The sequence below is a fragment of the Liolophura sinensis genome, chromosome 11 (assembly GCF_032854445.1).
Source record: "Liolophura sinensis isolate JHLJ2023 chromosome 11, CUHK_Ljap_v2, whole genome shotgun sequence".
Classification (NCBI taxonomy): Eukaryota; Metazoa; Mollusca; class Polyplacophora; order Chitonida; family Chitonidae; genus Liolophura; species Liolophura sinensis.
Genome location: NC_088305.1, coordinates 1,603,327 through 2,159,168, shown reverse-complemented (window position 1 = coordinate 2,159,168; position 555,842 = coordinate 1,603,327). Strand labels below are relative to the sequence as shown.

The 555,842-nt window shown below is 40.0% G+C and overlaps 11 protein-coding genes and 1 non-coding gene across 25 annotated transcripts; 7 read left to right on the top strand and 5 right to left on the bottom strand.

Moving 5' to 3' along the window:
- The first annotated feature begins 207 nt into the window (after positions 1 to 207).
- LOC135478330 (26S proteasome regulatory subunit 8) lies at positions 208 to 21,437 on the top strand. The gene is made up of 12 exons (XM_064758607.1): positions 208 to 218; positions 1,083 to 1,152; positions 4,314 to 4,411; positions 5,201 to 5,326; positions 5,543 to 5,704; positions 7,315 to 7,478; positions 9,914 to 9,990; positions 11,429 to 11,505; positions 15,301 to 15,399; positions 17,336 to 17,446; positions 19,549 to 19,635; positions 21,009 to 21,437. Exons 3-12 carry the CDS (start codon positions 4,319 to 4,321, stop codon positions 21,060 to 21,062), a joined length of 1,050 nt encoding a protein of 349 aa, XP_064614677.1. The 5' UTR covers positions 208 to 218; positions 1,083 to 1,152; positions 4,314 to 4,318; the 3' UTR covers positions 21,063 to 21,437.
- A 5,215-nt stretch (positions 21,438 to 26,652) lies between these two features.
- LOC135477995 (interferon alpha-inducible protein 27-like protein 2A) lies at positions 26,653 to 28,984 on the top strand. Of its 2 annotated transcripts, none has more exons than XM_064758243.1 (3): positions 26,653 to 26,790; positions 27,566 to 27,687; positions 28,050 to 28,983. In XM_064758243.1, exons 2-3 carry the CDS (start codon positions 27,609 to 27,611, stop codon positions 28,316 to 28,318), a joined length of 348 nt encoding a protein of 115 aa, XP_064614313.1. In that variant the 5' UTR covers positions 26,653 to 26,790; positions 27,566 to 27,608; the 3' UTR covers positions 28,319 to 28,983. The 2 variants fall into 2 exon arrangements, with proteins under 2 accessions (XP_064614313.1, XP_064614312.1); XM_064758242.1 differs by lacking the exon at positions 26,653 to 26,790 and adding an exon at positions 26,944 to 27,000 and having other exon boundaries at positions 28,050 to 28,984.
- Positions 28,985 to 42,303: 13,319 nt separating this feature from the next.
- Positions 42,304 to 55,645, bottom strand: LOC135477941 (uncharacterized). The gene is made up of 6 exons (XM_064758170.1): positions 55,629 to 55,645; positions 54,106 to 54,206; positions 49,876 to 50,025; positions 48,956 to 49,047; positions 47,125 to 47,190; positions 42,304 to 42,819 (listed from the first exon to the last, which is right to left on the bottom strand). Exons 1-6 carry the CDS (start codon positions 55,641 to 55,643, stop codon positions 42,647 to 42,649), a joined length of 597 nt encoding a protein of 198 aa, XP_064614240.1. The 5' UTR covers positions 55,644 to 55,645; the 3' UTR covers positions 42,304 to 42,646.
- A 346-nt stretch (positions 55,646 to 55,991) lies between these two features.
- On the top strand, positions 55,992 to 66,068 carry LOC135477564 (protein LSM12-like). Its single transcript, XM_064757709.1, has 5 exons — positions 55,992 to 56,121; positions 58,286 to 58,419; positions 61,029 to 61,138; positions 63,425 to 63,560; positions 64,775 to 66,068. Exons 1-5 carry the CDS (start codon positions 55,992 to 55,994, stop codon positions 64,868 to 64,870), a joined length of 606 nt encoding a protein of 201 aa, XP_064613779.1. The 3' UTR covers positions 64,871 to 66,068.
- Positions 66,069 to 76,507: 10,439 nt separating this feature from the next.
- On the bottom strand, positions 76,508 to 316,478 carry LOC135477754 (5'-AMP-activated protein kinase subunit gamma-1-like). 9 transcript variants are annotated; one of them, XM_064757953.1, is made up of 17 exons: positions 316,430 to 316,478; positions 309,486 to 309,651; positions 102,060 to 102,701; positions 99,720 to 99,771; positions 90,142 to 90,251; positions 89,186 to 89,234; positions 88,456 to 88,559; positions 87,333 to 87,414; positions 87,043 to 87,101; positions 86,684 to 86,729; positions 85,938 to 86,116; positions 85,220 to 85,300; positions 83,547 to 83,669; positions 83,237 to 83,320; positions 81,431 to 81,505; positions 78,247 to 78,340; positions 76,508 to 77,219 (listed from the first exon to the last, which is right to left on the bottom strand). In XM_064757953.1, exons 2-17 carry the CDS (start codon positions 309,528 to 309,530, stop codon positions 77,194 to 77,196), a joined length of 1,851 nt encoding a protein of 616 aa, XP_064614023.1. In that variant the 5' UTR covers positions 309,531 to 309,651; positions 316,430 to 316,478; the 3' UTR covers positions 76,508 to 77,193. The 9 variants fall into 9 exon arrangements, with proteins under 9 accessions (XP_064614023.1, XP_064614022.1, XP_064614019.1 ...); XM_064757952.1 differs by lacking the exons at positions 309,486 to 309,651; positions 316,430 to 316,478 and adding an exon at positions 294,823 to 295,561; XM_064757949.1 differs by lacking the exons at positions 309,486 to 309,651; positions 316,430 to 316,478 and adding an exon at positions 279,794 to 280,029.
- On the top strand, positions 129,471 to 140,634 carry LOC135477907 (uncharacterized). The gene is made up of 7 exons (XM_064758121.1): positions 129,471 to 129,583; positions 132,673 to 132,880; positions 134,241 to 134,337; positions 134,946 to 135,103; positions 135,619 to 135,839; positions 137,115 to 137,298; positions 140,337 to 140,634. Exons 2-7 carry the CDS (start codon positions 132,679 to 132,681, stop codon positions 140,525 to 140,527), a joined length of 1,053 nt encoding a protein of 350 aa, XP_064614191.1. The 5' UTR covers positions 129,471 to 129,583; positions 132,673 to 132,678; the 3' UTR covers positions 140,528 to 140,634.
- Positions 316,479 to 316,807: 329 nt separating the features above from the next.
- On the top strand, positions 316,808 to 334,326 carry LOC135477749 (polypeptide N-acetylgalactosaminyltransferase 11-like). The gene is made up of 12 exons (XM_064757943.1): positions 316,808 to 317,627; positions 318,305 to 318,386; positions 319,763 to 319,929; positions 321,626 to 321,753; positions 322,171 to 322,409; positions 323,897 to 324,014; positions 324,305 to 324,457; positions 326,599 to 326,730; positions 327,514 to 327,600; positions 328,749 to 328,853; positions 332,801 to 332,947; positions 333,789 to 334,326. Exons 1-12 carry the CDS (start codon positions 317,267 to 317,269, stop codon positions 333,915 to 333,917), a joined length of 1,848 nt encoding a protein of 615 aa, XP_064614013.1. The 5' UTR covers positions 316,808 to 317,266; the 3' UTR covers positions 333,918 to 334,326.
- A 13,098-nt stretch (positions 334,327 to 347,424) lies between these two features.
- On the bottom strand, positions 347,425 to 368,733 carry LOC135477893 (sodium-dependent glucose transporter 1B-like). Of its 2 annotated transcripts, XM_064758103.1 has the most exons (4): positions 368,472 to 368,733; positions 353,735 to 354,020; positions 349,171 to 350,325; positions 347,425 to 348,547 (listed from the first exon to the last, which is right to left on the bottom strand). In XM_064758103.1, the coding sequence occupies exons 1-3, from the start codon at positions 368,610 to 368,612 to the stop codon at positions 349,202 to 349,204; spliced, it is 1,551 nt and encodes a 516-aa protein (XP_064614173.1). In that variant the 5' UTR covers positions 368,613 to 368,733; the 3' UTR covers positions 347,425 to 348,547; positions 349,171 to 349,201. The 2 variants fall into 2 exon arrangements, with proteins under 2 accessions (XP_064614173.1, XP_064614172.1); XM_064758102.1 differs by having other exon boundaries at positions 347,425 to 350,325.
- Positions 368,734 to 388,373: 19,640 nt separating this feature from the next.
- On the top strand, positions 388,374 to 407,763 carry LOC135477877 (sodium-dependent glucose transporter 1-like). 3 transcript variants are annotated; one of them, XM_064758087.1, is made up of 4 exons: positions 388,374 to 388,614; positions 401,427 to 401,696; positions 404,869 to 405,154; positions 406,299 to 407,763. In XM_064758087.1, exons 2-4 carry the CDS (start codon positions 401,562 to 401,564, stop codon positions 407,525 to 407,527), a joined length of 1,650 nt encoding a protein of 549 aa, XP_064614157.1. In that variant the 5' UTR covers positions 388,374 to 388,614; positions 401,427 to 401,561; the 3' UTR covers positions 407,528 to 407,763. The 3 variants fall into 3 exon arrangements, with proteins under 3 accessions (XP_064614157.1, XP_064614155.1, XP_064614156.1); XM_064758085.1 differs by lacking the exon at positions 388,374 to 388,614 and adding an exon at positions 395,953 to 396,701; XM_064758086.1 differs by lacking the exon at positions 388,374 to 388,614 and adding an exon at positions 400,719 to 400,878.
- Trnai-uau (transfer RNA isoleucine (anticodon UAU)) lies at positions 390,799 to 390,909 on the bottom strand. Its single transcript has 2 exons — positions 390,872 to 390,909; positions 390,799 to 390,834 (listed from the first exon to the last, which is right to left on the bottom strand). It is a non-coding gene; the product is annotated as a tRNA-Ile (tRNA).
- Positions 407,764 to 453,288: 45,525 nt separating the features above from the next.
- Positions 453,289 to 461,441, bottom strand: LOC135478001 (uncharacterized). Of its 2 annotated transcripts, none has more exons than XM_064758249.1 (3): positions 461,349 to 461,441; positions 455,526 to 456,575; positions 453,289 to 453,759 (listed from the first exon to the last, which is right to left on the bottom strand). In XM_064758249.1, exons 2-3 carry the CDS (start codon positions 456,556 to 456,558, stop codon positions 453,437 to 453,439), a joined length of 1,356 nt encoding a protein of 451 aa, XP_064614319.1. In that variant the 5' UTR covers positions 456,559 to 456,575; positions 461,349 to 461,441; the 3' UTR covers positions 453,289 to 453,436. The 2 variants fall into 2 exon arrangements, with proteins under 2 accessions (XP_064614319.1, XP_064614318.1); XM_064758248.1 differs by lacking the exon at positions 461,349 to 461,441 and adding an exon at positions 459,622 to 459,695.
- Positions 461,442 to 471,252: 9,811 nt separating this feature from the next.
- LOC135477748 (disintegrin and metalloproteinase domain-containing protein unc-71-like) lies at positions 471,253 to 550,000 on the top strand. The gene is made up of 27 exons (XM_064757942.1): positions 471,253 to 471,331; positions 486,860 to 487,014; positions 488,765 to 488,847; positions 504,324 to 504,390; positions 505,201 to 505,283; positions 509,325 to 509,388; positions 515,905 to 515,959; positions 516,762 to 516,847; positions 518,198 to 518,266; positions 519,330 to 519,401; positions 519,984 to 520,150; positions 520,739 to 520,820; positions 521,647 to 521,734; positions 522,530 to 522,556; positions 525,833 to 525,884; positions 527,365 to 527,470; positions 529,882 to 529,953; positions 530,716 to 530,811; positions 532,305 to 532,385; positions 532,770 to 532,884; positions 533,479 to 533,590; positions 534,409 to 534,525; positions 536,824 to 536,995; positions 538,475 to 538,703; positions 539,515 to 539,614; positions 540,759 to 540,914; positions 543,938 to 550,000. The coding sequence occupies exons 1-27, from the start codon at positions 471,253 to 471,255 to the stop codon at positions 545,640 to 545,642; spliced, it is 4,290 nt and encodes a 1,429-aa protein (XP_064614012.1). The 3' UTR covers positions 545,643 to 550,000.
- Positions 550,001 to 555,842: the final 5,842 nt, after the last annotated feature.

Genomic DNA, 555,842 nt, shown 5'->3' with positions numbered 1-555,842 from the left:
GTCCATCAGATTTGAACGTGCACCACCTGTGTCCTAGAAAAAAACAACAACTTTAATGATAGAATCGAGTGAAAACATGAAAAAGTTCTAATGAAATACAAGTACAGAATTTATACATATGTATTGTTGTTCTCTCTCAATCAGAAGATGGAAGTGGACGGTCAGCCCAAGCACGAAGGCATCAAGCAGTACTATGTCAGCAAATTGAAGAACTACAGGTAACTTTCACCTGTCCTATAGTTGTTTAGCTTTGATGATTGAAAGCGGTCAGTTATCATGTTGACCGCTCAGTATGAAGTACCCTAATTCCTCAAAACATTTCACATATGAAAGACAAAGTTTCTGTGTAATTTATGGACATTTTTTACTTGATTTTTGGGACCAAACTACATTGTTTGAATTGGCCAGTTTCAAGGATTTGCCAAAAGTAAAATTTTATCAGACAACATTGAGTAATGCCCTCAGAATATGCCTGAAGTGAAATATTCTTGGCATAAATCACCAATCAAATAAATAATGATAAATATTAATTGGATGCATTTATTGTTTCTGCAAAAAAAATGCTGTAAAATCAAAAAGGTGGAAGATTTACTGTAAAAGCAATAAATGTACATTACTGTTTGCTGCAGTCCATCTACATGTATAGGAATGAAGTATAAAGCCTACAAGTAGTAATATTCACAACTTCCTAGAATCTAAAACTAAGGGTTTTATTTTAAAAATGGTAACATTTCTACAGTTACAGTTATGTTTTAAAACTTTACTTTAATTCTTTTTTTTTATCTTGTGAAAGTCTTGATACCCTGCCGTACTAATTAGGAAACATTTTACAATTCAGACTTCCAGCTCATGCTGGTTTCCTCTCTGGCCGTAAGTCAGAAGGTCTTCCTGCAACCTGCTGATGGTCGTGGGTTTCCCCCTGCTCTGCCTGGTTTCCTCACACCATAATGGTGGCCGCATTGTATAAGTGAAATATTCCTGAGTACAGCCTAAAACACCAATCAAATAAATAAATAAATATAATTCAGGCTACTGGTATTAAAGCAGGATGCTACAGTATGATTTGCACTTCTCTTTTGCAGTTGGTCGTCACAGAAAAAACACAGAATTTAAGACGTTTAGAGGCACAGAGAAATGAACTGAATGCAAAAGGTGAGAAACAATTATTCTTATTATAGCCTTCAGTGGCTAAAGTCCATTAGCTTTGATAATATAGATATCTGTGAGGGGAAGAATGGGACATTTATTTCACCTTAGATGTGTAATTAAGGCTTTCAGTGGGCTAATGTCCATTAGCTGTAATAATAAGGATATCTGTGAGCGGGAAGAATGGGACATGTTTCACCCCAGGTGTTTCGGTGGCCAAAAGTGCATGATACTTCAGTGGCGGCCTCACTTGTGACTGGGTGGGATGACGTGTGATGTTTGGGCATGATACTTCAGTGCTGGCCTCACTTGTGACTGGGTGGGATGACATGTGTGATGTTTTGGGTGTGATACTTCAGTGGCGGCCTCACTTGTGACTGGGTGGGATGTCATTGTGTGATGTTTTGGGTGTGATACTTCAGTGGCAGCCTTACTTGTGACTGGGTGGATGTCATGTGTGATGTTTTGGGTGTGATACTTCAGTGGCGGCCTTACTTGTGACTGGGTGGGATGTCATGTGTGATGTTTTGGGCATGATACTTCAGTGGAGGCCTTCCTTGTGACTGGGTGGGATGTCATGTGTGATGTTTTGGGCATGATACTTCAGTGGGGGCCTTACTTGTGACTGGGGTGGGATGTCATGTGTGATGTTTTGGGTGTGATACTTCAGTGGCGGCCTTACTTGTGACTGGGTGGGATGACATGTATGATGTTTTGGGCATGAAACTTCAGTGGCGGCCTTACTTGTGACTGGGTGGGATGTCATGTGTGATGTTTTGGGCATGATACTTCAGTGGCGGCCTTACTTGTGACTGGGTAGGATGTCATGTGTGATGTTTTGGGTGTGATACTTCAGTGGCGGCCTTACTTGTGACTGGGTGGGATGTCATGTGTGATGTTTTGGGCATGATACTTCAGTGGCGGCCTTACTTTTGACTGGGTGGGATGTCATGTGATGTTTTGGGCATGATACTTCAGTGGCGGCCTTACTTGTGACTGGGTGGGATGTCATGTGTGATGTTTTGGGCATGATACTTCAGTGGCGGCCTTACTTGTGACTGGGTGGGATGTCATGTGTGATGTTTTGGGCATGATACTTCAGTGGCGGCCTTACTTGTGACTGGGTGGGATGTCATGTGTGATGTTTTGGGCATGATACTTCAGTGGCAGCCTTACTTGTAACTGGGTGGGATGTCATGTGTGATGTTTTGGGCATGATACTTCAGTGGCAGCCTTACTTGTGACTGGGTGGGATGTCATGTGTGATGTTTTGGGCATGATACTTCAGTGGCAGCCTCACCTGTGACTGGGTGGGATGTCATGTGTGATGTTTTGGGCATGATACTTCAGTGGCGGCCTCGCTTGTGACTGGGTGGGATGTCATGTGTGATGTTTTGGGCATGATACTTCAGTGGCGGCCTCACTTGTGACTGGGTGGGATGAGGTGTGATGTTTTGGGCATGATACTTCAGTGGCGGCCTTACTTGTGACTGGGTGGGATGTCATGTGTGATGTTTTGGGCATGATACTTCAGTGGCAGCCTCACTTGTGACTGGGTGGGATGTCATGTGTGATGTTTTGGGCATGATACTTCAGTGGCGGCCTCACTTGTGACTGGGCGGGATGACATGTGTGATGTTTTGGGCGTGATACTTCAGTGGCGGCCTCACTTGTAACTGGGTGGGATGTCATGTGTGATGTTTTGGGCATGATACTTCAGTGGCAGCCTTACTTGTAACTGGGTGGGATGTCATGTGTGATGTTTTGGGCATGATACTTCAGTGGCAGCCTCACCTGTGACTGGGTGGGATGTCATGTGTGATGTTTTGGGCATGATACTTCAGTGGCAGCCTCACTTGTGACTGGGTGGGATGTCATGTGTGATGTTTTGGGCATGATACTTCAGTGGCGGCCTCACTTGTGACTGGGCGGGATGACATGTGTGATGTTTTGGGCGTGATACTTCAGTGGCGGCCTCACTTGTAACTGGGTGGGATGTCATGTGTGATGTTTTGGGCATGATACTTCAGTGGCAGCCTTACTTGTAACTGGGTGGGATGTCATGTGTGATGTTTTGGGCATGATACTTCAGTGGCAGCCTCACCTGTGACTGGGTGGGATGTCATGTGTGATGTTTTGGGCATGATACTTCAGTGGCGGCCTCACTTGTGACTGGGTGGGATGTCATGTGTGATGTTTTGGGCATGATGCTTCAGTGGCGGCCTCACTTGTGACTGGGCGGGATGAGGTGTGATGTTTTGGGCATGATACTTCAGTGGCGGCCTCACTTGTGACTGGGTGGGATGTCATGTGTGATGTTTTGGGCATGATACTTCAGTGGCAGCCTCACTTGTGACTGGGTGGGATGTCATGTGTGATGTTTTGGGCATGATACTTCAGTGGCAGCCTCACTTGTGACTGGGCGGGATGACATGTGTGATGTTTTGGGCGTGATACTTCAGTGGCGGCCTCACTTGTAACTGGGTGGGATGTCATGTGTGATGTTTTGGGCGTAGTACTTCAGTGGCATCTAGTCTGCTTGTTTATATGCAGGACCACAGACTGAGCACCTACATGTACTTATCAGTATATGACAGAAGTTACAGTTCATTAAGATCATTATACTTTCAGTAATGGAATTTACTGGCCGATAACTTTTCATCCCTCCAGCGAAATATTTTAACTCATAAATTTGGCACTGACTCTTCATTGTGGAGGCCTTTCTTGATCACACTTACCTGCAACTGTGAGGGTTTTGATTGTAATAAACACAAAGTGGACTGTCTGCCAGAAACTTGCCGATGGTCGTGAGTTTCCCCCCTGTTTCTGCTCAGTTTCCTCCCACCATAAAGTTGGCCAATGTTGTATTAGTGAAATATGCTTGAGTAAGGCGTAAAACACCAGTCATATAAAGAAATAAATAAATAAATAATGAAGACAGAATGTCTTTAGATTTAATTGGTGGATGAGACTGAAATGCCACTTGTGTATATACTCCTCATTACATCATATCATCTTGGTTGTGAAACTTAGTGGCTTTCTGAATGGAAATTTTTGTTGTTTTTTTCTGCAGCGTTTGAAATCTGCAATTTTTGTGTTTTTAAAAAAAAATTCACCGTCGGTTACCATAATATTAATGCATTAAATAATTGTCAATCTTTGCCCAGTGAGAATGTTAAGAGAGGAATTACAGCTTTTGCTCGAGCAAGGATCTTACGTTGGAGAAGTTGTCAAACCTATGGATAAAAAGAAAGTGCTCGTCAAGGTACTCTTTTTCTTTTCACAGCTCAGAGTTTTTAGGTGCTTGTTCATTAGACTGTCATGAAAGACGCTTTGTATATGGACCGTACTTTTCAGGACAATTTGTAACAACAGTTACATTACTGTGACAGTGGCCAGTACATTGTTACAATGCTTTTCATCATTTTTTAGCTCCTCTGTACTTTAGCTTACAGTGTATGTCATAACCTAGCGTGAGGGTCTAATAAGATGGAAAGCAATGTTGTACAAAATTTTAGGGGCGCTATCTTAAGAAGTACTACATGTTTGGCGGTCCGGTTTGGCACACGTATAAAGCACAATTACATGAGGGAAGTGTTCCATCATTGATAGGGTGTGTGCATATTACTTACAGTAAATTACAAAATTCATGACTCATTGTATTGTGTACAAGCATCAGATTTTGACAGAATGTTAGAAGTGGTATTTTAAAAAGTACTGCTTGTATGCACCTGAATTTTACATGCACATGAAGCACAGTGTCTCGAGAGGAATGTTTCATCGCTGATGGTCTCTGTGCAAATTAATTACCCTAAATTACCAAATTCACGATTTCAGTGTTTCCTACAGGCGAGCTCTTTCGTGGCCTTGCTACTAAATCTAATTTAAGTTTCCAAAATATATCACAGTTTGAATATCCACAAATTGGCGTTTTAACTGTCCATGTTCATGCTGTCAGGCAGTGTAAATAGGCTTTACCTTGTCAGTAATTTTGTCCTGGTCAGAGTGCTGAGTTTTCTTTTAATCCTATTGCACATGTATTTTTTTTATTTAGGTTCACCCAGAAGGCAAATTTGTCGTTGACATTGACAAAAACATAGATATAAACGATGTGACACCAAACTGTCGAGTGGCCCTCAGGAATGACAGCTATGTTCTTCATAAAATCTTACCAAACAAGGTACTGAGATGTAAACATTCAGAAAGAATGTAAGTCGTTGAATTTTGGTAAAAGCCTAATTTTAAAAATTTTAAAAAATCAATAATTGATAAGCAAGTATATCTTACTGTTTCTTTTGGAATTAAAGGAAGACTTTCCACCCCCAAATAAAAAGAAACTGCATATCAATCATTTTGAGGTGAAGATTTTTTTGAGGTTTGTCTGTGTGTCCGTCAGGTTGACCCGCTGGTCAGTTTGATGATGGTGGAAAAAGTACCTGACTCCACCTACGAGATGGTGGGAGGTCTGGACAAACAGATTAAGGAGATCAAAGAGGTGATAGAGCTACCTGTGAAACATCCCGAGTTGTTTGAGGCCTTGGGAATAGCACAGCCTAAGGTATGACAACAGCTGACACAGTCTTCAGCGATGTTTACTGATTCTGTCTGTATGAATCCATCTTATTTTCATTCTTTATACACTTAGTTCTTTGATTGTTTGTGTTGAATTTTGTTTTGGCAATTGGCTTTATGACTATTGACCTGGAACAACAATTTTTGTTTGAGGGCTGAGATATGAGTGTCTTTGATGTGTAGATTTCAAGATACATACACTTATATCGGTCAGTATTTGTTGATTCTCTGGCCATTTTCTTTTCACTTCTAACAATGTCATACTTGCGTATTACACATTTTCCTGAGACAATACAACATACTTTAGACACCTGACCTTTATAATTATTATCGTCTTGTCATTGCTGCCCAGAAATTCCAAGGCCTTTCGCAGTTTGACTTGTACATGACAGACCTTCCTGGTCAAGTTGTCTTATAGGTTCTCTGTCCTTAAAGGTGGAGAAAACATAAAATGAAATAAATCTCAGATGAAAGAGTGCAAAAAGTTATTCCTAAATGTGGTCTTCAATATTTTTTCTGATTTTTTCTTAAGGAGAAAAACACACTTGAAAATAATTTTTGTATTGTGGGTATTTGGGACCACCTTTTGGTATTTATAGTCTTTGTTTAATAATGTCATGAATGAGGATGTAACACAGGTTTAATAAATATTTTTGCACTAGAATTTGTTCTTTTCAGCTAACAAATGGATTAAACCTCAATTTGGATCATATTTATATTTTTAGTGTGTTACTAAATATTATTATAATATAGGTTAAATGCATATGTTGCGATACGAACAACAAATTTACATTCCAAGCATCACATCCTTATTTAGAACATTATTATGAAACAGCGAAATTGCCAAAAGTTGGGCCCAAATACCCACCATACAAAAATATTTCAAATACCCTTTTCTCCTGAAAAAAAAAATCACACTAAAATATTAAAGATCGTATTTGCAAATAAGTTTTGATGCTCTTTATCTGATTTTAGCATCATGTTCAGATGTCTCTCCAGACTGTTCAGTTATCTTCACGCTCTGTCCAGTTTTCTCCGGGCTCTAAACTGTTAAGTTTCCCCCATGTTGTGCTTAGTTTCCTCAAGCTTGTATTTTATTTCCACCATGCTATGTTAGGTTTCCTTCAGGCGCTGCTATGTTTCCTCCAGGCCCTTTTAAGTCCTTACCCTCCCCCCCCCCCACCACCACCACCACCCCCACCCCCCAGCTCTGTCCAGTTTTTTTCAGGCTCTAAACTGTTAAGTTCCTCCCAGGTTGTGTTTAGTTTCCTTAAGCTTGTATTTTATTTCCATCATGCAATGTTAGGTTGCCTTCAGGGTCTGCTATGTCCTCCTCCCCCCCTCCCCCCAGGCTCTCTCCAGTTTCGCCCAGGCTCTGTTATTATTTTTTTACCCACACCTGTGAAACTGGCAGCCATGGTAAAATATTCTCAAATATGGTGCACTGCACCTATGATATTAATAACTTAACAAATAAATTTAGTTGCATACTTGTCTTCTCTCTTATGTGATTTCTTAAACATTAACAGGCTGCATGATGGAACAGGGCATGAAATTGTGTGAAAACTGGTGAAATTATGATGGTTTTGGTTGCAGGGTGTGTTGTTGTATGGCCCACCTGGTACAGGAAAAACCTTGCTTGCCCGGGCCGTAGCCCACCACACAGAATGTACCTTCATCAGGGTATCTGGTTCAGAACTTGTGCAGAAGTTTATTGGGGAAGGATCTCGGATGGTGCGTGAACTCTTCGTCATGGCAAGGTAAGGCCTACTGGGATTTTCTGTGTGCTACTGGTCAGATGGTGAACATCCTGTGTAACCACCCAACGTCAGAGGTTACCAAGGTAACATCCTATAATTAGAGTTAACCTGTTGCCTTAATCAAGACTGATACCTGTTAGTACATTTATGTCCATGTAATAGGTTTTGACGAGTGTTGTTTATGTTAGTAAGTTGTCTCCATTGAATCATCTTTGAATCGCATTTGATTGGTCTGTCCAAATTTTAAGACAGTAAGCTGTCTTCTTTCATTTTAGGATTTCTAACATTTTACAGCTTGCTAAAATAAAGCCCCTAATGAAATGTGTTTGTGGCATATGAATCAAAAGAAATCATATTGTTTTCGGGGCCTCTATGGTAAGAAGCCTTGAACTAACAACGCTGTTTTCTGTGGTCTCTCTTGAAGTTCCCAGAAACAGTTTCCCTTCCATTGCACTGTTAACTCATACATGAACCTCGATTTCCCTAAAGCGCGTTGTTGTTGTGTCGTTGTTGCCATCATATACGTGAAGACTTCTTGACGATTAACAACCAAGTAAATAAATAGAAACAAATTTTATACCTGCATATATGTACTTTGGGTTTGAAAGCTTGAAATTTTCGGAACTAAAAACTGGTGAAGAATCATTTACCATATTTGTCGTACAAAGCGACATTTGGGCAGTTGTAGCTTTGTGATATAATTCACTCATTCAGACAAGAGTTAATTGTTCAAAAGCATATTAAAACTCAGGTGTCCGATTTAAGGAAAAGACATGTAAGTCCAGCGTACAGTTAACACTGGACATGCACAGATGGTCTCAGAACTGTTGGATCATTCATGTGTCACATGATCGCGGGCTTATGATTGAGGAACATTGTGTGTAGGTGTAAAAGTGTGCACATACACTTTTGCTACCTGAGATATCTTCCGCCAATATGACACAGAATAATGTACCTAAGAGCATGTGTGTAGGTGTAAAAGTGTGCACATACACTTCTGCTACCTGAGATATCTGCCGCCAATATGACATGGAATAATGTACCTAAGAGCATGTGTGTTGGTGTAGAAGTGTGCACATACACTTTTGCTACCTGAGATATCTTCCACCAATATGACATGGAATAATGTACCTAAGAGCATGTGTGTAGGTGTAAAAGTGTGCACATACACTTTTGCTACCTGAGATATCTGCCGCCGATATGACATGGAATAATGTACCTAAGAGCATGTGTGTTGGTGTAGAAGTGTGCACATACACTTTTGCTACCTGAGATATCTTCCACCAATATGACATGGAATAATGTACCTAAGAGCATTTGTGTTGGTGTAGAAGTGTGCACATACACTTTTGCTACCTGAGATATCTTCCACCAATATGACATGGAATAATGTACCTAAGAGCATGTGTGTTGGTGTAAAAGTGTGCACATACACTTCTGCTACCTGACATATCTGCCGCCAATATGACATGGAATAATGTACCTAAGAGCATGTGTGTTGGTGTAGAAGTGTGCACATACACTTTTGCTACCTGAGATGTCTTCCGCCAGTATGACATGGAATAATGTACCTAAGGGCATGTGTGTTGGTGTAGAAGTGTGCACATACACTTTTGCTACCTGAGATATCTTCTGCCAGTATGACATGGAATAATGTACTTAAGGGCATGTGTGTTGGTGTAGAAGTGTGCACATACACTTTTGCTACCTGAGATATCTTCTGCCAGTATGACATGGAATAATGTACCTAAGGGCATGTGTGTTGGTGTAGAAGTGTGCACATACACTTTTGCTACCTGAGATATCTTCTGCCAGTATGATATGGAATAATGTACCTAAGGGCATGTGTGTTGGTGTAGAAGTGTGCACATACACTTTTGCTACCTGAGATATCTTCTGCCAGTATGACATGGAATAATGTACCTAAGAGCATGTGTGTTGGTGTAGAAGTGTGCGCATACACATTTGCTACCTGAGATGTCTTCCACCAATATGACATGGAATAATGTACCTAAGGGCATGTGTGTTGGTGTAGAAGTGTGCGCGTACACTTTTGCTACCTGAGATATCTGCCGCCAGTATGACATGGAATAATGTACCTAAGAGCGTCGAATGTTTGACAGTAACTTGCCAAAGGTCGGCAACACACTGTCCTATCCATAAAACTGCCTGCAGTCTTGGGTAAAGGAAAAATTCTCAAGTATGACATTGAACTAAAATCAATCAGTCAGTCGATATTACCTGAGATATTACCTGTTGAGATATGTCCATGTAGATGTTGACATCATGATCTTATGTGTGTTTGTGCTTATGTCTGTGTACAAATACCCAGCCACCCTATTATACAAAGTGAAATATTCTTGAGTATGGCGTAAAACACAAATCAAACAAATAAATCAAATACAAATACCGGTTTTATTTCATTTTGGTTTCAGAGAGCATGCGCCGTCTATAATCTTCATGGATGAGATTGATTCCATTGGCTCCTCAAGGCTAGAGGGAGGCTCAGGAGGTGAGTGCTTTACCTTGTTATCTGATTTCTACCTCCTCAAGGCTAGAGGGAGGCTCAGGAGGTGAGTGCTTTACCTTGTTTTCTGATTTCTACCTCCTCAAGGCTAGAAGGAGGCTCAGGAGGTGAGTGCTTTACCTTGTTATCTGATTTCTACCTCCTCAAGGCTAGAGGGAGGCTCAGGAGGTGAGTGCTTTACCTTGTTATCTGATTTCTACCTCCTCAAGGCTAGAGGGAGGCCCAGGAGGTGAGTGCTTTATTTTGTTATCTGATTCCTGCCTAAGGCCACACCAATTTTTATCATTGTTTTACAGGCAGAGTAAATCTTTTTTTCAATGTTAGCGGGGAGGGGGGCCTCCGTGGCTCAGTTGGTTAGCGCGCTAGCATGGTGTAATGCCCCAGGAATCTCTTACTAATGCGGTCACTGTGAGTCCAAGTCCAGCTCATGCTGGCTTCCTCTCCGGTCATAAGTGGGAAGGTCTGTGAGCAACCTGCAATGTGACACTAATAAAATCCAAAAAGATATAATACTCTTATGTTAAAGTTCCAACATCATGCCACAAAGGGACATAACTGTGGTGGAATATTGAACATTACCACTGGGAGGATCTTTTATGAAAGGTGAACTGCAAAATACACTGAGATGATCATGTTTTATTTTTGTATGTACATCAGTGTATGCAATTTTCGGTTTATGCTTGGCCAGAAACAAATTGTTGGATTTGACATCAAAGTGGCCCTGGTTCATTTAGCGTCATCAGGAATGCAATTACTGCTACATAGTCTAAAAACATGAATGGCTGACTCAACCATTGACATTACCACATTCTAAAAACAGAGAGTTAAGCAATGGATATTTTCTGGAAAACGTTGCCTTAGACAGTTGTGCAGATTTATATTAAAAATTTAAGCGTATTTCACGAAGAGAACTTCCACAGTGTTTAAATTTAAAAACTGGGTGACGCCAGATTGAGAACAATAAGCCCAGTTGGTGCTTCAGAGGTCTTGTGAGTTCACTCAGATATTGGCGAGACAGATGGGGGCTCTCACAAACTGATGTGACAGACAAACATTTGTCTGTCGACTCAACAGCACCGTTTGCACCTAACAAAATCACATCTTTTAGCTGCGGTGGTTTGAGAGACCTGCCACCTTGTCTTGGCGAAATCACCTCGAGTGCCCGAGACTCCTAAAATGTCAATTGAGCTTATTCTTGTGAAAATGACATTGCTACAGTTCTCATCCACTAAGCACTTGTCGAAAGCAGGTTAGGTAATTGGGAAATGGAAATTTCAGAACATTTGGTCATTTTGAAATAATTTTTGTCATTTTACCGAAATTTGCTGGGCTTTTACTTGAGTCATCACAAGAGCTGGATTCCCAGATTGCCGTAGAAACTAAAGCTTTGATGTTAAGTACGTTGTGTCTTGGTCTTCACCAGGTGACAGCGAGGTACAGAGGACCATGTTGGAATTGCTTAATCAGCTGGACGGCTTTGAACCCAAACAAAATATAAAGGTAGGTCTGGGTGGGGTGCTTTGTGAAGGTGCATGTCATTCTAGGAGCAGAATGGGCAGAATAATGTTTTCACCTTTTTTCCTACGTCCAGAAGCATTAGAGGATGATGATATCATTGCACTCTGGAAACTTAATTTTTTGGCACCATTTAAGTGGATTGTAGGGCCTCCGTGACCTCATGCTATATTAGTGCGTTAGTGTTACACACTGATCCACGAGCCTTTCACGAATGCTGTTGTGTGAGTGGAAGCCCATTGATTTGTCGGACATGTCCATCAAAAAAATGGTCTTGTTTAGATTTATGAGCAGCACGGACAAGTGACCGGTTGAAGATTTGGAGATGAAAATTTGCACATACATGAAATTTTGCTGTTTTGATCAGTTTCCTAAACTGGCATTTGATTGGACTCATAGCTGCCCCTTTTATTCGTAAGATAATGTCAAATACTTCAAAACATCAGAAAATCACGTTTCTGTAAAGTGTACCAGACTTCCTGTACAAGACTTTGCTTGTGAAGAAAATAAATTACCCTGTTGCCTTGGCTTTACATTGAGCAAAAAGATGCAAGGTGCATATCACAAGTTGAAGTTCATGGGAACAGGAGTACAACACAAGGAATATGGTGATCATTGTCAGCGAAATGAAAAATATTGATCACTCAAAACGACCGCCCTCCTTAAATTTGGGTTTACCAAGCAATAGACTAATGGACCGACCCAAGCGATGAAGCTAATCCAACAACATTGTCACCTATGCCACAATATTTCAAGGAAGATTAAAAGCAATGTGTTGCACCACTTGTGAAAATTACGGTGACCGCAAATAAACCCTGGCCACCGATGTCTAAACTTAAGTACATTGAAGGATGTATCATATACCCATAGCCATTGCCCATGTGATACAGAGGCGTCCTGTATTTTTCTGTGTGGGATGGTTCGTATAAGCATCCTCTGCAAACAGATACTACTTAAAGCGTTCACATTCAAATCACCATCTACGGGGGAAAGCCCTGAACTAACATTGGAAGTTGGTGTGACTTAACTACAAGAAACAACATTAAATTATAAAGAAAACACATTTAATGGTCTTCATTTTAGCACACAAAAAAAACGACAAAAACTTTCAAAAACTCTCAAGCCCAAAACTGCTTAAACTTTGATTGCAGATCCCAAATTAACTTGATCTACGCATGACCTCTTTGGTGAAAATCTTCCAGTTTGTCCCCTAAGCGACCTGAATTCAAGGTCGCGCAGATAAACATTCACAGGTTGTTCAATACCATACAGTCAATGATCTGATCTCGTTTTCACTCGGGGTCTAATAAATCTGCATCCGAAATTTAGGTGTACGCTTTTAATGAACCCGGCGTCTTTCGCCTTCCCATCTTCTGAATGTAAATAGTAAAAATAGCAGTATCAGTGTTCACTGCTCGTTTTGTAAGTGGTGTCACCGGAGCTACAGTGACACATGATCAGTGGCTACACAGCTGCTCAAGGATGATATTTTCAATAAATGCAGACCTTACATCATTGTTGTACAGCCAAACTTTCATTCCAGTCATCATCACGTACTGTAGCCGTTCCTTTCAAACAACATATGATTTTAAACCATACCACACATTGAAATTTTGCTGGCATAACCCACATTCTGTCACAGGAATGACAGAGCGTGAGGGGATTCTTGTGGCCTAGGCATTTGACCGCGTTTCGTGAAGTGGCAACCTTGTAATAGTCTAAGCTCTTGAATGTTCACTATTATTATTTATTATTTATTTTAAATAGGTTGCATCAAGTCCAGCTCAGTCTGACTTCCTCTCCAGCCGTAAGTGGGAAGGTCTGCCAGCAACCTGCGGATGGCCGTGGGTTTCTCCCGGGCTCTGCCCGGTTTCCTCCCACCATAATGCTGGCTGCTGTCGTATAAGTGAAATATTCTTCAGTACAGCGTAAAACACCAATCAAATAAATAAATAAGTAGTTTGCAGTTGAAACTAATGAAACAGAAATTTAAAGAACATAATCATATTCGAGCTGAAGTAATTGTGCCCATTTTTAGACGAACTACATTTGTCGTTGCAGGATCTCTAGTTGTTGTAAGTTGATCTACTGATTGATGAAAAAACGTGTGCGTTTTGACGACTTATCACACAAAAAAGTTCATCTAGCTGATGCGACAGGCCGACCATAGACAACACTTGCTGATACATCATCACGGATCACACACTGTGATGATAATCTCTATGTATCGGCCAAGAATCACACACTGTTATGATAATCTCTATACATCGGCCAAGGATCACACACTGTTATGATCATCATTATATATTGGCCAAGGATCACACACTGTTATGATAATCTCTATATATCAGGCAAGGATCACACACTGTTATGATAATCTCTATATATCAGCCAAGGATCACACACTGTTATGATTATCTCTATACATCGGCCAAGGATCACACACTGTTGTGATGATCTCTATACATTGGCCAAGGATCACACACTGTTGTGATAATCTCTATATATCGGCCAAGGATCACACACTGTTATGATAATCTCTATATATCGGCCAAAGATCACACACTCGTATGATAATCTCTATATATCAGCCAAAGATCACACACTCGTATGATAATCCCTATATATTGGCCAAGGATCACACACTGTTGTGATTATCTCTATACATTGGCCAAGGATCACACACTGTTGTGATAATCTCTATATATCGACCAAGAATCACACACTGTTATGATTATCTCTATATATCGGCCAAGGATCACACACTGTTACGATAATCTCTATACATTGGCCAAGAATCACACCCTGTTATGATAATCTCTATATATCGGTCAAGGATCACGCACTGTTATGATAATCTCTATACATCGGCCAAGGATCACACACTGTTGTGATTATCTCTATACATTGGCCAAGGATCACACACTGTTATGATAATCTCTATATATCGGTCAAGGATCACGCACTGTTATGATAATCTCTATACATCGGCCAAGGATCACACACTGTTATGATAATCTCTATATATCGGCCAAGGATTACACACTGTTATGATAATCTCTATACATCGGCCAAGGATCACGCACTGTTATGATAATCTCTATACATCGGCCAAAGATCACACACTGTTCTGATAATCTCTATATATCGGCCAAGGATCACACACTGTTATGATAATCTCTATACATCGATCAAGGATCACACACTGTTACGATAATCTCTATACATTGGACAAGGATCACACACTCTTATGATAATCTCTATATATCGGCCAAGGATCACACACTGTTACAATGATCTCTATTCATTGGCCAAGGATTACACACTGTTATGATAATCTCTATATATCGGCCAAGGATCACACACTGTTACGATAATCTCTATACATTGGCCAAGGATTACACACTGTTATGATAATCTCTATATATCGGCCAAGGATCACGCACTGTTACGATAATCTCTATACATTGGCCAAGGATCACACACTGTTATGATTATATATCGGCCAAGAATCACACACTGTTATGATAATCTCTATACATTGGCCAAGGATCACACACTGTTATGATAATCTCTATATATTGGCCAAAGATCACACGCTTTTATGATAATCTCTATATATTGGCCAAGAGTTCAGTGTGAAGAAATTTTGTCCGTTATATTGCAAAAACGTCCGCTAACTTCTAGGGATGGACTTGGCTTCTGATTTCTATCTCTGTGTATAGTTCATGTGCATCTTTACCAGATACATGTTGGTGGACGATGTTTTCCTATTTTCAGGTCATTATGGCAACAAACAGAATAGACATCTTGGATTCTGCTTTACTTCGCCCAGGAAGAATTGATAGAAAAATAGAGTTTCCTCCACCGAATGAAGAGGTAAGTCCCCAAAATGATCGTTCACATGATTGGTAATGTCACAGCTTTTTAAGCTGGCCTTTACTAAATACACTTTGACTGTTTCGGTGGCCAAATGGTTAGAGCCTCTGTCTTGAAGTCGGGAGATCCTGGATCAAACTGGGGTCAGGTTATACCAAAGACTTTAAAAATGGTACTTTTTGCTGCCTTGCTTGGCACTCAGCACTGAGAGGCTAGAGCAAGGAGACAGGACTGGTTGGCCCGGTGTCAATATAACGTGACTGTGTGGGGTGTCATGTCCGGTGTCTTCAGCATGATACTTCAGTGGCGACAGCACATTGGCGGCATGGACACTCCCTACCTCGAGAAGACATTTTATGTACACACACCTAATGACTCCTCCTCATCATATGACTGAAAAATTGTTAAAGGAAAAGAAAGGTAAAATATGAAGTAAGACTCGTCACACAGACAACTTAAAACTATGCATATATACTTTCGTTTATTTTTTTGAGATTTTTGTGAAGAGAGTTAAAGTGGTTTAAACCTTTCAATTCTTAGGTTGGCTTTGTGGACCATACTATCAGATTTTAGGAACTCTGATGTCACAGGAAGTTTTCCAACTTCAATCCCGACACTGAATGTTGTAATAACTATTTCAGCCCATGAGTAAAAGATTACTGAAAAAATGTTCTCAAAAATTCCTTCCTTCTGTTGAACAGCAGGGGAAAAAAGGTGGTGTCACGTGACAGTTCCTAAATACTGTCAGTATGGTCCATAAGGTCCACCATAGAATTCAAATATTTGAAGGCCTTTTAACACTCTTTCAAAAAATCTAAAAAAAATAGATGAAAGTATTTTTTACAGAGTTTTCATTTGTTTGTTTGATGAACCTTACTTCATATTTTAGCTTTCTTTTACTTTAAGTACAGCATCCAACCCCAAGCATTCATTCATTCATTCATATACCTACATACATACATACATATACCTACATACATATACCTACATGCATATACCTACATACATATACCTACATACATACATACATATACCTACATACATATACCTACATACATACATACATATACCTACATACATATACCTACATACATACATACATATACCTACATACATATACCTACATACATACATACATATACCTACATACATATACCTACATACATACATACATATACCTACATACATATACCTACATACATATACCTACATACATATACCTACATGCATATACCTACATGCATATACCTACATACATACATACATATACCTACATACATATACCTACATGTATATATACCTACATACATATACATATGACCAGTGTACGTATTATGTACAGTGTATCACAAAATTCAGGAAAGTCTCGTGGGTGTCTTATAATCAGTGAAAGGTCAGTGTTAAATGTGATATGTGTATCTCAGAAAGTACTGCACGCATTCACATCAGGTTTCCATACAGGTAAAGCACAATGACACAAGCTCGTATTTTGCATTAAAATGTGTCCTACAGGGGAGACTTTTAGTAGTCCATGGTACCAAATCTATCTTTTTAATATTTCATTTTTAAAGATAGGTTAAGTATTTTTATTATTATTTTCAGTGTCGTTCATGTTACATACGTCCAAATTCTAATCCATTAGGGAAGTTTTGAGTTTGACTTCTTTCGTTGCTTTGTGACTTGTCAAAATGTTAATAGACCATTATTTCTCTCAGTGTTCTGGAAGTTCTTAAGTTTACAGACACTCAGCTCTTTAATTTTCTCCATCGTTCATCTACTCAAAATAACTTCTTTTGGAAGTTTCTTCAGATGCCATTGTTACAGCACTGGTGTTCAAGTGTAAACAAAATACATGTAGAGCGATAAAAGACTTCAGACTTAATTCTTGCCTATTTTCTATTGTGCCAAGCTGTGTCTTATTGTCCTTTGTTGCCAGGCTCGATTAGATATCCTGAAGATTCACTCTCGTAAGATGAACCTGACGAGGGGAATCAACCTGAGGAAGATTGCTGAGATGATGCCTGGGGCGTCAGGAGCTGAGGTTAAGGTGAGCAGACAGGGTTCAGAGGTCAGAATGAGCAGATAGGAGCCAGAGGTCAGGGTGAGTAGGTAGGGATCAGAGATCAAGGTGAACAGATAAAGGTCAACGGTCAAGGTGAACACTTTAGGATCAAGGTGAACAGGTAGGGGTCACAGGTCAAGGTGATCAGATAGGGGGTCATGGTTAACAGATAGGGGTGAGTTCAAGGTGAGCAGATAGGGGTTAAGATGAACAGATAAGGGACAATGGTCAAGGTGAGCATTGGTGGCTCCCAAGGATTAGCAGGGGACATCCACTGAACATGTCTCTGATGCTGTTCATTGAAAGTAGCTGAAGAACGAGTCATGGGAAAATCACACTAGAATTGTTCAAGCAGCATACATCATGTAAGTGAGAATCTCAAGCTCAATTCAGGTCTGTATTGAAGACTGGGAAAGAAAAGACAAACACTGAACCAGTTGTATGTATCCAGCTTCCAAGTTTACAAAGCATAACTTTGTGATGCAGCTTTGCCGATATATCACAGTTCCAAGTAGGCAAAAGTGTGCACATTGAGTGTATTAAGAGCCCCACTATGTTATCATTTTTAAAAGGTACGAAAAAGAACGAAATAACTGCTCCTGCGTGGGTCAGTTTTCCTCCCAGTTCCGAAGTAACTAAGGTTATATTGTTTGTTGGGTTTTAATGTTGGCCATCATGATGCTCCCTCACTGAGCTCCAAGTGGTACGAGGTGCAGTACTTCTCTGTCTCAGACAAGGACTTTGTTGATACCCAGTTGTCCCTGTTTGTTCAGTCTGGGTAAGAGTAAGTGTTTGCGAATGACCACTTTGTGTTCATCAATATGATATGCACATCTGGACATCATATGTGGAGTAAGTTTGTCAATAACTTGCCAAATGTCAGTGGTTTGATCCTAGACATAGCTCCATCCATAATACTCACTAATACAAATGAAGTGATGTATTGAAAGCAATTTATTAGACATCACTGCTCTAATAAAACTTGGGGCCTCCGTGGCGGAGTTGGTTAGTGCGCTAGCGCAGCATTATGACCCAGGAGCCTCTCACCAATGCTGTTGCTGTGACTTACAGTCCAGCTCATGCTGGCTTCCTCTCTGGCCATACGTGGGAAGGTCTGTCAGCAACCAGCAGATGGTCATGGGTTCCCTCCGGGCTGTGCCCGGTTTCCTCCCACCGTCATATCGGTGAAATATTCTTGAGCATGGCGTAAAACCTCAATCAAATAAAATAAAAATTAATAAAATGAGCTAATAATTCTTGAATATTGTGTTTAGCAAAAATCATAAACTTTAATACGAGACACATTTGTTTGACTGTCTTCACAATCGTGGATTAAGGCTAAGGTGTAGACAGCATCGTCTTGGTAAACGTCTGACCAATAAGGTCAGGGGCCTGCCTTAGACTTCAGTCAGATTTAGCCTTTAATGTGTGGTATAAATTGTCAACTTACATTTGAGCTTGGGGGCTGACTTTCTCATGTGGGGGCCTCCATGGCTCAGTCGGTTTGCATGCTAGTACAGCGTAATGACTCAGGGGCCTCTCACCAATGCTTTCGCTGTGAGTTCAAGTCCAGCTCATGCTGGCTTCCTCTCCGGCCGTAAGTGGGAAAGTCTCTCAGCAACCTACAGATTATTGTGGGTTTTTAAGTTTCCATTGTTTGTTTGGAGGGTGATCCTCATTGGCTTAGATAGTTAGAACATTGACTCGCTGTGACTGTCAGGCTATTGACCAAACATGTTTGATTCGTCTGCAGCATCAGGTCAGGAGGTTTGTCAGGTACCTGACAAAGGACACTGGTGTAATCTGGGCACTTCGGTCTCCTTAACCCACCCATAAATCTTACCACTGGCCAATCAGGATATGGCATTAAACACCCAATAAATAAATAAAAAAAATAAATACTAATTAGATAATTAAATAAATTAAAGAACAATTAAGTAAATAAATCAATTAAAAAACACATAAATAAGTAAATAAATGAAACAACAATAAAAATAAATAAATTTGGAGGTTTGTCAGGTACTCTGTGGTCGTGTCAGACTTAAATCAGATGAATAAATGACAGGCTGTGATTGGTCTGGTTTCAGGGTGTTTGCACAGAAGCTGGGATGTACGCCCTGAGGGAGAGGAGGGTACATGTCACGCAGGAGGACTTTGAACTGGCTGTAGCTAAGGTGGGTTTGCACACATTTTGTCACCATGTAGTTTTAGGGTGCAAGCTGTTTTCTGACTTATCCCACATCAGACAAAATATTCTTCTGTACATTGGACAACAACAATCACATGGGGTACAGATATATTCTCAAGGCAACGTATATCCAAATATCCTGCAGGCGACTTCAAATGTTTCTGCTGAGTAAGTTATCTCCCTTTGTTGGGGCCCAACGATGGTCACATCGCTGAAGTGATTCACCTATATATGAGTCTTCTGCACAGAACTGATGGGTCTTTGTAGGATAAATTTGTTACGTAGTGACTCAGTGATAGGATACGTAAATATAAGGTGTCCATAATCCTCATATTGGGCCGAGGATTATTGACACTATATACATGTATTTGTGTATCCTATCACTAAGTAACCATGTAACTAATAATCTAAAACTCCAATCAAATAAATAAATCTAGCTATCCAATAATCTGTGTTGAGCTGCCTTCTTTCAGTTTCTGGCAGGCCATTGTTAGCTCGCCTGTACCTTGTAGCTTATGTCATACCTGGAGCGTCGGTGCTCAGCAACAGGGAAAACATTGTTACACAAAATGTTAGGGGTGGTGTCTCAAAAAGCACTGCATTTGTTGAGCACAGAATTTGCACAAATGTAGAGCGGAATAGTGCGTGGAGGATATTCCTTCCTGGGTTCAGTGTGTACGTACTAAATACCGTAAATTACAAAATGGTCATCATTGTGTATTTGAATCAGTTTTAACAAAATGTTAGGGGTGGTAACTTAAAATATCATATCTCGTGCATGTATTGACCTGAAGTTTTACATGCATATAAAGGACAGTGGTACTAGGAGATGTTCCATCGCTGATGCTCAGGGTGCATGCTAATTACTGTAAATTACCAAATTCTGGATTTCAGCACTTTCAGCATTTCAGCATTCATGTGCCTCCTACAGGCAAGCTCTTTGGTAGCCTTGCTACCAAATATTAAGTTTTGGTTATACGAGCCATGTGTTGTGGCACACGTCAAATTCGAAAGCCTCATTTTGAAAGACGTCTACTTGGAGAAATTGACAGAAGAAAGAAAAAAAAAAAACAATTGAATTTTGTTGTATGTTAATGATCAAATCTTGCTTGCTTATGGCATACCACCATGGGCTGAGTAACTTTTCACTCCCACACTGAGGTGCCATTCACTTGACATATCGTAACTTTTCTCTGAACATCTCCTTTTTAATACTGAACAGACTTGACAACACGCCATGCCATTGTGACATGTAATTTTTTACTGGGGTTGAAAGCATCGTTGAAAATATTTTATTTGCTTTGCATTCTAGCTATATGAAAATGTAATTTCTACATGTGTATTTTTTTCTGTACACAGGTTATGCAGAAGGATTCAGAAAAGAACATGTCTATAAAGAAACTATGGAAGTAATTAACAAAAAGGATCATCCCATTGCATTTGTGGAAGGATCTATCGGTCATCATTGAACTTTTGCTGTTGTAAAACATCTCATTTGTAGTTAGGGAGAGGTTGTGTTATGAGAGCAAGGTACCAGTCAGCAGGGCAGAATTTGGAATCGATACATGATTTCCATAACATAACACTTTAGACAATGAGACAAAAACAAGTTCAGTTTTGAAAAGTGAATATTATTATTGTCATCAGATGATAAAAGGTACTATTGTCCAGCAAGTGCATTACATGTATCTGAACACTTTTATAAGTTTGCAGAGGTCAGAAGCCTGTACGACATGTGAAATTTGTGTAATTCTAAAACTTTTGGCAATAAAAGACCTCAAGTTTTCATTTTTGCCTTTGGCGTTTCTAAAGTAGCAAAAACTGTCAATGCCCAGGAGCCTCTCACTAATGTAATAGCTAAGAGTTCAAGTCCAACTCGTCCGGTCTTCCTCTCCGAATGTTCATGGGAAGGTCTGCGGGTGGTCGTGGGGGGTTTCCCCCGGGATCTGCTGGGTTTCCTTCCATCATAATGCTGGTCGCCGTCGCATAAGTGAAATATTCTTGAGTACGGCGTAAAACACCAATCAAATAAATAGATAAATAGGGAACATGATTAGCAGCCAGTTTGTTGGTGTACTTCCTCTTGACTTATGCATTGTGGACCATGATTTGTCACTATCCAAACACAAAATTTCGGTGTCGTATAAGTGAAATGTTCTTGAGTACTGCGCAAAACCCCAAATAAATAAATAAGTAAACAAAAACTTCGTTGTTTTGGTACTGGTTTTCTAATAAAAAAAAATAAAACACGTGCCACAATTCTAGCCGCCATACTGTTACATATGAAGTTCCAAGGATCGATTTTGGAAAGCAGTTAGTAATGCACCTGACTGACAACTCAAAATTGTCGTATACGCCGACGACACGGCTCTTTTCAGGAAGTAAGAATGTCGATGGCTTACCCTAACCAAGCTGGATCTAAATGTAATGCATACAAAAATTATAGCTTTTGGAACATGTAAAAGACTTTCTTTTCTACTCCGGACCATATGCTCGATGCACCAGTGAACTAAGAACTCCTTCAAACTCCTTCAAACATCAGACTCGTTAAACTATTATGGGTTTGGTTCGGTCCAAAGCTTTCCTGGTAAGTTTACTTGGTTAAATTGAATAACTCTGTGCTCTCTCGTGGTTGACGATATCTCATCATCTCTGTTAACTATTTATAACAGTATCAACCTCCCTCACTTCGCCTATTGTGTTATTTCGTCGAACTGCAACAAGAAAATAAACAACAAACCACAAAAGGTGCAAAACAGGGCGGCAAGAGATATACTGCGGAACGGCAACCGCTCACTTGTAGAAGATATGCTAACCAAAAAGATCACAAAAAGATTTTGGCGTAATTTATTATAGCATACGAAAGAAACAGGCCTAAGACTGAAATCCCTTGTTTTCTTGGCGCCAGCAACTGCACCTTTGATGACAGCGTCTCTTGTGACTCCAACAGCCCCTACAGATTGTGCCGCAGCAAGCAAACTTCCGGCTTTCACCGTACCTCCGCACACGGTGGACTGGATGGCGGCTGCGATGGATCCAGCGGCAACTCCACTGGTGGTAAAACCAATTGCACCGAGTGCCAGGGGAGCTGCAGCTGCTTTCGCGCCTCCAATAGCAGCGCCCCACAAAATGTCCTAACATGAAAACAATGTTTCATGGGGGCAATTTTAAAATATATAGTCAGAAAGGTGTTTGTTCATTCGCTTATGTTTACGGAAGATTTGATTATTAGAAAGAAGCGCCAAAATAGAACCCCGTCACATTTCAAGACTTACAGAGAACCATTGAAGCAGAGCGCTAGTGTATGTCTGGGTCACGTAAAAAGATCCTCTTTTTTTTTTGATTTTTTTTTTTTTTGCTGTGTTTTGTTTTCGCTATTAGAGGTGGGTAAAGGTTGAGGAGGCTCACATCACACCGAAATTAGACCCACATGTCCCTACATGAATAACACATGTCAAACATATTGTCATGGTGTAAACTGCATGAGAGATAATCACACCGAAATTAGACCCACATGTCCCTACATGAATAACATGTGTCAAACATATTGTAATGGTGTAAACTGCATGAGAGATAATCACACCGAAATTAGACCCACATGTCCCTACATGAATAACACATGTCAGACATATTGTCATGGTGTAAACTGCATGAGAGATAATCACACCGAAATTAGACCCACATGTCCCAACATGAATAACACATTTCAAATATATTGTGATGGTGTAAACTGCATGAAAGATAATCACACTGAAATTAGACCCACATGTCCCTACATGAATAACATGTGTCAAACATATTGTCATGGTGTAAACTGCATGATTGATAATCACACCGAAATTAGACCCACATATCCCTACATGAATAACACATGTCAAACACATTATGATGGTGTAAACTGCATGAGAGATAATCACACTGAAATTAGACCCACATGTCCCTACATGAATAACACATATCAAACATATTGTGATGGTGTAAACTGCATGAGAGATAATCACACCGAAATTACACCCACATGTCCCTACATGAATAACACATGTCAAACATATTGTCATGGTGTAAACTGCATGAGAGATAATCACACCGAAATTAGACCAACATGTCCCTACATGAATAACACGTGTCAAACATATTGTCATGGTGTAAACTGCATGAGAGATAATCACACCGAAATTAGACCCACATGTCCCTACATGAATAATACGTGTCAAACATATTGTGATGGTGTCCCTACATGAATAACACGTGTCAAACATATTGTGATGGTGTCCCTACATGAATAACACATGTCAAACATATTGTCATGGTGTCCCTACATGAATAGCACGTGTCAAACATATTGTGATGGCGTCCCTACATTAATAACACGTGTCAAACATATTGTGATGATGTAAACTGCATGAGAGATAATCACACTGAAATTAGACCCACATGTCCCTACATTAATAACACATGTCAAACATATTGTCATGGTGTAAACTGCATGAGAGATAATCACACCAAAATTAGACCCACATGTCCCTACATGAATAACACATGTTAAACATATTGTCATGGTGTAAACTGCGTGAGAGATAATCACACCGAAATTAGACCCACATGCCCCTACATAAAAAACACATGTCAAACATATTGTGATGGGGTAAATGCATGAGAGATAATCACACCAAAATTAGACCCACATGTCCCTACATGAATAACACGTGTCAAACATATTGTGATGGTGTAAACTGCATGAGAGATAATCACACCGAAATTAGACTCACATGTCCCTACATGAATAACACATGTCAAACATATTGTCATGGTGTAAACTGCATGAGAGATAATCACACTGAAATTAGACCCACATGTCCCAACATGAATAACATGTGTCAAACATATTGTGATGGTGTAAACTGCATGAGAGATAATCACACCGAAATTAGACCCACATGTCCCTACATGAATAACACATGTCAAACATATTGTCATGGTGTCCCTACATGAATAACGCACGTCAAACATATTGTGATGGGGTAAACTGCATGAGAGATAATCACACTGAAATTAGACCCACATGTCCCTACATTAATAACACACGTTAAACATATTATGGTGGTGTAAACTGCATGAGAGATAACTGCAGTGAGCCAATATACCAGGAATATGTCGTCATGTCATCATGCATCTACCACTGGGTTTACAGGTGCCTTGAGCACACACGAACAGACCCACCTGTCCCTACATGAATAACACATGTCAAACATATTGTGATGGTGTAAACTGCATGAGAGATAATTGCAGTGAGCCAATATACCAGGAATATTTGTCATCATGCACCTACCACTGGGTTTACAGGTGCCTTGAGCACACACGAACAGAAACACCAAAAGCACAGCTGTAACCTTCTTGGACCCTTTCATCTTGAATTCAGTGGTCTCTGCTTGCGGAATCGACACTGCAAGTCTAACGATTTAAATATTATATGGCTGTAATTCAGCAACAAAAGCATGATCAGGTTGATCAGGTTACAATACCTGAATTAAATCAATATATAAAACCTTGTCACAGTGCTTAGTTTTTGGTGCTAGGCGCTGAAATTTGGACACATTTCTCTTTTGATCAGTTTTTTGATTTCTAGTGTTTAAATATAGGGCCTTAGCGCTAAAACAGCATTTCAAAATTTTGACTATTCTAAACCTTCGGCTAATAAAGTTTGCTGTGGTCTAGTGGTTAAGGCGTTTGTCTTTCAACCGCTGGAACACATGAAGTGCGGGTTCAAACTCGGCCTTGGACAAGGAATTTGCATATTATTTAGCACCTTAATTGGTGATGTGGAAGACGCTCGTTTGTTGAACACTATTGGGGACCTGTCTCTCAAAAGCCCGGCAGCAGGACGTTGGCGTTATTTTGTTGAGGTTTAATGTTCCTTTCCCAGCCCATCGTGATGGCATCACATAACAGACAGTACGACGTTACAATAGAAACCGATAACACTGTAGACTTGCGCTACAATCCACGTAACAAGGGCTTGAGATCAATTTTCACACTAGCGCCACATCACGGGATGACAAAATATACCGCTTTCCTATTGGCTTCCACCAATACGGTGTGTACGCGGCTTGTGCAAAAGTTCGTCAGTAACTTACCAAAGGTCGGTGGATTACATCTGGTACTCAGGTTTCCTCCACACATAAAACTGACAACCTTTAAAATTTTAAAACTAAGGTTTAAATGGCCACAGTCTAATATTTATATAGCGATGATTGTCAGACTTCGATCAATTGCGAGACCGCTCTCACAATAGATTTTTTTTTTTGGATTGGTGTTTTTACGCCGTACTCAAGAATATTTCACTTATACGACGGCAGCCAGCATTATGGTGGGTGGAAACCGGGCAGAGCCCGGGGGAAACCCACGACCATCCGCAGGTTGCTGGCAGACCTTCCCACGTACGGCCGGAGAGGAAGCCAGCATGAGCTGGTCTTGAACTCACAGCGACCGCATTGGTGAGAGGCTTCTGGGTCACCCCGTTAACCGATTGAGCCACGGAGGCCCCTCTCACAATGGACATCAGTATGTTGTTGCCAGACATACAAGTATACACCACAACATTTTGCACCACACAAATATACACTCTGAATGATGCTAGAATGTATTCTGCCATTGTAACAGATAGTTCTGTTTTACAGATTTTACACATTAAGTTTTTAGTGTATCATTTTGGCATGTTTTTGATGATCTCTTAAATAAAACCAGAAAGGCATGCATGGTCTCCTAATAGGTTCCTTATAATACTTAGCCTATAACTAAAAAGGAATAAAAATACGCTTCTAAATTTCGATCGATAGTTTAAGAATACTTGAAAATTGCGCAACAAACTACAGAATGACACAAAGTCATGTTGACCTCTGTACAACTACATATGCCTTCGTCACAGGTACAAGTGGTGTCGATCACCTGATATGCGAAGTCAGCACGCGTCACGTCATACAGTGTGAATGGTCATCAATAAAATAAAAAGCAAACCACAAAAGCTGCAGAACAGGGCAGCAAGAGTTACACAGCGAATTCAAGATGGAAGGGTCCAAGAAGGTGACAGCTGTGCTTTTGGTGTTTATGTTTGTGTCTCGTCAAGGCAACTGTAAACCCAATGGTAGGTGCATAATAACAATGAATGGCAGTGAGCCAACATTCCTGGTATATTGGCTCACTGCCATTCACACTGTATGACGTGACGCACGCAGATCAGGTAATAGATAAAGTTGCATTTGTTACTTAGACGTAGGTAGTTAGATCTCAGAATTTATACAGAGGCCCACATGACTTTGTGTCATTCTCTAGCTTGTAGCGCATTGAACAACAGGTAAGCATTCTTAAACTACCGATCCATATCAGTTATAGGCTAAGTATTATAAGCAACTAATTAGTAGACCATGCATGCCTTTCGGGTTTCATTTAAGAGATCATCAAAAACATGCCAAAATGATACACTAAAAATTGTTAAAAAAACTGTTAAATTTAAAGGAAAGTCAGTTGTCTGAGTGATGCTGGAATGTATTCTGTTAATGAAACATAATATTCCGTCATATTCAACATAAAATCCTGTTAGTCTAATAGAATATTTACGTTGGATTAATAGAATATATGTGTTATTGTAAACAGATCTATCTGTTAGAATAGCAGAATACATTTTAGCATCATTCAGACAAAAGACTTTCTGTTAAAATTAACAGATTAGCTTTTTGAGTGTATGTTTTTGTGGTGTATAATGGTGTGGTGTATGTTTGTATGTCTGGTAAGAACATTGATATCTATTGTGAGAGCGGTCTCGCCATTGATCAAAGTTTGACAATTCAGGTATTGTAACCTGATCAACCTGATCATGCTTTTGTTGCTGAATTACAGCCATATAATATTTAAATCGTTAGACTTGCAGTGTCGATTCCCCAAGCAGAGACCACTGAATTCAAGATGGGAGAGTCCAAGAAGGTTACAGCTGTGCTTTTGGTGTTTCTGTTCGTGTGTCCTCAAGGCACCTCGGCAGTCGATGGTAGGTGTATAAATATTCCTGGTATATTGGCTCACTCCAATTATCTCTCATGCAATTTACACCATCACAATATGTTTGATATTTGTTACTCATGAGGAAGAAAGAAGTACTGTACATGTAGGTCTGATATCAGTGTGATGTGTTAGAGCCTCCTCAAGCTTTATCCAGCTCTAATAGCAAAAGCAAAACCCAGGCACACACTATTGCTCTGCTTCCATGGTTCTCATTAAAACGTGAAATGTGACGGAGTTCTAATTTGGCGCTTCTTTCAAGTAATCAAGTTTTCAGTAAACATGCGCGAATGAATAAACACCTTCCTGACTTTATGCTTTTAAATTGCCCCTATGAAACATTGTCTTCAGGTTGGGACATTTTGAAGGGCGCTGCTATAGGAGGTGTGTCTGTAGCTGCAGCTCCCCTGGCACTCGGTGCGCTTGGTTTTACCACCGGTGGAGTTGCCGCTGGATCCGTCGCAGCTGCTATCCAGTCCAGCGTGTACGGAGGTACGGTGACAGCCGGGAGTTTGTTCGCTACGGCACAATCTGTAGGGGCTGTTGGAGTCACAACAAGCGCCGTCGTCTTAGGTGCAGTTGCTGGCGCCGCCAAGAAAGCATCGGATGACTCAGACTGATTTTAGATGCTAGACATCAATATGTTGTTGCCAGACATACAAGTATACACCACAACATTTTGCACCACACAAATATACACTCTGAATGATGCTAGAATGTATTCTGCCATTGTAACAGATACATGCAGGGACTCATATATTGGTGAAACACAACAGCTACTAAGTAACCGTGTTAAACAACATCAAACACCGGCACCTAGTGGCTTTGATTCTGCTGCCTTCCAACATATATGTAATTCAGGTCACAGTTTTAATGGGTATAACGTAAATATTTTATCTAAGGAGCCCCACTGGTTTGAGAGAAGGGTTAAGGAAGCCATTTTCGTCAAGGTTTAAAATCCCACCCTAAACTGCAATGGAGGACCCAGGTTTAACTTATCACATCTGGGACATAGTATCGAAAAAATGTTAATTAGCTCGTGTAAATGTACCTCAACATGGTAAAATTTGTTCACTCGTGTAAAACTGTACTATATTCAAATTCTGTCACTATATACCAGGTCCAGTTGTCGCCGCAACGTCAGTAAATATTATACATTGTCCAGAAGAAGAGTTTTATAGTGTTATTTTTTATAGTTTACTTACCTGGATGCCTGAAAACCTTCATTCCTAAACATCAAACATATTGTGATGGTGTAAATTGCATGAGAGATAATTGCAGTGAGCCAAAGAACCAGGATTATTTGTCATCATACACCTACCATGATCTGCCCAGGTGCTTTGAGGACACGGGAACAGAAACACCAAAGGCACAGATGTCACCTTCTTGGACTCTCCCATCTTGAATTCAGTGGTCTCTGCTAGCGGAATCGACACTGCAAGTCTAACGATTTAAATATTATATGGCTGTAATTCAGCAAAAAAAGCATGATCAGGTTGATCAGGTTACAATACCTGAATTAAATCAATATATAAAACCTTGTCACAGTGCTTAGTTTTTGGTGCTAAGCGCTGAAATTTGGACACATTTCTCTTTTGATCAGGTTTTGATTTATAGTGTCTAAATATACGGTTTTAGCTCTAAAACAGCATTTCAAAATTTTGACTGTTCTAAACCCTCCGCTAATAAAGTTTGCTGTAGTCTAGTGGTTAAGGCGCTTGGCTTTCAATCGGTGCAACACATGACGTGCGGGTTCAAATCCGGCCTTGGATAAGGAATTTGCGTATTCCTTAGCATCTTAATTAGTGATGTGGAAGACGCTCGTTTGTTGAACATCATAGGGGGACCTCTTTGTCAAACGTCCGGCCTCTGACAGACATTGGCTTTGCCTTCGACCTAAAATTTGTAAACTCTTCCACATCGATGTCTGACAGAGCTAAAGGAGCTGGAAACCTCTGGCATCAGCAAAACGACAACACAAATGGGGAGTTCAACTGTTTAAACGTAATTAAAGTTTGACTTACGAACGAAAAAAAAAATAACTGATACACACAAAATTAGGTTAACAATAGTTTGATACTGAATTTTATTTGGTTTGCTTGTGTAAATGCTTTGCTGTCGTGTTGCATTCTGTAACAAATTGATAAACATCGGGTAACGAATGTTGAAATAATGGAACACTTCAGTTCACATTTTCACTTCAATATTAATTTCTCAACATGTTGATAAATAACAAAACAATAACATCATAGATGTGTGTTTATGCTTATTATAAGTAAGCAAATAAATATATTTTAATTTATACGTTCAAGGTATGATGAGGGTAAAAATGATTTGCGTTTATAGTATTGTGAAATACAATGGGTGGCTATCACAATTTAAATTTGTAATGACGCAATCAGTACAAAGTTATATGTACATTAAACCAGCCGCATACACATGTTTCACTCAGTGCGCCGTACCAGTTACATAAAATATACGCGTCACACTCATGCATAGCCCTCCAAAACTTTGAGGCGTGACTCAGCGTCGGGCATTTGCACTGGGAGTGGCGTGACTGACATGGGAGTATTTTCACTCAACGGCATTTTCACTTTCAACATTTTTTGATAACACACTTGAAGCATGCAGGATAATGCTGATTTCACGGCGTTTTGAAACGGAAGGTTTGGTGACATAACTCCCTACACTGGATTCACTGTGAGGGCCTGTCACAGACATAACAGAAACACCGACATCAGCAAGGACTGTGGCTGTCGTAGCCCGGACGCAGTGATTCGTGTACCGGCGGCTAAGTTTTGCATCGCGGGAAATATCAGACATCATGTATCCGATCTTTTTTAGACCCATTGGTTGATTGCCATACCATGGTTTGTGGTCAACTCGGACGTTTAGGAGAGGCCGCTGAAAGAAATACTCGCAGGAAGAATGATCAGGTCAGTATGTAAAAAAAAAAAAATTTCGTGAAACAATTATTATCTTTTTTTGTGTAGCATTCAAACGTCCCTATGGGCTTTAAATTATCTGTAGCCTGATACTTTTCTTCTTTAAAATAAACGTTCTCTCCGACAGAAAAAAAAGTCATTTTGTTTCTTTGTTTATATTTGTCGTCTGCTTTATTCAATGTAAACAAGAACCTCTATCCACCCATATTTCTACAATAGACCCGTCCAGAAGTCAAACGCTTCTGTCTCGTGATCGGGGTATCTAACGACTCAGATAATGTGCACTTGGCATATTGCCAAACAGTGGGTTGTATGTAATAAAAAGGAATCGAAAGGTAATAGAATATGTAACATTCAAACGTCCCTATGGGCTTAAAAACATCTGTAACTTGATACTTTTCTCCTTTAAAATAAATGTTCGCTCCGAAAAAAATCGCCATTTTGTTTCTTTGTTTATATTTGTCGTCTGCTTTATTCAATGTAAACAACAACCTCTATCCACCCATAGAACTACAATAGACCCGTCCAGAAGTCAAACGCTTCTGTCTCGTGATCGGGGTATGTAACGACTGAGATACACTTAGCACAGAGCCAAGCAGTGCGTTGTATGTAATAAAAAGGAATCGAAGGGTAATAAAATGTTCCCTTCTCAGCTCATCATGATGGCATCACATAACAGACAGTACGACGTTACAATAGAAACTGATACATTGTAACACTTTAGACGTGCGCTACAATCCACTTTTGACGTAATAATGGCTTGAGGCCCTGCTTCACACTAACGCCACCTCATGGGATGAAAAAATATACCGCCAAAAAATATTTCCCCCAATACGGTGTGTATATGGCTTGTGGAAAAGTTCGTCAGTAACTTACCAAAGGTCGGTGGATTACATCTGGTACCCAGGTTTCCTCCACACATAAAACTGACCACATTTAAAACTTTAAAACTGAGGTTTAAATGACCACAGTCGAAATATTCATATAGCGATGATTGTCAGACTTCAGTAAATGGCGAGACTGCAGCGGACAGTTCTGTTAAATATAACACACATATTCTATCACTCCAACGTAAATATTCTATTAGACTAACAGAATATTAGTTGAATAGGACAGAATGTTATGTTTTAATAACAGAACACAGTCCGGCATCTTTCAGACAACAGTCTTTCCTTTAAATTTTACAGATTTTTTTAGGGTATCATTTGGCATGTTTTTGATGGTCTCTTAAATAAAACCCGAAAGGCATGCATGGTCTCCTAATCAGTTCCATATAATACTTAGCCTATAACTGAAAAAGAATAAAAAATACGCTTTTAGACATGGATCGGTAGTTTAAGAATGCACACAGTTATGTGGACCTCTGTACAACTACATACGCTTACGTAACAGGCGCAATGGTGTCGATCACCTGATGTGCGAAGTCAGCACGCGTCACTTGACAACGCCATACAGTGTAAACGGTCGTCAGTATATGTATGATGTACGGAGTTTTTTAGGGTTTTTTTGACAGCTTGTTCTGTGAACTAGATATAGCTCATGTGTGTCTGAGTTACACGCCCATAATATTCTGCATAGAAATTTCAAACAGAGAAGCGAAGGGCCTGTCACCTGATATGTTAATTGCCTCGCAGTCTATGTGGATCTTTATTGTTTTGCTACGTCAGCGCGCATCACTTGACAACGCCATACAATGTGAACTGCCATCAATATATGTATAATGTACATATACAATGTAGTGTTTTTCTTAACAAAGCTTGTTTCATATTCGGTTCTGTGAACTAGATATAGCTTGTGTGTGTAGATTTACCGAATGCTAGTCCAGCGTTAAATTGCCTCTCTCCTATATTTTTTCTCACGAACTCGTGACATAAAACATAGTGCATGTGTTCTAATGTCACTGGGGTATTCCAGTTCATGCTGATATTTCTCCAAAATACGAATATTGGACAGTTGACGACGTGTATGCATTTCCATCTCTAACTCGAACAATACGGTACCTAACCTCCATTGTGCAGGTGTAAAACTCCTCACACACAAGAGCTTAGGAAGCGAATCAACTCAGCTGGTCGTAAGGAGTTAATCCCAGTCACTGATGGCCAAGTTGAGTCGAGTTGTGTCTTAAACTCTCGCGTGTATGCCGAACATTACATTTGAAGTAAAAGAAAGGTGACAAAATGAAGTAAGGTTTTCTTCAGACGAACAGCTGAAATAAAAGGTTCCGATAAAAGGTTTTTTTCCAATGGATGAATGAAGGCTTGGGGATTAACGTCGTACTTACCAATATTTCAGTCGTGAAGACGAGAAGTCATTAGGTGTATGTATGTATATATATAAATATTGTGTCTTCTTGTGGCAGGGCGAGTCCATTCGCCTAAGCGCTGCCGCCACTGAAGTATCGACGAAGACACCAGACATGACACCCTGCCCAGTCACATTATACTGACGCCTGGCCAACCTGTCCTGTTTCCTTGCTCTTACCTTTCTGCGCTCAGCGCCAAGTGAGACACCAACAAGTACCGGTTTTGGTCTTTGATATGATCTCAACACGGGTTTGATTCCATGACTACATGAACTCTAGGGACTCCCTCGTCATATGACTAAAATATTGTTAAGTACCCAAAGGATTATGGTTAAATCTGGACACCCACCCATAAATCTTACTACTGTCCAGTAAGGGTATGACATTAAACGCCAATCAAATAAATAAATCAATTAAACACTAATCAGGTAAATAAATAAAATAAAGAACAATTAAATAAATCAATAAATTGAAGAAGAATTAAATAAATAAATAAATTAAACAACAATAAAAAATAAATAAATCTGGACGTTTGTCAGGTACTCTGCAGTCATGGAAGTGGAACATTCACGAGTACAGTGTCAGACATAAATAAGATGAATAAATGACAGTCTGTGATTGGTCTGGTTGCACGGTGTTTGCACGGAAGCTGGGATGTACGCCCTGAGGGAGAGGTGGGTGCATGTCACGCAGGAGGACTTTGAACCGGCAGTAGCTAAGGTGGGCTTGCACACATCTTGTCACCATGTAGTATTAGGTCGCTGGTTTATTTTCAAGCTTATCCCACATCAGACAAAATATTCTGCTTTTCATTGGACAACAACGGTCACGTGGGGTACAGATGTATTCTCAAATCCTACAGAAGACGTCAGATCCTTCTGTTCGGGTCCAACGATCGCTAAAGCGATTCTCCAATGCATGGGTCTTCTGCACAGAACTGATGGGTCTTTGTAGGATAAATTTGTTACGTAGTGACTCAGTGATAGGGTACGTAAATATAAGGTGTCCATAATCCTCATATTGGGCCGAGGATTATTGACACTATATTCATGTATTTGTGTATCCTATCACTGAGTAACCATGTAACTAATAATCTAAAACTCCAATCAAATAAATAAATCCAGTTATCCAATAATCTCTATCGTGCTGCCTACTTTCAGTTTCTGGCAGGCCACGGTTAACTCGCCAGTGCCTGTGTCATACCTCGAGCGTCAGCAGGGAAATCAATATTACACAAAATGTTAGGAGTGGAATCTCTGAAAGCACTGCATTTATTGACCTCAAAATGTGCACACATGTAGGGCAGAATAACACGATGAGGACATTCCATCGTTGATTCGGTGTGAACATATTAAATACAGTAAATGACAAAATTTATGACTAAATGTATTGTCATCATTGTGTATTTGAATCAGTTTTAAACAAAATGTTTGGGGTGGTATCTTAAAAAGTACTGCATGTATTGACCTGAAGTTTTACATGCATATAAAGGACAATGATACCAGGTGATACTCCATAGTTGATGTTCTGGGTGCATGCTAATTACTGTAAATAACCAAATTCTCGATTTCAGTAATTATTTACTGAGCTGAAGTTTTGCATTCATGTTCCGCCTACAGGCGACCTCTTTGGTAGCCTTCCTAAAGTTTTGATTAAGCCAGCCATGTGTTATTGCACAAGTCAAATTCGAAGGCCTCATTTTTAAAAGACATCTACTTCGACAAAATGACAGAAGAAAGGGGAAAAAAACAATTGAATTTTGTAGTATGTTAATGATCAAATCTTGCTTGCTTATGGCTTACCACCATTGGCTGAGTAACTTTTCACTACCACACTGAGGTGCCATTTACCTGACATATCATAACTCCTCTCTGAACAATTCCTTTGCAATACTGAACAGACTTGACACCACGCCATGCCGTTGTGACATGTTTTTTACTGGCCTTGAAAGCATCGTTGAAAATATTTTATTTGGTTTGCATTCTAGCTGTACGAAAATGTAATTTCTACATGTGTGTTTTTTTCTGTACACAGGTTATGCAGAAGGATTCAGAAAAGAACATGTCTATAAAGAAACTATGGAAGTAATTAACAAAAAGGATCATCCCATTGCATTTGTGGAAGGATCTGTCGGTCATCATTGAACTTTTGCTGTTGTAAAACATCTCATTTGTAGTCAGGGGAGAGGACGTGTTATGAGAGCAAGGTACCAGTCAGCATGGCAGAATTTGAAATCGATACATGATTTCCATAACATAACACTTTAGACAATGAGACAAAAACAAGTTCAGTTTTGAAAAGTGAATATTATTATTGTCGGCAGATCGTAAAAGGTACTATTGTCCAGCAAGTGCATTACATGTATCTGTACACTTTTATAGGTTTGCGGAGGTCAGAAGCCTGTACGACATCTGAAATTTGTGTAATTCTGAAACTTTTGGCAACAAAAGACCTCAAGTTTTCATTTTTGCATTTGGGGTTTCTGAAGTAGCAACAGCTCAATTCAAAAACTGTCAAGCTAGTGGAAGGGTTTACAGAAGCTCGTGGAGTTAAAGCCTTGTTGTTGCAGTATTTGACCAGTTCTTGACTAATGTGGGTGGGGGGTAACCTCCATGGCCATGTGGTTAGCATGCTATTGCAACACAATACCCAGGAGCCTCTCACTAATGTAATAGCTGTGAGTTCAAGTCGAACTGGTGCAGTCTTCCTCTCCGGACGTTCATGGGAAGGTCTGCGGGTGGTCGTGGGGGGTTTCCCCGGGATCTGGTGAGTTTCCTTCCATTATATTGCTTGTCGCCGTGGCATAAGTGAAATGTTCTTGAGTAAATAGATAAATAGGGAACATGATTAGCAGCCAGTTTTTTGGTGTAGTTCTTCTTGACTTATGCATTGTGGACCATGATTTGTCACTATCCAAACACAAAATTTCGGTGTCCTATAAGTGAAATGTTCTTGAGTACTGCGCAAAACCCCAAATAAATGAATAAGTAAACAAAAACTTCGTTGTTTTGGTACTGGTTTTCTAATAAAAAAAATAAAACACGTGCCACAATTCTAGTCGCCATACCGTTACATATGAAGTTCCAAGGATCCATTTTGGAAAGCAGTTAGTAATGCACCTGACTGACAACTCAAAATTGTCGTATACGCCGACGACACGGCTCTTTTCAGGAAGTAAGAATGTCGATGGCTTACCCTAACCAAGCTGGATCTAAATGTAATGCATACAAAAATTATGGCTTTTGGAACATGTAAAAGACTTTCTTTTCTACTCCGGACCATATGCTCGATGCACCAGTGAACTAAGAACTCCTTCAAACATCAGACTATTATGGGTTTGGTTCGGTCCAAAGCTAAGGTAAGTTTACTTGGTTAAATTAATATCTCTGTGCTCTCTCGTGGTCGACGATATCTTATCGTCTTAACTATTTTATAGCAGTATCATACTGCCTCACTTCGCCTATTGATGTGTTATTTCGTCGAACTACAACAAGAAAATAAAGAACAACCACAAAAGCTGCAAAACAGGGCGGCAAGAGATATACTGCGGAACGGCAACCGCTCACTTGTAGAAGATATGCTAACCAAACATCACAGAAAGATTGGCGTACTTTATTATAGCATACGACAGAAACAAGTCTAAGACTGAAATCCCATGCTTTCTTGGCGCCAGCAACTGCACCTTTGATTACAGCGTCTCTTGTGAATCCAACAGCCCCTGCAGATTGTGCCGCAGCAAACAAACTTCCGGCATTCACCGTACCTCCGTACACGCTGGACTGGATGGCAGCTGCGACGGATCCAACGGCAACTACACCAGTGGTAAAAGCAAGCGCACCGAGTGTCAGGGGAGTTGCAGCTGCTTTCCCGCCTCCAATAGCAGCGCCCCACAAAATGTCCCAGCCTGAAAACAATGTTTCATGGGGGCAATTTTAAAGGATATAGTCAGAAAGGTGTTTATTCATTCGCTTATGTTTACGGAAGACTTGATTATTAGAAAGAAGCGCCAAAATAGAACCCCGTCACATTTCAAGACTTACAGAGAACCATGGAAGCAGAGCGCTAGTGTGTGCCTGGGTCACGTATACAGATCCTTTGTTTTTATTTTTTTATTTGCTGTGTTTTGTTTTCGCTATTAGAGGTGGGTAAAGGTTGAGGAGGCCCACATCACACCGAAATTAGACCCACATGTCCCTACATGAATAACACATGTCAAACATATTGTCATGGTGTAAACTGCATGAGAGATAATCACACCAAAATTAGACCCACATGTCCCTACATGAATAACACATGTCAAACATATTGTGATGGTGTTCCTACATGAATAACACGTGTCAAACATATTGTGATGGCGTCCCTACATGAATAACACGTCAAACATATTGTGATGGTGTAAACTGCATGAGAGATAATCACACCAAAATTAGACCCACATGTCCCTACATGAATAACACATGTCAAACATATTGTGATGGTGTAAACTGCATGAGAGATAATCACACCAAAATTAGACCCACATGTCCCTACATGAATAACACATGTCAAACATATTGTGATGGTGTAAACTGCATGAGAGATAATCACACCAAAATTAGACCCACATGTCCCTACATGAATAACACATGTCAAACATATTGTGATGGTGTTCCTACATGAATAACACGTGTCAAACATATTGTGATGGTGTCCCTACATGAATAACACATGTCAAACATATTGTGATGGTGTAAACTGCATGAGAGATAACCACACCAAAATTAGACCCACATGTCCCTACATGAATAACACATGTCAAACATATTGTGATGGTGTTCCTACATGAATAACACATGTCAAACATATTGTGATGGTGTAAACTGCATGAGAGATAATCACACCGAAATTAGACCCACATGTCCCTACATGAATAACACATGTCAAACATATTGTGATGGTGTAAACTGCATGAGAGATAATCACACCGAAATTAGACCCACATGTCCCTACATGAATAACACATCAAACATATTGTCATGGTGTAAACTGCATGAGAGATAATCACACCGAAATTAGACCCACATGTCCCTACATGAATAACACATGTCAAACATATTGTGATGGTGTAAACTGCATGAGAGATAATCACACCGAAATTAGACCCACATGTCCCTACATGAATAACATGTGTCAAACATATTGTGATGGTGTAAACTGCATGAGAGATAATCACACCGAAATTAGACCCACATGTCCCTACATGAATAACACATGTCAAACATATTGTCATGGTGTAAACTGCATGAGAGATAATCACACCGAAATTAGACCCACATGTCCCTACATGAATAACACATGTCAAACATATCGTCATGGTGTAAACTGCATGAGAGATAATCACACCGAAATTAGACCCACATGTCCCTACATGAATAACACGTGTCAAACATATTGTCATGGTGTAAACTGCATGAGAGATAATCACACCGAAATTAGACCCACATGTCCCTACATGAATAACACGTGTCAAACATATTGTGATGGTGTCCCTACATGAATAACACATGTCAAACATATTGTGATGGTGTCCCTACATGAATAACACGTCAAACATATTGTGATGGTGTCCCTACATGAATAACACGTCAAACATATTGTGATGGTGTCCCTACATGAATAACACATGTCAAACAAATTGTGATGGTGTCCCTACATGAATAACATGTGTCATACATATTGTGATGGTGTCCCTACATGAATAACATGTGTCATACATATTGTGATGGTGTCCCTACATGAATAACACATGTCAAACATATTGTGATGGTGTCCCTACATGAATAACACATGTCAAACATATTGTGATGGTGTCCCTACATGAATAACACGTCAAACATATTGTGATGGTGTCCCTACATGAATAACGCATGTGAAACATATTGTGATGGTGTCCCTACATGAATAATACATGTCAGACATATTGTGATGGTGTCCCTGCATGAATAACGTGTCAAACATATTGTGATGGTATCCCTACATGAATAACACATGTCAAACATATTGTGGTGTCCCTACATGAATAACACATGTCAAACATATTGTCATGGTGTCCCTACATGAATAACACATGTCAAACATATTGTGATGGTGTCCGTACGTGAATAACATGTGTCAAACATATTGTGATGGTGTCCCTACATGAATAACACATGTCAAACATATTGTCATGGTGTCCCTACATGAATAATACATGTCAAACATATTGTGATGGTGTCCCTACATGAATAACACATGTCAAACATATTGTGATGGTGTCCCTACATGAATAACACATGTCAAACATATTGTGGTGTCCCTACATGAATAACACATGTCAAACATATTGTGATGGTGTCCCTACATGAATAACACATGTCAAACATATTGTGATGGTGTCCCTACATGAATAACACGTCAAACATATTGTGATGGTGTCCCCACATGAATAACGCATGTGAAACATATTGTGATGGTGTCCCTACATGAATAACACATGTCAGACATATTGTGATGGTGTCCCTACATGAATAACACATGTCAAACATATTGTGATGGTGTCCCTACATGAATAACGCATGTGAAACATATTGTGATGGTGTCCCTACATGAATAATACATGTCAGACATATTGTGATGGTGTCCCTACATGAATAACACATGTCAAACATATTGTGATGGTGTCCCTACATGAATAACACATGTCAAACATATTGTGGTGTCCCTACATGAATAACACATGTCAAACATATTGTGATGGTGTCCCTACATGAATAACACATGTCAAACATATTGTCATGGTGTCCCTACATGAATAACACGTCAAACATATTGTGATGGTGTCCCTACATGAATAACGCATGTGAAACATATTGTGATGGTGTCCCTACATGAATAACACATGTCAAACATATTGTGATGGTGTCCCTACATGAATAACACATGTCAAACATATTGTGGTGTCCCTACATGAATAACACATGTCAAACATATTGTGATGGTGTCCCTACATGAATAACACATGTCAAACATATTGTGATGGTGTCCCTACATGAATAACACATCAAACATATTGTGATGGTGTCCCTACATGAATAACACATGTCAAACATATTGTGATGGTGTCCCTACATGAATAACACGTGTCAAACATATTGTGATGGTGTCCCTACATGAATAACATGTGTCAAACATATTGTGATGGTGTCCCTACATGAATAACACGTGTCAAACATATTGTGATGGTGTCCCTACATGAATAACACATGTCAAACATATTGTGGTGTCCCTACATGAATAACACATGTCAAACATATTGTGATGGTGTCCCTACATGAATAACACGTGTCAAACATATTGTGATGGTGTAAACTGCATGAGAGATAATTGCTGTGAGCCAATATACCAGCAATATTTGTCATCATGCACCTACTATTGGGTTTACAGGTGCCTTAAGCACACGCGAACAGACATACAAGCAATTACTCCAGTTTTGAATACATTTATTTCAGAAAGTTTTTCACATTTGTTTAAATGATGTAACTGACAAAAGATAAATTACTGTACCAGTAAATTATTACAGGAGAGCACTCGTAAGCAAATAATGCACATGTAAATACACCTGACTTCACCTTGAATCAGTATAGAAGTTTTCTAGTCGTACAACGCTTACGATCTAGCACTATATTGTATACGTGAACTACATCACTTCAACAATGTCGTAAGTGTTTAAAGAAGCTATCTACCGGAGAGGTTTTTCAAAAAACAAACAAAAACAAAAAAAAACCCCATAAAAAACAAAGCAACAAAAAATCATTTGCTAATCAAATTAATTTTCTTTACTTACCAAGAATAGGTCAAATTATAGCCTTCAGTAAGTATGAGACTTGTACTTGTTCTGTTTATAGCCTTCAAACAATTTGAAAGTCTGAAAAAGTTAAGAGGCCCACTTTATAAAGTTTAGAAACTCTATTACTGATTTTCAACAAAAGGGGCATAAGCTGATATTTTGTAAAATGTAATTATTCGGATCATTCTAATATAACAGTAAAATTTGGGCTGATGGAATTTTTGCCCAAAATATCCGGTACAGCCTCTTAAACAATCAGCAAATGCACAAAATGATAGCAAAAAGAATGTATATAATACAATAGGCAAACACAGTCCATTGTAAGTTAAACAAAAAATACACAAAACGTATATGTGATCAACATTGCAATAACATACATTCTAGGAAACCGTTATAATAACAACAACAAAAAATACCTCTTAAAACATAAAAGTACTAAATCTGTAATGTTTTTTTTTTTTTCCATAAAAAATTCTTCAATATAAACACATTTGCACGAATGGAGATAGAACATTGCTACCTGCAACAACGTCTGGGACTTTTTGATAGAAATAAATCTTGTGTGCACAAACTATTGTCATTTTGTAATAGAATATACGACTGTATTTCACCTATGTTTAGCACTGTTTGCGTGACACATATTGCTTTATTCTTACATCCATCTTACAGGGCCACCAAAGAATTGTTTGAATTGTGAAGTTTGATTAATTTCTTATTAGAAAAAAAAGTGTGAGCATCTACAGTGTGTATCTGGAAGTGCACTTTTACTTACCAAAGTTTAGGTGAAATACAGTATACCTTGACATAAAACAGGTAATGCCGCTAAATGAACTTTTTTCTGTTTTATCATGAAGGTAGTTAGAGTATATGTTATAGCCTCAATCAAATATGTTACCTTTCCAGAGGATAGGAAATAGTGATTAACTGTGGCAGACTTAACTGATCTCATCAAATATTCAGTGCCTGCCCTGGGGCTTTGTAACAAACTCGTCAACATGATATACATGTATGTGAATGTATAATTGTATACTAGCTATCAAACATTCAGTGCCTGCCCTGGGGCTTTGTAACAAACTCGTCAACATGATATACATGTATGTGAATGTACAATTGTGTACTCCTTATCAAACATTCAGTGCCTGCCCTGGGACTTTGTAACAAACTCGTCAACATGATATACATGTATGTGAATGTACAATTGTGTATTACTTATGACTTCAGATATAATTACATAAAAATTGTATACAATATACCATTTATTTATGTGGTACCTTATTTTACTGTACTCGTAGGTAACACGTTAACTGCATGTCCGTAAGGAACACATGCCTGTAAATCCTACAACAGATGTGCCTTTCTACACAGGTTAAAAAATGTGCTCAGCAGTTTTATGCAATTATAGTTATATTTTTTAATATATTTGTTAAACTTTATCTTGCACTCAACTTAATTTTATTAAGAATAAATTATAATTTAAGGTAAAAGGCACCTCTCTACACCTTAACTACTTTATAGTGTTGCTACACTGAAGTTCATTTAGTATCATACCAAAGACACCGGATATGACACCCATGCATCCAGTCTCATTGTCCTGACTTCACATCAGACACCCAGTTTCAGTGTGCTGACACTAGGCATGACACCCAGTCTCAGTCAGTGTGCTGACACCGGATTGGACAGCTATACACCTAGTCTCAGCGTGCTGACACAATATGGTGTTGGAATCCCCAAAATAAGACAGCAGTAAAACATAAACCAGATAGGTTTATAGGACAGTTAGAACAGAGAGATATGCATGATCTACATAAAACTCTAAACCAAGCTGAACAGCACAAGGTCACTGAAATCTCGTAGGACTGATCACATTTTGATCACGGAGCACAGGTCTTGGGGGTTTAGGCTCGGCAGGTTCATGGTTCTGAAGTTTGGAGGCAGGTCCTCCTGAATAGCGCTTCGCTGAAGGGAGACCACTCTGCAAAACCTTCTCCAATTTGTTCAACTGGTGATGGGCTGAAAAATCAAGGCCTTTAGTTATTTACGTACTTGGCGGGGAGGGGCGGGGCGGGGCGGGGCGGGGCGGGGCGGCTTACTTACCTTCGGTAAGTCGTCTCAGTGATGTAGCACTAAATAAAAGAGCGGTGGAAATCCGTCCTGCAACAAGGAGGCACATTACACGTACATGCACCCTAAGGATTCCTTCGTCGTCATATGACTGAAAAATTGTTGAGTACGACGTTAAACCCCAAGCACTCACTCACTCACTCAAACAAAATACAAGTATATTTTAAAATGCTAAACATCTCAAATGCATTTTATGCGTAATTATTTTTGTGTGCCCGAAAAATTATGAGGGTCAAGAGAATGATATTAGTAATATCAGTAATTGAACAGTGGACTAAGGTGTACTTTGAAACGCGCAGAAAGTTTGGTGTTGATTATTTGCTTGATTGTGGCTTAACATCGCATTCACCATCATTTCAGTCATGTGATACGACAATGTCTCCTTGCAGCAGGCCGGATCCAATGCCCACATTTTTTCTGTCAAAACTCTAACATGAAATCCTCTTGTTAATCATACATGTGGGTGTATATAATGATCCCCTTGTTTAACACACTTGTGGGTATATATAATGATCCTCTTGTTAATCATACATGTGGGTGTATATAATGATCCTCTTGTTAATCATACATGTGAGTGTATATAATGATCCTCTTGTTAATCATACATGTGGGTATATATAATGATCCCCTTGTTTAACACACTTGTGGGTATATATAATGATCCTCTTGTTAATCATATATGTGGGTGTATATAATGATCCTCTTGTTAATCATACATGTGAGTGTATATAATGATCCTCTTGTTAATCATACATGTGGGTATATATAATGATCCTCTTGTTAATCATATATGTGGGTGTATATAATGATCCTCTTGCTAATCATACATGTGAGTGTATATAATGATCCTCTTGTTAATCATACATGTGGGTATATATAATGATCCCCTTGTTTAACACACTTGTGGGTATATATAATGATCCTCTTGTTAATCATATATGTGGGTGTATATAATGATCCTCTTGTTAATCATACATGTGAGTGTATATAATGATCCCCTTGTTTAACACACTTGTGGGTATATATAATGATCCTCTTGTTAATCATATATGTGGGTGTATATAATGATCCCCTTGTTAATCATACATGTGAGTGTATATAATGATCCTCTTGTTAATCATACATGTGGGTATATATAATGATCCCCTTGTTTAACACACTTGTGGGTATATATAATGATCCTCTTGTTAATCATACATGTGAGTGTATATAATGATCCTCTTGTTAATCATACATGTGGGTGTATATAATGATCCTCTTGTTAATCATACATGTGGGTGTATGTAATGATCCTCTTGTTAATCATACATGTGGGTATATATAATGATCCCCTTGTTTAACACACTTGTGGGTATATATAATGATCCTCTTGTTAATCATACATGTGGGTGTATACAATGATCCCCTTGTTAATCATACATGTGAGTGTATATAATGATCCTCTTGTTAATCATACATGTGAGTGTATATAATGATCCTCTTGTTAATCATACATGTGGGTGTATATAATGATCCTCTTGTTAATCATACATGTGGGTGTATGTAATGATCCTCTTGTTAATCATACATGTGGGTATATATAATGATCCTCTTGTTTATCATACATGTGGGTATATATAATGATCCTCTTGTTAATCATACATGTGGGTATATATAATGATCATCTTGTTAATCATACATGTGGGTATATATAATGATCCTCTTGTTAATCATACATGTGGGTATATATAATGATCCTCTTGTTAATCATACATGTGAGTATATATAATGATCCTCTTGTTAATCATACATGTGGGTATATATAATGATCCTCTTGTTAATCATACATGTGGGTGTATATAATGATCCTCTTGTTAATCATACATGTGGGTGTATATAATGATCCTCTTGTTTATCATACATGTGGGTATATATAATGATCGTCTAGTTAATCATACATGTGGGTATATATAATGATCCTCTTGTTAATCATGTATGTGGGTATATATAATGATCCTCTTGTTAATCATACATGTGGGTATATATAATGATCCTCTGTTAATCATACATGTGGGTGTATATAATGATCCTCTTGTTAATCATACATGTGGGTATATATAATGATCCTCTTGTTTATCACACATGTGGGTGTATATAATGATCCTCTTGTTAATCATACATGTGGGTATATATAATGATCCTCTTGTTTATCATACATGTGGGTATATATAATGATCCTCTTGTTAATCATACATGTGGGTATATATAATGATCCTCTTGTTAATCATACATGTGGGTATATATAATGATCCTCTTGTTAATCATACATGTGGGTATATATAATGACCCTCTTGTTAATCATGTATGTGGGTATATATAATGATCCTCTTGTTAATCATACATGTGGGTGTATATAATGACCCTCTTGTTAATCATACATGTGGGTATATATAATGATCCTCTTGTTAATCATACATGTGGGTATATATAATGATCCTCTTGTTAATCATACATGTGGGTATATATAATGATCCTCTTGTTAATCATACATGTGGGTATATATAATGACCCTCTTGTTAATCATACATGTGGGTGTATATAATGATCATCTTGTTAATCATACATGTGGGTATATATAATGATCCTCTTGTTAATCATACATGTGGGTGTATATAATGATCATCTTGTTAATCATACATGTGGGTGTATATAATGATCATCTTGTTAATCATACATGTGGGTATATATAATGATCCTCTTGTTAATCATACATGTGGGTATATATAATGATCCTCTTGTTAATCATACATGTGGGTATATATAATGACCCTCTTGTTAATCATACATGTGGGTGTATATAATGATCATCTTGTTAATCATACATGTGGGTATATATAATGATCCTCTTGTTAATCATACATGTGGGTGTATATAATGATCATCTTGTTAATCATACATGTGGGTATATATAATGATCCTCTTGTTAATCATACATGTGGGTATATATAATGACCCTCTTGTTAATCATACATGTGGGTGTATATAATGATCCTCTTGTTAATCATACATGTGGGTGTATATAATGATCATCTTGTTAATCATACATGTGGGTGTATATAATGATCCTCTTGTTAATCATACATGTGGGTATATATAATGATCCTCTTGTTAATCATGTATGTGGGTATATATAATGATCCTCTTGTTAATCATACATGTGGGTATATATAATGATCCTCTTGTTAATCATACATGTGGGTATATATAATGATCCTCTTGTTAATCATACATGTGGGTATATATAATGATCCTCTTGTTAATCATGTATGTGGGTATATATAATGATCCTCTTGTTAATCATACATGTGGGTATATATAATGATCCTCTTGTTAATCATACATGTGGGTATATATAATGATTAGTATTATCCATAATCAATGACTTCTTTCCTCATGTGTTTCTTTTACAGGATTTGTAAGGGGTATTTTCAGTATTTTGTATTACCGATACAGATTTGTTACATCATATGACAACAATGTGGCACAGCAGGACGTTACCACGATGTTCCGTGTATGTACAGTGCATGTGTGTATGCTTGGGGCTTAACGTCATACGTAACAATTTTTAATATATCACACCGAGGAGTCATTAGGTGTGTGTACATATACTGTGTCTTCTTGTGGCTGGGTGAGTCCATGCAGCCAAAATCATGCCAAAGACACCAGGTATTATATGAACACCAGACCATCAAGTTCTGTTTTCCTGTTCTAAACTCTCAATGCTGAGTGCTAAGCGAGGCAGCAACAAATACCACCGAAACTCTTGTACTGGCAGTATAGTTGTTTGCCAGTGCCACACAAACCTCTGTCTCAATGCTGAGTGCTAAGCCAGGCAGCAACAAGTACCACGGAAACTCTTGTACTGGCAGGATAGTTGTTTGCCAGTGCCACACATACCTGTCTCAATGCTGAGTGCTAACAAGTACCACTGAAACTCTTGTACTGGCAGGATAGTTGTTTGCCAGTGCCACACATACCTGTCTCAATGCTGAGTGCTAACAAGTACCACTAAAACTCTTGTACTGACAGGATAGTTGCTTGCCCGTGCCACACATACCTGTCTCAATGCTGAGCCTCAAGTGAGGCAGCAACCAGTACAACTCGAACTCTTGTATTGGCAGTATACGTGTAGTTGCTTGTGAATGCCAAACATACCTCTGTTTACTATGTTTTCCAGGTCATTTTTGGCCAGACAGTTCCCCTCGTAAAGTTCACGCAACTCTGAAGAGAGGAAATATAGTTGAAATTAATATTTATGTTATGCATTTTTATTATTATGTTAATGAAATTATTTATGTCATTGTTGCTCAACACCACACTCAAACATCTCTTAATCACGGGTTTATGCCTGTGGCCAGTGTTATGGATGGAGAAAATCAGAGTGAGCCACCAACCTTAAATCAGTAACCTAAATCTACATGTAGGTGTGTTACCTGTAACACTGTTGGCTAGATCCAGTCTCATCTCTGACACACCTGGCATCTGATCCAGGTGGGTTACCTGTAATACTGTTGGTTAGATCCAATCTCTCATCTCTGACACACCTGGCATCTGATCCCAGTTTGTTACCTGTAATACTGTTGGTTAGATCCAATCTCTTCTCTCTGACACACCTGGCATCTGATCCAGGAGTGTTACCTGTAATACTGCTTACTAGATCCAGTCTCTTCTCTCTGACACACCTGGCATCTGATCCAGGTTTGTTACCTGTAATACTGTTGGTTAGATCCAATCTCTCATCTCTGACACACCTGGTATCTGATCCAGGTTTGTTACCTGTAATACTGTTGGTTAGATCCAATCTCTTCTCTCTGACACACCTGGCATCTGATCCAGGAGTGTTACCTGTAATACTGCTTACTAGATCCAGTCTCTTCTCTCTGACACACCTGGCATCTGATCCAGGTTTGTTACCTGTAATACTGTTGGTTAGATCCAATCTCTTCTCTCTGACACACCTGGCATCTGATCCAGGAGTGTTACCTGTAATACTGCTTACTAGATCCAGTCTCTTCTCTCTGACACACCTGGCATCTGATCCAAGTTTGTTACCTGTAATACTGTTGGTTAGATCCAATCTCTCATCTCTGACACACCTGGTATCTGATCCAGGTTTGTTACCTGTAATACTGTTGGTTAGATCCAATCTCTCATCTCTGACACGCCTGGCATCTGATCCAGGAGTGTTACCTGTAATACTGCTTACTAGATCCAGTCTCTTCTCTCTGACACACCTGGCATCTGATCCAGGTTTGTTACCTGTAATACTGTTGGTTAGATCCAATCTCTCATCTCTGACACACCTGGCATCTGATCCAGGAGTGTTACCTGTAATACTGCTTACTAGATCCAGTCTCTTCTCTCTGACACACCTGGCATCTGATCCAGGTTTGTTACCTGTAATACTGTTGGTTAGATCCAATCTCTCATCTCTGACACGCCTGGCATCTGATCCAGGTGGGTTACCTGTAATACTGTTGGTTAGATCCAATCTCTCATCTCTGACACGCCTGGCATCTGATCCAGGAGTGTTACCTGTAATACTGTTGGTTAGATCCAATCTCTCATCTCTGACACGCCTGGCATCTGATCCAGGAGTGTTACCTGTAATACTGCTTACTAGATCCAGTCTGTTCTCTCTGACACACCTGGCATCTGATCCAGGAGTGTTACCTGTAATACTGTTGGTTAGATCCAATCTCTCATCTCTGACACGCCTGGCATCTGATCCAGGAGTGTTACCTGTAATACTGCTTACTAGATCCAGTCTGTTCTCTCTGACACACCTGGCATCTGATCCAGGTTTGTTACCTGTAATACTGTTGACTAGATCCAGTCTTAGTCCTCTCTGGCCTCACCCTTAATCAAATCCAAGTGTCTTACCTGTAATACTGTTGACTAAGTCTTGTTCTCCCTCCCCCATTGGTTTACACAAAACAGGTGTTCTCAATGTGTCACAAGAGTTTGGAAAATCCAAGTGTCTTACCTGTAATACTGTTGACTAAGTCTTGATCTCTCTCCCTCATTGGTTTACAAAGAGACAGGTGTTCTGAATGTGTCACAAGAGTTTGGAAAATCCTGGAAATAATGCATCACATTTCACATAAGACACATAAGGACGGAAATTCTTGCATTTATGAAAATCACAGTGAGCGTTTGAACTGAAGTCGCCATAGATAAGAATTTTAAAGAAAATTACTCTTTGTCCCTCACAGGTTTGAGGGATGGTCTGACAGCAACCTGCGGATGGCCGTGGGTTTCCCCTGGGCTCTGCCCGGTTTCCTCCCACCATAATGCTGGCTGCCATCGTATGTGTGAAATATTCTTGAGTACGGTGTAAAACATCGATCAAATAAATAAACAAATCAATCAATCAAATAAATAGTCCCACAGGTACTCTGTAAGGGACCTCATCCACCACTTAACAATGGAATATGGCCCTCATTTTTAGTGTGCTCACCACGCCTGCACAGCCTGAGCTCAATACCTGTGTGCAAACCCTGAGCTCAATACCTGTGTGCAAACCCTGAGCTCAATACCTGTGTGCAAACCCTGAGCTCAATACCTGTGTGCAAACCCTGAGCTCAATACCTGTGTGCAAACCCTGAGCTCAATACCTGTGTGCAAACCTGGAGCTCAATACCTGTGTGCAAAGCTCAGTACATGCAGTACTTTTTAAGATACCACCCCTAACATTTTGTTTACCGTTGCTTTCCCTGTTATCAAAAGTTGATGCTTGGGGTATGAACAAGCTACACCTGCACTCTGTACTAAAAATGACTGTTTCAGCACTACAGGTGTTCTTTAGTACAATAAGTGTGATGCTACTACATGTACAAAGCTGTCTTACAAATAACTTTCCTGCATTTCGATGACCTACCTCCTACCACGTATGGACCAAGTTACCTTTGTTCTTCGTTGCTTTCTGTCTGTAATGCCCGTATGACAGCCATCATCTGGAGTAATCTCCCTTTGATCACCTCCACTTGACCTCTGACCTCTGTTCTACTCTGAGAGCTGCAAGCATTCTCCTTGTCTTGCCTCTGAGATCCACATCTAAATATGAGAAAGCACATGATCTGTACATGTCATGCTATGATTTGCTAGCAATACATCATCACCTCTCAGTCACTTTAAACAATTTCTTTCTTTCTTTTTTTTTTTTTAAAAGAGGTGCAGGTTCAAACCCAGCCTTGAAGACAGACTTATTCACATACCACTCCTCACACTAGTTGTGGGGCCTTGAAGACAGACTTATTTACATACCACTTCTCACACTAGTTGTGCGGCCTTGTACACAGACTTATTCACATACCATTCCTCACACTAGTTGTGGGGCCTTGAAGACAGACTTATTTACATACCACTCCTCACACTAGTTGTGGGGCCTTGAAGACAGACTTATTTACATACCACTCCTCACACTACTTGTGGGGCCTTGAAGACAGACTTATTCACATACCACTCCTCACACTAGTTGTGGGGCCTTGAAGACAGACTTATTTACATACCACTCCTCACACTAGTTGTGGGGCCTTGAAGACAGACTTATTCACATACCACTCCTCACACTAGTTGTGTGGCCTTGAAGACAGACTTATTTACATACCACTCCTCACACTAGTTGTGGGGCCTTGAAGACAGACTTATTCACATACCACTCCTCACACTAGTTGTGTGGCCTTGAAGACAGACTTATTTACATACCACTCCTCACACTAGTTGTGGGGCCTTGAAGACAGACTTATTCACATTCCACTCCTCACACTAGTTGTGGGGCCTTGAAGAGACTTATTTACATACCACTCCTCACACTAGTTGTGGGGCATTGAAGACAGACTTATTTACATACCACTTCTCACACTAGTTGTGGGGCCTTGAAGACAGACTTATTTACATACCACTCCTCACACTAGTTGTGGGGCCTTGAAGACAGACTTATTCACATACCACTCCTCACACTAGTTGTGGGGCCTTGAAGACAGACTTATTCACATACCACTACTCACACTAGTTGTGGGGCCTTGTACACAGACTTACTTACATACCACTCCTCACCCTAGTTGTGGGGCCTTAAAGACAGACTTATTTACATACCACTCCTCACACTAGTTGTGGGGCCTTGTACACAGACTTATTTACATACCACTCCTCACACTAGTTGTGGGGCCTTGTACACAGACTTATTTACATACCACTCCTCACACTAGTTGTGGGGCCTTGAAGACAGATTTATTCACATACCACTCCTCACACTAGTTGTGGGGCCTTGAAGACAGACTTATTTACATACCACTTCTCACACTAGTTGTGCGGCCTTGTACACAGACTTATTCACATACCACTCCTCACACTAGTTGTGGGGCCTTGTACACAGACTTATTTGCATACCACTCCTCACACTAGTTGTGCGGCCTTGTACACAGACTTATTTACATACCACTTCTCACACTAGTTGTGGGGCCTTGAAGACAGACTTATTTACATACCACTTCTTACACTAGTTGTGCGGCCTTGTACACAGACTTATTCACATACCACTCCTCACACTAGTTGCGGGGCCTTAAAGACAGACTTATTTACATACCACTCCTCACACTAGTTGTGGGGCCTTGTACACAGACTTATTTACATACCACTCCTCACACTAGTTGTGCGGCCTTGTACACAGACTTATTTACATACCACTTCTCACACTACTTGTGGGGCCTTGAAGACAGACTTATTCACATACCACTTCTCACACTAGTTGTGGGGCCTTGAAGACAAACTTATTTACATACCACTCCTCACACTAGTTGTGGGGCCTTGAAGACAGACTTATTCACATACCACTTCTCACACTAGTTGTGGGGCCTTGAAGACAAACTTATTTACATACCACTCCTCACACTAGTTGTGGGGCATTGAAGACAGACTTATTCACATACCACTCCTCACACTAGTTGTGTGGCCTTGAAGACAGACTTATTTACATACCACTCCTCACACTAGTTGTGAGGCCTTGAGGACAGACTTATTTACATACCACTCCTCACACTAGTTGTGGGGCCTTGAAGACAGACTTATTCACATTCCACTCCTCACACTAGTTGTGGGGCCTTGAACATGGACTTATTTACATACCACTCCTCACACTAGTTGTGGGGCCTTGAAGACAGACTTATTTACATACCACTTCTCACACTAGTTGTGCGGCCTTGTACACAGACTTATTCACATACCACTCCTCACACTAGTTGTGGGGCCTTGAAGACAGACTTATTCACATACCACTCCTCACACTAGTTGTGGGGCCTTGAAGACAGACTTATTTACATACCACTCCTCACACTAGTTGTGGGGCATTGAAGACAGACTTATTTACATACCACTTCTCACACTAGTTGTGGGGCCTTGAAGACAGACTTATTTACATACCACTCCTCACACTAGTTGTGGGGCCTTGAAGACAGACTTATTCACATACCACTCCTCACACTAGTTGTGGGGCCTTGAAGACAGACTTATTTACATACCACTCCTCACACTAGTTGTGGGGCATTGAAGACAGACTTATTCACATACCACTCCTCACACTAGTTTTGCGGCCTTGAAGACAGACTTATTTACATACCACTCCTCACACTAGTTGTGGGGCCTTGAAGACAGACTTATTCACATACCACTCCTCACACTAGTTGTGGGGCCTTGAAGACAGACTTATTTACATACCACTCCTCACACTAGTTGTGGGGCCTTGAGGACAGACTTATTTACATACCACTTCTCACACTAGTTGTGGGGCCTTGAAGACAGACTTATTTACATACCACTCCTCACACTAGTTGTGGGGCCTTGAAGACAGACTTATTCACATACCACTCCTCACACTAGTTGTGGGGCCTTGAAGACAAACTTATTTACATACCACTCCTCACACTAGTTGTGGGGTATTGAAGACAGACTTGTTGACATACCACTCCTCACACTAGTTGTGCGGCCTTGAAGACAGACTTATTTGCATACCACTTCTCACACTAGTTTTGCGGCCTTGTACACAGACTTATTCACATACCACTCCTCACACTAGTTGTGGGGCCTTGTACACAGACTTATTTACATACCACTCCTCACACTAGTTGTGGGGCCTTGTACACAGACTTATTCACATACCACTTCTCACACTAGTTGTGGGGCCTTGAAGACAGACTTATTCACATACCACTCCTCACACCAGTTGTGGGGCCTTGAGGACAGACTTATTCACATACCACTCCTCACACTAGTTGTGTGGCCTTGAAGACAAACTTATTTACATACCACTCCTCACACTAGTTGTGGGGCCTTGAAGACAAACTTATTCACATACCACTCCTCACACTAGTTGTGGGGCCTTGTACACAGACTTATTTACATACCACTCCTCACACTAGTTGTGGGGCCTTGTATACAGACTTATTCACATACCACTTCTCACACTAGTTGTGGGGCCTTGAAGACAGACTTATTTACATTCCACTCCTCACACTAGTTGTGGGGCCTTGAAGACAGACTTATTTACATACCACTCCTCACACTAGTTGTGGGGCCTTGAAGACAGACTTATTTACATTCCACTCCTCACACTAGTTGTGCGGCCTTGTACACAGACTTATTCACATACCACTCCTCACACTAGTTGTGGGGCCTTGAAGACAGACTTATTTACATTCCACTCCTCACACTAGTTGTGCGGCCTTGTACACAGACTTATTCACATACCACTCCTCACACTAGTTGTGGGGCCTTGAAGACAGACTTATTTACATACCACTCCTCACACCAGTTGTGGGGCTTGGTGACATTAAGCGGTCGACAACACTGATATGGCTGTTTATGCCATGTAATTGTCCTTGCAGGCGACTTCCTCCACCAATACAGTGTGCATTTCTGTGCACCATATGTGGAAAAGTTTGTCAGTTTCCACCTTCCATATAAGTGAACATTTTTTGAGTAAGGCATTTATCAAACATATAAAATATCCTACATAACCAGAGCAACTTGGCAGGCCATTTACAAATCTCCTGACAAAGCAACAATCTAGTTGCCCTCCACCAATGAAAACAAAGCTTACAAAGCTAATAAATGAAACCACAGGGCCAGGATTACACTCACAGTTTTTCTACAGAGTACTGAAGCTGTATGGCATCATCTTTCAGGTGGCAGAAGTGACATTTTTTCACAGAGTAGTCTCCCTTCAATCTGTCCGCCAGTGCCTGTCTCAGAATATACAATTATTACACAAATTAGACATTGATCAGATTGTCATCAAAATTTTGATTTTGAAATCTTTTGTAAATAAAAACTACCATAATTTAAACAAATGTTAACAAGTTAGAATTTACAGTTTATTGGAGTATATTCATGACATGTTTTAAAAAGCAAACATATCGGAATGATTTTTGTGAGGATGGAAGGCAATTGCTCACATCATCCAAAATAGATGGGTAAATTTTTAATGTTTTTCTGTTTAATTGTTCATCAATGTTTTTCTGTTTGAATACAGTTTTTTTTGCTTGGTTTTTTTTTTCCTCTCTACAAGATGGCAGCAGGATAAATTATTTCCTCCTGATGACAATCACTCTTATTGAAAATTTTATATGGTGCTGATGTATGAAAAAACAGCTATTTTTTATCTAGCAAATTTACACACAATCATGTTACCAGAAAGAGTGATTGCAATTTTCTCTGTGAATATGTAGCATACGTGTGTGAAATAATCACCTGCGGGTGGTCATTGGTTTTCCCCGGGCCCTGTCCGGTAAATACCTCCCACCATCATGCTGGCTACTGTCATAAATGTGAAACATTCTTAAGTATGGGCTAAACACACCAATCAAATAAATGAATAAATAAAAATTCAAAAAAAAAAAAAATGATCTGATTTCAATTTACCAATTTATGCGTAATTCAACTCTTATTTTCAAACATAAATTTTGAGCCTTTTCCTATCCGGCCATTGTAAATGTATATCTTTAATGTATCTGCTATGTCAGTGTTTTAAAATAATATAGCGAATTGGGTCCATTTAGACTCTGCTGTACAGCTCAATTAAATAAGTCTCTCAATTTCACAAGAGGGCTGGATTTTCACAAACTGATGTGGCTAAAAGGTATGATTTTACGGTGGCTGCTAGATTGAAATGCAAATTACTAAGTCATGTCAATCATGCCATTTGAAACTACTGTAAAATCAAGCCTTTCGGCCGAGTTAGTTTGCAAGAGTCAGAATGTTTTTAGACCAAACGGGTAGATTCACAAGACAACTGAAAAGCGGACGTATGTCTATTGACTTGTTGAACGTCACAAATGATATGTCAAACGTCTTGACGACTCGACCTGTATACCTCACGTCGAACATATACTTCCCCTCTACTGACATCCAAGCTTCGTAAAAACTATAAAATGAATAAGTTAGTTTCTCTTCTAAGTCTCTAGACTAGTATCATTAGAGTTGTAGATAGCGCTGGAGGCCATGCCCTTGCCTTGGTCAGTTACCGCTAGGCGGATTCAAACGGAGGTAAACAGCAGCTATAATAAAGTGACAGGGATACCCTGATAAAAGGTGGGTTCTAAAAAACCTTATGCCATAAACAGCGCGTCATAATAATTTTAACAAGTGAGACATAAAAACGACACCTGTAAAAATTCCATTCCCTCGTCCACCTGCATTTTCAACTTTCGCGGGTAAACCATTGCGTCCCACTTCCTGGTTTCATTTGATTGGCCAACGGTAAACCGATGCCCAGACGTTGATTTACAAGTGTTAGAACATTAACGCTTTAAATCATCCCAGTAAATAAAAAAAGTACAGATAATTTACACCCAGATGTCGGTTTTAATAATTTCTAGTGTCATGTCTCGAGTTGACGGGTTAAAATATCACCATATCTTGCATCAACGCATTCTGCAATAGCTACTCGTAAAAAGTGCATAGCGTATTCGCGCGACTATTTTTGACCAATCAGGCGGTGGCATCATGTTTTCTGCTCAGATATCAACATGAAGATCAACATGGCCGAAGGGGAATATTTCAGTATCGGAAGTACTGTTTCATGTATAACGTGTTACAATCAAAACATTCGCGGAGAAGTACTTGCTTTTGACCATGGATCAAAGATGCTCGCAATCAGTATCCTTTTTATCGCCGCTCTACGGGGCAGAAATATGTAATTCAGGGACTGTTTTCAGCGCACACCCGTTCGATTTTGACATCTGGTCATAACTCAGTCGGCCAAACAACCTTAGCCCGTAAGGTGGTGTTGCCTGATGTGGCGATAGTGACAAACTCATTGTGTCACCATATAAAGTGTGCTGACACGAACTTCGCACCACATACAAAAAGATCGGGGGTGGCTTAGTTTCCATTTTAACGAAACAAAAAATCTAAAGAATTCAAACAGGTATTCCCTGGATGGGTCTGTCACTCTGTGGTGCTATTTTTATTTACAAACACAATGTCTTATGTCAGTATATGGAACATTGACCTGGCCTGCACTCCTCGGTTATCTGTGTGTTACGCTCCACCATGCCTGGTCGAGCGTAATCCCAGTTCTTTTCTTCAATCATATGATGTATGTCAGTTTAGTTAGGTACATGTACTTTGTCCCTGAAATGTGCATTTTACCAGATCTTCTCAGTGTACATAACCATAACAAGCATCATCTGTCATTCACTCGCCATATTTAAGTTTCTGAATAATCACTCAGCAATACCTAGAATTTAGCTGTTTCCACATTGCCCCAATATAGAGACCTACTCAGAAAAAGATGATGACATAGCCGCTGTCTCTGAATATGTCCAAGCAAGCATTCTGTAAGACGGGTCGAAAGTTTGGGGTCACAAGACCACTCTTTTGTATCTAAAACAAAATGGCTGCCCAGTGTTAAAGCATTGGAGAAAAAGTCACATTTTGTCACTTCGCTTGCAACCAGTAAGGCCGACTTGTACAAAATAACATCACAAAAGCTCTGCAGAAATACTCAGACTATCTTGAAAGCTGAAAATTATACAAATTCAGCGGATACAAGATTGCTGACAGTGATTCAAAAATAGGCATTTTCCTATACGATAACGTTGAAAGGGTCGTTTTCTTCACTCACGCCATTTGTTACTAAGGAGATCATGTGGTCTCTAGCTTCTGATCCATCTAATAGAATATGTGACATTCAAACACTGTCAAACATGACTGATGATCCGTGATAACCAGTGTATATGAAGACATTGTGTTTCAGTGCACATTTGTAAGGCAAAGCACATCACTGAACTGATGTATATCGGACGTAGAAATGGACAAATACTACGGAAAACATACAGCAGACAGCTTCATTATGTTGAGGACAGCTGACAGAGAAGCGATTCATAAATCTACATGCATATGTATTTTATTGCACTAAATGTAGCAATCTGTGAGTTAAGTGGCAAAAACCCCAATATGGTCAGAATAGGCCATTGCAGAATTCAAACTGTCAAATGCATTTTACTATATTGAAACAGATCTAAAAAAAAACAATTTGAACTAATTTTATGGAAAGCATTTAGTGTTCATTCAGCTGACATCTACTCCATGTTAGTTTGTTTTTTGCCTTTAAAGGAAAACTCAAAGGCTTCCGTGCATTTTATACTTATACATGTTATAAACTAAATATAGAATACAAAAACAGTATGTTTCATGAATACTTTAAAAAGATTATACCCTGCGAAACAAATTTTATTTTCGTTACTATGCACATGCTTCCCACTTCTGTTCTGCATCTCCATTGGCCAGCATCTGGATATCCGAAAAGATATTTACCCAAACAAGAGGAATTTGAGATTCCCTGTCTCTGTCTTTATTAGGCAAAACCCTTTCAGATACTTAACAATATTAACAAAACTCTACTCAGATAACCTCCATTTTGACTCCTTTTACATACTTTAGATGGCTTCAAGTGATAAGCTCAAAATTTCTTGACACCAGCAATGAGATTACACATTTCAGGCAAACAAAATCATCATGTGTGGACGGGGCTTTAAAACTGAAAGGTCGGCATCTTAAGTTACAGCTTATTATCACATTATTCTTGGGAGAAGTGATAATTATATATAAAGGTACCCAGCTTTAAGGACAGTTGAAGACTGACAGCTTTTGTTTGCAGCCTGCTATTTACAAAACTCTGTGAATCATATTCCGATATTCCGATTATTATTTTATATATATGTGGACCTGTTTATAAGACACATTAATGGCATACTGAGTCTTGTGGTAATGCATGTATATTGCTTCCTTTCTGGGATTTTTCCTCAACTTTGGCCAGAAAGTGCTGCAGCTAGCGGTAAACAGAACAGTCACGACATCAAACTTGTGAACTTAAACTTTGTGAGTGATGTGAAAGTGTTGTCTGAAGCGACAGAAACAGCTCCTCCACCCACCAGCCTCAATGTTCAAAAGGTAAGCTCCTCCTCCCACCAGCCTCAATGTTCAAAAGGTAAGCACCCCTCCTACCACCAACCCCAATGTTCATCCCCCCCTCCCTACAAGCTTCAATGTTCAAAAGGTAAGCTCCTCCTCCCACCAGCCTCAATGTTCAAAAGGTAAGCACCCCTCCTGCTACCAACCCCAATGCTCATCCTCCCTCCCCACAAGCTTCAATGTTCAGAAGGTAAAGCCCTCCTCACACCAGTCTCAGTGTTCAGATGGTAACTCCCCCCCCCCCCACCACAAGCCTCAATGTTCAAATGGTAAGCTTCTCCACCCATCAGCCTCGATGTTCAAAAGGTACCTCTCTCCCACCAGCCTCAATGTTCAAAAGCTAAGCACTCCTCCTGCCACCAACCCCAATGTTCAGCCCCTCCCCTCCCCACAAGCTTCAATGTTCAAAAGGTAAGCTCCTCCATCCATCAGCCTCAATGTTCAAAAGGTACCCCTCTCCCACCAGCCTCAATGTTCAAAAGGTAAGCACCCCTCCTGCCACCAATCCCAATGTTCAGCCCCCTCCCCACCAGCCTCAATGTTCAAAAGGTAAGCTCCTCCACCCATCAGCCTCGATGTTCAAAAGGTACCCCTCTCCCACCAGCCTCAATGTTCAAAAGCTAAGCACTCCTCCTGCCACCAACCCCAATGTTCAGCCCCTCCCCTCCCCACAAGCTTCAATGTGTAGAGGTAAGCCTCTCCTCACACCAGCCTCAGTGTTCAGATGGTAACTCCCCCTTCCCCCCAAGTCCAATGTTCAGAAGGTAACCCCTCCTCCTACCAGCCTCTACGTTCAGAAGTTAAACCCCTCCTTCTGCTAGTCTGAATGTTCAGAAGTTAAGCACCCCCCGTCTCATCAGCCTCTATGTTCAGAAGGTAAGCCCCTCCTCTCATCAGCCTGAATATTCAGAAGGTAAGCTCCTCCTCCCGCCAGCCTCAGTGTTCAGAAGGTAATCTCCCCCTCCCACCAGCCTCAGTGTTCAGAAGATAAGCCCCTCCTCCCACCAGCCTCAGTGTTCAGAAGGTAATCTCCTCCTCCCACCAGCCTCAGTGTTCAGAAGGTAAGCTCCTCCCACCAGCCTCAGTGCTCAGAAGGTAAACCCTCCTACCATCAGGCTCAGTGTTAAGAAGATAGGCCCCTCCCACCAGCTTGAATGTTCAGAAGGTAAACCCTCCTACCATCAGGCTCAGTGTTAAGAAGATAAGCCCCTCCCACCAGTTTGAATGTTCAGAAGGTAAACCCTCCTACCATCAGGCTCAGTGTTAAGAAGATAAGCCCCTCCCACCAGCTTGAATGTTCAGAAGGTAAACCCTCCTACCATCAGCCTCAATGTTCAGAAGATAAGCCCCTCCACCAGCCTCAATGTTCAGTAGATACATGTAGCTCCTCCCACCAGCCTCAAAGTTCAGGATGTAAGCAGTACAGTAAGCGGTATGAGTGGTATGAGATCAAACCCAGCCTTGGACGGACAGTTTGTAAATATTTTACATTCTCTGCGCTTGTGGGGCCTTGGTAACAACAAACCATCAGTGACTCTGGTGTGGCTGTTTGTGCTGTCTAACAATCATTCAAGACCGCTTATCTTCCGCTGGTATGGTCTTCTCATGAGAGGACAGTTTTTAATGTTCAAAATTAAGTTCAAAACAAAGGTACATGTATATATGCAAAAAACCCAAATTGAGATGAGGCAACAATTTCAAAAAAGATGTTTAATTTTATTAACTTAGGGCTTAACACCACATTGACAATATCTCATCCACATCGTGGCGAGAATTAACTCAACATTCTTGATGTTTAAAATGTGTGGATTAACATTACTTTTACTCAGTCAATAGCTCTGTTATTAAGTTACTGATTTATAATAATATTAAATATAGTTCCACTATTTTTCTAATATAGCTTTAATTAGGGGTTTCAGCTGGCACCCAATTTAAGAAGCTTTAGTAGACTTAAAGATATACTCCGGCCGTAAGTGGGAAGGTCTGTCAGCAACCTGTGGATGGTCGTGGGTTTCCCCTGGGTTCTGCCCGGTTTTCTCCCACCATAATGCTGGCCGCCCTCGTATAAGTGAAATATTCTTGAGTACGGCGTAAAACACCAATCAAATAAATAAATAAAATAACTTAAAGATATAAAGTTATACTTTCGTGCATATCTGAACAGAAATGCTCTTCTTCGTCCAGATATTTTGCCAAGATGATACCTTTTGATGTATGCTTATTGAGAAAGTGGTGTTTTGCATATTCTTGAACATTTCAATTTATTTTATACTCATGTCTAAATTAATAACCTCTGAAAGTTGAGTGATTTTATGAGTTAGAGATCAGTATTATTATTGTGGGGTTTTTTTGGACGACTTACTCCCAGGGGGCACCAACCTAAACTTCCCATATGCCCATCTGCAACTGCAGCCCCTAAAATCACTTGCGGAGAAGACATTTAACCTACTCATGGCATGCTGATAGGTGCTAGTTTCCGACTTCTGAGAATACTTTGTGTACATGGATAATGTTTGTGGAAAGGAAATCTGACGTACTTTAGTGGAATTTAAGACTCATAAGCTGTCCTTGCATGATTTCATTGTCAGATAGCGCAGAGAATACATCGAAATGTGGAGGAGAAGCAGAGGAAAGTGGACTATATAGGACAGGATGTATCACAGGAGGCCCAGAAAGTATTTAATGCCATCACAAAAACGTGAGTACGACCTAGCAGTTGTGAAAACAGTTTTGGTAAGTAATACTATAACTCTCAAGGGGAAATAACTCTGAAGAGGACTCTGAACTTTTGGTGAAGCTTGAGTGGGTGATGGAATGAGAGAAGGATGATTTGTCATCAAACATGAAACAAATCACTGTAGAATGCCACTAATGAGCCACGTTTCAGTGGTAAGTATTCAGTCTACATATGCGATTATTCAGATGTGTAAAGAATCTTTGCGTAACCTAAGTGGAAAACATAGTCAAAATTGACAGGAACTCATAGATAACATAGGAATTACATTTCGAGGTCCACATTTTCTGAATAGAAAACATGTATGTAGCAAGTTCCTGCATTCCAGATCATGAATATGGAAGCAATGAACTACGTTTTGGTCAGATGTATGGCAAATGGCTGAAAATATTAAGTTGGGCAGGGCTGGTTTACATAACCGGTCAAACATCAGTGTCTCACCAAAAAAAATAAGGCTTTGTGATCAACTGGTGGTGATTTTGAGCCCATCTGTATCTTAGTGTAAACTTCAGTATTGGTAAAATAGAAGTTTAAGGGCTGGCCTACTGGAAAGCATGCGTTATTTATAAATGACGTTTCATTGATAACCTAACTCCTTCAGCAGACTAATTGTTGTAGCTAAGGATCACACTAAAGATACACACAGCAGGAGCTACTTTTCAGGTTCCTTTCTGTACAATTTTGCATAGACACAATAGTTTCATATACACGCCTATGTAAATTACACCAGTTCAGTGGGCGATACAAAGGCTTTACATAAAGGCTGATAGAACAACTCCATGACCATGCTCAAAGAATACATCAAGTTTGTCAGAAGAATAAAAAAAAAATGAAATAAATAAATACATGTCTCTAGCTAGGGCACCTCCAGCAAACATTCCTCATACTTTATCCCTTTTAAGGGCCTCTGCAACCATTATTTTGAAACATTCCGAGAGAACTACAAGGTGTAGAGAAACAATATGTATTGCACTGACAAAACTGCTTTAGAGGTCAGAAAGGTGAAAGATGTGCAATATCTGAAGAAGTTTCTGACAGGCGTTCGACTCGGATGGTTTATCGAGTATCGCTGAGGACGTGTCACAAGTGTGAGTTGATCGTGTTCAAGTTTCTGACAGGCGTGCGACTCGGATGGTTTATCGAGTATCGCTGAGGACGTGTCACAAGTGTGAGTTGATCGTGTTCAAGTTTCTGACAGGCGTGCGACTCGGATGGTTTATCGAGTATCGCTGAGGACGTGTCACAAGTGTGAGTTGATCGTGTTCAAGTTTCTGACAGGCGTGCGACTCGGATGGTTTATCGAGTATCGCTGAGGATGTGTCACAAGTGTGAGTTGATCGTGTTCAAGTTTCTGACAGGCGTGCGACTCGGATGGTTTATCGAGTATCGCTGAGGACGTGTCACAAGTGTGAGGTGATCGTGTTCAAGTTTCTGACAGGCGTGCGACTCGGATGGTTTATCGAGTATCGCTGAGGACGTGTCACAAGTGTGAGTTGATCGTGTTCAAGTTTCTGACAGGCGTGCGACTCGGATGGTTTATCGAGTATCGCTGAGGACGTGTCACAAGTTTGAGTTGATCGTGTTCAAGTTTCTGACAGGCGTGCGACTCGGATGGTTTATCGAGTATCGCTGAGGACGTGTCACAAGTGTGAGTTGATCGTGTTCAAGTTTCTGACAGGCGTGCGACTCGGATGGTTTATCGAGTATCGCTGAGGATGTGTCACAAGTTTATTTGAGTTGATCGTGTTCATTGTTGATTCATACCACATTGTGCGTGCTTGGAAATGTCATGATTTACTTTTTGTGACTTTCTTTGTGGCTTTTAAATATAATAATAAGAATCAATAGTAATTTACCGGAGTACATCGGCGGCCTCCATGAGGTTAGCATGATAATGCAGGGCAATGATCCAAGAACTTCCCACCAATGGTTGCATCAAATCCAGCTCATGCTGGTTTCCCCTCTGGTTGTAAGGGGGAAGGTCTGCAGCAACTTGCGGATGGTCATGGGTTTCCTCTCACTATGGTCCTGGTCGCCATTGTACATGTATAAGTGAAATATTTTTGAGTATGGCATAAAACATCAATGAAATAAATGAATAAATACCTGTGTACATCTATGTTTTCCTGTTTGGGATTTAATAACATAATCATAATCCTATGAAAAATCCAGTTGATCCACCAGCAGAATTTTAGTAGAAAATGAAATCTGTGATGATTCCTAATTTGTCGCTTTGTTCTGTCTTCTCAGGATACAGGATGTACGATGGATGGGTAAAAACATTAATGTAATGGACCAAGTTTTAATTTCCCACCCCTATGGTGTGGAGCATTGTGTTATGTTGGATAAAGGCACAGACCAAGCTCTGCAGCATGTGAAGAAAATAGTGAGTTATTCCCCCTTGATCCTCACATACTGGCATTATTCAGTTCACAGTATTTCTGTACCCCAAGCATTTATGACACATGATATGGTAGAGTTCCTACCCCTATGGTGTGGAGCATTGTGTTATGTTGGATAAAGGCACAGACCAAGCTCTGCAGCATGTGAAGAAAATAGTGAGTTATTCCCCCTTGATCCTCACATAATGGCATTATTCAGTTCACGGTATTTCTGTACCCCAAGCACTTATGACACATGATATGGTAGAGTTCCCACCCCTATGGTGTGGAGCATTGTGTTATGTTGGATAAAGGCACAGACCAAGCTCTGCAGCATGTGAAGAAAATAGTGAGTTATTCCCCCTTGATCCTCACATAATGGCATTATTCAGTTCACGGTGTTTCTGTACCCCAAGCAGTTGTGACACATGATATGGTATGAGTTCACCAGTAGATTGCCAAAAGGTCAGTACAAAAGGTCCAGTCATATCGCTGTGCTCTCTTTTACGGTTTCCCATATTAAAACCTTAAAAATTCCTGACCATGGCTTCATACAAATCTCAAAGCAAGTGAGGATACAAACATATAATATGAAGACCACTTAGGTGCTGTGGTTGTGCAGTTAGAGCATCAAGCTTCAAATATATGTTTAGTGTAGAAGATCCGAGGTTTGAACTTTCTGCCCAGTATGGTTTTCTGGAATTATTTGTATGTGTCAAGCAATTTGAGACTTCAAAGTGTACAGACTTGTTTCTGATTAGCTGGTGTGAGAGATAGTCAAGTCCAGGCTATGCCTAGCCTGAGCTGCATTTTAGGTATGGCAGATTTATTCAAGCGTGACCAAAGATGGAGGGTTAAACCCAGGAAACCTCCACTTTCAGCCAATCAGAGCCGATTCTGTGTCCCTTTAAGTCATAAGTTATAAGTACTTTGAAACCCAAACTCAAAACTGGAAAAAATTGAAATTGTGACTGGCAGAGTCTACATAATCTGTTGTAAAACCAAATAAGAAAAAATATATAGTTAAGAACCATAAAAGATAAATAAAATAACTTAGTGACAAAGGATATTATAGCCTATGGGCTATATCACTGAGTTAGCTTACCAAAGACATCCAGATAACTGTATCATGCCTATCAGTATCATGGTCCTTGGGCCATAACTCAGTATTGTTTCTCATGCGCTAATTCTCATCACATTTATTTTGTTGTCATTGCAGGTGGCCAGATATCATGGAGAGAGCTCTGAATCTCGTCAGGGATATGATGGCAGAAAGTCTCTCTCCCCTTCTCCAGCTTCATCAGCATCCTCATAACTTACCTCCCTTGATGGAACTCTTCTCTTTCTGATTTGAAAACAAGCAAAAGCTCCAACTTGTGGCATTTTTCTATGAAGTACAAAATCATCATAATATTATGAGGTGCATCTTGCTGCTGAGGTATTGCAGGGCTGGAGCCATAAGACATGAACTGGGTGCTGATGATTTTATTGTACACAGACTTGGGCAAAGCACGACTAGGTGTTTCCTTGTCTGTAATCAAAGTTTTACCTGATCCAGTATAAAAAAGACTGGGTGCTTAAAAAAAAAACAACAAGAACTTCTTGTGCCATTGCTTCAGCTAAGATTAAAGTGGCAGTGGCAGTTTTATGGGTCACGATATCAATGGTCGATCTGAAAGGCTGTCAGAATATAGGCTGTATTGTATTTAACTGTGTAATAATAAGACGCTGTAGTGTTCAGGGGGATTTCTCTGCTGATCCAGCAAGGCTGGGATGACATAACGCTTCTCTACAGCGACTCTTGTGGTCAAAATGATCCTCGTGTAAATGAAGGGTCTTGGTGACAAATTACTATTTGCTGGCACACTGTTAGGTACAATTTTCCATGAACACAACCAAAACAAAAGAAAAAAAAATTCAGCAGCCTTACGTTTAATGTCATAGTTTGGGGAATTATTTGTGACTGATCACTGTAACAATACTGAGACTTCTTTTTTCTCTCGTTTATTACCACATATGTGCTAATAAGGATTGAGAGGAGTTGAGTATGGCAGTACAAGAGCTCAGAACTTAAAGGCTAGGTGGGTGGGGGTGGGGGTGGAGGTGGTCGAGCAATATAAGTTTTATGACAGCCACAGGGGTGTGGCGGTTTTACCTCGTTAGCGGTTTACTGGATTAATATAAAAGGAACTGGTGTTTTCCGTGCCATCATTTTAACATTCACAACACAAGGATATGTATCTCGCGTGGTCTGCTGCTATTCTGTGAAACTTCTACAAGTGACAGTGTGCAAAGTCTTGATTAAAACAAATTTTAAACAATGTAAGTTGCCAGTGAACTCCTGTCCCCCAGGTGCGCTGCTGAGGTATGGGCAAGAAGGGGAGGTGCTCCAGGTGTTACCTTTTAATCATGGATTCTTTAAAAATATTCCTCTTTGAAATTCTTATGACCCTGATCACGGAAAAGCCTTATTTAATGACAAGATAAGAAAAATAAAATGTTTATTTGACAAAGTAGATGTTGCGTCCTCTATTTTCTTGTATTGCTGCACATGTCAAACACTTGACCAATCAGGTTGCGTGTTTGAATCCATCCATGACCAATCAGCCACAAGTATTACACAAAATTCGCACTGGTCCTGGAAACCCTTGAAAGGAATTGAATTTTGTTGGGAAGGTTACAAGGCTGTAAAATACATGTACTTCAGCTATTTTTGTGTTTTTTTTTTTTTTTTCACTGTCCAATTGCTTGAGTTTTCAGTATTAAATATCAAATTGCAGGTACCCTAAACAACTTTGACCCCAGACACACACTGCTGTGTATTGGGGGCCTCCGTGGCCAAGAGGGTTAACACGCCGGCGCAATGACCCAAAACCTTTCACTAATGTGGTCGCTCTGAATTCAAATCCAGCTCCTGATGGCTTCCTCTCTGGCCGTACGTGGGGAAGTCTGCAAGCAACCTGTAATTGGTCATGGGTTTCCCGGGGACTCAGCCCGGTTTCCTCCCACCATAATTCTGTCCGCCGTCATATAAGTAAAATATTCTTCAGTATGGCGTAAAACATGAATCATATAAGTTCATACATGCTCCTATCAGGGCAACACCTTTCAGACTTCAATATCATATGAAATTTATTTTCAAACTGCATCTAAAGTTATACTTATGTGTTAAGGAAGAAAAATGGCTGGATGGCTGAGTATCTGACAAACCTCCTGACCTGCAGTAGCTGGTGAACCATGAGGTGTGGGATTATGACTCATGACCTCCATACTGGTTAAGGAAGTGGAACAGCCAAATAGCTGAGTACCTGACAAACCTCCTGATGTACAGTAGCTGGTGAACCATGAGGTGTGGGATTATGACTCATAACATTTATACTGGTTAAGGAAGTGGGACAGCCAATGGCTGAGTACCTGACAAACCTCCTGATGTACAGTAGCTGGTGAACCATGAGGTGCGGGATTATGACTCATGACCTTCATACTGGTTAAGGAAGTGGAACAGCCAATGGCTGAGTACCTGACAAACCTCCTGATGTACAGTAGCTGGTGAACCATGAGGTGCGGGATTATGACTCATGACCTTCATACTGGTTAAGGAAGTGGAACAGCCAATGGCTGAGTACCTGACAAACCTCCTGATGTACAGTAGCTGGTGAACCATGAGGTGTGGGATTATGACTCATAACATTTATACTGGTTAAGGAAGTGGGACAGCCAATGGCTGAGTACCTGACAAACCTCCTGATGTACAGTAGCTGGTGAACCATCAGGTGCGGGATTATGACTCATGACCTTCATACTGGTTAAGGAAGTGGAACAGCCAATGGCTGAGTACCTGACAAACCTCCTGATGTACAGTAGCTGGTGAACCATCAGGTGTGGGATTATGACTCATAACATTTATACTGGTTAAGGAAGTGGGACAGCCAATGGCTGAGTACCTGACAAACCTCCTGATGTACAGTAGATGTTGAACCATGAGGTGTGGGATTATGACTCATGACCTTCATACTGGTTAAGGAAGTGGAACAGCCAATGGCTGAGTACCTGACAAACCTCCTGATGTACAGTAGCTGGTGAACCATGAGGTGCGGGATAATGACTCATGACCTTCATACTGGTTAAGGAAGTGGAACAGCCAATGGCTGAGTACCTGACAAACCTCCTGTTGTACAGTAGCTGGTGAACCATCAGGTGTGGGATTATGACTCATGACCTTTATACTGGTTAAGAAAGTGGAACAGCCAAATGGCTGAGTACCTGACAAACCTCCTGATGTACAGTAGCTGGTGAACCATGAGGTGTGGGATTATGACTCATGACCTTTATACTGGTTAAGGAAGTGGAACAGCCAAATGGCTGAGTACCTGACAAACCTCCTGTTGTACAGTAGCTGGTGAACCATCAGGTGTGGGATTATGACTCATGACCTTTATACTGGTTAAGGAAGTGGAACAGCCAAATGGCTGAATACCTGACAAACCTCCTGATGTACAGTAGCTGGTGAACCATCAGGTGCGGGATTATGACTCATGACCTTCATACTGGTTAAGGAAGTGGAACAGCCAAATGGCTGAGTACCTGACAAACCTCCTGATGTACAGTAGCTGGTGAACCATGAGGTGCGGGATTATGACTCATGACCTTCATACTGGTTAAGGAAGTGGAACAGCCAATGGCTAAGTACCTGACAAGCCTCCTGTTGTACAGTAGCTGGTGAACCATGAGGTGTGGGATTATGACTCATGACCTCCATACTGGTTAAGGAAGTGGAACGGCCAATAGCTGAGTACCTGACAAACCTCCTGTTGTACAGTAGCTGGTGAACCATGAGGTGTGGGATTATGACTCATGACCTTCATACTGGTTAAGGAAGTGGAACAGCCAATGGCTGAGTACCTCAGAAACCTCCTGATGTACAGTAGCTGTTGAACCATGAGGTGTGGGATTATGACTCATGACCTCCATACTGGTTAAGGGAGTGGAACAGCCAATGGCTGAGTACCTGACAAACCTCCTGATGTACAGTAGCTGGTGAACCATGAGGTGTGGGATTATGACTCATGACCTTCATACTGGTTAAGGAAGTGGAACAGCCAATGGCTGAGTACCTGACAAGCCTCCTGATGTACAGTAGCTGGTGAACCATGAGGTGTGGGATTATGACTCATGACCTTTATACTGGTTAAGGAAGTGGAACGGCCAATGGCTGAGTACCTGACAAACCTCCTGTTGTACAGTAGCTGGTGAACCATCAGGTGTGGGATTATGACTCATGACCTTTATACTGGTTAAGGAAGTGGAACGGCCAAATGGCTGAGTACCTGACAAACCTCCTGATGTACAGTAGCTGGTGAACCATGAGGTGTGGGATTATGACTCATGACCTTCATACTGGTTAAGGAAGTGGGACAGCCAAATGGCTGAATACCTGACAAACCTCCTGATGTACAGTAGCTGGTGAACCATGAGGTGCGGGATTATGACTCATGACCTTCATACTGGTTAAGGAAGTGAAACAGCCAATGGCTGAGTACCTGACAAGCCTCCTGTTGTACAGAAGCTGGTGAACCATGAGGTGCGGGATTATGACTCATGACCTCCATACTGGTTAAGGAAGTGGAACAGCCAATGACTGAGTACCTGACAAACCTCCTGTTGTACAGTAGCTGTTGAAGCATGAGGTGTGGGATTATGACTCATGACCTTACTGGTTAAGGAAATGGAACAGCCAATGGCTGAGTACCTGACAAACCTCCTGATGTACAGTAGCTGGTGAACCATGAGGTGTGGGATTATGACTCATGACCTCCATACTGGTTAAGGAAGTGGAACGGCCAATGGCTGAGTACCTGGCAAACCTCCTGATGTACAGTAGCTGTTGAACCATCAGGTGTGGGATTATGACTCATGACCTTTATACTGGTTAAGGAAGTGGGACAGCTAAATGGCTGAGTACCTGACAAACCTCCTAATGTACAGTAGCTGGTGAACCATGAGGTGTGGGATTATGACTCATGACCTTTATACTGGTTAAGGAAGTGGAACGGCTAAATGGCTGAGTACCTGACAAACCTCCTGATGTACAGTAGCTGGTGAACCATGAGATGTGGGATTATGACTCATGACCTTCATACTGGTTAAGGAAATGGAACAGCCAATGGCTGAGTACCTCAGAAACCTCCTGATGTACAGTAGCTGGTGAACCATCAGGTGTGGGATTAGGACTCATGACCTTCATACTGGTTAAGGAAGTGGAACAGGCAATGGCTGAGTACGTGACAAACCTCCTGATGTACAGTAGCTGGTGAACCATGAGGTGCGGGATTATGACTCATGACCTCCATACTGGTTAAGGAAGTGGAACAGCCAATGGCTGAGTACCTGACAAGCCTCCTGTTATACAGTAGCTGGTGAACCATGAGGTGTGGGATTATGACTCATGACCTTCATACTGGTTAAGGAAGTGGAACGGCCAATGGCTGAATACCTGACAAGCCTCCTGATGTACAGTAGCTGGTGAACCATGAGGTGTGGGATTATGACTCATGGCCTTTATAATGGTTAAGGAAGTGGAACAGCCAATGGCTGAGTACCTGACAAACCTCCTGATGTACAGTAGCTGGTGAACCATGAGGTGTGGGATTATGACTCATGACCTCCATACTGGTTAAGGAAGTGGAACGGCCAAATGGCTGAGTACCTGACAAACCTCCTGATGTACAGTAGCTGGTGAACCATCAGGTGCGGGATTATGACTCATGACCTTCATACTGGTTAAGGAAGTGAAACAGCCAATGGCTGAGTACCTGACAAGCCTCCTGTTATACAGTAGCTGGTGAACCATCAGGTGTGGGATTATGACTCATGACCTCCATACTGGTTAAGGAAGTGGAACGGCCAAATGGCTGAGTACCTGACAAACCTCCTGATGTACAGTAGCTGGTGAACCATCAGGTGCGGGATTATGACTCATGACCTTCATACTGGTTAAGGAAGTGGAACAGCCAATGGCTGAGTACCTGACAAGCCTCCTGTTATACAGTAGCTGGTGAACCATGAGGTGTGGGATTATGACTCATGACCTCCATACTGGTTAAGGAAGTGGAACAGCCGAATGGCTGAGTACCTGACAAACCTCCTGATGTACAGTAGCTGGTGAACCATCAGGTGCGGGATTATGACTCATGACCTTCATACTGGTTAAGGAAGTGGAACAGCCAATGGCTGAGTACCTGACAAACCTCCTGATGTACAGTAGCTGGTGAACCATCAGGTGCGGGATTATGACTCATGACCTTCATACTGGTTAAGGAAGTGGAACAGCCAATGGCTGAGTACCTGACAAACCTCCTGTTGTACAGTAGCTGGTGAACCATCAGGTGTGGGATTATGACTCATGACCTTCATACTGGTTAAGGAAGTGGAACAGCCAATGGCTGAGTACCTGACAAACCTCCTGATGTACAGTAGCTGGTGAACCATCAGGTGTGGGATTATGACTCATGACCTTCATACTGGTTAAGGAAGTGGAACAGCCAATGGCTGAGTACCTGACAAACCTCCTGATGTACAGTAGCTGTTGAACCATGAGGTGTGGGATTATGACTCATGACCTCCATACTGGTTAAGGAAGTGGAACGGCCAATGGCTGAGTACCTGACAAACCTCCTGATGTACAGTAGCTGGTGAACCATGAGGTGTGGGATTAGGACTCATGACCTTCATACTGGTTAAGGAAGTGGAACGGCCAATGGCTGAGTACCTGACAAACCTCCTGTTGTACAGTAGCTGTTGAACCATGAGGTGCGGGATTATGACTCATGACCTTACTGGTTAAGGAAGTGGAACAGCCAAATAGCTGAGTACCTCAGAAACCTCCTGATGTACAGTAGCTGGTGAACCATGAGGTGTGGGATTATAACTCATTACCTTTATAATGGTTAAGGAAGTGGAACAGCCAAATGGCTGAGTACCTCAGAAACCTCCTGATGTACAGTAGCTGGTGAACCATGAGGTTTGGGATTATAAATCATGACCTTTATAATGGTTAAGGAAGTGGAACAGCCAATTACCTGAGTACCTGACAAACCTCCTAATGTACAGTAGGTGGTGAACCATGAGGTGCGGGATTATGACTCATGACCTACATACTGGTTAAGGAAGTGGAACAGCCAAATGGCTGAGTACCTGACAAACCTCCTGATGTACAGTAGCTGGTGAACCATGAGGTGCGGGATTATGACTCATGACCTTCATACTGGTTAAGGAAGTGGAACAGCCAATGGCTGAGTACCTGACAAACCTCCTGATGTACAGTAGCTGGTGAACCATGAGGTGCGGGATTATGACTCATGACCTTCATACTGGTTAAGGAAGTGGAACAGCCAAATGGCTGAGTACCTGACAAACCTCCTGATGTACAGTAGCTGGTGAACCATCAGGTGTGGGATTATGACTCATGACCTTTATACTGGTTAAGGAAGTGGAACAGCCAATGGCTGAGTACCTGACAAACCTCCTGATGTACAGTAGCTGGTGAACCATGAGGTGTGGGATTATGACTCATGACCTTCATACTGGTTAAGGAAGTGGAACAGCCAAATAGCTGAGTACCTGACAAACCTCCTGATGTACAGTAGCTGGTGAACCATGAGGTGTGAGATTATGACTGACCACCTCACTGGATAAGGAGGACAATATTGAAGAGTGTCAAGAAAAACAGTACCCAGAATGTGAGTCAGATTAATGCATATTAACCATATAATACACATTCTTTTATTTACAAACTGTTCATTCTGTACAGTCTATGATACAGTGTAGTGATAGCTGTAAACCAAGGTGAACTTCTCAACCTTGGATCTATGAAGTGGTTAACTGTACACCTAGAAAAGGATAACATAGGTCTGTTTGGAAATAAAGGTTATCTCCTTTACAGCTGGAACTTTCGGCAGTTTTAAAACTAGCCCCCAAGGCTCCGTTTCAAACAGATATTGTAAGCTTAAGATGATCGTAACTACCATGACAACACATATTAAAGACATTTTGCCATGGAAGTAATGATCAACTAGGCCTACGAGTGCACTTTGTGCAACAGGACCCATTGGGTGTTACGGGAAAAAGTTTTGGAAAGAGTTCCAAACCTAAGGGAGATAACTACAATTTCGGAATAGGCCTATAGTCCGGGAACAAGATCCGCACTAGTCCGAGTATGGCACTTGAAAAAGTTCTTGCTACCTATGTACAAGTACTATGTACAAACATTAACAACTTGTTTTAGTTAACATTAAACAAAAGTAAACCCAAACATCAAGGTTTTTTTTCTTAGCGACACCAATTAGTCAAAACACTCATGACATCTGTGAAAAGTATGAGTTTCTGAACATTTTGTGAACACAAAACAGGACGTTTCTTCTAAAAAAAAAAAACATCTTCAAAACAGACTGCATCCAAATGACAACCATACAAGAGAAATGACAACCAAACAATGGTTTCATGCATATACAATGGTACCAACACTTTGTGATCTCTTTTTTTTTTTCTCCATCTACCTAATAAATCTACTCTAAGTTATCCTACCTGACAACTACAAAAATTACACAAGACAACGACCCATTGCAACAAAGCTTTGAAACTATTTCTTATACATTTTATTATACATCATTCCAACCGTGCTGGAACTGTAGACAAGACAAAATCACTAACAAAGTGACAGCAAGGTTTGCAAAACCACAACAACCAAAATGGCCTGAACTGGTCAACATCTTATTGTCACTTTTGTTTTCTACTCTTTTCTTGGTAACATAATAAATGTGAACATCAATGATGGAGAATGTAGCCACAAATTTCGAACTTTTTTATCGAACCAGACTCTGTGAGCGGAACTCGTGACGGCAGAAAAATCTCTGCGACTCAGGGCCCCGTTGTTCAAAACTGGTTTAAGACTTAATACCAGATTTAAGTTTAAGCAGAGTCTTCAATTTTGTACTTAGCCTGAAAAAGTTGTGCAAGATTAAACTCAATATGTACTGAAAATGCTTATGTTATACTTTGACTTTGGAGAACTGCATTTGCTGCGGAGTTTGGCTAAAAATTTAAATGCAAAATATGACTTAACACCAGTATTTATAGCTAATACGCTTTCGAACAACTGGGTCCTGAACATGTGATCTTCCCACGAAACCACCAAATACAAGTATGCTCTTGGTTGGCTAAATACAAGACATATTATCACTGCTTGTGACACTGTCAGAAAATAGGAAGCAAAGTGAAGAACAGGAATATTGCTTGAAACCCGGAGTTATGGGACCACCAATGTGTTCACAAAGATGTATATGGAACGCCGCAGATGCCAGCAATGACACCAACTAGCCACTAATAGGTAACCCAGGGACCATTAAATTTGATGACAACAGTGATGGTAGATGTCTAATAACATGTTATCGTAAATCGAGGAGCCGCAAGGCCTGGCGATACAGGTCAGAGGTATAAATGTTTGGTCATCTACTCATTTTTAATAGCTCAAAATATTTATCCATTTATTTATTTGAGTTATGTTTTACACTGTACTCAAGAATATTTTTATGTGACACTGGCCAGCAATATGATGAGAGAAAATAGCTAAAAAAAAAAATGACGTCATGTAGAGGAGCCAACGCCATCCCAGAGGTGATTTTGAATCATGCAAATAATCACAATTTCACCCCCATAAATAATTATTTGTTGTACTCCATGTTGTTTTAAAATGTGTCAATTGAATCTTACGCTCTTCAAAACCTTAAATCACATAAGGGATCATCACTGATTGTCAAGGTCATCTGCCCTTAAATGTCAACCATTTTGACCCCTGCCACACATTAAAGCCACAGCTGATGTCGTTCAGACTTGAGGATTTGTCCGGCTTGTTTATCATTTGCTTTCACACGAATGACCATGATAAGATGCATGGGCAGCGTCTGTCCTTTCATACAATGTACAATGTAAGCGTAATTCTCATGCATTAAAAATGATTTGAGGAACAGGACATGAGAGGTGATCATCCCAGGGTGAAGAAAATATATGCCAAAGTCAAAGAGAAGAGCGACACAAATGTTTGAGATTTAACAGTAGAGTCAAGAGAAAAGTGTGTAGTCACAAGCAAAGGTTTGAAAAGCAACAGCAGGAAATTTAGAGCTGTCTTAATATTTATCCGTTAAACAGAATAACAAAATACCCCACAACCATAGAGGTAAGATCGTTAAGTAACAAACGAGTTAAAATCTTCATCAAGACAGAAGAAAAAAACATTTCACATAAAAAGAAACACTTGAGAACAGGAAAGAAGAACATGTGATCACAAGTGAATAATAATGTGCTAAAAATTCAGATTAATGGAACACCTGTGAGGAAACGTGTTCTTTGCAACATTTCAACTTCTTCAACTTCAACCTTTAATGTTTTTAACTATAACCTTACAGGACCTATGGGTAGCTCCCTGTGGTTTAACCTTACACTGTATTATAACCAGAGAATACAAAATGTTGACATGTGGCATTACCTACATTTATTTCTGTAACTGAAAAAAATAGGTGATAATACTCAACATATGGCATTGTTGGAACAGACTGTAAAACATGTACAGATGCAACGGGCATATAAAATGCTTATCGTGAAAAAATGTATATTCCTTTAATATTTACAACAAGAAAAAAAAAGAGGGCCCATTCAAATTCTCGGCAAAACACTTGCACGTTAAAAAAAAAAACAAACATCACTAGTTCTTCGTTTAGACCATAATTTTATACATGTACTTCAACGATTCCACAAGTACAAATAAAATACCATACATGCAAGTTTATGCATATGTATTTAGTTATTTTTGTTAAAAAAAAAACCAAAAAAAAACAAAAAAAAAAAAACAAAACAAAAAAACATTACAACAATGTACTTATTAATATCACAAGAAAGGGTTAGAACTCGGAAACCCACTGTCCATTCCAGGAACGCCACCTCAGCACTTTAGGCCTTTCTTTCGGTAAGTCTTTACAACTCGTAATGATCATAAAATAGCACTGTGACTTGACTGCATCAATTGCAGTACCCCTGACCCACTCCGCCTCAGCCATGCCTCGCTCTTTGCCCATCCATCTTCACCAATCAGCATTCTGAAGATTCTGGATGGCAAATGGTGCAGACTGGAGATACAATGCTAATGTATGCACATAATATTAACATCTGTGGGCTGAAGTCATTGTTTGAAAGGACTGCGCAAAAGGACATAGAGCGTAGCGTCATTACTTGAGATCATAACGCAACGAACATATCATCACTGAAGACTGTCAGGTCTTGCACAGCACAACTGTAACAATGAAGTGGGTGTCGCTGGAATAAAACTAGCGAGGCTATAACAATGTTTTGTGTTCATTGCCTTGCTGTTTCATCGTCGTAAGTCCACTTGTGATGTGCCTCAATTGTTCATTCTCAGCCAACCATCCCATGTCATCGAGTACCTGCAGGACATCGTCACAAACAACACTACAAGCTTTACACTGCCATAAAACCATAACAGCTCGTTAGCCCTTAAAACTGAGTCATACTGAGCAGATGAACTAAAAAATTTCCAATCGACATCAAGAACACTTCATGAAAGATTGCACATAGCTGATGGTTTCTGTTTACATCTCTACGTAGTAGCCCTCATCCCGCTATCAATTGCTGACTGTAATGTAGTCTTGTCATCTCCCGTATAAAGAGTATCTCCAGATATATACATATCAAAGTCCTGGCTTATTCTACTAGTACGGCTCATGAACTTGAATTCTTATCAAGCCTGTTGAAATCACATTCCTTTAGTTGCATTCTTATGGCATAAAGATGTCAATAAGCATGTCCTTGCAAGCTTTAACTGTTACATAATCACATAACAATTTTTGAACCATTTTTGCCAAAAAGAAAAAAAAACAAAACACACACAAAAAAAACAATCGTTACTCAAGCTCATATGGGTGAACAGGAATATCGCATTCTTAACAAAATTCTTTAATTTGCAAAATTCTTAGCAAATTAAAAAAAAAAAATCAACAGTAACAAAAAAAGGCAAATTACAGATTGTCACATTTTCCTGGTAATGCAATTTGTAGAATGCTACACTAAATGCTAACACTTTTGTATACAAGGGATCTATCTGGTGGTCAGTAGCCTCTTCAGTGTCAAGGTCCTACTCTTGACACAGCACTGTACCACATGCAGAATTCCCGACTACAGTAAATACAATCTGTTGTCTTCTTCACTAACGCTGCTACTACAACAACACCACCACATACAGACCATCAGGGGAGACAACCTGATCAGCCAACACTCTTTGGCGCCAGGGAAAACTGGGACTCACTGTCCCCCTTTTAACCCAATCTTCATACAGAAACTGGCAAAGTCGCTGATCTTGCTCACACTCTGAGGAGCAGAATATCTCTGACAGCCCAGTTAAAGAGCTTGTAATGGTAGACATTCAATCTCGATTTGTACAGAACCAGCTAGGCTACAGGAAAGGGCAATTCACCATACAGTCAGCTTGTCTTTCTTATTCCTTGTTCACGTTCCTCACTTTGCCTTTCCCTGGGGGTCAGATTCACTAAAGACAGGCTATACGTGGTGCCTGGATTAATTCTTCTTCTGCACATCCACACCTGTGAACACACCAACACACAAATCATCATCACCTTACACATACTGGACTATAAATACTTCTGTTCTTTCTTCTTTAAATCAAAGAGCATTTCCCTAATTAAATGAGCCAGTGAGTTTTCTGTTCACAAGAAATATCAACCTTGAGAAAGGGGCTTATTCATTAGACAAAAGCCTTGCCCAGTTCTCAAAACAAGTACATGTACTACTGTCTAATGATACAGGCCAAACAGGAGATCTGTCAAGCGAATTGAAGAAGACACAGCCACTCATCAGCAACCCTTATCGCCCTTATCGCTTGGGTAAATGATCTGACTCTAATAACATCAACATTCCCTGCTCCAATTGTTCACAGGGTCAAAAGAAGTGAACATTATATATGCAAAGTATATGAACAGATCCGGCTGTTTTTCAAATTTATATGAAATGAACTTGGAAATTTTATTTTATCAAAATAAGACAATATTTAGAGAAATTATTGCACAGAGACCAAAACAGTCTAACATTAATATCCGTCGTTTTTTGAGAAAGTGTGCGAAAAAATGTCAATAGTAAGACACAAGTCAGCTCCAGGCTCCTGGGGCTTAAACTGGAGCAATTTCAGCCACACTTTGCGGGCAAGGGTTGCTTCCCTTGATCCGCTGTGATCAAGATGAGTGCTGCACTGAGGAGGAAGAGATCACACTTGCCGGTAAGGGTTGCTTCCCTTGATCAGCTGTGATCATGAAGAGTACAGAACTGAGTAAGTAGGCCATAATTGGCAGACAGGTTTCTTCCCTTGATCGAGTCTGTCCAGCTGCTGATTCCACGAAGCCAATTCTGACTTACATCAAAGTTCAAAACCTCTTCACAATGCTTAGTTGAAATTTGGGCAGATTTGTCTCCAGATAACATTTGATGAGGTGGAGAAGATTTCAGTATATTAAGGCAAATAATAAGCTTTACAATCATATTTCAAATTTTGACTTTGGCCATGAAAAGGGTTTGCAGAATTGGCCCCAGGAAGCCTTTACACACATGAAAACCTACCCATAGGTTTAAGTACTAGGTGCGAGAGCAGATCTGACAAAGACACGATGCCCACAACACGACTCTCCTCATCCGTCACCACTAGGCGATGCACCTGAAATACATGGCACGATGTTAACAAGCTGTAAGTAATTTAAGATCTGAGTTTTAAAGCAACATTCTGTCTTGTTATTGATGAAATGATATTAAGTCTCAGTCCTTGAGGAATAGTGCTGCTCTGCTCTCAGTTACTCCAATATTGTTAAATGCACAAACAAGGATGTTGAAGGAAAACTGTAATTGTTATGATTTACTTACTTGTTCATTAGATCGTTTCTTTGTTTTGGCTGTGCTTTTTATTAGGGATCCCGTTCTCCCGAACGGGATCCCTATTGTAATCGTTCTGTTTTTTCTTATTATTATTATTATTATTATTATTATTATTATTTTTTTTTCACCGACTTTGTTCGCATGGAAACTTTTTTACCGTTTAACATACAGATCTGAAATTTTGCACACATATTCTGGCGGTGAATACCTCGGGACAAATTCTCCACTTTTTTGCCATGTCACGTGGTTCGGCCGCCATATTGGATTTTGTGTAAAATCTTTAAAAATCTTCTTCTCCAGAACCACTGAACCGATCGGTTTCAAATTTGACATGCTGCGAGTAAGTTACGAGTTCTTTAAAGTTTGCGAAAATTGTTCACTTCCGTTTAAAATTCTGGAAGTTCGCCATTGGTCGAATTTATGACGTCACAAAAAGTTCTCAAAGTTCAAATGTTCTGAACGTATTCTGGTGTATCTTGAGCTGCTGATTCTGAATCTGGTTGTATTTTTTGCATATCTGTGTAATTTTTTGAGATATTAGCAAAAAACTCAAAAAAGTGACGTAATTTCAATGACCTGTAACTCGAGATCTGTGGGAGCTAGAAATGTGCAACCTGCACGAAATTGTAGCCCAAGACATGCTCTTTCGAGCATTCGTCAACAGATTTGAGCTCCGATCAATAGTTTTTTCGCTAGAAGCGTTTAAATGACAACACCGTTTTTTGTTTAGAAAAAGGTGCTAATCCTATTGCTTTAACATGGAGTTAGATGGGGACAAAACTGGGTTTGTAGTATTTGACCTGATGCTTTCGGCTACACTGTCCGTGATCTCCCGAAACGGTTGTAGGATGACATTGATTCCAGTTTCCATCTAACTCCAGTACTCTATTAGATGGCGTAGAGATCTAACTACAACAGCAAACGACATGGACCTGTAAAAGTTAGCTTTGTTTTGCGCAGACCTTGTGCTCTTTACTATACGTTAAACAATCCAGGGTGATTAACAAATATGGATATGTGAACTGGTCCAAGTGCTGACTTTCTAACGATGGCCGAGCTATCAGTGGAACAGTTAGTCTGTGCATGGCATGTCGTGGATTGAGATGTGAATGTACAAACTTGCTGTTACACTGGTCGTGTTTTTGCCTTATTTCTTACAATTAGCGGGCTAAGTCTGCCAAGGAACGACCGTTTTTCACTGGGCATAGCGTAGCATCATTAAGGTCGCCAATCTATTCGAGGGAATGCAAATGACCGGCCGACTGCCTCAATGGCGAAAGGTGTAAGGTCGCATGGAAACTTTGAAAGCCGTGTATGTGAAACATGTATCCTTCGAACACAGAACATGAAGGGGAAAACTTCATCGATCCGATCCGGGATCCCGGCCTAGGATCTGCTATTCGCAGATCCATTCTAGTTAGGGATCCCGTTCTCCCGAACGGGATCCCTATTGTAATCGTTCTGTTTTTTCTTATTATTATTATTATTATTATTATTATTTTTTTTTCACCGACTTTGTTAGCAAGGAAACTTTTTTACTGTTCAACATAGAGGTCTGAAATTTTGCACACATATTCTGGCGGAGATTTTCCAGGGATAAATTCTCCACTTTTTTTTCATGTCACGTGGTTCGGCCGCCATATTGGATTTTGTGTAAAATCTTTAAAAATCTTCTTCTCCAGAATCACAGAACCGATCGTTTTCAAATTTGACATACAACTAATAGGTCACGAGTTCTTTAAAGTTTGCGAAAATGGTTCACTTCCGGTCAAAATTCTGGAAGCTCGCTATTGGTCGAATTTGTGACGTCACAAAAAATTCTCAAAGTTCTAATGTTCTGAACGTATTCTGATGTATCTTGAGCTGCTGATTCCGAATCTGGTTGTATTTTTTGCATATCTGTGTAACTTTTTGAGATATTAGCAAAAAACTCAAAAAACTTACGTAAGTTCAATGACCTGTAACTCGAGATCTATGGCAGCTAGAAATGCGCAACCTGCACGAAATTGTAGCCCAAGACATGCTCTTTCGATCATTCGTCAACAGATTTGAGCTCCGATCAATAGTTTTTTCGCTAGAAGCGTTTAAATCAGAAAACCGTTTTTTGTTTAGAAAAAGGTTGGAATCCTATTGCTTTAACATGGAGTTAGATGGGGACTGGACTGGGTTTGTAGTATTTGACCTGATGCTTTCGGCTACACTGTCCGTGATCTCCCGAAACGGTTGTAGGATGACATTGACTCCAGTTCCCATCTAACTCCAGTACTCTATTAGATGGCGTAGAGATCTAACTACAACAGCAAACGACGTGGACCTGTAAAAGTTAGCTTTGTTTTGCGCAGACCTCGTCCTCTTTACTACACGTTAAACAGGCGAGGGTAATTGACAGATATGGACATGTGCCGTGGCCCAAGTGCGGGCTTTCTATTGATGGCCGAGCTATCATGTGAGCCGTGAGTCTGTGCATGGCGTGTCGTGGATTGAGATGTGAATGTACAAACTTGCTGTTACACTGGTCGTGTTTTTGCGTTATTTCTTACAAATAGCGGGCTAAGTCTGCCAAGGAACGACCGTTTTTTCACTAGGCATAGCCTAACTTCATTAAGTTCGCCGATCTATTCACGGGAATGCAAATGACCGGCCGACTGCCTCAGTGCCAAACGGTGTAAGGTCGCATGGAAACTTTGAAAGCCGTGTATGTGGAACATGTGTCCTTCGAACACAGAAGATGATGGGGAAAACGTCATCGATCCGATCCGGGATCCCGGCCTAGGATCTGCTATTCGCAGATCCATTCTAGTTTATTTTTTTTTTTGCCAGCTTTGGAGTCTTGTATCAAACAAAAGTTAACGGCAACAATGGAGCGGTTTCTCACCTCAGCTTTGACTATCCTCTCCATCACAGCTGCTAACGAATCTGTTGACTTGCATTTGGCCACACCTTCAAAGCTCTACAACATAACAATTTGTACACATAAAGTGTAAACTCAGACCAATCCACATGCCATAGCTGAAGTGAGGTAATCAACCCCTGTTTGTGTAGTCAATTGTTTCTGAGTCTGCCCATCACATGGCAGCTCCTAAATTATGTCGCTGACTTCCAGTGAAGGGGAAGGTCAAAGTGCAACATCACACTTTTATAACGTGCATTAAATTCCTTCATCATCTATAGGCAATAGCGTAATTTAAAAACAGTTCTGTGATTACTCCATGGAAGCTGAAATATTTAACAAACAAGCATGGGGAAATGACCTACTTTCAGAAGTATTCAAAAATAAAAACAATGGAACTGATCTAAGCAAGGTAGTGAGTGAGTGAGTGCTTGTGGTTTAATGTCGTAATCAACAATTTTTCAGTCATATGACGACGAAGGAATCCTTAGGGTGCACGTACACGTAATGTGCCTTCTTGTTGCAGGATGGATTTCCACCGCTCTTTTATCTTGTGCTGCTTCACTGAGACGACTTACCGAAGGCAAGTAAGTCGCCCTGCCCGAGCCATTATACTGATACGGGTCAACCAGTCGTTGCACTATCCCCTTCATGCTGAACTCCAAGCGAGGAAGTTATAACTTCCCCTTTTAAAGTCTTCGGTGTGATTCGATCAAGGATTGATCTTGGATCTACTGCTCCTGAAGCGGATCTATGCAAGGGACAGACTGCCAAGTGAAATCCTCTTAGGATGTCTCGTGGAGAAGGAACTGGGGCCACATTTATTAAGTGTATGGAGATTTAAAGTTTAAAATTCAAACACCCCTGTAATTATAATGATTTGCTCTACGAAGTTTAAACTTTATTCACTGATTCTTCACTGATTGTTCACAGATTGTTCACTGATTCTTCACTGCACAACAATGCACCAACCACAATTTCAGTTCTTTCCTGCTCTAGGTTTTGCTTTTTAAGCACTTGCAATTTAGAAATTAAGTCTTAAGTTGCTTGATTACTAGAAGTCAGTAGGCCTGTGGCCAATCACAAAAAGCCAGTTTTGACTTCAGTCCAAATCTCAACATATAATCTAACCACTTCTTGACAGATATACTCTGCCAATGAAGAAATGTCTGAGCAGATAGGACATGGAGGAAACATGAAATTCTGAGATGAACATCCCCTTATCAGCCAGTGTCGGAGAGAATCTGCTCTATTGCTTGTTATAGGCCTTATTACTCTCTCATTGTGTGCAGCTTGGCTTAAAATGACAGCATTTCAAATTGTTTATCCTAGGAGATTTATCGTGCCAAATTTGACCTATGCACTTTGGATTTTGGTACTACAACATGCATATCAAAATTTGAATCATAGGTGCCAAACACTGTGCATTATAATGGGTAATATGTAAATTTTGATTTAAGTTAAATTTTGCAGTTTGGATGGCAGCATAATATGAACCTGTTACATACAGTGTTTTAATTTTTTTTATCTGATATGTGTTTTACTCAGTATTCGAGAATATTTCAATTATATAATGGCTATCGGCATTATGGTGGGAGGAAACCAAGCAGAATCTGGGGGAAATCTGCGACCATTGCCGGTTGCTGGCTGCACGAGTCATTGTGCTTCCTTAGTACACTAACCTTTCTGCCACGGTCACACATGGTGGGTAGGAAACATTGTGTAAGTAGATGTACATATAATGCCGTCATTATTCAGAAATACAGAACATAAGAAACTCTAACAACTTACAGTGTTTGGGTTACAACTCCTGTGGGCCAGGGCCTGTTTTATCGTCACATCAAGGTTGTTGTAGCTTTTTTCTGCTGCCAGATTCTACAACACAGGATTACCCAAGAATAAATACAACGATGCAACTAAGGTCACAGAAATATTGCAAATGCCCCATATGGCACACTGAGGAAGCTACTGTTTGTTATAAAGACAAGAATCTGACTGAAACCACATTCCTGAAAATCATCATGATAAATTATTTATCTAAGCAGGGTTTTATGACATAATAAACAAGACTTGAGAGAAATTAGAGCTGTTCTATACTTACAATGACATCAAATTTCGCGTAGATATCCACCACTTTGTTCTGACTGTCCACAACAGGCAATGCAGACACCCGATGATCAACAAACAGATTCAGTGCCTTGATGATGGGCGTGTCGGGTGTCGTCTGAAAACAGAAAAACACCAGACATTATCAATCGATTTTACTTTACATTTCAGGCAGACTCACAGAGTACATCTACTTACAACACTTATATGATCTATTACTTCAAGTTATATCATTCTAAATGATGGCTTCACTTCTGTATGTTTGATTAGAGTTTCACATCATACTCAAGAGTCTCCCACTACCCTTTCTCCTGATGGTTGTGACAGTTGCCAGGACACACTACTGGTTGTGACAGTTGCCAGGATACACTACTGGTTGTCACAGTTGCCATGACAGCACTACTGGTTGTGACAGTTGCCAAGACACACTGCTGGTTGTGACAGTTGCCAGGACACACTGCTGGTTGTGACAGTTGCCAAGACACACTGCTGGTTGTGACAGTTGCCAGGACACACTACTGGTTGTGACAGTTGCCAGGACACACTGCTGGTTGTGACAGTTGCCAGGACACACTGCTGGTTGTGACAGTTGCCAGGACACACTGCTGGTTGTGACAGTTGCCAGGACACACTGCTGGTTGTGACAGTTGCCAGGGCACACTACTGGTTGTGACAGTTGCCAGGATACACTACTGGTTGTGACAGTTGCCAGGATACACTACTGGTTGTGACAGTTGCCATGACAGCACTACTGGTTGTGACAGTTGCCAGGACACACTACTGGTTGTTTTGTTGTTGCTTTTTGTATATATGAATGTATTTGGGTTTACCTTTCGAACTACACGCTGCTATATCATATTTTATATATGATGATGTATTTATTGATACTGCTCTGAAGCATATGCTTCATAAATACATTTGTACTGTTTTCTCTGTGAAAGACAGCTTCATTGTAAATTGACCGGGCTACCTCTCATAAATAAAGACATTATTCCTATTATTTCCCTTATAAGAAAACGGCCAGCATTACTGTGGCGAGAACAAACGTCTGCAGGTTGCTGACAGACCTTCCCTCGTACAACTGGAGAGGAAGCCAGCCTGTTTGACTTCCACTCGCAGCAATCGCAAAAGCTCCTGGGTCATTGTGTTGCCCCAGCACGTTAACCACTAGGCCACTGAAGCCTCTTGCTTCACTTCTGTAATACTGTGGTAACTTGCACATAAGAATTCTTGACCATTCCTGTGCTTACTTATCGTGTTTAACTATAAAAGCCGAGACACACACACAAACATGGGCGCTGAAGACAACAGATGCACTAATGAATTTAAGCTCAAGTTCTCAGCCTCGAGGAAATTACCAAATGCCGTAAGCACATAGTAATATATTATTTCACGAATAGCTAACTGATATAAAGTCAGGATTAAAAGAAACCTGTATTAGTAGCGTATATCTTTGACCTGTTGAGGACAGCAACACTCGCAATGAATATCTCCTAGGTTAGTGAATGGAAGGGAAGGAATGCAACAGATCTCGGGTCTAAGGATGGACTTTCCGATTCCGGACCTGGTAAAGCTGTATGCCGTTTGTTACACACAATCAGTGCAAATCAGAAGGTCAAATGCCATCTGTTCACACACCCCCCCACCCTACACATTCATCACACTCACCGTCACAATGTTATCATATGTTCCTATGCCAAGCTCCTTCAAGGTCTGCTTCATGAAACTGGGGCTGGGCAGTTCTTTAATCTGAAGAAAAATGGGAGAAATTAATGTTTTCAGTGAGTAAACATTTTTCCATGTGTTGGTTTCGCATTTTGTGCAACTACATCAGACACTCTGCATCACTAATTGTCACAAATTATTACAAGCAGAGTTTGTCACATTTTGCTACATGTGACACAATATGACACACACAGTTTCATTTCTTTTGTCACATGCTGAGGTCGGATACATTGGACTCAACTTCACAATTTACATTATTCCTCAACCATTTTGCATATGAAACAGTAACTTTAAGTGCAATTTATGCACATTTTTACTCTGATTTCGGAGACAAAACATTGGTTCGATTGGCCAGTGTCAGGGCTTCGCAAAAAATATATTTTTATCAGGCAATAAAGAAGAATGCCTTCAGAATATGCCTTGCAAACATGAAAAAAGGTTAAAGAATCACAGTAGTGACTTTGTTTAAATCCAGGTGAGACATGGGCAAAAATTCCTGTGTAATTACTGTAATGAAAACACCAAAAGGTTTATGGACAGACAACCTTATACCATAATGAGAGAGTAATTTGACAGAATGACTATACTGTAAGGCCACATCTCCAATATTCAGCCACATCCTGGCGATAAAGTGAATTTGTCATCAGTAGCTAGTACTTACATAGAGATAGAGGAAGCGCAGGATCCTCTTATGCGTCAAGACGTAGATGGCGTTACCGGTGATGCGATCCACCACAGGCAGCCTGTGGACATGGTTTTGTATCAACTTCCTAATGGCCTCAAACAGACTGGCATCGGGGTCTATACACACAAATGGCCGGTGTTTGTCCTTCAGCACCTCTGTAAAAACAGCCACTCAAATTAGTCTTGTACCCCTCAGAACGATTGCAAGCCCCCCACCCCCCCCCCCCACCCCCCCCACCCACCCCCAGGTAATATGGTGTAGTGTCAAGTTTTTGAAATTACAACATGATGACGTCCCTTAGTGCCGCAACATTATAGAATATGGGGGCAAATCAGAGCATTTTAATGTTTAACAATTTTAACAATACTGAAAATTATCCACAAGAGTGGACTTAATATACCTGGCTTACCTTGCAATTCCATCAATATTAATATTTCAGGAAATAGTCATTGATTATGGATATTATTAAAATATCAGCATGTACTAAATTGCATCAACTTCTGCCGCGCAACGTGATAACGCACAAGATATGTTATCTTAATGTTGTAATATCTTTACTTGAAAGCCATGAATTGAAGGTTGAGTAATAGCTTTACCTGAGTGAAGTTATTATGTTATACAGAAATGTTATACATCATTTACAATTAAGATAGCAGACAATCCAGTCAGAACCATGGGTATCATGTCCGTACACATTAGTATAGCTATCAAAATGCACCTACCCCGCCAGGTTTGAATCTTGTGTTCTTCCAGCTCGTCCATTTTTACCTGTGTGAAAAATAGATATGTTATTAAATTTTGACCAGCAACAAAATAACTGACGGAGATCTACCTGGAAACATTTTGGTCCCGATGACATATTAACACCTTAATGAATCAAATACATTTGAAAGTGTCAATTATTGCAACAAACTATTATCTATCAAGGATGCTTCAAATGACCTGGTAGAAAAAATAAACGTACAACTAAACTGGGAAAACAGCAGTGTGGGGAATGAAGTCCAGCACAGTTTTATATGTGGAGTTGTCACTTATGATAAAGATCAGGGGAGATAGTCCCAGTCAGCCAGTGCTTACTTACCATTGGAGACTTGTAGTACTTCTGTAGGATATTGATAAAATCTGTGATCGTCAGCATACCTGAAACAAAAGAGCAGCCTCGTCACATTGGAGAGCGATCTCAGACACAGTAGAGAGCAACCTCATTAAAGTCTGATCTGATGTCCAACACCGACGAACATTTCGGGCTTAGCTAAAGGTGCCAGCACTGAAATAATATTTTTGCCAAGGCAACACAAATCTCGGATAGAAAGCTAGTTAAGAAACAGTTGAGGACATCAAACCAAAAAGTGAAACGCTGTTACTACTTACCCTCATAATTCTGTTTTGCACTATCCCAGAGAGGTGCCGCTCTTACACCATTGTAAACGAGGGCAAAAAAGGCTTTCTTAACCTGTGGAGGCAAAGACAGAAATAAAGTGTGATTCTTGCAAATTATTCTGAGATACAGGAAAACCTTTAACATTCAGCAGCTTTCTGATGTTTCCATACTGATATATCACAATTACATACACATAAATCAAGTCAATTTATCAAATGTAATAAAAATATTCAACTACGTCAAAATAACAATGACTTATTTCATTCCTGACAATTGGCATGGAAGAAAAAAGAAAAGAAAACGAAGCAAAATGCTATAGTCACGTTAACCATATTCCATCATAATACAAACAAACACTGTACCACTTGGTCATTGTGTAGTTGAGCAGATCTACATGTAATGTTGCAATGTCTAATGTTCACTTATTTGATTGGTGTTTTATGCCATACTTTACACTATTTCGACGATGACAGCCAGCATTATGGTGGGAGGACAATGAACAGAACCCGGTGAGAGCCCACGGCCATCCACAGACTGCTGACAGACCTTCCCACTTACGGCCAGAGAGGAAGCCAGCACAAATCCTAATAATTATCTATGTGATTGGTGTTTTACACTATACTCAAGAATATTTCACTTATATGGTGGCAGCCAGTATAATAGCAGGATGAAAACGGGAAGAGCCCGAGGGAAACGCACAACCTTCTGCAGGTTGCTGGCAAACCCAAATGCTTGTCTAAACTTCTCAGTAGTCTAACTTGGTAGACAAGCAAATTCAGATAAATCTAATCCCACAATATATGTACAAATACAGATATCTGTGTGAATCAAGTTGGTTTCTGAACTTTGTTTGACGAGCCAGAACATAAAGCTGAACACAAGGTTTACCAAAAGTTGACAATATTTGAAACAGTTATTGCAGGGAAACTACAAACCAATGAAAGACACTGCTGAAAAATGATGCATGGCTCAGCCACACCACTATTTCTATTGCAGGGAATCTAAGTCCTGAGAAATGGACAGAGTGACGGGCATCCAAATAACAACATGTATATATTTTTCGTCTTTCGTAAAAAGCACAGGAAAGAAAAAAACAAAAAGAGATATACTTACGTTTAACTGGGTATCAAATATAACAAGCTTAGCACTAGTGGGAATGAGGTCATAGCACTTGTGAGCTTTCATAAATTTTGCGAAAACTTGATCCTGATTTTCATCTGAAATGAAAGAAATATAAAGGGTATTTACAAAACTGCAGAAATTTCAGCGCTGCCTTAAATTCATTTTCCTTAGCTTCACTGACTGCAAGGAGAATTTTACTGCTAATCTGACCAGCAGACAGGTCAAGGTGTAAAGGAAATTGATCCCACCTCCAGTCATAAACAACATGACGACTCGGTACTTACAGGGTAACAAAGCCCAAACTAATGAGGACAAAAAGCCAGGTTGAGGTTAATTTGAACACTGGACGTCTCACTGGAGAAATACTAGTTGTCAGTCCAGATCATTTGTTCACTGAGATCATCTTCTGCTACCTGTATAGTCTGACGATCAGTCTGTAGTTTTCAGTCAGTCAAATCAATGTGCAGCCTGACAAGCCTAAATCGTGTGCAACTGTCTTGTCAAACAAAACATGATGGAAATGGAAATTTTGCGAGAAAAAACAGTATGCCTTTGAGTTCAAAGTTCAATTCAATTTCTGTGATGTGACTACTAAACAGAGCAGTGGTCTTGAGATTACTGGCGAGAAAACATGGCTTATTTGCACATGACTGCTTGTGTGCTGTGGAGCTTGTCAGCTCATAGACTCTGAGAGGGTCCTAGTACTGATGCCGAAACTTACCCAAGTCTTCTATTTCCATAGACTGGTCTTTATCAGACTCGGAATGTACCTGCAAAAGCAAACAGAAAGAACAGGTTTCAGCAGGCGAACTGCATGCTTCAGTCCTTTACCTTTACATTTTACTTTTCTATAACTAGGTTTTATACTGAACAAAAATATACTCCCGTTTCAGTTTACAGTGTTCAAGAGGCTGGGTAAATGTAGGAGAATGACTTTAACAGCCATCATTAGTGTTTCACATTTTACTTCACGTATTAATCCCACGTTTAACATTGACAAAATTTGTTCCCGGGTGTTAGCTTCTTGATGGGTGATGGGTCAGAGTGTCCAACGAGCTACACCAGAAGACAATGGCATGAAAATCTGAAAGTCTCATTTCTCATAAGTTGACAATGTCTCTAAGTCAGAGACACGGTGGCATAATTTGCACAGTAATAAAACACTGATTTACAAAGTTTTCTGAATGTGGGTAAATCTACCTATACGTGATTACATGTACTTCATTGTTAGTTATTTTTTAAATGAGCATGGAAAAACCAGAACTATGTTAACATGCGTAAGATTTCATAATGTGCCCCATGAAGATTAATTTATTCATATATTTATTTGATAGTTGTTTAACGCCATTCATTAATGTCACACATATGATTACAGTCAGTATTATGGGTGGAGGAAACTGGAGTGCCTGGAGAAAACCACCAATCTTGGAGAAGTTAGTACAAAAAAAAACTTTTCCACATGTGAGGTACAAATATGTTCACTATACTTGTGGAAGACAAACAGTTTTCAACTAACTTTAGCATGTGTAATGGAATCACAAGTGAACTTAACCACTTACAGTAACCAAGGCCTCAGAAGCATTGACAATGGGGGAATCTACAAATTCCCTGCCCAAAGTTGGTTTTGAACCCACATCTTGAGTATCTTAACTACTAAACAGTGAACATCACGCTTACCCTATGAAGATCAGACTTGTAGATGATGGCGTGTAAATGATCGTTGGCAAAAAACCCCCGTGGTGACCCTGGCTTGCTGGGGTCATGTGGGGACAGCCTCAAGGATTGCACTGAAATGATACAAGGACAGGTAACGCATCAGCAATGTGGACAGGTAATGCACCAGCAATGTGGACAGGTAACGCATCAGCAATGTGGACAGGTAATGCATCAGCAACCTGCACAGGCCGGCAAAGAGAAGCTGAAATGAACAGATCCTCAAATCTATTGGTGAAATTTCTCTGCTCGACATAACTAGTATGTACTAAAAACTAAATGATTTTCATTCCATCCTGTTTTACACACACCTCTACCTGTATATTTAGACAGCCGCTGGATGGTAGGCATCTAGTTGGTTCAGTCAGTTTGATTTATTTATTTGATTGGTGTTTCAGGTCGTACTAAAACAAATCTGACGACAGCTACTAAGGAAAAAAAAAAGGCGTTCAAAGAAAAATAAGTTTGGGCTGGTTGTCTGCTGTTGTTCTTCTTTGGGAAATTTTGCAGTGATGCACGACTCATTTAGAATAACTATCAAAAAGATTTTTTTTCTTCAATAGGACAGAAATCTGCAGTAAAGAGGGAATAGCTTAATGAACGCTGATGTGGTCATTATTATTATTTCAATTTGGAATTTATCTATCAACTTATTATTATTCTTACTCAAATGTTTCTTTGCATATATATTTTACGAATCATTGGTGCAACATCTCACTACCTCAGGCACATACAATATAGTTCAAAGTTTGAAAGCAATAGGTCAGGGTTGCTTCCCCTTTCGTATACCTTTCTATGAAGGGAGTATTGGCTGCCTGATCACAAGTATGCACATGAGAGATGGGTCATGCTCACTGTGATCTCAAGACGCTCCCTCAATAAGTAATGCTTTATAGATAATTTTATGGCATAAGAAAACATAACGTGCACATTGTGTGTTGTGATTCTAGGTCAGGAATTCTCTTGATACATAATGTATGTATGTATGTATACTTGGGGGTTTACATCGTATTTATTACGTTTTCAGTCAAATAACGATGACGAGTCATTAGGTATGTGCACGTGTGTGTGTGTGTGTGTGTGTGTTTGTATATATATATATACTTTGTCTTCTTTAGGTATCTCTTGAAATGTAATGTTCACCTACAAGCACAAACTTGATTTAGACCTCGATTCTATTTCAGCATGAAATTAACCACTGTAAACACTTGTCATATCGTAAAGTTTTTTACTTTATCTATGGCCTTCACCTTTGGCCTTCTTATCCAGTACTGGTAGCCACCTGTATGTACACATGTCATCATGTAAATGTAGATACACATATGTAATAGATAAGGTATTGTAAACTTCAGCACACGTGTTTACGTTAAAATGGTACTTCCCAGGGCACAATGTGGATAAAATATCCGTTAGTATCTAGACAAGTATTTGATATGTGAATGACAGTAACTTCCTCTGGCCCTGAAAGTTCAAATTCCTCACCGTTACTGATCTCTTCAAACTTATGTATGTATGTCCCTTATATATCTTGATCATGCATACAAATGGTTTGCCTACATGTTTGTCTATTTGTGTTCATTTGCATAAGACCAATTATATATGTGTCACTATTCTGCATCTGTTATCACCCATAGAAACAAATATTTTGCTCAACTCTGAAAAAAAATCAATTTAATAGCTTTTTATCACATGCGTAATTTAAATTTAATATAGTTTATGATTTATAATGTGCTGTAAACCTGAATAGGAACACATTGAAGACTAGCAAGAGAAGATGTTTCTAAAATTCTCGGTTTGGGAAGAAAACTGCATCTACTGTAAATTCTTTAACTTTTTCGCATGTTTGCAAGGTGTTCATCCAAGCATATTCTGAAGACATTAGGCTGATAAAATGATATTTTTTGTGAAGCCCTGAAACTGATGAATCCAACCAATGTGGTTTTACAGTGTATCTCCAAAATCAAGTTGTAACAATGTGCATAAATTCCACTGAAAGTTGCTCTTTCCTATGCGAAAAGGTTGAGGAATTAGGGTACATCTCACCAAGAGTCACCATTAATGCAAAAAGAATTCACGATGAACTCTTCCATTTTCGAAGCTTGCCGATTTACATGCAGAAGTATATGTACATGTATGTGTAGCCCCTCTAGCATTTTATGGAATTTCAAATTGTGTCTCGATTGATAGGGCACAACCTTAAAGAACAGAACATACAAAAGTTACCTTCTAACATTCAACTTATATCATAAACAGTTTTTTTTTTTTACACTTGTTCAGTAGGCAGGTTACGCATTCTTTTGCAGTTGTATAACTTGCACATGGTCCCCTTACAAAATGACGCCCACTCCCCACGATCCCAGCCCACCTTTCATTGTATTATACCTTCACTGTCTGTATATAGCTTCTTTCTTTTACTATTTATGACTCTGTTCCTGGCTGAACCTAAGGAATACATACATGTACACACTCTCCTATTATAAAAGACAACCTGGGGCAACTTCTCTGTCCTGTTCATGGAAGTCAAGCTACATGTACTCCTGGCAAATGTCCAGGTGCAGGCTTGTCAGTAATGCAGAAATCAAGGTGTACATAGCAAAAGTCCAGGTGCAGGCTTGTCAGTCAGACAGAAATCAAGGTGTACATAGCAAATATCCAGGTGCAGGTTTGTCAGTCATACAGAAATCAAGGTGTACATAGCAAATGTCCAGGTGCAGGCTTGTCAGTCATACATAAATCAAGATGTACATATATGTTCTTTGGAGATGTGACAATAAATGAAGGATGTTGATTATTTGAACATTTAATTACATAAAGCACCTCCTTTCCATAACTATACTCTACAAATCAACAGTAAAAATACACATTAGTTACTGCAGATGGCTGACAACTGTTATACAAGTATGATATGGTAAAATGTTATGGCCTGCTCGCCTTTGAAACTCAAGTCTTCCATATTTTCCACGAGAAATTCTTAGTTTTCAGTGTCAATTTTTAACAGCTCAGGCCTCACATTTTAGGGAAATTGATAATTATCAATGTATATGACAGCATTCCTTATAACAAGAGACCTGCAGCTAATTTGAATCCACCTGCCAGAGTGACGAAGACATTTTTATTGAAACAGTATATTTATAACATAACAGAATGTTGGCTGCTATCAAATACTGCAACAGTGACATATGAAGACTGCATTGAACTGAATGTCTTCACAGAAACGTCCACTTAGTTACACACAGAATACCCTCAGGTGAATGTGTTCTTTTTTGAAAACAAATTTGCCAAAATGGGTTGGGAAGACTGGGTCATTTGGCACGCAGCCATATTATTGCACATATACATATTTACAAATGTGTGCCTGTATCAACGCTATACCCGGACACATGTACAATGTGTGCCGGTATCAACGCTATCCCCTGACACATGTACAATGTGTGCCTGTATCAATTCTATACCCTGACACATGTACAATGTGTGCCTGTATCAATCCTATACCCTGACACATGTGCAATGTGTGCCTGTATCAATTCTATACCCTGACACATGTACAATGTATGCCTGTATCAATCCTATACTCTGACACATGTACAATGTGTGCCTGTATCAATCCTATACCCTGACACATGTGCAATGTGTGCCGGTATCAATCCTATACCCTGACACATGTACAATGTGTGCCTGTATCAATCCTATACCCTGACACATGTACAATGTGTGCCTGTATCAATCCCATACCATGACACATGTGCAACGCGTGTCTGTATCAACGCTATACCCTGACACATGTACAATGTGTGCCTGTATCAATCCTATACCCTGACACATGTGCAATGTGTGCCGGTATCAATCCTATACCCTGACACATGTACAATGTGTGCCTGTATCAATCCTATACCCTGACACATGTACAATGTGTGCCTGTATCAATCCTATACCCTGACACATGTACAATGCGTGCCTGTACCAACGCTATACCCTGACACATGTACAATGTGTGCCTGTATCAATCCTATACCCTCACACATGTACAATGTGTGCCTGTATCAATCCTATACCCTCACACATGTACAATGTGTGCCTGTATCAATCCTATACCCTGACACATGTACAATGTGTGCCTGTATCAATCCCATACCCTGACACATGTACAATGTGTGCCTGTATCAATTCTATACCCTGACACATGTGCAATGTGTGCCTGTATCAATCCTATACCCGGACACATGTGCAATGTGTGCCTGTATCAATCCTATACCCTGACACATGTGCAACGTGTGCCTGTATCAATGCTATACCCTGACACATGTACAATGTGTGCCTGTATCAATGCTATACCCTGACACATGTACAATGTGTGCCTGTATCAATCCTATACCCTGACACATGTACAATGTGTGCCTGTATCAATCCTATACCCTGACACATGTAAAATGTGTGCCTGTATCAATCCCATACCCTGACACATGTAAAATGTGTGCCTGTATCAATCCCATACCCTGACACATGTACAATGTGTGCCGGTATCAATCCTATACCCTGACACATGTACAATGTGTGCCTGTATCAATTCTATACCCTGACACATGTATAATGTGTGCCTGTATCAATTCTATACCCTGACACATGTACAATGTGTGCCTGTATCAATCCTATACCCTGACACATGTAAAATGTGTGCCTGTATCAATCCCATACCCTGACACATGTACAATGTGTGCCTGTATCAATCCTATACCCTGACACATGTGCAACGTGTGCCTGTATCAATCCTATACCCTGACACATGTGCAACGTGTGCCTGTATCAATCCTATACCATGACACATGTAAAATGTGTGCCTGTATCAATCCTATACCCTGACACATGTACAATGTGTGCCTGTATCAATTCTAAACCCTGACACATGTACAATGTGTGCCTGTATCAATCCTATACCCTGACACATGTACAATGTGTGCCGGTATCAATCCTATACCCTGACACATGTAAAATGTGTGCCTGTATCAATCCCATACCCTGACACATGTACAATGTGTGCCTGTATCAATCCTATACCCTGACACATGTACAATGTGTGCCTGTATCAATCCTATACCCTGACACATGTGCAATGTGTGCCAGTATCAATCCTATACCCTGACACATGTACAATGTGTGCCTGTATCAATCCCATACCCTGACACATGTACAATGTGTGCCGGTATCAATCCTATACCCTGACACATGTACAATGTGTGCCTGTATCAATTCTATACCCTGACACATGTGCAACGTGTGCCTGTATCAATCCTATACCCTGACACATGTACAATGTGTGCCAGTATCAATCCTATACCCTGACACATGTACAATGTGTGCCGGTATCAATCCTATACCCTGACACATGTACAATGTGTGCCAGTATCAATCCTATACCCTGACACATGTACAATGTGTGCCTGTATCAATCCTATACCCTGACACATGTGCAGTGTGTGCCTGTATCAATCCTATACCCTGACACATGTACAATGTGTGCCTGTATCAATTCTATACCCTGACACATGTACAATGTGTGCCTGTATCAATCCTATACCCTGACACATGTACAATGTGTGCCGGTATCAATCCTATACCCTGACACATGTACAATGTGTGCCTGTATCAATCCTATACCCTGACACATGTAAAATGTGTGCCTGTATCAATCCCATACCCTGACACATGTACAATGTGTGCCTGTATCAATCCTATACCCTGACACATGTACAATGTGTGCCTGTATCAATTCTATACCCTGACACATGTACAATGTGTGCCTGTATCAATCCTATACCCTGACACATGTACAATGTGTGCCGGTATCAATCCTATACCCTGACACATGTACAATGTGTGCCTGTATCAATCCTATACTCTGACACATGTACAATGTGTGCCTGTATCAATTCTATACCCTGACACATGTGCAACGTGTGCCTGTATCAACGCTATACCCTGACACATGTACAACGTGTGCCTGTATCAATCCTATACCATGACACATGTACAATGTGGGCCTGTATTAATTCTAAACTCTGACACATGTACAATGTGTGCCTGTATCAATTCTATACCCTGACACATGTACAATGTGTGCCTGTATCAATCCTATACCCTGACACATGTACAATGTGTGCCTGTATCAATCCTATACCCGGACACATGTACAATGTGTGCCTGTATCAATCCTATACCCGGACACATGTGCAACGTGTGCCTGTATCAATCCTATACCCTGACACATGTGCAACGTGTGCCTGTATCAATCCTATACCCTGACACATGTGCAATGTGTGCCTGTATCAATTCTATACCCTGACACATGTACAATGTGTGCCTGTATCAATCCTATACTCTGACACATGTACAATGTGTGCCTGTATCAATCCTATACCCTGACACATGTACAACGTGTGCCTGTATCAATCCTATACCCTGACACATGTGCAATGTGTGCCTGTATCAATTCTATACCCTGACACATGTACAATGTATGCCTGTATCAATCCTATACCCTGACACATGTACAATGTGGGCCTGTATTAATCCTGTACCCTGACACATGTACAATGTGTGCCTGTATCAATCCTATGCCATGACACATGTTTAATGTGTGCCTGTATCCATCCTATACCCTGACACATGTACAATGAAAAAAAAAATGTTTTGTTTCTCACAGAATGCGAGATCTATGTCTGATCTAACTACAAAAAAACCCAGCCTTCTTTGAAGCAAGCAACTTTCTGAGAAAGTGGCTAAGGGTTTAGAAAAAAAAATTTCTTATATTGATCGGGCCTGCATGTTAAAACCTAGGAGTGGTTTTAGATTAAATCGTAAACAAAATCAGATCAGCTTGACATTGTTGTACCACATTACACAAGATAATTCTGTTCTGAATGATACTAACGAATTCCCGATATAAATGACTAAATGAATCTAACAAATTCAATCAATGATTTTGTGATGATGAAATTTACCCAATAACAAAAAAACTCTTCAATTAGTACAGTTTACACAAATACAAACTGTTGATATCATAGACATATATATAGAAGCTTCTTTACAACAACTATAATGTACCAGTTGTGTGCAAGATTTCTAAAGAACAAGCTGATTTCTAAATATTTTTTCAGTGCAACCGGAAGGCATGGTTAGGAGTGAGTGAGTGCTTGGGGTTTAACGTCGTACTCAACGCATGGTTAGGAAGGATGAGGTCAGAATTTGAGATTTTGAGTACTGCCACACTTGATGTAAACCACTCCTACATTTTTATTTTTATTACTGGTACAATAAAATGCTGACAGTGTGTCATAAAACTGAAAGTACACTTGAAATGTACAATAAAATATAGTACATATATTAACTCCATCGCCTTTAAACATTTAAATACATATCCTGACATATATACTTCAACAAGTTAAACATCAATACATGCATTTAATTTTTTTTTTATATCTGAGTGCACTGGGTAAATGTGAGATTCAAAAAATAAGGAGACGACATTTAGCTTGCCAAAGGAAAAAAAAAACCACATTAACATGGTCTACGTGTGTTTATGAAAGCTACATATAGAACTCTGCATCTTATCTAAACAACATACAGTGTTCGTGTTCTTTCTATTTTCAGACGATTCCCAGTGGTAAACACATCACCGTGACTATTAGTAAGACATCCGTGTGGCATGTACTAAGACGACCGAAAAGTAGTTAGGCGGTCAATCAACGGATTATAGAGTTATTTTGACGTGTGGTTACGGTGTGGCTTAGTCCAGCAGGGTCAACTGGCCGGCGATTCCTTCCCTACCTGCTTGAATAGGCTCAGACGCTCGTCTCTGCCGACTGCTCGATTTCTGTAAGATTTTCTGAAGTGCCATGCCTGTCTTACTACGGAACGACCTAATACGTGACGAGAAGGATCGTTATTTCGAACTGTAGTTCACACCTCTTTGCGATAATACTCTTTTTCCAGCCGGAATCTACGAAAGCTTGAAGGTCAGTGACTACGACAACATCCGGACTGACACACACAGCCTCGTTTTCACACCCACAAACTCATGAATATTAAACTCGGTTAATTTTTCTCCAAGGCTTCTGAACAGGAGCAAAACAAAAAATATATAAGCTCTCATAAAAGGTCACCATTGCGTGAAAATCATCCAAAGGTAGTTGTAAAACGCAAAAGGAACCTAACACACGCCAACCCGTCAATGTTGTCGGCCTGTCGAGACTCATGGGAGTGCTCAGTCACGTGACCATTATGTTTATGTCAGAGCCAAAAGCACGTGGTCTGAGGATCGATGACAGCCAGCTACCCACTTATACACGTAAACGCCCAGTACAGTCTCTGCAATGCTCAGCCGTTAAGCGTCTCGTCCCAAATACAACACTTGGCACTTTTAAATGACCACAGCAGGGAATTTAACCTGGTATTTTCCACACAAACTAATTCAGATAACATTAAGGACAGAGTAATTTTTCTTTCTGGAGCTATTACAAAACAGTATAGAGACCGTCACAACACAGCAACATCTTGCTTGCTTTCTCAGCCTGAATGAATAACTGAACACAACTAATTAAGGAAAAAGGGAAATTATGTCTTCAGGTCTTATATTTAACAGTATGATTGCAGTGCTGTGTAATTATTTAAAACTGATTTCATGAAGACTGTTTTTATATGAACTCACAATTTTGTTCAACAATGTTATATCTTTTTATCTTAAAACATGCAATTTTCCTTACATGGTAATTCAAGTGTTGTTTTTTTGTGAAGTGTGGTTCATTTTTTTTTTTCAGAAAAACTTATGTGTTGGCAAAAAATATCTTTAAGGTCTGTAAGTGCTAGCCTTAGGTCAAATAAAGTATACAGACGCAATAAATCATATCGTATCAAACTCAGAAAATGAACAAAATTTTTGTACACCTGAAACATTGTTTTTACTCATATTCATTCATGCAGAAAATGTTTTAACTGCAAAAGCCCTGTTGCACTACCATTTTTTCAGTGCCTCTAACAGACCTTCCAAGATTTGCAGTAAATGACCTAACACTTTGCCTGAAGATTTGATTTTTTTAGAGGCCAATGAAGATCAACAAATACCACCGTTGGTGCTGAAACTTGCATTATTCCAGTTGGGTATCATCCTACCTACCAAACAAACCTCAAAACACCCTTCCAAGATCAAAACGAGCTCTTAGAATCAGGCAAAATGAGAGACTTGGTCATGCGTGAAATTTTAAGTCACTGACTGTAATATTTGCTTCACCCCCGACCACCACCCCTCCAAATAGACCTAAAATTTAGACCACAAAAGTGCATTTTTGGAGGCAAATAAATGTCTCGAAATATTATTTTTGGTGTTGAAATTTACAATTTTCCAGTAGAATATCACCCAATGCTCCAAGCAAACCTCTAAACTCAAGAGAACTCTCAGAATCAGGAAAAATGTGCAACTTAGTCAAGTGTGAAATTTAAAGTCATTTACAATAATATTTGATAATTATGTTCAGCACACATCTTATACTCACTTCCTTGACGGTAACCGTCCATTGTTGGGGTTGTTGGGGGACTAAGGCTTCTCTGAAATGTCAAAAAAAAACAAAAATATGCAAATCATTGATATATTTACTTTTATAATGCACTGAGCCATCAACAATTAAAATTCTTGATTTTCAAAGCAAAATAAATTTCCTTACAATGTGACAGGAGAATATGGAAACAAAAATAAAATTTTTAAATCATCTAATTTGTGAAAAATGTGGAGCTTCCCAGCAATTCTTCCTGTTGAAGACAGATTTACATGATTAGAAAGTCATGGGAAAAAAATGATAAAAAACATCCAGATTGGACAAAATACATGTAAAAGGATGAATTTTCAGTTTTATTTCATTTCTGTTTGTTTTTTTGTTTATACTGGCTCACCATTAAATAAATCACAACATAAAACTGGCGTCATCTAATGTATTACATTCAAGTTGTTCTACAAACAAATTCAGTTGCATTAATTCAGGTCTATATGCAACGGCAGACAGTCCCTGAAGTCCACATGTTTATTTATTTATTTGATTGGTGTTTCACATTGGACTCAAGAATATTTCACTAACACAACGGCGGCCAGCATTATGGTGGGAGGAAACCAAGCAGAGCCTGGGGGGAAACCCATGATCATCTGCAGGTTGCCGACAGACCCTTCCCACTTACGGCCGAAGAGGAAGCTAGCATGAGCTGGAATTGAACTCACAGCGACTGCATTGGTGAAAGGCTCCTGGGTCATTACGCTGCGCTAGCAAGCTAACCAACTGAGCCACAGAGGCCCCATCCACACAATTATTTAGTTATTTATTTGACTGGTGTTTTATGCCGTAACCAAGAATATTGGATTTATATGACGGCGGCCAACATTACGGTGAGAGGAAACTGGGCAGAACCTGGGGAAATCCACGACCATCTGCAGGTTGCTGGCGGACCTTCCCACGCATAGCCAGAGAGGAAGCCAGCATGAGCAGGACTTGAACTCAGAGCGACTGCATTGGTGAGAGGCTCCAGGGTCATAACACTGCGCTAGCGCGCTAACCAAATGAGCCACGGAGGCCCCTCAACATGTTTAAAGTTGCAGTCAAACCAGCTAGAGCTAAATTTACGCCTCCAACATCATTCGCTGGGACAATCCGCAGCGGCAACAATAATCATGTATGTGAATGAAACTACTTGATTCATCACCCACTTCTGACACTGGGGAAACAATGTTCATTAGATGTGCTTGGTTGGTTGGTGGACAGAGAAAAAAGAAAATTATGTGAAACTGTATAAAACTATATGTGATGTTGTTGATTTGAATGTTGCCTAATGCGGCTCTCAAAGATTTATGCCTTCATTTCATGACTGTCACTTTTATGGAATGAGGAAACTGGAAAGCCTTGTGTAAACCACTGACAGGGCCTCAGTGGCCAGCGGGTTTAGCACAGCAAGGCGCAATAACCCAAGAGACTCCCACCAAAGCGGCTGCTGTCAGTTCAAGTCTATCCCATGCTGGCTATCTCTCCGGCCGTACGTGGGGAGGTCTGTCAGCAACCTACGGAGGTCGTGGGCTCTACCCATTTTTCTTCAACCATAATGTTGGCTGCTGTCGTATAAGTTAAATATTCTTGAGAACAGCGTAAAACACCAATCAAATAAATAAATAAAATTAATCACTGACTTTTGGCCAGTTAGTGATAAACTTTTCATACATGTGAAGTACAGATATACACAGTATAATGGTGGATGTCCCCAGGCAGATCTGTCATATGAATCCAGGAATGGCAATAATCAGCTGTTTGGCCATTCTTTTTTTTTTTTTTTTTATATTCTGGCAATTGAAATAAAATAACATTTGTGGAAAAAACAAAACTTCTTTCAACAATTCAATAAAAACTTGGACTAGGACAATTTTCAGGCATACAATCATACTCCTAATGACGGCCTTATCACTTTTATGTTTCTGGCACTGTTATACAAATGTACAATGTGCGCATCACAGCAGTTATCTCCCTTGTCCCTGTTTTCATCACAACAGCCACGGCTGATCTCATCACTAGTACACAACCTAAATAAGCTTTTTCTTTTGCTATGTTTACACAAACTCACATATTATTCGCAGATCTGTTTGCATAAACGGTACCTACTAATGTTTAAGTACACGTACACATGTTTACACAAACTGTATCCACTGACGTGTTACATGTGTACACACAAAGTGTTATATCTGTGTACCCTATCAAATATTTATTTATTAAGTTATTTAACTGCAGCCAACATTATGGTGGAAGGAAACAGAGCAGAGCCTGGGGGAACCCACACTAACAAATGACAATAAAACCAACACTGACCTGCATGATAACCTTTGGCCTTTCCGGTCGTTTGGCCTTGGAATCCGAATTCGAACGCGCTCGGAAAGTATTCATGAACTTTCCTACAGGACTCGGCGTTGTTAATTTATTTTTACTGTCCGCTATGTTATCCTTATTTTTGTACATTTGTCCCTCTAGTATCTGTCCCATTGGTGTTGTGCCTTGTGGCATTGTGGGTGGTGACCTTGGAGTGACCTTTCCAGAAGGTTGACCTGGCCCCAATGGGCTGGTCTGTTCACCAAAACCTGTCCTCGTTGCAGCAAGTAACTGCGATTCGTCCATTGACCTGTCCATGCTTGGACGGTCGCCACTCGCTATATCGCGACCGGCAGATTTCTTTGGTTTTTTCACTCCGGATAAATCCGACTTAGAACGTGGCCTAAAAGAATCAAAGAAGCTCTTCATCTTGGACGTAGACGGTGATGCGTTGTTATTTTTGTTGACTACGTTGGCTTGTTCGTCACCTGATTTACTTCTGGTGCGTAACTTTCCTGGAATCAGAGACTTGAGCCCACTGGCCCCCGACCCTGTACGTGTCCTTGGCTCAATGTCAAGGTCACCCGCCATGTTTACATCCCTCACATCGGACTCCAGGAGAGGCATGGCAAAGGCGCTCAAATCCTACAAAACATAAGAAACGGTGGTGAGTTAACACATTGTCTCCGAGTTAATACACTCACTGTGAGATAATTTTAGTTTAAATGTTGCCCAGGAGTTGACATGTTGCCAATGACCTCTTACATTAAATATCAATTCATTGTCAACACTGTCACCTTATTATACAGACAACAGTAGGAGAGCTACCAATGTAGAGTGTGTTCTATACTCTTGCATAACTATTTTCTGACAGTATTTGGTGGATTTGCAATAAGCGTTACAACTCCCCATTGCAGGTATGTGTAGTGATTTAAATGTGCCCACACATTTGTACCCGGCAAGTTCACACACAAAACCTTCACAGTCTTGAATTACTCTAACTCAATGTTTTCGACCACCTTCCCGACCAATATTTTTAAACATTCTGACAGAATTACGGGGTGAAGAGAAATAATTTGCACAGTTTTAGGGAGCTTGCATCTTTAATGACACAAATAAATCATTTTACCAGCATTTTCATATTAACTGCAGGCATAAATTCTACTGAAAATAGTACTTTAGAGGTTGAAAACGTTGAAAATTCCCAGTGTAACAAGAGTTGTGATTTGTTAACCACGTGGGCCTCAGATTATAGACAGGGCTCTTGTGATGCTTCAGTTATTCTATGGGGAAGTATATATACCATCATGCCGTCACACGCGGTATTATCAACAACATTTTATTATACAAGTGTGATATAATTAACCATAACTGTACATCACTCTGAACAAAACAGCGTATATGAGTGACATTCGCATTTCTTGATACAAGCCACTACACATGCCACAACAAAGCTGCCAATAAAACGGCAAGCTTTAAAATTAAACACTTTTCACTTGGTGTTTTCAGCTTCTCCATTGTTTTTAATATAAGTTAACTATAAATTACTGAGAATATCAGCACCCAGCTCCCCTGTAATGCAAGATCCCGCGACATTTCTATTAAAAAAAACTGCAGCCTCCTGAAATGTGAAAATGACTTATTTATCCTGCACCAAAACAACCCGGTAATTAATATACCAGCTTCTGCTTCCACCATGTCTATATGGCACAGCCGTATGAACTTTGGTATTTGTTAATTGATTAATTAATTGGCCCAAAATGTTTGTGACCGGGATGATGTATAGCGTGCTCATTCTATCATTAGTCTGTAGGAATCATTCCCGGAGACCACACAGCCAAAGGACAAACATGCCAACATACAATCCTACATTAACAGTGCCTATGTTTAAATTATCAGCTACTCATCATTATAAGACACTACTTCTTTATTTGATTGGCGTTTTAACCCTGTGCACAAAAATATTTAACTTTTTTTAAAACTCAACATGTATGACGGCCTTCCGTTTTACGGATGGAAGAAATCCAAGTATTATAAAACCACAGACTTTTGGAAGTAACAGCCAAACATTCTCAGATATGACAAATTTTATATGGAAGACCACAGATGTCAAGATCTTGACAAGACAATCCATTTGTCTCAGTAACAAGTAACTCCAAACCTCAGGATCACAAACACATCTTGAACTCAAGTCAAAATTTTAAACGACTTTAAAATTGTTATTTCTAGGTCAAAATATTACTTGACAACATAAATTCTGGGAAAATTAATGTAAACTAAATATCAGCTAAAATAACAAAAGAAAACGTACACAGTTCAATGATTGAAATTTTGACTTAAGTCTAAGATCACTTTGTGATCCCAGGCCCAAGTCTATAATTTGTAACTAACTCACTGATTAGCTAATAATTATTTATTTATTTAATTGGTGTTTTACGCCGTACTCAAGAATATTTCACTTATATGATGGCAACCAGCATTATGGTGGGTGGAAACCGGGCAGAGCCCGGGGGAAACCCACGACCATCCGCAGGTTGCTGGCAGACCTTCGCATGTACGACTGGAGAGCAAGCCAGCATGAGCTGGACTTTAACTCACTTGCATTGGTGGGTCATCACGCTGCGCTAGCGCGCTAACCAACTGAGCCACGGAGGCCCGATTAGCTAATAATTAAACCCCATAGTCACATGGTCTTCCAAACACTTTATACAGCGTCAGCTACGAGGAATGTATTACAGTATACAGATTCGAATGTTGTGTTTCATGATCTGTCCTTGCACAGGCTGACATTAAGACGAAGGTGATTTATTCAAGCATATTTTGAAGGCATTATTCTGTGTAGACGGGTAAACTTATGCTTTTCGTGAAGCCCAGAAATTGGCCAATCCAAGCAGTGTAGTTTCGTCTCCAAAATCAAATTAAAGGTGTGCATAAACTGCACTGAAAGTTGCTCTGTCACTTGCAAAAAAGGTTGAGGAATTAGGGTATACCAGCAAAAACAGCCTATAAATCCAAATAATCCTAGCCTTCCACTGTGCTGCCTCGTAAATAATGCATAATAGAGCCTTGTAATATGAGCAATATGTATATTAGGTAACAGTATAACGACTGTTAACAGAGATTACATATTCTGAATATAGCACAGACTCTAGTGCTGAAAATTGGCTGAGACCATTGTGGGTTTCAAACCAGGCCTGTTGGTCGTGTGGTCTAGACGGTTAACATGTATTGCGATTTCGTGCCTGAGTCTGAGGACGCTGGTTCGAAACCCACAGTGGTCTCAGCCTATTTTCCAGTACTAGAACATTTGAATACATGCTTTCACTGTGCACATGTGAATATATGCTACACTGTGTACATGTGAATATATGTTACACGTGTACATGTGAATATATGCTACACTGTGTACATGTGAATATATGCTACACGTACACATGTGAATATATGCTACACGTGTACATGTGAATATATGCTTTGCTGTGTACATGTACATTTATGTGAGTCCATGCAGCTCTGCACAGTGTGTCAGTTACCTACACGCCAATCTTGCATGCTCCACCTATCAGAGAAACCTGAGGCAGTGGCAGACCTAATCAAGTGATTTGTGTGTGAGCTGCTGCAGAGTCTCAACATCACTTCTACATCCAGCATCTTCCCAAGAAACATCGCAAGATTAATTTTCTCACCAGAATCTCTGTTCTTATTCGGACCTGGGAAAAGTGTGACAGAGTTCAGAGCCTCAGGGGAAGCGACGCCATGCACGTCTTTCTCCCAACATACCTGGCAATTATCGTCTTGGCTGCTTTTCATCTTTAACCAGTAACAGGCTCCTTCATTATACTGCTGTCAAGACAATTGATTCTCCACACATGAATTACATGCCCTTGGGTGCAAGAAATATCACAGTGGACTAGCAAATAACGTCTCATACACCTGTTGAGTTCCGAGCCTCAAAGCATTCCCACAAGACTCTTTGTTATTGTGATCCTGGGTGAGCTAACTCAAACGGTATATTTGAAGGTGGGGGAAAGGAACAGTCAGTTTAAGGTGACATTTTAAAAAAAAAAAAAGCATAGATCAAATTTTCCCTCACAATTAATCCAGTTGGAACCAATTGCCAGTAATCAGACATTGATAATTTGCAAACCTAACAAGCGAATCTCAAATTTTACCTCAAAGTTCAATTAGAACCTTTGTAACTGCATGGTAATCAGATGTTGCTACTTCGCAAGTCCAACAAGCAAAGGCCAAAATTTCCCTCACAATCCTGTTGGAACCAGTTACCAGTAATCAGACATTGGTAATTTGCAAGTGTAACAAGTAAGGGCCAAATTTTCCCTCACAATCCAGTTGGAACCAGTTACCAGTAATCAGACATTGGTAATTTGCGCAAGTCTAACTGGCAAGGCCAAATTTTACCTCACAGTCCAGTTGGAGGCAGCTATTTCATTACCAGGTGGGGCCAAACCTTGTGTTATGTTGAAATCCTGCCAACTCCTTTCTACACCATCTGCACCTTCTATTTATAATGCATGCATTGATTTGACACAGTTTAAGGTATTCAAGCGAGTTGTTCAACATGCATAGGCTGCCAACAAAACACTGTATTGTACATTATTGATTATCTGTAGGTATATATGACCTGACCGTCACATGTCGACAGCTTAACCACACAAATGACATGGACAAATCATGTCTATGCTCATAAAAACTTCAGACGACTAAATTATTTACCAATTAATTATTTATCAATTAATTCAGGGCTGTGATAAAAAAATTTATTTTATTGCATGATGAATTCGATAAATAAAAATAAAATTTTAAGAATTGAGAAGGAACAGGCTGTGTTTACAAAATCATGGATGACAAGTTGGGCAATTTCACTACCAGTCCAAGTCTTTTGTCATTGCTTTGTGAGAATATGGACCACGGCCATTACAAAAATATCGCACAATATGATGGAACATGTTAATTTGAAGGTTAATTTCATTGTTAAGAATCAAGGTCAACCTCACAAAATGTGTAAGGAATGAAATGAAGGTCACAGTCAAATTCTCAAAAATAAGTTGTTTTTATATGGCAGGTAATGTTTGTTTTGATGGTATCACAATATTATTACTGCATATGCCCAAAAAATTCAACCTCCATTTTAGGTCATAAAATATTGTTTTTATTGCAGAAACCTCGATATTTTCACTATTTCATCATATTACCTTCCAAACTAACCTCCATCACCTTTCTAAGATGAATATAGAACTCTAAAAATCAGTCAAAACCCTGACAATTAGTCACGAGCTAAGTATACTGTCATTAACCGTACTGGAACATAACATATAAAATTTTAAACATCAAAACACTGTTGTTTTTAGCCTGGTTATCTGTTAAGTACTGCCAAGCCAATCAATGCTGCAAAGATTACCGCAACTCTGAGGTTTACTTTAAGTCTGTCTGATTAATTCAGGCCATTTTTCTCTACGGGTATCTGAACTCCTCTGACCTTTAGGAACAGCTGCTTGAAGCCTATAACCACTTTTGTGTGGAGATTTCTCCCTGCAGACTACAGATGGGAACAACATACATGTAGGTCAATGCAGCCTTCTGAGCATGCTGGTCTCTAAGGCTATGATAAATGCAGTTGGCAAGGTCATCCTATACCCCAAACCATCTGTTGAGTGATAAGTCAAAAAGTTGGGGGGGGGGGGGGGGCGAAAAGGGGGGTGGAGGGGGGCTGTTAGAAGACTGAATACCTTGCCAAGGTCAATAGCCTATATCTGGCACAGTTGCTTAGGTAGAGAGACAAAGCTTCACAACTCTTACTATTTAACCACTTTTCATATGGAATACATGTAGGCCTCTCACTTAAACTGGTCAAAATTATTTGAAACACTTTTCCTAAAACTAATTAAATGTTGGAATTGCTTTTTTCTGGCCGTTTCAGTTCTATCTGTAATAATGTAATTTTTCTACGACAATTTCCAGGTTTGTTACTATTTATTTATTTTATTAATTTGCTTTGTGTTTCAAGCCATACTCGAGAATATTTCACAACGGCAGTCAGCATTATGATGTGAGGAAACTGGACAGGTCTGCTTCTAAGTTGACACAGTGAACCCTTTGGCTACCATGTTTGATTGGTGTTTTACGCCGTACTCAAGAATATTTCACTTATACTATGGCGGCCAGCATTTTGGTGGGAGGAAACTGGGCAAAGCCTGGGGGAATGGGTGTTTTGAGGTTTGTTTGGAAGGCCAGATGATATTCTTTATACTGACCACCCCCCCCCCCCCCCCTCCATGTTTCAGCTCCAAAAATGCACTTGATGGTTGATGTTTCGGATCAGGTATAGAGATTCCAAAAAGGTGACATCTTGAAAGGCTAATATACCTGAAATTGCTTGCTTTGTCAATTAAATTGTGTGCAGTTTTAGAGATCACAAATCTAACATGGCAGGTGAATCAGACCATCCCATTGTCTGGTACAAGAGAACTATAAAAGACTGTGTTGTAGTCTACTGTGATGACAGGGAACACTTGTGGGTTAGTCATATCCGCATGATGCACGCTGCAAAATCAGCCGACATCTACCAGCTGTTAGCCTGACCGACATACACCGCATGCAAATAGTTTCATATTAATGTACATGTATGTACACAAATGTAAACTGGCTGACCCAAATCAGAGCTGTGAAACAAGAGCAGCGGCTAGCCCAGGCAAGCTGAATCAGCTGTAATATTGACAATTTGGAATATCAACAGAATAAATATTGCACAGTCACAGATTATATGTCTTGACAACATATACATGAACAGGTCTTGTAGCAGCCATATTTATATCACGGCCAAGATATGTAGACTTGAAAGAAAGGTCAACAAATACTTTAACCTTAGTTATTTCGGATGAGTAGTGGACACAGACCTTAATGGTCACAGACAGTTTGTTCCGATGATCCTTGTAACTCTGTACATTAACTTTTATCCAGAATCCTTTCAAGACCAATTTAAGAAAACATTACTTGTCAACCCTACAACATGGTCATATGGATACAACGATTCTCTGTGACGTCAACAGAACTAGGAGTCACAGAATCAAGAATCACCTGGTTGGGTAAGTTGAGAACACGGCAGCGCTTTCGATTGTGTCAAGGTGTGCGATTTTGTCTTTCTGCGATATCTCTGCTATGCACTATCACAAAAATTAAAAGGTCTGCTTTCCAGACTTTTAAGCGTGATACTTTATACATGTACACATTTGGTCTACTTTGCCTTTTCATTTAAAATTAAATTAAATTAAGGTATATGTATCGCCAGAAATTCTGGTATAATTGAATGAGAATCCTGCATGGACCCTTGCCTCAAAAGTCATACTTCTGTTTACTTTAACATTCCATTTTACTCTCTTAAAATGGAATGGAATGAAAACTCACCAGGATTTACATATCAATCCATGTTTAGGTTGGCCGGCTTGGCAGAGTTTCCGCAGATCGTCCCAACATGGACTGAATTGATGCTAGATCTAATGAACAACTAAGAATATTGTAACAATGTAAAAGTGACAGGATTTGAGGCATTGATTAGGGGATTAAGTACAGACGTACCTAATTATGTACAGATAAAACCCAATTCTGTCACTGAAATTTAATTGGAATTACTAAGGTTTATAAAGTTAAACTCGACACATCCTGGTTATCACGCTTGTGCTATGAAGAAGGTCACCTGGTCATGTAATGACCAGACTTGTCCATGTATGTGTAAGTTACTGTCTTAATGTTTAATTTTATATCAAGGTACATTTTTTAGATATTAATACAGAATTTTTCTATTAATGCTGAGTTTTTGTAAAAAAAAAATTAATTTTTATTATGCAGAGTGGTCAAATCAGAGAACTCTTCACCAGTAGCACCCATAACCTGCATGCCTGAAACACTTCTACATTTCTGCCATTTTTTCAATCACTTATACCTAACAAATGAAGTTCAGGAGTCAGGATTGACTTCATTGTGCATGCCACAACCTGCAGGAATCAACCTGATTTTCAACTGTGCAGATGAGGTCCACTACCTACAACCTGCAGGAATCAAACTGATTTTCACCTGTGCAGATGAGGTCCACAACAACCCACGACCTGCAGGAATCAAACTGATTTTCACCTGTGCAGATGAGGTCCACAACAGCCCACAACCTACAGGAATCAAACTGATTTTCACCTGTGCAGATGAGGTCCACAACAGCCCACAACCTACAGGAATCAAACTGATTTTCACCTGTGCAGATGAGGTCCACAACAACCCACAATCTGTTTAATTAACCCTTCTGTGGGAATAACCTCAACAATCTGTCATTATGCCATGTACTGGGAATGGATATTACACTTGCTATCTTTTGACCTTGCTATTTGTTTACAGAGAGAAAGATGAAAAACAAAACAGGTGCAAACTATTTACCTGTACATGTTTTACTGGTACAGTGCTTGAATATGTCTTTGAGATTCACACTACAAGTACATGTATAAATGGACTGAACAATTAGTGTTTTGTTTAAATATGACAAAATACTTATTTAGCAGAGATAATGTTTATTATTTATTAAGACAGAAAACATAAGAGTACATGAATGCAAATTGTATGGGTAAGAAAATAGACATCCAATCAAGACAGAAACCTTTAGCAATTCTCATGCTGCATCTGTTCTGTCTACTCTTTTTGTGTTTTCTTTTCATTTCTTCTGGTTTTATTTTGACAGCTGGTTTTTAGGTTCAGGGCCAAGAATTCTTCGGTCATGTGGCTGTTTTGATTACATATTTATTTCACTGGTGTTTAATGTGTAGACAAGACTTTTCCACTCATAATGAGGGCCGTGAGGTGTATGGTAGAGTCAAAGTACTATACTTATACGCTACTAGTGAAGGCTAGCTACAATTTTCACAAGTGGAAGCAAATTCTTACACAAGACACTTTCAAATAACATTAACACCTACTATACATCTTTAACCTTTTCACATGTTTGTAAGGTGTTTATTCAAGAATATTCTGATGGCATTATTCTGTGCTGACTGACAAAGTTGTACTTTTGTCAATTAGCCCTGAAATTGGCCGATCCAACAAATGTAGTTTTATCTCCAAAATCAAATTAAAAAAAGTGCATAAATCACACTGAAAGTTGTTCTTTCATGTGTGAAAAGGTTGGGGAGTTAGTCTACCCCAAATATAAACAAGTGGTAAAACTGATAAGGCTTCAACCTTCTTATGCAAACATAATTATTTCAGAAAGTAAACATTTGATCATTTCTATATAATCATGCGGTGAAGAGGTCAATGAGCAATAGTCAATTATTTACATCAAATAAACCTGAGTTAGCCTCTGGCGAAATTGACCTGACCTGCACAATGGTAACCACTGACCTAAATGTGTCTGGCCAGGTTTACATGCAGATTGAGGTCACAATGACCTGGCTGTCACTAGGTCAAAAGTCATGAGTTCAAAGGTTACCTGTCAGTTTCTGATAAGGTCAAATCATCTGAATTAACATCTTGTGACTCCCTGTTATTTGAGTCATCATACATGTAGAAACCCTAGTAATATTCACAATTTTGTCCTGGCTGCTCTGTTGATAAAAGGCAGGAAGAGTCAATGAAACAAAAATTATCTATTTAACTGTAACACATGAAACATTTTGTCCACAATCTGGAAAAATAATTTGAGGAATAGCTGCATGCCAGTGACAGACTTTATCATCTTGCTGACACTTGGGTGTGAGAAAATCAATTGCCAGACCTACATGACCTGCGTGTAACCGTGACAACTGTTGAATAATCTGCTTAGCCTCTGTATGTGGGAAGTCAGCTGGCAATAAATCCTCGCCCAGGGATTGAGGGCAAGAATTAATACCTGTATCACGAGACCTCATCTTACAGAACTGAGTGCGAAGGTTACTTCTTCACGTAGCCTTGCAGAGTTCCTAGTACAAAGCTGGTAAGGTGGACAGACAGGAGTCAGTGTTTAATCGCTGTAATGACTGATGAGCAATACAATAATAACACAAATACACGAAGTAAAACTGGTTTCGCCTAATTAATTAACAGACTTAACATCACAGAAGAAGTCACAAAGACTTAATTGCAGTGCATATATCCTCATCGTCTTGGAAGAGCAAAATAAATTGCTGGTTGTCTCATCATTGCCAGCTTTTAGAACATCTATTTGGAAAACGCAAATTTCTGTTGTTCCTGTGGGACAAAATGGCTTATAGAGAGCGTAACTACAACTATGCCTATCGCCAGTTACAAGTGATGCAAGAGGGATAATTAACTCCGAGAGGCAACAGGGATGGAAACAAAAGGATGTGAAGTCATCGGTGGGGATCAATAATGTGTACCTGAGTTTTGTACACACATGTACATGTACAGGTGTGTATGTCTCTCTTCATGAAAACGTATCAGCACTTGAAGACCTTCAATGATCCGTCGAGAATAATTACTTCCGTAAGCATGGCAACTTGACTGCAGACACAAGCAACAAGGACCTGTAAGCTGCTCACATCCATAGATTTTGATGAGGTAGATTACTGGAGCATAGGGGTAGATACTGCGTCCTGTATTTCACAACTGATATTTTGTTTGATTCTGAATTATTAAGTGTTGGCATTAAAAGTATCATTTTAAGACATTGATGTGATTAGTAAAGTGCATTATCACATACCACACTAGGTGAAATACAGTATGTTAGTGTTGATGCTCTGAGGTGCACACCAGTATGTGCCAAGTAGTGTTGATGCTCCGAGGTGCACACCAGTATGTGCCAAGTAGTGTTGATGCTCTGAGGTGCATACCAGTATGTGCCAAGTAGTGTTGATGCTCTTAGGTGCATACTAGTATGTGCCAAGTAGTGTTGATGCTCTGAGGTGCAGACCAGTATGTGCCAAGTAGTGTTGATGCTCTGAGGTGCATACCAGTATGTGTCAAGTAGTGTTGATGCTCCGAGGTGCACACCAGTATGTGCCAAGTAGTGTTGATGCTCTGAGGTGCATACCAGCATGTGCCAAGTAGTGTTGATGCTCTGAGGTGCACACCAGTATGTTTCAAGTAGTGTTGATGATATGAGGTGCACACCAGTATGTGTCAAGTAGTGTTGATGATCTGAGGTGCACACCAGTATGTGCCAAGTAGTGTTGATGCTCTGAGGTGCAGACCAGTATGTGCCAAGTAGTGTTGATGCTCTGAGGTGCAGACCAGTATGTGTCAAGTAGTGTTGATGAGCTGAGGTGCACACCAGTATGTGTCAAGTAGTGTTGATGCTCTGAGGTGCACACCAGTATGTGTCAAGTAGTGTTGATGCTCTGAGGTGGCACACCAGTATGTGTCAAGTAGTGTTGATGAGCTGAGGTGCATACCAGTATGTGTCAAGTAGTGTTGATGCTCTGAGGTGCACACCAGTATGTGCAAAGCACAGGATGAGTGAGTGAGAGCTTGGTGTTTAACATCACTCTTAACAATTTTTCAGTCACATTGCCATGAAGGAGTCCTTAGAGTGCCTGTAATGTGCCTCCTTGTTGCAGCATGCATGTTGCAAGCACTGCTCTTTTATCTTTCGTTGCTTCTACAAGACGACATAATGAAGGCAAGTAAGGCGATCCGCCCCGAGCTATTATACTGATATGGGCCAACCAGTCATTGCATTATCCTTTAATGCTGAATGCCAAGCAAGGAAGCTACAACTTCCTCTTTAAGGTCTTAAGTGTGACCTTACCCTGGATCTATCCTGGATCTACTGCCCCCCCCCCCCCCCCCCCCCCCCCCCCCCCCCCCCCCCCCCCGTAGCAGACGCTGGACCAACTGAGCCATCGTGGCTAGTCAGCGCAGGATGAGGTTGGGGTTATGAGTGTGGGTAGGTGTTTGGTTTGTGGAAGTAAGGGTCAGCTGTTACGTTTGTACCTTTCTTTATTCCACTGAAGTAAAATTACAACCTGACTGAAGAATTTCTACTTCCACGGTGACAGTTAATTTTTTCACCTCCGCAGCTGACGAAAACCTGCACGAAGTGCCCTTCAGAAACCCATCAGCCTTTGAAATGCAGATGACGATTCTTTAAATGTCACATTAGACATACTGATTTTTGAGCCCTAATCAATATGAGTCCAATATGCATGCAACATTGGTGGAGACAACTTAATTGGGTCAATTTCAAACAAACTTGATGTAACACCACTTAATGTCACCATGAATGCTGTGGAACACTTTCCACAACCAAGACCTTATTTAACAACATTTGAAGATGTGTGACGCACAGTTCCTGATTATGCCTGCATATCACTATCGTTACTGAACAACTGCACATCACATTTCGAAACTCGTGCTGCTTACCATGGTTCTTCATGTAGCACTGCATCAAATCCACAGTACTCACATTTCCGTATACGTACATCTCTCATAGCTGTGCATTTCATATGGGTTGATGATGTCACCATGCAAAAATGAAGTCTACGGAGCTGCTGCATAATTGGGCGGCCAGAGCTAAAGTATTCTTAATGTTTGTGCTAAGGTATTATCATTTATGCAAAGGTATTATCACCTGTGCAAAGTTATTATAGTCTGTGCAAAGGTACTATCCTCAATGCAAAGTTATTATAGTCTGTGCAAAGGTACTATCCTCAATGCAAAGGTATTATAGTCTGTGCAAAGTTATTATAGTCTATGCCAAGGTACTATCCTCAATGCAAAGGTATTATAGTCTGTGCAAAGTTATTATAGTCTATGCCAAGGTACTATCCTCAATGCAAAGGTATTATAGTCTGTGCAAAGTTATTATAGTCTGTGCAAAGGTACTATCCTCAATGCAAAGTTATTATAGTCTGTGCCAAGGTACTATCCTCAATGCAAAGGTATTGTCGTCAGTGTACAGATATTATCGTCAGTCTACAGGTATTATCGTGAGTACACAGGAATTATCGTCTGTACACAGGTATTATCATCATTGCACAGGTATTATCATCTGTACACAGGTACTACTGCCAGTGCACAGGTATTATCATCAATGCACAGGTATTATCATCTGTACACAGGTACTACTGCCAGTACACAGGCATTATCATCAATGCACAGGTATTATCATCTGTACACAGGTATCATTGTCAGTGGCATGGTATTATCGTCAGAACAAAGGTCTTATCATCAGTGCAAAGTGTTAATTAAGTCCCCTGATGCCACAGACACATATCGGCCTTACTGACTCTTCCACCAAACATTTTTTTTGTTTAAAATATATTTAACATCAGCATGCAACATTTAGGTGCGAAAAGTCAGACTGACAGTTATATTCCTGCGAAACATGACTTGCATGCGTGGATGCTGCACACTGATAGATGTAGCACCAAAACATGTTTGGATACACGCAGTCATAATTACACCTGGTCAAAATTCTCGTCAAAATTTGCCTTTCAGCAAATTGCCATACAGGTGCACTATGGTAGTAGTCTGTGGATAAACCGCACATGACATGTTACTTTAGACTGCATTGCCTATAACCTAAAAACAGGCCGGAATGTGGAGCACAATCAAAACAACCAGAAAGGTCATCTCTGAAGGATGAAAGATTATACCTGTAATGTGAGCAGCTGGAGAGATAGTGGGAATTCAAGTGGGGCAAAAGGGAGAACTAGAGGGTGGGGGGGATATGGGAATTTGAGTGTGGGGAATTAGGGGGTGATGCTACAGAGGGAAATAGAGGGTGGGGGAATAAGAGGAATTATTGGGTGAGGGGTGGGGGGAATTCAGGGGTGAGGGTATAGAAGGAATGGGAGGGTGGGTGTTGCAGGTTTTTTCAGAGGAATTAGGGATGAGGGGATGGGAAAATTAGGAGGTGGGGGATGAGATGGAGTAGATACAGACAAGTAGATGTAGGTAGGTTGGGTGGGGTAACCATGCTGATTGCACCTGTAACGTTAGGCAGCTAAGGGCTTACTTGGAGAGATGACTGGTAACCAGGCTGTGGCTGCATTACACTGCAACAGCACCGGAAGCAGTTGGAAACATGGCCTGCACCGAGGCGCAGCACGACAATTGCTCAGCCTCGGGTTTCCTCATTGGGTGACTTTTTACGACAGCGTTTAGGTCTCCAGTGAATGTAATGCTTTGGCATCGCAGACGGAGGAAGGGCGAGACTATGGTCTGTCTGTCTCCGTCGTGGTCGTTGCGGCTGGCAGTCAGGCCTTGTCCTTACCCAGTGGTGGTTGATGGGCGGGCGGTGTGACCCACAACTCACCCGCTAACACACTACTGCCGCTGCTGGGTGCATGACGGGCGTATCCCCTGTGTGTGTTTTGGTGACAATTAATCTATCCTGGCTCCTGTTACAGGGTCCACTCTCCTCACTCTACAGAATACAGCTGACCAGTCATATGGCAGTTCAATATTAACACCAGCCTGTGGCCCAGGTAATCCTTATTTGTTCCAGTGACCCTGCAGGCTTGTTAGCAGCTTAGTACTTCATCTCCAGAAGCTACCCACCATCACCACCAACACCACAGCATCATATAAGTACATACAGATCAGTCCAGGCAGTTCTATCTCACTGGTTATAGCCTTCAGCACCAGGCCAGTGCTGTACACTGACCTAAATATCAGAGGGATGTATGAAGCCAGTATACTGCAGCAGCAAAAAAGCAACACCAGAGGTCGGCCTCTACTGACTACTCTACTCCAGCAGAGGTGGAGAGCTAAGACTGGATTCTCCGCACTGCCAATGTATGTGGATAATACAGCTGTCTAGCTTAACCCTGATTCAAGGTTATTAGGGACTTCCCCCAACCTACAGCCTACAACTCCCTAGAATGTGGCGGCGTATCCTGCCGCCCACATAGGTACATATACCAACTAGCATGCACCCTCACTGTTATGCTCCCCTCCCAGCCTCTCATTCCCAGTACATACATGCAGGTATACACAAGGAGGTATGGATACATAACACTGCAGGACTTATACACAAGTATACAGCCGAGCAGCTCAGACCATGTTAATATCCTAAAGTCAGTCTGGCCCTGGTTGGCATTTCAACAGCTCGGAATCTCAGCTGCCCATTTTCAATGCCGATCTGGAAGGCTGTCATTTATCACATGCCTTTTGAGACTAACTGACAGGGAAAGTCGCCACATTACAATGCAGGCGAGAGGCAAGTATACAACACTAGATTTCTACCTGTGTTCATGTTTCGCTCACCTCCCACTTGAGGTATGACACCTGATTGACTGCAAAGAAAACACGCTTTATGCCTGACAAGGCCAAAGGTTGGGTACTGAATATCCTCGTTTCAACGATAGTTACACTGAAAAGGAAAGGCTCTGCATGGAAGAAAAGGCCACGAAAGAATTGCCCAAGGACATAAATTTGAAGACACTCGGCAATACAGTAGCTGTGACACTGGAGAAAAGCTTAAAGTTCTAGCACACATTCTGAACTTCTATAAACTATCTGGACAGCTCAGGTATTTTTGTTAAAAGACCATGTGAATGTACCATGTCTAAGTACTGCAAAACACCCACATTTTGCATGATTCTAAGAGTTCTACTGTTCTCAGCAAAACATTTTGAGATTCAAGGTGTTTGGAATTTAGGGTGATATTCCACTAGAAATATGTAAGTTTCAGCACCAAAAATAATATTTAAAGTAAAAAAAAGCATCCTTTTTTTTCACATTTTTTAAAGAGTGTTAAATATTTGAATTCTATGGTGGGCCTCATGAGCCATACTGACAGTATTTAAGAACTGTGATGTGACACCACCTTTTTTTCCCTCATGTTCACCATAAGGAAGCACTTTGTGAGAACATTATTTCAGTAATCTTTTACTCATGGGTTAAAAGGGTTATTACAACATTCAGTGTCGTGATTAAAGTCTGATAGCACCGGTCTATAAAGCCCACTTCAGAATTCAAAAGTTTAAACGGCCTGAGCTCTTCGCAAAAATCTAAAAAAAAAAAAACCAAAGTATATTTATCGCATTCACTTGTCAGCAATGGTAGTCCAGTATGTTCAACTGCAGACATGCACGTACCTGACAGTATATATGTGTGCATACAAACAAATTCAGCCTATCCTAAATGACCTAAAACTCCATCCAGTTGCTCATTTTTCAGATTTTGGGAGTTCTACTGATTTTAGAAAGGTGCTTTCAAAGGTGTTTTGAAGGTAGGATGATATCGTACTGGGAAAATGTAAATTTTCGCACCAGAAGTAATATCTCATGACATTTATTTGCCCCCAAAAATGCTCTTTATGGTCGAAGTTTTAGGTAATTTACAGTATATATAGTATAAGTGCGTGACCGACACGCTAATCTCATTCCGCGAAGCCAGTAAGTCCAGTGTTAACATCATTTCCAACAATTTCCGACCAGTGACGGAATTAAATATACATCAAACAGAACGGTATTTAAAAGATATAAAATATGCCTCAAAAATGAAAATTTTTGGCATAGGCTTTCCTTAACACTATGATCTTTCTCTTCAGAATTCCTTTTAATGTATGCCTTAAGTAGCTTCCTGCAATCAGCTCTTCAGAAAAGGAAACTTAAAGTGAAACTGTGAAGAAAGGTTTTGTGAAACTGGTGATATTGGATTGGTCAATATGCATGCCGTCCAGTAACAAAGGTCAGACCCAATGGACTAAACAGGTCCTGACGCACTATAAACACCTGTACATGTACACAAACAAACCAATTATAGGCCAAGGTAAGCTAGTACAAACTTACACTAGTGCCACATGTTCTAGCTTACATCTAACTCTAACACCAGTGTTATGAATCTAGGTTAGAGTGACCCTCAAGGTTAATAGTGTCCGATCTTATCATGGACGAGCATCTAGGAACCCAGAGGTAAATTAATCTAAACAGGTCATTATAACCTAGCAGAATGTCACAATCAGAATTCCCGCACTCTGTTTACTTAAGACGATTTCACAATGGAGTCTAAGAGGTCTTATTAAACTCTGAACCTACAGAGATGCGGACAAAGTACGTCACACAAGCAAATCTTTTCAGGCTTCAACAGAACTACAAATGGAAATGATTTTTATTGAATCACAGAATAATTTTTTTGCCTTTGGGTTTGCTATTAAATAGACTGATCCCATGAAAAAAATAATCCAGCAAAAATTTTAACTATCATAATTTGTGCAAATTAGAGTCAGACACGTTTACAGGAAGTTTCTGATAGATAGTTTTCTGCAGATGTTTATTACACTTTTTTTTCGTGCTTTATATTAACCTGTTTTTTTTTACAGAACACACTGATGAGGGGTTGTCTCATCAACGAAGGAAATCATTAAGAGAGGGAACCCTACCTCAGAGGTTTGTCAAGAAGATACGATGCTAACCTGAGAAAACTATTAAAACATGGTTTATGTCTGCTTTTGTCGATTTTCCAGACAAAACCCTCTCTCCCAAGCAACAGTAAAACTCATCAAACACCTGAATATTCCAATCTTAATGAGCTAGCTGAATTTTTACACAGGGAGTTATTGCCCCTGAATCTTCATGGCCCTGAAAATATATGGATCCACAAAGTAATCTGCCATTAAAATACGTAACAATTAATTAAAGTCTTAAGGCATGTAAATTAAATCCCCGTTAGGGCCAAATTAAAAGTAATGTTGTTAAAAAAGTATAAAGAATACAAGGTTATAATAATGACTGATTAAATTTGCAAGGCAGAAGGAAGACTGTGACGAGTAAAAATCATGACCATGCAAAGACAAATGGTTTTGCAGTGTTCGTGCACAAGTGCCTATCACTGACGTCAATATCTGCACCTTCACCAACACCTTAATTAAGACACAGGAAAGTAACAACAAAGTCTTCCTTCAACAATTTAGAAAAAAAAAATCCAGATAACAATGGAGTATGTGACATACTTCAGCTTTCTAAACATCACAAAAATTTCTGTTAAAACTTTCCTCCAAAGCAAAAAAAAACATCTATTGTCAAGACATGCCTGAGAAAGGCACGTCATTCATCAATGCAGGGCATATTTGTATCAGCACGGCCTGGCCTCTGAATATATCACATAACTGTCTGCGTCATAATGACTAGCCTGACAAACACGGAAATGTCATGTCTCAAGAGAAAAAAACTAAAGAACAAATACAAGCAATTGTCCCCTCAACTATCCTTTGCACGCTACACTTGTAAACAGTTCAGCCCTTCTCTAGTGCGTTGACCAGTTGTCAGATACTGTAGGTATCCCTTAACATCTACAGCAGGACTAAACTTACACTCGTACATATAAAGGATTTATTTATTTCATTTATTTGATTAGTGTTTTATGCCGTACTCAAGAATATTTCACTTATATGAGGGCGGCCAGCATTACAGTGGGAGGAAACCAGGCAGAACACGGGGGAAAGCCAGACCATCCGCAGGTTGCTGGAAGACCTTCCCATGTGGGGTACGGCCAGAGGGGAAGCCAGAATGAGTACATATACAGCAGCAAGTGGAGATATGTCAAAATGCATGCATCACAAACTCTTTTTTTGATCAAGTAGGATTTCAACTGCTGGCATTTTACATTATCTTATAGTTTTTAATACTGTATTTCACCTAGAGTTGATAATTTTTTATTGAGTTGATCATTTCTCCTAGAGTTGATCATTTCTCGTAGAGTTGATCATCACAGCTAGAGCTGATAATTTCTCTAGAGCTTGAGACTCTGAGTCATTCAGCTTAGAGCGCCATTTAAGTGTTTTATGTGAAGTTTGATTAATTTCTCATGAGAAAAAAACTTAAGTGTTTGGCGTCATACTAATGCCACATATCAAACTTCAGGTGAATTAATTTATTTGATTATATGTATTGTTCAGTTTTTTCTCCAAAATCAAATCAAAATAGTGCATTATTTCCTCTGACAGCTGCTCTTTTCATTTGTGCACAAAGACTGGGGAATTAGGAAGACAGTCTAAAATACATGTGCATAACAAGCTGGGCATGTGCGAGACTGTTACTGTAAACTGTCCATATTACAGGCTCTGGTGTGCGTAATCACAGCTGTTATGTTGTACTATTTATACTCCCAATTATCACATAACCTCTGATAACTTGCCCTAAATGGTCTAACAATTCAAAAACAAAACGTTTTTTTTGGTAGCAGATAAATGTCATCAGATATTAATTCTGGTGCCCATATTTTACACCTTCTCAGCTGGATATCATCCTACCTTCCACACCCGAGCCTCTCTAAAAACCATTCTAAAATCAATAGAACTCCCAGAGTCTGGAAAATTGAGCAACTTAGTAATGGACAAAGTTTGACATTATTCAGGGTATTCACCTTATCGCACGAGGACGAGCACACCTTCTCTGTACTGGAAGTCAGTAGGCTAATTTGTACACAAGTACGTATACAGAGTTCAGGTACAAAAACAGATAAATCCACCTGGTGTTTTCATTATGAATCAAATTAAAGTTTGGGTTTACCTCCTGTTTTTAGTTCCGCATGTGGGCGATCGCTCACATATACTGGAAGTTGGGATTAGAAAACGCTCCATTCACCCCATGTTCAAGTGAGAAGGTCATGTGTCACCAGGGTTCTAACCCCAACTTCTGGTATATGCGAGAGCGCCCCTATTCAGAACTCCTGTGAACTTGTGTCTCTTATAGGCCCTACATCCAAGTATACTTGATTATAAAAAGTAACCTACAGACTTAACTCTCCATACAAAACACTGCTCACCACTGTCGTATAAGTGATATATTCTTGAGTGCAGCATAAAACACTAATCAAATAAATACATACGTAAAAAAAATTATTAACTTTATGATGTGAACAGGATATACTGTGGGGGTTTTCACATGAGGCAATCCTTAAAATAGATGTAGGTGTGACCCATTAATATATATATATATGGCTGCTATACCTATACAATTATAGATTCAGGCAGTTATCAGATTCCCATAAAGCCCACGTAATATACAAATACTAAAAATTAACAGTAATAAGTGAAATGTTCAACTGAGATCTGTCAACTACAAGTAAAAAACAACAAGCTAGTAATGAAAGGGTGCAGGTATATGTTCAAGCAATTCTGACCACATTTTATACATTAAAACGTTTAAAATTGTATGATACCAATTTACTTGTCTTTAATAGTATTAAACCAAACTAGTCTTCATCAGCACATGTTTTTAACGAAGTAGACAGTCTCACCTTCTTTTTCTTCTTGTTCTTTCCGTGACATCTCCATTTTAACTTTACCCAACCGACAAGAAGCATCCTATGGCTTGTATGGTATAGATTAAGTACGTCAGTCAGGTATGTATGATCAGAGGGACTGTTCTACCTCAGGAACAAGGCTACAAGCTGACAGCTGACAGCCTACTCAAGTCTAATGTAGTACACGGATGTAATCAGCTAATATGTGTAGCTGTAGTCGTCCCGGACTCGCGCAGAGAACTGTTAATGATTGGGTAAATGAAGCTGAGATGATGATTGCAGAATAATAAAATCTCAGGATATTTGCAAGATTTGAACTCACAACTCATCAAAGCTGTCTGATAGACACTATAAAAGCTCTCTGGGATATTAATCTGGAGAAGCTGGGATTAGCTCAGCTCTGGCCCTCTAGTACAGACAATATACTGTACTATTTAGATATTGCAAACACCAGCATTTAAAACAATGCAATGAAGATTCCGCAATATGCTGTTTACATTAAACCGCACTGACTTCCCCACGAAAAGTCACAATTGTGGCCTAGACATAAGTGTATCACTGGCTTATTCTGTAAGACGGGCCGTAAGTTGGAGGTTGTGTGACCACCTTTTCGTGTCGAAAACAAAATGGCAGCCCAATGTTAAAGCATTGGGGAAAAGGTCACTTTTTGCCACTTCGCTAGCCACCAGTAAGGCCTAGTTATACAAAATAATGTCACGAAACTCAGGCTATCTGGAAAGAATGAATTAATACAAATCCAACAGAAAGATCGCTGATATATATCGATTCAAAAATAGGTATTTTCCCATGGAATAACGTTGGGAGGTTCGTTTTCTTCACACACGCCGTTTGTGACTAAGAAGTTCACATGGTCTATAGCTTCCAATCCATCTTACAGAATAAATGGCAGTGATTTTGCAACTCAACTGTGTACGTAGAGCACAAAACTGTCAGTCGCCAATACAGTCATTCTCCAGATAATGACGAAATAAATGATGAAAACTGAGTAAAGATGACGAGTTATTCTCTCTCAGTTTTGGCTTTAACACTGCTCATGTACTACAGTAACTTGTTAGTTAAAGCACCGATGCTGCCTATAATCACTGGACACACTGGTTGAACACCTGACTGTAAAGTGAGCTGATCAGCGTAGGAAGCCGGGTTAAATAGACCCCGCTGCGAGGAGAACTAAGCACATCGCAGTCAGGTATCAAGTAACTAACAATAGCTGGGACTAACACCTGTGCCAGGTGAGAATTGGGTCAGCCTTAAATCTTGCCAGGTCACTGTAATAGTTTATTTAGACCCCCTTTTGTCTCATTAGCTTTAGTCACACATATTTCATGGGTCAGGGGTGGGGTGGGAAGGGGGATGGGGTGGGGAGAGAGTTGTCTGAGTAACTGTGCTAGCCACCCCTCCTTCACCCACCCCCATTGAGCGCACATGATCTTATGGAGACAGTTATTCTCAAAACTGGCATAGGAGGAAAAACCAGCAACAAAATAACACTAGGTCACGTAATTCACAACAGTGGCAAGGTAAAAATAATTCAGATGAAAAAACTCCCCCCAGCAGGAAGTAAATGCATTAGGTCTGCTGTTCACTTCAGGCACAGTTTTAACCTCTAAGCTCAGGAGTAAAACAGGTGCTGATCTGAATATACTGTGCACAAATCCTGTGTTACCCACTTAACTACAATGGTAGAGCCGCATGAACTTTGATGACATTAAATAGTATAATGACACTCTCTCTCCAATGGTTGTCAAACAAAACAACCATTATCCATTAAAAGGGGGTGATTTTATCTGTCTATCCGTCAGCTTTGAGGAAATGGTTACAAAGTGAAACAGCATGTAGCGCCATAACCTCATGCTTGAGTTTTGTAAACACCGTGACTGACCAACAAAAAGCTTCAACAATTATGAGTACAATATTTCAAAAGGGCAAAAACAAAATAGAACAAAAAACGGAAAAACCACAATAAATGCAAACAGAGCACAAGAGATTAGATGAGGTTTGACCCCAGACAAACATGGAGTCATATATTTCTCAATATGAGTTTATCACATGAGTTTATTTTGTGCCTTCTTAACAATTTAACAGACGAATTCAGGATTCAGGGATATACAACTCTACACGTTTGATCCACTCTCAGTCTTAAATATTTAAACTTTTTCTCTTAAAATCGGCATGCCTTAAATATGTCAATACAGGAAACAGCTTTATCTTAAACGTCAACTACGGAAATTTGTTGTCTTATTTGGTGTCATGCAAACAGAACACATCCTAAGAGTCTGCATCACACTGTACCCTCAGGGGATTCTGATCGCCTGATAGTGGGGTGGGCATATCCTGAGTTTAAAGGGTTTATTACCTTGATTGGTCATACTTGAGTGAATTTGTGAATCTGAGAAATGAGAACTGATGAGGTAAATACATCCTGATGAATTTATCTGCTTATCTGATTAGTGTTTTATGCCATACTCATCAATATTTCACATTCACTGTCAGCCTTATAGTAGGAAGTGACGGACCAGAGCCCAGGGGAAACCACAACAATTCACAGGTTGCTGGCAAATCTCCCCAAATATGGCCAGAGATGAGTAGGACGTAAAACACCTGTCAAATGAATAAATAAATAAATGATCTCTCAGATCAGACGGAGGTATAAAAGCTTTACCTGGGTTAACGTGACCTTGGTGAAGAAGAGATAAGGTCGCAGAAGTGCTAATGGGTGTTTGTGTGGCATCAGCAAATGCCAAGGTGAATCATGGGGCTTGTCTATGGGTGCAGGTGGTTACCACATGTGTAGTGGTCAGGGAGGTATGTACAGCCTAAGGAAGCAGACATCTGTGATTATCCCCCTGTACAGATACTACACATGACACAGGTACACGCAGCACAGGTCAATACTAAGCTCTCACCCTCTGGTGAAACTAAACTAACAGGTCATTTTACTGCCAGCTCCACTCCAAATGTGAAAACGATTCCAGTGTATAGTCAAATGAATGTTTCATTTATTTGATAAATTCACATCTTCTTCAACTGTTTACTTTTTTTTATTTTTCATCAAAAAATGATAAAAGTGAAAACAAAATATTCAAATAAGGACATATCCATAAAGTCATGTATCTAATAGTACAGGTCGTGTAAATCTTCAAGCCTGATTTTACAGCTACTGTCCATATAATGACATGGTGTCAAAACCTGGATTTGAACTCACGATTATGACAGCCTACAGTTCGCGTTCATCCCTTCTGACGTGTTTATAAAGTTCCTTAATAGTCAAAGATCCATGAATAAAACAAGCTTAAATATGTGTATGTACATAAAGTCAGTCTTAATGAAGATCACACACCATTATTTGACTTACTTATTTATTTATTTATTTATTTGATTGATGTTTTACGCTGTACTCTAGAATATTTCACTTTAACAATAGTGGACAACATTTTAGTGGGAAGAAACCGGGCTCTGGGAACCCACGACCATCTGCAGGTTGCTGGCAGACCTTTTATTATTTGAACAAATGTTAGAATATATACTCTCTATCTCACTAAAGATTTATGTATGTATTTCTTTGACTGGTGTTTACTCAAGGGTCTCCCTAAAGACCATAGCCCCACATCAATGCACACATGTAAATACAGAGCCCATTGTCATGCTAACCTTTACAAGAATATCATCCAAACTTTCAACACACATATACATGAAATACTGAAATAATATGAGGACAGGCGTGACTTCATCTCTGAAACCACTCAAGTTTGGAACAGAGACTGTTCAACACACATGTGTTATCATTAAAACAACCTGTTTACAGTTGTCACTGTCCAGGTGTGACTCGTCTAAGGGTCACGTAGCTGAGCTCAGGTGGGTGTGAGCTGTGTATTTAGAGCCTCACGTCGTGGGTAAGTCAGTCCGGCCACACTGTGACAAACAGCTCATTAGTCAGGCAGGTACATAAACCTTCAGCCAAAGCACATTTACACTCCGCCAGCAGTCTTACTGACATATCACAATGGCTCCTGGAATCAGGACGCTATCAGAGCTAAAGGATACAAGAAACACTCAGTTTTTATTTCTGTATGTGACCTTAAGGATATGGTCTAACACATAAAGCACAAAAAAGCTTCTTAGTTTTATTCTTTGGGGCATAAAAATGGTATTTAAACCACAGTCATCCTAAGGCCCCAGTAATCAGTCCAGAAACTGAGAAGCCTGCTGTGGTGATAGCTTTCAAAATAACTATATTGGAGGGAGGAAATTGGGGGCCCTGGGCTGATCTTGCATTTTAAGTACATGTATGTTCATCGATGACATGATTTCTGAATATTCCAGAGCACTGACAGAAAATACCCCTAAAAATAGAGGGATTATTAACAGAAAGTATGCCTCAGAACTGAAAAAAAAAACAAATTTCTCACTGTTTTAGCCTTTCTTTCATCACCACCTTAAACACCACACTCTTTGTCTTGTAGTGTTCTTTCATGTATCCTCCACGTCAAACTTGGTCTTAACTTCCACACACTTTATTGTGCTAAAATTGTGAATGAATCATCTGATGACTGAATGAGCTGTATCATACTTCCATGACAAAAGTGAAAAGTAGCATTTACGTTTAAATCTAAGACCGAGAATAATAACTGAAGTTAAGACAGCTTCCTGGTCCAAAGTGCTTTGGTACATCATGTACATACCTGTAGCTAAGTAAACACCCCGACGATGACAAAGGAAGCAACTCATTTTCGAAAAATGTTTTGTGTGTCTGTCTCTTTCAACAATTGGAATACTTGAAACATTCATCCATTAATCCATTCATCCATTAATCCATCAATTCATTCATGGATTAAGTCCAGTTGATTTTCACCCTAATAATTAACAGTGGATTATTTTCAATGAGACTCTGGACATACCATAAATGACCTAAAACATCGCCCACAACGGTGCATTGTTAGAGGCATCGTTAGAGGTTGTCACAAAATATGATTTTTGGTGCTGAAACTTACAACTTCCATTAGAATATCATCCTATGCTCCAAGCAAAATCTAAAATCAATAGAACTCTCAGAATCAGGAAAAATTGGCAACTTAGTCATGGATGAAGTTTATGTTCATTTAGGGTGTGTATATTTTTTAATTTCGGTGACTAAGACCCTGCTCTGGCTTGTTCTTCTAAGACATGTGACACAAAAATGTAAGATCCATGTAATACACTGCTGGTAAAAATAAAGATCTAAATGACAAAAAGAAAGTATGTAAAATTTTAGTTATTAATACTTTTCAAAAATGATCTCTAAGACTTCTAGTACATACAGGTACATTTATGCGTCCTTAAAAGTTTTCTCATAAAAAGGAACAGGTCAAGTTCGATGTTAGTAAATTCAAACAGGAAGAGAATCATGTAAAAAAAAAAATGAAAACATTGCAGCTATTGAACTGTGGGTTAAAAATACAAAATCTGAACGAGGACAAAACAAGGGGAATAACTCTAATAGACATCCTGTCTTTGATCTCTGCCAGACCAGTTCAAGCCAGATTTGACTGGCTCAGCTAGTATGTTGTAGCATGTTCTAGTGTTGACATTCAAGTCTGAGGTTGTTCAATGTGGGTCAAGGAAAGCAAATATCACACACACCAGCTAAAGGAAAGACAAATCTGTGTTTATGAAGAAGAAGCTAGTACAGTTTGTAGCATTAATAAATTCAGTTTTCAAGCGTTTGCACGCAAACACAACCATTATTTTCAAAAGAAGTAAAGTTTTCAGTAAGCTTAATTATTGGACTTAAAAACAAAAAATTCAAATACTTAAATGTGGGATGGAGCATTTTGTGGCATGACTAAGACAAGGCATATTAAAATTTAAAGCAAATCTTGGAAGTCATTGTGTTATTGTGCTGCACTATCAAGCTAGCCACTGTGCCACAAACACCCCTTAATCAAGCAGATCTGAACAATTTTGCTTGAAAGATGACAAATGTTTTTGACAGTGCAGTGTCATTAGTGGTTTTATGTCTGGCGAGAAAACATTGTTTGATTTGCGTGATGTAACTACAAGCCAGAGAGAAAAACTGGTTTCCTTATGATCTTCTCGGTCTTGTAATTTGAGGACAATGACACCCTGTAAAAATTGGCTGCAGTTTCAGAAAAATTATCATCCATCATCTGGATCCTTGTCATCAATAGCCCTTCTACTAAAATGCCAACACTGTGGAACTTGATTACATACATCTGCCTCATTAATACATCTAATTAAAACATTTGGCCTGCCTGTTACAACCTAGAAGGGACGATGTGTCTATAATATGTAGCGGCCCAATAAACATGAATGTACTGGTCCAATTCCGGGACTTAACCGGTTTGTTACGGCAGTACCGGCAGTTGGAGAGTTTAACAAGGCCAGTGCTGAACCATTTCCGGCTTGCCGCTATTTTGCCAGTGTTATGATCGCCATATCTGGCCCAGCGCTGGCCCAGTTTAGTTTTACCGATATTCAAAGCATGTACTGACCCACCCTCGGGCCATTATTGGCTGGCCATTATTGAGCCATTAAATATCGCCGTAACTTGCCCGTTGCTGACCCAATGAAGCTTTGCCGTTATGGAGACTTTAAAAAATCTCGTCAAGTCCCACGAAGCGCAAAATTTTCTTTAGATAAGTTTGCACAGGCCTGGGTCCAAAGAAATAAAAAGAATAATATTGAGTTGTGTTTTGTTTTTTGTTTGTTTTGATTTTTTGTGTGTGTGTGTTTTTTTTTCTGCTTTTTTTTTTGTTTGTTTGTTTTTTTTAGGGGGGGGGGGGGGGCTATTTATTTTTTATCAGCATACAGTGGCAGATTATTACAACTGATTTAAACTTGAGATATTTCAACATAACCAAATGTGAGTTTCTGTTTACATGGAACGTGAAAATAACTGTTTTCTGGAGCTAAAGCTGCATGTAGATATTATAAAAATATGACATATTTTGTTTTCGCACAACTCGAAACATTGGTCGGGGATTTCCGTGCCTTGTTGCACCTGACCGGAGTTGAGCGAAAACCTCCGAGCGATGTTCCGATTTGACTCGCTCGTAAGCGCTCGGAAAAACGTTTGGAGTTTCCGTACCTTGACCGGAGTTAAGCGAAATCTCCGAAAGATGTAGGCTGACGAGTACTGTTGGGTTAACGAGCACAAAAGTACGAGACCTAAAATGTACGAGACGTTCTGTTCCGGCGCGCTCACCGGCGTGATACCGGGCCAATGCCGGACCGGAGGATAGCCATTCCTTAACGAACATTCTGTAACAGTGAATTCTGGGATCTGGCGCCAAGAAAGCTGTCGGCTGCTACCTAGAGCTACGGTAAGATTGTCTCGAACTTTTATCACGAAAACGTAAAAACTACAGACTGTTACAAAAACATAATGAGTGACGGCAATTCAGTACATTTCACTTTCACTTTCCATTTTCAATTTCTAGATTATAGATACATACGAGTAGGCCAAACGAAGGCCCTGTCTACCTATATTATCAGTTTGGCACGGACAAGGATAAATTTACATGGGGACATTGTCAATCATTGGGAAGCACTGAAATTGTAAAGGCTAAAGCAGACATGCTGCATTCTTTACTTCGTTTTTGATGCCATGCTTATTTATTGACACAGATTGCAATCAGTGAATCACTAAAATAGTGAGTACATGTGACTTATTAAACAAAGTCAGTTGACAATATGTCGTACTGGACTAAAAGAAGGCGGATACATGAAAATGTAAATAAATATCTGTCCAATATAAGCATTGCTCAAAATAGTTCAAGGTCATGTCAGCTTAAAGGCCAGCAAAGTAGACAGACAGCTTTGGAGCATGGTTTGGTGAAAGGTCAAGAATTTGTCTGTATTAACAATGATCAATCTAGTGGAAGTACCAGTAGTACTACTCCATCTGGCATTGGCAGTAGTAGCCGTACTACAGCCGATGTCTCTATCAATACTGCCACTTGTTCCGTTGACAATACCACTACCGACATTAATGCTAGCTCCAAACAAAATAATACATTCACAGACAAAGCAGAAACCAATGATGTATTATATGACATAATAGACAATGAAGGGACATTTCCTAACAGCATACCAACAATGGATGTAGACAGTGATAGATTTAATGATTGCGGTAGTACTGATTCAGAGGAAGAAAATGTTTTGTCGTCAGATTTGTTAGCTGCATGGGCAGTTGAAAATAACATCACTCACACAGCAGTTGGCAGGCTATTAGTCTTACTTAGAAACCATCATCCAAATTTACCTAAAGACCCCAGGACTCTTTTGGATACTGGACATGTTGTGGGGATAAAGCAGATATGTGGGGGTTCTTACTATCATTTTGGACTCCAAGGTTGTGTAATTCGAAGGATAGAATTGAACAAAAATATGGAATGTATCAAAGTCATAGATGTTCAGGTGAATACGGATGGACTCCCCATTTTCAAAAGTAGTAACACTCAGCTGTGGCCTATTTTGGGAATGATACAAAATGAAGCAAAATGCCAGCCGTTTGTCATTGGGTTGTTTGTTGGACAAGAAAAACCAAAGGATCCTTCTAAATTTTTGAAAGATTTTATCACAGAGTATACAAAGCTAAAACTAGAGGGGATACAATACAAAGGTAGGCATTACCAGATTAACATAACATCCTTCATCTGTGATGCACCAGCACGTGCCTTTATCAAACAAATCAAGTGTCACGCAGGTTATTCCGCATGTGAAAAATGTACGCAAAAAGGCGTGTATAATGGGAAAATGACATTTCCTGAAACTCATGCAACGCTGCGAACTGATGAATCATTTGAAAAGCAGGAAGATAAGAACCATCACACTGGAACAAGTCCGCTTTGCAATTTGTTCTCTATGGTGTCACAGTTTCCAATTGACTATATGCACTTAGTGTGCCTCGGTGTAATGCGTCGTATCCTTGTGTTACTGATAAGGGGTCCACTTACAATTCGCTTAGGGCCTCAGACAAAATTACGCATTTCAGCTGCCTTGCTTCACATGTGTAAATTTATACCTAAGGAGTTTGCACGAAAACCCCGTTCACTGTCAGAGATAGACCGATGGAAGGCAACAGAATTCCGCATGTTTCTTTTGTACACAGGAACTGTTGTTTTAAAGGACAGTATCGCTGATGAGTTGTACAAAAACTTTCTTCTGCTCTCAGTCGGAATTACCATACTTATAAGTCCGTCTCTCTGCTATCAGTTAGTGGGCTATGCACATGAGCTTCTAGTAAGCTTTGTCCAACACTTTGCGCACCTTTACGGTGCTGACCAGGTCGTGTACAATGTCCATAATCTGGTCCACCTTGCTCAAGAGGTGAAAATACATGGTCCTCTTGACACAATATCAGCATTTCCTTTTGAAAACCACCTGAAAACTCTGAAGCGGCTTGTGCGGAAGAAAAGCTTGCCATTACAGCAGCTTGTCGCAAGACTGAAAGAGATCTCTCAGATATCTCCCTCAGCTGCTACATTGCCCACAGCTGCTGATGGTGGACTGAAAAAGCAACATTTTCTTGGTCCAATTCCACAGGGATATAAATACCAGAACTGTGTCCAATACACAGAAGTTGAACTGGACCATTTCTGTGTTGTAACAGAAACCGGCAACAATTGTGTTGGGGTAGGGTCAAAGGTTTGCCTCATCAAAAATATTTTGTATTGTGGTGGAGATGTACTGGTGGTTTATCAGTCATTCAGATCATGTAGACCATTTTTCTCTTACCCTCTCAATTCAAGTGAAATCAACATCCACATGGTCACCGACCTCTGTGACAAACTCCATGTTGCTCCCATCCAGGAAGTGGTTCGGAAATATGTGTTGTTGCCATATAAAACTGTACATGTCGCAATTCCTCTTATTCACAGCTGTTAGGTACAGAAAAGTGATATACACGTGACATTATGCAGGGTTGGAGTCTTATACATGTAGAATCAGTAGCAATAGTCTTTTTTGTGTGTTTTTTAAATTTAATCCAAGAGCGATAATTTGATCAAATCTTTTTGTTGAGAAAGCCCCAAATGCCTGCCTTACCATAACTTTCTATTTCCCAGACATTGCCAATATATATGTATGTATGTATATTGATTTAATGATACTGTGGTTCAAGTTTCTAATATTTGTGAAAACATTAGAGGACCAACTAGAGGGATTGTCATTGAAAATGGAAATGTACTTCAGTTATTAGACAATAAATATCTACATACTGTACATACATGTATTTAAACCTTTCCAAGCTTGAACTAGCCTAATCATGACACTGTTTAATTATTGTTTCTAAAAGTCTAGTGAAGGACTATAAAAGAATTGAAGAACAATGTTGTATGTGACATACACCCCAAATGTAATTGTGATTTGTGTAAATGTACTGAATTTGTGAATCCTTTCTTATTTACAGACATACATGTCATTGACAATGTATGCCGTCGTAGTTTTTGTGGAGACGGATGAAGTAGAGCTTGTTGCTTCCAACTGGTTACAGTCTCAGACAAAAACTTTTTGGCCACCGTATCGCAATATGTCTAACGTAACTAAAGCTGTAAAAGACAGAGTAGCAGCTGACAAAACTTGGCCAAGTTACAGCATTCGCATCCTGTCTGCTTGTGGTGAGTATCATGTAAAACGTTTCATTATTAATTTTAACTCATTATATTACATGTCAGACATACAGTTCAGAAAATGGTGATTCTAAGGTTCTAAATAATGCTGCATATACTTCAAAGGGAAAAACTAACCATTTTAAGACGTGTAAACCACATATTAATTAGTCTCTTGTTACCTGCAGGCTGCAGAACTGTACATTCATGGGGCAGTTTTGACCTTCAAACCATCAGAAAATAGCTCCAATGTATTCCTTTTTGATATCAAAAAATGAAAAAAACCTCTGTGATGGTGAATCATTACAATCATGTTCGCCGACAACACACTCAGATGAATGACTTGAGGCAGGTTTTCCATGCATTGTTTTACAGGTCGTGCAGAAAGTGTCATGCAAAAAATTCATCTCAGGTGCTGCACCGATAGCCTCTAACGATAGCAATTAAGCATCTTATATTGGTGCAGCAATGTTTCACTGGTATCACAAGTGTGCAACAAAGCAATGGTTTACTTCTAGTGCTCTAGTTTCCTCAATGTATGAAGTTGGTGGCCGTTGTGCAAATACATGTAAGGTAATATTGAATACTTAAATGATGTTAAAACAAAACAAAATGAACGTACAGCGGAAAGAGAATAACCAAAGCAGTGACGTGTGTGAGACATTGGGATATTTGGCTCACACAGCCGAATGAAAATGTCTCCCTGTCACTTACCTCAGACAGGGTTTTATTCTAACTGTTCATGTGATTGCAAATATGCTACCACACATGCCCCTTAGCAGCGCGGTTTGAACAGAATTAGGTAAAAATAAATACTTGTTTAAGTGTTGACAACTAAGAAATTGAGAAAACTCGGTTCGCTGTATTGTTTACACATAACAATGGACAATATGAAAATGAAATGCATAGGTGCCAGGCCTTGGGGAACAAATGCCCCCCACAGCAAAGTCCCAGAATATGCTGGGATAAACCACAATTGGTCAGTCAGGTTTAAACCACAATTGATCTATCATCTTATCGCCTAATTCAGATATTCTTGCCTGTGGGCCGTGGCGCAGGGAAGCCAGTGATCAACATGTTGGGATGCAAATTCAAACTTTTCGAGAACAATGATGCTAGTAGCGCTGTGAAAACAGAGCCGCATTTGCTGGAGAACTAGCGCATTCCATCACTGTATAATACAGGAGGGAAGTTGTCGGTGACTTGCCAAAGGTCAACTGGTGGTCAACTGGTGGTTTTTCCCTGGTTTTTTTCCACCCAACCATAAATACTGACCTTCTGTCATATAAGGGAAATACTCATGAGTACGGTGTAATAAAAATGGACTGTAATCAGTCAGTCAGTCAAATGTTCTGCATTTTCCATGCAGATAGCTATGAGGATGGCAGAAGAAAGCTTCGAATGGCCGAGGAAACCTCAGACATACAAACAGATGATGAAGTTGGAATGGGGAAGGGTGCAAGAAGGTACATAGAGAGAACAGCATTAAAACAACACTATTACAACAATAAGTCTCCTGTAAAGAATAAAGAGAAACAAATCAAAACTTAAAACACTATCGCCCACAGCCATGGAGTAGTGGCTAGCGCTCTTGGCTGCTGAAGTGCTGGTCAAGACATCCCGGGATCGATTTCCCATAGTGTCAGGGAATGTTTCTCTCATTCCAGGCCGTTTGGCTGATTGGTTATGAGGCTATCTTTTGCAAGGTGGACGACAACGCTTGTAAGTACCAAGAAAAATCAGGTAATATTGGTATTAATGGACTGCAATTCGTTTGAGACCTCCTGCTGTCCACCTTTGATTATGTGGAGAAGTTGTCAGTGACTTGCCAATGGTCGGTGGTTTACCCTGGTTTCTTCCAGGGGTTTCTTCCACCCGGGGATGCCCAGAAATACTGACTCGCCATCATATAACAGAAATACTGAAAGGAACGATCTCAGCCTTGCTTCACAGAGCAAATTAAGATCGCGCTGCTTCCAAACTCGCATTTTTTTTCTGACAAGAGCACTATCATAATTTGATAGTGAACAATAATGTACACATGTTATAATGCACCGATTGCCTTACTGTACAGGCGCAAAGAGCGAACACTATACAGCGACACAGACGATGATGGTGATGATGAAGCTGTTGCCGGACCAGTTAAACGCAAACATCTCCCCCCAGCCCTGCCAGTCCCACCTTTTCCAAGCCTCCATGTTCCTGCTGGTATACAACTGGACAATCGACAAGGTACCGTGTCCCTATCTTACACAAATTTAACATGTAAGGCTTGTTTTTGGAGTTCAAGGTCAAATGCCACATTTTTAATATTCGTTAAAACAACCATAAACAGCATCAACTGGAATATGTGTCATCAGGGGCAAGTATGAATAAAGCAGCGTACTGATGACGTCGCGACGTTCTGAAAAGCAGGGGCGACAAGCAAGGGAGATTTGTTTACATTCAAGTGCCACAAGGCTGTGGTCGATAGATATGAGTCGGAATTCGAGAATACACGCGTGAAGTACACAAAATAGTATCAAAAATGCAAAAAGACAATCATTGTGCAGGTAATGTGATTAGTCAACAGCATAAATACCGGTACATCACGCACTGACACATCGCACTGAAAGGACCGATGATGTAACTAAATCAACAGCCTGATCTTGAAAGTTGTGTGACAACAAATAACACTAGCTGTAGACAGATTTCATTAAATCTAAACAGCGTGTACATTAAATATAGTTATAATGCTCTTTTTTCAGCCACAGACAGAGAAATACTAAAGGCTATCAGTGCTGTCCAGGTATCTTTGGATGAAGTCCGCAAAGAGGTTTTGTCCCAAAGACAGCTGCTGAACATGATGATCAGCAAAGAGGCATCAAGTGGCACCATAGATGTGATGGATACCTTTCCAATAAAGTCCATGGAAGAGCTGGATGGAATGGAAAACAAAATTGAAGATAAAGAAATTGCTAAATCACTGGTAAGTTTGTTGATGTCTGTCTGTTCATCTATCTGTAAGCAAGCTTAAGCTGACAACTCATCTTCTCGTACTTCAAGATGCTGCTTCAATTATTTCTGAAGTTTTTGCCCTATTATGATAGATATTAATGATAGTAAATTCTTGTCCGATTTTGGACAGTATGTGCCTATACCTGCAAGAGAGCTTGTCAACGCATCTGCTCCTAAACTCATCACAGGATTCTCTTGTAACGTGGTAAACAAAACGGATGCCATGCTGGGATGGTCATCTCGTCTTGGGTGTTACATGGCTGCAGATATTTCCGGAGTTGAAACTTCGTGGACATGATGGATTTCTTATTTGGATCCAGCTGCTACAGTGTTTTCCAAATGGTATTGTCGTGGTCAAAACCAATTGAGTTACCTCAATGAAACTTGGTGGGCTGATAATTTTTTTGTACTGGTATGGCAATTTTATGTCACTATTGTGCCTTATACTTTATTCTATGTGTTTTTTCTACCTTCCTATGGCTGCCGGTAGATGTAGAGGGCGGGGGACATGGGTGGGAGGTCTTATGGTACATAATAATCTATGGAGGAGGGAGTACATAGATAAATATGGTCCACAGCGGCTGATTTGGATGGGGAGGGGGGGGGGGGAAGCATGGTACATTAGGCCTACTATTATCAGCGGCGGGGGATTTAGGGGAGAGGCTTGGTACATAATAATGATTAACGGAAGAGGATTGGAAGGGCAATGGCAGTACATAAAGATGGTCTATTATGGAAAATGGACAGGGGGTTGGGTGTGGCAGTATGTTAAGGTGCCGTTAAGAAAGAAAATAAGGTAAGGCAGCTTGAGTAACATCACAGAATTTGCAAGATGATATTTCAGGAACATGAGATGTTTCACCTTAAGGATTGATGAATAGAATTAGTATGGGGAGTTAGAGTGATAATTTCAATTTCAATTTATTATTCAAGCACAATTTATACTCACATATAAACATGGCTCAGATAAGCATTAGGAGGGATGAATTCACTTAGTATTACTTGAGCCCTCGGGTCCAGGGGTTTTTTGTTAGCGCAGCTTCATGTTCAAAGAAGTAGCACTTGACTCCCACCCAACCCATCACCACCCTAGCCAACTTTTGGCAAACAACTGTATTGCTTTACAGCTTGAAAATTTTCACTTAGCATCACCTTCAGGATGTAAAAAAAACAATATAGGTAACCATCAATGCTATTTTGGCTTTACAACACAAGGTTATTATACCAGTATGTAATATTATTGTAGGTCAATCAACTCAGCCTCATCGGGGGTTCTAATCTTAAGGAGGCGACCAGACGGGTGATGTCTCAAACCATATCCCATAATGTTGCTCTGAACCTTAATTGGGCAGGGAGGAAGGGCTGGAAAGGTCAGCAGACTGAACCGAAGAGAGCATTTGGTGGTCTGCGCCTATGCGCTGCAATGAAAAGTAAGCATTTTACTGAGCATTTGTTTTTGATATTAATGTATCCTGGACAAAGTTTATGTGCCTGCATTTTGGTCCTTGGCAATTTGCTTCCCATCTATCGCATTGGTGATTGGTGGGTTAAATATTATAGTTTTTCATTCTCTCTTTTTTTTTCATGACCTAATTGGAGTTGAAGAATGTTCATTTTGTCTGTTTTACCTCAGTCTTGTATTTTGAGGGGAAGAAAACTAAAGAACCACAAGTATCCTAGCTAAAAGGGCTTTCGTTCCTCATTCTATAGTTGGTTGTACTTTTGGTAGCATGGTAAACTGCTAATTATGCTAATTACTGGGAGCTGCCAACATTGAACTGAACTATGTTCTGTCGTGGAATAAGTTAAAAAAAATTCTTTATGTACTATCCCTTCAAATTATGTTGTTGCTTTTTGTTACATTTAATAGAGATGGGAGATCGTAACAGTGCTTTTAGAAATATAAGTTGAACTGTCCTGATCATAAAAAGTGCTTGAAACAATCCCTACCTACAAAGAAGAAGAGTCTAGGAGATCAAAAATGGCAGCTCCAAGTAACTACCATAATTGGCAGTTGATTGTGGTGTTGCAAGTCGTAATTTCAAAGTGCGTGCAACTATACAGGTGAATGAAAGGCCTTTAAGCTAGGATAATTGTGGTTCTTTAGTTTTCTTACACTTAATGAAATAAAATCCTGTCAGGTGATTCAATCGCTTAAATAATGCACTATCTTACAGAATTGACCTTTTGTTTGACAGGCAAAGCGGCAGGCATGAACGCTCAAACAACTGGTCCATACTGATTGTCCATTATGTAGTTGATTAGAGGCCCTGAAGGAGACTTTTATTTCTATTTCCCATAATAAATCCTGTCAGGGTCATCAGGTCGCCTTGATGAATTGACCCAGTTGTTTTTGGGCTCCAGCCTTCGGCTCAGGGGTTTAGCCAGAAATCTGAAGCAAGGTGTCCAATTTGCCCGTTTAGAGGTCATTTTTCTTGAGAAGGGTGTCCAAAATTGAAATTTTCCTATCTCACTCATGTTAAAACTGTTGAAAATAGCCCGATAAAATGGGACCAGTTTCAATTTTGCCTATCCAGTTGGAACGTTGCTTGGCTTCTCCCTTAATTCCGTTTGATAATCCATTATCTAGGCTGTTAGTTGACACAAATAACACAACAGTACCTGTAATAGTATGCAGGGCGCAAATTATAATATTAGAATTTCCACTCATCAACATTGCTATTATAGCAAGTTAACAACTCCGAGAAAAGACATACAATTCATTTTGACTCTATATTTAGGTACCTTGCTACATTTCGCAAATTATACAAAGGGTATTGCAATTCCGAATTGAACACAGAGTATTCTGCCAATTCTTTTGTTATGCCACAAAGACCTTAAAAGCATAGTAAGGGTTGATAACAAGTTAGTCTCAAATGAAAAATGGTTCACAAAAATATTTTTATTTATTGTCTGCGATTTTTTCTTACAAAGTTATGAGGATTTGAAAATTTGACTTTATGGAAGCCTATTGAGAACCGAAGAACCAGTGACGTCACAGGAATTTGTTAATTCCGCAGCAATTGTTTATTCCGGCATCAAACTTTCATGATTTAATACGCAAGCCAATATCACCCAAATCATTTTAATCGAAGACGTAGTATCCATCCAACATGTATGATCTACAGAAATGAAAGCAGAATTATGACATCACTGGACCTTTTTATGGCCGAAACAGGCCTCCATTGAATCTAAAATTTCAAACGCTTATAACCTGGTGAGGAAAAATCGTAGAAAAATAATAAAAATATTTTTACCAACAATTTTTTATTGCCTTTCATATGACGATAAACTTCGGTGAGGCCTTATTTTCTTTTCTTTTAAACGGGCTATGCCGGACATTTTCAGCAAAAAGTGGAAGTGGTAGTCGCAAATCAATCCAATCCTATGCCATTATTAAAGAACAGCCCAAAATATTGCCCTCTACCATAAATCAGGCTCATTGATGCACGCCTTAGTGTTTAGAACAGCAGATAAAGTTCAATAAAACCGTTAATTCGGGTCGAATTAGCAATTTTATCAACTTAATCAACGGGCTAAAACGTGCATGGATGAGGCTGATTTTTGGTGGGAAGTATTATTTTGCCTAGTTCTTTACCAATAACATAAGATTTGATTGATTTGTGACTATCAATTTTTTTTTGCTGAAAATATCCGGTATAGCCCCTTTAAGTAATTTCTTGGTTATTGGATTGGTCAATTACTGCTGGTTACAAAACTCGTTACATACTATAAAGGGATTTAGTTGAACTTGTCATTTTATAAGATTGGAAAAACAGATACATTAAAAGAGCGGCATATACAAAACCTTAATAGTGTAACCGACGTAGGAAAGATGGCTTAATGTCACTTGTGCATTGTACTGTGATGTCATTTACACTGGTGTTTGTCTTGATGCTGTGTTGTGTCGTCGGTATAAGGTACGCTATTGTGAGAAAACAATAAACAGTATTTTATTCCGACAAGAGTAGCAGAATGGGATCGGCAAACAGGCGAATGAATAATGTTCATGAAAAATTATGACCAGTTCTAATCAACCGTATTACAGAATCCGACCTCTTGACACTGTCCTTCCAAAATTTGCCTTGAAAGTGCCATTTTTATCAGAAGTAGCTATAAATGGGTAAAGTTAGGTTACCCAACCGTCTGAGGTGCCCCTTTAGTTTAAGTATGCTTGCCCCTCAGCATCTTGAGTAAGGCCTATGTGATATTTTTTGAGTGTGAATGCATACAAATTATTCACATGATCAGTAGTACAAGCTGGCCTCATAAAGACATCCCGTGATCTCAAACCATCTCGAATTGGATAATTTGAAAGCCAGTTGTTTTGTTTCTTTAAATGGGCTTATTCTCAGAAACTTTCAGTTTGCCTAGGATGATTCTATACATGTTGACGTGTAGTTATTTCGATACAGTTGTATTCAAAGAAACTGGCAGTTAATTTGCCTTGTGAAATGTGTGTTCACAGAAGCGATGCTGAAGAACGTTGCCTTCAAAACAACAGAAGACCAGGTCGAGAGAGAAATGATGATATGGCTTCGCAACGCCTGCGACAGGCATGGGGGCAGGAAGAGGCGCGCTGAGTCTCAAGCCACTGTGTCAGTAGTGACTGTTTCGGAAAACAGCAAAATCGCTGAAATCACTGAAAATGAACTTTGATCGGTCCGAGCTATTTTCCTGTGCTTGATTTAAGAGTCAACTCTTTTTGTGCCATTGGTGCAGGTGGGATCAATTAAACTATTTGAAACTTACATATACATGTTGGTTGAGTTCCTTACTTTATAAATGTAAATAAGTTCTGAAACTGTTTTGGTGATTCACTGGTCTCCCACCAGTTTGTATTCTTCATCAAACCTTTTGCCAAGAGCCGTTATGGTAACATTTTCAACCTTAAAGCCGAAGGTTTTGACAGTCGTACTGTTTGGCATATATGTTGCTTTCTTGTCGACCAATAGAAAAAGGTTAAAAAAATATCAAGGTAGGGTTACTGCAAATATCAATTTAACAAATGTCGCTGAATGATTACTTTTATTCCTAGGAAAAGCAATGGATTTGATTGGGGATAAGCATTCTGGGTCTTCACTATATCTGTTTAGGACCAGTTATGAGCAAAGAGTACATTGGCCCAATTCTAAATGTACTGTACTGGCCCTATTCTTACAAAGATTGGCGCTGTATTGGCCTAATAACTTTATGCAACTCTGGGCCAATCAATGTATTACTACACTGGTCCAATGCATGTTTAAAAATGGATACATAATGGTGAAATTCCCAAACCAGTACTGGACCAGTGCCGCGCCACTGTGCAAAACGTGTATTGGTCCGATAATTGTTTCCCCAAATGGCCCAATTGAATACGTGTCAGCGTGCCAATATTGGTCCAATGCTTTTATGTTTCTTGGGGGTTAAGAGTTATTTACTTATTTGATTGGCATTTTACGCCATAATTAAGAACATTTCACTTATATGCCGGCGGCCAGTAGTATGGCGGGAGGGAAACCCACGACCATCTGCCGGTTGCTGCAAGACCTTCCCACGTACGCCCGGAGAGGGAGCCAGCGTGAGCTGGGCATGAACTCACAGCGAGCGCAGTTATATGGTAATGTGACTACATTGTTAAAGCAAGCACCAGGTAACACGATTGATCGGCTCACCCACCATTATTTACTAAACCACCCTCCTTCAATGGCCTACATGTAAAATTCTGCTCTTGGATAAATGACTCATTCCTCCGGTTTCTGACAGTTCTATTGATCACAGAACAGTCTATTCAAGTTTGTACGGGAGGCAGGAATGGATGATACCCTTCGAGTCTCAGGCCCCAAAGTAATATATCAAGATCCTTATTTGCTCCTAATAATGCATATTTTCTGGGTGAATTTGGAGGGTGGGGGGGCGTCAGAAGCAGTATTACTGACAAATTTTAATTCCCACACATCCCTCCTCCTCCTCCCCCCCCCTTCCATGAAACAAAAAGCCCCTTTAACATATACCTCATACTGGTGGATGGAAAGTGGATCTCCAGCCTATCTCCATATCAGCTACATCATCTAAATGGCCAGACATACCCAACAGCTTTATATTTGGCCAAAAAGGCAGTGAGAAAGAGTGAACAGCTGAGGTTGGGGAATCAGGCTCTTGACTTTACTGCTAACCACAACAAAACACCAGTACCTGCTGACACTGAATTACCAGAATGAAACATGGGAAAATGCCATCAATCCAGAGCCAAACAGAAAGCTACTATTCTCCAAGGGTACATTTACCAGTGGATGGAAATTTCCAAAACAGGTGATGAAGCCTTAGGTATTAGTGTCTATATTGTGTCATAAGCACTGTCAGAATTGAATTTCCCGGCTGCTCCTTGGGAGATCAGTGCAATCTCAACTGAACCAGTGCGGTTCTGTAAAACATAAATAAATACCAGTACCGTAAATAACCTAAAACTTCTTCCATGGCTGAGTGACTCAACTTTCCCAATAGTGAGAGTTCTGTTGATCTTAAAATTATCCTGGAAGCAAAATTACATATAATCTACGCTACACGTACAACACAATTTTTAGGTCAAACGCATTTAAATAAATGGCCATGTATCACAAACAGAAAATTTTATTGACTGGCCTAATGTGACCCTCAGGACATGCAGAAAGCCTTGTATCAGGTTAAAGCCTTATGTTTGCTCTGGTGTCTCTAACATCACTCAGGGGAGACATTTAGAAGGCATCTGCATCAAGAGCACATTAGTATCACAAATCAGATAAAAGTCAACAAATTAAGAGGTTATAGGTGAGAAAAAAAAAGCAACCTGAAGCCAAGCATAATTGCTGTCACTAACTAAATCAATACGGAGCGCCGCTAAAAGGGAGCATACATGTAGACGTGATACATCCTATAGAGCAACACAGACCATTTAATAAATAGGAGTTATGGGAAGATGTAATGACAAGTACTACATGTCATTCAGAACACCAAAAGTCACTTTATGTGAGCTACCGATACTGTACTGTACACACACTCCTTGTACTGTACACACACGCTTTCTTTATCAGCATTATTTTCCTCAAATCATGACTGCGTGTACTGTGTGTACTGAGCACTGGAATGCCATTTCTAAGACACCACACAGACTCTATATGCTGGTCACTGGAATGCCATTTCTAAGACACCACACAGACTCTGTATGCTGGTCACTGCTCAGACTATCAAAACTGCCTACGGAGGCAGTACATGTACAATAACAGTTAATCATCAAAAGTTTGGACGCCCTGATCAGTCTTGGAATTGAACCGTGTCTTCCACTGCAAATAGACAGTCTAAATTACAACTGGTCCTTAATAACCTTATGGCTCTCCTAACTATATGTGGGCTGCGCATACTAATGAACAGTTTTTGTGCATCTCATACATCACCAGATCTCTATTTTACTTATGCATTTTAGATACCACTTCATGCCACATGAAAGCAGTACCGTATTTCACCTAAAGTCCTGATTGATTTATCTGTCTTGTAGGGTCACCCGTGACATTTTTGTGAGGTTTGATTAATTTTTCAGAAATTTTTTCAGAAAGCATGAAAATCTGTCATGTACTTCAGCCAGATATCTGCAGACTGTATTAAATCTTGGTAACAGGTCATGATGAGCATCATTATCATTGATAGTACAAACAATGTAAATCTTAGGCAGGGAAATATATACAATATCAGGCAGGAAAATATACATGATATCAGGCAGAAAAATGCACCTGATATCAGGCAGAAAAATGTACCTGATATCAGGCAGAAAAATATATACAATATCAGGCAGAAAAATGTGCATGATACCAAGGCAGAAAAATATAACATGCTCACTCAGGTCAGAATGGTGAGAAGATATAAATGATTTTATAAATTCGATGAAATCTTTCATGAAGAAGTTGTAATACCTTGAACATCGCTACAACAACAACAAGTCAAAAGTTATCCTGTATCAGTACAGGTGTAACTTACCAACTATTCACTCTTCAATGCAAAGGTGGCACGACGTGGCACGTCTTCAGCTGTGTGACACCAACAGGTGATATATTATCAATACATCCATGAGGGATAGAGACTTTATAAGTGTACCTCATCAGGCCACACAAATGTACTGTCTGCAGTTGACAGAACAATGACCCTAAACGGAAGAAGGTTAACCTGCCACTAAAACCCTGCGTGAACGCACAGTCTACCTGAGCTAACGAGCCAGGTGAAAAAGTTCTTCTGAAGTAACCATTCATGGACTCATCAAGAGTTTTATACGGGAAGATTGCGTCAAGTGTTTACTAGATGGTTTGGGATTTAGGCCAGAAACCAGGCCTGACCTAGTTTACCTGTGCAGCCCCTTCCCATACGACAAACACACCTGACCCACAGAAAGCTTGTTAACATAAACCTATCACCTAACCAGCCAGCATTATATCACTCTGCATTCACTCACTTGACAAATAAGCTCGAGCTATCACCACTGCGGTGCTGGACTGAACTTGACCACAGAGATATGCCATTGATTGAGGTGGCAATAAACTACCTGTGTATATCTGCAAATGGCTTCACCTGTGACCCTCAAGTGAGAAGGCTCGGAGGGTTATAAGATCAATGAGGACATAATATGGCCATGCACGGATAGCATGAAAGAAAAAAACTGTTCACGATCTCATAAAGAACATTCTCACAATCACCTATAGCTAACAGACTTGGCCATCCACCCAACTTACATGTTTCTTATAAATGGTGAAGTAGAAAATTAGTGCTACTCCCCTGTTTCTGCATATTTATAGCATGGGGGAGAAAGCAATTAAAAAACCGAAATTTGGACCCCCTGACAAACACACTGGCTTCAAACAGGTGGGCTGGTTCAAGTAAAGCAGTGAGTCAGAATTAGTTACCAGTGTATACAAGCACATGTTACATCCATTCTTATTCTTAATCCCTTAGGTAAGTTTCTAAAAGAGACAACAAAGATGACCACCACAACAGCAGCAAACTTCCCTATACTAAACTATTCATTTTCAACTTTTGACCTAGAAAGGCATTTTATCATGGTTCACATCTGTGCAGAAAAAATACACACATACATCCAAAATGCCTTTATATACAAACAAGTTAACCTTTTCTCAGATTATTCTCAATTTAGGAATGGTCCAAAGTGAAAGTGAAAGCTGACAAATCAGACAAACATAGTTACTCGTACCTGTGACAATCTCCATGGTGTAGATATCCACACTGGTATACTAGTGACTGATCAGGCCATATCAAGCCTCACATGATTCGTGTATAGGCCTAGAGAGGTTAACACGGTATTCAGAGGGGTTAACACGGTATTCAGAGGGGTTAACACGGTATTCAGAGCACCTTGTTTATGTTGTGGTTCATGATCACAATCTTAAAGACTTCCCCTTCCCAACCCCCCCAAAAAATACCCCTACAGCCCCAGGGGAAAACAGGTCAAGGAAAGCAGGATGTAAACATCGGGTATGCCTCTCAAACAGAACGTGAGGGTAATAAGGAGCCTTACCTGACATGATTAGCGCTGACGTGCCTCTTTAGCTCACACCAGGACAGTCCAGCTATTAAAAGCTGTGGGGGTCAGGTAAACAGCCCACCTGTACTAGCCAGCTTTCTACTCTACCCCCTGCTCACACTATCTTATCTCTAGTCTCCTTGTCACGGCAGTAGCTTGTACAGGTAACACAGCCTGATAGACTGAGTACCTGACACAGGTGAATCAGCGCATGACCCTCAGGGTTGTACAAGACTTTTATTGTACACACACAGGTATATCATATTAAACTCACTCTTAATTCACAATAGCAGGAAATGTCCTCAACAATTAAATTACACTGAGGAGATGTACACTGTAAAAAAAATATCATAATCGAGTTTTTAAGGTGTAACAATTACAGAATAAACTGTACCTGTGAACTTGTAACGTGGAAGTGAAGTGATCTTGAGTGGAGGTGGAAGAAGAAAGCAAGCTTCCAGTTTCACTGGGGTGAACAAAAAGGGACAGACTATTTACAGCCACATTAAAAGCCAATCACTGACCTTAGCAAAAGGTCAAATGGGGTCAGTTTAGAGGTCATGCTGTTCCAAATATATAAACACAATATCACACGCATATGCATGTGTATAAATATAGTATTTACATATTTATATTCAGGAGATTCTGTACAGCTTTACTACTGTAGTATAATTAGGCACATTTATGCAGATAATGTTCATTATCAGAAATGATAATGACAAGAATGATGCCAGTAATGCTACTCAATTTTAGTGGACGAATTTACTTTAGAAAACAGAATTTTGTCTGAAAAATTTAACAGATCAACAGTTGTTGACTTTGGCCTTCGAAACAACCCACTACCAATGAATATGTTGGCTGATCTTACAGGAACTGGTTTCTAACATACACAATAAAACTCTTTAGAGACCAAAAAGCCACCATATTTACACACATCAATTGCCAAGTTCTCCATGGTGGTGTGTTGTTCATGTTGGTGTGTTCTCCATGGTGGTGTGTTCTTCATGGTGGTGTGTTGTTCATGATGTGTGTTCAGGCTGCTAGCTGTTGCTATGCCTGATTTTCCCAGCACACTTAACACAGGTCACATTATCCGACAGTTTACTGGCTGACTTGTGCCAGCCCTCACAGTTTAGCGAGGGGTCCAGCGGGACAACAAACAAGTACCATATCAAACACTTGTATCCCCAATAAATACTAATCTGCCATGGAGCACAGATGGTTTGGCTCGTTTTGTTTCCAAAGGTCTGGTATATCATCCATCAGCTGAAAACAGCAGTCATTTCATCCATGACTAACTTGTTTATTTCTCCTTATTCTGAGAGTTTTATTGATTTTAGAAAGGTGTTTTGAGGTTTGCTTGGATCATAGGATGATATTTTACTAGAAAAATTGTACGTTTCAGCTCCAAAAATAACATTTTGCGACATTTATTTGTCTCTAAAAATGCATGTTTTGTGTGCGAAATTTTTATCCACCAATATAAGTGTTTATGAAACACTCTGATAGAACTATGTGGTGTACAGAAATGAAGCTTGCATCTTCAGGGACACAATAATTGATTCACTTGAGCCTCATTTTCAGAATAATTACATGCATAAATTCCAGTGAAAAGTACGCCTTGGAGGTCAACAAGGCTGAAGACTTAAAGGAACCTTTTTCTGTAAAAAGAAGTTCAGTATTTGATGGGAAAATCACTTTCTATGATTAACACCAATTTAATTTTGCACAGAATTGAATGAGTCAGCTGCATGACTGAGGGTAATTTATATATCTATATTAAATGTCTATCAATTGTAAACTCAGTACCACTGCAGGCAGAAATGAAGAAAATGCTTTACATCGGCATGCATTCAATTTTCTGTTTACACACATCTATAAGTAGACTAATTAAAATGGAGGAACAAATTAAAGCCACACCAATAAATAACCAGCTAAATAAAAATAAAAAAATAACATAAGAGTGAAAATACTGAATGTAAATATCTTTAAAGGATCTATCTACCATAAACTCACACTGAATCTTAATCGTAAATAGAAACCACAAAGCATACATTTACACGTATCTGTTCCACGAGGCTTAAGCTCAGTTAGTGTTTACACTTTTCCAGGAACATGTTGAGTTAAACAAAGAACAAACTAGTCATAATAATATAAGTCATGATAATATAAGGAATTGATTTCTATGAAAGCTATAGAGTAAGGGCCTCTGATCATGAGATATGAAAAATCTCACTATATATAAACTCTGTCATCAGACGAAGATAAATGCCATCAATTTATTCTTAATTCTTATGGTGGAAAAATGACGATAGTCAGTGAGCTATTCAACCATAATTCAATTTCTCATCATCTATAAAGCATATCTTTTAGCTCTACATGTTTGTCGATGCATCAATTTTTCGTCTGAAGGGTATTGATCCAGTAATTGTTTCACGCAGCGATGGATATCCGCCCGTTCTACACTGATACATATACTCACACTAAAGACATCGCCCAAGCACAGAGTTGAGCCACACAACAAAACCTTTTGTATCAGTCGACAATTTCAAGTTCAGAACTATGTTTAGATGGCGACAGCAGAGAGCTTTTAGCGTGGTCATACCCGTGTGGTTTCTTGAAATGGCTCCAGTATACTTACACGTCCTTTTCACGGCTGTTGTGAATGGAACATAAATGCCAGGAAGGATGATCACACATGGGACTTTTGCGCTAGTAATCAGCTGCAAATCTTCTGCGGAGAGGAAATTGGCTCAGACCACATAAAGCAGCTAGTCTTCCGTACCAGTGACCGTCAACCACAACAAATATATGGATCTGTCGAAGGTTGCATGGAATCGGGGATAGTGCCTCCCAGGAGAGTCTGTCTCTTCAAATCTCTCTGTATGTCTGCAGCCTTTACCGATCACTCAAGGTTGCAGAGTTTCTATGAGTGTACAGAACTCGGATCAATGGGTATGTGTGAGCCTCTTGCCACAGTTCAATTGGGGTACGATAAATTCTTAGCAAATCTGATCACACACCTATAAATGTAGCTCGTGTTTTACCATTTTCACAAGAATGTTATCTGATCTGGACACTCACAGGTTATTTCCTTGAAGCTGACACCTATCCACCTAGCTGAATGTTACATCTTAATTTTCAAAATCTTGAAACTGATGTTTTCAAATTGAATATATACTTAAGGTGGTCCAATTTGTAAAGGATTTTATTTTTTAGGATTGTTGTCAATTTTAAAAATGTTTCCAGAGTTTTCCTACTCCAAGCCTGAGATGAGTGACTAAGGTCAGTTCAAGGTCAACTCAACAAACCCAGAAAATGTTCCCCAAAACTCCTACTAAAAGTTTGATCTATGAATTATCAGCCAATCAGAAGGTTTTGTCTGCAGTCTATTCTCATCAATGGTGCCCAAGGGCATGGATCTATATCATCGCACAGTCTCACCCAGGAAGAGCATGAAAACTTTTTAACTACAGGAATAATTAATTCACACCACAAACATCTGTGCGGATCTAAAAACTGTTAGATATCAGCTCTGAACCAGGTCAGAATCTCGTCAGGGATAAACCCTCTTGTCAGTCAATCAATCATCCTCTCAATCAATCATTCTCTCACACAGCAGGGGTATAATTATAATTTACATGGATGGGACAGAAACAAAGGCCTATTAAGCCACATATTGTAATTTATGCACTCAATTATCATCAAAATGAAAATAAGAATGATTTGCTTGCGTCATTAAAGATGCAAGCTTCATAAAACTGTTCAGTTTATTTCTCTAAACCCCACAGCTCTCTCTGAACGTTTGAAAACATTGGTCCAGAGACGGTTGATATGGTTGGTTTAAGAATAAGGGTAAATTTGGAAACAAAAGCAGTCAGTGAAATATGGTTCCAGTAACACCAAGTTACTATGGGAGGAATGAATGCTCTGACAATAACAATTAATGCTCTGTCAATAACACTATAGTTAATCTCTTTTAATACAAATGATAATCGCTAAAAGGAGCTGTAAGCGCCATTTCTGTGAAAGGAATACTAGTATGTTCAGTTAACAGTTTTGTTGTTTCTCTATGCCCTTTTAATCTGCCTATTCATCTAATGAACAGCATACTATTACATTTATTTTTCAAAAAAAAAAAAAAAAAAAAACAGAAAATGAGAGAGAAATGTCATTATTTGCTTTCAGCACTATTTATATCTGTCCTAAAAATCAGAAGATTTAGAGTATCTTCTGGGCCACTAGGTGTGGTATTTCTTTGAATGGCATAACTTTACAACTTTTGTCTGAATGCCTTAGTAATTAATGGGTCATCAGGCCATACAAGGGTCTTACGGACACATTTATGAAGGTAATATAGCCCTCAAAACGTTGGACATCTGTGTATGCCTGATCATCCAGGGTATTACTTTTCCTACACAGAAAAGCTGTAGAAAAGCTTCCAGCTACTCTTCTGAAAGAGCTCACAAGTCAGACACAGATGGCCAATGGGAACAGCCCTTCCATCTGAAGTCCTAACATGCTGTTGTAAAGTTACTGTGACTGATAGAACCAAGAGGGCCAAATTTCACCAAATTCATTGATAGAGTTAGACAGATCAAGTTTTAGGTAGGAGGATAATTTATGGTTAATTTGTGGCCGATTGATGATGCTGAGAATGCTAGACTTGGTAGTCAACACTCCCTGCCTCTACGTAAAGCATGTGAGTGTTAAGACAGCCCCTCCACTTTGACCAATGAAAATCTGTACCCGTTTGCCAAGCTATTTTGCTCATTCAGATTCAGTGTTCATTGGCCAGCAAAGATTACACCACTTTCAGAAACCAGGTATCTTTTAACACAGCACAGAATCGACAGATCTAAACAGTCTTTCATTGCGAGAGTATACACTGATATTAACTGATACTGATTCTTTGTACATCGATTGATGAATGCTGGCTTATAATTAACTTTGGCGAAGAGCTGATCCCAATGACAATACAATATCACAGCATTGATAACTGGGTGGCAATTTCTATGACAAAAATGCACAAATTATCCCCCCGATATACCCATGTGGCTTCAGGAAAAGACTGTGAGGTATAGCTATATAGGCATGCCATGGTGTTTTCATACAATATCTGTATTTCAGTTAAAGTTTATCACTTGAAAAGGCCTTAAACAGCTACTCCAGTATCAAGACCTGTATATATATTCAAAGTGGGATTAAGTAACAAAGATCGACATAGTCTGAATTACTTTCCTAAATTGGAAAAAAAAAAAATTGCATCATATTAAAACGGCTGTTAAATTTCGAAGGAAAGTAAGGAATTAAAAATTTTCTGTTGTTTCAAATTTTGCCTGGTGTTGGACGCCATGCAAGAACATTTGGCGTCACCCATCACTGACGGATATAGCCACAACTGACGTCAGAGTCTCAAACGCGCACGACGTGATTTCATAACAACTACCTTACCGTACGTCACATCTACCTGACTAATCACCACATAAGGAATATTTTCACATCACATCAAGGAAAGTTTACAGAAACTGCCAAACATTTAGTTTTTGTGGACACTCCATTAACACGGGTTTATTAAGTGTTATTCGTCATCAATCTTTCTGAACTATGACATTCGCTCTGTTCCCTGGGGTATCCTTCATATCATTGTAATATTTCTGCCTAAATTCTCTTGCGACTGAAGTAGCACTTTAGGTTTTAGACAACACAATTAAAAACAAACCAAGTCACAACTGTACAGTGCAGGAAAAATTTGTGAATGAATATATTTTTATTAAACAAAACTTGAATGTTCTAGTTTCCTGTTTTTTAAAATTTAGTGTCATTCATCATGCTATTATAAACACTGTACCGCCAGGTACATACCTGCCTAATCTCTTGATACGTACATCAACTGTTTTTGTTATTCAACCTTAATTCCCTATGATCTCTGTTCATACACACTCCAACAAACAGGATGTGGCAGATTACACCTTATTCCTAGGTGACCTTGCCATCTGCGGTTGTTTATATCACCCAGTTTAAATGGACTTCAATGTCAAAAATACACTTTGATTACTTTAAATTACTTTATTCCTTACAATTTCATATTATGAATTATGTCTTCAATGTTCTGTGTTGTTGTTGTGATCTGATATGTTTTAACAAGACTTGAAATATTTCACTGCAGTTTTGGAAATGCTCTCAGAAAAAAAAACAGCAATTGAATCTACAAGGCAACCATACTGACAACAGTTAATCAACTTCAAAGAAAATTACTATTCCACCCATATGAAAAGAAGAAGCAAACTTCTAAAACTGCCAAAATATAAAGCATACATTCCGCTTTCAGTTGAACATTTTAATTCTTTAATTATTTATTTATTTAAGTCTTTATTTATTTATTTATTTAAGTCTTTATTTATTTATTTATTAATCCCATGCTGGAATCTATTTATTTACTTTTTTTATTGGTGTTTTAAGCCGTACTTAAGATTATTTCATTTATACGACAGCGACCAGCATTACGGTGGAAGGAAAACAGACAGAGCCCTGGGGAAACCCAGGACCATCCGCAGGTTGAGTCAGACTTCCCACATACCGCCAAGAGGAAGCCAGCATGAGCTGGACTTGAACTCACAGCGACGGCATTGGTGGGCGGCTCCTGGGTCATTGCACCACACTGGTGTGCTAACCCCCTCAGCCACAAAGGCCCGACCCTGTAGTATATGGAGAGAAACCAAAACAAGCAAAAAATAGATAGCCCAAAAAAAAAAAAAAAACTGACAACATAAAAAACAAAATTCAACAACCCCATATGGATGTTGTTTTTGCTTGGATGACTCATCACCAGCTATGTCAATGTCATAAAAAAACACAAAAACTCATCCAGGTGTACTAAACAGTAAAAAAGTTAGCCTTCAATCAAAAAGCCTTTCAATATAGGATATCTTATTTGTTCTGGTAACTTATTTAACGTGACCAGCGTGTATACAAAGCATGGAGGTAGAGCCATTCTATACTCACATACTATATATTAAAAGTGCATCTGTGTAACTAGTAAACAAGCTGTGACTTCACCATAGAGCCTGTCCTCATGAGGTCACAGCGGTAGTCTGGTGTAAACAAGAGCTCAGAGATAGATCCATGTGAAAGCTTGCTGACCAGACTACAGTGATACACTACACCATAGAGTAGTTGTTGACCCTGTTTTATGTCCCTGTCAAATAAACAACTTTTCGCCCTGCCCCAGTAAGAACTATATGCACACTCTAGATGTGGTGGGGTCCGGGAATGGGGGGGGGGGGGGGGGAGGGGGGGTCTTTGTTAATCTGTCAGACAATGATCTGGCTCCTTTAGCAGGTATACTTATTGATAATATGATGACTAATTTCTGATAAACAGCAGGTAAATATCAAACTACGACAGGTGATTCATCGAAGTTCCGGATAAACAGATCAGCATAAAACTACTAATTTGTACTGCACTTAATCATGCTGAGCTCATCTTTGATGAAAAAAAAATCCCAGGTTCATATTGTGATTTTCCCTTCTTTTTTATACATAAAATACCTCCTGGGCAGGTGTACGAACACGGTTCAGATCTTACACGTGCCTAGTGTCTTGATACTCTATATCAGAATTTACTGCGAAATCTTTTGTCAGACTGAATTTCAAAAAAAAATTCCTACATATCACCAGAACAGTCAATGCATCATATATCCATGTAGTATTTTTATAATCTATTTAGTAATCAGGCCAAGAGTCTCTAAAATCTGAAATTCCGACCATTACATCATCTGCATGGTGGAATGCGTCATGTGAAGTACACAGGGTTATGTGCCTCGATCTATTCGGACATTCCGCTGAGTATTTGTGCACATGCTTGCTCAAACACGTAATTGTATAATATCTCGGGTGCACCGACCATTCAATTATTCAGAATCGATCAATATAGTCAGAAGTAAAGACGCCAAAAAACATAAATATTACATATCTGTAGATAAGAAGATTCACGAATACCACATGTCATGTACACTTTATAATAAAAGACAAAGTGTGTCAAATTCCAGGTGTTGGATACCGGAAATGATATACCAAGATAACAGTACCCCAATACCCAAGCAGAGCATGGCTTCAAGCATTCATCTACGTGTATGCCAATTCTGTTTGATGAAACGAATGCCAATTTGATTTTATCGTCTGAAGCATCTGTACAAAGAGTTTACGAATACCAGCCAACTTAACCACAAATCTTACAAAGAATGCACGATTCCTACACATAAACAAGTTTGGTTTCTCTTCTACATCAAATCAGAGAACTCTGCTCGTACCTTAGCGTGTCCTGCCTTTTCCATAGTATTAACCCAGGCCTTCAGGGATCATACGATGTACTAGCTTTTGCTGAGCTCAGAGCACGTGTCGGCTGCAATAGGCAAGGAGTTATCCAGTCGGCTGCAATAGGCAAGGAGTTATCCAAACAAAACCGAACAGATTTTGCCCACAGTCTCTTCGATTCACGTTAGCACAGCTAGGTCGGAGCTCAGAGCAGCTGTTATCGCTAAGTTGTCTCCTCTTACTCCCCAAAGGCTTGTATTTACCTCCACCTCTCTAAGCTTCAGCCACTGAACAGTTTCTCGACAATTCCTTATGGGTCTTGCCTATATATACACGTATATCATCTACTGGTCCAGGTCCATGTACATCAAAACAACTCTCTTCCAGATAACTAAAGTGACAAAGAATCCTTTCTTGCTCTTGTACTAGATTTGGCCTGTTTCCGTTTACATATTCATGTACATACGTACATCTATATACATATACACACATGTCCCTGGTAACTAACTCACTTCTGTAAAGTTTGTTTATCTCCAAGCTCAAATATGTGCCTGACACAACTAAAAATACACCCTGATCTTTGTCTGGTAAGCCAGAAAGACATTGACTCTACCTCTTGATGGATCTCTTAGCACAAAACATCAGTTATTGTATCAGATAACAACAAATATTAAGCACACCCATGTCTATTGATGTACAGACTGACAACTCCACCCCCCCCCCCCCCCCAAAAAAAAAAAAAACTAGTGCTTAATTTCTTGTATATTTTTCAAGTTTTTTAATGTGAAAATGCGCAGGTAAAAAATAAATTGTATGTGTCAGTATAAAGCTGTATTCCCTGATATTGAAGATTGAAGTTCAATTATCACAACCCGAAGCATCTAGAAAAGAAAAATAAGTTGTTCACATTTGAGTTGCATATAATTAAACATGTACTGTAGCTGTCTTACACAGCGTAAAACACCAATCAAATAAATAAATAAATATCTGTCTTACAGGCAGGTATGTGCATGATACTACTGGAATAATACTGGCAGGTATGTGCATGATACTGGCAGGTATGTGCATAATATGTGCATGATACTGGCAGGTATGTGCATGATACTGGCAGGTATGTGCATAATATGTGCATGATACTGGCAGGTATGTGCATGATACTGGCAGGTATGTGCATAATATGAGCATGATACTGGCAGGTATGTGCATGATACTGGCAGGTATGTGCATGATATGTGCATGATACTGGCAGGTATGTGCATGATACTGGCAGGTATGTGCATAATATGTGCATGATACTGGCGGGTATGTGCATGATACAGGCAGGTATGTGCATAATATGTGCATGATACGGTCAGGTGTGTGCATAATACTGGCAGGTGTGTGCATGATACTGCTGGAATGATACTGGCAGGTATGTACATGATACTGGCAGGTATGTGCATGATACTGCTGGCACGATGCTGACAGGCATGGTACTGGCAGGTACATGTATGTGCACAATATTACTGGCATGATATTAACTGCCAGACATGGAGGTAAAATGTCATGAAATAGCTATCACCACAAAGTCTAAAACGTGTACAACGTCGTGTACATATACGCATACAAGAACAGACGGTCTTCCAAAGCATGATTAAAGTCTTACACTAATTATTACAAAGATGAATGAACGATTAACATCTCATTGGCAATATATCAGCAGTGGCCCGAAATAATATTGTTGCGGTGGCTGGTATCAACTGAGGGGCTAACAATATCTAGTGGTGTAGTTAAAGGTTAAAGGTCACCATTACAATTGCAGCTTTAACATGATAGCTCTAAGAGAACATATATACATATTCGTTTTTTTATATTATGGGATAAAGTGTGTTTAATCAAGCATATCTTGAAGATATAATTCTGTTCTGACTGATAAAATTATACTTTTCATGAAACCCTGAAACCAGCCAAGCTAACCAATGTGGTTTTGTCTTCAAAATCAAATTAAACATGTGCATAAATTGCTTTGACAGTAGATCTTTCATATGAGAAAAGGTTGAGGAATTAAGGAAATAATCATGTGTGTATATATTATTATTATTATTATTAGCATAAGGCATTCTGTACAATATATATTATTTCCTGTACAAGCTATCTTGTCTGTCTTGTTCATGAAAGTCGCCTTACACAGCCTAGGGCTAGTTTGTGTATTGCTTTGTAACACTGACGTTCAAATAAAATTTGATTTGATTTAACTTGATTTGGACAAAGTAATGGGTACAATACAGGTGTTCTGTGATGATATTACAGAACAAGGTACATATTGTCTGGAACAGCCTTTTTATGAATGATCAATTGGAATGTGCATCCTGCCGAACAGGCAGATAATTGTTCTCCACTGCTGCATATCTTCAAGCTGCTTTTGCACATAGTTTCTTAATTACAGTCTTCCCCATGCTGGATAATGACTAGGACCTGCAGTTCATGAGCTAATAAGCTTGCAGAGATTTTATGTGTTTTTTATTTTGACCACAAGCTGAGTAATGACTCAGATGGGTGGCCAGCCTCAATAACAGGGTGGGTGATCAATACACTGAAAGTGGGACACCGTTCTGGAGCTTAGTCCGGAAAACCAAAACAACAAGATCCGCAGTGTCCACTAACGCTGCCGAACAGTCTGGTGAGATTTGAACTCAAAGATAATCTGTTGAAATAGGAATCTGTTCAAAGAGCTGTTTGAACAGCTAGAGCTTAACCTAGATAAGGCAGATCTTTCCTGAGTTCACAACCAGTGATTAGATACACGTCAAACTGAACATTAGATTCGAATTCGGATCAACCTGCTGATTGCATGTACAGAGACTGTTGTATGACTGAACAAAACATCATATATGCACCACCATGACAGCTGCAGGAAGACAGAAGACTATCACATAACGGATAGGAAAGAGCTGAGAAGCTTGCTGATAAATGACTCAGTTTAATCCCATTCATATACAAGAGGAAACCTGTAAACAATCCTGCTAGAAATTATGTCCTTTATTATCAAAAACCTTAAAAGATAAATTATTCAAATTTAAAAGATAAATTATTAATAAATTTAATACTAAAATTAAATTTAAAGGATCAAGTTTAAGATCATAAGAAATGGGAGATAAAAAATCAATTATTTTATCCGATTGAAAGAGATTGATAAGATAATGTATAGGTATCTTCCCCTGGATTTCATGGATCAGTATCTCGGGCGACTAGACCCCTGTCATTATGAGCAACCAACCATGACTAGAATGGGAGTCAACATCCCTCTTAATTAGCATATGGAGCTGGAAACAAAGCTGTTTCTGAACTGCCTGCTATAATGAGCTAGAGCAGGGGACTTACGCGAATCAAGACTTTCCTTAAACAACATATAGGTAAAACCATCACCTGTGTATTTGTGCAGAGCTACTGTAATTCTTCAACCTTTCCGCATGATTGCAAGGTGTTTATTCAAGCATATTCTGAAGGCATTACTCTGTGTTACTGTAGACTGATAAAGTTATACATTTTGGGAAGCTCTGAAAATGGCGTATCCAATCAGTGTATGATTGCCTCCAAAATGACATTATAAGTGTGCATAAATTGCTCTAAAAGTTGCTATTTTATACACGAAAAGGTTGAATTAGGGTAAATATATAAATAAACAATATACAACAAAATCATTTCACCTAACCTGATCTGTCAGTTTTACTTTTTACACTCTCTGCCAGTAAAACAAAAATATACATACGTGAATTGGTGTGGCCTTACTACCTCTCTCACACCCTATACATCTATCTCACTTTTCCTTGAAATAATGACCCCAAAAGGACTCTTCTGCCGCTTAGGACTGGCCATACAGTACCTATTTTGTCTAAGTCAAGATTATATCCTGTTGACAAGAACAGCCAGCGATGATATGAATGAATGATTATGGCCGAACCCACATCAGCAATTTTGCAGCCACATCGTGGCAAGCGATGATATGAAGTTTATGTATAGTTTTTTGATCTGAAATATTTTCTAAGGACCTTTCCTTCTTCAATGTTTGCATAAACACATATGAACATTTACAGTGCTGGATTATTCAATCTGATCAAGAGACAATCCCAGATTTGCATTAACCATGGCTTATATAATACATATTTAGAGAGAGAGATTAGAGAGATAAGCTACATGTATTTGTAGCTCTTCCAAAAAATATACCATATATTTTTAAAAACACAAAAAGCATATTTTTTGAATAAATGTATGATTATGGCTGAATGCCAGTTCGGGGGTATTCCTGATACAGCCTCTTAAGTAACTAAGGAAATTAAACATTTGTTTTAAACATGAAGAATTGTTATAGCGTATAATATTTCAACCCAAACATATGACCAAGAATTAATTTCCAGATTTCAAAGGAGTAAAAGAAAAAAAAAAAACACACTCTCACCTATCTTCTAGTGCCAGCAAAGTCAGTCAGGTAAGGTAAACAAATGGGAAACTAAATGGCATACCCGAGTCGTTCAGACCTTTAATAACGAGCAGAGATCAACATCTGGATATAATCTGACTGCTATTCATCAACACTATTCCACCTGGGGGCATTGCTACAGTGAACTGACTCAGTTCACACTATCCAGATGGGTGTTTTTATTATGACCACAAGCTGTCCTGACCAATAATTTGATGGGGGAACAAGTAGAACTGACAAACGGTTTTATTACTGACCAACGGTTTCATTACGCTGTGTGAACCACAGACACTGAATTCCGACAGATCACGTGAAGTAAGTCTAAATGGCGGAGAAGTTGAGTGCTGGCAATTAGAATTCTGGTTCAGTGACCACATTGTGTATAGGATCTTCACACCACAAAGTCAAACTGGCATAGCAGCATTGGATTTTGTCTTTTTAATGGCAAAGAATTTCAAAAGTTCAAGCACTTTCACGGATTTCAAAGGCTTGTAGAAGAGCAAAGCGGATGTGTTCCAAGGAAAGCGCCACTGACTGAGTCGGAAAGCGCCACTGACTGAGTCAGACACCTCGACTGACAGCAAAACTCCGGTCCCTTCCTGGATTAAAGACTGATCACACATCATAAAAACAGGCCATCTGACCAGGCATGGTTCATGAGGAGCCATTGAAATCAGCCAAACAGCTGGGATGGACCTCAAACTTACCAATTCAGCACTATTTAGGTCACTGAATCCTGGTAAACATGCAAGGTCGTGGCGACCTTGCTGACCCTCCCTGACCTGATATGTTGTTATTCTGACCAGGCACCAATCCATCTATAATCCTGAGGGGGTGGGGGTAGGTGGGTGTGGGGACCTAGTTATCTTGTAAGAACCTCAATCTATATTGGTTTATTCACTTAATGCTCCTAATACCCTAATTATTTGACATTTTTTTTTGTAAATGTATTGTAGCAAACTCTGGTACTGCATTTTGTGGATTGAAACATATCACAATGACTTAGTGAAGGAATTACACAGCTTTGTAGACTGTACCTGACTGATAGTGTTCCTGAAGTGAAGGTAAACCTGGTAAAGCGGAACATATTATGTTATATTGTATTCAGCTTATAATAATATAACTGTCCAAATGTTTAAATTAATATATTTATCCATTATTTTGATTGCTCTTTTACACCTTACTCACCTATATACGATGGCAGCCGGCATTATCATGGGAGAAAACCGGACAGAGCCCAGGGGAAAGCCAAAACCATCCACAGGTTGCTGGCAGACCTTCCCAAAGAATAGGGAGCCAACATGATCTGGACTTCACAGTGACCACTCACAACGGTGAGAGGCTTCTAAGCCAATGTGCTGTGCTAGCATGCTAACCACTTGGCCACAAACACCCAGAGTTCATTTGAAAAACATACATGGAGGAGAAACCACAAGCAAGACAATAAATTAAGTTGTAAAGCTCAGAATTAAATATAATTCAACAGGTCACTTTCTCATATAGAACGAAAATGTCACTTTTAGAGCAATCATTGTCCAGGCCTGAGCAGCTTTGATCTTCAGAAACTGGAGAACTGATATGCATTATTGTCCTGCAGATTGCACGGCCCAGATATAATTCCATGAAGATTTCCCGTGATTTGTCTCCGTTCAATATCCAAGATTGCTTCCTCTTCTGTTTGATGATGGTCTTACACGATATAAAGTCTGCAATGTGCAGACTTGAAACTCTTCAAGCCTGTCCAATTTCACATATACATACATTTACCCATGCATGCATGTCTGCAGATAATCGATTCCTTTCTGCAAACATTAATTATTATTTGTACATAAGTTCCAACTTATCTCCCATGATCATATTCAGAGGTTACCTGTGTAACTCCGTGTATACATACCTTCCTTGCTAATTAAACAACTTGAGTATAGATGCTTGCACGATAATTGTATAGGAGAATTACTATCAATTCATCTGTTTACGCTGTATCTGATAGCATGCAAGATTCCCAAAACTACATCATTACAATGTTGTCAATAATCCAATTATACCTTTTATGACATGTACAATGTCATTTGCGTTTATGTTTGTGAATGCATGTTGGAATGATCTTCCAAATACTTTTCTTTATATTCACAACATCTAGTGAAGTTATTTGCTGTAACACTATCAGCGAAAATGGCTATCTGATGGGGCGGGGGAGGGATGGAGGGGAAATGGGATACCAAACTGAATGAGCCAATGAGAAGCACTGCTATCAATGCCCTTGGGTAAGGTATAATAACCATTTAATGTTGCCCTGCTCACCTTTGTGTAAAGACATTTCTGCTGATCTGGCGTGAGGGAAATGTCAGCTGCAAATGGCCATGGCCAATGCGATTAGTAAATGACATACTATAAAATTTGAGAGTTCAGAAGGAAAAAAACATAAAGTATTTGGACTATGCCTGAGCTGGACTCCTGGCACAACTCCTGATGTATCTCCCTACTTTACACAAGCTCCAACCCCTTCCTTAAGGCAATAACATTTATCCTGTTTTCTTTTGTTTGTTTCCTGGTAGGTGAAGGAATGATACATCTGTGAGGACGTTTCTAATAGCTAGCCCATCCCTACTCCTGAAGCATAATGACTGACTCACACAGACGTTCCCGAGTCTACTGCACCAGTTATGCCTAATCTAACCCAAGTAACAATTATCAAAATGACCTCACTTATTCTGAGTAAATTGATCGCTTTGTATAAAATCATCATCTTGTCAATCTTACTGTAAGAGACTAGTGATAACTGTTGTTTAACTACACACATACTCAAGAATTGCTCACTTACACACTGCACACAGACACAGGCCTGTAAAAACTGACAACTGGCAAGGGGTATTTTAACAGTGATACAGCATGTCTATCGTAATTCTTGGTCATAATACTGGAAGACGTGATTATATACACACATAAAGGAAATTTATTCTCCTTGTTTTAAAATCACATGTGCGTGTATGTCTGCCACACAAATGTTACTTTGAGAAATTTAGTTCACAGTGTGTTATGAAAAGTGTATTTTCAGTCAATTTAGAAACAATAACCATGTAAATGCAAACAAAAATTGAAAAAAAAAAAAAAAACAAACGATTTGAATTATGTTCTTTTAGAGTACAGTCTTTTCAGTTTAAGCAAATGGTTCTTTTGAGTTTATGAGGAAGGTTCTTTTGAGCTTGAGAGAAAGGTTCTTTTGTTTTCATGTATTTCCATGTATGTCGGCCGCCAGCATTACTTTGAGAGGAAACATATGTGCTTAATGGGAATTAAGGTTATTTAAAAAGAGTCTTAAATAAAGATTTCTTTGCATTTAACAGGAAAGTTCATTAGAGTCTAAGAGGAAGGCATCTCCTCTCTCAGGTTCTGCTGGTAAGATGATAAATATCCTGGCTGTCTTCAAGTGAGCCTGTAAACAGCATCTAGCCATACCACAGTAACCTTTACTACCCTCCTCCATTGTCAGGTTATAACCATGACCCTCCCAGGCAAATCTGTGCCACTCTCTGCTAGCAGTCCCATAACACCCATATAGTCATGACAGTCAGCAGCTTTTAATGCCCCCCCCCCCCTCCCCACTGACCACTGGTCACCCCAGACAGAAGGATAAACAACATCCAACAGGTCAATGTGCCACAAAGCTGCAGGGTTGGACCCTGGCTGCCCTAACAGGAACTTCACTGATTGATCCTTGTTTCACGCCATGCATACTAACAGAAAAATTTTCCTATTACTGGACAGTTTGCCCTTAATTTTAATGGAGATGGATAGCCTGGGGTGAACCACCGATCTTTGGCACATTACTGACAAACTTAACTACATGTGCTGTATACTGAATTGGTGAAAGACAAGAAATCCAATGAGTATCACCAATTCTTGTCACCAAGATGTCTACAAATAGAGAGAGCTTGGGAAAGTACAAATTGCCCAAGTGTGGGATTGAACCTGCACCTTGTGTGCTTGCCTCACAATTAAGTCACACACCTTATGCTCACTTCTCTCATGTGAAGGATACTCATAAATGTACCTGCTAATAATCTTCAGAGAGCAAACCTGATATTTATTCAGTTATTTGATTGGTGTTTTACACTGTACTCAAGAATATTTAACTTATACGACAGCAGCAAGTTTTGTGGGAGGAAATCAGGCGCTGGCTGCTGACAGACCATCCTACATATAGCAACAGAGGAAGCATGAGCTGAATCTGAACTTTGGGCGACCACATTGGTAAGAGCCTCCTGGGTCATGCTAACTCCTAAACCTGATATGAATGTTAGAGCCACAGCTACTTGTCAATATGTTCCTGTAATGGATTACTTTTGTTCCTAGCCATCAAACAGGTGAAAAAAGCCTGTTATAAATAATTGTAAAAAAATACCTGTCAGCAAATCACCTGTTACTTTTGCGGGAGACCAGCTGGAAGAGTTATAGAGAATGTATCTACGTACATGTCTGCATGTATAGCTAATACAATGAGAATAGCGCTAAAAATTGCAATCTCATAACAACTAGCCTTAATCCGGCCTTAATACTCGATCTGTTCACATGTGTAAGAAATTTCCTTTTACAATCTATAGAATGTTAAATTTACCAAAACACTATCATTCTCTGGCTTGAATAGGTTGGGTAAAAATATCACAAGAGGTAACAGAACATCTTGGTTCAAGGAAAATAAACTAAACATTGTCAACAGGGCAGATGGCCGTGTGTTTCTAACATCAGTGGAGAGTTTATGTACTTGCAAAATCCAATGCAAACAGCTAATAGGACTTGACAGTGCATTGAAATATTGATCCCGAAGATAAAATTAAACCCTGTCAACCTAACTACCATTTTTCAACTGACACATTTTGTTGGACTCTGTAGGATTATCCACCCTATATGACTCTTGAAGGAAAAGGCCTCTAAAAATCGAAGTAGGCATCACTTAATAAACCACTTAAAACTATGTATAAATATACTTTTTTGGCCCATGAGTTACCATGACTACCAAAATCATGTTCTCAAAAATTCCTTCCTTCTGGTGAACATGAGGGAAAAAAGGTAATGTGACGTCAGAGTTCCTAGATACTGTCAGTATGCCTCGTACAGCCCACCATAGAATTTAAATATCTAAATGACTTTCAAAATAACTGAAAGTATATTGACGCATAGTTATCAGTTGTCTATCTCATGAACCTTACTTCATATTTTAGCTTTATTTTACTTCAAGAGTTTTTTGGTGAAGTCTAATTTCCTATCTTGGCATCCAAAGTATCATTTCATGGCCTTAATGTGCTTCTGGAGGTGTATTTTTACCAACCAAACTTTGAGTAAAACACAGTGTATCACTACCCACACTAGATACTCCTCACAGACAGTAAACAGCAGTTAGCCTGTGTCAACAATGCCACAAGCATTCCAGGTGGTGTGTTACTATAAACACAGCTATAAACAAGTTCACAGCCAGTTTTATCAGATTAGGTTTCCCTTCAACTGTGCTCCTGGGGCATTTTCATCTCTCTTAAGGTTACACAGGCAGACTTCATCATAATTCTTAGCTAAATGACAAATGTAATCTCTCTTAGAATGTTAATGTCTGTACATATGCCATGACAGATTTGACCTCTGCCAGAAAGTCTATCTGCAACATCTTCCAGAGATTTGATCCACTTCTTGAATGTCTATCTGCAACAAAGCACATCTGGTAGAGATTTGGCCTCTTTCAGAGAGTCTACCTGCATCTGTAACAGGGTACATCTTGCAGAGACAGGAACATTTAATGGCAAAACTACACTAACATATGACAATTAAACCCAAGAACTCATTATTGTGAGCATTCAAAAACACCTATGCAATAAAACTATACTTTTGTGCTCTGTTCTAAATGTCAAATCATTGAAAATAAATCCTCAACAATCTGCAATTCCCATACGGACCTCAAACCTTGAGCTATGAACAAACAATGGCTACAATGGCCTGGCAGTAGTTCGATGATTAAATTAGTCCAAAACTAAAAGGATAGATAAGCTTAACAAAAACAAAGTTTAACTAGCCTGTATATATGATTGGTTATTTAACTGATGTCTAACATTGAGCCCAATAATTTTCACATATGATGGTCAGGCAGGTTCAGGAAAAGAAAAGCACCAACCTTCACCAGGTGTATTTACCTGAAAAACTTCTTGTCAAAAATCCGATGCCAGAATTTATTTATTTAGTTATTTACAGTAACTGGTGACTTACGCTGTACTCAAGAGTATTTCACTTTTAAGATGGCAGCCTGCATTATGGTGGAAGAAAACTGGGCAGAGCCCAGGGGTAACCCATGACCATTCGCATGTTGCTGGTAGACCTTCCCACTTGCAGCCAGAGAGAATGTGCTGTGCTGGCGTGCTAACCCCTTAGCCACGGGGCCCTGTTTTTACCCCTTTTAATACTCCATTGCCGTATCCAGAGAACAACAATATTTTTTTGTTGGAGCCAAACCCGGAAAGCAGTCAGTGATAATATGCCCTGCAGATGTGATACCATCAATCCCAGAGTTCTGCCTCTTAAGGTATCGATTTGATTTAATGAGTGCGTGATTCAGTATTGTTAAACACAGCTCACTATTTCCCTGGCAACCCAGCAACAAGAGGATGGGCAAGAATCGTTTCCGCTGCAAACCTCTGGGGGGAAAAGGCAATAAATAACTCGTGCACGATGCTACTGCGACCCAATGCAGCTGAGTAAAGGTATTGTTTGTTTTGCGTGATGATGGCGGGTCTATCTAAGCTCCTCAGTGTTTTTCTGTGCACACTAAAAACACTTGAAGGGGAAAACTGAGCTTGATTAATTCAGACTGTTCTGAATTTTGGGCAACACCACTGTTCTGGTCTCAACTATGATGTGTATTTCCATGACAGTCTTAATTTGTTGTTTCTTTTTGTCTCACTCTGGAGAAATGATTTACCCACAGCAAAAGTCCCTCAGGGAAAACCGACAGCTGAAGAGTGTTTTGAAGGCTTTGCTGCTGTTGCATTGATCACTTCCTTCGAAGAGAAGAGATAACCATTTTTTAAGAGCATCATTTAAGGAGAGATGGAAGGATGCAATTTATAATCGATTGTTTAAAATCCTGGCACAAGCACCTGCGATTGCTATGCTTCTAAAAAAAAATTGTTGCGGAGTTAATACCTAAGAGGACCATAACAGAGCCAATGTTGATTTGAAAATGCCATTGGTGATGATGGCCAGCTATATCATTGCAAGAAGCCATTACTGCTGTCAGGTGTGAGATATAACTGGCAGAACTTAATTGGTGATTTCTACAAAGATGTTGGTGATTTTGGTTATAAACTTTCCAGCTCTAGCTTAAAGCTGCACATTGTAATTAAATGTAAAAGTTTTGGCAACTTCCAAATTGTTTATATTCTACGTGTCCCAAACTGGACACTGTAACAAAGTCAATCCTTGGCAACGGTCCATGTGCCCTGAAACACTGAAAGAGATGGATAGTGGCTGGCCAGACACATGTGGATGTGACGGCCAGTACACTGCGGGTGTGAATAAGTTGGCTAATTGGTAGTTAAGTGAACTTTTACTGCGCATAATTGGGAAATGTTGTGAGGCCAGCTCGACAACAACCTATAACTACCTGTAGCAGATCATGAAGTAAACAAGGAAAGAAGAATTTACCGATCGGCTTTTTTGGCTCTTTATGGAAATGAATGATTATAGGTTCAGCTAGCTAGTCACAACAAGAGCAGACGTCTAAATGTAGAATATAGATATTGATCGTCCATAAACCAGAAGTCTTTGGCAAGCTTTTATGCTATGCTATGGACTGGCTGGCAATAAAAGAGACATCTAAACGATATTTTTGAGCGCAGGACAATAAATACATTTTTACCACATTTTTTTCCACCTTTCACACTCATAAAATGTAACAGTTTGTGTGATATTGTTGACTGCCATATGAATCAGCCAGGATCAGCCAGGATCTGCCAAAACCACTGGAACGATCCAAGATCAAACCAATGACTCTTCAAAAAAGGAAAAAACAAACAAACAAACAAAGTATTTGAAAGCTGTATCTTAAAAGTCTCATGCCTAAATATTTGTAAATAGCAAAAAAAAGATAGCAAAAATTCTTTAGGACTGACCATTAATCTTAATTCTGGATTTCCCCGATTGTCACCACTGACCTTCACTTGCACAGCTTCTTAGGCAAGCACCTCTTCCAGACAAGAGGAGGTGCCTATCAGATGAGACAAGAGCTCCATGTCTAATGCCCAATCTCATCTGAAATCTAACCGAAGAAACCGTTTAGCCGTAGTTCCTCGGGGATGACAAGAGAAGATTAAACCTTGACTACGGTTTCCCTCAGCCCCAGGTCTCTGTGTGTCACTTTATACCAATGTCTCAGTCCATCAACAAATTGTGGATATATTGAGAATGTGGGGAGCCAAACTGTTCCTTAAGGAGTATGAAATTTCTTTACACCATCAAGCCTTTGACACGAGCTTGAGGAATGAGAAGGCCCAACGTAGAGCAGTTAAAGTAGTGAAATCGTACAAGCACCATTTGCTTCCAGAATTCTGTGACAACCTCCATGTATTGTAGTGACCGAAAACAAAACAGTTTCAACAATCACATGTACACATTGATCCCTCTGATCTAGTACACGGACAAAGCCTGAGCACATCAGCCACCATGTTAACATGTTTGCAGGGTTTACATTCCAAACAAAAGCTTTTTCCACAGACTATGTATAAATGGTTACGGAATCAATACTATTGGGAGTAGATGGGGGAGAGGGTAGGGGAGAGGGTGGGACAGAACAAAGGCTGAACATGTTTATCTCTATGACGGCTTTCGCGGCAATAACAGGTACCTTGTGCAAACTTACATGTAATTTATTATGAGTCAGGAACAGAAGTAATTCATCAGTGGCACAACGTAGCGGTTTCACAATTTAAATATTTGTTTCCATGACCTGTTCCCATATTGTTCTTCAGACAGTTATACATTCTACCAAGCCGTGAGAAAACTGTATATCCAACCTGTACATGGTATCAAGCAGTAACAAACAGACCTTTGAACATTGGTAGTTTGAAACATACGGTAAAATGACCTAAATATGACAAAAAGTCTAAATTTAAAAGCAAATATATGCCATAAAACATTATTTTCAGAGCTTAAACTTACATTTTACCGGGAGAGTATCATTCTACCAAACTAACCTCAAAATGCCTTTCTAAGATCATTAGAACTCTCAGAATCAGGCAAATATGCAACTTCACAGGCAAAACTTTAAATATCTATGTTAAATAGGCAATTTAACATAGATATCATGTAGGCTTAGGATACTGACCCAAGTATTACAACAAAAGCGTTGATGTGGACCACATTTCAGCTGCCTAACCATCAACAATCACCACCATGACCACATTTCAGCTGCCTAACCATCAACAATCACCACCATGACCATATTTCAGCTGCCTTACCATCAACAATCACCACCATGACCATATTTCCGCTGCCTTACGATCAACAATCACCATCATGGCCACATATCAGCTGCCTAACCATCAACAATCACCACCATGACCATATTTCAGCTGCCTAACCATCAACAATCACCACCATGGAAACATTTCAGCTGCCTAACCATCAACAATCACCACCATGACCACATTTCAGCTGCCTAACTATCAACAATAACCACCATGATCACACTTCAGCTGCCTTACCATCAACAATCACCACCATGACCACATTTCAGCTGTCTAACCATCAACAATCACCACCATGGAAACATTTCAGCTGCCTAACCATCAACAATCACCACCATGACCACATTTCGGCTGCCTAACCATCAACAATCACCACCATGACCACATTTCAGCTGCCTAACCATCAACAATCACCACTATGACCATATTTCAGCTGCCTAACCATCAACAATCACCACCATGACCATATTTCAGCTGCCTTACCATCAACAATCACCACCATGACCATATTTCCGCTGCCTTACGATCAACAATCACCACCATGGCCACATTTCAGCTGCCTAACTATCAACAATAACCACCATGATCACACTTCAGCTGCCTTACCATCAACAATCACCACCATGACCACATTTCAGCTGTCTAACCATCAACAATCACCACCATGACCATATTTCAGCTGCCTTACCATCAACAATCACCACCACGAACACATTTCAGCTGCCTAACCATCAACAATCACCACCATGACCACATTTCAGCTGCCTTACGATCAACAATCACCACCATGGCCACATATCAGCTGCCTAACCATCAACAATCACCACTATGACCATATTTCAGCTGCCTAACCATCAACAATCACCACCATGACCATATTTCAGCTGCCTTACCATCGACAATCACCACCATGACCACATTTCAGCTGCCTAATCATCAACAATCACCACCATGACCACATTTCAGCTGCCTTACCATCAACAATCACCACCATGGCCACATATCAGCTGCCTAACCATCAACAATCACCACCATGACCACACTTCAGCTGCCTAACCATCAACAATCACCACCATGGCCACATATCAGCTGCCTAACCATCAACAATCACCACCATGACCACATTTCAGCTGCCTTACCATCAACAATCACCACCATGGCCACATATCAGCTGCCTAACCATCAACAATCACCACCATGACCATATTTCAGCTGCCTTACCATCAACAATCACCACCATGACCACATTTCAGCTGCCTAACCATCAACAATCACCATCATGACCAGCTTGAAATGGCGGACTACAACTCAGTGTCAAGCCATCTTCTAGGCCTGTAAAGCTAGGGACACACTAAACGCATTTTCTCACTCGTACAGGATTATTTTGTGAATTTCTAAAAATCCAACTAGTGTGTCTACAGCGTCGGCGTATTTCACAGGCGATTTAAATGTCCAACCCAAACTTCGATTGTATCAAACATGTCAGATGCTAACAAAAAAAATACGCCGGAGATTTCGCTCTCTCCGCCCAGTTTGTCTGCGCCCACGAATTTTGGCAATCGAGCTAGCTAATCAAAAAACATGGAACTGTTGACATTTTGTTTGTGACACATGATTTGCTAGGTCACGGGACATAACCTACTGACCACGATCAACACAAAGATCCGCCTAGTCTATCTGCCTCTATGCTACGTATATCGTCAATATTTCAAGGGCACTCAAGTTCATCCCGACAAGTGAAAAAATCCACCTGGTGTGTCCGTGGCTTAAGCTTTTCTTGAGTCATTCAGGCCATGCAGCTGAACAGCTTCCTTCTATGCTAGGTCACAGCTGTTCATGCGGACTTAATTCGTGCTGGAGCCGCAGATTCACAGGCTGCTGATGTCACAACAAATTTCTGCAGTGCAACCAACGTAATTTATTTACTTCTTTGATGGTTCGTTTGAAAGAAAAGACAACACTAAATTAAATGTGTAGATGTATTGATAAAGACTCACGTTTAAAGTTAAGAAAATATTGTTTTTTACCTTTGTGAAATAGAATAAACTATACACTGCAGTTCAAAGTAAGCAAAAATGGCCGCGAACAATCCGCCATGCTCTCAGTCAAGGGCGAGATATTTCCCCCACCCGAGAAGGCATCTGTTGTGCTGAGGCATCAACTTTTCATCCCAGTTCATCATTTTGCTGTGTAGAAGTAGAGTTATATCTTTTCCTTCTTATTACATGACAACTGTCACATTCTTTAAAGCCATTTCTAACAAGAAAGTGGTAGTGCGATACACCTAGAGTTATTCTCCACGGTCTCAACCAGGAGGACACAAAGCACAGCCTTTGCTTGTAATAATAACGGGGACCGTACTTCGCACAACAGTAGTATCTAATACTGAAGAGCATAGGTACAGATGACACGCCATCATGTTTCCTGTTTCTCTAAAATGGCACAGCCCATGGCATTGTAAAACACTCCAGATTAAAAGGTGATTTATACAGTTACCAAGCAAGAAATAAAAACAGAAATAGAATTCCTATGCTTGTTCAGATCTGTACGGAGCCATCTTCTGAAATAACTTTCCTTATCTTTAGGATGACTTTTCTTTTAAATGTCATACTCGCAGTTTTGTCACTTATACTACCTCGGCTTGGTTTGTGGGTGGATGAAATCGGAGTGAACCACTGACCTTTGCTACCTGTATGTGTACCACTGGAATCGTATGAATACACCTGAGCCATATAACAACTGCTCCTGCTTGATTACCACACTGGATAAGATGAAATTCTCACTACATTTTTACAAAATAAGGAGGTCTTCTAACCTGCTATATTCATATACAACCCAAAGGTTGGGTCCTCATTCAAGGCCATCCGTCATGCCCCTTGTTTTTAAAACAGAGCTGCATTTTTAAGATGCCACAGCTTGTGTTTGTAGCCTTATTCCAGTAGTGGAATAAGGCCTTTCCCAGATGTACCTAACCCCTTGTGAAACCCCACGATATCAATGGCATTTGTAAAGGTTACACACACAAATGTGGCATTAATAGTCCATCACAAAATGTCATGTCATCTGTTCACATCGGTTTCATTACAGCACAACAAAAACAACATGAGACAGAGTTATTAAGGCAGAACATTAGCCACCACTTCAATGGAGCAACGATCCCAGAAGACTATTCCAGGTTAAGTGCACACAGATGCAGTATTTCAAGCTGTGACTATAAGCAGTCGTTCTGTCAAATATCTGACTTCCTTTCAAACATTGGGCCATTCATTGAGTGCAAGACGACATGACATTGCGCAAGGTGACACCACATCATATATGTCACACCTTCCGTGAACATGCACTAGTGTTTTTGTTTTTTCACTGCTTTTCATAATGAAATTTAAACTCCATTTGCAGGTTACTTCACAAATCTTAGTTACCCCAGCTGACATCCCAAGATACACTGCAGTGCAGAATGACAAGTTCAGGATGTGATCAGTCTATTACATCTGTGGAGTGACTGACTGTTTGGGGGTTGACGTTTTACTTAAAAATGTTTCAGTCATATGACAACAAAGGAGTCCTTAGAGTGCATGCAATGTGCTTCCTTGCTGCAGGACGAATTTCACTGAGACAACTTAATGAAGGAAAGTAAGCCGCCCCACCCAACTCTTTATACAGATCAACCAGTTGCTGCACTTCCCCTTAATGCTGAAAGCCAAACGAGGAAGCTACAACTTCCTCTAGTAAAGTCTTTCATGTGACCCGACCCGGGATTGACCCTGGATCTCCTGCTCCTGAAGCCGTCTACATAGTGAAGCAGGTACATGTACATGAATACAGTCTTACTTGTTGGGGATTTCAACATTTCTTACTTGATTACCTTATTTTAGTGTACAGACACCAAAACTATCAAACTGTGAATATTTAAGTCAGTGCATGCACTGAAGGGCTGAGGTTACGTTTTCTGACTGGCTTATACAGCCATCTGCCTCACGACTTGTGCTCTCTCATATGAAATATATGCATGCAGCGAACAAGATCATTCCTGAAAACCAATATGCAAAAGCCAGTTAATAGGAAGGCAGCATATTTTTTAATCCCATGAGGTGGCGCTAGTGTGAAGCAGGTCCTCAAGCCAAGAATGGATTGTAGCGTAAAGTCTACACCTTTACAATGTATCAGTTTCTATTGTAAGTTCGTACTGTCCTTAATGTGAGGTTATCATGAGGAGCTGGGACAGGAATATTTGCTCCCGGGCGTTAGACAACATGTACAGGTGTACCACATACATGTTTTAATCTTCTATGATGAAATTTCTCTCCCCAAAATAGCAAAGACCTATATTTTCCGCCAAACCTAGTTTATTTCAGTGACACCCGATTCCAATATTCTGGATTATGTCTAATAAAATTTCTTCTCTGCAAATATTGAGGATACAATTATTGCTTCCAGGCTAATAGATCTCATTCTGAACAAGCACATAAACTGATGAGGAAATGGTTGGGATAAACACAGGTAAATGATCGATGCCGTTTGCATTAGCAGGTAATTAAGTCTAGACATACACAGTGCAGGATTAAGGCGGGGTTTGGGTGGGAATGGGTGCACTTAATAAGCTGCACAGTTCTTCATTTACAAGCGCACATGAGCAAGGATTTCATTCTCTGGGAAAAAATGAATACACTGTATTTCACCCAAAGTTCAGCATTTGACACCTGACACATTTTGTTTGATTCTGACTAATTTGATCATCTACCATGTCTACCTTATCAGGTCACCTGAAGTGGTTTTTGTGAAGTTTGATCAATTTCTTACCAAAAAAAACACTTAAGTTTTTCATCAAAATTATCATTTTAAAGTTCTTCATTTGCTTCTACTTATTCATATGTATTTGATTGGTGTTTTATGCTGTACTCAAGAATATTTCACTTATACGATGGAAACCAGCATTATGGTGGCAGGAAACTGGGCAGTATAAACTTCTTCCTTACTGAAGCTTACCATGTCTGACTTAAGATCTACTACATGTAATTAAAATAATTTTGTCTGAGGATACAACAGGAAAAGATCTATAAGCTTTAAGCAAATCTTACAGTTGTAATGTTTGGTCAGGCAGCACACTTGTCGGCATTCGTCCATACTCATCTGATATATATGTATACATATACACAGTTCTAATACAGCCAATATAATGAAACAATGTCATCAGCCAGAAGAATAAGCTAACGAGGAAGAAAAATTATTATAAAAACTGTGCACATGATCAGCATTACATCTAATATGACCCTTACCTGAGCCCATCATCATTAGTCATCAAAAAACTACCTTCACCATTCAGGTAAAAGCAGACGTATTACAAAGTGCATACACAGTAACGAGCTACAAAGTCTGTGTTAGCACAGGTAGGATAGAATCCAACACTTGGCTATGTTGAGGATATAGACTACAGACACACAAGTACGTGTACGAAGGCCGCGGGGCAGACAGATCATGTATATGCTGATTGGTTGTTAAGTCCAACCTTCAGACTTTTCCCTGCCAATCAATTATTTACTACACACCAATAGCATTGATATTTTTGTGAGCTTAAAGCACAAGTTACAATGTACAACTACACCATCAGCAAATAACCCACACTTCCATGTACATTACACAAACTGTATGAACAACCCACACTTACACTTCCTGTGAACAACCTACGCTTACACCTCCTGTGAACAACCTACGCTTACATCTGTACCTCCTGTGAACAACTCACGCTTACACCTCCTGTGAACAACCTACGCTTACATCTGTACCTCCTGTGAACAACCCACACTTACACCTCCTGTGAACAACCTACGCTTACATCTGTACCTCCTGTGAACAACTCACGCTTACACCTCCTGTGAACAACCTACGCTTACATGTGTACCTCCTGTGAACAACCCACACTAACACCTCATGTGAACAACCTACACTTGCATGTATATCTACACTATATGAAAATCCCACACTTACACCTGCACCATCTGTGAACAACCCACAACTAGATCCACACATCCTGTGAAGAACCCACACCTAGATTTACACCTCCAGTGAAGAACCCACACTTACATGTACATCTCCACCATCTACATGAACAAGCCACACTTACATCTGCACCTACTGTGAACAACCCTCATTTACATGTACATCTACACCTACTGTGAACAACCCTCATTTACATGTACATCTGCACCTACTGTGAACAACCCACACTTACCCCTACACCTGTGAACAATCCACACTTGCACTTACACATACTGTGAACTTCCTGCAAAACAACCCACACCTACACCTACAAATACAGTGAACTCCATGTAAACAACCCACACCTACACATACTGTGAACTCCATGTAAACAATCTACTTTCACGTTTACATCTCCATGATCAGTCAGTCCATTACGCCTTCCAGCTGACTACTCAGACTAATACTAACTGGAGTAATTACGCAGATGTATGCCCCGAGAACACTGCAGGTACGAAAACATAGCATGTACATATAACGTACCAGTAGAGATGCTGGAGGCTCTTACCTGCAACTATGCAAGGGCATGTATTATCCAACTTCCACAACTGAGTGAACGCTCCATTATCTTTGTTTATTTTCTGGCTCCACTCTAAATTATCTGGGTTTTCTCTTTTTTTGTTATTTCAGCACTTCCCTGCTCAGATGCCTTGTACTGATCTCACCAGCTTGTAAACCTGTACTGTACATGGTGTATCTTCCCTTACATCGTCCTATCGTGATTAGCTGAGTGAGGCTTTAAACAGGAAAGCATAGATAAACCTGGCTATAGTTTGGGAAGACGTTTGAAACCATGTCACATGGAAGTTCAGATAATCTTGAAACCATGTCACATGGAAGTTCAGTTACTCTTGAAACCATGTTACTCAGGCCTTAATCTTAACGGCACGTTATTTGACACATGAAAACTGAGAATTTCCACTATGGCCGATGTAAAAAGGCTTCCCATGTACTGGATTTCAGCTAAAGTTTTGCATTTTTCAGGTGACACCTTTTGCTTGATTCTGATTGATTCATCCTCTTTATAAGACCTGCCTTCACAAGTTTTTTCTGAAGTTCGATTAGTTTCTTACTTTACCAGAAAACCTTACACGCTGCCATCAAAAGTACCACTTTAAGGCCTCCGTGTGCTTCTGAGAGGGCATTTTTATATACCACACTTTAGTCAATACAGTTTACATCAATAAAACATTACACAACCTAAATACCTATAGATGGTTCAACTGACCATTATACATACTAATGAGGAGCAATGTCACTGTTCAAAGGCTAGTGCATGATTCAGACTGAGACAGAGCTATATATAGACATGGTCTAGACAGCTAATTTGTCAGCTTTAAGTACAAGTAAATTAAGGCCAGTTAAGTACTCAACATAAAGCTGTACAGAACAAACTGTACCTCCACGATTTTGCGGCTCATCGCTGTGATGAGGGTCACCTCAGTAAAACAATGTATTCTGTCGTCCAGCATGCATTATACTCAGCTGTATTCACAGGTGCCAACCAGCCAAGTGTGATTTTGGTTACACAAGAAAAGCTCAGGTGACAGGTGACATTAGTACTGAAGATTCTTCAATTTGGCTGCTGATGAGCTGAAGATGAATTCTGACTACAAAAAGTCAAAGGTTAGTAGAACATATCTGATCACTTCTATTATCCAATTAAGGGGCACTACTGGCTTTTCTCAGCCAGATGGACCACGTGACTCTCAAAGTCTTGCTTAAAGGAGAAGAAAACTTTAAAAATTGACACTATAGGTTGAAAACAGCACATTTTTTTCCTATCTGGTGGTGGTTGCTGCATTTTGTGATTACTCCTCGCTGTACATGTAAAGCCTGAAAACGGCAAAACTGGCATAAATCCTTGAGTCCATCGCATCCTCCACCTTTAACACCCTGTAATTTATGCTCGGGGTGTGTTGCCTCTCAGCCAATGTGAGTCGTTTAAACTGCCGGCTGGTTCATGTAAACTCAGAACCTACTTCCAACATTCCGGTTTCCCGATCGTCAAGCGGAAAATGAACTGCACTGTTCACTACCTTCTGGGAAGAAGAGTTCTACCGGAAATGTAGGAACTGCACTTCGGTTTCCTACGGCAATTCTCCTCCTAACACAGAAGACTTCAGGACTAGTTCTTAAAAGTCCTGATGGAGTCGCCCACAGCAGATTTTGGTGCTGACTTTATTTATAATTTATCAACTTCAGGTACATATTAGAATTTTTTTATGGCATGCACCTGTGAGGAAATGCATACTATTTTCAATGGTATTTGACTGATATTTAAATTTTCTTCTCCTTTAAGTCTATGCTCCAGTATTACAGTTCTTGGGTGATAATGTGTGAAAAGCCAATAATGCACCTAGCTCTATTTTCCACATGCTCTCAACTTAGTTTATTTTATTTTTTTGATTGGTATTTTATGTCATACTACGATGACAGCCAGCATTCTCAAAAAAACAAGTAACTCAACCAAATTTTATAACTTATTTTCAGGATAATTCAGTTCTGTACACAAAACACACAAGGGCACACATGAATAAGATGTGCTGTACACAAAAAATGAGCAGCTCTAAATATTAATAATATTGGGGCTCATGCCAGCAAGTCTGACATGCTGAGTGAAATGACCTCAGGCCATGTCAGATCAAAATGAAATTACTTAAACATGCCTGATCCTCTTTTTCATAATAGCTTAAGAATTTCTATACCAGATGATCAAGACCTAGCTTATCTATATATATATATATATATATATATATATATATATATATATATATATATATATATATATATACATATATATATATATATATATATGTTACCTGTTTGTTGTGAATTGTTCTTGTGCTTTTGTCTGCAGCTCAACTGGTTCAAATCTACGTAGTACCTTGCTCACTCAGAGGGTTAAAGCAAGTCAGGTTTGCTGCCACTGTCAGGGACAGTAACCAATGAGGTGGCATTTTTTAAAATCCGGAATCCGCTATTTTGGTTGTGACTTTAAGGCAGAGTGTTTATCAGGTACCCTTAGAGGGTGTACTACTCACGCTACAGTTTCCTCGACTGCTATGTCATCATGGTAGCAAAAAACCCACACCCACACCTACACCTACAAATACAGTGAACTCCATGTAAACAACCCACACCTACACATACTGTGAACTCCATGTAAACAATCTACTTTCACGTTTACATCTCCATGATCAGTCAGTCCATTACGCCTTCCAGCTGACTACTCAGACTAATACTAACTGGAGTAATTACGCAGATGTATGCCCCGAGAACACTGCAGGTACGAAAACATAGCATGTACATATAACGTACCAGTAGAGATGCTGGAGGCTCTTACCTGCAACTATGCAAGGGCATGTATTATCCAACTTCCACAACTGAGTGAACGCTCCATTATCTTTGTTTATTTTCTGGCTCCACTCTAAATTATCTGGGTTTTCTCTTTTTTTGTTATTTCAGCACTTCCCTGCTCAGATGCCTTGTACTGATCTCACCAGCTTGTAAACCTGTACTGTACATGGTGTATCTTCCCTTACATCGTCCTATCGTGATTAGCTGAGTGAGGCTTTAAACAGGAAAGCATAGATAAACCTGGCTATAGTTTGGGAAGACGTTTGAAACCATGTCACATGGAAGTTCAGATAATCTTGAAACCATGTCACATGGAAGTTCAGTTACTCTTGAAACCATGTTACTCAGGCCTTAATCTTAACGGCACGTTATTTGACACATGAAAACTGAGAATTTCCACTATGGCCGATGTAAAAAGGCTTCCCATGTACTGGATTTCAGCTAAAGTTTTGCATTTTTCAGGTGACACCTTTTGCTTGATTCTGATTGATTCATCCTCTTTATAAGACCTGCCTTCACAAGTTTTTTCTGAAGTTCGATTAGTTTCTTACTTTACCAGAAAACCTTACACGCTGCCATCAAAAGTACCACTTTAAGGCCTCCGTGTGCTTCTGAGAGGGCATTTTTATATACCACACTTTAGTCAATACAGTTTACATCAATAAAACATTACACAACCTAAATACCTATAGATGGTTCAACTGACCATTATACATACTAATGAGGAGCAATGTCACTGTTCAAAGGCTAGTGCATGATTCAGACTGAGACAGAGCTATATATAGACATGGTCTAGACAGCTAATTTGTCAGCTTTAAGTACAAGTAAATTAAGGCCAGTTAAGTACTCAACATAAAGCTGTACAGAACAAACTGTACCTCCACGATTTTGCGGCTCATCGCTGTGATGAGGGTCACCTCAGTAAAACAATGTATTCTGTCGTCCAGCATGCATTATACTCAGCTGTATTCACAGGTGCCAACCAGCCAAGTGTGATTTTGGTTACACAAGAAAAGCTCAGGTGACAGGTGACATTAGTACTGAAGATTCTTCAATTTGGCTGCTGATGAGCTGAAGATGAATTCTGACTACAAAAAGTCAAAGGTTAGTAGAACATATCTGATCACTTCTATTATCCAATTAAGGGGCACTACTGGCTTTTCTCAGCCAGATGGACCACGTGACTCTCAAAGTCTTGCTTAAAGGAGAAGAAAACTTTAAAAATTGACACTATAGGTTGAAAACAGCACATTTTTTTCCTATCTGGTGGTGGTTGCTGCATTTTGTGATTACTCCTCGCTGTACATGTAAAGCCTGAAAACGGCAAAACTGGCATAAATCCTTGAGTCCATCGCATCCTCCACCTTTAACACCCTGTAATTTATGCTCGGGGTGTGTTGCCTCTCAGCCAATGTGAGTCGTTTAAACTGCCGGCTGGTTCATGTAAACTCAGAACCTACTTCCAACATTCCGGTTTCCCGATCGTCAAGCGGAAAATGAACTGCACTGTTCACTACCTTCTGGGAAGAAGAGTTCTACCGGAAATGTAGGAACTGCACTTCGGTTTCCTACGGCAATTCTCCTCCTAACACAGAAGACTTCAGGACTAGTTCTTAAAAGTCCTGATGGAGTCGCCCACAGCAGATTTTGGTGCTGACTTTATTTATAATTTATCAACTTCAGGTACATATTAGAATTTTTTTATGGCATGCACCTGTGAGGAAATGCATACTATTTTCAATGGTATTTGACTGATATTTAAATTTTCTTCTCCTTTAAGTCTATGCTCCAGTATTACAGTTCTTGGGTGATAATGTGTGAAAAGCCAATAATGCACCTAGCTCTATTTTCCACATGCTCTCAACTTAGTTTATTTTATTTTTTTGATTGGTATTTTATGTCATACTACGATGACAGCCAGCATTCTCAAAAAAACAAGTAACTCAACCAAATTTTATAACTTATTTTCAGGATAATTCAGTTCTGTACACAAAACACACAAGGGCACACATGAATAAGATGTGCTGTACACAAAAAATGAGCAGCTCTAAATATTAATAATATTGGGGCTCATGCCAGCAAGTCTGACATGCTGAGTGAAATGACCTCAGGCCATGTCAGATCAAAATGAAATTACTTAAACATGCCTGATCCTCTTTTTCATAATAGCTTAAGAATTTCTATACCAGATGATCAAGACCTAGCTTATCTATATATATATATATATATATATATATATATATATATATATATATATATATACATATATATATATATATATATATGTTACCTGTTTGTTGTGAATTGTTCTTGTGCTTTTGTCTGCAGCTCAACTGGTTCAAATCTACGTAGTACCTTGCTCACTCAGAGGGTTAAAGCAAGTCAGGTTTGCTGCCACTGTCAGGGACAGTAACCAATGAGGTGGCATTTTTTAAAATCCGGAATCCGCTATTTTGGTTGTGACTTTAAGGCAGAGTGTTTATCAGGTACCCTTAGAGGGTGTACTACTCACGCTACAGTTTCCTCGACTGCTATGTCATCATGGTAGCAAAAATTTCTTGAGAAGGGCATGAAGCCTGCCAAATAAATAAATCTATTCCAGGTCTGTTTAAGATTTTAATTTTGATGTTGCTACATTTTTGATGATTACCCTCACCTGACGGACCAAGTATTTGTGGTTCCAGTGTTGGTATACTGTGACTGGGTGGGGTGTCATGTCTGGTGTCTTTCACACAAGAATCCAGTGAGGGAGCACTAGAAATGTGTCAACACTGAGACCCGGGGCTGTTACAAGGAGACACCTGACCTTAGTACACGGCTGAGATAAAGTTTAAATTAAGAAAAGTCTTTTAAAGTCAAGAATTTAAAAATACCTTATTGGGTGCTTCAGGGTTGATGGGCTGCTATCTGGCTACTAGCAAAAAAGCTGTTCAAAAATGAAACATTGTTGCCAGGTCATGTGAAAATTAAACTGATAAAATTTCATTGTACTCTGTAAATGATATTTTCTAAGATTTTCATTAAAAATGTAATACTCCAGATATCAGTCCATAAGAAAAAAAAATGCTCAACTGACCCCATGCCAATCCAACCCAATGAGAAATAAAGAGGGTATGTCAATAAGGAAAGCTTTAACATGCTTCTTTAAATGAAAAATACAGGGATTTGAAAGAAACCACAGAGTAACATATTGGCAGAAAAACTGGTTTTGAGATCCCATGCAGGTGCCCTTTATAGCTAGTCCGGTGCAGATTGGCTGTGGCAGAATTGGTTCCCTCAATGATTGAACAAGGGCACCTCCATACATGAAGCCTCATGTAAACATTGGTCTGTACTACCCTAGTGAATAAGCTTAAATTTCGTACACAAACAAATTTTTCGATGCAAATAAATGTCACAAAATATTACCTTTAGTGCTGCAGTTTAGACTTTTTTTTAAACTAGGATATGGTATCCTACCTTCCAAACAAACTATGATCAAAATGCCTTACTATTACACATCAACATAACTTTCAAAATACTGCAAAATGAGCAACTTAGACATGTTTCAATACTGTAATTCTCCAACCTTTTTTCATGCTTACAAAGTGTTTATTCAAGCATATTCTGAAGGCATGAAAATTGCTATTTCATACGCACAAAAGTTGAAAAGGGAAAAGGGTAGATTATTTATAGAAATGAACTGGGCACTGTAAGAGGCAATTATTACTCAACAGCTGACCTTTAGCTGTGAGCACAGACTGTCAGCATGCATGTATTTCCCCAGGGGGCTTTCAGGATTGTCTCACTACATATAGACACTGTCTTCCCCAGGGGGCTTTTAGGGTTGTCTCACTACATAGAGACACTGCCTTCCCCAGGGGGCTTTTAGGGTTGTCTCACTACATAGAGACACTGCCTTCCCCAGGGGGCTTTTAGGGTTGTCCCACTACATAGAGACACTGCCTTCCCCAGGGGGCTTTTAGGGTTGTCTCACTACATAGAGACACTGCCTTCCCCAGGGGGCTTTTAGGGTTGTCCCACTACATATAGACACTGCCGTGTAACATCTGAAGTCTATATTCTACGCAGTGTGTTTTACGCATGTCCTAGCAGTGCATCCCTATCTATTGTGGACACCTGTGCCTTATGTGTATGAACAGCTTGCCCTTTTACTGTCAACCAGGATATTTTTTCTATTGAGGAAAGCCATGCATATATGGTACACTGATAGCTAGCCCTGGGGGATCCCAGTGGCTGATATGGTACTGAATATACGTGAGGATTTAAGCTGGCCTATACATGCATACTGTCAATCTTCAACCTTAAATTTTTCAACCTTTTCAGTGGAATTATGCACACTATTATTAGGAAAATGACTCTAAAATAATTTGCTTGTGTCACTAAAGACGCAATTCATAAAACTGTGCATATTATTTCTGTTCACCTCATAGCCCTATCAGAATGTGTGAAAACATTGGTCGCAGAGGCGGTTGAAAAGGTTGATGTACAGAATAAAATAACAGCAGTACTCTGAAAAGATTTTATGTGATGAACACGTAATTTATTGCAGGTCTAACAGATCAAACTGAGTGGTTGACTGGTAAAGAACTCTATCAAATCATAGGTAATTTACTGCAGGTCTAACAGATCAAATTGAGTGGTTGACTGGTAAAGAATTCTATCAAATCATAGGTAATTTACTGCGGGTCTAACAGATCAAACTGAGTGGTTGACTGGTAAAGAATGCGGCTATCAAATTATAGGTAATATACTGCGGGTCTAACTGGTCAAAATGAGTGGTTGACTGGTAAAGAATTCTATAAAATTATGGGTAAATTACTGCAAGTCTAACAGGTCAAGTTAAGTGTTGACGAAGCAATGGCTGATATAACATTGTACACGTTTCTCATGGACATGTATTACAATGTTGTATCGGGTGGATTCAGCCCAGCTTGTTTCCCATTCCAGTGACATGAAAACAGCTGCCGAACACACACAGAAGCTGTTCACCTATACTTCCTGACACCCAGTGCGGGTATGCCAACAACAACAATAGTCTGTCTGAACACAATAGATATAGGTGCAACACACACACACACACATGTTCTTCAGTGTCCAGTACTGACCAACCTGTCTATATACTCTAACATAAGTGTTACATAAAACATGTGTGACATATGGGGCAATATCTTGACCTACTTGATCTACAGTTTGTAGTCTTGAAGTAAATGGCATTACATAAACTGTGAGTTTATGAGATAAATCTATCCCAAATTAAGTACTGCACACCAAACTGAAACTGAAAAAACATCAAATTTACATCTAAGCCTACAAATTAAAATCTCATAAAACAGCTACCATGAAGCAGACAAGGCCTGAAACTGATCTTCTAAACTGTCATTCATTCTCGTCACAGCATCTTCGGCCTACATGTAACAATAAAGTGTGTTCATTTATCAGTGTATATGTACATCTTACATAAGTGGGCTAGCGGGAGGAAGTACATGAAGTACGTCTTACCTCAGGGGGGAAGTTCCATACTGGTGAGTAGGTAGGTAGGTAGGTAGGTAGATGACAGGGGGTGAGACTGGCTAGACTACACACTGGCACAGGGACAAGTCACAGACTTCCCTGTCTGCTGCCACATACAGAGGGTGCAGAGCAAACCAGGTCAGTGACCCTGGCAGACAAAGACAGGCAGGCGGGCTAATGGGCACCAGCAAGCAGCATGTGAAGCAGGGGAGAAACGGGGTCTTCACACAGTTCAGGACAGGCTCAGTTCAATGCACAAGGAAAAGCCCCTAGCTACACTACATGTGTCTCTGATGCTTCCACAGTGAGGGTATGGTGGCACTCAGAGCCTGGAACAGCCAGTGTATAAAGTCAGCCCAGGAATCCCTCAATGGGCTGATTAACTGGCAATGAAGGCAGGTCATGGTCTAGCTCTTAGTTCACATCCTTAGAGAAAGCTTTAAAGGCTGGTTATCCTAGAGTAAAGATCCAGACACTGGCCAGGCAGGATCAAGCGCTGTACAGGTTTCCACTTTTTCTACATATACAGACTTCAGTCACTTGACAAGAGCTGTGGAATAAGGGCATACTGCTTTATCAGCTGGCCTCTTTAAAAGGGAGACACATGTGGTGCACACAGGCCTTAATCTGCCAGATTATTTTGGACAACCATTTTGTTTTCATTTTTATATATGTAATTAATGAAAATTTTGGGATCGCAAACTTCTGACCCTCAAACCCTTAACTGACAAGCCCAAAGACACCCGAGCTCAGTTAAGCAAAATTGTTCTGGGAAGTTTCGTGAAAGTGGCCCCTGGGGTATCTGTACACTACACCTTCAAATAAGCTGTTAATCAAAGTTTTGTGAAAGTGGCCCCTTGGGTATCTGTACACTACACCTTCAAGTAAGCTGTTAATCGTCTTAAAATGTAAGAACATCTGAGAAAAGGCAAAGGGTCCACAGCCTGGGGGGGTCAGCAGAGTTTAATTAGCTAGACTAGCATCTCAAGGGTGTGTTTAAGTGCACACAGACCCCTGGCAGAATACTGGGGACAAAGTGAACATCATGCATAACATTTTGTTATGATATGATGGATGCACGGTTGTAGACCCCAGTTGCTGAATAAGTCTTCAGAAGGGAAGTAACAAACCACTGAGACTGTACTAATTGCAGATTTAGCTTTAGATACTAGTACACTGTATTTCACCCAAAAGTGTGGTGAGAAAAAGTGCACAGTCAGAAGCACAAAGAGGCCTTAAGATGAAACTTTTGTAGCTAAGTTAAGTTAATCCCGACTGGGACGTGCTTGGGAAAGGAGCTTGGATTGTGGGTGGGGTGCAGAGAGTACTCCACTCTATTCCATGAAGTATGATTGAGATGTACAATATAGAGAAGTTTGGAACCCAATACCCTCAAAGAGTCATTTCACATCACACACAGCCAGTGTCTCCAAGAAAAGCAATTTTATGAGGACAAAAAACATGAAGTTCATTAAGCACGAAAACTCATTCACCGTATCTTGGATTTCTTCCCATTCATGACCCAGTACAAGTGTAAATTATAAAGCAACACTGACTTAAAGAGTCGCTGGTCCCAAAATAGCTACAGAAATACATTTAAGTTCTATGCGGAAATTACGCTTGTAATTCCTTCCTAGGCGCAGAAGCTCTGTGCCAGGTCCGAGCAATGACACTGGTTGCATAGGATAAATACTGGTTTGAAATCTGAAATAGGATCCTGGACAATCAAGGTCCATTGTACGGCTATAATGGGCAAGGAAGGAATACAATGGCACATCGTGTTCTATATAACCCCAGTGTGCTGGTATACATCTGTATATACAGACGTGGCCATTTAGAAACAATCCCTGAAAACGGCCCCTATCAGTATACAGCACCCTAATTCTTCAACGTTTTCAACAACCTCTGTGACCAATATTTTGAAACATTCTGAGAGAACTATGTTGTGGACAGAAATAATTTGTACAGTTTTATGAAGCTTGCATCTTTAGTGACACAAACAAATCATTTTTGGTGCATTTTATAGTACCAGAACATGTACATTGTAGTTGTATCCATAAAATACACTGATAAAAGATAAGTTCTTCAGAGATCAAAAAGGTTGAAGATAAGTTCTTCAGAGGTCAAAAAGGTTGAAGATTTACAATAAACATACCACTTAGTCCATATCGATATCGTATGTCACCTAAAGCTGTGGTACAAGCTGGACGATCGAGTAAGGTTTCCACTTGATCACACTGAAGACATTCCCTGCAAAGAATTGTGGAGAATATGCATGCTGACACCCAGACAAAAAATCATCAGCCCGCCTCTCACGTCCCTATCTCAAACGTCCCGTTTCCCAGAAGCAATTCCGTTTAGGCAGCCAGCTAAAGTCAATCAAGTAGAAGCTCTCCAATCTAAACCTTCAATGGGTGACACTTCCTGCAGTCCACATCCAGTTTTGATCAGGGAAACTTCACGCTGTAAGTACTTCTCTCATCATTCAAGGTCTGACCCTCGGCTCACCTGACATAATCCCCATATCCTCTAATCCCCACCTCGCAACAAAGGTCAGCGGGCTGATGATTAACTGGCTACTCCTGGACAATACCTACGCTTCATGGGGACCCTACACAACAGGCTTATCATTACAACCGCTGTAATTGGCTAGGTTCTCTCCGAGGGCCTTCAGAAAACGATCGTAATGGGTGGGGGGATTTACTCCTTCAGCCGTCATCTATGAAACAGTTTACCCGGCGGAACATTAAAAATAAGCTAGTCATTTTTTAGCTCCAGTATTCAACACTTATAATGAACTCAATCAAAATGTCAAATTATTTTAAAAAGTGAGCCTTACCTCATCTGTTCGATTATTTTGTACTGTATTTTTCTTTTTTGTACTGCTTTTTACGTTCGGTTCTATTTTTGACTATTTTCATTCCAAAATATTTGTCTTAATACAATAGCCATTACCACTATTTGATTTAAACAGAACTCCTAAGGGAAACAGGAATCAAGTCCAAAGGATTTTAATGCGGTTTTCAGGTATATTTTCAGCCGTCAGATTTCTGGGTGGAGTATCCAGGAAATCAGAATGCCCAAGGTAATCCACTCCCATTTTGCCAGGATCTCGACATAAATCTGCAATCACATCAGCAAGAGCTGGAAGCACACCTGCTACCACACTGGTCGCTTGATGAAAGCTAGGCTATACAGATGTGGCATGAACAACAACACTACCATGTAGCAAACTCCAAACATATCATATCGGCAATAATGGAATGTAGTAAAAACTGGAGATAACATATTGACAATAATGGAATGTAGTAAAAACTGGAGAAGTCACATCAACAATACTGGAATGTAGCAAAATCTGGAGAAGTCATATCAACAATTCTGCAATGTAGCCAAAACTGGAGAAGTCATATCGACAATACTGGAATGTAGCAAAAACTGGAGAAGTCATATCAACAATACAGGAATGTAGCAAAAACTGGAGAAGTCATATCGACAATATACTGGACTGCAGGAAAAACTGGAGAAGTCATATCAACAATACTGAAATGTAGCATAAACTGGATACATCACATCAAGAATATAATGGAATGTAGGAAAAACTGGAGAAGTCACATCGACAATACTGTTTGTTATTGACAGGGGCCTGGACAGGAAATGTTTACAGCAGGTATACTATAGCAACTTGGGCTAAGGTCCGAATCTGACCTGAACTGACCCGGGAGGGGTGAGGGGAAGGAGAAGGGGTGAGGGGAAGGAGAAGGGGTGAGGGCAAGGAGGAGAGGGTGATAGCTTGATCCTGAAGCAAGCAGACAGGCGGAATGGCAGGCAGACAATTGGATTGGGCAGAAAAACTGTGGAAGCTATTAACAGTTATCTATGAAACACCTGGGGTCTTCAGGAATAGGCAACATACGACCACTCACGCAAGAGATACACAAAACAGAATCGAAAAATCCTTAAACATCCTACTTTTTATCATGGATTAAAAACATGTGCACAAAAAAAGGAAGTCCAAAATTACAGCATTTTCATTATCTTTTTTTTATTTGTTTTCATATTATAAGAGATGAAAATTCTAAAAATATTCAGTCAATACTGCAATCACAAAAGCTAGGACATAATGTATGTATCATGCATGCACCATGGTTGATTTTAGTTTTTAATTATTTACTTTCCAATATTACATGTCCTACAGATTTAAAAGGGTCATAAACTATGCTTAAAATTCTTTGTTGGGTCTAACCGGAAGCCAGAAAAAACAATGTCAGTCATTGTAAGGAATTCTTTATTTTTTATTCTGGGCAATGAAAAGCTGATGTATTTTAAAGAAATAAACATCAACAGAAAAATAATGATACAAAAAATTCCAGCAAAATCTCAAAAAAAACCCCTTTTTTCACTTGGGTCACATCCAACAAATCTATTTATAGCAATGGCCAGTTTAAGGGCCTGCACTACCGTATACAACCTCCAGACGTCCATACAAAAACCGTTCACATGTGTACCTGTTTACCAAAGAACAAGGCCATTTTCTCAAACAAAAATGCATCAAACATCCACTGGTAATCATAGCAATGCAAGAATACCGTCTGAGACTGCTGTTCACCCACGTGTGTATTTGTGCCTATCAGATTTCAGCATGCAAATATTTGTGACATGTTCACCTGGTTTTACATTTAAGGTGGAAACAAAACACCAAAAAAAACAAATAAAACTTTAATTTTAATATGGAATTACACATTCTTTTTGCACAACACAGTTACTTGAATCTATATGCTTACAAAACCTTGCATGGCGGAAAATGCAGGGACGAAAAAAAACCCATCTCTGATGACACAAAAAAGCCATTTTCACTACGCAACTGTTTCACAATTACAACCCCACAGAGGATAAAAGTCGGAAATCCACTCCTAATGGAAGTTTGATGTGGTGGTGTCTCGATCCAGTTGAAGTAATAGCACGTGTTAGGGAAGAGTTGAGATCATGTGGCTGACACTTTGGAAGGGGAGAATGTATATTACATGAGTCTGCCATCAGGATTTGTCACAGTTGCTATACACATGCCCTACAATCCTCCAGCACATTAACCATCAAAGTGTGGAAAGAAGATGTCGTCCCTCAATGCCTTGAGAATTAAGCTCAATGTGAGGTAGGAATAGAGAGGAGAAGGGGCTCGGTTGATGGCATTACTGCAGGAATGTTCAAACTGATTCAAACTGAATTTTACGTGTTGTGGGTGGGGTTCGGGTTGGGGGTGGGGGTGGGGGTGGGGGTGAGGGTGGGTGTGTTGAGAGGCCTCCGTGGTCAAGGTGGTTGGATTGCCAACGTGGTGCAATGACCCAAGAGCCTCTCACCAATGCGGTCACTGTGAGTTCAAGTCCAGCTCATGTTGGCTTCCTCTCTGTCCAAACATGGGATAGTCTGCCAGTAATCTGTGGATGCTCGGGGTTTCCTTCCACCATAATGCTGGCCACCAGCATATAAGTAAAATATTCTTGAGTAGGGTGTACAAAAAAAACAAAAAAACAATCAAATTAAAAGATAAATAAATGTCTGGGCATTCTACATAGGCATGCATATTTGTCTTTAGTTTAGTTCAAGACTATCAAATTAAAACGCACTTGTTAAAAAGAATTTTCAGTTTTAAATGTTAAATGTCAATTCCACAAAATGATATTTGACTTAAATCCAAATTAAAACTTCATTATAACATGCTTAGAGTCCAGTAAAATCAAAGTTTTAAAGGTTTGTTTCCATGCTTTTATAGTACTTGTTTACTCTATTTTCTTTTTCCAGTTCTTCAATACACTTTTTGGCACTAGGCTAGAATAAGTCATTTATTTACTCATTCATTCGTTTTGCTTTTTAAAATAAGAAATCAGTTTTTGTCAAAACTGGCTATGCAATGTTAGACCAAGGTAATCTTTAATTCATAAAGATGTCAAATTCACCTGCAAGTAATCAATGAAATTGCTGAAATCATCATGATGGAACAGAAAACAATGCCCAGGTGGAAATAATCTCAACATTATTAAGCTCACCTTTTATTTTTTCAGGATTTTCCAATTTCCTATACACTGCTTTGATCAAGAGATAATAGCAAATCATATCTTTGATCAAGAGATAATAGCAAATCATGTCTGTGCTCTCAGTTTCTAGAGTATTTCTCACAATGTATCACTGGCATGCATTTAAGAGGCTATTTTGCCGCATGAAATCATCAACATTTCTTCTTGACATCTATGAGCAATTTATAAAAAGCGACCAGAACAATGTGGCCAACAAAAAAGCACTTAGCAGCACAGGCGTTCAGCGTTATTCCAGAGAAATAGCTATCTGCAATCACGCCACAATCCACCATCCATCATGGTTGCACAAGCCTGCAGCAGACTACATAATGTCCCCTTCTGACAGCTTTTGGGATAAACAGGAAATGAGAAAACAATGTAGCTAAAAATCCTCCAAACACTGTGCTTCACCTAAAATTTCGTCCACGATTTAAGTGAAAAATGATTAAATTTTCATGTGTTTGAGAGTTCTACTGACCTTAGACAGGTGCCTGGGGATTGGTTTGGAAGGTATGAGGATGTTCTGCTGGAAATATTTAAATTTTAGCACCTTAAGTAACGTTTAATAACCTTTACTGGATTCCAAAGGCACATATTTTTGGAGTGAATTTTTTTAGGGTAAATGCAGTAGCTCTGTGAGTCAATATGGCGATACACAGTTCATGATGTATGTGACTGTTGCAATTGCTGAGAACTTAAAACCCAGACACGCGAAAGCAATTCCAGATCAGAAATTCTTCACATTCATTAACTGCCATTATTGGGTTCAAATGAAATGTTTATTTACTGTCACTTCCATGTCAACCTTTGCCACATCCCACAGCATGGAAGCTATTTTATATGATATACACAGGGTAGCCAGGACATATTTTATCCAGCATTCCATATTTATTTGCTTTATGGTTCTCTGTAACTGTGCCTTGAGGGAGCGGGGGTGGTTGAAGCTTTACAAACTTTTATCTTGTCATTAAGTACTGCACTGTATTACTTAAGTTTTACTTCATGTTTAAAATGTTCAAATAAAAATTCAATTCAATTCAATTCAGATGTTTCTAGGCCTGCAACACAAAATGCTTAAAGTACATCAAGATAATGGAACCTGCACATCTAATGGTCTCAACATCATTCATTACATACATCCAATGCGCTCAGGGTCATGGAAGATGTATGTCCAATCGCCTCAAGGTCACTCATGTACATCCACTGTGTTCAAGGTCATTCATTATTTACATCCACTGCGCTCAAGGTCACTCATTATATACATCCACTCTGCTCAAGATCAGTTATTATCTACAGCCACTGTGCTCAAGGTCACTCATGTACAGCCACTATGCTCAAGGTCACTCATGCGCTTCCACTGTGCTCAAGGTCACTCATCTACTTCCACTGTGCTCAAGGTCACTCACCACGTACATCCAATTACAAGGTCACACAAGTATCTACACATGGATAATTTGACAATTAATTTTCATATTTTGACTACATGTAATACAAACATGTATTTCTTACGAACACTTGTCATTGCTGAAATTCTGAACAATATAAAGTCTACATTCAAAAACATCTAACATCATCATCAATGAAACTTTGGTAACTTCATGTAACATACATGCACAGCTGATATTTCCTATGGTATGACACTGCAGAGTTATTTCCCCTTGAGTTCAATGACATGACTGTTCAGGGCTTCCCATTAGCATCAAGTTTCTCACGGATGATAATGCTTACAGGTTAAGTTTGAAGTTTAACCATTCATTATGTGGTTAAGTTCCTCTGGCCACCAGTATTTATACCTTCATTCACATGTGACTGGTTGTTAAATGGGGGGTTTCTTGATCAATATTAAAAACTATTTCACCTATTAACTGTCCAGCAAAGAGTAGTGAATTATTATATTAAAAGACTCACAGCACAGGTGTAAAACCAGAGAAGCGACAACAGAGAAGCAAAAATAAACATCTACTGAAACTTCACATGTTACCCCATTTTTTTTAAACCTCTTTATGAAACTGAATTCTGGCAACAAGTAGTGAGCTTGTGGAATGATTGTAGACTGAAAGACTTGTCACAACATCCATAGGCCTTGATCAAATGTTAAACCTTAGATCCTCAGCAAATAACACGGCTTTGGGTGAATGTTAGACGCCTGCTACAGGTGTGCTCATGGCAAGCTTGTGGCACACTTCTGAATGTTTGAAACCTGTTTTACACATCATCAACACAACAATCTGGTTTCTATCTAGCTTTCTGTTGGACAACTGTTTGTTTATAATTAAATATAAATGCATCAGATCTGATACCAACCAGTCACACTTTATGGTGAAGTTATATTGTTTTTGATATAAATACGTATAGGCTGCTGCCCACAAGACCCAGGAGGGATTCAGTATGACAACTGCCAATTCTATTCAGAGATTTGACAAATTGGAATGCCAAAAGCTATTTGTTTCACATAAAAGCAAGTCAGATTTTCTTCAATTTTTCGGCTCTCGGGCTGTCATCTGCTGACTGTGTCCACCACTACGTCCTTCAGCTAAATCAGGGAGCTGTATGAGTCATATGCTCAGAGAATAACAATTCTTTACCAGACCCGACCGCTTCAAATATCAGAGTTGAAATCCTTTTGAATCGAAAACTGTTGCTTAGCTAATTGGGAAAAGTCTGTGGTATATGTCACAACTGGAATCTGATGTGTGCTGTTTCAGATACAAGTGAGACTATCAGTTTACAAAGTACAACAGAAAGGACTCATTTTTTGGACAGAAATTCAATTCCCAAAATATTTCCATAAATCCAAGTCACAGGAATTTGTTTGGATGATAGATAAACACATAAAAAAATCACTGAAGTGCTCAGCAAAAGCTGTACTTCTCACATTACATTTCATTTCTGATACAGGTCACATTATCTAACTTATTTGCCTTAAAAATTTGGGGTTCCGTTTCAATTTTGTCCAATTTTCAGGAAATCTGACCCCTGTCTGTTAATTAATAACTGTATAAGTAGTACCCGAGTATCCCTGAAGCAGTTACACTTCAACATATGAATTTCTGGTTTTGAACAACATTAGAACTACACATATCCGGAAACTCCACACAAAAACTACATATTTTTAAATAAAGAAGGGAGTACAAGGCATATCCGCACTTAATTCTTTGACAACATTTGTTTCTTGGACTAAAGGCCAAGTGATACGAAGTAAATGTACTGTATTTATGTATAAACAACATGCCCTATATAGGGACATTATAGTAAACACCATTACTTTTGCCACACAAATGTCATAGCCAGACAGAGACAATTGATCAGAACATTAGAAACAGATGCCTAAAGCTTCATGTCTGGTTGTTTACATGTAAGGACAAAGATGTTACATCCTGACAGAAAACCACCCTTTGGCTAGCTGCTTATACCAGCCGCACACCTGATATTTCATCTGCAGGGCCTGGGAAATTCAAAATAATGTTGCCTTTCACAAGAATCATGGGTTTGTTTGAGTAAGATTTAAGGTACACTTAGTATACAACAAACACAGCATTCTGAATAACTGGATCAGTGATGTGTAATGTATTGCAATTAGCATCAGTGCATTAATGTGTTTTGTTTTTAACCTAAATTCTGCTTATTAAAGCCTTTGGTAAACAGAAGAGTATAATTTTTTAGACTTTTACAAGAACATTACGGATAAAAGCCACGTAAATTGACCAGAGGCCATATTTCACTTTTTATGTGTGACCATTTGCAAACTACCACATTGTCGTCATTGCTTTGTTTCTTCACTCTCCATGCTGTATAGTAATTCCATAGAAGAATTTATTTATTTGTTTGATTGGTGTTTTATGCCGTACTCAAGAATATTTCACTTACGACGGCAGCCAGCATTATGGTGGGTGGAAACCAGGCAGAGCCCAGGGGAACCCACAACCATCCGCAGGTTGCTGACAGACCTTCTTACGTATGGCCGGAGAGGAGGCCAGCATAGGCTGGACTTGAACTTACAGTGACTGCATTGGTGAGAGACTCCTGGGTCATTACGCTGCGCTAGCGCGCTAACCAACTGAGCCACAGAGGCCCCGTCCACAGAAGAATTACAATAGTCTAGCTTTCATAATATAGAAACGGCCTCAGATACTGAGCCTTCAATGTATGCTGTTGCCATATGCTTTGAGTGATGGGTATATCTGGCACAAAGAATCTGCCAGATTCAAACACAAGTGTTTCTGATTGCTCGTTTGCTGTAGGTTTAACATCTCTTTAACATATAATTACCAGACATATCCCACTGTTTCCTTGTACGGCAGCTATAATATTTCGGTCATCACCACACCACTTACAGGTGTAGTACAGATCAACACTGTGTGTGATAATTACTCATTTTCAAGCAAAATATACATAAACTTGAAGACAATTCTGCAGTAAAATTCAAATTTTACTTGAATTTTAATTATTTTGGCTATACATATTACACAAGAGATGTCCATGGAAAACAAACAGGTAATTAACAGTGTCCTAAATGCAGACACATACTTTATGTTTTTTTTATTTGCAGTGCTGCATCACAGGAATATCAAGCCCAAGACACCAGACTGGACACCACAAACCTAAACACAGTGGTACGTGTACAATGTACTGTATTTCATCTAAAATCAGTTCCTTGATCCGAGCTGATTCATCGAATTTATAGTGCGACTTTGTTTTATAGTTTGATAAATTTCTTGTTAGAAAAACTAATAAGGTACCATTTATATGGTTTTAAAAGTCCATTTTACATTCAAACTTTAGGTAAAGTACAGTACACTGATGCTGTGCTTGACCAACATCCCCTTATGGTGAGTACAAGGTGCTGATTACCACTACTGTTGCTGTCAAAGATGCGATCAGACTGGCAATGGAATCCAGATTCTAGCACAAAAGTCAATAGGAATGTCTCAGAACAGCTTCAGGTCAATAACCTAGCTAAGCTGAGGTCAAAGGCTCCATCCAGTTAATCATCTAAGGAGCTGGTCAGTAACCAGCTGTGATGACCACCACAGGACATGGCCTCAACTGAAATGATGCTTAACTGGATTGGGGGTTGGATCATTGGCTCCTGAAGAATGCTAGCCTGGTCATTACCATGCCTGGCAGGCTGAATGTGTGTTTATCACTTGGACCAGGCTAACTGAACAGTACCAGGCAGGCTTATCCACAAATCATACAGATTTAATAACAGGGACAAAACTTAGCTGTCAGGTTTTATTAAAGGTATAATATGTTCATGAACAGCTACCGACAGGGCCAGCTTTCGAAGAAAAGAAGAACCCTGAAAGTTCTGATTTTTTTTTTAATTAAACTTTGTTTTTTTTCCTTTCCCAAAAAATTTTCATTTTATTGAAATGATGTTCTCTTTAAAGATTCCAGTTAAGTCTGTGATTGCAAGACCTACATGTATTCCAACTATTTAAATTGCTTGTGTCAAAACTGAATTAGCTATGGTGCTTACTGTACATGTAACAGACTGGGTGCCCAAAACTTTTCCAGAACTAAGGTAAATGATCTAATATTTCGTCCTGATTCTGAACGTTCTATATTGATCTTAGAAAGGTGTTCTGAGGTTGGTTTAATTGTAGGAGATCACATCCTGTACTGGAAATGTGTAGCTTTCACGCGCTGAAAGTAATACTTTATGACATTTATCTGCCTCTTAGTATGAAATCTTTGTGGGTGCAAATTTGGGTTATTTACCAAAAAGCTCTAGATATTGCCGTTATTGGATCCGCTACTTGATCCTTCTGGTCTTAGCTAAGACACATTATATGTACTAATAAGATGGTTGGTGAACAACTTTTGACAGCCATGAACGCTTCACACTACAATTTAGTTTATCTCTCTCGACACACTGTCATAAAAGGGATTCTACTCTCCCGTACATAATCCATTAATCAAGCTTTCCAGGCTTGTACAAGCAGTAACAAACCCTGCACAATGTCACAATGATTGGCTAATTGACAGTTACAAATATCAAATTTTCCTAGTTTTTACACAAATTACATGCATGTATGATTTGGACACTAATAACATGATGTGCGTCACCTTAAAGAGAAACATCCAGTTGAGACAAAAGGTGTGTAAGTATTTATGTATTTCATTAGCCTAAAACATTAACAAGTAAACCCCTGAGTATCCAGAGAAAACCAGCAACCCTTGGCAAATAACTGATAGACTTTCCCACATGTAGATATGCCCACCATACATATACCATATATATATATATACATATATATATATACATATACATATATACTAAATTTTAATTTAAAGTTATTTACTTACATGATTGTTGCCTTAAGCCATACTCAAGATATTTCACTTATACGGACAGTGGCCAGCATTATGGTCAAAGGAAACGGGTACTAAGCCCAGAGGAAACCAGGTAGAGCCCAGAGGAAACCACGACCATCCATGGTTGTTGGCAGGCCGTCCCACCTATGAAGTATGAGCTTGTTTAGTCAGCATGAGCTGGTCTTGAACTCACAGCGACCGCATTGGTCGGTGTCCTTTGGCCACGGAGGTCCCCCTCTATTTAAAAATGCATGTAGCTATAGCGCTCACAACCCAGCTCACAACAGGACTTTGATCATGGGGACTGACCATGCAATTAAATTAACTGGGGTGCCCTAGTGTAAACTCAGACAGTACAAAAGTACCATAATTACAAAAGCTGAGCACCCTGTCAGGGCATGAAGTTTGTCAAGCTTCCTTTCCTCAGAGTCGAGCCGTGAAGGCTTTAAGACCTCCCTGCCAATGGATGTATACTGCATGTTTCTGATCTTCTCATCATTCACACCTGGGTTAACACCTGGGTACTTTGAGTGTTTGACTGATTAATTGTGGTTTAACTTGCATGATGCTGTCTGAGTGATGCTTGCAGTTAACCAGGAGTTTTTGAACAGATTGTGAACTTGCAAGAATTCAAATTTCCAGCTTTTCCAAGGCTTTTTCCAGACCCAAAACTGACATTTTCCACGCTACGAGGATAAATATTCCACACTAAGACTGGTTCTATGTGGTGCAAATTCCAATTCTTTTCCAGGCTTATAACTACCTCTCCCCCACCCCCAGCCGCCCCCAATCCCTGGTTTTCAAGGCCTTGAAAAGTAATTCCTTTAAAATTTCAAGCTTCGCAAGGCTCCGTACGAACGGCGACATGTCCCTATAATGTACATCTATTAATATTTCATTTTATGGAATTTGTGATCACCAATTAGTCTGAACTGTCTAATCCACACAGTTGTCATTGTGTATTCAAAATCTGGCAGATCCACAAAGTTGACACTGTGTAGATAAAATCTGGCAGATCCACAAAGTTGACATTGTGTAGGTAAAATCTGGCAGATCCACAAAGTTGACAAACAATGGTACACTCATTCACAACTTAAGGACACGCTTGTAACAGATATTTAAAACAAAAATGCATGGGTTTCTACACTTTTTCACGATCAAATATGATGAAAATTCAGGACTTCTCCCAATACAAGGGATAATATTGATTTGCATTTAAAAACACCATTTAACAATGTAAAACAATGGAGCTCAGATGTGTTGGTCACCATCATCACCAGGCAATATAGTAAAGAAATCCACTGATGACCATACCTTCAATGAAAGTCATAACACTGCTACTAGTAAATACCTGTTTATACACATGTGGACACTCAGAAAAAACAAAAGAAAATTCATGACTATTCCCAAAATTTTCCAAATTTTTAACAGTTCATGACTGGAACTTTTATTTCATGACAATTCAAGACATTCTGTGAGTGCAATGACCTTGTAATGATCAAAGGCATTTGAGTGAGTTATCTGTACCTCCTTAAGTTGTCAGCATTTGGCAGGTTTACAGATGGTGCATACAATTACATGGAGGCTGAAAAAGAGATATGTGGTAATGTCAGCTAACCCATTTCTGCACAAACTAATAAATCAATTAGCAGATATCTAGGAAGAAGGAAATGAGTTAAAGAAGAACAGAATTAAAGAAGAATATCAGTTGGCAGAATGAGCTTTAATCTTCTGTCAGGTTGTAATGAATGCCAACCGTAACTCATACTCTATTCACACAGGTAAAGTTCAGCTGGTTTAACTTGCAGCCAGTTTGACCGCAATATGACTGTCCAATAGGAACACATCAATAGAAACTTTTTCAGTACTACAAAAGCCTAATCCTCAAATAGCTGAATTTTCCTTTAATGATGCGTATGTCCACTCAGGTACTGTATAGCGTACATGGAAACAGCTTGTCCACAACCAGAAAGCTGATCAATATTTTGGCTTTCCCAGCCCTCGTCAGATAAGACACTTGTGAAATGGAACACGCTATATTCCAAAGACGCATCCATGTACATGGAAATGCAAAAACGAAGAACCCGTACATGATATACACATTATCTTCTCGACGTCTTATACCCTAGTGTGCCCAGTGTGACACTAACGATATGATGAATCGTTATTCCCAGCATCTCTGGGTCACCTGTACGCATATCCATTCTACTTGATATCTATCAACATGGCCTCAACGTCCTAGAAAACCAAGAAACTATCATCTTTTATTCAACAACCTGGCGCAAATGATTCTAAACGAAGTTTTCCCCGATTCTTAGCGGAACCTGGAAAACAAATGGTGCGGAACATCCTCTGAATTACAAAGATACCTGCCTAGAACAAAGACCTGGACTTTTAAAATCCACATGTATTTAATCCACATGTATTTTGCAGCTTGACAGAAAATGGGCATACAAAGCTCCAGGAAATTTCCACTGGCATATTAATAATCAATCGCTGTGCACATAATACAACCTGTGTTTACTTCCCGATGTGGCTGTTAATCCTTGTGCCTTTTATTCTGTATCTACTATTCCATGTGCATATGGAATTAAATCAAGTTCAATGTTCAGTGCTTGTTTATCCCTGTGCCTGTTAATCCCCATGCTTGTTTATCCCTGTTAATCCCCATGCCTGTTTATCCCCGTTAATCCCCATGCTTGTTTATCCCTGTGCATGTTATAACCCCATGCTTGTTTATCCCTGTGCCTGTTATATCCCCACGCTTGTTTTCCCCTGTGCCTGTTAATCTCCATGCTTGTTTTTCCCTGTGCCTGTTAATCTCCATGCTTGTTTTTCTCTGCGCCTGTTAATCTCCATGCTTGTTTATCCCTGTGCATGTTAATCCCCATGCTAGTTTATCCCTAATGCTGTTAATCCCCATGCTTGTTTATCCCTATTGCTGTTAATCCCCGTGGTTGTTTATCCCTGTGCCTGTTAATCCCCATATTTGATCATCCTTGTATATTAAATCCCCATGTTTGTTTTTCCCTGTTAATCCCCACGCTGGTTATCCATGTCTATTAATCCCCCATGTTTGTTAATCCCCATGCCTGTTTATAGTTGTCTGTTAATCCCCAGTTTATCCCTACACCTGTTGATCCCTACATTTGTATACCCCATGTTTGTTTATCCCTGTGCCTGTCTATCCCCACGTTTGTTTACCCCCAATGACCATTATCCACGTGCCTTGCAATCCCTGAGCCTGATTACACCATAACTTCCCCACAGGATCCCCAGGCTCCTGATCATGCTGGTACAACAGTGCTTGTGAGCAACAGAATGCCTTCCATATTGACAATGGTGTCGGTTACCCCAGGCACAACAGCAGAACTTCACAATTTTCCCTATTTTTACCACAACACAGTTTGCGCTCACCTCACACCGGCCGGGTTTCTATTACATAAAAAAAGAAGAAAAAAACATTCTTTCTCCTGTAGCTTTATACACAGGTAGAAACTTGGTAAGCTCAAGCAGTGACAACAGGGAACAGTTGCTTGATGCACACCTGTGTAGAACTTGAAAAGTGAAGTTTAATCAATAACATGCACGGAAAAGCTCTCAAAACACATCAAATTACCTGTGAAGCCGAACAATGAGTCCACCAGCTTGCGTCCTGATGCTAGCACAGTAACCAATGTCCTGATACTAGCGCAGTAACCAATGTCCTGATACTAGCGCAGTAACCAATGTGTTGTCCTGATACTAGCCCAGTAACCAATGCGTTGTCCTGATACTAGCACAGTAACCAATGTGTTGTCCTGATACTAGCGCAGTAACCAATGCGTTGTCCTGATACTAGCGCAGTAACCAAAGTGTTGTCCTGATACCAGTGCAGTAACCAATGTGCTCTCCCTGATACTAGCACAGTACCCAATGTGTTGTCCTGATACTAATGCAGTAAACAATGTGTTGTCCAGATACTAGCGCAGTAACCAATGTGTTGTCCTGATACTAGCACAGTAACCAATGTGTTGTCCTGATACTAGCGCAGTAACCAATGTGTTGTCCTGATACTAGCACAGTAACCAATGTGTTGTCCTGATACTAACGCAGTAAACAATGTGTTGTCCTGATACTAGCACAGTAACCAATGTGTTGTCCTGATACTAGCACAGTAACCAATGTGTTGTCCTGATACTAGCGCAGTAACCAATGTGTTGTCCTGATACTAACACAGTAACCAATGTGTTGTCCTGATACTAGCGCAGTTTTAGGAAGCTTTCATCTTTAGTGACACACACATATCATTTTTTGTGGCCATTTTCATAATAACTGTGCCTAAATTCCACTGAAAGAGTGCTTTAGAGGTTGAATGTTGTGAAGATTTATAGTACATGCTCAGGTAGTTAATTAGTGTTTGGAAATTATCATCAACCTAGAAAACTCACTGATGAAAACTGGCTTACTAAGCTAACTCACTTTCATTTAAAACTCAGTTTGACGGGGATGCATTTCTAGATAACTGAAACCAGCTGGCTGTTGATAAGTAAGCTGAAGTAATACACCTTTCAGATATTTTTCCTCAATTTTACTTTGTGTTTTACAGGTGAACTCAATCTAAAAAATCCAAAAAAGCCACTTTTTTATTTTGTCTAATCAGCATGTTTTCAGGATTTTTCCATTTTTCTAGGCATTCTGATCATGTAAATATGTTTTCAACAGGAAATAATGTCACATTTTCTACAAATTAGATGATTTTCAAATTTTTACTGTGTTTTTTATACTCTCCTCTGTCACTGAAAAAGATTTATTCTGCTCATAAAAGTAACAATTAACACTGATGTCGCCTTAAATATAGCTAATTAATTCTTACCAAAGTGCAAGGTACCTGCATAGAATACCACAGGTGAATGAATTAGTGGCACAAATATCATGATATACATGATAAGTACAGTAACATGTAGACATAAGCTAGAACACTTACCTGACATTGTGATGCATACAACTTCGGCTCTCTTTAACTAGGCAAACAAGATGAAGGCATGCCAGTCTGTGAATTACCTCTACTTCACCACCACAGATTATAACCAGTTTTGGCTTGTTGTTCAAATACCTTTCCTCTCTCTTTCTCTCTCTGTTCTCTCTCTCTCTTTCTCTCAAAAAAGCGACAAGCACATGTATGTACCCCAGTTGCTGGACCAGGCTATACACCTCCAGTGTTAGACTGACATTGCACAGATCCAAACCCCTGGGTCTACACCCTCTGTATACACCCACAGATCAGTAGGTACATAGATACCCACAGATATACATTAGTAAAACTTCCAGCAGTCCCTACACACACTGCAGGGTTCAGTACACACATCCACGTGGAACACACAGACTGACTTGTACATGTACCAAAACCCAGCAGTCCCTACACACACTGCAGGGTTCAGTACACACATCCACGTGGAACACACAGACTGACTTGTACATGTACAAACCCTTCTCACTGCATCTCAACAGCAACATGCTGGATCGACCCAAAGGCTTTGGTCAGACATGCATGGTTCACCAGTGATTTGGTGTAGGACATGCTTTATGGACTCAATCCTATTATGAAGGGGTAACATTTCACGCAGTCTGGTTCAGGCACTATGGATCCCAACATCAATACGGCAACATGCTATAATGAAGTAAATACACTAGACTCTTTTGTGTCCTGACAGAAAACACTATAGGATTTTCATTTGAAATGCTTTCCAAGCGTGTAGAAACTGTTTATTATATAATTGGTAAAAAGTGTATGTATAGTGGGGTATGGTCAAAGTGTTTTAATCCATGACACTTTATTTGCTTCACGGCCAAAAAGGTTTATTCAGATTGGTACAAATGATGTGTCTCAGTGGGATACATCAAGGCTCAGTGGGATACATCATGGCTCATAGGGATACACCATTTCTCAGTGGGATACATCACGGCTCATAGCTCAGTGGGATACATCATCAGAGCTCAGTGGGATACATCATCAGAGCTCAGTGGGATACATCATCAAAGCTCAGTGGGATACATCATCAGGGCTCATAGCTCAGATGGATACATCAGGGTTGAGTGGGATACATCATGGCTGAGTGGGATACGCCATGGCTCAGTGGGATACATTGGGGCTGAGTGGGATACATCTGGGCTGAGTGGGATACATCATGGCTCAGTGGGATACATCATCAGAGCTCAGTGGGATACATCGGGGCTGAGTGGGATACATCATGGCTGAGTGGGATACATCATGGCTGAGTGGGATACATCATGGCTGAGTGGGATACATCATGGCTGAGTGGGATACATAATGGCTGAGTGGGATACATCAGGGCTGAGTGGGATACATCATGGCTCAGTGGGATACATCATGGCTCAGTGGGATACATCATGGCTGAGTGGGATACATCAGGCTGAGTGGGATACATCATGGCTCCGTGGGATACCTCATGGCTCAGTGGGATACATCAGGGCTGAGTGGGATACATCGTGGCTGAGTGGGATACATCGTGGCTGAGTGGGATACATCAGGCTGAGTGGGATACATCATGGCTCATTGGGATACATCAGGCTGAGTGGGATATATCATGGCTGATTGGGATACATCATGGCTGAGTGGGATACATCAGGGCTGAGTGGGATACATCAGGGCTGAGTGGGATACATCAGGCTGAGTGGGATACATCATGGCTCAGTGGGATACCTCATGGCTCAGTGGGATACATCATGGCTCATTGGGATACATCAGGCTGAGTGGGATATATCATGGCTGAGTGGGATACATCATGGCTGAGTGGGATACATCAGGGCTGAGTGGGATACATCAGGCTGAGTGGGATACCTCATGGCTCAGTGGGATACCTCATGGCTCAGTGGGATACACCATGGCTCAGTGGGATACATCAGGGCTCAGTGGGATACATCGTGGCTCAGTGGGATACATCATGGCTGAGTGGGACACGCCATGGCTGAGTGGGATACGCCATGGCTGAGTGGGATACACCACGGCTGAGTGGGATACATCAGGGCTGAGTGGGATACATCAGGGCTGAGTGGGATACATCGGGGATGAGTGGGATACATCATGGCTGAGTGGGATACACCATGGCTCAGATAAGTGAAGCCGTTGTTACTGTTAACCTGTCACAGATCACTGATCTTGGTGCTCATAAACCTGGTAACAAATCTGACTGTCACACGGATTCAGATTTACTTGGCACTATTGAGCAGATACAACAGCTCCTTATCCTGTGTTAGTTTGGTAAATAAGTGAATATAACAAAGGCTGTGGGTTCTGATATGATTTCTTATAAATACTGTCTTTTTTTCACAATGTCATGGACGATGAAAAGATGACTTGCATCAAAACTAAACCACAGGAGAGGTCTAAACTTGTGACCATCAGAGACTCAAATCATGTCAAAGAAAGTGATCTGGCTGCTGGTGACACAAAAAGTCTATGCAAAACAACAAATTAGTGTTTACTTGAAGAATAATCCTTTACAATAGAGTATATTTCTAATCTATTCTTGGTTATTTCTGGAATTTGCATATGACCAGGAGTCTCCTGTGTGAAGTCTAGAAAACATTTTTCATTTCAAAACACTTCCCTGAAATGCATTTTCAGTTTAAAATCAAAATCCTTTGCATTTAGGCTAAAAACATGACATGTGTTCACAAGTGTGGCGATTAAGCGCTTTTAAAGTGGGGACAGAACTGTGTTTATAAAGCGTTTTGTTTAACACACCTGTTATTTACAGTGTATGTGCATATGCATGGGCAAGTATTCATTGCCTGTTGAGTGACGGGCAACCAAGAAAGGGTACATTGCTAATTCTGAGGTCTGTTTATACATGATGATTATACCAAGTGGATTTTCATAACTTTGCACACATACATGTAGGTATTACTCATGGTGGTAAGAAATAAAAACTGCAGGCAGCTGTTTGGAAAGCATAAGTGTACAAGTACAATACTTGTACAATAATTACAAGTTTATTACAAAAATTGCTGCGACATCAAATGTCCATAACCACAAGTAAAGGACAAACAGGGTAAAGAATACAGACCAAAGATTTCTCCCGGTAAAGACTTGCCTGTATAGAAATTCTGCAAGTCCAAATCTTATACATGTATGTAACTATAATTCTTCAAGCTTTTTGCCTGTATTGTAAGGTGTTTTTCAAACATACTCTGAAGGTATTAGTTTCCATAGACTGATATAATTATACTCTTTGCAAAGCCCTGAAATTGGTCAATCCAACAAATGTAGTTTTGTCTCCAAAATCAGTTCAAAAATGTCCACAAACTGCACTTTCAGTTGTTCTTTTACATGTGAAGAGGTTCAGGAATCAGAATAGTAAATTATCTCCTAGAAAAAATAAAAACCCATGAAATACATGTGCAGAAAGGTGACAGGTGTTCTACGGCATATAACACTTAATTACATCATCTGAATTTAAAGGCATACATCATTGTACACAAAAGTCAAAGACACAGAAATGTCGAAAGCTCTACATTATACGCTGTACACACTCGACAGAATGCAACCATTACACAAGAGCTACCGCAGGCCTAACTGTACAGTACGTAGTAAACGTTAACAATCAAAATACCCTTCAGCTGAGGAGACAAAAAAAACAAGACACCCGTTTTGATGCGATTAGCAGTAGTTGTGTACGGATGTCTTCTTGCAACATGCCCCAGGGCATGCAGTCAGATCTTATCTTGTCATGGAGAAGGTCGTCATGGCTAGCTGGCTTTAAGCCTTACCTACATTAACTGTTATACTGTTTATTATTTTTCTTGTGCACACAACCATGTCTTATTCCAACCTCAAGTTACCTAAAAGGCCACGCCAATTTTAATTGTTATTTTATGGGCCAAAAAATCTTTTTTCAATGCTGTCGGAGGGGACAAAACTAAAAAAAAAAAATGAAAATCATTTAATCTGCGGAAAACTGCTATTTTCTGAAATTCTGGAAAGACTATTCCAGCATTTTTTCCTGTTGAAGAGATATTTACATGATAAGAAGGCCTTGAAAACTCATGGAGATCAGACAAAAAAAACAAAAGTTTTCAGTTTCATATTTCATTCCAATTTTAGATATTTTATTTTCCGCTCCCCTGTTGCCTAGCCCTTCCTAAAAGAAGAAAATAGATTTGTAAAAGTTTAATTTGTTCACACAAGAAGCACCATGAGGTTTTTGATAAGACTAAGGTGACAAAACAGAAGCTGACAGTCAACTGTCTGAATAAGTACTGACTGAATAAGCATTACTGTTTTGACAATACTGACTTACAGTAATTCAACCTTCTTTGTTTTCTAAGCGGTTTATTCAAGTACATTCTGAAGGCATCATTCTGTGTTAAGTGATAAAATTATACTTTTAGTGGAGCCCTGAAAATGTGAAATCCAGCTGATGTGCTTTTGTCTCCAAAATCTAACTGTAAATGTGCATAAATTGCTGTGAGAGTTGCTCTTTCATATGTGAGATAAAGAATTAAGGTATATCATAGTTTTGGTCTTCACTACAATCCACAACGCTCCCCTCTTCCATGGAGGTCAGCTTGGAATTACCAACTGAAAACTATTATCTATAGCAAACTTTTGAGTTTCTGAGTGGATGAATATCAAAGAAGAAGAAAACAAGTAAGCAAACATCAGATAAAAAAGCCTGAAAAGTTATTTTCAAGTCTGCTCATTAATATTTTTTAATATAAATATGATCCAGATTCAGGCTGAACATATTTGTTAGCTAAAAAGACTTAATTCTAGAAGAAAAATCTTCATCAAAAATGTGTCAAACACTCATTTTTAACATTACACAAAGACAATATATGCCAAGAGGACAGGAGGTCCCAACTACCCATCATACAAATGTTATTTTCAAATATGTTATTCTCATTCAAGAAATATAAAAAAAATACTGAAGACCATATATATAATGAACTGTTTCTAAGTCTTTCATATGAACTTTTGCAATGTTTATGTTTTCTGAAACTTAAAGTTGGATATTACCGAGGTTTTTATGTATTAGATTTGTGGCTAAACTTCAAACTTCATCTACATCAACAAACGGCTGTCAGATGGTTAATGGGGAGAGATATAAATCAAAAGTACAGAACAGTTATCTATTTAATGATTCTTTGTTAATGTACATGTCCAATTTCACTTCCATCATCAAACGGCCCTCAGGTCTATGTAGAGGAAACCTACGGAGAAGCTTCCTGCAGAAAAATTAATCGCCAGGCTGAAGCTGAAGCAGTGCGACCTCACGACTCAAACACACAACCCCATTAATCAAGGACTGACGTCAGCCTTCAGGGAGAGCCTTTTAGATCGCTCTGCCAGCTGGATACCAGCCGTCATGACCCTAGTCTTTTGATGACAATCGTCTGATCTCATGGGAGCTGTCAAAGATGGTAAAACTCGACACCATTCTTACATGGCCAGTACGTCTCTTACATGGCCAGTACGTCTCTTACATGGCCAGTACGTCTCTTACATGGCCAGTACGTCGACAGTGCTACAGCTTGTATGAAATCATTCTCATGGACTGTAATTCTTCCACTTTTTCGCATGTTTGCAAGTCCATGTATTTATTCAAGCATATTCTGAAGGCATTATTCTGTGATATTCTCAGACTGATAAACTTAAACTTTTTGTGAAGCCCTTAAAATTGGTCAATCCAACCAATGTAGTTTTGTCTCCAAGATCAAATAAAAATATGCACAGATTGCACTGAAAGTTGCTCTTTCATATGCAAAAAGGTGGAAAAATTAGGGTAGCCTAGTGATAAAGGCAAATGCTCTAAACCTTTTCAATGTTTTAAGCTGGCATATATATACTTTTAAGTGCAATCTATGTTCAATGATTTTAATACCAGCAGTGTTTTTTTTTTTTTATTATTATGCATGCAAGTATGAAAACGCACAAGCTCAAGATCTTTCAGTGAAAGGGAAAAATGATTAAGTTGTATATTTCACAGGTGTATAAAAGAATTATTGAAGCATCAATTTCTGTACAACATGTATCGCGTAAGGTTATAGATGAGTGACAGCTGAAAGCTCAGGATAATCTGTTGCCTTAACTTGGCAGGTAAGGCCCTCTTATCGTCAGGTACCTGCCACAGATCCTACTCGTTTAAGTGCGCAGGCAAACTAGCAAGAAAGGAAGCATGCAAAATAAGAAAATCTTACATTACCTCAGTTTACGTATACACCAGCTTATCAAAGCCTGTATATAGTGTTCTTGGAAGGCACACAACCCGTTTGTCAAAATCTGTATATTTTACTGTTCTTTGATGGCTTGTGGATGGTCAGTGACACAGAATCTATGCTCTGTCCATGCACTCTCTGCTACAACTTCTGTTTACTGTCTGCTACAGCTTCTGTTAACTGTCCGCTACAACTTCTGTTAACCGTCCACTACGACTTCTTTCACTCTCTGCTACAACTTCTTTTAACCGTCCACTACAACTTCTGTTAACTGTCCGCTACAACTTCTGTTTACTGTCTGCTACAACTTCTGTTCACTGTCTGCTACAACTTCTGTTAACCATCCGCTACAACTTCTGTTAACCGTCTGCTACAACTTCTGTTCACTGTCTGCTACAACTTCTTGTTAACCATCCACTACACCTTCTGCTAACCGTCCGCTACAACTTCTGATCACTGTCTGCTACAACTTCTTGTTAACCCTCACTACAACTTCTGTTAACCATTCGTTACAACTTCTGTTAACCGTCCGCTACAACTTCTGTTCACTGTCTGCTACGACTTCTTGTTAACCATCCGCTACAACTTCTCCTAACCGTCCGCTACAACTTCTGATCACTGTCTGCTACAACTTCTGTTAACCATTCGTTACAACTTCTGTTAATCGTCCGCTACAACTTCTGTTAACCCTTCGCTACAACTTCAGCTGACAAACAAAGTCCATTATATAACACTGTTGTCTATAATTTACACATAAAACTAGTCTTCTGTACGAGACCAATGGTCAATCAACTAGGGCTCTATCATCGCAAACAGCCAAGAAACAAGTGCTATATAACGCAGTGTACAGGTATGTCTTTCCGCGTGCGCTCTGGCAATACATCCCATGTGATCAGCAGCCTTATGCCTACTCCTGTGGGGTCACAAAGCCTAACACTCCACCCCTTCCCCTCAGCATCCCCATTTCCTCCTCTACTTCATTCTATGACCTGATGCCTGCTGGTTGTCTTTTTGCCTGGCCTACTGCACTCTGATAATTAACCCATGGGGTCATGCAGTAAGCGGGCTGTGAGGTTGGGACTACATGTGTTCAATGATTCTGTTACACATCCTGGCCTTCAGCTCAACACTTTGCTGAGCAGGCCCAATAATGCATGAGCAAGTGTAACATGTGACATGGCAGTGCTGCTGTAAAATCATAGGTACTTAAGACAAAGATGGAATTTGTAATGTCATCATTTAAGCACATGTATAGAAACAGTATCAATTCTTAGTCTGCCATTCAAAATCCAAATGCTTTCAGGCAGACGAAGATGGAATTTGTACTGTGAATGTGTTGTGTTGTAGGAGCTAGTTGTCTCAATTCTTAGTTCAATAAAAATGTTTACGAAAGACTTTGGTAGGTTTCCTCTATGCTTATTATATACAAAATATATAAACAATATATAATCAACGGCTGCAGCAATATTAGCAACTGCTGTAGCAATATAAGCAATGGCTGCAGCAATATAAGCAATGGCTGCAGCAATATTAGCAACTGCTGCAGCAATATAAGCAATGGCTGCAGCAATACAAGCAATGGCTGCAGCTATATAAGCAATGGCTGCGGCAATATAAGCAATGGCTGATGCAATATAATCAATGGTGGCAGCAATATAAGCAATGGCTGCAGCAATATAAGCAACGGCTGCAGCAATATAAGCAACCGTGGCAGCAATATAAGCAATGGCTGCAGCAATATAAGCAACGGTGTAGGCAATATAATTAATAGTGAGATATATTGTGAAACATTTTTATTTTGTGTCTAGGCAAGATCTGAGATAATTGTTATGACATGTGTAAATGTACATTTCTAATTCACCTTTTGTGCCTGCAAAAAAGTTTGATTCCCTGTGAAGGCAATAAGTGAGACAGTTAATGGCTGCACATGTGCAAAGTTCATCTTTCAAAAACATTCTTACTGAACTATGAGCTGAGACAACCAAAAAGACGCACGTGAAGTCTTGGCATGACCAGCTGAGACAGGAATCAAATCTATCTACAGCCTAGTTAACCAAGGGTTTATGGAGAACTAATTCACCTACAGCCTAGTTAACCAAAGGTTTATAGAGAACTAATTTACCTACAGCCTAGTTAACCAAGGGTTTATGAAGAACTAATTTACCTACAGCCTAGTTAACCAAGGGTTTATCCTGAACTAATTTACCTACAGCCTAGTTAACCAAGGGTTAATGGAGAACTAATTCACATACAGCCTAGTTAACCAAGGGTTTATAGAGAACTAATTTACCTACAGCCTAGTTAACCAAGGGTTTATGAAGAACTAATTTACCTACAGCCTAGTTAACCAAGGGTTTATCCTGAACTAATTTACCTACAGCCTAGTTAACCAAGGGTTAATGGAGAACTAATTCACATACAGCCTAGTTAACCAAGGGTTTATAGAGAACTAATTTACCTACAGCCTAGTTAACCAAGGATTTACAGAGAACTACTAACAGAAGGTATACCTTAGTCTAAGCAGTCAGAAAGTATATAAGCCATAAGAAATTTTCTGCAGTGAGCTTAATCTGTACATAACCAAAATGCCACTATAGTATGATCAGTAACAACTGTCTCAACAGAGAGCAAAGTAACTTTGCTGGTTAGTTCTGACCCTGTCTCATTACCTAAATGCTTCAGTTCCAGGTATTCATAAAAAGAGCCTTTTAAGGAAGAAATGGACCAAAAACGACCTACACGAGACCTTTAAGTCAACTTTCTAAGGTGCCCTTTGTGTGGGTTAAAACTTAACTTAGAATAGCTTTTAAAATCCGATAACAATCATTTATAGTACAGATTCATGCACATATATTACAGAACATAAATTGGTGAATGCTTTCAAATCCACTGGTTGCACCACTACGGAAACTTTTTTTTTCTGAGGAGATGAGCATATATATATACAAAGCCTAAACCGAGAGAGATGCTTTAATAAAGAAATGCAAATTCGCAAAAGAAAATCTGTTTAGAAAATCATGTCATCTTGTACTAAGTGAAAGACATGTGGCATACCATAAAGACAGGATATAAAAAACTTGACAGACCAACAGGATTCACACTTTTCAAACTATTCAAGTAATTCATAGCTGTTCAGGGGGGACAACTCTTGACACCTTACTGGCACTACACTTTCATTCCACATTCACAGATAATTACCTTTAAATGGTTATAATTAAATAACAAAAGCTATATCTAAGATAATATTGTGTGAAAGCCGTAATATTCCACCACTATTATTGCTCTTTATCTACTAACACAAAGTGCAAAGCAAAGAATTGTAAGTTGTCAAATTGGACAGAATCACCATTCTTTATGTTCAGCAGAGTTAAGTTTTATTCAATTCAAAACATTTTGAAAACCAAACACTTTATTTCCATGTTAAATGTTGCAGCAAATGTTCCACATTTATTTCAGATGTAACAGGACAAAAATTTAATTAACCTTTTTCACAAAATATACTGTAATAACAAATAATTTTGATAACAAGGTAGAATTCAATTCAAAAATAAGTTAATCAATATCTGGCTGGAGTGAGACACAAGTTCATTAGGTCTATATTCACTGATACAAGTTCATTAGGTCTATATTCACTGATACACGTTCATTAGGTCTGTATTCACTGATATACGTTTATTAGGTCTGTATTCACTGATGCAAGTTCATTAGGTTTATATTCATTGATGCTAGTGCCTTGTTGCTGGTCTCCAGCTAATTGGGTGTTTAAAATCCCTTATGTTGAAGATACAGACGTACCTGTACATCAGGTAAATATTACCTGGTTGCTGCTTGTAGTATTTATGTATACATGTATACCTGTCACACCTGAGTTGTATTAAAGTCTCTTCTTGAGTTATATTCACAGTTTACAGTATGGCCATAAAAAGCTTGCCACTTTCATGTGGCCTCACAACTTAGACCAGGGATCAAGCCAGACACCCAAACTTTCAGGGTTCAAATCTCAGAAAATCAGAAAGAGTTTTTTTCAGTGTTTGGGAACTTGAATGGTGTATATTCACAAACCTTGCACTTGGGGGCTTTAGCCTGAAATAATTGTAATTCAAATGAAAACCTTAAATATGTGCAATACACTGATAAAGATCTGATTCTATGCCATAGGGCTATAATGTCTGCCAAGTTTGAACATCCAGCTTCAAATATATCATTTTATACAGTGTCATTGTGAAACACGCCTCTTGGGGCCCATGCCACAATTAGCCAGTCAGTTAAAAACCTGACATGTGATTTTGACATTTCATTCTAGGCCACGAGTTATAATTTTGAAAACCTAGGGAGTGTTTCTGTACCACAAACCTGAACTTGTCAGGTCAAATTTGTCAGGGAATAAACTGCATCAGACTGAGGTTTTAAATATTGATTTTAGGCAAGAATTGCCAAGTATCTGCACGTACAGTGTTTCACGTGAAGTTTGGCCTGTAAAAATGCGTTTTCAGATGGAAATAAAGTCTTAAAATAGTACTTTTGATGCAAGTGTTTAAGTTCTTCTTCAAACTTCACAAAAAATGGCCTCAAAAGGTGTCACTTGAGAAAGGTGTCACTTGAGAAATGTGTCACTTGAAAAATGCCTAACTTTAGGTGAAATACAGTATATTCCCTCATGATAACTTCAATAAGTCTTTGTAACTGTTAATGACAAAACCATTTCACATTATATTCCTTTTTTTTTCCAGCAAACATTGAGTAATTAAAATCAAGGGTTTCCATTATTTGCCCTTGGTATAAGTGACCTTATACATGTGTGTCTCTGCATAAAGTCCCCAACATCATGAAGTGCTGTGATACCAATACTGCATGAAAGGTACCCTGAGACCAAATCCATACCTGTACTGATTATTGATTGGTTCCAAGTGGAAATAATCCACCAATCAGAGGTCTGTATTACATTCATCTCGTCTTTTTTTAACATGTATGTCAACAGAGAGAGAGAAAATGACGAGAGAATTGTCTGCCAGTGAGTACGAGAGTGGACAGATTCACTGATTCAAGGCGGATGATCAATACCTTCTACAAACACACACAGAAAACTATATCTGTATGGTGCATGTAGATGACCTAAAATGCTGTAGAAAAAAGCACGCTTTTAGAGGCAAATAAATGTCATATATTGCTTTCGGAGCGGAAACTTATTTTCCAGTACAATATTATGCATATTTAAATGTTTGCTGTGACTCCACACTATTGCCTGCACGGATGATTATTTTTGAAGAATACACCGTTGAGAGTTTGTGGTTTGAGCGGTGACAGGTGACGCCTTGTACCTTCATTCTTGTGCATTCGTTTCTGATCTATGTGAAATTTATTTTCAGTTTCGTTCTTCGACTTCATTTCAAATGCACCAAATGTTGCCAGTGTGAGAAAAGTCTTGGAAAAAAATTGATTGTTGTTACATTACTACCACCAAATTTAAGTAGGAAAAACAATTCGCAACAGTTGATTTCTGAAAACAAATCCGCACAGCAAATCAACTGTTGCTCGTCGTTCCTGCAGTACTTCACATTTCAAATCTCAAACCATTTTCCAAAGATCAATAGAGACGAGCAAAATATGCAACAGTCAAGTGCGAAATTTTAGGTTGTTTACTGTGTTTCTGAAAGCATGTGTACATGTACTTGAATAGCCCAGCCAAAACAGACATTTCAAATCACCAAATAGTTTCTACTACGTGATCTGTCAAGCATGCGCTCAGAATGTTCTGATGTTTGAGTACAGATAAGCCAATCAATGTGCTCAAATTAATTACCGTAATGAGGTAATTAGCTTAAATGTTACCATGAAACAAGGTACATTGTAACGTTATAACAAGGTCTGTTCCAGGTTCTACACAATAATCAGTGTCAAGGTCAAGATCATTCTCATCAAGAAAAGGTTACAGACGTTTCAGACAGAGGTTTCAGGTACTGGACCAAAAACCAAACTTACTATACTTGACTTGAATCTTCAGCCCTGACCAATAAGTTACTTTTTTGCGGCAAACACATCACTTTGACATTTTAAAACACAAATGAGTCCTGTACATGTATGTTTAGATCAAAATACTTCAAACTACTACATGCAATTGTGTTACACAAAAACCCCAAGAAGAAATACATTCTAAAGTGGCTGGTGACTGCCAGCACTATAAGCATACAGCTCTACAGGCGTAAACCAGCGTGACAGCCTGTCCATAGGTCAGTCGGTTTACTGGTCTGATGGTTTACTGGTCAGTTGGTTTACTGGTCAGATGGTTTACTGGTCAGATGGTTTACTGGTCAGTCGGTTTACTGGTCAGATGGTTTACACTATTACCATCGTTTAACATCCACTGCTTGCAACATATCTCAGCTACTGCAAATTTGCGCTTGTTTTCTTCTGTAAAAATAGCGGCATTTTCTGCATCATTTTCTCAAACCATGGTAATTTCTGAGTCATAGACAATAATGTCACTCTGATGACTAATTGTGCCTTTGATCTTAATTAATATGTTGTTAATTAGACCTGTGGGTGTGATCGAGGGATCAAAGAGCTTCAATCGGATTATGTCAGATCAGCTTGTTTTAGTATGAACCCACTCCTCTGATTGTACTCAGAGTATAAATACCTTACCAATTATGACTGATTACTTTATTTGCCACTCGCAAAGAAGTGAATTATATGCTACATGTGAAGACAAACACCTTCGCTTTCTCACTTTATACTCAGGGCTTATTTCTTCTTTATGTATTTCTCTGACAAAGCATCAAGTTAAGAAATAAAAACTGAAGCTAATGATGCAGCTCAGGTAACTTGGCAACATATTTATTGCTTTGTTTTTATACCTAGTTATGGCGAAAATGAAATATGTACTTTATATCCATTTTATAATACGATTTCATTAACAATACAGGTAATAAAATTTTAACTAAACTTTATGCTTATATAATACTTATTTTACCAATAGAAGCTGTTTCTTTAAGTTTCCGCTCACTGCCCACACATCACTTCAACCAACCACCCATCAAAACACCCACCCAACAATTCTTTGAAACTTTTTTTTCTCAAACTATTATCACAAAAGAGGAAATCATCATAAAAGTCCAGAAATGAAGTACGTAGCCTGCTGTGGAGAGGTCAGTGGTGGTAGCTGTCAAAACAACTTTATTGGGATAAAGATAATCGGAATGGAGGGGGTGGGGTGAGGTGGAGGGGGTGGGGTGAGGTGGAGGGGGAGATGTGTATTAGAGCCAGCATTAGCTGGTCCTGCATCTCCAGTATACTCATTGATGAGGCCATTTTTTATGACTAACAAAATATATGTATATATATATATAAAATAGGGGGATTATAAAGAAATATAAAATAAGCATCAAAAATGAAATTCTTTTTCAATTTTTTTTTTTTTTTGCCACATCATTCTTCATTTTCGCTATGACCACACTCTGCATTTTCGTTGTAACCATAGTCTTCATTTTATTGTGCCTTTTCATGTATAAAGTGTCACTGGGTTATTATTAGCAGCGTTTCATTTATAGGCTGCACAAAACATGAATGAAAGAAGATGGACATGAAAGTTGCATACCAGCCTAGATATCTGCACAACAGAATACATACATATATATATATATATATATATATATATATATTCAAGATCTCCAATAATGATTCCCTGCACATCACAGTTCATACACAAGATCAACTTGGAGGCTTAAGCAGTTTCAACACAGCTGAAGAAAACATTGCGTACAAACCTTGCAGTAAGCAGGTCTCGACAGATCACACATCTATTATAAAACCCAACCATATATTTTTCACCTGAGCTTTTACATGTACCCCGTTACTGTCCTCACCCCTCCTACTTCCCCCAAGGGCGCTGTCTCATATCTTATTGAATACTTCACACTGTACACTACATGTATAACCTACAATACAACCCAAAAAAGAAATAACCTTACAGAAGGCACTGGAATACTTTTGCACATTTCAAAATGACAATTATTCCAATTCCACAACATTTTCGCACATGAAAGAACAACTTTCAGATCAATTTAAGCACATTCTAACTTTGATTTTGGTGGTAAAACAACACTGGTTGGATTGGCTTATTTCAGGGTTTCAGAAAAGGTATAATTTTTCCCAATCTACATGGAATAGTGCTTTCAGAGTATGCTTGATTTTACAAACATGTGAAAAGTTTGAGGAATTACAGTGTACCCTCTCAATACTGAGCACAAAGAGAGGCAGCAGCAAGTACCATTTTAACGTCTTTGGTACATGTATATTACTGACCCACCCCGGGTTTGATCCTGGTCTCCTGACTTCGAGGCAGACGCTCTATTCACTTGTTGGAATAAAAGGTACTGGTTTACATGCATAAGAACATAAATTAGACTAGAAATTTCCACTCCAGAAGGAATTTCTTCACAAGATCAAAACTGTGGTCAAAAGATCAAACTTGTGGTCACAAGGTCAAACTTTTGGTCACAAGGTCAAACTTAGGGTAGAAGAACTAGGTTATAATTTTACTGGCACCAACCATTTTATATCATTATGTGGTTTATAAAGTCAAACAAATTTCTCACATTTAATTAAGTCAAAATGCATCTCAGAAAAATAAGTCTCAAAGCACAAGATTTTCAATGGTCGCACATTACCATTTGCTGCCTGATGCACACGTCATTATTTCCTTATATTTACATGTACTTGACCTCTAACACTCAACACCCCTCCCCTCTTTCATCCCCCCTGCAATTTTTGAAAAATTTTTGATTTTTTTTTTAAAATTATGAAATCTAAGGGAGGATATCCATGGTTACATTACGCGTATTACAAGCTAGGATTATTCCTGTAAGTTCACTTTGACCCCGTCTACACAGGAATTATGCGTTATCATCAGATGTGATATTCAAATCTGAAATACTCTATTATACCTACTGGATAGCAGAGAGATTTTCTCTGTACATTTCACTTTTAATGCAAAATAATACCAAGTATTCATTCAAAAGAAGGCTTTGCGTGCATCAATAAACATACCGTAAACAACCTAAAAATCTCTTCACCACTATAAAGTTACATGTATTTCTTTTGCCCGATTCTGATAGTTCCATTGTATTTAAAAAGATGTCTTCAAGATTATTATATTAGGCTATTATATTTGGAAAGCAGGATATCCTACTTAAAAATCTGTTTCAGCATCAAAAGTAATATTTTGTCACGTTTGCCAGATCTACAAAAATTGCTTCCCTGGTAGAATTTTTAGGGGCAAATAAGGTAGACGGGTTGAAACAGCCTTCTATAAACTCTGCATGTATAGAGGTAGGTAAACATGCCTAATGGCTGAATTACACACCCTTACTATAAGTGACACATCACACACCCCGCTTGACAGAAAACGCTCCAACACTGAAGTCGTACACTTTACAAACGGACAGACACACAAGCACAGGTAATGTCAATAGTCTAAAGGTATTCATTCTTCTATGCAATCAATTAGAACGATTACCTGCCCACAAATAGCCTGTTATATAAGATGAATTTATAACCAGAACTGAAGGCTGTCATACAGAACAATAATACACCACCCTGAATGTAAAACTTTACAGACACAACAAAAAATAGCTGCTATTATTTTGCCCCTATTCATTCAATATTTATTTTTAGCTGCTGGAACATAATACTATACAAGCCTGTGACAACTACACCCTATCAAACAGTTCACCTTGTATATACCTGATAGCTACAGGCCTTAACTGTCAACTTATTAGTTCATGTACCCATCATGACTTTATCACAAAACCCAGGGGTGAGCCGACCCTGTATGTTACACCCAGCTAATTTCAAATATCCCCCCCCCCCCGCCCCGAGTGTAGCCAACTTTACTATCCAACAAACTTGAACCCCTGTTTTTTGTTTGTTTGATCTATTGATTTTAGAAAGTTAGATGTACAATCTTCCCTATCCCGACTTGCAAAACCTCGCACTGCCGAAGATCATAAACAAAATCGATATAACAGTAACATGTATGCAGGACAAATGTTTATTTATTTATTTATCTGATTGGTGTTTTAATTATGCCCTATTCCAGAATATTTCACTTCTATGATGGAGATTGGTTTTTTATGGATGGAGGAAACTGAATTGCTCAGTGTAAAACCATCGACTTTGGCAGGTTACTGATAAACTTTTCCATGTAAGGCTTACATAAACAAATATGTGATATTTCATGAGGATTAAACTGCACAAAGAGATACACGAACACTGCCCATTGCTTACTACCATCAAGTCTAATCTTAGCATTGAATTACTGATCAGTGGGAGGCTAAAGATATGTCATAAAACCATACAACCACGTTAATGTTACACAGCCGCATTAATGTTACAAACCCTCATTAATGTTACACACCCACCTGATAAACTGATGAACTCTTGAAACAGAAAAAAAGAGCCCAAATAACACAAATATTCAACCCCTCGTCACATTTGTGCATACCATGACGTCGCACATTTGTAGTGTCAACAGTGTCACATTAATGGTGTCAATAAAGTCACACATTTGTGGTGTTGATAATATCAAACATCTGAGGTGTCAAAGCCACACATTTATAGTGCGAATAATGTCACACATTTATGGTGTCAATAATGTCACATTTCTGTTGTAAATGGTGTCATACCCTTTTTTCACACACCAAATCCAGTATTCAAGGTGAAAATGGCTTGCCAATGTGTAAGAATACATATACAAGTGATATATATTTACAGCAAACTACAAAAGAACAAGTGAAAATAGAGATGATGAGAGTACAGAAACTTTTGCCTTATCATTAGCATGTAATCAGAATGATGAGCATGGCTCACTGTTAATAACGGATATGGTTACAATCAAATAAAATATCGAAAAATAGTTTCAGATATGGAGCTAAAATAGTCTCTCCTCTGCTACAACTCCTTTGATGTTTTGTTCTTCCACCTGAACGCTGCAGTCTACAGATAACAATTCTGCTTGTATCGGTGTCATTCTCAGCAAATCCTCAACATATCTCCATGGAAATGTCTCCATAATTTAACAGGGAATTAACTGTAACCCTTCAACCTTTTCACAATGTTTGCATGCCGTTTCGTCAAGCAGTTTTTCGGAGGGCATTATTCTGTGTAAATAGATAGATACTTTTTGCAAATAAGCCCTGAAATTGGTCACCTGAAAATGTAGCTTTGTCTCCAAAATCAAATCAAAAAGGTGCATAAATCACTGTGAAAGTTGTTCTTTGAACTGAGGAATTATGGTACCTGTTTTCTGTCTGCATATTTGTGTGTGTGAGTGTAATTACAGCTAGTCCAAATCACCTCATTTACAAAATCCAGATGTTTGGACATGTTTTGTAAAAACTACTTTTAAAGCAGACCATTAGTTTATCTGTAAAAGAAAAGGAGAGTATAAAACCTTTGTAATTTGCTGAGGCATACTGGCCTCTGACCCATCATTAAGGACAGCATCAATGTTTATCACACTAAAATTCGGCACAGAATAAGAAGCTGAACAAATTTACGACTTCTGTTGTTTCCCTCTTCCATAAATTTTTTCCAGAACTTAACTGAGAAATCGATCTGAATACATGAACGCACGTAAAACTGCAGCACCTAAAAGCCGAACAGAAAATGTCTGATTTATTTGATCAGCGTTTTACGATGTACTCCAGAATATTTCACTTATACGACGGTGGCAAGAATTGTGATGGAGGAAAACCACGATCATCCACAGGTTGCTGGAAGACCTTCCCACAGAAGTGTACTTTGCAGCAAAATATAAATGGAAAATTTTATTTCCTGATTTTAAATTGTGGTCTAATGCCATTCTTTCTGGAATATGATATTGTTTTATCTTAGAAATTTTACAACTAAGAAATTTACACAATTATAATTTGTTGTATGACAGTCACAACCCATAATAGTTCCATCACACATATGTATACTAAACAGACTGAATGGTAGTTCTCAACTAATCACAGTACATGCACATAACACAAAAATTCTTGTACTGAAAATCGGCAATGTTAGCTCAAAACAAAAATAAATCGAGAGCTTTGGAGAATTCTCTTAAGACACTATGTAATCAGTGTCAATGATTTTAATCAAGTTATTGCAAGGTAATGGAGAAAACACAAAAATAAAGAAGCACTGAATATCTACAATCAGCAACTCTGCAGGCTGACCAATGAATATCCAAAATCAGTTTTGTGGTAATGCGATTTGGAAAAATGCCCAAGATGCACAATGCCCAAGATGCACAATGCCCTATAAAGTTGGTGATTCAATGTCGATCAGTTTGTTTTTTTTCAAACTTATATAACTAATGCATGGCTGTACAGGCATACGGAAATACTGCCATGACAACAACTTGCTGACCTTTCAGAACGATGAGAAACTATATACTTAAGTTGATGTCACCTATGTTTGATTGAAGACTGATTTGCAAAGCGTTTTATTCACATTTTGGAATAGAATTCTACTTACCGCTTGTAAGCGATACTGTTTTACAAGAAGCTTGTTTTGAGGAGATAAACAAATGTATTTACATTAACTTTTTTTCTAATGCAAACCAAAATTCTTCAAAATTCTATTACTGTTAATGCATGCATCGCATGGTTTATGCAACCATAAACAGGACGTTCATGCGTCATCTGTCAAACATTTTTAACTGTCAGTCTATTTCTGATTTTGTACACAAGCCAATATGAAGGCTCTTTATTCCTTTTGCTCCATTTTGAACTGCTTAAAGCCACACTTACATGTGCATGTATTTTCACTGCTCCGGAACATGAAACTAATCTGCCACAGAAAGTGCTTCAAGTCTCGACTACAATCAGTATTTATACAAGAGCTAACAGAGGCGTTTTGTAAGGCGATCATCAAATGAAAGACGGCTGGTGGGTCACAGTTGGAATAAGCAGGGGTATAACTTAAGACTTGTTCTTCTGGTTGTATGTGTATATATATATATCCATATATAAACATATTACATAACTCTTTCTGACAGGTACCGAATCACCCTAATTCTCCTGAACTGTTTTTTCAGCAAAACGTTTCTTGCTCATTTTTTTAACCTTGAAATCTTTTTACTGATCTAAACATGTAAGATAAATGATGTTCTCAAAACATCTGATCTTTTCCACAGCCCAATTTGCATTAAGTCTACATACTTCTTCTAATTTTTTGCACAGATATTAAAAGTGGTAAATGCAACTTACATTTCTCACTCAGACTTTATTTTCTTTTCGGAAAAGTGAAGACATGAACATGTTGTTCACTTGCTGGACTAACAATGTCATGAACGTGAGAAAAGAGAAACTGTTTCTTTTATAATCACATGTGTATAATGGCTAAAAAAAAAAGACCTGATGTCCCAATCACTGGAAGAATTAGGTACAATCAATGGTTAAATAACTGTAGTCCCTGAAAGCCGTCATGTTTATACAGTATTCCCTCGCTGAGGTACTGTGTGAGTGCTAAGGTGCAATATTTGCCAAGGGCAAGCATATGCAGGAAAGTTTAGGTGAGAAAGTTTGGTTATGTATATATATATATATACACACACCTGTCACACGTCTGCTATATGTGAATGCAAAGAACTCAGAGGAAGATTCTTTTTTTTTTTTTTAAAAGCTGGGCATTATGCATTGAACAAAAAAAAAGAAACAGAAACTTATACCAGATCTATTTATCTTTATTCAGATCTATTGACGTGTAAGAAAATGTTTTGCTGCACTTTTTGAATACGTCAGAAGAATAATGCTAGTGCAAACATTTCCATCACTCTGCTTGCATGTACTTACCTTATAAACAAAATGCTTCAGACATCAGATGTCTACTGCAAATTCGTTAACCTATTTTCAACGTGACGAGATACAGACAAGCCGTATTTGACATTGTATAACATCTCTACTACACCATGAAGCCTTTGAGTTCGATGTCATATGCTAGCTAGCTGTCTCTTAAGCCAGACCTAAAACTTGCTCACACAACCTCTCTGCAAACGAAAGAGAATTTTCAGTGCAACTGATGCACATTTTTAATTTGATTAATTTTAATTAATCAATTTGATTTTAATTTGAGAAAAAACTACATTGGTTGGGTTAGCCAATTTCAGGGCATTACAAAAAGCGTAATTTTATCAGTCAACACAGAATAATGCCTTCAGAACATGCCCTGAATAAACACCTTGCAAACATGTAGAAAAAAACATGAAGAATGACGGAACTTCAAAATTCAAGTTTATGAGAAATTTAAGGGACACATTCACCGTACAAAACGTGCAGCTTGAGTAACATTATACCACATAAATCTACAGAACATGAAATGGATATCCGCGTGACATCCATAATCCACCAGATGGAATTCTCAGTGGCCTACTACACCACTAACACACTCTGACTCGTATGGCAGGCTTCTGGCATCCTATCATAGGGTTAGCCAGCTAACTTGTACAGGTGGACAGGTGTGGAGTAGAAAACTAGTGATACTTGGACATCCTGTTTCCAGCAGTTTTAACATGGGGGAGAAACGAGCAAATGAAATCTGGACACCCTGATATAAAGAAAATGGCCTCAAAAAGGGATGTTTGGACGACCACTTTGACATTTTCTGGCTAACCACCCACATTCCACTACCATGGTGTATAAATATATATGGTAACTGGTTTTAAGAAATCAGTTTTTTAGTCCTGCACAATAATTTCCCATACAACCAGCTTGATATGCTCCCGACTTACTGATAAATCAGGTCCTCTGTCTTAACTGAAGCTCGTGTTTTCCCGATCTCATTAATAATGTCTTTCCAACCATGCAGCTTCCACTTAATATTTACTTACTTACTTATTTATTTGATTGATGTTTTGCGTCATACTCAAGAATGTTTCACTTCTACGATGACGGCCAGCATTATAATGGATGAAAATTTATCAGAGCCCGAGGAAAACCCCGATACACGCCGGCTGCTGACAGACCTCCCCACGAACAACCGGAAAGGAGCCAGCATGAGCTGGATTTGAACTCACGGTGACCGCACTGTTGAAAGACCCCTTAATCATTGTGCTAATCTACTCTGTTTAAATGACTCGGCTACAGAGGCCCCTTTTCCACTAAATACCTCTACTATATGTTGGCGATCCATGCAAATCTAGGGCATACATGTAGCTGGCTAGCTAAGACTCGGTATCAAAACAGAATAGAAATAGAGTCGGTCTCAATGCAAGTGGAGAAAAAGTAAACACCCTTAAAATAGCACTGAAATGTATCAAATGATTATTGAGAGCCCTATATTGTGGTTAGATGTAAGACTTCTCGAGATGCCTTACAATGGTGAGGCAAGGACTGATGAACACAGCTTGATTCATCCACAAGGTTGCCACTCTCAACACAAGTGTTGTAATCATTTCATCTGCCACTATCAGGGTAAATCACCTAAAATTTCATCCACTAAAAAAGCATCATTCTTAGATACAAATAAATGACATGGAATATTCAGTGTGGTGGTGAAACTGCTTTATGTCTTTCCAGCGTTATATTACCAACTCTTCCAAACCCTAAAGAATCGTCATCATTAAAACTCTCTGAAATCCTGTAAAATGTGCAACTCAAAGACGCACACAATTTTTACATTGTTTACTACCTATAAGCCACAGACTTAGTGGAACAAATTGTAAACACTTTGTGTATAGATGGCTGGAGAACCCATCTTCTTAAGCAGAAGATAATGGTCTTTATAAAGATGAACACTGAGCAGATCAGCATACATAGCCATGCATGCTCCAGCCCAGTTTCATCTTGCATCTTGTACCCTCAATTTGTGCTAATAGCTCTGGTGAAAAGGAAGCCAGTTTCCGACTAACAAGGTCTAATGGCTGCAGATATTTTAGACAGCCAGCACATGCGCAGCGAATAACGCTTAATGACAAACAAGCGATGATGGAAGCTGAACACATCATCTTGCTCCTTAACAAAAGCAAAAAACAGAGAAAAAAAAAACCACATCTTTGAACACATCGGACTAGTTTGGGTTACATCACTGTTATTCTTCTACCTTTCCGCATGTTTACTGAACTAGATTCCGAAGGCATTATTCTGTTACAGACTGATCGAATTATACTTTTTGTGGAACACTGATATTGGCCAACCTAGCCAATGTAGCCTTGCCTGCAAAATCGTACTAAAAAGATGCACAAATTTCTCTGAAATTTTCTCTTGCTTATGCAAAAAAATTGCTAATGTCAAGCAATTAGATTAGATCTTCAAGCAGTGAAAAAAGAATGGGTCTGTGGTTGAAGACCTATGTGGGCATTTAGCTTGTATAAAAACTGGTGGTTGATGTAGGAACTATACTGTCTGGAAACGAATTCCCACAAAGACGAGTGACCCAGCCCAGCCTGTAAGATCACCCCAGCCTATTGCCCACACAGTTCATAACAACAAATTCATTATAATGAAGATTGGTTCCCTAGACCACAACAATAGAGAGTGCATTGAACCACAAATAGATTATGGATGTTCTCAGATATTTTTAACATTACCCTAAAGGTCAAAGCTCCAAGGAAAACAGTGTTCATGTAACGTCGGCAACACACGCCACTGTCATCTGCACCGAGCTATAATTAAAGCCATGTACTGTAAAAAGCAATGCAGATATTAATATCAAATCACTTTAGATGGGTTGATTACATAAATTTGCCAAGGTTGAACAACTGCCATGAAATGTTTTTTGGTCTCATGCTTTTGTGAAAACAATGGAATAATTCTTCTAATTTTTGAGACACCTGCTCTGCTCTTCTCAGCCAATTAGTGTACATGTAATTGTAGCAGGAATATTTAGTGTCTTTTTTTTCATCGTTTGTTCATCTACCCTAATTACTTTTTCTGCCCATTTTTAAACATGCACAAAGGTTGAAGAACTACAGTAATGCACAACATATTCATCTCTTTACTTTTCAAAAGACTTGTAGAGAAATGTAGTTCTTTGCTCTCAGCACTACCAATACATGTATCTGTCCTGGAAATGAGAAGGAATAGGGTAATTCAGGTCTGTCCTTCTCTCCTGCTGTCTAGTCATCTGTTCATTTGTCTATCTGCCACCCTTTTTATACAAACTAAGACGTTAGCTCCTCGAGAAACTGTTGAATTTAGATAAAATTTTAAATATACGTTCATTTGGTGTAGTTTATTATCATGCATATGTTTCGCATATTTGATGATTTCCTTGAATATCATTGGTTGTTGGTTTGTATTCAATAATTAACTGCTTCAAACAGTGTTTGATTTTGATAATATGTGTGCAAATTCATTTTGTGGATGCATGTCCAGATGGGAATTTAATTCATCAAGTCATTAATATCAAAAAATGTGGAAAAAAAGTAATGTCCAAAAAATGTGGAAATGTTTATTTTATGGAACTTTTATCAGTGTATTAACTATGAGCCAGAATGACAGAAAACCCATTGGAGAAATGTCCAAGAAACTGATTAACAAAGACACAACTATTTCAGTAAGAACATGGGTGTGTTAAAACAAGGCAAACTCTTAAACCTAGATTATTCAGTTGCACAGCATCTTCAGGTTGTTGACCCTATTCTACAAGGTTACCAACCTAGATCTTTAAAAATCTTGACACGCAACTTATTAGTCATTGACATGCAATGCATATGTTTTGTTTCAAAACAATTCACAAAGAAACAATGATATCTTGATTCCAAATTACACATAACCATGCACAATGATCTTCACCTGCCTGAAGGATTTCTTGTCCTTTCAGAGCACAAAAACTACCACAGCTACAAACTAACATCCTGCTAAATGTTATGTCATCTTTCATCATAGAATACATGGTGCCATAAACCCAAATGGTCGGAAATATTCCAAACTGATGTCACAAAAGGCCGAACGAAAATTATGGTTTTGATGAAAATGAAGATACATATTAAGGCATGTTTTATATTTTTAATAACCCCTCTATTTTATACATAGTTTTCGTAAATCTTTGCAAAAAATTGCTACAGCTGCATGAGATCAACATCTTGCACAAAGCTGATGCCCTGAACTCAGGTTCCTCATTATGAAAAGATAAAATATCCAAAACAAAAAGTTATTTACATATGTGGCCAGTGTTTTTACGCCGTACTCAAGAATATTTCACTTATGCACCGATGACTAACAGCATTACGTAAGATGCCGGGTACAGCCCTGATGAAACTAACCCACAAATCATCTACGGGTTGCTACCACACCTTCTCAAGCTACCACAAACAATGAAGTTAAAACAGAGGCAGAAAGATCATGCAGCCTTTGTGGTTTCATGTCATGGCTAAAAATGACTAATTGTAGTGTTTTTTTTTCTATTTTTGTAATCACATTACAGTATAAAATAAACCTTAACCTTGACCATAATGGTTCAAACAGTCTTTGGTCAGAATCAACAGCAGAACTTGCTCTCATTTCACTCTCGTTCTTCTTTACTTTGGACCTTGATCACCCTGTGTGGTTTGTATGATTCTAGCAATCTGTTTGAAACAAGATGTATGGCCTTGTCAGAATCACACGCACAGGTAGATCATTAATCAATACCTGTCATCTTCCAGTCGAGTAAGAAGGTTATCTTACTTCTGTGGTAGGTTCAACTAGATTTGTTCCAGGTCACCTGGGGAAGGAGGCGGGACAGGGTGAAGAGTTCATTTTGTTTCTGAACAAAAACGTTGCAAATTAAGGCTACAAATCTTGTTCAATTAATTATCAAAGATCACCAAGGCACGATGCAAAACTGACCAACCTTCACCAGGTAATTGAACAACCTTCATTAGGTAAATGAACAACCTTCATTAGGTAACTGACCAACCTTCACCAGGTAACTGACCAACATTCACCAGGTAACTGACCAGCCTTCACTAGGTAACTGACCAACTTTCACCTGGTAACTGGTTTCACCAAAAGGGGAAAGCAAAATAACTGTGGCAGCAAACCAAACGAACTGGAAGCAAAGCGGACTAAATCTATCTGGTAAACAGGCGCAGTTAAAAATTCATCTTCTCTGAAAATAGCCAAATTATTCCCCTTGTTGGGTACAGGTACAACAGTAGGATGGTTATTGATCTGTTTTGTACAGCATGAACATGGCTTCGGGCAGCCCAGAATAAGCCGGGAAGCCTAATCGTCTGCAAAGTGCCTAAGGATTGTTAATGGTGGCACAGGAAGACTATTTACAGACATCCACACCTGATTGGGTTTGTCAGCTGCCTTCCTGCGTGCCGAATCTAAAGGTGGCCTGAGGAAACTCCACCAGCAGACAGACAAGCCTTTGTACTCTGTATATACAATGTACAAGTTCATTTGTAGCTACATGTATTTCAAATAACAATGCTGTGGTCTAGCAGATAGAGCATCTGCTTTGTAAGTGGGAGACCAGAGTTCAATTCCAAGCTGTGCTTTGCCAAAAATTTCTTCCCCCAAAACACTATATGCATCTAAATATAAACTGCAGCTGCTTGGGACAATGTGCCTTGTGCCTTCGAGGTACCAACACAAATACATCGGCATTGGGAGAAGTTTGCTATTCAGCGACAATACCAAAAAATCCCCAATATGATCTGGTACAGGTTCAGCTTATGAATTTGTTACGGTCTCTATATACCAACTGAATTTAGAATCTGGACATCATATAAATGTACTGGAAGCTGTGAATTAAGAAAATACATAGGCAATTCATCATACAACTTACTGTAATTCCTCAATCTATTCTCATGTTTGCGAAGATGTTTATTCAAGCACATTCTGAATGCATTAAAAATATGTTGCGTAGACTGAGAAAATTATATTTGTTGTGAAGCCCTGAAATTGGCCAATCCAACTCATGTAGATTTGTTTCCAAAATCAAATTTATAATGTGCAAAAGTTGCATTATTTACGGTATGAGGTACGAGGTATAAAAACTGCACGAGTTTAAATGTTTACGTCCTGACTGTTTCACGCCAAATAAGGTTGTTTTAATCGTCAGAATCACCTGGATATAGTACAATGTAACATTACTTTCACTCTTTTACAAACGATTTATTTTACTAATGTATCATAATGCCATTTGGTGATCGAAGTCTCAGCTTCGTTTATACCTGTTCAGATGTCTCTGTTTTATAAGCGAAGCGACGTCTCTTTTTTGCTGAGCTTCAGGTTGATATTACACGTATCACATGTGTGTGTAAGCTCATACAGAATCCAAACTTTGTTTATTTGTCCGAATTGTTGATGAGCTCCTTGTGTATGTACACATTTTATATGTACACAAATAAAGCAGCGTTTAGATAGAAAAGAAAAGAAAAAAAACTTTCAACAGGTACACAAAACTAACATTATTAACATACTAAGTAATTAATAAATTTAAATAGGAAAAGCCACAAACAACATGTATAGATATTTTCACAATTTCATCCACATGAAGGATTAAACACGCTGTAATACATGAGCATTATGGTGAGGAATTCACACAGAAACAAAGCTGATGTTCAAGTGCACATGCAAATCCACCCTCCCTTCCTTCTGAGTCTGTCTCTTAAACCTCCTCCTAGCCTCCCATTCTCAAGTTTCAATACAATTCTACTTGTACCAAACAGGTACATTTTTTTGTAGCTAGATATACTTCACATAACCCAAATTCTCAGCTCCTTACAAATGCAAGAACCCTGTTGTCCTGACATCAGAATGGTTCAGTTACTACACATACTGGTATATAAGACATCGACCCCACACCACCAAAGTCTACCCCATCTGTAGTATACCTGTGGTATACCTGTACCGGGTATGTAAAGATCGTTAAGGTGGACTAAGAACTTTTGTCCCTCGGGAGATAAAAACTTAGCCCTGAAGGTATTTGAACTTAAAAGTGTCCTTTGAAGTTCTATGACTTCACCTGATCATAAATTGTGTGCAAGGGGTAACCAAGACTGAAAACTGACAGTCCCTATCAGCATTAGCAAATAATGCAGAGCTGATCGAGGATTGCAATTTAATGCCTGGTATATACCTGATGTGCACGTTTGCCAAGTTGAAACTTGATTCAAAATTCTCAATTAGAAGTCTATGCAGTATTATGGAAACCCAGTAATACGGAAACTTCAAATCCAGCTGTGGAGTTTCATTGATCCAAGAGAATACAGAATACATAATAAGCAATACAAACTAAACCAGCATAATTTAAATTAGATGGACACTCTACAGGAAGCTTACTAAGCAACATTTTTATATAACCAACCGACAAAAGTATACCCTTAAATAAACAACGAGACATATTCCCATGAATCAATTCTTAAAAATCTGCAGTCTTCATTAGAGTGGTGCCAAATGTTTCTAGCTGTTCACAGTTTTACATGCATACTGGGGCATACTGTCTGATGTACATACTGGGGCATACTGTTTGATGTACATACTGTACATGTCAGGCCTTTATTTTCATCACTGTACCCCTATTTCCAGTATATTTACAGGAACCCTTGAGAATCTGGTACAAATCTAGTACTACAAAGCAGGTGATTTCAAGGATTTACTGCACATGAAAGCAAACAGATTGCTATTCAATGTTCATAAATTTGACAAAACTGTAAAACAATGTATATTTTATTCTAAAAAAGAGAAAGAAATGAGCTTAAATGTGACTTTTTATGGAGCCCTAAGGGAGATTTTCATAGTTTTGGTTTACAGCAGCCATGATGAGAATCAAGTTCCGGGATTCCCATCAGAAAGTAAAATCTTGAACAGGCATGCAGTCCTCACTTCTGTTTTAGCAGAAAACTTACAACTTTTTCCTCACTTTATAAAGAACAAAACCAATCTTCCACGAATGGTTCTTTTTGCAATATATTTGGTTTTGTTTTACAAGAATGTCACCATGACACATCGATCAGCAACAGATTCTGGCATTGTAAACATCAGTCAAGCCAAATTTATCCACAGCATGTACATTTCCCAGTTAACTGTTGAATCGGGCAAACCATCAGCGACACATGAATGTATTACCAGCAGATATCTGAAGCTATTCCCCTTCACAATCAACAGCCATTCCTGTAAATGTCTGAATTAAAACAAATATCTCACCTCTTGGTTAAACAAAATCGCAAGGCACTGTAATTAAACAGAAATGTAATTACTTTTAGCTCACAATTTAATACTTCTGAGCACAAATTTTAAATCAATTTATAGCAGACCCAGTAACACAATGAAACACAACATAACCACTCCTGACCACACAATGTAACAGTAATTCTGACCACACAATGTAACAACTTCTGACCACGCAATGTAACAACTTCTGAGAACACAATGTAACCACTTCTGGCCACACAATGTAACAGTACTTCTTAGAACACAATGTAACCACTTCTGGCCATACAATGTAACAGTGCTTCTTAGAACACAATAACCACTCCAGGCACCCCATACAGCCACAGCTGCGAGCACGATGTCTCAGAACACCATGTAACAACTTAATACTTCTTGGCAAAAAAATGTACAGAATGTTACCCCTTCTAGAAACAATCTAGCACATAATTTAACCACATCTGGGATTGCGAAGCAGGCCACTGGAAGTGTAAAAAAACATTTAAAACTTATACCAGTGCAGAACTCATCCACAATAAACATCATAATAGTGATTTCCCAGAAAGGTCATGCACAGTGGACTTTGACAGACATAATACACAAGTAGGACTGTTCACACAAATCATTACGTAGGCCTGTCACAAACACAATGCTTAAAACATTGCCACAGATTTACACTGACATTAAAACAGGAAAACCATTGGCCAATAATATACCTACACAGACGACCAAAAATAAAGATTTAAACCTTGTGTACCAATTTTTTTTCACTTGCCCTGGAGTTCTTAACTTCCTTAGACTTCTCTATGATTCTAGTGTTTTACACTGTTGTTAACCACTGATGTTTTTACAAGTTGAGACTAAAATGCTGATGCCAACAAGTCAACCATTATCTTAGAAGGCATAACTGCAGAAAATTTTGTATTCATATTGATACAGTGTATTAAATACTTTTCAATTTCGCACACTCCAGTCTGTGAATCCTTCAAGTTTTACCAAGTTTTGATATTAACCCTTATACCTGTGTATAAATATGTCCTTAGCACTATCAATTGAACAATCTGACTAACAATAGTGAAACTACTATGTACAAAATAATAATAGAGACATTCATACAGTGTGTATAATCTATATAAGAGCTATATTCTTTCTTTCTGTTTTTTCTCCATGCGTGCATGATGGCTAGACAGTTCGTTCATAGTAAATCCCACACACTCACAGTACATATACAGTACTATATCTAATAAGATGGTGTGAGCACAGTACACAATCACAGTACAAGTACAGTTCCAGTACAGTCCCACCAACACTATAGTGCTCAGACAGCTAGTGCCCCAAACATTATAGTGCTTAGGCAGCTAGTGCCCCAAAAATTATAGTGCTCAGACAGCTAGTACCCCAAACATTATAGTGCTTGGGCAGCTAGTGCTCCAACGCTTACCTGAGGAGATGGGCAGAGGACAGGGGTGGGAGCACTGCGGCGTCGTACCAACAAGCTTAAGAACGACAGTTTACCCTGAGGAAACAGCGCATGGCAGGGATATGTTAGAGTTTCAGAAACGCCAATTAAAATTTTAAAGCAATACCGTGGATGGGAGAGATGCGTGTGAGTTTCAAAAGCTAGAGTTTCAGATGTGCCAATTCAATTTTTAAAACAATATGTGGATGGCAGAGATGCATATGAGTTTCAAGTGCTTGAGTTTCACATGTACCAAAGTACAATACAACCATTTTGAGTTATTTTATAAACTTTCATAAAAATTTATACATTATTTTATAAACTTTTTATTATTACATTCTACTTTCATTTTTTCTTGGTTGAATTTTTACAATAAATACTTTTACTGGAATAAGCTCTGATTAAAACTGATGTTTTCATTCCATTATCAATATACAAATAACTCCAAAATCGTTCTAAAATAACTAAAAACACAACACACTAATTTATCTAATTGACTGAAGCTTTAAACACCATACAGTCAACAGCTTTTCACTTGTACAACAACAACAACATTTTTTGATTGGACAAATTCCTCAACTAAAGTGCTGGGTACAAACAGGGACATTACTGTTAAAAAAAAATGGTGGCCATATGAAATGCAAAAGTGACTTATAAACCGGGATTGAAGTCTTTTTGGTATATATTTCTATACACATGGGTTTATTTCTAAATTTAAGCATAGGCCTATATAATATTGAAGTGCATGTTGAGGTATGCTATATATGGTGCTAACCATTTCTGGTGATTTGTACAACACATTACAGAACAGAACATGCAGTTCAATTTTATAAAATGCTTAAATTTCCACATTAACTTAAATTTTTCAACCATCTTTACAACCAATATTTTGAAACATTCTGAGGGAACTATTTGGTGTAGAGAAATAATTTGCACTTTTTCATGAAGCGTGAGTCTTCAGAGACACAAACAAATCATTCTTGGTGTCATCTTCACAATAGTTAGAAACATACATTGAACACTGAAAAGTGTTTTAGAGGTTGAAAATGTGGAAGTTTTAGAACTGATAGAAATATACACCAAAACACTTAAATTCCAGTGTTGTTCTCCTTCCATTTTCATGAAACAAATCCATAAGAAATCTTTAAATCCATGTACAGGTGAACACATACATCCAAAATACAGGTTCTAATTGAATCCTGTTTTCCACTGGATACACAAACACACACAACAGACAGCACCATTCTACAGAACTACAGAAGTTAGATGTAAGACAGTCTGACATCAGTACTACAGTACTACAGACTGACATACCTCAGATGGCATTGAGTGGCGTTTGTTTGGTGTTACTTTCAACTTCTCCACCTGTATGTTAAGATAGAAGCACACATGCTTATCAGCGCAATGTTCAACACTGGTTTCACTGTGAAATACAAGTCCACAGGCATGCATGCATGTACATCGTACTCTGTGCCCCAACAACAACAACATCTCAGCTTGGGCATGGGTTCGGGATATGCCTATAATGCATTATAAACTAGTAAAGACAATGAATATGTTGTTCATTAGATGGACTAACCATGTGAAAAAGATGAACAGCTTTTTGGGAAAGTAAAGACAATGAATATGTTGTTCATTAGATGGACTAACCATGTGAAAAAAGGAACGCAAATTGACATCATTAGTTCAATTTTTTCCATATACAAATCATGAATTGTGCTTATACATGAGCTCAGTGGCCATCATGAAATAAAGACTTTCAAACATTTTCTAAATATCTGTATGCCCTAATTCTTCTAATTTTTTTACAACACCTGGTCGGCTCTTTTAGGCCAATATGCATCTAACAGTAGCAGGAACATTTAGTTTTTTTCTTTTTCAAATGGTTAGTCCATCTAATGAACAACATATTCATTGTCTTTACTTTCCCAAAAAAGCTGTTCATCTTTTTCACATGGTTAGTCCATCTAATGAACAACATATTCATTGTCTTTACTTTCCCAAAAATCTGTTCATCTTTTTCACATGGTTAGTCCATCTAATGAACAACATATTCATTGTCTTTACTTTCCCAAAAAAGCTGTTCATCTTTTTCACATGGTTAGTCCATCTAATGAACAACATATTCATTGTCTTTACTTTCCCAAAAAGCTGTTCATCTTTTTCACATGGTCAGTCCATCTAATGAACAACATATTCATTGTCTTTACTTTTCCAAAAAGCTGTTCATCTTTTTCACATGGTCAGTCCATCTAATGAACAACATATTCATTGTCTTTACTTTCCCAAAAAGCTGTTCATCTTTTTCACATGGTTAGTCCATCTAATGAACAACATATTCATTGTCTTTACTTTTCCAAAAAGCTGGGAGAGAAATGTAATTCTTTGCTTTCAGGACCATTACTATCTGTCTTAAAATGAGAAGAATTAAGGTGTGTTCGCATGGTTTTACACCCGTACATTTTAGTTTTGTTTTTAATGATATCACTACTCAACATGCACATGCAGACAGCCAAACTCTTTTGCTGCTGAAATCAAAGACTGAGTAATGATCGAGTTTCAGGTGAACAATGATAACAATGATAGCAATGATAGCAATGTTGACTAAGTACAGACTAGTTAAGTACAGATCTACACATACACGGTGTATCTGAACGCTATATCATCAAAACTCGATAGTAGCGACTAGTACTACCCTTTATAAATACAAAAATATATGCCTTCAATATATGCAACACTCCAGGCAGAGCTCTCTACGGGAGGGCATCATAAAATAAGTTTAGTCAACTTTATTTAACATCGCTAGGTCAGCCAACAAGCTCAGATGTCATACAAGATACACAGATAAAAACTTCAATTATTCAGTATGCTGATTTCCTCTCCGGTCGTAAGTGGGAAGGTCACCCATCATCCTGTGGATGGTCGTGAGTTTCCTTGGGGCTCTGCCCGGTTTTCTCCCACCATAAAGCTGGCCGCCATTGTTTAAGTGAAATTTTCTTGAGTAAATTCATTCAATCAAATAAATCAATAAATCAATTATTTTGATACACAAAATCATGATACCGTGAAAAAGTACAAATAATAAATATAATATCGTGCAGTGAAGATTGAATACTATGGATAATATTTCTTATGAAATGTGGAAATGATAATCCACTTGACGCTTTGTCTCTCAAGGGTTACCATTTCCACCTTTCAAGCAAAAAATAGTCGTGCATTCAAAATATTCATGCACTCCAACTGCCTTTGCAATCTCCTCTCTCAGCAATGGGTACCCACAGCCTGCATACACACACCAATGAATTCAGGAGGCCAGTACCCCATAAAACAGTCTGGAGCTCCTGCAATTCATCTACATAAACACGTAATACAGGTGACCCCTTGTCTTCCCCAACACCGAATAAAAGGCGAGAACGCCAACATGTTTTTATGGTTGTGGATCGAGCTGTCATAAACATCTTCCTCCAAAGAAACAAGATATCTGTTGCCCAGTTTAATGTTTCTTATAGTCAAGGCATTTGTGTGCATGTTGTTCTGTTAACCCATGAACATGTAAAACTCAAACACCTAAATAAATTCTACCACAAATACATGTGTTTATTTTCATCTTGAAAGCACGCAGTTATGTTTTATTTTGGGAATTATTGCAGGCCAGGAAAACAGATAAATTGTTCATTTCTACTGAATGTACATGTACCTAACACAGTTTGACACTCCTAAACATCTACATATGTCTTTATTTATGTATAAGCATAACCCAGTGCTTTTTTATTTGTGTAAAAGCAAAAACCCAGTCCCTCAAATGTTTATTTATTTATTTATTCATTTATTTATTTGATTGTTGTCTGGTGACACCAATTTCAGGTCCAGACAATGTCAGAAAATCCACCATTTCATTTTGTCTGATGTAGACATCAGATGTAGACATTTCTCAGAATTTTCCTGTTTTTTAAGATTTTCTGATCAAGTAAACGTGACTTTAAGAGGAAAAATCACTGGGACAGTCCATATTTCTGATAAATAAGATGGTTTTTCAGTTATACTTTTATACTCCCCTCAGACATTAAAAAAAAGTCATTCTACTCAAGAAACAACAATACAACTTGGTGTCGCCTCATGACCAAACTCAAATTTTTCACTTATTCCATGACTGATAGTTTCACGGGTGGAGGAAAATGAGTGCCCGTCATGTACATGTACCATCAAACTTTTGGCAAATTACAGATGGACTTCAAATCCCACGTCATGAACACATCCAACACATCCATGCACATTATTCTGGTGGAGGACATGTCATCTATAGAAAACGCAAACAGACTACAATGAAAAACAATCATATTGACACATCTACACAATCCTACAGACACATCCACATAATCACACAGGCATATCCACACAATCATACACACCCACACAATCCTACAGACACATCCACACAATCCTACAGGCACATCCACACAATCATTCACACACATCCACGCAATCCACACAATCATACAGACACATCCACACAATCACACAGGCACATCCACACAATCATACAGACACATCCACACAATCACACAGACACATCTACACAATCATACAGACACATCCACACAATCACACAGGCACATCCACACAATCCACACAATCATACAGACACATCCACACAATCACACAGGCACATCCACACAATCACACAGGCACATCCACACAATCATACAGACACATCCACACAATCCACACAATGATACAGACACATCCACACAATGATACAGACACATCCACACAATCATACAGACACATCCACACAATCATACAGACACATCCACACAATCATACAGACACATCCACACAATCATACAGACACATCCACACAATCCAAGGACACATCAACACAATCTTACAGACACATCCACACAATCATACAGGCACATCCACACAATCATACAGACACATCCACACAATCATACAGACACATCCACACAATCCTACACATCCACACAATGATACAGACACATCCACACAAACATACAGACACATCCACACAATCATACAGACACATCCACACAATCCAAGGACACATCAACACAATCTTACAGGCACATCCACACAATGATACAGACACATCCACACAATCATACAGACACATCCACACAATCATACCGACACATCCACACAATCATACAGACACATCCACACAATCATACCGACACATCCACACAATCATACAGACACATCCACACAATCCTACACATCCACACAATCATACAGACACATCCACACAAACATACGGACACATCCACACAATCATACAGACACATCCACACAATCCAAGGACACATCAACACAATCTTACAGACACATCCACACAATCATACAGACACATCCACACAATCATACAGACACATCCACACAAACATACAGACACATCCACACAATCATAGACACATCCACACAATCATTCACACAATCATACAGACACATCCACACAAACATACGGACACATCCACACAATCATACAGACACATCCACACAATCATACAGACACATCCACACAATCACACAGACACATTCACACAATCATACAGACACATCCACACAATCATACAGACACATCCACACAATCATACAGGCACATCCACACAATCCACACAATCATACAGACACATCCACACAAGCACACAGACACATCCACACAATCATACAGGCACATCCACACAATCATACAGACACATCCACACAATCATACAGACACATCCACACAATCATACAGACACATCCACACAATCATACAGACACATCCACACAATCATACAGACACATCCACACAATCATACAGACACATCCACACAAACATACGGACACATCCACACAATCATACAGACACATCCACACAATCCAAGGACACATCAACACAATCTTACAGACACATCCACACAATCATACAGACACATCCTCACAATCCACACAATCATACAGACACATCCACACAATCCAAGGACACATCAACACAATCTTACAGGCACATCCACACAATCATACAGACACATCCACACAATCATACAGACACATCCACACAATCATACAGGCACATCCACACAATAATCAATGTCCACACCTTGTAACTTAGTTTGTGTCAGCCAATTATGTGATCTTTGACATAATGTCACAGGCAATATGATTTCTAACACCTGCAATATGATCTCTAACACCGGCAATATGATCTCTAACACCGGCAATGTGATCTCTAACACCGGCAATATGATCTCTAACACTGGCAATGTGATCTCTAACACCGACAATGTGATCTCTTACACCGGCAATGTGATCTCTGATACCTGCAATATGATCTCTAACACCTGCAATATGATTTCTAACACCTGCAATATGATTTCTAACACCGGCAATGTGATCTCTAACACCGGCAATATGATCTCTAACACCTGCAATATGATTTATTTATTTACGTGACTGGTGTTGACTTTATGTGACTTCCCATGTATGACAGGAGACAAAACTACATGAGCTACCCGCAAAATGATTTCTAACATCGGCAATATGATCTCTAACATCGGCAATATGATCTCTAACACCTGCAATATGAATTCAAATTAAGGCCCCACAAACAGCGAAAGAAAGAGAGTCTATAATCCAAGGGCAGTTTTGAACTCGCAACTTGTTTGTCCATATGTGTTTGCAACTGAGAGCCAAGCAGCTCTATATCCACTAGAAAATGCTCCCCTGGTCTAGAGTATCATACACAGGGTATCATACACTCATGCACAAATCCAAGCTTAACTGCAGCCATGCACACACCCACCACCAAACAACCCTACAAGTACTTGTAGATCTAGTTCATATCAAACATCTTGGAGACAGTTTGTAAAATCAACTTAGGATTCAGTGTAGAGGCACATCCTGATATATCTGATATATAACAGTGCAGCGTTAGCCAAAGTGAGCAGCACATTAGCAGCATGTCTAAACCCTTGAAAAAAATCTGATCTAAATCACAAAGGTTACAAGGGTTAATAACAGAGGCTTATATGTCAGAAAGCACTTGCCAGGCCAACTTAAACATTTTGCCTATCGTATAAAATAAACCAAGACTTTTTGAAGAAATGTTTATGGCTTGTAACACCACACTATGATGATACATTTACAATGTAAGAGTTTCTTCTGAAACTGCAAAGGTTGTATGTCATACACTATATGTAGCTCGTCATACACTATAACTTCAACATTTTTGCTATTCTATGATTTATTTATTTATCTGATTGGTGTTTTATGCCGTACACAAGAATATTTCACTTATACAACAGCAGCCAGCATTTTGGTGGGAGGAAACCGGGCAGAGCCAGGCGGAAACCCACAACCATTAGCAGGTTGCTGACAGACCTTAATTCTACCAGACATCCAAGATACTGCTGATACGATATGCATAATGACCACATGTATTGAAGCAGACTTTTGTTCTTTTTCAGGTGTTGGCATATTGAGTTCAAAACTTGGCTTCCATTATTCACGGATTCATTTATAAAGGATACATTTAATGGGAAAAGGAATGTTTTTTGGGTCCCGCGTTGGCAGACAAGCCCCTGTTATGTCAGATGTGTTAGATAAGATGAAAGAGGAACAGGTGCCCTCTACCTCTATCACTCTGTGCTGAGCGAATGCTGCGGAACTTTTGCCCTGCGCCTGTTGATTACATTAACAACCATTACACATGGATAGCACACCTGTCTTAGGGAGCCAGAATTGCCTGCTTAAGCATACCAGAGCCTCAGGGCGAGGGGTAATTATGGACTATTTTTCTAATGGTTTCCTCATTAATTTCAGGTGTGCTTTCAGAAAGGGGGATTTGCTAAGCTTGGGTTTAACATTATAAACACTCACAACACCACTGAACAAAACTATACACATTTACAAAAGATAAGTGACCCTTAAGTTATCCATGGGGTCATTTGTACTCAACTTGTTGACTGAATTCAAGCTTTAAGTCTCAGATTCCAAAAAAAGAACATGAAACAGTGTACACATATCTAATACCGAAGAATATTTACCTGGACCTAGACTTTACAAATTGTACTAGTTTTTATACAAGACACGGAACACCTGAGCACCTATTTTTCTTATTTCAGTGAAATGCTGATACAGACTGATGACCTCAGGCGTTCTAACAAATATCTTCTTACACGTAACATCATGCTGGCCCATTTATCTACAGATTCACTCAACACAGGCTCTATTACATTCAGGTACTTTGGACGTACAGATCCATACCATATTACATTCAGGTGCTTTAGACAATTTCGATATATTCACTTATGTACAAGTGCATTGAATGTACGGTGTACTGTGTGTACTTTATTGTACACAGGTGAATGTGGGCAGTGTACTGTGCGTACTATATTGTACACAGATGCTTGTGGCCAGTGTACTGTGCGCACTGTATTGTCTGCAGGTGAATGTGGCCGGTGTACTGTGCGTACTGTATTGTACACAGGTGCTTGTGGCCAGTGTATTGTGTGCACTGTATTGTCCGCAGGTGAGTGTGGCCGGTGGTCTGTGCGTACTGTATTGTCCGCAGGTGAATGTGGCCGGTGGTCTGTGTGTACTGTATTGTACACAGGTGCATGTGGCCGGTGTACTGTGCATACTGTATTGTATACAGGTGCATGTGGTCGGTGTACTGTGCGTACTATATTATACACAGGCGCATGCGGCCGGTGTACTGTGCATACTGTATTGTACACAGGTGCAAGTGGTCGGTGTACTATATTGTACACAGGTGCATGTGGTTGGTGCACTATGCGTAGTATATTGTACACAGGTGAAAGTGGTCGGTGAACTATGCATACTATATTGTACACAGGTGAAAGTGGTCGGTGTACTGTGCGTACTATATTGTACACAGGTGCACGTGGCCGGTGTACTATGCGTACTATATTGTACACAGGTGAAAGTGGTCGGTGTACTATGCATACTATATTGTACACAGGTGAAAGTGGTCGGTGTACTATACGTACTATATTGTACACAGGTGCATGTGGCCGGTGTACTGTACATACTGTATTGTACACAGGTGCAAGTGGTCGGTGTACTATGCGTACTATATTGTACACAGGTGCACGTGGCTGGTGTACTATGTGTACTATATTGTACACAGGTGAAAGTGGCCGGTGTACTATGCGTACTATATTGTACACAGGTGAAAGTGGTCGGTGTACTATGCGTACTATATTGTACACAGGTGCATGTGGCTGGTGTACTATGCGTACTATATTGTACACAGGTGAAAGTGGTCGGTGTACTATGCATACTATATTGTACACAGGTGAAAGTGGTCGGTGTACTGTGCGTACTATATTGTACACAGGTGAAAGTAGTCGGTGTACTATGCGTACTATATTGTACACAGGTGCATGTGGCTGGTGTACTATGCATACTATATTGTACACAGGTGAAAGTGGTCGGTGTACTATGCCTACTATATTGTACACAGGTGAAAGTGGTCGATGTACTATGCGTACTATATTGTACACAGGTGAAAGTGGTCGGTGTACTGTGCGTACTATATTGTACACAGGTGAAAGTGGTCAGTGTACTATGCGTACTATATTGTACACAGGTGAAAGTGGTCAGTGTACTATGCATACTATATTGTACACAGGTGAAAGTGGTCGGTGTACTGTGCGTACTATATTGTACACAGGTGAAAGTGGTCAGTGTACTATGCGTACTATATTGTACACAGGTGAAAGTGGTCGGTGAACTATGCATACTATATTGTACACAGGTGCACGTGGCCGGTGTACTGTGCGTACTATATTGTACACAGGTGAAAGTGGTCGATGTACTATGCGTACTATATTGTACACAGGTGAAAGTGGTCGGTGAACTATGCATACTATATTGTACACAGGTGCACGTGGCCGGTGTACTGTGCGTACTATATTGTACACAGGTGAAAGTGGTCGATGTACTATGCGTACTATATTGTACACAGGTGAAAGTGGTCGGTGTACTATGCGTACTATATTGTACACAGGTGAAAGTGGTCAGTGTACTATGTGTACTATATTGTACACAGGTGCAGGTGGCCGGTGTACTATGCGTACTATATTGTACACAGGTGAAAGTGGTCGATGTACTATGCGTACTATATTGTACACAGGTGAAAGTGGTCGGTGTACTATGCGTACTATATTGTACACAGGTGCATGTGGCTGGTGTACTATACGTACTATATTGTACACAGGTGAAAGTGGTCGGTGTACTGTGCGTACTATATTGTACACAGGTGAAAGTGGTCAGTGTACTATGCGTACTATATTGTACACAGGTGAAAGTAGTCGGTGTACTATGCGTACTATATTGTACACAGGTGCATGTGGCTGGTGTACTGTGCGTACTATATTGTACACAGGTGAAAGTGGTCAGTGTACTATGCGTACTATATTGTACACAGGTGAAAGTAGTCGGTGTACTATGCGTACTATATTGTACACAGGTGCATGTGGCTGGTGTACTATACGTACTATATTGTACACAGGTGAAAGTGGTCGGTGTACTGTGCGTACTATATTGTACACAGGTGAAAGTGGTCAGTGTACTATGCGTACTATATTGTACACAGGTGAAAGTGGTCGGTGAACTATGCGTACTATATTGTACACAGGTGCACGTGGCCGGTGTACTGTGCGTACTATATTGTACACAGGTGAAAGTGGTCAGTGTACTATGCGTACTATATTGTACACAGGTGAAAGTAGTCGGTGTACTATGCGTACTATATTGTACACAGGTGCATGTGGCTGGTGTACTATACGTACTATATTGTACACAGGTGAAAGTGGTCGGTGTACTGTGCGTACTATATTGTACACAGGTGAAAGTGGTCAGTGTACTATGCGTACTATATTGTACACAGGTGAAAGTAGTCGGTGTACTATGCGTACTATATTGTACACAGGTGAAAGTGGTCAGTGTACTATACGTACTATATTGTACACAGGTGAAAGTGGTCAGTGTACTATGCGTACTATATTGTACACAGGTGCATGTGGCTGGTGTACTATGCGTACTATATTGTACACAGGTGAAAGTGGTCAGTGTACTGTGCGTACTATATTGTACACAGGTACATGTCAGACAGTAACAGCCTGCACATACACATTACACACACAGGTACATGTCAGACAGTAACAGCCTGCACATACACATTACACACACAGGTACATGTCAGACAGTAACAGCCTGCACATACACATTACACACACAGGTACATGTCAGACAGTAATAGCCCGCACATACACATTACACACACAGGTACATGTCAGACAGTAATAGCCTGCACATACACATTACACACACAGGTACATGTCAGACAGTAATAGCCTGCACATACACATTACACACACAGGTACATGTCAGACAGTAACAGCCTGCACATACACATTACACACACAGGTACATGTCAGACAGTAACAGCCTGCACATACACATCACACACACAGGTACATGTCAGACAGTAATAGCCTGCACATACACATTACACACACAGGTACATGTCAGACAGTAACAGCCCGCACATACACATTACACACACAGGTACATGTCAGACAGTAACAGCCTGCACATACACATTACACACACAGGTACATGTCAGACAGTAATAGCCTGCACATACACATTACACACACAGGTACATGTCAGACAGTAATAGCCTGCACATACACATTACACACACAGGTACATGTCAGACAGTAACAGCCTGCACATACACATTACACACACAGGTACATGTCAGACAGTAACAGCCTGCACATACACATTACACACACAGGTACATGTCAGACAGTAATAGCCCGCACATACACATTACACACACAGGTACATGTCAGACAGTAATAGCCCGCACATACACATTACACACACAGGTACATGTCAGACAGTAATAGCCTGCACATACACATCACACACACAGGTACATGTCAGACAGTAATAGCCCGCACATACACATTACACACACAGGTACATGTCAGACAGTAATAGCCTGCACATACACATTACACACACAGGTACATGTCAGACAGTAACAGCCTGCACATACACATTACACACACAGGTACATGTCAGACAGTAACAGCCTGCACATACACATTACACACACAGGTACATGTCAGACAGTAACAGCCTGCACATACACATTACACACACAGGTACATGTCAGACAGTAACAGCCTGCACATACACATTACACACACAGGTACATGTCAGACAGTAACAGCCTGCACATACACATTACACACACAGGTACATGTCAGACAGTAACAGCCTGCACATACACATTACACACACAGGTACATGTCAGACAGTAACAGCCTGCACATACACATTACACACACAGGTACATTGGGTATTCTTATGTAACCATTATACACAGATGCAGAGGAAAAAGGTATGTACTTATAACACGCATGTACTGTAGATCCACATTCTTGTAACCAGTATCCAACATAAGTATGTATCTGACTGGAGCTCAACACCATACTCAACCAGTACGAGTCCATCTGACATAAGTATGTATTTGACTGGAGCTCAACACCATACTCAACCAGTACGAGTCCATCTGACATAAGTATGTATCTGACTGGAGCTCAACACCATACTCAACCAGTACGAGTCCATCTGACATAAGTATGTACCTGACTGGAGCTCAACACCATACTCAACCAGTACGAGTCCATCTGACATAAGTATGTATCTGACTGGAGCTCAACACCATACTCAACCAGTACGAGTCCATCTGACATAAGTATGTATTTGACTGGAGCTCAACACCATACTCAACCAGTACGAGTCTGACATAAGTATGAATCTGATTATGTATGCATGTATGCACTATGCACGCATGTAACAAGTGCTTTGTGCCCAGTGTGCACTATGCATACATGTAACTAGTGATTTGTGCCCAGTGTGCACTATGTATACATGTAATAAGTGCTCTGTGCTATGTAATCATCCAAACTTGGAAAGCTATGCCTTGACTGAGTATATATACAAACACTCTATGTAAGCACAAATCTTAGAGCAGTGCGGATCCTAGAAAACCCACACATATTGTAACCTTCACATTTATTCTCACCAGTTTGTATAACTGTACACGCATGTATGCGCCCTGATAACAACTTCCTATTCAACTATAATCTGAGCACTGAGGTTCTCAGTACATGTGCAAAGTGCAGGATGTGTAGTAGGTGTGGTAAATCACACACACACACACACACACACACACACACACACACACACATGTAGGGTCCTTATACCCTGCTACATGATGGCCAACATGTGGCACATGTCACATAAATTCATGGATGATATTCAATGTGTTACACGTGTCACATAAATTCATGGATGATATTCAACGTGTTACACTTGTCACATAAATTAATGGCTGATATTCAATGTGTCACACATGAAACATTTGGTGTAATATATACAGATACTTGATTATCAATTTGGTAGGCAGGTGACATAAACTGATGGATAATAACCAATTGGTTACACATGTAACAAACTCATGTATGATAATGTGTTACATGTAACATGGACTGAGCATGAAGATTAACACATTACAAATGTAACAAATGACATACACTCCGATACATGAATATCAATATGTCATACACATGTAACACTAACAGAGTAACCTACTGTGCAATGATAACTAAAGATGAACGTGTTACAAAGGAAACAAAACACTACACACTGACCCCTGTCAGGATACACAACGATATGTAACCACACAAAATCTGAGACAGACCTTGCCTGCGCCAAAAAATGTTAAATATTAATGCTGAGTCAGGGTTATCAGTCTCCTACAGTTGTGTTATGGAGATTATTTCTACTTACTGTTACTTCAGTGGGCTTGGCAGGTACTGACGCTCGACGTCTCCGACCAAACTTTTTCAGGAATTCCAATGCTGGTCTTTCATCCGGCTGTAGCGAACTACGGCGCGAACGTTTTCGAAAACTTCCAAAACTGAACGACATCTTGCAGGCAATGAAGCAGTGTGAGTCAAATACGCCGCGAAATGTTTCTTGAAACTTCAAGCTGTCAAGCTCGAACTGACCTTATAATACCTGGCCAGGTGAGAGCAATCAGGTAGATCCAGCAACAATGCTGCTCAAATTGCAACGCAACAAAAGGATTGCAACGTACAGTTGATGCGTACAGAACTGATAATAAAAAATAAAAACAAAGAATTAAAAAGTGCCAAGTGGTAGGGGTCCTGGTATACAAAGTAAATCTCCGACTGTAAGGTGGAGAACTACACAGTGCACCCAGTAGCTGCTTAAGCATTGGGTCCGTGTATAGTTGAACAGTATACACCACTTCTTTTAACTAACTGGTGTATCTAATACAAAGACGACCTGTACTACTTGAGCCATGTGCAGGCACTGAGGGGAATCCTCACAGTCCTCCGCAATTTGTTTACATGTCTTGGATGAGCAAGTTTGGACAGTAGCCAATGACCTGGCTGGGTGAGAAGCCAAAGCTCAGCTCAGCAGGCAAGCCTCCACACTGTCAAGGAACTACTGATGCCCCTCTGGATTCCTTCAGTCCCACAGCCACAATCCTGTTTGTCCAGAGTGTGGCTGGGGGGTGGTAGATCTTAAAACCAGACCCACAACACAGTACATTCACTCAACACTTAAATGTACAGGCCTCTATTTCAGTTACATTATCACTACATTCACAGGTCGCTAAGTCCTACGCCAGTGTGTACATCTTCTCAACAGGCTTGACAAGGGGCAATGGCCTGTAGCTTCAGAGCCTAAGAGGATTCCCAGAATGGCTACAGGACCTGCCAGCAAGGTGAATGCATACCTGGAATGTCCTTTAGTCCCTCAATTGGGCATGCATCGACATGCACCTGTAATCTGGTATTACACCCAAACTGCCTCCAAGCCCTGTGTACTACTGTGTTGGCACCTGCTCCAATGGGTGTATTGGGCCAACCAAGAGTCTCCAATAAGGTTGATGTACCTACATCTGTATATATCTATATATCTATTCATATATATACTCTATAGCAATTGGCCAGCACCTCCCGATGTAGTATGGTCACTGCACCTGACATGTGTATCAAGTGTCTCCTATAAGCCCATATGTACACGTATGTGCTGTTGATTTCGTCCCGCACCAAAACGCCCTGTCAACAATTAAATGTGATCCAGTGCCCTAGTTGTATGAGGGCAGAGTCAATCCCCAAAGACGATTGTCTTATCAGACACTATTGCACAGTGTGTTGATTGCCCTACACCTGTCATTAGGAATTGTGACAAGTGACGAGGTGGATTCCCTGGTAAGGTCATGAAGGTGGACGGTCCGTCTCTTAAAACATACACATGTAAGGGTACCTAGCTGCCCAATAAGTGCCTTTTGGGAACACATCCTGCGTGTGTTTACCCCAATGTTACATGTGAAAGTGCACCAGTGGCTCCGAAAGCTCTCAGCCCTTCTCAATGGTATGGTTATGCGGTTATATATAATCTATGTTAACAGATAATAAAGCCTCGTTGTTCATACAGGCCCACATTATGAGACCATTTCTAAGTGCCGTGGCCTTATATCCAAGTTCTGATGTACGGTTTTAGGAAACGTGGAAATGCCCATGGATGGTTCGTACCAATAATCAATAGAAAGACGATGCTATATTACAGCTTAGGCAAAAATCAACCAAGCTGCAAGTCCGGAAACTACAGACACAAATACTATTAAAACAGCGGCAGATTCCTGTCCCTAATTGAGCCGGCTTACGTTTCTAAAGGAAAGGAGAGGTAATTGTCTACAGGACTGTACATAAATAGAGACTCAACGAGGGGCCGACAGAAAGTGGTTATCTATCTGTCAGGCAGTTTATGGACAGGGTAGAAAGGGGAAATAACTGGGTCAGGAAATGTAAGTTACAGCGAACATCCATGTCCAGAGACAAAAACCTGGCCTGTTTAAGGCAGCAAAAATTATAGGCTTAATTAATGTGTAAATGCAAAACAACAGCACTTTTCAATATACCTTTAAACTACTGCAAAACCTCACAAGTGTACATATAGTATTTTTGGAATTTTCTTCCAGATCTATTCCTTATTTTAAATTTCTATGCATGTAAATTACCAACACTTCAAACACACAAAACTATAAATATTCTCTTGATGACTGACTGCTTTTTGCCCTAATTCCTTATCATCTTTCCATATCATAAACCATCTGTGGCACACTTACACAATTCTCACCTGGTGTATCGTTTGTTTTATCATCACCTGCATATACCTGAACACTGACCTCAGGGTCACGAAAACGTAATTCAAAACTTCTTTGTTCAAAAAAATGACAAGCAATACCTATGGCATTCATCTTACACTGTGCAATATTGTCTTTACCTTGGAGCTCATGCTCTTGCCAGAGTTTATATGTTTGTCTCTGTCTGTCTGTCTGTCTGTCTCTCTTCTTGTACATGTGTTTGTCTCTTGGTTTGTAAATTTTAATGCGAAAAAATGTTATGCACACATATAGATGAAACTCTGGGCACAGTTAATTGGCCTTAGGCCATTATCTCTGTCCATTGACTGAGTTTATCCCTTTTGCTGTACATTTCATGATTATGAGCTAATTATAGCCACTTTGGCAATAATGTCACCATATTCTGGCAAGAACATACTTAAACTGAGTGGCAGTACATGGTTTTCAAAGAGATAATAAAAATATTCAAAATTCAAATATACGCAGACATTTTTAAAACAAGCTAAACACCAATGTGAAATATAATCTGAAAACCAATTTCTATTTTTCTATAACACATTTTATAATAAAAAGTGACACCATAGTCATCAAGTACATAAGTTAACTTAATTCAAATACAGAGTTGACTGTACAGAGCCTTTGCCAAATGAGTCGACATGAAATGAAATCTCACAAAATCTTGCACTGCTAAAAATATCTTATCCAGCCCTCGTTCAAGCAACTTGCATATATATATATATATATATATATATGCATGCAGAGAACAAAATCTTTTCAATCAAAATCAACTTAAATTTCTTCTATAATAAGCCAAGCCCCCCTCATGATGAGGAGGTAAGAATTAGTTCTGGCCATTTTGATCGAGATCAGATACTTTGAAAATCCTGATTTCCCTCAAAATCAGCTGACAATTCTCCTCCCTGTAAAAGCAGCTTATTAACTAACCCAGCGCTCTGATCGCCACTCGCACCCGGGGAACCGCCACAGAAGCTTTACAAATCTTGTACGGTTAGACTTAATTGATCTTTCCACAAAACTAAATGTATTAACCATATCAACGTCGTTGTTTGATTACCACCAGATGTGTTTTTGTTTTCTTCAATATTAAACCCAGTGTTGGATCCAGGAATTTTTGTAGCCTTACTTTGAATTTTGGGGAAAACGGACCCCTTTTTTAGAACAATCTTTCTGCTGGAAACAATGAGCTCACGTATCCATAGCTGCATGCTGATTCTCCGTATGAGGCGTCTGTCAAAAGCTCCGAGTTCTATGAGCCACTGTTATGGCCGAGTGGGTTGACAACAGATCGATCAGTGCATGCCATAGCTGGCTTATAAATACATTTAACTCATCTAAGATGCTGATTCTATCCTAGAATCCCTTTTGACCTTTACAACATTATATAAATAAAATGATGGAAGTGAAAGTCTAAGAACTCAAAGACAGGTGTATTTAACTCCAGGGATAGCCCTGGATGAGATATATAGCTAGACTGGCCATGGTATTTCCAGGCTCAACTTTGTCCTTAAGGATAAATGAGATGGTGGATTATATTTCTTAATAAATTATGAAGGTTAGATTGTGTCTTAAAATGAAAAGAACATAAAGGATTGTCAGCTTTCTTCTTGGGCCTAAAATGGCATCAATCTAAATTTTCTTTTAAAGCCCCAGAGATCATTACAGAAATAAAGCAGCCTACAGCCCCGACCTCAACAGTGATAGCTTAGCTTAGTTATGACAACAGTGATAGCTTAGCTTGGTTATGACAAAAGTGATAGCTTAGCTTGGTTATGACAACAGTGATAGCTTAGCTTAGTTATGACAACAGTGATAGCTTAGCTTGGTTATGACAACAGTGATAGCTTAGCTTAGTTATGACAACAGCGATAGCTTATCTTAGTTATGACAACAGTGATAGCTTAGCATAGTTATGACAATAGCAATATCTTAGCTTAATTATGACAACAGTGATAGCTTATCTTAGTTATGACAACAGTGATAGCTTAGCTTAGTTATGACAACAGTGATAGCTTAGCTTAGTTATGACAACACTGATAGCCTAGCCTAGTTATGACAACAGTGATAGCTTAGTTTGGTTATGACAACAGTGAAAGCTTAGCTTGGTTATGACAACAGTGATAGCTTAGCTTAGTTATGACAACAGTGATAGCTTAGCTTAGTTATGACAACAGTGATAGCTTGGTTATGACAACAGTGATAGCCTAGCCTAGTTATGACAACAGTGATAGCTTAGCTTAGTGATGACAACAGTGATAGCTTAGCTTAGTTATGACAACAGTGATAGCTTAGCTTGGTTATGACAACAGTGATAGCCTAGCCTAGTTATGGCAACACTGATAGCTTAGCTTAGTTATGACAACAGTGATAGCTTAGCTTAGTTATGACAACAGTGATAGCTTAGCTTAATTACAACAACTGTGATAGCTTAGCTTAGTTATGACAACAACTGTGATAGCTTACCTTAGTTATGACAACAGTGATAGCCTCCGTGGCTCAGTCGGTTAGCGCGCTAGCGCAGCGTAATGACCCAGGAGCCTCTCACCAATGCGGTCGCTGTGAGTTCAAGTCCAGCTCATGCTGGCTTCCTCTCCGGCCCTAAGTGGGAAGGTCTGCCAGCAACCTGCGGATGGTCGTGGGTTTCCCCCGGGCTGTGCCCGGTTTCCACCCACCACAATGCTGGCCGCCGTGGTATAAGTGAAATATTCTTGAGTACGGCGTAAAACACCAATCAAATAAATAAATAAATTATGACAACAGTGATAGCCTAGCTTAGTTATGACAACAGTGATAGCTTAGCTTAGCTATAACAACAGTGATAGCTTAGCTTAGATATCACAACAGTGATAGCTTAGCCTAGTTATGACAATAGCAATAGCTTAGCTTAGTTATGACAATAGCAATAGCTTAGCTTAGTTATGACAACAGTGATAGCTTAGCTTAGTTATGACAACAGTGATAGCTCAGCTTAGTTATGACAACAGCAAAAGCTTAGCTTAGTTATGACAACAGTGATAGCTTAGCTTAGTTATGACAACAGTGATAGCTTAGCTTAGCTATCACAACAGCTTTGTGTTTGGGGGTGTTGGAAATAAGGGTGCTATGGTGGTATGGCTTTCTCAGTAAGTTCACTGAGGACAGTATTTCCGAGACATTCAGAGAATCCCACCAGCTCACCTGCAATAGGAGTCAACTAGACAATGGAATCTGAGAATCCCACCAGCTCACCAGCAATAGGAGTCAACTAGACAATGGAATCAGATAATCCCACCAGCTCACCTGCTATAACAGTCAATTAGACAATGGAATCAGAGAATCCCACCAGCTCACCTGCAATAGCAGTCAACTAGACAATGGAATCAGAGAATCCCACCAGCTCACCTGCAATAGCAGTCAACTAGACAATGGAATCAGAGAATCCCACCAGCTCACCAGCAATAGGAGTCAACTAGACAATGGAATCAGAGAATCCCACCAGCTCACCAGCAATAGGAGTCAACTAGACAATGGAGTCAGAGAATCCCACCAGCTCACCTGCAATAGGAGTCAACCAGACAATGGAATCAGAGAATCCCACCAGCTCACCAGCAATAGGAGTCAACTAGACAATGGAATCTGAGAATACCACCAGCTCACCTGCAATAGGAGTCAACTAGACAATGGAATCAGAGAATCCCACCAGCTCACCTGCAATAGGAGTCAACTAGACAATGGAATCAGAGAATCCCACCAGCTCACCTGCAATAGGAGTCAACTTGACAATGGAATCACAATAAAGATAAAAGTTGTAAAGTGTTGTGGTGGTAAAGAGGTGATCGTCGGGAGGCACAAAACTTTGATATGCAAACTGCGAACTGCATGCAGCCATCCGTGGACAATTCCAACACGGTGAAAGGCTGAGCAAATGTTGAGATATGGTAGTAAAAAAACTTCAATGTGGGGTGTTTGAGTACCAGTTCTCTGGAGTAGTCTTTGATATGCAAATTGCTTCCCATGATTGGCTATCTGTGTACTATGGGTAACCACTTCTGCCCTCTGATTGGCTGAGTAAATACTGAGATGACAACAGTCACTGTCTGCGTAGATGGTTTAAACATTCCGTCACAGTATAGGAAGGCATATGCATTGGCCAGTGTCACAGGTTTCTGGTACTATAGGTAAATGACCTGAAGTCACGTGAGTTACTGTCGTTTACTTTCGAGGGATCTGAGGTGGCGTAAAGATGTCAGAAGAGAGTGATTAACTTTGACCCCGTTTTGGTAGCACTGCGTGCGAGTCCGGCATATCGGGAGTCAGACAGATTTGTTCATGTTGTTGACATATTAAAAGTTCGCACAACACTGACTGGCTATATATCAAAATGAAGTGCATGTTTCATGGTTACCAGTATGCAAACATGCTCAGGTGTTGCCAGCGACAGATAGGTTATTTTTTTTTGCCTTTCACCGTCAACAAGTATAATAGACAGGTGGAGATATGTTGTTGCTTTAAACTCAGTTTGAGTGATCATCTGCTGGTAATGGACAAGTAAGGATTTGCTGAGTTCTATTTTAGCTTTGTACATGAAGAGTTCTGCATTTGACATGAAACTCCACATGTGCAAAGGTACTGGGTGGTCACGCTCATGCTCATCAATCTCCAGAGAGTTTTCTCCTGAAGTCCCTTTCATTACAAAATGGTAATCATCAAACATTCAAGGTGCACCTTTGGTGAAGTAAACCTTTATATACTAAATTCATTATGATTAAAACTGAGGAAAACATGGACAGTTGGTGTCAGGAGCATAGACTGACAGCTAAGTAAAGCATGAGCTTGTTTATTACTTTCAGGAACCGTCCATATAATCTCCTGACCACCTCCGATGCTCTCCTGCAGCACCCTGTCAGTAAGAACCACAATCAACGCAGTGACTCCTGGTGTACACTTTCCAAGTCCTAGGGCACAACTTGAGGTTATTTACCCGAGAAGAGCTAATCTGTTTAACAGATAAACTGGTATGCACCAAGGTAAATTCTTACACTCTATAAATTTGGTGAAGTAGCCAGAGAGACAAAAAGCTTATCTAGATAAGCGGTTGCATAAGAAACTGTAGCCCTACTACAAGAAAGGTTTGTAGAAATCCGTGTTTACAAGCGAACAGAATGAAGTGAATCGGAACCGATAAAACTTAAACCAATCAAATAGTTAAACCTTCCATCAGTAGGCCCTACGTAGACGTACACAGGCAAAAAGAGATATAAAAAAACCCCAAACAAACATAACTTTCTATTGCTGTATGTTGGAGATCCAGGTATGATTGCCAAAATACACGAGCTAAAAAACTTAACCTCCCTTTTGAGAATGAGCATTTGCACACCATACCGTAAAAAAAAAGCCTCACCTTCAATCTACGTCTGACAGCCCAATATACAAGAGCTAAAAAAAAAAATTAACCTCTCATCTGAGGATGTGCATTTACACACCATACCTTAAACTAGGGAGCAAAGAAAAAAAAAGCCTGACTTTCAATTTACGTCTGATAGCCCAATATACAAGAGCAAAAAAAAAACCTTAACCTGTCATCTGAGGATGTGCATTTACACACCATACCTTAAACTAGGGAGCAAAGAAAAAAAAAGCCTGACTTTCAATTTACGTCTGATAGCCCAATATACAAGAGCAAAAAAAAAACCTTAACCTGTCATCTGAGGATGTGCATTTACACACCATACTAGGGAGCATAGAAAAAAAAAGCCTGACTTTCAATTCATATATGATAGCCCAATGTACAAGAGCTTAGACTAGAGACTTAGACATATACACACCTTAGACAAGAGAGCTAAACAAAAAAGCTCAACTTTCCATTTGCACACCACACCTTACACTAGAGAGCTAAACAAAAAGGCTTAACCTTCAATCAATGAATGAGAGCCCATTATACATGTACAGGAGCTAATAGTAAAAGCTTATCCTTCAATCCATGTATGAGGGCCCATTATATAGGAGATAAAAAAAGCTTAAGCGGACACCGACATCAATGTCGACACTGCCACTTCCACCACCACCACCCCTCTCAGCCTTACTTTGTACAGGCAAAGTAAAAATTTCTTATCAATGGTGAAGAACATGTATTAATTAGAAGGGTTATAGAGAATTAACCTCTGGTTCAAAAATGAATTTTTGGGGTATTTCTTCATTATCTTTAAAACCATAATTTGGGTTTTGAGGTTCCCTTTCATGTGTCCTTTAAGAGGCATATATAGGTGTGTTGTACATCAGCTTGTTTCATCATTCAGCAAATATCTGTTGTTGACTTGATGGTAAAGAAACTGATATCTATACCTCTATACAAATCTGGAATTACACACATATTTCCATGTGAAAAAAAAAAACGGAAAACAGGGGTCAAACATATATATCTCAATATACAAAAACCATGCACTGTTTTAACACAAGGTGCTTGATTCTTTCATGTTGCAATGGAAGACTCAAGGACGAAATACACAAAACTGAAAGGGTAGTTAGCACACCAGAGTGGCGCAATGACCCAGGAGACCCTCACCAATGTGGTGGCTGTGAGTTCAAGTCCAGCTCATGCTGGCTTCCTCTACGGTCGTACATGGGATGGTCTGTCAACAACCTGTGGAAGGTCGTGGGTTTTCCCCGTGATCTGCCCAGTTTCCTCCCACTATAATGTTGGCTGCCGTTGTATAAGTGAAATATTCTTGAGTAAGGCATAAGACACCAATCAAAAATATAAATAAACGAAACTGAAAAGTGTCCACGTCGCAGCGAACACATCGCTTTCTTCAATAACATTGCAATGCTTGAATATTTATTTATTTGATTGGTATTTTACTCAGGAATATTTCACTCGTATTACACAGCTACTTGCACATTTTTTAAGCACGTAGACACCGATATGAATGAATGAATGTTTGGGTTTGAATGTTGTACGTACCTATTTTTCAGTCATATGACAACGAGGAGTCATTATGCATGTGTGTACATGTACTGTGGCAGAGCTAGTCCTTGCCAAGACACCAGCTATGCCGAAGACACCAGACATGACACCTTACCCAGTCACATTATACTGACACCGAAAAAGGAGAAAAGGTTATACTGGACCTGTTTTCCTAGACAGAAAGGAGATTTACAAGTTCCCGATTACAGATACATTTGCCCTACAGACAATGTGGAAAAATTGCATTTTTGCAGGCATTTAAAGGCCATAAAACATTATTCTGTTTTGGTGCTGAAACTTACAGATACATTTTCCCCCGGAGAATATCATTCAAACATGAGAACGCCTTTAATACCACTAGCGCTCTCAGAATGAGAGAAAAAGAGTGTGAAGTTTTAAAGTGGAAAAATTTTAACACTGACTTTCATCAAAGTGCTTTTTAGTCCTAGGTGAGTTGAGATAATGCACCGGATCTAATGAGTCTGCAACATTTCTTATTTACACTGCTTAAAGGGCGAGATAACTGCTATGAATTTTTGATCGCTGTATATAGTTCCAGTGCTTTTCTATAGCCCTGACAAAGAGCAATATGGCTAATGTTTCTGTCTAATCCCTGCAGACCTAATATCAACTTCGTCTACAAAGAATAACTGATGTGCATATAATTATTACACAGTCAGAAATGTAGGGAGCAGGACTTAGTTCAGTAAGTGAGATATGAGTTTCCTAAATTGTGAGACAAATCAGGTGCGAGTTCAATCCCGGACTTCGACAGGGAATTTGTTATGTTCGCTAGCTGTCATCATGGACTCGTCCATTTACAATCATGCATACCACTCTGGTGCATAAGTCTGTATGTCGCACAAGGTTGTGTTCATAACAGAATTGCCAAAGGTCGGTGGTTTATTCTGCATGGTGTCTTCATTTCCTTCCATTTATAACACCTGCTGTCATTATAGAAGTCAAAGAAAACAAAAAATCGGTCATTAAATGAAAGAAAATTATACATGCATATTATACAATTACAGTATATATCATATAGGTCCAAATAATATCTACTTTTACATTTCATGTAAAAATGCTCTTTCAAAAAAAAAATAAAGATCTGAAAATGCTACTTTTGTTACCAACACCTAAAGTATTCTGATAAGAAACTGCTTCACAAAAGACCCCTGTAAGCCGTCCCTATGAGGTGGATGAATCTATCAGAATCAAGCCAAATATGACACTTGAAAGATGCTAAATTTAAGGTGAAATTAGGTATGCTATATGTTGCATAATGACAATGCGATGAACAATTTTGTGCTGTACATGTGTGAGAGCGCTTTTGTTGATGAGGAAACGAGACAGAATGAATGAATGAATGGACTTTGTTTATAGAGGGAACTTCTATTAAACTGAACAATTTGCTCTTCCCAGAGGCCCCCTATAACAACACATGACCATTAATCAAGTACTAACAGTATATACAAACCATGGGGTTTTCCAATCAGTAATGAACAAACCACTGCCACATGCACCCGAACAAGGGGGACTCATTGCAGAGAAAGGCAAACAATCTCATGTTGATGGCAGATTCCCAAATAATTCATTTATTTATTTATTTGATTCATGTTTTATGCTGCACTCATTTCATAATCATGCACTGATGTCTCACCTATACTACTGAGACCAGCACTTCTAACTGGTGTGAGGAAGTAGGGCAGAACCTGGGGGAAACCCTCAACCATCTGTATGTTGCTGTGGACCTGTACGTTGCTGTGGACCTGTACGTTGCTGTGGACCTGTATGTTGCTGTGGACCTGTACGTTGCTGTGAACCTGTATGTTGCTGTGAACCTGTATGTTGCTGTGAACCTGTACGTTGCTGTGGACCTGTATGTTGCTGTGGACCTGTATGTTGCTGTGGACCTGTACGTTGCTGTGAACCTGTATGTTGCTGTGAACCTGTATGTTGCTGTGAACCTGTACGTTGCTGTGGACCTGTATGTTGCTGTGAACCTGTACGTTGCTGTGGACCTGTATGATGCTGTGGACCTGTATGATGCTGTGAACCTGTACGTTGCTGTGGACCTGTACGTTGCTGTGGACCTGTACGTTGCTGTGAACCTGTATGTTGCTGTGAACCTGTACGTTGCTGTGGACCTGTATGTTGCTGTGGACCTGTACGTTGCTGTGAACCTGTATGTTGCTGTGAACCTGTATGTTGCTGTGAACCTGTACGTTGCTGTGGACCTGTATGTTGCTGTGAACCTGTACGTTGCTGTGGACCTGTATGTTGCTGTGGACCTGTACGTTGCTGTGGACCTGTACGTTGCTGTGGACCTGTATGTTGCTGTGGACCTGTATGTAGCATACGGCCTGAGGGTTTCCAGCCAGTGATTAAGATTTTGAGATAAACAGCTTTAGGAGTGACACTGATCGTTTATTGCCACCATCAGCCCCCGGAGTGCACTGGAGCTGAGGAAATCACCAGTGAATGTAAACCACAAAGCCAGTGACATCTGAAGTACCAGTCTCTAATTTGTGTGTCAAAGAAAGCATTTAAATTATTGCAAAGTATAGTGACCTTTTCTTTTCACATTAGTTGAAGACCAGTGACGTCAATGACTCCTAACAACTTCCTTCTATAATTTAAAACATTTTTAAAAACATTTTTTTTACAGTTGTTTCCTGTAGACAGCATTATCTCAGATGAACCACCATTCAAATAAGTTTTAACAGATTATTAAGCACCTCAAATAATGTGAAATCTTTCAGAGTACAGTTTGACAAAAAAACACCTTTTGTGCTATTCAGTAGTTAGATAAAAAATGTAAAACAAATCAGATAAAAAATGTAAAACAATATAAAATAAAGTCATAATTTAAAGAATTTCTGTACACAATATTTTAATGCCTTTCAATTGAGGCACACAATACATTTTACTTTATGTACACTTTATGGATTTCCTATGCTGCAGCTACCCACCCCAATCTTATCCCAGTAAGACTGCAGCTGCAGCCACCCATCCCAGCTTTATCTCAGTAAAACTGCAGCTGCAGCCACCCATCCCAGTCTTATCTCAGTGAGACAGCAGTTACAGCCACCCATCCCATCCTTATCCCAGTGAGACAGCAGTTAGTCACCCATCCCAGCCTTATCTCAGTAAGACAGCAGCTGCAGCCACCCATCCCAGCCTTATCTCAGTAAGACTGCAGCTGCAGCCACCCATCCCAGCCTTATCTCAGTAAGACTGCAGCTGTAGCCACCCATCCCAGCCTTATCTCAGTAAGACTGCAGCTACAGCCACCCATCCCAGTCTTATCTCAGTAAGACTGCAGCTGCAGCCACCCATCCCAGCCTTATCTCAGTAAAACTGCAGCTGCAGCCACCCATCCCAGTCTTATCTCAGTGAGACAGCAGTTGCAGCCACCCATCCCAGTCTTATCTCAGTAAGACTGCAGCTGTAGCCACCCATCCCAGCCTTATCTCAGTAAGACTGCAGCTGCAGCCACCCATCCCAGCCTTATCTCAGTAAGACTGCAGCTGCAGCCACCCATCCCAGCCTTATCTCAGTAAAACTGCAGCTGCAGCCACCCATCCCAGCCTTATCTCAGTAAGACAGCAGTTGCAGCCACCTATCCCAGCTTTATCTCAGTAAGACTGCAGCTGCAGCCACCCATCCCAGCCTTATCTCAGTAAGACTACAGCTGCAGCCACCCATCCCAGCCTTATCTCAGTAAGACTGCAGCTGCAGCCACCCATACCAGACTTATCTCAGTAAGACAGCAGTTACAGCCACCCATCCCAGCCTTATCTCAGTAAGACAGCAATTACAGCCACCCATCCTAGCCTTATCTCGGTAAGACTGCAGCTGCAGCCACCCATCTCAATCTTATCTCAGTAAAACTGAAAACCCAAATTCTTCAACTTTTCAACCACCTCTGCAAGCAATATTTTGAAACATTCAGAGAGAACTATGGGGTTTAGGGAAATAATGTGCAGTTTTGTGAACTGGCATCTTTAACGACACAAACAAATCATTTTAGTGTCATTTTCTTCGTAATTGTATTCATAACTTCCACTGAAAAATTCGGTGGCTGAAAAGTTTAAATGTTGACAGTATTTCACTGAATAGCTATACATATAGATATTTAGCCTGGGTAAATGCACACACATTGATACACATAATACTTTAGGAGTCTTCCACTGCATAAAACAAGTCTGTCACCTTAATCCATGTAAATCTTTGAAAGACTCCACATTTGTTTTTGTTTTTATATACGTGTACTTCTCTATGCCTGTCTAGTTGGGGATTTGCCAAACTAGTTAAGACTAGTCTGTGGGAATAATATGTTATTGCCAAGTCAACGACTGTCTATTCTCAGCCTTTACTGACAACCTGTTGAACTTGCAAGGAATCAGTGGGGCAGCGTCCTGAAATGCTGTTATTATTAGATGGCAGATTACAGTTTCAAGTCTTACCCTGGCCTGATGAGAAAACAAGGCATGAATTTCGAAGCTTCTCTCGGGACTGTAAACGGTTAGTGTCAGTTCTAAGGATTGCCTAGTTTTACAAGCCCAGTATGAACAATGGTAATAATCTGTTTTTCTATCCAAATTAATCTATCGGAGAAGAAAAATGTACATTGTCATATCATAAATGACCTAAAACTTTGATAAAAAAAAAACAAAACATTTTTGTGTGGAAATAAATATCAAAGTATATTTATAGTGCTGGAGCTGAGGCTTACAATATTTTTAGTAACAAACCTTGCTCTTAACTTCCAAACTTCAAAATAGTTTTCCTCGTCATAATATGGCTGAAATACTGGTGATGTGGAGTTAAGCCATAATCATTCATTCAAAACAGTTTTCTAACACGAATGGAAATCTCAGAATCAGGCAGGATGTACAACTGAGTCACGGAAACAGTGCTATACCTGCACACATAAATTATTGATCCTTTGCTCCATCCAAATGTCCAGAACTCTGACAAAATAATTCTGTAAATTATTTGTTTATTTATTTATTTATTATTGCATTTAGTTCATTGATACTCGGCACAATACTTAAGTGGCCTTGGCACCGATATGTATGGATTGGACTGTAATATTAGAACCATTGTACTAGTCCCAGATGTCACTATCACACACCTACACCTGTAATACTTAAGTGGCCTTGACACCGACATGTGTGGAGTGGACTGTAATATTAGAACCATTATACTAGTCCCAGATGTCACTAACATACATATCCACCTGTAATACTTAACTGGCCTTGGCAGCGACATGTATGGAATGGACTGTAATATTAGAACCATTGTACTAGTCCCAGATGTCACTATCACACACCTACACCTGTAATACTTAAGTGGCCTTGGTACCGACATGTGTGGAGTGGACTGTAATATTAGAACCATTATACTAATCCCAGATGTCACTAACATACATATCCACCTGTAATACTTAACTGGCCTTGGCAGCGACATGTGTGGAGTGGACTGTAATATTAGAACCATTATACTAGTCCCAGATGTCACTAACATACATATCCACCTGTAATACTTAACTGGCCTTGGCAGCGACATGTGTGGAGTGGACTGTAATATTAGAACCATTATACTAGTCCCAGATGTCACTAACATACATATCCACCTGTAATACTTAACTGGCCTTGGCAGCGACATGTGTGGAGTGGACTGTAATATTAGAACCATTATACTAGTCCCAGATGTCACTATCACACAGCTACACCTGTAATACTTAAGTGGCCATTACACCGACATGTGTGGAGTGGACTGTGATATTAGAACCATTATACTAGTCCCAGATGTCATTTAATCCACCTGCAATACTTAAGTGACCATGGCACCGATACATGTATGTGTGGAGTGGACTGTAATATTAGAACCATTATACTAGTCCCAGATGTCACTAACATACATATCCACCTGTAATACTTAAGTGGCCATTACACCGACATGTGTGGAGTGGACTGTGATATTAGAACCATTATACTAGTCCCAGATGTCACTATCACACACCTACACCTGTAATACTTAAGTGGCCATTACACCGACATGTGTGGAGTGGACTGTGATATTAGAACCATTGTACTAGTCCCAGATGTCATTTAATCCACCTGTAATACTTAAGTGACCATGGCACCGATACATGTATGTGTGGAGTGGACTGTAATATTAGAACCATTATACTAGTCCCAGATGTCACTATCACACACCTACACCTGTAATACTTAAGTGGCCATTACACCGACATGTGTGGAGTGGACTGTGATATTAGAAACATTGTACTAGTCCCAGATGTCATTTAATCCACCTGCAATACTTAAGTGACCATGGCACCGACATGAGTGGAGTGGACTGTAACATTAGAACCATTGTACTAGTCCCAGATGTCACTATCACACACCTACACTTGTAATACTTAAGTGGCCTTGGCACCGACATGTGTGGAGTGGACTGTAATATTAGAACCATTATACTAGTCCCAGATGTCACTATCACACACCTACACCTGTAATACTTAAGTGGCCTTGGCACCGACATGTGTGGAATGGACTGTAATATTAGAACCATTATACTAGTCCCAGATGTCACTAACATACATATCCACCTGTAATACTTAACTGGCCTTGGCAGCGACATGTATGGATTGGACTGTAATATTAGAACCATTGTACTAGTCCCAGATGTCTCTATCACACACCTACACCTGTAATACTTAACTGGCCTTGGCAGCGACATGTATGGATTGGACTGTAATATTAGAACCATTATATTAGTCCCAGATGTCACTAACATACATATCCACCTGTAATACTTAACTGGCCTTGGCAGCGACATGTGTGGAGTGGACTGTAATATTAGAACCATTATACTAGTCCCAGATGTCACTAACATACATATCCACCTGTAATACTTAACTGGCCTTGGCAGCGACATGTGTGGAGTGGACTGTAATATTAGAACCATTATACTAGTCCCAGATGTCACTAACATACATATCCACCTGTAATACTTAACTGGCCTTGGCAGCGACATGTGTGGAGTGGACTGTAATATTAGAACCATTATACTAGTCCCAGATGTCACTATCACACAGCTACACCTGTAATACTTAAGTGGCCATTACACCGACATGTGTGGAGTGGACTGTGATATTAGAACCATTATACTAGTCCCAGATGTCATTTAATCCACCTGCAATACTTAAGTGACCATGGCACCGATACATGTATGTGTGGAGTGGACTGTAATATTAGAACCATTATACTAGTCCCAGATGTCACTAACATACATATCCACCTGTAATACTTAAGTGGCCATTACACCGACATGTGTGGAGTGGACTGTGATATTAGAACCATTATACTAGTCCCAGATGTCACTATCACACACCTACACCTGTAATACTTAAGTGGCCATTACACCGACATGTGTGGAGTGGACTGTGATATTAGAACCATTGTACTAGTCCCAGATGTCATTTAATCCACCTGTAATACTTAAGTGACCATGGCACCGATACATGTATGTGTGGAGTGGACTGTAATATTAGAACCATTATACTAGTCCCAGATGTCACTATCACACACCTACACCTGTAATACTTAAGTGGCCATTACACCGACATGTGTGGAGTGGACTGTGATATTAGAACCATTGTACTAGTCCCAGATGTCATTTAATCCACCTGCAATACTTAAGTGACCATGGCACCGACATGAGTGGAGTGGACTGTAACATTAGAACCATTGTACTAGTCCCAGATGTCACTATCACACACCTACACCTGTAATACTTAAGTGGCCTTGGCACCGACATGTGTGGAGTGGACTGTAATATTAGAACCATTATACTAGTCCCAGATGTCACTATCACACACCTACACCTGTAATACTTAAGTGGCCTTGGCACCGACATGTGTGGAATGGACTGTAATATTAGAACCATTATACTAGTCCCAGATGTCACTAACATACATATCCACCTGTAATACTTAACTGGCCTTGGCAGCGACATGTATGGATTGGACTGTAATATTAGAACCATTGTACTAGTCCCAGATGTCTCTATCACACACCTACACCTGTAATACTTAACTGGCCTTGGCAGCGACATGTATGGATTGGACTGTAATATTAGAACCATTATACTAGTCCCAGATGTCTCTATCACACACCTACACCTGTAATACTTAAGTGGCCTTGGCACCGACATGTGTGGAGTGGACTGTAATATTAGAACCATTATACTAGTCCCAGATGTCACAAACATACATATCCACCTGTAATACTTAAGTGGCCTTGGTACCGACATGTGTGGAGTGGACTGTAATATTAGAGCCATTGTACTAGTCCCAAATGTCATTTAATCCACCTGCAATACTTAACTGGCCTTGGCAGCGACATGTGTGGAGTGGACTGTAATATTAGAACCATTGTACTAGTCCCAGATGTCACTAACATACATATCCACCTGTAATACTTAACTGGCCTTGGCAGCGACATGTGTGGAGTGGACTGTAATATTAGAACCATTATACTAGTCCCAGATGTCACTAACATACATATCCACCTGTAATACTTAACTGGCCTTGGCAGCGACATGTGTGGAGTGGACTGTAATATTAGAACCATTGTACTAGTCCCAGATGTCACAAACATACATATCCACCTGTAATACTTAAGTGGCCTTGGTACCGACATGTGTGGAGTGGACTGTAATATTAGAGCCATTGTACTAGTCCCAAATGTCATTTAATCCACCTGCAATACTTAAGTGACCATGGCAGCGACATGTGTGGAGTGGACTGTAATATTAGAACCATTATACTAGTCCCAGATGTCACTAACATACATATCCACCTGTAATACTTAAGTGGCCCTGGTACCGACATGTGTGGAGTGGACTGTAATATTAGAGCCATTATACTAGTCCCAGATGTCACTAACATACACATCCACCTGTAATACTTAAGTGGCCTTGGCAGCGACATGTGTGGAGTGGACTGTAATATTAGAACCATTGTACTAGTCCCAGATGTCACTATCACACACCTACACCTGTAATACTTAAGTGGCCATTACACCGACATGTGTGGAGTGGACTGTGATATTAGAACCATTGTACTAGTCCCAGATGTCACTATCACACACCTACACCTGTAATACTTAAGTGGCCTTGGCACCGACATGTGTGGAGTGGACTGTAATATTAGAACCATTATACTAGTCCCAGATGTCACTAACATACATATCCACCTGTAATACTTAACTGGCCTTGGCAGCGACATGTGTGGAGTGGACTGTAATATTAGAACCATTGTACTAGTCCCAGATGTCACTATCACACACCTACACCTGTAATACTTAAGTGGCCATTACACCGACATGTGTGGAGTGGACTGTGATATTAGAACCATTGTACTAGTCCCAGATGTCATTTAATCCACCTGCAATACTTAAGTGACCATGGCACCGATACATGTATGTGTGGAGTGGACTGTAATATTAGAACCATTATACTAGTCCCAGATGTCAATATCATACACCTCCATCTTATCAGTGGAATGAGCCGGAAGACAAGAGTGTAAAAACTGATGTCTGTATCAAGTGATGCAATGATTGAGAAGGCTCTACTTCACGAGAAAATTCATATCATAACTGATGATGGACTGACACTATATTTGCATCAAATACACTTTTCCCATTATCTCACAGACTCCCCACACACCGAGATCGATTCCCAGAATTTGGTTGGGAGGTGGTAGAAATCTAATATATTTCTTTCTTTTTTTTTTTTTGAATTAATGATAAAGTGTTTCTGTTCATGTACGATGTAAAAAAAAATTATAGTTGAAGTGAAGTTGTAAGTTGTCAAAAGAAGACTTCTCATGTTTATGTATTCAGCTCAATTTGGTGGCAAGGGAGGCTACTGTGTAATATCTTGTTTCCAGCCAGATGTGTAACCATTACCTCCCTTGAAAGGTCCAAATGCAAACACATATCTACAACCGAATACTTATTTAAATACAGCATACTTTTGCAATGTTTTACTAAATACTACTGTCTTATTCACTTTTAAACTGCCACAGATAAAAACATTATTTATGCTTAAATATTTGAACATCAGATCCACTAAAGTTCCAGTGTCATTTATGCTTTGTCAAAGGATATGAAGATACAGTTTTTAATGGATTGGTGCTTTATGCTATACTTTTTTCACGGGACAGGTCATACATACAAGCTGAAGGTCAGTGGTTTTACCAACCATCTACTTTACCCTAATTCTTCAACATTTTCAGTCACCTCTGCAGCCAATATTTTGAAACACTGAGAGAACTGCAGGGGGTAGTGAAATAATCAGCACAGTTTTATGAAACTTGCATCTTTAGTGACACAAACAAATCTATTTTGGCATCATTTTAACACTACCTGTATACATAAATTTCACTGAAAAGAGGGCACTCCTGTGGCTGTTTGTGCAGCATGAATTGGTGTGAATCACTTCCCGCTGACACTCATGTGGCTGTTTGTGCAGCATGAATTGGTGTGAATCACTTCCCGCTGACACTCATGTGGCTGTTTGTGTGTGCAGTTAGTCTGTTGAAGGTCATTTGCCGCCCATTAATATGGCATGCATATTGTAAGTCTTAAGTGGGGAAGTTGGTCAGTAGCTGACCAAAGATCGGGGGTTCACTCTGCCCAGGCACTTTGTTTTCATCCATCCATACTAAAAGCGCCCATAATGCAAACTTGTGGAGTACGGCATTAGGCAACAATCAAATAAATAAAACAGTGAATGGTGGTATATGTTAAAGAATAAATCACAACGTGTACTGGTACATGTAGCTCTCAGTACACTGACTGGACATCCCTGTAGACACCTGTCTGAACTAAAACCAGCCTGCTTATAACCAGAAACGGATACTAAGGGGTCTCACTTAAGCTCAGCATGATGTTCAGCCGCTTAACTTAAAAAGGTTTCTGCCTAACTCCATACTTGAGAATGAGGGTCACTCCTGGCGATTTAAAATTTAAAATGTCTCAAACACAAGTTTCAGATATCAGAAACCTACGGGCATGTAGGTATTTTTATTCAACATTTTATTCAAGATGAGATACCTTTACCACACAAGTTTCAGATATCAGAAACCTACAGGCATGTAGGTATTTTTATTCAACATTTTATTCAAGATGAGATACCTTTACCACACAGCTTTGATCTCGTGATTTCACCTGACTAAGCCTTTAAAAGGAATTTTAGAAAAGAAAGACTACAGAAAACTCACCTCAGTAACAAGGCCATAAAACAACCATAATCAGAGCTCGAAAATCGGTTATTTGGTTTGAAATCATTTGGCCAAAAAATAAAGCAAGAAAGTTACAAGTCAACTCATGTTGAATAGATCATTACAGAATATCCATGTTTTTATAAAAAAAAAATATGGAAATTTTTATCCTGTTAAAATATGCCTCAGTTGAGTAAATTAAGTGTGAAATTCTCCATGGTGTATTACAGTATGTATAGTCAGTGATCACCTTTTTACTGGGAGCATTTGTGTTGTATATATACATGGAAATAAAGGTTTGTGTGTGTATTTCACTTTTCTAGCCTCATATTTAAGCTTGCACTATCTTGCAATAAGCTAACATTTCCTTTAATAAGTGTGCACTGAGCTCGCCCAAGTTTGCATTTAGTCATCACCAGCATGCAGTGATTACCTGCGATACATCACTGCAAGCTAATATTTTTGGCCACCGAGCTTGAAAATTAACTAAATGGAGGAAAATATCAACAATCTTGGCAATTTTTCTTGTTGATGACAAATTGAAATGTATGAAAAGCCTTCAAAAACAGGGGAAAATCACCACGACAATAAAAAACAGGGGAAAATCACCACGACAATAAAAAACAGGGGAAAATCACCACGACAATAAAAGGTGGATTTTTCTTTTTTTATTTTGTTTTGTTTTTTTTTTATTTCAGGCTCGCCCGTAGAACACAATACAAACATAGATGTCACCTTAGTGACAATATTCCATGGCGATCCATGGCCTTGTTTTGTAGGCTGAGGGTAAGCTACACACCTGACTGTAACATGCAGGGAAAATCCAACGTACTTGTATTTACACGTACAATCGGATAAGTCCGGGACAGCTTAATTTGTGCAACAGAGATCAGGCTGAAGGTATGCCACTGGCACACTATTAGCAGGCTTTAATACTTGTACAGCATTCCAGCACCGTGTACCGTGCCTTTAGCCTTGACCTATTAATTAACATGGATTTGCAGATACTACAGATGAGAAAGAGGAAAATGTATCATATACATAATAACCTCTTAATTGTACTATTTTTAGAACTTTAATCTCAACTGTGATCCAGTTCTTATAATGCGAAATCCACCTTGGATTCTCAACTCGAACTTTCTGTAAATATATAGGGCTGGCACATTAACACGAGTCTATCTGACATAATGAATTTGACGCCTTACAAAATAACATACAACAAAATCAAAATCCCTCTGCCTTAATATGGACATGTAAAAAATCCCTGCAGTTTTCACACAGGTGCGTTCAGTAGATTTTGTTCAATGGAATTTAGAACTTTGAAAACATTTTAACACGAAAAAAAATTTCTTATGGGTAATACGCCAAATACTTCTTTCATTTCACAGGAAGGTTTGGGTGTGTATCCTCAATTACTTCAGTAATAATGATTGTATTTAGTTTTATATAAGTCTAATGAGCAGGTCACTGAAAATCGATATGGTTTTGACAAGTGATATGACATGTTGCAAGCTGGAGAGGATGTGTTAAACTGTTCAAGAGGCATATAGATGGACAGATCAGTTTTAGTTGGTTGCAATTAGGCCATTCAAATTTAATAGGTTTCATTGACATGCCTGTGGTCACAAATTTCAAGAGAATTCATGTCCATATGCTTTTCATAAAATTTATTTTAATGACCCAATAACCTTGAAAAAGAATCAGTCTCTGAACGCCATAAGTGGTTCTACATTTTGACTCCGTGTATAAGTGTGACATCTTAACTGTTCATGAGATAGTGTTCACAAGGAAATGGATCCAATGGTTCAAATGTTCACATTTACAAAAAAAAAAAAAAAAGACTGATGGACAGGAAATGGATACGACAATCAAAAGAAAATCAAAAGGGTTTTTCCTTGTTACAAACAGTATGTGTGGAATTCAACTGGTGCCAACTGAGGTAGTAGTGATGGACAAACGGACAGATAGACAGATGGACAAACAGGCAGATGGACAAACAGACAGATGGATGAACAGAAAGATGGACAAACAGACAGATGGACAAATTGACAGACGGACAGACAGACAGATAGGCAGATGGCCAAAAAGACAGACGGACAAATTGACATATAGATGGACAGACAGGCAGATGGACAAACAGACAGACAGACAAACTGTCAGATGGACACACACACACAGATGCATGGACAGACAGACAGATGGACAAACAGACAGATGGACAGATGGACAAATTGAGAGATGGCCAGACAGACTAACAATTGTTCATGGCATACCAAAACTACACATAAATACTGTAGCATCTGTCTACATGCCTACATTTACAACTTGCATGTTCTGTGTGCTAATTGATCAACAAATGTCAAGAGATTTCATTAGAATCCACACGGTTCTTCCTCGTGCAAAATGGACTATAAAGTGTGGTATGAGTTCAGTCAACTTAGGGAACACTGCTCAGGAGATAGTTTTAACAAGAAAATGGACAGACATACACCTGAACAACAGTGGCCAAGGTCTGCAATGCTTCACGAGTGGTTGCACAACCCATTGAGAAAAAAATAGGGTCAATTGGTAAAGAAAGTTTTTGCTCTCACTTTGACTAATGAATGTGAGTTTAAATATATTAAAATTAAAAGAGAAAGAAAAATGAATAAGGTCCATTTTTTGTGGATCGGTTGGGCTACCTTCAACAGACATATTTTTATTAATGACCTAGGTCAATAGGAAAGTTTTTTTCTTAAAATGAAATATCATAAAAAAAAATTCCTCCAAAGAGAAAACAGATTTATGGCCTTGAAGAGATGTGAGTAACTGCTGTGGTCTGTAGATAAAGGCAACATAAAGAAAACCAGAATATACTTTGGTTGTTAATTATAATCCCTTTACCATTCCCGGAACAGCATGTGCAATTTACATGTAATGAATGGTTGGCTTTCACTAATTCGCTTAAAACTTGCATACTATAAATATACCTAAAAAACTGTTGTACATGGCCTGGGAGAAAAGTTAATGCTCCTTCCAAGGTCTGTCTGACTGATAAATTATTCGGGAATAGACGCCAAGACATAATTTTTTTTTTTTTTGTATCATGTTCAGGTGTAATTCTGGAAGGATGAGAGATAAAGGACAGCTTTAATCAAAATACAGCAGACAAGCTCGTATTTTTGTTGACTTTCTTTAAACACACATAATGCACTGTTTGTTACAGGTCCTTCCATACAATTCTGCCACTGAGTGTTGCTAAGCAGCCGTAAAAACTAACCCCAGACAGAGAGCTCCCAAACACGTCTGCTATTGTGCACGCGGCGTAACTGACCGTTTTACTCCACTGCAATGAACCAGGCCTCCAATAACTCCGCAACAAGCTCACCTGTCAGGCATAATAGCCTCTTGAGACAGTCATACACCCAGGACCACTGGTGTCATCTATTACGAGATACAATTTATCATAAACCCAACGAGAAAGCTGTTATCCATTTCCAAAACAAACCTATCCAAAATCCTAGTGCTTCCCATATTTTACAATTACTCGTCTAGAAAATGACCTGACCTCAAGAATCAGGGGTGCCAAGACGTGTTAGGCTTATGTTAAAGATGTACAGACTTTATTACTCAGCTTCATTCTGGTTTTATACCAGAAATTAAATTAGAATTTAAATGTTTTTCGATTTAACTTGCAACAGAAGTATTGACCAACCAAACCTTAGTATTCAAGTAAAAATTCCACCAGTGAGTCACAATTTAAGTGCGGTAAAATATTTTGAGGCTTAGACCTAGGTAGACCAGACAAATGACTATAAAGACAGATAATTGGCCCTGGGGACAGTGCATTATACACACTTATAAATACATATACCCTAATTCCAAAACCTTTTCACACATGAAAGAGCAACTTTCAGTGCAATTTATGCATATCTATAATTTGATGCTGGAGACAAAACTACATTGGTGGAAAAGGCGAATTTCAGGGTTTTACAAAAAGTGTCATTTTATCAGTCTACACAGCCCTACAATCTTCCATGCTGATTGCTCTAATAGCCATTGGCTAGCCATCCACTATTATACCATTCTTTAATCTAACCCTGCTCACAATTCTACTGTTTGTCTGCACAACTGAACTGTGTATACAAACTAGCTACTTGCTCAGCCTCTACTGTTTGTCTGTAAAACTGAACTGTGTATACAAACTAGCTACTTGCTCAGCCTTCTACTGTTTGTCTGCACAACTGAACTGTGCATATATACTAGCTACTTTTACGACTTCTACCTTATGTCTGTACAACTGAACTGTGTATACAAACTAGCTACTTGCTCAGCCTTCTACTGTTTGTCTGCACAACTGAACTGTGCATATATACTAGCTACTTTTATGACTTCTACCTTATGTCTGTACAACTGAACTGTGTATACAAACTAGCTACTTGCTCAGCCTTCTATTGTTTGTCTGCACAACTGAACTGTGCATATATACTAGCTACTTTTATGACTTCTACCTTATGTCTGTACAACTGAACTGTGTATACAAACTAGCTACTTGCTCAGCCTTCTACTGTTTGTCTGCACAACTGAACTGTGCATATATACTAGCTACTTTTATGACTTCTACTGTTTGTCTGCACAACTGAACTGTGCATATATGCTAGCTACTTTTATGACTTCCAGCTTATATCTGTACAACTGAACTGTGCATATAAACTGGCTACTTGCTCAGCCTTCTACTGTTTGTCTGCACAACTGAACTGTGCATATATGCTAGCTACTTTTATGACTTCCAGCTTATGTCTGTACAACTGAACTGTGTATATAAACTGGCTACTTGCTCAGCCTTCTACTGTTTGTCTGCACAACTGAACTGTGCATATATACTAGCTACTTTTATGACTTCCAGCTTATGTCTGTACAACTGAACTGTGTATATAAACTGGCCACTTGCTCAGCCTTCTACTGTTTGTCTGCACAACTGAACTGTGCAAATATACTAGCTACTTTTATGACTTCTACCTTATGTCTGTACAACTGAACTGTGCATATAAACTGGCTACTTGTATAATGTTTCACTTCATGATCCTGAGGATTACAAATAAAATTTTGTAGAAATATCGAAATGTCAAATATGCAAGTTGAATTACTCAGAGTATCTATGCTTTTGCACTAAGCTAATACCCTTAGGTCTGCACAAAATATGAAGAAGGATTAGTGGATGCAGAAAGACAAGAGAACGTCATGAAAACTTGATACTCTCTTAGAAACTAGCTTACAGACACTGCAGATCTAGCTCATAAAATTTCGACCCAAAAAGAACATTTCTGAGGCAAATAAATGTCATAAAATATTACCTTTTGCTGAAACTTGTATTTCCCAGAGGAGTATACCATCCTATCTTCCAAACAACAAATCTTAAAACACATTTCTAAGATTGACAGAGCTCTCAGAATCAGGCAAAATGAAAAAAATTATTTTGGAAATTTACGGTAATAAAGGAAAATCGCACTGATTTGGCAAGTTAACATATTTACAGCCTCAGACTAATGTCTGTTTCTATCATATACCGTAAACAACATAAAGTTTGCGTGTCATTCTGAGAATTCTGCTGACCTATAACAGGCGCATTCGGACTTCCTGGTCAGGTAAGATGATTAAACTTAAAGTTTTCCGCACCAAAAGAAATACAATTATTTGACATTTATTAGCCTGTAAATATGCCTGTAAATATGACCAAAATTTTAGATTATTTTTGGATCAGTTACATCTGTACACACCTCGGGGCTATAATAAGTAGGTAATAAGCCGGCATTACAGACACACATGTACATAACAAATCACTTACAACCCAGCCGACAGAATTAATTATCTGCCCCTAACAACACTATACTCTCAGGGAGAGGAATCCCGTACACGAAGCACATCAGTTTGTAATAATGACAACTCCTGTGATTTTTCAGCCTTTTCCAATGTTTGCAAGGTGTTTATTCAAGCATATTCTGAAGGCATTATTAGACTGATACAATTATAGTATTTGTGTGAAGCCTTGAAATTGGCTCACAACCAATGTTTGTTATGTCCCCAAAATGAAATTAAAGATGTGCAGAAATTAACCTGAACGTTGCTTTTTCATATGCGCAAAAAGCTGAGGAATTAGGGCATATAAACATTATGTGAAGAGAATAGATTACAGAGCTAGCCTATGGAGTGCAAGTGGCAGTGTATTTATAGCAAACAACCTCATTTAATGCCCATGACTAATTTGCTCAGTGTGTCTGACTACAGAGTTCCACTGACATTAGAATGGAGTTTTTATGTTTGTTTGGAATGTACCCTCATTCCTCAACATGTACAAATTTTTTAAAATTACAGTAGTATGATTTACTGCCAAGAAAATTTAAATTTCAGCAACAAAAGTAATGTTTTATGTATATTTACATGCCTCTGAAAATAGACTTCTTGTGGAGAAATTTGAAGTTATTTAACGTACTCTCAATGAAGCATCTTTTCCAGTGCAATGACAACACTTGTGGCTCCTCCAGTTTGACTCTATATGCTGTAGGTCTTCAATCACATTAGCTGTTCTCCAACATATGATACACTAGCACTACGGTGCCAGTCTGTCAACAAACCGTCAAGACAGGCTCTCTGTTAATTAATGACTTGAAGTCATTAATATTCTACTGCATGGTTTGTGCGGAGATAAGGTCGCCAACAGTGAAGAGCGCCATGAAAAACAGAAAGAAAATTACCTGTCTTGTTTCAAGAGCCTTGAACTGACTGTACGTATTGCTTCGCCACTAATTACCTTATATCCATACAGCAAGAGCAAGTTCATGTCCAAACCATGGTCATACCTTGTTTGGATTTAGTGACACATCCAAACAAGCTCGTTGCACCCCAGAACGGTTATAACCATTCAAATCCACCAAAGCATAAAGGCTTTTCCACATTCCACAGAGGACTTTGTTCCCTGCTCAAATAGGTGCACACTCCCTGTCACATTTGATGAATTACTATCCTCTGGTAAACACCACAATTTCAATAAAACTAATGCCACGCTGATTTAAACTATTGTTTTATAGGTATATTACATGTAAATCTTTTTTTTCAATGTCAGAGAATTATATAAAAATAAAACCTGAAAATCATCTAATTTGTGGACAATTTTGACTATACCAGCTATATTATCCTGTCAGAGACGTATATATGTGTATTTGTATGATCAGAAAGCCTGGAAAAACTGGAATTTCATTAAACCTCAAGATTGACAGACAAAAACAAAAAGGTGGATTTTCGTTTTTATTTCATTTGTGGATTTTTTTTTTATAGTGTCCTAAAACACAAAATCAAATTAGGGTGGCCTACAGGGGAAATTGGCAGATCACAACTCAATTGACCTTGAGCACTGTTTGTTTCCGGGAGAATCAATCAGGTATTTGGGAGAAAAAACCAATATGTTGATTGATCTGAAATTTACCAAAAGATTCCCGCTATTATGGAGGGGTGGACCTTTAATGGATTGGTAAAACGACAAAGTAGTCAGGGGTAAAATTAATTATTTGTTTCACTTATAACAAGCTTGGAAATGAGAACAATTGATGGCCTGTATACATGTAGCCAATAGTATTCTGCCAGCCAGGGGCTAATTGCCAGCCAGCCATGTTTCCTTGCTCTAACTTCTCAGTGTTGAGCTCCACGCGAGGCAGCAACAGGTACCATTTTTATTAAAGCCTTTTGATATGACCAGAGCTGGGTATGATTCCAGTTCTACCAACTTCAAGACAGACTCTCCAAACCATTAGGCCATCAATGCGACACAATTTTGAATGATGTACAGTATCAAACAAAATGAAACACACAATGAATACTCTATATGACTATATGTTTTGTCCATGACTATCATGCCCATATTTCCTGATTCTGAGAGTTCTATTGATTTTAGAAAGGTGTTTTGAGGTTTGATTGGAACATGGGATGATGTTCTACTGGAAAATTGTACGTTTCAGCACCAAAATTAATAATTCATTACAATTATTAGCCTCTAAAAATGCACTTCTGTGGGTGATATTTTAGGTGATTTAGGGCAAACATAGAAACCTTCTGGACATATTACAAAACTAATGCTTTTTCCATACTGGTTCAAGGCAACAGGCTTACATTAGCCATATGTGGAAGTAAAAAAACAAAACACAACAAAAGAAAAACACACCAAAACAGCTGTAATGGATGATAAATGGTTCAAAAATCAATTTTCTAGATATGTAAGTCAGTGTGCTGAAGTTTTTGAAGAGCTTTTTTTAAAAAAAAAGTGTTTTGTAAGAGACTGAAGTTCTAATTGACAGATGAGATGTAATTGAAAACCTATAAATCTTTCAGAAGTCGTCTAATTCAGTTGCTAAATTGCAAAGCATGTGCACATTTAAGCTGTAAATGAAGTAATAGTGTATATGAGAGCCTTAACATGAGGGTGTATGTATCATATTGAAGGTGTATGTATTGAAGGTGTATGTATCGTATTGAAGGTGTATGTATCGCGTTGAGGGTGTATGTATCATATTGAGGTGTATGTATCGTATTGAGGGTGCATGTATCGTATTGAAGGTGCATGTATCGTATTGAAGGTGCATGTATCTTATTGAAGGTGCATGTATTGTATTGAAGGTGCATGTATCGTATTGAAGGTGCATGTATCGTACTGAAGGTGCATGTATCATATTGAAGGTGCATGTATCGTATTGAAGGTATATGTATCGTACTGAAGGTGTATGTATCGTATTGAAGGCGTATGTATCGCATTGAAGGTGTATGTATCGTATTGAGGGTGTATGTTTCGCATTGAAGGTGCATGTATCGTATTGAGGGTGTATGTATCATATTGAAGGTGCATGTATCGTATTGAGGGTGTATGTATCGTATTGAGGGTGTATGTATCGCATTGTGGGTGTATGTATCGTATTGAAGGTGTATGTATCGTATTGAAGGTGTATGTATCGCACTGAAGGTGTATGTATCGTATTGAGGGTGTATGTATCGTATTGAAGGTGCATGTATCGTATTGAGGGTGTATGTATCGCATTGGAGGTGTACTACCCTAAATCACATCAGATGTCACTCACAAAAGTCCACCTTTAAAGGCAAATAAACGTCACAAAATATTCTTGTTGGTGCTGAGAATTACAATTTTCCAGTAGGCCGTCATCCCATGTTCCAAGCAAACGTCAAAACACCGTTCCAAAATCAATAGAGCTCTCAAAATCAGGAAATATGGGCATGATAGTCATGGACAAAATTTATGCTCATTAAGAGTAGCTGCAGTGTCTCGAACTTAACTTCAAACTCAAAACTTGTTATCAACAGGCTTCTCATGTTATTGTATAAAACTGTGAAAATTTTCATGAATTATTTACAATACAAATGTTTACAATATACCATGGCTTCATTACTTGGCTAGCTCTCCTTAAATTTAGAACTCTACTGCGTCATTAGTCAAGCCTGTCATTCATGCTCAGACACATGTACACGTAACCATGGCGATGTCATTGACAGTCAGATATTAAATGGACCAGGACTCAGATCACATATTGATCTTAAGACTTAATTAAATGAAAATTTCAATCATGTAACTGGTTATGTCACTTTCTAATCTTTTAGCTGAAATTTGTTTTATAAAAACTTACCCAGAATTTACATTGTCAAGCAATATTTTGACAATATTTCAAGTAAGATTTGTGTATGTGTATGTATATGTGATTTGAAATTTTGAATTTTGCCATCAGTATATCAAAGATGGCTCCATGATACCGGGGCCAGCCTGCCATGTTGATGATTTGATGTTCCAAACTTCCAGGGAAAAAAAAACCCTACCATTTTGAGCAAACTATTGCCATTTTGAGCAAACTATTGCCATTTTGAGCAAACTATTGCCATTTTGAGCAAACTATATGTAGTACCATTACATATTTGGGTGGTTTCGTTCTGGCCAAAACGAAGATACAAACTGTACACATGTATAGTACACATGTATTTTATACTCTGGTAACTTCCAGTTTATTCAGACCCAATACGTTTGCAGTTCACCTCAAATACCCTATACCAATGGGAGGACAAGCTACACAGATGGTCCACATGACAGCAGACTGCATTCAGGTTTCTTCTGTGATGTTGCAGTGCATGTGTACTTCATGTATGTTTTATGAGCAAACGTCCACCGATAATTGTGACATAACAAAGGGAACAATAAACGCTCCACAGCTTTACACTGCCTTGACACAGGCTGGCAGGAGTCTTACAAGCTCCCCGTTGTAGAGAATACAAGGTGATTTACATGTACAACTGATGAGGCAGTCTCACAGTTTCATTCAAAAGTCCCATAGTTCTCTTGGCAAGGCTGTTCTGATTGATTGGATGGTTGCCTGTCAAGTCAAAGACACAGGCTTGATCACATACAAATACTATAGAAGTAAGTGAACAGACAGATAAACATAAACAAGAAAAACAACATCCTCTTTATTTGCTCTACATAGAGTTGATTTTTTTCTGCTCTAGTCATTTTACTGACATAACTATTGAATGCTTACATACATGATATATACCCCAGCTTCTAATTCCATTTAAAGCTTGTCAGCTGGAAGCTATGATGTTCATTTGTGTCTGACAAAATAGCAGAGTTGATATTTCAAACTTTTAGTGTATGTGAGCAACGACAAAGTACCATAATAGCCATGATTAATTGCAAAAATCAACTTTTTGATCCTGGCACATACTATACATTAACAATGAACCTTTTCACATGTTGGCAAGGTGTTTATTCAAGCTTATTCTGAAGGCATTATTCCGTGTACATTGTTAAAACTACACTTTTTGTGAAGCCCTGAAACTTTCCATCACAACCAACAGAGTTTTGTCTCCAAAATCAGCTTAAAATGTGCATAAATTGCACTCAAAGCTTCTCTTACTTATGCGAAAAGATTGAGGAATAAGGGTAACTCAAATGAAAGCAGGTGATTTTGTCAACTTGGAAAATTTGATCTTCACAAAAATGTTTAATATCAATAAGAAATAACAGCATACACTGCATAAAATAATAAACAATAATATCAACAGGCATAATTCCATGATTCACAAAAATGCCATAAAAGTTCATCATCTCTTATCACCAAGCCTCATTTAACCAAAGGACCATGCCACTTGAAATGGAAAATCGGAAATCCTCACTTTCGCTCAGTCCGATATGCTCCTTTCATCTGGATTTAACATTTAAAAGTTTTCTCCTTATTTCAGAAATAAAAAAATTTTAGTTCTTTCACTTAGTCTTGATTTAGTGGGTAACTAGACAATTATGTGCTCTTTAATTCCCTCATTAATTGTCCATGATTTCTAATCAGACTGTGTTTTAGGAAAAATATACCAGTGTCACTGTGCAGTCTGTTAATTATCACATTGCCATGTGGCAATCTGCCATGTACTGAAGTCCAAGCTGAAACCCATTTGTGAAGACTGCTTGGAAGCCGTGAAACTGCAGGCAGATCTATTTATATTTGGAAACTTAACACATAGCTTGACAAAACAAACAAGACAACAGTTTCTTGCAAGGTTTAGTACGAATTAAAAAAATCTGCCACCATGATAGGGTGAAATCACACTCCTCATCTCACGTGCCAGCTGTATCATATTTAAAACAGCACATCATGTTGACAGAGATGAATTACTATGGTGAATGCTTACCAGCTCCACTATTATGGCCTACACTGTTTTGGGTGGGGGTTATTTTGTATTTTTTTTTTTTCATTAATAAAAGTATGATTGTTTGAAACAAAATGAAACTTCGTAAGAGTTTAGATCACCCAAGCCCCATATCTTACACACACAAAAATTCTTTTTTTTTGGGACGGTTTTCATTGGTGTTTGGTCATATGTTCGCAAGTCAGGACACAATCTGAGCATCAGGCCATGGTTAATTCTCAGACATATTGTTGGGTACAATCCTACTGACCCTTCAAACAGTTTTTATTGAGTTTTTGATAGAATTTATTTGTAAACATCTCAATTTTAATGTTTAAATTCCGTATCTTTAGCCAGGAAAAAAAAAACAAAATTTAAACAAAAAGTGTAGAACTTTTATTAGGATGGCCTCAGAAGTTACTTGATATGCACACACAGTCAAGCCTATGTTGAAAGATTCAGTCCCCATCCACAGGAGATGGCAAAACAATGGCAGTGATCGGCAAGCAGGAAAATGAAGGCTTACACCAATACTCTGATCCAGAGTAAACTGTACACTTTAACATTTCTGATCACACGCCAAACTCAACCAAACAAGAAACCAATTCATTAAAGAATCGCCGTCATATAAGTGAAGTATTCTTATATATGTGATTTGACCATCTGCAGGTTGCCGCTGGACCCTCCCATGAACGGCCGGAGACGAGGCCAGAATAGCTGAACTTGAACTCACAACGTCCGCATTGGTGGGAGGCCCCTGGCCTCCAAATATTTAAAACACCAGTCAAATCAATAACACTCAGCAAAGATAAAATGAGATGGTCAAGTTATTATTGCAGCAAAATTATGCAATGTGCAATTTATAGCAAACATTTACAAATTAGGTCCACAGTACAAGTGCTTTGTTGACAGTAAAACAAGCCCAAAATCGCAATGACTTGTACCATTCTGGAAAAGTCAATATCATCTGGGCTCCAATGTTGAAGCCTAAAACTCATTTGGCGACTAATGGCCAGTGCGTGTCAACAGGAAAGAGATGTCAAAATTATGAACGATCAATAGAGAGAGACCAAAAGACTAACTGACTGACTAACAGTGTGACTCATAGAGCTGTTTGCCGCCACTAAAACATGTGTTTTGACAATAAATTAGCTAGAATAGGTGCTTATCACAGTTTTGTCTGGAAACACACTGATCTACTTTGGCACAAGGGCTATGGAGGCGCGCAGCAGATCATGAAGGTCAAATGTTTAGAGCCGTCTGGAGTAGACACTCTATGTGGCCAAAAACGGAAGAACAAATGCGGAGGGGGGGTTAAGAAAAACTGGTAAACTGCTTCCCAGGAGTGGTGCACTTTCATACTCTCACCGGTGGAATGTTGCACTTAAGTCCTCCTAAAACACTTGGGGAATACAAAAGCATTTCAACCAGACATTGCCCGTGTTTTTTTCATGCCTAGATTTGGACATCTTTGTGTAATCGGCCATGAAAATCTTCCTTTAAACAATCTTAATGTAGAAACATTGAGAGCGGTAACAGGCAATGGGCCTATTAAAGAAATATTCATGGTAATTATCAGGAAAGAGACAAGTTTACGTGCAGGAGAAAACATGGACTGAGAATAACACGCGCATAAATGTCTTCATTTTATCTACAATACATGTTTCTGACCTTTAATACTGATACGTGCAAATATTTATTTTATCTTTAGCACAAAATTTACTCATTTAATTCATGAATGCAATTTCTTGATTAAGTGTACAGTTGGAAAAAAAAGAGACCAGAGAATGATTGCAAAACTGCAGGCCAGTCAGCTAAAATTTCACCCACAAAAGTGCATTTTTAGAGGCAAATAAATGTCACAAAATATTACTTTTGAGTGCTGAAACTTACAATTTTCCAGTAGAATATCATCCCATGTTCCAAGCACACCTCAAAACACCTTTCTAAAATCAATAGACCTGTCAGAATCAGGGGGGAAATGGGCATGTTAGCCGTGGATGAAGTTTATGCTCATTTAAGGTGCATGTACATGTCAGACATGATTCGGAGGCTGAAAAAATATATGAAATTCTCCTCGACATATTTTAGACCTAAATTGATTGCTAGGCGTTTTACCTTACATGAGCACTATCTCAGCTTTTATACCTCGACAAGAACAGTTACATTCAACAAAGATAGAACACAACACTTGTAGACATGAGATGACATGTAAGTTGATCCTGAAAACAAAAGTGTTATTACTGCAATTCTTCATTAATTTTGCAAGTGATGCTATCTAATTTTTTTATTCAAGTAATGTAGTTTTAAGCATATTTATGACATCAGTGCATAAATAGCAAATTGTGGAGGATTTACACTATTAACATTGATTTTATGTGATAGAACAAGATCAATTCGTATTTAAATGTACGGCATAAAACACCTATTAAATAAATAAATATTTAATTGAAAGAGGGTACTGTAAAGCATTTATTTACTGAGCTTGAAAACTTTTCAGGTGCTCCTTGACCTTGTCTTTCCTAAGCATTTTAAATCCCTCACTTGGCCATGTATGGCTACCATTTGAAGCACGTGTTAAACTTTTTACAGAGTATACAGAAACGTTCTGAGGTTGTTTGCTGGGTATTCTCGGTGAAGTCATCTTTAATGAGCAACCATCGAAGTTCAGCACAAGGAGTTTTTAACTTTGGGATTCTGAACAACCGATGGTGGCACATCTGATTGGCTGGGAATTTCCTCAATCGGGTTTACTACCCCTGAATGATGGTCAGATTCTGCAATCAAGTCGCCAGAGATGATGATGTTGTTGTTAAAGACAATGCCACCGAACTTGTAACGAAAAACATAGTAATGGAGTGGCAGCCTTTAACTTAGGTTGCGTTGTCATGGGCTTGTTTTTGTTTGCCCTTCTCGAGCTGTTCGGCATAACACTTCTAATATTTCATTTCGACACCAAAATAATTGCATATTGAACAGGTGTAAAACACTGGACACACGCACACTTAGAGCACTTCTTATACGAAACGACCAGGTGAATGCCGAACCATGGAGACTGAAACAATGTATCTTTCTAAGGAAAGCAGTGGAGTCTAAATAAAAGAAATATTTGCAAAACATATCAATCATGATTAATAAAGGGAATTTTAATTTTAAGATCAGAAGCCAGGAATATAAAAAACGGAATTCCGTATACACTTAACAATTGTGGCCATGGATCAAATTATGAAAATACATGTATATTTAATATACATGCTCATACATGCATATCAGTCAACATGAACAGTTTGGCATTAAAATTCATACATAGTTCTACTAAAATTATTTTCTCTCTGAACACACCCTACATCTATACACATGTCCTGAACACATCAACACATTCATAGCCTTGTTTTAAGTTATTTGTTTTTTTGTTTGTTTGTTTTGTTTTTTTTTGTTTTTTGGTTGGAAAACAAAGAACTGGCTCAAATGTAAAAAGGCATGATCAATTTCAGGTGATATACAGATAAGTGACAAGGTTTGCACAACTGTATATATAGTATATAAGACTATATTATATATATATATATATATATATATATATATATATATAGAACTAAAAGAGAATCGTGCTTAAGACACTGGTCTCTATGAATGAAGAGGTATCTACAGCGTGTTAAGTTTGGTTTCAGCACAGGATAATAATAATTACAATAATGATTAACGGGGTAGTGGTATACATAGTTACAGTAGAAGTAATTACAAAGGTACTTACACGTCGTTGGCCACAGTCCGCTGGCGGTTTTGGAATACTGCTCTCTGAACTATGATCTGTCACAATGAACACAGGAGGTCTGTTACTGCTGCTAACTTTATTTTTAATTCCATGTTTCCCAAAAAGTGCTGGGGACAGGACATCCTTGGACGGGCAAACACCGCCAGTACCTTCCATTATGCGGATCTCTTGATTAGATCGAGTATTAATTAAGATTTATCCACAGGATTGGGAAACATCTGTAGCCGCACGCGAGCTGTGCTACACACGACACAGCGGCTGCAACTGTACTTAACAGCAGTGCTATTCCTTTGAGGCTGTTGAACCTGCCAACCTATCCTTTGTGGAGACTGTAAGCCGTTCAGCCTCAGCTACCTAGCCCCATTCTCTCGCAGTATAAAACTGGCAAGCTGTCAAGCTATCCTCCCGCCACTAATCAACTTCACCCTCGCCTTCCTTTTTCTCCAAAAATATCACGTGTTAGTGTTTTTAAAATACAAAATGCATCAACGGATAGAGAAGGGGAGAAAAAAAAAAAGTACACTGTACGTAGTACAGTGGTGAAATGCAGGAGGAGAGATGTAGTGTTAGAGGTGAATGTGTTCTGCCTGTGGCTGTATTTTAACACCGATTCCGTATTAAAGCCCTCTGTGTAGGTGTACACATTTGGAGTACACAAGCCCTATATGAAGACCATCCTGAAACTAACTATATGTGTAGGGTCAAAGGCTCTTCAGCTGGACCATTCTTGTACATTGGGCATTTTCTGAATAGTGCCAGGAATTCTGTCAGAGTGGTTTACAGTGGGGACTAGAGTCTACTCTGCAACAGTAAATCTGTCAGCTGAAGGAAACAGTGGGGCTCTACAAGGGGGTAACCCCACACAGTGAAGGGGGGGGGGGGGGGGGGTAGGAGAGGGACTAACATCACAACAGGGCTAATTACCTAAATGGCCAGAACCCTCGCCCATGACTTATGTCTCACAGTTTGCCTGATCCTGAGAATTCTGTTGATATTAGAAGCTGTTCCCAGGTTTATTTGGAAAGCAGAATGACACTACACAAAAATGTAAGCCCCAGGCATCAAAAGTAATATTTATTTCCCTCCAAAAGTGCAATTTTGGGGTCCAAAGATTTAGGTCATTAACCGAAGATATTTCAAAATAAATATTCATGGCCTATCATGACAATATTTTATGACCTCTGCCATACCACATGACAAAATCTGAAGAGTAAAGCCCATAGTGCACAATTAAATGAAGTACATATAGATCTAGCCATAAGATGATCAACCAGGAGACTGGGATGTTAATAAAGATGTAACAACAGTATACAAACATATAACAGGGCTATATAAACATGTAACGGCAGTATATAAACTTGCAACAGCAGTATATAGACATGTAACAACAGTATACAAACATGTAACAACAATATACAAACATGTAACAGAGGTACATAATCATGTAACAACTGTATATAAACATGTAACAACATTATACAAACATGTAACAACATTATATAAACATGAGACAACAGCATACTAACATGTGACAACACTATACAAATATGTAACAACAGTATACAAACAGAGGTCAAGTTTATGGCTGAAGGAACCTTACAGAGGGTACCAGAAAGGTCAAGTTTATGACTGAAAGAACCCTACAGAGGGCATCCCACGGAGGTCAAGTTTATGGCTGTAGGAACCTTACAGAGGGCATACCACAGAGGTCAAGATTATGGCTGAACGAACCTTACAGAGGGCATACCACAGAGGTCAAGATTATGGCTGAAGGAACCTTACAGAGGGCATACCACAGAGGTCAAGATTATGGCTGAAGGAACCTTACAGAGGGCATACCACAGACGTCAAGATTATGGCTGAAGGAACCTTACAGAGGGCATACCACAGAGGTCAAGATTATGGCTGAAGGAACCTTACAGAGGGCATACCACAGAGGTCAAGATTATGGCTGAAGGAACCTTACAGAGGGCATACCACAGAGGTCAAGATTATGGCTGAATGAACCTTACAGAGGGCATACCACAGGGGTCAAGATTATGGCTGTAGGAACCTTACAGAGGGCATAACAGCAAGTTTTGGCAAAATATGCATGATGTCAATCTTCAACCTTTTTGACCTCTACAGCACTTTCTTCACTGGAATTTATGCATACAATTACAATGGAAATGACCGTAAAAATTATTTGTTTGTGTCACTACAAATTACAAATACAAGCTTCATAAAACTGTGCAAATTATTGCTTTCACAATATTTCAAAAATATTGGCTGCAGCAGCGGTTGAAGAATTAGGGTATTATTAAACTAATAATTAAGATTCTGTATTTAAGGTAAGGTTGACATTTCGGAAAGTTAATTATTTCGGGCCATTCTACAATAATGGCATGAATATTAACAGGGTTTGCAATAACCTTAAACCACCACCCTGTACCATCATTCAAGCAATAAACAACCACAGCACCCCATCACTATATCACCAACCAACCCCCTCTATATCTTACAAAACACAAATTAAGTAAACAGATTGAATGTAAAGATGCTCAGTGACCCAGTGGGGCCCATTGCTCTTTAAAAATGCTTTAAGTTAGAGCACATGGTGGTGAAGAAGACCAGATCAAGTTCCTAAACACACATGATACTTTCTCCCCTTATGAACTCATTCATCTGGTACAAATACACATAAAAATATACCTTAATTCTTCTAATAATAATTCGCACCTGGTGTTAGGCTGGCAATAATTTAGTTCTCTTTCTTCCCACACATAGATGGAGGACAAATCATATGTCACAGACAGTATCTTCCCCAGCAGAGCCTTCCACACATAGATGGAGGACAAACCATATGTCACAGACAGTATCTTTCCCAGCAGATCCTCCCACACATAGATGGAGGACAAATCATATGTCACAGACAGCATCTTCCCCAGCAGAGCCTCCCACACATAGATGGAGGACAAACCATACGTCACAGACAGTATCTTTCCCAGCAGATCCTCCCACACATAGATGGAGGACAAATCATATGTCACAGACAGCATCTTCCCCAGCAGAGCCTCCCACACATAGATGGAGGACAAACCATATGTCACAGACAGTATCTTCCCCAGCAGAGCCTCCCACACATAGATGGAGGACAAATCATATGTCACAGACAGCATCTTCCCCAGCAGAGCCTCCCACACATAGATGGAGGACAAACCATATGTCACAGGCAGTATCATCCCCAGCAGATCCTCCCACACATAGATGGAGGACAAATCATATGTCACAGACAGTATCTTCCCCAGCAGAGCCTCCCACACATAGATGGAGGACAAACCATATGTCACAGACAGTATCTTTCCCAGCAGATCCTCCCACACATAGATGGAGGACAAATCATATGTCACAGACAGTATCTTCCCCAGCAGAGCCTCCCACACATAGATGGAGGACAAACCATATGTCACAGACAGTATCTTTCCCAGCAGATCCTCCCACACATAGATGGAGGACAAATCATATGTCACAGACAGCATCTTCCCCAGCAGAGCCTCCCACACATAGATGGAGGACAAACCATATGTCACAGACAGTATCTTCCCCAGCAGAGCCTCCCACACATAGATGGAGGACAAATCATATGTCACAGGCAGCATCTTCCCCAGCAGAGCCTCCCACACATAGATGGAGGACAAACCATATGTCACAGACAGTATCTTCCCCAGCAGAGCCTCCCACACATAGATGGAGGACAAACCATTTGTCACAGACAGTATCATCCCCAGCAAAGCCTCCCACACATAGATGGAGAACAAACCGTACATGAGAGACAGTATCTTCCCCAGCAGAGCCTCCCACACATAGATGGAGGATAAACCATATGTCACAGACAGTATCATCCCCAGCAGAGCCTCCCACACATAGATGGAGGACAAACCATACATGAGAGACAGTATCTTCCCCAGCAGAGCCTCCCACACATAGATGGAGGACAAACCCTTTGTCACAGACAGTATCTTCCCCAGCAAAGCCTCCCACACATAGATGGAGGACAAACCATATGTCACAGACAGTATCATCCCCAGCAGAGCCTCCCACACATAGATGGAGGACAAACCATATGTCACAGACAGTATCATCCCCAACAGAGCCTCCCACACATAGATGGAGAACAAACCGTACATGAGAGACAGTATCTTCCCCAGCAGAGCCTCCCACACGTAGATGGAGGACAAACCATATGTCGCAGACAGTATCTTCCCCAGCAGAGCCTCCCACACATAAATGGAGGACAAACCATTTGTCACAGACAGTATCATCCCCAGCAGAGCCTCCCACACATAGATGGAGGACAAACCATATGTCACAGACAGTATCATCCCCAGCAGAGCCTCCCACACATAGATGGAGGACAAACCATATGTCACAGGCAGTATCATCCCCAGCAGAGCCTCCCACACATAGATGGAGGACAAACCATACATGAGAGACAGTATCTTCCCCAGCAGAGCCTCCCACACATAGATGGAGGACAAACCATTTGTCACAGACAGTATCATCCCCAGCAGAGCCTCCCACACATAGATGGAGGACAAACCATATGTCACAGACAGTATCATCCCCAACAGAGCCTCCCACACATAGATGGAGGACAAACCATACATGAGAGACAGCATCTTTAATCTTTAATTTCATCTTTAATGCAAAGAGGTTTCTATTTATTTATGTTCTGCTGTGCTACCATGTTAACCCCTAGGCCACAGAGGCCCAAGGGTTATTCTGCTGTGCTAACATGTTAACCCCTAGGCCACAGGGGCCCCAGGGTCATTCTGCTGTGCTACCATGTTAACCCCTAGGCCACAGAGGCCCCAGGGTCATTCTGCTGTGCTAGCATGCTAACCCCAGGACACAGAGGCCCAAGGGTCATTCTGCTGTGCTAACATGTTATCCCCTAGGCCACAGAGGCCCCAGTGTTATTCTGCTGTGCTACCATGCTAGCCCCTAGGCCACAGAGGCCCCAGGGTCATTCTGCTGTGCTAGCGTGCTAACCCCAGGACACAGAGGCCCCAGGGTCATTCTGCTGTGCTACCATGTTATCCCCTGGGCCACAGAGGCCCCAGTGTTATTCTGCCGTGCTACTATGCTAGCCCCTAGGCCACAGAGGCCCCAGGGTTATTCTGCTGTGCTACCATGCTAGCCCCTACACCACAGAGGCCCCAGGGTCATTCTGCTGTGCTAGCATGCTAACCCCAGGACACAGAGGCCCCAGGGTCATTCTGCTGTGCTACCATGCTAGCCCCTAGGCCACAGAGGCCCCAGGGCCATTCTGCTGTGCTACCATGCTAGCCCCTAGGCCACAAAGGCCCCAGGGTCATTCTGCTATGCTACCATGCTAACCTCTAGGCCACAGCGGCCGCAAGAGTTGTTTTTAAAATTTTGTTTGGAATGAATGAACGATTATGGTTTAATGCCACATTGGGAATATTTTAGCCATATCATGATGAGGACATGTCTAATCCAGATACGGGCAAACTAGGTTTGGTTGGAAGGTAGGATGATATCAATCCTATCACAATTGGTTCTGTTGTTGCTTTTGTAGGTATGAATGTATGTACCTTTACATTTCAAACTACACAATGCTTTATCTTGTGTTATTCATATTGATGTATTTTTTGATTGAACTCTGCAGTATGTTTCCTACATGTTTTTTATCTCTGTGAAGGCCTTGGGGAAGAACAGTTTCATTGTAAATTGACCAAGCTACCTTGAATAAATAAATATATTATTATTATATTTAAAGACCATTATTTGTCCCTTAAGGTATTCTCGTTTTCAGATGAATTTTTAGGACTAATATGGTAGTCTGGGCTAATTTGATCTCGTTTTCAGATGAATTTTTAGGACTAATATGGTAGTTTGGGCTAATTTGATCTCGTTTTCAGATGAATTTTTAGGACTAATATGGTAGTTTGGGCTAATTTGATCTACACAGAAACTCCAGACTCAATATACACACGGTATGATTATCTCCCCTGGTAAAGGTCGCCTGATAACAACACATATAAAAAATACCTTAATACTTTAGTAATGTATTATGCAAACAGCACTGCAGGTAAAAATCACTCCCTAAGTGGGTAATGATTTGCTAGCAGCTCGCTGAGATAATTAGTTCCTAGGCCATAATCTGAATCAACGTGGACACCACGGAAACGCCAAAGGTCACAGACACCTGACTCAGCAAACAGCCGGTGACCCGACGATCAATGCTTTAAAAACTATACATGATGTTGATTCCAAAACCTGAGAAATGGTGACTCTGTGATAAAACCAATTAGATTCATTTATTTAATCGGAGTTTAAAGCTACTTCAAGAATTTTTCACCTATGATGGCTGCCAGCTTTAGGAGTGGAGGAAACTGGAGTGGACTGTGAGTGTTAAATTAAAGTAACTATTTCTACAAGAAAAAGGGTTGCTTATCTCCATGATTTCTTTTGCTGATGAATTTATCTCTTGCAATTCATATTTTTAACCAGAGTTTAGAAAAAAATAAATCTGTTGATTTTACAAAAAATTGGTTCTAGATTTATACATGTAATTCAAGACTTTTTTTCAATTTGATCAGCGAGAAAAGAGACTTTTCACGGGAAATGTCAGGCTTATTTACATCCCACATACATGCTATAATCCAATGATTAATTAATCCAGGTATCAGGACTATGAAATCCAAAAAACCACAAACCATACTCTCCCATTTGAATGAAGTCAAAGGGTTTGATTCAGCACACAGAAATTTGAATTCAAGCTTTAATTCACTAAGTATGTAATATGAAATGTATCAACCAGATTCCCTTATTTGATTTAGGTCAAAGGAGGTGTTCCACCAACAGACATTTGAAATAAAAAATGTGTTACACACTGACTTAATGAATCAAAATGGATATCCATTAAAAACTACAGAGCAGAATGAAATATTAACGAAGATGAGACTGATACAGTCGACTTAACAGAACTCAAATCAGTTTACAAGACTCAAAAATAAATAAATATATTTAGAATTTATTTATTTCTTTCTCTGGTGTTTTTTAAATATTACATACTCAAGAATATTTCATTTCTATGACAATGGCCAACATCATCATGGTGGGTGAAAAGCAGGCAGAGCTTGAGAGAAACCCACAACCATCCTCCAGTTGTTAACAGGCCATTATTTGAAGCACACCTCATTAGTTTTGCTTTTTTTTTTACTTTTTAATTAATTCATCTGATTACAAAAAATATACATATACATAAATTCGCAACCTACATCACAGGTTAAAGGTCATTCTAGACGTGGTCATGAATATTCATTTAAATATTCCCTTGGGACTTTAATCAACAAATAACTGTACTACATCATTTATGTACACTATATTTGCCTTAAAAATCCACACGATCCCAAAAATCCACTCGATCCAAAAATCCACTCGATCCAAAAATCCACATGATCCAAAAATCCACATGATCCAAATATCCACACGATCCAAAAATCCACACGATCCAAAAATCCACACGATCCAAAAATCCACACGACCCAAAAATCCATATGTTAGGTATATACAGTATTTCCTTATAAACAGTATTGCTCCAAAAATGGTCCTGACTCTGGATCGATCTGGTCCTTTCAAGGTCAGAACATGTACTGTAAGTCTTCAACCTACTGGCATGTTTGCAAGGTGTTTATTCAAGCATATATTCTGAGTGCATTATTTTGTGTAGACTGACAAAATTATACTTTCTGTAAAGCCCTGAAATTGGCCGATTCAACCGATGTAGTTCTGTCTTCCAAATGTAAAGGTGCTTAAACTGCACAGAAATTTGTTCTTTGATGCCTGAAAAGGTTGAGGAATTAGGGTATTCAACAGCTAGATCGTCGTCATATGACTGAAAAATTGTTAAGTACGACGTTAAACCCCAAGCACTCACTCACTCACTCAACAGCTAGATGCATAGGGTTGTAACATAAAAACAGTTAATATATGTATGTACACACATACAGTTGTAACTGATTCCTTTCCTGCATGACTACCAAACCTCATTCCCAGTGACCTGTAGAACAGTTAGGTCAGTGGGTTAATGGATATGAGGACGATGGAATTACAGTAATACAGCACTATGGGCAGTCGGAAATAGCTAGTCATATCAAGAGAGATCTAGGAATTCCTCAGTCAAATGAGTCGAATCATGTTTGAGTGAAAGGATAAAACACCAGAAGAAAATCCAGCGAATTAGCCTGAATTAGTGCACAGCAGCCTCCTGAGTCTCTTAAGTACAAAGCATTCTCTGTTGATCCCAATGCGAGAATTCTGCTCAAATCTCTCATGGCCAATTTCCCACGCTAACCCTGGCTCTGATCACCAATTAAGAACAGCCAAGGCATATATTCCAACCTATGTTTAGGAGATAATTACAAAGACTGAAAATAATACATAAAGACATATCATGCTCTGACTTTACATGCAAGTGTGTGTAATTTATTTATTTGACTGGTATTTTACGCCGTACTCAAGAACATTTTGCTTAAACTACCGTGCCCAGAATTATGGTGAGAGGAAACCAGCCACAACCAACATGCAAGTTTCACTTATATGAAAGCAGCCAGCATTATGGTGAGAGGAAACCAGCCACAACCAACATGCAAATTTCAATTATACGACAGTGGCAAGCATTATAGTGGGGGGAAACCAGCCACAACCAACATGCAAATTTCACTTATATGACAGTGGCAAGCATTATGGTGGGGGGAAACCAGCCACAACCAACATGCAAATTTCACTTATATGTCAGCGGCCAGCCTTATGGTGGGGGGAAACCCGCCACAACCAACATGCAAATTTCACTTATATGTCAGCGGCCAGCATTATGGTGGGGGGAAACCAGCCACAACCAACATGCAAATTTCACTTATATGTCAGTGGCCAGCCTTATGGTGGGGGGAAACCAGCCACAACCAACATGCAAATTTCACTTATATGACAGTGGCCAGAATTATGGTGGGGGAAACCAGCCACAACCAACATGCAAATTTCACTTATATGACAGTGGCCAGAATTATGGTGGGGGGAAACCAGCCACAACCAACATGCAAATTTCACTTATATGACAGTGGCCAGAATTATGGTGGGGGGAAACCAGCCACAACCAACATGCAAATTTCACTTACATGTATATGATAGCAGCCAGCATTATGTTGGGGGGGGGGGGGGAAGAAACCAGCCACAACCAACATGCAAATTTCACTTATATGTCAGCGGCCAGCCTTATGGTGGGGGGGAAACCAGCCACAACCAACATGCAAATTTCACTTATACATGTATGTCAGCGGCCAGCCTTATGGTGAGGGGAAACCAGCCACAACCAACATGCAAATTTCACTTATATGACAGTGGCAAGCATTATGGTGGGGGGAAACCAGCCACAACCAACATGCAAATTTCACTTATATGTCAGCCGCCAGCATTATGGTGGGGGGAAACTGGGAGGAAACTGGGCAGAACCCTCGAAGAAACCAATGAGTAATACGTAAATGTATGAGCTATTTTATAGGCAACATATCCATGTAAGTGATCACTGGTTGATGGACCCCTCCATCTTCATGGATTGATCTGAAACCTAGACCAAATGCTTCTCAGTTCTCTGCCTTGAGACTGCAAGGGCACTCCAAGCACAGGTTCAATTCCGGTCTTTGACAGGACATTTTAAGATTCTTACTCTCTGACTGATCGACTGATCGTGAAGCCATGGCAACAGACTATGTCATATTATAAAACAGCTAGTCAACAGTACTTGTATGGAAGCCTAAACAGTCTAATGATCTCCAAAGCGATCACTTCTCTCCCAGTAACGTCACCAGCTAGGATGGGAAATGATCCTCGTGTGCCTTATACTTGGGCACTAGCATGTATAACTGCAAAGATCTCTTGTAGATCTCCTCACCATTAACCTGACTGACCTTGAATACATTCCCATACCGCAGGGCAAGAATAAGAATATAAAGCTGTTGTGAAATTAATGTAAAAATACCACAAGATCTTTGAAACATTCACTTATTAATTATAAATACATTACTGAAGTGGGCTGTGGTTTTGTTTAAAGTCCAAAAGTGTATATTAATTTTTGGAAAAAATAACAGCTTCAATGTGCACGGTATCGAAATAGCTTACTCGAAACACTTGTACTTCAGCAAAAGCATAACAAGAATTGTAAAACCCTGACCCTATTGACCTCAAGAAGCAAAACTGTTTACTTATGCAACTTCTTTTATTTTTTGGTTTTACAGGAAAGCCAACACTACAAAAAATCCAAAGTGAAGTTAACATAAATCTGCAAATCCACCTTTTTACAGTGTAGTTTGTTCAATCTTGACTATTTTTTATGAATTTCCTGTCTTCAAGGTCAAGGATTTCCAGTTACTTAAATATGTCTTAAACAGGCAAAATCACTGGGATAGTCCATACTTTCCATCAATTAGATGACTTTCAAGTTTTCTTTTTATTTTTATACCCTCTTCCGATAGTCAATGAAAAAGACTTATTTTGCTCATAAAAGGTGAACTTAAATTGATGTGGCCTTAAGATGATAAAACACACTGATATCCCTTGAGTTTTTCATTCAATCTATGGAATATCGGCCCATACAGAATCTCTATTACACATGAAACTTGATCAGTGCCCAGATTTCTTGTGTCCCCAAACTGGTCAAGCTGTATTTAATCTAACAAGCAAATTTTTAAAATACGATGGTTTTTATCAACAAAAATGTAAGTTTTCATACAAATTTCCTTATACACAGACACAGAAGCTTTCAGAAACCATTTTGAGTTGCAGTTCATCAAATGTGTTTTTGCAGAATTAAAATGTCACCTGTAAAGATTGGGATCTGAACCTTCAATTTTGTTGTAGAAACGACCCTCCTATAAAACATCAAGTTCTCTACAATATCAACAAGGCAACCATGGCCAGTGGCCAATGGCCTATACCTGCAGAAGTTCCAGCTAACACAAACTTTTACAAGCCTACGGTTTTAGTCACAGCTCACACAAGATATAACAAGGTGGAGACAAAGTACTCATGGGGATGCAATATCACAAAACTGGATATAGGAGAAGGTCTGTTGTCATGCCAACAGAGAGCAAACAGTTTCGCTAACATATTTATCCTTCAGCTACTGGACATGAGATTTATGGCTTCCAAGGTGTTTCAACCGATTGCTTCCAATTTGACAGGTCGAGAAGCAAGATTTCATATAACGCTGTGTTAATTCCTCATCAATGTGCGTTCGAGCGAATATCAAATCAGCATGTTCAGTTTGCCAAGGGGGGGGAACTTGTCAAAAATGTGCTGTACATGTATTTACTGTAATATCACTTGTGGCTCAGGGGGAAACTGTTATGGGTCAGGAATGCCTGGTTCAGTACCCATGAATTGCTGCAGATTTTATACTCAGAGCAAATCACATGTGAACAAGACAAGATACATGTACAGTGTAACATCTAGAACTGTTTTCCTCCCAAATATTGAGACATAACAGAGTAATTTCCTAAATAAAAGTCAAACTTATATTTTACATCTGTAAACTAAAGCTCTATCATAAATAATGATACACAATAAAATTTCTTTAAAATCAATAAAGTTGGAAAGCATGTTCTGCAAAACCCATCAGCTCTACAATAAGCAGTGACAGGGTTTGACCCCCTGACCAAAACAACTGCAAGTGTGGAGCCCACAGCATGCAGTTTTGAAGACACTGTGTTTGCAAGAGATGAATGAATGAATGAATGCTTGGGGATTAACGTTGTACTTTACAATTTTTCAGTCACTTGACCACGAAGAGTCATTACATGTGTGTACATCTACTGTGTCTTATTCTGGCAGGTCGAGTCCATGCCGCCTAAGTGCTGCCACCACAGAAGTATCATGCTGAAGACACCAGACATGACACTTCACCTAGTCACATTATACCAATACTGAGCCAACCAGTCCTATTTCCTTGCTCAAAGCTCTCAGTGAGGAGAGCCAAGAAAGGCAGCAACAAGTACAATTTTAGAAGCCTTTGGTATGACATGACCCAAATTTGATCCTGTGTCTCTCAACTTTGAGGCGGACTCTCTAACCATTAGGCCAGTAAAGCATGCAGGAGCTGAAGACTGATTGAAAATAACCCCAAATCCTCAACAAGTTTGACCAGTAATGTGAAACTTGTATAAATTGTAGGGTTATGATGACTCAAATGTTTTGATCAGGTAATGCCTGCCCCAGAAGATAGCAGGCTCTTTCCAGTGTATCTTTTGTGTAAAGTTTTATTGCATGTCTCCGGTGTGACCAGGAATTGGCGGGTCTTACCAGTGTATCTTCTGCATGAAGTTTTATTGCATGTCTCCAATGCGACCAGGAACTGGCGGGTCTTACAAGTGTATCTTCTGTATCAAGTTTTGTTGCATGTCTCCAGTGTGACCAGGAATTGGAGGGTCTTACCAGTGTATATTCTGTATCAAGTTTTGTTGCATGTCTCCTGTGTGACCAGGAATTAGTGGGTCTTACCAGTGTATCTTCTGTATCAAGCTTTGAGCTTTGTTGCATGTCTCCAGTGTGACCAGGAATTGGCGGGTCTTACCAGTGTATCTTCTGTATCAAGTTTTATTGCATGTCTCCAGTGTGACCAGGAATTGGAGGGTCTTACCAGTGTATCTTCTGCATCAAGTTTTATTGAATGTCTCCAATGTGACCAGGAATTGGCGGGTCTTACCAGTGTACCTTCTGTATCAAGTTTTATTGCATGTCTCCAGTGTGACCAGGAATTGGCGGGTCTTACCAGTGTATCTTCTATATAAAGTTTTATTGCATGTCTCCAACACTACCAGAAATAGGCGGGTCTTACTAAAGTTTCTTCCGTATAAAGTTTTATTGCATGTCTCCAATGCAACCAGGAATTGGCGGGTCTTACTAAAGTTTCTTCTATATAAAGTTTCACTGCATGTCTCAGTGAAAAATAAAAAAGTGGGTCAAATGTCAAGTGCAATGACTGCTCCTCAAAAATGTGGTCAGGAGGGAAGGTGGTGTGTACTGGCGGTGTGTACTGACAGGGGTGGGGGTGGGGTTGAGGGGAGGTGGTGTGTGTGTGTGTGTGGGGGGGGGGGGGGGGGGTCCAGGTTAGTGCCTCCCTGTATGAAGCATCAAGTTTCACTGAAGATTGTTCTGTAATTTTGCACGTCAGATTAGGTTAAAGGTCATTTTCATTCAACTGGGGTTCAGCAGCTTTGGAGACATAACCACTGTCAAGCCAACCATGAATTCTGACTTGTCCTCATTCACTCATCCATGAACATAATCATGCGTTAGCCCGTGAAAGTTTCTTGAGTGAGTTAAAAACTGACTAAATAAAGAAAATAATAACACTGACTCCATGCCTTGTTTCACACTATTTGTTACTTAAATGCTGGGTTATTGCCTACATACTCAACAATTTTTAGGTATAAATCTGTCGGTCAATTGGTTAATTTTATTCCCGTCAGTCTATGAACACGTGCACTTTTGGCTGTTAACACGGCAACACGAAACTCGACCGAGGGACTCGCAGACATGAGGGTTATAAATTGTGCTGGAAACCGAGAGTAAGCATTTGAACTATACATATAATGGTGGGACAACAGGTGGTCTGTCATGAATTTCAGACTGCGTAAACAGCCAAACAAGCATCTCCGATGGTTTATTTTCACTGAAGTGCCACAAACAGTGGAGATAATAGCAAGGAAATCTACAAATTCCTGTCACAGTGATTGACAGGCCAGCACCTTAACCTGTTCCCCACTTATTATTATTCAGACGAAACTGTTAATATAAATAATAAATGGACCATTTTAACATCACTGTCTGAGGACTTACATAAATGATGCATGCACCTGTGACAGGTTAGTGGGTCTCCTGAGCTACTAGTGCACCCCTTGCAGTCTAGCCATATCTATGGTGTTCAAACTTTACAGCGCAAAATCCTTCAGCTTTACACATATAATGGACTTGGGTGTCAAGAACAACAACATCTAAAGCTGTTCAGGGGTCCTTGTACAAGGCTGTCACAACACTATGTACACTGCAATTACCATGGCGACGTATCTCTGTATTGTCTTTGAGGTCGATTTGTCTTTGACGTCACTCAAGGTGCAAATTGCAACGTCTTCACAACACAGGCCCCAGAAACTTAAATTATTCACACCCATATTTTAATGACCCGATAATGACTGCTACACTTGCAAACTGACAAACTGTTCAGCAAAATGTATGCATAATTTACACCAAATGTTGAAACATGATACATGATGTAAGTCTGTCAAACATGGCCTGTCCATAATCTACCCTAATTCCTCAACATTTTTTCGCATATGAAAGAGCAATTTTGAGTGCAATTTTTAGAGGCAAAACTACATCAGTTGGATTGGCCAGTTTCAGGGCTTAACAAAAAGTAAAAGTTTATCGGTCATCACAGGATAATGTCTTCAGGACATGCTTGAATAAACAACTTGCAAAAATGCATGCGAAAAAGTTGAAGAATTAGAGTTGAAGAATTACAGTAAAACATGGTCGTTTTTCATTCCACCCACCAACATTAAAAAGGGACTTAATTTTGTTTCACATCTGATTTATTTATTTGATTGGGAGTTTTATGCTATACTCAAGAATATTTCACTCATATGACGGCGACCAGCATTATGGTGGGAGGAAACAGGGCAGAGCCCGATGAAAACCCATGACCATCTGCAGGTTGCTGACAGGCCTTCCCATGTACGGCCTGTGAGGAAGCCAGCCTGAGCTGGACTTGAACTCACAGCGACTGCATTTGTGGGAGACTCCTGGGTCATCACGCTGCACTAGCGCGCTAACCACTGATCCATGGAACCCCCCCCTCCCCCCCGCCGCCTAGTTTCACATTTGACAAAGACTGTATGGATGACTTTAACTAACAACAAAGACGATATTGCAGATAAAACAACACTCACCAGTTTACGGAGATGCGGTCTGGCGCGATTTCGGTATCGTCCCTTCAAAGACATATTGGTGGTTTGTTTGAAATAAAAGCCGTCCTGTCACAGTCGATCGTATTCAGCAAATTCTGTACCACGGCAAATATCCAAGCACAACTGTCTTCCAGTGCGATGCAACTGTCGCCAGATCAAATATCCAAGCACAACTGTCTTCCAGTGCGATGCAACTGTCACCAGATCAAATATCCAAGCACAACTGTCTTGCAGTGCGATGCAACTGTCGCCAGATCAAATATCCAAGCACAACTGTCTTCCAGTGCGATGCAACTGTCGCCAGATCAAATATCCAGGCACAACTCTCTTCCAGTGCGATGCAACTGTCGCCAGATCAAATATCCAGGCACAACTGTCTTCCAATGCCATGCAACTGTCGTCAGATCAAATATCCAAGCACAACTGTCTTCCAGTGCGATGCAACTGTCGCCAGATCAAATATCCAGGCACAACTCTCTTCCAGTGCGATGCAACTGTCGCCAGATCAAATATCTAAGCACAACTGTCTTCCAGTACAATCCAACTGTCGCCAGATCAAATATCCAAGAACAACTGTCTTCCAGTACGATCCAACTGTCGCCAGATCAAATATCCAAGCACAACTGTCTTCCAGTGTGATCCAACAGTCGCCAGAATGCTAGCTAAGAGGTACATCTATTCACCAATGCATTATTTGCACCGATATATCTGCTTTTCTGTGTTTCTAAAAACTATTCTGTGTTTCTCTTCTCTTTTCTCTACTTTCCTATCAACACTTTCTATGGCTTCATCCAAACCATATACATATACTCACACAGTATATGTACTCCTTTGCTTCTTTCTTTCACACAATATGTGTGTCAAAAAAAAAAGCACAAGCAGAAAATAAAGATTTATAAGTAAATATACACAAAAGTCTTCGGCATTGCAATCTGGTACCATGCAATTACCCTGCACAAAATAAAACCTGCAGTTAACTGCACGCACTGCACCCTTTGATGTGGTCCATTCCCAGGGTATCTACATGCATACTGTAGTCTGCCTATTGTATGGCCGGTGCTCTCAAGACAAAACAAAGCTAGTTTCAGGATACACACATCCGTGGCGAAAATTTCAAAATCCCAGATTTTCAAAGAGCCATCTTAGCTCAGTTCAAGTGGGTAGTGAACATTAGACTCAGAACTGACCTAGAGACTTTAGTGTAGGCTCATATACGCACACATCCCTCACCCCTTAAACAAATCTTAACTCCCCACCCCCTTGTCCTCATCCCCCTAGAGGCTTTCGGAACACTTTAAACTGGTAACGTAATACAAACAGGGTAAACAGTCCCTGTATAAATGAGACCAGGGAACCTAACTGAAAATTAAACCCGAGTATTAAAGTCAGAATTAAAAGTTCCTACAGGAAAACAATCATGGCGGGGCCAAACATGGCTTCTTTGAATTGAGCTAAAATTGTAAACACATTATATACAGTATATTGAGCTAAAATTGTAAACAAATCATATATATAATGCAAAATATTGTATAATCTGTACAGTACAATTCTCTGTCAGTCTCAAGACAGTTCTTCGAATATGCCCTCAGTCAAGACCGCAGGGAATACTTGCACAAACTGAGTCAATTTAACGATTTAAACTTGAATTACCCTAATTTCTCAACCTTTTCACATGTGAAAGGTGCAATTTATGCACATTTTTATGATGATTTTGGAGACAAAATTACAACTGTTGGATTGGCCAATTTCTGGGCTTCACATAAAGTATAATATTATCAGTCTGCACAGAATAACGCCTTCCTTCAGAATAAGCTTCAGAAACACCCATTATCATTATCCTAAACCTACACCCATTATCATTATCCTAAACCTACACCCATTATCATTATCCTAATTCCTCAACCTATTCAACCGCCTCTGCAAACAAGATTCAATATTTATCTGACTACTCAGAGAGCTATGGGATGTAGAGAACTAATTTGTGAAGATTGCATTTTAGTGACACAAACAAACTATTTCAGCATCATTTTAATAATAAGTATATGCTTAAATTCCCATGAATTAAAAGTGCCTGTTATCATTTACAATAACAGGCAATACAAGTACAGTTTTACAAATCGAATTACGATAATATGTACTTATGTTTATGCTTGGGGTTTAACGTTATACCACAACACACCCGATTAGGATTAGGATTATCTCTATCCACCACATTTATAAGCATGTACCGATGTAATCTACGGATTAGATATCACAATCATATGGCAGGGGTAAACTCTGGTGACAGACTTCTTGTATCCCATACAATTATTGTATTGCTGAAAAACAGGTCATGAGTATATATGGTGATTAAATGAATCTAGCATATACACGTATACCATAATACAGAATATATTTACACATATAAATTCGTACAAGAAATATCAAGGAGGCAGCTTATATACATGGAGATAAAAGTTTAAGGAGATGAGTCTTTAGTTTAGGCACGAAATGGGAAAAAAGAAAGTGTTGTTGAGAGGTTGAATGTCGAAAAGGAGTTACGAAGATTTCCAGGGTGATGCATAAATTTGTGAGATATCAGAGCAGATGCCAACTTACTTATCTGAAAGATATTAAAAACTTTTAGTTTTCTAAATACTGCTTCAGTATATTCAAGTCTATGTAAGATGTTTCTCAACACCCGTTTTTGGAGGTCAACTGTATTGGTTGCAGAGGATTTGGGAAGGTGTTACCCCAGAGAGGATTTGCATAGGGCAGGTATGGAAAGTACAGAATGAGGTAGTGCAGGATGAGGAGTGGAGTAGGTGTGAGTACATATACATTTACCGTGTCTTCTTGTGGCAGGGCAGGGAGTCCATGACCTTAAAGTGCTGACACCATACACCGCACCCACCCCCACCACCCCCCCACCCTCCTACCCAGTCACAATATACTGACACTGGGCCACCCAGTCAAATTTCCTTGCTCTAGCCTCTCAGCGCTGAGCGCCATAAAAGGCAACAGCAAGTACCATTTTTGAAGTCTTTGGTATGATCAAACTCGGGGTCTGATTCCGGGGTCTTCTGACTCTGAGGTGGATGCTCTAACCATTAGCTGACCACATTAAAAATAAGCTTATCTGACATGAGACCCTAAATCCTGAACATATCTGACCGCAAACATTTAAAAAATTACACTCTTGGGCTGTCTATTGACTCATTAATTTAACTAAACTTTAAGACTTTAATGCTCAAGCCTGATCGCTTGCAGTGGTTTGTTACACATTACATGCACATGTATGTATTTGTTACTGACACTTCTCCAAATTTTGGCAAAATTTATGCGGGCCCCTTTATACCTTTTTCAAACATTAGAATTATTCTAACATGAAAAAATAGTACAGGAATGAGTTTGATAGTGTCTGAAACGCAATAATTTGAGCTGTTCTTGGTAAAAAAAAAATCTGATCTAAAACACACACCAGTACATTAGCGTCTATGATACAACTGTACATTTGTTATCTTTTATTCTCTAAATAATGGTTCACTGTTGCATGCCTGCCATAAAGCTTTAAAAATTTCATCTTGAATGCTAGGCCAGAAAGGTCTATCATGGTTGGAAGAACATTAACAGGGTGGGGGTGTTCAGGGCAGGATGGCATTGAGCGATTGTCTAGACAATTTGATTTTTTTTTTTTTTTTTTTTTTTTTTTGATTGGTGTTTTACGCCATACTCAAGAATATTTCACTTATACGACGGCGGCCAGCATTATGGTGGGTGGAAACCAGGCAGAGCCCGGGGGAAACCCACGACCATCCGCAGCTTGCTGGCAAACCTTCCCACGTACGGCCGGAGAGGAAGGCAGCATGAGCTTGTCTTGAACTCACAGCGACCGCATTGGTGAGAGGCTTCTGGGTCATTACGCTGCGCTAGCGCGCTAACCGACTGAGCCACAGAGGCCCCTAGACAATTTGACGGTTAACTGATATTTGATGAAGTTTGTACATCATTTACAGATGCCCCAGGGTAACACAACCAAATATCGCACCGCCCCACCTCACCCCACTCCACTCTTGCATATCATCACCACCACATTCTAATTTGTTTTACAAAATACACAAACCAGAGACCCAAGAAACCTATCAAATTTATGATTATCCCCAGACCGAAAACCCACAACATCCATGCGAACGGCAAAGTGTCACGTCTGGCTGTAGCCTTTACCAAATACTAACGTCAGCCATGGTAAAAACGCCCAAGATTGTGTCTCTGACACGAGCGCTACTACATTGGCTTCAACTTCCTGTATGGCAGATCTGGAGCCTTCAAGATGGTGGCAAATAGTTGCACGGAATGGGCACGGGTAAACTCAAGAATTTGAGTGCTTAATTAACGATTATCAGGATCAAACTGGACTTAGATACTTCCCTATAAATGACACCAAACCTGTAGGAAACATGTGCAAGAACGTGTGTTGAACTTACTTCCAAACATTTGCTCTCTATACCCAGAGCCGGGGTCTCCTTTCCACATTACATCACCCGCAAGTATCAGATTCTAAACAGATCCTGACAGCTAGCAAACACAGTTATGGATGCCACAAGCATTTTGCCAACTATGGGCGACTTTATCATGTTTGTGTTTATGTTGTATTGTTGCACATTATTTTGCTCATATTACTAAAATGTCTATATACTTGAAGCAGCTACATTTACATCCAGGACGGTCTTACGGCTAACGCTATCATAGTGCTGATTCACTAAAATATTATGTCGAAGACAACAGACAGGACACCACAGCCATGCAGTAACAGTAACATCAGGCTGTTAGGCCATCAATGAAAGTATGCTCGTTGGGTGTCACCTCACTGGCCCTCCAAAATAAGACTGTACTCTAAAAATGCTCACGATTGTGTCACTGACATGAGCGCTACATTGGCTTCAACTTCCTGTATGGCAGATCTGGAGCCTTCAAGATGGTGGAAATGGTTGCTCGGAATGGGCACAGGTAAATTAATCCATGCCTTTTTGGGGTCAGATTTTCACTGTCACAAATTTATTTTTCCTTTTTGGGAGTGGAGGGTGGGTAATTATTGGCCAGAAATTCTAACATGAGGGAGATACAAACAGCTTTTGCCTTAATTGTGACATGTTAGGCCATCACTAAAAATATGTTCGTTGGGTGTAACCCAACTGGCCCTCCAAAACAGGACCATACCCTAAAAGTTTTTACTGGGATTTTGAAAGAAAGATTTTCTTTTCTTTCTCTGAGTTAGTTTTGATAAAATCTCTGTTTTCTTTACTAGCCAGAAAGGAAAAAAAAGAATACCTTAACAACCAATTCTTTTTTTTTCCCTTCCATGGTCTGGTTACCTCAACTAAGAGTTTTTTCTTTTTTGATCAATACATCCTCTAACAATGATGGCCCTTTACAGTGAGGAAGCACACATGAAGACACATCCCCCACAGTAAACCACTGCAGTTTGCCATGTACCACAGCTGAAGAGGAGGACGTAACAAAAAGGGCTGCAATAAGAAAGCCTCATTCCTTTTTCGGCAAAAAGACTAAAAACTTCAGAAATGTTATAATTACTGTACTTTAAACTGACAGGCTGGAAATCTATACATAGACTTTAATTGTCAACCATGAAAGGAACTGAGCATATAGTCATTATGTACATCTACATTTATGCCAAATGAAGTAAAATGATGTATAACACTCACATATCCTAACACAGCCTTATACACCATAGTTTAAGGTTTGTCAGATGGCTACCTGAACGGCCAGTGCCTGAGTTCTGCTTATATTTTGTGTGTGTGTCTGTGTGTGTGTGTGATCGGGGTGATGGGAGGTGGGGGTGTAGGTGGGGAAATGGGGGTGGGTGTGTTGCGGTGGAGGTGGAGTGGAAATTCAATGTCATTCCATTTGCTGACATGGCATAAAGACAATGATTCAAATTTTTATCCTTTAATACCGAGGTTTATTACAAACAAAATCAAAATACAACAGGCCTGCAGAACAGAGTCCCTAAAGGGCAGAATCATATGCACATGGATGTACAGGGCTTTCACATAGGATTGTGAATTTTGGGAGAAGCCCTTTCAAAAAGAGGAGAAGACTGTGTGTGAAACACTGACATGTATATCTTCCACATACACACATAATGCCCCTATTGAATTTATTCAGGTGGGTCAGTAATGTTAAGCTAATTAGGCCAACATTTGTATATACAGAAACACTCTCTGGTACTTCAATCTGGCACTGCTGTTACTGCTGTGTTAGACAAACACACTACCTGTGCAGCATCAATCTGACAATATAACCTCAACATTCACACTGAAATACCTCCATCCGTCCTCAGCGGATAAAAACAATGTCAAAGGTGATGTATTCCAGATGTGTTCAGGATCCGATCAATGACATGACAATGTACAGATAAAACCATAAACATAATTACAGATGTCTTCTGACACAAAATAGCAAAGTTCTATACCGTCATACCAAAGTCACCAGATATGACACCCAGTCAACTCATTATGCTAAACCTCACTACATTACACCAGGCCTAGACACCAGATATGACACCTAGTCAACTCATTATGCTAAACCTCACTACATCACACCAGGCCTAGACACCAGACATGACACTCATTCTAGTCACAATGCTACCTCAGTACATTACACCAGGTCAAAGAAACCAAGCAAGACACCCAGTCCAATCATTGTGCTTCCTCATGACATCACACCAGGCAAAGACACCATACACGATATGCTGTCCTGTCATAGTACTGATGCACTAAATCAAACAAGCCCAAGACAGCAGGCATGACACCCAGTCCAGTCATAATGCTACCTCACTACATCACACTAGGTCAAAGACACCAGACATGACACTCATTCTAGTCACAATGCTACCTCAGTACATTACACCAGGTCAAAAAAACCAAGCAAGACACCCAGTCCAATCATTGTGCTTCCTCATGATATCACACCAGGCCAAGACACCATACACGATATGCTGTCCTGTCATAGTACTGATGCACTACATCAAACAAGCCCAAGACAGCAGGCATGACACCCAGTCCAGTCATAATGCTAAACCTCACTACATCACACTAGGTCAAAGACACCAGACATGACATCCATTCTAGTCACAATGCTACCTCAGTACATTACACCAGGTCAAAGAAACCAAGCAAGACACCCAGTCCAATCATTGTGCTTCCTCATGACATCACACCAGGCCAAGACACCATACACGATATGCTGTCCTGTCATAGTACTGATGCACTAAATCAAACAAGCCCAAGACAGCAGCTAGGACACCCAGCCCAGTCACAATGCTACCTCACTAAATTACACGGAGTCAGACGCCATGCAGGAAACCCAGTCCAGTCATAATGATACCTCACTATACACACCACTTCGGGCATTAAATAAATTCTGACATCTTTAGAGGAATCCAGATTTACAGCATGCCCTAAAAAAGCACAAATTATGGGGAATACTGCATACGTTTTAAAAGTTCCCAAGTAGGCTGGCTGCACAAAAGTTTATAAGTAACATTGACAGTACAATATGGCACTGTGTATGTACAACAAATAGGCTAAATATTCTTCATATAAGAAAATTACAAAAATTGAAAAAATAAAAAGCTGTATCAGCCCTGTGTGCACCAAGCATGGAACAACAGTGATTCCAGCTGGACAAGGGACACAACTCTGCCTACAAATAAATGCAGTAGTGTGAACATGGACAGTCACATGAATTATCTAAATGGGAGAGTTAATATAAATACATGTTACTCAAAATGTAAGGCAAACAGGGAATAAACCCACTGATTTTGGGCAAGTGCCTAAGGGCTCACTATTGGGAAAATTTTAATGCAAACCTGCATAATCTGGGAGCTGAGGTTCTGATGTCCATTTTACAGGTAACCATCCAAGCTCACATATGCCTTGGATAAAAACTTAGTTGTAAATGTTCATTTAGATTAATCAAAATCAAACACACAAACCCCAGTGGAGAAAGAGGTGCGCATCTATGAGAAATCATGTAGTCCACAACTGGTTCGTTTGTGGCTGCAAATTGATTTATTTATTTGATTGGTATTTTATGCTGTGATCAAGAATACTCCACATATACAACCATAGCCTGTATTATGGTGGGAGAAAACCAGCCTGGAAACCCATGACCATCCACAGGTTGCTGGCAGACGTACGACTGGGGAGGATCTGAAGCCAGAATGACTTTAACTCACAGAGACCGCATCTGTGTGCTGGGCTGGCACCTTAACCATGCTAACCACTCGGCCACAGAGACACCGGCTGTGCTGGGCTGGCACCTTAACCATGCTAACCACTCGGCCACAGAGACACCGGCTGTGCTGGGCTGGCACACTAGCCATGGTAACCACTCGGCCACAGAGACACCGGCTGTGCTGCGCTGGCACCTTAACCATGCTAACCACTGAGCCACAGAGACACCGGCTGTGCTGGGCTGGCACAGTAACCATGCTAACCACTGAGCCACAGAGAAACCGGTTGTGCTGCGCTGGCACAGTAACCATGCTAACCACTGAGCCACAGAGACACCGGCTGTGCTGCGCTGGCACCTTAACCATGCTAACCACAAAGCCACAGAGACACCCGCTGTGCTGGGCTGGCACAGTAACCATGCTAACCACTGAGCCACAGAGACCCCGGCTGTGCTGCGCTGGCACCTTAACCATGCTAACCACACAGCCACAGAGACACCCGCTGTGCTGGGCTGGCACAGTAACCATGCTAACCACTGAGCCACAGAGAAACCGGCTGTGCTGCGCTGGCACCTTAACAATGCTAACCACAAAGCCTCAGAGACACCGGCTGTGCTGGGCTGGCACAGTAACCATGCTAACCACTGAGCCACAGAGACCCCGGCTGTGCGGCGCTGGCATGCTAACCATGCTAACCACACAGCCACAGAGACACCGGCTGTGCTGGGCTGGCACATTAACCACGCTAACCACTGAGCCACAGAGAAACCGGCTGTGCTGCGCTGGCACCTTAACCATGCTAACCACAAAGCCACAGAGACACCGGCTGTGCTGGGCTGGCACAGTAACCATGCTAACCACTGAGCCACAGAGACCCCGGCTGTGCTGTGCTGGCATGCTAACCATGCTAACCACTGGGCCACAGACACCCCGGCTATGCTGCACTAGCATGCTAACCACACGGCCCCAGAGACCTCGGCTGTGCTGCGCTGGCATGCTAACCATACAGCCACAGAGACCTCGGCTGTGCTGGGCTGGCATGCTAACCATACTAACCACCTGGCCACAGAGACCCCGGCTATGCTGCGCTGGCATGCTAACCATGCTAACCACACGGCCCTAGAGACCTCGGCTGTGCTGCGCTGGCATGCTAACCATACAGCCACAGAGACCTCGGCTGTGCTGCGCTGGCATGCTAACCATACTAACCATACTAACCACCTGGCCACAGAGACCCCGGCTATGCTGCGCTGGCATGCTAACCATGCTAACCACACAGCCACAGAGACCCTGGCTGTGTTGCGCTGGCATGCTAACCTTGCTAACCACACAGGCACAGAGATCCCGGATATGCTACGCTGGCATGCTAACCATGCTAACCACACGGCCACAGAGACCCTGGCTGTGTTGCGCTGGCATGCTAACCATGCTAACCACACGGCCACAGAGTCCCCGGCTGTGCTGCGCTGGCATGCTAACCATGCTAACCACACAGCCACAGAGACCCCGGCTGTGTTGTGCTGGCATGCTAACCATTCAGCGACAGAGACCCCTGGCTGCAAATTGGGGAACATATTCTGAAAAATGGAGTCAACTTATTCACACATCACCACATACCACATATCACCATATATCACCACATACCACATATCACCACATACCACATATCACCATATATCACCATATATCACCACATATCACCACATATCAACATGAACATTCATGTTAGAGGCTGTGGGGATGACAAATTTATGTCTTTCTTTGATTTGTGTTTTACTCCATACTCAAGAACATTTCACTGACCTAAAATTTTGCCAACAAAAGTGCATCTCAGGAGGCAAATAAACATCACAAAGTATTACTTCTAGCGTTGAAACTTACAATTTTCCAGTAGAATATCATCCCATGTTCCAATCAAACCTCAAAACACCTTCTAAAATCAATAGAACTATCAGAATCAGGGAAAATGGACAAGCTGGTCATGCACAATATGGATAATCCTATGAATGCTCTTCTATAGGGGTCAATCACTAAAAAGTTGTCCATCACGAAAAGTGGCTTAATTTGTTTCCGAGACTTTGTCGCACTGTTAACACATCACTTCACATTAATCCGTCAAGCATACATGCAAATTCTAAATAATTACTTAATATCAACAGGGCGTCCATTAGATGGTTGGTACCAACAGCCTGCGCAGTCTGCTTCTTAATTCCGTCATGTCTGTAGAAAGTGGAGCAGACGGATGCCGACTTTGACCATGCTCCTATTTTACATTAGTTAATTCTCTGTCACGTAAGTGGCTACTATTCCAGGGTAGCATTCTATCCACAAAACATAATGAATGAACTTATTAATCAATATAGTTCCACGAAGAAGTGGCTGTCCTTACTTCACAAACCTTACTTCTAAATACTGCGTGTTATTTTCTATTCACAATAACCAGACATGACAATAACAAAATCCCCATAAAAAGGTTTTAAAAAAGGCAGAAACTGACTTAAGATCCATGACCATACAGGCTGACAGAAGTGCAGCCAATCTTAACTAGAGCATGGATATTTAATTCACCAATTAATATGATAAATTGTATGATAAATCCAAGTGTTTACTTAGTGCACATGTACCTAGCATGACTAGTGCCTATGATGTACTGAATTCTACATACCGCAATTTTCTGAAATATTTGTTTGCTTGATGTTTAAACTCTGTAAATGTCCACTTGTACGGCAGCGATCAGGTTTACGGGTGAAGGAAATCAGAGAGCCTTCTGATATAAAGGTGAAAACAGGTCATGAAAGAACCCTGGAGATAGTTTTTTCATGTATTCAGGCGATCTGACCCCACGGAAGAAGCGGGTTTACAAAACAATACACAAGAACTTTGTACCCACCAAAAAAACAGCATTATCAGCTCTCGTCATTTTACAGCTGAAAGCTACCCGTACAAGAGTCTGAACTCCAAAGATTTGCCTCTATGGGACCACAGTCAACTAAAACCTGAAACTGACAACTTACAGATGGCAAATCTCTGTACATTTATGCCCACGTCCAAATCTTACATGTATTTATGTTGTACACCACAACATAGGCATAGGCTTTTACGAAGGCCGACAATAAATACGCACTGAGTCATCATCGCATATACATATAGGTATGGATGCTGGGTATCTTGGGGAATAGAATGATATCTATTGTGAAAAAAAGAGATCAAAAAATGTTAAATTTTAAAACACATGAACTGAATACAGTCTAAAACTCCACCTTACCAATCACCATTGCTAGTGCTGTTGGAAATGCCTCGACGACAAATTCAACATCTGAAAACTCAGAACCTGAAGTCTGGCAAGAGATGTCAGTGTCTTGAATCGCAAACTTCAAGTCCTTCCACTGGGAATTCAAACTGATACGGCAGAATATTTACTTTTGTGTATAGCTAACAACCGTCTCCAAAAAGGCATCGTTTTGATACAAATTCCTAGGCTATACAGCCTGGACAGCTTTGGGTTGGCCATCTGTGGCGTCACCCGATGAAACCGAGATCTTCACCCGAGAACGGCTAGAGCAGTAAATCTATTGTTTTGGATGATTTATAGTCATTATTACCTTTTTCGGAAGCCCACCCAGTAACAAACTGTTTAAGCAGGTAATAACCTTTATAATTAGAACCTGGAAAATCTGGACACTAATCCTATAAGCTGCAATGCAGATATGTACAAACTGAATGTTTTGAGGGCATTTCGGAAATTTTTTATCATAAAAAAGCTAAGTAATCAAATTCAAACATGTTATGAACATCAACCTCTTGTAAACTAACCCCGTACAGAACACAAGAAATATAGCTGGTGCTGTCTGGTACAATACACCTAACTACTTATGGCTGATCCAATGACAATACATACATTCTTAATTTGACCTAAAACATGGTACTACAGGAGTATATTAATATCAGAGATAAAGGAAAACGGTAAGACTTTCATGAATAAATTCAAAAGGAAATGAGCCTAGCCATGGTCATAATTTTGGCCACTGTGACCTCTAGTACAGACTACTATGAAGTCAGGTTTTTTAAGAGCTGAAACCTGATATATTAAAGCTTAAGAAAGCTGTACACTATCCATAACAAAAATAAAATAAGGGTCATGAGAAATATCATGCAAAACGTTACATGTGTGTCCACATTTGTCAGAAACGTTTTCACCCTACCCCTACCCCAACCGCCCCCCCACCCAACCATTATCGCTGAAAATTTTGGTGGTCTTCTCGGTAATCTCCATAATGCTTTATATAGTCTACCTGTTGTTGTTTTTTTCTGTTTTTTTTTTTTGTTTCCGGGCTTAAATTTCTCCTCATTTCCAAAAATGTTGATTAATCCCTAACTCTGTCAATTTTGCATAGGGAGTGAAACAGAAGAGCTCTCTGGCCTTTTAACCTTTGCCGTGGTCTTGGTAATCCCTGAAGGAGCAGAAACTCTGAGCTGGCTTATACAGTCTTAACTGCTTACAGGATTTGGGCATAGACTGTTCTTACATGTAGGCACTTGTACTCTTACATGTAGGCACTTACGTGAACGTCCCAGCTCATGCTTACAGAAATCCTGACATGCTAGAGGAAGAGAACACCCAGTAATGTGTGTATAAACGGTGATCTAATACCACACCTCTGGAACTTTCCAATACGTTTTTAGTTCTGCTTCCTTCCACCCCCCCTCACCCAATCTACATGTACATGTACTTAACATATGTTGCATCAAATAAGACTTAACAAAACTCTACTTTTAAGCCTAAATCGAAAAGTCTGTTAAAGGCATTGTTTAATAATTAGCAGCTATAGTATCATCAACAGGTATGACAGGCTGAAGTACCAGGTGATATGTGAACACACAAGTTCATGTTTTCAAAGCTTGCATAAAATTAAGCCTCACGTTCTGATACAATGGAAATATTGTCTTGAGATAAATAGCAGGACAATGGCAATGACCTGCCCTCCACAGTATTCTGACATCAGCCCATTCTTTGGGACAACAAAGAATGGACAGGTAAATAACATTTTAATAATGCCAGTACCTGCAGGACAATGGCAATGTCCTGCCCTCCACAGTATTCTGACATCAGCCCACTCTTTGGGACAACAAAGAATGGACAGGTAAATAACATTTTAATAATGCCAGTACCTGCAGGACAATGGCAATGTCCTGCCCTCCACAGTATTCTGACATCAGCCCACTCTTTGGGACAACAAAGAATGGACAGGTAAATAACATTTTAATAATGCCAGTACCTGCAGGACAATGGCAATGTCCTGCCCTCCACAGTATTCTGACATCAGCCCACTCTTTGGGACAACAAAGAATGGACAGGTAAATAACATTTTAATAATGCCAGTACCTGCAGGACAATGGCAATGTCCTGCCCTCCACAGTATTCTGACATCAGCCCACTCTTTGGGACAACAAAGAATGGACAGGTAAATAACATTTTAATAATGCCAGTACCTGCAGGACAATGGCAATGTCCTGCCCTCCACAGTATTCTGACATCAGCCCACTCTTTGGGACAACAAAGAATGGACAGGTAAATAACATTTTAATAATGCCAGTACCTGCAGGACAATGGCAATGTCCTGCCCTCCACAGTATTCTGACATCAGCCCACTCTTTGGGACAACAAAGAATGGACAGGTAAATAACATTTTAATAATGCCAGTACCTGCAGGACAATGGCAATGTCCTGCCCTCCACAGTATTCTGACATCAGCCCACTCTTTGGGACAACAAAGAATGGACAGGTAAATAACATTTTAATAATGCCAGTACCTGAGCCCTAAATGACCATAAATTTCGTCCATGACCAACTTGCCCATTTTTCCTGATGGGTTCTGTTGATTTTAGAAATGTGTTTTGAAGTTTACTTGGATGACATTCTACTGGAAAATTATGAGTTTCAGCTCCAAAAATAATGTTTTGTGACATTTTATTTGCCTCTACAAATGCGCTTTTGTGGACAAAACTTTAGGTCATTTAAGTTATATAGCTGGAGAATTGGCGAATCATCCAAACTCAAATACTTATATATTATTTCCAGGCTTGTAATGTTAGCCAGCATAGCTGTACATCTTAAAAATTGGGTGTACAGTGAAGTGGTATAACAATCAATGTATTGTATATAACTGTGTTTAATAGTTGACCAGCTGGATTCTTATGTTAGTGCATGTACTTTTATAGATTGATAATGTGATGCAAACTGAAAAAAGGCACATTTATAAACTGGTACAAATCTGGTGTAAACAACAACGTCAACTAGCTATCACTCACCATGTCATCGCCATCAAAACCGCTGTAAACAGTGACTCAACAATGTAAACAATAACATAGCAATGCAAACAATAACACAAAAAAGTAAACAATTGCTTACCTTGTCATCTCCATCAAAGCTGAATGGGTCTCTTTCCTCTGCCATCTTCAATTCGTCAATTCACGCTGGGGTAATTACAGGTAATCCAGGTGTGTGGTTCAGCCTAGAAATTCCCCTTAAGCTAACGCGTTAAATCCTCCCTGCTGCTGTGTTAGAGTCCCTGCACCTGTAATAAGACAGAGGTCACTTGTAATCCATACATACACTTACATGTAGTTCATGCAGAAGTCATTACAGGTAACACCAGGCTACCTTCCTGTCCATGTCCGTTAGTCTTACCTGTCAAATATGTCAATGTAGGTCTGGGCACACACATTATATGGGTCAAATTTCACTTCAAACTTTTATATCCAGGCGTAAAAAATATATAACTTGAGGAAGTTATCAGTAGGAATCAAATTATAGCAATGTCTAGGACAGAAGTGCATATTAAATGATGTAAATGTGCTAATAATCCCCTACCCTAAGAGGATTCATGAAATATTTGCTTTTCATTTATGTATTTATTTGATTAGTGTTTCACGCTGTACTCAAGAATACTTCATGAGGGCGACCAGCATTATGGTTTGAGGAAAATGGGGGAAACTCACGACGTTCTGCAAGTTTTGATTTTAAGTCTTTATCAGTCCTGAAATTAAGAAGCCTGAAGCCGTGACGTCAATGGTGATAGCTGTTAAAAAAAAAAAAATGTAGAAAAAGTCTGACTGTATGAGAAGTATTAAACTGATCCTTTGTACCAGTAAGTCTTTTGTGGAATCATTTCTGAAAAAAATGTCTTAGTGTAAAATAGAAATTTTCACTGACAATCATAATCACAATTTTAGAATTACCTTCCACAAATCTTTCAACAATGTTCTACTCCATGTTCGTTAAGGACATGCAGACTGATGGTGTGTGACTCACCACTAGTAAGGTACTAGTTTGTAACTGAACTTATCAGCTGAACTTTCACATACACAAATGCATTGCATCAAATTGGTGGATTTTTAAAAGAGAGTGTCAGTTTATACTGTGTGTTGTACAGTAGCTCAGGTCAATTCTGTTGTCTGTACATCATACATCTGCACATCATGTAAAGGCTTTTCCACACTCAACAGAATCATACATCGGCACATCATGTAAAGGCTTTTCCACGCTCAACAGAATCATACATCAGCAAATCATGTAAAGGCTTTTCTGCACTCATCAGAATCATACATCGGCACACCATGTAAAGGCTTTTCCACACTCAACAGAATCATACATCTGCACATCATGTAAAGGCTTTTCCACACTCAACAGAATCATACATCGGCACATCATGTAAAGGCTTTTCCACACTCAACAGAATCATACATCGGCACACCATGTAAAGGATTTTCCACACTCAACAGAATCATACATCTCCACATCATGTAAAGGCTTTTCCACACTCAACAGAATCATACATCGGCACATCATGTAAAGGCTTTTCCACACTCAACAGAATCATACATCAGCAAATCATGTAAAGGCTTTTCCGCACTCATCAGAATCATACATCAGCACATCATGTAAGGCTTTTCCACACTCAACAGACTCATACATCGGCACATCATGTAAAGGCTTTTCCACACTCAACAGAATCATACATCTGCACATCATGTAAAGGCCTTTCCACACTCAACAGAATCATACATCAGCACACCATGTAAAGGCTTTTCCACGCTCAACAGAATCATACTTGTGCACATCATGTAAAGGCTTTTCCACACTCAACACAGTCATACATCGGCACACCATGTAAAGGCTTTTCCATACTCAACAGAACCATACATCAGCACATCATGTAAAGGCTTTTCCACACTCAACAGAATCATACATCAGCACATCATGTAAAGGCTCTTCCACGCTCAAAGAATCATACATCTGCACATCATGTAAAGGCTTTTCCACACTCAACAGAATCATACATCAGCACATCATGTAAAGGCTTTTCCACACTCAACAGACTCATACATCAGTACATCATGTAAAGGCTTTTCCATGCTCAACAGAATCATACATCGGCACACCATGTAAAGGCTTTTCCACACTCAACAGAATCCTACATCGACACACCATGTAAAGGCTTTTCCACACTCAACAGAATCCTACATCGGCACACCATGTAAAGGCTTTTCCATGCTCAACAGAATCATACATCAGCACACCATGTAAAGGCTTTTCCACGCTCAACAGAATCATACTTGGGCACATCATATAAAGGCTTTTCCACACTCAACAGAGTCATACATCGGCACACCATGTAAAGGCTTTTCCATACTCAACAGAACCATACATCAGCACATCATGTAAAGGCTTTTCCACACTCAACAGAATCATACATCAGCACATCATGTAAAGGCTTTTCCACACTCAACAGAATCATACATCAGCAAATCATGTAAAGGCTTTTCCACACTCAACAGAATCATACATCGGCACACCATGTAAAGGCTTTTCCACGCTCAACAGAATCATACATCTGCACATCATGTAAAGGCTTTTCCACACTCAACAGAATCATACATCGGCACATCATGTAAAGGCTTTTCCACGCTCAACAGAATCATACATCAGCAAATCATGTAAAGGCTTTTCCGCACTCATCAGAATCATACATCAGCACATCATGTAAGGCTTTTCCACACTCATCAGACTCATACATCGGCACATCATGTAAAGGCTTTTCCACACTCAACAGAATCATACATCAGCACACCATGTAAAGGCTTTTCCACGCTCAACAGAATCATACTTGGGCACATCATATAAAGGTTTTTCCACACTCAACAGTCATACATCAGCACACCATGTAAAGGCTTTTCCATACTCAACAGAACCATACATCAGCACATCATGTAAAGGCTTTTCAACACTTAACAGAATCATACATCAGCACATCATGTAAAGGCTTTTCCACACTCACCAGAATCATACATCAGCACATCATGTAAAGGCTTTTCCACACTCAACAGAATCCTACATCGGCACACCATGTAAAGGCTTTTCCACACTCAACAGAACCATACATCTGCACATCATGTAAAGGCTTTTCCACACTCAACAGAATCATACAGCGGCACATCATGTAAAGGCTTTTCCACACTCAACAGAACCATACATCAGCACATCATGTAAAGGCTTTTCCACACTCAACAGACTCATACATTGGCACATCATGTAAAGGCTTTTCCACACTCAACAGAATCATACATCTGCACATCATGTAAAGGCTTTTCCACACTCAACAGACGCATACATCAGCAAATCATGTAAAGGCTTTTCCACACTCAACAGACTCATACATCGGCACATCATGTAAAGGCTTTTCCATACTCAACAGAATCATACATCTGCACATCATGTAAAGGCCTTTCCACACTCAACAGAATCATACATCGGCACACCATGTAAAGGCTTTTCCACACTCAACAGAATCATACATCGGCACATCGTGTAAAGACTTTTCCACACCCAACAGTATCATACATCTGCACATCATGTAAAGGCTTTTCCACACTCAACAGAATCATACATCTGCACATCATGTAAAGGCTTTTCCACGCTCAACAGTATCATACATCAGCACATCATGTAAAGGCTTTTCCACACTCAACAGAATCATACATCTGCACATCATGTAAAGGCTTTTCCACACTCAACAGAATTTTCAGGCTTTTCAAGATCTGGAGAAAAATTTCTAGTCTTTTCAAGGTTTTCAACGTAAAAATCCTCCACTGAGCCAACCACCACAATGCTTCACAAAACATAATGTCTTTCAGCTTTGCCCCAAAATTAAGCTAATAATGCCCACTAAATGTGATATTAACCCAAGTAACTACATTTGCAAGAAATGTTTATAGCAAATGGATTATGTAGGTCTGTGGACATGTTTTTTTTTATCTGAGGGGTGGGGTTTTTATCTGTGTTTGGGGTTTAATGTTCAGTTCAACTTTATTTGTGGACATGATGTGTCAAATCACAGTGTTTATACAGCAGGCCAGTCTCAGTACTGATAGTCGTTATATAAGTGAAATACTCTTGAGTACTGCGTTACACACAAATCAAATAAATAAATAAATCAATATCGATATATGTACTTAGGCTGCTGCCTCAGTAAAGCAATTCCACCATGCCAATGACACCAGACATGACTGACACCATGCAGACAGCTTCCATGAATACCATGCAAAGAAAAGACAGCCACTTTTTTGAAGTCCATATTAAAGTCTATAATTTTCGGACTTTAGCGCTGACAACAGTCATTATTTGAATAGCCCCCCACCCCCTCCATGTCAATCTTTCTTTCTGGATTACTGTGGTTGGGTGGGGTAGGACGGGATTCCACCCTATGTACAGCTGACTTGGAAACATGGATGTTAGCCGCACTAACTGATGAACTATGCCCAAAAGTTCAGAAATTAGGGTGTGTACGGTAACTATTTAAAGGATCAATGGCCTGTACATTATTAACCCAAAAAGAAAATAACAAAATCAAAGCAGTCTGACTTGCCTGATGATGAAGATGCTGATTAACGAACAGGTGTAATGTAAATGGATTCTCGCATATTAACTGGAGTAGTTATTGTAATGGTCCTCTAGCTTTTTATACCACAGTCTTCACAGTGATTCAAAAATGAGAACTACAATTCTGAATTTTTTTTGTTTTTCTTTTTCTTTTTTTTTCATTTTCTTCTGGGTTTTTTTTTAATACTTTAACGTCTGTACAAGGCTTGTGTGAAACTCAGCCCTCCTGCACACAGTACCCACATCCATAAGAACATGTATCCTTGAAGGAAATTCTTTTTACAGTCTGCACATGTTAAATACAATGTTGTGCCACAAACAAGATCACATATAACATAACACTTATTGTAACAAAGTTGCAAACTGCAGTTTGTGGTGACACAATGTGACCTACATGAATATGGAGGTCACTGCTGGTGTTGTTCACAGAACAACAGGTACATGTCAACACACAGAGTGCACAAGCACTAGGAAATCTGCCTTGGCTCACTGTGATAGCACAGACACAGCCATTACAGGGGCTCCTGCCTACCATTCCTAAAAGGCTCTTGAAGCATAATAATCTTTTTTATAATTAAAACATTAATCAAAAAAAGGGTATCTTGATGTGCCATTTGTCAGAAGACGTGTATCTGTATTTGACTGTATCTCTGTCTCTATTTTACACAGCATAACAACCAACACATCAATTGAAAATACCCTAAATGATCTAAAGTTTGGCCACTAAATGTCACAAAATACTATATTTGGTGCTAAAACCTTGGTTGCGGAAAATTTTAGCAGAAATTAAACACATTCAGAGAAAGATTTCAGTGACAAACAACTTTCTGCCATTACCTCAAAGAACTCTCTCCGCGCTTTTAAACTACCTTGATTAATTACCCTAACCTTCAAAACACCTTTCTCAAATCAACTGAACTCTCAGAATCAGGAAAAATGAGCAAGATAGTCAGGGATGCAATTTGTGGTCATTTTAGGATTTACATCTCTTACGGATTACAAGCCGGTCTGAATGAACGACAAGTGTAACAAACACCTGCAACCTTAGTAAAGCTCTTGGTCTTGGAAATTCTCCTTTTTCAGATGCGAGCATATCTGGAGAAAATTTTAACATCAACTTCAGCTCTGATTCCAACTAAACCACTGATTAAAATTCACCCACTAAGATGCCATATTCATACTCTGCAAATGAATGTCTGTGTGAGTTTCTTTTCTTTTTTATACATCAAATTTATAAATGACTGATTGATTTACAAATCCATATTGGAACTATATCACAGCTATAAACTGTTTAAGTGTTTAGGAAACAAGAAATCGTGGAATGAACATCCTAAAGTCTTGGTATTTATACTCGATGGTTTGTTGTAATGGACATGAAAATCCTTGCACGGGTTAAGCTATATCACAAATAGGTCATTGTGAAGTGTTTTGTACACTACGGAATGATATTGTTCTCGTCCATGAAATCCGCTAACCTAATATTACTGAAAGTCTTGGACAAAATGAGCTATGTTTGAATTAAGGAAAGTTATAAAGATAAGAGTGATATTTACACATTGATTTCCACATGCATTTTGACGTAATATTTTTCCCCATGGTCACATGCTTTAACTGATTTTTCATGAGTTAAAATTAAATGGGGAGATATTCAATTTGCATATAAAGAAAACAGCGTAAATAAGCCGTTCATCATTCTAGTTTCTGTCATGTCTTGTCCTATATGAGGTTTCTGTGCTGTATTATTCGCAGTTTATACATTTTGAGAGGATTTACTTTGTTTGTTGTGAAATGTTGTGAAATGCTCTGGATTCGAAGTTCCATCAGACAACATGTCAGGTCCGTAGCCAGTTTCTTATACCACTACACCACTCTAGTTGTGCTAAAACATGCATGGTTTTTAGACCTCTTTAAGACTGCTGAACATGCCAAGGGTTGAAAGTGCATGAGCGTGTGTCACATGCTGTTGTCACATCTGAATACATCTGAAAAGGGTCTCCCCCACATTTTGGCCAGCCTCATTTTGGGAAGTATAAATGAATTGCGGTAACTGGTGACGTAGAAAGTTACATGTAAATATGACCCTAATATTTACAACTGCCGAATTGAGAATCTTTTATTAAATTATCTGTAAGGTTCTGAAAGAACTTTATATTTGTTGGGAGGGGGGAGAACTTGAATATTTTCCAGTCTGGCATACCATACTTCTACCATGCGGAAGACCACTTAGTCGATCGCAATTATGGATATTTTTTTTTTTTCAAAATCAACAAAAGATTTTGCCAGACCACTGCATGGCCCTAAAAGCGTGCTCCATTTTTTCTTTTCTTCCTCAACAGCGCCAGATGAAATCTGATTAATTGTGACATCAGGTTTTTGGCGTCAGCACAAAGCACAAGGTTCAATGAGCTACTTACAAGTAATGAAAGTTCTCGAACAACAACTTTGGCTTGTCAAACATGCCGCCATTCGCGCACTGTCTCGTTTTGCTGCGATTAAAGCGATGGCCAGGCCCATATTTTAGTAGAGGATATTAGCCTTATTTTGAAAAATCTTCCAGTTATTTATTTGACTTAATTTCCAAAATCACCTTCACATAACTTATGTGTGACTACAAAAACACAGATAAGATTGAAAAAAGGAAGGAAAATGGCTGTCTTTAGAATATCTCACAAGTTCAGATAAATCCATCAATGTGACACCCCTACAACGAAAATGTAAATTTCCAAGATGGCAGCCCCCATGCAGCAGGAATGTAAACATACTGAGAAGTGGCAGACAAAACGGACACTGGAGATACAGCGTTTGATCACAGAATGTTAGAAGTGTCATTATTAGTGATAATTGATTTCGATTGTTGAATTGTCCGTTGAAATCACAGTAACTGTCTACTTTGAAGAGTTTATGTGGACAAAATCATTTTGCAAGTGCAGCTCTGCCAAGTGGAACTGGCGAAAGTCTCTGACTTCAATAGTGTCTAGCTGTCAAATTTCAGCAGCACTGCGGCGCTCACGTGTTGACCATTACTAGGATATCTGTTAGTATGAGTTGATGTCTCCCCGAATACCTTCCAGAATAATCACATTTTCATGATGGTAAATTTTAATGGGACAGGGTCAACTCACCTGGACAGATGGGTGTACATCTCGCCACCTGACAGCATGTACTGTCTCAACAGAAACTGCGTGTGGTAAAAATTAAAGACGTAACAAATCCATAGGCAATTTCTGGCACTTGATCCTGAGAGTGCCAGCATGCGTCGTCCATTCAAGTACTTCATATATGGAGGGATCACAGTGAGTTTTGTCTGGGGAATCTTGTTCTTTTTCCTAATAAACATCCAACTGGATTCCACCTGGAAACAGTTCAAGTTCCCCAGCCAGTGGCCAGAAGGGAGACGACACCTTCGCCTCAAGGCAAGGGGGCGGGACGAGTGGAGAAATGCTGGGTATCCCGGAGAGGTGGTAATGAGAGACAGGGAAGGGGAGGGGCCAGCTGATGATGACAGCCCAGCTAAAGTAGCGCAGCGCCTTGAGGAGAGGAAAAAGAAGACTTATGACATTAGAGAGTTAGGGATGGTTCGGTCATCTAATGATCAAGATGTAAAAGACACAGGTGAGACTATACAGTGCCAGTACGTTCTATAGCTCTGAACTGTGTAAACGTGAGAATGATTGACTAATAGAAATAAAGTTTGTGACAATTTTACAATAACCGATCTAATATTATGTGGAAACAATCTCCTGTTTTGTTTGCATCAAAGCTTTTATGGAGACAATCCTATATGCTGCATAGTTGGCCAAAATCCAATATCCCTCTCCTTTTGAACAAATCTGACATATATGTCAGGCTACATGTAAAGCTCTAAGCTATAGTGAAAATGTGATATCCTGCCAATTCCCTGAGAAGTGATAGTATAATAAGCCAATTCAGCATTTTAGGAATCTCGCAAGCTCACATGGGCTGAGATGAGACATGGTTGGTGCTCTCATGAACTAACGAGACTAAAAGGCGTAATTTTACACGGCCTGCTTACAGCGCCATTGGGCTGACAGACCCGGCTTGACCACATCTTTATTCAATCTAGTCAGTATCGTAAAATCTCGCCCTTTAGCTGCGTAGGTGTGCCATAGGCCCTATCCTGTCTCGTCTATATCTGTGTGAACTCGCAGTACTTGTCGGCTCGGCTTATTGTGAAAGAATGTTGAGCGTTTAATACTTCATTGTATGCCCGTCCATCATCTTTATTCTAGGTTTGCAAAATAAACCTTGAATTGATTGTCTACTTGCAGGTTACAGGTTATATGTGTTTAATCAACTGATCAGTGACCGTCTCGGTTTCTACAGAGCATTGCCTGACTTCAGAGCTCCAGAGTGAGTTCAAGCAGCAAATGAATATATAGCTGATAGCATTCCTTGGGATATAGCTGATAGCATTCGTGTGAATATAACTGATAGCATTCCTGTGAATATAGCTGATAGCATTCCTGTGAATATAGCTGATGGCATTCCTGGGGATATAGCTGATAGCATTCCTGGGGATATAGCTGATAGCATTCCTGTGAATATAGCTGATAGCATTCCTGTGAATATAGCTGATAGCATTCCTGTGAATATAGCTGATAGCATTCCTGTGAATGTAACTGATAGCATTCGTGTGAATATAGCTGATAGCATTCGTGTGAATATAGCTGATAGCATTCCTGTGAATATAGCTGATATCATTCCTGTGAATATAGCTGATAGCATTCCTGTGAATATAGCTGATAGCATTCCTGTGAATATAGCTGATAGCATTCCTGTGAATATAGCTGATATCATTCCTGTGAATATAGCTGATAGCATTCCTGTGAATATAGCTGATAGCATTCCTGTGAATGTAGCTGATAGCATTCCTGTGAATATAGCTGATACCATTCCTGTGAATATAGCTGATATCATTCCTGTGAATATAGCTGATAACATTCCTGTGAATATAGCTGATAACATTCCTGTGAATATAGCTGATAGGTAGCTGATGGGGACATAGGTGACCACATTTCAGGTGATATAACTCAAGTATTCCTGCGGGTATACTTGATAGCATCTCTGCAGTTAGCCATTTGTCCAGTTATAAGCTTTTTTGCCGAGGTTTAATTTTATTCCAATTTTAAATGGCCCATTCTTTGGCGAGGAATCAACGGCCTTGTCTTGTTAAATTAACCATTTTGTTATTAGGCTAATGTATTTATTTATTTATTTGATTGGTGTTTTACGCCGTACTCAAGGATATTTCACTTCTATGATGGCGGCCAACATGTATGGTGGGAGGAAACCAGGCAGAGCCTGGCGGAAACTCACGCCCATCCGCAGGTTGCTGCAGACCTTCCCACGTACGAGTGGGTTAGCACGCTAGCGCAGTCCAGTGACCCAGGAGCCTCTCACCAATGTGATCACTGTGAATTCATGTCCAGCTCATGCTGGATTCCTCTCCACCCGTATGTAATAAGGTCTGTCAGAAACATGCCGATGGTCATGGGTTTTCCCTCTGGCTCTGCCCGGTTTCCTCCAACCATAATATTTACCGTCGTCCTATAAGTGAAATATTCTTGAGTACAGTGTGAAACACCAATGAAATAAGTAAATAAATAAGCCACACACGTACCACATTTGTCAATGAACACAAGCCCTATGGCTACCTCTGCAATAGCATTGCAATGCATGGTTTACATGCCCTGTGCTCAGTGATTACCTCCCTTGTTTGTCATCAGGTGTGCCCAGAAGGTGTACCCAGCCAACCTGCCTCAGGCCAGTGTGGTCATTTGTTTTTATGATGAGGCCTGGTCAGTGTTGATGAGGACCGTGTACAGCGTGATTGACTTCACCCCACCGGATTTGCTCAAAGAGATCATTCTTGTGGATGATAAAAGTGACCTTAGTAAGTCAAATTTTGATCACGAACAAGAATGGGGAAGTTTTGAGTTCGAGTTCAGCCTCTAAAGCTGAATTAATTGATAAAATAGTATTCCAGAAATCTTTTAAAAAATTATTTAAAATTCCACACTGCTTGTCAACAGGATAAGTAGCAAACAATTATCAGTTCCTAGCTACTCATTTGGTGATGCCGTCTTGCTATGTTATAGCTGTCACAAAAGCTAGGGGTTCTCCCATACCATTGGTATTAAACAGTGTAACAATAAGAAAATGCAAATGAAAATGCCTGATACCCAACCAGAGAATATCAGCTCTGTTCCATGTTCAGACGGCCGATGTTTTTTTTTAGTCGTCTATGTCAGGGCAATCTTCGTAGATGCAAGCATTGTGTTTTAGCAGCCCTACTCGTCCTGGTCCTGAATGAGTGTAAGCATTTCGCCTAGCTGGCTGCACCGACTTCTGGGAGTTTACCAAACATAGCAGGACCTTCTGACTGATAACAGACTCTTTCATTCAGATTTTGGGAAGATATTTTCATAGAAAATCTGAATTTGCTTAGGAAATATAGTGAAAAGTCACAATATTTTTCTTCAAGCAGTGACTCCCCAGAGGCGGTTTTCTTGGCAGCTTACCCTGACAAGCTACTGCAGTATCCCACCCAACATGTAAGCAGAGTGACACGGGCAGCCGTTCTCAGTTCCCTGCTCATGAATGTGTGGTCCAAACTGTATTAGTTTAACACTTAAACTAAGCGCAAAATCCAATTTGTTGCATTGTTATCTGTCTGTCCACTGTAAGAAACCACACTAACAATCGAGAGCTAATAGGTTTTTTGACTTGACAGCCAGTTATCATGTGACGCTTTCAGAGGTAGTGATTGGCCAGGTCCATAAGGGCTTCTACAACATGGCTTCTCTAGGTGAACTGTCCATCATTCTCGGCTTTCAAAACTTTATAGAATCTTTCCATGATAATTATGTCCTATATCATTTTGGTTGGAAGACTGATTTTCCGAAAAGAATTTTCATCATTATGTTGAAAGCTAACGTCTGACTCAAGATATCTTTAAAGATGCCCTGATGTTGTGAAAGCTATGTAAAAAAACAGCCCCAATGTCAGAGGGGGTTGCACATAACTGATAGCATAACATTAATGGCTGGCTCTCCATATTGGAGTAGGTATAGTAACATTTCTGTAATATGGCACCCAAAAGTACATGTAGATCAAAAACAAACCCTCTATTATCATACTAGGCAAATATTGTATTTGTTCCACTAACCTGATTAGCGTTACTTATAACACTGTTATAAAATAGCTCTGTTTATTGGGTTAATGTAAGCTACAATTTTAAAAATTCATATGACTCAAGATTTCTCCTGCTCATTCTGTGTTTGGGTATTTTCTTGCTTGGAGCAAACCTAGAGAAGGTATTTTATTTTTGTGACAGAAGAGAGATGCCTTCATTTTGTAACATTTTAATGAGAAGTATTGTTATTGTAATATGCAAGGCTTAGAATGTATCTGATCACATTTGGTCTCGGGAATGAAAATGAATGAATAAATGAATGATTATGGCTTAACACTACTTCAGCAGTATGGCAGCGATATTGTGCTGTATTAATCTCTCTAAGAACATTTTTCGCTTCTGCTCTGTTCAATATATGGGGCTGGTTGTATGTCTGGTGTTTCCTTGTTTCAAGGTCACCTGAAGGACGATCTCAACATGTATGTCACAGTTCACTTTTCCAAGGTGAAAGTTTTCCATAGCGCAGAGAGACTGGGGCTGATCAGAGCGAGGATGTTTGGAGCGTCAAAGGCATCAGGGGAGGTAACTTGAGAGGATATCAGGAGAACAGGGGAGATAACTCACTCTATGTTACTTGTTTGTTTAGATGCATTGACATATACAACCTATAACTCAACTTGAGCAGTGAATATATATATTAAAGGCACATCCAGGATTACATTACTTGGCATTGTACAATGTAATCCTGGATGTGAATAAATGTCCAGTGGTTAGTACAGGGGTTAAACAAAAAAACAACAAATGTTAGGTGTGGATGAAACCCTCATTCATTTATTTTAATTAATCAAACAGATAAGTCTGCAAGATGTCATTAACATGTCAAACTTGTATATATAAACATTGATCAATATTTCATTCTGGAAAAGTACAAATATGTCAAATAACAAATCCTGTTTAGGTTTATACCGATTTTAGTGTGTTTTGTGTTGTCTTTGTCAGGTGTTGATATTCCTGGACAGCCACTGTGAGGTGACAGAAGGATGGGCCACGCCAATGTTGTCAAGGATACAAGAGGACAGGACTGTCGTTGTCCTGCCAATCATTGATGTCATCACCGCGGAGACGTTTGAGTACACGGCCTCCCCTCTGGTGCGGGGTGGGTTTAACTGGGGACTTCACTTCCGCTGGGACCCCTTGCCCCAAGCGTTGACCAATCAGCAGAAGACAGAGCCAATAGAGTGAGTATCTGCCATCATTGTTCAGTGGCTGTTTTATTTGTTGATTTCTTAGCTTGATTGAGGTTGTCCACCATCAGGATCATATCTGGAGAAACATTGAAAGTTCTAATCCCAAACATTAATAGTGATACTGTGTCTGTGTATAAAGAAATTTAAAAAATGCAACTCAGAATAATGCTTTCTAACAGCTTTTATGTCTGAATGAAAGTTTGTATGAAAACTTGTTATTTGTTATTGGTAAATCATCATGTTTTTTGTTAAATTTACCTGTTAGTTTTAATACGGCTTGTTTAGTTAAGGCAGCCAACAGTTTGGGAGCCCAAATGTTTTCCACAACCAAAGTGAATCTAGAAATGGCCACAGAAGAATCTTGTACTCATGGAGTTGATAAATGTCTTTACATGTAATGTATACAAGCACACTTTAAGAGGCAAATAAATGACCTAAAATATTACAGGCTCTGATTCTTGAAACTTTTCAACTGCCTCTGCCACCAGTATTTTTAAACATTCTGAGAGCAGTGTGGGATGTAGAGAAATAATTTGCACCATTTCACGGAGCTTGCATCTTTAGTGACACAAACAAATCATTTCAGCAAAATTTTGATAATACTTGTATATTTTAATTCCCATGAAGACAAAAGCTTTAGTGGTTGAATAAGGATGAAGACTTACAGTATGGTACAGAAACTTATTAAAAGTACAGAAACATTTTTTCCAGAAGGATTTCATCCTGCATTCTGATCAAACCTCAAAACACATTTCTGAGTTTAGGAGAGTTCCCGGACTCACGTAAAACTGAATCATTAGCTCAATATTAGTTTATTTATGATGGTTGGACTGGTTTTTTGGAGGAGAAAACTGGGTCGAGTCTGTCAACCTGTTCCTCAGAACTGATAGATTCCATATATTCTGATAAAGGCTTATCACTTCTCATCCGCTTATTCAAGTTAAAGTTCATATTTGTCTCTTTAACTTTTGTAAAAACAGTGTCTCCAATGTGTCAGATATTATATTTAGCTCTTTGACGTTTATATAAACAGTGTCTCCAACGTAGCAAATCTCACATTTGTGTTTTCATTTCTTTTGAAAACAGCATCTTCAGTATAGCAAATCTCATATTTGTCTCTTTGGCTCTTGCAAAAACAGCAAGTGTGACCGGTGTGTCAAATCCCATATTTGAATTTTTAGCCCTTATGAAAATAGTATGTCTCATGTAATAAATATATTTAAGTGTGTCTTTGGGAATACCGTTCTTATGAGCTTCATGTAGAACCAAGCTGGTTTGCTTTATTTTAAAAAGAATCAGAAATCAGAAGTGTTTATTTTTAGCTTTGAAAAAAAATTAAAACTTTATGAATGTAGTGTTCATGTGTAGAAACAGGATAGACTGCTTTTGAAATTGTGTTTTCTGTTCCAAAAGACTGAGGTGTCATGACCATTTAATTGTTTGTTGATTCAACCACTTTGATCTCTTCTTTTTTGTAGATCACCAACAATGGCAGGGGGACTATTTGCTATCGAGAGGGACTACTTTTACACAATGGGGCAGTATGACCCAGGCATGGATATTTGGGGAGGAGAAAATTTAGAGATGTCATTCAGGGTAAGTGTTCGGTTATCTGTCAAGAGAATAATGTATGTAAGTACGATGGTAAGTATATCACATCCTGAGTAAGCTAAAACAATTCCTACATGCGTGTAAATGAAGGTAGGCCACTGAACTGTGGTAAAATTCTGTGTGCAGGTTCACATGGGACTTCATCCACCTCATACATGTAAGGTTTGCCTTTTTAGTGCAGCCGTATATAAATTCGCTTAATTCGCTTGCTGATCTTGAATTGAGTGCTGTCATTGCGATCAAATCAGTGAGCCATGGCGGGTTTTTATCTTTAGATTTGGCAGTGTGGAGGACGCCTGGAGATATTACCTTGCTCTCGCGTGGGTCACGTGTTCAGGAGTCGCAGGCCGTACGGGGACCCTAAAGGAGGAAACACACTGACCAAGAACTCTTTGAGGGTAGCCCACGTCTGGATGGATGAGTATAAGGTAAGCTGTAACCCTGCATGGGCTTTGTTACAGTAGCTCATGTCTGGATGGATGAGTATAAGGTAAACTGTAACCCTGCATGGGCCTTGTTACGGTAGCTCATGTCTGGATGGATGAGTATAAGGTAAACTGTAACCCTGCATGGGCCTTGTTACGGTAGCTCATGTCTGGATGGATGAGTATAAGTTAAACTGTAACCCTGCAGGGGCTTTGTTAGGGTAGCTTATGTCTGTATGGATGTGTATAAGGTAAACTGGAACCCTGCAGGGGCTTTGTTAGGGTAGCTCACCTCTGAATGGATGAGTATAAGGTAACTGTAACCCTGCAGGGGCCTTGTTAGGGTAGCTCATGTCTGGATGGATGAGTATAAGGTAAACTGTAACCCTGCATGGGCTTTGTTACGGTAGCTCATGTCTGGATGGATGAGTATAAGGTAAGCTGTAACCCTGCATGGGCTTTGTTACGGTAGCTTATGTCTGGATGGATGAGTATAAGGTAAACTGGAACCCTGCAGGGGCTTTGTTAAGGTAACTCATGTCTGGATGGATGAGTATAAGGTAAACTGTTAACCTACAAGGGCTTTGTTAGGGTAGCTCATGTCTGGATGGATGAGTATAAGGTAAACTGTTACCCTACAGGGGCTTTGTTAGGGTAGCTTATGTCTGTATGGATGACTATGAGGTAGACTGTAACCCTACAGGGGCTTTGTTAGGGTAGCTCATGTCTGGATTGATGAGTATGAGGTTAACTGTAACCCTACAGTGGCTTTGTTAGGGTAGCTTATGTCTGGATGGATGAGTGTGAGGTAAACTGTAACCCTACAGTGGCTTTGTTAGGGTAGCTCATGTCTGGATGGATGAGTATGAGGTTAACTGTAACCCTACATTGGCTTTGTTAGGGTAGCTCATGTCTGGATTGATGAGTATGAGGTTAACTGTAACCCTACAGTGGCTTTGTTAGGGTAGCTTATGTCTGGATGGATGAGTGTGAGGTAAACTGTAACCCTACAGTGGCTTTGTTAGGGTAGCTCATGTCTGGATGGATGAGTATGAGGTTAACTGTAACCCTACATTGGCTTTGTTAGGGTAGCTCATGTCTGGATGGATGAGTATGAGGTTAACTGTAACCCTACATTGGCTTTGTTATGGTAGCTTATGTCTGAATGGATGACTATGAGGTAAACTGTAACCTTACAGTAGCTTTGTTAGGGTAGCTCATGCCTGGATGGATAAGTATGAGGTAGACTGTAACCCTACAGTGGCTTTGTTAGAGTAGCTCATGTCTGGATGGATGAGTATGAGGTTAACTGTAACCTTACATGGGCTTTGTTAGGGTAGCTTATGTCTGGGTGGATGACTATGAGGTAAACTGTAACCCTACAGTGGCTTTGTTAGGGTAGCTTATGTCTGGGTGGATGAGTATGAGGTAAACTGTAACCTTACAGTAGCTTTGTTAGGGTAGCTCATGTCTGAATGGATGACTATGGGGTAAACTGTAACCCTACAGTGGCTTTGTTAGGGTAGCTTATGTCTGGGTGGATGACTATGAGGTAAACTGTAACCTTACAGTGGCTTTGTTAGAGTAGCTCATGTCTGGATGGATGAGTATAAGGTAAGCTGTAACCCTGCATGGGCTTTTTTACAGTAGCTTATGTCTGGATGGATGAGTATAAGGTAAACTGTTACCTTACAAGGGCTTTGTTAGGGTAGCTTATGTCTGGGTGGATGACTATGAGGTAAACTGTAACCCTACAGGGGCTTTGTTAGGGTAGCTCATGTCTGGGTGGATGACTATGAGGTAAACTGTAACCCTACAGTGGCTTTGTTAGGGTAGCTCATGCCTGAGTGGATGAGCATACGGTAAGAGTGTAACGCTGCAGGGGCTTTGTTAGGGTAGCTCATGTCTGAATGGATGACTATGAGGTTAACTGTAACCCTACAGTGGCTCTGTTATGGTAACTTATGTCTAGGTGGATGAGTATGAGGTTAACTGTAACCTTACAGTAGCTTTGTTAGGGTAGCTCATGCCTGAATGGATGAGCATACGGTAAGAGTGTAACGCTGCAGGGGCTTTGTTAGGGTAGCTCATGTCTAGGTGGATGAGTTTGAGGTAAATTTTGATGTTCTAAACGTACATTACAGGAGGAGTTTTTGAAAAGGGAACCAGCTCTGCGTAACATGGACTATGGTGATATCTCTGAAAGGCTGGCCCTGAGAAAACGTCTTGGCTGTAAATCTTTCAAGTGGTACATGGAGAACGTCTACCCTCAGCAGGTAGGTTTTTCATCACCAACAAGTCTAGATATGATCAACAGAACTACTTTCTTCAAGAATATCAAGAATCTGTGCCAATATCTGATTCTTTGATAGTGGTTTCCTGACGCATACAAGAATTGTTGACTTCCTTTGCAAAAGACTGTCAGTTTTATGAGTAAAGGAAAACATAGTACTGTAAATCTCTGACCCTTGACAAGGTCATTCCTGGTTAAATTTACCAAGTTACCCTCAAGAAGGTTATGTGATATTTCTCCAACAGCATCCTTGTTTTCTTCATCCCTCTACTCAGTTTTCTGCAGCTGTTTATAAACCTCTTTATCTGCTATTTCCAGAAAGTGAAAATCAGAAATGATGTTAATAAATGACCGTGATACCGGTACTTAACCCGTGTTCTTAATAACTTTTTCCAGTGTTACCTTTGGGTTTTAGGAACAATGTCATCTCTGATAGTTACAGGTATAATTCATGTCACAGGTGTAATGCTTGTTGGTCTTAAAAGTCTATGAGTCAACGACAGGTTCCACTGTGTATGGTTACGGGTTCGACTGTGTATGGTTACGGGTTCCACTGTGTATGGTTGCGGGTTCCCACGGACTCTGCCTAATTTCCTCCCACCATAATCCTGGCCACTGGCTATATAAGTGAAACATTCTTGAGCAAGGAGTAGAATCCGAGTTAAACTAACTCAGTCGCTCAAAATCCAGAGAGGTCTCCACGGGTCAGCCAATTTCCACTGCTAGAATCTGTGCTAAATCCCCCAAAATGATCACATGGTTTCAGAGTGTGGCAGACAAGAATGGGCGAGCCCCAGCTATGATAGGAGACAGACTCAAACCTAAACAAGCTCAAGTCATTAGAAAAGGAAAGGTGAGGTTTTACAAACTGCTGAAATTATTTGTCTAAAGGTGAAATATCAGGATTTCCTTCACAGATATAATCAGTAATAAATTCACATTTCACTTTTTTTATTACTGCTTTGTTGTATTACAAGTAGCACTCTGATGTTGAAAAATGAACTTTTTTGTTTCATGACATTCCAGTCTTAAGACAAGTGGTCGCTGTGAGTTCCAGTCCAGCTCATACTGCTTTCTTCTCCAGCCGTACATGGGAAGATCTGCTGGCAGCCTGTAAATGGCCATGGGTTTTTCCCCAGGCTGTTCCCGGTTTCCTCCCACCATAATGTTGGCTGACGTTGTATAAGTGAAATATTCTTGAGCATGGCATAAAACACCAATCAAATAGATAAATACGGTAAATAAACAAATCATGTCATCATGAGGAGTGGCACTGTTTGATTTGTTTATTTATTTGATTGGTGTTTTACTCAAGTAAAACTCAAGAATATTTCACTTATACAATGGTGGCCAGCATTATGGTGGGAGGAAACCGGGCAGAGCCCGGAGAAATCCCACAACCATCCACAGGTTGCTGGCAGACTTTCCCCCGTACGGAAGAATGGCACTAAAGCGAATTGTGAGATTAAATACATCATGTGCATATTTCAGTCAACCAATCAGTTGCCTGAACTGTTAAGTGAAAAATGTAATCAAACCAGAAAAAAATAAATAGCACAATACAGTTATAATTGCTATGTACATATATATATATATATGTTTCTCTTAACAGTTCTTTGTAATGATTCCTAGCTTCTGTGTTTGGAGATTTTGAAGGAAATGAAGAATGCTGCTTTACAATTTTTTTTTTTTACAATTTAATAAGTGAAAAAAAAAACCATCAGTGAGTCATCTCACTAGTCGTCTATTTTTGTTGAATAAAATGTGGACAAACGTTTGAATTCCAAGGAGAGCTTTCACGTGAAAGGTGAGAGTGAAAAAGAAAGAAAAGTCTTTTTTTCAACATTATCAAGTTTGTTTCATAAAGACCGGTGTTAAATTTGAATCAAAATGTGTTAAAAATATGGAAATGTAGTTTCTGGTCTAATTTTCCGTAGTTTTTTTGTGGATAATTATTTGTTTTCAATTTAACTTTTAATTAAATTTATTGTCTCTATTCAGCTTGAACATGAGGCCACGGGAATGTGTGTGGAGCCAGTAGGCGACATCTTCCAGAAGAAAACAACCCTCAAACTCACCAAATGTCAGGAGAAAAGTAAACGACAGGTACGAATCGTCATTTTGTGTCATTTTTCCAAAAGTTCGGGAGTGGTGTACGTCATATGGTGATCTCGCTGCCTGTTGTTAGCAGGTAGAGCCCTCCTGAACTCCTGTATGTGACTTTGGAAGACGGAAAAACAACTGCTCTGTGGTGGCACAACTGCTGGAAAGTCATTGTACGTGGATTTCTTCAAGAGGTAGGGTGGTGGATGAAGGGGAATATTTATTTATTTTTTTGATTGGTGTTTTACGCCGTGCTCAAGAATATTTAACTTATATGACAGCGACCGGCATTATAGTGGGAGGAAACCGGGCCTAGTCCTGGGGAAACCCACAACCATCCGGAGGTTGCTGACAAACCTTCCCACGTACGGCCGGAGAGGAAGCCAGCATGAGCTGGATTTGAACTCACAGCGACCGCGTTGGTGAGAGGCTCCTGGGTCATGATGCTGCTCTAGCTCGCTAACCGACATAGCCACGGAGGCCCCTTGAAGGGGAATAGGAGCTGTGGATAGCTGCTGAGGGATGTAAGAGAATGCGACTTGTTGGCAGGATCTTATCTCAGTATTCATTCCTAACACTTGAAATTTTCAACATTTCAGGGATTAGCTGTTAGGGGTTTATCTCAAACAGTACTGCAGGTACTAGCTGTTGTGTGACGTCTCAAACAGTACTGCAGGTACTAGCTGTTATGTGACGTCTCAAACAGTACTGCAGGCACTAGCTGTTATGTGACGTCTCAAACAGTACTGCAGGTACTAGCTGTTATGTGACGTCTCAAACAGTACTGCAGGTGTTAGCTGTTAAGTGTCGTCTCAAACAGTACTACAGGTGTTAGCTGTTAGGGGTCGTCTCAAACAGTACTGTAGGTATTAGCTGTTAGGGGTCGTCTCAAACAGTATCGCAGGTATTAGCTGTTAGGGATTGTCTCAAATAGTACTGCAGGTATTAGCTGTTAGGTGTCGTCTCAAACAGTACTGCAGGTATTAGCTGTTGTGTGACGTCTCAAACAGTACTGCAGGTACTAGCTGTTATGTGACGTCTCAAACAGTACTGCAGGTTTTAGCTGTTAGGAGTCGTCTCAAACAGTACTGCAGGTATTAGCTGTTAGGGGTCGTCTCAAACAGTACTGCAGGTATTAGCTGTTAGGGGTTGTCTCAAACAGTATTGCAGGTATTAGCTGTTAGGGGTTGTCTCAAACAGTATCACAGGTATTAGCTGTTAGGGGTTGTCTCAAACAGTACTGCAGGTATTAGCTGTTAGGGGTTGTCTCAAACAGTACTGCAGGTATTAGCTGTTAGGGGTTGTCTCAAACAGTACTGCAGGTATTAGCTGTTAGGGGTTGTCTCAAACAGTACTGCAGGTACTAGCTGTTAGGGGTTGTCTCAAACAGTACTGCAGGTATTAGTTGTTAGGGGTTGTCTCAAACAGTATCGCTGGTATTAGCTGTTTGGAGTTGTCTCAAACAGTACTGCAGGAATTAGCTGTTAGGAATTGTCTCGAACAGTACTGCAGGTATTACTTGTTAGAGGTTGTCTCAAACAGTACTGCAGGTATTAGCTGTTAGGAGCCGTCTCAAACAGTACTGCAGGTATTAGCTGTTACGGGTCGTCTCAAACAGTACTGCAGGTATTAGCTGTTAGGGGTTGTGTCAAACAGTACTGCAGGTACTAGCTGTTAGGGGTTGTCTCAAACAGTACTGCAGGTATTAGCTGTTAGGGGTTGTCTCAAACAGTACTGCAGGTACTAGCTGTTAGGGGTTGTCTCAAACAGTACTGCAGGTACTAGCTGTTAGGGGTTGTCTCAAACAGTACTGCAGGTATTAGCTGTTAGGTGTCTCAAACAGTATTGCAGGTACTAGCTGTTAGGGGTTGTCTCAAACAGTACTGCAGGTACTAGCTGTTAGGGGTTGTCTCAAACAGTACTGCAGGTATTAGCTGTTAGGGGCTGTCTCAAACAGAACTGCAGGTATTAGCTGTTAGGGGTTGTCTCAAACAGTACTGCAGGTATTAACTGTTAGGTGTCTCAAACAGTACTGCAGGTATTAGCTGTTATGTGACATCTCAAACAGTACTGCAGGTATTAGCTGTTAGGGGCTGTCTCAAACAGTACTGCAGGAATTAGCTGTTAGGTGTCGTCTCAAACAGTACTGCAGGTATTAGCTGTTAGGTGTCTCAAACAGTACTGCAGGTATTAGCTGTTATGTGACGTCTCAAACAGTACTGCAGGTATTAGCTGTTAGGGGCTGTCTCAAACAGTACTGCAGGAATTAGCTGTTAGGTGTCGTCTCAAACAGTACTGCAGGTATTAGCTGTTAGGGGTTGTCTCAAACAATACTACAGGTATTAGCTGTTAGGTGTTGTCTCAAACAATACTACAGGTATTAGCTGTTGTGTGTCGTCTCAAACAGTACTGCAGGTATTAGCTATTAGGTGTCGTCTCAAACAGTACTACAAGTATTAGCTGTTAGGTGTCGTCTCAAACAGTACTGCAGGTATTAGCTGTTAGGTGTTGTCTCAAACAGTACTGTAGGTATTGGCTGTTAGGTGTTGTCTCAAACAGTACTGCAGGTATTAGCTGTTAGGGGTCTCAAACAGTACTGTAGGTATTAGCTGTTAGGTGTCATCTCAAACAGTACTGCAGGTATTAGCTGTTAAGTGTCGTCTCAAACAGTACTGCAGGTATTAGCTGTTAGGTGTCGTCTCAAACAGTACTGCAGGTATTAGCTGTTAGGGGCTGTCTCAAACAGTACTGCAGGTATTAGCTGTTAGGGGTCGTCTCAAACAGTACTGCAGGTATTAGCTGTTAGGTGTCATCTCAAACAGTACTGCAGGTATTAGCTGTTAGGGGTTATCTCAAACAGTACTGCAGGTATTAGCTGTTAGGGGCTGTCTCAAACAGTACTGCAGGTATTAGCTGTTAGGGGTCGTCTCAAACAGTACTGCAGGTATTAGCTGTTAGGGTTTGTCTCAAACAGTACTGCAGGTATTAGCTGTTAGGGGCTGTCTCAAACAGTACTGCAGGTATTAGCTGTTAGGGGCTGTCTCAAACAGTACTGCAGGTATTAGCTGTTAGGGGTCGTCTCAAACAGTACTGCAGGTATTAGCTGTTAGGTGTCATCTCAAACAGTACTGGAGGTATTAGCTGTTAGGGGTTATCTCAAACAGTACTGCAGACATTAGCTGTTAGGGGCTGTCTCAAACATTACTGCAGGTATTAGCTCAGCTTTTGGAAAGCACAATACATAAACATGGGCGAGATGTTCCACTGTTGGTGGCCTGCACTTTTGTTAATTAACAAACTCATGACCTTCATATCTGTTTTGTGTGTTAGAATCCATGTGAAGGTAAATATTGAAGTCCTTTCTGTACTGAGTTCATGGTCAGCATCCATGTGTCCTTCGCAGACGAGCTCTTTGGTAGCCTTGCTGTGAAGTCTCAGCTGCTTTTGGTCAGTCTTGAATGTCAATATTCACTATACAGTTTGATAAAAAATCAGTGTTCACTCAAGAGATAACGTGGACTGCCAATGATGTCGCAACATTCTAAAACAAAAAGAGGGAGCGGTAGATTTGGCTTGACAAATACAACATTCCTGGAGACCTGATTTGTAGTTGTCTTGTTTATACAGATATGCCATGGAAAATTGTACAGCAGTACATTTGAGAATTTGTGAAGATTCCTACTGAAAATTTTTAATGTTTTCACAAGAAGACTTCCACAATTTTACACAATAAAATTTTACAGTTCACATTTTACTAAAATTGTTGTGCATGCTGACTTCTCCTTTGGCCTTACATCGGAAGGTCGGCCAGCAACCTGCAGATGGTCGTAGGTTGCCCGGTTTCCTCCCACCATAATGGTAATTGCATAAGTGATATATTCTTGAGTAGAACACAAAACACCAATCCAATCAAATAAATTAACAAAAATTGTCGTGTATTGACTTCGTAGACCTGGTACGAGACTGGTGACAGCGAGCTGAAGCTAGCCGCCAGTCTGTGTATGGACATTGACCCCCTGTCTCAGACAGACATCACTCCCCGCCTCATGAAGTGCCGAGGGGAGCGCGGCTCACAGGAATGGCTCTGGTCCATACAGGTATGTGCAGACAGGGGAGACAACTCATGACACCAAAAGACATCACTCTGTGCTAGTTAAGGTAGCTCACCAGAGTTAAAATCCATAGTTTTTATGCTGATTTTCATGCATTTATTATTTACCGGAGTTCCATCTATGGGCTCTGCTCATTGTGACATTGCACTGGTGACACTGCGGTGGAATTGACGTAATATGCCCCACTTTGCAGGTATATCCATGACGCACATGTAAAGGCATTTTGCACTAATGGAGACAAAACTACATTGGTTGGGTGGGCAGATTTAATACTTCAAAAAAAGTATAGTTTTATCACTCTACGATTCTACAGATATTAATATCTTGAAGGTAACATTCTGCAAATATGCAAAATGGTTGAAGAATTACAGTAGAGCTACCATAATTCTTCAACTTCACAGGTGACCTCCTCTCCGGCCGTAAGTGGGTAGGTCCGCCAGCAACCTGCGGATGGTCGTGGGTTTCCCCCGGGCTGTGCCCGGTTTCCACCCACCAAAATGCTGGCGGCCGTCGTATAAGTGAAATATTCTTGAGTACGGCGTAAAACACCAATCAAATAAATAAATAAATCATAGGTGACCAATATTTAAAAACGTTGTAAGAAAATTATGTGGAGTGAAGAGAACTATTTCACATAGTTTAATGAAGCTTGTATCTTTAGTGACACAAACAAATGTTTTAGTATCATTTCCATGGTAACTTTATATGTAAATTCCAGCGCTGATGAAAAAAAGTGCTTTAAAGGGCAAAAAGGTTGAAGAATTACAGTTAGTGTAGTCTTCCTTTTATTGTGTTGTTTTATATTTCCTGCATGTTTTTGTTACAGACTGGTTTTCAGCAATTGTTTAACCCAGCCACAGGAAAGTGCCTGTCAGTCATGAACCACAAAGTAGGAGCAGCTGTTGTCATGGCGATGTGTGATAAGTCAGCTGACCTTGCATTCCATTTGGTCTAACCATAATTCATCCCTGAATGACCTAAAATGTCACCCCGTATAGAGGTAAATAAATGTCACAAAATACTATTTTTGGTGCTGAAACTGACAATTTTCCAGTAGAAAACCACCCATGTTCCAAGCAAACCTCAACACAATTTTCTAAAATCTCAGAATCGGGAAAAATAGGCAGGTTAGTCATGGACAAAATTTCTGGTCATTTAGGGTAATTAGGGGCGATTTCGTGGAAACTTTCATTCCATTGCACTCCGTTATTTTTTTTTTTTTTGTTTCCAGAAAAGGATTGTATTAGTGAATTTCGCTCACAGAAATCAACAATGCAAAGTCTATATTTTTTGCTGTTGTTTCATGTTAACATGGTCTATATGTGATCAATCATGAAGCCACAATTATTTTTTGCGGTAAAAAAAAAAAAAAAAACTTCCACTGTGAATTCTAAAACTCATTACATGTAGGCAGCCACGTTTAGCTGATGTCTCATTTTAGACCAACAGAATAATTTGACCAGTTTTAGATCTTCTCAACATCAGCTGATGTCAACTCATTCCTGTTTCAGATCAATCTGATTGTGAACATTCTGTTGCTATGTAATAAAGTCTGGCTCACCGGTGATAATCCACAGCCAAAACAGCTGCATGTATTTAAACTCCATAACATTTGGAAGGTTGATTAATTGTCTGCATTTTTTTCTGTCTTTCATGTTGTGTAAATGTAGCAGTTAGAGGAGGCAAAGTGAACAAAGTTGACAAACCTTGGTCAATCACAGCTCTGTCTAGTCATTCATGTAAGCTATCAGCGCAAGAATCACACAGCTTCCAATATTTCAATTGGCACGCGTAACATTTTGGCAGGGGAGATAACTCTTATTTTTGAAGCACTAAAAAAAAGGGAAACAACTCCGTTTGTCTCAGTTCTTATTTATTCTGGATCACTGTTAAAAAGTGTAGGCCTAACCATTCAGTAGATAAGTGTAGTGTGCAATGTGTGAGTGGGAAAAACGAAAATTATACTCAGATTAAAGAGATTTGAACTAGCATGTGAAGTATATTTATGAAGATAATAGTCCCACACATCATCCAGAAGTCACCCAGGGAGAGTGTCGCGGCAGGAGGAGGGAAGCAGTAGGCTACATTTGTTGAGCATTTTTAGAACAGCTGGTAATGTTCTGTCAGATCTGTGTTAACACAGTGTAACAAGTCATTTTCTGTGAGCCTGTATCTGTGAATGTCAGGACCAGAAATTGGAAAATTTTAAGATATGAAATTGAGGGCACAGAGAATGGTAGTAACACCACAACCCTAACCTGAGTTACACAGAGGCTCGGTCAGTTGTAAGATGTCTCACCCTCTCAAAACCTCTGATTACTGGTGTTGTTTTAATGTGAGCCAATTACTGTTAAAAGCTTCAGTGAGGAAACACTTTTGAAGTTGTCACCTATCTTCAGTTATGATCACATTTTAAAATTAATACCACTGGTGCTATTTGCTTGAGGTATTATATGTTGAGTAGTAATTTGTTATTCCATGTGGGGACTTTAACTTTTCAAATTTTTTACATCTGATATATTTTGTGAAATTGACTACTTTAGAACAAATCTGAAGGTCTGGACTAAAAATGGAAATGCCACTCAGAATAATTCAGTAATTTTCATACAGTTTTCCAGTGTAATAAACGTTAATATCAACAACAAAACTTATTTTGAATTTTGGGTACTGCAGATGTAATCTTTTCATCTTTTGTACAGATGGAAGTACTGACTATTGCATTTTTTTTTTCAGAAAAGCAAAGATTTGTACATGTATATGCTGCTCATTAGATGGACTAACCATGTGAGAAAAGATAAAAAGAGCAGACTAAATTTATGTCCCAGAAATTAAAAGAATTACGGTACTTAAATTGTTGAAGGTAACAAAAAAATTTCACATCCATGTATCTTACAGACGCAGACGGAGCTTGAATGGCAAAGGTAGTTAGCTTGCCAGCTTGGCGCAGTGGCCCTGTAGCCTCAAACAAGTGTTGTCGCTATGAGTCCAGTACATGTGGGCTTCCTTTGTGGCCATACGTGGAAAGATTTGCCAGCAACCTGGGGATGGTCATGAGTTTCCCCCCGGGCTCTGCCCCTGTTTTCTCCCATCATAATACTGGCCACTGTTGTATATTCTAAGTACTGCATAAAACACCAGTCATATAAATAAATACATAGATGCATAGATAAATTCCTGCGTGCTTCCATTATATGTACATCACAGAAACAATCTCACTGTTCATGGTGCTATTCAGTAGTAAACATAGTACGTTTTACTGGACTGTAAAATGGAGTGAGAACTTTTGTGTGTAAATGTGTACAGTGTTGTGAAGTGTCAGCGAATAAAGATGTAGAAGGTCTTCAGCATTTTTTCTTTTGAGTAATTTTTTTTTGTAAAGTGTGCTACTGGTGAAATTACTTTTGTTATTAATACCTATTTATTGTTGTCAATATTGTGCATTATGGATACATTTCTTTGGTAAAACACTTTTATAATGTCACTTTTGCATAAGTATACTCACACAATGTTTGAAGCTACCTTGAAATATATATGTATCTTTGGGGCCTTTTTTTAGCTCACCTGTATGAAGCAGAGTACTCGTTTATGTCATACCTGAGTATCAGCATCATTGTAGAGTAAAGCCGTGTTAAACAAAATGTTAGGGGTGATATCTTAAATAGTGCAGCATGTAATCTGATTGATGTTTGTGTAGGGTGTATTAGAGTCATTGTTAAAGTTGATGTTACTGCTGGTGCCTCAAAAAGTACCGCAGGTAATAGGCTGAGATTTGGTATACATGTACAGCACAATAACATTGATGGGATGTTCCATTATTGATGCCCTGCATACATGTTAATTACCATTAATTACCAAATTTAAGATGCATGTTAATTACCATTAATTACCAAATTCAAGACCCTCACGTCTCTTTTATGTATTAGAATCTATGCTCAGGTAAATATTTAAGTACTTTAAGTATTGAGCTGAAGTTTTGAGTTCATGTGTATCCTACAGGTGTGCTTGCAACCAGATCTCAAGTTTCTTTTGGTCACTGTTGATGCTGCTGTTCACTGTTAGGGTGAGCTCTTTGGTTACCTTGCTAACAGATCTTAAGTTTCTTTTTGGTCAGTATTGATGCTGCTGTTCACTGTTAGGGTGAGCTCTTTGGTTACCTTGCTATCAGATCTTAAGTTTCTTTTTGGTCAGTATTGATGCTGCTGTTCACTGTAAAGGTGAGCTCTTTGGTTACCTTTCTACCAGATCTTAAGTTTCTTTTGGTCACTGTTGATGCTGCTGTTCACTGTTAGGGTGAGCTCTTTGGTTACCTTGCTACCAGATCTTAAGTTTCTTTTTGGTCAGTATTGATGCTGCTGTTCACTGTAAAGGTTGATATGTTTACGTTGTCTCCATGCCTAGGATCACATGCAGATAAGTTTTCACACCCATAAATGCATGTCCCCACCAAGCCAAACCTCTCACAAGGCCTAATTAAAACCAGATGGTTTTTAATTCTTTGATCACTGATGATCACCTAAGCTTTGGACTTTTCAGAAGAACAGAAAAGCCTTTCAGTGATACTTTTGATGCAAATGCTTAAGTTTTTCTCATAAGAAATTAATTCAACTTCAACAAAAATTATGTAAGGTGCGCGAACCAGTTGGAATCAATCGAAAATGTGTCACTTGAAATGACAGTAATTTGATGTTGAAGATGTGATTTACATATTCCCCAATCATGCCTCATGATGCTCAGTCTCGTATTTAGCTCAAGATTAGCTGTATTGAATTCAGAAACTCAATATATCTAATCTTTTAGATAATCTTTTAGCCCAAATTAGGAAGCTGTATCTCTTAATGGATTTGTCTTTATTATGGGTCATTTTTGAGTAAATTTTTTGTATGTACAATATACTGCTCGCTAATATGTATTTCCTGTATACATGTACTTTTAATATGCATATGTGTGCAGTGCATATGTAGTGATTACTTATGAAACCATTCATCCATCTATTATTAGCTTTGTTTACTCTAATTCCTCCGATTTTTAGAACAGATATAAGTAGTCCGGCAAGGAAAAAGTAGTCCGGCAAGTAAATTACATTTCTCTCTCAGTTTTTGCGGAAAAATACAGATATGAAAGTACTGTTAACTAGACGGACTAACCTTGTGAGAAAGGAGACACTCTGTCTCATTTACATGTATACTGGCTAAAATGAGCAGACCTGATGTCCCCAAAATGAGAAGAATTACATTTTGTTTTACTGTTATGCACTTGGATGGTGTTTTACATGTGTATCTGTATGATCATGTGTCTTTATCTTGTGTCTTGTTTCTTACAATATACCATATATAAAACTAAACCATAAATGTTGTTGTTTTCTAATTGTGACAGTGGTTATCTTTATATTTCCCGAGGGTGTTTTTCTTTTGTTTTTGTTTTTTTTTTTCGCTTACTTCACTTGGTCCCTGTTTTTGTCTTTTATTTTGTTTGTTATTTTAACCGGTGTTTTACGCCGTGCTAAAGAATATTTCACTTGTAAGACAGCGGCCAGCTTTATGGTGGGAGTAAAGCGGGCAGAGCCCGACAGAAACCCACGACCATCCGCAGGTTGTTGCCTGACCTTTCCACGTATGGTCGGACTCAGGTTGTATTATTTGCCCTCTTTTCTTTTAACTCGCGGGCCATAATTCACTTTGAAGGGGGAAACAGGATGACATGAAAGTCCCCACTGCAGGACGCAGAAGGCCTAAACTGGTTGGCTCCCAAGCTTCAGATTACTCTCTTCTTTCTTCAAGGTGACGTCTCCTTTCCAGATCCGCCCTTGGGGCGCAGACTTTGTCGGGCGTAGATGACATGGCACGTCATAGTGATTCACAAGTTTTGTGGGCGCTAGCTCCGAAATCAGTTGAATAGATTAGCCGGTGCGGTATATAGGCTAATGGGCGTATAAGCAAAGAGCACATCAGAAAAGCTAGGCTATACATTCGCCCTGGCAGCTTGTGGACATTGTGATTTTGAGTAGATTTTTTTTTTGGAGAATACTTCTGTCGCACACACTCATCGTAAAATTCCAACTGGGTTTGATAGTGGCTTTGTTAAAATACCAAAGGCTCGTTCTACAAAGCGCTCGCAACCTTCCGACAGGCGCAATTTTTATGGCGGCGTATCACATCGGATATGTTGCTATGGTAGATACGCATGCGTAAATTTGCGAACGTTTTGTAGATTGTAGATTTTGTAAATTTGCAACAATCAATGTTTAATAGTGTATTTTAAATCTTATATGTTATCAATAACGGGATAATTTAATTCACACCGAGCGGTATGGATGTTCTTCTCTCAAATCTTTATAGAAAAAAAACTCCTCTAAATGTCGAGCATATGCACAAGTAGGCCCACGCAATAGCTTGATAGCTGCATGTATGACCGACGAAAATGTGCCCCCCACCCCCCAACCGCACAATCCTCTTGCCCCGTTATGAAGCAAACATAATAAACAAAAGATTTAACCACGTACAACTTGGAACACGCGCAGAACTTTAGCACGCAGGCTAAGTGAAGCTAATCCATTTAGATTAAGTGTACTCTACCCCACGTGCCAGTATCACGAGCAGATAGGGTGTGAGTAGTTAAAGAGTAGGTAGAGTTAAAGAGATTGACCCAAGGTCATTCCCGGGTCGGGGTCACACCAAAAACTTTTTGGTCACTGACCAAAAGAGACACTTGCAGCTTCCTCGCTTGGCGTTCAGCATTAAGGGGAAGAGAACGACTGGTTGACCCGTTTCAGTATAATGGCTCGGGTGGGGCTTCGGTGCCTTCGGTAAGTCGTCTCTACGAAGCAGCAGTAGATAAAAGAACGGCGGAAATCAAGAACGGAGGAGAAACTTTAGATGCATTCTAAGGACTCCTTCGTCGTCATATGACTGAAAAATTAAGTATGACGTTAAACCCCAAGCACTCACTCATTTAGTGTTTCCAAGGCTGGTGATGAAGTGTTTGTGACCTTCAAAAGACTTACAGCATAGAAAGTAAAACCACCTGTAAGAATTTTTTCACTTTTACACTGATGGTCGGGTCATACCTAAGACTTTAAATATGGTATTTGCTGCTGCCTCGCTTGACACTCAGCACTGAGAGGTTAGAGCAAAGAAACATGACTGTTTGGTCCAGTGTCATCATATTGGGTGGGGTGTCATGTCTGGTGTCTTCGGCATGATACTTCAGTGGCGGCAGCACTTTGGCGACATGGACTCACCCTGCCACAAGAGGACGCATAATATGTATACACACCTAATGACTCTTCGTCGTCAAGTGAATGAAAAATGGTTCAGTGCGACGTAAAAGCTCAAGCTTTCATTTATTCATTCATTCACATCCACATTGATGAAATACAAGTGGTCGCCAGCCAACGTTAGGCTGCGCACACGGCCACACGAGCGACATCGATCACTTACTGTCACCATTCCCAGTTGTCGCCTGTGCCCCACGAGCACTGAGAGGTAACACACACAAAGTGTTAGAAATTTAACACTTTTAAATGAAGGAAAGCATTTGTAACGTTACACGTACGTTTAACAACATATCCAAAGTGTTAGAAATTTAACTCTTTTAAAGGAAGGAAAGCATTTGTAAGCACACGTGCGTTAACGCTTCCGAAGTGTTTAGCAAAGCTTTAACATTTTAGAAAATGTTGTAATTTAACACTATCTCATATCAAATTTACACATTTATTAATTATGTTCCGCATAATAAATGTTACGAATCTCCCAATTTACCATTATATTACAGCATGCCGACAATAATTATCTAATTAATCAATATTGTTGTATCATTTTAACACCAAGATGATGTTGACATTTTGACATTTGTGTTTAAAGAGAGCGTGCTTTCGGTTTTCGGACATGTCTAATCGGAGATGTACCCCCTTAGACTTTCTCTTGGCTTTCCGATGAAGTAACAGGCATGTAATTCTTTATAATTAATGGGTTAATTTAAAGTCTGACACATGCAGAACAAATAAAACAATGCCATTAGTGTCCACAGCTGTACTATAACAGTATGCTTGAGCTCATAAGTAGGGATTTGGGTCATTTGTATGCGATATGGGTCACAATGGGTTAATTTAAAGTCTGACACATGCAGAACAAATAAAACGATGCCATTAGTGTCCACAGCTGTACTATAACAGTATGCTTGAGCTCATAAGTAGGGATTTGGGTCATTTGTATGCGATATGGGTCACAATGGGTTAATTTAAAGTCTGATACATGCAGAACAAATAAAACGATGCCATTAGTGTCCACAGCTGTACTATAACAGTATGCTTGAGCTCATAAGTAGGGATTTGGGTCACCTGTATGCGATATGGGTCACAATATTTATCAAGCTGTAAACGCAAGTCTTGGTTTCCTTAAGTACACAACACATAGTCGCCGATGCGAAGGCAGAAATCACGTTAAAGGAGAAGAAAACATAAAAATGATGCCAAACTCAGATGAAAGAGCGTCAAAACTTATTTGCAAACATGATCTTTAATATTTTTTGGGGCTGTGTATGTATGCTAGGGTTCACGTCGTACTTAGTAGACATGCACATGTATGTATGCTTGGGGTTCTCGTCGTACTTAATAGGCATACACATGTATGTATGCTTGGGGTTCTCGTCGTACTTAATAGGCATACACATGTATGTATGCTTGGGGTTCACGTGGTACTTAACAGGCATGCACATGTATGTATGCTTGGGGTTCTCGTCGTACTTAATAGGCATACACATGTATGTATGCTTGGGGTTCACGTGGTACTTAACAGGCATGCACATGTATGTATGCTTGGGGTTCTCGCGGTACTTAATAGGCATATACATGTATGTATGCTTGGGGTTCACGTGGTACTTAACAGGCATACACTTTTATGTATTCTTGGGATTCACGTCATACTTAATAGGCATACATTTTTATGTAAGCTCGGGGTTCACATGGTACTTAATAGGCATACACATGTATGTATGCTTGGAGTTCACGTGGTAATTAATAGGCATACACATGTATGTATGCTTGGGGTTCACGTGGTACTTAACAGGCATATACATGTATGTATGCTTGGGGTTCACGTGGTACTTAACAGGCATACACTTTTATGTATTCTTGGGATTCACGTCATACTTAATAGGCATACACTTTTATGTAAGCTCGGGGTTCACATGGTACTTAATAGGCATACACATGTATGTATGCTTGGAGTTCACGTGGTAATTAATAGGCATACACATGTATGTATGCTTGGGGTTCACGTGGTACTTAACAGGCATATACATGTATGTATGCTTGGGGTTCACGTGGTACTTAACAGGCATACACTTTTATGTATTCTTGGGATTCACGTCATACTTAATAGGCATACACTTTTATGTAAGCTCGGGGTTCACGTGGAACTTAATAGGCATACACATGTATGTATGCTTGGAGTTCACGTGGTAATTAATAGGCATACACATGTATGTATGCTTGGAGTTCACGTGGTAATTAATAGGCATACACATGTATGTATGCTTGGAGTTCACGTGGTAATTAATAGGCATATACATGTATGTATGCTTGGGGTTCACGTCGCTCTTAATAGGCATATACGTGTATGTATGCTTGGGGTTCACGTGGTACTTAATAGACATACACATGTATGTATGCTTGGGGTTCACGTCGCTCTTAATAGGCATATACGTGTATGTATGCTCGGGGTTCACGTGGAACTTAATAGGCATACACATGTATGTATGCTCGGGGTTCACGTGGCACTTAATAAGCATACACATATATGTATGCTTGGGGTTTAACGTCGTATTTAATAAGTTTTCGGTCACATGACGACGAAAGAGCCCTTAGAGTGCATGTGATGTGCCTTCTAGTCGCAGGGCGGATTTCCACCGCTCTTTTATCTAGTGTTGCTTCACTGAGACGACTTACCAAAGACAAGTAAGCCGACCCGCCCGAGCCATTATACTGATACGGACCAACCAGTCGTTGCACTTCCCCCTTAACGCTGAACGCTGAGCGAGACAGCTACAACTTCCTCTTTTAAAGTTTTAGGTGTGACCCGACCCAGAATTGATCCTGGATCTACCAACACAGGTCAATAATCGCAATGGCATTTCCCAAAACTACATATAACACAAACCACCGAAGAATATAAAGTATGAAAATGGGACGAAATCATGCAAAGAGAAGCAATCAACAGTTTTCAATTATCTTGGAAAGACGCAAGGTGTGTTCTAAGCGACGGAGTGAAATCAGCACTAAATCGTGTACCATGCTGGAATAGCAAAAATGTGTGTTTCAGTTGCGCTTTGATTGCAGCTGTTCATATATCCAACGTGGTGACTTAATTCAACAAGATGAATACATCGCCCCTGCCCCGTGTATTGCAATTTATGTAGTGTTGCAAAAAATCAAACTTATGGTACCGCTTACAGCCCCAATACCGCTTACAGCCCCAATAATTGCCTTGAATCATAAATGGGCTATTTTCTCAATTTTTAATCATTATGTTTTAATTAATTGAGTAACCCTTAAGCACATGTTAAATGGCAAACTAATGCTAACGGGAACACATAACTTTATAGTACTATGCAGACCCCAGAAAAAACGAGAAAAAACAAACAAGAAAAACAACAGAAAATGTACCCGATAGCTTCATTTAGCTGTCCTAAACACAGTACATCTTCCGATGCAATAGTCGATGTGACTAAAATACCCACATAAAGGCACTAATATGATCTTCCTACAGTTTTTCTCTGCGCAGACTTCAGAGTTTGCGACTTTACTCAAAGAGCGTATGACGGGGCCTTTACAGGGCCAGATTACTCTAGGCTCGACGCGCGCACCTGCTATACTGACAAGCGAACAGTCGAACTCACCGCAGCCACTGGGCGAGTTGTGCCTCCTCTGTTCTACCTCCGCGCTTGAAATGCACTTCAAATGCGTAGCAGATTGTGAGCCATAGTGTGGATGTCACAAACACTTGTGCTAAACGTGGCACAGATTTAATTGTGCTTCAAGCTATTTATTCCCCAACAAACACATTTCAAAGATGCAGTAAAAACAACAGCCAGTCAGATTATAATAAACAAACGACGACAATTCTGTTGTAGTCAAATGAAGAACCACATTTATTCAATGTATAAAAAATATGGAATATTACGTTTAACGAGGCTCGGTTTCATATATATATATATATATATATATATATATATATATATATATATATATATATATATATATATATATATATATATATATATATATATATATATATATATATATATATTATAGTTAGTCTATGACGCATATCATCATATTGACATATCAAAAGTTCCCGATATACACGTTGTATATGTACAGTCCCACTATACTCAGTAGTGAATGGCACATGCCACAATATTTACACAGGTGTCAAAGTAACACAGCGCTGGCTATATAATATGAGACTAAGCGTACATGGGATTTTGTGTGCTCTCACAATGCACCGCACACTGAATAGCCTTGTGGTACTCCACCAAATCACAACCTTAAAGGCAAGAATAACAACAAGAGAACCCCATACCTCCACGCACGCCACCACCGTCACTACCCAAACAATGCTCCCAGGCGCCATCAAAAATTGTATGTAGGTTACTGTTACATGCAAACTAACATAACTCCCTCGGTTTATCCCTCGGTCCGTACTAGACCTGCACGAGTTTGATACGAGGGCTGTCGAGCTAGCTACGGCTTATCCCCCAAATCAGTACGAGTTCTACACGAATTTGGTACGAGGATTGTCGAGCTAACTACAGCTTATCCCGAGGTCAGTACTTGGCCTACACGAGTTTGAAACCAAGAATGTGGTGCTTGCTACGGCTTATGAGGTCAGTACGAGTTCTACACGAGTTTGATACGAGGATTGTCGAGCTAGGTACGACTTATCCCGAGGGCTGTACGAGATCTACACGAGTTTGATACGAGGACTGTCGAGCTAGCTACGGCTTATCCCGAGGTCAGTACGAGTTCTACACGAGTTTGAAACGAGGACTGTCGATCTAGCTACGGCTTATCCCGAGGTCAGTACTAGTTCTACACGAGTTTTATATGGGGATTGTCGAGCTAGCTACGACTTATCCCGAGGGCTGTACGAGATCTACACGAGTTTGATACGAGGACTGTCGAGCTAGCTACGGTTTATCCCGAGGTCAGTACGAGTTCTACAGGAGTTTGATACGAGGACTGTCGAGCTAGCTATGGCTTATCCCGAAGTTTATACAAGTTCTATATGAGCTTAGTAAGAGGAGTGCCGACCTGGCTACGACTTATCCCGAAGTATGTAGAAGTTATATACCAGTTGCCCAGCTTCTTACGTATACAAGAGAGTAAGACTAAGGTAAAATAAATGGGAAGGTCTGTTAGCAACTTGCAGATGTCATGGCTTTCCCTCGGGCCCTCCTACCTTTATGCTGGTCATCCTCGTATACATGTGTATGTCAAATAATCTTGAGTACAGCCCATCCAACAAATCAAATAAACACTGCAAATAACCCGTGAAGTCATTCCCTCACAGATAACATGTTCTCTCTGCTTGGTTTCTACGTCGCAGAACCGAGTAGCTACCCTTGACCCATGATTAGTACGAGTGCACTAGGATCGAGGGTACTACGAATTACTACGAGGTGTCACCCAATCGCTGAGTGTTTGAATAAATTCAAAACACTTGGTACGTGGCAGTACGGCCGAGCTAAGCCCAGCAGTTCCTATACGCGATAACCCGGCAACTATTTCGATAAAATGTGAGAGTGGCTTATAACATATATTACATTATATTTCATCTTTGTGTAACGTCATACTGAAGAATTGTTCACCTATATGTGAAGGACTATGTACGAATTTTGGGTGGAGGAAACCATGTATGATGGTGCTTAGAATTATGGGTGGAGGAATTTATGCATGATGGGGTTAGAATTATGGGTGGAGAAAACTATGCATGATTGGGGTTAGAATTATGGGTGGAGGAAACTATGCATGATTGGGGTTAGAATTATGGGTGGAGGAAACTATGCATGATTGGGGTTAGAATTATTGGTGGAATAAACTATGCATGATTGTTGTTAGAGTTATTGGTGGAGGAAACTATGCATGATTGGGGTTAGAATTATGGGTGGAGGAAACTATGCATGATTGGGGTTAGAATTATGGGTGGAGGAAACTATGCATGATTGGGGTTAGAATTATGGGTGGAGGAAACTATGCATGATTGGGGTTAGAATTATGGGTGGAGGAAACTTTGCATGATTGGGGTTAGAATAATGGGTGGAGAAAACTATGCATGATTGGGGTTAGAATTATTGGTGGAGGAAACTATGCATGATTGGGGTTAGAATTATGGGTGGAGGAAACTATGCATGATGGGGGGGGGGGGGGGATTATGGGTGAAGGAAACTTGCATCAGCACCTGAAGAAGATCACTGAGGCAATATGCTGATATTGATGATCAAGCCAAGCGCATGGATGGATGCTGATATTGATGATCAAGCCAAGCGCATGGATGGATGCTGATATTGATGATCAAGCCAAGCGCATGGATGGATGCTGATATTGAAGTCTGATTGAACTGGAACTAAGAGATGTCCTCTGTTTGAACCTATTACAATGTAGAGCGTACATTGGTCTAGTTTATCGCCCCACGTGTACTGATAACGGGTTAGAAGAGCAGTAACGGATTAGAAGAGCAGAGCATATTATTTTATTTGGTTGGGGGGGGGGGGGGGGGCGTAATGTAACATGTTTTCAGGTCAACAGAAAGAATCTTAAATCTTCGTCAACAAGTCTACTTCCCTAATCCCTGGGTTATCGGTTAACAAGTAAGAGCGTCTGTTTGCCGCAGGCTCAGTCAGGTGTTGTAAAATGTGAACAACGCGACATTTCCTCACGGCTAACAGTAACCTGATCCGAACTAATGTCAGCCGAAACAAAAACCAAGCCCACTTCCCAAAGGTGAGATACATCCGGGCGTCGGGATGTCTGGTCTAGATGAAGAAGAAAATATAGGTCTACGTGTTGTTCATGGATACGCCTTTAGTTTTTGAATATAGAATTAACGCCCTGAAGCGGTGGTGTGCTATTCATCTTATAGTAAGCGGCTACACCGCAAACTTTTGCCACAACATTCATATTTACTAATCTAAACAAACTCTTTATTTTTACCAAGAATAACTCGAATTATTGCCTTTCAGTAAATATCAGAGTCGTACCCTACTATTATATCATTATAGTATTAAAATTATTCATAAATCATAAATTCATACCGATCTGAACACTATGACGTGCACAGGTGAGACTGATATTTTGTGGCTTTGTGCTGTACGAGTTTTGGCCAAAGATATAGAGCCTTTTTAAATGATCTCAGTATAATCATTTTGTTGAAAAGTAAACCACTATAGCAACGAAAGTTGTGTTGCACGGATATGAATTCATCTTGCACGGGAAAGACATCACAGCGTATAAGGACCAATGAGATTGTTGGCGTTCATTTGTATGAATCCTGTGGGCCGGGTGTGTCTATATCCTGTGTGTATCCTGTGGGTCCGGCTGTGTCTATATCCTGTATTTATCCTGTGGGCCCGCTGTGTCTATATCCTGTATGTAACCTGTGGGCTCGCCGTGTCTATATCTTGCGTGTATCCTGTGGGCCCGCTGTGTCTATATCCTGTGTGTATCCTGTGGGCTCGCTGTGCCTATATCCTGTGTGTATCCTGTGGGCCCGCTGTGTCTATATCCTGTATGTATCCCGTAGGCCTGCTATGTCTATATCCTGTATGTAACCTGTGGGCAGGCTGTGTCTATATCATGTATGTATCCTGTGGGCCCGCTGTGTCTGTATCCTGTGTGTAACCTGTGAGCTCGCCGTGTCTATATCCTGTGTGTACCCTGTGGGCCCGCCATGTCTATATTCTCTGTGTAACCTGTGGGCCTTCCGTGTCTATATTCTGTGTGTAACCTGTGGGCACGCCGTGTCTATATCCTGTGTGTAACCTGTGGGCTCACCGTGTCTATATCCTGTGTGTATCCTGTGGGCCTGCTGTGTACATTTCCTGTTTGTAACCCGTCGGGCGACCGTGTCTATATCCTGTGTGTATCCTGTGGGCCCGCCGTGTCTATATCCTGTATGTAACCTGTTGGCCTGCCGTGTCTATATCCTGTATATACCCTGTGGGCCCGTCGTGTCTATATCCTGCTTGTAATCTATGGCCCGCTGTGTCTATATCCTGCGTGTATCCTGTGGGCCTGCCGTGTCTATATCTTGCGTGTATCCTGTGGGCCCGCTGTGTCTATATCCTATGTGTATCCTGTGGGTCCGCCGTGTCTATATCCTGTGAGCATCCTGTGGGCCCGCCATGTCTATATCCTGAATGTATCCTGTGGGCCCGCTGTGTCTATATCCTGTGTGTATCCTGTGGGTCCGCTGGGTCAATATCCTGCGTGTATCCTGTGGGCCCAACGTGTCTGTATCCTGTTTGTAACCTGCGGGCCCGTCGTGTCTATATCCTGCGTGTATCCTGAGGGCGAGCCGTGTCTATATCCTGAGTGTAAGATTAAGAACATAAACATTCAATTAAAAAATTCAAATGACATAGCAGCTATGTTGTGAAGGAGCCAGGCTATGGGATAGATACAAATGAATTGTGGGTAATTAGATGCTTCTAACTAGAGGTTCAGTTGGTAAAAATAAAAGGTTTGAAGATTTTGCTTTCCATGCAGCAACAAAAATTCAAGGTTTACTTAAAAACAGACCGCTATTAAAATAACGGATTGTTAACATTTAACGTACCGTTAAGATAATAGGGTTTTGAACAACTTGGCCTCGGTGAGTGAATCTTCAAAGACTTACCGCTTGATACCAAAACATGTCTTATCATACAAGTATATTTTGTAGCTCAACAAATTGGTGACAGCGTTTTGACATATGAAAGTCGTTCTGCTAAATTATAAGACAAACATGAGGTCTCTTGCACAAAAAATAAATTTGTCTACGTTCTTATGCCGTAAGGCATCGTGTTTGACGAGAAGTGGCGATATGAAAAACTGATTAACAAAGTTATATGACAATGTGCCTATAAAAGTGGAAGAATGATGCCATATCGGCAATATGCAGGTACATATATCCTATCTAGGCGATCAAGTAATGGGCTTATAGGCATCCTACCGTGCATGTGAGGAATGGTATTAACTCTTTGTCACACGCTAGTTTTTGTGGGTATTTCTCCGTCTTTGTCCTCCCCTTGTAAAAATGTATCCTTTTCCGGGCACGGTGTATTGGCGCCCAGCCGCAGTGGGAACTTCAAGGTCAGTAAGTAGAGAAAACTATAACACAGGAAGCAAGTCGATGACAATGTGATAGTCAAATAAACAAACCACATCGGCGTTTGTTCTTTGAACAGATATCCTATTAAAGGAGTTGTTGCCATGGTGCCGAGCGCCAACGCCACCTGCATGCAGCTGGCCATTTTGCCTGTGACTGAGGTGACGTTGACGTCTACCCAAGCGTACATGGAGGCGTAAATCGTGGACATTGCTGTGCCGATAAGAACAATGCACACCCACGTAAACACAGCGGACTGTTCGATTGCTAGAATGAAGAGGCCAAGGCAAACTACCAAAGCCATCATGAAGACGAACAGCATCAATGTTGTTGGCATGACAACGGCGAGCGCGATCCCAATAAAACGACCCCCTGCGAACCCGGCGTAGAAGGCCGAGTTGCCTTGTGCGGCGTGGACTTTGCTCCAGTTCATCTGTTTGACCAGAAAAGCGAGGAGAAAGTTGGCGCAGGTCTTCTCGACGGGTCCATACACAAAGAAGAACAGTCCTACCAGAGCTATCGCCACCGGAAGTAGACGAGGGTGTTTCCGTGCCTTGATCACGGGTTGTTTGACTTCATCAGCAGAAACCTCCTTGTCCTGGCGAGACGTTAGCTTTTCCACTGAGCGACTGATCCAGAGGATCGCGACTGGAATCGACACAACTAACATGCATGTGGCGATGATGGAATAAGCGATGTACACGTTGGTTTCTTCTTTGCCGAAGATTGTCCATGTTTGATTGTCACTGGTGTTCGTGGACAAAGTCAAGACTGATTGTGACGACAAATTTACCATATCAGAAGTGCCCATGTCGTACGGTCTTGACGTGTTGTCTTTGACGTTGTTCAGGTTGTTTGCTGCTTTTCGGCCAGATTCTGACAGAAATGGCGCCGTTATAAGAGGTGAGACGATCCCGCCCAAGGCAAACATGGCCTGGATTGCCTGCATGTACGGGTTCACTTCGTTCTTCCAGAGCTTCACTGTGATCACGAGGGCGCCTGTACAAGAAGAACATAACAGACTGTTGACACGCTTTCTGGCCAGAGCAACAACTGTGCGAAGGGAAACAATCACAAGTCATAAAGATCAACATCTGATATGCGCTTCGGGTCTAGTCGAATGTCCACTATCAGCTTCCAAGAAAACTACGTTTCTCTTCGCTCAAAAATGTGCCTACTATACACGTCTTCGAAACTTTTCTATTGAACTTATATTGCAATTAATTCTATGACGAATTAAAAGACAAGATAGCACCTGACTAAACATATTTCAAACGAAAGCCGACTACTTAAACTTTCTAAAAAGCATCATACTTTATTATTTTAAGGAGACTTCACCAAATAACTTGTAGAAGACAATGGCAATGCTGCCCACTTAGTTGGTGTGAATCGACGAAGCCATCTTGAGAAGTTTATCCAATCAAACACGTTGCAGTCATCGCTAGGCTTAAGCTGTGGTGTAGTCTTTACTCATTCACTCCCTGAAGTGACATAACACAGTTATGTCCGGTTTTCCCACATCATAATACTGCCCACCGTGGTATAAGTGAAATGTTCTTGAGCACGGCGTAGAACACCAATCAAATAAATAAATTACAATTTGGTTGTCTGAAAAGCATTCATCTTTTATCTACTGAAATGTTGTCTCCTATGACAGAGCATTATTGTGGTGTGACGAGCTTTCATTTCCAGATAAGGATTTGGTACATTTTTTAAGATTCAGGTACTAGAGCTAGTAACTGATTTGGTTACCTCAGTCATGCTACATGTCAAAGGGATGAAACACGCGGTCGCCCATAACTGTTACCCTGCAATTAATTAATTAATCCCAGGGGAGATAACCTAGATCTTAGGATAAAATAACACAAAAAGAGGTGTCATTCTCATGACATACTGGCATCCCACAGGCATTTGGAATCGACCGATAGAAGAAAATAAAATACTACAATACGCTGCCCTAGGATAGTATAATAACCTAAAGGTGTCTTACTCGCCATTTTACCGGCCCGGATAGCACAGTTGGTAGAGCGTCCGCTTCGGGACCGGTAGATCCAGGATCAATCCTTGATCGAGTCACACCTTAGACTTTAAAAGAGGAAGTTGTAACTTCCTCGCTTGGCGTTCAGCATGAAAGGGATAGTGCATCGACGGGGCGGCTTACTTGCCTTCGGTAAGTCGTCTCAGTGACTAAAATAAAAGAGCGGTGGAAATCCGTCCTGCAACAAGGAGGCACATTACACGTACATGCACCCTAAGGATTCCTTCGTCCTCATATGACTGAAAAATTGTTGAGTACGACGTTAAACCCCAACCACTCACTCACTCGCCATCTTGAATGTCACGAAAGCGGCATACCCGCCTCTCGTTCATTGGTGTCGTATTCGCCTGGGATAAGCGTTAATCAGTCCTGGACGGACTGGACACTGGTCACACTAGGCCGTCGAGCCTTATTTAACAGCGTTCTCTGACAAAACTCGGCAATACTCGGCTACGTTCGTAGTGGCAATTTACTTGCACGGCTTTTCATTGGCCATAAATATAGACTACAATTTCCTTTCACTTTCTTTTTCACTGAACGTTTGTCAACATGGTGGTTTTAACAGACAGACAGCAGATAGCATATGACATAGGTTTGGCTGGCCACAATGCTGTCATATTAGGCTAAGCTGGTTCTAGGAGGAGTTTTCTAGTTAAAAAAAATAAAAAGGTTTGGAAGACCAAGTCAAGGATGTAACTATCAGTGCCACCAATGGCATCGGAGCCATTGTCGTGTCTGCTGAAATCGAAAAGATTCGTGATTGGATGACTTCAAACACGCTATCGTTAAACATGAACAAAACCAAATGTGTGGTCATCGGTCCAGTGTCACCTTCTCCTAAGGACATTCCCCTGCCTTCTATGCAGGGGTCAGTCATAGATTATGTGTATGAATTTAAATTTTGGGGTATAATGTTTAACAGCAAACCTTCCTGGACATCCCATATCAGTTACATATGCAACATTGGCATAAATAACCATATTAAACACTTTATAAACAAACCAACTCTACTAATACTTTACTTAAACTCCTTAATTTCCCCTTTTCTAAACTATGCTTGTGTTTTGTGTGGTAACACTTATCCCTCTCATCTCAGACCTTTGAGTCTGTTACAAAAACGCGTAGTGTGTTCAAGAACCCTATCTAATCGAGCACACAGTCCCTCTCTTCAGATCTCTGAATATTTTAACGGTAAAATTCTGTATCCTTCAGTTTTCTTTATTAATCACTAATAAATATAATAAACAATCAGATATACACAATTATCCAACCAGAAGACAGTGTCTTAACCTATTTAGACCCATCCACTCTTCCAACCTGTCTCTCTAATCAATTCGAAATATGATCCCCCGGGAATGGTACAGGCTACCGATTTCTCTCAATTCTACTGACTCACTTTCTCTGTCTAAGTCCAAAATAAAGGATTACTTGATGAAACAATTCTGACGTATTTTCAAACATACAAATGTCTTCTAGCCATGCACCACAGCATTTCTTTTGGCACGTTACACTACTTTGTGTTTTTTTTAAATATGTAAAACCTTTTCTCACTTATTATTTACTTATAATTCACCAAAACTGCAACAAATCTACGATGTTTCAAAGGGCTTTATTTTGGTTCTGTTTCGGACTTTCCGTGTGATGGTATACGTGATGTTGAATCAACGGGTCACAGTTCACTGTTTGTGAGTGCCGGTACCTTCTTTATAGGCTTGCATGCGCTTCCTTTCCTTTCACTAACATTATATATTTTTCACATTTCATGAAGATAAACTTTATGCCTACCCAGTGCCTAAAAAAGTGAACCGTTTCGTATCAAGAAACCGGTGAAAACCTTTGTTACGGTGTAGTAAGTGATCACTAGCCTGTTTTTTATTTATTTTTTTTCACAGCAACAAACAACAGAAATAGTCCGGTATGCAGTGGTACTTTTTCAGTGGATAAGCTTGTCACTGAAAGTTCAGGTGACCAATCAAAATTGCAGTTTATGTATATAACGCGTGGAATATTGAAATTTTACATCACTGTTGTTATATCCGACACCAGCAAATTATGGGATAAATGTATTTATTTGATTGGTACTCTACGCTGTACTCAAGAATATTTCACTTACACGACTGCGGTCAGCATTGCGGTGAGAAAATCCACGACAATCCGCAGCATGGTGGTAGACATTCCCACGTACGATCAGAGGCGAAAATAGTTTAAGCTGGACTTGAGCTCATTGCCGAGAGCACGCTGTGCGAGCACGCTAACCACTCTTCCACGGAATAGTAAATCAAACATTGTCTTGATATGGACAGTCTCGAATACCTAAACCAACAATAAACATGTCAATGCAAAAATTTTAAACTTTGTTCAAATATTTACCTATATCGACAGCGCTGGTGACAAGGTTACGCAGGACAAAGGCCACCGACATGAGCACGAGGTGGTGGCACCAGGGTATGACGTACGTCAACAGGCCCGAAGACACGATGAAGATGGCGAACAGTCCACTGTTGTTGTATCTGTCATACAAAAAGCCGAGGAGAAGGGGTCCGAGCATGAAGCCAAGGGCACTGCACGTGAGGAGCAGGGAGCCGCTCTCCATGTCAGAATCCGTGAGGATCAGCAAGTCCAGGAAGGTCACGCCTTCTTGTCCCTTCAGGGCCCCCTACAACAATGACAAAAGACCATATAAAATAAAGAAAATAAATAATTAATAAGAAATTATTGTTTAAGTACATACATGTATACATAAAGTTTTTACCGGTCCTAATAAAATCGGTTTCTCATGTCCATCCCTGCTCTCGCATCCCGAATTGTTATTTATTTATCTATTTGTTGCTTTGTACCTAAGAAACCGGGATATCACGAACAAAACTGGCCTCAAACCTACGCCCTCAATGATCAGGGGTGATCGGATATGGGAGAAAAAGGCATTAAAAGAATAAGCCAGTCAAGGTCCCCTGAAACAAGCTCAGCAGCTGACAGAACCCCCGAAATTGTATTATGCTGTGAGAAATTGCCGTCCTCAGTGTGATTGTGAGGAAATCCAAGATGGCCGACAGCAGCCGCATACGGGATAAATTCCAACCTTTCCTTCGCTGAACTCAAGTCACTGTGTTTATATATGGACTTGACCGGATGAAAACTGTTCAACTGTCAGAGCCCAGGGAAACCGCGCACCGTTAGAAATGTTCATGGCGAGCGATCAAAAAGAAAGCGTTGAATCTGGGTTCTCCCTGTGAACTGAAATGCTAGATTTCATCACATCATCGTTATCCACCATTCCGCTTAACCCGGAGGCTAAGGGCTGTATACTCATCGTGATGAGTTAACCCGCCACACTGCAATCAAAGCGCCACTGTGATATATATTTTATTATCGACAACTTATATACTAGCATGATACACGATTTGAATAATGATTTTACTCAGTCGTCAAGAACATTGTTTGCGTCTTTCCAACATCTATGGGAACTATTGACTGCTTCTCTTGGTATGAATCCGTCCTAATTTCGCACTTTATGTACTTTCTTTGGATGTCAGTGCTTAACGTCGTTTTGTTAACTGATCTCGTGATTATTGACCTAGAACGTCTATAGCCGCTGACGGCTGGTATACGAATGTCTGTTTGGACGCATAGATGGATATCAAAAAATGCAATCAAAGCGCAACTGGGACAAATGGACGTGTTCATTAAGCACAACTTACAAACTAGTACTGGACACGTTTGCTGCGTTTTCTCGTCATCTTACTGTGTATACTTTCTTACTTCCATTATAGTTTGCCGTGAACATTGTTTTGGAAATTGTTTTGGACATTGGAATTGCCATTAATGACATGGAATATACATTGTGGCGTCAACGGCTAATACACTAATGTCTGTTTCGAAGCCAAGATTAACAATTTTCCGCTATTTTCATTCAAGCCAGTATGCTAAGGGGCATGTTCATAATAACAACCCTGGAGATTTAGAACCGCGTCAACTGGCTATATACTTCACCGTATGTGTCTGACAGTTATATATAATACTACATTCATTTAGCATCGTTCTTTTGAATTGATTCCACTTTGCCATTCATTTAATTTTACCTGCATGTTTTCTCCATCATTTATTTATTTATTGATTTAATCATTACCGTTACCCAGTGAGTTATTTTTTTCTCCCACTATTTTTTCCTGTCAGCTTGCTGTTTATCTTTTTGAGCAATATGCCACGATATTCTCCGAGTTGTTCCCTTCCTGGATGTGTAAATGTCATTGACGTTAACATCACTCTACACCGTCCAGGAATATAAATGAATTATATTTGATCGTCTCTTTATTTATTCATAACCTCTACACAGATGACATGTTTTCCATTTAACGCATTATTTACAAAACTGGTTTCCATGGAACACAGAGAGGTAACTTTGCCCATAGCTTAATGAGAAATAAAAATTTATATATATTTAGCTGTGACGAGTAACTTTAAAAGTCATTCTCTCCGTCGGTTGGTCGGCCAGTTTTTTTTTTTACATTCTACTCTCAAAAAGGCAAACCTGTACCATTTCGTACATGAATGCAGCCCGTAACGGAAACAAGATGTGTATCACTGCAACACAGTTTGGAACACAAAGATGTTCTATGTAAGGCACACAATAAAGTAAAAGAAAGCTAAAATATGAAGTAAGGTTCATCATACAGACAACTGAAAACTATGCGTAAAATACTTTCGTTTATTTCTTTTTAGATTTGTTGAAGAGTGTTAAAAGGCTATCAAATATTTGAATTCTATGGAGGGTTTTATGAGCCACACTGACGGTATCTAGGAACTCTGACGTCAAATCATCTTTTTTTCCTGATGTTGATCAGAAGGAAAGAATTTTGGTTAACATTACTTCAATAATCTTTTAGTTATTTGTAAAAAGAGTTATTCCAACACTAAGGGTCGTGATTAGAGTTGGAAAAATCTTTCTGTGAAGTCAGAGTTCCTAAATTCTCATACTGCTGTTCATAAAGTCAGCCTTAGAATTCAAACGTTTGATCACCTTAACTCTCTTTACAAAGTCTAAAAAAGTTAATAAATGAATAATTATGCATAGTTTTAAATGGTCTATTAAGTGATGCCTTCTTCGATTTTTAGAGTTCTTCTCCTGTGAGATTTGTTACAATTAATGTGTGCTTGCGGTACACATCTAGTGTATTTTTGTACACAGCCGCTTATAGGGAGTATATTTAGCTTCAGGCCAATCACCTTCTAAGTGCCAGAGCGCATGACAACATTGAACAAAATAAAATGTGCTTTATAAAGAAATTCTTCAATAGCGCTAATAAGAATTAAATCAGTATTAACATCAGTACATTGTTGTAAATATAGTTCTGCTTTACCCAGAGTGCCAGGGAGTGTCATAGCTGTTACCAGTGAAACATTTACATGAACAGTTGGAATAAACCCCTATCTGAGGTAAACTGACAAGAGAAAAAGACAATTTGCCCACTCGTCGATGCTGATGTGGTCTTTTACATCCCACAGACAAAATAACTACACCTGTAAAATTTTGCTAATTTATATAAATCATCACCGATATGAAAGCATTAAGTTACCTTACAAGTTATGCAGTTTTATACACCTTTATACTTTATGTTAAAACTACTCTGATGATTAGATGACAATAATTATGACTACAGCCTTTCTTTAGTGTTATAAAGACGACTGCAGTACATCAAATGTGCCATTTGCTCTTGCGCAATTTCAGGAGAGCAACGTCTTGTCTTTTATATTGTATTCCTGCCGTACCGTCTAAAAGCAAATGTGTACGAAATTCACAAGATGTATACCGGGTAGCATACCACAGGCAAATACTGTAACAATTTTGTGAAGAAAATATTGTGTGTTGTACATATTTGCTTTTTGAGAGTGAAACTGGGAATTTCCTGGTGATTTAAAGTCCCACTAAATGTTCCCGAGCCTGGTTCTTGGCAATTTTTTCATGTGACGAAAACATGTACATGAAAACACTGTTCTAGGCCACTGATATCTAATAAACTGCAATTAACATCACTTAAAATTTTACTTAATGGGGGAGTATCGAGTTTGAACTCTTTTATCGATGAAGGGAAAAAGTGTCATGTGGTCTGTCAAAAATGTTAGGCAACCATTTTTGATCACATTTACCATGACATGGTTGTCTGAAAAAAGTTCTACAAAAGTAATTTAGAGTAGACCAATGATGGAGAAAATTGAGAGTCTGAATGTTTACATCTCTTCAGGGAAGAGGTGTAATTTGGACCTGTGGAAAAGGGTGAGACAAGTGATCGGTATATTAATGTCAACAAAGGTTACCTAACATGTCACATGACACAGTTGGGCTGTTTTTACCTTTGCCGATAAAAGAGTTCTAACTGGAAACTCCCCTATTCTGGTTAACTCCGGTGCTTGGGGCGATTAAGTTGCTACTTTTACAGAACTTATATGTGCAGCTAGAATAACGTAGATTACAAAGAGGCCCTTGTACTATAACTAGTTGGCGAATGGCCCGGGTTGAAACACAAACACATCGTACTTTGTCGAGACACAGAACATTGAACTATTAGGACATATGAGGCGCGCTCAAAAAATTCATCAACTACTTTTAACAGAAAAGCTGTTATCTGGGTGATGCTAGAATGTATTCTGCTATTGCAACATATTATTCTGTTAAAAATAACACACATATTCTATTAATTCAACATAAAGATTATACTTTCCTCCCACCATAATGCTGACCGCCGCCATATAAGCGAAATATTCTTGAGTAGGGCGTAAAACATCAATCAAATAAATAAATAAATAAATATTCTATTAGACTAACACAATTTTATGTTGAATATGACGGAATATTATGTTATACTAACAGAACACACTCTGCGTCACTCAGACATCAGACTTTCTGTTAAAATTAACAGAATTTATTTTTTTCTGAGTGTACATTTTATTCCCTCTAGATATTTTTATTCAATCTTAGCTCATTAAATTTCATTCACTGTTTATTTCCTTAAGTGTTTTGACTTGTAAGGATTGCGAGACCTTTATATGTTTGCATAATTATGTTTGAAGGGAAAACAGTTGATCTAGTTGGTCTGGTGTGACTAAGAAGTCAAATAGCGCTTTGCTATCAAAGAACTGAAAAGAGTCAGTAGAATGAATAGATAATAGAGGTTTAAAGTCACACAGGCGGTATTTCAGCCATAGCCCTCGGGAACCAGCAAACAGTCCGCATGCGAATAACACCCAAAATCATAGTAAACAAGGCACTTTAAAAATGAGACAAATGAAACAATAATAAAATTCAAAAATTCATAAACTACATTAAACACATGTTTAGTTCTTAGCAGAATACCTTTATTTGCTTTAAATATCTTTTTCAGTGAATTTAACTGCAGCGTAAATACACAGCGAACAGTCAAACGGAGGACAGTCGAGGGGCATAGTCACCATCAAGACGAAATGTTGAGCCACAGGGGAGAATTTTATAGGGTAATCCCCTTGTACGCTAAACTTGCTTAAAGGCCCGAGGTGTTTTTCTTTTCACACACCCCTTTCAGTGCTTAAGCCGGTGTCTAACATTCGCTTAACGCCATTTTCACCGCTAGACAAGTTTGACCTTTGCAACTTGTGGGACGCATATAGGCAGGTTTAGGCTTGGCCTCACCACTGCTGTCCTCGCGCTGAACCATTTAATACCTTCTCAGAATAAAATTGTTCCAGATTTTGGCTAGAATCACGTTACGCATGATTCAAATAAAGAGAATGCATGTGTACAAAGTACATGTGTTATATTGTAAAAATGACGACGAGGAAAAGCTGGGTGTAGATATATCGTGTCTTCTTGTGGCTTGGCGAGTCCATGCCGCCAAAGTGCTGCCGCCACTGAAGTATCATGCCAAAGACACCAAACATGACACTCCACCCAGTCACATTATACTGGAACGGGCCAACTAGTCATATTTCCTTGTTCTATCCTCTCCGTGCTGAGCGCCGAGCGAGGCGGCAACAAGTACCATTTTTAAAGCCTTTGCTATGACGGGATTGATACCAGGTCTCCCCACAGACAGCTTTCCCTAGTATACTGATTTCTTTTCCTGCGGCGAATAGGAGCAGGAATTATATAATATATAATTAATTTGGTTAATTTGGTTTTAAGTGGTACTGATTAGTGTATGAAAGCCTTCAGTTTAATATATTGATTTATTTATTGAATAATTGGATTGTTTATTAAATTTTGTATGAAAAATGAATAATCAGAAGCTGTATGTATATAGGCCCCGCCAAATGGACTGGTTAAAATACAGTGCTGCCTGATTGGAATACCATACTGAAGACACCAGTATCTTGGCAATGGGTTCCCCTGTTCTTGATCTCCACCTTAGCGATCTAGTGCTACACGTACCTGTCTGAAACAATATGCCGAAGACAGGGGACAACCCACCTTACCTTTTCAGGGCTTGGAAAACGCCAAATTACTAATTTCACTCACTCACAACCCACCTTATTCAGTACGGCGACAAGGGATTCTCCAGTTTCAGCACAGATATTGCATAGCAAAGATATTGCAATTAAAAAGAGAAAAAAAATCTCGCACATTAAGAAAATCGCAACCGCGGACATCGTATCAATTTTAACCATGGTATTAATTTTATCAGGAGCGTGTTATTTCTATAACCCGAGACCGCTGCCATACGAGCGTGGGGTACGATTGACGTGGCACCGTGCTTCCGGTTGCTCTAACGTAGCGCATCCAAGACGTCGTAAGAATTCTAGTTTAACAGTTGATTTATAGAATTATCAAGCAGTTCAGACAACATTCAAGGTGACGGGCTCGAATCCAGCCCGTGCTGGTTTAGCTGTGTTTTAAAGTCAGGTGGTTTAATCTCGGCACACGGGTTTCTGCCACCCATTTACGTGACCGCCGTCACGTAAACGAGAAATCTTTACTCCGTCTTTGATCACCAGTGAAATAAATAAATAAATATGCAAAGAAAGTTGGTAAACACTCGAGGGCGTAATACAAATTTCCTAATTACTCTCCTTTTCATAAGGTTTTCATTTGTATGCTTTTCATGGAGGTCTATAGACAAGTATCATATATCCGGAGTCTCATACCTATCTTTTATTTTTTTTGCTTTTTTTTAAAAAATAATCTTTACAAAGAAAAATCGCATTTTGGGGGTAAAAGGATACTAAAAAAAGATCATGTGTTTGAGTAGGTAGCAGAGCGGAACCAAATAGTCGTATGTATATAGGTAAAAGGATACTAAAAAAAGATCATGTGTTTGAGTAGGTAGTAGAGCGGAACCAAATAGTCGAATGAAATATTGTGCACACTTAACAGGTAAATATTTCGCAAATTATATGTCAAAATTCTCCACACAATTCCCTGCATAATAACTTTGCAATAAGCATGGGCACCACGTAAAGACACCTCATACACAAAGCTAAATTTCAGGAGTATGCTTATACCACCCACGACCCGAGGCCCTGGTAAAGCGATATTTATTACAATAAAGGCCCCAAGGTATGACAAATCTCAGATAAACACAAAAAGCTGATAATATCAGCGTCTGGATTTCATTATACGTTAGTCTACTGTACCGCCGACAAATATAGCATCCTTTTCCATTATGGGAGGATTTGGGGAAATCCCTTCTCACGCACACACAATTCCACGTGCGTATTTTTACTAAAAAAAAAAACTTGTCCTCATCAGCAAAATATTTGGGTGTAAAATGATATACTATTATCATGTGGATCAATCCATTTATCTACATTAAATTTAGAGCTTTCTAATTAGCAAATGAAAAAAGGTAATGTCTTTTGTCCGCATTGGGAAACACTATATACTGGAGAGGCGTGATGAAAACAAACCGTTACAACACGATCTGCATGCATGTAGGTCGTGTCACCCCACCCGGGAGAATAGCGTGTGCCATAGTCTATGTCCATTATTAGGCATTAGGCATTGTTGTTTTAGGCATTATTTTGGTTCCCTAAAACAACATATTCGACTTCTTGGTTAGAGTGTCCACCTCGATGTCGGAAAACACTGGGATCAAACCTGGGTCGGGTCGTTCCAAAGACTTTTAAAATAGTATTTGCCGCTTGGCGCTCAGCACTGAGAGTTTAGGGCAAAAAAAAAACCATGACTGGTTGGTCCGGTGTTAACGTAATGCGACTTGTTGGGGTGTCATGTCAGGTGTCTTCGGCACTTTGGCGGCATGGAATCGCCCTGCCACAAGAAGACACAATATAGGTACACACAGCTAATGACTCCTCGTCGTCAAATGACTGAAAACTTACAAAGTCGGCCTACGATGTTAAACCCCAAGCACGCGCACCCACACACGCACACGCACGCACGCACGCACGCACGCACGCACGCACGCACGCACGCACGCACGCACACACACACACACACACATACATACACACATACATACACACATACACAGGCTACACCACTTCCACCACTAGCAAAATTTGATCAGAAATTCTGAACACCAAGGTCACTCCATATGTTGACTGCTAGATAGTCATTTTCGATTTAGTTTGTAAGGGTGTACAATTGTCCCGAAACCATGTTACGAGAAGTTTGTTCCACGTTGTTGTTGTTCTTCAGTGCCCAATCATTAGAACTTTTTTGAAAATAAGAACAAAGAAAGTTACTGACTCGTACATTGTCGACCAGCCTTGCTCATTGCAGTCACGTATGTCTCCGACTCCGTAAGTATACAGAAAAAATATCAGCGTTTGGGACTGCATTTCTCGCTTGTTCGGCGAATACGGTAGCTTATCCAAGACGGACTGACCAATCACATGTCTAGAATTTTCTCTGAATTGTGATGAACAGTGTTAATTCGGTGACCGCTATATCCCCACATATAAACATGTAAAGTTCCTCGGCCTCCATCAAACGCCTTCATGCTAAGTTTCTCAAATTTTACACTGAGTACAACACTCTCGTTGGCAGGTAGGGACAGAGCATTCAGAATCTCTTGCGATCTGCATTGTGATTAACCACATAGACGACGCTGTTATCCCTATGTACATATCTCTCACGTACATGGTATTTAACAACACGGATGGCGCCGGTTGCCGAGCCTAACCGTCTATCTTGTAGACAGCTTTTATACAGACCAGCATGTCATGTGTAACATCATATATGGCGCCTCTTGTAGTATGAGATCCTTACATATTAACGCGAAAGACGTAATCGTGCGTTACTTTTGAATTACAGTCTGTTCGGTTAAGGTCTGTAACGCTCGTAATTTTGGTACTGTTTCTAATACCGCTTAACCTGGGACTAGGGGCTGTAAAGGCAGCCATGCTTATTACATCTGCATGATGCCTTTATGAACAGTTGCCATCAAAGCGACTGAGATACCTTGGTTATTTGACCTGGAACCCATTCATGGACTACGAATTTGAACTCTGATATGGAATTCATGCCTGGAATATCCACTGTCTGAACCCCATCAATGAAAACTGATGACCGCTTCTCTCTTGTGTGTTACCGGCTTTATTTCCTATTTGTATAATTTTTTACATACCTTTGTCTTTGGGAGCTAGTGTTAAACGTTGTTTTGGAAATGGACCTTGCGATTATCGACTAGGAACGCCCTTTATGGACTACGAATGGTATACGAATGTCGGAAATGACGCGTGATTGCCATGGGCCTTACCCGACTTTCTCGCTCTAAAGCCTTACATGAAATTTTCGCTTTAGAGCGGGATTACCCCAGGCCTTACATGAATTCTTCACTCTAAAGCGTGATTCCTCTAAGCCTAACAGGAATTCCTCGCTCTAAAGCCTTACATTAATTTCTCTAAAGGCTTATTCCTCTGGACCCGACATGAATTTCGTGCTCTAAAGCGTGATTCCCCTTGCAGCCTCACACGAATTTCACGAATACAAATGTGGCCGATGTTCACAAGCGATGAAGCGTTGTGACATACAAACATACAGATTGTTAAGGGTGATACGTATTGTTATAGTTGAACTTCACGCATCGAGATCAAGTCAGCATGAAGTCAGCATCATATGACTGAAAAATTGTTAAGTACGACGTTAAACCCCAAGCACTCACTCACTCACTCGCATCGGGATGAAGGGTTAGAGATGGCATGATCTACAAAGAAAGACTGCAGCTACAGACGGCGATATTATCTGGCTGCATGAACGTGTCATGGCTAAATGATGTGTAAACATGTATTATCAACTCAAAATGCCCAACCCAATCTTCAATACATCGAGCGTCTAGTTAGTTTATTTATCACTTCCCCACAACTTCTGTACACGTATTAGCAAAATGGGTGTTAAGTCACAAGGGACAAAAAAACAAAAGGAAAATACAATTTCACCCGTGAGTTATAGCACACTTTGCCTTTGCGTAAATCTGGGTGCAATGCAAATCGCAAAATAAATGTAGGCTACAACTGGTGCATATACCTGCTCCCCCGCAATCAGTTTACATGAAAGCTGTACGATTCAGGTGTACAGGAAGATCTGCAAAATGGATGTATTGCAAATTTGCAACTCCGAGGTAAGATTACATCTTTGGTATAACATTTACGTTTATACTGAGAATGGTACAATCGATGTATTCTGTTTACACTGAGAATGGTACAATCGATGTATTCTGTTTACACTGAGAATTGTACAATCGATGTATTCTGTATTCCTGTTACAAACTTTATATACAACAATTGCAAAATAGGTTAAATAATGGCACAAAATTTATGCTAGAGCGGTTTTTCCTCACAGTATATACTACAGTATCCATTGCCACAGTATTACCGTATCCATTACCACAGTACACAGTATCCATTACCACAGTACACAGTATCCATTACCACAGTACCATCGTATCCATTACCACAGTATCACAGTATTCATTTCCACAGTATCACCGTACCCATTACCACAGTATCACGATCTCCCTTACCATAGTACACAGGAGCCATTACCAGAGTGCAGCGCATTATATGTTTTACGAAGTTCACCAGCATCCATTACCGCAGTAGACAGTATCCATTACACAGTATCACCGTATCCATTACCACAGTACACAGCACTCATTGCAATAGTGCACATTATTCATTACCACAATACACGGTATCCATTCATTACGAAGTTCACAAGTATCCATTACCACAGTATCAGCATATCCATTACTACAGTACACATGGTCCATAACCACACTACACTGATTCATTACTCCAGCACCATAGCATTCATCGCCACAGTACCGCCGTGTTCTTTACCATAGTACACAGTATCCCTTGACACAGTACACAGTATCCAATACCATAATACCACAACATTTAGTACCACAGTATCACCGTATCCATTACTACAGTACACAGATCCACTGTAGATATATCCATTACCACAGTATACAGCCTTCAATGCCGCATCGCACAGCATTCATTACCAAACCGCACACTATCCATTACCACACTACACTGTATCTACACAGCATTCACAGTACACATATCTATTATCCCAGTACCTCAGCATCCATTACCACAATATACTATCCATTACCAATGCACAGTATCCATTACAAGAATACTAACGTATCCTTTACCACAATATACAGCATTCACAATATTTATCACCATGTACCACCGTATCCATTACCACAGTACCACGGTATCCATTACCACGGGGGGGGGAGGGGGGCCTCTGTGGCTCAGTTGGTTATTGCGCTAGCGCAGCATAATGACCCAGGAGTCTCTCACCAATGCGGTCGCCGTGAGTTCAAGTCCAGCTCATGCTGGCTTCCTCTCTGGCCGTACGTGGGAAAGTTTGCCAGCGACCTGCGGATGGCTCTGCCCGGTTTCCACCCACCATAATGCTGGCCGCCGTGGTATAAGTGAAATATTCTTGACTATGGCGTAAAACACCAATCAAATAAATAAATAAATCACCACAGTACAACAGTACCATTACCACAGTGTCACCGTATCCATTACCACAGTACCACCGTATCCATTACCACAGTACCACCGTACCTATTACCACAGTACAACAGCATTTATTACCCCAGTAACACAGCACCCATGATCTACATCACACATAGCGATGTTCTGCTTGGTGTAAACAAGGGAAGAAATAGTAACTAGCGCGAGAAGATGCAAAGATTTGCTCTAAATACTTTTGAGCACACGCCGACAAGATCATTCTTTTTATGCAGGCCGTAACTTGGTTTTTGTATGCACTTAATTGCACAGAAACAGTTTGGCGCAGTTCTTATATCCTGATTCCGTATAAATACTCTTCTCCCTTACATCGACACAAGAAATCTTGACAAATGCCAAGTGCCTTATAGGCTACTCGGTGATATCTCATAAGTTATGCTTGACGTTAAGGTTTTTGCAGAGTGCAGTATAAAGCTTGGCCTACAGATGGACTATATCAGATGTCAGCCTTCTATCTCATTGAAGTTTGACCTACAAATAGACTATATCAGATGTCACCCTTCCATGCCATTGAAGGGTTACCTGGATATCCATAACAGGTACGGGTACCTCGAGTTCACTTCACATACAAATAGCACGTTTCGACCAATGAAGTACCACAGTACATGCAGGAGCCGTTTCGATCAATGAAGTACCACAGTACATGCAGGAGCCGTTTCGACCAATGAAGTACCACAGTACATGCAGGAGCCGTTTCGACCAATGAAGTACCACAGTACATGCAGGAGCCGTTTCGACCAATGAAGTACCACAGTACATGCAGGAGCCGTTTCGATCAATCAGAATATTTGTTCTGTAACGTGTGCAAGCCAGGCTTGCGGGTCACGTGAGACGAGGCAACGTCGATTGTAGTCCTACAGGTTGTAGGTTGAGCAGCCACGAATATGGCCTATGTGAAAATTTTTCAGCCAACAGTCAATGTGCTCGGATTACATCGATTGTAATACACGGTATGGCGAGATGTATTTGCAAGCTGTCAAAGGTTGACCCAGTTAAGGTAAACCTGTAAATGGATCGAACTAGTTGTAATGTAGTGGAAGCAGTTTGCCTATATCAGCTGTCTGTAAAATCAGTAATACTCGCTACCAAAATAGCTTTTAGTCATCGACATGTAACAACAAAAGCTCTACACATATTTAAAATTCAAGCTCTGTAAAACGTTTGAGAGCCAGCCACGCGAGCGGTACACCCGGATTCAGGGGCCAGTCGGATCATGCTTTGGTTTATTTACTTACTGTTGATTGTTGTTATTATTTTATTTCTTTATTTGATCGGTGTTTTACGCAGTACTGAAGACTATTTCACTTATACGAGGTCAGCCAGAATTAATGGTGGGAGGAAACCCGCCGGAGAACGGCGGAAAACCTACGATCATCCGCAGGTTGCTTGCAGACTTTCCCACTTACGGCCGGAGAGGAAGCCAGCATATATTTGATTGTTGTTTGATGCCATTCTCGCGACGAGAATTTTTCACTTAGACGATGACTGTCATGCAGTTTTAAGGGTTGAGCAAACCGGAGTGCCCGGCGTAAACCCCCGAACTTTGGCGAGCTACTGACGAACTGTCCCACAAGTGACGTACACATTTGCACACCATATACTTGTGGAAGACAAGTGGACAAGTTAGATTACGCAAAGTGTCACACGATTGTCATCAACTGCTTATTGTCATCAGGGTCCCACAAGAAGTGAGAGCCACGGATTCCGCAATTTCCCTGTAAGGCCTATATGGCGGGTTTTGAACTGTGTTCTAGCGATTAACATGTCAGATAAACCCCGTTAACCACTAGCTAGATCACGATCCGCTCTCAACGAAAGATAAATATATGTTGGCACATGTCTCAAGGCGAGGCACCGTTGTGATATGACCGATATATAATGTTGAAAACAAACTCATAAACTACCGGTAACAAATAAAAACTACAGGTATTAAATGACTACGCACACGCTTCATTATTTATTTACCACGTTAATCTGTTCTTGAACTTTCAAACATGTTTGTGGCATATTAACAGACTTACAACATAGAGAGTACAACCAGAGCAGCGACGACATTCAGTGTGATATTTACATGTGTACTTGGCAAATGGTCAAACTTAACCGGTGAGATAGGGCCTCGCGTCAATTTACCACAGCTATAGGGCTTCATTCTAAATAGTCATGTAACAGCTAAAATGGCAGCAACATAAATGCCACTTAACGCCATGGCTCGAGCAGAATTAGATAACAAAAAAAATCTAGGGCAATCTTACCCCATGGTCTAGTTATCTTATGTAAAAAAAACAAACAAAAAAAAACACACAAAAAAACAGCCAAACAAATAAACTCCAATAAATAAAATCAGTGCCGAAAAAGCGAGAACTGGATTTGAGCCTGTTACCTCCTTTGTCATACCTGGGCTGACGGGTTGTGGTGGCAACCACGTGTCAGTTGAATGACCCTCAGTTGAACCTTACGTCTATTACTTGTAGACCTGTATACACGGATACAGTAGGATATAGTAGGCCTACCAGTAACAGATTGTAGGATAGACAGTAAAGGCCAATACATATTATCTTCTACCATTGCTCTCCACACGCATCATTTACAAACTTATATTGTCTTAAAGCGATATTATGAACCAATTTAAAGACTGACTGTAGTAAATGCTCGCTCGCAGGCCTGCTAATATTACAACCAGCCAAGACAAAAGGCCTAGATATGTGTGAACTGCACTGGTTGTCTTGGGCTTGTACTCATGACTTAAGGCGTTGCCAACGCAGAGAATGAAAGGCCACAGTTGCAGGGTATAGGGTTCCCTACGTGCAGCCACGCGCGGTTTCCAAGATGGCGCCAGACTAGCTGATAGCCGATAACGTGAGAGCTTTCTTTTCCGAAAAAAAAAACATGCATCAAAAATCAATGTCCTCACAGGACGGCGATATTTTTAGGCGGAGCAGGGGGTTGGCTTAAAAGCAGAACAATATCGAACGCAGTGTCGCAAAGTAGAACCGCTAAGAAATGACACAAAGCAACTGGCAATCTTCTACGCTGTATTCGAGTGGTATACGAAAGCCAGTCCTCGCAGGCCACTGCGGCCTAAACTGATCAAGCGTTTAACAAAAGGAGTTTTACTCACGCCAACAAAATACACGAGCAGGATGAAGAAGGTGTACACAAGCTTGATGGTTTTCTTCCTGCCTATCTCCTCGCTGTCCGTCTCCACGATGACAATAGGTTCGTTATAAGACTCAGACGTAACCTCCAAAGCGTCCACCATCTTCGTCTTCGGTGAGCTGTGTCCGACTGTGAGCTGACTGCCGCTCTCCCGTGCCCTGACTGGATCTAGGCGGTGCTGTGAGCGCTCTTCTCCTTACACGCCTGAAGCCTTACGTAAACCTCATAGGTCTCATGTAGGCCTACATTGTGACGAAAACCTCGGCGCTTGTAAGTTTTTTGACATTTTATGTGTGTGTGTTGTTAAGTGTGACGTGGACAGTTGTCAGTGCAGGGATAAGAAAAAGAAAAAAAAATTAAAATTAAAAAAAAAAGGGTATCCTTCTTCCGTCAACTCGAATTTCTACAACCACTGTTTTGGGAATATTGGAGGCGAAACCTTTAACCATTGTGGGAATTGTTCATAGGCACGTTCTTATGTGATTATCGACATACCAATCGATGGACCAAATACATGTTACTGTGAATTTGCGGTCATTTGCAATCTCAGTGCTCTAGAAAAAATTAGATAAAGAGGTCACGACGTTATCGGATTTATTCTTTGTTATAAACTTGAAATGAGAGACAAATAGTCTAAAAGCCGTCTGGTGGCTACGCTTTACACCGATTGGTCAATAGTCGACCGATAGGTGGCACGTTTTGCGATAGACGCGAACTCCACTCCTCTCAGCACTTGCGCCTCTTTCTGCCACCCTTTCAATCGCGAGAGCTTCTTATCCGACATAACTTCAACGAAAGAAATGGAATTAATTCTATTATTGAGATGTGGAAGCGAATCGGACAGAGTCCTACATGTATGAGGGCGTGTCTGAAGTGGTGAAAATTTACCGCAAGTAGTTCCAGTTATAGAGTGCATGTAGGTTGACTTTTGTCGTGTGTTTTAACGTCTCCGTAAGGTTTCCTCTATTTGGGCATGTAAACTCGTCTAGAGCATTGTTATTCTGCAGCACAATACTTAGGCTAGTTCATAAAATGCCGGTCAAATTATGCTTTTTTTCCCAATATAACATCAGTGTTGTGTGTTCGCACTCATTAGCTGCGTTATGCGAAATGATCCCATGAATGATGCAGGCCATGATTTCAAAAAAATATTTGTTGCGGGTTTAACGTGACCGAGTTGCCCAATTCGAGTCGACTCAACTTTTTTTGCTCTCTCTCTCTCTTTTTTTTTTCTTTTTCTTTTTTGCGGGAAATGTGAGAATTTCTTTCTTCAAGAGGCAAACATTGCCGAACACAGGCCACTAGGTGAACACAGAAATTAGGCTCAGTGTCACAGGTTTTGCTCTCGCCGGAGTCCGAAGAAATCATTTCATCATTTCATTGGATGATATACGTTACACCACAGACATCTTCACACTATTTAACAATGAAATCGTTTAAAAACTCATGTTTTACAGCCGGTAGTCACAGATACGCTGAACCTACCGTTTAAGACCACTAGCCAGTGTAACTCGGTGCTGCTCGGTACACGTCAGTGCATCATTCGTTTACCCACATTCATGTGAGCTAATGCCTTATAATCTTGAATGAATGAATGAATGAATGAATGATTATAGCTTAACGCCACATCGGCAATATTTCAGCCATATCGTGGAGAGACATAATCTTGAAATGCACTACACAATGACCAGGCCCCTATTAAACCCATCGGTTCTAGTTTCACAATGCGCTCCTTATATATAACGGGCACCCCTAGATAAGCTTAATCATTCGATACAGGTAGTACAAAGAGAGGCTGAAACTTTTTGTGGAATCGCCCGTTGCCTCAGATACTAAAAAGCCCTCGTTCGTTACAGCTGTCGGGCCCTAAGCTGACCAATGAGGTCGCGTGTTCAAATCTCACCCAACAATCGCTATTTCCGCAGCGGCTTTAAAATAAGGAGATATATATGACCAAAGGTCCGTGGTTTGCTCCGAACACTCCGACTTCTTATACTCAAATACCTGACTGCCCTCATGCATATATGTCCGAGGACAGACTATATGTAGACGATATATCCCTAGGCAAAGTTTGCACATTTCCCAAAATCCACTTATGCTGGGGGACACACTCGAATGTTTTCGCTTGTATATCGGTTTCCTAAAATCAGCAAGTGTGAAGCATACAGATACAAATAATGATCGCTAGGTTAGATTAGATTAAACTTTATTTTTCTATCTTAGTTCGGACCTAGACATTGGAGAGCTTACTTGGAGCCCACAGCGAAGATATGACCACGCGCTGCAATTAACACCGGTGTATTTGTATAGAATGTCCGGCAGAGTTGTCTCCCATATATTAACGAAGATGCTATATCATGGAAGCCTGTTTAGATCATGAATGTCATGAACGCTTGGTGATGAAACAAAGCGATAGCATGACAGTATACGAAGGAATGACACGATGCTACCGTTCCATGACTTCCCATAATTATCGCTCCATCGCATAAGCAGTGCACTCAAAAAATTAATCTGTTAATTTTAACAGAAAGGCTGTTGCCTGAGTGATGCTAGAATGTATTCTGTTATTATAACATATTACTGTGTCATATTCAACATAATATCCTGTTATCTAATAGAATCGTTATGTTGAATTAATATAAACATAATGTGTGTTATATTTAACAGAATCGTATGCTTCAATAGCAGAATACATCCTAGCACTCACTCAGACAGCAGACTTTTTGTTAAATCTAACTAATCATTCTTTTGAGTGTATAGGGGGCATCTACGTTGCTGCTTTTCCGTTGTGCGTTGCAACTATATAGGCCGGGTATCGCCGGTAATACATGAGACCATTTGCCAGTACATATCACACGATCGTCACTCCTCTGGTTTTTAATATACTCTCTGTAATGTAAGTCTTTCATTTGTCCCGGCCCAACAATGGGGATTGCAGAGATTGGAATCGATTGATGTGTTGTGGGAAGTCAGACTCAGGTTGAACTAAATAAATTCTCATTTCACCAATGTAAGAATTATTGTCCCGTTATAAACCCGTGCTGTCTCGCGTTAACGATATTCCGGACCGCGGGACACCGGACCGTTTTACACACACCAAAACGCTTTTCTCGTGAAGCCTCGGCGCTGAAAACATTGTCTATTTGATACAAACTTGACACACAAAAAAACAAAACAAAACAAAAACAAACAAACAAACAAAAAAAAAAACAAAAAAAAAAAAAACGCATAAGTCCCAATCCAGAATTTATTGAGGTTCATAAGTTACATATGCTGTGGAGGTCGTTCAGGGCCCGCTCGCACAGAGATCGTAGCTACAGTCGATAGTAAATAAACAGTTTACAACTGATTGCAAAAATAAATTGCGGTGCTTGGTCAATGAATTTACAATCGCGATCGTAGGCCAAATTTGATTCGTGGCCAGTGGATGAAATGTACCGATTAATAACTTCACTCAAAAAATTAGTCTGTTAATTTAACCGAAAGTCTGTTGTCTGACTTATGCTAATATGTATTCTGTTATACTAACATAATATTCCGTCATATTCCAACATAGCATCCTGTTTGACTTTGTTTTACATTTAACAGAACAATCTGCTGCAATAGCAGAATATATAATTTAGCATCACTCGGACAATAAAACTTCCGTTAAAATTAAGTTTAATTTTTTGAGTGTTTCCATGTCTTCACAATTATAATGATTCCGCAGCTAACAACAACAACATGTGAAAAGACGATCATAACGTCTTTTTGAGAGAATTACGTTGCACATCTTTGCAAACCGAGTCGAAAAGCACTAACTAACAATCTACCTAAGGCAAGTTTTTGCACTTTGCGTTAAATTTGGGGCGATTGTGAATATTTACAGCAGGGTCGATCCGATTGTAATTTCTGATTGCAAGTTACAACTACATATTGTATTCCTTCGTCCCAGAGAGTCTCGATTGCAAGCTAAGGCTACGATCGGGATCTTATAGTGATTTACAGTCAGCTTATGTTTGCAATCCCTTTGTGCAAGGCCCCCGTTGTCTAACCTACTTTAATTTCCGGATATTATCAGCCGTAGTTCTCAGAATATCGTTCAGTGTTGTTCATTGCCATATACCTCTCCATGTTATCTTTCATCTCGTCATCTGCGCCTTGCCGCTGGCTCGTGCGAGCGAAGCGTCGTGTAATGGAAGTGACAAAAATTTCTTATATACCGGAACATGTACAACTAACTGTCCATCGTAAATTAATGCTTTGTGGTGGGGCCTCCGTGACCGATATGGTTTGCATGCCAGCTAGCGCGGCGCTATGACCCAGGAGCCTCTCACCGGTGAAATCGCTGAGTTCAAGTTCAGCTCATGCTAGCTTTCTTTCAGGCCGTATGTAAGGTGTTCTGTCAGTAACTGTGGATGGCTGTGCGTTTGCCCCGGGCTCTGCCTGGTTTCTTTCCCCTACAACGCGAGCCGCCGTCGTGTGAGGGAAATATTCTTGAGTACTGCGTTAAACACCAATCAAATAAATAAATAAATAAACAATGTTATGGGGTAAATGAAATCGTACTGCATGACTGGCTGCGACGACGTGACCTTCTCCGTCGGACTATACATCTGATGCAAAGCCAGCTGAGACACTATGATAACGTAGCGCCCAGGTTCGGTATAACCCACGCGGTCCACGCGGATAATTTCACCAAATACACGGTACAACAGCTTGAGCTATGTTTTTCACACAGGCGTACTAAGAACAGCATGTATTTTACTATACGTGCCTATTTATGTTTAATCTTTAATGCATAAGGTGTTGAAATTTGAAATTGCTTAAACTAAAGTATCGACCATACTTAATTGCATAATTATTGCACAGGAATCGCTACCCATAATGAAATAATGTTGCACTGTGTGCTATTCGTAGTGTGATAACCATTATCTGTTCAGTGATCGAGATTTGTCCGGAGTTTCTTGAGAAAACCACAGCCCACCAAGTGCTACCTGAAAAATCCTCTGCGAAACTTGAAATGTGAAGTAGATAAACTCAAGATTTCTCTCTTACCAATGATCTCCCAAATGAAGAACACACAGATAAGAAAAAAAATTTTTGGAAGAAAAGAGATTTCATTTTACTTACAGTCATGGTATAGATATTCAGAGAGGATGAATTAGCAGTCATACTGGAGCAATGCGTCTGTACTAGGTCATGTTATAGCAGGACTCCAATATGGCGGACTGGCTCGTGATTGGTCTTATATGTTGATGGTGTCACGTTGTCTTGTTGTCACGTGTAGTCCTCTGAGACATCCATGAAGCGGGAAAACAAGAGGCGACTTGTGAAGGAGGCATGGTAAAGAATGGATCTGAAAGCAATGAGTATATCTGCTTGTTACGCAAATCTTATCTGTTGTAATGTCTTTGTCAAGAAGGGTTAATCGTCAAATTGACCGTTTAAAAGACAAACGTTTCCTCCCAGACACACATTGGCACTTAAACAGTGCAAATTTCTGAAGTAATCATTCAGGATACGTACTTGCTTTTTCTGTCCATCTGCTTTTGCACAAGTAGTAGTAGGCAAGAACTGCTTAATCAACTTTTATATTGGATTTGTCTGTTGCGTTTCATTCTTGTCAATGTTTTTGTAATGAGCTGCGAACACAATGGCGACGAGGAGCCCCAGCTTCTTTATTCAGATGAGACACAAGGCGATATTTCTGGATAATGCTTCTGGATAACTCGATTAATTATTTGACTTGTGTTTCTGACATGTATTATGTCTGAAAGATGAACGAATCTCAGACAAAACAGCTTTTCCTAGCTGAAGTCGTTTCATCACGGAACGTGGTTTGCAGCCTAGACGTCATTTCTTAGATTATGCACGGTTTTGGATTTTGGCGTTAAATTTGCGACCGTATTTGACGGTTGACCTGTATGGTGAGTTTTAGAAGACAGTCTCTCGAAACGTTTTTGAAAACGACAGGTTTTTTTAGTTTCAGCCCTCAACTTAGTATTCAGCTTTTGGATCTCCCCTCTGGCCTTTTTAAGCGCCTTTGACCTTCTGACACTTTGTGGTGATCTCACATTGAAAGGTAATCTTACATAGAGGCGGTTAGACTGACGGCTGGGTCACGGTGTGACGGTGCTAGTAGACGGAGCATCACACGAGCTGGTTACTAATCTTACATAGAGGCGGTTAGACTGTGACGACCGGGTCACGTTGTGACGGTGGTAGTAGACGGAGCATCACACGAGCTGGTTACTAATCTTACATAGAGGCGGTTAGACTGTGACGACCGGGTCACGGTGTGACGGTGCTAGTAGACGGAGCATCACACGAGCTGGTTACATCATTAGACTGGCAAATCCGAGAAGATAAGAATGGTCATGTTGTTTTTTCCTCTTTCTCTAAGCCTTTTGAATTTCGGCTCCAGGTTTAGCCATAGTGGACCTAAAATTATAAAAGTGGCTTCCTTAGCACAAGTAATCTGAAAAGGACAGCACACAAAATGTCTACCTCGACGGAATACGTCACGCGTACTTCGTATTTTGCTAGGGAATTGTAACCCAACAGATACTTTACCAAGATGCAACAGATACTTTACCACGATGCAACAGATACATTACCAAGATGCAAAAGATACGTTACCAGGTATTCGCAAAGCACAGCACGTGTAGAGAGACGAGTAACTTATATATTACATATATTACTTCAATTTATCATTTTTCGACTAGTCATTTTTACTACATTTTATTATCTTCATAAAGTATATTGAGTTCTATATATGTTATATTCCAACAAAACATGCACTTTTGTGACAAGATTACATGGACTGATATCACAACTCTCTTCGTTTTCAGCTGTACAAACGATGTGCATGTAATTTGTCGCCGGAAATGAGATTGGCAGACGAAATCACCCTAATGACGTTAGGACACGAGATTCCACAGGTGTGAAATTTGAATACCTGAGACAGGCGAGAATGTATAGTGTCGTATCTGTGCGTCACATACCTGCTCAACCAAACTCGGTGAATAGATCCTCGTAATGTCTCTGTGATATGAGATGTATACACCGTATACACAAGTGTCGAGCGTACTGTTATTCCAAACCATCGGCAAATGGCTGCGATCAGTTCCCTTTATGAGGTGTGAGTCCATATCCAGTAACATATCTCTCTAAAATCCAAAATTAAGAATCAGATCTAAAATCTGTCTAAGGTATTTTCTAGAATTCTGTATGTACAATGAAATTTCAGACATGATCAGTTTACCAGGCTAGCTGTTTTTTGGTGACGTACCTGTCATACAAATTCAGGACAGCTGCACTATCCACCTGTGATCGTGGAAAAATAGCTGTTTAGATGTCTACAATGGAATAAACGCGAAAAAGACATAACTACATCCTAGACAAGAAATCCATGCTGAAGACAGGTGATTTATGGTTTATGGTTTATTAATATTCAGAGCCAACAGGCCAGGAGCCCACTTACAGGTCTGATAACAGGGATACATACAGAGTAACAGAAGGGTATAATACACATATGTAGAGCTAGGTAAATATAAAATACAATTTTTGTACAAAGATTGTGTAAACACATGTAAACATATGATGCAATTCTTTGTAAAGAAATGTTATAATCCTACGTGTAAGCATAGGTGAATATATAAAACTATTCTTGTTGAAATTTCAGGAAAAATAAGAATTTTAAAGCGTTATAATCAGAAGTTAAGACCATGAAATATGTTAATCACATAAAAACTGTTAAAAAATCGAGTGAATTGATTTTCTAAAAGATTATTGTGAAGAAAAAATTTCTTTGGAGTGATTAGTGATTGTTATAGAAATTCATGGCTCGATGGAAAAAAGAATGTTTTCGAGGGTTAGTTCTAGTTGACGCAGGCCGGAAAGTTGCTGTTTGTCGTAAGGCCCGGGTAGGCCTGCTTTAGTAGGTGAGGCGAATCAACGATAGAGTGAGCATATTTGTGTAAGCACTTTAAATCTGCAGCTCTGCGGCGATAAGATAGTGTGGGCAGCTGAAAATGTTTGCACACAACACTGTATTTTTCAGAGGAATAAGCGTCATTAGTTTTAAAACAAAGATATTTAATGAACTTTTTATGAACGGACTCTAACTTGTCTGAGAGATATTTTTGGGTGGGGGACCATATAATTGACCCATACTCCAAGTTGGAGCGAACTAAAGATCTGTACAGGGATACAAGTGACTTGGTTTTTGTAAAAGAAATACACGATCGCTTGAGAAAACCAATCATTTTATAACCTTTTCTAACGGTATTGGTGACATGTACTCTAAAGTTCAGATTACTGGTTAATGTTATCCCAAGATCTTTCACAGTCTCCACTCTTTCAAGTGCATGTCCGTCTATGCTATAATTGGATATAATTTGGTTGGTCTTATTCGTGAGTGATATGGCACAACACTTGTCCACGTTTAACTTAAGCTGCCAAACTGAACACCAGTTTGTTAAACGTGCAAGGTAATAGCTCACATCCTTGTGCAGACAGTGACAATTTAGAGTGCCGAACACAAGAGGACATGTCGTTTACATATAAAATAAACAGTAGCGGACCAGTCAAAGACCCTTGTGGTACCCTGGATAACACCGGCTTCCGTGAAGATTCTGCGCCCTGTAGGACAACTCGTTGCGAACGGCCTTCGAGATAGGAGCGCAGCCATTTGACCAATGGGCGTTGGAAGCCTTAATGCTTCAGTTTATGTATCAGCGTATCATGAGAGGCGCTGTCGAAGGCTTTACATAGGTCTAGGTACACAGTATCGGTCTGCAGTTTTGCGTCAAAAGCCTTAGGGATACCATCAACATAACAAGCTAGGTTGGTAACTGTATCACGGTTACGAAAAAATCCATGTTGATTTAAGGCTATTTTGTTTCGAACATGTTGAAACAGTGTTTCATATACAGCCTTTTCAAAAATTTTACTGAAGAGTGGTAGCAAGGATATAGGGCGGTAATTAGTAACGTCAGTCCGGTCGCCTTTTTTGAAAATTGGAACCATGTTAGCTCTCTAAAAATCTTTTGGGAAGCACCCAATTTGAAGATTTTGAAGAGATGCATTGAAAGTTAAGCTTACGGGAACGGCCAGTTCCTCTGCACACTCTTTCAAAAGAAGACCTGAAATACTGTCATATGTGGATTTTTATAGAATTCAGTAAACAGGATATATCATGGGCATTGCATTGCTCATTATGTCATCACACTGAACAGAGAGCAGAGGCATTTCCGTTGTTTGGGGTCTGGTAAAAACACTATAGAAAAATCGTTAAACAACTCTGTGGCTGAGTTGATATGATTAGCCTCAATATTTTCATACTTGACAGAACCCGGAATTGAGCCGTTTGATTGCTTGGCTTTTATAAAACCCCAGAATCGTTTCGGGTTGTTTTCTGACTCAACATTTGAAATATATTTGTTATATTTTTCCTGTTTTAACTTTTTGAATGTTTTTCACAGAATAGCGAAATTAGAATAATGAATGTCACTGTTGTGCTTTTTGTAGATGTTATAAGACTGTTTCTTATCTTTAAGCACGGCTAGTAGATCTTGATCAAACCAAGGTGGAAACTTGTGCCCACGAATTAGAACACTTGGAACAGAGCTTGGACTGACGCATACAGTATGTCATAAAAATTTGACACACTTCCATTCACGTCTTTGTTGTCTATGACAGAATTCCAGCACACTGATGAAAGAAGCAGTTAAAGCGTATTCAGCTAAAATATCCGTACAGTTGTCAGACTGGCCCATGGTCCAACCGTAAGGCTTCAACCCATTGTTTGTTCACCGCCATTGGATATTGCAATTAAAGTCACCCGATCTGGGTCAATGGTATTATATAATCACGAAAGTGACAAATCTATATACTACATATATATAATTATTATTATTATATATAATATTATATAAATCTATGGCGTAATATATACGGATCCCAGTAAAACATTTGTGGCGACTTGTTATGATAAACAGATTGAGGGCAGTTGAAATGGTATTACTGTTAACATCTAACTTGTAATTTATGACAAACAGAGGTCTGGTGTATTTAGACAGCATTTGTTTCAAAATTGACTTCATTTTTTTTCTCGGTTTACTGGAGTATAAATACAAAAATTTTACCGGTCGGAATGAGCCTTACAAGCGCATATTGGAGAAAATTAAATTATAGAAGAAAAAAATGAAACTCATCCCTCTAATACATTACATTGTCCACTTTTTCTGTTTTCTGCAGATACAACCCGTGACTTGTGTCACCTACCCATCTCCACTTGTAAGTTATAATGGGTCACCCCGTACATATGTTAATCTGACACATGATCATGAGTGTTATATATTTCTAATAATTTTGTAAGGTTAGTAATATTACTAATAGAAAGTGCTAACCTAACATTATCAATGTACCAATAATGAAACAGACAGAGGTCATCATCGGCGGACATCAGACAGAGTGTTTAGGGTGTCCGTGATAAACGGCACGTGTTACCTCTGAAGTTATAGGGGAAAAGTGCCCTAGTACCATCATACTGGTCATCTAAAACCGGTCAGTAATCTGTTAGAGTTACCCTAATTTTTCTAATTTTGGGACAGACATTAGTAGTGCTGAAAGCTGAATATTATATTTCTTTCCCAGCTTTTTGGAAAAGTAAAGACATGAGTATGTCGTTCATTAGATGATTTATCCATGTTCAAAAAAGAAACTAAATATTCCTGCTACAGTTGCATGTATATTGGCTAAAACGAGCAGAGGTGTCCCAAACGATAGAAAAATAAGGTAGTCTTAAATGAGGACTCCAATGGTTATAAAAGTCCCTAAAAGCATCTATCTAGCTCGGCGAAAATGTTGGGTACAGCTTTATTAAAATTATGTATAAAGTTACAGTTATACATGGTGGGTTTTTTTTGTTTTGTTTGTTTTGTTAGAGGAGTACTTATTCACTGTTTAAGATAGATACCTTGATGTTGATTAAAAACATGAAGATGTTACAAGGCAGTGTATTAAACTGCATGACAGCTGTTTTGGTGTACATATATCTGTTTTTACTATTTTAATACATATGAGTTATCAACAGTACTTAATAACACAGTGTTTTCGCATCATATTTTGACGTATATGTCAGCTGGGTCGAACAAAGTCAACTTTATTTTAGAATAACATATCACGTCTGGCACATACAAATACCTGTACAATTGTCACTTTTTGCAAACAGTTGGGTTTATCAGGCTTATTGACGCTATGACACAAGTTGCAGGGGATCTCTCGTTTATTTGGAGAAGGTGTAAAATTAGCATACCTCAACTGACCTAATTCAAGCACAAATAAATTCACCAGCCACATGCTTCACATCGACACTTATATTTCATTTATTTATTTGATTGGTGTTTTGCGCCGTACAGCAGGAGTTGGACTTGATCTCACAACGACCGCATTGGTGAGAGACTTCTGGGTCATTGCGCTGCACTGGCGTGCTAACCTCCTCGGCCACGGAGGCCCGGCCTGTCATTTATAGCATATACATGTATAAATGTGTCGGACCAAGAAGGGGTACCCATCACAGAAGACCGGACATGTCGAAAAATAATCTTGAAAGCCATATTTATAAAAATATCTTATTGCCACCGTTTAAATTAACTTTGCATCATATCAAATTTTCTCCTTGATCCTTTATCATGAAACGCTGAATCTGACATAGACCGATGATTTCATTTGCAGAGAGAAAAAAATAAGTTGCTCCAGCCTTGGTACATAAGGCTAAGATACTGTCTATAAAAACGGCGCGCTAACCGACAGAGCCACTGGAGCTACTGATCGAGATTCGATCCAAATTTCCTCATAACATCTGTATTTCTTATTGACCACAACAAAACAATACAGTTTCACGGAAGAACCAAGATCGGACCAAAGTACCGTCTATCTGGGTACAAGAGACGTTACTGTCTATCTGTCACGCACCATAAAAACGCACACACGAAAACGAATTATAAAACGAAGGTTAAACAAACGCTGTAGCTAAAGTAAAGTTGTCCCCCTTTTCTTTGTTTTAGAGTACTGTGTAACATCCGGCATACCTTACACCGAACTGGATAACTGTCACTGTTTACAAACAATTAGGTTTATTATAGTTACTGGCGCTATGACACAAGTTGCAGATGAGTTTAAGCTTATTTGGAGAAAGCATAAAATTAGCATACGTCAGAAAAAACTCCCAGGAACGCATTAACTACATGTCGAATTAAACAAAATTCCACAAAAAAACTGTATGTGCGGTTCACCATTCTTACTAACGAGGAATAAACACGACTGATAAGTAATTAGGCCTACATCACTCCCTAACTGTCTTTCTGACACCTGAAGAAAAACAATGGGTGAGATACACTGTTTAAAAGAGATGAAAACGTAAAATTATTATAACATTTAATAACGTATTAGAAAAGACGTGATTAAACTTCAGGTTAAACACATTTGTCAGCAGGCCAAGTTAGAGCAATGCATGTGTGAATGGTTCGGACATACAAATGATGGTCCAAAATTCCCACCATAGAAAATGTCGAAAAGTAATCTTTCAGATCATATAGTGTTTTCTCCTTCATCCTTAATCATGAAACAGTTAATCTGGCATAGGTGAAAATACTGTCTTATATGATAAAACACAGAATCTGACATAGGTGAAAATACTGTCTTCTATGATGAAACACAGAATCTGACATAGGTGAAAATACTGTCTTATATGATGAAACACAGAGTCTGACATAGGTGAAAATACTGTCTTATATGATGAAACACAGAATCTGACATAGGTGAAAATACTGTCTTATATGATGAAACACAGAGTCTGACATAGGTGAAAATACTGTCTTATATGATAAAACACAGAATCTGACATAGGTGAAAATACTGTCTTATATGATAAAACACACAATCTGACATAGATAAAGGTACAGTCTTATATGATAAAACACAGAATCTGACATAGGTGAAAATACAGTCTTATATGATAAAACACGGAATCTGACATAGGTGAAGGTACTGTCTTATATGATAAAACACAGAATCTGACATAGGTGAAAATACTGTCTTATATGATAAAACACAGAATCGGACATAGATGAAGGTACAGTCTTATTTGATAAAACACAGAAGTTGATATAAGTGCAGGTACTGCCTTATATGATAAAACACAGAATCTGACATAGGTAAAGGTACTGTCTTATATGATAAAACACAGAATCTGACATAGGTAAAGGTACTGTCTTATATGATAAAACACAGAATCGGACATTGGTGAGGGTACTGTCTTATATGATAAAACACAGAATCTGACATAGGTGAAAATACAGTCTTATATGATAAAACACAGAATCTGACATAGATAAAGGTACAGTCTTATATGATAAAACACAGAATCTGACATAGGTGAAAATACTGTCTTATATGATAAAACACAGAATCTGACATACGTGAAAATACAGTCTTATATGATAAAACACAGAATCTGACATAGGTGAAAATACAGTCTTATATGATAAAACACAGAATCTGACATAGGTGAGGGTACTGTCTTATATGATAAAACACAAAATCTGACATAGATGAAGGTACTGTCTTATATGATAAAACACAGAATCTGACAGATGGAGGTACTGTCTTATATGATAAAACACAGAATCTGACAGATGAAGGCACTGTCTTATATGATAAAACACATAATCTGACAGATGGAGGTACTGTCTTATATGATAAAACACAGAATCTGACATAGATGAAAATACTGTCTTATATGATAAAACACAGAATCTGACATAGATGAAGGTACTGTCTTATATGATAAAACACAGAATCTGACAGATGGAGGTACTGTCTTATATGATAAAACACAGAATCTGACATAGATGAAGGTACTGTCTTATATGATAAAACACAGAATCTGATATAGATGAAGGTACTTCTTTATATGATAAAACACAGAATCTGATATAGATGAAGGTACTTCCTTATATGATAAAACACAGAATCGGACATAGATAAAGGTACTGTCTTATATGATAAAACACAGAATCTGATATAGATGAAGGTACTTCCTTATATGATAAAACACAGAATCTGACATAGATAAAGGTACTGTCTTATATGATAAAACACAGAATCTGACATAGATGAAGGTACTGTCTTATATGATAAAACACAGAATCTGACAGATGGAGGTACTGTCTTATATGATAAAACACAGAATCTGACATAGGTGAAGGTACTGTCTTATATGACAAAACACAGAATCTGACAGATGGAGCTATTGTCTTATATGATAAAACACAGAATCTGATATAGATGAAGGTACTTCCTTATATGATAAAACACAAAATCTGATATAGATAAAGGTACTGTCTTATATGATAAAACACAGAATCTGATATAGATGAAGGTACTGTCTTATATGATAAAACACAGAATCTGACATTGGTGAGGGTACTGTCTTATATGCTAAAACACAGAAGTTGATATAGATGAAGGTGAGTGAGTGAGTGAGTGAGTGAGTGAGTGAAAGTTTTAACGTCGCTTTCAACAATATTTCAGTTTTATCGCGACAATAAAACGTCAAGTATTCGATCTACTACGGATAATTCATTTACTATTTAGTCAAAAAAGGACACCAGAAGTCACATAACAAACACAGACGGTAGTTTAAGATCACAGCTTTCCTGCCATACCAATGGTAGAGGAAAATCAAAAATAGTATCACTTTCTACAGAATTGAAAAGTTCTGAAAGAGAGCTCACGTGATAAAAGGAATCTCGTACAGGAGCAAAGTCGCCACAGTCAAGCAATATGTGTTTGACTGTGAACCGTTGATCACAAGCAAAGCAATGAGGAGCATCCTCTCCTTTTAACAAATACCCATGCGTAGCACGTGTGTGACCGATACGACACCTCCTCAAAATGCAAGAGCGGAGACGATGCCGTGAAAGGGAAGGCGCTGGATCAACAAACTGACGAATATCATGCGGTTTGTTGGTTGTCTGGTCATCCCATTGAGCCTGAAACAAGCGTTTGATATAGGAGCAAATAAGTGAATGCAAGTCCGAATGTGGAACGTCAGTTTGGGTAGTAACGGAATGCAAAGCCGCCTTCGCGGCTTCATCTGCAGCAGTATTCCCAGGGATACCCATATGCCCGGGCACCCAACAAAAGCCAATGATAAAATCTTCATTAAGTCATTTAAACATCTCCCTGATAGACAGAATGTCTGGATGTGCAGGCGAACTATCCCGAATTGCATGGAGGCAGGAAAGGGAGTCAGAGCAGATGAGAAATCTGCTACCTCCTAGCTCTGGAATGGACCGAAGTGCGCACAAAATTGCCTTGGCTTCCGCAGTAAATACAGAACAAGAATTTGGAAACCGAGTTGAAACGGTTCTGGGCCCAAGGACAGCGGCAGAAGCCACGCCATCATCATTCTTGGAACCGTCAGTGAATATGCGGTGATAAAATGGATACTTTGAACACATATTACTAAACTCCTGCTGGTATACTAAAGGGTTGGTGGAAGATTTCTTCAGGGAGGAGAGCGAGGTATCAACCTGAGGCTCAGGACATAACCACGATGGATCTTCCTGGATGCGTATGGGGGTGATAGTATCCAGCCCAAGTCCAGTTGCTTGCACATGCTCCTGGATGCGGACACCCAGTGGAGGAACAATGGATGGCTTCTGAGCATATAAGTCTTCAAATTCCGGATGGAAGACACAATCAAAGGCTGGGTTGGATGGATTGGCTCTAAGCTTGGTGATATACTGTAAGGATAGTTTAGTTCTTCGAAGCTCCAGGGGAGGCTCGTTTGCCTCAACATACAGACTTTCCACAGCACAGGTACGGAAAGCACCTAAGCACAACCGTAGGGCCTGGTGATGTACAGTATTGAGTTTCTTCAACTGGGAGCGTGACGCACCTCCATAAACACTGCCGGCATAGTCTAGCTTAGAACGAATCAGTGCTCTATAGAGCTGAAGTAGGGTTTCATGATCCCCTCCCCATCGAGCACTGGAGACAACCTTCAAAATATCAAGCGCCTTTAGGCATCTGGCTCTAAGATAATTAATGTGAGATTTAAATGTAAGGTGCTTATCGAAGATCACCCCGAGGAATTTTGCCTCCGGCACAACCTTGATGGGGGGATCCATCTAAAAATTCATTGGGGTCTTCATGGGGGAAGTACTTCCGACAAAAGTGTACACAGTTAGTCTTCGACTTGGAGAAATTAAATCCGTTCTCCAGTGCCCAGGCATGGATTTTGTTAAGGCAAATCTGCAGCTGTCTCTCAATAGTGTGCATACCTTTGCCTCGACAAGAGATACCAAGATCGTCCACAAAAAGGGACGCATTCATACTAGGAGATAAAACTCTGGCAAGGCTATTAATCTTAATACTAAAGAGAGTAACTGATAAAGTGCTGCCTTGAGGAACCCCCTGATCTTGTTCAAAGTAGTCAGATAGGGTAGCCCCAACCCGAACTTGGAAGTGACGATGGTCTAAGAATTTACGAATAAAGTCAGGAAGCCGACCTCTAAGTCCAAATCCATGCATACCTTTCATAATGCCATATTTCCAAGTAGTGTCATATGCCTTTTCCAGATCAAAAAAGACAGATACGACATGGTCACGATTAACGATACCGTTCTTAATAAAGCATTCTAGACGAACAAGGTGATCAACAGTACTGCAATTCTTTCGAAATCCACATTGAATGTCGCTTATCAACTCATTAGTCTCCAAAAACCACACCATGCGATCGTTAATCATCCTCTCCATAGTCTTGCATACACAACTGGTTAAGGAAATAGGACGATAGTTATTTGAATCGGTAGAATCCTTTCCCGGCTTTGGGATGGGGACAATAATAGCGTTTTGCCATGAGGCAGGAAAATTCCCGGAAGTCCAAATGGTATTAAAAATTCCAAGAAGCACCCTCAAGGAAGATTCTGGAAGGTATCGTAAAAGTTTACAGTGGATATCATCTGGCCCTGGAGTTGAGTCATGGGCCTTGCTAAGGGATGCGGATAGTTCATGTAGAGAAAATGTAGCATTGTAGGATTCTTCATTTGAGGATGTAAAATCAAGAGGACTTGCCTCGGTCCGTTCCTTGTTACGCTGGAACTGAGGCAAGTAATTATCTGAAGGCGAATGGTGCACAAAAGAAACGCCCAACCTATTGGCTATGTCAAGTTTTTCTGTCAAAGAATTATTCCCTTCTTTAAGATGATTGGCAGTGACATTGGATCCCTTGCCTTTCATGCGTTGGATCATATTCCAGACTTTTGACATAGGGGTACGATGATTAATCTTAGAAACATAACGTTTCCAAGAGTCACGTTTGGACTGTTTGATAGTCCTACGGGCTTTAGCTCGAGTACGCCTAACATCGTCTAAATTACCGGGAGATGGTCTACATCGGTACACGCGCTCAGCACGTTTCCTGAAACGCCTAGCTCGTTTACAGTCCTCGGTGAACCACGGTTTCTTAATACGGGGAACCGCACAAGATTTTGGGATACATTTGGAGGCTACATCGATTAGCTGATCCGAGAATAACTGGATAGGATCAACTGCATCAAGAAAAAGGTCGCTAGTAAGTGTTTCACCACACAGAACAGCAAAGTGGGGCCAGTCTGCTTTATCATAATTAAAGCGTGGAAGGGAGGAAGATACCGGCTCCTCAAGGGTAAGTATGGTGGGGAAGTGGTCGCTTCCGCACAGATCATCATGGACGTTCCAGCTGAATTCCGATCTTAGCCCTGCATCAGCCAGAGCTAAATCAAGGACCGAATAAATTCCCTTTGCAGGATGAAGATAAGTATGTGTGCCATCATTTAAGACGCATAGAGAGTTATTAGATATAAAATCCTCCAATACAGAGCCCTTCTGGTTACGTTTAGAGTCACCCCAGAGAACACTATGGGCATTAAAGTCACCCAAAAGAAGACACGGTTTAGGTAATTGATCATATAAATTGTGCAGCTCTTGTTGGTGAAGAGTAGAAGAAGGTGGTATATAAATAGAACAGATTGTTAATACTATACCCAGTGTGATACGCACCGCCACCGCCTGCAAATCGGTGTTCAGTGCCATTCTGTTGTGTATTACACCCTGCCTAATCAAAAGAGAAGAACCCCCTGATGCCTTTCCATTCGTAGGCGTCGCAACAGCGTGATGAGATACATAACCTCGACATTGATAACTAGGATCAGTCATCAGAGTTTCCTACAAGCTAAAAGCTATAGGATTGAGGTCTTGAGCTAACATCTGGAGCTCTGCGAGGTTACACCTCAATCCTCTACAGTTCCACTGTAAGATCTTTGTAGTAGCCATAATTAATATTTATTTATTCTTTTTCTTTTTTCTGGACTTCTTATACATCGCTGCCCTACGCTCAGCAAAATCCTCCTGTGACAACGTTATCAACTTCCTCTGCTTTTTAACCTTGTCAACTTTAGAGTCTCGTCGCAATGTGCGATAATACGACCCCAGGGATGTTGAGACAGGTACCAAGATCTCACCCTTGCCATTGGTATAAGCAGGCAAGTCTTCGGGTGCATCCATTTCCTCCATATTGGATTCTCCACCAGCCCTAGACATATCAAATTGCTGAGAGCTTCCCTGAGGATCAAGGCAATCTGCTATATCTCTAGTGTCTAACTGTGACATTGTAGACGGGTCAGGGCTGAACGTGCTACCCCATAATGACGGGCTATTACCAAGTGCACCTTTGGAGGGCGTCACGCCACTGGATTGCGTCTCCTTAATGCAGGATGGCGTAGTATTCGAAATTTCTGACGATCTAGGGGGTGAGGAGGAATTCGAGATTTGACTCATACCGACAACCCACTCCAGGCTATTTGACGTCTGAGATGACTCGCAAAGGCTCTGGGGACCACCTACTACTGGCGATTCGCTTAACTTCCTGACCTTATTTGTAGCATCAATGCGCTTATTTCGAATCTTTTTGCTGGAGGACATGGAGTTATTTATTTTGTTGACTGGAAGGAACAGACTCACCAGAAACCCCAATTTCCATATCATTCCCATGTCCCTCACTATAATTACCATCATCATTTCTTCGACCTTCATTCTCATCTTTATTGTCACCTTCAACTTCATAAACATTACTATCTTTATCATCATCATCATTATCATTGCAATCGTTATCGTCATCATCGCCATTGTCATTTTCATCGCTCAGCGGGCAGTCCTTTTGAAAGTGGCCTGTCTGTTTACACTTGAGGCATTTATCCTTTAAAGGACAGTCGGCCTTGAAATGTTCTGCCCTATCACAGATGTGACAGGCACGGACCTGACCTCTGTACCACAAAGGAATTCTAAAATTCCCAACCGAGACTGATTGTGGAGTGATCTCGGTCACACCACTCATGTAAATACGGCGCATACCATTCTCAAGTGACCTATCAAAAAGGTAATGTTCCCGGCTAACGTGATGGACCGTGCCATATCGGGACATCAAACCTCGAATACTGTCATCGGGCACCTCGATCGGACATCGAGATCTAACCAGGAGCCTTTGTTCCTCCACATCATATATTGGACATTCTACCCCGTTGAATGAGAAGCCGCTCGTCAACAGCTGTTCCTTCACAGTTTGCGTAGCCACTGTAACATTCCAGACATCTCTAGAGACATTGATTAGTCCCTTTAGGACAATAGGTCCACTCCCCACTAACTCCTTTAGCCGATTGTATACTTCAACCGGTTGTACACCTCCCTGTATTACAAGCTTAAGGCTTAAGGGTCTATTTACTCGCCCTGCCCACAACATTGTGGGCCAGGGCGAGAACTACTACCCTAAAGAGAGGACCATAACTATGCGTTTGGAACAGTGTGGATGCTGAGTGCAAAATAGATACGATATTACAAAGTGGAAATGCACTAAACTATGTACAGGCTATTTACAGAGAGGCTAGTGAATACGTCCTGCCTCTAAGAGCGACAGAACGTAATGTCACACCACCTTCAGACTGGGTGACGCTAAACAAAAGCTGAGAGCACAAAGGCTAGTTCCACGGCCAGCCAGGGACTCGATATAGATGAAGGTACTGTCTTATATGATAAAACACAGAATCTGATATAGATGAAGGTACTGTCTTATATGATAAAACACAGAATCTGGCGTAGATTAAGCTACTGTCTTATATGATAAAACACAAAATCTGACATAGATGAAGGTACTGTCTTATATGATAAAACACAGAATATGACAGATGGAGGTACTGTCTTATATGATAAAACACAGAATCTGACAGATGGAGGCACTGTCTTATATGATAAAACACAGAATCTGATATAGATAAAGGTACTTCCTTATATGATAAAACACAGAATCTGATATAGATGAAGGTATTGTCTTATATGATAAAACACAGAATCTGATATAGATGAAGGTACAGTCTTATATGATAAAACACAGAATCTGACAGATGGAGGTACTGTCTTATATGATAAAACACATAATCTGACAGATGGAGGTACTGTCTTATATGATAAAACACAGAATCTGACATAGGTGAAAATACTGTTTTATATGATAAAACACAGAATCTGACATAGATGAAGGTACTGTCTTATATGATAAAACACAGAATCTGACAGATGGAGGTACTTCCTTATATGATAAAACACAGAATCTGACATAGATAAAGGTACTGTCTTATATGATAAAACACAGAATCTGATATAGATGAAGGTATTGTCTTATATGATAAAACACAGAATCTGATATAGATGAAGGTACTGTCTTATATGATAAAACACAGAATCTGACATAGATGAAGGTATTGTCTTATATGATAAAACACAGAATCTGACATAGATGAAGCTACTGTCTTATATGATAAAACACAGAATCTGACAGATGGAGGTACTGTCTTATATGATAAAACACAGAATCTGACATAGATAAAGGTACTGTCTTATATGATAAAACACAGAATCTGACATAGATGAAGGTACTTCCTCATATGATGAAACACAGAATCTGACATAGGTGAAAATACTGTCTTATATGATAAAACACAGAATCTGACATAGGTGAAAATACTGTCTTATATGATAAAACACAGAATCTGACATAGGTGAAGGTACTGTCTTATATGATAAAACACGGAATCTGACATAGGTGAAGGTACTGTCTTATATGATAAAACACAGAATCTGACATAGGTGAAAATACTGTCTTATATGATAAAACACAGAATCTGACATAGGTGAAAATACTGTCTTATATGATAAAACACAGAATCTGACATAGATAAAGGTACAGTCTTATATGATAAAACACAGAATCTGACATAGATGAAGGTACTTCCTCATATGATAAAACACAGAATCTGACATAGATGAAGGTACTGTCTTATATGATAAAACACAGAATCTGACATAGGTGAAAATACAGTCTTATATGATAAAACACAGAATCTGACATAGGTGAAAATACTGTCTTATATGATAAAACACGGAATCTGACATAGGTGAAGGTACTGCCTTATATGATAAAACACAGAATCTGACATAGATGAAGGTACTGTCTTATATGATAAAACACAGAATCTGACATAGATGAAGGTACTGTCTTATATGATAAAACACAGAATCTGACATAGATAAAGGTAATATTTTATATGATAAAACACAGAACCTGACATAGATGAAGGTACTGTCATATGATATAACACAGAATATGACCTAAGTAAAGGCACTAGTGAAAATAGTGAAAAGTGATGCACTGAATCTTTTCTAATTCTAATGTTATCTGTAGAGAAAGAAAAAAAAATAAGTTGCTCCACGTGAGGATTGAACTTACGACCTACCCGACTGAGCCTTTCATTCCTGGTAAAGCAGCTTTGAAGTGCCATAGTGGTGAGTTTTATGTCGTGAAGTCGTTCACAACACCAGAGGACAACCCACTCGCTTTACACGCGTAATGCGGGAATCAAAAGAAATATCTTATTTAAACGAGAAGGAAACCTAAAAATGACACCGGACTTCAAATGACAGGCTCTGATGACGTATTTGTGAAAGTGGTCTTCTATTTAGTATCATGGCACATATTCGGAATAAACTCTTAGTATAACGAGAACCTAAATATCCTTTATATACTAACCTTACCATAAAAGTTTTGTTGTTATTTTCTTTGAAAAAAGCAAAACCAAATGAAAAGTGATGCACTGAATCTGACATACATTGCTGATAACAGACTTCAGATAGAAAAAAAATTAAGTTGCTCCAGGTGAGGATCGAACTCACGACCTCCGCATTGCCTCAAACCTTGGTACACAAGGCGAAAGTACTGTCTATAAGTACGGCGCGCTAACCGACTGAGCCACTGGAGCTACTGGTCATACATTTTGAATTCTAAAGACGTGAGGTCAACTTTTTTTTTTTCGGTTTTAAAAAAAAATACATTTTTTGCAACAAGGCGGGTAATGTGCACATCCATGTATAATAGGAGTCCGAAACATTTTTTATAAATAAAAAAATAAATAAATAAATAAATGTTTTAATGTAAATGTGTAGTTTGTAATCGGGACAGTTTGGTTAACTCGGAATCATTAAAATATTTATGTATTTATATTAAACATATAAATATTATTTAAATTCAGGTTTAAAACTTTTACTTAGACAAAAGATCCATTCGTGCACAAGTACATGCATTGTGAATCCCCTGCTTAGTTGTTTCATGTGTATATATGAATGTATGGGACCTCCATTATGTCAAAAGGAGGCCCCAAATATACTCAACGTATCAGATTCATTTTCTGTCATATTTTCCTCTACGAAAAATCGTTGAAAACAAAGTGAAAAGTGAAGCAGTGAATCTGATATAAACTGCTGGTGAGATCTGGTAGATGGCCTTATCAGGCTTCCATACTTATGTGTACTTTTATGAATGAGTTAGCTGCTGATGAAAAAAGATATGAAGAACTGTACTGTTATCTAGGTGATTTGAACATGGCAAGCTATATTTTATTTCTATTCTATCATACTACCATTAGGAAACGACGGGGATTTCTAAAATTAATAAAGAAGCAGGACTTGGGGTATTCGATTTCACTTTCTTGATAATATGTCTAGGATTGTGCTCTCGTGACAGGGCTCGGTTGTTCAAAGGTGTGTCAGCTAATACCGGTATTAAGTCGTATCATGTATTCACGATTTTAACAAATCCCAGCAACCAATACAGTTGTACAGAGACCAAATGGAACAGCAGTAGATTTAGTTCATATTTAAATTAATAAACTGTTACACAATTATGTTTGGGCCAAAAACAAAACTGAAAACTTAGCTTATTTAAATCTGCATGACATTAAATCTTGAAACAGTTTTGAACAACCGGACCCTGGGCCTGTTCATGCCTATTGCATGTCTTTATTTATCTGGGAGTTTATACGTATTAGTCAATATTATAACACAACTCTTGATTCTTTAGCTTAGGAAGCATAATACAGACATGAGTAAGGCCGCGGGTAGAGTACACGGACTGCAAGTATCTGAGGTACATCTGATGCTTTATCGACGACACATGTGGTGAGTCAAATACAGCCAGGTTCAGCAGGACAGTCAATGTGACTTCATGCATGGATGACTGACATGTAGAGTTACAGAAGGAAATCACACAAATGTTATACTTCTGCCATACTTTAATATTTTAATATCTCGCATAGGTGACCAGCTACGAATGAATGAATGATCATGGCTTAACTCCACATCGGCAATATTTCAGCCCTATCGTCGCGAGACTAGCTACGAGCTGTGGCAACTGTGGAACTATGCATAAGTCTGTGGTAGATTTAAGGAGATTCACATATGTGAACCGCATAACATGTCCTTTCCAATTGTAACACACTTTGCTCCCACGTGTTTTTAGTGTGAGAAGTTTTGGAAGTGTGTTAGTCTGAGATTGCTCTGAAGTTAGGCTTTGCAAAAACTTTGTTTAGCCAAGGATGGTCCGAACCAACGTCAGAGAGCGCAGAAATTAAAAACCCAACACAGTTAGCTACCCTTTTCAAATGTGACAATGCTGTCAATACAGCAGATCTCTTAGAGCTTCACCTCGTTGTCTTTACGACAGACGAAAAAATAAAGAACATAGGTATGTACAAATTTAAGGCCGTGCTGAAGTATTTGAAGGTTAATTTTTGTTTCAAACACCGTGACAAACTGCTAACGCAACTGCATCAGGTTTATAAATTTGTCCATGGCCTAAGGCCTAAAATTACACATATTGGTGCCATCCAGGGTGGCCAAACCTCCATGCTAGTTTTAAGTTAGTACTTGTCTTTAGTTCATGTTTCGATATGATAGCCATCGCAGATGGGTAGCTTTGTATGGGTTATGCCCCCTTTACTAAACACACTTATTGTTCAAGAGTAATACAATAACAGCACTCTTTGAAGCCCCAGTCGACTTAGGAACAGAGTGTTCCTCCTTCCTTAACTAATTCAAGCTAATCTTCTCAAACATAATGTTAGATTTGTTGATGAAAGATGACATTTTAACCCTGTCAGGGTTAAATGCTGGTTTCCGGTCTAAATATCCAAATGGTAAATTCCAAATGGCACACAATAAGGGTCTTTTTATAACCCCAAACACCAAAGGAAACTGCAAGACTTTTGATTTTTTCGGAGGGACATTCACACTATTATTTAACTGTCAGGGATATTTAATCAACATCTTGCTGCTTTATTTGATTTCTTAATTGCATGGTGGTTCTAATTTCGGAACCCTGAGTGTTTGCAGTCATTGGTTCGTTGTCTGTATAAAGGAGGAGATTTCTCTTCTCATCCGAAAACAAGGTAAAGTGATTCATCCAACACACTCTGAAACATGATTGTCCGTTGATGTTTTGACCTTGGTATTAAATCTGTCAAGCGTAGTACTTTTTGATTTAGAAGAACATTCCTTATAAGAAGAGTTTTTATAGTAAATTTTCATGGACTCCTACTGTCATTTTCTGTTCCTCCCGTGCACTATTTCTGGAGGAATAAATGAATGATTATGGATTAACACCGCTATTTCTAGAGGAAGACACCTGTTTGCTCATATTAACTGAAACGCGCACAATTTCCTCTCTAAAAAGAGAATATCTTAAGATTTATCAAAGAGCGTTTTGGGTGCAATGCTCTGCAAGTAGTTGGTGCATCCCTAGAAATTCTTCTATAAGTGATAGTTACAGGTTAATCACGAACACCTAGTTCAGTCAAACCTTTGTCATGGCGAAATACTATTGAACTATCTGTCATGTTATGTTTTTTGGTCTAACTTTTACACATTTACACTCTGCTGCAAAGACTATTACGGGATTATTTAGTATTTAATCTTAGTGTTTGGCGGAACTTTCAATCACCAGTATACTTAATGGAAAGTCTTTGCTTTGACATTGCAGTTTTCAGACTTGTAGATCACAGGTTTAAGGAAATGACTAATCTACCTTACCTCACCGTAATAAGGCGTGAAAATAAAAGAGGTACACCGCTGGGCATATAAACTGTTGATTAACTGTTATCAACCCGGCTGAAAGTGTCACAAATCTTACATGTAAATTTATAAATGTGTCAAATGAATATTCAGCTAATAGCGTACATGAAATATACACAAAATGTGGACAGTCAAATCTTGGCTTCCTTTTAAATTGGTGTTATTATACTATTAATAAAGAGTCCACGATATATAGACATTTCTCTTACTTTTTGTAATTTGCACAATGCCTTATAAGGTGATTTTTTATTTGACCAAAATGTGTGATAAACCTGCCATTGAAGAAAGGCTTTGATGTTTTAATTTACTTCTACTGATCAAGTAAACAAGTTAGTACCAATTAGGTTTGACCAACTCAGGTGGTACCAATATTATGTCTGGTCCAAGGACTAAATAGAGCGAATTTGAACCGATGCAGTTTGTTCTTTTGGCTGGTCTTAAAAATGGCTCTGTTTTACATCAGTTTGAATGATCTCATTATCCCAGCTTAGTCTAGGCGTAGCCTGAGCTTGTCTATCTCTCACACCAGCCAATCGGAATCGATTTTGTATCCCATTAAGTCATAATCACTACATTCTTCACTATATTGACTAACATATCGTCACTATCGTGACTATACATATCGTTTGGACGCAAAAGGTGATAAAATGAAAACATCGTTATTCTTAATATTAGGCTTTATGTTTTACTGCGGATGCTTACCATCTTTCACTGTGGGCAGTTAAAGGAATAAATGGCACATTGATACTGTATACAAGCAACTCTTTGGTGAAAGGCCGTATTGAATTCCAAATGCCGATTTTGAGAGAGTTTTCTACACTAAAAATTTAATTTGTTAACTTTAACAGAACGTCTGTTGTCTGATTGATGCTAGAATTTATTCTGTTATTATAACATTATACTGTGCCATAGTCAACAGAATATTCTGTTTGTCTAACAGAATCCGAGTCTTGAAATAATGTATACGTGTATATATTTAACAGAATATTCTGTAACAGAAGAATACATTCTAGCATCACTCAGACAATATACTTTCTGTCAAAATTAACAGATTAATTGTTAATGAAAATTATTCAGTAGATTTGTAACAATTTTGATGCGTTCACCCTCCCTGATACAACATTCAGCCTGGCTCCCCGGATAAATCCTCTACTACCCTGCATAGCATACCATGTACCCTGTAACCCAGGACCTAGAATCAACGTATTTAAGAGTCTCGTAACTGCAGATATCTACAATTTGTATTCTACCATGTCTTGGTTTTTACTAAACATATAAGACTTTACCGAAAGGCCCAAAATAATCCCTCTAAAACAGCCAATAGACACAACATATACAAATCGATCGGTAATTAAAATGGACTTAATTGTGTGCTCATGCCGGTATGCCATGTCACGTGGCCGTCTGGTTGTTACGTTGAACCAATCTGAATGATGCGCCATACGATGACAAAGTTTTAAACGCATGGCTATAATAGTTTTGACTGCGGAACTGGAACAAAATTTGGTTGAACTCCTCATTTGTGATTTGTCAATGCTGTTGTGACAACACTGAAAATGTTGGTCGGGCGCCCTAGACTATGGAAGCCGGAGAAGGCCATCATCGTTCCGTCGTTCCATCGCCCGGCGATGATGGCCTAATCCGGCTTCCATAATAAACGGATATAACACCCTTATTTTCTGATTTTAACTGGGTCGTTGCGCGTATCAGTGCAAAACTGCATTCTTACAAATAATAACGCTTCTATTCAAGAAGTTGAGATTATATTTCTCAGGCTAACACGCATGTCCGTCCTAAGAGCTCTCCCTCGAAACGGGACAATGCGCCAACTAAAGCCCTCGCCGGCGAATATTAACGTCATTATGTTGTCATAGGTTGTCGTCCTTCGCTTGAGGTATTTGATTTCAATTATTGACATGGTTAGCCGTAAGCATAATAGACCTCAGAACTAAAACCAGGTGTGCTAAGCGCATAATCGCGGTCGAACACTGCAGATTCAGGCGACAATATGGGCCCCACTCACATGTTAGCAGATACGTGAACTAGAAGCCATGCAGAGAATGCAATTTAGAGGAATCGGGGCCCCATTTTCACTTCTGCTTTTCACTGTTATTCTATGTATTTTGGGGCACTGTAAAGTCTACTATCTCTTTATAATGGCACTGGCTTGGTGCAAATTGTCTAAAACAAGAAAAAGAAAAGTTTTCTTGATGAAAGTTAGAAATTCTTGGCGACATAGTTCAAGGTGTAAGGTAGTGATGAAGCTTTGAGTGACCTTCTCTTGACATTGCAACCCTTCCAACCACTGTACGAATGTCCAGATTTTGACGATCAGCTGTTAGTATAATTCCGGCTATTTTGTCTTTCCACAAGTTGAACAAGGAGTATATACACATCACGGCTTGTTGGTCATAGGGTGTTTGGGAGTGACTTACAGCACTAAACGTTAACACTGGCGGCCACGAATCGATAAGTAAGACGATCCGAGGCCAGCAGCAGCCCGACGTGAAAAGTTTCAAGGAAAGATAACTCATGAACAGCTTTCATTCAGGTCGTTTGTTGGTGATAATACCGACGCTCTCAGCAGATGTACCCGCTGAGACAGCTGCAAGGCACGGCCGGCGGCTATAACAAATCCTGACATAGTGTAAGTATACTATCGCCATGTTTAAAAACACCACATGACCAAGGAATAATCTGTTTCTGCTTGAAAAAGAGCGGAATTATGCATATTATCAAAACCAGTATTACCGCGAAACACGTTATGATTAACAGGCTTAATTTTCCTGACATCCTGCTCTGGAAACGTCCATGCATCTATATCCATTTAGAAAACGGCGATTCGGTGCCGAGCCAAGCTTAAGCCCTTGTGACAAAATTTGCTGTAGTCTCACATCTTCCTAGCTCGCTGTATTAGCATAGCTAAAGCTCTAGCACATGGGATAGAAATGCCTCCTGTAATGGATCGACTGTATGTCGGTGAAGGTTGTACCGGCACACAAACCATGTCACATTCACATGAGACAAAGCATTAAACATGGCTGAGCTGTCGCGCAAGTGTTCCGAGTGGCCAGCCAAGCCTCGACAGACTTGAAGTCGATTTCTCCACGTCTTGTGAGATATAACAGCCAGGCAGTTAGAATGGGTGTAGCCTTTTAGATAAGGAAGTCAGTCGGTTCTTCCTGCGTTCAGAACTTGCGCAGCGTAAACAAACGCATGTTCTGAGGCCGCACCAACTGACACAGCTATAGATAACTGTGCAGCCGTTACCTATAAATAGGTATATTGGGGTGAAAAGGTGGTGATGGGGGAATTTTTGGGGTACACAATGTAAAGTAAAGACGTACAGCACAGAGAGTAAAACCAGAGCAGCGACGACACTGTGGTACTTTGCTAATGGTCACACATAACCTGTGAAATACAGCCTCTTGTCAGGGTATATTCTAACTGTTCATGTAAATACATAAATAATATTAATTTACACACCATTTAGCACCATGACACCGTAACCAAAATTACTTTCAAAAATACAGTGATGTTAATTGCAATTTTTGGTTTAAACATATTAGTGATCGCTTTTCCTTCACTATGCCATATTTAGGTACTGACTGGGGGCAGAAATCTGAAATTTGATTTATTATTTAAATAAATGTATTTATTTATTTACTCAATTGTTGCTTTACGCCATACTCAAGATTACTTCATTTATACGACGGAAGAAACCAGACAGAGCCCGCGGAAACCTACGACCACCCGCAAGTTGCTGAAGACCTTCCTGTGTACGACCGGAGTGAAAGCAAGTCAGAGCTGGTCTTGAACTCACAAGGACCGCATTGGAGAGAGGGTCTTGGGTCCTTAGGCCGCACTATCGCGCTAACCTCCTGGGGAGATTTGAGCGACGTAGTCGTGTTGAGTAATATAAATCTTAATAAGGCATCTGGGTGCAAGAATCAATCTCAGGAGAATATGTAACACACGGTATCTCCCTCAGTCCAACGCTAAAGTGATTCTAATAACTGCTCCCCACCTGGCTACCTGGCTGCCTCCTTACCACGCTCTTTGCATAGGTAGCGAGGTACGAGCTAGCGGGGGTTATCTCCCTTTGTTTTGCCATTTAGTGGCCAATAAGCTTTGGTGCATACCTCGCCCAGCCTGTGAGAAAGAAGCCAAAGAAGCCATAAAAATCTTGACATAGTTTGACCGTCAAAATCTGGATTTTTCCATGCCGGCAGCTGGGAGTGGTGGTGGTGGTGGTGGTGGGGGGGGTGGGGGGTGGGGGGTGGGGGGGGGGGGGGGGGGGGCGGCGTGCCTAACAACGCCAATGGGACGTCACTCGCAGCCTCATCACTACCTCACACCTTGTGTCCTCTCACCAATAATTTCAAACTTTCATCACTAAAGCTCATACCTCCTCAAAGTTTAGACAGTTCCCAGCATTTTAATACCAAGTATGCACCTGTGCACCAGGAATGGCCGCCTGGGAGAAAAAAGACTTTACACCCTAAAATACACAGAATTACATTCATAATGTAATTGTAATAGGGGTCTGTGTCCAGTTCCGTATCCTGTCCCTCGGTAATCGTAAAACTAAGGTATACTGCATTGGACCAATCAATTCAGCGCAGAGGTCCCATGTATTGGCGAATCGATACATTGGCTGGTAAGGAATTTATGCGACGAAACACCCGTCGTAAACCAGCCATGAACTTTGAAAAGCCCCATGAACGGTAACCCTTGCATGTAGTGGAACTTAAGCAGGCTTCGTTGCCTTTGACGTTAATACAGCCGTTACCAGTTTTATTAAACACCGATAGAGTTAGTGTTGAAATTGTATCAGTTGAATCTGACAAATTGTAGAATATATAGAGAGTGGAGAAATCCCAAGTAGAAATGACCTTATACTGTACATCTATTTGAGTGTCTCGTTATTCAGGGAGAAGTTTGAGTTTTTACGAATCAACATACAGTTGACTCCAGAATTATTTTCAATTCCAAAACAGTACTTTTCCAAAATGACTGTACTTCTTGTAGTGCCTTCGTTAAGAGAGTAGACACAAGTTTGGTGGTACAGCTTCTCTACTTCGCAATAAAGCGAGCTTTCGGGATTTATGCGTTTTTGAAATCCAGTAAAGTTGTTATATATCGGTCCGTTATATATCGGTGTGACTGTTTGAGAAAGGACTGATGTTTTTTATATGTAGCTCCTGCAGAGTATTGGTCGCTCTAGGACACGTTGATGTTGCTTTAGGTGTTGTTGTGATATTACGCTCCTCTGCAAGGCTTTAGTAGTAACTTGAAAACAAATATTAGGAACCTTATCCGCAGGAAGAATAACCGTATTTTCTCTGAAGGTCATCCAGTACATTTCGCTCGGTTAGATCCTTCAGAACTTGCTTGGCTGTGGCATGAGCATTAGTATTAACATGGTGGATTGCACGCACAACAGTTTCTTTACCAGCTCCAGCCAGGTATCAAGGACTTAAAGTTCTACCTTCTCCGGTTTACACCATGTTTTATCAAAATTTTCAAGCGCAGAAAGGACAATTTTTTTTATCAGCACTCATATTTAACTTTCTCGGCTCTCAATACTTTGGGACCTTCACAAGCAGAAGTCGTAGATCATCATTAGTTACAATATTAGGGTTACAATTCACGACATGTTTACATGGATTATAGGTGAAGTCTTATCTCAAAATATTTCTGCTTGCGCATGATTAAATATCTCGGAAGCGATTGGTTTTGTATATTCGTAGGAAATGCATGGCTCCTCTTGTATGTTGAAATAATTCGGCATGGCATTGCCAGCGTCTGGATCATTTAAAACTCGTGGTATGTTCATTAAATCAAAACCCGTATCCAGGTATTTTAATTTTAGAGGGGAAATTGTACAAAATAATTAAAGACGAACAGCAGAGGGAGTAAAACTAGAGCAGCGACAACAGTGGGATAGCTGGCAAATGGACACTTGTAACCGGTGAAATACGTTCTCTTGTCAGTTTACGTCAGTCAGGGTTTTATTGTAACTGTTGCTGTAAATGCACAAATATTAGCCTTTTACACGGGGCCTTTTTCCCGTCTGTAAAAACGTTCTTCGTGTGGAATAACGTCTCTGCCAGTGAAATATGCGGCTTTAATCGCAAGCACACGTCAGTTTATGACACAAACTATATAGCGCCATATAGGAATCATTTGGAAATTCCGTGCTGTCTGATTGGTCAACTTCGGTCATTTCCATCATCGGCATTTGCAGGAGCTGACACAGAATGGACTGAGTGAAATCTTTTTCACTCGCATCCGACATGTTTGTTATTTGCAGCGGACAAGATTCACGTCTAAATATGCCTGTCTCCGGCGCAGACACGCCAAACTGATTTTTGGACATCTCCCAAATACACCTGTACGCGCAAAATAAAAACAAAACAAAACAAGAAAAAAACCGTCATTGTTTTCCTAGTCGAATTATTAAACCGAACAAATTGAGATACTCAAACAACATTCGCATATGTCATATACACAAATATACACATGTCAATCATGTGAAAGAAAAGCGCAGTGTTTCACGTAATAAAATAAATAACCGGCTGACCTTTTACCCTTTTGTCCCTGCTAAAATGTGGCTAGAAGCGTGAAGGAGTCCTTCTGTAGGCCTACCACTCATGTGAACCTACATAGGGCTTGCCACAGCCTTACTGTTAGCAATGTGCCTAGCATTTATGTGTGTCATATGAGACATTAGAATAAGCTCACGAAATATAGGCTATACGTGCCAAACATTTTAAACGAAAAATGTCCTTGAGCTTCCACAGTGTTGTGAGATTAACAAGGTAAAGGAACGGTGAGATTTTAGTGAGATATATACACCGTGGCAGGCTGTTTCTGACATCTTCATCAGGTATATTAACATATTAACTCACTGACCGGCCCATGTATAGAGGATTGTGCAACATGAAATGTGTTGTTTGACACAGGGTACAAACCTGGCCAAGTGCGCATGGCATACTCACATGCCTGAACATATCGGGGATTATGTCTTACGTATCCCGTGGGTCTATCCGTCCTAGTCGAACCGGTACTTTAGGCCATTTCAGCGCTTATATCCAAGACTGTTCAACAACAACGCTTGACCCGTCTGATGCTTTCCAGGATGTGTCGCTATTCGGCGGGTTACAGTGACAAAGCAGAAAACGCGGCGCTCTGAGCCGTAGATTTATCTTTACAAGAAGTATTATTATTTATCATGATCACGAAGTTTTCTTGTTACCATTCTTAATCCATCTCGTTTTTATCACTTTACGGAATTTAAAGCTTAGGCAAAACCGGTCCTTTTCTTGCGTCATAATAGTTATCTTTGTTTTCTATTTCTTTGGTTTAGCCTACCATTTGAGTCTGCAGGGTCTACAGAGATAACTGGTATCTACAACCTTTGACCTAAGTGACCTTGAGGGAGATTACCGAAAACAGCTACACCATTCCGAGTGGGAGGATTGTTACGGAACATCACCAGAATATGGAGGAGACAGAGGAGACTAAGACAAAAACAACGTCAAAAACGACGACGATAACGGCAACGACGTCGACTGAACCGAGTCGGAGGAGCAAAGTCATCCAGACCGTGTTCGTCTCTGCAATTTACTTCATTTTCGTAAGACCCTATGCATAATTTCGTTTTTTCTTTAACGGGAAACATGACAGTCTTATATGGTGGCCCTCAGAAATGCATTTTGTAGATGCAAATAAGTGTCATACAAGATTACATTTGCTTCTGAAACTTACATTTTTTCAGGAGGATATCATCCAACTCTTTCAGTAAACCTCGAAAAACCTGTCCTAGGTCAGTAGATCTCAAAACACCTGTCTAAGGTCAGGCGATCTCAAAATACCTGTCTAAGGTCAGGCGATCTCAAAACACCTGTCTAAGGTCAGGCGATCTCAAAACACCTGTCTCAGGTCAGGAGATCTCAAACACCATCTCAGGTCAGTAGATCTCAAAACACCTGTCTAAGGTCAGGCGATCTCAAAACACCTTTCTCAGGTCAGTAGATCTCAAAACACCTTTCTGAAGTCAGTAGATCTCAAAACACCTTTCTCAAATCAATAGATCTCAAAGCACCTTTCTCAAGTCAGTAGATCTCAAAACACCTGTCTCAGGTCAGTAGATCTCATAACACCTTTCTCAGGTCAGTAGATCTCAGAACACCTTTCTCAGGTCAGTAGATCTCAAAACACCTTTCTCAAATCAGTAGATCTCAAAGCACCTTTCTCAAGTCAGTAGATCTCAAAACACCTGTCTCAGGTCAGTAGATCTCAAAGCACCTTTCTCAAGTGAGGCGATCTCAAAACACCAGTCTCTGGTCAGTAGATCTCAAAACACCTTTTTCAAATCAGTAGATCTAAAAGCACCTGTCTCAAGTCAGTAGATCTCAAAACACCTTTCTCAGGTCAATAGATCTCAAAACACCTTTCTCAGGTCAGTAGATCTCAAAACACCTTTCTCAAGTCAGTAGATCTCAAAACACCTTTCTCAAGTCAGTAGATCTCAGAACACCTGTCTCAGGTGTGTAGATCTCAAAACACCTGTCTCAGGTCAAGAGATATCTCACAATCAGGCAAGATGCCCACTTTGTCACTTGCGAAAGTGTCATTTAACGTAATACTTAGGAACAGAAAAAGTGCTTTGAGTAAATTTGCCTAATAGAATCCCTTCCCACGCACCAACCCCTACTTTCTTTGTTGGGTACAAAAACCTAATGTTTTATATTTATTTGATTGGTTTTTTTACGCCGTACTTAAGTATATCTCGTTAATAAGCGAGATTTCCTGGCAACTTGGCTCTGACTGAGCAGATAATCGACACATGTTTCTTTCACAAATTAATACCCTTTATTCTTTACATTAGATTACACAGAAGACATAGAAAGAGCCACAGTGTGATATTGCGAGCTGTCGACGTGAAGCACGTCACCGCAGTTTCTGCCAGCCAATAAACTCATTTTTAACTGTGTCGCCAAAACGCTTTCGTACCTCCTCACCGCGTCTACGATTTTTACTCTAACATCATGAGGCTTTCTGTATCAACATTCCATAGACTTTAGCAAATTTTGTTAAACTTTATAGGTATTCTGCCAACACAGCAAGATAGTCAGATTTGTAGGAAATTTCTGTACAGGTCCGTCAAGACTACAGTTTTAGAGAATACCAACTGTGTTCGCACACAAATTCTGTGTCAAAATGTCTACATGGACGTGATCTTCAATAAATGGAAAGTGTTGTTTTTGTACCTCTGTGTACAGGAGAGTTTGCCTTACTTCCAGTGACCTTGGTCGGACATCGGCACAGTGTTAGCACACTATAGAAAATGTACGAGAGTGGAATATGATACTGACACATCGGAGGATGATGGATGTGGCATATGATCGAAACTTCGAAAGTAGTTTTACCTTGAGGCAAATTTTGACATTAAATTTAAACGCTTACTACTTGTCACTATAACACTCATTATTGGGAACATATGATTCAATTATTTATTTGATTGTCTGCGAATGGTCAAGGGTTTCCCCCGGGTTCTGCTCAGTTTCCTCCAACCATAATGCTGGTCGCGGTCGTATAAGTGAAATATTCCTGAGTACGACGTAAAACACCAATCAAATACATAAATAAAATAAAAATATGACGGTTGTTTAACTTCATAATTAAATTTTTTCACTTGTATACACAAGTGGGGTGTATTATTGGTAAAGCACAAATGGGTCAATCCCATTGTTAAACCACCGACCTCGGACCAGGTACTGACGAACTTTTCCACTTGTATGATACACGTATGGGCACTGTGTCAGGAAACACTTGATTATTGTGATTTTGAGGCGGTTCTATCAAGACCAGCGGATACTTCATGTCTGATGAGGCACCATTTCCCGGCGACTCGGGTCCAAGCTGGATTGGTCATTGTTCTCTTGTATAAATACATGATTACTACATCACCAGTTTTACGGCAAATCGTCATCGTAATGGCGGGATTAACAACAAACTAATCAGCCCGGATCTGAATTACTTTAGACGGGAAAAGTTTCTCATTGCTGTGCAAGTTGAGATCTTTGGAGTTTCCATGACAGAACTTATCCCGAATGACCTTGTCCTTAATGGCCCCAAAATCCGACATTAAGTGGCGATGAACATTCTACTTGAGCATTAATCTTGGTAAAAAATCTAAACATATTATGTCATTTGAGATTTTACTGACAATTTATGCAAAGATGTAAGGATCAGTGGATGGGTGTTCACATACGCGTCAGTGTTGTATTATCGCTTTTCATTGTGGCTACTTATCTTTGCATAAGTAAGTCCTAATTTATTTACTTGATGTACTAGTATTTTCTTAGTTGATTGTTTTGGAAATTGGCCATGCAGTTATTAACACGGAACGCCCATTTTGGTAGACGGCTGGCCTACGAATATATGTTTTGAGGCCAAGATTCTATATACATATGTGATCAACTATACATGGGTGTTCACAGACGAGGCAGTCTGTTCGAGGTTCGTCATCTGCCTGGTGAAAGGCGTTTGTTCTTCTCGGACAATGTCCGGTTTCGTTTAAGTCAAATGTTCTTGAGCACGGCATTACATCCAAATCCAAAATATACATAAGCCATATGGATCTAACTACCAAATATACAACTACAAATGAGTAATTTACTTTTCATCGTAGTAAAATAATCAAAATCGTCGCGCGAGAATGCTTTCTCTGGTTTAGACACGATGCCCCAAAATAGTTCATCAATAACTACTGTGTTCAATTAAAACTGTCTTTTTTCCTTCAGGGTGTAATCCGGGGACAAGAAGGGGTTGTCTTTCTGGATTTGGTCCTCATCACCAACTCTGACATCAACACTGGTTCCCTACTCTTCACCATCAGCGCCGTAGGTTACATGATCGGAGTCCTTATCATCGGGGTGTTGTTCGACAAGTTCAACAACGACATACTGTATTGCACATGCGTGTTTTTGTTAGGTCTGACGGTACTGCTCATCCCATGGTGTACATCTCTACCACTCATGGTCGCGGTTTTCGGACTCAGAAGTTTTTTTATGGGACCAGCTGACTCAGGTTATTCTCATCTCATTTGCCCTTAACAACAACAACAACAACAAAAACACTTGAGCTGAAATCTAACACAACAACTTGTGTTGCTTTATCAAGCAACGCAAAAATGTGTTACCTCAACACAAACATGTATTAAACAAATGTGAAACACACAGGTTTGTGTTAGGAAACAATAAAACATTAACTTGTGTTGAACCAAAATGAGGTAATCTGCTGAATAACTGGTGACAGCAAAACAAAAACTTGTGTATTTCGCAACAAGTATTTTGTGTAACATCCAACACATCGTGTGTTCAGATCTTAAGATAAGAGTTGTTCAAATATAGCACAAGACTTTTGTTGGAAAGAGCTCAAGTTTATGTTCATACAACACAAGTGGTTTTTGTGCGTATATAAAGTTAGAAAGGGGCGAGGCTAACAGTAACATTGTTTATTTTTGTGATGTTGGGAAAAGCTAAAGCTTTGGATCCGTGTATTCCGTCTTGAAGTTGTCAGGTGTCTAACTGTTGTCTGTAGCTTACTTCAGGTACCCACCCATATCAATGACCGGCCTTATCAAATTAAAAAAAAAAAAAAAAACGCGGGATCAAACCCGGGTCGAGTCAAACCAGAGACTTTTAAAATGATACTCACTTGGCGCTCAGCACTGAGAGGAGAGACCCAGTGTACCAGTATAATGAAACTGGGTGGGGTGTCTTCGCCATGCTACTTCAGTTTCGGCAACACTTTGGTGACATGCACCCGCCATGCCACCAGAAGACACGTTATATGTACACACACCTAATGACTCCTGGTCAACATTAATTTCAACGTTAAACCCCAAGCATATATATTATATAGATTTAATACTCTAATCAAATCAATAAATGTATAGTTTTGTAAACTTAACTCAGAAAACAATATTAACTTTCTTCAGAAAATGTGCACCGTTTTATACAAATGTGTTTGTGTAGCCCGCGATATGTATCTTAGGTAGACAAACTGGTACACATTAAATGTGTGGGTAACGATGATGTACCCAAGTTACACATTATTGTTCCTGTGCAAATGTGTTACAATTAATGTGTGTCCGTGGAACTCATCTTGGTGCTTTTAGAGAGTACAATCCAGTCTTTTGTAACAATTCTTCTTTATATATTATTTGCAGGCAGCTCAGTAATTTGCGCCAAGACATGGCTTCTGCAGGCCGGACCATTTTTACAGACCCTCCAGTTCCTGTTTGCCACAGGAGGAATTATCTCCCCATTTGTAACCGAGCCATTCCTAGCCGGAAGTGTGAACCGTAATTCCACCAGCGAATTGTCGCATGAATTTTCAAATTTTTCCGTGAAGTTGAAGGCTTGGACACCCAGCACTGAAAATCTGACAAAGTATTCCGAGAACAACCCAACCTCATATCTCGCCAATGAGACATTTACTGTCACAACACACGTTACTGAAACCAACAATGGAACGCTTTCTTATTTCTTACCAGATAGTTTTGAGGAATCCAAAACATCCCAAGTTTACATCGCATTCGCCATATCCGGTGGGCTCCTGCTGATGTTTTGTCTCGCATTTGCTGCCAAAATCGCTGTCTACAGTTCAGGGGAATTTGACCGATTTGAAAATAAAGGCCATGCCTCCGGAGCCAACCAGCTGCCCAACCTGCTGGCAATGTTCCCTCTCCTGCCAAAACTTTTCTGTTACGTTCTTCTGGCTGTACATTTTTTCTCACAAGGCTGCGTGGAGAAGATTCTGATGAGTTTCCTGATGACATTTGTCGTGGAATACCTGGGCTGGAGTAAGACTCAGGGCTCTCTCGCCGTCACCGTCTTCTGGTCAGGCTTTGCCCTGGGTCGATTCCTCGGTATTATCCTCATAAAAGTCCTTAAACCCAGAACTCTGCTCTTTGTTGACCTGTTTGGACTTCTGATCACGTTTACTGCTATGTCACTGGTCGATTTCCTGTCACTTCCTGGTGCCGCCTTTTGGTGGGTCCTCATCGGAACGTCCGGTTTGTGCCTTGCTTCAGTGTTTGCCACGAACGTCTCATGGCTGCAAGCCAACTTGACACCCGTCACCGGAAAACTCCTATCGTTCATATATATAAGTTTATTCGTAGGCACAATGAGCCACATGGCCCTGCTGGGCTATCTGTTTACAGAGCTATCTCCCCTGTGGTTTGTTTATTTGCTGATTCTCCACACTGTGATACAACTGACAGCCATGACAACACTAAGTGTTGTTATACGACGATTCCGGCGTTTATACACATCAACGAGAAATCTTTTCCCTTCTTCAAAAAGCTTGACCATTGCACATGGTTCTTCATTGAAAAATACAGAGGCCCGTGATGGAGATTTACTAGATCAAGCTGTTCTAATGATAAAGTAGTCTTTATGCCCTTTGGTTTTCACGTTTCCTGACCGCTGTTGTATAAGTGAAAAATTCCTTAGTTCGACGAAAACCAGCAATCAAATAAATAAATCAGTAAATAAATAAGTAACCTGCTGTGTCAAATATGTTACACATCTCACCACAAACTATTACTATAGTTTTTCTTTCTTTTTTTCATTTTGCTTTTATGTTTTATTCGATTATCAGGACTATTTCATTCTCATCAAGTCGTCGCTAACTCAGACAGTTGATGTACAGGCTCGCTGCGTCCATCACGCCTTTCACCAATTAGGTCACGTGTTCGAATCCAGCTACTGTTGTTTCGGCTGCATCTTTCGGCACATGGTCAATCTTCTGACGTTACACCGCTTCGGCACATGGTCAATCTTCTGACGTTACACCGCATCCGAGTCAGTCGGAAGTAGATACGAACGCGAGAGGCTAAGGGCTTACCTCGTCATTTGGAAGACTCTAGATTCGTCTGGAATATCTAGTACCCTAAAATATAATATACCGAGACGCATTGAAAACGCATTATAGTTAAAAAGTGGAATTGTTGCTAAACCAAATTTTATTTGGTGTTGGCTGTGTAATACGTTAACATTCAGATAAGTCATTAACGCATTAGTAATGACAAGTGTCATTGTAAAGTACAAAATTTTAATGTAGAGGAAATGGAACACATACGAGGTGCAAAGACAAAATCAGTACCGGGTAGGATCAACCCAGTCGCCTGGACACTATCAGTCTCTGGATAACACAGCTTGTGATATCCTACGCCACTCACGTTGTAGGGCGCGAGATCTCTAATGCTGAAGATTTGAGGTCGACATGCAATGCGCTGCCCCAGGTACTCCCACAAGTGCTCGATGGGCGATAGATCGGTAGATAACGCAGGCCATTGTCATAACAAGTACATTATGCTGTGCCCGAAAGTCCATAGAAGCACGTGCTGTGTATGCTCTGGTGTGATACCGCCCCAAACCATGACACGTTCGCCGCCCCACCCATCAGTCTGCACAACACAATCATATTTCACCACGTCGACGCCAGACACGCATACGTCCGTCGGCGTTCCTGAGGTGAAATCTGGATTCGTCAGAGAGGAGAACACCATGCCAGGGTCAAAGTAACCATTGCCTCTGCCTAAACAACCATTGTATACCTGCATTTCGGTGCATGCGGTGACATCCAAACCTTGCTGCTATTGCCCTGGTTGTCAGGCCAATTTCAATCAAGGCAATGGCGCGCTCCCCTTTTCTCGTGTCCATCGCGGCATTGCGTCCTCAGAGTTATTCCGTTGCTACAGCGATTATGCGGATAGCCTATGAACGTCTTCCATTTATAACCTATTTGCGAACCCCAAAGTAATGAATTTTCAGGTGTAAAAAGGTGTTTTCCAGTTATGTTCCCTGTTGTGTTTTGGAGACGACTCTCACAAAGACAATCAAACCTGATATATTTACGTTGTTATTCTCAAACTACAGTGATATTTTCACGTTACGGTACGTTTTTAAAGCGGGTCAGTATATTACAGCTGACAGTACCAAGTTATCTTCAGTGGCCTAAAATATAATATTGCAGTTCACAGCACAGGATTGTTCTCTTAGTTGTCTAAGTTACAACATTACAGCTGGTAGCACAGGGGTCTACACTCCTCGGCGCAGGGGTCTACACTCCTCTGCGCAGGGGTCTACACTCCTCAAATGACCCTGTACATAGTCGGAAACTCTCAGCAAAACGTTAGACTCGAGACATCGAGGTTCCAAACTTTTGAAACAATTTACTTAGATAAAAAAAGAGAAAAGAAAGGTATTTAAAAAAAGAGAAAGAAAAAACTGGAAGTTTTGATTTTGTCGTTGTTCGACGATTTTAAATATTATAGGCCTGTACCTATATTAGGCGGCATGAAGCATTTTACCATATATTTTGGCAGGAGAACGCCAACAGTCACAAAAAGGAACAGCACTCAAACTATATAGCCTCATGAATTATTTGGCTCTGAATGATGAGGTCACTCATTTTGTCATAGTTGGTGATGAAAGTTTATTAGTTAATAGTTCGAGATGTTTTGATGTAAAATATAGGAGACTATATGGTCCTATAAAAATAACAGTGTGTATCCTCTTTCAGTTATACGTGGACTCGTATATAAATAAGAAGACAGAGATTTGTATTGAAGAGTAAGTTGTCAGTTTTTGGCATGTCGGAATGTGAAATGCTATGTTGGGAGTCGAAAAGCTGATATGTAAATGATTCAAAATAAAAATGACATTAAAACGGAATCGAAGCCTTGGATACATAAAGTTCTTCGCTCCAAGAATTGATAGCAGAGTGTGATCGAAGACGAAAATCGAAGTAAATTGCAAAAGAAGCATTTAGACAAGTAAGTCTGAGCGCGGCGAGCAAAATGGCGGAGGCTGTTGCGGAAGTTTCCGTCGATGACCTGAAACAAGACAATGCTCGAGCCAAAAGTGCATTCACAAGAGCAAGGCATCTTTTACATCAACTTGATGGGGAAGGCCTTTCCAGACGAGAGAGAAAACACATGCAGAAACTTAGAAAACACAATAGAAGCCGAGTTAGGTATTACACTGACATCGTGTGCGCCCTTAAATCAAACAAATTACCGATGTGACAGTGACGTCGTTTCGCCCATTGTAGCGTCTTGTTTTCCGGGAGAAGAAACAGAGTTGAAGTTTTGTTCTCCGTCAAATATCGACGTAAAAATCACAGACAGGCGGTGGCGGAAATGACTAAAGTCAGACTTAAATCATCTGGATTGAACAGGGTAAACAATAAGCTTGCGTCAACACCAGTAGACATTGGTCATGACTTTTCAGAACAATTACTAAGAGTTTTAATTTCAGTTTTCGATGATTGGCGTTTGTCACAGAAAAGATACTTACTTTCTGAATCACACAAGTCATATAACTTGTGATTTAACCGCCATGAATTAATTTGACATCGATTTCAAGAGACTATTTAGTCACATGTTCAGGCAAGATTCCTAGGTAATATGTACTATGTTCTAATTCAACAACTCAAACGAATCATTAATCATTTCAACGTATTTCACTTAGCTTTAAGAATAACCAGGGCCCGCCCGGCGTCCCTCCTGGCGTGCATATATGTGCAAGACAACGACAGAATGGTACAGTCACAAGCTAAAAAAAAGAACACCAGAGATAAAACCTCGAAAGGAAAACTCTGGAACCCTGTTTACATAGCCCAACTGCCAAACATCTCCAGTCTGGACAACGGAATTCCATCCAATATAACAATTTCTTTTCAGAATATCTGACACAAGCTTTTCCAAGATCCACTGCTTAACCATGGTACCGGCTATCCGTGAGCAATCCTTGCCTTCGCCAATGCTAAAAAGAAAAGAAGCAAACGCCAGGTATACCCCTAAAACACACAAAACCCCCAAAATGACCGTGCACGCCACGCTTCTGATGGTCGATGGCCATACACTCCACTGTTCCTTTATATAGCTCAGAGCAGCACCATATTAATACTGCCTCCAAACCACACACAATGGACATTTAAATAGCCACTTCTTATGAATAAGAGTAAACGCTTCAGCACTGATATCCTTTGCCAAACCGCAAATATCAGTCACAAATCAATTCGACAGATCTCATAGTTTGAATGTCCGTAAATGTCCCCGTGCCAACAGAAATATACATGTATTTATCAGCCAGATCTGGAAGTCAGTGGATAAGTGCTTGGGGTTTAACGTCGTACCTAGCAATTTTTCAGTCATGTGATGACGAGGGAATCCGTAGAGTGCATGTAATGTGCCTTCTTGTTGCAGAACGAATTTGCGCCCTGCCCGAGCCATTATACCGATACCGGTCAACCAGTCATTGCACTATCCCTTTTAATGCTGAACGCCAAGCAATGAAGTCACAACTTCCTCTTTTTAGGTGTGACTCGAACAAGGATTGATCCCGGATCTACCGCTCCTGAGGCGGACGCTCTACCGGGGCCGGTCAGCAGGATTTGGAGGTAACAAGAATGTCCTCTTGTAATTCCAAGTACCATGCAGCTGACTGGAACACTGATGGGATAATGTACGCCACTTCCAGAGACATGTCTCTCGCTTATGTGGGTCATCTGAATGGTATGCACGATGCATTGTACTCAGAAGTTGAGAAAACGGTACATACTTCTTATCTAAGCCTGTTTCCATATATGGATGCGTTCTTGGTACAAACAAAAGGAAGAAGCTTTAGGCCATGTATTATTTTGGCACATTGATGTGGAGTTGACGGTAAAGTGAACTGTTACGATTCAGTACAGATTGGCCCAGACTAGGTCAAATTGAAAAACTCACCTTGCACAACATTGTTTTGAATAGCAAACCTGTTTTACATCTGTTCGGGGAAAGTGAAATGGTTTGCAGAGTTTTGGGAAGGTATTGAACAATATTATGGTAAACCCGAACAGGTAAAACCTGTTCTATATATTTGTTTTAAGATTTAAATGTTTTCTTTACGAAAGACGTGATAAGTGTCTGCTTTCTTTCAAAATTGTTTTATGGTGTTGTTTTGTTAGAGCTCAGGGTCTAAACCCAGCGGGGTATATATGCACACATGATGGAGGACGTGTGGATCAGATATTGATAAGGAAAAGCCTAATCTCACATTTTCATGAAATTGGAAATTACTTCATTATTCAGAACACCGAACCTTTCGTCCAAACCTCTAGAACTGCCAGAAAGTAGACTACCTGATTCGCATCGAACACTTAGTTTTTTTTATTTTATTGGTGTTTTATGCCGTACTCAAGAATATTTCACTTATACGACGGCGGTCAGCATTATGGTGGGAGGAAACGGGGTTGAGCCCGAGGGAAACCCACAACCATCCCCAGGTTGCTGGCAGATCTTCTCACGTACGGCTGGAGAGGAAGCCAGGATGAGCTGGACTTGAACTCACAGCGACCGCACTGGTGAGAGGCTCCTGGGTTATTACGCTGCGCTAGCACGGAAAGCCACCAAATCGTAAATTTGTAAACGCTTATCAGACCATGGGAGGCATTAACGTCTTAATTCTATGTCCACTAAACGGATACTTAGCAGGATAGATTGAAGACGTGGACAACGTGGAGTCTCTTACACTAGATACATCTCTAAATGTGGAAAACAAATACTGAATGTAGAAATCGTACTAAAAGAACATTACTAAACACGCCATGATTTACCTTTTGTAGTAACAATGATCGAATCTAGTTCGATTTATTGTTGTCAATTGAAGTTCGTTTCGGTTGTATGGCTGCTTTGTTGGTTAATGATACCATGGGACAGTTATAGCCTGTTTTTTTATAGCCCCTGTGAACTGGTTTATGTCCATGCTTTCGACGTTTTGTCATTTCTGGTTTCTTTGTCGCATCTCAATCTGGGCCGTGCGAAACTATGCAAACACAGTTGTTGTGTGAATGATTTATATTCTCCTAATAATATTTACGAAATAAGAAATGCAATTTGGGTAAAGTTGAACTTTGTATGCCTTAAATGCCTCTACAGCTAAAGACAGTCTTCATCCAATTTTAAACAAACGATCGTTTTTAATGTTTTTCAGGTCGTAAAGGCACGCTCATGTCGTAACTTTGAATACAACGGTTAAAGTTAGTCTTTAGTCAATTTTACTTTTACAAAATATCATATTTAATATTTTATTATTTGTAAAAGCAAATCAAAGTTGACCCTGACAAAATCACCGTTTTTAACGGGAATTTAGGATCAAGTAATTAATCTAAAGTCTTAATCCGTATTTTCGTGCAGTGCTTAGTGCGTATGAACTTGTGGAATATATGGCCTGTATTCAGCTATCCGTAAAGTCGCCATCAAACTTGCCTGTCGTTAGTGACACGCAACGCCACAAGCTTTACATACTGATACGCTGTCACTTTAAAAATGATGGAGCAGCCCCAGGCAATGATCTTTCAAAATGGCCCAGTTTATACAATTTAACATTATGAATTAGAATAAGTGTTCTAACTTCATTTTCTTAGCACGAATATATGTCACTAACTAAAAGCAATCTTAGTAACGAGTACGACTGATTTTACAGACAGCTGAAGATATGCGACTGGCTAAAAAACACAAACTAGGTACCACGTGGCAGATATTTTAGTGCACATGGACTTGTCGAATCTAAGCTTATATGGAGTTTAACATTATGAATTAGAAGAAGCATTCTAACAGCATTTTCTTCGTTAGAATATGGTCGCTCAGCAGGATATCAATGTGTAGAGCTTGGATTGTCACTTGTCACTGGCTAAAGGAAATTTTGGTAGCGAGTATGACTGATTTTACAGACAGATGAATATAGGCGACTGGCTAAAATAAATAGATTATAGTAGAAATATGCCTGGCACACAGATGCGATCGGGAAAGTTCTGATTTTTCCGCTAATCCCGCTGTGCGGTGGACCCGGCGTCATTGGAGATACATTACATTCATTTATTTGATTGGTGTTTTATGCCGGACTCAAGGATATTTCACTAATGCGACGGCTGTCAGCAATATGGATAGGGGGAAAATGGGCAGAGCCTGGAGGTTGCTGCCAGAACCCCACGTATGGCCGGAGAGGAAGCCAGCGACAGGAAGTGACAAGGGACAGCAATCGCACTGGTGGGCAGCTTCTGTGTCAGGAATACACACAAACACACACACACACACACACACATATATATATATATATATATATACATATGTATATATATATATATATATATATATATATATATATATATATATATATACATATGTATATATATATATATATATATATATATATATATATATATATATATATACATATGTATATATATATATATATATATATATATATATATATATATATATATACATATATATATATATATATATATATATATATATATATATATATATATATATATATATATACATATATATATATATATATATATATATATATATATATATATATATATATATATATATATATATATATATATATATATATATATATATACCGAGCACACCCATCCTATTTAAGTCGTCTTGGTCAACTGACGGAGCCTTAGGCGAGTCTGTGCCCGTTTTCAGTATACCTGTAGGGGATGGTTCACATGTGCATTGAAGACTGTGGTATTGTGCTAGTATTTATGGCAGATTTCTACTTTCACATGACCGCGTCTGCGACAAATCGACCGTACAGTTAGAGACGCCTGAATACAGGAGTTTAACCATGCAGTGCGCTCCAACCCTGTCCTGGATAGTACTCCTACTAACACTAGTAGCCGATGAACACAGAGGTTGGGAGGAAAACATAGTGAAATGGGGCGGAACCCGCGGCAGACAAAGGAGGTTGAACAGGTTAAAATGTGGGGTATCTCTCGGGTAGAGCATAAAAACCGGTTTATGTTAATAGCATTGAATGACTATATCTAAAACAGCAACCTAAGACATGATTTTACTGAGTCAGGTAGTGTATTGATTTAAATGGATACTAGGCCTTTGATTTTCTCTGTAACGCTTAGACAAGGGCCCGTGTCTTACCAGTCCACTTTTGGTAGCTTTTACCCAGTTCCATCAGCATAAGTGCCGTAAAAGAGCTACACTGCTGTCTCTACCCTTATTCATGGCATGTACAGTGGACAGGGCGTGTACACGCAGATATCAAGACATCTTGGTACAGACAACACCACAGCTCGCCTCAACGTATCACTTGTGACGAGCAGGATGGCGGGTAGCTTACCTGACAGCACGACCAACAGCGAGGCGACACAGTTTCCGGAGACGACGGAGCCAAATCTTCGGAAGAAAATAGTCCAAACAGTTGTCTTCACCACCACATTTTTCGTATTCGTAAGAACTTTATTTTAAATGCAATGTTTCCTTTTGTTCTATATACTTGTTTTAAGATTTAAAAGTTTTCTTTACGAAAGACGTGATAAGTGTCTGCTTTCTTTCAAATTTTTTTTCTCTTAGAGCTCAGGGTCTAAACCCAGCGGGGTATATATGCACACATGATGGAGGACGTGTGGATCAGATATTGATAAGGAAAAGCCTAATCTCACATTTTCATGAAATTGGAAATTACTCCATTATTCAGAACACCGAACCTTTCGTCCAAACCTCTAGAACTGCCAGAAAGTAGACTACCTGATTCGCACCGAACACTTATTTTTTTTTATTTTATTGGTGTTTTACGGCGCACTCCAGAATTTTTCGCTTATGCGACAGCGGCCAGCATTATGGTGGGAGGAAACGGGGTTGAGCCCGGGGGGAACCCCACGACCATCCACAGGTTGCTGGAAGACCTTCCCACTTACGGCCGGAGAGAAAGCCAGAATGAGCTGGACTTGAACGCACAGCGACCGCATTGGTGAGAGGCTCTTGGGTCATAACGCTGCGCTAGCGCGCTAACCAACTGAGCCACGGATCCCCCCCCCCCCCCCGGCTCCTCTGCATGGAAGCATATTGATTATTATGCTGAGGCCAGTATTTTATATTGGTACCATTAGCAACACGCAATCTTGTCACCACGTATAAGTATGCTCATCACAGGCGTCAAGCTTTAATTTCAAAATACAAAAAAAAGTTCGCGTTTCACTTGAGCAGCGTTTCGCATAATTGCAAGTAAAAGGAGTGGTACCCTCTCTGTATAACTGAGTCATATCGCTAGTCTTAACTAATTTACATATTTAAAGTCTTTGAGTAACATTAGCATAACATTAGCTATTTGTGTGCAGTCAAGTGACGAAACCCTGATTGTGTAGGATTCTACTTCAATAGGCTTTGTTCCGACTTAAAGTGCTACTTCAGTGAAAATGCCATTAATGACAAATGCTACTTCAGTGTAAATGCCATGAATGACAAATGCTACTTCAGTGAAAATGCCATTAATGACAAATACTACTTCAGTGAAAATGAGCCGTACGTGGGATGGTCTGCGTGGGTTTCCCCCATGCTCTGCTCCGGTTTCCACCCACCATAATGCTGGCCGCCGTCCTATAAGTGAAATATTCTTGAGTACGGCATAAAACACCAATCAAACAAAATAAATAAATATTGACATCTAAATTCGCTGGAGTAATAGTTTGACACGTTTCATAACTTCAACATGCGATGACCCCTCCCGATATTTTATACATGTATATAACATTTGTTTTCGTTCCTCCAGGGTGTAGTCAGGGGTCAGGAGGGGGTGATCTTCTTGGATCTACTCCTCCTCACGGACTCTGACGTCGTTCACGGATCACTGATCTTCACGGCTAGCAGTGTCGGCTTCGTCATAGGAATTCTCTTCATCGGCATTCTCTTTGACACTGTCAGCAACGACGTCCTTTTCTTCATATGTGTACTGTTAACAGCGATGACGATTTTGGCCATTCCGTGGTGTAGAACTCTTCCGCTCGTGGTCGCCATGTTCTGCCTGAGAAGTGTATTTATGGGCCCGGCGGATTCCGGTATGTATGTAATTTGCTCATCTATTTAACTGCAATGGACGGAGTGAATTTATCACGGGTCAATCATTTTTACACAACGCCGTGAACGTTAACTAAAGTTATTTATTTGAGCACAAAGCTATGACTCCTGGTCGTTATGTGACTCCTGGTCGTTATGTGACTCCTGGTCGTTATGTGACTCCTGGTCGTTATGTGACTCCTGGTCGTTATGTGACTCCTGGTGAAAACGACGACCTAAACGCCCAAGCATACATACATGCATTCTTATCTGAACACAATAGGCATAGTCCTTAGTGTAAGTTCAATAAAGGACACTAAAGCCACATTGCTTATTTTGGTGCCATGCTTATTTAATCGCAATATCCTCTCTAGTTTTCGTGGAAAGGTCTGCCAGCAACCTGCAGATGGTCGTGGCTTCCCCGGACACTGCTTGGTGTCCTCACATCGCAATGCTGGGCGACGTCGTATTAGTGAAATGTTCTGGAGCATCGTAAACCACTAATCAAATCAATCAATAAATCAAAATCGGCCCTAAGGTTAAGAATCTCAACCGATACGTATACACGAAATCAAGGTCAAACTTCTGACCTGACATGCACATGCGACCTGTAGATTAAGAATATGAATTGATACGCATATTTAACATGAAGGTCAATTCTTATATAATTGTTGCGCATATACAACCGCGAGGTCAAGAATGTGAATTTATATGCAAATACGACCTCTAGGGTAAGAATGTTATTTGACACCCATATATGACCTCGAGGTCAAAAATTTGAATTGATGCGCATGTACGGCTCTAAGGTCACTGGTTTTCGACTGTGTGTACAAGAGAACAGAAAAAGGTAACACGAGTATCACCACATAGTTAATCTTTTATGATTTTACGTTTTAGGTCAAAAATCTGTCAGTTAAGGTTTTTTGATGACCTGTTTTCTTTTCAGGTTGCGCTGTTGTCTGCACGAAGGTCTGGCTTCATGAAGCCGGACCTTTCCTGCAGAACCTTCATTTCATGTTTGCCATAGGAGGAATTATCTCGCCTTTTATAACACAACCATTTCTCGCCACACAACCCAATGGTGACCCGAGACAGTTTCCTCTACAGAACCTCACCTATTCGGCTGACGCCCGGGTGAAAGCAAATGGCACGGCGCCATTCTGGCAGGAAGGTTTCTCTAAGCTTCGTCTTGGATCTAATGACTCTAGTGTTGGCATCATTGTTCACAGTCCAATGCATGTTGTACAATCTGAGAGCCGCCTCTACATAGCAATGTACATTCCAGGTGTTACTCTACTGGCCATCTGTTTAGCTATGGCTTTGAAGATACTGTTTTACAGCAATCGGGATTTTGATCGCTTCGAAAAAAACGGACCTCAAACTAACAAAATCAGTCATTCTGACACTCTGACGCTGGTTTCTGATCCCCTATCAAGCCTTCAGATTGGGCTCAGAGTGCTGTGTCTTGCATTATTGGCGCTGAGTTGTTTTTCTTATGGCTGCGTGTCGAAATTGATGATTAACTACGTCATGGCGTTCACGGTGACGTACCTGGGCTGGAGCAAAACCCATGGCTCTCTGTCCGTCACCGTTTTCTGGTCAGGCTTTGCCGCTGGAAGATTCCTGGGCATCTTCCTAAGTAAAATCCGCCAGCCCAGAATTCTGCTGTATGTGGACTATGTGGGCTTATTTATAACGTTTGTAGCTATGTTTCTGGCAGACTCGCTTCCTCAGCCGCCGTACATTTGGTGGGTGATGATCGTCAGCTCGGCTTTGTTTATGGGATCTGTGTTTGCCACAAGGGTATCCTGGCTGAGTACGACAGTCACACCGGTCACAGGCAAGCTCATGTCCTTCCTGTTCCTCTGGGACTTCATCGGTGCAACAACCCACATGTCGCTGCTTGGTTACCTGTTTGAAAAGTTTTCTCCCTTGTGGTTCGTGTATCTACTGTGTATCCATTCAGCTGTGTTGTTAGCAACGCAGTTGAGCATAGATCTGTGCATGATAACCGAAGGGTTTAGTTGTCTTTCAAATCCAAAAAAAAAACTCGTCCACATGTTTTGGACAAAAAACAGAGGCAGTACGACGTGGAACTGAAAAGACAAAACTTCTCCAAACAGAAACATGAGACAGATTGTAACTATAGTTTCAGTGGAATTTAACATTTTAACGATTTGTTTCACTTTTTCTTCTTTTCATTGTTCAAATTTGGTTCCAAAAGATCCAAGAGCTGCCATACCGATTCCACGATAAATACAAAATCAAACTGTCAAATGTTTTAAGAACTGGAAAGTATACTACCGATGACTACGCGTGTAATTCTGTCATTTTCAAATTTTCAAAATACCAACGCTAGATTCGAACACGTAACCGTAGTAGAAGATCCCAGAAACAACGGTTCTAAACCACACATATTTATTTAGCTATTTAGTGATTTATTTATGTGATTGGTGTTTTACGCCGAAATCAAAAATATTTCACTTATACGACGGCGGTCAGCATTATAGTGGGAGGAAACCGGACAGAGCCCACAACCATCCGATAAGGAAGCAGGCATAAACTGGGCTGGAAATCACAACAACCGCATTGGTGAGAGGCTTCTGGACTGTGAACCACATGTTTCTAGTCTGCGTGTGGCTGTATTGTGACATCGATGTATAGCATTTGTTTGTGTTTTACCTGTACGAACAACTCTCCGGGAGGACGGCCTTAATTTTGTTCTTCTTCTTGTTTGAGATGGTATGCTTCTTGTTCTTGGTTGTATGATGCATTAGTAAAAACATGGTAGACATATTGAGTCGTACACATCAATATACACATGGCATGCAAAGAATACGCTTGCCTGGGAAATGTATAGTTACCCGTTAGCCGCGCATTTACCAGAAAAGCACAAAGAAGTTAAGCCACTAAAAGCGGATTGGGAACGTTGGAGAATTCTTCATTGATCTATGAATTAACCAATTCATCGCTCACATCGATTCGATTCGTATCAACGCAATGTTTCTCCTTCAAATGTTTGAGAATGGCCGAGTAGTTGGTAGTAGTTCTACTGTACACCGCATTTGGTATCTACTGTTGTTACGGCATCTACTGTACACCACATTTGGTATCTACAGCTGTTACGACATCTACTGCACACCACATTTGGTATCTACAACTGTTACGACATCTACTGTATACCACATTTGGTATCTACAGCTGTTACGACATCTACTGTACACCACATTTGGTATCTACAACTGTTACGGCATCTACAGTATACCACATTTGGTATCTACTGTTTTTACGACATATTGTGTCCAGCACATTTGGTATCTATTATCTATCACGGCATCTACTATGTACCACATTTGGTATCTACAGTTGTTACGACATCTAGTGTACAGCACATTTGGCTAAGGAATCTACTGATGCTAGATTTAGTATCTAAGTGATTGCGTCATTTACTGGTGCTACATTTGGCATCTAAATGGTTACGGAATCTTTGGTGCTACATTTGGCATCTAAGTGGTTATGCCATCTACTGGTGCTACATTTGCCATCTAAAAGGTTACGGCATCTAGTGGTGCTACATTTCGCATCTAAGTGGTTACGGCATCTACTGGTGCTACATCTGGCATCTGAGTGGTTACGGCATGTACAGGTGCTACATCTGGCATCTGAGTGGTTACGGCATGTACAGGTGCTACATTTGGCATCCAGATGGTTATGACGTCTACTGGTGCTACATTTGCCATTTAAAAGGTTACGGAATCTAGTGGTGCTCCATTTAGCATGTAAGTGGTTACGGCATCTACTGGTGCTACATTCGGCATCTAAGTGGTTACGGCAAGTACTGGTGCTACATTTGCCATCTAAAAGGTTACGGCATCTAGTGGTGCTAGATTTAGCATGTAAGTGGTTACAGAATCTACTGGTGCTACACACGGCATCTACTGGTGCTACATACGGCATCTACTGGTGCTACATTTGCCATCTAAAAGTTTACGACATCTAGTGGTCTTACATTTAGCATGTAAGTGGTTACGGCATCTACTGGTGCTACATCGGGCATCTAAGTGGTTACGGCATCTGCTGGTACCAGCCTGTTAAAGTGTTTGCTTCTGAGCTGCACTATTGTTGAAATGGTAGTGAATTGTCCACTATCATTTTATACCGTGATTAGATAGAAATTTCTTACCACATTTCGCAGTGAATTGTTTCGCAATATAAACGAGTCTTATTATAAAAAAAACTCTTTCACAGAGCCCAGAAAGCTGTATTGACCCTTCTCTCGCATTCCAATGACACGGGGGAGGCAGTCGATATTCTGTGCTAGACATTTGAAACAAATTTCCAGCTCTTCATCCCAAGTAAATACAGCTATTTCTCATGTCCCTTGAATACAACTGTTCACAAAAGTATCATGCTGATGTAACAAACTGGAATGCATATAAAACTGTGCGTCCACACAGATATTCGTATAGGCCCTGCCATCGAATATAGGTCAAAATGCCCGTTTCTTGCAACACAGAAACATTTTCATTATTGATCTGGTTGTCATTATTATCTTTTGCATATGAGCTATATGTTTTGAAATAAATCATGGTGCATTGTTATAAAATCTTGCGTTAACATTTATTGATTGATTCGTAATCGCTCTAAAAGGGAGGGATCGGATTGGGTTGCCTCCCGTGTTAGGAGCTCTTCACAATCTGTAACGTACGCACACCACGTCTTTCATCTCTTGTTGTTTCCAAGTCGGGGAGTTATTTTTACCCTTTTATATCGGCTAACCCTTTTATATCGGCAACCCTTTTATACATTTGGCAAACCCTTTTATATCGGCTAACATTGACGGTCCGGGTCAATAATCGCAAGGCGGCAAATTCCCAAATGACGTCAAACACAAACCACTAAAGACCTAAGAAAGTATATACGACCCCTAGCCCCGGTGAAAGCTGAATGAGATACCAGTATGACAACTGTGAAGCAGATCGCCAACGATACATATTTGTCCACGGGAGTGTTATACTCCGTGTAGTAATTTGCTATTGTAAACAGTTTTAGCTTGCTACGTATTGGCTGGTCTTCAAACTAGAGCCGGTTTAAGTTCTCTAAGAAGTATGGGTCCGAATTCGTGATTAAAACGGCAAATTCTTTCGAACTGAAGGAATTCTCAGCATGAGAATGATGGGGACTAAAGAGCAATTAGCCATATACATCGCATTTAACAGTTTCGTTATCTGAGATTCCTCACCAGGAACGAAGAATGAAACTACTAGGCCTGGGCTATATAGTAGTGTGACGTGGGTAATGAATGGAACACACACACAACTTATGGTGGCGAGATCTTCATATTTGTAATTTTATTCACTGGTCTCGTGAATAACCCTATGAACATAAACACAGAATGTGACATAAGTAATGTTACAAAGATATGTTCATTTCAAAATATGCAATAAACAATTCGTGTAGATTAGAGAATAATGCATATTTAAGTATTTTAGCCCAGAGAGATGGTTCATTAGTTATTATCGTATACACAGTTACTAGTATACACAGTCTCGTGTACACAGTAAACTCTTGGTAAAGTGTGCGCACCACTATATTTTCTCAATGCAAACTACAAAGCCGAATACATCAAGTATAACAATATTGTTGTAAACGATATGATGAAGAAATTATCAAACAAATCATGATAAACTTAATTACCCCTGTTGACCAGGAACACACCAGGAGATACACGATGTATCCAGCCCAGAATACCGTTACATCACAGTCAAAACATCTGTGTAAAGCAAAGTAACCATTAATTAGTGCTAGAGACTAGAAATTCTAATCGGGCAATTTTGGTATGAATCACGACAGCTAAATCAACAGATATATCGAAGTCTGGTACAATTGTACGACAATTCAGTGAAACATCGTCACATAGCTGCATTGAAAAATACATGTGCAATAGTGGTAATATCAAGTTATAACAAAATTCAACATAGAACGAACCATTTATCTCGCTGAAAGCAGTAGAAAAGTCTATAGAATAACATGACGTTATGATGCAGAAATAGGTAAATGACATTGGACATGTGATGATCACCCATACAACTCGCGCACCGGTTTGAACTTTCCGCTAGCTGTGGTCATGTTATTCGGTGGCAGCCATCTTTACCTAGCACAAGCGAAACGTTGTCACACTAACTGTTATAAATTACCCACAAATGCAGCTTATTAGGACTGTATATAAACGCTAACGAACATTAACTAAAGCTCATTATTATATGGACAGAATCATGTAAACAATATGGTTTCTACTGACGAGGTATCGCTTAGAACTCGGCAGTAAAATAACATAAAGCGCTCCTGTCAGAATAGCTGCAGACGGTAAAGTGGCGAGGAGTGACGTCATACAAACAGCATCATAACATGACGTACCCCAAGCGCGTAGCTAACCTGTACCGCGGGCGACCAGGGAAAGGGGATGTCCATTATATGGATGACGAGTATAAACAAAAAACCCAAATGACCCTGTCACAGTAGTAATATGAAAAGTTCGTCAGAAGATAGGTAACTGATAATATGGCGCTCTCTCGTCTCACCGTGGACTCGGACACGTTTATCATTTTCCTGCGCTGATAACTTAGAACGATCAAGAGATTCATGTATGTGACAAATGAGATGCAGTTAGGCCTACAGAGTAGCACGAAGTTGGCAACAAAGTCAGGACCTGAACAGAATTTTCTGTGCACCCCAGAGAACAAACACAAACAGGACTGAAGTCATGTGGCACGGATGGAATTAGTCCGTAGTGAGAAAATACGACTTAAAACGACGAGAGAGCGCCATATTATCTTAAAATAGCAAAATGTGCTTTTGACCCAACATTTGTCTCTGATCGCATCACTCCAAATTTTCACACACATGTTCTCCAATAATAGTACTTCATATATAAGTAAGTTTTATTTCTTTTTCTGCGTGAAAAAATTACACCTCACTGCTATATCAAAGATTTCCTATCCAGTTTCAGGGGTTCTTTGTTAGTTTGGCGGAACCTGACAGGCTATAGTGTTAATGTGCTAGCCGTATTTCATTGATTTATTTGTTTGTTTATTTGACGCTGTACTCCGTTCAGCGATTACTGTATATGTTTTACACATATTATGTAAATGTAAACATTTTACAGTAAACATTACGCATTTATAAGATGAACTAATGTATGTTTATCAGTTGGTTAGTGCGCTAGCGCAGAGAAATGACCCAGGAGTCTCTCACCAATGCGATCCCTGTGATATCAAGTCCAGCTCATGCCGGCTTCCTCTCCGGTCGTACGTGGGAAGGTCTGCAGTAACCTGCGGATGGTCGTGGGTTTCCCCTATGCTCTGCCCGGTTTCCATGCACCATAATGCTAGCCGCCGTCGTATGAGTGAGAGTAAGAGTACGGCGTAAAACACCAATCAATAAATAATAAAATAAATAAATAAATGTATGTCTACATGAAACACTAATATTTTACATCGCGATAGTAGGAGTCAGTAAACACGTACGTGCATATCCCACCCTCCATCCAAACAGCTGAACGTCTATATGTTACGGTCAAGGTTTACTCATGACAGGTAATGGATTACGAAGAGAAATGATAAACTTTACATTACAAAAAACAACGCACACTTTTATGAAGTAAAACTTTGCAAATTCATTTGCAATCCAGGTGCGCCTTTTTCGGGAAACGTTTACGGGAAAATGTTAACAGTGTAATGTGGATTTCCATCATACTAACCCTTTCTCCTGTTAGATTGTAGCTGTTGGGAAAATAAATCACGAAAAGCCGTATTCTTATTCGCTGCGATCTTTTCTTGACGTCTTTCCATGCACCGTTATGAACGAGTCTGTTACGGCGTTTACGAGTACACTTTTGTCGATGAGTTTGTCACGACGTCCTGTGGATTATGTTACGGCAACCGGGTATAGACTGTTGAGGGTGGGTCTGTTACGGAGCCAGGTATACAGTCTTGTGGACGAGTCAGTTGCGACAACCAGGTATACTGTCTTGTGGATGAGTCTTTTACGCCAACCAGGTATACAGTCTTGTGGACGAATTTGTTACAGTAACCAGGTATACACACTTGTGGACGAGTTTGTCAGGGCAGCCAGGTGTACAGTTTTGTGGACGAGTTTGTTACGACAACCAGGTGTACACTTTTGTGGATGGGCCTTTTACGACAGGCAGGTATACACTAATGTGGGGTAATCTATGGAAACTCCAATATGTGTTTCAGTGAACCGTTCTGAACTTTTGTACTTCTAAAGCAAATGCTGCATGTTGTCTTGACTTCAGATCATCAGCCCTCTACACAATGAGTTATACTGCATAATTAATCCATTAAGGAAATGGTTAAGAAATTTCAGTCTGCAATTGAAAGAAGAATATATGGCCTCTCTGAATAACCGAAATCAGAATAGAAGCGTCGTGTATGCACTCATTTGGATCGGAGTTCCTTTGAAGTAACGAAAGAGCCAAGACACTATTAGCTTTTGTCTTACCCTGTCCATCGCATGTACAGACTTTTACGCCCGAAAAAGAGAAAGACAGACCGAATCAGATGTCAGAAAAAGTAATCTAAACGAAGGTAAGCTCCCAAGGCGATCAGATAACTTCGATTCATAGCTCCTCTTGTGACAAAAACCTGAGCTGATTTCATTTCATAGCAGGATCTTTTCTTCAAAGAGTCCATTTAATAACAAGAATGGGTGTGTGCAGTGTATGCTTGATGGGTATGTTGAGTACCTATTATTGCACATCGAACTGTGACGCCTGTAGATGTGGCCATCATCCTCACTCATGTATGGCACGACGGCATTATACTGCTGTGCATATCCACAACAGTGTGGCCCTCAGACTACAGTCGATCCGGCAGAGTTATACCACACATTAAAAATGTTACTTGTTGCTGCTTAGCTTGGCGCTGAGAATTGAGACGCTGGAGCAAGGAAACAGTGCCAGTAGAATGTGACTGAGTGGAGTGTAATGTCTGGCGTCTTCGGTAAAGCAGCACTTTGGCGGTATGAACTTACCCTACCACAAGAAGACATAGCATATATGTATTCACATCTAATGACTCCTCGTCGCAGTACGATTAAAAAAATGTGAAGTCCGACGTAAAACCCCAAGCACTCATTCTTCACAACAAATGTTCGGTCATGCTCAATGTGACGTTCCTAGTAACAAACATATCGGACAGGGCTGTGTAATTGATACCTCTCATAAATACCCAATTAATCAAATGTATTTACAGAATTTTGGCAGACCAGATACCTCCCACATTTTAACGGAATTGAATTTTGTCTGATTAAACCCGATGTTCACGTTCTACTGAATAACACCGCTCTCAAACTGGCATATTTACACAAAATATTTTTTTCACCTAATTCTGCTTTAGCCATTGCGCTAGGGGGGGGGGGGGGGGGGGGGGCGTGTAATTTGCTATTTATTAAACATGTACATGTACAGTTAGATTGAGGTAAATTGAAAAGAGACCGGTTACGTGATGATTGCCCAACCACTACACTGTCGTAGCTGCTCTGGTTTTACTCTCCATGTTCTTGCTTTTAGTTTCCCTGAATTTTCATTAAATTTTGTGTATTTCATGTGTAATGCCATTTTGATATGCTTAATAAAATGTGCCTTTAGAAACAGCCAACGAGATCTATTTACTGTAATTGCAGTCTAACTACTTGAGCCTGTTGAGTCAAGCCACATTCGGTCTCGCTACTTGAGTCCGTTGAGTCAAGCCACACTCGGTCTAGCTACATGTGTCTGTTGAGTCAAGCCACGCTCGGTCTAGCTACAAATGTCTGTTGAGTCAAGCCACACTCGACCTAGCTACAAATGTCTGTTGAGTCAAGTCACGCTCGGTTTAGCTACATGTGTCTATTGAGTCAAGCCACACTCGACCTAGCTACATGTGTCTACTGAGTCTAGCCACACTCGGTCCAGCTACATGTGTCTGCTGGGTCAAGCCAGAATCGGTCTAACTACATGTGTCTGCTGTGTCAAGCCACACTCGATTTAGCTACAAATGTCTGCTGAGTCAAGCCACACTCGGTTTAGCTACATGTGTCTGCTGTGTCAAGCCACACTCGGTCTAGCTACATGTGTCTGCTGTGTCAAGCCACACTCGGTTTAGCTACATGTGTCTGCTGTGCCAAGCCACACTCGACCTAGCTACATGTGTCTGTTGAGTCAAGCCACACTGGGTCTAGCTACATGTGTCTGTTGAGTCAAGCCACACTCGGTCTAACTACATGTGTCTGTTGAGTCAAGCCACGCTCGGTCTAGCTACATGTGTCTATTGAGTCAACCCACACTCGGTCTAGCTACATGTGTCTGCTGTGTCAAGCCACACTCGGTTTAGCTACAAGTGCCTACTGAGCCAAGCCACACTCGACCTAGCTACATGTGTCTGTTGAGTCAAGCCACACTGGGTCTAGCTACATGTCTGTTGAGTCAAGCCACACTCGGTCTAGCTACATGTGTCTGTTGAGTCAAGCCACACTCGGTCTAACTACATGTGTCTGTTGAGTCAAGCCACGTTCGGTCTAGCTACATGTGTCTGTTGAGTCAAGCCACACTGGGTTTAGCTACATGTGTCTGCTGTGTCAAGCCACACTCGGTCTAGCTACATGTGTCTGCTGTGTCAAGCCACACTCGGTTTAGCTACAAGTGCCTACTGAGTCAAGCCACTCTCGACCTAGCTACAAATGTCTGTTGAGTCAAGCCACGCTCGGTCTAGCTACATGTGTCTATTGAGTCAAGCCACGCTCGGTCTAGCTACATGTGTGTGTTGAATCAAGCCACACTCGATCTAGCTGCATGTGTCTATTGAGTCAAAGAACAGAGATGAGATGGGCGTTAAAGATTTATCGGCCAAGGCCATTCATGATGACGATCAGAACAAGGCAAATAAAAAGCCAACACAATCCGCTTTACTCCCAATATCAGCTGCATTAGAAGATTGGCTAGGACCCTAGAACAGATTCCACAAAGCCGTTTCTGCATGACTTAAGGCAAGATTTAAATTCTCATTACGATGCTTAGTTTTTTGTGCTGAAAATTGAAATTTTCACATCTTTTTTTTAAGATAACATTGATGGGGTGGACAAAATTTAAAATGTCTAAAGCCAAACATAAGCTTTAAGATTGTGTTTCCAATTTCAACTTAAATCAGAACTGGCTTCGTCGAATCGGCCCCAGATCTGAATCAAAATGTATGAAAATGGTCATTCTCAGGGTCTCGCTTATATAGAGCGTGACTGTGTACTGTGTACTCTCGCTTTACATCACTGCCACCAGTAGCAAGTTGCCTTGGTCGTAGAGGTCACGGTAATCGGGCAGGAATAAGTGCTTTCAGAACAAACATTCATGTGTGTTCTCTTTAAGTACTAATACTCTACTAAGTATAAGTTAATTTGTTTATTAATGGCTAGTAGTGACTGGAATTGTGAAGAGCACATAGAGAGAGGCTCTTGCGCTGTTTGGAGTATGCGAGGGGCTAATGACTTCTACCGGTTGCGAATCAGGGCCACCTGCACAAAGAAATCGTGGGTTAAGCCGTAATTACCATGACAAGACATGTTAAAACTGCCATGGCAGTTAGAAACGACGATCGCTTTGTGCTAGAGGTCAGTGTACGTCATACACTGGCCTACAAGTATTTCGATATGCTTTCTGAATGAGTGTTTTTGTAAGAGACACTTTCTGGCGTTCAGATATAAATACATATATGTGATTATTTCAGCGGGCACAGCTCCCAACAACATTATATTTATATACAAGAAATATCAAAGTCACACCAATGCATCAAGGTATTCTACAAGCGTCGTTCACACAATGCGATTTATCTTTACGTCGAATTCTACAAACCGAATGGAAGTAGGACAATTTTATTAATAAACCGCGTTCAGAAGGTCCAGTTTGTCGATTTATTACAAACATCTGGAATAGCGAATATTTCATTTTTATTTGACTAGTCGAATTCGACGGATCGGCTCGAAAATCACCTTAGGCCGTGCTCAAGAATATTTCACTTATACGACGGTTATGGTTTGAGGAAAAACTCTCGAAGCCGTTGCAAGAAATACAGTTATTTGAAAAAAAAGTACTGCTGCAGAATTGTAAGTAATTAGACATGAAATGTATGTGGTTTTTTAAGAACTCAAAATGTTTCACCAAAGATCTAGGCATCCAAATACTCATGTCGTAGAATGACATCTTCACTTGGGATTCCTCTACTCTCTAAAATACTATTCCTTATAGTATTGAATTTTTTAAAAAATAGTCATGAATTGTTTTGGTGTTCACTAAAACTGGTCACAGGGTGTCAAATAATCTATGCAAGTGATTCTGTATAGCAGTCCTATTTCTGTGTAGTCCAATCCCCTCGGGCGCTTGCCTTATACTTAGGTTGGACGTTGCACGTGTGGACAGTCCAGTTAACGGTGGGCCGTTGGGAAAATGTTGTACAACGAAGAGAGATATACATCTCACACAAGGCGAATGGCCATAAGAATGACCGGAACAAGCTATACCTGCCACGACAAGCCTATTGTATATGTGCATTGTACAGAGTTAGAAAAGCTCACGCCTTCTCTGCAGTCCTTACCCAAAATGAGCAGTTCAAATTTCATCTGCTTTTTTTCTGTTTCAAAACGTAGACAATGCCATCCATACATCCTTTTTCGTCAGTGAACCGGTTTATAATCTGTTCAATTTTATCGATTTATTTGCTTACTATCTATTTATTTATTTGGTGTTTTATTCAAAAATATTTAACATATACGACGGCAGCCATATTAAACGCTATACTTAAGAATCCGGCTGTATTGAAATCTTTGTGGAATTTATGTACCTTTACTTAAAACAATTACAGTAAAAATCTTACACGAATTATTGATGACCTAGTCACTTACCGTCATTCACCTGTAAAAGTGATCCTCACTGAATACAAATAAAAAACTCTCGAACATGTTGTTAAACAACAATAAAATACATTGGTACACAAATGTCCCGTTACTCAATCCGTCTATCCGTCGAGACAGACATTCGTACGCCAACCGTCAATCAGAATGATTGGGTCAACAACAGTAGTATACTGCGTTAGAAACGTGTCGCACTGCGGAGGAGTCAAAATTGCGAAGGGGTCGTGTCGTTGAGTCCGCGCTCTGCGTGATATGGAATAGGATGGTTTGGTTTGGTATAGTATACTGATGGGTGAAACGAGAGGGCTTGTAAATTGTGGCGTGACGCGTATGATCCTGCGCGTTGGTGAAAAGTTCAAAGTAGTCGGCTTGTAGAGTTGAGTGTTGAGATGTGTCGTGCCAAAACGCGACCGCGTCCCGTCCTCCATTGAGCGACGAGCAGGAGGAACCAATGAGCGACGGGGTGACGTCGGCTTGTAAAACTGGGTTGAGCAGCTCTGTCACGTACGCAGCGTACGCTTCAAGCCTCAAAAACAATCCTCAGGCACGACCGACCAGATCTTCAAAGCCCTCCGTGACCGTTGAGGCCAACCCGCAGACTAGTAAGTGCCTTGAAAGGACACATGTATCTGGACGCCTTACTGTCGCTACAATCGAACGTATTGCCGGATGATACTTCTGGCCCCCATCGAAGTCACCACGCTGAACCAGAAAGAAGCCTTGTAAAGGTTCGCGCACGTCCACACGACCGGTGTACTGTTACCGCGCTGGCGATCTCGTGCGTGTAAGTAAAGTCAAAGGGAAATTCGAAATCTCGCACCTCCCGAATTGGGGCACGGAAATGTGCCTCGTCGTCCTCACCCATCCTCGTCAGCCCGTCGTGAAGGACTTGAACGAGAGGCGCTTGCTCGGTACATTTTACGAAAAAGAACTGCAACCGGTGATAAGTTTTATTAGGTGGAGAAGATCTTAAAGACGGAACGCCGCTGAAGAAAAGGGGTCTTCTGGATGAAATGCGTCGGCAATCCACCTAGCTTCCATTCTTGGGTGCCGGCCACGAACGTCAAACATATTTAACCACGAGGGTGACGGGGCGTGTGTCATTTCCCATCGGTCTTCCTCAAGGGATGGGTCTGTGCATAAGAGCCTGCGCAAGAATAAAGGCAACGTGGCAACCGTGCTCGGAGTTCTCATGTACATCGGAGTCTTGGTAGGTGTGTTAGCCGTGGAACTCAGAGAGGAATTTTCTAAGACCAGTCCGCCATTCATTATCTACAAGGGCAAATGAACAAGATGCTCCTAGTTTGGCCGCTGGCCTGGAAGCCTTTTACCCCACCGCAGCCGCCGCCGTCGCCGAGTGACATCGCGAGTCTACTTGGGAGCACTGTCCCTGGCGGACCTGACGCCCACACCCTGTCCACGGCGTTTACCGGCGAGCGGGACGCATCCACTGGCCAACCCACGACTCCCCGATCCAACTTTAAAGGATCTCCCAGATCACCCCAACTCCGTCACTAACACTGACCACCGCTCCCTAACACGTCCTCATCACCCATCCCCGTTTACACACTCACGGCCCAACACGTCGCGGAGCAGCAGCCCGTCTACCTAGCCAACGCTTCAGAAGGCGAGTTACACCGTCAAGACGGGTCTCCGCACCTTGGTGAAGAAAAGTGTTCCCCTACATAACATCTGACGCATTGCTCAGCGCGGTGGTTTAATTGGAGTGCTAATCACCAAACACCCCCTCGCCCCCCCACTCCCGTGCCCCCCTCGCCCCCATCATGGCAACCGTCGGCTGATAGGACACAGACCCCCATTACAACTTCCGTATTTCGGTAGGGAGGATTGTAGTTCTGTGAATTTTAGGGTATAAAGTCTTTTTTTGCTCCCAGGCGTCCATTTTTGGTGCACAGGTGCATGCTTGGTATTAAAATGCTGGAAACTGTCTAAACTTTGAGGTAGGTATGAGCTTTATTGATGAAAGTTTGAAATTCTGGGTGAGAGGACACAAGGTGTGAGGTAGTGATGAGGCTGCGAGTGACGTCCCTTGGCGTTGCTAGGCACGCCTCCAGCTGCCGGCATGGAAAAGGTCCAGATTTTGACGGTCAACCTATGTCAAGATTTTTATGGCTTCTTTCTCACAGGCTGGGCCAGGTATGCACCAAAGCTTATTGGCCACGGAATGTTTGGGACTGAGCTACAGTGCTAGACGTTAACATTGTCGCTTATGGAAAATTAATGGGGGTCCGAGGCCAGAACCCTCATGAAAGCCACGCTCACGCAGGCACCACCGTGTTACCGTACCTCGTGCCCGGCACCGTCAAACCCTTAACACGCTCGACCAAGAGATGATCTTCAATCCTCCGAGACACGACCCTCTCGGACGATGAGTTTGGCTAGTCTTGTGCTGTTTACTTTGCAGGTATGTTACGAAACACGAAAAACAGCGCTGGCAATGTGACTGATGGAACTGAAGATATGCCGAATAAATTGTCAGTTGTCATTTATTTTAGCGAGCAATAAAAAATGCATCCAAATCTCAGGACACTTCGTTTTGTGCTGACACTAACGCCATGTACAGTGCTTGTGTAACCAGAAGTCCGAGGCAAATGTGTGTATTTAGCTTTATGTTTTAGGAACACACATACACCGAAATATGTGAAGGAATAAAAAACTGATTGGTGTTCAATAATTTTAAACCACTGACCTTTGGCAAGTAACAGATAATTTGTTGGTACATCTGTGCAGCTGACTGTGCAACTGGGTGCCGGGGCAGGCAGGAGAGTCCATATAGCTGTGCCCCTAATCGAAGATCAATGTTTTACTGAGTAAAACTGAGTATAATGTCGGTAAATATGAATAGTATGTCCCGAATATGCACTCTGCATCATATCTACGTCTAGTTCCGCATAACTGAGGCTAGAGACATCGTGTTTAATTAGATCGCCTCGTTGGAGACATATATTTTGATTATTGACGGCCCTGAAATGTCTTTCCCAGGGCATAGGTGTTATAAAGTTTGTATGGAGATAACAGATTATCAGTCCAGTGCCTTGCACCTTCAAAACGGTGTCTACTTTGACGGACTGTCTCTTCGTTCTGTCAGTAACCAGTGAATACAAAGATAGAAAATCAACTTACTTGATTGACCCTACAGTCCCAATCCAGACACTGCAGTCCAAATCCAGACACTGGAGTCCCAATGCAGACACTACAGTCCCAATCAGACACTACAGTCCAATGCAGACACTGCAGTCCAAATCCAGACACTACAGTCCCAATCCAGGACACTACAGTCCCAATCCAGACACTACAGTCCCAATCCAGACACTGCAGTCCCAAATCCAGACACTGGAGTCCCAATGCAGACACTACAGTCCCAACCCAGACACTACAGTCCCAATGCAGACACTGCAGTCCAAATCCAGACACTACAGTCCCAATCCAGACACTACAGTCCCAATCCAGACACTACAGTCCCAATCCAGACACTGCAGTCCAAATCCAGACACTACAGTCCCAATCCAGACACTACAGTCCCAATCCAGACACATCGGTCCCAATCCAGACACTTCAGTCCCAATCCACACACTGCAGTCCCAATCCAGACACTACAGTACCAATCCAGACACTACAGTCCCAATCCAGACACTACAGTCACAATCCAGACACTATAGTCTCAATCCAGACACTGCAGTCCCAATCCAGACACTACAGTCACAATCCAGACACTACAGTCCCAATCCAGGTACTGCAGTCCTAATCCAGACACTACAGTCCCAATCCAGACACTGCAGTCCCAGTGCAAACACTACAGTCCCAATCCACACACTACAGTCTCAATCCACACGCTACAGTCCCAATCCACACACTACAGTCGCAATTCAGACACCGGAATACTTCTCTGAAACATTCTAATATATAATTTAAAGGCCGTAATTCACACCTAAATTACATTGTAGACACGACAAAGTTTATTTGTGATAAAGTGTGATACGTTTGATATATAAAGAGGTGCAATCAAAGGGCGCATACTGTAATAATGGCAACTTACAAACAGACATGGTACACGATTTCACGACATGGGATTCGCGTGGAACATTCCTTGTTTCTTGCCAATCCGTCCTATTTTCTTACTTCATATACTTTTTTGTTGATTAGTGGCTTCCGTTGAACAAGGATTTGGACATTTATCTTGCGACTACATTAGTTCGAAACGTGTTTTTTTTTAATTTTTTACCTAATTCAGCTTATGCCATGGTGATAGAGAGCGTGTAAATTGCTAGCATTTATGCATTTACATTGACAGTTAGAATAAATCCCTGACTGAGGTAAATTTACGAGAGGCCGCATTTCACCATTACCCAGCTATGACAATGTCGTCGCTTCTCTGGTACGTTTTGAATTATATTGTATCCGCCGCATTAAAGGGTCGGCCCCTAGTTAGTGTGTTCGAATGTTCGAATCCAGCTCTAGCCTCTGTGGCTTTGTCTTTGGTGGAGATGGGTGGTCTGCTGCTGGACATCCGGTTTCCTCCGCCCTTAACTTGTCGTTTAAGGGATAACTCTCGGAGAGCGTGTAAAAACATATGTAAACCCTTTCAAGGCCATGATCTAAAACTGTGGACGGCGGTAATGAGGTTGGTCAAGCATCTGTCATAAGTCATTGGTTTATTTCGGCTACTCATCCTTCCTCCACCCAAGAAACCTAATCTCCGTCACATATTGTAGTGAACAATCCTCGGCCACAGTGTTAAACACTAAATAAATAAATAAAGAAAGAAAGAAAGAAATAATAAATAAATAAATAAACGTTTGCTAATCGTAATCCCAGTGTAGGTGAACCGCCGTGCTCAGCGTTTCCATCGCTCGGTGAACACACTTAATAGTGCTAGATATTTTGTGCCAATGACTCGTTTGTTTTCTTGAGACTTAACGTCATTTCCGACATATTGCAAGAGGCCAGTTATAATACCAGCCATCTTATTACTGACTGGAATGTAATGTCATTTATTTTCCCTTAGTTTCTATATTGTTATTGAGAATTATTTGCCATTTGTTTTTCTTTGTCCGTGAATAATTTGAATTAATCATGTATAAATTATATATTTATTTGTTTGATTATAGCTTAACGCCAATACTCAAGAATCATTAACTTATAACGATTGGTTGCATGCTTGAGGGGGAAATGCAAACGTAAACACCAACCTTTATTTTTGTTACTCTAGAGCAGTCTTCAGGGAGCACTACAATACACAAATAGCCACACGAGCAACGTCGACCACTCATTGTCACCAAGTGACCGAAACACTGAGACTGTGGCAAATATTAGTATTTATCTTAAATGAGAATTAAAATGAAGAGGTTCTGTGTGTTCGTCTTGTTTGTGTTTATTGGTCGAGCCCAGTCTCTGGTATGTACAAGGTGTGCAACAAGATAGCTTAACTTATTGTGTGAAAGATAAAGTATATACAGATGTTTAGAGAATAAAGTAAGTTTTCACATAAGTCCTTTTGAAAGGCGTAGAATGGTTAAGCTTAAAGGAGATGCACTGGGCTCTGTCCCATGTTTTCCTTCAGATTTCCCATCGTATAAGCTTAATTTCTTTCTTTCTTTATTTATTTCTTTATTTATTTGATTGATGTTTTACGTCGTACTCCAGATTATCTCAGTTATACGACGGCGACCGGTATTATAGTGGGGGAAACCGGGCAGAGGGAAACCCACAACCATCCACATACAAGTTCGTACAGGCGTAAGTGAAAAATTGTAAAGTATGGCATTAAATACACCAAAATAAACGTAAATCCACTGGTCACAGCGTTGTGTGTTTTAATCTCGTAGAAGCTCGTGTTTCTCCTTATATAAACAGATGTATACATACTTTCTTGTATCAATCTTCAACCAAGAAAAGAGCATAATGTAAGTTGAGGTTTTGCTCTCTGCGCATCTGCAAAATTGATACCCGTTAAACACAAGACCGATGATTAAGGCCCGCAGTTTGTACATGTACGTCATAGAAACTGGATGATTACAATGATTGCTTGGAGCAAAACCTGGGCACAATATTGTGATTATAGTTTTTACTTTTAATCTCATAATTTTCACGATGTACAAATACATCTTTAACATTTATTTAAGCATTTATTTGTTTTCAAAAAGCTTTGTCTGTTTCTTTTTGAATCTTATTGCAAACATTTATTCACAGTGACCTCCGAAAAAGAATAAAAATAGTTATTTAATTTGACAATGTTTCAAACCCCTGACATTGACCAATTCAGAATGTGTTGTAGTGGTGGCACACTTTACTTCTCGCCTTCGCTCGAATCGGTATACAAACGGTACAACTCAACATAATCAACAATGGTGATTATCTGGATAAATAATTAATTTGATTAAATGACTTATAATAATTATAACATTTTGAAGACTTTTTCGGCTGCTTTGATGTCAGTATGACTCGTCAAGAACCTCCAGGGCATATTACAGAAGCTTTGAACGTCTTTTGGAACGAAAGAAACGTAAAATTTACTTATGTCTCGAATTTTATTTGACCGTGGCTTGTTGAATTGCTCACCGGTCTTGGTAGTATAAATGTATTGTCATGATGCTCATTTCTTCTAGGTTTTCAAACACACAAAAGTATTTAGCACCAGTTATAAAGTATAGATCATGTACACGAGTAATGGCGGTCTATATTCGAATAAAGAACCCATATAAGATCTTTAGAATATGTCTCTTCTGTACGGGTTAGACCCACATGAACAAAGTCCACAGTTAATTAGACATTTATTTACATATCACACAGCACTGTTCCTACATATGCAAGCCCTGAAAACTCGTCGTCTGAGACAACTTACAAATATCAGATAGGAACTAACCCATGAAAATTTTCGCAAAAGTATCGAACAGCTGATCGGTGCCAATACCACTCAGTGAGAGGCTACAGAAACCTGACGTATCACGACAAACTACCAAACAGCTGATCGGTGCCAATACCACTCAGTGAGAGGCTACAGAAACCTGACTTTTATCATGACAAACTACCAAACAGCTGATCGGTGTCAATACCACTCAGTGAGAGGCTACAGAAACCTGACTTATCACAACAAACTACCAAACATATGATCGGTGCCAATACCACTCAGTGAGAGGCTACAGAAACCTGACGTATCACGACAAACTACCAAACAGCTGATCGGTGTCAATACCACTCAGTGAGAGGCTACAGAAACCTGACGTATCACGACAAACTACCAAACAGCTGATCGGTGTCAATACCACTCAGTGAGAGGCTACAGAAACCTGACTTATCACAACAAACTACCAAATATATGATCGGTGTCAATACCACTCAGTGAAAGACTAGAGAAACCTGACTTTTATCATGACAAACTACCAAACAACTAATCGGTCTTAACACCACTCAGTTTAAAAGCTAGAAAAACCTGATTTATCACGACAAACTACCAAACAACTGAACGGTGTCAATACCACTCAGTGAGAGGCTAAAGAAACCTGACTTATCACGACAAACTACCAAACAGCTAATCGGTCTTAACACCACTCAGTTTAAAGGCTAGAAAAACCTGATTTATCACGACAAACTACCAAACAGCTGATCGGTGTCAATACCACTCAGTGAAAGACTAGAGAAACCTGACTTCTCACGACAAACTACCAAACAATTGATCGCAGTCAATACCACTCAGTGAGAGGCTAGAGAAACCTGACTTTTATCATGACAAACTACCAAACACCTAACCGGTCTTAACACCACTCAGTTTAAAGGATAGAAAAACCTGATTCAAACTACCAAACAGCTGATTGGTGTTAATACCTCCCAGTGAGAGGCTACAGAAACCTGACCTATCACGACAAACTACCAAACAACTGATCGGTGTCAATACCTCCCTGTAAGAGGCTAGAGAAACCTGACTTATCATGACAAACTACAAAACAACTGATCGGTGTCAATACCACTCAATGAGAGGCTAGAGAAGCCTGACTTTTATCATGACAAACTACCAAACAGCTGATCGGTGTCAATACCACTCAGTTTAAAGGCTAGAAATACCTGATTTATCATGACAAACTACCAAACAGCTAATCGGTGTCAATACCACTCAGTCAGAGGCTAGAGAAGCCTGACTTTTATCATGACAAACTACCAAACAGCTGATCAGTGTCAATACCACTCAGTGAGAGGCTACAGAAACCTGACTTATCATAACAAACTACCAAACAACTGATCGGTGTCAATACCACTCAATGAGAGGCTACAGAAACCTGACTTATCACGACAAACTACCAAACAACTGATCGATGTTAATACCACTCAGTGAGAGGCTAGAGAAACCTGACTTATTATGACTAACTACCAAAGAACTGATCGGTGTCAATACCACTCAGTGAGAGGCTAGAGAAGCCTGACTTATCACGACAAACTACCAACCAGCTGATCGGTGTTAATGCCTCCCTGTGAGAGCCTAGAAAACCTAACTTATCACCACTCAGTCAGAGGCTAGAGTATCTGGACTTATCACGACAAAACTACCAAACAGCTGATCGGTATCAGTACCCACTCAGTGAGAGGCTAGAGAAGCCGGACTTATCACGACAAACTACCAAACAGATGAATCGATGTTAATACCTCCCTGTGAGAGCCTAGAGAAACCTAACTTGTCACCACTCAGTGAGAGGCTAGAGAAGCCTGACTTTTATCATGACAAACTACCAAACAGCTGATCGGTGTCAATACCACTCAGTGAGGGGCTACAGAAACCTGATTTATCACGACAAACTACAAAACAGCTAATCAGTGTCAATGCCACTCATTGAGAGGCTAGAGAAGCCTGACTTTTATCATGACAAACTACCAAACAGCTGATCAGTCTCAATACCACTCAGTGAAAAGGCTACAGAAACTTACTTATCATGACAAACTACCAAACAACTGATCAGTGTCAATACCACTCAGTGAGAGGCTACAGAAACCTGACTTATCACAACAAACTACCAAACAACTGATCGGTGTCAATACCACTCAGTGAGAGGCTACAGAAACCTGAACTTATCATAACAAACTACCAAACAACTGATCGGTGTCAATACCACTCAGTGAGAGGCTAGAGAAGCCTGACTTATCACGACAAACTACCAAAGAACTGATCGGTGTTAATACCACTCAGTGAGGAGGCTAGAGAAGCCTGACTTATCATGACAAACTACCAAACAACTGATCGGTGTCAATACCACTCAGTGAGAGGCTAGAGAAGCCTGACTTATCACGACAAACTACCAGCCAGCTGATCGGTGTTAATACCTCCCTGTGAGAGCCTAGAGAAACCTAACTTATCTCGACTCAGTCAGAGGCTAGAGTATCCGGGCTTATCACGACAAAACTACCAAACAGCTGATCGGTATCAGTACCACTCAGTGAGAGGCTAGAGAATCCTGACTTATCACGACAAACTACCAAACAGATGATCGATGTTAATACCTCCCTGTGAGAGCCTAGAGAAAACCTAACTTATCACCACTCAGTCAGAGGCTAGAGTATCTGGACTTATCATGACAAACTACCAAACCACTCAGTGAGAGGCCAGAGAAGCCTGACTTATCACGTCAAACCACCAAACAGCTAATCTGTATCAGCACCACTCAGTGAGAGGCCAGAGAAGCCTGACTTATCACGTCAATCACCAAACAGCTAATTGGTATCAGCACCACTCAATGAGAGGCCAGAGAAGCCTGACTTATCACGTCAAACTACCAAACACCTAATCGGTATCAGCACCACAAACTACCAAAGAACTGATCGTGTTAATACCACTCAGTGAGAGGCTAGAGAAGCCTGACTTATCATGACAAACTACCCAAACAACTGATCGGTGTCAATACCACTCAGTGAGAGGCTAGAGAGCCTGACTTATCACGACAAACTACCAACCAGCTGATCGGTGTTAATACCTCCCTGTGAGAGCCTGGAAAACCTAACTTATCACCACTCAGTCAGAGGCCAGAGAAGCCTGACTTATCACGTCAAACCACTAAACAGCTAATCGGTATCAGTACCACTCAGTGAGAGGCTAGAGAAGCCTGACTTATCACGACTTGTGTATGGCCTGTATCCCACTGCATCTCCTGGCAAGCACATAAATATAATCCACGAAATAAACGTGTGTACAACCCAATATACACAAAAAAGGACTGCTACAAAGTAAAAGCCATTCCAGACAATCACAGACGTATTGGTCGTCTGGAGAACTGCATGACCACTGCACAATGTGTACCTTTTTACAAAATCATCGATCGAAATAAAGGTCATTTCGGATTAAGGACGTTGAATAAGAGCTTGCACATTTGCTTTCTTTAACTATATTTTTTGAAATGTACATTGATAACATCTGTTTAATTATATTCTTTGAAATATACATTGGCAACATTTGTTTCACTATATCCTTTGAAGTTTTTACCAAATTACGAAGAAACGTTAAGGTCATGGCCCTTAACATGTATGTTTGAGGAGTGTAGAATTCTTATAAAAGGAGAAAGAAGAAGAGTTAACAACCGACAGTCTCGGTGAGAGGAAACAACTGTAACAGGTAAGCCCTAGTTAGTCATTTATTTTCAGAAATTTTGGGAGAGAAAGCTATAGGATCTCTGCTTCAATTTCCCACCCAGGACGTGACGCCATCGTTTGGGGACTAATGTAATGTACAACACTAAACCTTGCAATAACATAGTGTTCAAAGCGGACAGGAAATCGATACGCTGTCACGTGATTTATCACGCATGTGTGATCATGATGTGTCATTTCTATGATAAAACAATTGTTGCATGTTGCGAGTTACTGAGTGCAACGCTCGACAGTAGATGTGTGCAACTCTCTCTCTCTCCAGCCGATATATCACAATGTTCCACTCCGCAAGATGCAATGATTGGATACTGTATCCGTAAGTTTTGTTTAGTCAAGCTCCGGTACGTCGGAATGTCTGCCAGCAACCTGCGAATGGTTGTGGGTTTCCCCGGGTTCAGCCCGTTTTCTTCCCACCATAATGACTCAAGTCATGAGGAACGGCACATGTTGGGTAAGAACCACACATGCTGGATAAGAACGGCATATACCTTGTCTCGTCTTTTATTTAGTCATGACATTTTGAATGGTTTGCAGAAAAGTAGAACGTTCATGCAAATATAAACAAGTTAAACAGGCTAGCGTGTTTCTGATACACATGAAATAACACAAAACATTTAATACCACTTTAAAACATGAAATGTACAATGCCAAATGGAAAAGCAAAACAAAGAATTCTTCAGCATTATTCTTGCAAGCCTATTACATTGAACCCAGCACAGATCATATATTACGAAAGCACTCAGAATGTGGTCATATCAGATCACTGACGCTGGAACAAAGCTAAAACAATTTTAACGCACATTTTCAAAACATTCTTATCCTGTAAAGTACTTTTATTAACTTTTTATCGAACGTAAAAGTAGTCACTTTATGTATGTATGACTGGGGAGTGAGCACCCACCAAGTCACCTGTAACAGATAAGCGCTTGAGATCTATTTTTCTTTATTTTCTATAGTGAACAAAGCAAAGTTCACTGCTCCAGTTTCACACCCGGAGCGGGATTTTCATCGGAAGACACCATCAGTGTTTATGAGATGACATATCTGTATCTAGACATTTGTCTCTCTTGATATTGTGAATGCCTATAAACCAGAAAGCTGCCATCGGTTTACGATTCCTCCAAACTCGTGTAAAATGTTTCCGTTCGCTTTGTTCATGTTAACTTCGGAGCAACGTAAGTTTTCCCCACAACACGCAGCGTCTGCCACGGACTAGCTTTCGGATAAAGCTTCTTTCTGTGAACAAGTGTACATGATAAAAGCAGTTCTGTCTTTTGACGACCTAACCATATCAGGAAGCATGAATTCATATTCCACTCATTTAAATGAACGAATACGGCTCTTTGTGACTTTGGCAGCATCATGGCGTAGATTTGAAAATGACTACACAGTATAGGGGACACATTCAGCTTAGACAGGCCCCGGTGTAGATATACCATAGTGATAGTCTTGTATCCCATGATGCACTATTCTTTGTCACAGACAAACTTGTTACTGTGTATTAAATATGGAGAATACACAGCATTTTGAGTAATCTTACACCTGTGAGGTCTAATAAACTAGCAGCTGACACAGCATTTTGAGTAATCTTACACCTGTGACGTCTAATAAACTAGCCACTGACACAGCATTTTGAATAATCTTACATCTGTGGCGTCTAATAAACTAGCTACTAACACAGCATTTTGAGTAATGTTACACCTGTGACGTCTAATAAACTAGCTACTGACACAACATTTTGAATAATCTTACACCTGTGACGTCTAATTAAATAGCCACTGACACAGCATTTTGAGCAATCTTACACCCGTGACGTCTAATAAAATAGCTATTGACATAACCTGAATTTTTAAACCTATTTATGCTTAAACATCTTGCCTGAGGGATCTAAGTTCCTGCTATATTTAATCGTTTACACTGTTCAGTGGGAATAAACAGCGATTGAGGTATATTGAGAAGAGGCCGTATTTCACCGTGTGATGTGTTACCATTTGCCAATTATCACAATGTTGTCGCTGCTTTGGTTTTACTCTCTTTCCATGCTGTCTTTGATTTCATGTGACTAGAAACACTTAGAATAAACATGTCACTGTGAATTTTACTGTCTCACATAGTAAAGACAAAAATCACTCATACATAACGTAGACATACTTGTAAGCACTATGTCCAAATCACATGTTAGGCCATCAACCGGAAAAAAACCCCTCAAATTCAAATGTCCGAAGACCAGTTTCATAATTAAAACTAAATATGCAATTTTACGTTTTCCAAGAGATATGCACACATGCCTTTCAGCATATGCTTCAGACCAAGTCTGTTTCAGAACATTGCAATATTTGTAAGTCATTAATCAGCATATGCTTCAGACCAAGTCTGTTTCAGAACATTGCAATATTTTGTAAGTCATTAATCAGCATATGCTTCAGACCAAGTCTGTTTCAGAACATTGCAATATTTGTAAGTCATTAATCAGCACAGCATTGTCGGAATCTTAGGATAAACTTTCTTATAACTGCTGTTTGGTCCATGACACTTGGTTGAGTTGATGATATTTTATTTCTACTGACTGTTATACATATACTGCCCGGCGCACAACAACAGTACCCCAACCACAACAGTTTTCAAACTTTCATTAAGCATATAGTATTAAGCATTCTTCATTACATCACCAACAGTCATAGAGCGTAGTTTGTGCATACACGTAGTTTGATTTCATTATTCATTTTATGTGATTCGTATTTTACTCAAGAATACACGGTAGCGGTTAGCACTGTGGTGGGAGGAAACCGGGCAGAGCCCGGGGGAAAGGCCAGGTTGCTGGAAGACCATTCCGCATATGACCAGAGAGGAAGCCAGCATGAGCTGGACGTGAACTCACAGCGACCGCGTTGGCGAGACGCTCCTGGGTCATTCCGCCGCACTGGCACGCTAACCACCTCGGGCGGGAAGGCCTCCTTCTCCCCTGTAGAGCCCATAAAAGTTAGCGACTCAACATATGATAAATGTGCATATCTAGACGTCATTTTTACAACTATTACAAACCTGTAGATATAATAGATAACACTTATAAATCAAAACTAGAGCAAGTAATGGTCTCGATTTAGTAGTGATTTTTGTGTCACGTTTTAGACATCATGACTTATATCAAATATAAAGTTACTGACATACCGAACCATACTGTTATTAAAAGTCCTAGTAAAGCGTTACTTTGATCCAAGGCACAAACAGGGAGAGCACGGGATTCCACAAGTATCGAGGACCGGGGTTTGAACCCGTTTCACCCATCCCCTAAGCAACTTCGGACAGACTCTTTTGCAACGAAGGTTGAATTTGTTAGTTTTGCTGACTTGTTTTCTGCAAATGTCAATATGTCAAAACAGGAAATAATAATTAACACTTAAAGGTCATATCTTATAGCGGATGTTGATTATATATTTACTCCGGACGTACAAGGGAAGGTCTGACAGCAACGTGGGGATGGTCGTGGGTTTCCTACGCGTTCTGATCGGTTTTCTCCCACCATAATGCTGGTCGCTGTCGTAAAAGTGACGAATTCTTGAGTTCGCCGCAAAACACCAATCAAATAAATAAATAAATAAATAAATTTATATATTTGTTGTTTCTGACTGTTATTAATTTTGAGAATGGAACCAGATGAAGACTTACATCATCGCAGGGATTGCCGGCTTTGTGATAATTGATCAAGGTCGTAAAGGAATGGCCGCCGATTGCACCTACGCGACATCCAATGTGAATGTTGGTACTGGACAATGGACGAGTTATACCAAGCTAGGCCTGCTGGTTGTGCCTAACTGTACGGAGTACCTGGGGATCCAGCACACGGGCGGTGCCTACAGATGGGCTAAAGTCCGCTTCAGTGGGCAGGTAAGCTTACGACAAACACGCTACGTTCACTTTACATCAATGTAAACACTGTACCAACTTTGTACAGAAATCTTCAAAACGCCCAGATTGTTCTTTCACTGATTTCAACTTGCGGATTTTATCCTGAGTTTTGTGTTCGCCCGTCCTGTTATAAAACCTGCGGGATGAAAACTCGAGAGTCGAGATTATCAGAATTCGGGGCGGATTTTTTTTTGTTATTCTCGCATAAAACCCGCGTGTCAAGACAAAAAAAAAACCTCTTGTTATTATTACCGAAAAGAATTGCGTATTCTCGTCTTTCATTACTCTCAGTTCCTCATCTAGTTACCAGGCAATGGGTTCTTCAAGGCGATATCTAGCACTATTGGTGTGAACCTAGGCAATCGTTTATTACTCACAGTTCCTCATCTAGTTACCAAGAAATGGGTTCTTCAAGGCGATATCTAGCACTATTGGTGTGAACCTAGGTAATCGTTCATTACTCACAGCTCCTCATCTAGTTACCAAGAAATGGGTTCTTCAAGGCGATATCTAGCACTATTGGTGTGAACCTAGGTAATCGTTCATTACTCACAGCTCCTCATCTAGTTACCAAGAAATGGGTTCTTCAAGGCGATATCTAGCACTATTGGTGTGAACCTAGGCAATCGTTCATTACTCACAGCTCCTCATAAGTTACCAAGAAATGGGTTCTTCAAGGCGATATCTAGCACTATTGGTGTGAACCTAAGCAATCGTTCATTACTCACAGCTCCTCATCTAGTTACCAAGAAATGGGTTCTTCAAGGCGATATCTAGCACTATTGGTGTGAACCTAGGCAATCGTTCATTACTCACAGCTCCTCATCTAGTTACCAAGAAATGGGTTCTTCAAGGCGATATCTAGCACTATTGGTGTGAGCCTAGGCAGTCGTTTATTACTCACAGCTCCTCATCTAGTTACCAAGAAATGGGTTCTTCAAGGCGATATCTAGCACTATTGGTGTGAACCTAGGCAATCGTTCATTACTCACAGCTCCTCATAAGTTACCAAGGAATGGGTTCTACGAGGCAACATCTAGGACTGCTGGGGTGAATGGAAACAATACATGTAGCTCTGCTCTTGCCATAGTGAATCTAGAGCGTCACAGGTGGATCCCACGGTGCCGTGTATAGGGCTCTAAACCGACACAATCGCCCTTGAGGTCAGCCAGAAAAGGATTCCACGAAAGATATCTTGAGTTATTGATCTGAACCGTTCAGGCTCGGTATTAATTACCCCGCATCGTTCGTCCGACGCCAAGGACGCAGATCCGCGTTCCGCAAGTTCAATGCATGTAGGCACAACAGTCAAGGAGGAGGCGGAGTCAAGTAAATCTTCTTTACACTCCCGAAGCCCTACACTCCTGGTTTGTCATGACGTTCTAGATTTTGGGGCCCATGCAGCTAATAACTGAGACGTCTTCTATCATTAGCTGAGCATGGGTTAATTTGAGCTTCTAACATCGAACACGACTTTCATCGAAAAGATATTTAACTATTTTCTCAATGGGTTGTGTCCCTCTTTTCCACACTGTTTCATAGTTTACTGTCACCTAAAAAAAACACAAGGTCAAATGTGGAAGTGGGTGGGGTGTGTTGGGGTAAGCAAAGAAACATTTTCCTCTGTTCCCTCGCCACAATGGTTCCGCAGCTCCCCTATGGGGAGGGATATAGCTTTGTTCAAACAGCGAATAATTGAAGCTGAATGTAAACTTGCTTGGGTTCTATTTTGGGGGGCTGTTGGAAACTGAGTTTGAAACTGACAGCTGTTTGAAGGCCTACCTGACGCATTAATGACAAGCTGCTCAGTATTTGGAAAAATGTATTACATATAAAACAGACTTACAGGATAGAGAGCAACGACGACAGTGTGATAGTGGTTGCACGTAACCAGAGAAGTACAGCCTCTTGTCAGATTACATCGGGGTTTTATTGCAACTGTTTTCTCAGCTACTCAAACAGTAACAAATTACACGCCCACCAGCATCACGGCTAAGTCGAATTAGATAAAAAAAAAAAATGCAAGGATGTTAATCAAACGGCGATCAGGTTTTCTTTCAAGAATGAGTCAATTGCCTTTATCAAATTATTTCCAGTTACAACCCGGGTTGACGGATGTTCTTGTGATCTCATAACAGGCTGAACGATTTCTTGCCGAGGTATAGATTGGTATAAATCAAATACAGAGTACATGCGGCCGTTTCCGCTTTCTGAGCACACCCCCATATAGACAGAGAGCTAAAGCATTGGACACCTCCCAACGTAATTACATCAACAAACAGCTTTATTGATTTATTGATTTATTTATCTATATATCTGATTGTCGTTTAGCACCATACTCAAGAATATACGACACCGTAGCAGTCAATATTACGGACAGAGGAATCCCAAGCCCCCCGGTGCAAACCACTGATTTGGCAAGTTAGTCAACCACTTGCCCACGTGACTCACATATCCGCGCACCAAACTGGTAGGGGACAAGTGGTCTTCATTTGTATTGATTGAACGATTGACTGATTTATTGATTTGTGCTGAAGTGATTTTCACTTCATTGACGGCGATCACATTGGAGGGAGTTGGATGGAGGGAACCGGGATATCGAGAGTATAAAACCAGCAACCATTGTAAGCTAACTGTCAAACCACTAAGCCGCAGCTTATATAAAGCAGCGGTCTGAAATAGAAACTCATGTACAATGTTTACTATTATTAGTCGATCTCTGCCTCTTAAAAAGTGGCAAATACTACTAGTCCTGTATAACATTTATAATGTTATAACTTCAATCTATTTGACAGGATTCTTCGTCATGGGAATTTCATGACCACTTGCAGAACCAAGCTGCCCTGAACGCCCTAACACAGCTAATCAACTGTGCCAAGAGCGCCTGGAATGTCGTCAGTAATTACATTCTTAAAGGCCATAGAGATGTCGGATCGACCGCCTGTCCCGGGACTCAACTGTACAGTCGTATTCTGTCTTGGCCCAGTTACCAGTGATACAAGATCCTGACGAACATTGACAGTCTTTGCCTGAATCCTTTACAAGCAGACTCCTGACCCTTCTACTGACCACACTTTTCTTCCAGCTACACCTGTTCACAGTGACCTTTTTTTAACGCTACGCCTGTTCACAGGGGCGTTTGTTCACGCTACACCTCACGTACACTATGCATTGCTGTGTCTGTTCGCACTGCATTTGTCCACAAAGTAGTCTGTTTGCACTAAATTTGTCCTCAAAGTAGTCTTGTCAGCACGACATTTGTCTACAAAGTAGCCTTGTCAGCACTACATTTGTCCACAAAGTAATCTTGTCAGCAAGACATTTGTCTACAAAGTAGTCTTGTCCACACTACATTTGTCCACAAAGTATTCTTGTCAGCCCGACATTTGTCTACAAAGTAGTCTTGTTCACACTACATTTGTCCACAAAATAATCTTGTCAGCATTACATTTGTCCACAAAGTAGTCTTGTTCGCTAAATGTTTCTTGTATACTCATAATAACATTCACTGTCTTGTCTGACTGCCAACGAAAATGAAACAAAGACTGAAAAATCTAGATTTATGAATTTCTTCTGTCTGGTTTGTCTTCCTTTATAGTTGGGGGCCTACTGTTTATCGTGCTATCGCAGCAAAATGACTCAGGAACCTTTCCCCAATGCGATCGCTGTAAGTTCAAGTCTAGCTCATGCTGGCTTCTTTTTCGGTCTTCCTTTTTCGGTTTGGCCCTGATTCCCCCACCATAATACTGGCGGCCGTCGTATAAGTGAAATATCCTTGAGAGCGGTGTAAAACTGTAATCAAATAAATTATACTTATATCATCACAACCTGCTTTTATTGATAGCATAAAGGTGCCGCTAGTCCGGAGGGTCGGAAGTCCGATGTGCCGCTAGTCTGAAGGGCCTTTCCTATGTGCCGCTAGGTCTAATGTGCCGCTAATCTGAAGGTCCACTAGTCTGATGTGCCGCTAGTCTGAAGGTCCACTAGTCCAATGTGCCGCTATTTCGAAGGTCCACTAGTCCGATGTGCCGTTACCCCAAAGGTCCACTAGTCCGAAGTGCCGCTATTCCGAAGGTCCACTATTCCCAGGTGCCGCTAGTCTGGAGGGCCAGTAGCCCGATGTGCCTGATGTGCCGATGTGCCGATGTGCCGCTAGTTTGAAGAGCCACTAGCCCGATGTGCCGCTAGTCCCGATGCCCCGACCTACGTCCGATGTGCCGCCAGTCCAAAGGTCCACCAGTCCCATGTGCCGCTATTCCGAGGGTCCACTAGTCCGATGTGCCGCTAGTCCGATGTGCGCTAGTCCCGATGTGCCTCTGGCCTGAAGGTCCACTAGTCCAATGTGCCGCTAGTCTGAAGTTCCACTAGTCCCATGTGCCGCTAGTACCGATGTGCCGCTAGTCTGAAGGTCCACTAGTCCGATGTGCCGCTGGTCTTAAGGCCACTGGTCCGAAGGGTCATTATCCAATTTGTCGCTAGCCCGATTGTCCGGAAATCCGTTGGTCCTAATATCCGTTGTTTTCCGAAGATCCGCTGTTCCGAAAATCCGTAGTTCCGAAGATATGATAGTCTTTAGATAAATTGGTTCGAGGGCACACTAGTGGGAACATATCAGCTAAGCATTGATTACAATGACTGATATGGTATCGTCCTTATGTGCATACATGACGGCCGTTTCTGCTGCATGAACTGTTGTCTTGATGTCACCAGCGAGACTGGGAACCATTTTATGTAATTCTAATTAGATAAATCCACCCTTTTGTTTATTCGCTTCACATCGTTAAACATGTGTCACTAGCTTGGACGCCACGATGAAGATTCCAACTTGAACGCCTGAGGAAAACCACAGACCCTGCCCCACGTCAAGTGTTCTTCAACGAAAGCAAGGCTGCACAAACAGCCCTACTGGCGCCTTTGTCCGCTAACAGTCACCAAGGCTGCACGAACGGCAATACTGGCGCCTTTGTCGGCTTACAGTCACTAAGACAGCACGAAGGGCCCTACTGGCACCTTTGACCGCTTACAGTCACTAAGGCCGCACAAAGGGCTCTACTGCCACCTTTGTCCTCTTACAATCATCAAGACAGCACGAAAGGCTCTACTGGAGAGTTGGACCGCTTACAGTCAGCCAGACTGCACGAAGGGCCCTACTGGCGCCTTTGACCACTTTACAGTCACCAAGACAGCACGAAGGGCCCTACTGGCGAATTGTCCACTTACGGGCACCAAGACCGCACGAAGGGCTCTACTGCCGCCTTTCTCCGCTTATAGTCACCAAGACTGCACGAACAGCAGTGCTGTCGCCTTCGTCCACTTACAGTCACCAAGCCCCACTTCTGGGGCCTTTGACCGCTAACAGTCACCGACAGCACGAAGGACAATACTGGCGACTTTGTCCACTAACAGTGACCAAGAGAGCACGAAGGGTCCTACTGGCGCCTTTGACCGCTTACAGTCACCAAGACTGCACGAAGGGCCATATTGGCGCCTTTTACCGCTTACAGTCAACAAGACTGCACGCAGGGCCCTACTGGATCCTTTCATCGCTTACAGTCACCAAGACTGCACGAAGGGCACTACTGGTGTCTTTGACCGCTTACACACACCAAGACTGTACGAAAAGCCCTACTGGCGCCTTTGACTGCTTACAGCCACCGAGACTGCACGAACTGCAGCACTGCCGCCTTTGACCGCTTACAGTCACCAAGACTGCACGAAAGGCCCTACTGACGCCTTTGACCGCTTACAGTCACCAAGGCTGCACGAACGGCCTTACTGGCGTCTTTGGCCGCTTACAGTCACCAAGTCCGCATAGAACCGTGAAAGCATTTAAATCTAAAGAAATCCCTAACAAATGCCAGGACTGAACCGCTACCTTGTGTGATTCGTCGTTTAGAGTCTTTCACGCTACTCACTGATTACATCCATCTTACTTACTTAGCTACATCCATCTTACTCACTGAGCTACATCCAATTTACTCACTGACAAAAATCCACCTTACACAATGAGATTTATCAAACTTACGAACTAAGTCACATACACTTACTCACTGAGCTACATCCACCGTATCCACTACATGCACATTAATTACTGAGCCAAATGAACCTTCTTTACAGCGCTACATCTATCTTACACACTGAGATACATGTACCTTATTCACAGGGCTACATCCACCTTATACACTGAGATACATGTACCTTATTCACAGGGCTACATCCACCTTACACACTGAGATACATGTACCTTCTTAACAGGCCTACATCCACCTTATACGCTGAGAAACATGTACCTTATTCACAGACCTACATCCACCTTACACACTGAGATACATGTACCTTATTCACAAGGCTACATCCACCTTACACACTGAGATACATGCACCTTATTCACAGGGCTACATCCACCTTATACACTGAGATACATAGACCTTCTTCACAGACCTACATCCACCTTACACACTGAAATACATGTACCTTTTTCACAGGGCTACATCCACCTTACAAACTGAGATACACAGATCTTCTTCACAGGGCTACATCCACCTTACACACTGTGATACATGGACCTTTTTTAGAGGGTTACATCCACCTTACACACTGAGATACATAGACCTTCTTCACAGGGCTACATCCACCTTACACACTGAGATACATGTACCTTCTTCACAGGGCTACATCCACCTTATTCTCTGAGATACATGTACCTTATTCACAGGGCTACATCCACCTTATACACTAAGATACATGTACCTTTTGCACAGGGCTACATCCACCTTATACACTGAGATACATGTACTTTATTCTCCGAGCTACATCCACCTTACACACTGAGATACATGTACCTTTTGCACAGGGCTACATCCACCTTATACACTGAGATACATGTACCTTCTTCACAGGGCTACATCCACCTTACACACTGAGATACATGTACCTTATTCACAGGGCTACATCGACCTTACACACTGAGATACATGTACCTTCTTCACAGGCCTACATCCACCTTATACACTGAGAAACATGTACCTTATTCACAGACCTACATCCACCTTACACACTGAGATACATGTACCTTATTCACAGACCTACATCCACCTTACACACTGATATACATGTACCTTCTTCACAGGCCTACATCCACCTTATACACTGAGAAACATGTACCTTATTCACAGACCTACATCCACCTTACACACTGAGATACATGTACCTTATTCACAGAGCTACATCCACCTTACACACTGATATACATGTACCTTCTTCACAGGCCTACATCCACCTTATACACTGAGAAACATGTACCTTATTCACACAACTACATCCACCTTACACACTGAGATATAAGTACCTTATTCACAGGGCTATATCCACCTTACACACTGAGATACATGTACCTTATTCACAGGGCTACATCCAACTTATACACTGAGATACATGTACGTTATTCACAGGGCTACATCCACTTTACACACTGAGATACATGTACCTTATTCACAAGACTACATCCATCTTACACACTGAGATACATGTACCTTATTTACAGGACTAAATCCACCTTACACACTGAGATACATGTACCTTTTTCACAGGGCTACATCCACCTTACACACTGAGATACATGTACCTTCTTCACAGGGCTACATCCACCTTACACACTGAGATACATGTACCTTATTCACAGACCTACATCCACCTTACACACTGAGATACATGTACCTTATTCACAAGACTACATCCATCTTACACACTGAGATACATGTACCTTATTTACAGGACTAAATCCACCTTATACACTGAGATACATGTACCTTTTTCACAGGGCTACATCCACCTTACACACTGAGATACATGTACCTTCTTAACAGGCCTACATCCACCTTATACGCTGAGAAACATGTACCTTATTCACAGACCTACATCCACCTTACACACTGAGATACATGTACCTTATTCACAAGGCTACATCCACCTTACACACTGAGATACATGCACCTTATTCACAGGGCTACATCCACCTTATACACTGAGATACATAAACCTTCTTCACAGACCTACATCCACCTTACACACTGAAATACATGTACCTTCTTCACAGGGCTACATCCACCTTACACACTGAGATACACAGATCTTCTTCACAGGGCTACATCCACCTTACACACTGTGATACATGGACCTTTTTTAGAGGGTTACATCCACCTTACACACTGAGATACATAGACCTTCTTCACAGGGCTACATCCACCTTACACACTGAGATACATGTACCTTATTCACAAGGCTACATCCACCTTACACACTGAGATACATGTACCTTTTTCACAGGGCTACATCCACCTTACACACTGAGATATATGCACCTTATTCACAAGGCTACATCCACCTTACACACTGAGATACATAGACCTTCTTCACAGGGCTACATCCACCTTACACACTGAGATACATGTACTTTATTCACAAGACTACATCCACCTTACACACTGAGATACATGGACCTTATTTACAGGACTACATCCACCTTACGCACTGAGATACATGTACCTTTTTCACAGGGCTACATCCACCTTACACACTGAGATACATGTACCTTATTTACAGGACTACATCCACCTTACACACTGAGATAAATGTACCTTTTTCACAGGGCTACATCCACCTTACACACTGAGATACATGTACCTTCTTCACAGGGCTACAAGTACAAGTTTATGTTGAACCTGTATGCAAATCATTATATCACTAATACGGGAAATATCTGCAGACAAACATATTATTAGGCTGTATTGAACAATTTTATAGTCCACTCATTTGATTTCCTTTAACCCAAATGTCTGTGTTATTTTGTCCTTCAAGATTTCACATCAGCCGGATGTTTTCGACTGTTTACGACTGTTTAAAGAGTAATAGCATCAGTCACGGCACATTCATTATCATCCACATCGTGAGCACACGATGCCAACATCTTCGTCGTGGTTACAGTTATGAGTGCCCAAGCCAGCGGATCTACATTGCATGATGCTCACTTCTCGACCGTTGCACACGACGTCATCCAGATGGATGGATACGTCGTTGGCCGCCTGCCCAAACGTGAGCTTCGCCTTGGTGGCACCGCCACAGTATCCCATCTGTCTACAGACGACGATCGCTTCTTCTGTTCCAAATGCGTCGTCACAGATCGTTCCCCATTTGCCCTTGTACATCACCTCCACTCGACCTGCCGTCGGCTGGGTACCATTTACCAAACGAAGGGAGCCTAAAAAATATTTATTTATATATTTAATTATTCATTTATTTATACACCACACAAAATGTTGATCACCCAGTGATTGACAAGCATGCACCACAGAAAATGTTGGTCACCCAGTGATTGACAAGCATGCACCACAGAAAATGTTGGTCGCCCAGTGATTGACAAGCATGTACCACAGAAAATATTGGCCACCCAGTGATTGACAAGCAAGCGCCACACAAAACGTTGGTCGCCCAGTGATTGACAAGCATGCACCACAGAAAATGTTGGTCGCCCAGTGATTGACAAGCATGCAACACAGAAAATGTTGGTTGCCCAGTGATTGACAAGCATGCACCACAGAAAATGTTGGTCGCCCAGTGATTGACAAGCATGCAACACACAAAATGTTGGTCGCCCAGTGATTGACAAGCATGCACCACACAAAATGTTGGTTGCCCAGTGATTGACAAGCATGCACCACAGAAAATGTTGGTCGCCCACTGATTGACAAGCACGCACCACAGAAAATGTTGGTCACCCAGTGATTGACAAGCATGCACCACAGAAAATGTTGGTCGCCCAGTGATTGACAAGCATGCACCACAGAAAATGTTGGTCGCCCAGTGATTGACAAGCATGCAACACACAAAATGTTGGTAACCCAGTGATTGACAAGCATGCACCACAGAAAATGTTGGTCACCCAGTGATTGACAAGCATGCACCACAGAAAATGTTGGTTGCCCAGTGATTGACAAGCATGCACCACAGAAAATGTTGGTCGCCCAGTGATTGACAAGCACGCACCACAGAAAATGTTGGTCACCCAGTGATTGACAAGCACGCACCACAGAAAATGTTGATCACCTAGTGATTGACAAGCACGCACCACAGAAAATGTTGGTCACCCAGTGATTGACAAGCATGTACTACACAAAATGTGATCACCCAGTGATTGCCAAGCATGCACCACAGAAAATGTTGTAACCAAGTGATTGACAAGCATGCACCACAGAAAATGTTGGTCGCCCAGTGATTGACAAGCACGCACCACAGAAAATGTTGGTAACCCACTGATTGACAAGCATGCACCACAGAAAATGTTGGTCACCCAGTGATTGACAAGCATGCACCACAGAAAATGTTGGTCGCCCAGTGATTGACAAGCATGCACCACAGAAAATGTTGGTCGCCCAGTGATTGACAAGCATGCAACACACAAAATGTTGGTAACCCAGTGATTGACAAGCATACACCACAGAAAATGTTGGTCACCCAGTGATTGACAAGCATGCACCACAGAAAATGTTGGTCGCCCAGTGATTGACAAGCACGCACCACAGAAAATGTTGGTCACCCAGTGATTGACAAGCACGCACCACAGAAAATGTTGATCACCTAGTGACTGGCAAGCATGTGCCACGGAAAATGTTGATCACCCAGTGACTGGCTAGCATGCACCACAGAAAATGTTGGTCGCCCAGTGATTGACAAGCATGCAACTCACAAAATGACCAGCTTCTCTTTGGTCAACCACTAGTTGAGCAAAGAGAAGCTCGTCACGCCTGTATATTAGTGCGAAAAAATTACCAGTAAATGACCAGGTTTTTTTTTCCAAGTAATTCTAACAAAGTAAATGTGATGTCAAAATGAAACAGTTTCATGGATGTGGACGCCATTCATTTTCTGTTATCATATTTGTGGAAAGAGTTGTGTTTTACGAACGATATACGGTGTTGACCCACATGTACACTAGACATACAACACCAAAGTTTATCTTTTTCTTACCCTCTTGTACAAATGTGGCGCCTCGGATACTCTCAATCACAGTCTTGGCTGGACACAGCTCATTTGTTGTTATAAGTTGTTTGATGGACTCTAATCGTCCCGTTACGTCTAAGTCAGCCAGTAGTGATTCGATGCCAGCTTTATTTTCATGAAGTTGACGTAGAATTTCCTGGCGAAGAACTGTGGATATATTTCGTGCAGTCTGTTCAATCTCGGTTTTAAGATCGGTTTTGTACAGGTCTAGAACATGAATGATGTCATCAACGACGGAATAATTCTGCGTCATCGTGATGGCACTGGGAACCGCGGACTTCCGCTCGTTCAGCCGGGTTACTAAATCATGCACCGTATCAACCGACGCTTGTTTAAGTTGATCATTTACACTGTCGATCTTTCGTTCACATATCTCTTCGAATGACACGATATTTTGCTTCATTTGTGACTCTAGCCTGTGAGTGGCGGCATAGGTCTGCTCAATAGGCGACATTTTAGACGTCAGTAACGAGCTGAGTGGTCTGAGCATTGTGCTGTTGATCACGGAAGTAATTCTTTCTATCGTGGATGTTAGGTTAAACTCCTCTCTTGTAGTCGTATTCTGAATCACACCAAACAACTGGGAAATCCCGTCCGACTGGTTGAGTAAAGATACACGTACTTCATGTTTCACCGCCTCCAATTTTAGGCCGACGTTCGACTCCAGACTGTTCACTTGTCTTCGAATATTAAATTCCAGATTGGTCGACATTTTGCCAATATTGTCAACGAGATCAGACTTCCACGCTGCAAAATCCTCTCTTAGCTTCCCAGCCGTGTCCGTGACCTTAGATAACTGGCCTCCCTTAGTTTCCTCCAGTTTCCTCACTGCCAGGGACAAAGTTTTAGTCTGTTTCGCTAAGATATCGACGGTGCGTGCCATTTGCCGCAAAGTGGCGCTATCTGCACAGTAGTCAAAGTCTATCACTGTTGGTTGACAGTGGGTCCACGTGACCACTGTGGCAATGACCACAACGACGGCAGGTTTGAAGTTACACATTGTAAACGTGAGGTTTTCTGCAATGAATACGAAAGAATTATAATATTATATATTAGCCTATTTATACCAGTTGTCTCTCTTAACCACCTTTACAGCTAAAACTTGGTTTGTTTTCTATGCATGTCTGTATGCGGGCCTACATGTATGTTTCAACAAACGTGACAGAATGACGGGAGGGGCCACAATTGGTGAATTGAACACATTATATTGCGTTATACACAATAGTATTGGAAACAAGTTCTGGAATACTTAGCAGTTCCTCTCCCTAATTAAGTACAGTGATAACTAATTAAAGAGAAGAATGGTAGATGATTAAGACACAAGTTACAAAAAAGACAACAAGAAAGAAACAACACTGCTGATCACAGAAAATACAGCATACAAAATAAATAAAACAGTAATAGAACAAAATTGCTAAGGCAAGACTGAGAGCTGTTTTCGTGTAATAAGATGGACGGAACACTTTTACATGTACATGACGATAGTTACACCTCTCGCTGTCACATCCGGCTCAAAAGTCTCACTGTAAGACTTCACTTGTATAATACCCGATAAACATAAATATTGTTCAGCAACAACTACACTTAAGAACTAATCTGTTAATTTTAACAGAAAATCTGTTCTCTGATTGATGGTAGAATGTATTTTGCTATTGCAACATATTATTCTGTTCAATATAACACACATATTCTATTAATTCAGCACAGGAATTCTGTTCGAATAACAGGGTATTATGTTGAACATGACACAGTATTATGTTATAATAACAGAGCAAATTCTAGCATCACTGAAACAACTTCAACAGATTCATTTTGTCGGTGTAGGCGATGTCAGTATATATGTGTGTATGTTTTGTTCACAAATGATATGTTGAAAGCAAATATTGGAAACCTGGCATCAGGTTCCGGAATCACATAGCGATCTTGGACTTAAGTCTAAAATTTCAGTCATAAAATTTGGTGTGTTCTTTTCCATTATTTTACCTGAAATTTGTGGCGAAATAACTTATCCAGAATTTATGTCGTCAAGCAACATTTTGACCTTATAACATAAGAAACGACAATTTTAAAGCCATTTGAAATTTTGACTGTGCACCTCAATTGTGTTTTCCTTTTGTATCACACAGTTAAATAGCTTTATCCAAATTAGGTTCCAAAAGTCTTGTTACTGTAAGACTTGAACTGCAGGCCTATAATACCCCATACATATAACCAATTGTATTGAAAGCCTGCAACAGGTTCTCCAACATTTTATGAGTCGTTAATTTATTTCTGTGTCTCCCAATTAAACAGCCCATAAAAAATATGGGACCAGGAGACAAAAGGGGGACGCTTTAACATGTCCTAAAGTAAAAAGATTAGCGGCACGTGATCGTTTTTCATACAGTTACGATGCCGCTACATAGAACAGTTTCAGCGCACATTTATTATTACAAAGAGAACAAACAGTAGAAGGTTGTCCTAAATATATATATATATATATATATATATATATATATATATATTACTGGATATATATATATATATATATATATATATATATATACACATAGATAGATAGATAGATAGATAGATCTACTGGGTCCAGTACGTGTTCTTCAAAAGCATTCTAAAAAAAATCAAGAATTCCCTGTTGAAAAATATTTGCTTCCTAAAGGGGGGAATTCTAGGCAGTCACTCATATCAGTGATTCACGAGTGAATAAGCTGGAAGCATAGACTCTCATATACTACTGCCTGTTGCACGTTCGCTGTACACTCAACAATTGCTCATTGGAACACGGCAGATGCCACGAGGTTGTGGTTGAAGCAGAAGGATTACCAGCAGTGAACCATCCCCCTTAACCAAATACCTGGCTTACCGTCTGGCTTAAATGAAGTCACAGGTAGTAACGCTAGCAAGTTTAACAGGGGAATAACGATATGGACCTCAAATAATATACAGCTCAGGTCTCACGGTCTCATGGTAGCAAGATTAACTTGAGAACAACGATATGGATTACCAGTAATATAAACCTCAGGTTTCACGGTCTCACGGTCTCACACTAGCAAGATTAACATGGGAATAACGATATGGACTACCAGTAATATACAGCTCAGGTCTCACGGTCTCACGGTCTCACGCTAGCATGATTAACATGGGAATAACGATATGGACTACCAGTAATACACAGCTCAGGCCTTATGGTAGCGAGTTTAACATGGGATTGACGATATGGGCTACCAGTAATATACAACTCAGGTGTCACGGTCTCACGCTAGCAAGATTAACTTGGGAATAACGATATGGACTACCAGTAATATACAGCTCAGGTCTCAGGGTATAAACTACCAGTAATATACAGCTCAGGTCTCACGGTCTCACGGTAGCAAGTTTAACATGGCAATAACGATATGGACTACCAGCAATGTACATCTCCGGCCTCAAGGCCTCACGGTCTCACGCTAGGAAGTTTAACTTGGGAATAACGATATGGATCACCAGTAATACACAGCGCAGGTCTTATGGTAGCGAGTTTAACATGGGATTAACGATATGGGCTACCAGTAATATACAACTCAGGTGTCACGGTCTCACGGTCTCACGGTCTCGCGCTAGCAAGTTTAATTTGGAAATAACGATATGGACCACCAGTAATATACACCTCAGTTCTGATGGTCTCACTGTCTCACGGAAGCAATTTTAACTTAACATGCATCATGCCTATTAGAGATTTTTGAATTTATGGTGGCTATAAAAATCAAAAAAGTACTTCGTGCTGGTTGAGAGGTCTGGTCGCCTCGGCTGCAACTTTAAGTCAGGAGGTTTATTATGGACGTATACCGAAGGCGGTGGTTTCCTCTAGGCACTGTGGTTTCCGCCACCCATATACCTGACTGCTCTCATGAACGTGAAAAATGCGTGAGTAAAACATTCACGATCAATGGCAATTTTTTTAAAAAGTCTAATTTAAAAAACAAAATTTCGTTGAATTGATTAGTTGATTGGTTCAAATCACAATTTGTAATTTTTTTTTAATCAAAAAAAAGCTAATCATGGTATACATATATATAAGTGTACTTACAGTTTCTGGAAATGGAAAATTGTCCCGGAATACAATAGCAGTATGTACGCAGAAGACAAAATGAAGTGTCGAGTTATTCACGCGACTGAGATTGTGATACTTCAAAATATGTCACAGTGGCTGTATATGTAGACCTGCACACAGAAACTTCCTGTTTAGGCTCTTCACATTTCGCAATGTCCCCACTTAGTTATTCTTGTTTTTGAAATCTCAGCTTTGTCTACTGCAATACATGATGAGTCATGAAGAACCAGCCAGGAATTCTCTTTCGTCCGCGTTCATTTAAAACTGAAAGCTCTCAAATCGTCAACCACAACAAAGTGGTTTCTCTTTGAAGTTCAGTGTCTGAAATGTTGGACCATGGTCTGTGCACAACGGCCTTTATTTGAGTATCCAAACTGCAGCGTATCCCCTTGTCCAGCGTATTCGTACCTATTTATTTATTTATGTATTTATTTGATTGGTGGTTTACACCGTAGTCAAGAATATTTCACTTATACTACGGCGACCAGCATTATGATGGGAGTAAACCGGGCAGAGTCCGGGAGAAACGCACGACTATCCGCAGGTTGCTGACTGACATTGCAACGTAAGACCGGTGAGGAAACCAGCCTGAGCTGAGCTTGAACCTACAGCGACCGTATTGGTCAGAGACACCTGAGTCATTGCGCCGCGCTGACACGCTAACTACTCGGCAACGGAGAACCCGACGTTCTTTAACTACCTGGTTATCAAACAAAACATTCCGTGGATTATATAACCTCCTCGTGTGTCCGTCAGTCCCGCTTTCTGTCACTACGTCAGTCCGTGTGTCCGTCAGTTCGGTTTTCCGTCAGTCCGTCACTACGTCAGCCCGTGTGTTCGTCAGTTCCGCTTTCCGTCACTACGTCAGTCCATCTGTTCGTCAGTTCCTCTTTCCGTCACTTCGCTAGTACGTGTGTTCGTCAGTTCCGCTTTCCGTCACTCCCTCAGTACGTCAGTACATCTGTTCGTCAGTTCCGCTTTCCGTCACTACGTCAGTACCTCTGTTCGCCTTTTCGTCAGTGCGTCAGGTCGTCAGTCCGCCTGTTCGTCAGCTCGGTTTACCGTCACTACGTCAGTCCGTCTGTTCGTCTGTTCGTCAGTAGGTTAGTAAGTCAGTACGGCAATCCGTCTGTTCGTTAATCCGTCTGTTGTCAGCTCGGGTTTCCGTCACTACGTCAGCCCGCCGAGAAACAATTTTGCTGACTCTCATTCAAATCCGTTTGCCATATATTCAGTTATATGACTTCACCGTGACAATTTACAGATTGGACTTTCGCGATCATTTTCACTTTGACATAGCCATTATCCTTTGACATAGCCACCATCCAACTCGGTCAGTCCGCCAAGCATCCAACCTGTGAGTTCGTCTCTATCTTTTCCACGGAATGAACTATCAAGCTTTTGCCACTTGTATCTTGTCCGTTTAGCCGGACTTACAAGAAGCTGTTGATGGCGTTCTTTAGTGAAGGTCTTACATGATCTTCGCTGGAAACCGGTCGCCATCTCGCAGTATGACATATACTAGTATGTCAGTCGTGGCAAAGCTTGTCAGTGACTTGCCAAATGTCGGTGGTTTACTCCGGTTCCTGTAGGTATAAACTGGTCAACATCTTGTCAGTGACAAACTCTTCAATACGCGGTCAAACAACAATCAAATAAATAAATGCCTTCTCTTAGTACAAAGCGAAAATGTTTCAGCCAACCTGGAAATGTCCCAACTGAAAATGTCCAAGCTGAGCTACCACTCACAATCACTTAATCCGTGAATCACTTAATGTACACACCAACTTCAGTCGGCCAACCTACAAATGGCCCAGCCAACTAAACCTTTGCAAACGAAATATTCAGTGTGTCATCTTTAAAGTAATATTTCTCCAGAGTTCATTTATTGTAAATGTGGTGGCTTCTGACGGTCCACAGGCATATGGCAAATGTCTATATACACAAATACTCTAATGCATATTTACTCCGAAACACTTGTCACGAGTTTGGAGCCTGTGAAATAAAAGTTATATACACAATGAAGTGTTGTGACGGGTGATATGAACTTGTGGTTTTCGAACACTTGTGTTTAAGTGACACTTCACCCTAAGTGAGCCAGCTGTTGAAGTTTGACTTCAGGACACAATGGTGTCACTTGACGCCAAGTCGAGGGTCTTGCACGCGACACTATGGTGACCGTGCTAAATTGTTTGTCATCCGACTATACTTTGGAGTTACTGTATCAATTAACGCTTCTATGTTCCAAGAACCACAACCTTGGAATGAAACTCGTACCTTGGGCAAAACATCCTCGATGACTGTTACAGTAAGCAATAAACCAGGCACTTAGGAATTGAAATTGAAATTAATACTGACAGCGAATGCCGGTTCCAGTGAAAGTAAATTTATATTTATTTGTTTAGTGTTTCGCCCTAATCAAGAATATTTCACCTATACGACGGCGGCCAGAATTATGGTGGGAAGAAACCGGGTAAAGCCCGGGGAAAACAAACGACCATCCGCAGATTGCTATCAGACCTTAGCACGTATGGACGGAGCAGTGGAGAAAAGGACATGTAAAACTCAATGGAATATTAAGAGAAAAGGAAGTGAAAACTGTCGCCAAATAGCTTTACCTTATTTTTAGATTTTTTTTTTTCACTGAATTAAATGCAGCCAATCGTTGAAATTGTAAGGTGAGCCTTGAGACCAAATTGCCAGTGACACAGACTGTTACCTCACATCACCTTTTTTTGTTCTTTATATTCAGCTGGAGCAGAATATATCCATATTCAAATCCTAGACCAGTGATGTGAAATTATTATAAACATCACTGCATTTTTCTTTACCTAATTCTGCTTAAGCCATCGTGCTTGCGGGTGTGTAATTTGCTACTGTTAAGCATTTACATAAACAGTTAGAATATATCCCAGGGCCCAGTTGTTCAAAACTAGACTTAATAGATTTAATACCAGATTTAACTTTAAGACAAGTCTTCAATTTTGTACTTAGACTAAAAATGAAAGTTTTTCAAGCATACTTTTCCAGCTGTCCATCTGATGAACCTCAATTCAATTTTAGCTTTCTTTGACATTTTTTAAAACTTTGATATAGAAGACTGCAGAATAGGGACATTAAAACTAGAGCAACATCGATTTTCTCACTGTGATAGTTGGGAAATGAGGGCAGGCATAACCCATAAAATCCGGCTTATTTTTATTTAACTTGCTTCTGGTAAAGCCATTCATCCCCGTTATTCTAATTTTTTTTTTCTCATCGTTTTCTTTTATTGTCCTGTAATTTCGTACTCAAGAAATTTGCATTTATAAGGCAGGGATCAAGTCCGTGGGTGGGTACCGTAATAACCTCCCCGCCATTCAGCAATGCTACCTGACATCTGACCGGATCTGATCTGCTCCAGCCGAAAAACAACTCAGATTGACCAAGAAGTAAACCACTCGTCCCATTATTCTGTTAGGGCATCCGTGGCTCAGTTGGTTAGCGCGCTAGCGCAGCGCAATGACCCAAGAGCCTCTCACCAATGCGATCGCTGTGAGTTCAAGTCCAGCTCATGCTGGCTTCCTCTCCGGCCGTAAGTGAGAAGGTCTGCAGCAACCTGCGGATAGTCGTGGGTTTCCCCCGGGCTGTGCCCGGTATCCACCCACCATAATGCTGACCGCCGTCTTGAGTGCGGCGTAAAACACCAGTCAAATAAACAAATAAATAAACATCATTTTGTTGTATCAAACACAAATCTTTTAAAATATAGCAAAAGAAAATGATCATAATAATAAGTTAAACAAACTCTTCTGACACTGCTGTATGCACAGGAAAACGCTATGATTGTTTTTTTTTTAATAATACTATACTTTATTAATGGAAATATAAATTATCATCTCAGTACACGCTAAAAACAACAATGAACTGATCAGCTGGTTATCCATAATGTGAGGCACGTGAGAAAGCTGGTTAAATACAAATAAGTGCATCACGTGATATGCAGAGTTGTCTTTAGGCTTATTCGCGATTCTCGTATTTCAAAACAAATTTTTTTTACAACCTTCGAACAGTAGATACTTTTTCAGATCATAACACTCGCATTCTCACTACAGCGTTTAACATGTCCTATCAAGAAAGAATAACACTTGGGAAATGCTGACATTTCAACATGTGCCTTTTAAGAGTGAAGCTGATAAAGTCGAGGTCTCGAATCTCTCTCTAACTAGTTCGACTACGACATTGTTAGGTTAGAAGTTGTCTCGATCACCCGCTTAAGCAAGTGAAAGGGTCAACGAACAAAAGGTTAAGCAGAAATTATAGAAATTATGAAAATTAAATGTTTTGACATCTAAAAAGTTAAAATAGGGAATCCAGCGTACATTTTTTATTCACGATGAAGTGTGTTCAAATTGTGAATACGTAAAAAGCGTTATTTCAGTACAGGTCTTAGACAAATTGTACATCCGGGAGACGTTCAGTTAAACATTTTAACGTAATCTAAATTTAATTCAAGTACAAAACCGCAAAACAAAAAAAAAACAAAAAAAAAAGACAAAAAAAAAAAATAAATAAATAAAAATAAATAAAAAAATTAAAAAAAAAAACAAACAAACAAAATAAGCAGATAGCCCAGACCCCATAGCTAAGTGCACTTCGTATCTCTACAAGATATATTATCATAGTTAAGGACTTAACTAAAGGAGTTGCATGAAACTGGCCCGGCTCAGTTGTAGGCTAAGTCGATTATTGCTACCATAAAGGCACATGGTAAAGACGTAAATGCTATTTCGTCTTCAATAGTTATGATCAATTTCGTCTGAAAACGACTGCGTCATGGAAGAAGTTCACTGAAGGGCATGGGAATAAAGGTCTATCAGTTAAGTATGAAGACAAATATCCGGTACGGTCAGATTATCTCCGATTTACAGGTGACACAAATCACGTTCAACATTAATGTCCGAATCTAGTCAAAACATGCAGACCGTCTTGTGCTCTGTCTCGGGTTTGGAACCATATTGCGAAATCTCAGTTCAAAGTACTTGTGTTACTGAGACTTCTGACAACTAGAGCAACTCACGAAAATGAACTTTAAGCTTCCTCGCTCTGCTTTACTGTTGTAAAACCGTTATTCTAATGTAATTACCCGTGAAGCAGTCCTTATGATTGGTCAGATAGAAAAAGTTCTGGTATTAACTGTAGTTGCTCAATGAAATTGCTATTGTCTGTGAAGAGCTGTAGAATACAGTCCTGCATAGGGCCGCTTGCATAGAGCGATTGTACGCCAAGATGGCTGTAACCATGTGATGACACATGTTAAAAACAAATGTTGCCATGGTAGTTACGATCAACTTATTCTACGATCACTCTGTGTAAAGACGCCTCTGCTGACATTACCTTAATACAGAATGCCTTAACAGCGTCACTGACTACGCCAAGTGTATTTACTTTTCTTCTCTTTCTGTCCCTGAAACTTTCTTCTCTGGCGCCGCGACAGACCGCTCAGAGGAACACGTCGGGGCAGACGACAAACCGACATGTCATCACCGTCCTCGAATCTCAGCTCTAAATTCCCGTTATCCACGCGCAGACTCGTCGGATTACTGTCCAAGCTATGCGTGCCACGTCTCACGAAAATCTTGGCGTTCTTGTACACCGCCATGTCGATGAAATGTGTCTGAAGACGCAGGTAGGACGACAGTGGCGCCATCTTGAGGAACTTTGGCCCGCAAAGAACGCTGACGTCGCCCCTGTTGGTCTGAGAAATGGAAATATCGTTGATTCTGACGCGGAAGCTGCCGTCATCGTTGTGAGTGTACTGTGCGTTATGAGCCAACTCGAGGCACTGGGTGATCCAAGCCGGACCGTATCCAGAAGACCCGAACAGAAGTGACACGGAGTTATCCTTCGAGATATCGCGAAACTCCGGCATCGCCTCTTGCACATCCTTGTAGTCAAAGCGATAGCATTTATCCCCCTTGGCGATGAGAATGTTTTCCGTGCACATACGCACTCTGCGGTCGTCCGAGAGGTCTACTTCCGTTGTGGTTCCTTCGTGACAGACTTTGGCGTGAGGATGGTATAGACAGTTGGCGCCTCCACGGCTGTTGCTGGCTATCACGAGCTTTCGCTGATGGCTGACGACACGTAACGTCTTGTCGACCGTAATCTCCACAGAGACATCGTGTTTAAGCAGCACCGTGATCAGACCGGCCTGTGACACGTAAACGCACGGGTACTGAAAGTTCTGCGTCTCCTGACTCGAAGCCTCGAGATAAGGTTGTGTCTCAAAATGACACTGGTTCACGTCGCCTTGGGAAGGAACCGTTACTGGCCACATTGGCTCGGACGTCTGTTGTCCCGCGTAGTACTGCTCAGGCGTGTACAACCCACTGGTATTAAACGGAGCAGGGGTCGGAAAATACCCCTGTTTAGCCATAGGGTGATACGCCGATGTCGCAGGGCTCGGCCAAAGCGACTCAGTGCTGGTCGCTGGGTAAATTTGCGAAAAACTTGGCTGACAAGATTGCTGTGGAGGAATCCACTGCTGTTGTTGTTGCTGCTGATTCTCCTGCCACATAAGTTGGTAAGCAGGGTAATGCATTTGGGGCTGCTGATGGCAGCCGTAGGTTTGCATGTACTGGTTAAGTTGCAGGTCTTGAACTGTATTGTTTTGCCAAGGATGACCAAAATATGTAGGAGCTTGGTTGGAAGCATTTCGGTAAAACATCACTGGTGCCCGATAGAGGTTGACAGTTTGCTCATTATGATGTAAAGGTGCAGTTGCTACTGTTTGTTCCACGGCGGTTGGCTCACATTCTGTTTGTTGTTTCACATCCTGCGGGTCGTTTTCGCTTTTACCATCCACGATTTTATGCAAGTCATTGCCAGAATTTCGCATTTTATTGTCATCATCTACCGGCTTTTCAGCTGACTGATTCTGTACGTTGGCACTGCTTGTATCCCCCGAGTCGAAAGAAAATTCTGAATCCGTTATCTCCAGAGTAGAAATCTCTGGAAGGAGAGACGTTTCTTCCTCGGTAACGCAATTCTCCATCAGACTCAGGTTAAGGGAATCCATTGTCAAATCCGTGAAGGTGTCGTCTGCATCAAACTCATGGTGTTCCACACAACTCTCTCCGTTTGAGGCATTGGATTCAGTAGAATCCGGTGCTTGAGGTGTCGAAGCCGGAGAATCGTAGATGGGATTAACAAGTTGTGATTCGTCGTCGTCCTCTTGTACTGATAACTCTGTTTCTGACATCGAACTCGTTTCATCGGACAGGGAGCAACACGAACGTCGACCGTCACCTATCATTCTACCATCATGGCCTTCCGACAGACTTTCGACAGTATCGTCATCGCTTTGGCTGCTTTCGTTGCTGTATGGTTCACACTCGTATAACACCTGTCCATATTCTTTCCGGATGTCTGTCGTTTCAACAGGAACACCATTGGTTCCTGACAACGCCCCATAGCTATTGTCCACTTCTCCGTGAAAATCCTTTTCCATCCCAACAACAGCGCTTCTTGACGGATCTATCTGGGCATTCGAATTGTGGTCAGAGACATTCCGGAGTCTGTCCAATCCATCCATTTCGACATAGGCTTAGCCTATGATCACTTTTGAATGATCATGTGACCAGATTTACTGGAATCGGTAGAAATTACACACACCGGCGTATTTGTCCGTCGGCATTGATTGTATAACTGCCCTCCCTGTTAGGCGTCTTCTAGGAGCTGTTGACGTCACATAGGACTATATTGAGAAATACTGAGGCGTAACAAGGTTATTTAACGTTTTCCAGAACGTTTCAACGCTACGTGGGTTAGTTATATATGGCTTTAACGTCACAAAGGATCGTTCGCGAAGGCATGCCGTGTTCAATGTAAAGCAGTCGAACTCTTTAGTGAGGCGGTGGTTTCTTGTCAGCAATGCTGTTTCATGACCGTTACGCAAACTGTTTTCATTTATTTCATTTTTGTTATTTGGTATTTATATCGCCGTTGTCAAGAAACTGACGAAGATCTCTATAATATCTAGAAATGAAAATGGCATCTGAGGGATCAGTTTGACTGTAGGCATAAGCCGCTCTAATAGTGACGTCACAGAGCACCGCAGTAAAATTTCTCTGTGACGCTCAAATTGGGTGCGTGCAGATTTTTTTCCCGCAAAAGGTGGCGCTAGTCTGAACTAGGACATGCATGTCACAATTCTTTTGTTGCGTGATGCAAAACATAGCTCTGTGCTGAAGTTTCATCTGTGACGTATTTGGTCTACCCACTGTGACGTATTTGGTCTACCCACTGTGACGTCCCACGTTTGACGCTGCAGTGGAATTTCTAGCGTCACTGAAATGACGCGATCCGCCCGACTTCAGACTTCTGCCAGTATTCCATTGCGACGATTGCAATCGAACAATCTTTAACCGTCAATGGACCTTTCCGAACTTTCGCTGAGGAAATACATATTTAACCAGTCATAAATAATATTACCACACATCGGACAACTTCTTGTCCCACATATTAGTGCCATATGCTTGTTTCGTATAGATATGGTGACATGGCAATAAAATGGAACCCGACAAATGCCCGCCAGCATGTCGAAACTGCCTCGCCGGTTGCTACTAAAACTCCTTCCCGCCTGCAACAAAGCGGTCCAAAGCTAGGAACTCTTGTGTTCTTTCCTTTATTTACAGAGCCACTTCAGTCCCAAGAGACTCCAGGTAGAAATATTAAACTGATGTGAAAAATATGCCATGTGGAATATAGCTAGCACCACGGTTGAAAAAACATTTACGCTAAATAACGCTATTTAACCCCTGTAAGTGAAGAGTTCTGAGAAACAAAATCTTCGGCAGTTTCCGTAATATTTTCCTGATGTGACGTGAACTGGGGCCGTGAAAGATTCAGCATTTGAGAACCTCCCAAATATACACTCAAAGACTTAATCTGTTAATTTTAACAGAAAGTCTGTTGTCTGAGTGATGCTAGAATGTATTCTGCTATTGTATTTATTTATTTTATAGGTGTTTTACCGTACTCAAGAATATTTCACTTATATGACGGCGGCCAACGTTCTGGTGAAAGGAAACCGGGCAGAGCCCGACAGAAACCCACGACCATGCGCATGTTGCTGGGGACCTTCCCACATACGGCCGGAGAGGAAGCCAGCATGAGCTGGACTCACAGCGACCGCGTTGTTCTGCTATTGTAACAAATTATTCTGTTAAATACAATACACAGACACAGAGTGTGCTTGACAATGACTGCTAGAAACCTGCGGATGGTTGTAGCCTTCCCTTGGGTTCTGCCCGGTTTCCACCCTCCATAATGCTAGCTGCGGTCTTACAAGTGAAATACATGTATCATTGAGTACGGTGTTAAACTCAAATCAAATCAATAGAAAAATACTTCGGCCAATTATATAGCTTTTCTTTACGAATTTAAATTACCGCCGTCAGAAATAAGTGAAATGCATTAGGCACTAATCAAATAAATAAATAAAATTGTTTTTGATTATTTTTTTTTTTTTTGCTGATGGATCTGGTGAGTTTATTGTTTGGCATCGGTCGTACAAGATAAAGATTTAAGGTCAATAAGATATGAGCTTTATATGCCATGTCGTTTTCCCTCATTCATAACCCCACATGACCAACTTGGGTATGTGTGAAACACTTTTGGGTGTACCGTAAAAAGCTACATGGAATGAGGCAATGAAAGAAATGGTGTCCAAAGTTTTTCGCTTTCCGACAGGCCTATTTACAGTTTAAACAATAATTTTTTAAGTTGAGCTTTCCTCCAACCATAAACTCATTGCTATCGTACGTGAAAAAGTTTTGAGTTTGGTGTTAAACAGTCGAATAAATAAATAAATAAATAAATAAAAATGTGGCGAAATTAGCGTCAAATCTCATACGTTTCGTCCGAAAATGTCATCGTATTATAATTCTATGTTGATTATTTTCTAAGGCAGATTAAAATTCTAATATGTAAATGAAAATAGATTGAAGTGTAGTTTTTGCTTCTCACATCCGCAATGGCACATTTATACTTTGTCTTTTCATTTATTTAAAGTTGTTTGTTGTAAACCAAGCTCTCAAACTTATGGCCATGAAGACAGTGAGAGGCTGGCGCCATGCACATGCATGGGATTAAAAAAAAACGTGCTATAGTCTATTTCTTTTAGAGACTCGCCTATATTCAACTGTAAACACCAGCCATATTCGCTACCAAAATTGCCTTTAGCCAGTGACACATAACAACCCAAGCTATACACGATGACATCTTGAACGTCCATATCATTTTAAACAAAATGCAGTTAGAATACTTTTTCTAATTCATAACGTTAAACTCCGTGAGCTTTGTTTCTACACCATGAACTCAGTGCCTCGGGTGACATCATAATTATTCAAAAGCATGTTGCATGCTAGACAGTGGGCGTGAGGAATGATTTGTTTTGCAATGGCTGCACCAACAATCGGTTAGAACAAACTCCACGCAGTAAGACAGCCTACACTACTGTTCCTGAGAGTAGACTACATGGCTTAATTTCCGAACATCCACTTCGAAATCCACACCGCCATGAGATCATATACTACAAGAGATAAAAATAAAATCCCTCTATGAAGGTTAAGGTATCATACTAAAACGTTTAAACAATTTCAAACATGGCAGTGTCAGTAATAGAGTTTACAGTTAGGTCTATAGCAGTTTGAATAACCCACTTTCATAAAACTTCGTAAGTTACATTTGTCGTAACTTTTTTTTGTAAAAGACGTTGTGTAGGTTAGAGTACCACAAGGAGACTTTATTTACGAGAAAAGTTACGAAAAACTGGTTTACGAAGTTTTGTGTAAGTGGCCCCTGTATGCCACTGATTCTTTTAACAATTATGACAGCATTCGAGGCTATGGGGTTTTGCCGTTTATGGACTTTAACAGTATGAATTAGAAAAAGTGTTCTAACTTCATTTTCCATGCAAGAATATTATCTTCCAACATACTCACATGTAGAGCTTGTGTTGTAACGTGTCAATGACTAAAGGCAATTTCCCTGGCGAGTATGACTTATTTTACAGAGAGCCGAATATAGGCGACTCGCTAAAAGAAAACATGTTTGGTTCCAAGACCCGCTATGCTTACTCTTGATATAAAGTTATATCAAATGAAAGAACGGTTTCTTCTGTGTTGCTTTTATTCTATGTTTATTTTTGTTTATTGCACTGAATATCTTAAGAAATATCTAATTGTAACGCCCTGCAGCAGGGCCTTATAAACACTGTTTGACTAACTTGAAACATTCCTATCTCGACTCATCATTATGGCGTCATATTAAAGACAGCACGATACTACACCAGCGCCAATTCAGGGGATTAGAAAACATGACGCCTTCCCACATCACAATAAGAAGGGCGATAACTCTAGTAATCTGGAGGAACTGTTATAACACGGTTATCTTCCCATGGCATCGGATGCGAAACCTCGCGCACTGACTGCTCGGCTAGCTCTGCATGACCGGCGGCAACAATGAACTAGAGCAAAGAAGTCGGCTTTTGTTTACGTGTGGATTTTTACGTTTGTGGCATACAGAGTGGCGAAATGATTTCAGTGCGTGGAAATTACCATAATGGAAATATTTACTAGATTACTGATCATCCTGGGATCTGCATCTGTCTTGGTCTCACAAGAAGAAAAGAAGAAATTCGGTGAGTTTTGCTACGGCCGATCGACAGGGACGATTTATCGTCTGTCCCGTATGATCCGTTATTCGCTAGTGAACTTTTTTTTTGGCGAAACCGCTGTTCTCTATTCTCTGTTCAGATTTTGTTTCCAGTGTTTCAACATTCGTATCAGCTAATAGGTTTTACGATCTGCCTTAAATACTAGGTGAGGAGGAACCATAATAATTTGAATTAGTAGATTTTCCAACAGTTGCCGGCACAACGGTAGCGGAGTACGGTGTTTGAGGAAGCTACTGTACGCCTGACAAAGCACAACGCCTCGGGCAAGACGAGTAGAGGCCCAACGGCCGTACTCCGCAACTCGTGCCATGGAAGCTGTTCAAACTGATTTTGTCAACCGATTCCTAATTAATTTAAAACAAGTTGTGTATTCACCACAGTTGTACCGGAGTTCTGAAGAAAGTATCAACAGTTTTTATTTATAACGTAAATATTTTGACAAACAATTTAGGATTTATTGGCAAAACCTTGCTCTGAGGCTTTGTCTCCCTTTTCAATTTGAATTTAGAAACTAAATCTTTCCCAAGAAAAGAAAATTGTGATAAAGATTTGAAGATTTTTTCTTTAAAGTTTTCAAACAAAACTTAAAAAAAATTAAAAAATCAAATTAAGTGCCGTTTTCAGTGTATAAATTTCTCAGACATTGTTTTCCATCTACTATGCATTTACTGAAAGCAATGCTCATACTTGTCTGAAATATAAGATGTAATACAGCCTTGAGGTTTTGGTGGTTGAGACAAGAGATTTGGAGAGAATTAGAAAGGCCTTTTCATCAAAAGGACTTTCCAGAAGAAAAAACAATTCAAGTGATACAATAAAAATTTGGACAGTTGTATACACTAGGTTGATGCTTTTGTTAGTCAATCAGCCCCTTCTCAGATGTTCTGTGAGAAAAGCTGGCTCGTTACTGATTTGATGTCACTGCAGAACATGATAGCAGTGTCAAATTAAAAATTCCCTAAAATCGTGAGAACATTTAAAACGAAATTTATATACAAGGGTGTCTGTAATTTTATGGTTAATTTTTATGATGTGATAGTTCATATTTACTAAGATAGTAGTGGGCAGTAAATTTAGCATATGGCATATATGATTTACATTTTAGTTATTTATTTATTGATATGATTGGTGTTCTACTCTGTACACAGGAATATTTCACTTATACGACGGCGGCCAGCATTATGGTGGGAGAAAACCAGGCACATCCTTTAGGAAACCCACATCCATCCGCAGGTTGCTGACAGACCTTTCCACATACAGCGAATTGTATTTTACATATCATTTTATTTTTAATGGCAGCATTGTATATGATATACTGGTATAAAGTTGCCAGTTTGTCATTCAATAGATAACCTGGGCTAAAGATCAGTACACTATACATTAATCTAATCAGTTAGAGAAGGCATGTTTAGGCTACTTCCTTTCTTAAGTTATAGACTATAATGATACTGTTTGTACATAACCACGTTAAAATTATTTGATTTTGCTTGGCGAAAAGAATTTCGAGCACTGTGACAATCTTCTGGTTAAGATTAAGATTTTCGCACGAAGAGTATTTGATCAGGCAAACACACTTAGGACATAGAGGATGTCACCTGTAAAACTGAAGGCTTCATCTTCTCTCATACTATTTAAATATCTGCCTAGCCTTTATGTACATGAGCTGTATGCTGAGAGGAAGATGACTCATTCAATGCAAAAGATTCGTTTCTTAAGTAACCGCTACATTCATGTCATTGAGGGATAATCAGAGCGACACGATAGCTAGCACACATGCATAGGTGTCTGCAGTGGTGTTAAGTTGTGTTCTTTATTACGTGTACCTTCACCTTAAGAGCAAACGAACAAAAGTTTGAGGTCAAAGTTAATTAAGCATCTAATGCAATCTTTAGACAAAGGTTTTACTACAAACATTCGTTTATGTCAGACTGAATGTTGGTGAACTCAGATAAATGCTAACTGTTGCCCTCTCCAGGGAAATGGATTTAATGTTCTACACTCCATATACATTATTGTCTATTACACATCACACATGTTATCTACTGTGATCAAGTTAATATTTTTACAGTCACGCCATCCTTAAAAAATTCTTTGTTGTAGGGATTATTTTTTCATTCTAGTCGATGAAAAAAATATGGATTTTAAAAGAATTTAACGTTGAGAAAAAAAACTTGTGCAACATTTATAAGTGTAAAAATCCGATTGAAAAGGTTAAGGCATTTTTTGGTGGGCTGGTAGGCTTAACCTCATAAAACATTATATTTTTAAAAAACCTCATGTCAGATTTGTATATATAAGGCCGATTAAAATATGTTATCTAGTTTCTTATCGGATGTACATGGTCAAGTTTTGCTCCCTTTGGCATTCATACATCTATGAATATATTCCAACAAGAGTTTCATTGGACACTCTGTACAGGTATGTAAAAGAACAGGATGATTTCTAATCTTTTGATGTCAATTCAAACGTGGCCAAGTACACTCCTGTCGAACCTACAAATCCAGGGTGAAGTCACAGCTGGTCTTTAGGCCTTCTCTCGACTTGCTATATCCGGCTAGATTTCCGCTAAAGTTGAGTATCACTCATTCATTCTCATCGTCCAGATGTATACATGTACATTGTACTCGTGATTGCACCTTTCAACTAAAACATTTATTCATTTATTTATTTGATTGTTGTTTTACGCCATACTCCACAATATTTCACTCATAAGATGGTGACCAGTAAGTATGGTGAAAGGAAAGGTTGCTTTCCATGTCTGGAGAGGAAGCCAGCATGAGCTGGGGTTGAACTTGCATTGGCAAGCGTCCCATGAGTGATTGTGCTGCTCTGGCATGTACCATATGTTACCATTATTACATGTACTGTGTAAACATACTACATGTACATGTGCATGCATACAGTGTTGGTGGCAAATCAAAGCCACTGAATCCGTATTATATTATAGTCTGTGGGAACCCGGGCGTTAACCAAAAATATGAAAGAGGGTGTCCAAACATCCCTTTTTGAGGCCATTTTGTTATAGCAGGATGTCCATATTCATTCTCTCCTATCTGTTAAAAGTCCTGAAAACAGGGTCTCCAAATAGCACCAGTTGTCTATTTGTAGCTGGATAACCATATGGTACTAGCGAGGAACTAAATCACACCTTTTCATAGATTTTTCATGTATTTATTTAACCTTTTCACATAAATGTAACCACTGTATTAGTTGTGTTTTGATCGTAGGACCTGTGAATACTGAGTGTGTGTGTGCTTATGTGACCACTGTATCGGTTGTATTTTGGTTCTAGGACCTGTGAATACTGTGTGCTTGTGTGACCACTGTATAAGTTGTTTTGGTTGTAGGACCTGTGAATACTGTGTGTATGTGTGTGACCACTGTATAAGTTGTTTTGGTTGTAGGACGTGTGAACACTATGTATGTGTGTGACCACTGTATAAGTTGTTTTGGTTGTAGGACGTGTGAACACTATGTATGTGTGTGACCACTGTATAAGTTGTTTTGGTTGTAGGACGTGTGAACACTATGTATGTGTGTGACCACTGTATAAGTTGTGTTGGTTGTAGGACGTGTGAACACTATGTATGTGTGTGACCACTGTATAAGTTGTTTTGGTTGTAGGACGTGTGAACACTATGTATGTGTGTGACCACTGTATAAGTTGTTTTGGTTGTAGGACGTGTAAACACTATGTGTGTGTGACCACTGTATAAGTTGTGTTGGTTGTAGGACCTGTGAATACTGTGTGTGTGTGACCACTGTATCAGTTGTTTTGGTTGTAGGACGTGTGAACACTATGTGTGTGTGACCACTGTATAAGTTGTTTTGGTTGTAGGACCTGTGAATACTGTGTGTATGTGTGTCATTACAGTAACAGACATCCTACGTTAATTTACACTACTGCACTGATGAGTGCATGTACACACATGTATATACATGCAGGAATTTAGATGTGCATGATACATTGAACCATTCTTAAAGAATAGTGTGAATGCATTAATTAAAGTATCCTTGTTAAAATTGTCTGTAACCATGGTAACTGAAATCTCAGCTGTATTGTATTTAGCTACCACCACAGTGTACTATCGTTTACATACTTGTATATCCAACCATATGATTATCATGGTATAATTCTGTGATTATATTAGATTTTTGGGTTTTAGTTGATTCACTGTAATAGCTTGGTGAAACTTTATGGATTGGTTTGCAGCGATTGTGCGTCCTAAATCGCTTTTGTAAAAATTTATTCAGCGTACAAATGTAAGTGTACGGGTACACACTAAGTTCATTACAGTACCGAGTGCAGTGTCTGCATGCAGGCCCACTCAGTTATACTGTATCTGTGTCATATCAAAATTTGATAACTTCACATTCCACATGAAGCTTCCATTTTAGCCAATTTTTTCTATAAATCACAGGTCCTAACGGTGCAATAACCCGTGGACAATGTCGTGTCTAATCTTGAAAAAGGGTTAGTTTAATGAAAGAAGTGCCTTAAATGCCTTCAAGGCGAACACGGACAATATCTTCACTTGTACATGTATGCATAATGCCAGTTTGTTTCTAAGAAAATGAAAGTGAAGTGCGTCAGAATGTCAGTCTTAAACTGTTATACGGGCTTTAATTCACAGTCCAGCTGTAATGTTCGACCTACTTTATATGCCATTTTAATATCTATATTGTAGGTGATTATATAGTATGTATGTGATAGGTATAGCCACCTACACATCTCCACTGTTTACTCAGGACCCTTGCCCTGTTGACTTTACCACATGATGTGACATGAACAGCCAGTGATATATGGAAGGGCACCTGTTTTATGGTGTCAGAACATAAGACTCACAGACAGTACCACTATGGTGTGCATGTATGCAGTTACCTGTGATGGGGGGGGGGGGGGATCATGTATATGTGCATTAAAGACCGGCATACAACTCTACTTTAGCAGAACCCTGAATACTGAGCCAAACCAGCACATAACCAGCACATACTAGGAGTATGCTTACAGGCAGTATTAACACAGGCTGATATACAAGTAGCCTAAGACACTGCATCATGTTGGTATGAAAAAGTTTACTGTAGTTGTAAAGTGCTCTGTACATATACATGTACAAACCTTGCTGCTGTACTTGTGTTAATTGGACTTTACATTGCACCCTAAAGAGCTTTTATTTTTGAGATTTCTTGTTTTTTTTGGGTGGGGTGGGGGAGGGGGTGGGGGTGGGTGGGGGGGGGGACAGAGGCTCTAGATCCAGTCCTATCTTCATGGTCAAACTTCTTCCTGTGAAGATTTGATGGGCATTTGTCTGATATCAGACTCATTAAACAGCTCAGGTGGAGTATATCTACTAGCTCCTCAGGCTGAGCCAAATTACTGGCTAACTAGATGATGGTGAGGTCAGAGGTCAGTGGTAATTGCTGTGTAAGGAACTCCTGCTGAGCCCTCAGTGTAGATAGATACATTTAAATGGACATCTGTGTACCAGTGAGTCTCTAATAATAGGGGAGTAAAATGATCCAGAAAGGCAGTTATACTTAACTCCTGTTTTTATACATGCACACATACACATACGTGTTCTGTTGTGTGCAAAAGCGACGCTAAAGCTTTCACTCACTCACTGTTGTGTGCAAACATCTGTATATGATATTACCTTTGAATACCTGCTCATGTACAGGTAAGAAAAAATTTGTAAGTTCATCTTTATATACTTGGATGTTTTGTTTGTTTCTTTTCTTGTTTGTTTCGTTGAGCACCAGCATTACTTTCAAACGTTGTTTTATATGGCATAGCGTTTCGTTCATTTCTCATTTTTCTTGAGTTTTCTTGATCTACTAGAAAGGTGTTTTAAGGTTTGTGTGGAAGGTAATGTGATCTTATGAAGATGACAAATGAAACTCTGTGGGAATAGCAAAATGCCACTTTCTATATTTCACCTAAACTGTCTTCTACATGTCATTTTAACTGGTTTTGATTGCTCTGTTGATCATGGATATGTGGTTTTGTCTGGTTTGTTTGTCAATGCAACTCTTAATCTTGCTCTCTTAGAGCTTATGAATGATAGAAATTTATATGAAAACTCAACTTTTTAATTGTAAATCATAATAGTTTTGTTCATTTTTGCTGTTAGTTTGAATACAGCTTGATTAATTCAGATGCCCAATAGTTTTACGGATCGAAAATGGCTCGAGTTGTTCCCCAGGCAAAGATGCAGCTGTTCTTGTGTTATTTATGGTACAGCTGGACTGGCTCACATAGTAGATGTACATGTACCCTGTACATGTGGATCTGTTACAGTCTAGGCGTGTGTTTGACTGATGACAAGCAGTTAATACAGGAGAAGCTGGAGGGAAGATGTACATGTCTTCTAAAACATTTTCAATTCGAATTGATTATTTCTTGGAATCAGTTAAGATTTCATATCAGTCAATAGCACGTTTCATAAACCTCTTCTAACTTTCTTTTCTTTCGTGGGTTTATGATTTTAAAAAAAATTTTAATACCATTACAGAGCTCTGATTCACAAATGTCATATGGTCAGTTAGCATTAAAATTTTATTTATGTTTTGTATGTAAGGTGAAATTTGCAAGAGGTAACTTTTATGTGTTACTAAAATCTTGGATTTATTCAAGCTAAAGTAGATGAAATCTGTACAAATACATGTACTGTGTGAGCTGTGAGCAGTAACTTACCCCCCCCCCCCCCAGCTACGTGTTATTTATATATTTATTTGATTGATGGATGTTTTACGCCATACTCCTGAATAAAGTCCGACATGTTTTAAGTATAAGATGATAAGTTTAGACAATACACATCTTTCAAAACACAACTTTGCAGCCACAGAGTAACATCCATTTACTGCGTTATGTCGGCACTTTATGGGCCAGTAGGGGTAGTAGGCCAATTTTAAACCCAGGTGGTACACAGAGTATTGAAAAGTAATTAATTAGGCTTAGATTAATGGTCTGAATCATGGTTTTTAGTTGGGTTTGGGTATCAATTATTGAAAAAACAGTGATATGCTGCCATAGTTTTATTTTATCTGGAATACTGCCATGTTAAAAAATAGGTAAGAAGCCCTACCATGCCTTAAAACGGTGACATCATTTTATCCTGAGACGTCATCATGCTATAGTAATGACAGAACTCCAAAACTGCGAATGATATTTGAAATCCCTGAATGGTCTTTGATGGACTGTATGATTACATACATTGGCATTGGAAATTTGCAATGATTTATTGTACATGTAATGGCTGAATACTTTCCTGTAGTTTAGTTCATGACAAGACCTGTTTACAAAGGGATGAGTATGTACCCTTTCTTCAGCGTCACATTCACTGCTTGATGCCCATGTCAGCTCTCCAGTACAGGTAAGAATTTACCTGTGCCGGTATGCGATGGTACATGTATGTATGCCAGGCAGGTCTTTGCACGGTACATACATAAGGAACAGCTGCATTCTGTCAGTTTTACCAACCAGTGAAAACCCCAGGAAAGTTTATGGCATGGATGCACTTTTTTTCTTCCGTTTTTCTCTGATTAAAGAGAAACAGGATGTCTAGTACAGAATGTTAGAATGTTGTCTATTAAGTCAATTATATGTCTGCTGCAAAGGTAGCGTGAACAGAGTGTACAATTAAAGGTAACCCCTGTGGCTTTGAGGCAAGAAATGTTCAAATAGTTGGGATGATTTTCTCTTTTTTTCCTGCCCTCTTCTGTTTTTTCTTTTTGCTTGTGGCAAAAGCAGTATTTTGGTTTTGGACACGTGCCATGTGTTTCTCACTGCCCATGAGAATTTCTAGGTTGTGTTTACGTGTTCATGTACTTTTGTATTGTATTGACCAGTGCAATGTGATGCTAGAACTTTTTTAACGGAATTTATGCATACTTTTATTTTGAACATGATGCTAAAAAAATGTAACTAAAGATGCAGGCTTCATGAAACTGTGTGAATTATTTCTCTATGCCTCATAGTTCTCTCAGAATGTTTCAAAATATTGGTTACAGGAGTGGTTAAAAAGATTGAAGAATTAGGGTAATTTTAGAAGTGGAACACGTGGTCCAGAAAAATGGAACATAATGATACATTACAGTATGTACATGTACATACTGTGTACATACAGGTAACTGAATTACAGGTAGCTGAATTACAGGTGTTAATTGTTCTGTTCAAAGAGAATACTAAAAAGCCTCTTCTCACAGCCTAATAGCCCCTCACTGTTTAGTGAGGAGGCAGGCAAAGCTTCAGCTCTTGCAGGTTTAATTGGCTGTGGCTTTTAAAGTCAAAATACCTGTCAGGTACACTACCTGGTGATGGCTTTCCCTGGAAACTTCAGTGACGTGTACATGTACCTCCAGTCATGGAGTATCTCTTGAGTAAGTGGAAAATTGTGGTGTAGACATAAATGCGTGTTCGGTCATTTGATAACTGCCAATGAAAAACTCATAAAACTCCTTCCTGTCTCTATCAAGACGGTTCAAAGCTGTGAACTCTTTAGTTCTTTCCTTTGTTACATCACAGTTATCTGTGTACATGGGCTCATAAAACATGTATGAGGTAAACAGGCACTGCAACAGCACAGAAGATAACGAAGCGTTCCAATGTCATTTGGACTGCCCGTGTAGCTATTCGTCAAGTCTTCCATTGGAAAGTGGTGAGGTACATTGTAAATGGAGCACTACATGTAAGTCCAATATTAAATAAAGGTTGACGTTTTTAATACTGTTGAAGTTTAGTTATCCTAAATTCTTCACCTGGTCACAATCCAATGTTAATGGAGTACCGGTGGATTTTCCTCTCTCGGTAGGTGGAGCTGGTGCGATACAGGTCTTGCAAGTCTTTTGAGGAATATGTTGCGTGCTGCGGTTTCATCTATGACATATGTGGTCTACCCACTGTGACATTGCACTGTTGATGCTGGTATCCCATTGAATTTAAGCTTTGGATGAAGTAAGCATAGGGCAGAGATTTTGGTGAATTTTGATTAATTTTCATCAGAAAAAAATTAATTGTTTGCATCAACAGTATCATTGTAAGGCCTTTATGCTCTTCCTCTGTTAGTGTGCATTTTTACATGACAAACTTTAGGGGAAAATTCAGTATATTCCTGGGCTGTCTTCAGAGCACATGTGCACGTTGGTGCAGCGTTATCATGGTCAGAATGGTCTGAAATGGGAACATGCAGCCCTCTGTAGGAAGCCATGGTATGTTTGTACTACCATCATTTCAAGTTTAGACAATTGCTTCCAGCCATCAAGCCAACAGTAGCTGCTGAACTGGAATGTTATTGGAACCGTGTGGCACCTGCCTTGTTAACTGTGGACCCCTGCACCCTGTCTGTGGAGTCCTGCGCTGTACACCCCTCTTCTTCTCACCATACCCATGGGGGGTGGTGGAGTCCAGCATAAGGAACTTATTAGAGCCTGTTAAACCCTTGGATTGACCCTCAGGGCATGGGGGTGTGGGCTTGCTGTACTGGTGCACCTGTGACTCTATTTGCACCCTGCATGCATGATCCGTACAGTATGTGGGCTGGTTCGGGAATTACATGTACATTTTACAGGTCACATGAAGAGTCTCAAACACCCAGGATTAATACAGTTCAGACACCATTTTGCCAAATGATCAAGTTAAGGCCATCATTATAAATTCATATTTTTACAGAGATGTCATTGCTGCTCTGAGAGAATCATCAGCACACTCTTTGGTCACGTGAGGAAAGTATCAGAAGTGAAAACAAAGGTACTTAACTCACACAGAAACATCAGCATATAACCGATTTACATGTAGCTCTGTTATTTATCACCTCCTGTGCCTAATTGTCAGGAACCCTGGGGCTCAGAACTTATGAATTTGTTTGTTGGAGGTAACCGAACTGACCCGCCAAAAATGAGCCCTACTCTTAAAGTCTTTACCAGGTTTTGGATGAAATTTCTTTTTGTCATTTTACTCTCTTTTATTAATTTCTTTAAAACCTCTACTGCTATGTCTAAAATTTTACCTTAGCTAGAATCATAGGGTTAGCCAGCTACTCGTCCAACCAAATAGAAAGTAGAAATATATAGAAGTGAAATAGAAAACTGGTACATGTACATGTATTGGACACCTTGTTTTCAGCACTTTTAACATGGGAGAGATAGGAAAAAATCTAATCTGGACACTCTGCTATAATAAAATGGCTCCAAAAAGGGTTGAACACTCTCTTTTATTTTTCTGGCAGACTATCTTTTTCTGATAGGGTTGTGTTGCCAAAAGAATTTTTTAAGGATGGCCTAAGCTGTGGTTGTAAACTGTTCATCGCCAGACATGTAGGACAATTTTGTATATGGTGTCAGCCAAGTCTGTTTACGCTAACGATATCACACACATCAGCCTTATTCTGCTTGAAATATTCTGGCTGCTGTAATGAATACTGTTACCCTGTGGGGGAACTTTGCTGCATAATGAGGTGTAATAGAAAGTAAGATAAGTTTTATAGACATGCATATAAATTTATCCTCATGCGTGGCTGGGTGTTTGTGATGATTTGGGCAGTAGCTCCTGCTTGTACCCTGATACACAGTCTACATGTACATGGTATAAACCTGATTGTGAATGTTTGGGCAGTAGCTCCTGCTTGTAGCCTGATACATTGTCTACATGTACATGGTATAAAGATGATTGTGATTATTTGGACAGTAGCTCCTGCTTGTACCCTGATACATAGTCTACATGTACTTGGTATAAACCTGATTGTGAATATTTGGGCAGTAGCTCCTGCTTGTAGCCTGATACATTGTCTACATGTACATGGTATAAAGATGATTGTGATTATTTGGACAGTAGCTCCTGCTTGTACCCTGATACATAGTCTACATGTACTTGGTATAAACCTGATTGTGAATATTTGGGCAGTAGCTCCTGCTTGTAGCCTGATACATAGTCTACATGTACATGGTATAAACCTGATTGTGATTATTTGGACAGTAGCTCCTGCTTGTACCCTGATACATAGTCTACATGTACTTGGTATAAACCTGATTGTGAATATTTGGGCAGTAGCTCCTGCTTGTAGCCTGATACATTGTCTACATGTACATGGTATAAACATGATTGTGATGATTTGGGCAGTAGCTCCTGCTTGTACCCTGATACATAGTCTACATGTACATGGTATAAACATGATTGTGATGATTTGGGCAGTAGCTCCTGCTTGTACCCTGATACACAGTCTACATGTACATGGTATAAACATGATTGTGAATATTTGGGCAGTAGCTCCTGCTTGTACCCTGATACATAGTCTACATGTACATGGTATAAACATGATTGTGATTATTTGGACAGTAGCTCCTGCTTGTACTCTGATACATAGTCTACATGTACATGGTATAAAGATGATTGTGATTATTTGGGCAGTAGCTCCTGCTGGTACCCTGATACATAGTCTACATGTACATGGTATAAACATGATTGTGATTATTTGGGCAGTAGCTCCTGCTTGTACCCTGATATATAGTCTACATGTACATGGTATAAACATGATTGTGATTATTTGGGCAGTAGCTCCTGCTTGTACCCTGATACACAGTCTACATGTACATGGTATAAACATGATTGTGATTATTTGGGCAGTAGCTCCTGCTTGTACCCTGATACACAGTCTACATGTACATGGTATAAAAATGATTGTGATTATTTGGGCAGTAGCTCCTGCTTGTACCCTGATACATAGTCTACATGTACATGGTATAAACCTGATTGTGATGATTTGGGCAGTAGCTCCTGCTTGTACCCTGATACATAGTCTACATGTACATGGTATAAACCTGATTGTGATTATTTGGGCAGTAGCTCCTGCTTGTACCCTGATACACAGTCTACATGTACATGGTATAAACATGATTGTGAATATTTGGGCAGTAGCTCCTGCTTGTACCCTGATACACAGTCTACATGTACATGGTATAAAAATGATTGTGATTATTTGGGCAGTAGCTCCTGCTTGTACCCTGATACACAGTCTACATGTACATGGTATAAACATGATTGTGATTATTTGGGCAGTAGCTCCTGCTTGTACCCTGATACACAGTCTACATGTACATGGTATAAACATGATTGTGAATATTTGGGCAGTAGCTCCTGCTTGTACCCTGATACACAGTCTACATGTACATGGTATAAAAATGATTGTGATTATTTGGGCAGTAGCTCCTGCTTGTACCCTGATACATAGTCTACATGTACATGGTATAAACATGATTGTGATTATTTGGGCAGTAGCTCCTGCTTGTACCCTGATACATAGTCTACATGTACATGGTATAAACCTGATTGTGATTATTTGGGCAGTAGCTCCTGCTTGTACCCTGATACACAGTCTACATGTACATGGTATAAACATGATTGTGAATATTTGGGCAGTAGCTCCTGCTTGTACCCTGATACACAGTCTACATGTACATGGTATAAAAATGATTGTGATTATTTGGGCAGTAGCTCCTGCTTGTACCCTGATACACAGTCTACATGTACATGGTATAAACATGATTGTGATTATTTGGGCAGTAGCTCCTGCTTGTACCCTGATACACAGTCTACATGTACATGGTATAAACATGATTGTGAATATTTGGGCAGTAGCTCCTGCTTGTACCCTGATACATAGTCTACATGTACATGGTATAAAGATGATTGTGAATATTTGGGCAGTAGCTTCTGCTTGTACCCTGTTACGTAGTCTACATGTACATGGTATAAAGATGATTGTGAATATTTGAGCAGTAGCTTCTGCTTGTACCCTGATACACAGTCTACATGTACATGGTATAAAACATGATTGTGAATATTTGGGCAGTAGCTCCTGCTTGTACCCTGATACATAGTCTACATGTACATGGTATAAACATGATTGTGAATATTTGGGCAGTAGCTTCTGCTTGTACCCTGATACATAGTCTACATGTACATGGTATAAAAATGATTGATTATTTGGGCAGTAGCTTCTGCTTGTACCCTGATACACAGTCTACATGTACATGGTATAAACCTGATTGTGATTATTTGGGCAGTAGCTCCTGCTTGTACCCTGATACATAGTCTACATGTACATGGTATAAAAATGATTGATTATTTGGGCAGTAGCTTCTGCTTGTACCCTGATACACAGTCTACATGTACATGGTATAAACCTGATTGTGAATATTTGGGCAGTAGCTCCTGCTTGTACCCTGATACACAGTCTACATGTACATGGTATAAACCTGATTGTGATTATTTGGGCAGTAGCTCCTGCTTGTACCCTGATACATAGTCTACATGTACATGGTATAAAAATGATTGATTATTTGGGCAGTAGCTTCTGCTTGTACCCTGATACATAGTCTACATGTACATGGTATAAAAATGATTGATTATTTGGGCAGTAGCTTCTGCTTGTACCCAGATACATAGTCTACACGTACATGGTATAAACCTGATTGTGATTATTTGGGCAGTAGCTCCTGCTTGTACCCTGATACACAGTCTACATGTACATGGTATAAACATGATTGTGAATATTTGGGCAGTAGCTTCTGCTTGTACCCAGATACATAGTCTACATGTACATGGTATAAACCTGATTGTGATTATTTGGGCAGTAGCTCCTGCTTGTACCCTGATACATAGTCTACATGAACATGGTATAAACCTGATTGTGAATATTTGGGCAGTAGCTCCTGCTTGTACCCTGATACACAGTCTACATGTACATGGTATAAAGATGATTGTGATTATTTGGGCAGTAGCTCCTGCTTGTACCCAGATACATAGTCTACATGTACTTGGTATAAACCTGATTGTGAATATTTGGGCAGTAGCTCCTGCTTGTACCCTGATACATAGTCTACATGTACATGGTATAAACCTGATTATGATTATTTGGGCAGTAGCTTCTGCTTGTACCCTGATACACAGTCTACATGTACATGGTGTAAACATGATTGTGATTATTTGGGCAGTAGCTCCTGCTTGTACCCTGATACATAGTCTACATGTACATGGTATAAACATGATTGTGATTATTTGGGCAGTAGCTCCTGCTTGTACCCTGATACACAGTCTGCATGTACATGGTATAAACCTGATTGTGATTATTTGGGCAGTAGCTCCTGCTTGTACCCTGATACACAGTCTACATGTACATGGTATAAACATGATTGTGATTATTTGGGCAGTAGCTCCTGCTTGTACCCTGATACACAGTCTACATGTACATGGTATAAAGATGATTGTGAATATTTGGGCAGTAGCTCCTGCTTGTACCCTGATACACAGTCTACAGGTACATGGTATAAACCTGATTGTGAATATTTGGGCAGTAGCTCCTGCTTGTACCCTGATACACAGTCTATAGGTACATGGTATAAACATGATTGTGAATATTTGGGCAGTAGCTTCTGCTTGTACCCTGATACACAGTCTACATGTACATGGTATAAACCTGATTGTGATTATTTGGGCAGTAGCTCCTGCTTGTACCCTGATACACAGTCTACATGTACATGGTATAAACCTGATTGTGATTATTTGGGCAGTAGCTCCTGCTTGTACCCTGATACATTGTCTACATGTACATGGTATAAAAATCGCTAGGCCTGCTTCACTCTCTTACATGTAACTCCCTTGTAGCGTACAGAGTGTACATACATGTATGAAGACATGCAAAAACATCATAAACTTTCCTTTAGGGCAACATGAAACTTTAGTATTATGGTTTTTTATGTTTATTGATTTTGAACCTCAGTGTACACTTACTGTAATTCTTCAACCTTTTCGCATGTTTACAGGGTGTGCATTCAAGCATATTTTGAAGGCATTATTCTGTGTTGACTGATAAAGTTATACCTTTTGTGAAGCCCTCAATTTGACCAACCTAAGCAATGTAGTTTTTGTCTCCAGAATCAAATTACAAATGTGCATAAATTACACTTGACAGTTGCCCTATGATATGTGACAAGGTTGAGGAATTCGGATATATACGGTACATATGCATGGACGTCATCTGTCAGGTTTATTGTAAAATGCAAGGGGTGATCAAATGTCAAAGATTATCTGACCAAACCTTGTTAAGAATGTTAAAAATTACACTGACCACCCGACACTGACCACCTGACCTCACAGACAGACAAGAAGACTTGCATGTATAGAGCTGCACTGTACAGTTGCAGCTAAAAACCTCTCTGGGGACCTCCGTGGTCTAGCATGCTAGCGCAGTATAATGGCCCACGGATGCGGTCACTGTGAGTTCAAGCCCAGCTGATGCTGGTTTCGTCTTCATTCGTACATCTGATCTGCCAGCAACCTGCAGATGGTCATGGGTTTCCCCACAGGTTCTGCCTGGTTTCCTTCCACCATAATGCTGGCCACTGTTGTATAAGTGAAATGCTCTTTCGTGCAACATAAAACGTACATTCTACATTGTATGTGTGAGCACTAACAGATGCTGACTTTCTGTTTCCCCACAGACCACAGTGTCCAGCAGCTGTTCGAGCTGTACACCTCCAACAGGCGCTTGCTGGACGGCACCAAGCAGAGGGACATCCAGATTGTCTATCCACAACAGCTGCGCAAAAACCAAGTTGTCGGCATTTCCACCAAAGAGCATCGCATCAGACATCATGTGAGTCCAGCAGTTTGTCACCGTCAACTTCTGGCCAATCAGAGCATGCGTTTGGAGTTTAATTTGCATAATACATTACCTTGTCAGTGTGGTGATAATGCATGTGTTTGAGACGTGGGTTGTACACCACTTAGGTTCAGTCCAGGGAATTGTGAAGATTACATCTCTTAGACTTTGGCGTCAATTTAAGCTGTGAAAAACACCATAAAACTGGTGTTACATAAGTAAAATATCCTTGAACACGGCGTAATACATCAACCACTAATACTTGAATACTGCATAATACATCAACCACTAATACATGTACCTTGAATACTGCATGAAACACCAATCACTAATACCTTGAATACTGCATAATACACCAATCACTAATACCTTGAATACTGCATGATACACCAATCACTAATACCTTGAATGCTGCATGATACACCAATCACTAATACCTTGAATACTGCATGATGCACCAATCACTAATACTTGAATACTGCATAATACACCAATCACTAATACTTGAATACTGCATAATACACTGATCACTAATACCTTGAATACTGCATAATACACCAATCACTAATACCTTGAATACTGCATGATACACCAATCACTAATACCTTGAATACTACATGATACACCAATCACTAATACCTTGAATACTGCATGATACACCAATCACTAATACCTTGAATACTGCATAATACACCAATCACTAATACCTTGAATACTGCATGATACACCAATCACTAATACCTTGAATACTGCATGATACACCAATCACTAATACTTGAATACTGCATAATACACTGATCACTAATACTTGAATACTGCATAATACACTGATCACTAATACTTGAATACTGCATGATGCACCAATCACTAATACCTTGAATACTGCATGATACACCAATCACTAATACCTTGAATACTGCATGATACACCAATCACTGATACTTGAATACTGCATAATACACCAATCACTAATACTTGAATACTGCATGATACACCAATCACTAATACCTTGAATACTGCATGATACACAGATCACTAATACCTTGAATACTGCATGATACACCAATCACTGTTACTTGAATACTGCATAATACACCAATCACTAATACTTGAATACTGCATGATACACCAATCACTAATACCTTGAATACTGCATGATACACAGATCACTAATACCTTGAATACTGCATGATACACCAATCACTGATACTTGAATACTGCATAATACACCAATCACTAATACCTTGAACACTGCATGATACACCAATCACTGATACTTGAATACTGCATAATACACCAATCACTAATACTTGAATACTGCATAATACACCAATCACTAATACCTTGAAAACTGCATGATACACAGATCACTAATACCTTGAATACTGCATGATACACCAATCACTGTACCTTGAATGCTGCATGATACACCAATCACTAATACCTTGAATACTGCATGATACACCAATCACTAATACCTTGAATACTGCATGATACACCAATCACTAATACCTTGAATACTGCATGATACACCAATCACTAATACCTTGAATACTGCATAATACACTGATCACTAATACTTGAATACTGCATGATGCACCAATCAGAAATACTTGACATTTGTACTGTAAAACCTTGTTCAGCAGTTCTGCACGTCCTAGGTGTAAGTTACAATGGTTTAAAATGTGATATTAGTCAACTGTGAAAGCAGATTTAAAGATTTTCTTTTTTTTCGATTTTGTAGGGCACCCATGAACATTACAAACATGTCACCTTCCAACTGGACATCAATGGAGTGCGCTACAAGCTTAAGCTGGACCTCAACGAGTAAGTACATGTACATTCTATAATACAGTGTATTTGTGTGTGACATGGACAGCTCGTAAAACTCAGTCAAAATCTATGACCTCTTTTGTTCTTTTCTTTGTTACATCACAATTATCTCTGTGCGTGTCCTCTTGGAACAAGTGGGTAGTCCACCACAGAAGAAAACGACAGGGTTCTGCTGCAATTCGGCTCATTTTGTATACGTAGCGTGGTTAGGCCAATCATTATAAATTCTTTTTGGGATGTATCAGAGGAAATTTTTTTTTTTTAAAGTTCTGGATAATAAAGAGATAAGGGTTTAAACAAATTATAACATTTGAGAGGAAGATACAGAAGAGAATATTCTATCAAAATCCCGATGATAAGGGTCAGTCAAGTTTTTTTAGGCCGAACAAACATATTTTTAATGCTGGCCGTACTGGCACCAATGAAACAGAGCAGTGTACATAATCTGGTTATTTGTAGCATTCACATGTACATGTTGTAGTGTACCTGTACACAGATGCGCTCAGATTCAGTTCAGGTATTCTGCTGTGGTGCTGCACATGCAGAGCGCAGCGTGTTGCGGACAACAGCTAGCGAGCACACCTGTGCAGCACGGATACAATAGGCTTTGTTTGCTAAAGCTTGCCTTTGTCCTCTGTACGCCTTGTGTTCCGCTCTCAGAAAAGATAGTCTGAAAAGAGAACCGCTGTGGCCTTAAATGCCAAAAAAAAAAAAAAATGTCCAGGATTCAAAGAAATTAAGCTGAATGGATTTTGCTAGTGTTTTTATTGATCTCTGTGTAAAGTGAGGCAGTGTTAGATGGTGAAGAAGGAGCTAGCTGTTCTCAGACAAAGACAAGTCACTCTGCCGTAGACTATCCAAAAGTTTTTTTTTTATATTTTGCAAGGGTCACCCCCATGTATAAATGGTGCATCGGGGCATCAGCCTCATGTAAGGAGATGACGGCTACAAAGGGACAGCCATTTCATATACCTCATGGCAGTTTTCTTTTGAAATGGAGATAGATAGAATCAACCACAATCTACACAAGTGATTGATTTTATCTTTTTATTACATTTTTTTTCTTGTTTCTTTTTGTGTTTGTAAATTGTATTTCGAAATGAAGCATTTACATTTAAAGCCTAAATTTATCAAATTTCTAAAAGATAAGCCTTATGTTCATGTAGGTGTTGACAGAAGTTGTGGACCCCGTTTTACAAGGTGCATGTAGCGCTACATTCACATGAATACCATAATGAGCACTGGTCGCCATGGAAGATACATTCACGTTACCTTTGGTGCGCATTGGGAAACAAGACCCCTGAGAATCATATTCAAAAAATCAAGGTGTTATATCCCTTTAAAGTTCAAAAAATTAAAAAAATTAAAAATTCAGATCAAGTTTTTAGGCTATAAAGAATGTGAACGTGTAGGAACAACTGATACTTGTGCAGATATACATGTACACGTACATCCATTGATCCAGAAATTGTACATACATGTATAAAAATGCAGCTGCAGTGTATGTCAGATCCAGGGGAAGTGGTGGGAGGATTTTGTGGATCTCTACTGTACCTGTGTGTGTATATTGAAGGCTTAGAGCCGATATCCCTGTCCCAGAATTCCCTAGTGAATACCCGGATTCCAGTCTCATCAGCTGTACCCACTGATCCCTCCGCAAAGATTCCCGGCATCTGCATACTTCATCCTTATAGATTCTCTTCCTGCTTAGGAAGTGCCGTTGAAAAAAAAAAAATAAGAGGGACAATGTGTTGAATAGATCAAGGTGTTTTTGATGCGTGTGTTGCCTTGTGCACGTGTGACACGAGTCAGTCAGTTGTGTAGTGCGTGCTTAACACACGGCTTCCCTTGAAGTGAAAGTTGCAAAGGGCATGAAATTACAAGACATGCATGTGTGTCGACATCTACATATCTTACAGGCCTACACCTTGGAAATTCATCAATTCTCAGAATGTCCTCCTCCACTTCACTTGCCATCCACCACACCCGATAAGCTTGTGTAATTTTAAAGAGTATCTTTCTCATACATGTAATAGCTACATGTATTCTTTATGTACACCACAACATCCCCTAATTCCTCACCCACAACTTTTAGTGCAATGTATGGCACATTTTAATTTGATTTTGGAAACAAAACTACATTGGTTGGATTGGCCAATTTCAGAGCTTCACAAAAAGTATAATTTCATCAGTCAACACAGAATAATGCCTTTAGAATATGCCAGGTTTATGGTTTATTAATATTCAGAGCCAACATGCCAGGAGCCCACTTACAGGTCTGATGACAGAGATACATACAGAGTAACAGAAGCGTATAATACACATACGTAGAGCTAGGTAAATGTAAAATACAATTTTTGTACAAAGATAGTGTAAACACAGGTAAACATATGATGTCATTCTTGGCACAGAAATGTTATAAGCCTACGTGTAAGCATAGGTGAATGAACACCTAGCAAAAGTGCGAAAAGGTTGAACTACATATGGTATATGTATACACAATAGTTGTATCCATGCACATTGGGATACTCAGTCATTGATACTGCTCAGCTACAGAGTAGCTATTAAAACTGCCCTCATTCCATTCACATCTGATAACGCACGTGTCTCTGTAGTACTATGCTGTAATGAGTGTGTGATAGTGAGCACAGTTCTCCCTCAGTTACATGTAGTGTTGGAGGGTTATTGATCTGTGTGGGAGATAGCTGTACAGGTGAGTCATCTGGCTAAGGTGACCTGCGCCGTTAATTATGGCGTACCTTTGTCACGGTGGAGATCATGTCAGATTTCGCTTTGGGGATGATCGAATTAGAGAGTGTATTTTGTCTCCTAGCTTTGTCATAGACCCGTAAACCAGACAGTGTCCAGCATACAAGTGGAAATCTCCCGAGCCCCTGTTAAAGACCACTCTAATAAACACATATGAAACGCCTCAGTTTCAAATATAAAGTGTACAAGGCATGACTGAAAAGTATTTGTGTCAAAAGCAATTTGAAAGTCTTGTGGCCATTGTGGACTATCCCAGGCTGAGGGCACAGGGTATTCCTAGGCTCCGGAAGCTTTGGGATGCTAGAGGGCTGGAGATGACCTGCAATCATTTTACAGGGTTTTTATTCTTCACCCAGATCCATAGCAGTTTCATGTGCTTAACTGTTTACAGTGCACATGGCCCTTCATTTTGTTGGTCGCCATTAAATTAGATCAGCTTTATTTTTGATTTATTTTATTTGTTTATTTTACTTTTCTTAATGTTTTTTTTTTTTGATGAAAAGTGGTACAGCCAGAATCAATACCAGCAGTATTGATTCTGATGCCACTGAAAAGAACAGTGGCATTTATAACATTTATGTTTGAGGATATAATAAAGAGATTTAAAAAACCATGTCAGTTGGCCGTCCTTATTTTGCTGAAGTATTTGTAATTACCAAATGGTTAATGATTTTGTCAACAATGCACCCAGTAGAGACTCTTTTTCACATTATCTTGTGTACGGTGGTGTGATTGGTGCCAAATGTATGGTACTGTTGCAACAGAAAGACGGCTGTCTTAGAAATGTGATCATGTGAAGATCGTATGCAAACACGCTGATTTGTTTGCCTGGCATCGACAAATGTTTAAATAAATGAGACCCGTTATTTGTGTTTCATGTCCTGAACTTCTGAAGAATGGAGACTAAACATATTGCATCTCTGCAGGAGAGCAGGATTTTTTGTGCATCCATACGACATTTCATATTATAAATCTACTTTGTAGACAGATTAGATTTATGCTTTTTTGGATGAATTTACTTCCAGGTCATATTTTATTCGGTCAGTAATCAATTTTATAGCAACTGAAGAATCTTGTCTCCGTGAAATTCAGTACCAGTGTCTTGTAGCGTACTATATATTTTTTTTTATTAATTAGATGTTTAAGAAAATGCTCAGGAATTTATTGCTCTCATGACATCAGCCTGGTTCATTGAAACCAAATTTGTGAATGTAAACCATCAGTTAAAAGCAGGTGACAACCATATGCAGGTTGCTGGCAGACCTTCTCACGTACAAACAGAGATGAAGCAAACATGAGCTGGACTTGAACTCACTCGACTGCATTGGTCAGAGTTTCCAGAGTCATTGTGCCGCTCATGCTCACAAACCACTCAAGCAACAATAAACTGTCAGCCATTCCTGCAGAGCTCTGAAGTAGGCCCATTCAACAAACGTAATTTACATTACTCTAAAATCAAATTAAAAGCCTAAAAAACACAGCAAGTAGGAAATGTTTGCAGGCACAGCCTAAATAATGTGTTTTCTTTTTGAGACGACCTGTGTTAATCTAATTCACGTACACAGAGAAACGGGAATGTGGGGAAAGGAAAAAAAAAGAATGAAATTTAAATAAATTACCCTGATTTTCTATGAATTGTTGATATGTAATTTTATACATTATGCCGACTTTATATGCAAGATACAGAACATTCCAGACTGTTAATGAGTTCTGTGTGTTTGCATATTAACAAGGTTGTATGCTGTGTACAGGTACTATACCTTCCTTAATATCTGGCAATCTAAAGAGGGTTAATTACTGAAATGTTAATTGCTAGTCACAGGTAATTATAGCAAGTGTCAGAGAAATTCAAAGCGAGATTGCGTTCTCATACCATATAGTTGTCAGCTGGAACTTCAGCCCTGTGGACATTAGCTATGTTTGGATGACATGTGGCTATAAAAGCAGAGAAAACAGTAATGTGTGTACGTCAGATGAGACACCACAAAACACTGGCCAGAAATATAGGTAGATTTATTCTTTTTTTTTTTTAAATATTTTTCAACCTTGTAAAATGCATTTGAAACTTCGGATTGTATGATGGCCTGTTCTAGCCACATTAGGACCAGTGACATCACAAGTTATTGCCACACAGACTGCCAGATTTCCTCAGTCAAAACGCATACGTATAGATCTGTGATTTATTTGATTTGTTTAATTGGTGTTTTACGCCGTACTCAAGAATATTTCACTTATACGATGGCGACCAGCATTATGGTGGATGGAAACCGGGCAGAGCCTGCGGGGAAACCCACGACCATCCGCAGGTTGCTGGCAGACCTTTCCCCCGCACTGCTGTAGAGGAAGCCAGCATAAGCTGGACTTGAAATTACAGCGACTGCATTGGTGAGAGGCTGCTGGATCATTACGCTGCGCTCACCAACTGAGCCATGGAGCCCCCTTGTAGATCTATGAAGGCATTCACCCAATAGTCCTTGAATTGGACTGTTTTAAGAAAAATATATGGCAGTGACATTGTTGATAGCCTTTGAATCATCACACAGTGACATTATTGATCATCACATAGTGACATTTTTGATCACCTTTGGGTCATCACACAGTGACATTATTGATTGCCTTTGGGTCATCACACTGAGACATTATTGATAGCCTTTGGGTCATCACACAGTGACATTGATAGCCTTTGGGTCATCACACAGTGACATTATTGATAGCCTTTGGGTCATCACGCATTATTGATAGCCCTAATATAAATTGAACAATTTTCCGGGGCAATATTTAATGGTTTATCATCAGAGTGTTTTCTGTGCCCTAAGTTAGGAGCCCTTCTCAAGTCACTGATCAAGTACAGGTGTTGCCTCTATGCATTGCCACCATAGTGTAATTCCTCCACTAGTTAAATAAGTAAATGAATTTCCAGTTGCCTCATTCCTGGAGTGAAGATGTATAACATGTAATATCTACCAACACACGTTTAATACGAACTTTCTGCTATTATACGTATATTTTGTACAAATTGAATCTTTTGAAAATCAGATTTTGTTCTGACATAATAGAATGACATATATTGATGTGATATTTTTCAAATTTAAGTGCCCTTTTGTGGAATTTGATTTTTGAGATGAGACTCTTATTTTTTGAGTTTTTTACTCATTAAACCACTGTTGTGTAATAAAATGAAAAACAAATTGGGTTTTTGGCACGAAACACCAGTCAAATAAATTTAAAACAAAGCTTTATTGCATGACTGGGTTGAACTTCACAAAATTTTTAATTTTCTTATCAATATATATGACTTGGATTTCAAGTCAGGATTTCAATTTGAATTGCCCAAAATTACAACATGAATTAATTGTATTGCATGTCTTAATGTTTATGTGCACACGTATGTACATGTGCACTGCATTCTGTGCTTGGTTTATAAAACACTTTCTGCCTACATGTATATGTATATAAAGATCAGTAACTATGGATCTCGTTCTGTCAATGCCATATTAACAAGACCAAGATTGTGGGGGGTTTTTGTAATTGAGTCAGTTCTGATGTATCGGGCAGACTCAGCTCTGTCTTGTACCAATTTGTTTATATTGGGTTGATAACAGTCATTGTACATTTTACTCGATCAGGATGAATCGTTGTGTCAACCTCAGATCTAACAACCGTTCATACTTACGTATTAGACATATCATCAGGGGTCTAACTTACAGAACTACAGTCAGAGTGGAACCAGTGTACTTTGAAATCTCTTTTCCTCTCCAGTTAAATAAATGAAAACATGATCAAATTATTCCAAGATTTATTTTCTTCTTAATGTATGACGTGTATATGTAGTAGAGACCATATTGGGAAGGGTGGGGGGAGGGGAGGTTATAGTTTTTTGGCGTTGAGGGGATTTACATGTACCTAAGTGTAGTACGATGACTGGCCACTGAATTAAAGGTTGACAAATCACATGCCAGTTGGACCAGTGCTTGTTTAACTCTTCATGTACATTTACTTGCTCAACAAAAAACTTCCTTTCTGCTTGGACTATAGTGGATTAGTTTTTATTTCAAGCACCAATCAATTCTTACAGCATGTACATGTAGATATGCATTCTTTTTGCCCTTCAGGACAGGTCTGTGAGATTGTTGTCCAATTTTCTTGTCTCAATTTCTACCAAACAGCTTCTCTAGACTCAGATGATTTCCCTGTGGGGAGATATGAAATGTCTCTAACGTCTGTCTGCAGGCTTGTCTTTAGATCTGAGGGCTATATGTACCCCAAAGATCTGTCAGATGGCTTTGTCTGAAGATGGTCAAACAAGTACATTATAATACTGCATCATTAATGTGTCTGGTCAAACAATTACATTATACTGTTGCATCGTTAGTGTGTTTGGTCAAACAATTACATTATAATACTGCATCGTTAATGTATCTGGTCAAACAATACTGCATCAGTAATGTGTCTGGTCAAACAATTACATTATATGATACTGCATCATTAATGTGCCTGGTTAAACAATTACATTATACTACTGCATCAGTAATGTGTCTGGTCAAACAATTACATTATATAATACTGCATCGTTAATGTATCTGGTCAAACAATTACATTATACTACTGCATCAGTAATGTGTCTGATCAAACAATTACATTATATGATACTGCATCATTAATGTGCCTGGTCAAACAATTACATTATAATACTGCATCGTTAATGTGTCTGGTCAGACAATTACATTATATAATCCTGCATCGTTAATGTATCTGGTCAAACAATTACATTATACTACTGCATCAGTAATGTGTCTGGTCAAACAATTACATTATATAATACTGCATCAGTAATGTGTCTGGTCAAACAATTACATTATATGATACTGCATCATTAATGTGCCTGGTTAAACAATTACATTATAATACTGCATCGTTAATGTGTCTGGTGCATGTATTCTAACATGCATGAACATGGTGTGTGTAGAATTTAAGTTTACACAGAATACATGTATGTACATTTTGCACACATTTGCAGATTTTGTAAAATCTTAAATCAGAGGTCAAACTTTCCATTTATCAAGTCTTGTTGACAAGAGGCTGGATTTCACCAGTTGCCTGTACAATGAGCATTTGCTAACAAGCTGTCACTGCTGCTCTAGTCTTACTCTCTATACTGTTGTGACCATTTGCTGACAGACACACTGTCATTGCTGCTCTGGTCTTACTCTCTATACTGTTGTGACCATTTGCTGACAGACACACTGTCATTGCTGCTCTGGTCTTACTCTCTATACTGTTGTGACCATTTGCAAAGAAACACACTGTCATTGCTACTCTGGTCTTACTCTCTATACTGTTGTGACCATTTGTAAACAGACACACTGTCATTGCTGCTCTGGTCTTACTCTCTATACTGTTGTGACCATTTGCAAACAAACACACTGTCATTGCTGCTCTGGTCTTACTCTCTATACTGTTGTGACCATTTGCTAACAGACACACTGTCATTGCTGCTCTAGGCTTACTCTCTATACTGTTGTGACCATTTGCTAACAAACACACTGTCATTGCTGCTCTGGTCTTACTCTCTATACTGTTGTGACCATTTGCTGACAGACACACTGTCATTGCTGCTCTGGTCTTACTCTCTATACTGTTGTGACCATTTGCAAACAAACACACTGTCATTGCTGCTCTGGTCTTACTCTCTATACTGTTGTGACCATTTGCAAACAAACACACCGTCATTGCTGCTCTTGTCTTACTCTCTATACTGTTGTGACCATTTGCAAACAAACACACTGTCATTGCTGCTCTGGTCTTACTCTCTATACTGTTGTGACCATTTGCAAACAAACACACTGTCATTGCTGCTCTGGTCTTACTCTCTATACTGTTGTGACCATTTGCAAACAGACACACTGTCATTGCTGCTCTGGTCTTACTCTCTATACTGTTGTGACCATTTGCAAACAGACACAACGTCATTGCTGCTCTGGTCTTACTCTCTATACTGTTGTGACCATTTGCAAACAAACACACTGTCATTGCTTCTCTAGTCTTACTCTCTGTACTGTTGTGACCATTTGCGAACAGACACGCCATCATTGCTGCTCTGGTCTTACTCTCTATACTGTTGTGACCATTTGCAAACAGACACACTGTCATTGCTGCTCTGGTCTTACTCTCTATACTGTTGTGACCATTTGCAAACAGACACAACGTCATTGCTGCTCTGGTCTTACTCTCTATACTGTTGTGACCATTTGCAAACAAACACACTGTCATTGCTGCTCTAGTCTTACTCTCTGTACTGTTGTGACCATTTGCAAACAGACACGCCATCATTGCTGCTCTGGTCTTACTCTCTATACTGTTGTGACCATTTGCAAACAGACACACTGTCATTGCTGCTCTGGTCTTACTCTCTATACTGTTGTGACCATTTGCTAACAGACACACCGTCATTGCTGCTCTGGCCTTACTCTCTATACTGTTGTGACCATTTGCTAACAAACACACTGTCATTGCTGCTCTGGTCTTACTCTCTATACTGTTGTGACCATTTGCTAGCAAACACACCGTCATTGCTGCTCTGGTCTTACTCTCTATACTGTTGTGACCATTTGCAAACAAACACTGTCATTGCTGCTCTGGTCTTACTCTCCATACTGTTGTGACCATTTGCTAACAGACACACTGTCATTGCTGCTCTGGTCTTACTCTCTATACTGTTGTGACCATTTGCAAACAAACACACTGTCATTGCTGCTCTGGTCTTACTCTCTACACTGTTGTGACCATTTGCAAACAGACACACTGTCATTGCTGCTCTGGTCTTACTCTCTATACTGTTGTGACCATTTGCTAACAGACACACCGTCATTGCTGCTCTGGTCTTACTCTCTACACTGTTGTGACCATTTGCAAACAGACACACTGTCATTGCTGCTCTGGTCTTACTCTCTATACTGTTGTGACCATTTGCTAACAGACACACCGTCATTGCTGCTCTGGTCTTACTCTCTATACTGTTGTGACCATTTGCTAACAGACACACCGTCATTGCTGCTCTGGTCTTACTCTCTATACTGTTGTGACCATTTGCAAACAGACACAACGTCATTGCTGCTCTGGTCTTACTCTCTATACTGTTATGACCATTTGCAAACAGACACGCCATCATTGCTGCTCTGGTCTTACTCTCTATACTGTTGTGACCATTTGCAAACAGACACACTGTCATTGCTGCTCTGGTCTTACTCTCTATACTGTTGTGACCATTTGCTAACAAACACACTGTCATTGCTGCTCTGGCCTTACTCTCTATACTGTTGTGACCATTTGATAACAGACACACCGTCATTGCTGCTCTGGTCTTACTCTCTATACTGTTGTGACCATTTGCAAAGAAACACACTGTCATTGCTACTCTGGTCTTACTCTCTATACTGTTGTGATCATTTGCTAACAGAGACACCATCATTGCTGCTCTGGTCTTACTCTCTGTACTATTGTGACCATTTGCGAACAAACACGCTGTCATTGCTGCTCTTGGTTACTCTCTATACTGTTGGTTTTCTGTATTATACCATTAGTTTACATGGAGATATACTAATACTGAACAGTTTCTTTACTTCTAAAATCAAGCCCAAGACCCTGCCTGAGCCATGGTATAAATGTATCCCTGCTCAACCTCTACCCCCAAACCCCTCCCCACAGCATCTCCCACCCCAACTAACATCCTCTTATCCACTCATATCCCTTATTAACCCTCTCATGCAGGTCCCCCTCACATTGATAACCCAGTCTAACCCCATGTCTCCTACCCCTGTATATCACAAGCTCTAGGGTAGGGAACCATCTGGGAGATGCTGCTTGCTAGATAGCCTGCTGAAAGGAGAGGGCTGTAAAACAAGAGATAGTGGAAGGAGAAAATGGGCCATAAATATGCCAGGGACTGTCTGAGGGTGTCTCAGACCCACAGAGCGGCTGCTGTAAGGCTGGTTAGATGGGGCAGTTAGATACAGTTGTACATGTATATGTTCACAACAGACATGTATTTAACCCTGTGTGGGAGTAAGCCAGATCTGTGGCCCAGGGCTGCATCCAAGGCTTCATCCAGTACAAAACTTGATCCTCTTTTTAGTCTTAAGTGTAGGGATGGTATATACATGTAGAGGTGAAAATGGAAAGAATGAAGAAATTGATGTACAGATTGATGTACAAATTGATGTTCAAATTGATGTACTAATTGGTGTACAGATTGATGTACAAATTGATGTACCAATGGGTGTACAGATTGATGTACAGATTGATGGTAAAATTAGTGTACAGATTGATGGTAAAATTGGTGTACAGATTGATGGTAAAATTAGTGTACAGATTGATGGTAAAATTAGTGTACAGATTGATGGTAAAATTGGTGTACAGATCCCCTCTCTTACGTGGAATAGTTAACTAAATGTACATTACCATGGGCTATAGCTTCTATAAATGTGGGAATATTTATTAATTTCAGGTAGTTTCTTATTCATCATAGCTTTTTATCATCACATCTACATCATCGTGTACTTTTATTCAAATAAAGCTTTAAAACATTAACATTCAAAAATTTAACATTTTAAAAAACTTACTCGATAAATTGTTTTAAATACTTTTAAATACTACACGTTTAAATGCTCTTCATTGCTAACAACAGACATGTTACACAGATGTAGAATAATGTGGGTGTAATCAGCCTGTAAGCCTTGTCTTTTTACCATTCTCAGTGAGTTGTTTTAAGTCCATGCACATTGTATGGTTTTGTGATTAATCCCAAGGTACAAGTACTTGTAGTGTGATTATAGTAATGATTTATGAATATGGCTTGAACATTCATGTGATTGCTTTTAAAGTCTCGGTCAATCCCTTCTGGCTACAGCAGGCAGTTATAGACAGTTCCAGACAGCCTGGCTGTTGAAACCATCATCTGGCTGATTTCCCCCTCAGCTTGTTAAAGGTTTCTTTGCCCTCTCTTATTGCCCAAACTGTCTGGCACACCATCAGCCTCTGTCCTGAATCCACCGACCCACAGAGGCTGTGATGAGGACAGGAGGCATGATTCATCTACACCGACAAATTTGCCTGGTTCCATGGGTTTCATTGGGTCACCGAGGCTGAGTACAGGAGCACACAATAGCCTTGTAATGGATGCCCCGGGGCATTTCATTAGGACTATTCCATAATTCTGTAACCATTTATCGTATAGAAAGGGGTGGGCGAAATTCCTGATTCCAACCTGCAGGTTACGTCATTGGCCTCAAATTCTGTCCTTGTGCCCAGACAGATTTATAATTTCGCAATTCAGCAGAAGTCCACTCAGTCAGATCACTAGTTCTTGTGGAAACGCTGTGCGGAAACGGTGCTTTAATTACATGGCTGAAATCATTTGGGATGCCACAAGGAGTGCCAGATAACTGCATTCAGTCTGGAAGCCAGTACATATATGGACATGCAAGGCAAGAACTGGATGTCTCCATTTTCTGGCTTGCGTATACATGATATACCATAAATGAGCATTTTGTCCATGACTAAGTTGCACATATTACCAGACTCTATTGATCTGTAAGGGAAAGGTTTTTGAGATTTGTTTGAAAGGTAGGATGAAGTTCCACTGTTTTATGATGTTTATTTGCATAGAAATACGCACACTTTGGGGCTGAATGTGAAGTGATTTACATGTACAGTAAGTCCTGAATTCATCCATGAAATGTGTTAGACCATTTATTATTTATGCGCAGCTACTGTACACTCTGAACGGCAGAAGCGATTAATACACTTCAGTTTATCACATAATAAGCTCTTAACTATAAGCATTGCTCATGGAATATGCGCAGAATAGATGACCCAGTATTCCCCACTGTATTTGTGACTTTCTAGCACTATTTCCAGGCTTATTGAGGAAGCTGTTGCAGGGATAGTTCTCTGTAATACAAAACCTCATTATTCTGCGGAGTCGCCAAAGAGGCTGCATGTGGATGTATAATAAACTTGTTCTACTGCTCAAGGGAATCGTCCAGCAGGAGAAAAAATGAATTACATATTCTCTGCACAGGATGGATTTTCTATCAGTGTCTATCTCTAACGAGTAAATACCGTTATATATATATCCACAGAACTCGTAATATTGTTTAAAAAAAAGTTAGGAAAAATCTTTTGCTAAAAATTTGAAAACAATATTTTGCCTAAAATTTAATTTAAAAAAAAAAGAATTAAGTATCATTTTTAGAATTCATTATTGTTATGCTAAAACTGATGGAAATTATACTTTGTTGGTTCATCCAATGATTGTCTGGGCGAGTCTTCAAGAAACAAATTACCAGTATATAGATGGATATAAACCTCCACACCAACATGTTTTCTTACTATGAAGGTCCTGTATGCAAGACCACACGAAACTCTGTATGTCATTATATATTCGTGGGATTCCTCAGCTCTTGGCAAATTTGGGCTTGTTCTCTTCAGTGGTACCCATACATAGAGGGGTACCCTTAACTCTAGACAGTGGCTGGGATGTGCAAGCTCTGTCTTCTGCAGCTAGGCTTCTACCCTATAACTGGGGTGAGATCTGGGCATATTGGCCTTATCAGCCCACACCATCTGGGGGATGTCAGACTGACAAGACTGCTATTGACACAGCCCCTAAAGACTTAATTATCACCCTCAGGCCTCCCCTCTCTAGATCAGACAAAAACATGCCAGCATCTTTGTGCAGAGGCAGAGATACATGTACATGTATACCCTTGACAATGCAGATGTTGCCTTAGTAGTTGAGTTTGTAGGCACATACATGTAGTACAATATGATTTTTGGCAGGGTCGCTGTGAGTTTAAGTCTAGCTCCTGCTGGCTTCTTCTTTGACGGTAGGTGGAAAGGTCTTTCAGCAACCTGCTGATGGTCGTGGGTTTCCACCAGGCTCTGTCTGGTTGCTTCCCACCCTTATGCTGGCTGCTCCTGTATAAGTGAAATATTCTTGAGTACGGCGTAAAACAAAAAATGAAATAAATAAATAAATAATTTTGGCAGTGGGACATAATGCTTACGTGTATCTCTCTTGTAGATACATGTGTAAAAAATGTCCATGTCAATTGTGCAAATTAATATATATGATTCATTCAGTAATGATAAGACTGGTGACAAGTGGTGTTTGAAGACAATACACGATGAAAGTTGAACATGTACTTTGTTAGGAGAGCTTTGTAAAAATTAACTAAGATTAAGTGCTTAACTCATGAGTTATTGAGCTTGACTGTACATAGAGAAGTAGCTTGATCCGTGGTTTACTCAGTATCTCCAGCATCCCTGATTGAGAGATCTGTTTATCTGGCTTGCCTGTCCACCAAACCCATCATTAATCACAGATATGTCAGTTTAATGCTCATTAGCATGCCTTTGATCCTGAAAACTCAGACAGAGAAGACCCCAGTTGAATTGTGTAACCTGACCAGTTTTCTGCCTATTTACTTGTAGCAGAACATTAACTCAAGTTAAACACATTTCAGTAGATAATTTACTGTGGCATAATTGAGTTAATGGCCAGGTCAAAGTTGTTCTCCTTGGCCCATTCCCCCTGTGTCAGTTTAATGCTCACAGCAGTTCAAAGCTCCCACATTTAAACTCTGTTTATATTCTTCCGATGTCCAGAAGCTAGGCCACTGGCAGCTGTTATTATAACACTTTACATGGAGAGAGAGATAGAGAGAGGAATTCTAGGTTGTAAACACCCCAGTTTCCTCTAGGTTGTTAACATCCCAGTTTCCTCTAGGTTGTAAACACCCCAATTCACTAGAGAAAGATTGCATGTTATTAACTAGGATTCTGTGATAGGACTGGGTGTTTCAAGGATATGCTCTGGATAAGGATCTGGGTCTGATTCAAATCTCTCTTTGCCCTTTTGCGCATTTACGGTAGATTTCAAACATAGAAATCTGAGGTACATACATTTTTGACAAAATATATGGAATACCTCAGCCAGTGAAATAGAGGAAGATGAGCAATGGCAGTAAACAGTACTGAACCCTGTGAGAACAGAGTAGGAAATAAGGGTCCTCGAGGCAGTTGTTCAAAAGTGTATTGAAAATTAAGGTTTCAGTCTCAAATCTAGGTACCAGTCTTAACATAAAACAATGCTAATGGCACTGAAGTTGATACCTGCTTAAATGCTAATACACATCAGAAACAACTGGGCCCAGTTATTGGATTACAAGTTCCCACACTACAGACAGGGGGCATTACTCTGCTCTGTGTTTCTGTCCAAGGTGTGGATGGTCAAGACTCATTTAAGAAATTATGTTTGGCCTAAGATCAAGCTCTGCATGAAATTTCATTCAGTTTTATGATTGTCTTTTTCTGTAAGGTTACAGACAGACAGACAGACCTACATGAATGCAGGCAAATACAAAGCTTGATTGGTGGAGGAACAATGTACATGTAATAAACAATACCTTTATGTGTGTGTAAGAAAGTGTTCATTTTCTTAGTTTTTCAGAACTGTTACTTTCTGTGGAACATTTTTTCAAAAAAAAAACAAAAACAGATTAATGTTGTTATTGTTTGTGATTGTGTCTAAATGACAGCCATTTAAGTCAGAAAGGTTGAGTATCTTCAGATTTATGCAAATTGTGTAGTGATCTGTCTATGTCTGTTTGTTAATGCATTTGATCTACCTGTATTTTCAGAGCCCTGTTGTCGTCTGGTATCATGATTAAACACTACATCGATCACAACCAGCAGGTTATATCACAGGTAAGGCTTGAGTCTAAGGGAATTTATCATTTACCTTTTGTAAGACCTGTTTGTCTTGCCTGTTGTTTAAATGTTTATTCAATGTCCTTGAATGTTAGTTGAAGAAATCTGCTTTGGCCTAGATTTAATTGACTGGCCCCAATAGCACAGTTGGTAGAGTGTCCTCTTCGGGAGCGGTAGATCCAGGGTCAATCCTGGATTGAGTCATGCCTAAGACCTTGAAGTTATAACTTCCTCGCTTGGCGTTCAGCATTAAGGGGATAGTGCAACGACAGGTTGACCCGTATCAGTATAATGGCTTGAGCGGGTGCCTTACTTGCCTATGGTAAGGCATCTCAGTGAAGCAGCACTAGATAAAAGAGGGGTGGAAATCTGTCCTGCTACAAGGAGGCACATTACATGCACTCTAAGGATTCATTCGTCGTCATATGACTGAAAAGTTGTTAAACACGAAGTTAAACCCCAAACACTCTCTCACTCTAGATTTAATTGAAGTTGTCCCTGACTGTAGTGAATGTAATTTTGTAGAATTTTATCACTTTCAGTGGTAAGGTCATGTTATTAATGATGTCACATTATTAATGATGTCACATTATTAATGATGTCACATTATCCATTTACATTCCTTCACACCTTGACAAGTCTTTACCTTTTTCGTGTATTGAACAGTTTTAGTTCAATTTCAGTTTTGTTGGAAGCTTGTATATTCTGTTTAGTGGTATTAGTCAATATAGAATTTGTCATTAAGATACAATTGATGACTAATCTGTATGATGAGTGATTATATTTTCTTTGATCTCCTCGTTTTAGACTGTGGAGCATTGCTACTATCATGGCACTGTGAAGAAAGACGATTGGTCGGCTGTGGCCGTGAGCACGTGTAATGGAATCAGGTATGTCTGGAAAGGAACAGTTAAAGTAACAATTTGAGCAGGTCCTGGTTGATTGTTTATGGTGCTAATTCCTTCAATTGCGAGGTGGCAAGAGACATATCTTGGACAAAACCATGCCCCAGTCCATGTATGTACACATATGTACATAAAGCTGTGTATGTACATGTATTTGATTCTATCACAGTTGGTTATTATTCGAAATAGTACCGTTAGTTTTCCAAGTTTATTGGAAGGTACTGTTAGTTTTCCAAGTTCATTGGAAGGTCCTGTTAGTTTTCCAAGTTCGTTGGAAGGTACTGTTAGTTTTCCAAGTTCATTAGAAGGTGCTGTTAGTTTTCCAAGTTCATTGGAAGGTACCGTCAGTTTTCCAAGTTCGTTGGAAGATACTGTTTGTATTCCAAGTTCATTGGAAGGTGCTGTTAGTTTTCCAAGTTCATTGGAAGGTACTGTCAGTTTTCCAAGTTCATTGGAAGGTGCTGTTTGTTTTCCAAGTTCATTGGAAGGTGCTGTTAGTTTTCCAAGTTCATCAGAAGGTACTGTCAGTTTTCCAAGTTCATTGGAAGGTGCTGTTAGTTTTTCAAGTTCATTGGAAGGTACTGTCAGTTTTCCAAGTTCATTGGAAGGTACTGTTTGTTTTCCAAGTTCATTAGAAGGTGCTGTTAGTTTTTCAAGTGTAGTAACCTGACCATTCTGAGGCAACTTCAGTGTACTGCACAGGATCTTTACAGAAGGAAAAATGGCATTACAAATAATCCCCCGCCCAGCCCCCCCATACTTGGACAGGAAATTTTCCATGCTAGTGGCAGTAACCAGTCAGTGAAGCTCATTCGTGTGGTCTTGCATGAAGTTCACTAGAAACCACCTGTCTTCCCCCAGTATGGCATATAATGTATATATCACGTGGCTAACCAAAGGTCACCACTCATATCCCCTTCCCATAAAACTAGTGGCCATGTATACTGAACAATTCTTGAGTGGAGTGAAGAATTCAAATAAATAAATATATATATATTAACCTATTTCTTCTAAATTTTGGGACACCCTGGTTTGCTTATCATAACAAATATGTATGTAATTCAAGCTATTTTTTTCTCACATGGGTAGACCATCCAATGAACAATATACTCATGTCTTTACTTTTCCAAAAGGCTGGTAAAGAAATGTAATATTCTACTTTCAACACTGCTAATATCTGTCCCAAATTTGAGATATTCATTTGTGAAGCCTACATGTATGTGAGAACAATTAGGGCATTCATTTGTGAACCCTACATGAGAACAATTAGGGTATTCATTTGTGAACCCTACATGAGAAGAATTAGGGTATTCATTTGTGAACCCTACATGAGAAGGTATTCATTTGTGAAACCCACATGTACGTGAGAAGAATTTGGGTATTCATTTGTGAACCCTACATGAGAAGAATTAGGGTATTCATTTGTGAACCCTACGTGAGAACAATTAGGGTATTCATTTGTGAACCTGTGCACATGTATCTCTATGCGTGAAGGACACATGATGTGTATGTATCTTGAAAACTCTCTTTTACATTTAAAATGTCTGGATTCTTTGGTATTTATTCATACTCACACTTATAACTAGATTCTGTGAAATTAGGCTAAAGACAGCTGAAATACTGCTGCTGTGCATGTAGGAGCCAAGTAGTGCTTTTGTGAGAGCTTTAACGTTGTCAGTTGTGGCCTCACTGATAATAATTCATACCTCCGTATATTACCCTGCTTCTCAAACACATTCTACATGAGAAAGTGGATAGTGACCCTAGGCTATCAGTGATGTCACATCCAAATATTTCCCTTGATACAGTTCGTTCCACTGTCCATTCAGCCAGTGCGTTTATATATTTACATTTTTGTGGATTTAGAATGATGAAATCAAGCAGTGTACATGTGTGTCTCAAAAACCTGCTCCCTGACGTCCGTGGTCCCAATATGGTCAGAAATGGTCACTGTAGAATTCAAAATTCCGAATGCATTCTTCTGTGTTCAGAAAAATTTAAGAAAATAAAATAAATCCAACTATTTTTGTTGACGTGTGCCGCTTTTAAATGGGCTTTCATCTATTTTGTCTTTAAAGAGGGCGGAATGTGTTTTTCTGCTACATGTATTTGGGATATTGTAAAGTCTTAGAAACTTGGGTTTTAAAACTTGAGGTTTGCAGCACTGTAGCAGCATTGTTAAAGACACTGGTGTGTTAATGTCTTAAAGCTCACATTTTGGGGACAACAGTTTTGACTGTTAAGTTTGTGTGCTGACCTTCAGACAGCTTATTAATTTAATACTTGAAACACTTGTAGAGTGGGTAACAGGCACATGTACACGTCACTCAGGGTGTCAAATTGGTCAAAAGTTTACTGTTACTTACGTGTATAATGAACTAGTATACTAGTAAATGATCGATATAGCCGTCTCCAGGTACAACAGTCTGTAGCCCTCCTTAATATATAGTACACATGACAGGTGTAGGGTCTTTGATGTTCACCTGACAGGTAACCATTGGATCTGTCTGAGTTAGGGTATCACTCACAACGCTAAAGCCATGGTTGTCAGTCCTCACTGCTAACAGATTACTGGAATAATCTATCACACCTTTTCCCCCTAATTTCACGTGTGGTTACCTGCGCTGAAAGGAGAAGACCTCTCTTAACCATAATAACACATCATGTACAGTATTTGTTATGACAAGTGTGCGTTGAATAAAATAACGCGCGACTGGCTGACTTTATAAGGACACAGGATATTTGGCTCGGAAATATTCATAAATCAGAGCAGTGAGAAGGATAGTATTGAGTGTATAGGGAGAGTTGAGTACAGCAGATGTCCCTGTGAATGGTGGTGTTTGGGAATTCATGGCCGAGGGGCGTGAGCTATTCGAGGATTGGTTTCATTCCTTACAACAACCTACATGTAGTGTGTAGTGGGTGCACTTTCTAAAGGTTGTACACTGTCACAGTACTTGTATTCCTGTGAAAAGATTGGAATATACATGTGACTGTCACAGTACTTGTATTCCTGTGAAAAGATTGGAATACACATGTGACTGTCACAGTACTTGTATTCCTGTGAAAAGATTGAAATATATATGTGACTGTCACAGTACTTGTATTCCTGTGAAAAGATTGGAATACCCATGTGACTGTCACAGTACTTGTATTCCTGTGAAAAGATTGGAATACCCATGTGACTGTCACAGTACTTGTATTCCTGTGAAAAGATTGGAATACACTTGTGACTGTCACAGTACTTGTATTCCTGTGAAAAGATTGGAATACACATGTGACTGTCACAGTACTTGTATTCCTGTGAAAAGATTGGAATATACATGTGACAGTAGCATCTGATTTTGCTGTGATTAAAACAAATAATGAAAATGAAAAGTTTGCACAAAGGTTTCTCCAACAACTTTTCATAATTGTTTGAAGCCTGTTGAAATAGATTGAAATGAGTCAAGAGCTACATGTACATGTTGAAGTGCAGGCCCGATGAATCATTGAAGACAAATATTTGTGATAAACTGCAAGATGTTGGCACAAATACAATCTAAGTAAGGCATCACCAATAGTGCTCTGTGTTTTACGAGAGAGCCAACCAAAAAGAAAATGCATAAATGGAATAAGAATAAAGCTGTATGTCCACCATTTTATTTTGTTCCATCTTGATATCTGTATTTTTCCTGTTTTTCAAAGCTTTCCTGTCGTGTACATATGTCTTCAACAGGAAAAATTTGCTGGGACCCTTCATATTTCCCATAAATCAAACAATTTTGAAGTGTTTATTTTAGTCGACAAAAATTTACTCTGCCCTTCAGACAAAAACTTAAATTGGTGGGACCTTTAAGTCCTGTCATAAAAATTGTATTAATTATGAGGATATAAAACAATTGTGCCGTGAAATTGCAGATTTACTGCCAAGATTGTTAGTGCGTGGTTAGCCATATTAATTCCACAACTGTGCCTACATGTATTGTCATTGAGTAAACTGAGAAGTGCATTGAGCATTATATTTCTGTTGCTTCTCCTTGGCAGGGGTATCATACAGCTTCACAATGAGACGTACATTATACAGCCTCTGCTGGGAGGAGATGAGGGGGTGAGTAGTACTTTATTACACATTTCAGGCCTAGTTCAGATCTTATATCTGACCTCTCTGTTGGCTTAATGGTTAAATCCTCTGCCTCCAAATCGGGGGACTCCGTGTTCAAATCCGGGTCGGGTCACATCACAGAATTTAAACACTGTATTTGTTGCTGCCTCATTTGGTAGATAGAGCATGGAAACAGGACTGGTTGGCCCAGTGTCAGTATAATGTGACTGTGTGGGGCATCATGCCTGGTGTCTTCGGTATGATACACAGTGGCGGCACATGACTGAAAACTTGTTAAGTATGACGTAAGAATCAAAGAAATGTCATAAAATATAACTGTTGGTGCTAATACATATTTCCAATACATGTAGCTAGGAGACCGTTCTACCTTCCATACAAACCTCAAAATATCTGTCAATTAAAGATCGGTAGATCTCTCAGAATCATGCAAGATGTGCAATGTCACGGGAAAAATGTTAGGTTATTTATTTTTCGAGATTTTTTGTTAAGTGAATGTATTCTATGGTTAGCTTTTTGGGGTACACTGTTTGGAAGCTAAATATTCATTCATTCCAACAGAAGTCCACAATGAGTGGATAGGGTGCAATATGGGAATAGCTAGCCCTAGGGCACATAGAGACAGAATTAGAGCCCATTTTGCTTCTTGTTTTAAAAAAGTTCTAACTGAACATCGTAGTGAGATAAATATATAATATATAAAAAGCGTCTGTCCGGGGTTTGCACAGATTCAGGATATTCTAGTCATTTTTTCGCGTTGATTTGCAGTTGCTAACATCAGGGCTTCGCATCACTGTTACCTGGACTCAACATAACATGTACAGGTCGTTAAAGTGTGTGTTCAACTAATATATGCAGTGGTGCTGAAGACTTTCATCTATCTGGCTTAACATATCAGTGTATTAGAGAGTTGACGTCAAAGGAAACGTATTGTTCATTGCACCCAACTTCATGCAGTCAAATCAGTAAATCCATGTTTTTTGTAGAACCCGTTGAATACATGTAGCTGTAAGCTATGTACGATGTTACCCCAGGGCATTCGGCACTGTCTAACCCTAGAAAAACAATACTTCATTTCTGCTCAGTTAAAAAAACCTGCTGACAGTGTTGACTGTTTATCATTCTGAACACATTCTAGCTGTTATTGATTTTGGAGAAATTATTTATTAACTGACAATGGGAAAACCCTCGAAGAAAAAGAAATAAACCTTTCCAGTGATCTGATTAAAAAATCAATAAACAAAAACATCTTCATTTTAAATTTTTTTTTTGTGAAAGAAAAAAGTCGCATGTGCTCGGCAGGCTGTGCATCGATACTGGCAGCTTGATTTGAAGAGAGCGATGAACACCGTGGGACTGACTGTATCTAGACAGGAAATCATGATGCATTACAGTATCGATTCGGCTAGCTGTAATCTTGTCTCGCCGGAATTCGATGAAATTATCACCATTAGCGAGGCCAATGTTTCCAGACGGACGCTGGGTCTATTTGTCATAGCTGAGTATGGCCGGACACTCCGGGGATCTTTGAACAATGATACACCACGAGTTGTGAGAAGAAAGAGAGACTTTGATACTATAGTAATTCATATCCCACATTTTGAGGGCTTATAGCTACAGTGTTAAAGACTGAGTGACCCTGTCTAGGAAATTTCACAGCACTCATCTACATCACATGTGCCTGCATAGATACACACCATGTTCTCTCTGTGCTGAAAACGTCTTGGTTATTTTGTGAACCCCCCAAAAATTCCAAAACCTAATAACAATCATTGTACAGTTGTAACTAGAACCGCACCAAGATCTAATCAATGGAAGCCATTTGGAAGCCATTTTAGTTGATTTAATGCAGGTATTTTTGTATTATATGACATTTAATAATCTGATTCTTCTCATTAAACTACAGTTACTTTAGTTGCATTTTTACCTGCAGGAGGCTTGATCTGTTCATATAGACTACCTAATTAAGGTTTTTTGTAATAAATGAATTATTAGATAACGTCAAAATTTTGAACTGGGGCCGATTGCGCAAAGCTTTTTCTGACTTAAGTCAAAATTTCGAAACCTGCTCCACTACATTTAGTGTTCGGTACTGGAAAATGAAATTTATACTCATTTGTCCTCTGATCACATTTAAATGACAGTCATAATTTTAATTCATGCCTCCCCAAAGTAAGCTCTAATATCACATTTAAAAATTTTGGCTTAAACCAGAAATGTCCGTGTGGAATCGTCCCCAGAACAGGTACATATAGCAGTGGCAATTGGGTTGAATATTGAAATTATCCAAGGTGTCTGGCCACGTGAAGAAGACAACAGCTCTTTGCAGCCCATCTTTTTTGGAAATGCTGTGGCAGTGTTATTCCAAAGAGCATAACGTTAAAGTGAGGACAGTATCTTTGGAGGGTACCTGGAGTTTAGCAGCTAACAACTATACAATACAGTGTATGTTTATATTGTGTGGATCAATGGATGACTCATCTAATCCCAGCAGACACGAGGGGATCATCTACCATACTGGACAGGGGAACTGTGAGAACATCCAGGTCCCCCCAGCTCTAGTGCACTTACAGTAAATGACCTAAAGTTTCGCCCCCAAACGTTCATTTTTAGACATAAATAAATGTCACAAGATGTTATTTCTGATGGCGTAAGATTTGAACCTACCTTTCAGATAAACCTCACAATATCTTCTAAGATCAATAGATCTCACAGAATGACGGGTGAAATTTGCACCTTTGTCATGGAGGAATTTTGGGTCATTTCTCATAGCTGTCACCTCAGCACAAGCCTGTTATAGCCATTGATCTGACTAACAGACAGCCTGGCTGCAATGGTAGCATGTGGTAATCCAGTAGTAGCCTAAGTACATGTCAGTTATAACTGAAGTGGTCCAAACCTGATATTACTCCAGATCAGAAGGTCGACAGCCAGTTATTATTCTAAACTACAGTAAATGAGCGAACATTTCATCCATGATTAAATTGCACATTTTGACTGATTCTCACAGTTTAGCCAGTCTCTGAAATGGGTTTCGAGGTTTGTGTGGAAGATACGAAGTTTCAGTCCCAAAATTCATACTCAGTGGCATTTGTGTGGATCTAAAAGTGCACTGTTTTCACTCAAATTTTGGATCCAATACTGCCCAGTGTACTTGTAGTTGTATTTCTGAATAGTGTCAAGATAACAAATTTGTAAAGCTATCTAGCCCTGCTGAATACTGAATGGCCGTCATGTAAAACAAAAGGCCTTTCAAACCCAGTTAGCCCAAATAGTTGTATCCAGCCTCAATGTGCACCATGGTAATTAGCAGACACAAAGCTAACCTCTAGGGATTCTGCTTTAGATGTCAGCCGGTGAAATAAAATACTCTTTCTTTCAAACCCACAAAACTCACACTTTAACATAGTCTTAAAGGTAAAGAAAACACTAAAATGATGTATGTATCAGAGGAAAGACCCTTAAAAACTGCCCAGGGAAATAGTTGGATTTATTTTACAATTTCTTTAACCTAGACACATCAGACACCTTACACACCTTAACCTCAGACCCCCAGCTATTATGGCTAGTACACTCATCCCCTGTGCCTTTCATAAATCCTGGCTAGGGGTCTGAATTCTATGAATGAATTCGCTGATTTGACTTTGAAACAAATTATTTTAGGCAAAGAGAAGAGATGTGACGTACTTGACCCTTTCTGGGTCACAACTGACTACTGTGGAAACTGATCTTCTCACACAATTTTACTCCGTTAGAAAAATTGTAATACATCTACTTCGTAAACCCAGCTATTTTCCTGAACAGTTATTAATGATCTTTCATCTGATATTTACTCCATTCTAGAGTGGCATTTGCCTTTAATAAGTCAAAAGGTTGAAGCACAGATCATCAACCAATCAGTCAATCAAGCAGTCAGTCACACAGTTATATCAACATGTTCCCTTCATACAGAGGCTCAGCAAGTCATTGCTCTGTGCTAGCATGCAAACCAACTCCCCCCCCTCCCCCCCCACTTCATACATGTACTTGCATGTTTGTTAATTTAGCTTAAGTGCTTTGGCTTTCTGATTGAAAGCAATGACAACATAATTTAATAATTTTCATTTTTCTTCCTACAGAAAACTCTAAAGATTAAGCCTGCTAGTGATCTGTTCCCTAAATCCTACATAGTACAGAACATTACAATGTCCTAAGCGCAGGCCGATATAACCCCCATGAGCCTTTACAACATTAATCATGTATTCAATTCACATCTAAATTCTGATATGTAATTGATATCCAGGTGTCAACCTTTCATATTTCTTACGATAGTTTCCTGTTGAGGTGAGAACATTATATGATCCCGCTTATAGCAAAATTAATCACGGCCTCGTTTGCTCCAGACACATAGAAGAATCCATTCCAGGCTTGGTTTGAGGGATGGTTTTCTAATCTACCATGTTTTCTTTGTGATAGCTTAGTGACATAAAAATGTAATTTGCTGACTGATGTGCGTCTGCGTCTTCAGCGTCAGCGATATGGATCTTATGTTCGGAGCTCTAGGCGCAGCCGCTGAATAAAAGACCGCGGTCAACAGACATGAACCTGAATAAATATCGCGCTTAAGCCAACAAAACCCGTTCAGCCTGGTCGAGTGTGAAAAGGATAACCTGGTGAAAAAGTGGAAACTCTCAATGGTTTTGTAAATGAGAAAGGCTATACCTAGCTGCCAGCACATGTACAAAACTGATGCTGCTGTTTTTAGGGGCTTGTTTATGTTTTTTTCTCTGCGCCTAGATTGAATGACACCTCTGCTGTTCTCCCTTCCGGAGTTTGTGGTTGCTATGGAAATTGAGAACGTGATTTTTAAAAAAAGCAGGTTTCGAGGTGAAGACCCAGCAGACAAGCAAAGGACTGTGATGAAAGACACATAATTGAAGCTGGCTGACCTTTCAGCCACCTTTCCGTTTTGTAGGAAACCAACAAGAAGTTCTGCTCACTATATCTCTAATTTTTCATCTGCCTTTTGTTTTTTTTTTGTTTTTTTTTTTAAATCTAAAACTGTACAAAAATTGGGATGCGGTGTTTAACGTGCCTAATAAGGAAAGGTGTGAGTTAAAATTGGATGGATTTGGATTGTAATTTCAGTACAAGTAAATTTCGGAAGACGTATTTTGGATCACACTTTAATAGTCGAAGTGGTCATGAAGATGAAGTAGGATACAATTATATATATAATATTTATTATCACATGTATATACATTTACTCCTAACCTTTTAAAGGGAAATGAGGCGATCGCTGGTTTAGATGATTAAAGCGTTTGTCAGTGGCTTGACCAGTGAGGTTGTGTGCCTCTGATGAGTAGCACAAATCACATTGAATGAACAGGGTGAACACTGGAACCCCGTACACTCAGACTACATGGCCCATGTACAGGTACTGTATGTCCATCCGTTGGCAGTGGTCTATGTAAGGGCCGTCAGAAGGACTTCCGTTGGCAGTAGTCTACTTAATGGCCATCAGAAGGACTTTTCCAAAAATCAAATGGACATAAATCAGGAGGAATTGAACTTTTATCTCCATCAAGTTTTCAACATTTCACATCCTGAAATGATTTCTGAACCCACTTATAACTCTCACACGTTTTGAAAAAACCTCAGCTCATACTGTATATATATGGTTGCTATGGTTATGCTTGATGAGAATAAACTGATTTGTCAAAGACTTTTAATAGGAGTGATAAATAAACTTTTGTTATAATCTGTCACAGCTATCACTTACACGCACCATAGTTTTGACCATATATACCCCTGTTCTGGCTGTTTGTAAGAGCGTGATGACCATATGTTGCCGTGTTCTAGCTGTTTGTCAGACCTTGATGACCATATGTTGCCCTGTTCTGGCTGTTTGTCAGACCTTGATGACCATATATAGCCCTGTTCTGGCTGTTTGTAAGACTTTGATGACCATATATAGCCCTGTTCTGGCTGTTTGTGAGACCTTGATGACAATAAGCAGTGGACGGCGTTTGTGGGTAGATTTGCCCAATTTATCATTCACTGAAGACCACCTGTTTTCCCCCAATATGGCGTGCATACCTGTACCTCACTTTTGGGGATGTTATTCAGTACTTTCAGTGAATTTTTTACTCTGGGGACTCTGGTTGCCTCCACCCATAAACTGACTGCCATTGTCTAAGTGAAATATCTGGATTTATTTATTTATTTGATTAGTGTACTACGCCTTACTCAAAAAATTTTCACTTACATGTATATGACAGCGACCAGTATTGTGGTGGGAGGAAAGAGGGGAGAGCCTAGGGGAAGCCCATGACCATTCGCAGGGTGTGTGGAGACCTTGCCACAGATGACTGGAGAGGAAGCCAGCATGGAAATTTCTTGAGTTACACAACAATCAAATAAATATATGTACTCAGAAGTATTAATCAGAAGTATAAGTCAGTTAAGTATTGTAGTTTTCAAGTTTATGTTTTAATGGTTATTCGTCTGTTTTGTTTCACGCAGGTTAAGCACCCACATGTTCTGTACAAAGCCACGGTGTCTGAAAGTGAAACCTGTGGTAAGTTGACTCGTCTCATTTCTGATTATTAAGTGAAACCTGTGGTAAGTTGACCTGTCTCATTTCTGATTATTCAGTGAAACCTGTGGTAAGTTGACCTGTCTCGTTTCTGATTATTAAGTGAAACCTGTGGTAAGTTGACCCATCCCATTTCTGATTATTAAGTGAAACCTGTGGTAAGTTGACCCGTCTCATTTCTGATTATTAAATGAAACCTGTGGTAAGTTGACCTGTCTCGTTTCTGATTATTAAGTGAAACCTGTGGTAAGTTGACCCGTCTCATTTCTAATTATTATCAGCCTCAATGCTGCACCCGTAATGCGAGCAGCCATTGTTAAGGAAATGGTGAAAACTTCTTGATTTTGGCTTTAAACAGCGGTTTGCAGATAAACTGAATACATTCCAAGTCATAGCTGCTAATTTTATGGGAATGGAAGGCACCTGTGAGAGTTCAATAAAGGGTTTCTGATGAAATCTTCATTTGGCCCCATGCATATTCATGAGAGCTTTTAGGGAAGGAAAGGGTTCATATGGCAGCCATATATGGAGTATTAGTTCTCTGAATTTTCAAGAACGTGTTGGAAGGCAAAGGAAAAGGCCTTTATGGTAATCTTTATTTGGTTCTTTAGTTGATCAAGAACACCTTTGATGAAAAGGACAGGGCCTTTATGGCAGCTGTTTATGGGGTTTATGGCTAAATGTTTGTTTTCTGGCAATATGGGTGTTAATTTGGGTCAACCAAGCAGTTAAATGGACATGTATAAATAGTGAATCTCATAATTTAACTATTAAATCTTTCCAGGGAATGGTAAAGGCCAGTGGCAGCCTTTCAAGGAGCTACATAAAAGAGAATATGTCAGAAGACTGAAGTACCTCAAGGCTCAGAGGGTAGGTGATGTGTAGATGACTGTTTACTCTACAGAAGAGGGGGAAAAAGTGCTACTGTCAGAAATTACTAATTGATTGTTTACTGTAACATGGGCGTCTGAAAAAAGTTTAAAATGGACTAGAACTTTTTACTTTTCTAAACTCTCAACATCTCCCAACGAACAATCGCTTGAATATTTCATTATGTCAGGAATTTTAGTCTACACAAAAAACATATTGATCAGTCTACTGTGCAAAATACTCCTCATTAAAGTGTTAAAATACACAGAAAACATATTGATCAGTCTACTGCGCAAAATACTCCTCATTAAAGTGTTAAAGTACACAAACAACATATTGATCAATCCGCTGTGCAAAATACACATCAGTAAAGTTAAAATACACAAAGAACATATTGATCAGTCTACTGCGCAAAATACTCCTCATTAAGGTGTTAAAATACACAAAGAACATATTGATCAATCTACTGTGCAAAATACTCCTCAATAAATTGTTAAAATACACAAGAACATATTGATCAATCTACTGTGCAAAATACTCCTCATTAAAGTGTTAAAATACACAAACAACATATTGATCAATCCGCTGTGCATAATACACATCAGTAAAGGTAAAATACACAAAGAACATATTGATCAATCTACTGTGCAAAATACTCCTCATTAAAGTGTTAAAATACACAAACAACATATTGATCAATCCGCTGTGCATAATACACATCAGTAAAGTTAAAATACACAAAGAACATATTGATCAGTCTACTGTGCAAAATACTCCTTGTCAAAGTACACAAAAAACATATTGATCAGTCTACTGTGCAAAATACTCCTCGTTAAAGTACACAAACAACACATTGATCAATCCGCTGTGCAAAATACACATCAGTAAAGTTAAAATACACAAAGAACATATTGATCAATCTATTGTGCAAAATACTCCTCATTAAAGTGTTCAAATACACAAGGAACATATTGATCAATCTACTGTGCAAAATACTCCTCATTAAAGTGTTAAAATACACAAACAACATATTGATCAATCCGCTGTGCAAAATACACATCAGTAAAGTTAAAATACACAAAGAACATATTTATCAATCTTCTGTGCAAAATACACATCATTGAATTGTTACAGTACACAAAGAACATATTGATCAATTTACTGTGTAAAATACACATCAATAAAGTTAAAATACACAAAGAACATATTGATCAGTCTACTGTGCAAAATACTCCTCATTAAAGTGTTAAAATACACAGGAACATATTGCTACTTGTACTTCCATGATTCCTTCAATCTCATTTCCATTACAGTTTCACCCCTAAAGTGCTGTCTCCCTCTCTCTTACAGATGACGCGTGACCTCACAAATGCAGACCCAACGTTCATCCATCTGGCTCTGGTTTTTGACACATCTGTGGTGGGTGTTACTGATTCCCTCCATCAAGTCGCTCTCAGTCCTGGCTCTCAGTCCTTGACACGTGTTTTTACTGATCTGTATAGCCTTGAGTCCATAAGCATGAACACGGCTCAGGTTGTTCATACCCTATACCCCGCTGTTGATACAAATCAACATCAGAAGTATTTCAGGATTTTTGCCGGGGCTGCATTTGTTCGGGATGAATTTGATTATTTACGTGTGTAACTACACATTGTATATGATACACAGTGCCTTTTGCACGATGCATGAAGCTTGACCCATGTATTCCAACTGGGCAGAGTCTTAGGTGTCGCTCTTGAAAACATTCATAAAAGAAAGGTTAGCAATTACAATAAGAGGAACACAGCCTATGTGCCAGAATTGAGTGAAGTCCTACATTAGTGGCTGTGTTGTGTGCATAAACCTTCAGTAAAGTTAAGGAAAGTTCAAAAGTTTGCTCACACATGCTGCAGCTATCATTGGCAGGTTTCTACAGATTGGGTTGTGCTGGGTATAACACTTATGACCTGAAGCATTTAGACAGCGGGAGCCTCCGTGGCTCAGGCGCTTGGCGCACTAGCGCAGCGTAATGACCTAGGAGCCTCTCACCAATGCGGTCACTGTGAGTTCAAGTCCAGCTCATGCTGGCTTTCTCTCCGGCGGTACATGGGAAGGTCTCCCAGCAACATACGGATGGTCGTGGGTTTCTTGCGGGCTCTGCTCGGTTTCCTCCCACCATAATTCTGGCGGCTGTCGTATAAATGAAATATTCTTGCATACAGTGTAAAACACCAATCAAATAAATAAATAAATTTAGAGAGCGGCGTTGCGAGTTCATATCCAGCTTTAGCCGTATTGTCATGATGTTCGTCAGAGACATTTTGCAAACTGAGCTGGTTCTTGGTTGACAGTTTTTCTGGCTAGAGAAATATCATGGTGTATGAAGTGAACTCACCAATAAAGAAAAAAATTTTCTCTACCAATAGACCTGTATGATGCATGCGTGTAAAGTGAAGAAAATATAACGCCTAATCAAATAAATTCCTATTTCTCTAATTTGCAGTACCAGACCCTCAATTTAACTCATGCAGAAGTGGTCGCCTATGCCATCCAAACTGCCAACATCGTCGACTTGGTAAGTTGAACTCAGCAGAAATCGTTAAATATTTGCAATGTCATTAAAACTAATTGATTCACGTATATGTGCCAAATTCAGAGTGTTCAAGAGGGGCAAGTAGCAGGCTGCAGACAGCTGTTTACTGCTGGCCCAGTAGCCACCTACTTTGAATATTCTTACTATTTAGATCAATAATAATTGTGACATAATTACTTTCAATTCAGCTACCTACTGTTGAACTCTGACCACCTTCTCCAATTCTAAATGAAAACGCTGCCCCTTATCATAATATTTATGAAGAGCTTCTCCATTTTCACCTGGACTAATTTTGGAAATGACAAGGAAGCCTGAACTGACACATTATGGTTAAAAAGATAAATTTATAATGGATTCACAAAAGTGTCCCACAAAAGTCAAATCAGGGAAAAAATGAGGAAGATATTGTGCAAAGAGAGCAATGAAGTCAGAGGCATTAAAGGATTTTGGATGCAGAGTGCCTCTACAAGGAAACATGTACCTGTTTAAAGCTTCATGAAACTAATACATGGAATAAATCTTGCAGTCATTCAGTGTGTAATGTGGTTACTATTCTTATGGCAGTACTACAAGGAGATGAAGATGCGGGTTGCCCTGGTGTACGCGGAGTTGTGGAACATTGTGGATCAGTTCACCGTCAGCCCAGTTCTCAGAGAAACCCTGGAAAACTTCCTGAATTTCAGAGCAAAGACACTAAAAAATGTGGACCATGACGTTGCCCAGTTTATCACGTAAATGTTTTTTTTTGTGTGTGTGTGTGTGTTGTGTTTTATATGTTTTTTTTTTGTGAAGTTTTTATTTCTGAAATCCTTTAGTGCTGAAAGTAGTGATGAGAAGGTATTTTAACAGCAAATAATTATAAACACAAAATTTTTTTTATATTCAAGGGGAGACAACTCACAACTCATCATGTACATGTATGAAGATTGGTGGTGTAACACTGGCTATATACATACAGGAAAATTTTGTAACTATATGTATTTTCAGGGAACTGTTTGGGGAAAACAAGAATTAAGTGTAATTTATTTAAAAAAAGGAATTCGGATAAGCTCTTTGGTCTTGGAACTTTGACCCAAAATTCTACTATTCTGAATTTTCTTGAAAGCAGAAATAAGTGTTAAAAGATGCAGCTTACTCTAAGGTCATGCGTTGGAAGGTTTTTTGTCGACCTGCAGATGTTGGCGGATTTTCCCCCTTGGCTCTGTCTGGTTTCCTCCCACCATAATGCTGGCCACCATCATATAGGTGAAGTATTCTTGAGTATGGTGGAAAACTTCAGTCAAATAAATAAATAAATAAATGATTGTGTTTTTCCTCAGAAACCGGAGATTTGAGGAAAACAGCATTGGGCTGGCCATACCAGACTCCATATGTACAGACAGAGCTATTGGTATTAACAAGGTATGTAGAAATGATCAGCAGAGAGCAGAAGAATAAGGCCTGAGGAAACACTAAATAGAGGTCACGCCACAGTGAAGTTTGATTATTAAACTTACACTGTAAATACTTATTATTAATGCAGGAGTAGAGAGATACTAAAATTATTATACTTGAGACTCAAAATGATTTGTTCCCTATCGCTCTGATTTCTTCGATATAAAGAGATAAATATAAATATACGATGTAGGTAGAAGTTAGAGGCTGGCTTCATCTCTGAATGTACGTTGAAAGGTCTGTCTGTCAGCAATTTGCAGATGGTTGTGAGGCTCTGCTGGGCTTCCTCTCACCATAATGCTGGCCACCGTGGTACAAGTGAAATCAAATCAAATAAATCAGTAAATTTCAGTAGCTACATGTAGCTATGTGACACATATTCTGAGTTCAAAACCATACTTGGGGAATTTTCAAGTATTGAACAGCATCCATTGATCTCAAAGCCTTGGTTGCCAATAAACAGTGGCTGGTGCCGTGGAGTTTACCGGAGATCAATTCCTGTGTATATGTCATGGCGTAGAAAAGCTAACCAGTACTTGCCAAAGTTCAGTAGTTTATTCCAGGCACCTCTCAATTCCTCCATCTGTATAGCTGTATAACATACTGGCTGCCATCGTATGAATGAAAAATTCTTAAGTATGGTATTGCAACAATAAGACAAATAAAAAAAGCCATGTTTTTCAAAAGTTTTTGTCACCAGACTTTGACAGCAATATTGCCGAGGTTCATTAAGCCTTCATTCATTCTAAAATTTATAGCACTAATGCCTCTCTGTACTTATCTCTGCTTGTAGAACCCAGACACGTTGGAGCCCCAACAGGTGGCGACAGTGTTGGCTCACATGATCGGCCATAACCTGGGACTGAAACACGACGAAGACGGTGAGTTATTGTTGGATGATTGCTGAAGCAGGGCGGGTTCGTCATTAGTCATCCTGCCTGCATACATCATGACATGAGTACTTGTTTTATTGACAGCACAGATATGTGCAATTCCTGTATACTTTACAGCCCTACCCATTGTCAAGTTACCACCAGACAGTGATTTAGGCCATTCTTAATAAATTGTTTGTTTCTTTTGATCTTCTCACATGTAATATTTCAAGCAAATTAACTCAAGTAAATGATTGTCATTCGGAATGTCTTCAAATTTTTGTACATTTTGTTTAAAAAATTTATATTTATTAAAACATAGCACTCATGTCAAAATTTGGTTAGCAGGATCTGGATGAACTAACAGTGACCTGACAAATATTAGTCGTGAAAAGAAAAGTTTGTTTGAATTTGTGCTACTAATCTTACTTACTGTAGTGCAAAAACATCCGTAAAAACAGTGTAATGATGTAATAAGTTAACAAAAGCTAAACCTTTGTAACGCGTGGTTTGTAAGTGAAATTAGTATCTGATGTTTGTCTACTAAACCTACGGTGTATTAACATTTCTTGACATTAACATACATCTAACTTGGGACCTTTTAGTATATGTACATGTAGTGTTATGCTGCTATTGGGAGTCTTAGTTCGGAGCAAAATGTGAGAATGAAAATTGTTTATAAGTAAAATAACCTAGCGAGTTAGCTCAAGGCTACTGAGTTAACACTTGATAAACACCTGTAATTAACCTGTACCTGTTTGTAATTAACCCGTACCTGTTTGTTTGATCTAATGCCTACTGTAGAAGCATGGAGATTAGATTACTACTCAGGTAATACTTGCTCAATGCATCTGCTCTGTTTGCCTGCATTCTTTCAGTATGCATTTTGTTTCAACACTGAATGTTTTTGGTGTTTCTTTAGTGCATTCTCTCTTTCATGTGTATATATTGTCTTTTTTTTTCACATATATTCTGTTCTCTTCATTTTTATGTGGTGTCAGATTTATGTGTCCCAGTTCATTATTCTGAGTTCTGTTTCATCTCTCCTCACACATATTTCTCTTTCATTATTGCATCTTTATTATGCTCTCCTGTGAAAGCAACACAGGCAACTCCCTGTGCACCTGTTTGTTTTACTTGTGCACAATATCGTGTTACTTGTGCACCTGTTTGTGCTACTTGTGCACCTGTTTGTGCTACTTGTGAACCTGTTTGTGTTACTTGTGCACAATATTGTGTTACTTCTGCACCTGTTTGTGTTACTTGTGCACATGATTGTGTTACTTGTGCACCTGTTTGTGTTACTTGTGCACCTGTTTGTGTTACGTGTGCACAATATTGTGTTACTTGTGCACCTGTTTGTGTTACCTGTGCACCTGTTTGTGTTACTTGTGCACATGATTTTGTTTCTTGTGCACCTGTTTGTGTTACTTATGAACCTGTTTGTGTTACTTGTGCACATGATTGTGTTACTTGTGCACCTGTTTGTGTTACTTGTGCACCTGTTTGTGTTACTTGTACACATGATTTCTCAAAAAGTATTTAACATAGAACCTACAGATTTGGTACACTGATTCTCCACACTGTGTACACTATTTGATCAAAGTTGTAGCGTGAGCCTCAGTCTGAACGTAGCTTTTAGTTTACTTCTAAATTTACACGAATCTTGTTTCGTAAAGTTGGTAAAATAACATATTCTTTAGTTAACACCTTGGCTCCCTTCCTGAGGCGTACTTTTCATGTCTGTACCAGAATGTGGCATTCTATATTCCTAATAATATTGTCTTATTGCCAGTTAACTGTTCTTTTGAAAGTTGCATGGTTTTGAGCTAAAAAGGTTGGTAGAAGTGGGGTATGTCTTGGGTTGCCGTGGTTACCTTCCTTGAGTATGTGGATGTGTTTGATGCAGTATTTATATTGTGTGTATAAATGTATGTGCCCTACGCATCAGTGATGTAGTACTAAGTACTATGTATATGTATTTCTGCTTGGATCATCTTTTCCACACATGGTTGCACATGTATTCATTTTCTGTATCTCTCAGAACTTGTAGATTTTGGGCACAATATAGCTGAAATATTGCCGATGTGGTGTTAAGCAGTAATCATTCATTAATTCCAAATAGATTTATTTACCCAGTTCGCAAAGCCCAGTTCACACAACCAACCGACTTCGCGTATGCGATAATTAAGCACAATAACTACTGTGATGATGTTTTACATGTGCCCGTCCGATTGGATGCCATGGTGGTTACACAAAGTACACAGCCAATCAGAACCTGCATACTCTCATAATCCTCATTGTCATTGTACCTGCCAGTGGTTTCCTTTGGGCACATCCTGAACGATGCCTCCTTACATAATGGCTGTACCTGCCAGTGGTTTCCTTTGGGCACATCCTGGACAATGCCTCCTTACATAATGGCTGTACCTGCCAGTGGTTTCCTTTGGGCACATCCTGGACGATGCCTCCTTACATAATCGCTGTACCTGCCAGTGGTTTCCTTTGGGCACATCCTGGACGATGCCTCCTTACATGATGGCTGTACCTGCCAGTGGTTTCCTTTGAACACATCCTGGACGATGCCTCCTTACATAATCGCTGTACCTGCCAGTGGTTTCCTTTGAACACATCCTGGACGATGCCTCCTTACATAATCGCTGTACCTGCCAGAGGTTTCCTTTGGGAACATCCTGGACAATGCCTCCTTACATAATGGCTGTACCTGCCAGTGGTTTCCTTTGGGCACATCCTGGACGATGCCTCCTAACACTGGCTGTACCTGCCAGTGGTTTCCTTTGGGCACATCCTGGACGATGCCTCCTTACATAATCGCTGTACCTGCCAGTGGTTTCCTTTGGGCATATCCTTGACGATGCCTCCTTACTTAATCGCAGTACCTGCCAGTGGTTTCCTTTGGGCACATCCTGGACGATGCCTCCTTACATAATGGCTGTACCTGCCAGTGGTTTCCTTTGGGCACATCCTGGACGATGCCTCCTTACATAATGGCTGTACCTGCCAGTGGTTTCCTTTTGGGCACATCCTGAACGATGCCTACTTACATAATGGCTGTACCTGCCAGTGGCTTCCTTTTGGGCACTTCCTGGACGATGCCTACTTACATAATGGCTGTGCCTGCCAAATGGCTTCCTTTTGGGCACTTCCTGGACGATGCCTCCTTACATAATGGCTGTACCTGCCAGTGGTTTCCTTTGGGCACATCCTGGACGATGCCTCCTTACATAATGGCTGTACCTGCCAGTGGTTTCCTTTTGGGCACATCCTGAACGATGCCTACTTACATAATGGCTGTACCTGCCAGTGGCTTCCTTTTGGGCACTTCCTGGACGATGCCTACTTACATAATGGCTGTACCTGCCAGTGGCTTCCTTTTGGGCACTTCCTGGACGATGCCTACTTACATAATGGCTGTACCTGCTAGTGGCTTCCTTTTGGGCACTTCCTGGACGATGCCTACTTACATAATGGCTGTACCTGCCAGTGGCTTCCTTTTGGGCACATCCTGGACTATGCCTCCTTACATGATGGCTGTAACTGCCAGTGGTTTCCTTTGAGCACATCCTGGACGATGCCTCCTTACATAAGCACTGTATCTGCCAGTGGATTTCATGGAAATGTAACGCTTGACCAGCTTTGGATTTTGTGACTGTAAATGTGTATTAGTCCCAGATATATATGAACATTGTCCTGAGAGAATGATCGTGCTTTATGGTAGACTGTGTGCTGATTTTACTTTACCAGCTTCTTTTTAATACATGGATTTCATAAAAAGATGGCATGTGCTGAAGCAAATGACTATTTTGCTGACGGAAATCACAATCCGCGAGTTAGCAATGTTATTTCGAGAGTTATGCATGAAAATTCCACATTATTTGGAAACACGATCTACACCCTGATATACTTGTACATGTAGATCTGTCATAGTTTGGACTGTTTTAGCTGTGATATTGTTACAGTGGTCAACTCCTCATCAATTGCGAGCTACACATGTACACTTATGTATTCCATGTTGTACAAAGCAGTTTTCTACTCGGGGGTTAAAATCACAAACTGCCCTCAGACACTTTTTAATTGCTGTTACAGGTGAATGTGAGTGTCTGGACCAGTTTGGCTGTATCATGTCCTACAAAATCTTGTAAGTAGTGGCTAACTGTACATGTAATTCATTACAATAGGCCCCAATTTCAGTTGTTCTTTGTATTAGAGCGAGGTAGTCGGATAAGGTGGGAAAAATGTTATTTACCCTCAGATGGTTTGAAACCTTTATTTGGATTGTTTAACTGGTCTTTTCAGTCATATGTTGTCGAAGTTTAGCCATCTGAATATTAATATGTAATGACGTCAGAATGGGTTTGTTTATATCCTTCACTGCCGACTGTCGCATGTCTTGACGAACTCATACTGTGGAGTTTCAGTTTTGACCCTGATCAAACCATGATTCTGCTACCCAGCTTTAAAGTGTAAATTCTGTGAGTTCAAGTCCAGCTCATGCTGGCTTCCTCTCCGGCTGTAGGTGGGAAGGTCTTCCAGCAACCTGCGCATGGTTGTTTGTTTTCTCCCAGGCACTGCCCGGTTTCCTCCCACCATAATGCTCGCTGCCATCATATAAGTGAAATATTCTAGAGTATGGCATATAACACCAGTCGAATAAATAAATAAAGAAATAAAGTTTAAATTAAGCATTTTTTTGTGTATAGCCACAGACTTATCCTTAACCATTTTAGTTCAGGAAAACATTTGGTCTTCCCAGACTGTTGGATGCTCAAACAAATGAAACTATTAAAACTAACAAGTAACTGAAAATATTATGGTGAACAAAAGTAACGTTTACTATTCAGTTTTGTCACCAAAAGTATTATTTTAAGGCCTTTCTGTGCATTTGAAGTTGCGTTTGTACATATCAAACTTTACAGTGTTTGGTGCCTGGTTATACCACCCATCATTTGTACATATCAAACTTTACAAATAGGTGAAATACAGTGTTTGGTGCCTGGTTATACCACCCATCATTTGTACATATCAAACTTTACAAATAGGTGAAATACAGTGTTTGGTGCCTGGTTATACCACCCATCATTTGTACATATCAAACTTTACAAATAGGTGAAATACAGTGTTTGGTGCCTGGTTATACCACCCATCATTTGTACATATCAAACTTTACAGATAGGTGAAATACAGTGTTTGGTGCCTGGTTATACCACCCATCATTTGTACATATCAAACTTTACAAATAGGTGAAATACAGTTTTTGGTGCCTGGTTATACCACCCATCATTTGTACTCTTCTCCCATCAAATTGTATTTGACAGTAATCACTGTTGACACCATGACGCACTTGACAGCAGTCCACTTAATGTCCAAACTGACCACTGGGGCCTAAGGAAGGTCCCAAGTACAAGGCTCAGGAGCTTTTTTTTTTGTACTTTAACGTATATTTTTGGACAAATTTTAAACTGCATACATGTAGTAAGAAATAAATTCTATACATTTCCGGGATCCTTTAACGTTTTAGCTTTACCCAAATGTGTATGTACATGTATGTCTGAGCTATTGAGTATTACCTGTAGGTCTCACCTGTAATTCTCACCTGTAAACATTTCTTGTATTAACAGTCAGTTCCGTGGCTTCCACTCTCGTCGGTTCTCCAGCTGTAGTGTCAAGGACTTGGAGATCTCTATCAACATGGGCCTAGCCTCCTGCCTGGTCAAGAAGAATGAGGTGGGTGCACCAGTCTGGTTTGTCAGATCCTAGGTACCCTAGATACGTGTAGCAAGGGCATGTGAGTGTCTGTAACAAACATTGAATCAGCTCCGATCAACAGCATAAATCCAGCCTGGAGGATGGCTTGTACCTGTACACCACTGCTTGACTTGTAAAAAGTCTGCATCATGATAGTTGTAAGGCACAAAAAGCGAGATATCGTAGAATTACCCCTTGTGTGTGCCAAGAAATGAAATAACATTTGTCTCTGTCAGGATAGTTGTAAGGCACAAAAGCGAGATACCATGGAATTACCCCTTGTGTATTCCAAGAAATGAAATTACATTTGTCTCCTTCAGGATAGGTGTAACGCACAAAAGCGAGATATCGTAGAATTACCCCTTGTGTATGCCAAGAAATGAAATAACATTTGTCTCCGTCAGGATAGTTGTAAGACACAAAAGCGAGATATCGTAGAATTACCCCTTGTGTATGCCAAGAAATGAAATAACATTTTTCTCCTTCAGGGTAGTTGTAAGGCACAAAAGCGAGATATCGTAGAATTACCCCTTGTGTTTGCCAAGAAATGAAATAACATTTGTCTCTGTCAGGATAGTTGTAAGGCACAAAAGTGAGATATCATGGAATTACCCCTTGTGTATGCCAAAAAATGAAATAACATTTGTCTCCTTCAGGATAGTTGTAAGGCACAAAAGTGAGATATCATGGAATTACCCCTTGTGTATGCCAAGAAATGAAATAACATTTGTCTCCTTCAGGATAGTTGTAAGGCACAAAAGCGAGAAATCTTGGAATTACCCCTTGTGTATGCCAAGAAATGAAATAACATTTGTCTCCTTCAGGATAGTTGTAAGGCACAAAAGCGAGATATCATGGAATTACCCCTTGTGTATGCCAAGAAATGAAATAACATTTGTCTCCTTCAGGATAGTTGTAAGGCACAAAAGCGAGATATCATGGAATTACCCCTTGTGTATGCCAAGAAATGAAATAACATTTGTCTCCTTCAGGATAGTTGTAAGGCACAAAAGCTAGATATCGTAGAATTACCCCCTTGTGTATGTCAAGAAATGAAATAACATTTGTCTCCTTCAGGACAGTTGTAAGGCACAAAAGCGAGATACAGTATCTTGGAATTACCCCTTGTGTATGCCAAGAAATGAACTAACATTTGTCTCCGTCAGGATAGTTGTAAGGCACAAAAGCGAGATATCGTAGAATTACCCCTTGTGTATGCCAAGAAATGAACTAACATTTGTCTCCGTCAGGATAGTTGTAAGGCACAAAAGCGAGATATCGTAGAATTACCCCCATTTTTGTCTCCTTCAGGATAGTTGTAAGGCACAAAAGCGAGATATCTTGGAATTACCCCTTGTGTATGCCAAGAAATGAACTAACATTTGTCTCCGTCAGGATAGTTGTAAGGCACAAAAGTGAGATATCGTAGAATTACCCCTTGTGTATGCCAAGAAATGAACTAACATTTGTCTCCATCAGGATAGTTGTAAGGCACGAAAGCGAGATATTGTAGAATTACCCCTTGTGTATGCCAAAAAATGAAATAACATTTGTCACCGTCAAGATAGTTGTAAGGCACAAAAGCAAGATATCGTAGAATTACTCCTTGTGTATGCCAAGAAATGAAACATTTGTCTCCTTCAGGGTAGTTGTAAGGCACAAAAGTAAGATATCATGGAATTACCCCTTATGTATGCCAAGAAATGAAATAACATTTGTCTCTGTCAGGATAGTTGTATGGCACAAAAGCGAGATATCATGGAATTACCCCTTGTGTATGCCAAGAAATCAAATAACATTTGTCCCCGTCAGGATAGTTGTAAGGCACAAAAGCGAGATATCGTAGAATTACCCCTTGTGTATGCCAAGAAATGAACTAACATTTGTCCCCGTCAGGATAGTTATAAGGCACAAAAGCGAGATATCGTAGAATTACCCCTTGTGTATGCCAAAAAATGAACTAACATTTGTCTCCTTCAGGATAGTTGTAAGGCACAAAAGTGAGATATCATGGAATTACCCCTTGTGTATGCCAAGAAATCAAATAACATTTGTCTCCGTCAGGATAGTTGTAAGGCACAAAAGCGAGATATCGTAGAATTACCCCTTGTGTATGCCAAGAAATGAACTAACATTTGTCTCCGTCAGGGTAGTTGTAAGGCACAAAAGCAAGATATCATGGAATTACCCCTTGGGTATGCCAAGAAATGAAGCGACAACTGTCCAGGTATTCTGGACAATTCTGAATGTAATTCACCAGATTTGCAAATGACACATAAATTTTGCTTGTTTTTTCATTCCGTTAACTTCTTCATTCCTGTACAGGAATTTCACGATGGATGTCCTCTAGGACAATAGGTTGCACATGTGTTTTTTCTTTTTTTTTACAGAGGAACTTTGCACAGCAGTGTGGTAATAAGTTTGTCGAGAGAGGGGAAGAGTGTGACTGTGGGTCAAGGGAGGTAAGTCTGATGATCGCAGTGTCATATGTATGATTATAAAATGTACCTGTTGAGACTGATTTCAGGCTGTGCCTTATTCTGGATGGCTGAATTTAAGATTGTGACTTCAGGCTGTGCCTTATTCTGGATGGCTGAATTTAAGATTGTGACTTCAGGCTTTGACTTATTCTGGATGGCTGAATTTAAGATTGTGACTTCAGGCTGTGCCTTATTCTGGATGGCTGAATTTAAGCTTGTGACTTCAGGCTGTGCCTTATTCTGGATGGCTGAATTTAAGCTTGTGACTTCAGGCTGTGCCTTATTCTGGATGGCTGAATTTAAGCTTGTGATTTCAGGCTGTGCCTTATTCTGGATGGCTGAATTTAAGCTTGTGACTCCTGAATAACTTTTACCCCTTTTATTGGGTGGGGGAAGAGGAGAAATCTCCAATGCTGAAGTTTATTAGTGTTTCAGTACACTGAACTGCCAAATTGTAATATTGGAACATTGTATACATAGGGATACAGCAGGATTGTTTGATGTTTCCAGAGTAGCTTATCTACAATGTGCACTGTAACCAAGGGCACGTGTCTAATGTAAGGGTGAGTTGTAAATGCGTGGACAACAGACAATAAATGCCCAGTTGGTTGTCCAGGGCTAACTGGGAAAAAAAAATGTTATCATAACCATTGTGTCATTTGCACATTAGGGGGTAAAAAGTTAAAGGTGTTGCAAAACTATGTAAAAATTGAGTTGTGCTGTGTTTCTCTCTCTCCAAATCAGGATTGTGCTCTGCTGGACCCATGCTGTGACCCCCGCACCTGTCTGCTAAAGTCCTGGGCCACATGTAGGTCTGGACCCTGCTGTAACAACTGCACTGTAAGTATAGACAGCGTTAAGGACTTTGTGGGACTGGATTCACAACAGAAGGGTTGTACGAACTACTTCTGGCAGCAGTATTGGAGTACTTTGGCTATAACAGTTCATGTATAGAGCAGGGGTCACTTTCACAAAACTTTGTCATGTTTCGCGTAGGTTTTTTACGTGAAAGATGTTGTCAAGGCTATAGTGCCATAAGGCGACGTCATTTATGAGAAAGGTGAGGAAAGATTGATTTATGAATTTTATTGAAAGAGGGCACAGGATTTTAATATATGGCTAACTGGCGATTGTTCTGTGAGGGTAATGATGTGGCATGCAACCCCTCTGCATGGGAGCCTACCCTCTAGGATTGGATCTCCCCTGTTAAGGACCTCTGAAAATTAAAGTAGGCATTAATAAATACATGTAGATCACTTAACACTATGCAAAAGTATACTTTATTATATATATATATATTATTTATAATATATTTATTTTTTTAGATTTTTGTGACAAGAGTTAAATGCACTCAAACATTTGAATTCTGAGGTGGACTTTGTGGAGCATACTGTCAGAGTTTACCCAACTCTAATCACAACGCTGAATGTGGGAATAACTCTTTTTACCTATGAGTAAAAGATTGCTGAAATAATGTACCCAAAAATTCCTCCCCTCTGGTGAAGATCAGGAAGACAGGGCTCATAGATACAGTTAGCATGGCGGATAAGTGAGTAAGAGCACCATAGTATCCCTTTTTTCTGGTGAATATCAGGGAAAAAGGTAATGTGACGTCAGAGTTTCTAGATACCATCAGTTTGCCTCATAAAGCCCACCATAGTATTCAGATATTTGAATGCCTTTCAACACTCTTAAAAAAATCTGGAAAAATAAATATTATTTTTACGCAGTTTTCTGTTGTCTGTTTTATGAAGCTTACTTCATAGTTTAGCTTCAAGCGAGTGGTATATACTATAAGATACCAGGCTGTCAGAATGTTGACTCTTTACCATGATGCTTCAGCGTGTGCTTCAGACAAAATAAAGTGTTACAGAAGATGCTGATAATATCAGCGGGCATGTGTCCTACATCTCATCACGCTTAACTCATTCTCTCTGCTGATAAATGTAGACACATTCTCCGTATTTACTGTAACTCTTCAACCTTTCCCCATGGTTGCAAGATTTTCAAGCATATTCCGAAGGTATTATTCTGTGCAGACTGATAAATTTAAACTTTCTGTCCTGAAATTGGCCTAACAAACCTATATAGTTTGGTCTCCAAAATCTAATTATAAATGTGCATAAATTGCACTGACCGATGCTCTTTCATACATGTGAAGAAGTTGAGCAATTGAATTCATTAGCTGGACTCAGTATTTCACCAATATTGTGTAAGTTAACTCTTAGCACTGAAACTTCAGCAACTCCATTACAGGACGCCATTTTATTGTTGCGGCGAGAAACACCTGAACTCTGAGGCACACGATATATTGGTGTTTGTTGTTGTTGCAGCTGTACCCTGCGACCCATGTTTGCCGTGACAAGACAACTGAGTGTGATGTTCCGGAGTTCTGTACAGGGCTCACAGGAGAGGTGAGTTCACGGCTAGGGTGGCTATTCATCCTATTCAGTTAATTTTAAATGATTTTTGTTCATCACAGTTGACTTAAAACTTTTCTCATTGCATTGGAAACCATTTACGCTCAGCATAATTCAGCCTTCAAAGAAATGTATTCGGTATACTATATGTTAAATCCGTTAATATCAGTTATATTCAGTATGTTTAGAGTTCAAATCCAATGTGGGTGATAGTAACGATTTTAAGAACTGGACACCTTTCAGTATTGACCTAGGAGGTATGTCAGGTGCCTAACAGAAGGCAGTGGTCAGTTTTGTGGTAAAACCCAGTGAAATAAATGAGTCTTTATTCAGACAATAATGTTCACCTGTAGCTAACTGTGACCTCTGCTTCCACAGTGCCCAAGTAACAACTTCATCCAGGACGGCCACCCATGTGCTAACAACACAGGCTACTGTTTTGGGGGGATTTGCCCTACCCTCGGGCAGCAGTGCCAGGCCATCTGGGGAGAGGGTAGGTATTCATGTGCATCATTTCACATCAGTGTTGGCATCAAAAGTATCAAGTTTGGTGCATTTTATGTTCCACATTTAAGGTGAAATACAGTAATCACTGGTGATAAATGTGTGCTTGAATGATAGGTATTTAGGCTCATGTCACAGTGTGATAAATGGGTGCTGGAATGATAGGTATTTAGGTTCATGTCAAAGTGTGATAAATGTGTGCTTGAATGATAGGTATTTAGGCTCATTTCACAGTGTGATAAATGTGTGCTTGAATGGTAGGTATTTAGGTTCATGTCAAAGTGTGATAAATGTGTTCTTGAATGATAGGTATTTAGGCTCATTTCACAGTGTGATAAATGTGTGCTTGAATGGTAGGTATTTAGGTTCATGTTACAGTGTGATAAATGTGTGCTTGAATGGTAGGTATTTAGGTTCATGTCAAAGTGTGATAAATGTGTGCTTGACTGATAGGTATTTAGGCTTATTTCACAGTGTGATAAATGTGTGCTTGAATGGTAGGTATTTAGGTTCGTATTACAGTGTGCTGCATTTGACCTTCAAAACCTGTCAATGAGTAAATCATTTGGTACTCCACTTCCAGAGGCCGAGAGCGCAGATTTCCGCTGCTTTGAGAGATTTAACCCAACGGGAAATTTCAACGGCCATTGTGGGCGAGATGAAAGCACAGGACACTACATCAAGTGTACCCCTGAGTAAGTGTAGCGGTCATATAGATGTATCAAAATTTAAAATATGGGCTCTGTGGGCCGTCGAGGAGCTGCTTTTAAACGCGTCAGTTTGCAAACGAAATGGATTTTCTCCTTTCAGTACAGGTGCACCTGAAAGTGCAGATATTTGGAGGATCCAGTGCAATATGGTAGCTAGAAGAATATCCTAGCAACCGTATCTTAAATATCTTAGATGGAGGATTTGAATATGTTCTGGAAATTCAAATTAAATCAGATTTATAGTACATGTTAAAAATGATTTATTGTGTGGAGTAGCGGCACCAGAAGTAAAGTGTCCTCATGTACTTCTGGGTAAAAGTTTGCGTCCCACCCCCAAATTTATTAATTTGTGTGGTCACAGGGTAACGTGTATATGTAGACTTGATATTGGTGCTACTGTTAATGTGCATAAACTGGGTGGAATATAGGTGCTATCTACATCTGTTCTGGTGGGAATTTCCCTTTATCTCAGTTGGTAGAGTGCTGAACTTTGGCTGTGGAGAACTGAGCTAAAATTCTAGTGTGGTCCACAGAGTAAATCCTCCAATCATTGCACTGGTGCTGTGACCAAACAGGTTCCAAGAGGCGTAGAGATCATTGGTTCAAACCCCAGCAGGGTCACCCCATCACACATGCATCATCCTTCTGTGCGTCAATGTATCTTGTGAACTTTGTAAATGACTTCTTTTCCAGTATTGCTTCAGGAAGAGCTGTCTTCTTCTCCACTCATAAACAGAAAAGTACTTGAGTGAAACATAAAATACCTGTCTGTAAACAACATTGTTTTTCATTGTCTTGCCCAGGAACTCCCAGTGTGGTTTACTTCACTGTGATGGTGGGGATAAGGTGCCCTTGTACGGCCCAGACAAGGCCTTCTCCAAAACCACAGTGTCATCAGGAGGGGTCGAGTACGAATGCAAGTGAGTGTTAAGTCTGCACACATATATACCATATATACGTTCTGTACAGTGCTGTGCCCTGGGGGAGCCGGGTGGTTGGGTGGGAGGAAGTTGGAGAGAGTATGTATATGTCTCCGGATGATCTGTCGAAGGAAGGGGATTTGTCCGTGTTCCTGCAAGGTTTCAGCTGTTTTTTGTGAGCATACAGCAATTCAAAATACAGGACTTCAGGATTTCATAATTGGTAGCATAATTCGTAACATAATTCGTCATTGGTAGCATAATTCCTTTGGTTCGTACGTTCCACAAGTGACAACAGTTTTTTGTGGACAGTTCTCTGTGAAGATACACTCTACACTTATCTTTGTAATCCCTGGATTACCAGCATAATATCTCTGGTTTCTCCCTGGATTACCAGTGTAAAGTCTCTGGTTTCTCCATGGATTACCAGTATAAAGTTTCGGTTTCTCCCTGGATTACCAGCATAAAGTCTCTGGTTTCTCCCTGGATTACGAGCATAATGTCTCTGGTTTATCCCTGGATTACCAGTATAATGTCTTTGGTTTCTCCCTGGATTACCAGTATAATGTCTCTGGTTTCTCCTCGGATTACCAGTATAATGTCTTTGGTTTCTCCCTGGATTACCAGTATAATGTCTTTGGTTTCTCCCTGGATTACCAGCATAATGTCTCTGGTTTGTCCCTGGATTACCAGTATAAAGTCTCTGGTTTCTCCTTGGATTACCAGTATAATGTCTCTGGTTTCTCCCTGGATTACGAGCATAATGTCTCTGGTTTATCCCTGGATTACCAGTATAATGTCTCTGGTTTCTCCCTGGATTACCAGTATAATGTCTCTGGATTCTTCCTGGATTACCAGCATAATGTCTCTGGTTTCAAAATGTCTGCTGCCTGCAAATAACACCTTGCTGCCTGCAGATAACACCATGCTGCCTGCAAATAACACCTTGCTGCCTGCAGATAACACCGTGCTGCCTGCAAATAACACCTTGCTGCCTGCAGATAACACCGTGCTGCCTGCAAATAACACCTTGCTGCCTGCAGATAACACCGTGCTGCCTGCAAATAACACCTTGCTGCCTGCAGATAACACCGTGCTGCCTGCAAATAACACCTTGCTGCCTGCAAATAACACCTTGCTGCCTGCAGACAACACCGTGCTGCCTGCAGATAACACCTTGCTGCCTGCAGATAACACCATGCTGCCTGCAGATAACACCTTGCTGCCTGCAAATAACACCTTGCTGCCTGCAGATAACACCGTGCTGCCTGCAGATAACACCGTGCTGCCTGCAGATAACACCTTGCTGCCTGCAGATAACACCATGCTGCCTGCAGATAACACCTTGCTGCCTGCAAATAACACCTTGCTGCCTGCAGATAACACCGTGCTGCCTGCAAATAACACCTTGCTGCCTGCAGATAACACCGTGCTGCCTGCAGATAACACCGTGCTGCCTGTAGATAACACCTTTGCTGCCTGCAGATAACACCATGCTGCCTGCAGATAACACGTTGCTGCCTGCAGATAACACCATGCTGCCTGCAAATAACACCGTGCTGCCTGCAGATAACACCTTGCTGCCTGTAGATAACACCTTGCTGCCTGCAGATAACACCGTGCTGCCTGCAAATAACACCTTGCTGCCTGCAGATAACACCTTGCTGCCTGCAAAAAACACCTTGCTGCCTGCAGATAACACCGTGCTGCCTGCAGATAACACCTTGCTGCCTGCAGATAACACCTTTGCTGCCTGCAGATAACACCTTTGCTGCCTGCAGATAACACCTTGCTGCCTGCAAATAACACCTTGCTGCCTGCAAATAACACCTTGCTGCCTGCAGATAACACCATGCTGCCTGCAAATAACACCTTGCTGCCTGCAGATAACACCGTGCTGCCTGCAAATAACACCTTGCTGCCTGCAGATAACACCTTGCTGCCTGCAGATAACACCTTGCTGCCTGCAAATAACACCTTGCTGCCTGCAAATAACACCTTGCTGCCTGCAGATAACACCATGCTGCCTGCAAATAACACCTTGCTGCCTGCAGATAACACCTTGCTGCCTGCAAATAACACCTTGCTGCCTGCAGATAACACCTTACTGCCTGCAAATAACACCTTGCTGCCTGCAGATAACACCATGCTGCCTGCAGATAACACCTTGCTGCCTGCAAATAACACCTTGCTGCCTGCAGATAACACCGTGCTGCCTGCAGATAACACCTTGCTGCCTGTAGATAACACCATGCTGCCTGCAAATAACACCTTTGTTGCCTGTTTTCTCGTCACCAGGATTGTGCACGGCCCGGCAGCGCTGGACATGCCCCACACAGGGATGGTAGAGGACGGTACCCGGTGTGGGGAGGGAAGTCTCTGCCTGGACAGGACCTGTGTGGGGGTAGACACCCTGGCTCACCTCATCTGCCCAGCTAACTCCCTCGGGTTGGAGTGCTCCCAACATGGGGTAAGATAATCATGTAGTAGCTAAAATTTGACTGAAAAAATTTCTTTAAGCCAAATATAGATCATGAAATCTTATCTTTGTTTCTGAAACTCGGCAATTTTTTAGCAGTGCAATGTCATCCTTCCTTGTGAACAAACCTTAAATCATCTGTCTCTGATGACTGGAATTGTGATGTGCTAGAAAACAGAACAAACCTTAAATCATCTGTCTCTGATGACTGGAATTGTGATGTGCTAGAAAACAGAACAAACCTTAAATCGTCTGTCTCTGATGACTGGAATTGTGATATGCTAGAAAACAGAACAAACCTTAAATCATCTGTCTCTGATGACTGGAATTGTGATATGCTAGAAAACAGAACAAACCTTAAATCATCTGTCTCTGATGACTGGAATTGTGATATGCTAGAAAACAGAACAAACCTTAAATCATCTGTCTCTGATGACTGGAATTGTGATATGCTAGAAAACAGAACAAACCTTTAATCATCTGTCTCTGATGACTGGAATTGTGATGTGCTAGAAAACAGAACAAACCTTAAATCATCTGTCTCTGATGACTGGAATTGTGATGTGCTAGAAAACAGAACAAACCTTAAATCATCTGTCTCTGATGACTGGAATTGTGATGTGCTAGAAAACAGAACAAACCTTAAATCATCTGTCTCTGATGACTGGAATTGTGATATGCTAGAAAACAGAACAAACCTTAAATCATCTGTCTCTGATGACTGGAATTGTGATATGCTAGAAAACAGAACAAACCTTAAATCATCTGTCTCTGATGACTGGAATTGTGATATGCTAGAAAACAGAACAAACCTTTAATCATCTGTCTCTGATGACTGGAATTGTGATATGCTAGAAAACAGAACAAACCTTAAATCATCTGTCTCTGATGACTGGAATTGTGATGTGCTAGAAAACAGAACAAACCTTAAATCATCTTGTCTCTGATGACTGGAATTGTGATATGCTAGAAAACAGAACAAACCTTAAATCATCTTGTCTCTGATGACTGGAATTGTGATATGCTAGAAAACAGAACAAACCTTAAATCATCTGTCTCTGATGACTGGAATTGTGATATGCTAGAAAACAGAACAAACCTTAAATCATCTGTCTCTGATGACTGGAATTGTGATATGCTAGAAAACAGAACAAACCTTAAATCATCTTGTCTCTGATGACTGGAATTGTGATATGCTAGAAAACAGAACAAACCTTAAATCATCTGTCCCTGATGACTGGAATTGTGATGTGCTAGAAAACAGAACAAACCAAACTGTAAGTTGTGAACATCAGCAAAACCTGATTTTAGACTTGTGGCCTCGTGAAGTGGGGTGTTGTGTTAACTTCCATGTTACTCAGGCAAGTTTTTCACCGCGATGTTAGCGAGAGAGGCAGCAAATGGCCAGATGTCTGCCACATCAAATGTAGGGATCCATCACTAACAGTGTACTGTTGTTGTTGTATTCAGATTTGCACACGAGGAGGCACGTGTTTCTGTTACCCAGGCTGGAGTGGCTTTGCCTGCGACATTGAGGTGGAGATCATCACAGAACCACCTATGACCAAAGCTCCACCCACAACGGCTACAACAACAACACCTGTCCCTGTGAACATTCGGACTGGGTCGACACCCGCAACGGCTGTGTCGGGTCAGTCAAGATACCCCTCCTCCACTCCAACTCTCGCCGTTGTCAAAGGTGTGGCACTAAATTTGTTTTTCCTATTTGTAGATTTTTTGCTATCTGATTGGTCAGTTATACTCTTTCATCAGGACTCCTGTTGGGTGTTCCACCTACATGTACCCGGTATGGCAAAACTTTATTCACACACACCTTATACAGCAAAACCTTGTTCACACACACCTGATACGACAAACCCTTGTTCACACACATCTGATACTGTAAAACCTTTTTTACACACACTGATACGACAAGACCTTGTTCACACACACCTGGCGGCAAAACCTTGTTTACACACACTTGATACGGCAGAACCTAGTTCACACACGTCAACGAACATGGTTTATTGTGTACCTCTGCACAACAGAAATATATAGCACCATGTAGGTTACTATGTACCAAAGACTTCCTGTAACATATTATTACAGAGAAGTCAAGTACCAGAAAACTTGATGAATACCTTGTAATAAATAAATCTGCTTAGATAGCCTAATAGTAAGAGTGTGTGCCTTGAAGTCAGGTGGCTTGAGATCAAACCAGGGTCAGGTCACACCAAAAACTTAAACATGACACTTGATGCTGCCTCACTTGGCACTCAGTGTTGAGAAGTTAGAGCAAGGAAACAAGACTGGTTAACAGGGTGCCAGTGTAATGTGGCTGGATGAGGTGTCATATTTGGTGTCTTCTGCATTATACTTTCAGTCACCCTGCCACAAGAAGACACCTAATGTCTCCTTGTTGTCATGTGACTGAAAACTTGGGAAGTATGACATGAGCCTCAGTGGTACATACATGTACGTATAATGAATGCCCGATCCATCTGTTTCAGACACTAAGCCTGGCCTGAGCACGACCTGGTTAGTGGTCATTCTGGCCTCAGTAGTTGGAGGACTTGTCCTTGTTATAGGACTCACCATGATCTGTTACAGGTGAGCAGATAATAACTACAGGTGTAAATCACTTCTACCTGCCCCCAGATGTTACTGTCTAATGATGTTAAAAGTTGGCATGTCTTGTTTTTTTTTATAAAGCATTTATTTGGCTGTAGAAACATTCAGCATAAGTTATTTTGGTTATGCATATCCATACATGTGTTGCTTTTAGCAATGTTTTACAAACACAAAGATTAGCAGGTGCATTTAGAAATGTTAAACAAATAAATACAACATTTATTAGATATCTGAATAGTACATATTGTTTAGTTACACAGAAACACAATTTATGGCTGGTCAGATTAGATACATCTACACAGAATTTGGACATATCTGTGTTTAATACAAGTATATGGCAGTAATGTCATTTCTTTTTTCTCCTACTTGACATTGTCATTTACTGTAAGATCATAAAATGTAAAACAGGACAACAGGACACGCGTGGAGAGGGTTCAACCCTAGCCTTGGACCCAGACTTTGTTCTCACTGGTCGTGAGGCCTGAGTGACAGTAACTTGTTGACCATGTTTGTGTGACGGTTTGCAGAGTCCAGTGTTCATGGAAGTTTGTGGCACCAGTGTGATGTGCATGTCTGTACACCAGTTCACCAGTTTCTTCTAACCATAAAAATGACTGCCATCATATAAGTGGGGGGCCTCCGTGGCCAACCTGGTCTCACCAGTGGGGTCACTGTGAGTTCAAGTCCAGCTCATCCTGGCTTCCTCCCCGCTGATACGTGGAAGGTCTGGCAGCAGTCTGCAGATTGTTCTGGGTTTAGTTTGGTTTCCTCCCACCATAATGCTCATCGCCGCCGTATTAGTGAAATATTCTTCAGAATGGCATAAAACTCCAACCACATAAATAAATAAATCATGTAAGTTAAAACTGAATTAAGCAATAATCAAATAAAAATTAAGATATATCTCCTCTGTCTTATTTGTGATAATATCTTTGTTTGAAAATCACTATCTTAATTTTAAGATGGAAAGTTTTTTGATGCAGCATCAGTATTTGTATCTATCATTAAATCAGTCATTGTCTTGTCCTTTAAGTCATCATGATAAATTGTTTTGTTATACATTATTCGTTTAAATTCAGATGTCCGAACAAAATGTTTACATATTTTCGCTTCTTTTCAAAAGACGAAAGACACCAAACAAGTCAGTTTTGTCGGGAAGTAAAAACAACATCTTCATCGGCCAAGACTCGTCTCTCCTCAAGAAGAAAGGGGACAACTCTGACGGGTCTGGAAAGAAATCGCTCAGGTTAATAAGTTTTGGCAGTTTGCCAACATATAGGTATGTGTAGCACTAACCAAGCCTCTAACAATCGGTGTTGTTGCTTTTGTCTGCTTTCTTACTCACACAATAATGGGATGATGGTTACAGTAACTGGATGAAGGTGTAACAATAACTGGATGAATGTCACACTAACTGGATGAAGGTGTAACAATAAAATGTTTAACGCTTCAACAGCTGTATGAAGGTTACAATAACTGGATGAAGGTTACAATGTCTTGATAAAGCTTACAATGATTGGATGAAGGTTAAAGTATTTAGATGAAGGTTATAATGTCTTCGTGTAGAACAGAACCCAGCATTTATACACGACACCAGGTAATACTCACCTCAGGGAGGGGAACACAACCCAGCATTTATACACAACACCAGGTAATACTCACCTCAGGGAGGGGAACACAACCCAACATTTATACACAACACCAGGTAATACTCACCTCAGGGAGGGGAACACAACCCAGCATTTATACACAACACCAGGTAATGCTCACCTCGGGGGGGGAACACAACCCAGCATTTATACACAACACCAGGTAATGCTCACCTCAGGGAGGGGAACACAACCCAGCATTTATACACAACACCAGGTAATGCTCACCTCAGGGAGGGGAACACAACCCAGCATATATACAAAACACCAGGTAATACTCACCTCAGGGCAGGGAACAGAACCCAGAATTTATACACCACATCAATAGATCTGTCCCAATTTTTCATTATTAGCTTGACAGTTATTTCTTGTAAAGTACTTGATGTGTTTGAGTTGAGGTCTTGCATACATGTAGAGCACAATAACTGGAGGGCTTGTTCCACTGGAGACATGCTGTGAGCATATTAATTACCATTCAGTATAAAATTCATGACTTAGTGTATTGGGTATTAGAATCAGTGCGTGTATGATACATATAAATATACCTCAAAAAGTACTTCATATATAGAGTTGAGGTTTTCCATGCCTCTGTGGTGTTGGTGATAGTAGTGTCTGGTGTCTGTTGGCAGTGTGTGTGTGCTTTATGGTGGTGGTGGTGTCTGGTGTCCAGTGGCTGTGGTGTCTGATGGCAGTGGTGTCTGGTGGCAGTGGTGTGTGGTGTCTGGTAGCAGTGGTGTCTGGTGTGTGGTGATGTTTGCAGCGATTGCAATGCTGGTGATGGTGATTATTTAAAAACTGTGGTAATAATGCCAATGGTGCTAATGGGTGGTGGTGATGGTGGTGAGGGTCGTGATGCTAACTGGTGGTGGTATTGGTGATGGTGGTGAGGGTCATGATGCTAATGGGTGGTGGTATATTGTGACGGTGGTGAGGGTCATGATGCTAATGGGTGGTGGTATATTGTGATGGTGGTGAGGGTCATGATGCTAACTTGTGGTGGCAGTGGTGATTGTGATTGGAATGGTGGTGAGGGTCATGATGCTAACTGATGGTGGTATTGGTGATGGTGACGGTGGTGAGGGTCGTGATGCTAACGGGTGGTGGTATTGGTGATTGTGACGGTGGTGAGGGTCATGATGCTAACTGGTTGTGGTATTGTTGATGGTGGTGAGGGTCATGATGCTAATGGGTGGTGGTATATTGTGACGGTGGTGACGGTCTTGATGCTAATGGGTGGTGGTATATTGTGATGGTCGTGAGGGTCATGATGCTAATGGGTGGTGGTATATTGTGACGGTGGTCAGGGTCATGATGCTAATGGGTGATGGTGACAGTGATGAGGTCATGATGCTAACTTGTGGTGGTAGTGGTGATTGTGATGGGAATGGTGGTGAGGGTCATGATTCTAACTTGTGGTGGTAGTGGTGATTGTGATGGGAATGGTGGTGAGGGTCATGATGCTAACTGGTGGTGGTGATTATTATGGTGGTGAGGGTCATGATGCTAACTGGTGGTGGTAGTGGTGATGGTGGTGAGGGTCATGATGCTAACTGGTGGTGGTATTGGTGATGGTGACGGTGGTGAGGGTCATGATGCTAATGGGTGGTGGTATTGGTGATGGTGATGGTGGTGAGGGTCATGATGCTAACTGGTGGTGGTATTGGTGATGGTGTTGGTGGTGAGGGTCATGATGCTAACTGGTGGTGGTAGTGGTGATGGTGATGGTGGTGAGGGTCATGATGCTAACTGGTGGTGGTATTGGTGATGGTGACGGTGGTGAGGGTCATGTTGCTAACTGGTGGTGGTAGTGGTGATGGTGATGGTGGTGAGGGTCATGATGCTAACTGGTGGTGGTAGTGGTGATGGTGATGGTGGTGAGGGTCTTGATGCTAACTGGTGGTGGTAGTGGTGATGGGGATGGTGGTGAGGGTCATGATGCTAACTGGTGGTGGTATTGGTGATGGTGACGGTGGTGAGGGTCTTGATGCTAACTGGTGGTGGTAGTGGTGATGGTGATGGTGGTGAGGGTCTTGATGCTAACTGGTGGTGGTAGTGGTGATGGTGATGGTGGTGAGGGTCTTGATACTAACTGGTGGTGGTATTGGTGATGGTGATGGTGGTGAGGGTCATGAGGGTCAATACATGTATACATGTGTATGTTTTATTTTCTGGTCGTAGGTTGAAAGGTCATCCAGCAACCTGTAGAGGTTGTGGGTTTCCCCAGGGCTCAGCCCAATTCCCTCCCACCATAATGCTTACCGCCGTCGTATAGGTGAAATATTCTTGAGTACGGCGCAAAACACCAGTCAAATAAATAAATAAATATACACGTGCATGAGTACTAGGGCTGTTTTCATACGTGGGGTTCCAGGTGGGGTTTGAGCTACACATAATTTAATAAATCTGGATGATTTTACACGATGATTTTACACATGATTTTATATTCCATGTACATTGCTTCATTTTGATTTCTTGATTTCCCTGATTGTTACGTTTATTTTCGTTAACATCATAAGGTGTTTTTGCGTGAGTATCATGTTTTCAATTTCTTGAATATGAATCTTCAAAGCAATTTTGTTCTTCTCTTGGAAGTCGTAAGAATTGTTTTAAGCACCTGATCTGAGTAAGAATTTTTTTTGTTTTATCCTTCCAGACTGGGTAAATCAAAGAAGAAAGGTAAGAAAATGAGACCATCTTCTGAGGAGGAAAGCGACATTGGAGAGTTACCTCCCCCTCCCATCATCATTACCTCCCCGAACAGTGCCAAACCTCCAGAGAAAGGCATTCTGAAGAATTCGCTGAACTCGATAAAGTTCCGTGAGGCAATGGCTCAGACCAGCGAGGACACAAACACAGATGACCAGAACGACTGCGAGACAGGATCGAGGTCAAGTCTGAGTCTCACGCAGTGTATGGGCAATGACGAGGAGCTGGAAGAGGAGGATGAGGATGCCGAACTGCGCCAGATCCTCGAGGGGACCGCTGCTTGTTACCATAGAGACCACGACCACAATTACGCGGGACTAACCATGCCTGGGTCAGACAGCTATGAGAATCAGTTTGTGTTGCCCGCGCCACCAACCACCATGTTCGACAGTCCGCTGCACAGCCCCGCACTGAGCTTTGCCAGTAGCGGACGCACAGGTGGATACCCGTACTCCAGGCGTGGAAGCAACAACAGTGGACGTGACAATGGGATTCCGTCACCCGCGCGCGCCAAACACCTACGTCTGCGTCCCCTGGAAGACATGATGGAGAGGAATCAGTCAACATACGTGGATCTGTCACCATCTCCGGAGGACATGGCCAACGAACACAAAATCTCGCCGTCTAACTCCGAGGACATTCGCAGCAGTGAGACTGAGGTGGACCGCGATTACTATCAGTGTAACAAGCGTCCAGACCACACGAGCGCACCTAAGTACACCTACAGTAATAATCGGGAGGACCGGCGGTTCCACAGGGACCATGAACCACCCACATCTGACGCTGCAGGGTTAGGGCTCTCTCGCATCCCTAAACTCAGTCCACTCAGGTTTGAAAAGTTCCTACTCCATTCCCGAGGCAATTACGATGGCAGAGGGTTGAGAGGGACAGACGATGATAACGGTAATCTCAACACTAGTGACTTGAGCTCGCACCAGGGCACGGCAAACTCCCGCAGCGGCTGTGAGAAAAGCTCGGGCTACGGCAGCGAGCAAGATCCTGATCGGAAAAGCATCGAAGACCTCGTCAATCCAAGATCACGATCAAGGTCACAGTCATCATCCCCGCCAACCTTCAGCAATGTCATCCGAGCAGGTCCAAACCGCATCCAGTTGGTTCCGTCAGGAGATCGGGACCACCAGATGGCGCCACCTCTACCACAACGGCAGCCTCAGAAGGTTTCATACAGTGCTAACGAGAGATTACAGAAGCTGTTGGAGGGCCTACCGCGTATCAATGCGGGAAGTTTTGAGCGGAGCCCGATAGCCAACACACCCTCTGGTAGCAGCACCAGTAGTGGGTCTAGTCGTGGAAGTATAGTAGGAGTTCCCCAAGACCTGGGTCCAAAGTCACGTCCGCTGCCGCCGGCACGCAGCTCTAACCGTGACAGTGTGCCGTGTATAGACAGAAGTTTGGACGAAATCCCTCAGACTGTAGAGGATGAGTTGTCTGAGGGGTCAGCAGCCGATCCCATGGGGGAGGAAGGCTTGCGGACACAGAGACCCACCAGTCTGGACGTGTACCACAAAACTGGTCTGTCAGATCCCCGTAACCTAAACACACACAACCCCGCAGACAAACTTGACCGCTTCGTCAACAAACAATACACTGAATTGGACAGGGGAGCCAGCTATCTGAACATGGATGAATAAAACTATAATAAAGCTGGGAGACGTAGAGTATTAATTGAGAACATATGAATTGTCAAAGCATGCAGATGTTTCTACAAATCATTGAGAAAGTTGAGCCAGCATCAGGCTTGGCTTTCGCAGAACTATACTACATGGAAGGACTCACAAGGTATAAGTAGACATTGATATCTGCCCTTGACCTCCAGTATTTGACCTTGACATATGACGTCTGATTTTGGTTTTTTATGTCTGACCTTGATGTCTAACCTTGGGTTTGGATGTCTAACCTTGGGTTTGGATGTCTGACCTTGATATCTCACGTTGGGTTTGGATGTCTGACCTTGGTTTGGATGTCTGACCTTGGTTTGGAGGCCTGACCATTATAACATTTTATTGTTATTGTTTGTACTGAGCATGTTCAAAGCCAAAATGTCAACAAAGTGTATGTGCAGCATTCACTGCCGTCTCATAGGAAACAAAATCTACATAGAAAGATATTTTTAGTCACAAAATAACCTTTTTATTTTTTTTTTTTCATATTTTTTTTCAAGGACTTTATCCAAAGGATTGATAGGAAAGTATTATGCAACAAAATATTGATATTTGTGCAACACAACCGCTCAGTTTAATGTCAATTTGTGCTTTTTTGACCAAATTCACACTTGCCAAATTTTCACCTGAAGGGGAGACAAGTAAGGAAATAACTTCATCACAGACTTGATCATTGCTGAGTCATACGCCCATTGTCATTAGAGTTGATCAATAGAACATGGCAGGACCCAGTGGGTATTTTTTAAGAAACTGATTGCGTTTCTTCATGTGTATCACGCAAAGCTCACATATGCATTTGGCCATTTCACCTTATTCTCAGCACTCAATCCATAAACTGCCAACTTGTCAAGAGCATTAAACTTTTTCACGTGAAAATTCTATCATTTAGATGGGCGGCTTTCGATGCTGTTCAGTTTGGAAAGAGGAAAATTTAGACTGTAGCTGCTGAAGAAGTTGTGGAGAGAAGGTTGTGGATTCCATGGCACAATGTCCCTTCCTGTTTGTAAAGTAAAAGGCAAAAAAAAACCCCACTAAAATGAAGTATATATCAGATGAAAGTCCAGTGAACTTTGTCCAGGAAAATAGTTGTTTCTCAGAATTTTTCCAGCTGAATAAAATCATGCTTTTAAAACATCAGATTCTGTGCTGGTCTGTAGTGGCCCAGATGGTATCGGTGACTTCACATCCTTATTTCTGGCTGAACTATGTCGTTTCAAGGCCCAAGGTCCAGCGAATGTACATGTATATGTGTCTTATAGGATGTTGAAATCTAGAAGTCTATGCGTTAAACGACATCACTGGTCCCAGTATGGTCAGAAAAAGTCTCCGAAGAATCCAAAGTTCAATTGAATTTTGATTGGTTCAAAAAGTTCTTTAAAAAAAAAATGTGAATTTTTAGACAGTGTTTAATGGTCTTCCACCTGACTTGTACTTCACATTTGTGTTTTCCTTGCCTATAAGGTAGGGAATCTTTGTCCCATTCACTATGGGAAAACGTTGTTTTAGAACATCTCATCATTCAGGTTCATGAACAATTCGGTTTGTACACAATATTGTACACATCAGCATTATTAGATTTTTGTAAGAAACAGTATTACATGTAGATTGATTATTACTGCATTTTACACCGTATATGTAAATGGGAAAGCACAAAAACAGGACAAAATTTATGTAGTCTCATGCTGTCTTGGTTACGAGAAATTTTGCAAGCATAGGCTTAAAATGTTCAGACTTTTAACAATGTTGTAAATTTGCTTGTAGCAACCTGCAAAAGCTTAAATGATTGATTTCTACGGTCCTAGCTGGCCACAATATGGCTGATAAATTGCCAGTCCAATGTTTAGCCAAAATCATTCTTCAGTCCTGGCCATACTGTTTTTTCAAAAGTCAGTGGTATAAAAGGTCTTTGTGAAACATCATTGTAGAAGTCCATTTTTAAACATTGGTGTGAAAGATTGTGCAACATTATTGTGAAACAGGAGCCTAAAAATTTATTGTGAAACATCAGTGTGAAAGATCATTGTGAATATCAGTGAACGTCAGTGTGAAAGGTCATTGTGAACATCAGTGTGAAAGGTCATTGTGAACATCAGTGAACGTCAGTGTGAAAGGTCATTGTGAACATCATTGTGAAAGGTCATCATGAAACATCAGTGTGAAAGGTCACTGTGAAACATCAGCGTGAAAGGTCACTGAAACATCAACTGAAAGGTCATCGTGAACATCATTGTGAAAGATCACTGTGAAACATCATTGTGAAAGGTCATTGTGAAGCATCAGTGTGAAAGGTCACTGTGAACATCATTGTGAAAGGTCATTGTGAAGCATCAGTGTGAAAGGTCATTGTGAACATCATTGTGAAAGATCACTGTGAAACATCAGTATGAAAGATCATTGTGAAGCATCGGTGTGAAAGGTCATTGTCAAACTTCAGTATGAAAGGTGGTTTTAAAACATATGTTGACATGGTTGTAAAATCAACAGGTAAAGTAAGTTTGGAAAGTGACAGGGTCTTGAGGTTGCAAATTATTTTGCAAGAAAAAGAATATTTTCAACAAAAAAAGCTTTTATGTCCAGTAGTTCGTGGTTCATAGGACAATTTGAGTGCCTAAGTGAACTGGGCAAGGTCAAGTTAAAGTTGTAAGCCGCCATCTTATGACAGGTAGTTAGCCATTTCAACATCTCAGAACATATCATGAATTTTTGACTCCATATATTAAAAGTGTAAATGTGACGACTTCAAAGTGGACATTTGTTGTTTAAATCAAACAGGTGTTGTAGAAAAGGTAGGGCTTGTTTAAGTTAGTAATTAGTAAAGGTAGATGTATATGTAGTTATTGTTCAGAAGGATTATGTTGTAGGTTTGATACAGGTATTTACGTGTAATTCACTTAATAAAACTAAACAGAATATGAGGCAAGCACTTCAACCTTTTCACATATGAAAGAGCAACTTTCAGTGCATTTTATGCATGTTATTAATTTGATTTTGGAGATAACACTACATTTGTCGGATAGGCCAATTTCAGGGCTTCACAAAAGTACTATTTTATCAGTCATCACAGAATAATACCTTCAGAATATGCTTGAATAAAAACCTTGCAAACATGTGAAAATGTTGAAGAATTACAATAACCTTGCAAAAATTAAGCAGTTACTTGATGTTTTAGATTTTGATTTAAATTCAGACGTGTACATGTAGTTGTGGAATTTGGCTTGTATATTGCAGTGCCCAAGCATGGCTCTTCATCGTTAGGCAAATGTAGATAGACAATTTACTGGGGATGCATCAAATTCCTTTCAAATTGTAAATAAAGAATGGTTTAATAGTGATATGCATTGTACATGATAGCTCTGTCATTTTTAATTTATACAAAAATCACATGGTATGATCTCATTGTTTTGGTTTTGATTTGTTTGTTGTTGTTTTTTTTTGTGATGTATTTTATTTTTAGAACTTGTGTATGTATATAATAAGGGGCTATGAAAACATCTGAAGGGAGGTAGTTTTCATATACATTGGTCTGGGAGTGATGTTTGCAATATATTACCTGTATCAGTTTTTTTGTGACAGAGACAGAATCAAACGAGTAGAGCAGTATGTATTACTTCATATATTGTCTGCATTACTTTTCTCATTTTTACCATTTTTTTTTCTAGATTTTTAAGGTTGCTTTGCAAAGTCAACTGCTTTTTTTTTTATTTGTAATATATTTATTTTTGTGCTTTTCTACACACTTAGAAAACTTTTGTAATCGCAAAGATAAAAAGACTACTGTTCTGCTATGGGAACACTTTTGGTTTCTGTCAAGTTTTTCATTAGGGATAGGCTCTATCTGTATCGCTGTTGCAACAGTGCTCATTGACGAATTAAATTGGTGCATCATTCAGATTGGATTTAGATAAGCTTTTTATTTTCATTTAACTTTTCAAAAAAAAAATAAAAATACATGGAAAGCAAATGTTACAAAGAAGGAAATTGTGGCACATGCGAACCTGTAACAAATTATGTAAGACTTCAAAATGGCGTGTGTCTATGTATAGTTCGTTAAAAATACGTGTTGAAGTACGATAAGGAGATGTGGTTGCTGAGTGTTGTGTGTTGCCATTTCTCTATACTCTACAATCTTGTGGCCTTGATATATGTTAGCGTTTATATACCTATACATTAACACGTGTAAATACGCGATTTAGCTGGCGTTATCACTGTTTGTTCACGTGCAATGATTGTTTGACAGCTGTTATATGCTTGTTTTGCTAACGAACGCCTTCACAGTCTACATGTATTTGGAAAAGATATCGTAAGTAAAATGTAAATGAGATTTCAATTCGGACAGTTGTGAGTCTTGAGCCTTTTTTTTTCATACATACTCTAATTGTCTTAGGGAATTGGAAGAGGTGTTTTGTGTGATTTATACTAATTCAGGAGGAAAAATGAACACCTTTGACGAGATGGACCCGAGGCCATTTCCACAAAATCGTTTCTAAACACTTCGTCACGATGCTCAGTCTTTTTGGGCTGGAATTTGAAATTTTCGCTTGTTTGTCCTAATACAACATTTTGAGTTCATCCACATTTGAAATTCTAGAGCCCAAAAATAAGCTATAAAATGGTATTACAAATTTTGACCTATTAAGTCAGAAATGGGTTTGTGGAAGTGGCCGTTGTTTCAGAAGGAAGTGGCGACGTCGGCCAATATGGCGGTATTTTCATATACGATCATATATAACAGATTTGATGCAGAAATCAGGACCCCATGTTCCGGTCAGGGATGTTGGTCATGATGTTGGGCAAGGCAAGCTTAATCAAACGGAGATGAGAAATGACGAGTAGTTTTGTGAAACCATTTTCACAACATTTCCTAAATCAAATTTGCTTTTGGTCAAAATAATGGTAAATTATCGCTGTTCAGAAAACGCCATTTCCACAGGACTGTGAAGATTGTAGATTAAAGCCATTTTTACCGCCCAGGAAGTAATATGATACATTTTTTGTCCTTTTATATATTAGGACATATTAAAATGCATACTAAGACGTAAATCCAAGCGTTTCCTGTACACATGGTTCCGGCGAAGTAGGGAAATAGGTCCATTAAGAGCGTGGGACAACATGCTCCGGTGTGCCGCGCTTAAGCCATTTACTTACAAGGCTACATCTTGGGACACATTCCACAAAGCTGTTTCTGACCTAAGTCAAAATGTAAAACCTTTTCACAATGCTTAGTTGGTACTGCTCGTTGAAATATGGACATATTTGCCTTAATATTGATGAGGTGCAAAAAATGTTGATTTCTAAAACGGAAAAATAAGCTTTAAGATCGAATTTCATTGTTGACTTAAGTCATAAATGGCTTTGTGGAATTGGCCTTAGAACTAAAAGATCACAGCCTGTTTTACCGAAATCTTCGTGACTTAAGGTTTGTTGGCTGAGACTGGTATACCGAATGTCTGGTTCGACGCAAACTTGGAGTTTTTGAAGCCTGGACAGGAGTTGAAGTGTTGCCGAAAATAGACTTTGTTGAAACCTAGACCGGAAAAAGAAAAAAAATGTGAGTTTTTGTTATAGTTTTCAAAACAACCCTGTTAAATTTGTGAATACTTTATGGCGGGGAAGTTGTCAGAGTTCCGCGTCGATGGAAGTGCTCATTGGTGGACAACAGGTATGTTTGTGCTGTGAAATCAGACCATAAATTTCAAGAATTGCATAAAAATTATGTTTTATAGGCTATATTGGACTACGACCACAGATATTAAAAACACAGATGTTAATCATTTTAATCATATTGTCATTGCACTCAGTGTGGTTATCGTTCTGTTTACGATGTGACAATATTATTATCTTGTTTTCAAGGATTAGATCTGTTGGTTTGATAATCCTGGAATAGCTCAACATACCGATACACCTTAGCTAACATTATAGGATATACAACGTTATACTTCATTTTCCTGGAGTAGTGCCAGAGTTCTGCCAACTCACCTAGTTTTCGAGCCAACTCGCCTAGTTTTCAGGCCAACTCGCCTAGTTTTCAGGCACTTTTCTCATGTCATCTGCTAAAGTACAGGCCAACGCAAATTTGCGCGGTACAATTTTGACTTCCCCACCTTATTTGCTTGGCCTCAGTTGGTTAGCGCGCTAGCGGAGCGCAGTGACCCAGGAGCCTCTCCACAATGCGGTCCCTGTCAGTTCAAGTCCAGCTCATGCTGGCTTCCTCTCCAGCCGTACATGGGAAGGTCTGCCAGCAACCTGTGGATGGTTGTGGGTTTCCCCCGTGCTGTGCCCGGTTTCCTTCCACCATAATGGTATACTATCCAAAAAAAGAAACGCATAGGTGTTTTGTTTTATTTTAAAATGAAATAAATACATTTTGTCTTCATTTCATGAGCTAAATGTGTTTTAATATTGTTAATAGTCACAGTTAGCACACATTTTATTCCTCAAAACATTTCTTGGTTGAAAATGTTGAGTTTGGAGGCCGTTTTTGGAAGAAGTAAAAAATACAGCACCACACTGCATCACGTGCAGTCTTACACGCCGAACTTACGCATGGAAAGCATGCAGTGTGTGACTATAAAACCGCAACTTCGGGCCGGAAATCGGCATCTTTCAAGTGGTGTTTTCAAGCTGATTCAACATGCCACGTCTTGACACTGTCACAAGAAATATTGCCATTGGAAGACTTCAAGCTGGAGAGTCCCAATCGTCCATTTCTAGGCGTCTACACGTCAGCCAGAGCACGATTTCACGGCTTGCTGCACGCTACAACAATACTGGGACAACAAATAACCGTCGGCGTTCAGGTCGACCACGTGTCACTACAGCAGCCCAAGATCGCTACATAAGGGTCCTCCATTTGCGTGACCGTTGTGCTACAGCTGAAAGCACAGCAGCCAGCATACCGGGACTGAGGACGATATCAGGTCAGACGGTGCGGAACAGGCTGAGGGAACATGAACTGAGAGCCAGGAGGCCCTATGTTGGGATCGTGCTGCATCCTCACCATCGCGCCAATCGCCTCCGATGGTGTAACAACGTTACTGCATGGAATCTACGCAACTGGCGACGCATTTGGTTCAGTGATGAGTCCAGATTCCTATTGCAGAGACGTGATGGTAGAAACCGGGTTTACAGACGTGCTCACGAACGTTATGCCCCTAACTGCGTACGCCAAGTGGACAGATTTGGTGGAGGGAGTGTGATGATGAGGGCAGCAATATCGTATACTGGTCGTACAAATCTTGTCAGGGAAATCTTACGGCCGTACGCTACCGAGACACCATCCTGCAGCCACACCTCTTACCTGTCGTTGACGTACAGCGGGAGTTGTTCCAGCAGGACAACGCCAGACCGCACACGGCACGTGTCACAAGGGACTTCCTCGCCGAAAACAATGTAAATGTGCTACCCTGACCGTCCCGTTCCCCGGATCTTAGCCTAATTGAGCATCTGTGGGATGAACTTGATCGACGTCTACGCCAACGTCAACCTCAACCCCAAACGCTTCAAGAGCAAGTTGCATGTTTGCAGGAGGAGTGGCAGAACATTCCCCAGGCCTCTATCCAGCGTCTCATCCAGTCCATGACAAGGCGTGTCAGAACTGTTATTCGTGCCCGTGGTGGTCACAACAGATACTGACATTCCACTCAAGTGGGAGACTCATTGTGAGTGTCTTACCTCAAGTTGATGGCCTTGTTGTCTAGATATGGACCCTTCCTTAATCTGTGTAAAAAAATATTTGCAGAATAGCAATTCTTATTTAGTTATGCATAATTGAAAAGACTGCATCACCTCCGCAAAAAACCGGGTTATGCGTTTCTTTTTTGGATAGTATATATGATCGCCATGGTATAAATGAAATATTCTTGAGTACCGCCTAAAACACCAATCAAAAGAATAAATAAATAAATAAATAATTAAATAAATTTATTGCTAAACAGTCTGCTCGTCTGGAGGATCATGGTCCCATGCGAAGATGGCTCTGTATGTATGTCTTTGGTGTACGTCAGTAACCCTGCTGAAAAGCCATGGTGTTGTAGAGAGAGTGCAAGTTGCTGCTGCTTAAACCATGGTGCCGTAGAGAGAGCGCAAGTTTCTGCTGCTTAAACCATGGTGCCGTAGAGAACATGCAAGTTGCTGCTGCTTAAACCATGGTGCCGTAGAGAACATGCAAGTTGCTGCTGCTTAATCCATGGTGTTGTAGAGAGAGTGCAAGTTGCTGCTGCTTAAACCATGGTGCTGTAGAGAGAGTGCAAGTTGCTGCTGCTTAAACCATGGTGCCGTAGAGAGAGTGCAAGTTGCTGCTGCTTAAACATGTACACTATGAACAGTAAGAATATATCTGTCAACTGTCACACACGTCCTCGCCGCTCTAATTTTGCTCGTCAAGTTTTCTATGTTGCAACGCTTTCCAGTACATGTACGATAACTGAGTTCAGAGCCCTGGCCCCGGGATCACAAGACGATCTTAGACTTAAGTCAGAATTTCATTCACTAAACTTGATATGTCCGTTTCCGTTGTTTTGGCTGAAATTTGTTTTAAAATAGCTTACCCAGAATGTACAATGTGAAGAAATATTTTTACATTGTTTCGTGACAATTTTAAGCGACTTGAAATTTTGACTTAAGTCTAAGGTTGCTTCGTGATCCTGTTTCCAGAACATCATTTACATGTAGTAAATATAGGCCAGTTGCGCATTGCTCGAGGATTGTTCTTTCTGATGTCAAAATATCCTTTGATACTTTAAATTCTAGGTAAGTTATCGTGAATCAAATTTGAGCAAAAATGTAACACAGAGTAACATACCAAATTTTGACCAAAGATCACTTGGTGATCATTGGGTTAGGAGCCTCTCACCAATGCGGTCGCTGTGAGTCCAGGCTTCCCCTCCGATCGTACGAAGAAGGGTCTGTCAGTCAGCTGCGGATGACCCTGACTTTTCCCGGGGCTCTGCCCGGTTTCCATTTTAAATACATTTAAATACAACTAAATCCGTCCTAAACTCTACATCATGCTGCCTGACATAACTTATGTCATTTTTTTAAGTCATCATTCATGTCATATTAAATATGCATTTCTACGTTTTCCAGGTCTTGATTGACAGCGTACATTACCAGTGCATTAAGTACCCATCTAGTATAAGGACAGTTGAACGCAATACCTTATACGCAAGGTGGGCCTAATAAAGTGGCAGGCTCAATGACCTTGAAGAAATAGATGAAGGTCAATGAAAATAATAAGGCTCCTCCGAATGACTAGAAGCATGTATGGTACATGAACGGTGTTTGGTGAAACTTCCTCAGGAGATATCAAGTTCATAAGTCTGGACATCGTAAAATATAACTTAGATGACCCGAATGGCCCGATTTTTCCCCATTATCTCTCTTCGGTATATAAACCTGGTTATACAAGTCTTCAAAACAGAAAATGTTCGTAAGGTAATTTAGACAAAGGCCCAACGGCTTTGGGGAAAATACTTCAAGGTCAATGGAATTAATCCAGTTTTTTACATGCCTAGGTGCACGTGATATAAGTTTGATGAAAATTACTGTACGTCTTCAAATGATATTAAACTTACAAGACTCTCATAAAATGTAACTTAGAATGACCCCGATAACCTTGAAATATTCAAGAGACCTTGAAAAGTGGGGCAAGGTCAAACACAGTGGGAATGTTTTTTACATGACAAGTGGCACATGTGGTACACGCTTAATGAAAATTGCTTACAGATATACCGCCATTACAAACATTGGCCCAGTGGCCTTGAACATATGTCAAGGTCACTGGAAATGTATGGTGTTCCACACTCATACGTACATGTACATATGAGATACTTTAGGTAAATCTGCGCATGGCTACAGCCTTTAAGAGAACGAGTGTTTACAATGCAATGACGGCACTGCGACCAACGACCTTGAAAATTAAATCAAGGTCAGTGGAAACAGAAAGATGTTTTACTTGACTATATATTGTGTACAAGTGGAACAGTCTTGGTGAAAATTGCCTGAAGAAGTCAAGAAATGTTTACACAATGATTTGGTAGACCTAGTTATGTAGTCTTCAAAAGATGGTATTAATTAAAGTGCAGTTCAACGACTTTGAAAAAATAGGTCAAGATCAGTGAAAAAATAATGTCATTTTACATCCTTGGGTGTTCGTGTGGTACAAGTTTGATG

Bases quoted from the DNA above. Each gene is read 5' to 3' on its own strand.
- LOC135477907 (XM_064758121.1), top strand. From the start codon at position 132,679: ATGTCATTGACAATGTATGCCGTCGTAGTTTTTGTGGAGACGGATGAA. The intron at 132,881-134,240 runs GTGAGTATCATG...TTTTCCATGCAG, and splicing joins TCGCATCCTGTCTGCTTGTG to ATAGCTATGAGGATGGCAGA. The intron at 137,299-140,336 runs GTAAGCATTTTA...GTGTGTTCACAG, and splicing joins CCTATGCGCTGCAATGAAAA to AAGCGATGCTGAAGAACGTT.
- LOC135477564 (XM_064757709.1), top strand. From the start codon at position 55,992: ATGAAGATCAACATGGCCGAAGGGGAATATTTCAGTATCGGAAGTACT. The intron at 58,420-61,028 runs GTAAGCTCCTCC...TTTCATTGTCAG, and splicing joins CCAGCCTCAATGTTCAAAAG to ATAGCGCAGAGAATACATCG. The intron at 63,561-64,774 runs GTGAGTTATTCC...TTGTCATTGCAG, and splicing joins TGCAGCATGTGAAGAAAATA to GTGGCCAGATATCATGGAGA.
- LOC135477877 (XM_064758087.1), top strand. From the start codon at position 401,562: ATGGAGGAGACAGAGGAGACTAAGACAAAAACAACGTCAAAAACGACG. The intron at 401,697-404,868 runs GTAAGACCCTAT...TTTTTCCTTCAG, and splicing joins CTGCAATTTACTTCATTTTC to GGTGTAATCCGGGGACAAGA. The intron at 405,155-406,298 runs GTTATTCTCATC...TATTATTTGCAG, and splicing joins TATGGGACCAGCTGACTCAG to GCAGCTCAGTAATTTGCGCC.
- LOC135477748 (XM_064757942.1), top strand. From the start codon at position 471,253: ATGGAAATATTTACTAGATTACTGATCATCCTGGGATCTGCATCTGTC. The intron at 488,848-504,323 runs GTAAGTACATGT...CTGTATTTTCAG, and splicing joins CTTAAGCTGGACCTCAACGA to AGCCCTGTTGTCGTCTGGTA. The intron at 532,386-532,769 runs GTGAGTTCACGG...CTGCTTCCACAG, and splicing joins GTACAGGGCTCACAGGAGAG to TGCCCAAGTAACAACTTCAT.
- LOC135477749 (XM_064757943.1), top strand. From the start codon at position 317,267: ATGCGTCGTCCATTCAAGTACTTCATATATGGAGGGATCACAGTGAGT. The intron at 317,628-318,304 runs GTGAGACTATAC...GTCTACTTGCAG, and splicing joins TCAAGATGTAAAAGACACAG to GTTACAGGTTATATGTGTTT. The intron at 328,854-332,800 runs GTACGAATCGTC...TTGACTTCGTAG, and splicing joins AGGAGAAAAGTAAACGACAG to ACCTGGTACGAGACTGGTGA.
- LOC135477754 (XM_064757949.1), bottom strand. From the start codon at position 279,970: ATGGAAGGTACTGGCGGTGTTTGCCCGTCCAAGGATGTCCTGTCCCCA. The intron at 90,252-99,719 runs GTGAGTATAAGA...GTATCATTTCAG, and splicing joins GGACGGTTACCGTCAAGGAA to TGCAATCCTTGAGGCTGTCC. The intron at 86,730-87,042 runs GTAAGTAAGCAC...TTTTTCACACAG, and splicing joins AGTACTACAAGTCTCCAATG to GTAAAAATGGACGAGCTGGA.
- LOC135477995 (XM_064758242.1), top strand. From the start codon at position 26,957: ATGACTTTGTGTCATTCTCTAGCTTGTAGCGCATTGAACAACAG. The intron at 27,001-27,565 runs GTAAGCATTCTT...TTAAATCGTTAG, and splicing joins TGTAGCGCATTGAACAACAG to ACTTGCAGTGTCGATTCCCC. The intron at 27,688-28,049 runs GTAGGTGTATAA...CATTGTCTTCAG, and splicing joins AGGCACCTCGGCAGTCGATG to GTTGGGACATTTTGAAGGGC.
- LOC135477941 (XM_064758170.1), bottom strand. The intron at 50,026-54,105 runs GTGAGTGTAATC...TCTCATATTTAG, and splicing joins CAGTACTCTGTAGAAAAACT to ATGTGGATCTCAGAGGCAAG. The intron at 42,820-47,124 runs GTATGTTTGGCA...TTGATTTTTCAG, and splicing joins GGAAAACATAGTAAACAGAG to CCCATCACCAGTTGAACAAA.
- LOC135478330 (XM_064758607.1), top strand. From the start codon at position 4,319: ATGTTAAGAGAGGAATTACAGCTTTTGCTCGAGCAAGGATCTTACGTT. The intron at 5,705-7,314 runs GTATGACAACAG...TTTTGGTTGCAG, and splicing joins TGGGAATAGCACAGCCTAAG to GGTGTGTTGTTGTATGGCCC. The intron at 11,506-15,300 runs GTAGGTCTGGGT...TCCTATTTTCAG, and splicing joins AACCCAAACAAAATATAAAG to GTCATTATGGCAACAAACAG.
- LOC135477893 (XM_064758102.1), bottom strand. From the start codon at position 368,612: ATGGTGGACGCTTTGGAGGTTACGTCTGAGTCTTATAACGAACCTATT. The intron at 354,021-368,471 runs GTGAGTAAAACT...TCATTGTTGTAG, and splicing joins TGCTCGTGTATTTTGTTGGC to GGGGCCCTGAAGGGACAAGA. The intron at 350,326-353,734 runs GTAAATATTTGA...CTTCTTGTACAG, and splicing joins CACCAGCGCTGTCGATATAG to GCGCCCTCGTGATCACAGTG.
- LOC135478001 (XM_064758249.1), bottom strand. From the start codon at position 456,558: ATGTGTAACTTCAAACCTGCCGTCGTTGTGGTCATTGCCACAGTGGTC. The intron at 453,760-455,525 runs GTAAGAAAAAGA...AATATTTTTTAG, and splicing joins CGCCACATTTGTACAAGAGG to GCTCCCTTCGTTTGGTAAAT.